Source organism: Saccopteryx leptura, chromosome 6, assembly GCF_036850995.1.
Source record: "Saccopteryx leptura isolate mSacLep1 chromosome 6, mSacLep1_pri_phased_curated, whole genome shotgun sequence".
In the NCBI taxonomy this organism is placed as follows: Eukaryota; Metazoa; Chordata; class Mammalia; order Chiroptera; family Emballonuridae; genus Saccopteryx; species Saccopteryx leptura.
Window position 1 is genome coordinate 37,617,788 of NC_089508.1, and position 576,716 is coordinate 38,194,503.

General features: G+C 37.0%; 1 protein-coding gene, 2 non-coding genes and 1 pseudogene across 3 annotated transcripts; 1 reads left to right on the forward strand and 3 right to left on the reverse strand.

Annotated features, from left to right (window-relative positions):
- Nucleotides 1-13,258: 13,258 nt before the first annotated feature.
- Nucleotides 13,259-327,477, forward strand: KCNH5 (potassium voltage-gated channel subfamily H member 5). The gene is made up of 11 exons (XM_066342396.1): nucleotides 13,259-13,746; nucleotides 38,008-38,131; nucleotides 49,943-50,049; nucleotides 54,928-55,056; nucleotides 63,013-63,128; nucleotides 70,099-70,491; nucleotides 88,051-88,477; nucleotides 203,210-203,409; nucleotides 234,141-234,393; nucleotides 251,201-251,397; nucleotides 321,005-327,477. Exons 1-11 carry the CDS (start codon nucleotides 13,674-13,676, stop codon nucleotides 321,950-321,952), a joined length of 2,967 nt encoding a protein of 988 aa, XP_066198493.1. The 5' UTR covers nucleotides 13,259-13,673; the 3' UTR covers nucleotides 321,953-327,477.
- Nucleotides 59,576-59,651, reverse strand: TRNAA-GGC (transfer RNA alanine (anticodon GGC)). Its single transcript has one exon. It is a non-coding gene; the product is annotated as a tRNA-Ala (tRNA).
- LOC136377940 (small nucleolar RNA SNORA30/SNORA37 family) lies at nucleotides 69,788-69,915 on the reverse strand. Its single transcript, XR_010746542.1, has one exon. It is a non-coding gene; the product is annotated as a small nucleolar RNA SNORA30/SNORA37 family (small nucleolar RNA).
- Nucleotides 327,478-456,259: 128,782 nt separating the features above from the next.
- On the reverse strand, nucleotides 456,260-463,417 carry LOC136377039 (translocation protein SEC62 pseudogene; annotated as a pseudogene).
- Nucleotides 463,418-576,716: the final 113,299 nt, after the last annotated feature.

Here is a 576,716-nt window from a genome sequence, read left to right on the forward strand (position 1 = left end):
TGCTCCCCAGGAAAAGTACTGCTGAGAGAGACCAGCGGAAGGGATGTGCCCAGGGTTAGCTCAGCTTTCTTTTTTGCTCCAGCTAGATGGACCACTAAACAGTCTTAAAATGTAGAGGGCTCTCTTATATATCAATAATTTATATCTATTACTTCCATTTCTTAAATAGCTGCACAATGAAGGAATTGCTCACATTTTACATGTGCAGTATTTTGGTTATTAAATGCTGCCTCATTTAATCTTCAGAACAATCTATAAAATGTCTGGATACCTGCTTTTCTTTGTTCTTATTTTCCCGATAAGCTATGAGAAGTTAAGTGACTTGCTTCAAGCTGGGACTCAAGCCAGTTCTGTCTGACTGCATGGAGACTTCCTCAGCCCGCGTTCCCAACAAATGCAGGGTTACATAGCAGTGAATAGATCAGCATCTATAAAATGACTGAAGTTTAGGTTAAAGACAAATCTGTTCACTGGCTTCCTTGACCTCTCAGCTCCCTCCCCAATCAGCCAGGGTTCCTTGATGACCCTTTCTGCATTTCTCAGGGACAGCATCATTTAATCCTTATGTTCAGTCTCTGTGTTAATAGTTTAGGGAAATAAAAATTGGCTCCTCCCCACTAAAAAGAGTCAGTTCTACTCTTATTTTTTTTTTTTTTCAGATAAGCAAACTGATGCATGAAGAGCTAAGTGCCAGACCTTACACGTGCAGGTGTGTGGAGTTAGGCTCACTGCCCTGCTTTCTAACTGATGCTCATTCCCTCTGGCTGACTGCAGGTAGAGAAAGAACTTACAAATACCACTGTGTTTCCATAGGTGAATTCTTCAGATGTCAGAGGAGGTTATGCTTTGGCTATTATTAATGCCCCATGACTCCGAGTTTACGGGGCATGAAAATCACCCGGAGAATGGCAATTTTATCAACTTTTATGTCAATACCCACCAAAAAAATGTGCCTGAATTTCAGAAGAATTATCCTGAGTGAAAGAAGGCAGAGAAATAAGAGTATACACTGTATTATTCTGTTTATATACCATTTTAGAAAATATAAACTAATTTATAGAGACAGAGCAGATCAGTGGCTGCCTGTGGACCGAGAAGAAGGGGTGAGTTCTAAAAAGGCATAAGGAAAATTTTGGGGGTGAGTGATGTATTCACTACTCAGTTGTGGTGATTGTTAATATGACATACATCAAAACTAGTCAAATTCTACATTTTATTTTTTAAAATTTATTTTTGAAAATAATTAAATTTGTTTTCAATTATAGTGGATGAACAATATTATGTTAATTTCAGGTATACAATATAGTGATTAGATATTTATATGACTTATGAAATGATTACCCTGATAAATCTGTACCCATCTGACATCTTATATAGTTATTACAGTGTTATTGACTATATTTCTTATGTTCAAATTCTACATTTTAAATACGTGCAGTTTTTTGTATGTTAGTTATACCTCAACATAACTTTATTTTTATTTTTTAAAACAAGTTGCTTTATACTTACTGCCTGGACGTTTGTGTGTGTGTGTGTGTGTGTGTGTGTGTGTGTGTGTGTGTGTGTATGTGTGTGTGTGTGTCTTTTCTTTCGTCCAGGCTTTTGTTTTATTTTTTAATGATCTATGTAAACAACTGACAGTGAACATTAAATAGAAGCATCACAGTCAGTAGTAACATGAAATATTAGTATATGAAAAGAAGAAACAAAGCCCAATCTTGTAAATCACTAGTGAGTCATAAAACCTATAGTCTTTTCTCATGCTTCTGTTTACAAGCAAAGATATATATTGTAGAAATTGATGAATATATAATATTTCTCAGTATATATATATATTTTCTACTGACCTGTATTTTTAAGTATCTTTTCCAAATTCCTACAGTCCTTGGATTTATCATTTTTTTAAAAGAAATTCTACTGCTAGGCATATGTGCAATGAAAATACATCCATTTGCTTTGCAGTAGACATGTACAAGAATGTTACAGCAGTTTTACTCATAGTAGCCCCAAGTTGGAAACTCCCCAAAGCCCATCAATAGTAGGATGCATAAATTGTGGTGTTGACATAATGCAGTACTATACAACAAAGGAAATAAGTGAGCTATAGCTATACTCTACAATATGGATGATTTTTAAAAGAATGTATGAAGTGTATTGGATGACATTGGTTAATAAAAGTATATAAGTTCTAAGTGTACAGTTCTATAATACATCAGCTGTATATTGCATTGTGTGTGAATTTGTCAATTCTAATGGGATTTTGCTTACAGTTAAATTAACATGCCTGACTTGTGGTGGTGCAGTGGATGGAGCATCGACCTGGAATGATGAGGGTTGCCAGTTTGCAGCCCTGGGCTTGCCTGGTCAAGGCACATATGGGAATTGATGCTTCCTGCTCCTCCCCTCCTTTTCTCTCTCTTTCTTCTTTCTCTCTAAAATGAATAAATAAAAATCTTTAAAAAAATTAATGTACCATGATCTGCCTGCATTAATATCTAAATATTTGGGTAATTTAGATTTACTAGTAAAAATACATAGTTTTAACCATTTTAAAATTTATTTTTTCATTAAAATTATCCTCTGGCCCTATATTATTGATATTCTAAAGTGATGGAGGGGAAAGGATAGGGGATAAGATGTCAGAAGCACTGAGTTGGGCCTTGACTTGCTCTTACTGGCTGAGGATCTTCTAAAAATCAGTTAATTTATCTGGAACATTAAAAAAAATGTGAACAGTAAGAATAATTATACTTGTTCTAGTAATCTCACAAGGTGCTATTGAGAATAATGACAGTTATGATTATTATCCATTAAATCCTTTGGTCATATGTTCATTGGATTCTGTATATATCTTATTTTGTATAGATACCAAGTAGATCTGGAAGAAAAAAGTGTTTCCCAATAATATTAATTATAAATAATTCTTCTCATTTCTTCAAATTCTTTATCTACATATGCTTTTTATATATGCAGGTAATATAGTTTTGATGTCATCAAACCTGTTTACCTTGTTATTTTTAATTTCCTATGCCTCAAAAATGTTTTAGAAACCTATTTTAAATAGTTTTGAGCATTTAACTTGGTAGTATATTTGGAATTTATTGTGGTGTATGATGTGAAGTGTGGGTAGAAACTAAAAAAGTTAATTCTACACTAAAAATTTCTCAACATCACTAAATAATTAATGAATCAATTTATTTTGTGATCTGCTTGCCCTGGGCACTTCATCAGAGCTAAAGAAACATGTATGCAGAAGACACCATCTCTGACCTTAGGGAGTTCACACAGTGTAGTGGGGAGACAGGTAGATAAAACCAATTATAGACATGATATAATTTTACTGGGTTTCACTTTCTCTGCATCCTGGGTGACCTCTAGGGCATGCAAGAGTCATTCTACTATGTTCATGTCCACATGCCATCAAGGTCTGGGGAATTTTTTCTGTTAATTAGCATTCCATCTCTCTAGCCATTTGACTCAGCCTTTTTATTATCTACAGCCTATTGCCTCCCTGAGTTCTACCCAGGAGATGAGGCACATAGTATTCTCTTGACTCCCATACACCTATCTTTTGTTGTTGTTATATTCCTCAGGAAGCCGGGGCTCTACCACATGGCAGAAGACTCTCCAGCCTGTCTCCCTTTCCTTAGCCCAGGGAAATATTTTTCTTATCAAGGCTGGGAACATGTGAGATAGCTGGTTCTTACTCATTTTCTCCCCAGAACTTTTGGGAAGTAGAATGGTACAGTGGTTTAATAGGATGGTTAAGAATCTAGGTTCTGAAGATAGAATACCCGGGTACATAATCCTTGCTACATCTCATAGCAGTTTTGTGACCACGTGCAAGTTTTTAAATCTGTGTCTCAGTTGCATTTTGGTTCAGTGGGAATAACTTAAAAACACATACTGAAGTGCTTGGCACATAAATGCTCGGTAAATATTTGTTGAATGAAATTTAGTTTTACTCTATTAAAATTAAATTATTAAATGAGAAAAAGCATCTAGCACCGAGTAAAATACACATAACCTTTATTATAACAGTTTTCTTATTGCACTTCTGTTTCTCCAATGCTTAGGCCTTTAAAATTCAAAAACCAGGAAGAGGCGAGCATGGTGAGGAGAGATGGTGCAATGATTGCAAGAGATTAATAATAAACACAGGGGTGGGGCAGCATTTATTAATGTTTCAAAAATATCATCTCATGTGCAGAGTTCTCTTACCTAGTTTATTCAACTGTGTCCTTTTCTTTCCTTCCCCAAAGCATCTTTTTTAAAATTTCCAATTGAGGCATAATTGACATATAATATTATATTAGTTTCAGAATATAACTAAATGATTTGATATTTGTATATATTGTGAAATGATCAGCATAATAAGTCTAGTTCACATTTGTCACAATGCATAGTTACAATTTTGTTTGTGATGAGTTGCATCACAAAAGCATCTTGTGCACCAATTACATACAGCTTCCATCTCCCGAAATACCATGTCACTTCTTTGCTCAAAATGTGTCTTTCATTGTTACAGAATAAGACCAAACTCATTAAGTTAGTCTCATGAGTCCCTAACTGTGCCTCCAATTTGATCTTCCATTTCTCTTTGTTAAGTCTAAATTATCTATTTTCTGTCATTTATCATAAGCTTTTCTATTATTCTAATTTTTCTTTTTTATAGTTTTCCCAGGTAGAAAGTCTCCCTCCTTCTTCTCACCAAGGACTCCCATCAAGGGGGTAAAGAGAGGCTGAAATCCAGCCCATAATCATGTCACCAGCTGGTGTCCCTCCCTCTTTTGACTGTTCAAAGATGATATATTCTCCCAATTCTCACAAAGAAGCCACCGTGGGTAGTGGCAGCTCTGGTGAAGCGACACCTAGGGTTTTAATTGTATTTGTTATTTTTTATTATAACAGTGAGCAATGCTGAAGGAGAGAAGGAATATGGTGGCACTAGAAGAAGACACAAGAAGGATACTTTACTAAGCCTTGGAGTCAAAGGCCTTTTGGAGAAAATATATAATCTATAATCTGAAGAATATGCTTGGTGATATAGGACATAGGTGAAGGAAGAGAAAGAAAGCATGATAAGTATAGTTGACCTTTGAATAATGAGAAGGTTAGGAGTGCTGACTCCCCCATGCAGCTGAAAATCCACGTATAACTTTTGATTTCTCCAAAACCTAACTGAGGAGCCCTGAGGAGTCACTGCGCCTCCTCACCCGCAGGTGTTGTAAAGTACCAAAAACTACAGAATCGATATTAATATTTTAAGAGGCTTAAAGAACATTTTATTAATTTAGGTTAAGGTGTGCAGAGAAATTTTGTGAATAATCTCTGTACTGTGTGATTGGCATAAAACCAGGATGGCCCTTGGCATTGTATTGTAAATGCAAAGGGGAGGAAAACATGAATTCCCTGACATTCCACCACACCTGTGGGGAAAGGGGTGAATGGCTAGCCAGGTGCAGGAAGAGAAAAGCCAAAATGAACCTTTTCTTATAATAATGAGCCATTGCGGACATTTGTCCCCATGGAAACTACCTCTCCCATATGAATGCATATAGTTAATGTGTGTGACTCTGGACAAAGAAATGGCCGATAAACATTAGAAAATATAGGAATGTCTCTTAATATGTAAAGAGACATCTTTCTATCATTGTGTTGACTTGTAAATTTTGTTTTCTCCAAAATGATGTATGGCTTGCAAATTGAACATGGTCCTATCATGTTAAAGGGCATATGACTATAACCAATAGTGGTAAAGGGCACCTAATTGCAATTTTTGCTTCTATACTTCCCGCTTGCAAAACTATACAAACTAAGTAGAACAAAGGGCCGGCGCACTCTCCCTCAGATTTCTGTCAGAGTTGCCGCCGCTTGGCCAAGCTAGACAATAAAGCTTTGGCGTGTAATCGATGAATTTTGTTCGTGTCTTCAATGTTGCAAGTCCCTCCGGATTAGGCTTAACACTAACTAGTAGCTTATTGTTGACCAGAAGCCTTACTGTCAATGAACACATAGTTTGTATGTTATATGTATTATGTACTGTATTCTTAAAATAAAGTAAGCTAGAAAAAAGAAAATATTAAGAAAAGCATAAGGAAGAGAAAATATATTTATAGTATTTATTGAAAAGTATCACATAAAAGTGGACCCACACAGTTCAAAGCTGTGTTGTTCAAGGGTGAGCTGCCCAAGGAATATAAAGGAGTGTAGGGAGCAAAGATACACAAGGATGTAGGTTATAATGGGAAATGAGGAGAGTTGAGACTGGGTAGGTAAGCAGTAGTCAGATAGGAAAGTATAGAAAAAAAAGCTAGCTAAGGGCTTTAGACCTTCACTGAAGGGCAAAGAGGAACGTAATAGGGTGACAAATAGCTTTTTTGCTTCATGAGCTTTAGTTACAGAGCAGGGTGAAGAACGAATTGAGGTGGAGCTTGGAGATGGAGATTGAGAGGAATATGGCAGGAAAATACAGGAATCAGGGAGACAAGTTAGAGGAGTCTTGCAGTAATCCAAGTGAAAGATGAGATTCTAGCACTGTTACTGTGCCATAACCTAGTCTATCCTGACTGGCACGAATTGTGAAGTTGCTTTAACTACAGCAAGTTAGGGGAATAAAAATTCTCAATGCTGACTGCACAGAAGGGGATTTGTCCTCAAGCAGTGCCAACAGTGATGGTGAGATGTAGAATTTTTAAGAGATATATGGGAGGAATAAGCTGGCTTGGAGGAGGGGACAGCAGGAAGCATCGATGTTACTGACGTAGACAACTGGGTGGATGGCAGTGGTGCTCTACTTTGGGCAGGCTGCAAGTTCACGTATTCGTTTTGGATGTGTTGAATTGCCACATAGAGAGAGCCAGTCAGCTAACAGGTGTGTGTGTCTAGAGTTGCAGAAAAGATATCTGTGTTTTGGAATCCAGAAACTGGTGGATCTATGTCTATTAGCATTGCCCCTGTCAGGTTTAGGGCCAGCAATCCTTGTTATTAAATATATCACGATCTATGCAACAAAACACATCAGTGTTCACAGCGAAAGGAATGAAGAAAAAGCACAGATAACTTCATGACAATTCAAGTCAGACTTTTCTGGTGAATAACTGTGACAAATTTTGGAAAATATTTAGGATTTTCAGGCTTTTCAGTTTTAGAAATGTGGATACAAGATCGTCCACCAGTACCTCTTTTAATTCTTTTGTCAGTCACATGAGGCAGGTACTTCCGCTGTTCTGGTCTTACAGATAAAGAAGCGCAGGCACAGATAGGTTAACTAAAATGCTGAGGTCATAGGATCGGTATTCAAAAGCAGGCAGTCTAAGGTAGGAGCATGTTCTCAGAAGAGAGGAGTGGGAACAGGGTCAGATGTCATTGGCACGTATAGTAAAATTGAAAATGAAATTTGCCTCGCTGGCTTTGGCAGTTCAAAACATGGCCTTTGGGAAAGCAGTTTCAGGAAAATGGTGGCACGGAGGCCAATCTGTGGTGGGTTCAGGAGTGTGTAGGAGGCAAGGAAGGGGAGATACCACTACTGACTGCTCTTCTGCGAAACTGACACAGAGAGGTGGGAGAGATGGAGCAAAAGCTCACGGGAATAAGAGAGCATTCTCAAAGCTTACTGAATGTTGAAGAGAGAGGAATCAGGGACAGTTGGTAAAGTGAGGTCCCTCCAGAGGCACAAAAGAATGGGCTCCGAAGCTCTGGTGAAGGGAGTGTGAGGGAAATTGCTTCCCCTCCACCTGGAAGAAAAGGAAGAGAGCCAAGGCAGGAAGTCTAAGGATTGACAGCATGACCCATTCTCTGTGAGTCATTGTCTGAGACAGAGAGGTGAGAGGGTGACACCTGAGGTGTGAGGAGAGAGGAGAAGCTCTGAGAAAGCTCCTGTAGGACATGGAAAGACAGTTGATCAGGGATGTGGGGAAAGACTGGGTTGCATTGAGAGGGGCAGGTTGAGTTTAGAAGCTTTATATTTATGGTGCATCAGTCTTGGAGCTTTTTGTAATTCTCTCCTGAGATTCTCAGCAGCTACAAGTATGGAGAAACTCACAGGTGGATATATATTAGGGTTCGGTCTTTGCTGGGTAGCTGCTTACCCTTGAGAATTGAGGATCTTGGCACAGTAGCTAAATCACAGATTCCCATAAAGTGCAATATTGCTCAAGGACAGTGGTTCTCAACCTTGAGGTACACTGAAACCATTGGAGAACTTTAAAGTTACTGATATCTGAGTCTTGTGCTAAAAAATTCTGATTTACTTGGTCTGGGGGCTATAACCTGGATGTTAGGATTTTTATTAGCTCTCCAGGTGATTTTAATGTGCAGCCAGGGCATTACTATACCCCTAACTTGCTGTACCTAAAACAAGTTCATATCCTATATCAGTCAGGATAGGGTAGGTTATGATATAGTAACAAATAGTGCCAGAATCTCAGTGTCTTACCACAACAGAAGCATATTTCCTGCTTATATAATGTCAATGGCAGGTCTGGGTAACTTCTGGGCAGCTGTGCTCCTTGTGTTGTTCCACATTCCATAGTCACTGAGGTGGAGGAATTGGAGCATTGAGATCAGAGACCTGGCTCTCACCTGCTTTCATTCATCACCTCCATTTACATTTCATTGACCAGAACTAGTTTATGGCCACATCTAATTTCAAGGAGGTGGGAACGGCAACTGGACATTGGTGAACATTAGTAATGGCTACTTCCTAGCGAACTACCACTGTTAATGAAAGTAGAAGGAGATAAAAAGGCTTCTTTACTTCACAAACATGTATATATGGTGCTTGTTACCTGTCATATATTGCTTTAATAGCTTTTAAATAAGAACTCATTTAATCATCATAACAGCCCTTTTAAATAGGCAATTATTTTGTCCCCATTTTATAGAAGAAGAAATTGAGGCTAAATAATTTGCTGTAGGTTGTATGGTTAGTGAGTGGCAGAGGCAAAATGAAATTCCAGGCAGTCTGGGTCCAGAGTCCAAGCAATGAACCTCTCTCTCTCAATACTACATCTGTATTCTGTTCTTTCTCAGTTTGATTCAGAGAACAGTAGTGCAGAGGGGGAAGAAGGAAGGTTATAGGTGTAAGCGTGGGACTTTGTGCATGCAGAAGAATTGAGTAGCGTCTGGATATTTCACCGCTAGAGCTGGGGTAGGGCTTTGGGGGGGGGCAGAGAATGAGACTTGGGGAATGGCCCTGGGAGGAGGGAAAGGTTCCAACTGATACAACTGCTGAGATCAACCCTTGGAGGCCAGGATGGAGAACAGCTTCTGGCCCTTTCCTTTCTTCCTTCCTCCCATTCCTCTATCAGAGCCACCCACTCAGCATCCACAGACTGTACCTTCGACCTTGGCTGAAGTTCACTCAGAAACAGAGCGGGGATAGGAAGAGCAATCACTCCACTAGAGAGTTGTGGGTAGGCCACTTTTTATATAAGGGATCAAACATGGTCAGAGTGGACCTATTTCTAATTTCTTTACATATAATTACAGATACTGACAAACTCTATTTAAAAATTCTCTAAGGATGGGCGCTTGATACAAGAATCCTTCAGTAAACAAGTTAGTAATGACAAACCATCAATGCCTCATATAGCAGTTTTCTAAGTCTCACTTTTATATTAGTTGCTGTTAAAGTGGAACGCACCTACAGCTCAGCTAGCTTTCATTAATGTCATGGCTATGTCTTGGGAGTCAGCAAAGACCTCTGGGGTTTGGAACTCTTGGTTCTCTCAGACAACACCACATAATTACAAGACCACAAACATGGAGGAAAGAACAGATGATTCTGCTTTAAAACTGAGTCTTTGCAATAAAACAAGTGAAAAGAAGTTCTTGGTGTGACACTGAGGCTTGTAGATTCCTGCCTCTGTCTTACTTAGTTATAACCAAATCCTGTGGTTTGGTTATAACGTATGGACTCTGTCTGCAACACGCATTAAATGCTGTTTGGCACCTTGCTGCAGTCTGCCAACACGTACCTTAGGACCAGCCAGTTCATATGTGGCCGCTCTGTTTTCTTAAACTCTATTTTGATTATGAGCCATTGGAAATTGTCAGGGGCTTCTCTTCTCTTCAGTGCTACAAAATGAATGATGCCAGTAGAGATCACTGGACATTGGTGGCTATTACCACACCAAGCCAAAATCAGATTATTTTCTATTATTTTATAAGAAGCTCCGGCTACCAGGTCAGGAGACCCAATGCTAGTCTCAATGCTGCCTCTAAAGCACCATGTCATCTTGGGCTAAGCACCTCATCTCTTTAGGTCTCTGTTTCTTCCTCTGTAAAGTGAAAAATTTAAATAGAAGATTAAGAAAAGTGTGTAGGCCCGGGCTGGTGGCTCAGTGGTAGAGTGTCAACCTGGCTTATGGAAGTTCTGGGTTTCATTCTCGTTCAGGGCATACAGGAGAGGAGACCATCTTCTTCTTCTCTCTCCCCCTTCTCCTACTCTTTCTCTCTTTTCCCCTCTTGCAGCCATGGCTCCATTGGTTCAGTGAATCACTCAGCACTGAGGATGGCAAAATTGAGCCTCCGCCTCAGGTGCTAAAAATAGCTCAGTTGCAAGCATGGCCCCAGATGGGCAGATTATCGGCCCATCTCAGTGGTTGCTGGGTGGATCCTGGTCAGGGCGCATGCAGCAGTCTGTCTCTCTATCTCTACTCTTATCACTTAAAAAAAAAAAAAGAAAAAAGAAAAATGTGTAAACCAAGAATTTGAAACTTTATAACTATTTTTTTTACAATCATTAAAATAATCCAAAAGCTGTAATGCTAGGCAGTTATTAAGGACAAAGAGGAAAGGATAAATGTCATCTTAATTAAATCTGCAAATGGAAATGAACGGGAAGTTCTACCAGTAACTGTGACTGTGTCTTAATGGAGTCCAAAAGAGTTTCCTCTTTGAGAAGTGTGAGCTAATACACCCACAGAGGAGTGATTTAGAACAGGGATATTTATGCTAGATGGGAAATGCTGGGAAGCCGAGAGTTTATATCAATACCCAGAGGCAAGAATGGGCAGCTGATGAGGTGCAAAAGAACATATGGATTTGAAATACTTCCTATTAATATTGATGATGGATTTATCATATCATGTTAGCAGTCTAGGATAGCAATCTATGAATTATATATGTATATATTTTAAAAAGATTAGTCGGCCTGCTCACCACCCCCATCTCTGTGAATGGCTGATTAGTCTGGGGCCACGATCTGTGTGTACACTAGCCTAGTCGCTATGAACACAGGCCATTCAGAATTCACTCGAGGGGGAAAATCTGACTCTTTAAGGATGCTTTTCCATTTCCCCTCAGTTTATAGATACACACTATCAACTGCAGGGAAGGAGCTGTAACCTCAGTGACATCTTTGATTCCTGCTGGAGGCAGGCGAACCACAAGGATTCAATCCATGCCTGAGTCATTTGTTATTCAACTAAAGACACCCTAATGTATTTAGGAGACAGTCTAGCTGTAGGGGAAGAAACTTGTACCACCAGCCATGCTTTGGGTAGAAAGCTGAAATAGCCTAGTGTTACAGAGTCTCCTGATGTTTCCGTGGAAGAATGCTGGCAGAGCAAACTGCTCTTTGCCTCCAGTCAGCCTTCTGGGTTTGCTCAGCTGCTCAAGCTCTGGGCAAACGGGTGGGCATTTCCGAGAGTAGAGGGAATGAAGGACCCTAAGCTGAAACTTGAATCCTGGTTGTGTATTTATGTCTCTCAGCCACAGGCTAGGGACCTTACCCTGGGGTGCTCAAGAGAGAGGGATGGTAACTGGGGCCCATAACTAGTAATCCAAAGTCATACACCACCCCTCCCTTCTTTTCCTTCCCACCCTGGTCTGGCGGTGAGCAGGATATGCTTCCTCTGACCCTAGTCTGGGGATTCCTGCTGCTTCCCGGACAGTTATCTTGGACTATTTTTAATAGGGATTCCCTATTATATTCTGATCCCAGGAAAAGGGGACTCCCTGTCCACTTCCCCTTTGCACTCACTGCTACATGTTTTATTGCCTTCGACCCTGCCTCGGCGCACTTTCTGGCCCCTCTCCCCCTCCCCGCTTCCATCGCTCCTGACCTTGCTTGTGCAGTCGCCCTTTCCCTACAGGCCCGGGTGGAGCTCCTGGAGAGGAAGCCTGAGACCAGTGCCTCTCAGACTTGAGCATGCGGTATATTTACCTGGAGGGCTTATTTAAACATATCGGTGGCCCTGGCCACTGGTTCCGGGCTCCCTAGCTGTGGTGCAGATAAAACCCCTTAATTTGCATTTTTAACAAGTTCTTGAGAGATGCTGTATCAGTCAGGATCGCTTTGAGAACCACTGTTTTAGATAAAAGAAGACGCCGCGGCAAGAGCTCTCCCCTTTCTCTCCGTCTCTCCCAGCTGCATTCACACCTGTGCCACTTCCCCCTCTCCGTGGTAGCGGTAGATTCCGGCTTTTGGACTCAGTTTCTAACGGTTGCACCCTTGTCCCCGGTGAACGGGTAGAGAGACGAAAACTGTTCGCAGCCCCAGATCTGCTCAGCTTGGCTCCCACCTCCTTCGCTGATTTTCCACCGCAAACATTGCCCGCTGCCCGCGCCCTCTCTCGGGTGTGCGTTATTCCCTCTCTTTCCCTACTCCTTGCATTAAGTGCAACCTTTCGACAACTTTGCAGCGGTGGCTGGGCTCGCCGCTCGCCCCCTGCCCTCCACAGCCTCGGGAAGCTCCCCGGCGCGGCTGCGGCTCCGTCGCGTCAGACCCAGCCTGGGGCGCAGTGGCCCTTCCCGCGCGGACCCTCTCTGGCTCGGACTCCGCGGCGTGGCGTGCGGTAGGGGAGGGCGCTGACAGCTCCCAGGTGGAGCTTCAAAAGCCGAAACCCGCCCGGGGGGAGGGGGCGCAGCAGCGTCAGGTGGCCGCTCTGCGTCCCCGCGCACCGCCCAGTCGGTCCCTGCTCCGCGCTCAGCCTCCGCGAAGCGCGAACACCTCCCACCGAGCAGGCGCTTTGGGGGCTCGGGACCCGGGCGGGAGAAACTGAGCTGCGATCCCTCCGGTTGCCAGGCGCCCTCTCTGGCATCCCGCCTGCTTCTCCCACTTCCTCTCCGACTCCACGGCCCCGCGGGACGGCGAGCACTCGCCCCCATCTCCCGGGAGAGAGGAGCGGACCCGAGGCGCACAGCCTCGCACAAGTTGGGCTCCGGCCGCGCGGGCGGAGGGGGCCGGGGCGAGCGGAGAGGGGCTGGCAGACAGGCGCCGGAGTCGGCTCTCCCCGCTCCGCCGGCCCCGGGGCGCGGGGCAGGGGGAGCCATGCTGAGCGCGCGCCCGGGCGACGGCCACCGCGGCGGCAGCCTCGGCAGCAGCTGGAGCGGCGGCACCGGCGGGACAGCCACAGCGGGGGCGGCGCAGGCGCACTGGGTCCCGCGGAGCCTGCAGTTCCCGAGCCCCGTGTGCGGCACCGCCACAGTCTGGGCAGCGGCGGCCGGGGGAGCGCTACTACCATGAACTGCCTGGTTCTCCTCCCCAGAGCTGCTCATCCGCGTCGGGCTGGAGACACAGTCAGGGGACCCCGTCGCCGCCGCCGCGCCCCCTCTTCTCTCGGCTGCATCTTCTCCTCCACCTTTGCCTCCTCTTCCTCCACCTTCTCTTCCTGCATCCCCCCCTCCCCCGCCGCGGATCCTGGCCGCCGCTCTCCAAACCCAGGATGCCGGGGGGCAAGAGAGGGCTGGTGGCACCGCAGAACACGTTTTTGGAGAACATCGTCAGGCGCTCCAGCGGTAAGAAGAGTTGCAGTTCAAACCAACCCCACTTCGATCCTGCCCACTTGCGTCCCCCCATCCTCCCCATCCCATCCCTCTCCCAAAGGGGGCGGGGGACGCCGACAGCCTTACCTGGTGGCTTCAGTAACTAGCTGGACCTGATTTGGGGTGGGGAGTGGGAATGAGCTGATGGTGGAAAGTTAGTTGCATACCCTCCTCACGACGTACTCGCCCGCCTCCCACCTGTCCAGAGCCAGGATCAGGTCGAAGCTAAGGGGAGCGGAAAGGGTGTATGTAGGTACTTCTGCAGAATAGAGTTGAGTTTCGGTTTGGTGAGGGTTATGTGAGGGTTATTTTTCTTCATTCTCTTTCCACTTTTTTTCCCCCCAAAGTAGGTTGTAGAAACTGAACAAATTCTTAGAGTTTAGTTAATCTCAGTGCAAGGGTTTCCTTCAAGTTGGGAATGACTGCAAAAGTGGCTACTTAATAAGATTTAATCTCTGGATTGGTTTTTGGGCCCAATGGGCACCGCTCAAGGGAGTCTTGTGCTAGGGAGAGTCATTGAGGTTGAACCTGATGAAGAGGGCACTTGAAAAAATGGGAAGGCAATTACTATGCTCAAATATATGTGGAAAGTTTCTTTCTTCTTCTTCTTTTAAACTGTACATTGGCCTATAGTAATTTGTATCATACTTGATTTGACTTAAACAGGGAAACGTAGAAGAGAAGCAAGAGCTTCTGTATTTTTAAAGTAACCAGAGAAAGAATTTTAAAAATGCCATTTTACCTTGATAATGATGTGAAGGTTTTCTTGCCTTGAAGTGTCTTTAAAATACCATCCATTTATGCATTCAGAGCCTCCAAGATATTCTGAATGGGGGTGGTTATATAGTTCACATTTTAAAAACCTTATAAACCTTGCATTTTATGGACATCTCTATATCTTCCACTTGTTTCAAATTCTTTTTATATAATTTTCAGTTTATAAGGAAAATATGTAAAGTATTCTTTAAAGGTTTTTTTTTCCTTTTTTCTTTCAAGGCCTGTTATTCTGAGATCCCTTGCTTGGAGAATTATGATAGAGGCATTTCTGTATATCGATTACAGTGGAGCTTGGACCAAAGCAATTGAAATACTCTCTGCAGTTCCAGAATTGTTTATTTATTCATTAAAACAATATTTTGGGGGGTGCCTTATACAACAGATGCTCTCTGGGATCCTTTGGTTAAAAAAATGATTGAGATACTTCTGTTCTCAAGAAGTTCCCTACCTAGTGGGCAAGACTGAAGCACACTCAAGTGAGCATAAATAATTAAATATAATTATGCTTTCCCTGATTGGTAGATTAGACTGTATTAATTCTTATATTATCTCTTCTAAAACTAGGCTTGCACATATTTCCCATGGTTTGGGGCATATACGTATTTAGATTTCCCAAGCTATTTTTCATAAAGCTCTGATGTGTGACTTTATTTCTTCCACTCTGGCCAATACCTGGTACTATACAAGTCTAGAGCAGACTTTTTGGGTTAAAAAAAAAAAATAGCTAATAGGCCTGATCTAATTAAAAAACCCAATACTATTTTTAACCATTCCAGTGTTATTTCAAATGTGTTTTTGATTTTTTATGAAGATATAAAATATACATTTTTGATGGTAGAAACCTTCTTATGCTAATATTATTCAAGAGCTAATGTACAAGGAGATACTGCTGTTCAACCGATGAGTTTGGGAAATTTAAAGATATGAAAGTCTTATTTCAGCTTTCTCATCTTCTTGAGTTAATTGCACTCCTGGTAATTTGGTCTGTAAGAGGACTTTTCAGAGCAGAGGAGAAGACCCATAGGCTCTTGGTTGCTCTGCAGAGTAACCAGGAAGGAGATGACAATGCCTTGACTGAAGTTTTCTAATACAGCATCTTTGGCTGAAATTTCTTATACAGGCTGGAACTATATCCAGTCTTTAGATTACCTTTTATTTCAGATATACCATGAAATGAAGACTTAACCTGTGTGGCTTAGAAATACCTGCTTCTGTTGCCTCCATTTTACATCTTCCATCCAAATTAGTGAATGTTCTATCCTTTTCATACGTCATGTTCATAACTGCTTCATTGGTTTAATGTTTCTTTCCATGGGAAACACCAAGTGCAAATGAAAACGTATCTGTTTGGCATTTAACATACCACCTCCAATTGCTTAAGGCTATCTTTTAATACCACTTTCTACTCAAAACCTGTGAACTTTGAAATGTTTTAGATACTTGAGGCAAATATATGTGCATGTGTATGTAATAAATACTGAAAAGTCTCAGTACTGCTTTTACAGGAAGGACCCTGGAAAATGAGAATTACAGTACTGAATTAGTCTACACATCACATAGCCATGCCATTTCTATATGATTTGGCAGAGAAATAGATACATTTATTTTGAGATATTGTTTAATTGAGATTAACAGAGAAAATTTCCTTCAGAATTCTCATAGGCAGATCAAGTTTGTCACAGTGAAGATTTCATTATTCATTAACAACACTGAAAGTAAAGTGTTTGGTAGAGGTTTAGTGGAAAAAGAAAGAAAAGGATGAAGCACTTCCGATAGATTTAAGAATTGGAGAGAGAGGCTGGGATTGCCTATTTACCTTTACCTCACGACACGCTTCTCTTTTTGATACAATATCATGTCCTTCGTATGAAAAGACCAGATCTGTTGGTGAGAGTCAGATGAAAGAGAATCATATATATGGAGATGCAAACAGATAAACATATAGACCAGCATCCACCTTGATACAAAGACAGATACAGAAGAAAACTCTCTTTCTCTCTCTCATATACAGAGAGAGATGTAGAAAGTAACAGAAATATAGAGGGAGGCTGGAAGGGGAAGAGAGAGAGAGCGAGAGGGAGAGAGAGGGAGAGGGAGATTAGACATGAAAGGGAAACACACAAAGAAAAAACAAAACATGAGGCACTTATTTATCCATGGCTATCTCTAATGAGCTGAAATCTCAGCCAATTAGAAATCCGTCAGAGAACTTCGTGATGATGCAGAAGCAAAGAGCAAGAAGTGTGGAATATTTGGGTATAGCTTTCAAACGTGAGGCATTCCTAATAAAATTCCAAACTCTGCAGTCGCAATTTCCCAGAATAATGGTGCTATATTCTGTGCCCTGGAGTAGCACTAGAGCCTATTTGCTTTTATTTCCCACCTCCTGGGATGGGTTTTTAAAAAATTTTTTCTTATTTAGTTGACTCAGTCTGTTATGGGAAGGCATTTCAAATTATTACTGGTGATTCAAAGTGTATAAAATAAAAAAATGAGGGCCATTGAATAGGATGGATACACACGTACTTTATAGACAAATCTCAAAATATTAGAAGTAGGGAATTCCTTCTTTTAGTTTTAAGATAAAAGACAAGATCATTTTAGACAAATAAAAGGAATTATAGTAATTCTTGGTATGTGATTCTAGTAGGGATAGAGAGCATATTACTACTCCCAAGAAGTTGTAAAGGTCAAAAGTATAAATAGCAAGGTTTAAATATGCTTTTGGCTTAGCAGGAATAAGTTGTTAGGTAGGAAAAGTTTGGGAACTATGTGGAGAGTTCATTACACCTGTGCAATGTCTCATAGTTGGTCTCTGGCCCAAAGTGCTTATTGATGGAATCTGTATCTGGAACATTACTAGGCCTTCATCCCTTATTTAAATTTCAATTATTTATGCAAGTTCTTTATCCACATATATTGGGTTGTAAGGAGCAGTAAACTTGTGGGTAAAGGGGAAATCACTGAAATAAAGCAACAGTTTCTAGTACTTTTAGGTAAAATTTTAGATTCAAAAAACAAAACAAATTATTTCCAAGGCCTTCAATCTGATTATGTCTTTGGGCAGCACATTTTATTCAGATGTTGTCTTTGATTTCTTGACAGATAGGCAGTTTTGGTGACACTATTTTGGGCGACAGTAAATTAGTTTGCTATTTTTAAAAAATCATAACTTCGAAAATAATGTATTTTTATTAGAAATTAAGTATTGCTCTTTAATATTTTAAACATCATGAGAAATTAGAAATATTTTTTCTCTTTAGAGAAAAAAGGGGTTCAGGAAAGAAGACAGAGGAGGTAGAATTTTATGGACCACTTAACTTTCAAGAGAAGAAGTTCAATATACTCAATTTCTATTTTTCTTGACATGCCCAGGTTATACAAGCACTTTGCACTTTTTTTTACTGTTATCTTTTATTTATAGGAATATCCAAAATTATTTTTTTGCTATCATTAATATTTATAAAAAAAAGTTCTTAAGGAAAGCTGGTAAGAGAGGAACTAGAGAAACTAGTAATTTTAAAACAAAACAAAAAATGGGAATAATAACTTCTAAATATTATGCAATGTATAAGAAATGATGAAGAAATGGGCATTTTGGGTATACATTTCTGGGTATTTTTTCCTTGAAAGATTTTCCTTAACAACTAAACCACTACTCCAGAAATATTCATAAAAATACATAGTGTTTTAGAAGCATTGGTTTACCAATGTGTCACCTTCACTATTAAAATATCACAGAGGTTGAAATTATACTGATAACATCCTAAATTATGTTTATAAGTAAGCCGGAAGATTGTATCTTGCTTAAGAGCCCACACTACATTATATAACAAATGCAGTACTTTCCTGACTAGAGAGATATTTATCCCAGATACCTCGTGTCTCATTGGACTTGCCCTCTTGGTCTATCTTTTGCTGAATTTCAGAAGTAGGGTGTGTATGAAATCCACCTACCTAGCTATCTTTTAACTGCCCTGCTAACAGAACCATAAAAGACAATCTTTTTTGATAGAAGAAAGCAGCTATCATTATTCATTAACAGCAGCTGATTATATTTCCAAAAATAGATCCTTTAGTTTAGTCAATATTCATCTTTGACTTTCATTGTTAATAACAGCTGTTTGCTAGCATGGACAAATAACGCTTCCATGATCTTCAGTGTCTGGCCCAGGAAGAGGTTGTGTGTTGTTCTTTGAAGCGCTATACTTAGGATTTACCACAAGAGGTCACTATAAGTTCTGTCACAGGTGAACCAAGTAGTTAATCTTTTTTCTTCTTCTATTTTCTCTCTTTTTTCCTCAAGTTTGTTTGGTTGGAGGTTAAAATGAATGTAGTTTATTACTCTTGGAAGAAAATATTTAAATGTAGGACATAGGAAATAAAACTAAAGAAGGTATTTATTTCTTTTAATCATTACAATCTTTAGTGGATGATGACCTACATTTTGTGATTAAATGAATGGGTATTAATAAAAACAGTTTATCTAAAGGAATAAATTTAAAGAAATTTTTAGATTAGTAAGACATTTACTTTAACAGATTAACAAAATTTTATTATAATAAATCATTTCAGTGTGGTGGTACTATATATGAAATATAAGGAAAATGCCATATAATGTTCACATAGGAAGGATGAATATATATACTTCAATAAAATTTGTCCTTTAGCATATGTCTTGATATAATAATAAATTGGTGAAGTATAATCGGTTCATGACAGTGATTTGAGTTTATTGACAGACAGTTCACAGATTTATGGTTACCTACCTAGAATACAATTCCAGTATTTTGATATTATCCAAACTTTTAAAATAAAATACAGGGCTAAAACAAATATTCTTCAAAATTCTCCAAACTTATTAAGCTACCCCCAAAATATGATTGGAGGTACTATTACTTTATGAGGTATCGTTTTCTAGTAATCAGTAAGTTTGAATCTTGGTTTTACGGATTTTATATTCCCTTTTGGGAGGGTTAGAAAACACATATTGAGATATAATTTGAAATGTCCTAAACAAAATTAGTTTTAATGGAAAATGAAAATATGCCATATAGTACTTTTATGAATAAAAGAGCTGTCGTGAAATTAAAAAAAAACATAGATAACAAGTCACGACCAAAAACCAGCGGCAATTGTGGAAAGTGAGGTTAAAGGAGGTAGTTTTGATGTCCACTAATGGATATTTATAAGATATTTCCTCTTACCAGTTTCAGAGTAGAATTTTAAACAGTTCCATCTTATGTCCTTGTCATGCACACACAGCAGGAAGAAAATGGTAACGATATGAGGTAAAATAATCAGCTTGATTGTGATAATCATTTCACAGCATATACATACATCAAACCATCAAGTTGTACACCTTAAATATATACAGTTTTTATTTGTAAATTGTGCCTTAGTGAAGTTGAAAAAACCCTCAGCATATTCCACCAAATACTCTAACTTAATGTATGTATGGCATGGCTCCTCTTCATCATTGAGGAATACGTAAAAAGAATTATTTAAATATCTTTATTTTATATAATGTAGAAATTAATATTGGAAAGGTTTAGTCTTGAAAAATATTTAATTAAATAAGGGCAGTAATAATATAATCTCATAAATCATGTATTTTTGACATTGTTTTAGCATTTGATTTTATGTGGTTACTTTTTTTTTTTCACGTGTGAGAGAGAGCAAGAGAGAGAGGGACAGATAGGGACAGATAGACAGGAAGGGAGAGAGATGAGAAGCATCAACTTGTAGTTGTGGCACCTTAGTTGTTCATTGATTGCTTTCTCACATGTGCCTTGACTGGAGGCGTGGGGGGGGTCCAGCTGAGCCAGTGACCCCTTGCTCGAGCCAGTGACCTTGGGCATTAAGCCATTGATCTTTGGGCTCAAGCCAGTGACCATGGGGTCATGTCTATGATCTCACTCTCAAGACAGCAACTCTGTGCTCAAGCTAGTGAGTCCGTGTTCAAGGTGGATGAGTCCACAGTCAATCTGGTGACCTCAAGGTTTCGAACCTGGGTCTTCAGTGTCCCAGGCTGATGCTCTATCCACTGCGCCACTGCCTAGTCAGTCAGTTACTCTTAAACTAAAAAGACACTTATGTACATTCTAGATAGTTTTGTGATATATACAGTTTTCACATGGAAATAGGAAAATTAAGGAGCAGAGACATTTAGCTAGAAAAAATGGTTGAAAAGCTATTTGAAATTTTTATTGAAATGAATTTTTTTGGGGGGGGATCTGTTCCCATGAGATAAATTAAGTGGTACTGTGTACGAAGTCCTATTGATTTCAAGAGATTAGAGATTTGAGATCTGAGCTTAAGTGCACAATCATAGCAGTTTCTAAGGGTAATGACATATATCTGGGAAGTCATGAAAATGTTGAATAGAAACTAAGCTCTGTAAAGCTATGGGCCACACCTTGCCCATACTTTATATCCTCTACCGTGAAGAGCTCATAGCACTAAGCACTAGTTAAGTAAATACTTTTTGATTTTTGTCTCCTACATTAATTAAGTCCATAATTAACTTGCCCCCAAAACAATGCTGATTAAATCCATTAAGTAGGCTTGTAAATGTAATTGCATAGTTGAAAATATTCAAGCAATGAGTACATTTAAACATAAAAATAGCACTGTATAGGGCCAATCAGATGGTTCTCATGAGGTGAATGTGTAAGTGACCTCATGCTCATCTTCATTTCCAACTGAAATAGTTTCTATCACTTTTTTTCAAATCTCCAAGGGCTTAAAACCTTGATAATTTTATGCAAGAAAGAACTGTTTCAAAATTTGTATATTCTAATTTACTTTCTAAAACAATTTAGCAGTTAGTTTTTGATGGTAAATTTTATCATTGAGAACTGATCCATACCAGGTTAAGTGTCTTCTGAGTGTTTTGTCTTGAGGAACAGCTTACCATCCTATACTCTATCCAGTGGAAGAAAGAAAATGGATTTTTGGCTATTTAGAGACTGCAGGGCCAGCTTCAGATCACCAAGTTTAACTGAATGTCAGACAACTCACTCGATTGAGGGGAAAAGTTAACCTTTATCCTGATCTTCTTTGTAAGTCTTTTATGTCTGCAGGCATATATATATACTAGAAAGCCCGGCGGTCATACGAAATGACCGCTGTTCTAGATATTATAAATTGTAATTAAAATGATTTGTGCAAAGGTGTCTGCTAATTCAAACTGAATTACCCAGGGCAGGCGGTGAGGATGCCCCTTTGCTTAGTGCCCCACGGGGTTTCCCCTTTCTACTTGCTTAATTGCTTAAAGTAGAGTGCAATGAAGGAAACCACTGGCGGTACATTTCTTAAGAGCCACCACTAGCTCAATAAATAAAGGTGATTTAAATAATAAAATGTTATTCACATGTCAAAGATCTCTTTGTACACAACATTTCTTGTGTAGATCTTTCCATCATTTTTAAGCTCGCCTTGCAGAGGACCATCAATTATTTTTAATTTTACATCTGTTCTTTCATGAACTCTTGAACAGGCAACATAAAGTTGACCGTGTCCAAATGCAGGCTCAGGTAAAAAAATGCCAACACGCTTAAGCGTTTGGCCCTGAGACTTATTGATGGTCATAGCAAAGGCAAGTTTTACAGGAAATTGTCTATGTCTCAATTGAAATGGCAACCCTGTTTGAGATGGAGCCAAATCAATTCTTGGAATGACATGTATTTCACCTTTAGAGGAGCCAGTCAAAGACTTAGCCATTATGACATTATTTTTCAATTGAAGGATGCAAAGTTCCAGTTTGATGATAAACTTGACCATGAAGTCAAAAGCAATAAAGTCCTGGTCCAGGCAAGTCAATTGGTTTGTTTCCCATGGACGCAAAAGCAAATGAACTATTAATGGATCGAATGCTATTCATGTACTGTTTGCTATTTGGATGCTGATTAGTCAATAATTTATTCAAGAGTGGTGGATAATTCTCAATTAGTGGAACTACAATGTTTCCATACTTGCAACATTGAGAAAATCCTTTCTTGCCACGGTCAAATCAGTTAGTTTCTAACTTGAAGTTTAAGGACTGACAGTGTTCACATTTAATATTCATGTCACCAGAGGAATGTTCAAAAATTAAAGTTTCTCCGTTTGAAACTGTTTTAATCCTTTTTGCGTTTCAGTCAGCATTACTCTGTCGTTTTTTTGCATTTCTCTCCTGCCTTTGTTCAAGGGACTCATTTTGTCGAGACAGGCTTTTTTGTCTTGCATCTGAGGCAAGCCTTGTTTCTCTATGCTCATCAGTCTCATTTTGCCGAGAAAGACGCATTTGCTCTGCAACTGAAGCAAGCCTGTCTTTCTCTGCTCAGTGGTTTCTTTTTGTCGAGAAAGCCGTCTTTGTGCAGCTTTAGCTCCTTTTCTCTCCTCTTCAGTGCTGTATTTTCTAGGAGGCATTCTTAAAAGAAATTACGTTAAGACGTAGTTTTTATGTAAAACAGATGATTGCCAATGCAAACAAATGTTCACCTTTCCCCTGACCCGCTCAATTTGCGTTCAGCCGTGGCAACTTCACCCCATTGGCTAGTACAGTTATGCAAGCAACCAATAAGCTACCGGCGACAGACACTTAAGCCGCATATAATAAAGATATGAGAACAGAGGAGTTTTTCAGTGCCAACTTAAATAGTCTGAGAATAAAGTCCCTTAAAAACAACTCCTGTCCTTTTGCTTGATCCTCATACTCTTTCTAGTTATTCATTAATTCAACAAAAATTTATTGCATGCCAACTGTGTGCTAGGCACTGATCTAAACATTGGTAATGCAATCTAAAAATTATGTTTCTCTTCCTTTCTTCCTTCCCACTTTCTTTCTTTCTTTCTTTCTTTCTTTCTTTCTTTCTTTCTTTCTTTCTTTCTTTCTTTCTTTCTTTCTTTCTTTTTCTCTTTTCTTTTTATGTACAGGCAGTGTACCCATTGGTTAAGAGCCATAGTAGGTTCTGGAGGTTTGCATTTGAATCCTGACTCTGATACTTACAAGCCCTGAGACTTACTTATCTGTACCTAGTTTTCTCTTCTATAATGTGCAAGTAATAAAAGTGCCTAGCTGATGGTGTTGGAGTGAGGATTGAATGAGGTAATATGTGCAAAGTGCTAAGAACAGTGTCTAGCACATAAGAATCAGTATCTGTATCAGTGCTATTAGTTATTATCATCATTTAGATGTTTAAATCTTTGAACATACCACCTATATTCGATGCCTTTAATTCTTGGTCATCATTTCCTTTTGCATCTGTTTTCAAGCGATTTCTGTTTATACCATGATGTTGAAGCTTCCTAGAAGGTTGCATACAGTGAACATTCATGTGAATCCATATTTTTCTGGCTTTGCTGGGATTGAGACTGCTCCCCTGCCCTCTCACATCCATGCTCATCTTTTGGATATCATGTCTTTTCACTTTCTCCTTGCCCTTTTTCCTGGGTTCTCTTACTATTCTGTTTTCCCTCTTCTCCCCTCTCTCCCCTCCTATCTTTTCCTCTCCTCCCTTCTGAAGAGTGAAGAGTCATTCAGGTTTAGCCTTTAGCTGTCTTTATTACATCTTCACCCTCCTTTTCAGAGCACGTTTGTCCTCTGTGCTTGCTCTGTCTTCTGTGCTCCAGTCTGTGTTGCCAATGGCCTGTACAATTTCTCTCTTCTTATACCTTTCATAAGTTGTCTAAAACTCAACGTGGCCAGAACTGAATTTATCACTGGCTTTGGCTTCAAAAAGACTTAGTTATTTTGATATTTTTTCACTTATGTAAAAGGTATTGAGGTATAATTACCAACCACCGACCCTTAAGAATAGGAGTTTTGTCATGTACTTCTTTTTATTTCTTTTTTTTAAAAATGATTTTATTTGTTAAAGATGTTCTAGAGAAAGGAGAGAGAATTTGGGAAGAAATGAGAATTATCAACTCATAGTTGCTTCACTTTAGTTGTTCATTGATTGCTTGTCGTAAATGCCTTGACCCGGCAAGCCCAGGGTCTGAAACCAGATACCTCAGCATTCCAGGTTGATGCTCTATCCACTGTGCCACCATAGGCCAAGCATCCATGCCATGCACTTCTTTTTACCATGCACAAGTGCTGTGTGCAGAGTGAATTTTTGCCCATTCACTATACTGACTCATATCAGAGCATGAAACATGTCCATAACCGACATCATATACAAGCCAGTGTATATAAATATGATGAACCAAAGAAAGAATTACAGGTGGAAAGAAGAGTTGGACTTGGAAATAAAATATCTCCTCTGAGGATGGGGGCTGAAAGGTGTAATACATTCTCCTATTCATTCCTAGAGTAGTCTCTCTGTCTACTTGAGCAACCACGGTCAAGGTAACTAGTAATCTTTCTGGAACTCTGTGGGAGCATTTCCAAGCTCAGAGAACAGTGCTCTCAAGAGAGCAAAGGCATTTCCATCTTGATGACACAGACTTCTGTCCTGGCTTGACCCTTTAACTGCAGTGACCCACTAGGACTCTCCAGGATTATAATAACTAGCCTGCAGGGTTGCTGGAAAAATTCAGCCATAGCACAGACATAGAGGATCTGCCTCATCATAGTAAGGGCTCAATAAATATTCAACTTTTTCTATTCTCTCTAAATAAGGTAAGGTTGGGTAGGTTTTCTTTCTTTTTCAAAATCTGAATAAAGCAAAAGTATTAAGGCTTGAGATTTTCCTAAACTCGTGGATCTGAGCTTAAATGCATTTGGATTCACTTTACCCAGGGCTTATTTTTGTTGGAGAAAAACAAAAACCAAAAACAAACAGACACTAGTTCTCTCCTCAACAAAAGACTACTAGTTAAAGCCAAAGAAACATGTTCTCTTCACCTCCATACCTGGCAGTGCTGGGAGAAGACAAAGAAGTCAGAGATGTCAGCCTCTTTTTGTAACTGGCTGAAGGAAAGAAATTAATGAATTTGTGATCTGTATCTTTCCCTTGAACAATTAGCTCCTAGTGCATAGATAGTGGATATTAAAAAAAAAAAATAGGACAAAGCTTTAGAAAATTAATTAGATTCTAAATGCATTCAGAAAAGCCTTGCTTGTTTTTCTAACAGGTGTGCAGGTTAGACTAGTCTTTTAATTGAAATTCTTCATTCGTTTCTTGTCATTAGTCTCCAATTGCCTTAAAAGGTTAACTTCAAAGAAAGTATATAATCCCTTCAGAACAGACAAAATTCATTTGCAAAAACAAGGTTTGTTTATTCTCAGGATTGAAAAGTTATGCTGCATCATTAAATATGTAATATTTTCCCCCCTGATGAACACATCTTGACTGATTTAGCTTTTATCCAAGATTATATAATTAGTGATATATAATTAGTGGAGGTCTTTAGATATTTTAAGAAATCTTATTGTAGTAAAATCCAGTAGCAAATTGTCATGATCTGTATTCTAGCGAAGGTTTTTTTTTGTTGTATTTTGAGACTCTGAAGCCTGTAGGCTGTTATTGTGGTCATATTTTCCTTTTAATGATTCTGACCAGTGTTGTTTTTAGAAACCCATTTTCTTATAAATAAAACACAAACTATTAAAAGTAGAAACTTGAAATTATTGAGCACATTTTTTTTTTGTGTGTGTAGAAATATTTCTATAACAAAATTGCTATTATTTCTACCACTACAATTTCAGAAATATGAAGTTATCTTATGCATTCTAAATCACTTTGGCTAGTTGGGAAAAGAATGCCATCAAAGAAACACAGAAACTTAAAAACGTGCCTTTGATCTAGAAGGAGATGAAACATGGAGGCATATTTTTAACTTTGATGACAGCTGAACAAATTTGAATAAATTAACAGGATTTTTTTTTTACTATTTCAAACTCCCACAGTGATGGTCTGCTTAATGTTGCCAAAATTATTATATAATGATTAGTCTTATTTTGAAAGGTACAACATGTATCCCCACCCCACATTTTAAAGATATATTCCCTTATAGAACTATAGATAAAGGTGCATTATAAAGACAGAAAAGATATCAGCCTTTTATTCTGTTCCTGATATAGTAGAAGTGGGCACTGCATCTATCAGAAATCAACATTGTGGATGTGGGCATGACCTATAAATTATTTATGCTTTTGTTTAGCCATCTGTCCTAGAACTTTATTTAACCCAAATAAAATGTGTTATATGTGATTCAGGAATTGTTTTGTTGTTACTGGTCTATGAAACTTAAATATATCTATAGATATAGCTCACCCAGAAGACAAGTTTAAAAAATAATATATATTCCATAATTTAAATTCACAAGTTTTTAGAGTGTAGGGAAATCTGCTTAGAAATACCTTTCTTTCTCTCTTTCTTTCTTTCTTTCTTTCTTTCTTTCTTTCTTTCTTTCTTTCTTTCTTTCTTTCTTTCTTTCTTTTTCTTTCTTTCTTTCCTTCCTTCCTTCCTTCCTTCCTTCCTCCCTCCCTCCCTCCCTCCCTCCCTCCCTCCCTCCCTTCCTTCCTTCCTTCCTTCCTTCCTTCCTTCCTTCCTTCCTTCCTTCCTTCCTTCCTTCCTTTCTCTCTCTCTTTCTTTCTCCCTCCTTCCTTCCCTCCCTCCCTCCTTCCCTCCCTTCCTTCCTTCCTTCCTTCCTTCCTTCCTTCCTTCCTTCCTTCCTTCCTTCCTTCCTTCCTTCCTTCCTTCCTTCCTTCCTTCCTTTCTTTTTTTCTTACAGAATTGTCAGTTCTTTGAAGAAAAATACCTAGCACAGTTCTTGACAATCTACATTCTTAACAATGTATAGCATTGCTTTAATAATTATTCATTGCTGTATGATTTTAAATAGGAATCAGAATTTTTATATTTGATTTGACCACTTAAACATTTGAGGATATACAGTGATGAACAAAAAGACATGGTCCCTGACCTCATGAAACTTGGGTATCTGGTAGGGAGAAAAGCATTAAAAAAAACTCATATGAAATATATAATTACAAATTGTGGTAAGCATTTTGAAGGAAAGGGAAGGGTGCTGTGATTAAGTATCAATATAACAGGGACTAATTTAGATTGGGAGATGGTATCAGGGAAGGCCATTCTATATAAAGTACTGCTGAGACCTAAAGTAAGAAGTAACTAGATGGTAAGTGGACAGAAGACTATTTCAGGCAATGAGAAAACATGTGAACAGTTCTAAGGAGAGAAAGAGAAAATGGCTAAGTTTGTGAAGCTTAAAGGCTGGTGCTGTTGGATTGCATTGACAAAAACAGAGTGAGGTGGGGAGCGAGGGTGGAGAGAGACAGTTAGGGGTCTGGCTATTCAGGGCCAGAGTTTTGCATTATGTTCAGTGCAGTGGACAGATCTGACATAAGGGTTACCTGTTGTGTAATGACAAGCTGGACTGTTGGAAAAAAGAATGATATTATGGGACTGATTAGGAGACTACGACAACAGTCTAGGCAAGAGACAATGGTGGCATGGTCTGGGATGGTAGCAGTAGACACAAAGAGAAGTGAGTGCATCTGACATGTTTCCTTGGGAGAATCCTTAGGGTTTAGTGATGCATTGGGTGGCATGAATGAAGAACTATGAGGATGACTTTCAGGATTTTGATTCAAGCATCTGGGTGTAGATAGAGATAGGAAAGATGTCCCTGAGATGGGAAGAACTGGAAGACAGCCAGATTGGAGTGACACCCTTGAGATGAGCTGCATTATCACTCTGTCCCCTAGTTCCCTTTCCTTCCCTTGAGGTGAAGAAGAATGAAACCAAAAGGAGCTCAGTGTGACTGTGAACAGAGGTGATTTCTGTCCTCTACCTACTTAGAGACATTCAGAGAAGAGTATCCCAGGCCAGGCAATTAGCCTAGTCAGTCCGTGCTTGTGGATTAGAAACATGTAGCTTCGGATTTTACTAAGAGCCTGATTTGGATGAGAAACAAAGTAAATTGGGAAGACCTAAATCCCAAACCAAAACCTAACTTGATAATGAACATTTGACAATCAGCATTGTCGACATGCCTTCTTCAACCAATGTCTTTAGAAACTGTTAGTGGTTATTGCTACGTAGATTTGACTGTGGTGCTTTTAAGCTTCAAAGTTCCCTTTTTGGTCACTGATTTTTAGAATGTGCGTCATTTGGCTCTCTGCATCAGAGGGCTGTGGAGGTTGGGGTGACTTGGAGCTGCAAACACCTGCACCTTTCTTCATGGAGGACCGGTGATCTGGGAGAGAAGCTTGAACTAGCCCTGAGTCTGGATTTCAGTTCCACCTGCACTTCACCTCCGCTGCAGGAGCTCTGTGCCAGGGTTTTCGGGTTTTCAGAATAAGAATGATGATATCTGGCTGGTGTGCTTCCCCAGAGGTAGAGCTGCGTGAATATATTCAGAGGGAAAATCCTGTTGACTTTGCTCAGAAGCAGCCCTAGACCTTGAGAAAAGTATAAATTAGTGAAAGTGTTTGGTTCAATGTTTCGGCTTCTCTTTGTGAGGTTTCTCCCCACACCTCCACTCCATGTCTTTTCTCTCTGTCAGTGAGTCCTCTAGAACTCTTCTGTGTGACGTAGCACTTCCTAAGATATCTTAAAACTTCTCTGTGCCTGTGTTCTGAAATATATCTCTCTAGGGTCATTTATATAAAAAAAAAAGATGAGAGGGTGGGAGGGGGAGTGGGAGCCTTAACCTCCTCCATGATTGTTAATGTCCATGAGATTTCTGAATTAGAATACACAGTTCTCATAAAAACAAGACAAAAAACCACTTTCCAGTCATGTCAGAGATAGGTAGTGTTGTAGCAGTTCAGAGGAAAACATTTTTTTTTTCTATAGCAATTTGTAATTGCTATAGAAAGGGAAGAAACTTTTCACATACTTCTATATGTTTTTTTTTCATTGACTGAACATAAACTTTCTTCTAGAAATTTCTGTCAGCCAAGATTATCGGCCTCAGGGTTTGCACAGGATCTCCTTTAGGAATGGGATTAATATGCAGGGGTATTGGGTTGAATGCAGTTATTTTCTTATTGTCTGAAAAAAATTGCACTGTAAAAAAGATGTGCTACCTCTAGGTTATAGCAAAACAAAAGCTTAGACAGCAGTTCTGAAATACAATGTGATCGAATAGAAAGTCTTAGACAATGAGGCCTGGTTCTCTTTTTCCCTCAACCAGACATCCTTTTCCTATCTCTGAGTCCCTTCAGTGGCCTAGCCTGTTTTCCCATCTATAAATGGGAAGGGGAGGATGCACAAGATGAATGTATTCAAGGACTTGGGGATCATCTGAAAGTCTTGTTAAAATGCAGGTTCAGATTCATTAGGTCTGGGGCGGGTCCAGCTTCTGCATTGCTCATAAACTCCCCAGCGATACTGGTCCACACTTTGAGTAGCAAGGCACTAGATTCAAGTTTTCCAAACCTGGCTGAGCATGAGTGAGACTTTCCTCCATGGTTGCATTTTTGTGTTCTACCCTGAGGGTGTCTGTTCGGTCCATCTGCATTAGACTTTAGCAATCTGTATTTTTTTTAAGCTGCCACAATTTAGGAATTATAGCAGTAGTAAATTAGTGCTTCTCCACTCTGTAAGAACCACCTGAGAAGATTTAAAGACAAATACCAATGCCTGGCTCTCACTCTAGGCCCCAGTTAAGACAATCATTGAGGGGCGGGGCCTGTAATAAGTAACTCCGGCAGCCCCTCCAGTGCTCTTCAACCTCCACCCCAATTGAACATGCAGTCAAAATTGGGAAACACAATTTTAGTGGGTCATTTTGAACTAGGAACCTGCGATTCAGTTTTCAACCTACTAATCCTTGAGGGAAAAGTACTTGTTGTATTTCATGTCTGTCTCTGAAAGTACAGTATACCGTATTTCCCCATGTATAAGATGTACACTTTTCCAAAAAATTTGGGGTCTAAAAACTGGGTGCATCTTATACAGTGGTTGTAGATTTTTTACTTGCATTTCCGCGTTTTCGTTCTTGTCTTTTTTTTTTTCCTTCAAATTTTAGGCTTCCAAATTAAGGTACATCTTATACATGGGAGTGTCTTATACATGGTGAAATACGGTACTTCGTGGTCTTGAAAGATTATAATGAGATGTTTTCAAGACTCAGCCTCTTGTAGATCTTTATTCAGGAATCTGCTCACCTGTGGCTATATAGCTAAAACAGGAGTCGGGAAACTTTTTGGCTGAGAGAGCCATGAACGCCACATATTTTAAAATGTAATTCCGTGAGAGCCATACAACAATCTGTGTACGTTAGGCATTATCCAATAAAAATTTGGTGTTGTCCCGGAGGACAGCTGTGATTGGCTCCAGCCACCCGCAACCATGAACATGAGCGGTAGGAAATGAATGGATTGTAATACATGAGAATGTTTTATATTTTTAATGTTATTATTTTTTTTATTAAAGATTTGTCTGCGAGCCAGATGCAGCCATCAAAAGAGCCACATCTGGCTCATGAGCCATAGGTTCCCGACCCGTTCTAAAATGTACTGGGTTATGACCACCTGGTAGGGATAATGACCCAATTCTTTGGCTCTTCTGCAGGAACATGTATATTAGAAACATTTGGATGTGAAATGTTTGTAAATATCTTCAAGGACTGGAACAGTCTGGACCTCAAGGAAAGTTCTGTTTCCCATGGCTTTTAATGTGCTAAGAACTCTAAGGACAAATCAGAACTAGTTTCATGAAGATTCAGTGATAACTGTCTTAGTGTATTTGGGCCGCTCTAACAAAAGACCATAAATTGGGTGGCTTTTAAACAACAGAAATTTATCTCTCACAATTCTGGAGGCTGGAATTCTGAGATCAGGGTGCCGGTGTGGTCAGCCCTCTGGTGAGAACCCTCTGCATCGTTGCAGAATACTGACTTCTCATGGTATCCTCATATGATGGAGATCAGAGCAGAAGAAACAAGCTGTTTTGTGACTCTTATAAAGGCACTAATCATATTCATAAAGGATTCCATCTTCTTGACCTCATGGAACCCTAACCACATCAAGTCTAAAGTTATTGGAGGTGACCTGGTCAGAAGGTCAGAAAAAGATTTACTGAGCATGTAACAACTGAGTTAAGAGCTAAATAAATGTAATTGTCAGCCAGACAGGGAGGGAAAGGAATGGTGTTTAGCCAGAAAAAAAGGCAAGTTAAAAGGTTCTTCTGTGAGAGAGAACATGCCACTTATTAAAGAATATGAGAAAAATTAATGTGGTTATTATCTTACTCAGGGCAAGGGACAAAATGATGAGAGCTGAGGTTTGACATAGTTGGAGGTTATTATAGGTTATGGAAAAGATTAGGGCATTCTGAGAGCTGTGATAAGCTCTTGATGATTGTGAAAGCAGGGAGGGGATATGATCCAAGTTGAATTTTGAAAAGACCAGTTTAGCTTCAGTAAGGACAATCCATTGACGGAATCACAGAGAGGGTTGGAATAAAACCATATAGATAGCTGTTGGAGTTGTCCAGGGAAGAGATGATGGGAGCTTGGGTTTAAAAGATGATGGTGAGGATTTGGAGAAATGGAAATATTTGAAAAGAGTTTTAAGAGATAAAAGTAATAAGATTGGGTAATGGATTAGTTGTAGGGGTAATGAGAAAGATGTTGAAGATTAATTAGAAATATTATGTAATTAAATGAATAATTATCCCATTCTCTAAGCTAAGAAACACAGGGAAAGCCTCCGATTTAAGGTAATGAAAGTTAAGGATATGTTATGCTGAGGTACCTTTATGATTATCTAAAAGGAGAGGACAGCTTGGCCGTCAAGATCTAGAATTTATTGAGGTCTGGCTTGGTGATATCAAATGTTGAGTTACTGAGCCTTTATGAAGACAGGTGAAAGTATACGGAGGAGCTGAGGTGGTGGACCTCTATATATACTCACTGGATAAAGAATATTGAGGCTGTAATGGAAATGGAGAAGTGTTCAAAGAAATAAGGGAATGTTCTATGAAAGCTAATGATTGAGAAAGTTTTAAGGAAGGCATGTTTATCAAGCTTCTGAATTGTCAAGTGAAATGAATGAAAAGCATCCTTTGGATTTGGTGATGGGAAGAGGTTCTTGGTGCTTGTGGGTGTCTTAGAGTGAGGAGGACAGAAGCTAGAAAGGAGTGAGTTGAGTGAACAGGAACTGAGGAGATGGAACCAATGAGAACAGACAACTTTTAAGGTAAGTTTGTTCTTTGGAGGGTAAGATAAAAAATGGTGGTAGCCAAGAGAGGCATGTGGGCTGAGTGGTACTCAGTGAATGTGCCACAGTGAAGGTAAAGTTGAGCTGGTTCTTGGAAGTTTTGATAGGCAAAGGGGTGGATAGTGGGCCTCGTGAGTGAGTATATTTTGGGGACATAATGAGGAAACCGGACTAACTGCAATAATATGGATTTTAGGAGCAATGAGAAATATGTTTGTGTAGGTAGGGAGGGGGAGGTTGAATTTCAAAGGGCTTTGTAAGCCTGGGAGAGGATTTGATAAGGTAACTGGTTGAGAGTCTTGATCTGAGTGAAGAGTAGTATGATAGATGCAGGGCTTCAGGGGGCCAAGTGAATATTAGTCTGAAAATTGACTGAAACAGGGTGAGTTGAGTCAGGGAGACCCTGTAGCTAGCTGAATAGACTTCCACAGTTACCTAATCATGAAGTGGGAGTATAGGGATCAGAGAAGGTAAACTGACCAGGATCCGGCCTGGGCTAGGATGGGAAAGAAGTTAATTTTTAGTGATCATGTTACAAATACTTATAATTGATGCTATGCACACAAGAAAATATTATGTATTTATAGAGAAATTAATTCTTTAGGGATCATTTTTGTGGAAATAAGCTCATTTTATTTTCTACTCTAAACACCCTATGTATCAAGAAAGGGTGGTGCCACCATTCTTATAGTTAAGGCTTAGCTCAAATGCCACTGTTTTCCTAAAACTTCTGATTCTCTGGTCCTTTGTCTTCTTCGTTTTCTTTTAAATTTGGGGTATAATTTATATGAGGTAAAAATACACAGATCTTAAGTGTACCGTTCAGTAAGCTCTAACAAATGTATATACTTGTGTAACTTAGACCTTTATAAAGATAGAGAACAAAGACCTTCCCTAGAAAGTTCCTCTGAATAGGAATATGAACATACTACAAGTTTTAATCCATCCTCTTGTTGATGGACCTTTTCATTGTTTTCAATTTTGGCTCCTATGAATAAATTTGATGTGAACATTTTTCTACAAGTCTTTTTGTTAACACGTTTTCATTTCACTTGAGTAAATGCCTAGGAGTGAAATTTCTGGGTCAGAGTTGATACTTAACTTCGTAAGAAATCATTTTCCAAAGTGATCATGCCATTTTATAAAGAATTTGAGTTGTTCCATATTTTCAGCAACATTTTGTATTGTTATTCTTTTTTTTTTTTTTTTTTTTTTTTTGTATTTTTCTGAAGTTGGAAACGGGAGGCAGTCAGACTCCCACATGTGCCCAACCAGGATCCACCAGGGGGCGATGCTCTGCCCATCTGGGCCGTTGCTCTGTTGCAACCAGAGCCATTCTAGTGCCTGAGGCAGAGGCCATGGAGCTATCCTCAGCGCCCGGGCCAACTTTGCTCCAATGGAGCCTTGGCTGCAGGAGGGGAAGAGAGAGACAGAGAGGAAGGAGAGGAGGAGGGGTGGAGAAGCAGATGGGCACTTCTCCTGTGTGCCCTGGCTGGGACTCCTGCATGCCAGGCTGATGCTCTACCACTGAGTCAACCAGCCAGGGCCTGTATTGTTAGTCTTTATAACTACTCTAGTGGCTGAACAATGATACATCATATTATTGTGCTTTTAGTTATTTTCTGATGTGTGGTGATGGTGAGCATCTTATTGGCCACTGTATATCTTCTTTTGTGAAATGTCTTCAAGTCATTTGCCCATTTTGTCAATTGGGTCATTTGTCCTTTTGTAAGAATTTTTTCTATATTCTGGATAGGAATTCTTTCTCAGATATAAATATTGTGAATATTTTTGCTTAATCGGTGGATTTTTTTTATTTTTGATTTTTGACAGTGTCTTGGAATGAGCAGTTGATTTTAATTTTGATGATGTCTAATGTATTTATCCACACCTGCTTTTGTGATGATTACTATATGAGTCTTATCTAAAAAATTTTTGTCTCCCTCAAAGTTGTAAAATTTCCTCCTATGTTTTCTTTTAAGTTTTTATTTTTGTATTTAGTTCAATGACCCATTAATATTGTGTGTGTGTGTGTGTGTGTGTGTGTGTGTGTGTGAAGTAGGGGTCGTAGTTCAGTTTTTGCTGATGTGGATATTCAGTTGTTTGGGCACAGTTCATTGAAAAGACTTAGAAGAAACCCAGCTCTTTATACTGCCTTGGAATCTTTGTAAACAATCAGTTAACCATTTATGTGAGGCTTTGTATCTTTTTTTCTTGCATTTATTTTCAGCAGTTTTACTGTTATTTTTGTACTGTGGCTTTGTTTATATTTATCTTGCTTGAGGTTTACTGAGCTATGCGTTATTTTTTATGGTATTTGGAAAAATTTTTGTCTTCATTTATCCAAACTACATTTGTGCCTTATTCTTGTCACTTTCCCCCCTCAGACTCAACTATATATAATTTAGACTGCTTGATACTATCCCAAAGGACATCTTTTTAATTTGTTTCTCTTTTTTCTTCAGTTTGCAATAACTTTCTTTGATATATTTTTAAATTGTCCTTAAATTTTTAAGGGTTTAATCTGTTAAACTTGTTCAATGAATTTTTTTTTATATATTCCCAATATCAACCCTTCTTTCTATTGCTTGTTTTTCCTTGAGTATTTTCACAGTTCTCTCTTTCTTTTTTGCTTGCCTCATCATTTTTATTTGTTACTATACATTTTATTGATACAATGTAGAGGCTTTGGATTTTATTATTGTTCTCTGAAGAGAGTTACATTTTACATTTTATTTTAGCAGGTAGTTAAATTGCTGGTGGGTAACCTTGATCATGATTTTAGCTCTGTGTGTGTGTGTGTGTGTGTGTGTGTGTGTGTGTGTGTGTGTTAAAGAGAGAGAGAGAGAGACAGAGGGGGACGAGGAGGGAATTCTATGTATTTTTGTTTTGTTTTGTTTTGAGAGGAGGGGAGATAGTGAGACAGACTCCCAAATGCACTCTGACTGGGATCCACCCAGCAATCCCTGTCTGGAGCCAATACTCGAATCAAGTGAGCTATTTTTAGCATCTGAAGCCAACCCTTGGACCAACTGAGCCATCCTCAGCACCTGGGACCCATGCTTGAATGAGTCGAGCCACTGGATGTGGGAAGGGAGGGGGCAGAAAAGGGGAAGAGAAAGCGGGAGAGAAGCAAATGGTCACTTCTCTTGTGTACCCTGACTGGGAATTGAACCTGGGACATTTATATATCTATGCTCTATCCACTGAGCCAACTGGCCAGGGAAGATATTCTATGTTTTTGACCTTACTGCCAGATCATAGACTTTTTTTTTTTTCTTTTCTGAAGCTGGAAACAGGGAGAGACAGTCAGACAGACTCCCGCATGCACCCGACCGGGATCCACCCGGCACGCCCACCAGGGGCGACGCTCTGCCCACCAGGGGGCGATGCTCTGCCCATCCTGGGCGTCGCCATGTTGCGACCAGAGCCACTCTAGCACCTGAGGCAGAGGCCACAGAGCCATCCCCAGCGCCCGGGCCATCTTTGCTCCAATGGAGCCTTGGCTGCGGGAGGGGAAGAGAGAGACAGAGAGGAAAGCGCGGCGGAGGGGTGGAGAAGCAAATGGGCGCTTCTCCTGTGTGCCCTGGCCGGGAATCAAACCCGGGTCCTCCGCACGCTAGGCGGACGCTCTACCGCTGAGCCAACCGGCCAGGGCAGATCATAGACTTTTATCCTAGGACTTATTTCTTACTCCTAATTCATGGCCTTCTGTGGCTTAAATGAAATCTTAAAGAATTTACCAAGCTTCTCTAACTTGATAGAACTTGAACTCTGAAATTTGTCTTCTAGCCTTGGAGTGTGTGTATGAAATATCTGTCTGCCTGATAGCCTGCTGGTCGTTTCTAGACTTGAGCTCCTTTGTAGTCTTATACTGTGTATGCATAGTTTAGGTCACAGATAAAGATTTGAGGTAGATTCATATATAGGTTTATGGTTCTATATATCAAAACATTTACTCTCCTAACTTTAAGCTGCACTGACAACCCCAAATTGTGACCATTCACTTTTCTGCTTGAATTCTGTCACTCATGAACTGTACAAATTGGGAAGTGCTCACAGTGGAATTACAGTTGAATGACCATCTCATTAAATGTATCTCTTTTTATTCAATGGTTTGTATTTTTCGGTTTCTGCCTACATTTGTTTGGTTTTTAGTGTCTTGAAACAGGCTTATTCCCCATATTTTGTCCTATGCTTTTTGATTTAGCATCTATTCTGCTAAATAATAATTGGTTGTTATGTAATTGTTTTTCTTATATGTAAGGTGTTTTGAGAGTAAAAGGTATGTTTTACTGATTTTTATCCATCTGACCCAGAGTAGAACCCTTTATGTAGCAGTAGCAGCTACTTAGTGAATGTTGAATTGCATTGTGATTTTTATGAAGATCAAATATGAGTTAGAATTTAAACTTTAAAGTTTTCTACTCCTAAGTTAATTTATCTTTTTACTACACTACTCTGAATATGAGTTCAAATATTATTTTTTTGTGGAGATTTTGAGTATTTTGAAGTGTAGTATTCTTTTTAAAATTTGTACTCTATTAAAATTTAATTTACAAATAATTTTTCATTTCTATATTTTAATATTATTCATTTTAATGTTAACATATTTATCATGTTATCTAAATATTGCTAAACTTATTCAATCAAGGTTGATAGCAAAAGATATTGTTTTTGTATTGATTTTTATACATAAGGCAAAACCATTTCTTTATGTAAAAGATGGTCCTTTATTTAGACTAAAGGTAGTTTCCAAATTTTGTGTAGCATGTGACTAAAAATAATATCTTCAAATAATTTTATTTTAAAAAAGGGACTCCAATATTATTTTAAATGAGACTTCTTAAGATCAAATAAATTTGTTCCATCATATTCAAAATTATAGTAATAAAATTTTTTGAGGGGTCATCCAAGTTTGCCTTTGTTATCAACTCCAATATTCTCAATTTGTGGAGAACTCACTATAGTCTTAATCTTAATAAATTAACTTGATTTTAGGGGTGATTATTAATCATTAATATCTATTTAATATTAACCATACTTTGTTTTCATAGCTTAGAGTATACTTGAACAGAAATTGGTATTATATAAATTGGCTTCTCTTCAGTAGAATTTTTAGTTTGTATGCCAATCTTGTCCTTACTGCAGATATTCTTTGATATCATGCTAAACTCATTATGTCAATTTAAGTAAAGGTTTTATTATTTGAACCATAGCAAATCATAATTGCATTTGTTGATCTTTATGAAATTGTTTTTTTGATTACTTGAAAAAAATACACTGTTAAATGAAGCTTAAAACCTTCCTTTTTTTCCTTTCTTCTTCAGAATCGAGTTTCTTACTGGGAAATGCCCAGATTGTAGATTGGCCTGTGGTTTATAGTAATGACGGTTTTTGCAAACTCTCTGGATATCATCGAGCTGACGTCATGCAGAAAAGCAGCACTTGCAGGTAGGTAATAGAACAGCTCAGGAACTTGTTCTGAAGTTTAATGCTGAATGCGGTTAAAAGTCTTAAACTGACTTAGACTCACAATGACATAGTGATATATATATAATAAATATATATTTGGTCTTCAGTCTAGATCCTAGCACAGAGCTCCTAAGAGGGTTGGAATGAAGAGAAATAAAGGTGTCTTTTGTTATGTTAATGAGGTGACTATAAGAAAGCCCTAGATAACTTGAGGATGGGAGCTGGGTGCTAGGATAAACAACCACATGATTACAGGGAGTGGAACTTTCATTATCTGAGAGAGGGGCTTCAGATGGACTCAAATGCGAAAGACCAATGATTTAATCAGTTGAGACTATGTAATGAAGCCTCCATACAAACCCAGAAGGACGAGGTAGGAGAGATCCTGGTTGGTGAATACGTGGAGGTGCTAGGAGAGTGCTCTGCTTCTCCCCCTTTCCCGATACCTTGCCCCCTGCATCTCTCCCATCTGCCTATTCCTGAGTTATATCTTTTTAAAATAAACCCGTAATCTAATAGGTAAAATGTTTCTCTGAGCTCTTTTTTTTTTGCTGTTCTAACAAATCCAAGGAAGAGTTTGTGGGAACCTCTGATTTATAGCCTGTCCTCAGAAGTACAGGTAACAACCAGGGCTTGTGACTGGTGGCATCTGAAGTGTGGGTTGTATGTGTTGAGGGGTCTTCTAAGACTGAACCCTTAACCTGCATGTAGAATTGGTAGCAAAATCTATTTACTCACATATAAAAACTATAAGGTAAAAATTACATTAAAATATTGAGGAAGGCTAAATTGTCAGCAGAAATATACAGTTTAAGAGCCATTGGTAAAAAAAATAAATAAAAAATAAATTAAAAAAAGACCCATTGGTGAAAACTTTTGAAAAAGAAGGATTTTTACATATCGGTGAGTTTATGAATGCATATTTTGCTAATCTGCTATGAGCTGGGCACTGTCCTAGGTGCTGACTGATCAAAGGAGCATCCTACCTCAGGGAAGCACTGATGGCTGCTAAAACTGTCTTGAACAAAGTGGAAGAAACAGCCCAACCACATAGGACATGGTTCATGAACATTTAAAGAACATCAAAATAAAGTTCTAATACCTGGTAGAAGTCATACATACTTGTAATGTTGGCACTTTGTACCATTACTGTTTTGTTTGACTTATTTAAAACAGATTTTGGCATTTATTTTCATAAGAATTCTTTAAGAATATGCCATATCTGTGAGTTTAAAGAAAGTATTGGAAAAATGATCATAAAAAGGAAAAGAAAAAATTCAGTATAAGAAATCAATATAGAACTGAAAACTTTTTATAATAATTTCATTAAGTTCAGATGAGATGTCTTCTTCCTTAAACTATTTTTTTAAAGATCTCATTTAACTGCTTGACTAGGTGGTGGTGCAGTGGATAGAGCATTGACCTGGGATGCTGAGGACCCAGGTTTAAAACCCTAGGGTCTCCAGCTTGAGCGTGGCCTTATCTGGCTTGCGTGTAGGTTCACCAGCTTAAGCACAAGGTCGCTGGCTTGAGTATGAGATCATAGACATGACCCTATGGTTGCTGGCTTGAGCCCAAAGGTTGCTGGCTTGAGTAAGAGGTCTTTGGCTCAGCTGGAGCCCCTGGTCAAGGCACATATGAGAAAGCAGTCATTGAACAACTAAAGTGCTGCAACTACAAGTTGATGCTTCTTACCTCTCTCCCTTCCTGCCTGTCTCACTTAAAAAAAAAAAGGGGGGGGGGAATCCCACTTAACTAAGCACCAAAATTCTGTCACTATATTTTAGTACTACAAGGGATTGGAATAATTTTCTATACCAAATATTTTGTTTTCAGAGGAGAAAACTAAGGTGGAGTTTTATTAAGGGACTGTTCAGGGAAACACAATGTTTATATTTTTTCTAATTGTTTATGCTGAGAAACATTATATGCATATATAAATATATAGTATATTCTGCATCTTTATGAAGGGCAGGAATATCATATTATACTGACTACACATAGGAATTCCTTACAGAATTTTCCCAAAGCATTGAATCTCATACCTTACCTCAAACCTACTGAACCAGAATCACCCCAGGTGGTTTGGGGGTGGGGCAGGAATGAATACTTTTAACTATCAGCTCAGGTGGTTCTGATGCTTAGCCATATTTGAGCAATAACCTGTTTAAACATCTTCTATTTATCCTTTCCCAAGCAATCCTCATTTTCCTCTACTAAATCATTCTCAGGTTGTGTCTTTACTCTGAGGTCCGAAATTGGTGAACAGATTGATGGTAACTATTATGGCCCATAACTGAGAAACTCCCCTTGGTAACACTGATGACTTTGATACCTTTTTATCTGTTGGGTAGATGTTAGCTCTTGGGCTAGTGCTGTCATTAAGATGTGCATTATAAATTATGTGAGGTTAAGGTTTGTATTGAGTGTCTCTACTCCCTTATGTCTCAAGAGGGTTCAGATTAGGAAAAGGTTAGTTTTATGGTAGATCTTACCTGTGGAATTGGCTCTATAGAGAGTTCTAGGAAATGTAGCTGCTCCCATACTAATTTCCTCCTCTTGGACTTTGGACTTTCCGCCATCACGCCAATGCTTGTTTCACCTGCCATCTTTCATTTGAAGGTATTTAAGATTCTCCCAACGAGAAGTGACTTCCCTCTTTTGACTCCTAATAGTTCATCATTGGCATCATGGTCTGGCCTTTAACTGACTAGCTTTCTTTTTTCCTTTTTTTTTTAATTGCTATTGCTTTCATGGTCATATCTGGATTTATTGTGAAGTCCTGTTGCCATCTTTTCTTGCTTCTCGTATATCTGCACCCTCTCCTTCCCAGCCTGTTTTATTTTTCGGGAGGGGGGCAGGTGCAAGTTTTCCTACAGAAGGTTCATTTAAAAAAATGCTGGCATGTTATACTAGTATATTCTGTCCCCTAAAAGAGTTACTTTTTTCAAATTACTACCACTAGTGCCAGATTATAAATGCACTGGAAGTAAGGATTCCATCCTGTTTACTTTTGCATGCACTACAGGACACAGCTCAGTGTTTTCTGTCGGCATCTGTCAACTTAGATTGGCTTGTTTCACAATAAACTCTAACCTAGATCTCACATGCCTCCATATAACATGCTTTTATTTATTATATTTCATTCCAAGTTTATGGTATTTAAGGTGGGCAACAGAGCAGGGAGCTTTGAATTATGATATGCTTTTTCATTTTTCACTATGGGAAGATGTCTCCACCCCAACCCTTCTTCACTATTTTTAGAGACTATTTTCAAAATGATAATATTCATAAACAATTATCACTTGATTGCACAAAACGCCCAGTGTGTTTAGGTAATCTAAAAATTGCAGTAAGTTTAATGTCCTCACAGAGCAATGAAGACTAGCATCTGCTGTATGTGGAAACGATATTTGAGCCCTGTCAGGTTTTTGTAGAGGCAAAGTTTGTTTTACTGCACTGCCATTTTAAACTTCCTCATCCCTTTTAAAAATTAAACTATACCCATTTTGGTTTTACTGCAGCATTTTTTAAAGAAGCAAGATCTAAACATAATAAAAATATCCAGTAGTATATTTGTTAAAAAATATTATAGCAAAGCCCTAACATTCTAAATCATATGTTGTAAGGATAATGACACTGGAAGAAGCTAACAACATATTATTAAGAAAGAAAACACCAGCCAAACAACCAACCAACCAACTAACCAACCAAACAAGAAACCCAGTTTATAAATACTATCTGCATCATAGCTTTTATATCTTTAAATATAGCTTTTATTCTCTGTGTATTTCTATAAAACCTTTGAATATGAGGCAGAAAGAAACAGAAAGAGGTAAGAAGAAAATTATATCCACATTTAGAAATGTGGTGTTAATAGCTAAAAGTTATTACAGAGTTTTAGAATCACTGAATTCCAAGTGAATCTAGAGATAAATATTTTGACACGGAGGATAGCCTTGTACATAATTCAAAGAATTTTATTGATTATCATTATTAATAATGACAAGTTTTGGAATAAGACTTGCTATAAGAATCAGAAACTACAAATCAGTGAGCATCAGTTTGCGTGGAAAAAATATGACACTATATGCTGAAAAATCACCTTTATATATAACTTGCATTAAATGGATTAAAGTCAACAGGATTAAAGTAGCAACTGGGTGAAGAGACTATGTTCTATTTTAATTTTTCAGATATGAATTGTTTTATGGGAAAGATGAAAAAATAGCAATTTAAAAATCTACTGTATCAAGAGGCTAAGATTTCTTTTGTTTTCCCTTTTTTTTTTTCTCCTTTCTTGTCTTTTCCAACACTTTCTCCATTAGACCAGGAGCACAAAATCTAATTAAACATACTTTTCAGTTTGTCCCAATATTATCACTGTACTCTCTCTGGGAAGATAATAAAATTCTATTTTATTTCTTTGTTTGCTACATCACATCCCCTGTCCTCTTTTAATATTATTCATTATAGTGTGTTTATTGTATGTCTTTCTATTTTATCTTCCATTTGTTTATTAAATATGTGAATTTTAAATGATGTTGCTTTGTGTTTTAAAGACCCACACAATTCATAACATGCAGCAGGATTTACAGTTTTTTACTTTTTTCACTCAACATTATGTTTTTGAGGTATTTTGTATCGCTATACAATAATCTATTATTTATCTATTTTATTAGTCATAAGCTCCAAACTCTGACATTTTGCTATTTTGAAAAACTGGATGTAAACATACTAATATACATCTTCTTGTGGCCTCATGTGAGAAGTTGTCTGTCTTTGCTGTGGATTAAAATATATACAGAATTTATCCATTAACTGCTCTCAAACTGCTGTCTGTTTCCACTCTCTCCAGCCATAAGTGAGGGTTCCAGTTTTTCTATATCCCTGTACTTCATAGTAGTATCTAAATTTTTATTTTAATAAATCTGATGTGTTCAATATATTGCCTCATTCTTGTTTTAACTGAAATTAAAAATCATATTCTTATGACACTCCAGGATTCCTAGGATTTCAAATCTAGCCCATTTTATTGTCTAATATTTTCATTCCAAACCTTTGAATTGCTTGTCTGTTTATCGAAGGACACAAAACATACTGTATATGTGATGGAGATGATAAGTTATGGGAGAATATCATTTAAATCATATGGTCTTATCTCATGATTCCTAAGGAACCTTGACATTCAAGACATACTATCATAGGTTAGATAGAAACCACACCGGCATTTAAACCTGTTATTAACCTGAAACTTTGAAATCCCACTCTACTTTTTTTTTTCTTTCATATAGAGAGTTGAGAAGAGCAGTCATGTAGGTGAGTTTAATGTAAGTAGGGAGGATTGGAATAGATGCTTTCAAAAGCTTTTTTTTTTTTTCTTGGAAGGGCCCACTAATAATTAGAGAATGAAACAGATATTAAGAGACACTTTATTGGATGTGTTTTACAAGTAGTTCTATTAACACAGGATTCTCTCAGCCAACAAGAGCACATTGCACATGATGGATGTCAGTCAGTCTGGTTCTATTTGGCAGAGGGCTCTGCTTTACATAGTGGGACTGAGGGAAAGTGTTAGAGAGCAGAGGTGACTCAGTGATGTTTATGCTCCGAAGGTAAGAGAGGCCCAGGGCTATCTCTGGATTCCCTTAATTACATGCCATGAGTCTACTCTTTATTAATCTATCTGAATCCTTTTAAGCTAATATAAATTAATGGGTTGTGAAACCTTTTGCTTACAATCTACTTTATAAAGTAATGCTTTGATTTATTCTAAAATTACCTCTTTCAGATTTTAAAAGCTGTGTTCTTATTAGTTTCCAAATTCTCCTTTCATTCTTCCTCTCAGGCTTCTTTTTGATCCTTGAACTATAGAGCTCAGCCCAGCCTCCCATTAACGTTATGATGATTTTACTGTTGTGGCTGGTTATGACCTGAGAACCACATTTACCGACTAACTGCATTAAAGTCAAACTGTGTGGTTTCTGTGATGAAGCATTTGCCAGTCTGTGAACTATAGTCTGAAGATAATATTATTCTTTTCTAGTGGTGACAGAATGCAGTGTTTTAGTTCAGGAAAATTGACCAATAGCAGATTGAGGTAGAAAGCAGAACTCATTATTCAGTTATACATGTTTTTTAGTTTTCTAAGGTTCCTTTGTCCCTTCCAAGTCTATCGATATTATAGCCATCCTTACTGTGAGATATCATAATGAGGCCTGTGTGTGAGATTTTGATAAAAAAGTCAAGGGATCCAAGAATAAGTAATAAATCCTGCTCTAAACCTAAGTCGCCTGTCCCCAGATGTTTCATGGGGTAGAATATGCACAAAAGATAATAATGCCAACTGCTTAGGCAAGCCGGATACGGCTTAGGTCAGGCCCGAGGAAAACTTCTCCCTTATACTCTACCAGCACTTAGTTGCATGGCAAGAAAAGTGGCAAGATAATCCAGAAGCAGGCCCTGGGTGCATTTATGCTTCCACCTCACGGGTTAGCAAAGAAAGAAGACACACAGAATGATGTGCATCTCTCTTTTAAACTCAGTGACCCTGCCCATTAGCAATTGTGGCCCGACCCCTGTCCTAGAATTGTGGAGAAGCAAAGGAGTGGGGTCAGGGCTAGAAGGACCTTTTTTTTTTTTTTTTTTTTAAACCATGCCCATAATACGCTTTCTAGTTATCACAACCATTGTACCACACATTTCAATTTGCAACTTCCTAATGCATTATCCTTTTAATCCTCACCCGCTGAGTAGTATTAACATTATCGTCATTTCACTGCTGAGGACACCACGAGTCAGAGAGTTATCCCACTTGCCTGTGGACTGTAGTCCTCCAAGTGCAGTGGTTGTTATATCATGACTGCCCAGTATTAGAGCAAAGATAGATTGCTTCTGTGCTTTGAACTTTCCTTCCAATAAAATAAGCAATGCAGTTGTGAAGGTCATTTATACTATCAGTGAAACAATGTAAGAAATAAAAGACTATTTTTAAAAAAAAGTTTTCAGATTATAATAGTGTGGGATTTTTTTCTTAAAATGCCTTTATATCCTTAGGATAAAAGATTTTAGTATTGGGAGGGCTAAAATAATGAATAATATAGAATTTTCACTGTTTATTTGAAAAATTGACTGTTTTCATCTTCTCTAGAAATTTAGCTAAATCAAACTTGTGTGTCTTCTTAAATGGTATTATTACATCAATTTTCAAAAAAATATCTTTTTTATTTTCATTTTTTATTTATTTATTTTTTCTTTTGTATTTTTCTGAAGTGAAAATCAGGGAGGCAGTCAGACAGACTCCCACATGCGCTCGGCATGCCCACCAGGGGGCGATGCTCTGCCCATCTGGGGTGTGGCTCTGTTGCGACCAGAGCCATTCTAGCGCCTGAGGCAGAGGCCACGGAGCCATCCTCAGCGCCCGGGGCCAACTTTGCTCCAATGGAGCCTTGGCTGCAGGAGGGGAAGAGAGAGACAGAGAGGAAGGAGAGGGGGAGGGGTGGAGAAGCAGATGGGCGCCTCTCCTGTGTGCCCTGGCCAGGAATCGAACCCAGGACTCCTGCATGCCAGGCTGATGCTCTACCATTTAGCCAATCGGCCAGGGCAAAACAATATCTCTTTTTTAAGTTGGACCTTAATTATCAATTCTATTAAAGTTTATTTTCAGTTATTATCATAGTTGCTTGTTATTTGCATTTATTTTATTTATTTTTATTTTAGTGAGAGGAGGGGAGGCAGAAAGACAGACTCCCGCATGTGTCCCAACTGTGATCCACCTGGCAAGCCCACCAGGAGGCGATGCTCTGCCCATCTGGGACTGTTGCTCTGTTGCTCAGCACTGGAGCCATTTTTTTAATGCCTGAGGCAGAGGTCATGGAATCATCCTCAGCACCCATGGCCAACTTGCTTGAACCAACTGAGCCATGGCTGCAGGAGGGGAAGAGAGAGAGAGAGAAAGAGCAGGGTTGGAGAAGCAGATGGGAGCTTCTACTATGTGCCCGACCAGGAATCGAACATTCATATGCCAGGCTGATGCTCTACCACTGAGCCAAACAGCCAGGGCCCCTGGTTGCTTGCTATATTATAGATACTTCTTTTGCATATTTTTGTTGTTGTTGTGGTAGGCCAGTTATGAATATTGTATAGAACCCTGATATTTAGTAATGGGAGTAAAATAGTTTTTCTTTTCTTTCCTAAGACTACAAACACTCAATGAGCTAAATTACCCTTATATTTTTTGTTTTTAATGTTTTCTTTTTATTAAAGAGTTTTTAGATTTAAAATGCCATGAATTATCATTATCATTTAAAAATGCTGCTTGACAAAAAATGTCACCTGTCTGTAAAGAATATTATTAACAGTATTAAACACATATTTTATTTTTGGTGGGTGGGACTTTGTGCTTTTTAATTGAGATAATCTAATTTAATTATAATGCTTTCAAGAGATTTTTAGTAAAACTCACATGAGCTGCAATCCAGACTTCTGATCGGAACAGTGATTTTTTTCAATGCTGTCTTACAGGCAGGCACTGAAATGTCATGTCTTAGTTTAACTGCAAGATTAAGGAGTCAGTGTCTGTTACTTGGTTTTGAGATTCTCATTTATTTTATTATTATAACAACACTTAAAATATTTTTCATACAAAATATAGAAATACTGTAGTTGAAAATGCAGGATGCAGACTGCTAGAGCAATCTTTGGGCTGCCTCATCTATTTCCTTTCACCTCTTAGTTTCTAGAATTCTAGTTGCTTAGGTTAGTGTTCCCGTCAGACTGGCCTGAGTTACTCTAATTTCTAGCAATACGGCATTGCTACTGAATTGTGCTGGTCTTTGATGGATCTTGCTTTCAAACTGTTTTTCAAGTTGTCAATTTCTTAGATTGATAAGCTGAGGGGCAGTTTTTCCAGGAGGATAATGAATCTTAACTTTCAGGGGCCCTCGTTTGGGTGTCTGTCTTTCAAGCCTCTGTGCCTAGTTTTGATTTATAGTTTTGTATTTCTTTTCTTAAAGTAGGCCCCTAAAGTTGTGTAAGGCCCACCACATTTGACTCTGCCTCTAGCTCACATGTTAACTCATTGAAAACCAGAACAAAAGCAACTTTAAAGACATATTTGAGTCTTCAAAGTTTATTCAAGGTATCTGGTAGTAGTGACACAGATTCTTTCTGGTCAAAGAAATGATCTAGACAATTCTATGTATACTAGCTAGTAGAACTATGTATCCAAAACCAGATGAACAACTGACGATTGTGAAAGCATTTTGAATAGTTTTAGAGGCTTATATAGTCTACTGAATTCTGTTTTATAGATTATCAGACATTTGGTGAATTTCTCTTAGAAAAATAAGTAATTTTAAATATTAGGAAAATTTTGTTGGATGTAGAAGCTCATTCTTTATACTTTATATGTTCCTTTAGCCATAGTAATAGTGTATGTCTATTTCAATTTTTCTTTTATTAGCCATACTTGTATATATCTTAAAAAATTCTTATAAATGATGAAAGTGTCAATGCATTATATGATGTATATACTATGAAGTCTTCAAGTTTCATTGTATATGGGAGTATAAAAAAAGACCATACAAGTTGAAACCATGTAATACTATACTATCTGTAAAGCCAGAAGCCACAGCCACCATCAGAGCCACCTGGCCCGTGTAGGTTTGTATTTGATTTGGACAGACGGTAATGAAACAATGGAGCCAAGAACCGGCGGGCCATTAGCTTTAATCCTAGCTTGCACCCGGTGGGCAAGAAATACATGCAGTGGGAAAACACTCTCCTTTCCATTCAGGGCTCCCAAAGCCACTGACTTATTTGAGTTTCCTAGGATCAAAGGTTTGTACCTCAGCAGCCTTATTCACCTCTGTTCCCCATCTCCTTCTCTCTGCACAAACTGGCTTCTCCTTCAGCACTCTGCCATTTTGGCTGCTTCTCCTTTCCTCCACATGACCTTTCTCTGCTCTCCTTTCTAATGCTAATCTCAGGAACCAAGAGAGAGCAAGCTCTCGATCTGCCCCATTTTATAGTTTAGAAATCAAAACCTTTACTCCAATATACAAACAAGAAAGTCTCTGATACAAAGTCACTTAGGGTGGGAAAGGCTTAGTGTTAAAACTAAGCCTTAGGGTATAACTACCCTGCTTGCTTACAGCCTGTCCCCCACAGCCAATGCAAACTATAAGTGAGCAAACCTATATATCATATATACAAACTTATTTGGCCAACACTATCTTATACTGAATGGAGAAAAATTAATATTGTTCTGTGACCTTTAACAATGTCAAAACATTGAGACCTCTCTTACTGTTGGTTATAACTACATGGAGATGAAAGTAATTATAAAACTCATATTTAGTATAGCATGATTCAGAGCATTAGAAACATTGAGAAATAAAGTGTTTTATTCCTTGTAAAAAACTATCACGAGTCATTAGAACATTTTTTACTTTCTTATAATATAACTTTTACAACATAAAGAGAGCATTTTTTCTATCTCTTTGCAAATAGTCATACTCCTTTCAAAGTTTGAATGAACTTTAACTCTTTTATTCTTCCATGGTCACTATTGAAGACTGTCCCCTAAGGCTCCTTTAATGTGAAGTTGTTTAAAATTTGCATCACTTTCTCTGGAAAATCTTGATCCTTTTATCTCAATCACTTTGTTGATTTGTGTTGATAATTTCACCTTCACTAAGTTCCTCTGGCTGCATATGTAGAGTCTTTCTCAATGGCAATAATGTCAGTGTTCCCACATTCATCTATTTCTTCTCTAATCTCATTTATGTTCAAATCAAATTCACTTTCAACATTATGTTTTTTTTATTTTATTGATGGATTTTTATCTTTGATGGCTAATTTTTGCTTTTGATTTTCCATTTTTGTAAAATGTTATGCAGATTTATCCTTGAGAAACAAGGAGGCAACACAGCTACATGCTTTGCTACTGTATGTGAATTGAGTAATGGGTGCAAAGTGACCAACAGGACAGGCTTTGAAGAAGTGGGGTGATAGGCCACGGATCTTGATCTGTTATCTGTTATGTACTAGCAATTTGTAGGCTGAGGAGCTAACAGCAAAGGTTTAAACTTTATACACTTATTCACAATGAATACTTTGTGGTAAATGAAATTTGAGTGGTGCTGTTGGAAAGCTGGTGTTATGTAACTACACCATAATCATTGAAATCTGTGCTTATGTGAACTGTGTAAAGGGGGGACTGCTTATTGGTCTCTATCTGTAACTTTAAAATAGCTTGTAAAGCTAGCTTTTAGCGAGAAGTTTAACAATCATGATCAAAACATGGTTTAAATCAGGGGTCCCCAAACTTTTTACACAGGGGGCCAGTTCACTGTCCCTCAGACCATTGGAGGGCCGGACTATAAAAAAAACTATGAACAAATCCCTATGCACACTGCACATATCTTATTTTAAAGTAAAAAAACAAAACGGGAACAAATATAACATTTAAAATAAAGAACAAGTAAATTTAAATCAACAAACTGACCAGTATTTCAATGGGAACTATGCTCCTCTCACTGACCACCAATGAAAGAGGTGCCCCTTCTGGAAGTGCAGTGGGGGCCGGATAAATGGCCTCAGGGGGCTGCATGTGGCCCGCGGGCTGTAGTTTGGGGACCCCTGTTTTAAATAATTTGGTTCATTTGTGGGAGCAACATTATATTTTGTAACTAAATTTGATTACTTAACCAACAAAGACAACTATGTGCTTTTTATGTTGCATTTGAAAAGCAACACAAAACTGAAATGGATTGTGTTTTCCCCTAGTTTTATGTATGGGGAACTGACTGACAAGAAGACCATTGAGAAAGTCAGGCAGACTTTTGACAACTACGAGTCAAACTGCTTTGAAGTTCTTCTATACAAGAAAAACAGTAGGTATCTAAATTATCAATAAGATGTGCCAACTCTTTATTAATGTTATGTTTTGGTAAGTGATAGCTGAGCTTTAATATAGAGAGAATATGAAACTTTGTGCCTCCTTTTCTTGGCAAGGTCAGTGGATACACGTAACATGAGATAGAAAAATTAATAAATAATTCTGGCTATGGAAAGCAGTGTGTTGAAGAATGGATAAAAAGCATGTGTATTTGAAATACGATTTTTTGGGGTGTATATGTGGGTCAGGTGGCAAAGTGTTTTGTAATTAATACTTTCTACTTATGTGACAGCAACTAAAAATGACAGAGAAATTATTCACTTCTTAGAGTTAAAGAAAAAAAGTGATTGGTATCACTGGATATTTGTGATTACCTTTCTATACATATGTAGATGACATGTGAATGCAGGGCATCTAGTTGAAGTGAATCTTTACTAATATAGCCTTTTTCTGGACACAGGCTCTTCTATGTGTAACTAGTGGAAGTAGTCATTACTTTTATAACAGGCCATTCACATATGGTAAATTTATATTGATCACTGTTCTTTAGATTTGTGAGTGGTTAATTATGCATTATATAATCACATAAGACCTCATGATATGGAATCTCCACCAGAGTTTGGAGGACGAAACCAAACAAACAACCAGCTAGTACACTCATCAGCCATGATTCCTCTTCTAATTCATTTTCTTTGAATAGTTACTCATTTTTCTTTCTTTTTGTTGCTTTTACAAACTGATGGTTTATTCTTTTTTAAAATAAGCAGTCCCTTTATTCATTAATTTAGTTAGTGTCAATGGTACATGATAGCAAAGCCAGTTATTCCCTTTAATGGAAATTAATGGGACATATTCTAACTTCAACAGGAAATACATACTTGTTCTATGTCCAGCGCCTATTGGATCTTCTGGAGCATAATTTATTCTCTCCATTTTACCTGAAATGTTTGTTCTCTGTGGAATATTTGAAATAGAATTTATGCTTCTCTCTCTCTTTCATTCATAGATCATCATAAGGATAGCAACAACATAGTTATTGCTTCATAGTAGTATACTTGGTTATAAGAACATTAGGCTTTAGTGGTTTTACCAAGGAATGTCTTAACATCTTATCTTTTATTTTTGAATTAAGACTGAGAGGCAGTGGTGGGATTCAAATAATTTAACAACTGGTTCTCTGCCCTAATGCTCATTTTAAGTATAAAGAAACTATATACCAAAAGGTAGTTTATTATTTCATGCATTTAATACTTAAATAAGAGCAATAAAAGAGGTACACAAAACAAGATTAGGTTATAAGAAAGAGTTTTAAAATATTAATGAGTAAATATTAAGTAATACCTGACAAAAAGCAATAAAACTGTTATTTAAGATATTTCCATATTGCTTCCTGATTGGCATCCTCACTTGTAATATTTTCCACCTATGGACAGAATGAACATTACTATGGGTGCTTAGAATATGCTGTTGTGCAGATGAACATTAAAAAAGAGAAAGGGATTTAAATTCGTGATTTTCACATTGGGTGGCTGCCCAGGCATCCACCTTAGAGAGAACCCTGACTGATTACAAGTACCATTTTAACAATTAGTTTGCCAAACTCAACAAAAAATTAGGTATCGGTTCTGCTGACCAGGTGTGAATCAGCTGAATCCCACCACTGCCGAGAGTTATTTCTCTTTCAAGTTATACCCACATGTCTGTTGGCTTGTCACTTAGAAAGCAATCCATCCTTAATGATCAGTTCTGTAGACATTTTCTAGGTTTTCTTTTTGACCAAGTCCAAACACATATCGATAATTCGTAATAGATTTTTATGTCAACGTCCCCTTTCATTTTCACATAATACTGTTATTCCTTAAATGACTTAGATATGTGTCTCAAGTTTAGCAGATAATTTAAGAATGTTCCATATTACTAAGATCATTTCACTCTGACATTTAAGCAGAATAAACAAATCTATGCCTGACTTTCAAGCATCAAAGCCAAGTTCCTAGTTTATGCCTTTATTAAAAATACCTCAGTGAAAATTCTGTTTGGTTATATTCTTTAAATCATGTTAGCAATAACTTGAATTTTACAGTTCCAAAAGGCTGCTTTTGAGGTGGTTTAGATAGTTTGCTTTATTTTAATGGATTGAAATAATTATCTGACCTTTGTTCAGGCTTGTCTGATTCTTTTCTGATCAGCATGTATGTATGTTTAGATGTCTGCTTAGAGCTAGTAGAAGATATAGTCCATAGAACTAAAGATTAAAACTCCTCTCTCTTTTTCATGTAGTATCTACATTATGTTTTTTCCCCTTTAATATGAAGAAAAAATATTATCTATGTATTATAATGAAGTTCTAATATACTTAAAAGTTATTTTACAAAATCATGTAACTAATTAGCTGAAGGCTTTTGAACATCAACTGAAAAGAGTGTGTTCTTATGTCTTTTTAGAATGTTAATAGAAAAAAGTCACATGTCTGTAGAAAACTGTTTTGGGAATACCTGCATGCCAACACCTCCCAATATTTTCATTAAATAATTAGGTTAAACACCATTTTGCAAGTGAGGAGACTGGGGTTACCTATTTAACATGTGTCACGATTGACATTGCAGTTTGCAACCTCTACCCTTTAGGTTTATTGCTCTGATTAGGAAGGGGCTGTTTCTACTGTTGGGAATAAAACAGTGGCTCTGAGATGATGATTGAAAATGTCTCTTTCTGTCCACACAAAGGCCAGAACTGTGATAACTGGCTCCACTCCAAATAACCGATGCCAGGCACTGTCTTGCATTTCCAGCAGCTACAGGCCTCTCTGCTTAACCCTCCCGACATCCCATCCTCCCTGAACCCCAGATTCAGAATGTGGATATTTTACCAGCAGGTACTCAGCCTACTTATCATTGGGGAAGTATGACCCTGTACTTCAACTTGAAAAAGGTCCACTAAGATATCCGAAAGCAATTTAAAAAACAGTCCAGACTCTGTGCTACAATTTGAAATGTTGCTATTTTTTGTGGAAAGATAGGAGCTGTAATATCATCTCTTTCTGTTCAGATTTCTAGTAGACCTTGGAAAACAATTCCTGTTTAATGCCCTTTTCCCTGTTTATGACCCTGCGGCCTCAAGCTCACTGTGTCGGAGCAGCCTTAGGCCCTATGCCTCTAGCACAGGGGTCGGGAACCTATGGCTCATGAGCCAGATGTGAGTCTTTTGATGGCTGCATCTGGCTCACAGAAAAACCTTTAATAAAATAAAACATTCTCATGTATTACAATCCAATCATTTCCTACCACTCATGTTCATGGTTGCTAGTGGCTGGAGCCAATCACAGCTGTCCTCTGGGACAACACCAAATTTTTATTGGATAATGCTTAACGTACACGGGTCGTTGTATGGCTCTCATGGAATTACATTTTAAAATATGTGGCATTCATGGTTCTCTCAGACAAAAAGTTTCCCGGCCACTGCTCTAGCATCTGGGTCTGATTTGTAAAGCTGTGCCCATCTCTCAGAGCTCTAGGACACGCTGTGTAAAATAAGAAGCAGAAAACAAAGAACAAGCTTCTTTGGAAGATGGTGTAATTGTTTCTGAGGCCCCTGTTTCATTGTGTAATTATTTTGGAAATGACTATCCTCCTGTAGGCCTCTTGGGGTTGCAAAGAACCTGGTCATCAAAAGTGAATATTCCCATAGAAATCTCCTTGCTTCATTCTCTGACTTCTTTAACGTGGTAGTTAAGTTACCTCGTCTTGTCTAAATAACAAACTCCCTTTTGCCGTGGTGGCATTATTTCGTGACTTGTTTTTGGTCACAGGTACAGAGGTGAGTCTTACTTGATTTTTATTGGTAGCTACTAACAGAATATCAAGTCTTACCAGTAGACTATTTATAGTTATAGTTCACTCCCCAGACCCCAAACCTGACAAAGTACTTTTTTTTCCCCCTGACAAAAAGTCCTTTATGGTAGACTATTTGGAGAGGCTTTACTGCACTGTGACTTGAGCAAATATGATGAAAGATAAGTCTTTTTGATTCTGATAGAACATTCCTTCAGTGTTTTATCATTTAATGGATAATTACTCCTTTGAAGGCATTTCTCTTGTCTTTATATATATTTTTTGACATAGCGCCAGTTCCTGATTTGTCCAAAACCTAAGCCTTGAATGCTTTGAAACTGTCCTCTGGAGTCTGCCGGAGCCAGTGTTTAAAGAAGCTTGTGACAGAGTCCAGCCTCCTGCTTTGAGGAGGGGGAGGGGGCAGGTAGGAAGCAGTGGCTCATAATTACACCTGAGATTCTCAAAGGCTCAGGACATACTTTTCCTTTACTATTGTTTTAAAGGCTTCAGGTAGAGCTGTACGTATAGCAGGCTTCAAGGGCCTCTTATGTGGAGGAGCAGTCAATGCCCTAGAGCTGTCTTATAAGTCTGAGTGTTTCAGATGTTCCTCCCAAGGAACATGTACCAGAGCATCAGGTTTTACTGTGGAAGTCTACCGGAAGCGCTTCTCAAAGTGACAGGGAGAAGCACGTAGGAGTGGTCAGACTGGGCGAGACTGTCGCAGGACGTTGGTGCCAGTGTCAGTGGGGAAGAAGAGATCAGGCCTGGGTGATGTTGGCATTACTTACTCTTAGTGAGCCTGCTTTTGTGCCCAGCTCTGTGAAATGACATCTGTGCTTTGCATTTCAATGTTGATATTTCAAGTTGAAAAATATGTTTGTTAATTTTTGAGCAGCTGGTGGTGATACAAAATTAAAAGAGTTTTTTGATCCTTTTGAGCAATTGAAGTACTACTGTTTTGATGCTGGAGGAAAAGGGAAGGCAGGTGACCAAGTCGTCGCTGTGGTTTTGTCACACTCTATTGTCCTTACTTTCTCTCCCAGGAACCCCTGTTTGGTTTTATATGCAAATTGCACCAATAAGAAATGAACATGAAAAGGTGGTCTTGTTCCTGTGCACTTTCAAGGATATTACGTTGTTCAAACAGCCGATAGAGGATGATTCAACAAAAGGTAATTTTCAAAGGAAACACTACGCTTTATGTGACCCTTATTTTGCTTCACATTCATACTAGTCATTGTCCAAATCAGTTTTATTCAATCATATTTTTTAAATGGAAATAGAAAGTTAAAATAATAGTTACTTAAATTATAATAAGAGGAATTGAGAAAATTCATAAGGAAGAGATTTCATAGAACATTATTAATTTAGAATCAATACAATGGGAGTTTCAACAACTTCTGACATGGTGAATTTTAGAAACAAAAAGTATAACTTGTGGGATAGCTTGGGTGAAGTCTTATTGGAACATGTTGATTGTATCAATATTTTGTTAAAGTGATTAGAGTTTGATTAGTTGATATTTTCAGGTTACTTTTCAGCTATTCTTTATTTGGTTGTTGTAGATTCTTTAGATTCTCCTGGGTAGATGTTGCTAGATTGTGTAAAGAACAATTTTGTTATCAAGAAAGTGGCTGGAAAATGAAGACATTCGTATTGGAGCCTTATTGACTGTGATATTCAGAGAGACTTTAAAGCAGGGGTCCCCAAACTTTTTACACAGGGGGCCAGTTCACTGTCCCTCAGATCATGGGAGGGCCGGACTATAAAAAAACCTATGAACAAATCCCTATGCACACTGCACATATCTTATTTTAAAGTAAAAAAACAAAACGGGAACAAATACAATATTTAAAATAAAGAACAAGTAAATTTAAATCGACAAACTGACCAGTATTTCAATGAGAACTATGCTCCTCTCACTGACCACCAGTGAAAGAGGTGCCCCTTCGGAAGTGTGGCAGGGGCCGGATAAATGGCCTCAGGGGGCCGCATGTGGCCGCGGGCCGTAGTTTGGGGACTCCTGCTTTAAAGAAAACAGTAGTCAGTGGCATGTGCTTTTACTCCTCTTTGCTCTCATTTTATTCTCTCCAGTTATATTTAAATTAGAAACTGGTTTCATATAAATGAAGAATTTTAAATACCCTGAGATGTTTATATGAAATATTATTTTTAATAATCTCTTAGGAAACTAATAATAAAATGTCTTCTTTTTTTGCATTTGGCAAACATTGCCTTTTCTTACCTCTGTTTAAAAAAACTGGCATAAAAGCTTTAATTTTTCCAACTATAATCATAATTATAGAAAAGTTGCATTACACTTATTTCCTGTAGATGAAATTACATATATATTACTATAGCTGCTCAATTTCTGGTTAATATCAAATTGTGAGGAAAGTTTTACAGTGTGCAAACCATTTAAAGCATGACATACGTCAATTTACTTGTGTGTGTCTCTGAAAATATATGTATAATTATATTAAATCAACTCCTGGAAGATTGAATATAGCATTCACTTTTAGACCTGTTCTACCTATTCCTCTGCCTTTTCTCATATACCCAGTGTCTAGGAAGTTTAGGATAACTTTAAATATTATTTTTGATATAATAATCTAATAGAATAGTTTTCTAATTAATGCTCATTTGTTGTTTAAGAATTCAAGGTGGTCCATCCCACAGCAGCAGAATACACGTTCTTCTCAAGCTTAAATGCAACATTTACCAGGCAGATCACATTCGAGCCATAAAACACACCTTGACAAATTTAAAAGAGGAGAAATCTTACTAAGTATGTTCTTAAACAAAAATGGAATAAAACTAGACATCAGTAACAGAAGGATAGCTGGAAAATCTGCAAATGTTTAGAAATTAATGTATTTCTAAATAGCTCATGGGTCAAAGAAGAAACCTTAAGGTAAATTAGAAAAATATTTTGAACTAAATAAAAATAAAAATACATTGTATCAAATATATAGGCTACAGCAAAAGCAGTGTATAGAGTGAAATATATAACATTAAATGCATGTATTAGAAAAGAAGAAAGATATAAAATTAATAACCTACACTCCCACCTTAGGTAAGTAAGCCAAAGAAGAACAATTTAAGCCAAAGCAAGTTGAAGAGAATTAGTAAATTATAGAGTAGAAATTAATTAAATAAAAAAAAGAAAAATGTTAGAGAACATCAATCACTACAACCCAAAGCTGATTCTTTGAAGAGATTATTCAAGTTAATAAACCTCTCGCAGGCTAACCAAGAAACATGGAGGAGACACAGATTACCAATATTGGAAATTAAAGCAGGGGCATTATAATACATTCAACAGACAGTAAAACATTGTAAAGAAATACTATGAACAACTCTACAGCCACTGAATTGGTAACTTGGTTAAAATGGGCCAATTCCTTGAAGACAAAAACTACCAGAACTTATACTGTGGATATAACTGAATTATCCTATAGCTATTAAATTACATTGAATTAATAATTAATAAACTTCCCAAACAAGAAAATACCAGTTGCAGAAGGTTTTATTGTCCAATTTAGTCTCTTCCAGAAAATGGAAGTACAGAGAATTCTTCTCATTCTATGAGACCAGCACTATTCTCATATCAAATGAAGAAAAAGACATTACAAGAAAAGAAAATTATAGACCTGTATTTCTTATAAAGAGAGATGCAAAAATCCTCAACAAAATAGAATCCAACAATCTATTAAAAGAATTATATACAATGACCAAGGGGGATTTACTCCACTATGCAAAGCTGGTTCAACATTTTAAAATCAATTATTGTAATTCACCATATCAACAGGCTAAATAAGAAACATAAATGACCTTATCAGTTTGCATAGAAAAAGCATTTGACAAAATCCAACACCCATTTATGATAAAAAACTCTTAGTAAAGTAGGGATGGAGGGAAACTTCAACTTGATATGGAACATTTATGAAAAACCTATAGCTAACACGTGATATCTATTGTTTTCTCTTATTTGTACTAAGTGATGTTATGGAACAGCTAAAGTTGGCCAAAATGAGTATAGTACTTTCTTATTGTTTTGATCTGCTGAACATTACTGGTGGTGCCAGTAATTTTGTAGCCTATTTATGGAAGATGAAAGTTGGCATCATTTTATAATGACGTTGGGGAAAGCGTGTTAATATCTATTAAGTGTTGACCTTTAGTTTTCAAATTAATGCCTCACCATTTTTTCTGCCTAGACCTCCATCTCTGCATCTGCACATAAAATCACAGAGTTCTTTGTCAGGCACAATCTCTTAAATGCATAATCCATTCTTACGAAGAAAAAGTCTTTTGAATAAACCCTAGACAACTCAAACCACTTGGTTTTGAACTAAGTGCTTGATAGACATATAAATTAGAATCTGTAGGGAAAATCAGACCCATTGTGGAAAGGATTAAACTACCTTTTTCCAGTGCCAGAATTTGTAGAAGAAGAATTTATTTTGAATAGACTTTTATCTTGTCACTCCTGTACACCTTTCAAATGCACAACAGAATAAAGTTTTGCACAAGGTAACTATGAATGGTGTATATGAGCTACTTTCTATTATTTATGCAAGCTACAAATTTAATATGAAGAATTCAATAGTAATAAAATATTTATGCCATTAAGTAATCATCCTACTATTGCTATGAAACTAGCAGTGTACAAAAACATGTTCTGCAATTTAGGCAAAAAAAATATCCTTAAACCTTTTAAATTGAGTAAATGGGACTATGGAACTTTGGGAAACAACACATGAGATTTTGTGATACGACCGTAGTATCAAAATTAATTGGGGCTAGAGAATTGAAGTTGGAGACAAGATTTACTTTTCACTTAGTCTCAGGTTACTTAACCATAGTTACTTAACATGAGCCTTTTCATGACTCTTCTAGAAATATTTTATTTTTCTTGTTTATCTATTTTGTCCAGTTTTTAAAACTGAAAGTACAAGTCAAGGACACAGTATTGAGCAGGCATTGTTCTAGGTTCTGGAAATAGAGTTCCTTCCCTTATATCCTAAAAGGGGAGACAGACAAACAAATATGTTTAAAATGGAAGTTTTCTTCTGATTGTTTTCTCAGTAACATAGGAAACATAATTATCAACTGAAGAAAGATGGGGAAGGAGGCAAAGAAGTGTTGGAGGTGTGAGGAGAGAAGAGTAGGGATGAATGGTAATCTACGAGTGTGGAGAAGAGGGCAACAAGGGGAATCCATCAGATTTGCTGAGCAGCACTAAGGTCTACTGGAGGCCAGTGGTCATGAGTTTTGGTAGCATCTGTGAGCATGATTATGTGTTTTACTCCACCCATGTTTAGTCAAAGGGGGACAGATGTAGAAGTAGGTGAAGGGTTGGATTTATTTATTTTTATTTATTTATTTATTTATTTTTATTTTTGTATTTTTCTGAAGCTGGAAACAGGGAGGCAGTCAGACAGACTCCCGCATGCGCCCAACTGGGATCCACCTGGCAGGCCCACCAGGGGGCGATGCTCTGCCCATCAAGGCGTCGCTCTGTTGCGACCAGAGCCACTCTAGCGCCTGGGGCAGAGGCCATGGAGCCATCCCCAGCGCCCGGGCCATCTTTTGCTCCAATGGAGCCTCGGCTGCGGGAGGGGAAGAGAGAGACAGAGAGGAAGGAGAGGGGGAGGGGTGGAGAAGCAGATGGGCGCCTCTCCTGTGTGCCCTGGCCGGGAATTGAACCCGGGACTTCCGCACGCCAGGCGGACACTCTACCACTGAGCCAACCAGCCAGGGCTTTGAAGGGTTGGATTTAACCAGAGTTAAAATTTGGTCAGGTGAGCAAGATAGAAAGAATCAGGAAGCTCAAGGATCAGGGAGGAAGATCAGAAGGATCAGGGAATTGAGGATGCTTGAAAGGGATAGGTTGAGGGTATTTGCAAAGTTTTGAAGAAATGCTTAGGAAATGAAAGTTCTATCTAGGATATAGGAAATACTGCTTTTGGATGCAGAACAGACAAGTGCATGGACATAATGGCAAGTCAGAATGTAACTTTTAATTCTAGAACAAGGACAATTTACTTTTTTTTTTTCAAGTGAGAGAAGGGGAGATAGAAAGATAGATTCCTGCATGTGCCCCAACCGGGATCCACCCGGCAACCCTGGTTTCCACCCTGCAACCCTGGTTTCCACCCGGCAACCCTGGTTTAAGGTCAACTGAGCTGTCCTTAGTGCCCGAGGCCAATGCTCAGGCCATATCCTCAGCGCCAGAGGCTGACACTCAAACCAATCAAGCCACTGGCTGAAGGAGGTGAAGAGAGAGAGAAGAGGGAGAGAGAGGGGAAGAGAAGCAGATGGTCTCTTCTCATTTGTGCCCTGACTGGGAATTGAATTTGGGATGTCTGTGTGCTGGGCCAACGCTCTACCCATTGAGCCAACTGGCCAAGACCTTTTACCTTCTTACTATGAAAAGAGGCCAGAGCATGGAGCAAGGGCCCAAGTCTTTTGAGGATTTGAAAAAATTGGGTGAAATAGACATCACTCTCCTTCTACTGTTATTGGTATTTTTTTTTAACAAGAAACCCAGTCATATGGTTGAAAGACTTGAGTAAACTAATTCTGAATTTTATCTCCAAATGGTACCTAAGGTAGTAACTATAAAGTGACAGCAGCCAACTAATTGCAGTGCAGCTCTTCCTCAAAATAAATTTTATGATCACCAAAACTTCATTCTAGACTGATTGATATTTGCCTCTAAAACGAACGGCACTGAGTGATGTCAGCATTGCTTCTGATTAATACCATGATGGATGGTAGCAAAACCTTTGGAAGGGAAGGAAACCAGTTTTGATGAAGTAGTTAATATGTTTCAGGAACTTTACAGTCTTTATTGCTCATTTCTAAAATTCAGGAAATTACTGTTGTAATCTTCACTTTACTGTTGAGGGTCCTGCTTTCCATTGCCACACTATCTCTGTTGCACGGTGCTGCCTCATTCTTTCCAGTAAATACTTATTGTTTGGATTTAATGGTTTTCTCCACTTTTCCCTACAAATTTTTCACCTTAATGGTACTCTTCATTTATCCTGATCTCCCTTTTTTACTAAAGAAAAAGGAAGAAAAGAAGAAAATGAAGCACAAGTTGAGAATACTCTGGTTCTGACAGACTTGTACTGTTTTGAACCAACAGAATTTATTGATAACAATGCAAAGGAGCAATGTTATCTTTGTTTCTGGTATTGAGGTCCTGGAACTGTTGCTCAGATAATCAGTCAATGGTACCCGATGCATCGTTTATAATAATACAAAGTGGAAAAATGTCATAGCCAAGACATCCATTTTGTTGATTAGCCATATGTGTTCTAAAAGAGATGGCCCACATCTCTGCCCGTTTATATTGTATAGTATTTTCAAACAGATTCCAAAAGTGCCAGAACACTTACAGTGTGAAATATCTTGTGCCAACAGTTATGGCATCTTTGTGCCAATAATTGAGACAAAAAAAAATTTCTGTGGGATGAAAATAATGGTTAAAATAGCAACCTTCCCCTTGTGGGAAGCCAATGATTTTCTTTAGAGAGGAAACAACAGATGAAACATGAGTAATTATACCATGTAGTCTCTTTGGCCAGAGTATAATTGTTTACCTAAGCTTTTTTTCTTATGGATTAGAATCTTGTGTTGCAGTCTAGTAGATTGATTCAACTGCCTCTGTGACTTCCTTTTATTTTTAAGATTAAGCAGTCCATGACAAAGAGGTTAATTGCAACCCAATAGAGCTAAACTAATGTTTTATTAAGAAGGACTTGGCATCCTGAGCTTTTAGGAGAACAAATGTTCTCATAATACCATGCACAACTTACAGAGCAAGTATTAGGCTCTTCATATTCATCTGTCTGTTCACATTACCCCGTATCGACCACATCTAAGTAACATCAGCAAACTGTGCTGAATAATCAGTCACACAGTTAGGCCTCTGTAAAGGTGAGATCAGTAAATGTATCACTGGGAGAAGTTAGAAATGCTGATGTGTTTTTTTCCCTCTGACCTAGACAGTAGAGCTGCTCAACTTTTTCAAAGTTTGTACAGTGGGGGTTGGTGACAGATCAAATGAACTAATTTAACAGTAACATAACAGGCAGTTCTAGATGTGTCCAAGAACACAGAAAGATAGGCCTAAGGAAATTTACTGTGGCATTGTTAGTGATAGCGAAAAATTTAGAAACCACATACATGTCCATGAGTAGAACATACGCATGATCAGGAAAGAGCAAATGCCTCCTTCTCTGAGATGATAAAGGTGGGTGTAGAGGTGGAGGGGACAGAAGGGAACTTGAAGGCTATCATATTCTTATGGCTTCTGTTTCTTCAATAACATATTAAACTAGATAATCTGCTGAAAGTGAGGGGAGAGGGCTGGTACAGGGGTCTTGAGAAAAATGCTGATTGTTTAAGACTGAGGACTACAAGAAAGCCCTAAACTTAGGAAATGGGAGGATACATGCTACTTGATGATTTGTCTTCTTTCATGTGTCATTGAACTTATTTCTTCAAAATATCCTCAAATTTTTTCAAAATTTCATTATTTTCTAGATAAACCATATTACACACAGAGGATGAATATAGTCTTGTTTTTTAATCCAATACTCAGATGTGCTAAGGGCTTCACCATTACCTGTCTTAGAAATAGGAAAATTCAGTAAGTATAAGATTGACTCAAAGTTTCTAAAATATTCAATACAATTTTAATATTCAGTTGATGTAAGAAAGAGAAGTAAGCACAAGGAAATTTTTTAATATATCTTTTGCCAACATGTAGTTACTATCACTTGAAGATATCTTTATCACTTTTACCCAACAAATCAAAACTTATCCTTTATGATATAAGGAGAAACACATAATTTTTTTGGACAGCTAGCCACTTTGGCTACTGGGACTATATAATAGATATGAACAAAACACAAAGGTCACACATAAAAATTACTTATTAATTCATAGCCGCACTTAAAATATATGACAATGTCTATATAGAAATAAAATACTTTGGATTGATACTTGTCATTAGTTCTAGGTGTTATGCTCTTTCTGAGATCATTTAAATATTATGAAGAATGTTGATTATGTGTGAAAAACTGAGACTTTCTTTTCTTATTTTTAAGGTTGGACAAAATTTGCCCGATTGACACGGGCTTTGACAAATAGCCGAAGTGTTTTGCAGCAGCTCACGCCAATGAATAAAACAGAGGTGGTCCACAAACATTCAAGATTAGCTGAAGTAAGTGTGAGATTAGCTTTGTTTTCCAAGGTGGTGGTGGTGGTGGTGTATTCCCCTCTCCGAATGATTCATTATAGATACTTTTGGCTATTATTTTATAATACTTATAATTAACTTTCCCTTGTAGAGTTGTAGAAATTTTAGTGATTTCTTTTTTATTCCCTCCTACTTTTGAAATTGAAAAGTGGTTCATGAACTCTCGGGCAATGTCTGTAGAACGTGAGGTGTCCTTTGAGCAAATATAATAGGGAGTTTATGTATTCACCCATTTGTGTTTGTAACAGGCATGTATTGAAGGTTTGCTCTGTACTTGGTACTCTGCAAAGGATGTAGATATAAAAGAAGCAATGGGCTATATCATGAAGAAGCTAAAATATCTGGCAGAGGAATCCAGTAATAGAATGTGATAAATATGACATGGTGCTATGGGAGCTCTGGGGAGGGCTGCCTGAGTGAGGTGATACCTGTGCTGAGTGAATCTTGAGGGAGAAATATAAAAGGCTAGTAGTCTGAGCAGGTTGTGGCATAGTGGATAGAGCACTGGCCTGAAATGCTGAGGACCCAGGTTCAAAACCCCAAGTTGCTGGATTGAGTGTGGGTTTATCTGGCTTGAGCATGGGCTCACCAGCTTGAGCGAGGGGTTGCAGCCTGAGCATGGAATCATGATCCCATAATCACTGGTTTGAGCCCAAAGGTCACTGGCTTGAAGCCCAAGGTCATTGGCTTGAGCAAGGCATCACTGGCTTGGCTGGAGCCCCCTGGTCAAGGCACGTATGAGAAAGCAATCAATGTATAACTAAGGTTTTGCAACTATGAGTTGATGCTTTGCATTTCCCTCCCTTTCTGTCTGTCTGTCCTTGTCTATTCTTGTCTCTCTCTCTTACTTAAAAAAAAAGAAAAGAAAAAAGGTCAGGTAAACAAGGTTAAATTTATCAGGAGGCCAGCATATGCAAAGGCTCGGATGAGATAATATGATGACGCTGAGTGTGAGTTCAGAATGGGTAAAGTCAGGTGGGAAAGAAAGGTGAAGGTGGTGTATAGTGAAACAGTGGTGGTTGGTGTCCCATGTGCCAGGGAAGTGACACGATCACATTTGTGTTTCAGAAAAACCTCTTAAAGGGAGATTGGTCCCGCTGGTTTCCTTTGTAATTCCATGGTTTTGATGTATTAATTTAAAAACTTCATTCTAAGAAGAGGTCCATAGATTTCACCAGATTGCCTAAAGAGATCCATGGCACAAAAATGGTTAAGAATCTCTGCTTGACTTAGTGGCTCTGTGGTGAGTGGTTAGATAGGGAAACCTGTTAAGAGTTGCTAGTAGTCATTCAGCCAGGATGACCATGTTTTTAATTAAGGGAACCAGAAGCAGAAGTGGGCAGATTACAGACACAGTAAGATCAGAATCAAAACATTTGTTGATAGATTAGAACTGAATGTGGAATAAAGGGATGAGTCAAGGACAACTCTGTGTTCCTAGTGTGGATGGCGAGGTACACAGTGAGCACTGTTGGTTAATAGAATGACAAATATAAGAGGGGGAAGAGAAGATTTGGAGGCAATGATAATGAGTTCAGTTTTGGATATATTAAGTTTGAAGTGCCGGACAGGAAATCTGAGTGGTGATTTATGGGTCAGGCCCCAGAGGTATATCTGGGTTTGAGTTACAGGCCTTCATATCATCTTCACAGATATGGCTGTTAAATTCAAGGTCTAGACGATGTTACCTAGAGTTGGTGTATTGAAACCAGAGAGAAAAGGAATGAGGACAGAACCTGAGGCAGTTCAAATCTTTGTTGTTCATATGTCTTCTGTAATCACTGTTTGTCTAATCAAGGTATCAGAAACTATGCTGAGCCCTCAGTGGCCACGCACAAAATATTCTGAAGTAACTGAAAGAAAAGTGAAATTAAATTCATGTGTTCATCAGTTTGCTCTCCTGGAGAAAGGCGAATTGATGTGCTCCAGAGTAACTTTCTGAGCTAGCTGATGATATTAGTTTGGTTTGGAGAGAGTTAGGAATTAAGTATGTTCTCTGAATTTAAAAAGTTTCACACTTTTTCTTAGACCATAGCTAAGAGAGGGACTTGTATGTCTTTCTGCTCTAACTAGACCTGTCAGTTTGGGGAGAGAATAATACTTGGATGGGCAAACATGTTTTTAAAAGCCCAAATAAGAAATTAACATAACTAAAAATTAACTAATAGTAATAATCATCACAATATTGTAAAAACATGATATTTATTTATTTATTTATTAAAAAGATTTATTTATTTATTAAAATGTATTAAACAAGATTTATTTATTTATTAAAATTTTTAAATTGAATTTATTGGGGAGACATTGGTTAATAAAATTATACAGGTTTCAGGTGTACATTTCTATAACACATTATCTGTATATTGCACTGTGTATTCACCACCCCAAGTCAATTCCTCCATCGCTATCTATTCCCCTTCTACTCTCCTCTACCTCCCCTTACCCCCTTTCCCTCCTGTAATCTCCACACTGTTGTCTATGTCTATGGGTTTATATTTTTTCTTGGGCATAAGATTTTGAGTAGACAATTAGATACAACTTTATTTTATTTATTTATTTATTTTTTTCATTTTTCTGAAGCTGGAAACAGGGAGAGACAGTCAGACAGACTCCGCATGCGCCCGACCGGGATCCACCCGGCACGCCCACCAGGGGCGACGCTCTGCCCACCAGGGGGCAATGCTCTGCCCATCCTGGGCGTCGCCATGTTGCAACCAGAGCCACTCTAGCGCCTGAGGCAGAGGCCACAGAGCCATCCCCAGCGCCCGGGCCATCTTTGCTCCAATGGAGCTTTGGCTGCGGGAGGGGAAGAGAGAGACAGAGAGGAAAGTGTGGCGGAGGGGTGGAGAAGCAAATGGGCGCTTCTCCTATGTTCCCTGGCCGGGAATCAAACCTGGGTCCTCCGCACGCTAGGCCGACGCTCTACCGCTGAGCCAACCGGCCAGGGCTAACTTTATTTTTTGATAACACTTTTTATTAAGTATGTCTTGCTTTGAAGCAACTCTCTTTTCTGCCTTGAGTTCTCTGTTTCTTTCTATAAATTAGCTGAAGCATAGGAACTTGTTTCTGTGACTGCTGGTTATTTTAGTCATGATTCCTTCTGGGTCTTAACTACACTCTAATCAGAGCTTTCTTTTTTCTTGTTAATGCAATTGGACAAGAACAAGAACAATTAATTATTTTCTGGGATGGGGGTCTAGGTATAAGTGTACTATGTTTTTAAAACTTCTTCAGACAATTCTAGTATGTAGAGGAAAGGAACTGTAAAAAGGAAAAATTTCTACCTTAACACCTGAATCATTTATGATTGTGCTTTTCCTTTACATCAATGGAAAGTTTCTTTTCCCTTGACATCATTTTTACTTTTATTTTTGAGGAACGTTCATTCCTGTTTCTTCTTATCTGATTTTTTTTGCTTTGCTTTTTGATTATTGCTAGTATCTTTAACAGTCACCCCTAATTCACAAACCTGATTCAGACACAGAACTACTTTCTGTCAGGTCTTAGGCTAGATTTCAGAGAACGTGCAGAAATAACAAGGTTTTTAATATGGTTAACCAGTGTGCGCTCTTAGATCTCCAAAGACTGACCCAGAACAAGCACCAAGTTAGCACAAAAGTATCATTTTTACAGTTGTTTTCAGGGTCATATAATTTGCTCAACCTGAGTATTTGTATTTGTTGTATTTCTCGCTTTTACTTTTTCCAAGACATATAAATTTTATCTCAATTCTACTGGGACTCCTAAATTTTGAGCTGATCTCCAGTTTCAAAGATCCTGGTCTCCGTGTAAGCAATTCACCAATTTTTCGTATGCACTGGCATCCTGCTGACTGGCTTCAGCTTCTCCCTTTTATATGGGGGGAGAGAGAGAGAAAAATGACATGCACCACTGTCCATGGTCCTGACTCCATAAGACTCCATGCTCTCAGATATTCAGAGAGAAAGAATGTGTTTGTAAGGGTACAGAAATATATCAGAATCTATTATCTCATCCCCCTTCTACCTAAGGTTTATTGTTCATTAAATACAAGTGAAAATGAAGAATTATTACTCACTGATTTATAAAAAAGCCCCAGTAAGAAAGCTATGATTAAAGTAGTGCTCTATATGTAAGAAAGATCAAAGGTTAAGCACATGTACTTTTTTTCTTTTCCTCTTCTTTCTCTTCCTCTTCTTCTTCTTCTTCTCTTTTAGCATTTTGGGATCACTTTACATATGCAAGTCACTGCCTGAAGAATAGGGTTCTGAATGTCTAAGTACATAGAAGATAATGGTTTTATCTTGGATTGTACATTGTAATCACCTGGAAAGGTTTTGAAACTATAGATTCTCTGAGAACCCACACCAGATTAATTATTTTCTGGGATGGGGGTCTAGGTATAAGTGTACTATGTTTTTAAAACTTCTTCAAACAATTCTAGGATGTACCCAGATTTAAGAAATAATGAACTGAGGAGTGATTCTATTCCACCTCTAGAGGAGATAGTCTACATCATTCCAGGGTACTAGGCAAGGTGGATTTGTCTGTTGGCACAGTATATAGGACCCACACTACTTTTAAGGGTCTATGAGATGTTTGAATTTCTATTAATAGTAGATGGAAAAAATGAAATTTTAGGTTAAAAATTTGAACATATAACATTAATTAATTAATTTTTATAAGATTGCAGTTATAAAATATAACTTTTATTGCATTTTATTATTATTATTTTTTTGTGGAGGAAAGCACCCAAGAAAGCGAAGATGCTTAGGTTCAGTGAAGGTCGTCGTGTGCTTTGGCACTGGGTTTACTTTCTGAGCCTGAATCCTGTCTGCTTAAACTATAGACTGTGTATGGTATTAACATGATTATGGAGGACTTTTCATGTTTAACACAGTCAAACTGGAATGGATAGTTCAGTTATTGAAAAGTGAAAGTGAAGCCGTGGTTATGCATGATTCTGTATATAGTTCCATCTAAAAATGCAACTTACATTTCTGGTAGAATAATATGCTGCTAAGTAATTTAAGACCTTATGGGGAAAATATGGCTGGGGCACTGGTAATTAAATCTTTATAAAATAGTTTTCATAACCCACAAAATTAAAATAATAATTATAGTAGACAACTAAGGAGAATACCAGTGATGTTTTTCACATTTGAAAGTAGCAACAATGGGTACTATATACTTAGTTTTCAGTTATATAAGTTCTATGTATGTGAGAAACTTTTTAGGATAACTGTCTACCAAGTTTAAAACATGCTATTTGTTTTGCCTTGATATGTGCTAACAGATATTTTTATTTATATCTATTCTTATATTCACATGTTTAATGCAGTTATGATTTTATGTTTTGAACTTTTTGACTCCTGCCTCCTGGGTCTCATTAGTCCTAGAGATACTGAATAATTGGTAGCATGAGAATGCAAAGCTTCTGGAAACATTATTTATCAAAGATCCATCTACAAACTCCTCAACACACAGGTTTACACAGCCTAATTTCATCAGTGGCATGGAATAAAGATCTCAGACCTCTCCTTCAATTCCTTTTCACAATTTCCAAGTTCCAGGTTCTGAAGGCAATGCTAATTCCAGTGTCTGTTACTATGACCACGGCTGCCCAGACCACCACTCTTGCTCTGTACTCTGCTTTTTCCCTTTGTCACTCACTTAGACCTAATCAAAGTAAGTCAAGGTTCATATAACCTTTCATTGAAATTTTTCCACTTGTCAGAAAGGTGTGGAGAAGCAATCTTGAATATTTAGATTGTTTTTCCAAAAGGAAACTTGCATCTGGATGGGAAGCACAATATTCTTTTATTTAAGTCCTAATTGAAGAAAGAAAAGGAAAAAGCATGCTATAGAATATATAACCTTGATATCGCTGTGCCAGTGATTAGGACCCTTTTTGAGCCCCATTCAACAACAAGACCACCTATAGTGAGGTCCTGGGGTTTAGTGAGGCCATAAGGATTAAAATTATGCTCCCTGAAGTGCTAAAAATTTGTAAAGAATGGTTATGAGTCACCCAAATTACTGTTGGACAATAAGTGAGAGACATATAATTTTTAGGCAGGCTTGCCAAGTGAGTATGTAGAAGGCACTCTCAGAAATGGATGTCTAGTGATGCCATGGGTCAGTGTTGGTGTTGGAGGAGGTCATTGAGAAGCAGTGACTGCTTGTTGACCTGGGTAATAGGTCCCCTTCCTTTTACTTTGGAATGTATGCTCTGTCTACCTTTCTTATATTAAGAGCTATTATCAAGGACATTGCTTTGAGAGTGCCATATGTTAAGACCACCAGGACAGCATACATGCCTGGAACTAGTTAAAGCTTGCATGTAAACTTTTAAGATTCTGGTGCGCAGATGTAGAGTTCTACTAGTCTTGCAGTCACCAAAGATGCACCTTGTGTGGAAGGTCCCTTGCTTATTAAAACTGTCATCTACTAATCTGAAGTTGTCTGCTTCTTTATTTGGTCTCTTCTTGCACTCTGTATATGGTGCCCCAGCTTGTGAATAACCATTGGCCACTGGAGAAAAAGGCAGATGGAGCAGTAGTCAGATCAACTTTGATAGGGGCATTGGAATGATGTTTTTTATTTTATTTTATTTTTTTATGTTTTATTTTTTTTTTCTTTTTCTCTGTTCCATTGAGTGACAGCTGCCACTGGCACAGGCCCAGGGCAAGGATGAATCAAGGCTTTTCTTTCAGCACCAGCTACCAAGTCCTGGCCCTACGATCTCAAGGAGGACCTGTGAAAGTGCTATGGAATGATGTTTTTTGAATAAACTTTGGTAAAACTCAGAAGAAGAGGGAGATGAAATTATAGAGTGTGCCTAGCCTTGAAAACAGAAGTCATGACAATAAGCTGTGATTTGACTGCCAGTAAGTTTGACTTCATTACTAACTGTTCAGAGATGTAATTTCTATATGCATTTTCTCTTTTTTAGGTTCTTCAGCTGGGATCAGATATCCTTCCTCAGTATAAGCAAGAAGCGCCAAAGACGCCACCACACATTATTTTACACTATTGTGCTTTTAAAACTACTTGGGATTGGGTGATTTTAATTCTTACCTTCTACACCGCCATCATGGTTCCTTATAATGTTTCCTTCAAAACGAAGCAGAACAACATAGCCTGGTTGGTGCTGGACAGTGTGGTGGACGTTATTTTTCTGGTTGACATCGTTTTAAATTTTCACACAACCTTTGTGGGACCTGGTGGAGAGGTCATTTCTGACCCCAAGCTGATAAGGATGAACTATCTGAAAACTTGGTTTGTGATCGATCTGTTGTCTTGTTTACCATATGACATCATCAATGCCTTTGAAAATGTGGATGAGGTAAGTTTCTTTTTCTTCTTCTTTTTTTTTTTTTGAGTACTGTGGATTGTGTTTTCCGAAAATTAGGATAAAAGGAATTTGCAGATAATCCAAACTTCTTTTTAGCCACCAATTTATTTTTATATGGTTTTCCTTCTGGATTTCTGGTTGAAAATACTAGTTATTAGGAAAATGGCTGTGGTTGGAGATTGTGGTTGGAAGCATTAGAAGCCGTGATTGGAAGAGTAGAGCAGAAGAAAAGCAGCAACATTGGAATCACATACAGCTCGTGAACCACATAATTGAAAGATTAATTAAATATATTTACTTTGGAAAACTATAGCTTTTTTTCTTTCTTTTTTCTGAAGCTGGAAACAGGGAGAGACAGTCAGACAGACTCCCGCATGCGCCCGACCGGGCGGGATCCACCCGGCACGCCCACCTGGGGCGACGCTCTGCCCACCAGGGGGCGATGCTCTGCCCACCAGGGGGCGATGCTCTGCCCGCGCGGCGGAGGGGTGGAGAAGCAAATGGGCGCTTCTCCTGTGTGCTCTGGCCGGGAATCGAACCCGGGTCCTCCGCATGCTAGGCCGACGCTCTACCGCTGAGCCAACCGGCCAGGGCCGAAAACTATAGCATTTTAAAACTCCATAAAGATTTATGCATCCATAGATATTTAGCTACCATATATACTGGGTGTATACAGTAGCTGTGATTGAATTAACATATAGATAAGAAAACTTTTATGGAAAAGCAATTCTTGAATTTTTGCCTTTTTGGTTTCTTCTTTATAGCCTTTGCTTTAAATTTGGTAAATCTATACTTAGAGACTATATTAAATATCTTCTGATGTGTGATTTAATTGAAGGTTCTGCAAATTCATTGTTATCCGCACAACAAAAATGCTTAAAGTATGTATGATATCTTAAAAGACAACTTCATCCAGAGCTTCTTAGCCTCTGATTTAATAGTGAATAATGTCAACTTGCAACACCATGTCAATAGGATGCAATCAATAATCTCAACTAATAATATATAAATGAGCCAATGTAGAATATATCTTATTAAAATGTGTTCATGATTACAATATTATGAACTTAATTTCCCTACAGATTCTACTCTGTCCTTGTAGACTGTTCAAATGGAAAATTCTCTACTACATTGTTGTCGCTGTTATAGTTACTCTATGTGTGCTGAGAGGTAGATCTAAACTTCTCATCAGTTGCTTTTTTCCCCCATAAGTTTTCTATATTCACTCACATTTAAGCATATTTAGGAAACTTATTTGCCTGAAAGTTACATGTACCTTTTGGTGCTGTACATGTAATTTTTACATTAAAAATTACAGGAGAAAAAAGAACCATAGTAATTTGTTTTCTAATTAGGGATTTTACCTCTAACATCAAGCTATTAAAGGTACATTTCTTTATTTCTGACTTACCCTTATGGAAAGGGTTGAGAGGAGTTAATTTTGAAAATGCTAATCATGTGATAAGAGATAATAAGCAATGTTTATATTTAACTTACTAAATGGATTCATATATTAAAATCAATACATTTTGATTTCAGTTATTTAGAACATAGGCATAAGGATTTCAATAATTGGCTCAATTCATAGAAAAGGAAATACATTAAATATATTATAAATGCATTGGTATAATATATAAATACATCAAAAGATCTTCAGCCTCATTCAAATTACAGGACATACTAAGTAAAACTACAAACTACACTGACGTACTAGTTTTAGTTATCACACTGTGAAGATCAAATCTTCCCTACCACGCTAGGTTGGTGAATATGGTGGCTAAGGAGGTGCTCTGCTCAGACCCCCCTTCAGGAAAGGCTGCAGCACGGAGCACAGTCACTGTCCTCCTGGAACCGGCTTCTGGTTTGGGAAAGCCGATTGTTAGCAGCTCTTTCAAACCCAGTTCACACTCTGGCTTGAAACTGCCCATAGTGGAGTATTTACACAGAAAGCTGCAGATGCTACAAATACACTTTTTTTTTTTTTTAAACTCGCTGTAGAGCCAGTTGTTAGTCATTTACCAACACACCACTGAATGCAGTTGACCAGCAGCTGCTGCATTTTCTGATCTGTTGTGGTTTACACACTGAAGCCATCTTTCCCCAAGGCTAAGAATTTCCCCAATGACTAAGAATAGTAGTAATACTATAATTTGTTTATTTCTGATCAATGGGGAGCTCCCCTATTGAGCAACTTTTGCTCTACATTCCCCATTTATGTGTGCTGTGGTCTGAGGCTCTTCCTACCCAATCCTTCCTTGCCTCCTTATAGGTGTCAGACCTGCATTGTGGTCTGAAGGTTCCTCCCTCCTCCCTTCATCCATCCCAGGCACTTATCTCAGTAAAATTCATGCACATCTAACCGTGCCTTGGAATCACTCCTAGGGGAACTGAACTGATAAAGTGAGGGTGTGGGCACTCTCATACACTGCTCAAGGGGGTATAACTTGGTAGACCTTCTATGAAGAAAAACTGACAATATCTGGTTTTATAAAAGAGCATAAGCCAGAGGCAGTGACTTTCAAATTATTTTGGGGATTTCTTTATTATTTATTTGCTTTCATGTTACCAGCCATGTACTTACCTCTTGGCTTTTCAGTTTTAGGCCTTGTCTTTGACTTCTCACTATGGAATTTGGGTTTTACCCTCTTTCCTCTCTGCCTCCACTATATACATGCTCTATTTCCACCACCCCATTTTCACAATATCTTAGTTCAATAAATATTAAGGGTTTCTATTATTGTGACCATAAACATGATATTTGTAACTGAATTTCAGCTATAATGCTATGGTTACTATTTCTTTTCTGCACTATCCATTTTCCTGAGAGTTGGTTACTGGTTTTATCATTTGCTTATATATATATTTTTTCTTTGTATTTTTCCAAAGTGAGAAGCGGGGGGTGGGGGGCAGATAGACAGGCTCCCGCATGTGCCCGACCAGAATCCACCTGGCATGCCCACCAGGGGGTGATGCTCGGCCTATCTGGGGCATTGCTCCACTGCAATCAGAGCCATTCTAGCACCCGAGGTGGAAGCCATAGAGCCATCCTCAGTGCCCGGGGCCAACTTTTACTCCCATAAAGCTTTGGCTGAGAGAGAGGAAGGAAGAGAGAGAAAGGAGAGGGAGAAGGATGAAGGAGCAGATAGGCACTTCTCCTGTGTGCCTTGGTTAGGAATCGAACCCAGGACTTCCACATGCTGGGCCAATGCTCTACCACTGAGCCAACCAACCAGGGCCTAATATGCTTAGTTTTACATACTTAACCACTAAGCTCTCTATCAATTATCTAAATCTCTCCTTGTTACATTAATGAAAGCAATATTCTATCAACATCATTTTCTTAAACAAATATATCTTCTTTCTGCCCTCTCACTTGACTGACAGTTTAGCTGGCTCTAGTATTCTAGGCTGGAGATCATTTCTCCTCAGGATTTTGGAAGTCATAATGCCACTGCAGCCTACCTTCTAATAATTCTGTTAAGCAACTTGAAGCCATTGTGATTTCTGATCCTTCATATGTGACCTGTTTTCTTTTTCTGGAAGTTTGATGTGTCTTCTCTGTCCCAGAGGTCTGAAACTTATTCATGATATGTGTTCACATGGGCCTGTTTTCCAGTAGTTTTGCTGGGCACTGATTGGGTGGCCTTTTCAATCTGGAAAGAGCATGTTGTGATTTTTTTTTTTCTATGTTATTCACCCCCCACCCCATCTCTGTTCTTTTTCTTGCTGGCAACTCATTTTGTTTAGATATTGTATGAACAGGACTATTCTTCTAGCTAGTTTCCTTCTCTCCCCACCACCTTTCTTCTTTCTCAATATATTATCTTTTTGCTACACTTTCTGGGAGGTAGCCTCAATATTATTTTACCACTTTCTTTGTATCTAATAATGCATTTTTTTTTCCACTTAAGGATTGTTGGCTTGATACTATTAAAGCTAAATTCAATTTGGTATATATATTTCTTCCTTGTAACATTTTATCATTCTAGATTATTATACTGTAGCTGCACTTTTAAAAAATAGTCTATAGATTTTGACCATCTAACAGGCAAGTTTAATTTATGTATATTTGTTGAGATTAATTAGACTTTAATTTACTTATAGAGCATCTTATTTTCAATTTTAAAATGCTTTTTCTTTGCTTTTCTTTCTGTTTATGATTTTAGTTTTCTTTTTTTCTGTTATCTTTTGGATAAATTCAGGTTTTCTTTAATCTCCTAGGTCTCCCCACTGATTTGGAAGTTTTTAAAATTGATTACTCTTAACATCAGAATCAGTATTTTAGCATCAATATTTGACTTATTATTCTATTTACCCTTCTTCTAAATAATTCAAGGACCTATGTTCATCTCTTTAGCTTTCGAATTATTATTGTCTCATTTTTTTTTTCTGAAGTGAGAAGTGGGGAGACAGAGAGACAGACTCCTGCATGCACCTCACCAGGGTCCACCTGGCAACCTCACTAGGGGATGATGCTCTGCCCATCTGAAGCCCTGCTCCATTGCAACTGGAGCCATTTTAGCCCCTGAGGCGATGCCATGGAGCCATCCTCAGCAGCCAGGCCAACTTTGCTCCAATGGAGCTTTGGCTGTGGGAGGAAAAGAAAAAGAGAGAGAGGAAGAAGAGGGGGAAGAATGCAGAAGCAGATGGGCTTCTCCTGTATACCCTGGCCGGGAATCAAACCCGGGACTTCCACAAGCCAGGCCGACGCTCTACCACTGAGCCAGCTGGCCAGGGCCATCTCATATTTTGGTTCCACATTGTTTTTAACTTTCTTTTTAAATTATTATATTACTGTCATTTAATTTTGATATTTATTTAGAGTTATATACATGTCTACTAGTTTCTTTGCTGACACTATTTTATGTGTTTTTGTACTTCTATTAAGTTCAATTTCTGTGGATTACTTCTTTATTATCTATTATATAAAATCTCAATTTCTGGAACATATTTCTTACCGGAAGCCTTCCTACAATATTCTCAAGCAACTCTAATGAATATCTTCACCATATTTTATCTTCACAGGTATACATGCATGCACATTAACATTTAAATTATTTTTCTTTTGTTGCTTTGTATATGTTCCTGAGCACTGTATGAGTTGTTGGGTGATATGGACCTTCTCTAGAACATATTTGTTGTAAGCCTTTGGGATGGTTATCTGGGCTGTCAGTCATATCTATGTAAAAAGGGAAGGAATGCCTGATGTGCTTATATCACAAGGTAGTTATAAGGAATAAATGGGAAAAGAGACAAGAATGAATTTTGATTGTAGAAGTCTGCCTGTCTGAAGGGATAGGATTTCATCTATATATGTTTCTTTCTTCAGCTTGATTATAAGCCCTGTGATGGTGCAAAATGTAATCCATCTCCTTGGTAATTCTGTCTTTACTCTTGCATACTGGTGAGTCACTGACTTAAAGCAATGAAGTGTTAGTAAGGTTTTAGGAAATTGTACAATGACATAAAACAAACTAGAACTTGAAAATGAGGAAATGAGCCATTGGTGGCTTGTGGGAATAGGAGAGTATGAGTCTGAAAATCACAGTTTGATCTCTTAACATGATGTAGGTCCAGAATAACTTAGAGGACTTTATAACACTCTTTATTTTCAGGATTGTCTTCAGTTGCCGTGCTCTTTGAGTGTAATTTGATTTAGTGGGAATTCATTAACTGGATATGTGATTTTTTAAAAAAGAGAACTGTGAGGCAGGGAAGACAGAGTCCATTAAAGAAAAGCATTCTGTTTGAAAAGAAGTAATGCAGATTTCCTAGAAACCATAACAGGATAAAAGATGTTGTCACTAGACAGCCAAGGAACAGAAACAATCCCTTTTGTAGCGTGTATTTGAATATAGATCTGGGAGGTCCAGAGAGCTTGATTTCTGGGAGATTAGGGAAAGCTGAATTATAGCATGTCAGAGAAAGATGGGAAAGCTACAGATAAAACAGTTTCATAGCCTAAGTAGTCTTAGAGAACATCATGTAGCGAACTGAGGGGACAATGTGGTATCTGTGAGTGGTAAACATGAAAAATAGGCCAGTGCAAATGAAATTGAGAAAAAGATAACTGATGCATTGTTTCAGGAGGCAAAATGAATGAATGGATCAGTGATTGCTGAGTTGAAATATAACTTTTTTAATTTTCAGAAAAGTTTATAGAAAATGATTAAAAAAATTTTTTTTGTGAATTTTGGTGGTCAAGTGTCCAACCTGCATCACTTCACTTTAGTATATATGTTTACATTGCACATTTTGTTTCTTACCTACTTATCAAAACAAGAATTGGAAATCACAGAAGCTAATTAGCCTTGTAGATTTTAGTGACTTTTGTCAGCATGGAATCTCTTTTTGTCCCTTTTGTTGAATCTCAGACCCTCTTCCAGAATAGCATGTTAGAAATTGCTATTTAATACAATTTGATTGCCATTACTTTTTCATTAAAGCCTATACGTAATTAAAAATAATGCTGGTGTGGTATAGGTAAGAATTATGTAGTACCTTTATTTTTTTAGGTTTCCTAGTTTTAATCTTATTAAATCCATAGAAACACTGCTCAGTCCACCTTGAAATTGATTGATTTATTTTTATCAGTGTGTTTACCCAGATGATAAAGGGCAGTTTTAGGTTCACAGCAAAATTGAGTGTGAGGTCCAGAGACTTTTCGTACAGAAATTGTCCCCACAGATGCATAACATCCCTCATTATTAACATCTGCCATGAGTGGTATACTTATTATAACAAATCTACACTGACTCATCATTATAACTCATAGTTCATAATTTACATAATTTACACTCTTGGTGTTGTATATTCTGTGTTTTTTGATAAATAATGCCATGTATTCACCAATGTAGTATCATACAGAGTAGTTTCATTGTCCTAAAAATCCTTGTGTTTTGCTTTTTTATTCTTTGTCCCTTAAAGCCCTAACCACCTGAACCCTTTACTGTCTCCTTAATATTGCTTTTTCCAGAATGTAAAGTAGTTGAAATTACTCAGTAGGTAGTTTTTTAGATTGGCTTCTTTACCTGGTAATATGCATTTAAGGTTTCTCCATGTCTTTTCATGACTATTAGCTAATTTTTTTTTTAGTGCTGAATAATATTCCATTGTCTGGATGCACAGTTTGTTCATCCATATACCTACTGAAAGATATCTTAATTGCTTTCAAGTTTTGGCAGCTTTGAATAAGCTGCTATAAACGTTTATGTGCAGGTTTTTGTGTGGGCATAAGTTAACAATCCATTTGGGTAAATATCAAGAAGCACAATTGCAGGATCATATGGTAAAAATAAGTTCAGTTTTGTTAGAAACTACCAAAGGATCTTTCAAGGTGATGTATCATTTTGCATTCTGCTAGCAATGAATGAGATTTTTTTGTTGATCCTCACCAGCATCTGATGTTGTCAGTGTTTTAAATTTTGGCCACTGTGTCTCACTGTTGTTAAATTTGTAATTCCCTAATGATATATAAAGTTGGCCATCTTTTCATATGCTTATTTGCCATCTCTTTTGGTCATGTGTCCATTTAGATCTTTTGCTCATTTTTTAGTTGGATTGTTAATTTTCTTATTGTTAAGTTTCAAGAGTTTTTTGTATGTTTTATATATAGCCCTTTATTAGATGTCTTTTGCAAATATTTTCTCACAGTCCTGAATTGTCTTCTCATTTTCTTGACAGTATCTTTCACAAAACAAGGTTCTTAATTTTAATGAAGTTCAGTTTATTATTTCTTTCATGGACTGTGCCTTTGGTGTTGTATCTGAAATGTAATCACCATACCCAAGGTCACTTACATTTTCTCCCATGTTATCTTGTAATAGTTTTATAATTTTTTGTTTTACATTTAAGTTTCTGATCTATATTGAGTTAATTTCCATGAAGGGTGTAAGGTGTATGACTATACTGATCTTTTTTGCATATTGGATGTCTATTTCAGCAGCATGTGTTGAAAAGACTATCTTTGCTCCATTGTATTGCATTTATTTCTTTGTAAAAGATTAGTCGACTATATTTTTTGTGGGTTTATTTCTGGGCTCTCTGCTCTGTTCCACTGATCTATTTGTCTATTCTTTCACCAATCCTTACTGTCTTGATTACTATAGCTTTACAGCAAGTGTTGAAGTCAGGTACTGTCCGTCCTCTGAGTTTTTTCTTCTCCTTCACTATTGTGTTGGTTATTCTGCACAATTTTTGCCTCTCCATATGAACTTTAGAATTAGTTTATTGATATTCACAAATTAACTTGTTGAAGTTTTGATTGGGATTATGTTGAAGCTACAGATCAAGTTGAGAAGAACCAACATTTTGACAATATTGAGTGTATCTGTCCATGAACATGGAATATTACTTCATTTAGTTAGTTATTCTTTGATTTATTTTATCAGAGTTTTATAGTATATATATATATTACAGAGACAGAGAGAGAGAGTCAGAGAGAGGGATAGATAGGGACAGACAGACAGGAACAAAGAGAGATGAGAAGCATCAATCATCAGTTTTTTGTTGCGACACCTTAGTTGTTCATTGATTGCTTTCTCATATGTGCCTTGACTGGGAGGGCTACAGCTGACCGAGTAACCCCTTGCTCAAGCCAGCGACCTTGGGTCCAAGCTGGTGAGCTTTACTCAAACCAGATGAGCCTGCGTTCAAGCTGGCGACCTTGGGGTCTTGAACCTGTGTCCTCTGCATCCCAGTTCGATGCTCTATCCACTGTGCCACCGTCTGGTCAGGCCAACTTGTATATATTTTGTTAGATTTTTATCTAAGTATCTCTTTCTTGTAGACAATAGGGCATTATCCTTTGGCTACTGTGCTCACTTCTCTTTTCTTGAGTTCCTTTCCATGAATAGTCTTATTCTCTAATATAAATTATCTTCCAGTCAGATGACCTGCCCTGCCAGATTTTTATATGTACTTAAGAATTTCCTAAGGGCTTATTTAAGTCCCCAAGCTTGGATCTTCCCATTGGAAGTATAAAACACTATGGACAAATGATTCAAAGATGAAGAAGGCACAGTCACTGAATTCAAATGTACCTACCTTCTTAGTTTGAGACAAACACTTGCCCACACACTATTCAAGGTTGTGAATGAAAGAGATTGTGAATAAGAGAGGAGTCAATGTGAGAAAGGAGGTGGGGGAAAGGATTTAAAGAATTTGAAGCCACAGGTTTCAAATTAGAATATAGTGGCAATAGTCTGAGCTTTTAAGTTCCATTCCAGGTGGGGATGAAAAGTACAGAATATTATTGAGGTTGGGTAATACACAGATTTAAATATAAACATCTTTCTTATATTTGAAAAATGTGGTTATATTCCAGGAATCAATTCTTTTGCATAAATTTTCCACAGAGACAGAGAAGTCTCTTTGAAGGAAATAACTCTGGGAGTGTAGGAAGTAATAAGCAGTCAATACAGAAATGAGATTCCTTTATTTGATTTTGCTGGTTACATGAAAAGAAATTTTTATCTGTACTGATCTTTATTCACAATGAATCCTTCCTATTTCTAATCATTAGGTAATGATTTAGATACAGAGGCAAAGAAGGTTGAACTATATTGCAATCTGTATACCAAAACTGTTTAATTATTTTAACCTTAACTAACTATGGATACTTGCATAGAAATTATCTTCTACTGTTTTCTGCACAGTAACTATTCTGATGATTTAAGATACATTGTCTCTTCACTCTTTTTTGAAGGAAGTTCTAGACCTTCATTCCTACTCCATTTGGTCTTTTTATTACTTTATTTTATCTCATGATTTCATCTCTTATTTCACATAACAAATGCTAACTCACAAGAAATGTGTTTATTTTTACACTGGAATTCATCATTTTCAAGTTATCTGGTTTTTTTTTGGATATTTTGGATAAAGGGTTAACAAAACCATTTCTCTGTCTGCATGAGAATTTTATCTTTGGTCAATTGTTTTTTCCCCCCTGGAAACTATGCTGTCTATGTTTTTAGGCAATATTACTCATATATATATTTTTTAAAATTTTATTTAGAAAATTAAATTTAACAGGGTGACATTGATCAATAAGAGTATATAGGTTTCAGGTAAACATTTCTATAACATTTGAACTGTTGATTATGTTGTATACCCATCACCCTAAGTCAAATCATTTTCTGTCACCTTATATTTGTCCCTCTTTATACCCTTCCCCTTCCCCCTTCCCCACACTCTGTTCCCCCACACCCCCATCCCCTGGTAACCACTTTACTTTTTATCTATGTCCACGATTCTCATATTTTAAAAATATGAGATCAGTAAGTTTCATATGGACTAGGAAGAACTTTTAATGAACTATAAAGAACCTGATGAAGACATCATAGCATAAGAGTTCCCTGAATGATACAAGTTTGAGCATATCCCTTATGGACTCTGAAAGCTATCCCTGCACTGTTATTACAGGTATTGGGGTATGTGGAGCATAAGGCATAAAAACCTGGGTCCCCAAACATTACCAACACAACCTGTTGGTAAGATAAAGCTGAGTTGGGTTTACTGCTGATCATTATAAGGGAGAACACTATCTTGAAAATATTTAACAGTTTCTCAGAGCAAAAGAGAAGAAAATTTATTGGAAACTGGAAGTTTGATTTATGATGAATCTTTCAAAGGAAGTAGTTAAGGGAATGGGTTTATTAGGATTGGTTAAGGTTCAAGACTCATGACATAGTAGTCTAGGATTGGTAGAAACAGCAAGGAGAAGATTTTGAGGCATGGGATTCAAAGACTATTTAGACATGAACTGTCTATTGATACTTTCCACTGAAGTATAAATGGCACAATGTCACTTACACTACATACTATTGACCAAAGCAAGTCATAACGCCAACCCATACTCAAGGGTTAGGGAAATAGACCATATTTCTTGATGGAAGAATTGCAAAGTCATGTTGCTAAGTGTTTTGGATACAGGAAAGGAAATAACCACATATTTATTTATTTATTTTTTACAATCTACTATAACATCCTCTGCGTGACAATGCAAGATATAGGTAAGACACCATGTAACTATATATTACCAGTCTGTCTTCTTGCACTATCACTTAATTGTCACATATACTTGGACAAGAAAGTCCTTTGATCATACCTTTTCTAATCATAAAACAAGAAGGGAAGGAAATAGGGAAAGAATATTAGCGTAGTTCATTAGTGATAATCAAATGAGAGAATTGAGTCGTATTTTGAATGTCTTTGTCATGGAAAGATGTTATTTTTATGCAATAACATCTTGCATTTCTTTAATGTGGGAAAAGAAAAAAAGTCTTGAAGAGTTACTAACAGAGATGTCTCCTGGATATTGTTCCTTTTGCTGCTATGGTCTGAGGGGCTTGTCAAGTAAGGAAAATGGCTAGAAAGGTGAAAAGCTGATGATGGAAAGTTCTCCATTAACCTTACCGTGTTGTCTTATGCATCTGATGTGTTTGTTATTCACTTCCACTAGCAGAAACCCAGGAATTTGTGTGCTTAGAGCTCAGAGGTTGGAAAAGAGGTGGAAAGCCACTAGAGTGCAGAGAAGGGCACAGAAAACTGGAAAGTATAGAGTGAAATGAAACAGGAAATGAAAGAGCAGATAAAACTGGTGGGAAGGGCAGAATCCAGAAGCTGTTATGAAAATATGGTCGTGTAGAAGGAGAGCATGTTTGAGGACTGGCCTATAACAGTGTCCAAAAACCATGTGGGTAAAATAAAAATTCCCAGCAAGGAATTAAAATACAATTTGTAGTCTGATCTAAAGGTTATGAAGGTGAGACCTAAAATAAAGAAAATCTCTTATTTTAACTTACAATATTGAATATAATAACTCCGTCCCCGCAAAAATCATATGATGCAGAAGAAACCATGAATCTAAACTATGTATTGTAGTGAAACGTGAACCTAACAACACAGAAGCAACTATTGAATTTTCTCCATATCATTATTTTTGATGTTAAACATAACATACTTGAAGAAAATGACACCAATCTTAATGTGGAGATCAAAGAATTTTCACAAAGTGAACACACCTAGTAATGACTAGCCATATTAAGAAACAATGTTGCTAGAACCCCCTAATATCCCTTATAGTCACCACCCCTTTCCTAACAAAGGGAGCCACTATCTTGACTTCTTGTTCCATAGAGGAATTCCACCTGTTTTAAAGCTTTTTTTAGAAATAAAATAATATAGTATACACTCCTTTGTGACTGATCTCTTTTGCTCAAATAATGCTTTTTAGATTTATTCTTGTTAATTCTATATAGTTTTAGTCTGTTCATGTTTACTTTTGGGTAGTATTCCAGTGTGTGAATGTGCAATAGTTTATTTATCCATTACACTGAAGATGGACTGTTTCAAGTTTTAAGTATTTCATCACATTTTAAAATTAAGTCATTTCACTTTGAACTTTGATTATGATTACATCAAATTCTCTTTGATATAAAACATTAGAGAGTGAGATAGTTACAAATCTCTCCAAATAATGCTAACTTACTTATTTGTGTATTATTCATTTTAAATAGCAGTTTTTGATTTTATAAGGGAACACTGGTCAAATTCAAAGGTGAAACTTTGGGGTGATGTCTGGGAGAAAAAAGGAGTTTGGTTTGACCAGAGCATTACTGCTATACAAAAACAGTAGGAAATGACCTAGTGGTACAGTCATGGGATTGAGGACCTTAATGCCTATGGAAAATATTGTGTTTAATCCAATGCCTTTGATGAGCTGGGACAGGTTATACTGGATGCTGTCTTTTAGAAAGATTAACATCATAGCAAGTATTAGGAGTAAGAATGGGAAGATTGTATTGTTGCTGGTTATCATGGGAAATACTCTGAAATCTGAAAGAATAGGGCCTAGTGATGTTTTCATTCCTTCCTGGCTCTTTGACTTTGAACAAATTATTTGACATGTCTGAGCTTCAGTGTCCTCATCTGAACAATGGTGATAGTAATCCCGCTATTGTGAGAATGAACGCAGTTGGTCCATGTTAGAAATTGCAGGCTATATAGAGTTCTAGGAACTCAGACCCCTATTGTGAGTCACTGCTGTGCCTGGGTGGGGATAAGAGAGTGGCTAATTTTTGATCTCCTTTATTTAGTCATGTACAGAATACTCATGTTGAAACTAGTAATGCAGGTCCAATGTGTTTAGTTAAATTATACATTATGCTCTAGGTATAGTGAATTCCAGAGTGTGGTCGGTCAGACAGTGAAGTGGCGAGGAGCAAGGGGTCCGAAGCCGGATGACCTGTATTTAAATCTTGGCTCCTCCTTTTACTAGCTGCATGAACTTAGCCAAATTACTTTTCCTTTTAAAACTATGTATTAATGGTATCTATTGCATAAGATTGTTTTTAAGATTAATTTTTTTTTAATACATATAAAGCTCTTAAAACAATACCTGGCATGTAAGTAAGTGTTCAGAATTATTATCACCTTGTCTGTCTTCCAAGTAGCAATGAATGAGCTTGTTTTCTGGTTGTTTTACTGTGTGGAAATACATAGTATAGTCTTATTGAAGTCTTTGTTGCATCCTTCTATCCTGTAGGCCCAATGGTGATCTACCCCAGTGTCCTTTTCCCCCCATTTTTTTCTACATTACCTAATAGGTATATTTTGAAGGTTTTTTTTTTAAAATCAGTTATCTTCCAAGTATATTTTATGTCTCCCCTATAGCTGTGATCTGGTCAGTGAAGAAATTAAAGAGAATTTCTCTTTTATACTTAGTGACATATATTTATTCATGCAACTAAACACTACATTGGCTGTTCTGTTGTCTATATTTTACTGTTAAGTTGCATTGAGTTTATTAGTAACTAAAACCCCCCCAAATTCACTTCATTGACATTTGATTGCGTTGCCATTTTCTCCCCTTTATTTATTAAATGCAGTGATGGCTTAACGTATTACCTTATGGTAAACTTTTTAATGGACACTAGATATATTCTTCAAGTGGTTTAGAGTTTCCTGGGATGTCATGGATACAAACAGAGGCTTATAATGAAGTGCTATTGTGATAATTGTTACCATAGAGATGTGCAAAGGTGTATGATAACAGAAAGGAAGGACAGCTAACTCTCATGGTTGGAGAGAGGGTGAGGGTATGACAGTGAAGATGGCGAGGGGGGGAGTGGGAAGATGTCTGAGTAATGCACATGGAGGAGAGACCGTTTGTCATAAATGATAAATAAGACCCTAGCCACCAAGAGTGTGGGAGGGGCGAACCCTGTCAATATAGGGAACAGCTTGTAATGTTACAGGAAGCAGAATGGACACTGTAAGGACTGCGCTTTACCGAGCATGAGGAGCACTGACAGCAGGAAGAGGAGCTGGTGGGAGAGATGGTCATTAGGGAGGCAGGTGCCAGGTCCTGAACGGCTTTCTAGGTCATAGTGGAGGGTTAATAATAATTCTATAGCATTAAAGATTTTAGATTAGGGCAGAACATGATTAGATTGATATGATTTTAAGAAACACCAGGCTGGTTGCCTGTAGAGTGTGATCTGTGAATTAAAAGGAGTGAGAATAGAGGTAGGGTGACCAATGGAGAGGCTATTCCTTGTCACACGAGTAAGAAAAAAACATGAAGACTCGACTAAGGCATGGCTGTAGAAATGGGACAGAAGGAGCATTTTTTGTAGATATGCATGGAACACATGGACACTTTGAAAGGCAAGACCCTCAGGACCTGATTCTCAGTTGTATGTGGAAGGGAAGGGAGGAGCTGAGGCTCAGCCCCAGGTCTGAGGTACCGAACGGATAATGATGCCATTCGCAAGAATAGGAGGTAGAGATTTGATTCAGGAGAAGAGAAGGTTCCCCTTTGGAACCTAGCACCACTGAATACATATAGGACATGTGAATGGAATGCACTGTAAGCATTTGGCTTCTGTATCAGGAACACATTAGAGAGCTGTGTGTTAAGAAGTGAAGCCGTGAATCATCCATCTGTAGAAGTCAGTTGAAACACGGATATGTTTTAAATCAACCAGGAAAGGGCTGAAGGTAATCACGAAGAGAATCCTACTGCATAATGGAAGTATGAAGAAGGGTAGCCCTAGAAAATAATTTTGAAAGAAATGTCCATTGGGGAGTTGACTAAAATCCAGAATAAAGCGGGGGTATAGAAGAACCCATGTCAAAAGGTTTACAAAACAGTTTTGTAATATTTAGGTGGTATTGGGCATAGTTATAGAAAAATGTGTTTTTTATGAAGTGGAATCCAGAGCAGCTGCCCCTCAGGGTGGATCCCTCCTTTTAGGGGGATCTGCCTATGTCACAGATCAGGACAGAGCGTCCTCCTTCATTGAAGCCTCGTTTCTAATAGACCCTCATTCTTCACATACCAGTTGGCAGTTGTGACTGTTCTCAGTTTGAATGGGGATAAGGATTCCTCTTTGTTTTTTCTTCTTTTTCTTTATAGAGAAAGGAATTCAGGTAGAAATGACTTTTTGTTGTTTTTTTTGTTTGTTTGTTTTTTTCCAGTATTTAAACAGAGGTTTCATAGCTCCTTTAAAACTTTTAGTTAACTGGAGAACAACATCTGCAGCAATACTGTTTTTATTTTTTATTTTTTAATTTTTTTGAGAGAGGCCAGGAGAGAGATACAGGAACATTGAGCTGCTCCTGTATGTGCCCTGACCAGGGAATCCCAACTGGCAACTTTTGCACCGGGACGATGCTCCAGCCAATTGAGCTATCTAGCCAGGGTTTTATTTAGTGATTGATTTTTAGAGAGACAGAGGGAGGAAGAGAGAGAGAAGGGAGGGGGAAGAGAAGCAGTCATTTGTTGTTCCACTCAGTCGTGCATTCATTGGTTGCTTCCCATGTGTGCCCTAACTGGAGATTGAACCCACAGTTTTGTTGTTTTGGGAGGATGCTCTTAACCGACTGAGCTAACCTGCCAGGGCCTATGCTGTTTTTATTTTTTAATTTAACCCTGAGTTTTTCATGTATTATGACTATGGGTTTCTTTAGACCAGAAGAATGTCTCAGGGCCCTACTCACACTCTTGGCTTACAGAGTTTCTCAACAAATACAAGAGGTCTCTCTTGTTTATGGTTATAGGATTTCATTTTTTTAGGGCTTCCAAATTCTTTTGAATCTTCTTACCTCTCAACATCTTATGTCATGCTGAATTATCACAGTTTTACATCTGAGTTTTATTAACACTACTCATTTAATCTACCTAAAGTTTAAGTGCAGTTCTCCCCACGTTTATTTTTCCCCAAGTGGTCAGTGAAATGAGAATTTACTATATTTTAAGGCTTCATTTATGCCACCAAGAGTGGGAATTAGAACAGAGCTAGGCTTATGGACGTCAAGGTTGAAGCACAAAACTCAAGATGCTTCTGTTGCTCTTTCACTTCCTTAAGGTCTCCTGTTTCTACTTCTTTGTTTTCTTTCTCTCTCTACGTTTTCACTTTGAAAAATTTCAATTATATAGAGTATAGTATAACCTAATACATTTTTAGCCTTTTTACTATAACTGTCAAAAACTTTACGATGCCATAATTTAAAGAGTCTTATTCTGCTACCCTAACCAGTTCCTCTGTGTTGGTCAGAATTAAGCTCAGAGTAAGTTACATTAGATTCCTTGTGTCCCTTCTGGAAAATAGAATTAATATGAAAGACGTCACAGACTCCATGAGAACTTGGCGGCGATGATCAGATGAGAGGCTTCCTGGATCACTGCTCTGTCTTCCGTTTTTGCATCGGGAATGCATTTCTCCTGTCTTCCCAGGTGGTTTATTGCTTCCAAAAAAGTAACTGTGAGACCCTCATTGGTTGAAGGAAGCCTTTGCTATATTTCCATTTGTGTAATGCTACATTTGGAATTTTAAGCTTCTCAACAAAATATGATTTGTTTTGCTGCTGATCCCTTTTGATATTTTTTTTTTATGACTCTTGTTAGAGGATGATTGGATTTGGTAAGTTATGTACCCGTTCAACGTTTAAGCCTCCACTTTCTCAGAATTCTACAAATATAGTGCCTATCACGACAGTGGCAGGAGGCAGTGGAACCTACAATGATGTTTGCCTGTTCTCCTCGTGTGCACAGAAGTATTTCCTATTTGCTTGCCTGTAAGAGCGGGATTCCTTTTTCAGACATTTTATTGTTCATAGATATTATAAAGTAAGAAATAAAAATAAATACTTCAGAGGAAGATTTTTATAGGAGAAGAAATAAAAGCCTTGAACTCATCACCCTGTTTCTATACTCTGTATATATTGCATTTGAGCAATTTTCTCCTTTGCTTTTTCTCTGTGCTATTTATACTGCACTTATGAAAATAAATTGGATTTTTCTTAGCTAATGAAATGCTTTGTGTAATAGTTCACAAATATCATACTTTATTTCTGAGTGGGAGACACTCTGCATTAAAAAAAGTATCTTTAAAATTTCAGCTTTTTTTTTTTGTTGACAGAGTCAGAGTTATATTATAGTTTGGTTCTTAGTATATAAATGGGTGATGATCAAGTTCATGAAGGTGAGCCAATTATACCATTTTATTTTCTGAAAGCGTGTGTTGTTTCTCTTCTTTTATTCAGGGAATCAGCAGTCTCTTCAGTTCTTTAAAAGTGGTGCGTCTCTTGCGACTGGGCCGTGTTGCTAGGAAATTGGACCATTACCTAGAATATGGAGCGGCGGTCCTTGTGCTCCTGGTATGCGTGTTTGGACTGGTTGCCCACTGGCTGGCCTGCATATGGTACAGCATTGGGGACTATGAGGTTATCGATGAAGTCACGAACACCATCCAAATAGACAGTTGGCTCTACCAGCTGGCCTTGAGCATTGGGACTCCCTATCGATACAATACCAGTGCAGGGATATGGGAAGGAGGACCCAGCAAGGATTCACTGTACGTGTCCTCTCTCTACTTTACCATGACAAGCCTTACAACCATAGGATTTGGAAACATAGCTCCTACTACAGATGTGGAGAAGATGTTTTCGGTGGCCATGATGATGGTTGGCTGTAAGTATCTTGCTTTTTATTTAAAAATTAAAAAATAAATTGTTGTTGGTAGTTTTCCAGGCTCCAATTTTTGGCAGGATTAAAATGAAGCTGCTTTGTTTTCAAAAAGATGTTTAATCCATATCATTTGCATTGGTTTAATTTTTATTCATCCTTAGAAAATAAAAAATGCAAAATAATGTATTTCACTTTTTAGAATATATCATCAACACATTTAAACCAGTGTGGAGAGAGTGGTACAAACATCAAAGTGGAAAGTCTGTGGTTTAATTCTGTTCACAGTATTGTACCTGGCAGGGCTCTTTCCAAGGGAATCCAGCATCTAGACAGGCAGCCTCTGGCACATCCCATAGGTTTTATTGGCAATGCCTTAGATTCTGGAAAAGTGGACAGGATCTGTTGTTAGATACATAGTTCAGAAAATGTTTTACCTAGTAATAGAACTACTGAGATAAAGTTGATTTTACGATGCTGTTTTAGGCAGGTTTTACAATTAAGAGTAGTAAAAAAAGGTTTATAATTCTAATTTCCATTACAAACAATCTAGGTTGGATATATGCTTGTTTGAGAGAAGGTAAAGAATAGTACATCAAAGCCTACTCAACAATGACAAGAGTTTCTAGGATTTCATATGCATTCTTGGGTACTAAATGCTGTGAGGGTGTTCTTGGGAACAGAATCCTGTCTAAAGGAGGCAAAGACCATGTACTAAATACTCAGAGAGACTGGATGAAGTCAGAAAACCAGAACACTAAGGAGATACATACCAAAGAAGCTCTTAGGGAGTAGTAAAAGAAGATCTTAGGGAGTAGTCACCACTATTCACACCTTCAATTTGACTTAGATGATTTATCCAAACCTAGTTCTGATTCCTAATGTAACCTTAAGATCATTGCATTGGACTTTTGATTAGTGTTATTAGCAGCTGTTAAGCCTTTGGATCATGGTCATTAGTTTTTGATCAAAGCCATTCTTTTTAAGGTTCCACATTGTAGAGATATACATTTTGTCACTGATGGGAAAGATGTTAGAATCCAGGAGTGTCGGCTGGCCCACTAGGGGCCAATATCTTGGGTTTAAGCAAAGTAGTTTTCAGTTTCAAATGACTGAAAGCTATGGGAGCCTCTATGTTAATAGTTGTTTAGCTTCTGTCCATCTACCTCCTTTGTACAGGTACAGAAACAAGAACTCACAGGTCTTATTTGCTGTTAAAGGTAACAGCTGGAGAGTAAGAATTTCAAATGCTATTTGCTCTAGGGGCTTTTAAGAAAAAAATGTTTATGTACTAAGAATTCTGATGATTAACTAAACTGTTGCCTACGTACCAAAATAATAAGATAAATTTATAATGATGCTTTATAAATTCAGAAAACAACATTTTGTCAGATATAGTATTTATTGCTATACTACTTTTATTTCTATAATATATATATTTATAATGTATTTATGTTTATATAATATAATGCATTTTGCCTTACACTTGAGTGTATTTAGATTAAAAAAATTATTTCAAGTAATTATATATTTACTGGAAGCTGCAAAGATAGTACAAAGAGGGTTTTTATGTTCCTCCCCAGGTTTCCTCCAATAGTTACATATTATAAAACTTTACTACAAGGCCAACCCTGACATGGCACAACATGAGTGTATAGTTCTGTGGTATTCTGTCACATGGGTAGATTCCTGTAACAACCACTGAAATCAAGATACAGACTAGTTCCATCACCACAAAGATGTCCCTCATGTTATTGATCTACAGTCACATCCACCCCTTCCCCTAAGCATTCCTAACCCCTGGTAAATCTTGATCTGTTCTGCATCTCTTTAATTTTTTTATTTCAGGAATAAATAAATGAAATTATACAAAATATGACACTTTGAAATTGGCTTTTTCACTCAGCATAATCCCCTAAGAGATCCATATAAGTTGTTCAATATGTCAATAGTTGGCTCCTTTTTATTTCTGAGTAGTATTTTGTGGTTCGGATATACTTCTGTTTAACCATTGATTTATTGAGGGGCATTTGAGGTGTTTCCAGTTTTGGGCTGTTACAAATAAATCTACTGTGAACATTCATGTACAGTTTTCTGTTTGGACATAAGTTCTCAGTTCTCTGGGATAAATACCCAGGAATGTGATGACTAAGACATATGGTAAGTATATATTTAGTGTTTCTTTTAAGAAACTGGCAAACTATTCTGCAGAGAGGATATACTAGCATAGTTACATTTTTCACAGAGAATAATAATAAGATAAAATCTATGTAAAATTGAAGGGAACCATTATTCATTTTATTTCTTAGGCTGCAAACCTGGAAATCATCCTAGATAATCTTTTTTTTCATGTATTTCATCTGCTCATAACAAGTTCTGTTAGCTTCAACTTCAGAATACATCGATTATTTCTTTCCACTTCTATAACTTTCCACTCAAGACCAAGTCACCACCATCACTGGCCTGGAGGTTTGTAGTAATCTCCTCTATGTTCCTTCTGTTTTTACTCTTGTCCCACAATCTCTACCCAGAGTGGTCCTTTTAAAGTAAATTAGTTCACACCATTCTTCTGCAGAGAGCCCTCCAATATTTTCCAATGCACATAGAAACCAGATTCTCTATCCCTTCTATGAAAGCCTTCATGGTCTGACCTTTTCCTGCCTCACCCACTTCACTTTCTCCCATTCCCAACCTTGCTTATTCTATTCTATGAATGTGAGCCATCTTGCTGTTTCTGTACACATCAAGCTGAGTCCTGTCTCAGGGTCTTTGTATTTGTTTTCCTGACTCCTTATAATACCCCTCCCCATATTATATCCTGAGTTCTTGCAAATCTACATGCAATTTCCTTTCCAGAAATTCCTCCCAATAATACCTTACTATAAAAAATCACCCAATGCCAACCACCCTTGTTCTCTGCCCTTTAACTGTTTTCTTCTTCAATGTACTGACCAAGACCTGAAGCCATGTTGACTCTTTTTCTTTTTTGTCATCATGAAAGCTCCATGAGTGTAGGACCTTTGTCTCCGCTTATTTTGCTTTTGTACACCAAACTTGTAAACAATTTTTAATATCACGCTTAAGCTAATATAAATGGATGAAGTTGAAGATGGCCTGGTTGGTCATAGCAAGGTTCTCCTTTCCCTGAATCCACTCCGGTTTGTTCTCTGATGAAGATACATGGCAGGAAAGTATAGTCTTTGCATTTTGGCCCTGATTCTTTTGTGCAAGCTCTGGTGAGCTCATTTGTATTGTCTGCCTTTGGTAGTTGTGGCTGGAATTTTCCAACCCTAAGTTTCTCAGTATGCCTGGTGATAAGTTCTAAGAGACTAGTCAGTAGAACTGGCAACTGCTCTTTCACCACTTTTTACCATTTACTTTCTGAATCTACCTACACTGGAAATTTTCACATAGATTCAGTTGACTTTTTAAAATTTCATTTGATTCAGAGTTGGTCCTATTTCTTTTTGACTTCATGTGTGGCCAATTATATTGCTATATATAAATTTCCTTCTTTTCTTTTCCCTTTCTTTAATTCCCTGTCTTGATTTCAAGATGAAGACCTGGTCTTAAAGTCCGTCCTTTCCTTTTCTGAGTTTTCACTATTTCTTTTCAACATGTGAGCAGTAGTTTTCTGTTTATAAACCAATTTCTGACACCTTTTGCCCGTTGATTTAGGTTTTCCTTTTTTATCTCTGAATAAATTTTAGTCTCTGTAGCCAGAGTGTTCCTAGGAGATGCCTTTTAATTTCCTTCCTAGACTGGGGTCGTTAGTAATTTCATGGCATGTTTCCTTTGCAACAACCTAAGAAGATAATAGAAAACTGTCAAAACTCATGAAGTGTTACAGTAACTTTCCACAATTCCAAAATTTATTAGATATACATGCATAAAATATCAACCAAATATGGCTGTTGCAGCTGTTTACAATCTTAGTATCATTTTTTTCCCCTACAGTTACCCAAGAAAAACAAACAAAACAAACCACCTGTGTTCTCAGAACCAGTATGTGTTATCAGCCATAGATGTAGCCAGGAGTTTAATGGTAGTGGTGTATTGTGTGTGTGTGTGTGTGTGTGTGTGTGTGTGTGTGTGTGTGTGTAAGAGAGAGAGAGAGAGAGAGAGAGAGAGAGAGAGAGAGAGAAAGATGAGGGATGGGGGGTGGGAAGCAGGGAAAGTGAAGACAGGGACAGAAAACAGAAAGTTAATGTTCTCATTTATGCTAGGATTCGAGTCACTTCATAATGTTTGCTTGAGAAATATCACTTGTAACCTTATAATGCAATAATGGAGAAAAAGATTTTATCAAAAGGTTGTTGGAGATATCAATTACCTTTATTCTACTGAGGCAAATAATTGCTACTTGTAAATGATAGCCTCTTTTTCTGAAGAAAGTCATCTAAAATTTTCATGCCTTCCAACAATATTTAGACATTTCAGTGACACTTCTAGTTCTTAGTTCCTTTCTGAAAAATCTTCATGTAAAATTTACAACCATGACCTCCCTTGCATTCTGGTCACCTTGTGTTTCCTTTTGATCCCTTCTTTGGCAGCAAGATCCCAGGATATATCCCTTACTTGCTATTTGCTACCTAGCAATTTCTTAGATTAAATCCTTTGTTCTACATTTGGCAAATGGTAGTGGAGAGTCCTCCTGCGTAGATTCTGGAACTGGAAGGTTGTTTGGATCTTCTCAATATATACCCACCACCATATATTTTTTATCTCAAATTTATCTTTTTTTCAATTACAGCATGCTCTGTGCCTCAGGCGAACTGCTTGGCTCTGGTAGCAGCCATTGCTATCCCAGGACAGTCAGCTCTGTCCTCCTTACCCTCCATTTCTCTATGGCTGTCCATTCATGAACGAACCTGACTACTCTGCTGATGTTCATGAAATTCACCACCAAAGGGCTTTTGTGAAGGAGGATATTTTTGCAGTTTAGTTCTGCTGCAGTTGTGGAAAATAGCATTTTATTTTTTTTAGTTCTAGATGTGGGTAATCTCTTTGCTAATTTGCTCAGTAAATACTTAATGATGCCTTTCTGAAATGTTTTCTAATCCATTTTATTTTTATAATCTTATTATTGAGTCCCTGATAATTTTCTTTTTTCTAAAGATTAGCAAACTGACTAATTTTCTTTCTATTCAGAAAGCATCTTATTGCATGGGTGATTTGTTTTGTTGGCTATAAAAGAAAGGAATATAAATATGGAAATTTAAAATAATGGTTATCTTTTTATCTTAATGTAGTTTGTGAATCCTCTTATAAAGATTTGTCAAGATAATAATGCTTGACAAATAATGCTCCTTCTTCATTACTAAATAATCACATAAATTGTATTTTAGTTTAAATCCAACCATTATAGAAAACTTTATTTTTGCATCTTTTATTACAATTTTATAAAAAAGAAACATGTAAAATAAAAATATGTTATGAATAACTTTTTGGTCATAATAATTTGTGTTCAACCACAAATTTCTCTCTCATTCTCTATAGTTTATTTGCTTTGTTTTATTTTAATATACTGCTAAATATTAAATAAATTAGTAAACATGTAGACACCATATTTCAAAAGCCTCTAAGATTGGATTTTGGGTATTTGCATGGTAGAGCAAAAGTAGGTTTACAATTGTTCATATGGAGAATAATCAAATAATTAATAATAACACAAGAATAAATTCTCCATTTTACATACTCATGACTGTAATCATACTTTCACCCCACCCTGCATTTTATTTAAAAGCATTTTTACTCTATTGTTTCCTGCTTAGTTGTTAAATTTAGGCAGGCTGACTAATGTGATATTTAATAATCAGCACCCGTCCTGCTGGGATGCCATGAAAACTAAGGCTTTAAAAGTGAAACAAAGTAAAACTAAACACTGTAAATGTGAAAATTGCTGACGTTTCATTGGTAGACAGGAAACCCAGTCATCCAAATGCTAATCTACAATCTTTAAGTCGGATGTAATTGATGATAGCTCAGGCAGTGTGAGAACTTTTCTGTAATTGGCTGGTACGGTTTATAATGCAGAAGGCCAATGGTTTAGCACAGTTAGAAGTGTAGAAGGACCCTCTGCTGGTGGGGTGTGTCTGAGGAGAGATTTGACTCTCTCTGGAGGTGGTGAAGCGCCATCAGAGAGCACTTAGTTCCACACTGGTCACTCAGCAGCATGTGGAGGAGGCTCCTGCCATGCGTCATGTGCTCCAGGGCATGAGCTCATTTAGCATCCTCTGTGCAGTCCAGGCAAAAGCCAGGCCGAGAGTATGGGCATTTCCCTTAACCCTCCCCATAGGACAAGGAAATAAAGAGAAGATGATGAGACCTAGAGATTAGGAGAACATTAGAGTACGTTGAGGACAAAGGCCTGTGTGACCTTGGAGTGTATGTGGTCTTTGAATTTCTTTAGATTCTATTTTTTTCAATTTTGAAATGTATGGGTTGAAATCAATGACTTTTAAGGTCCCTTTCAGTGCTAACGTTCTGTCTACCTAAGAGTCTGCTAGTGAACTTATGTCAGTGTTCATAGAATTGGGCTGGTGGTGTTGAGATGAGGTTAATATGAAAGAGAAAGGGTTATCACTTAAGGCAGTGGTCCCCAACCCCTGGGCCGCGGACCAGTACTGGTCCGTGGGCCATTTGATACCAGTCCGCAGAGAAAGAATAAATAACTTACAGTATTTCCGTTTTATTTATATTTAAGTCTGAATGATGTTTTATTTTTTAAAAAATGACCAGATTCCCTCTGTTACATCCATCTAAGACTCACTCTTGATGCTTGTCTCGGTCACGTGATACATTTATCCGTCCCACCCTAAAAGGCCAGTCCATGAAAATATTTTCTGACATTAAGCCGGTCTGTGGCCCAAAAAAGGTTGGGGAACACTGACTTAAGGCTTTTCATGTGTACTGTTTACCTTGTTTTATGGAGAATGAGGTGTGTCTTGTAAGGAATATGTTCAGTAAAGAGTTAAGAGGGGAGACTTTCAGTGGATATTATAGAGGAAAAAATATGGTTTTGGAAAGAAAAGTGTTTTTTTCATGTAGAAATTAGGCAGGTAGGAAGGCTGAAAGACATTTACTGCAAGGCCGAGAAATGGGGTCGGGCGAAGTGTGTACACCGCGTCAGGGGGACTGGGAAGGCTGTTTGGCCCAGATGGATCTGCAGGCGTCTTTAAAAGTGAGTTGCTACCCTTTTCCAGTGCTAAAAAATTCCTCCACAAATCTTAATATGAGACTTCAAGTGACTCAGATACAGTATTAAGTTATATGTTAAATTTCCCTTGCCCTTGCTGTTGTGCTGTAGGTAGGAAATGGAGTGTGAACATGCTGATTTTCATTTCTGGTTTTAGTTTCAGCCAGATGGAGAGAGCTTTAAGCTTAATGTTTATTTTGGAAACTGGGTCAATTCTTTGTGTCTGTTTTACCCTTGCTTGTAAAAAAGATTTTTTCTTCTCTTTAATGAGCTGAGTCTGCTGTGAGGAAATATTTTGTGGAGCCCAAAGTTCAGAGTTATAGGCTCTTTTGTTCATGGTTTAGTAGTTTCAGATATATAGTCCAATAGTTAAAAAAAGACTATGTCATGTGTATTTTAGTTCTTGTCTCTTATTCAAAGTAGAACTTGTATCTTTTTCAGGAATGTTCTTTTAGACTCATGTTTTTTTTTCTGCCTAGTCAAATTTTCACAAGGTCTCTCAGATTCTGGTAAGGTTGAGTTTTCCCAGGAAATGACAAGACATTTTCTCAGTGGCTTATTAACTGGCCTGGCCTTTTTACCTAGTCTCTGGAACTACCTGTGTTTCTCTATCATTCAAAATTATTAATTCATTCAACACTTTCCCAGGTGTTCTGGTAGATACTAGCATTAGGGAGACAAACTAGATAGTTCCTGGCCCTCAATATGTAAATGGTATGGTGAATGTTAGACAAGAAAATCATGGAATGATCTCTTTCTTTCTTCTCATATTCTCTCCATCCTCATCCCCATCCCTATCCCATCTCATCTGTCTATATACGATACGACTATGAGCAGATGGATAGAGAAGCTGGGCTGAACTGTAAGGCTGGTAAATGCAGGGTCTGTGTTTGTACTGTACATCATTGTGTATTTAACACAAAGCATGGTGCCTAGTTGACAAATTATGTTCATTAAACATATGTGGAATGAATAAATGAATGAATGGCTGAGAATTTGCCTAGCTCAGCCTAAAGAATATAGGAAGATTTGTAGGAGGAAGTGACTCTTGAGCTCAGACTACAAAAAAAAAAAGAAGGTAAATAATGCAGAACTTAGGAATTTTTTTAGGAAAAGAAAATGTTTTAAAAAAACAAGAATGAAATGGGTTGGCCTTTTTGTGGGGCTCCATGTGTTTCACTTTGACTTGAGGGGAAGGTAGATGTGGATCGGGAGGAAGGAAGGAAGCAGGATGTCAAAGACCTTCATAGCTTGATAAGGAATTTGTCTTTTATCCTAAAGGTTGTGGAATAAATAAGAATTTTATTCTACATGTGAAAGATGGATTAGAGGAGATAAAGGCTGTGGGTAGAGAAATCAGAAGGCAATAATCCAGCAAGACATAAATTAAGGTGGCAGGAATATGAAAAATGGGATAGTTTTAGAACTGGAAATATCTTTTTTTTTTTCTGTTTAAGACCAGCTACAGTCATCCCCAGCCATATCGCGGTTCATTTTTCACCATCTCACTGTATCGTTGATTTTTTAAAATTGTATATATCTAATTGTGTATCACAGATTTTCCATACATCACCAGATTTTGCAGTATATAGGTATTTTTAAAAGTTTTATTTATTCACTTTAGAGCAGGGGGGAGAGGGGGAGGAGCAGGAAGCATCAACTCCCATATGTGCCTTGACTGGGCAAGCCCAGGGTTTCGAACCGGCGACCTCAGCATTTCCAGGTTGACGCTTTATCCACTGCGCCACCACAGGTCAGGCTATAGGTATTTTTATATATTTATTATTTTAATTATTTTTGCGGCAATATAAGTGTGAGAAAGGTTAGTAACAGCATGGGAAAGGTTTAGAAGAGTGTGGGGAGGGTTTATAAAGCCTTAAAATATATATAAATAATAAAATAAAAATAAGGTGGCTACTTTGCGCATTTTCGCCTATCGCAGGAGGTTCTGGAACCTAACCCCCGCAAAAGACGAGGGTCCACTCTATTAACTCTCTTAGGCTTTATGGGCCCTGAGGTCTGTGTTAAAACCACTCACCTTTGCTGTGGTAGTGCTACAGCAGCCATAGACATAAATGAGTGAGCATGGCTGTGTTCCAGTGAAACCTGACACAGGTGGCTGGCCAGTCCTGGAACATTGGCCATTGTTTCCCACAGTTCAGCATAGACAATATGGTTTGTGAAAAGACCAAAGATTTTTAGAGTCAGACTAACCTAGGTTCAGTTTATTTTCATCACTTATTAAGAATTTATGTCCATTATTGAAATCATCTATAAAATGAAGGTAATAATCCCAATATTGCAGAATTATTTGGAATACTCAAAAAAGAAATTGTATGCTGCCATAAACATGGGGGTACATTTCTCCTTTTAAAACAGTGTTATGATGTTCTTAAGGTGTATTCCTAAAAGTGGGATAGCTGGGTCAAAAAGCAGTTCGATTTTTAATTTTTTGAGGAATCTCCATACTGTTTTCCACAGTGGCTGCACCAGTCTGCATTCCCACCAGCAGTGCAGGAGGGTCCCCTTTTCTCCCCATCCTCGCCAGCACTTATTCTGTGTTGTTTTGTTGATGAGCGCCATTCTGACTGGTGTGAGGTGATATCTCATTGTGGTTTTAATTTGCATTTCTCTAATGATTAGTGATGTTGAGCATTTTCTCATATGCCTCATATTTCTCATTGGCCATCTGTATATCCTCTCTGAAGAAGTGTCTATTCATTTCTTTTGCCCATTTTTTGATTGGATTTTTTGTCTTCCTGATGTTGAGTTTTACAAGTTCTTCATAAATTTTGGTTATTAACCCTTTATCAGATGTATTGTCGAATATTTTCTCCCATTGTATAGTTTGTCTGTTTATTCTGTTCATATTGTCTTTAGCTGTGCAAAACTTTTTAGTTTGATATAGTCCCATTTGTTTATCCTGTCTTTTATTTCACTTGCCCAAGGAAATAAATCAGCAAATATATTGCTGCGAGAGATGTTGGAGAGCTTACTGCCTATGTTTTCTTCCCAATTGTCCGTCAGTGGACGAGTGGATTGAAAAGCTGTGGTACATATATACAATGGAATACTATGGGGCCATGAAAAAGAAGGAAATCTTACCTTTTGCAACAACATGGATAGACATGGAAACTATTATGTTAAGTGAAATAAGCCAGGCAGAAAAATAAAAATATCATATGACCTCACTCATTTGAGGTATCCAGTGAACAATGTGAACTGAGGAATGAAATTGAGACAGAGGAGAGATCAAAGGGACCAGAGGAAAAGAGAACAGAGGGAAAGGGGATGATAGGATGGGATAAAGCTGAAGGGAAGGGGGAAGGGCACTATGGGGAGGGGGGCAAGGGAGATGTTGACGGGAATATGGGGGAGGGGGGATACATTCGGGGAAACACTAGAATCTATGTAAACACAACAAATTAAAATCAATAAAAAAAAGAAATGAAATAACTAATAAATTTGTGAGACTATTTTAAAACTTGTCAATGACCAAATAAATACAACTTTATGTAACAATAAAGTATTTTTTTCCATGTAAAAAGAAAAGAAATTGTATGTAACATTCCTGAAACATTTTTTAAAGTTTTTATTGGTGCATGGATAAAGGAATCAGACATGGTAGAAGGAAGAGTTCAAAGAATTGATAGATTTCTGGCTAAATCAGCTAAGTGAAGGACAAACTTATTTTCTGAGATAGAAAAGGAGGAGGAGATATTACTGGAGGAAAAGGTAGTTCCTTTTTGGACATGATGAATATGAAGGACTCCCAGGTCATTCGGTTGGAGATCTCCATAGATTTGACAGTTACAAGTGTGATTTGGGTTCCAGAGATGTGAGGCATGCAAAGCTCTCTTTGAGAGTCACAGTGTAAGGAAAGGAACTGATGTCGAAAGAGTGCAGGGTCAAGTCAGAATGAAACTGAATAAGGGTGGACACTGGAGGAAAGAGAGACACAGAGAGGTTAAGAAGAGAACCTAGAGGGGTAGGAGCTTGGCTCTCCAAGAACGATGTGTTGCTGACAAAGAATGAGAGAATCATAAGAAGGAAGGGGGGGGGCAGCATGACAAATGGGAGAGTGAGTCAGGAGAGATTTGGCTGGCATTAGACAGTCATTGGTGACCTTCCATGTGTAGCTGAGGGGGTTTTATCTTTATAGAGTCTAAAACTTTTTTTCCTATGTCACTAACCTTAACCCAGTGTAGGTAGATTATATTTATTTATGCAGTATTTTTCACTGCCAATTTGCTTTTTTCTGAGTCAACTTTCAAGTTCACTAAAATATATTTAAATTATATTATTAGATGTAGAAAGAAGGTTTTTTGAAACCTCACTTTTTAAGAGCGGGTATTTTACTCAAGAAAAATTTATTTACTGATTACTACAAGTTATTTGGCGACCTTCCAATAAATTTAATATTGATTCCTGGGACTGGTTGTTACCTAGTAAGTGAAGTAGTCCTCTGCTAGAGAAAGACATTGGGGGCTTACATACTCTTTATAGATGTGGCATGGAGGGTTAATTGACATGTGATTTTTAATTTTGATCAAAATAAAATAAAATACTTAGAAAGTCTTTTTTACAGGTTGAAAGTTCTAACAAATCCATAGATGAATATATTTAGAACACATTGAAATAAATGGCATACCCAAAAACCTTTATGCATAGATTTAAGATTTGCTTTTGGTATGCTCAGGGAGAGGAATTTTTTTGGGAGCTATTTCTAAGTCAGTTCCTAAGTGACTGCTTCTTTCCTATTCATTTAATATTTACATAAATCATGATGACTGAGTTAGGTATCCTTGGGAGTTTGGATGCTGGGCAAGCCTTGGGGCTTTGTGCTGTTTGTGTAGGTAAGAAGATTTTTGTAGGATGGAGCTATATCCAAATTGCATCTGGAAATACTTAAGGCTTTAAAAAAATTCTCTCTGAAGCTAACTCTGAAGCTACCTTTGGGCTCCTGTCTTTTTTTAAAGTTGAATTTATGTTTAACAATTCCCAAAAGTTTTAATCTGTGATAGTCTAATTTGGGAGCCTTACTGCTTTAAAATGAATGTAAGGGAAGAACACTTACACTCATACCTCTCTTTAGACTCTGGCAAAGGAGACAGTTTGATTCTTTTAATGAGGCTTTGGGTGGAAGCCATGGACCTTGGAAACTTTCCTTACTGCCTATGAGTTTGTGTGTCAGTTTCCTTAGAAAAGGGTTCAGAGAATTTCATGATTCCCAACTCCTTGCCCTTAGGAAGGCTTACCTAGAGAACAACATCATTTTCCTGATCCCCATACACCAACACTTTAGATTCTATTGCCCCTTGTCCTTTCTTGCCCCATGCCCTAAAAATTTTGCATCTGGATATACCTACCTCTTTTGCTCCTGTTCTAAAATCACAGAGCACTATTTGGAGTAAACCACACAGCCATGTAAACAGGTGCCACTAAAATGCACAGGCCACCATCTCATCACCCTTCACTTATTTTAGGTCATTTCCTTCTCACATTTGTTGAACAGCTATTCTTATTCAACTCTTATATGTTTCCTTCCCACTACTCCTAAACCTCTGACCAACCTTCGTCTTAGCAGGTGGCCTTCCTTTTATTTCTCAGAAAAAGGGAAGGTGGCTATAGCAGAAGTACATTCCTTTCATCCCTGACTCTCCTCTGACCAAGGCAGGCCAGCAGAGGGGATCAGGAGTGGGGGCGAAGGGACAGCCAAACCGTGCACAACATCATAGGCCAAAGTAGTGGCTTTTCTTTTAAGTCAGGTGGGGAGATTTTTGAAGCTTTCAGATCCAAGAATGGCATGATTTATCTCATGTTTTCTCAAGATCAGTCTGGCTGCTGTGTGAAAGACTGTAACTGGTCAAGGATGGAAGAGGGCAGACAGGTTCATTGTCAAGGTAAGAGATGATGGCAGTAGCATTGAGATTGAGAGAAAATGAGGGTCAGGGTTTACTTTAAGGTGGTTGATGTGAGCAACTCCTGTGCTAAGTTGAGGATGGTCATTTGTCATGTTGAGCGGGCAGTTAACATACCTGAGTAGCATTCTATGGAGTGGTCCAGGCAGGGTGAGGACATATATTTGCTTTACAACTTGATGTTTGCCCATTTCTCTTCTGTTCTTCTGTGTTGTCCATTTCTCTCTACTGGCTTTTTTTTTATCAGCTCATAAACATGCCTATGTCTCTTCAATCATAAATATATTAGAATATACATACATATAGAATATATACCCATATATTTTATACATATAAATATATATACATGTATGTACATGTATATGAATGTATATATATATGAATAAAACACTCAATTCTGCACTCTCTTTTTCTAGTACCTATCTACCAATTCTTCACTTTTTAAGCACACTTTCTGAAACGTGTCTTTACTTTCTCATCTGATGATTTTTGTTCTATTTTAAAAATGTCACTGGGATTTTGATAGAAATTGCATTAAATCTGTATATTGCTTTGAGTAATATAGACATTTTAACTGTCAATTCTTCCAATCCATCTTCCACACAGAAGATCTTTCCATTTTGTTTTGCTTATTTCAATTTTTTTTAAAAATAATGCTTTGTAGTTTTTAGTATATATGTTCTTTACCTCCTTTGTTAAGTTTATTCCTAGTTATTTTATTTACTTTTTGTTGAAACTGAAAAAGGAATTTTTTTCTGATATTTCATAGTAAATAAAATGCAGTAGATTTTTGTACATTGATTTTGTATCCTGCAACTTTATTGTATTTGTTTATTGTTTCTAATAGTTTTTTTGGTGTAAAGCCCCTGTTTTCTGTATAAAGAATCTTGTCATCTGCAAAGAATGACACTTTTACTTCTTCATTCCCAATTTGAATGCCTTTTATTTCTTTCTCTTGCCTGAGCTCTGCTGTCAGAACTGTTGAATAAAAGTGGTACAACTGGCCATCCTAGTCTGATCTAAGAGACAGGAACGTGGATGGATCTTGAGAATATTACACTAAGTGAAATAAGTCAGACAGGAAATGTTAAGAACCATATGATTTCACTCATATGTGGTATATAAAACTGAAAGCAACAAATGAACAAATAAGAAAAATGAACAAAAATTCATAGACACAGGCAACAACATGGCAGCTAACTATAGGGAAAGGGGTGGGGGGTAGGAAAGGGTAAAGAGGGGTCACATATATGCTGATGGAAGATGATTTGACTTTGGGTGATGGGCACACAATACAATATACAGGTGATGTATCATAGAATTGTTTGGTTTTTTTTTAAGATGTAATTTTTTTAAATTTTTTTAAATTTATTCATTTTAGAGAGGAGAGAAAGAGGGAGGGAGGGGGGGGGAGAGAGAGAGAGAGAGAGAGAGAGAGAGAGAGAGGAGGAGCTAGAAGCATCAACTCCCATATGTGCCTTGACCAGGCAAGCCCAGGGTTTCGAACCAGCAACCTCAGCATTTCCAGGTCGACGTTTTATCCACTGCGCCACCACAGGTCAGGCTCATAGAATTGTATTCTTAAAACCTATATAATTTTATTAACCAATATTGCTCCAATTAATTTAATTTTAAAGAAAGGAAAAGAAAATAAACAAAGCAATTTCTTCCCCTATACCACCTCTCAAAGTACATTTGCTAAATTTCACAGACACATTTTCATTCATATAGAATCATTTCCTTTGGCTTATTTGATATTTATCCTTGGTGCCCCCCCCCCCAAATAGCTCTGGCTATTTCTTTTCTGTTCTGTTCGCTTTGCAGGACTATTATACTCTGTCTTTGAGCAGCGTCTTGCTACAAAGAGTGATTGAAGGGGAGCCAGCCACCTTCCAGATATCTTCCTGATTACTTTGACTGATGAACCCTGCTTTTTTGTGTCCTTCCCTCCTGAAGGCCCCTGTGAAGCTGCCGCTTTAGTCTCTGAAATGTATAATCCTGTAATCCCCGTCAGCATACCAGCACACACTGAGTTTCAAACTAGCTCAGTTTCACAACGAAGAGAACAGAGATGCTGAGATTTCAGAGGAGGGTGGAGAAAATGTTCAGAGCATGGGGTGCTTGCCGGCAGCAGGGGTGGAAGAAGCTAAGATGCTGCTGCCAGAAGGGGGGAAAGATGCTTCAAGGTCTCTTTCTTTTTTCCTTCCTAGCTCTGTGGTGGGAAAAATAATTAGTGGTTGTTAATTCATTCCCCCTTCCTCTGGTTTCCCACCATGAGAACTTTCTTCCCCAGTCTGTCTAAAGTGTCCCTGTCTTCTATATCTTGTTATCCCTTTACTATGGTCTGTAATTATATTTAATTTTTTCTTTATGTATTTACTGCTTGTCTCTCCAACTACAATGGGAGCCACAAAGGCAGGGAGTTTGTCTGTCTGGTTCAACTCTGTATCTCTGGTGGAACAGAAACATAGTAGGCATCCCATACATTTTTTTTTGAACAAAGAAATGGATTTTGGTACTCCACACTTGAAAATCTATAAATTCATCATAAAGCAAAGCCACACTCGTTTTCTAGACCTACATATTTTAGTGGTGGGTTTAAATACCGTATTACCCCATGTAAAAGATGCACCTTTTAAAAAAAATTTGGGGTCTAAAAACTGGGTGCATCTTATACGGTGGTTGTAGATTTTTTAAAATTGCATTTTCCACTTTTCCACACTTGTTTTTGCACTCATTGTTGAAGACAGTGATTCCTCATCAGACACAGATGAAGACATGCTAATGGATAGGAGTTTTGACAGTGATGAGTTGTATGAATTTTATGATGAATAAAACTTGAGTTCAATAACTTTATGTAACACATCTTTTTTCAAATTTCAGGTCCTAATATTAAGGTGCGTCTTATACCTGGGAGAATACGGTAGAGATACAATGAAGCTTAGATATAGGAATATGTGGCTGACTTCTTTTTTCTCTAACAGAGCTCAGTTAGTTTGTGACTCCCCCCCCACCCCCCACACCCCCGTTACTCTCATCTAACTTTCACTGTGTCCTGTGATACTATATCTACTATATCTACTCTGTGGTTGCACCAGTCACTGTGTCTGTCACATCCCAGAATTGTGGACAGAAAGCAGGACACTTCTCTGTGGCTTTCAGAATTCCCGTCTACCTATTTCAGGTATGTTTTTTTCACTGATCCTCTCTTCGATTCTGCCCACCTTTGTTTTACTGCTCCCCCCCACTCCACCCCCATGTTTTCTGGGAAAACAGCTAAGGTTTTAACTGTAAAAAAACAAAACACAGTAAGTACAACAACAACAAGAAAAGCCATTTGCTGTCTCAAGGGCCTGGCACTTGCAAAGGAAATCTATACTTTTAAGATTATTGTTTTGGCTGTGGGCTTAAAAAGAGTCTAATTTGAAACTCAAAGCTCTGTGGTTTTCTTTGTTCTCAGCTGTGTCGACTCTCCCCTTGTAAAGTGATTGCCACTGTTTCAGTGGGTAGACAGCAGAGGGGCCCTTAGAACTAGGAATTGTAAGGACTGAAATACTGTGTGTGCGCGCGCGTGCTTATACTTTCCTCATCCTCAATCAGGAGGGAGTCCTGATATAAATGAATGAATTTGCTAAACTCTCAATCTCTTTTTGTTCATTGCCTATAGAAGGGAGCCCCCTGGGCACTTGGATGATTTGGAAACAACTTTCTGTGCCATAGACAGAATTTGATGATTGAATGTTTGGCTAGTCTTTTGTGTAGAGGCAACATAAGGTTAAGACTGTTTCAGTTTAGATCAGAAATATAATTATGCTTTTTGTTGTTGTCTGCTAAAGAAACAAAGTCATGTCTGTAACTGGATTTTAGAGAAATCTGCATCTTGAAACAAGTGTGTTCATTCACACAAAGGGAAATTTTAGTGACTTCTGACACTTGATGCGAGCCTTCCTGTAGCTATATGCCTTTAACTGCTAACTTAGATTTTAGAAAGAAATTTCCAGAGGAAAAACAGGTGACTAGAGTGGAATTTGGTTATTGTTACAGTACCTTAGAAGACAGCTGAGATACACAGGAAGAGATCAGGGTCCACAGAGGAGGGGAAGAAATCCCAAATATTTTCTGGAGTTCTGGTTCCCCTGGCCTTTTTATTATTATTTTTTTATTTTTTAAATTAATTTTAACGGAGTGACATTGATAAATCAGGGTACATATGTTCAGAGAAAACATCTCCAGATTATTTTGACATTTGATTATGTTGCATACACCTCAGCCAAAGTCAAATTGTCTTCCCTCACCTTCTATCTAGTTTTCTTTGTGCCCCTTCCCTCCCCCTTTCTCTCCTTCCTCGCCCCCTCCCCACCCCCTTTACCATCACATTCTTGTCTATGTCTCTGAGTCTCATTTTTATGTCCCATCTATGTATGGATTCATATAGTTCTTAGTTTTTTTCTGATTTACTTATTTCACTCCATATAATGTTATCAAGGTCCATCCATGTTATTGTAAATGATCCAATGTCATCATTTCTTATGGCTGATTAGTATTCCATAGTATATATGTATCAAAGCTTTTTAATCCACTTGTCCACTGACAGATACTTGCGCTGTTTCCAGATCTTCGCTATTGTGAACAATGCTGCCACAAACATGGGGGTGCATTTCTCCTTTTGGAACAGTTCTATGGTGTTCTTAGGATATATTCCTAAAAGTGGGATAGCTGGGTCAAAATGCAGTTTGATTTTTAATTTTTTGAGGAATCTCCATACTGTTTTCCACAGTGGCTGCACCAGTCTGCATTCCCACCAGCAGTGCAGGAGGGTCCCCTTTTCTCCACATCCAATCATGTCGATGATCCTGTGCTCAAGCCAGTCACCCTGTTTTCAAGCTAGTGAGCCTGTGTTCAAGCCAGCTATCTTGGATTTTTGAACCTGGGACCTCAGCATCCCAGGTCAATGCTCTATCCACTGCCCCACCACTGGTCAGGTTTTAAAATTTAATCTGTGTGGTAATTTTGATTATCTACCTTGCTTTCTTTTAAATTTAACTTTTTTTTAATACATTTTTATTAATGTTAATGGGATGACATTAATAAATCAGGGTACATATATTCAAAGAAAACATGTCTAGGTTACCTTGTCATTAAATTATGTTGCATACCCCTCGCCCATAGTCAGATTGTCCTCCGTCACCCTCTATCTAGTTCTCTGTGCCCCTCCCCCCCCAACTCTCTCCCTCCCTCCCTCCTATGTCCTCCCTCCTCCCACCCCTGGTAACCACCACACTCTTGTCCATGTCTCTTAGTCTCGTTTTTATGTTCCAACAATGTATGGAATCATGTAGTTCTTGTTTTTTTCTGATTTACTTATTTCACTCCGTATAATGTTATCAAGATCCCACCATTTTGCTGTAAATGATCTGATGTCATCATTTCTTATGGCTAAGTAGTATTCCATAGTGTATATGTGCCACATCTTCTTTATCCAGTCTTCTATTGAAGGGCTTTTTGGTTGTTTCCATGTCTTGGCCACTGTGAACTGTGCTGCAATGAACATGGGGCTACATGTGTCTTTACGTATCAATGTTTCTGAGGTTTTGGGGTATATACCCAGTAGAGGGATTGCTGGGTCATAAGGTAGTTCTATTTGCAGTTTTTTGAGGAACCACCATACTTTCTTCCATAATGGCTGTACTACTTTACAGTCCCACCAACAATGGATGAGAGTTCCCTTTTCTCCGCAGCCTCTCCAACATTTGCTATTACCCGTCTTGTTGATAATAGCTAATCTAACAGGGGTGAGGTGGTATCTCATTGTAGTTTTGATTTGCATTTCTCTAATAACTAATGAAGCTGAGCATCTTTTCATATATCTGTTGGCCATTTGTATTTCTTCCTGGGAGAAGTGTCTGTTCATGTCCTCTTCCCATTTTTTTATTGGATTGTTTGTTTGTTTGTTGTTGAGTTTTATGAGTTCTTTGTATATTTTGGATATTAGGCCCTTATCTGAGCTGTTGTTTGAAAACATCATTTCCCATTTAGTTGGCTGTCTGTTTATTTTGATATCAGTTTTTCTTGCTGAGCAAAAACTTTTTATTCTGATGTAGTCCCATTCATTTATCTTTGCCTTCACTTCTCTTGCCATTGGAGTCAAGTTCATAAAATGTTCTTTAAAACCCAGGTCCATGAGTTTAGTACCTATGTCTTCTTCTATGTACTTTATTGTTTCAGGTCTTATATTTAGGTCTTTGATCCATTTTGAATTAATTTTAGTACACGGGGACAGGCTGTAGTCGAGTTTCATTCTTTTGCATGTGGCTTTCCAGTTTTCCCAACACCATTTGTTGAAGAGGCTTTCTTTTCTCCATTGTGTGTTGTTGGCCCCTTTATCAAAGATTATTTGACCATATATATGTGGTTTTATTTCTGGGCTTTCTATTCTGTTCCATTGGTCTGAGTGTCTATTTTTCTGCCAATACCATGCTGTTTTGATTATCGTGGCTCTATAATATAGTTTAAAGTCAGGTATTGTAATGCCCCCAGCTTCATTCTTTTTCCTTAGGATTGCTTTGGCTATTCGGGGTTTTTTATAGTTCCATATAAATCTGATGATTTTTTGTTCCATTTCTTTAAAAAATGTCATTGGAATTTTGATGGGAATTGCATTAAATTTGTATATTGCTTTGGGTAATATGGCCATTTTAATTATATTTATTCTTCCTATCCAAGAACAAGGAATATTTTTCCATTTCATTGTGTCTTTTTCTATTTCTCTTAATAATGCCTTGTAGTTTTCGTTATATAGGTCCTTTACATTCTTTGTTATGTTTATTCTTAGGTATTTTATTTTTTTTGTTGCAATCGTGAAGGGGATTATTTTTTTGAGTTCATTTTCTAATATTTCATTGTTGGCATATAGAAAGGCTATGGACTTTTGTATGTTAATTTTGTATCCTGCGACCTTACTGTATTGGTTTATTGTTTCTAATAATCTTTTTGTGGAGTCCTTAGGGTTTTCCATGTATAGGATCATATCATCAGCAAAAAGTGATACCTTTACTTCTTCTTTTCCGATATGGATGCCTTTTATTTCTTTGTCTTGTCTGATTGCTCTGGCCAGAACTTCTAGCACCACATTAAATAAGAGTGGAGAGAGTGGACAACCCTGTCTTGTTCCTGATTTAAGGTGGAAAGTCCTCAGTTTTATGTCATTTAATATGATGTTGGCTGATGGTTTATCATATATGGCCTTTATCATGTTGAGATATTTTCCTTCTATACCCATTTTGTTGAGAGTCTTAAACATAAAGTTGTGTTGTATTTTATCAAAAGCCTTTTCTGCATCTATTGATAAGATCATGTGGTTTTTCTTTGTTTTGTTGATATGGTGTATTACGTTAACCGTTTTACGTATGTTGAACCATCCTTGAGATTCTGGGATGAATCCCACTTGATCATGATGTATTATTTTTTTAATATGTTGTTGTATTCGGTTTGCCAGTATTTTGTTTAGTATTTTAGCATCTGTATTCATTAGAGATATTGGTCTGTAGTTTTCTTTCTTTGTGCCATCCTTGCCAGGTTTTGGTATGAGGGTTATGTTGGCCTCATAAAATGTGTTTGGAAGTATTGCTTCTTCTTCAATTTTTTGGAAGACTTTGAGTAGAATAGGAACCAAGTCTTCTTTGAATGTTTGATAGAATTCATTAGTATAACCGTCTGGGCCTGGACTTTTATTTTTGGGGAGGTTTTTAATAGTTTTTTCTATTTCCTCCCTGCTGATTGGTCTGTTTAGGCTTTCTGCTTCTTCATGACTCAGTCTAGGAAGGTTGTATTGTTCTAGGAATTTATCTATTTCTTCTAGATTGTTGTATTTGGTGGCATATAGTTTTTCATAGTATTCTACAATAATTCTTTGTATTCTATGATGTCTGTGGTGATCTCTCCTCTCTCATTTTGGATTTTATTTATTTGAGTCCTGTGTCTTTTTTCCTTGGTGAGTCTTGCCAAGGGTTTGTCAATTTTGTTGATCTTTTCATAGAACCAGCTCCTTGTTTTATTGATTTTTTCTATAGTTTTTCTGTTCTCTATTTCATTTATTTCTGCTCTGATTTTTATTATCTCCTTTCTTCAGCTGGTTTTGGGTTTTCTTTGTTCTTCTTTTTCAAGTTCCTTAAGGTGTGAAGTTAAGTGGTTTACTTCGGCTCTCTCTTGTTTGTTCATATAGGACTGAAGTGATATGAACTTTCCTCTTATTACTGCTTTTGCTGCATCCCAGAGATTCTGGTATGTCGTATTATCATTTTCATTTGTCTGTATATATATTTTGATCTCTGCGCTTATTTCTTCTTTGACCCATTCATTTTTTAGAAGTATGTTGTTTAGTTTCCACATTTTTGTGGGTTTTTCCCCTTCTTTTTTGCAGTTGAATTCTAGTTTCAAGGCTTTATGATCAGAGAATATGCTTGGTACAATTTCAATTTTTCTAAATTTGCTGATATTGTCTTTGTTGCCCAACATATGGTCAATTCTTGAGAATGTTCCATGTACACTAGAGAAAAATGTATACTCTGTCACTTTGGGATGAAGTGTCCTGTAGATGTCTATCATATCCAGGTGTTCTAGTATTTCGTTTAAGGCCACTATATCTTTATTGATTCTCTGTTTGGATGACCGATCTAGAGCCGTCAGCGGAGTATTGAGGTCTCCAAGTATGATTGTATTTTTGTTGGTTTTTGTTTTAAGGTCAATAAGTAGCTGTCTTATATATTTTGGTGCTCCTTGGTTTGGTGCATATATATTAAGGATTGTTATGTCTTCTTGATTCAACTTCCCCTTAATCATTATGAAATGACCATTTTTGTCTCTGAATACTTTTTCTGTCTTGTAGTCAGCATTATTAGATATGAGTATTGCTACACCTGCTTTTTTTGGGGTGTTGTTTGCTTGGAGTATTGTTTTCCAGCCTTTCACTTTGAATTTGTTTTTATCCTTGTTGCTTAGATGTGTTTCTTGTAGGCAGCATATAGTTGGATTTTCTTTTTTAATCCATTCTGCTACTCTGTGTCTTTTTATTGGTAAGTTTAATCCATTTACATTTAGTGTAATTATTGACACTTGTGGGTTCCCTATTGCCATTCTCTAAATTGCTTTCTGTTAGTTTTGTATCTTGTTTGATTCTTCTCTTTTGTTTTTCTATCATTTGTTTTTGTTTGTATTCCATTCTTCTTTCCTCTGTTGCTACCTTTTTTAAGTCAAGTGTTTTTGTGGTGTTTTTTTCTAGGGTGGTTACCATTAAGTAATGAAAAGGGTACCTACCATATTCATTGTAGTACCCTATCTTATGAGTATTTCTGCACTTCATCGTCCTTTGCTACTGTTAATCTCCATCCTCTCCCCCCTTTTTTTTCTTTTGTTGTCACAGTTTAAGTTTGGTTTTATTGTGTTCTTGGTGGAGCTGTTACTTGTGGTTTTGTTTTCTTTTGTTCTTTGAATCTGGTTGGAAAACCCCCTTTAGTATTTCCTGGAGTGGGGGCTTTCTGTTGATAAATTCTCTCATCTTTTCTGTATTTGTGAATGTTTTTATATCTCCTTCATACTTGAAGGATAGCTTTGATGGGTATAGTATTCTTGGCTGAAAGTTCCTCTCTTTCATTGCTTTAAATATTGGGGTCCACTCTCTTCTAGCTTGTAGAGTTTCTGCTGAGAAATCTGATGATAATCTAATAGGCCTTCCTTTATATGTTGTACTCTTCTTTTCCCTGGCTGCCTTGAGAATTTTTTCTTTGTCATTGGTTTGTGTCATCTTCATTATGATGTGCCTTGGAGTGGGTTTGTTGGGGTTAAGAAAACTTGGTGTTTTGTTTGCTTCTTGAATTTGAGGCTTTAGTTCTTTCCACAGGCTTGGGAAGTTCTCGTCTATTATTTGTTTGAGTATATTCTCCATTCCATTTTCTTTCTCTTCTCCCTCTGATATACCTATTATTCTTATGTTATTCTTTCTGATGGAGTCAGACAATTCCTGTATGGCTTTCTCGTTTTTTATTATTTTTGAGTCTCTTTCTTCTTCTCTCTGTTGTGCCTCAAGTTGCTTGTCTTCTATTTTACTAATCCTATCTTCTATCTGGGCTGTTCTGTTAGCTAAGCTTGTTACCTCGTTTTTCAGCTCGTGAATTGAGTTTTTCATTTCTGTTTGATTTGTTTTTATAGTTTCAATTTCCTTGGTAATATATTCTTTGTGTTCGTTGAGTTGTTTTCTGATCTCCCTAAATTTCCTTTCTGTGTTTTCTTGTATATCTCTGAGTATTTTTAAGATTTCTATTTTAAATTCTCTGTCATTTAGCTTCAAGGCTTCCAATATGTTAAATCTTTTCTCCATAGATTTTTCCACATCTATTTGTGTTACCTCTCTATCTTTTGTATCCATAATATTTGATTTCCTCTCTCTTATTGGCATCTGAGGGTGGTCTTGTTGATAGCACTAATTAGAATTAATGAAGAGTAAAAAGAAAAAAAAAAAAAAAAAGGTAAAACACCCCACAAAAAAAACCCAGTAATAATTTATTATTTCCCCCTTTTTTCTTTCTTCTCTTCCCCTCCTCTTCCCTCCTCAGGGAAATATCGTGATGACCTGTGAATTATATTATGCTAAATGGAACAAAAACTGCCTATAACGGAGGGCCTGATTTGGGGTGAAGAGTTCAAGGGGCAAAAAAAGGGAGTAGGAACCTACTAAATGCAAAAAAAAAAAAAAAAAGGAGAAAATCTTAGACAAGCATAAGATGATTTGCTTATAAGTGATGGTCGACTAAGAGATATAATGAGAGGGATAAGAGGGAACCAGAATAATAAAGAAGAAAAAAAAATAAAAATAAAAAGTAAAAATCTGTTGTAATAAGTGGAGCGAAGACTAAATACAATGGAGACCTTGGGTTGGGAGGAATGCTAGTGAGTTAAAAAGCAACGTAAAAAGTACCCAAAATGCCACAAAAATAAACAAACAAACAAAAAAACCAAAAACAAAAGCGAAAAAAAAGAAAAAAAAACCAAAAAAAACTTGAGTCCCAAATTAAATAATTTGTTCGTGATTGAGGATTAAATGGGAGGAAAAGTAAAAGGAGAAAAGAAGAAACGAATAGAAAGGAAAAAATAGGAAAAAGAGAAAAACGAAGGAAGAAAAAAAGGAAGAGAAAAAAACAAAATAAAGCAAAACAAAAAAAACAAAAGGGGAGAGAGTTGAGAGTTAAGTGTTTTGGAGTGTAACCTTAAAGGGGAGTGAGGATGAAGAAAAGAAATAAAATGTAACACTCATGGGTAGTGTAGTTCAAGAAAAGGGAAGCATAAGATGGGCAGAGAATAAACGGACTGAGGTGGAGGAAATAGAAATAATAATAATAAAGGCAATAAGATAGAAGAAACAGACAACAACAATGAAAAATTAGTGAAACAAGTTATAAAGTCTGTGGATTTTTCTTGATTTTGAGAGGTTAACTTCTTCCTTTTTCTTTTCTCTCCCTCTTCCTGGTCGGTGACTCTGTACCCCAGGCTCTGTCCCTGTGTCACACTTAGATAGGGATTTGCAGTTGATGGGATTCTTTGGCAATGTCACATAATTGGCTTTAGTCTTGCTGGTAGTCAAGGCTTGTTGGCGTTTGCAGGGTCCAACGATGAGAGAGTTTGCTTTCCTGGAGTCTCTCTCCTAGTCTTCCCTTCCTGAATTAGCAGCCTGGTGATCCAGCTATAAGGCTGCTACTGCTTCTGCCTGGGGAGTAAGAGGCTCAAAGAGCTAGGAAATCCCCACTCTATCCCCACTCAGCGCAAGGCTTTGGGAAAGGCTCTGGCAGTCAGAGCCTCCAGCATAATCAGGTGGGATTGGGAGTCAATTGTTGTCAAGGTGACTGTTCAGCGCCTAGCATTCAGTTGGACCACTCAACCCAGGCTTTCCACACTTTGTAGCCTGTTTTTGCTGGGAAGAAGAGTCACTAGTTGCTGCTTGCGACTAGTGTAGTATAGATCTTATTATCTGCCAAGTCCCTCTTGTTAGCATTTATTCCTGAATATGGAGGCTCTGTCAATCAGAAGTTGCCCCCGCCCCTTTAGCGAGAGACACTAAAAAATATCACGCCTCTTGTCTTGTATCGCTGAACTGAGAGAGATCTTATCAATTAGAGCCCCGTGGGTGCGCAGATTTCGTGGGTTATGCTAATTTCAGTGATTGGATCCGCAGCTGTGCTCCAGAAAGTATTTCAGGCTGCCCGCGCGCCCCACCCCAACGCTTGATTGTTAGCTTGAATGGCTGGGTGAGGTGCCCTGCCCACACAGAGAATCTCCCAAGGAGGAAGACAGCCCTGGCACCTCTCCCGCTCGCCCCACCGCTGGTGGCTGGGGCGCACCTGGCGCGCGGGATAATGGGGCACACTGGGTGTGCGGGCCAGTGGGGTGCTCTGGGCTCGTGGGACGCCCAGGGCACGCGCACGAATGGGGTGCTCCGGGCACCAGTGGCTGGGGACTCTCACTCGCAGTGCGCGGGCCGCTGGGGACACTGGCGGTGCTCGCTCTGCAACCGGACCGTGGCACCGGGCACGAGCCGGCGGCTGCTCGCCGCTCCCGAGTGTGGGCCGACTCACCACAGGCGCACTCCCTCCGCGGCTTGAATGAACGTCCCTGCGGTAGTTAGCTTCCTCCACACCCTCGTCTCAGATTCAAGTGATAACAGTCCTTTCGCTTTCAGGAACTCCGGAATGCTCCGAGGATAAATTTTTCTGTTTCTAGTTGATAAATTTGTTGAGATTTTGGGGAGATCTGTCGGACGCGCTGCTCATGGCGCCATTTCCATGACGTCACTCTAAATTTAATTTTTATATCAAATTAATACATAAACATAGTTAAAGGGCAAAATAATGTGAAAATATGTATATTTTTGTTTTAAAATAGTTCGCTGTTTTCATATCATTTTCCATTTCACAGTGATTAATTTAAAATATTTTTACTTTCTTGGTGATATTTATCTTTTTTTTTCCCCCTCCAAATAACATGATTATTGGAGAGCATTCCTAGTTTTTGTAATTATCTATTGAGTTTCTTCTTTGGAAGATGAAAATATTTTTCTTTCCTAACCCTGTCCATTTATTACCACTACATGCATACATTACTACCACTGCATACATTTTCCAACTTTCTATCTTATCATTATATTTTTATCATAATCTTGATTGAATCAACACTCTATTTTCATTATTACAACTATGCAGACATTATTTATACCTGGGCCATGTGTATATGTATATTATCATTATTTTTTTCTGAGCAACATTTGGTTGCTCAGAATTATTCTTAGGATAATTATTGTCATAAGAATTTTCTTCTTAGTTTTACATGTGCTTCTCTTTATTTTATTTCAAAATCACTTCTATTGCATAACTCTCATTGCAGTATGCTCATATCATGTAGTGATCCCTGTCTTATCTTTGGAGGCAGTTTCGTGGATGCTCCTCATTATCTCTAGTCCAGACTAATTACTAATAGCTTGACCCAAAGTGCTCAGTCTGATATCTCCCTTTATTCATGATCTTCAGGAATCCCTTTCCTTTTCTCTTTTGTGAGCATCGTATTTCCTATGTCTGACTTAAAGGAACAGCTCTTACAGTAGCCTTCAGAGAAAGGATGCAGAAAAGATAACTTTTTTGAGATTGTACATGTCTTTAAATATCTTTAATTTATTCTTACACTTAATTGATCATTCGTCTGGGTTGAGATTTAAAAGTTAGAAATGATTTATGACAGGATTTTGAGGCATTCCTCCTTTGTCTTTGAGTTTTGAATGGAATTATTCATGTCTTTTTATTTTTAAATGTTTAATATTTTTATTTTTAAATTGAGGTATACTAGACATATAACATTTTATTAGTTTCAGGTAGACACCATAATGATTTGATATTTGTATACATTGCAAAATCATCGCCACAAAAAGTTTACTTAACATCTATCACCTTAAATAGTTGCAATTTTTTTTCTTATGACGAGAACATTTAAGATCTGTTCTCTTAGTGGTTTTCAAATAGCACTACATCATTGTTAACTATAGTTACCATGCTATAAATAACATTTCCATGACTTATTTATTTTATAACCAGAAGTCTATACCTTTGATCCTCATCACCCAATTCTCCCATCCCCCATTCCTGCCTCTGGCAACCACCAATTGTTTTCTGTATCTGTGAGCATCATTTTTGTTTATGTTTGTTTATTGTTTTTTATTTTTGATTCCACATATAAGTAAGATCACACAGTATTTTTCTTCATCTGTCTGACTTATTTAATTTAGCACAATGCCCTTGCTGTCCATTTATGTTGTTGTGAAAGACAAAATTTCATTTTTTTTCTATGGCTGAATAATACTCTTATATAAATATACCATATTTCTTAATTCATCTGTGGATGATCACTTAGGTTGTTTCTGTATTTTAACTATTTAAATAATATTGCAATGAACATGAGGATGTATATATCTTTTCATGGTAGTGTTTTTGTTTTCTTCAGATAAATACCCACAAGTGAACTTGTTGGATCATGTGATAGTTAGTTACATATATATATTTTTTTTACTTTTTTTTTTTTTTTTTAACAGAGGCAGAGATATACAGGGACAGACAGACAGGAATGGAGAGAGAAGAGAAGCACCAATCATTAGTTTTTCGTTGCGTGTTGCGACTTCTTAGTTGTTCATTGAGTGCTTTCTCATATGTGCCTTGACCGCGGGCCTTCAGCAGACCGAATAACCCCTTGGTCAAGCCAGAGACCTTGGGTCCAAGCTGGTGAGCTTTGTGCTCAAGCTAGATAAGTCCACACTCAAGCTGGCGACCTCGGGGTCTTGAACCTGGGTCCTTCCGCATCCCAGTCCAACGCTCTATCCACTGCGCCACCACCTGGTCAGGCAGTTAGTTATATTTTTAATTTTGGAGAGGACCCTTTATAATGTGTTCCCTAGTGGCTGAACCAGTTTGCATTCCCACAAACATTGAACAAGTGTTCCCTTTCCTCTACATCCTTAGCAACACAACTTGTTTGTTATTGATTTATTGATGATAGCCATTCTAACAGCTGTGAGGTGAAAACTTACTGTTATTTTGATTTGCATTTTTCTGATGGTTAATGATGTTAAGCACTTTTTAATGTATCTATTTGCCATCTATAATGTCTTCTTTGTAAAAATTTCTATTAGATCATCTGCCCATTTTTCCCCCCTAAGGTTGAAGCAGGGAGGCAGAGAGATAGAATCCCGCATGCACCTGACCGGAATTTACCCAGCATGCCCACTAGGGGATGATGCTCTGCCCATCTGAGGCATTGCTCTGTTGCAACCAGAACCATTCCAGTGCCTGAGGCGGAGGCCATGCAGCCATCCTCAGTGCCTGGGCCAACTTGCCCTAATCAAGCAATGGCTGCAGGAAGGGAAGAGAGAGACAGTGAGAAGGAAGAGGGGGAAGGGTGGAGAAGCAGATGGGCACTTCTCCTGTGTGCCCTGATTGGGAACTGAACCTTGGACATCCACACACCAGGCTGACGTTCTACCACTGAGACAACTGGCCAAGGCCTCTTCTGCCCATTTTTTAACTGAACTTTTATTTTTTTTGCTTTTGAGTTGTATGAGTTCTTTATATGTTTTGGCTGTTAAGCTCTTATAGGATATATGAATTTCAAATTTTTCTTACATTCAATAGGTTGCCTTTTAATTTTGTTAATGGTTTTCTTTGGTGTGCTGAAGCTTTTTAATTTGATGTAGTTCCACTTGTTTAATTTTGCTTTTATTGCTTTTGCTTCAGTGTTAAATTCATACAAATTGATTCTTGTAAATAATAGGTTTTTCTCTCTACTTCCCTTTTGGAAACCTTTAGAATCTTCTTTTGGTAAGCAGTATTATGAAATACTGTGGGTGATGTCTTTTTCTATGGGTCTGTTTTCATCCACTCTTCTTGATTCTCAGGAGGCATGTTTCATCATTTGAAAATACCTATTCTTCACTCCTGGGAAATTTTCTTGAGTTATTTAATTGACAAGTTTCTCCTTTCTTTCCCCTTTATCAAAACCTCTATTATTTGGAAATTGGATCTCCTGGCTGAATTTTCTAATTTTCTTATCTTTTTTTTTACTGTGTTCTATGATTGTTTTTCTTTTTTCTTTTTTTCACTTCATGGTCTGGAAGTTCTCATTAAGGTCAGTTTCTAATCCTTCTTTGAGTTTTTATTTTTTCTTATCCCACATCAATTTTCAAGAGCTCTAGTGATTTCTTTGTGTTCCTTCTTATAACATTTTGTTTTTGCTTCATGAATTCAAAATCTACTTTCTCTCTGAGGACGTACGTTAGTTCATAGGCAATTTTCAGGTCACCACATAGTCTCTGTTTTCTTTAAGTTGATTTTTGGTTTGTTGGCTCTGGTTTCTGTTTCTCATGTTGGAAGCTTTAGGCAGTTGTCTGGGAATCTTGGCTGTCTTTTTATGGCTGGAGTTGTGACTGTGGTTTTAATGTAGGAAGATCTGATTGAGTGAGGAATATTCAATATCTCAACTTTTATGTTACTTCTTTGGGATGCCAGTTTTCCCAGAGAGAAATTTTTCTAATTTACAGGCTGAAAAATATAAGCCTTGCTTCCAACTTACTGGGAGCTGAATGGGGCAGTAGAGCCTGGGGTTTGACACTCAGTATGCACACATTCACACAATCCCCCTGATTTCAGTACCCTTACTTTTTGCTGCTCCCTCAGTCTAGAGGTGCTCTCCAGTCTGCTGAGGTATGAAAAGAGACATTGCCTGGCCCTGTGAAATTAGAGAGGGTATCTGGGAGGTGGATATTAATCTATTTCTTAGATAGACTTTCTTTTTTTTTTTAGTTGTATTTATTTATAAATTTATTGGAGTACCCTGGTTAAGAAAATCATACAGGTCTCAGGTGCACAATTCTACAACATATCTTCTGTACACTGTATTGTGTGTTTACCTCCCCAAGTCAAGTCTCTGTTCATTGCCATTTATGTCCTTATACCTCCCCTCTACCCCTTCACCTTCAGTAACCACCAGAGTTATCCATGTCCATGAGTTTTTCTTTTCCTTCTTTTTTTTGTCCTCTTTTCTTTCTAGTTTCAGCTCTATCTTTGCTCCCCTCACGTCCGGAAGCAAGTGGTACAGCAAGCCCTGGGATATTTGGAGGTTCTGTGGTACAAATCAGATTGATTCTCAGCTTTCCCTCAGGTGGTTTAAGTTATTACTTGTCCCATGCTTTTCGTCTTTCAAAATTTTGTTGTTGTGCATTTTCCTACCGTCTTGCCCCTGTGGCTTTATGTTTAAAAAAAAAAAAATCTCTTTACTGTTATTTTGTGGCATTTCAAGGGGAAGCAGAGGCAAATACCTGTGGTCAATCTCCCATCTCAGGCTGAACCTCTCTGCCTCTTTGCATGGTTCTGTCAGTTCTGCTGGCTTTTACTTCTCTTTCCTTTGTTTGTTATCCAGATATACAGCCCTTGGTCTAAAAATTCCCACTGCTATTTACCATTCATCTCAAGCTAATTTGTTAGTGGGGAATACCCCATCCTTGCTACACCGTTTAGTGGTGCATTGCTATAATATCTTTCCACTGGACCTGTGAGTCTCCTCCTCCATCTCAGTGGCCTCTCAGCTATGCTGTGTGGTCCCTGACCTTTGGAAGTCCTGTGTTGTTATAAAAGCTCTGCTCGGTCATTCTCTCTGGCATTCTCTCCTCTGTGTTCATTGGAGCCAATCTTTCTTTTCTACTATGTCAGTCCTCAAGCCCATCTCCAGCGGAACATCTTACCCAAGTCCTTAAATATATAGACTAACACTGTAGAAATGTTTACACACTCTGTCATTAGCTGGGTTGAGTCAGTGGCCTGAGCTTTTCATGTAGGTTTATATTCCAGACGGTATGAAATTTACCAGCATTTGTTAATATGCTGGGCCTAATACCTTAAACTTCTTAAAGTCAGGATTCTGTTACATTCTTAGGACTAGAAATGGTCAGCAATAAAGGAGTGTGAGGAAAAACCACTCTTAGGACTATGGGCTATGGTAGATATAAAGCAATCAGGGCTGAAATTTCTCTTCTGCCTTTACTTTAATAAACAGCATTTTACAGTCCACGGTGAGTTCAACACAGTGATGTTTGAACTTTGTTGATAAACCTGTTAGAGATATTTTTCAGTTTATGTTTGGGCTGAAATACTGTGAGCTGGAATACTTCACTGAGGTACTCCGTACAGGACAGGAACATAAGTGCCTTTGATGAAAGCTGCTTTGCAGTGAATATCACTGGGATTCCTGTGAAGCTGTGTCTTCTGAACATTGTTAGATAGGCACTGCCTTTAAACCTTTGGCTTGAGTCTTAGTAAATAGATTTATAGAGTAAGGGCTTACTGGGTGCACAGGAGTAAAATGAAATGTCTCACTGTTGCAGTACATGGAACGTTTCTGTTGTCAGATACAACTTTGCCTGCAAAAATTCAAAGCAGGGGAAGATTAATAAAATTCACCATAATTAGTGGTGAAATGTAAGCTTTACAAATGTCATGATTAAAGGCCGTGTCCCCATTAGAAGTTGAGTAACCAGAGTTTCTGGAATAGAATGAAGAAGGGTAAGAATAACGTGGGATGAGGTCAGAAAGGTAATAAGACGTGGTCATCCAGAGCCCTGGAGACCATGGATGTGAACCTGTAGGGGGTTCTGAGGACAAAGTGACATCATCTGGCCTGTCAACAGGGTCACTCTGAGCACTGTGTTGAGAGTAAACTGTATGGTAACAAGTGAGGAAAAAGAAATAACTCAGGGAGGCTCCTGAAATAATCTTAGTGAGAAATGATGGTGTCTTGGACCAAAGCAGTAGCAACAGAGCTCATGGGCAGTGGTGAGGTTCTAGTTATATTCTGACGATAAAACCAACAGGATTTACTGGTAGGTCACACGTGGGGTGTTAAAGGAACTGAGAAACTAAAGATGACTGCAAGTTATTTATTTTTGGGGTCTGTACATAACTAGGGATAAAGATGATTATAGAAAAAGAAGAGGGTTCTTTTCAATAGGGGAAAGATGTGATAGAATTAGAAATTACATTTTGATGTCTTGTTAAGTTAGAGATATTTGTTAGATATATAAGTGCAAATATATTAGGTAGTTGGATAAAGAAGTCTGGATTTTAGGGGAGAGATTCTGGATTGACACATACATTTGAGAATCATTGTTACAGAGCTGATATTTAAAGTCTGGTTGAGATTGGTTGAAGCCTCCAGAGGATAGAATGTAAATGAAGAAGTGGTCTAAGAACTAAGCCCTGGGACATCTCAGTATTTAACAGTCAGTAAGACAAGGTGAAACCAGCAAAGAGATTGAGAAGGAGCACATAGGGAGGTAGGGAGCAAACTAGGAGGGAAGTGTCTTGTGGGTGGCTAGGTGAGGAAAGTATTGCAAGGACAGATGAGTGAAAGGTTATGACAGAGTGAAGAAACCTGGAAATCAATCATTGGATTTTGCAGTCTAAGGGTCACTGGTGACTTTGAGCAGATTTAATGGAATCATGAGGGCGAAAGCTGTTACCTGTTTAAACCTCAATTTTCTAATCTCTAATATGGGTTATTATTACCCATAGCATAGGGTTGTTGTGAAAACTAAACAAATTGATTCATATAAAGTACTCAGAACAGTGCCTAGCACGTTATAAATGGTAAATATTTACTTTTGTTGCTTCTAGACTCTATACAGGTAGATATTAATTACCAGATATGATCTTTTTGGGTGGCCATGCAAATTAAGTAAGAAAACACCTAAGTGAATGAACATCTAGTCTATATACGTCCCTGCCAGGCTATCATTGAAGACCTTGTCCAGTATCTTACCAAAGTATGGATAAGTCTGCTCAGCGTGGTAATTCTATCAAGCAAGAAATTACATGATTTCTTCCACAAAATCACATTCTGGATCTTTAAGATAATTTCTTTTGTTTTTGGATACTTATTTATTCTAAATCTTATCCATAGAATAATGCCCAGTTAACCAGTTTCCTGTTGGAATTCTCCAATTCTGTTATTCTTATTTGAAAATTGGGTTGAGTTTGCTTTAGTATCTAGTATTTTGCCTGCTCTATCTTCCTCAAACATATGTTTCAGGGGCACAGTTTTTTCTTTGGCAGGTTCTCCAGGGTCTTGAGATAAAATCTGATAGAATCAGAACACTTGAACTATTTTAGAGCTATTAATGCTTTTTTTTTTCCCCCTTTAAATTAGTTTGTCTCCTGTTGGGTTTATGTCCTCTCTCAGCAATGCTCATTATAATCTATATTCAAGTCTGAATGTCATTCTGCTTGAAGTAGAGGACAGGCTAAAGAGGAGTTGAGGACTTGTGTGTCATCTATCAACACAGACCTGTAACCCAAGAAGCAGGTGGTATGGAATGAATTTTGTCTCCCCAAAATACGTATGGTAAAGCCCTAACCCCCATGTGAGCATGCTGGAGATAAGGCCCTTAAGGAGATGATTAAGGTTAAATGAAGTCATAAGAGTGGAGCCTTGATCTGATAGAACTGGCATCCTGTTAGAAGTGGAAGGGACAACAGGGTTTTCTCTCTACCATGTGAAACACCGCAAGGCCACTTTGTGCAGGCTGGCAGTAGGCTTTCACCAGAAACCAGTCATTCTGAAACCCCATTTCTAGCCTCCACAACTTAAACAATTTTGTCGTTTAAGCCACCCAGTCTATGGTATGTGGTTATGGAAAGCTGAACCAGGAAGTCCAGCAGGGCTCGGCTTTCTGTTTATTATTTGTTGTCTTTAATATTTTTTTCAAACATTAGTCTTTTTTTTTTTTTGTATTTTTCTGAAGTTGGAAACAGGGAGGCAGTCAGACAGACTCCCACATGAGCCTGACCAGGATCCACCCGGCATGCCCACCAGGGGGCGATGCTCTGCCCATTTGGGGCGTTGCTCTGTTGCAACCAGAGCCATTCTAGTGCCTGAGGCAGAGGCCATAGAGCCATCCTCAGCACCTGGGCCAACTTTGCTCCAATGGAACCTTGGCTGCGGGAGGGGAAGAGAGACAGAGAGGAAGGAGAGGGGGAGGGGTGGAGAAGCAGATGGGCGCTTCTCCTGTGTTCCCTGGCCGGGAATCGAACCCGAGACTCCTGCATGCCAGGTTGATGCTCTACCACTAAGCCAACCGGCCAGGGCAAACACTAGTCTTTTTAGGGGAGAGTTTAGATCTACTAAGCATATAGTTAACCATCTACATAAAAAAAACCCCAAAAAACATTTAGGCTTTGAAATACTGTCAGTTTCTTTAACTGCATCCAACCTAGTAATTAACTGTGCAGAAGACCTCTAAAAGTTTTATAAACTGACCAGAACAGCAATGAAGATGCATTCCTAGTTTATTAAGCTCCTTAGCATTGGATTACTTTAATTTCCTAGATTTAAGGGTAAAGTAGCTGTTGTAAGCCTACCCTTCTGGCCTTTCTTGCATCCTTAGTTTCCCCTTGCCCCCTTATTTTTCTTCTGTACTAACAACTAGCATTATTTCTTGCCCGAAACACTTTGATATGTTTACTGTATGGTATTTCAGGATACATGAAACATTCATCTAGTATTGATCAGTATGTACTTTGTAATTTTAAATCTTGTGCAATCCTATAGTGGCAAGAAGAAAGCTTACTTATTCCTCTGGTTTATGCATTAACAACAAAAAATATGTCGGTGCCTGTGAGGTTTTTTCTCTGATTATCCCACATATTATTTTTTAAGGTGGGCATTTCTTTCTTCTTTAATATTGTATAAAAAAGCACTAAAACATTAAGCTATTATTTGTAGTCTCTGGAAAGCCATAATTGGAAATCTAATTTCAGATTCCAGAATTATGTCTATAAGGGTTGATTCAAAGCTGCATTGTGGCCACATGACTAAGACTCTGGACCATCCTTGTCATATTCATCGGGGATTTAATGGTTTAAAGACATCAGATATATGTGCTGGGAGCAGTGAAAGGGGCTTGGGTAATACTTTAATTTCTCTGTATTGTACTTGTGAAATGCATAATGAATATGTATCTAATGTTATTTACATCTATACCTATACCTCTTTATAAAATTACCCAACTTATTATATATATAAATACATATTTATTTAGGCTGACACAAATCTGATGTTGAAAAATATTCATTATTGTATTCAAGGGGAAAAAATAGAAGTGTACTGTTGGAGAATTTTCAAAGAGGAAGCGGAAGAAACATTTAGAAGAAGAGTTAAATATGCAAGCTGCAGTTTACAAAAAAAGCCCATATGGTTTAATGCCATACATTAGTGTGTTTTAAAATTTTTGTGGTTTACTTTCAATTTAAAATGAATATGTACTTTAATTAGTTTTGAAGTGAGCTAGGAAGACATATGTCTCTTAGTAAACACGGAGTAATTTATGTGGTTTTCTCTCCCTTATTCTTGGTGATAGGTCTAAATTCTAGTTAACCAACAAAATGCGGTCCACAGAAAGCCAGGCCAGCCAACCGTTCATGTGTTGAAAATGTTATTTGTTTTATTTTCCTTATTATATTTTTCTTAACTGAAAAAGAAAGAATTTCTAGGTTTTCATTCCTCTATCAATCAATCAAACACTTAGTTAACATATTTAATATTAACATATATTTACTATATAATAGAAACTATGTGTGTCTCCAGTGCCTTGGTATATCTGTGCCTGGCTAACTATAAGATAGATATAGTTATAAAAAGAAATATCTAGAGATAAGTGTACAAAATCAAGTACAATCCTTTTCCCATTCTATAAATCTCAGGGATATCAAGGGAAAATTACCTTATGTAGTTCAATCTGGAAGAAGTAAAACTTATATACCTGAATGTATTATGTAAGGTGGAGTCCCGAATGTATATCTTCTGCATCTTTATATCCTGGAATAAGCTAGAGAAAGAGCACCGGTTATAGCTATGGCCATATATTCCTATGTATGTCACAGAGTTGCTATGAGGTCAGGTAAAAAGAACACATGATGAGTGTATTTTGAGCATGAAAATTTATTGTAGGTATTCTTAGAATATCAAAATCCAGCTCCTATGTGTTTGTACATGTTAAAATGGGGCAATTTAAGATGTATTTTGTTCATCATATGTTGGCCTCGAAGACTGGTAGGTGAAAGCACCTGTCCTTGTCCATTCTTTAATCAGCTTATCACCAGCCTGATGGAGCCAGAGACAGGCCAGTTCTGATTCATTCCAGGCCCTGAGAGCAGCCAGTGAGAGGGGTGGTGGGCTATTGCAGTGTGATCCTCTCGTATTATGCTTTTCCCAGGATGGTGTCTGTTCTTTCTGTGTCCATAGATGAACACTTCTAGATAATCATTCTTGGTCATGAGAAATTGTGTTGCTTAGTTGGGATTTCCCAGCATGTTGATGACTTAAAACTTGATCAGACCAGGCTGGAGTCATCTCAAAACCTCTCTCAATCCCACTCAATGTCTAGCTGAGATCCAAAGCCTTTTATTCCTGTTACTATCAGACACTGCACATTCAATTAGGGTTTTGAGATTCTAGTCATAAAGTCATAAAAGCACAAGTCATATTTTCCTATATTTTAAGGAACAAGCTTTATTTATCTTAGTGAAGTGATAAGTTTTGAAACTCTTATGTTTGCTTCGCTTTGAATTAATGACTTTTGGTAGCAAGAGAGTGAATGTGAAGCCTTGTGTTCCTGCAACTGTGTTTAGTTATGGAACACAGTGAGCCACATTTCACTGTTTTTTGCTTCTTAACCAATGTCAGCTTCTCCAGTCTGCATTGGACAATGTTTTGCAGCTCTACAACAAAGGATAAAATTAAAATAAATGTTTGGGAAAGTGCTTTGAGATAGCTAAAGATAGAGTGTCACACAAAAGCACACAGGCGTTGGTAGGAATGACAAATTAATTGTGTGTCGTTTAAGTGGTCACACAGAACAATGAATGCACTTAATTACTTTATTGAAATGAAAAGCTCTTTTTACAGTTTGCACAATTTCTTTGTGTAAAGAGAATGTTTCATAAGTTTATAAATGGATGAATGTCCCGTGATTGAAGGAGTTTGGGTAGTGCCCTTTCTGTATTTTTTATTTTATTTTTTACTTTCAGACAGTATTTTCCTTTCTTATTGTGTAAATCCAGAACTGATAATTGTTTTTAAATGTTTAACAGCTTTGAATAATTTATTGCTATTTCAGATTTTATGATTTAATCTATCTTGTTTTCAATATTGTAATTTTTATTTATTGGTGGAAAGATAACCTAAATAAGTTTATTTTGAGGAGTGTTTTAAAACCCAGAAAAACAAATTTAGTGGTTTAATAGTTGTACTAGAGGCTTGAAGATTTTTGAGGGGTCATCTTGAACTGGGGTCACCTTAGAACTAGTAAGGTAGGTAAGCAGACAGGGCACCACCCTGTAAGCTACATGAGAGTACTGTACCTCATTGTATGGCTGGCACTTAGCACACGTGGTACATTGGAATAAATGAATGAACAAGTTGACCCCCATCCCTGCCTTAACTTGTGAGGTTCTGTTTTTCCAGTTTTATTTATTGCACTCATAGTTTTCCATAGTTCAGTAGAGGAGTGCCAGGGGTGATATAAAATATTCTCTGGTGCTTCTGCCCTGTTGCTGTTCTTCACACACATCAGTATCTGCCTCCTCTTCCTACCTTCTCTTCCCCATTCCTCTCCATTCTTCTTGGGCCTCAGGCTTCCCCCTACCATTTACCCCAGTGGGAGTTGGTGTCCTGAAATGATGGTCAAGTATCAGTCTCTGTTTACCCACTGAATTGGCCCAGTGATAAGAAACATTGCCAACCCTTTATAGAAATGGGCAAGCTCTCTGAAAACTGTCATGCACTGTATAAATGCAAGGTATAAGTAATAGTTTTATTTAGTAGTTTATTGATTTGTCAAAGTAAATGATATCACTGTACCAAAATTGGACAACCTCAGATATACTGGGATTTTGGCTGTCTGGTATGCCTTCCTAAGCCTTCATTGACCTATCTTTGTGTCCTTGGTTTGGAAATGCTATATTTAAATTCATCTTCAATGAACTACTTGACCCTTTGTATTCTGAGACAGAGAAAATGTTTTGCACTCTGACAGTGTCCTTAGGTGACATATGATGAGCAGGTAGATGATAACATTAGTAAAGGTTTACTTGCTTCTGTAACGGGCAAGGATGAGTTTATACATTATCTCATTTCACAATGAACAGCTGATATTTTTTCTAGGATGTCAGGTATGAAGCTAAGTGCTTTCCATAATTTGGCTTATTTCATCCTCATAATAACCTTATGAGTTAAGTTGTAGAATTACCCACATTTCATAATGGAGGGAAAATTGAACACAGGGAGGTTAAGTAACTTGCTATTAAGACCATGAATCATTATTCCCAGCTAGTAAGACACAAGACTGGGCTAAGCAGTCTTCGTCGAATCTGGAGTGTCCTTTTATGATTTTGCTTTTATTGCTATGGATCCCAGAATGCTTTTCTAACTTTATAAAATATTTAAAAAGCCCAGAGCAGTTATATTATTATTTAAATATCATTTCTAGGGAAGTAGCTTTAATATTTGTTTTCTAATATGATAATAGCTTTATTTATTCTGGTTATAAAAATAACTTATACTTGTAAAAAAATGAAACAATGCATAAAATGCAAATGAGAATTTATAATTTCCTGAGGCCCCATTACCTTGAGGTATTTGGGTGAATATGCTTTCTAACATTTCTTTGTGTACATGTATGTATGTGTGTGTGTGTATGTTTGTATATATATATTATATATAAGATATATGAGACTATACTATGCATGTTGTTGTGTAACCTATTCCCATTTTCACAATGTGTTGAGGATGTCTTTTCTGTGGCAGTGACTGTATGTATATACCAAGCTTTTGAATGGCTATATAGTACTGCCTTACATGGAGATGCTATAATTTATTTAAATAATCCCAATTAATAGACATTTAAATTGCTTCCAATATTTACATTATAAACAATATCATGATAAACATAATTTCCACAAAACTTTTGATAGGTGGACAATTACCTATTTGAGGGCAAATTCCTGGAAGTGGGTTTGTTGACACAAAGGACATTCACATTTTTTATTTAGGTGTATAGTGCCCAGTATGAAAGGTAATAACAACTTAACTGTCTACTAATGTATTTTGAGTGTGCCATTTCTTTTATTTCTTGTCAAGGCTGATTTTGTCAATTTTAAAATATCTTTGCCTGTCTGGTAGTTGAATTTTTTTGTTTTAATTTCTAATACTCAATGATTAGTAGAGTTGAATGATTTATTATGTTTATTGAATTTGTTTATGTTTTTCAAATTATCTATTAATGTCCTCAATCCATTGTTTTTATTAGTAAATGGTTTTTTTTTACTGGTTTTTTCCTTTATTATACATATTTTTTTCAAATAGTTCCTAGTTTTTCAGCCTTGTTTTAGTAGTTTAGTGATCTAACAGTAGTTATTTAACTATTATTTGTCATACAGGAGTTTAAAACTTTTATGTGGTCAAACAAACCTCTTCTTTTATGGATTCTTCTGGCTTTTGAGCCATTTTTAACAAAACCTTTTTTATCCCAATGTTGTAGAAATACTTTCTTAATAGGACATAGAAACAGGCATGTGGCCATGTAACTGCCACCTCTTTGTCAATCACTTTAAAGTTTACTAATCTGTGCCTGACCAGGTGGTGGTGCAGTGAATAGAGCATTGACCTGGGATGCTGAAGACCCAGGTAGAATGTAGTCTCATCTGGCTTGAACACAGGCTCACCAGCTTAAGCATGGGGTCGCCAGCTTGAGCATGGGATCATAGACATAACCCCATGGTCACTGTCTTGAGCACAAAGATTGTTGACCTGAGCAAGGGCTCACTGCCTGCTGAAGCCCCCCGGTCAAGGCACACATGAGAAGCAATCAATGAACAACTAAGGTGTTGTAACTATGAGTTGATGTTTCTCATCTCTCCCTTCCTGTCTGTCTGTCTCTATCTGTCTCCCTCTCTCTCTCTGTCTCATTAAAATAAGAGTCCACTAATCTTTCCCAAACACATTCTCATTTAATTTAGTTCATATTTCAACATTATTAATATTTTTCAGATAAAAAATGAGACAATGGGAATAAATAATTTACCCCAAATCACACATCAAGTGAGGATTAGAATATAGTTAGTCTGATGCCAAAGCCATGCTTTTAGCTGTGGCACCACACTGTGATCTCTTCGTAGATGGAAAAGCAGAGGAATAGGAAGGCTAAATGGCCTGCCTCTTGATGTAAAGTATTCCCCTCTTTTGGTAGAAAGATTAAGAACTGATCCTTGACTGTTAATATGATGCTTCTTGTAGTAATCAGATTCCAGTTCAGTCTTTTGAAAGGAATTTCAGTGGAAAAGCAATTAGATTTTAGAAGACAAGAGACATAGGAATGTTAAGGTATTAAGAATAATGTGGGGTATGCTTCGGATTTTAAGAATTAAGAGGATGATGTCCAAGTGGTTAAATGAATTTGTGAAAATGGGTCAATGAGAGAGCACCACATCAGAATGCTTGGTCCATTTTCAGGCAGTCATATTGAGCAAATTCTTCCTTCATCTCGTTTCCAGTAAATAGTCAGAGCAAGTATTAAGCAGGATTTTACATGTATAATTAGAAAGGATTTTATGCCTGGTATTATACTGGATTTTGATGCAGATAAAGTATTCACAAAATACTTTCAGTCTTCAGATTAGAGTTTACTATTAGAATAAAGGGGTGTATGGTTTCAGTTGATATCACATAATTAATTATAAGCACCTGTATGAATGTACTGATATTTCTGGTGAGCACTGTATTTGAGACAGTGTGAAAAGTAAGTTTCTCTTCCCTTTTGTCCCCTCTAAGGATAAATTTGAGTAGGCAGCGGTAAGGCCATAATATCCTGATTTTGCAATGAGATGACCTGAGCTCTGTCTTGTCAAAATTATTTGAAAATTCTAATCAGAACAAAAGAAGCTAAAGGACAATGTAAAGCTGTGTAATTGGAATGAAACAGATCTTATGCTGACTATGGCAAAACAAAGTGTTGTCATTGTTTTCTTTTTTTTAATTAAAAAAATTAAAAACATTTTTTAATAAAAACTTATTTTTTTATTTTGAAATTAAATTTAATGGGGTGATATTGATCAAGAAGAGTACATAGGTTTCAGGTGAACATTTCTATGCCATTTGCAATGTTGTTTGCATTGCGTGCCCATCGCCCAAAGTCAAATCATTTTCTGTCTCCGTATGTTTGTCTCTCTTTACTCCCCTCCTCCCACCCCTTCCCCCAATTAACCATTTCACTTTTACCTATGTTCATAAGTCTCAGTTTTATATCCTACTTGTGCGGGATATCTATAAATATTTAACCCTCTTTACTCCCCTCCCCCTCACCTCCTTCCCCAAGTAACCACTTAACTTCTATATATTTCTATTAGTTTCAGGATTTGTTGGAGTGATGTTGGTTTATAAAATTGTATAGGTTTCAGATGTACAATTCTAGAGCATATCACGTGTACATTGCACTGTGTGTTTACCACCCTAAGTGTTCTTCCATCACCATTGTGTTTTTTTTTTAATTGAATTTATTGGGGTGACACTGGTTAATAAAAGTACATCATTTTTAGGTGTACCTTTCTATAATAGATCATCTGTACACCACACTGCACATTCACCTATGCGTTCTCATGGCAGTCAAACATATTTTAACTATAGTGTGAGCTCCAGTTTTTGTTAGTTGGTATTCTTACTTCATTGATATGAATTTTCAAACCCTAATTTCTTACATTTCAAGAAAATGAGCCACATTACCTCAAACATGAATTGCTTATAGATCTTTCAGGACTCTTTTTGAGTGATCAAGTTGATAGAAAATTGCCTTCCTCTACTATGTGGACTCTTTTTTTTTTTTTTTTTTTTTACCTTTGTTAAGACTTACTTCCTTACAGTTGAAGTAAATCAGTCATTTGCTGGGATGGAGAGCCATTAAGGCTGAAGAGACTGTTTTCTCCGAGTCTCAGAATTTATTTGGCCTATGCCACATGGAAAGAATATTGGAATATTGTCACAGCCCTTTGTTGAGTTGTGGTTCTCTCCTCTCTAATCAAACCTTTTGGTTCCAGAGCCTTTCTGTGTTCACAGATCTCATTAGAAGAGTTTTCTGGCTTGTGGGTTTTCAGAAGAGAATCCAGGGTTTATATGGCAGTGGGGAAAGATTTTTTTCTCAACAAAAAAGGCAGAGAATGCACCTCAGTGTTTCAACAAACTTAACTGAGTTTTCTAATAAAAACCTTTCCCCCAAAGTTGATTACTTTTCATATCAGGGTTGTTCTTTCTACTAAAATAAAGCCATGATCTTAAGAAGAGGCTGTTTTTTTTAGACATATTATGAAGAATAACATTAAGTAATTTGGATGCTTAAGAAATTTTTTGACCTTTTTAGCTGTGTTCTCATTTCTGTAACATTCTGCCAATTAACCAATCATTCCAGGTATGGTTGTTAAAAATATGAACATCAACCACACTTGGATTCAAATTCTGGCTTTGCTACTAACTATGTGGGTGACTGGGAAAATTACTTATTTCTTTTTTTTGTTATTAATTTTTTTATTAGTTTTACTAGGGTGACATCAATAAATCAGGGTACATATGTTCAAAGAAAACATGTCCAGGTTATCTTGTTGTTCAATTATGTTGCATACACATCACCCAAAGTCAGATTGTCCTCCGTCACCTTCTGTCTAGTTTTTTTGTGCCCCTCCCCTTCTCCCTTTTCCTCCCCCCCCCCCCCGTTACTACCACACTCTTGTCAATGTCTCTTAGTCTCGTTTTTATGGCCCACCTACATATGGAATAATACAGTTCTTGGTTTTTTCTAATTTACTTATTTCACTTCGTATAATGTTATCAAGATCCCACCATTTTGTTGTAAATGATCCGATGTCATCATTTCTTATGGCTGAGTAGTATTCCATAGTGTATATGTGCCACATCTTCTTTATCCAGTCTTCTATAGAAGGGCTTTTTGGTTGTTTCCATGTCTTGGCCACTGTGAACAATGCTGCAATGAACATGGGGCTGCATGTGTCTTTACGTATCAATGTTTCTGAGTTTTGGGGGTATATACCCAGTAGAGGGATTGCTGGGTCATAAGGTAGTTCTATTTTCAGTTTTTTGTGGAACTACCATACTTTCTTCCATAATGATTTTACTACTTTATATTCCCACCAACAGTGAATGAGGGTTCCTTTTCCTCCACAGCCTCTCCAACATTTGCTATTACCTGTCTTGTTGATAATAGCTAATCTAACAGGTGTGAGGTGGTATCTCATGGCAGTTTTGATTTGCATTTCTCTAATAACTAATGAAGATGAACATCTTTTCATATTTCTGTTGGGCATTTGTATTTCTTCCTGGGAGAAGTGTCTGTTCGTGTCTTCTTCCCATTTTTTTATTGGATTGTTTGTTTGTTGTTTAGTTTTATGAGTTCTTTGTATATTTTGGATATTAGGCCCTTATCTGAGATGTTGTTTGAAAATATCATTTTCCATTTAGTTGGCTGTCCATTTATTTTGTTGTCAGTTTTTCTTGCTGAGCAAAAACTTCTTAGTCTGATATAGTCCCATTCATTTATTTTTGCCTTTACTTCCCTTGCCTTTGGAGTCAAATCCATAAAATGCTCCTTAAAACCAAGGTTCATGAGTTTAGAACCTATGTCTTCTTCTATGTACTTTATTGTTTCAGGTCTTATATTTAGGTCTTTGATCCATTTTGAATTAATTTTAGTACAAGGGGACAAACTGTAGTCAAGTTTCATTCTTTTGCTTGTAGCTTTCCAGTTTTCCCAGCACCATTTATTGAAGAGGCTTTCTTTTCTCCATTGTGTGTTGTTGGCCCCTTTATCAAAAATTATTTGACCATATATATGTTGTTTTATTTCTGGAATTTCTCTTCTGTTCTATTGGTCTGAGTGTCTATTTTTCTAAACTATAGTTTTCTCACTTATCAAGTGGGAGCTATGATTCCTTCTTATTAAGTCACACTTAAGATGAAGTGAGGTGATGAACATGAAATCTTTCATTGTAGCTGACATCAAATAAGTGTTCAATGAAAACGAACTTAATGCTATTACTAAGCACTGATGGTTACCAAACTTTTGATACATTCATAGATAGCTGACCTTTACAAATAATATTTGGAATGACATTTTCCTCCATTTACTTATATGCATGTATACTTCAACATAAATTGAGAAAATGCTATGTGTTCAACATTGGGATACAAAGAAGAATAATATACAGCTCTTGAGAGCTCCAGAGATAATTGTACCTTTACTTTGACTTCCTTCACTTGTGCAAATATAATATGTGACTTTTCATGGCATTTGTAACCCTTTAAAAAGTCCACTGGGAAAGAATAGGAATTCCATTTCTTGCTTTGGTGTTTATTCACTGAATTTCTTCTACAAAGACAGAAGATTTGGAAACTCACAAGCTTTAAATATACTATTCGATGTGGTGTGCACTAAAACCTATAGTCTTCACCTAAAGAAATTGGGAGGGAGGGACTTAGAAGACTATGCAAATTTATATAGTGAGTTGATGGCATTAATTTCATGCAGAGAAAATAGAGAAGCACAATTAGTTATACTCAAGTAATTTGTAGGAACAAGAATTATGGTCAATTAACAAAGTCACAGAGACAATTAGATAAAAAGGTTGTTATGTTTCATATATTGCTTAATCGGAGCAAGGAGATCTCTGGTTGAGACCTGTGGTATATTGATCTGGTTCTGTAAACATTTATAGAACATTTGTTCAGTGCCAGGCACTGGATCAGTGCTGAAAATACATAGGTGGATACAACAAAGACCCTGTCTTCAAGGAATATAAAATCCAAAATCTAATGGGAATTTGCCTGATATTTTATGCTTGAGAATTCACTTTTTGTCTATTCTCACTGCTCAAATGGCAAAGTACGCATATTTGAAATGTGAATATTCTCCTGAGTATTTTATAAAATGTATTCACTCTTTGTAACACCTCTTAATAGCGACATAGCAAGAGTCAATTGCCAGATTATGAGGGGCACTATACTTTTCTACATATAAACACTACGTTTAAAAGTAATGTTATTATAGAGGATGAGTATTTAAATATAATTTAAAATTGTTCCTAATTCTTTAAGTCATGGGTCGGGAACCTTTTTGGCTGAGAGAACCAGGAACACCACATATTTTAAAATGTAATTCCGTGAGAGCCATACAATGACCCATGTTCGTTATGCATTATCCAATAAAAATTTGGTGTTGTTCCGGAGGACAGCTGTGATTGGCTCCAGCCACCTGCAACTATGAACATGAGCGGTAGGAAATGAATGGATTGTAATACATGAGAATGTTTTATATTTTTAATGTTATTATTATTTTTATTAAAGATTTGTCTGCAAGCCAGATGCAGCCATCAAAAGAGCCACATCTGGCTCACAAGCCATAGGTTCTCGACCCCTGCTTTAAGTAGTAAGAGTAGGGAACATAAAGAAAATATTTTTTAAAAAACCCAGCATCATGATAAGTTCTAATAAATACTTTATTCAGTGCAATATTTTATACTCAAGCTGAAAAGTGACACACATTTAGAAAAGTTGGTTAAATACATGGTATTTATTTTTTTAGACCATCAACCTTTATAAGTTTTATTTTATTAATTTCAAGTCAGTTTCTAGCTTAGTACTCACAGACTAGAATAAGAATATATCATTTTTCCAAAGAAAAATAAAAAAAAAAAAACAGATTCTGTAGGCTCTTGCTGACAGATGGATTCTTCTGCATACTTTCTTAAGTATGTTGGTGCTGAATAATGGGCTATTAATTTGCACTACTGTTCTTCCTCTTAATAGCTTACTTTCTGAAGATCAAAACTACCTATAATGGGTAATGATTGTAGCCTGTTCCTTCTCCTTCCTTTCTCTCCTGTGTTTACTGAGCATTTATTGAACACAAGACACTAGTGGGAAAAATGAGGCATGCATAGAATTAATGCTATTTTTGAGGTCAAAGCAATAGGTATAATAATGTAGGTGCCCTAGTACTGTGCCACAATAATGCTGCTTCTGAGCTTCCAGGTGTGTCACCTCGGACCCACTTCTTGATCTTTCTAAGGTTTTGTTTTTTATTGTAAACAAAAGGTAACACCTGTCTAGTGAGTTGTTGTGAGGTTTACAGACGTGTTAAATTTGTTCATTCAGCAGATATTTGCTGAGCAGCTGCAATGTGTCAGATACTCTTCTGGGCTCTTGGAATACAACAGTGAACTAAAAATGATTGCTGCTTTCATGGAGCTTACATTCTAAAGAGGGGAGACAGGCAATAAATAATAGACATAGTAAATAAAGGAATTAATAGTATATTATCAGATGACAACAATTAACAGATGGAAAAAGGTTAAGGATAAGTGGAGCAGGATCTGGTATTTGAGAGTGTGGGGGTCAGGGAGGGAGCCAGGTATGTTCATTGGGAAGGTAGTGAATAAGAAAAGACTGGAAGGCCGTAAGTATTACTCTGTGCATATCTTGTGAAAGTGCCTTCCAGACAGATAGCACAAGCTAGTGCAAAGCCCTTTGGTGGGATTGTTCCTGCCGTGTTAATATCTGAGAAATAATGAGGAGGAAGCCATTGTGGCTATGGAAGTGTAAGTAACATGTCCTACAAATACCTGAACAATAATAGACATTTGAATTATATTATTAAAGCAGGAGAGGTTGATAGCAACATAATCTAATCAAATCTCTTGTTTTATTGCCAGAGGTTGGGCACTGTAAGATCACTCTCCCACCTATATCCTTTGTGTTCCTTGTATATCTTCAAAGAATTTTGTACATGTAATATGTGTAAAGGTACGTGTAATATATGTCAATGTGCATGTAAGATATATGTAAATGTGAGAAGAGGGAGAGAAATAAAGAGTATTCCTTTTCTTCCAATGAAATGAACAGCTCTGGTCACCTATATTATAAAGCTACATTGTAACCCCTCTCTTTTTATGAAATATGATATATAATCATAATTTTAATTACCTATTTTAGCTGTCTGCCTGACAGAGGCATTTTTTTTACTCAGTTTATTCAGTGATTGGAGTTCCATGGTGATGCAGAATTCCTGCAGCATTCTCTATCTCTATCCCCGTACTGTTACTCTCCCCTCTCATTTCTTTAAATTTAAAGGGGTAGTTTGGGGTCCTCCAGAAATTAGGCCAATGTGAATGATGACTCACCGTGACTAACTCAATAGAGATAGTGATTAAAGATTTCTATTTTTGTAAAAGGAATATGGTTATCATCTGAAGCTTTTTGTATATCATTAGCAAATTTAATTTTTTATAATAACCTTTAATATATTTTTCTATTTTAAGAAAACACATTAGAGTGGTGTTTATCTAGTCCAAAAAATTTACTTTTGTTATGTTCATTAGCAGGATTTCTGTGAATATGTTTTTTTGTTGTTGATGATATTCTCAGACTTAAAAATGAGGTGAGGATTAATTCTTGATTTTTATACGCAGAATGAGGGATCTTAGTTGGGGAGGTTTGAGGGTAAAATTGTTGCTCCTCTATCCAAGACTCTAAGAGCATATTATGGGAAGAAAGCCAAAAGCAATTTTTTTAAACCTCAGGGATGTATTACTGTTCTACAGTTACTTGAAAGATGAAAAAAAATCTTTGACAAACTATGTTATTTTAGGTAATGATTATGAATCATTAAGAAACCAAAGCCTCTTCCAGTATGCATTAAAAACCATTTTGCCTCAATTTTATGGTGTTCTTACTCTTTAACTTCTCCTGAGCACTATAATTATTTTAGGTCGTTATATAAATTGAATTTAGAGAGTTCCTATTAATTAGACAAACCATTGCTTTATTACTTACATTTCTGAATCAGCTGCCCACCACCACTTTCCAAATATACAGGTTTTAAAATTTATTTTGATATGTGGTCTATTCTTGACTTATGTCATTATTGATTATTCATGGCTCATTTTATATCCTAGGCCAAGAAAAGATGCATTAGATTTATCCCGTGGTTTCATTTATCTTGACAAATTACTGTCCCAACTCCTCCCTCATACATTTTTACTCTGTAAGAAGAAAATATTTAACTAAGTACCAATTTAGAAGTCATTTTCAGATAGATGTTATTAAAAAATATAGATACAGTTTGAATGCTGATGAACAGGAGACACCAAATCTTTTTCGCCTGCAAACTACTACCTTCTTTATTAGATCCAGCTAATAACACTGTTTTGTCTTTTTCCAAATAGCTCCAGATATATGGAAAAGATTTATATAGGCGGATGGGGATCCTCAAACCCCTCAGCAAGATCTTCTGAGCATGGCCTTTAAGATACCAAGAGGCAGAAAAAGCCCAATAGAGATCAGGGGAACTACCAGCTTTTAGGATACGCCCTTAATGGCTCCAACGCCCCAAAGGGGTCTCATAGGATGCCATCTGGGTCCTGCTTCAATAGTGGAAAGGAAGGTCATTGAGCTAAAGCCTGTCAGGCTTACATGCCTCTGCTGTGAGGAAACAGGGACACTGGAAGGTAGGCTTCCCCCTCGCTCCTCTAAGGGAGAGTTCAGTCTCTTCCAGCCCTGCTCCAGCCACCTATGACCTAACCTTGCCCAGAAAGCTGGGGTTTGCCACTGAAGGCTGAAGGTGCCCAGGGCCGTTGGCCCCATCTACGACACTGTGGACAAGCCTAGGGTATTTCTTCCAAGAAGCAGGTAAACTGATCTCATTTGCACAAGGGCCACTTAACTATGTTTTGCCTGAATAGTCAGGTTTTTTATTCTTCCCTTGAAGATCTCTGTTGTGGGTGTTGATAGTCCTATTTTCTGCTGCTTTGTTTAATATATAGTGTTTCCTTTATCCCTCCTACCTCAATGCCCCACTCATATTTCAGGCTGGGACCTACTCCTAATTTAGAGCTCTCTTTCCCCCTTTTGCCAACTTCTATTATGAATCTACCTTTGCCACCCAGCTTAGTGTATCCCAAGGTTCTCTTTACCATGCCACAGTCACAGAGCTCCAGGGAAAAGCAACCTGGTCTCATCTCTCCAGGCAGAGGAGAACAGAAGCTCCATCTCCACACATGCTGCAGATGGCTTTTCCAGTCTACCTGAATCATTACCAGCTAGAAGCAGTGGTCATTGGGACTTGGACATGAGCTGCAAAGTATAGAATAGTGACAACAATTCCAGTGCCATGAGGACTTTTCCTGGATGTGGACTTTTCCTGGACTCCTGCTCCCTGTGACAGCTTCTAACAGACAGAACTGTGGTTGGGTTGCATTTTTCAGGGATTTGGCATGGTGATGGGGCCAACTTGGTCTTGGTGAACATGTTAAGGACACTACTCTTTTATGGATTCTTGCTGTACTGGCCAAGAGTTTGCTTAAAAGGCTTTTAATCACTGTAAAAAAAATAGAAGACTGGATAAAGAAGATGGGGCACATATACACCATGGTATACTATTCAGCTAGAAGAAATGATGGCATCGGATCACTTATAGCAGAATGGTGGAATCTTGATAACATTATGCGAAGTGAAATAAGTGAATCAGAAAAAAACAGGACTGCAGGATTCCATACATTGGTGGGACATAAAAGTGAGACTAAGAGACATGGACAGGAGTGTGGTGATTACGGGGGGTGGGGGGAGGGAAGGAGAGAGAGGGAGAGGGGGAGGGGTACAAAGAAAACTGGATAGAGGGTGACGGAGGACGATCTCTCTTTGGGTGATGGGTATGCAACAGAACTAAATGACAAGATAACCTGGAAATGTTTTCTTTGAATATATGTACCCGGATTTATTGATGTCACCCCATTAAAATAAAAATTTATTTATAAAAAAATATATATAGATACATTTTAAAGGTAATTTTATACAATTTAAGGAAAGAAAATTTACCACTTTTTGCTCTGTGTGGCAATTTATATTTTCAACAGATTTTCAGCAGGATTTTAATCTTAAATAGACAGATACACCAACCTGTGAAACTTGAAGGGAAACCTACTTTGATACATATAAATTAAATTAATTAAAAAATAGTTGAAGCTTTCTATTACCTCACATTTTCCTACTCAAAATAGCTTATAAAAATGACTAACCTGATATTTAACTATGTTGTAGGTATGCATATAAGTTTTCCTTTGAGCCAATTATTATAATAAATCAAGTTATTAGAGAAACTAAAAGATAATAGAGCAAGGTAAGATAATGGAAGACTAGATTCTGATTTAATCAGCAAGCATTCAAAGGATTATCCAAGAAAGAATAAGATTTGATTGTTGTCATCCATCAAGTGTTAATTTATTATAAAATTGTAAAATATTTAGTAATATTAACTTTACTGGCTATTTGTGTTAGAGACATTTTTATACGTTTTATTTTTTATGTGTATTATCTCATTTAATACAACAATCCTAAGATATAGGTAGGCTCAGGTAAATATAAATATAATTTTTAGCCATATATATTTTTTTCAGTATATGTTTCTCCCCAGCTTTACTGAGATAAAATTGACATATAATATTGTATAAATTTAAGGTATAGAAAGCAGTGAATGGAAATATGTATATGTTGTGAGATAAACAGGGGAGTGCGTAAAGTACATTATATTTCTTGAATTTTAAAAAATTAACTAGTTAAAAACATTTATCTACTAACCTAAAATGCTGATTTTTTTTTCTTTTTTTTTTTTTCTTTTTTTTGAAGCTGGAAATAGGGAGAGACAGTCAGACAGACTCCCGCATGCGCCTGACCGGGATCCACCCGGCACGCCCACCAGGGGCGAGGCTCTACCCACCAGGGGGCGATGCTCTGCCCTTCTGGGGCGTTGCTCTGCCCCGACCAGAGCCACTCTAGCGCCTGGGGCAGAGGCCAAGGAGCCATTCCCAGCACCCGGGCCATCTTTGCTCCAATGGAGCCTTGGCTGCAGGAGGGGAAGAGAGAGACAGAGAGGAACGAGGGGGGGTGGGGTGGAGAAGCAAATGGGCGCTTCTCCTATGTGCCCTGGCCGGGAATCGAACCCGGGTCCCCCACATGCCAGGCTGACGCTCTACCTCTGAGCCAACCGGCCAGGGCGAATGCTGATTTTTTTAAAAACAAAATTTTCATATCTAATAAACCCACTTTTCCATCTTCTGTTCTATTTTATTGATCAAGATGTCTATTTCTCAACCAATGCCATGTTATATTTATTTATATCAATACATTCTTATAATATATTTTTATATTTGGTAAGGTGTAATTCAAAGCTTTGGATATTCCTGAATATTAACTCTTCTATATGAATTTCAGAATTATCTTGTCAAATTTTATGAAAACATTCTATTAGACTCTTGATTAAGATTGAATTTATAGATTAAATTAGTATCATTAGCATATTTATGGCATCAATACTTACCCTCCATGCATATAGTATATCCCAATTTATTCAGGTGTTCTTGTATGTCCGTCATTCAACAAATAGTTTTTGAGTACATACTGTTTTTTTTAGGGCATTGTTCTAGGTGTTGGAGATACATCATAGAATAAAATACCTCTACTCTTATGTTGCTTACATTCTAGTGAGAGAGAAAAAAAAACAGACAATATTCAAATATATAATATGTTACATTGTGACAGTGCCTAGAAGGGAAAAAAAGTAGGTTATAAGGAGAGAGAACAATAAAAGTGTGTGTATGTGTGTATGTGTGTGCATGCATGCACTTGTTTGTTTTGGAAAATTTTCACTGATAAATTAACATGGAGAGAAAGTGAGCCATGTTATATCTTGAGAAAGAACTGCTTTCCACAGGGAACACCAGATGCAAATCTGGGAGGTAAGAGACTGCCTGGTGTGGTCACAAAACAGTACGGAGTCCACAGTGGTTACAGCAGAGAGAGAGAGAGAGAGAGAGAGAGAGAGAGAGAGAGAGGAAGAAACATTTTGTGGTGTCTCCATAGGAAGATCTTGAATCTTTCTTATTAGGTTTATTTTCAGGTATTTTACAATCTTTGCTCTGAGTGTCTTTTTATATTCTTTTTAAAATGACCTTTCTAATTGGTTATTGCTAGTGTATAGGAGAATTATTGATTCTTGTAGGTTAATTTTTATCCTGTTGCATTTCTAAATTTAGTCTAGTATTTTAACAGTTGATTCTATTAGTTTTTTACTAAGTGACAACTTGCCTGATGACTATTTCTCTTCTCCACCCTAGCCTACATGTTTTCCTCCTTTTTTCCTTGTTGTATTCTAGTTCTAGGATGCTTAGTAAAATATGTAGTAGTAGCTATAAAAATGAGCATTTTTCCTTTCTCTAAATGATACAATGGCAATTCTAATCTCAAAATAAAACATGATGTTTGTTATTTTTTTCTTTAACGAAGCAGGGAAAATTCTCTTCTATTTATAATTTGGTAAGATTCTTTTTTAGGGTAAAAACTACAACAACTATAAAGAAGTAAATAGGGGTGTGTGTATGTGTGTGTGTGTGCGCGTGCATGTCATGTGAAATTTAATGTGAATTTCATTGATATCTCCTTATGCAGAACATTTTTTAAATGTGTGATCATATATTGATTAACAAATACCAAGTATCTATAGGTACAGGCAATGTTCTAGGCAACTGAGTTGCATCAATGAGCAAAACACCCCCAAATTCCTGACTTTACGAAGCTTCCATATTAATGATAGAAGGCAGAATATAAACAAATATTTAATTTTGGGAAACTGTATCTTAATTAGAAGAGATAAGTGTGATGGAAAACAGAGACAGCAGAGAAGGTAAGGGGAATCGGGTAGGGAGTGGGTGTGTGCTGAGTTAAATAGGCTGATCTTGGGGTCTGAGCAGAGGAGTGGCATGATGCTTTGCAGGTTCACTGGACTAGTAGACTGTAGGGCAGGGGTCCCCAAACTACGGCCCGCGGGCCACATGCGGCCCCCCCCCCGAGGCCATTTATCCGGCCCCCGCCGCACTTCCGAAAGGGGCACCTCTTTTATTGGTGGTCAGTGAGAGGAGCATAGTTCCCATTGAAATACTGGACAGTTTGTTGATTTAAATGTACTTGTTCTTTATTTTAAATATTGTATTTGTTCCCGTTTTGTTTTTTTACTTTAAAATAAGGTATGTGCAGTGTGCATAGGGATTTGTTCATAGTTTTTTTTTATAGTCCGGCCCTCCAATGGTCTGAGGGACAGGGAACTGGCCCCCTGTGTAAAAAGTTTGAGGACCCCTGCTGTAGGGGATGGTGAGCGAGGGAAGAAGCAGGAGGCATGCTAAGAGCTCACTGTAGCAGTACAGGAGGGAGATGATGGAGCCATTATCTGAATGTTAGTAGGTGTGATGAAAATTTACTTCTATTTTGAAATAGAGCTAACTGGGTTTTCTGGATTTTTAATTTCATACAGGGTATGAGAGGAAGAGAGAGGTTAAGGTTTTTTGTCCTGAGCAAACTGGTCGTGGTGTTGCTTTCTTTTAGTAAATAGCTTATTGAGTTGATTTGCTAATATTTATTTATTCAGGATTTTAGTAATAATACTTACATTAAAATTATGCTAGCATTGTCTGTTCTTCCATAGCCTTATGGTTATATTCGCCTGAGTAGCTTTTTGTATGTTCGGGAGCAGTTTATATACCATGAGTTTTCTTTTACTGAAAACATTGGTTAAGCTTGCTCACAAGGTCATTTGGATCTGTGCCTTTTATCAGTAGGAGAGGGATGTGTCACAGGGTCCCCAAGACTACTTCCAAGTACAATTATTTGCTAGGACTCACAGTATTCAATGTTTAGTTATACTCAGGGCTAAGATTTATTACAGCAGAAGAGTACAAAGTAAAATCAACAAAGGGCAAAGGTGCATGGGGCAAAGTCTGGAGGAAACAAGCTTCCCAGAGCCCTCCCCTGGAGGAGTCACAGGGACCATATCACACTTAATTCCTTCAGCAACAGACTGATCACATGTGTAAGTGGGCTTGACCAGGGAAGCTCATTAGAGACTTAGCGCCCAGGATTTCACTGGGGGTGGGTTATATAAAGAATGCAGCATACAAAGTTTAAGCACAATGAGCATCTCATTTAGGACAAGTTTTATATCAGTATAGGGAACTGCTTACCAGTCAAGTTTGCTGATGACAGCCAAGAGCAAACCTTACAAACTGACTATTCTAAGGACAGCAGTCTCAGGCCTGCTATGTTAACACTGAGCAGAAGAATTGGGTGTCATAGAGACAGCAAGTAGATCATATTAATTACTGTTCAATTTCCTCTGTATTTTTTTTTGTGTGTGTGTGTGACAGAGACAGAGAGAGACAGATAGGGACAGACAGAGAGGAAGGGAGAGATAAGAAGCATCAATTTGTCATTGCAGCTCTTTGTTGTAGCTCCTTAGTTGTTCATTGATTGCTTTCTGATATGTACCTTGAGGGGGGGGGCTACAGCAGAGTGAGTGACCCCTTGCTCAAGCCAGCGGCCTTTGTGCTCACACCAGTGACCCTGGGCTTCAAGCCAGCGACCTTTAGGCTCAAGCCAGTGACCCCTCGCTCAAGCTGGTGAGCCCATGCTCAAGACGGAAGCCTGCACTCAAGCTGGTGACCTCAGGGTTTCGAACCTGGGTCCTCTGCCTCCCAGTCTGATGCTGTACCCACTGCACCACCGCCTGGTCAGGCTGTATTTTTTTTTGATTGATTCATAGTTTTAACTTCTTCATGAGATAATTTGGATGATTCCCCCCCCCCCCCAGAACTTGTCATTTTAACTAGGTTTCAATTTTATTGACAGTTGTTCATAATATTGTCTTATAACTTTAATATTATATTCCAGGTTTTGTTTCCTTTTTCATTTCTAGTATTTAGTTGTGCCTTGGTCTCATTTTTCTGGATTATACTTGCCAAATATTTGTCTCTTTTACTTTTTTTAATTGAGGTAATTGTAGATTAACATGAAATTTTAGGAAATAATGCGAAGAGATTCCACATACTCATTATACAGTTTCGCCAGTGGTAATATCTTGCACAGCTGTAGTACCACATTATAACCAGTATATTGACATTGCTGCAACTCACTGCTTGTCCTCCGGTTTCCCTAGTTTTACTTGTAGTGATGTATGTGTGTGTGTGTGTGTGTGTGTGTGTGTGTGTGTGTGTGTGTATGTAGAGCGTTAGTTCTATACAGTTTTATCACATGGCTAGATTTGCATTCGTACCACTGAGGTCAAGATAGTAAATAGCCACATCACCACAATAATCTCTCCTGTTGCCCTTTTATAAACACACCCATCTTCTTCCTACATGTATACCTTTCCCCATCCATAACTCCGGTCAATCACTAATCTGTTTTCCACTTCTAAGAAATTTTCATTTCAAAAATGTTACATAAATGGAAACATGCACTAGAAAACCTTTGGCATTGACAGTTTTCACTCAGCATAATTCCTTGGAGATTTATCGAAATTGTTGCATGTATCAATAATTCATTTCTTTTTATTACTGAGTATTCCACAATATGTATATAAATAGACATTTGGGCAATTTTCAGTTTTTAGCTATTGTGAATAAGGGTTTCCTCTCACCAGCATTTCAAGTTGTCAATGTTTTTAATTTTATCCATTTTGATAGATGTGTAGAGATATTGTGGTTTAAAATTTTTTTTTTCCTGATGGTTAATGTTGAACATATTTTCATGTGCTTATTTATGCTTTCTTTGGTAGTTTTAAAATAATATTTTATTTCACTGATAATTCTAATTTTACTTTACTTATTTAAACTTTATTTAGATTTTCATTTTCTTAGAGTTTATTTTGTTTTTATCTTTACTCAAAAACATAATTTTTTTAGTTAGTATTTTTATTTTTTATTAGGAGTATCTATTGATGTTGCAATAAGTAATATTTCCTTCTTTTTTATGGCTGAGTAGTAATTAATTATGTAAATGTACCATAACTTTTTAATCCACTCATCTACTGCTGGGCTGCTTCCACATCTTGGCCATTATAAAAAAAACGCTGCAATGAACATAGGGGTGCATATATTCTTTTAAATTAGTGGTTCAGGTTTTGTTGGACATCTTCCCAGAAGTAGAATTGCTGGGTCATAAAGCAGTTCCGTTCAAAAATTTTTGAGGTAACTCCATACTGCTTTCCACAGTGCCTGCACTAATCTGCATTCCTATGAACAGTACACGAGGCTTCCTTTTTTTCCACATGCTCACCAACATTTGTTTTTTTGTTGATTAATTGATGATAGCCAGCCATTCTGACAGGTGTGAGGTGATATCTCATTGTGGTTGTAATTTACATTTCTCTGATGATTAGTGACATTAAGTATCTTTTTATATGTTTATTGGCCATCTGTGTGTCTTCTTTGAAGAAATGTCTGTTCAGGTACTTGGATGGACCTGGAGAGTATTATGCTGACTGAAATAAGCCAGTCAGAGGACAGATACTATGTGATTTAACTTATATGTGGAATCTAATGAACAAAATAACAGAAAAAATTAAAACAGACTCAAAGATGCAGAGAACAGACTGACGGTTGTCAGAAAAGATGGGGGTTCGGGTCTGGGTGAAAAAGGTGAAGGGATTAAGCAAAAAACCCCACAAAACCCCTCATAACCCTGGGCAGATAGCTTGGTTGGAGTCTTGTCCCAGGGCACGGAGGCTGCCAGTTCGATTCCTCAGTCAGGGTACATACAGGAACAGCTCTATGTTCCTGTTTCTCTCTCCCTGCCTCTCTCTCAAAACAAACAAACAACACACCGCAAAACAAGCAAACAAAAAACAAACCCTCATAGACACAGACAACAGCATGGGGATTATAAGAGGGAAAGGGAAGTGGGGGGAGGTAGAAGAAGGTAAATAATAATAATAATAACAACAACAATAAATAATGATAGAAGGAACACCTGACTTTGGTTGGTGAACACACAATACATTATATAGATGATATATTATAAAATTGTACACTTGAAACATATAATTTTATTAACCAATGTCACCCCAATAAATTCAACCAATTTTTTTTTTTGTATTTTTCTGAAGCTGGAAACGGGAAGGCAGTCAGACAGACTCCTGCATGCGCCTGACCGGGATCCACCTGGCACGCCCACCAGGGGGGGGGGGGATGCTCTGCCCATCTTGGGGCGTCGCTCTGCCGCAATCAGAGCCACTCTAGCGCCTGAGGCAGAGGCCACAGAGCCATCCTCAGCACCCGGGCAATCGCTGCTCCAATGGAGCCTTGGCTGCGGGAGGGGAAGAGAGAGACAGAGGGGAAGGAGATGGGGAGGAGTGGAGAAGCAGATGGGTGCTTTTCCTGTGTGCCCTGGCCGGGAATCGAACCCGGGACTCCCGCACACCAGGCCGACGCTCTACCACTGAGCCAGCCGGCCAGGGCTTCAACAAATTTTTTTGAAAGGAATATCTATTGCTGAAAACTTTCTCTGAGGATCTGCCACAGGTTTTGATATATAGTGCTCTCTTATTTTTAAATTTTCTTTTTCTAATTTCTCTTAATTTATTTGTTAATACATGAGTTATTTTAAATTACTTTATTTCCAAGTTAAAATTTTTGCATTGCTTTTTTTAATGTCATTTTAGTTGTTAATTTTATTTTATCCTGCCTGGTAAATATAGGTCTCATGAAATAAGCTCTTTTTGATTATGATGTATTCATCTACTATATGGTCAGTTTTTGAGGTTGTCTCTATAATGTTTGAAAACAATGTATATCTTCTGTTTTTATCTCTCTCTTTCTATCTATCATCTATAAATCTATCTATCTATCTATCTATACATGCATATAAGATATACACAAAATCCTTGGATCAAATATATATATATATATATATATATAAATATTTAAGGATATTGAAGATTTGACTAACAAGTATACTTGTTAAAACTATATATATTTTATATAAATCAAGTATTAACAAGTATACTTGTTAATCAAGTCTTTAATATCCTTAAATATATATATTGATCACAAAAACTAGGGGATCAGGGAACGTGCAGATACTCCAGTACTTTCAGTCTTTTGTATAGTGCATTTTCACCAATGAAACAAAAGTTGGTTTTGCATCTCATTTGCATAACTGAACAACTTTCTTTGACTTGCCATTTGCTTTTCTGATGTTCTTGTTTAATAAAAAAAAATCAAATGCTTCTTTTTATCACTTTATATTTATTTTGAAATATCCCCTAATTCTTGTGAGTAGTATATTTTGATCTATTAGCTGGAAAGGTACATTGGAATCTCAAAATGTTTGCAGATTTATCAATTTCTCCTTATATTTTTATTACATTTTTCTTACCAGTTATGTTGCTTGCTTCATCAAGGTTTTGTCTGTTGACTGTTCCTTTTATCAACATGAACTATTCCTTCTGGTGCTTGTTTTTGCTTTACATATCACTGCTGCTCTTCCTCCTGTTCCCTGTTCTTTACACCAATTTACATAGCCGCTTTTTATTAACTTGTTGGATATCTCTTTTTCTTCAATGTTTGTACATTCATGTGAAATTTTGCTTTAGATATTTTGTAATTTCCTTTCAACAGAATTTATAAAAACTTGAATTATAAAAAGTGAATTAGTATAGTTATATTTAATTTGACTTTTACTCTGCAGAAATTATTTTGCTTTCTACTCCCCCCCCATTTCCTGTAATTTACTGAATTGACTATTCTGTTGAATTTATTGTAGTTATTTATTTCACCTTTAATTATTTGAAAGTTAAACATTTCTCTGGTTGGCATTCTAAATTTTTAATGCCATACATGACCTATATTTTCCCAATTGTATTGAGAAATAACTGACATACATTGCCACATTAAGTTTAAGGTACATAACATTATGGTTTGATTTATATATATTGTAAATGGTTATCACAACAGATTTAGTTAACATCTACCATCTCATGTAGATTCAATAAAAAGAAAAGAGGAAATTCTTTCTTGTGATGAGAAATCTTAGGATCTATCTCTTAACAGCTTTCTTATATACCAGAGAGTAGTGTTAATTATAGTCATCACATTGCACACTGCATCCCTAGTATTTATTTATTTTATAACTAGAAGTTTATAGTTTTGGATCCTCTTCCTCCAATTCTCCCTTCCCCAATGCTTGCCTCTGGTAACAACAGATCTCTTTTTCTATGCATTGGTGTTTGTCATTTTGTTTTCTTTTATAGATTACATGTATAAGTGAGATCATATGTATTTGTCTTTCTCTGTTTGACTTATTTCACTTAGCATAATGTTTCAAGGTCCATCCATGTTGTCACAAATGGTAGAATTTCCTCATTTGTATGGCTGAATGATACTCCATTGTACTTATACATTTATAATTTCTTTGTCCATTCCTTTAGCAATGGATACTTATGTTGTTTCCATGTCTTTGCTATTGTAAATAATGCTGCAAAGAACATGGGGGTGCAGATATCTTTTTGAGTGTCTTTTTTATATACATATTCCAAAAGTAGAATTACTGAATCATATATTAGTTCTATTTTTAATTTTTTGAAGAACCTCAGTATTGTTTTCGTAATGGCTGTTCCAATTTATAAACCCACCAACGGTACACAAGTCTCCCTTTTCTTCACATCCACACTAGCATTTGTTATCTTGTCTTTTTTTAAAATTTATTTATGATTTTAATTTATTGTGTTTACATAGATTCAAGTGTCCCACTGAATATATTTCCCCCACCCCCATGTTCCCCTCGGCCTAATACCCATTCTAACAGGCAAAAGGGGATAGGATATCTCACTGTGGTTTTAATTTGCATTTCCCTAATGACTAGTGTTGTTGAGAACCTTCTCATATACCTCTTTGCCATTTGTGTATCTTCTTTGGGAAAATGTGACTTCTTTTTTAAAACAGATCTATTGTAGTACATTAACATACAATAAACTACATATATTTAAAATGTAAAATTTTATATTTTGATATGTATATCAAATATATAGGTTTCATTTATATAAATACACATCTGATTTATATAAAATATATGGAGTTTTAACAAGGCTCATAGTTGATTTAAACTTATTCCACCCTGTCCAAGAAAAGAAGTACAGCATTCTTTCAATTCTCATCTCTCTTTACTTATCCTCTGTCAACTATCATGTTATCATCATGTATGATTTATTTCGCACTGTTGTTATCATTATTAACAGTCCACTCCTTATTTGCCACTGTTGAGTCTTAGTTCATTCCTCTGGATGTTGGAGCTTTGTTTTCCTTCTTTGTTTAGATGCTGTCTCCCATTGTGCAGGGATTCCTAATATTTTTCCTGAATCTGAGGTTTGCTGAGGACTTTTTGTCTTCGTTTCAACAAACTTGTTTGTAATTTCTAGAATTTGGGGTGGGGAAGAGGGAACTATATTGTTCTAATGCTGCTGTCTTGACCAAGAACTCATGAGGCACATTCATGTGATTAGGAGGCATGTGTGTGAATAGCAGGCAGGCAGGTGTTTGACTGGCAGGCTTTTCTGTCATATCTCCTCTGGTCTCTGCTCCCCTGATTACTAACAAAGTAGTTGACATCATTGAACTTCAGTTTTTTAAGCTGTAAAATGGACATCAAAGTACTCTTGTGATAACGAAGGGAGTTGAAGAATGATGAACAGCCTTGTATTACTACATTGGTGATGCTTAAAAATAACTGGTTTTTAAAAATTATTTTTAGGTCAACTAAAATGAAATATGAAGTCTTTATACAAACTAAGTTGTAAATATATGAACTTTATTATCCCCTAGAGTTTGTTTATTCTGTATACATACCTGTGTTTGAAAATCACTTATATAAGAACTTGGAGTATTAAAGATATCCTTGGGATACCTGGGAATATATTCCCAGTAAATTGAAGACAGCAATAGATGACCTTCATCTTACAAAATGCCCTTACATGAATCTAATCATGAATCGGTAGAGAGCATTGGTTATTAATTGATTACTGAGTGACTTACGATGCTCTCATGTAGAGATGGTGTCCAAAATAAGTGTCAGATGCTGGTGTGTTTTGTGCCTATTACTTGCCACTCCATCCAGGCAACCCAACCTTGGGAACTGCTTCCTGCTTTATAGGAAATATCTCAATAAACATAGAATGACAAAAAGATGTGAATAAGCAGCAAGATCCTATTTGCTCTTAATTTCCAATACTTGTTATTCCTTGTCTAGGCATTGACTCTCAGTTTCCTGACCCTGCAGGCAGGCATCTTTGGATAGCAGCTCTTTGGTTTCCTGTCCTGGATATTGATCTCCTTCGACTTCAAGTCCTTGTTATATACTAACCTTGCAGTTGCCCTTTCTTTCAAGACATGTGATATTGTCAACAAGACTATCATGTGGGTGAAAATAAAAATGCATGATAAAGTGGGAAACAGTCAACATGGTACTATGAAGACAAATCATGGCAGACTTACTTCATTTTCTTCTTTGATAGAGTGACAGGCCTCATAAATAATGGGGAGTAATGGATAAGATCTATGTGGCTTCCTTGTAATCACTCCTAAAAGGTTCCAGGTATGTCTGGGCCATATTTTATGTTTCCATATAGATAAGAAACACAGCATCTTTGTCATTGGGCCTGATTAATTGTCCTCTTTCCTGAGATTCTGCACCCAAGCCAACACGATGGATCAACTGTGCTAACAAAAGTCAGGGCAGCAGAATTAAAGAAAGAATCAAAGAATGAACTCTGTCTATCCAGAAAGACCAGAAGATATTTCCTACATGTGGGAAATTGTAGTCAGACTTATAGAAAGGAGTTGATATTATAAGGTTAGAAAAACACATTGGGGCTTGAGATATAAGCCATATCTTAATAAAGACTCCAGGAAGAATAGAGATGGTGTTGTAGTTTGAGAATGCTTTGAAGGGGGTTAGAATCTGATTCCTTTATTTATTTATTTACTTACTTATTTACTTATTTTTTTATTTATAGGAAGAGAGAGAGAGAGAGAGAGAGAGATGGGAAACATCAACTTGTAGTTGTGGCATTTTAGTTCATAAGTTGCTTCTCATACATGCCTTGACTGAGAGGCTCAAGCCAAGCCAGTGACTCCTTATTCAAGCCAGTGACCCTTGGGCTCAGGCCAACGACCATAGGAATTACATCTATGATCCCACACTGAAGCTGCATGAGCTTGCACAAATGCCGGCGACCTTGGGGTTTCGAACCTGGGACCTCAGCATCCCAGCTTAACACTCTATTCACTGCACCACCACCAGTCAGGCTCTAATTCCCTCTTAAGTCCAGTAAAATGTCTCCACAGATATGTACTTTCATGGAAAAAGTGGAATGAGAAAGAGTATGAATGTCACCAGAAAATGAGACAGGAAAAATGTCTTAATATTAAAAGAAAAAGAAACTCTCTAATTTGTATCCATGACTTTTATATGTGAAGGGTGGTCCATTAATTTAATCTTTATGAGTTTAACAAATTGGAAAGCAAAGGGGAAAAACACAGCTGTGCTCTGTTTAGTGTTAAACACTGAGATGAATGGGTTTTATATTTTCAGTGTTCAACCTTTTTGTTTTTAAAGGGGAGATGGATTATTGTCATTCTTTATGGAAATGGTGAATAGTGTTGACTCAAGTGAAATACAGATTTGTGTAAAAAAGTAAGTGGTTTTGTTACAGAATGAGCTTCTGTGTTTCCTCCACATCTGCACTCAATCACTGCTTCATTAGAGAAGTCTTCTCTGACCTTTGAGTCTAGAGCAGCTCAGCCTTTGATAAACTCACAACATTAAGTAGTGTATGTCCGACTGTGTGTGACACTCATTTTTATGCAAACGTTATATTTGTGACCTATAAATTTATTTAGATAGACTGTAAGCTCCACAGGGAATGTGCAATTTTTGCCTCACCATTTTCTAACCAAAGCCTAGTCTGGTATCTGATACCTATTAGAATTTCAATAAATGAATGAAACAATGAATGAATGGATATAGTCAAGATATTAAAATACTGAAAACAAAAAAACCCCTCAAATTATTAGGTTGAATAAAACTATAGTCATTGTCAATGAAAGGAGTTTTCACGTAGAAGTTTTAAAGTAGGTGTGTTATCTTTGAGTATGGAAGGCAATTCTCCAAACATAAAGAAGAGGCAGAGTGGTGAATAGTAGGCAATGCTGTCACATTCTGAGTGGGTGGCAGATGGAAGCGAAGTGAGCCTAGTTCCAGCTTCAGTCTCAGCCTAGTTTCAGTAACTCTCACTGAACATGTTTCTCTTTTATCGTGCCATTGAAAACCTATTTAAAGCATTCTGCAGATCCTTTTGATACAGCAAGTGAGAGTGATCAAAGCCCTGAGAACTAGCCATGGTTGGCTCATCTTGGAAGGTTGGCTATAGTAACACTTCTTCACTCCTCTATGCTGACAGTTGGTTTATTGAGCAGGTAGTTAAGATTCATTTCCTGGAGGACTGGAGAGGTAAAAAGGATTTCACAGCAGTTCAACACATTTAGCAGAATAATTTTCTAACCTTGGCAACCTCGCAATTTTATGGCTGCCATTTTGCTGGGAAAGTCCAAGACTCTTATCTAACATCTATCATCTTTTTGTTTGTGTTTGTTTGTTTCCCCAGAGTAAAAAAGAGGGGAGCATAAGAGATCTTAGCAAGGAAGATAAAAATAAGAAGGAAAGAATCCAAACATTTGTCTTGTAGTCATTATGAAATCAAGTTCAGGATGATGGTAGCTTTCATGGGAGACATGTATGAGTCTCCTTCTATGGCCTCATTCTCTATGCCAGGGGTTGGGAACCTATGGCTCGCGAGCCAGATGTGGCTCTTTTGATTGGCTGCATCTTGCTCGCAGACAAATATTTATTAAAAAAATAATGTTAAATATATAAAACATTCTCATGTATTACAATCCATTCATTTCCTACTGCTCATGTTCACGGCTGCAGGTGGTTGGAGCCAATCACAGCTGTCCTCCGGGACAACACCAAATTTTTTTTGGATAATGTGTAATGTACATGGGTCGTTGTATGGCTCTCATGGAATTACATTTAAAAATATGTAGCGTTCATGGCTCTCTCAGCTAAAAAGTTTCCCAACCCCTGCTCTATGTTATGTTATTTTACATGAGGTTTTGAGATTTGAAGATAGGATAAGAGAGAACATTGTGCTACTTATTGGTACTTCATTAGAAAGGAGAGTGATTTTTTTTCTAGGTCTAGTATGGATACAATTCCATGTAAATATGGATGATTGGCTTGCTTACTATTCAGTGACTCCTCCCACTCTTTGATTCTATAAATGATGCTAAAGAAGTAAACTGATACTCAGGAATGTGTCAGATCAGTGGTAGAGTGAATTTTGAACTTTATAAATAAATGTTATTTACATTGTACTCTCGGTTACTGTAGTTCCATTTGCTTTTACACTTTTTTTCCCCCTGAAAAGCAAAGCTTGAGCATGCAAGCTAATGATTACTGTTGGTTTGCAAAAGTCAGACATAATCAGATTTCAGATATAAGACCCCTATTTGTAGTAGGGGGAAAATTAATTGAGAAGAGTTGAAATTCAGCACTTTTTATTCTATCAAAGTCTGGGCTAGTGATTAATGTTAGCAGCCACTTAATCCACACTGTATGAGAAATGATAAACATGTCTAAAAAAATGTTTTTCTAAGATTAGGGCTTTGTTTTTGTGGGGTTTGTATGTATGTATGTGCATTGTGTGTGAGGTGATTCACATCAGCCTCTCCATCCAGATCAAGGCAAGTGTGGTTTATGAGGATATAACAGGGGAGCAGTGTAGGGGTGTGAGGGTGTGTAGTGTGTGTGTGTGTATGTGTGTGTGTGATTTTGCAACAGATGAGAGGATCTCTGTGATTGGTTGGGAAAAATCAAACATAACACAGCATGCAGTCTAAATATACTGATTCTAACTAGGTGTCACTTGCTTTTGCTTCAATAATGATAGTATAAAAATGAGATTCTATGGCTGAATTCAGTGTCACTTGTGTAAAACAGCAAACTCATGCCAATGAAAGAAAAATATAGTGGTTAAGAGAAAATATTCTTTTTTTTTTAAGATTTTATTTGTTCATTTTTAGAGAGAGAGAGAGAGAGAGAGAGCGAGAAGGGTAGAGGAACAGGAAGCATCAACTTTCATATGAGCCTTAACCAGGAAAGCCTGAGGTTTCAAACTGGCAACTTCATCATTCCAGGTTGATACTTTATCTACTGCACCACTACAGGTCAGGCAGAAGTAAACATTCTGGTAGCTTCACTCTTGATGTTTAGAAAGTTTTCTTAGACTGATAATAGTTACCTGTCAATATGGAAACAATTACTTTTTGACCTCCTGGCATTCTTAATGAAGATGAAGTGCATTTCTGAAGGGGTTGTATTTGTGACAAATTCATCAGAGAGTAGTCCTGGAATATTTTTATTCTTTTATTCATATTATTTTAATGGCACATAAATGTCACAATTTTAAGAAACTGATATAAGAATGGTGTCTTTCTTTTAACTTAAGAAATTAACCTACGATCTCCTCACAATTAATATTTTCTGAATAATAAGAAAATATGATATAATGCAATTGTGTACATATAACATCAGATCAACTTTTTAGTATTAAACTATTTCTAATATTATTAGTAATTGTACATTCTATATAACTTTGATAGCCGCAAGAATAGAGTCAACCATCTATCATCCATTCATTATTTTTCTAGCTACCTCCTCAGGCTATACGAGTTTCATCTTTGTCATTGTAGAACAATCTCTTAATTTATTTATCACGAACCCCTGGCTTCTTTCTTGCTGCTTCCAGATGATTTTTTTCTGAGCTCACAGTGACTCAGCATTCTACAGTCTAATAGAGCGCTAGAATTAAAGAGGACAGTACATGTTGTCTGACTAAACTTTTTCATGAAACTGAAGTCCAGAGATACAAAGTACTAAAGATGATGGATGATGCCCAGACTCTTTCTATATTCACTTGTCTGCCTTTCCAGTCCCCAACATTTCTTTCCTGTCTCAGAATAGTCCCTCCTTATTTTTAAAAGGGCAGATTCTAGGTTGGATTTTATTCTTTCCCTCACCTTATGTAAATTAGGAGGAAATAATTTTCATAATAAACACTTGAAACATTTATCTCATCCTGAGATTTTTAATAAAATGGAAACCATAATAGACTGAGATTTGGTAGTATAAGAGAGTGTGTGTGGTGATGGTGGTTGTAGCGGAGGTTTGAGAGTTCTATATTTTGACAGGAATACAGGGGTGAGGTAAAGAAAGGAGGCCTGGGCTTTTATTTAGAAAATATTTATTGGACTATTGTCTTCTGCTCCTACTCATAACCATTTTTATTTTTTTTAAATCCACAGTGCCTGAGAGAGTTCCAGATACCCAGCAGGTCTTAATAAAGACTCATTAGCTCATTGACTTCAGCGTTCAGTTATACTCATGAGTTTTTATTAAATGAGAAAATTTAACACCCAAGTTAAAACACAAATATCTATATTTTTTCTGCTGTGGCTAGTATTGGTTTTCATGTTCGATTTCCATGGGACCAATTCAATGAAAGTTTCAACAATAGGTGAAGTTGGTGTGGGAAGTAGAGGGTGGGAAGAAAGAAAAAGAGAAACAATGGGGAGGACAAACAAGTGTTACTACATTTTGTGACTACATTTTGTTAAAAACAGTAAAACTAACATGGTTCTATTTTTCATTTGTGGCCCTTCTACCTAGCTAAGTTCTCATAATATTTTCATTCTGTAGATGAGGCAGTAATATATTTTAAAAATTCATTTTATTTAGAAATTAAATTTAAAGGGTGACATTGATTAATAAGAGCTCATAGGTTTCAGGTAAACATTTCTATAGCATTTGAACTGTTGATTGTGTTGTGTGCCCATTACAGTGATACATTTTATTCCTTGGCCTTGTTCTGGGTAAACAAGGGTAGATCAAAAACAAAATTCATGCCTCTTTTCTTTTTATCCATGCTGTTCTTTTTCAGTATTCTAGTGTCCTTCAGATAAACAGCTTCAGTCTTATATTTTCCACTTGGTTCATCTAGCAAAAAACCCCATTTCTTTCCCACTGATAAAAATTATTTTCTTGTCTTGCAATATGTGATTCAAGAATAGGTTAAAAATAAACATGACTTTTACTTAAGATAATATAATAAAGGACTCCAGATCAGACGTCTGTTACTCATTCTTTGTAACCTCTGGCTAAAAGCCATGCTAATCAGGAGTTATTGCTATTTATTTCCCAGACTGCTTGCTCAGAGGACTCATGCATTGTCTTTAGTCATTTTCACTTTGCTTGTGATGTCAATAAAGCATAAGTAAAATTTGAGACACTGGTTGTTATTGGGAATGGGAGACCATTATCATAAAGCAATTTAGTGATCAGAATTTGCCAGTTTTAACCACTGCCCCTCAATTGCTGAAGAATAATTTGGAATCCTTACCTTTCAATAATTGTTTTCTTCTAAGGAGCGGCAGGTGCTTTTTATGTATATTTTTTCATATGTGGCTGTGTGATTTTATTTATATAATTTTCAACAATTTTTAAATCTTTCATTGAGATTATTTATTGTGTTGTTACATATAATTGCTGGGACCCAAAAGATAGCTTCCAATGATTTCATGTAGATCTTTGTTTCTGAGAATCATTGAATCCCGATCAGAATGCCTGTTAAGAAAAGGGAATTCACTTCATAGTCTGTAAGTCAAGGAGCAGGTTATTGTGTAAATTCTGTTTATGACTGGATGACATAAACCATGTGGACCACAAAATCAAGCTCTGAATCTACCTCACAAAGGATTTTAAAAACATGTGAACAAATCTACTTTTTACTTTTCCTTTAAGGATGCTCCTTATGGTGAGAAGAAGGTGGAAGGAACATTCCATCACAATTCCCAATATTTACTGGCAATGTAAAATGAAGAATTGAAGCAGCTATACCAATAGGAAGCCACCATCTTGAACTCTTCCCTTACCCCCAAAGCATTTTTTAAATTTCAGTTATTTGTGATTTGCCATCAAAAGTGAATCCAACTGTTTCACTATATTAATATAAAGTTCTTTTATGCAGTCAAACAATGTAATTTTGATTAATTCATAGCTTATAGCTGCAGTGACCTACTGACATTACAAATGAAAAGAAGTATTTGCTTGGAGCTCCTGATGATGATTATTTCTGCCCTTTTCCACCTAGTCTGAGAATGGTCATAAGGGAAAGCAATATTTCTTGGGTGTCTGTAGGTTCCCTGTTTCTGGGCATTCCTATGGACTGTTGGATTGAAGACTGTAGAGATTTCCATAATTTCTGACCACTAGTAAAGTTTATGGTATGTGTAAAGCCAGGGGCTGCCACCATCGTGGCCATTCACATGCAGGTTCTCATTGAATTTGGACAGATGGTAGAGAAACAGTGGAGCCAAAAACTGGTGGGCCATTCCTTTATTCTAACCTCGCACCCAGCAGGTGAGTAAAAACGCACACGGTTCCAAAACCCACTCATTCAGAGCTCAAAAAGCTACGGACACATCTGGGTTTTCCTAGAATCAAAGGCCCCCAACAGCTCAGTCACCTCTGGTTCCCCATCTGCACACCTTCTCCTTTCTCATCTCTGCACAAACTGGCTTCTCCTTCAGCACCCTGCCATCTTGGCTTTCTCTTCTTCCTTCTCAAAAACTTTCTGATGCGAAACCCCTCCTCCAGCAAACATTAGCATAACAATGGCCATTCCCAAGCAAGAAAGTAATGAGCAGTTTCACAGATTACATACCTGGGCAGTGGCCATTTTTAACAATAAAAGTGAGCAAACATAAACATCACATTTTACAAACTTATTTGCCCAACAGTGTAAAGCGATTTCTTTCTTCTATGCTCCCAACCTTGGTCACTATTTTACCTACTATATACGTAAATTAGGTCTTTATATAAATAGAGTTAGTGTCACCTGCTATAGGAATTCACAGAAAGGAGGATTCAGTGTGGGCTATCCATATATGTGAAAAACAAGTGTTCCTCAGTAATGCTGATGAAACTTGACTAGGTAACTCTTTGAAGTATAAATTCTAATACCAGATTTTTCTGAGAAAAAAGCATGAGTTTCTGGTTGTCTTAGATTTCAATGTCTTTTTGTCATATCTCTGAACCAAGAAAACTGTGACTGTAGATACTGCATATGATAGATACATTTCTATTTGTTTTTTACCTTTGTCCTGAGCCAGGAAATGATTTGCTTTATTCAAGTCCCAATGCTAAACAAGTTATTGTTAACTCATCTAATGAGTTCCTTAATAGATGTTGATAGCACTAGGATTAAATTTGTGGGCCATGAGGTTATCAGAATCTTTCTATAATTTTCTAGGAACCTGAAGAAAATTAAACAATGAAGGATATTTACAATTAATAGTAATATTGTAAAATATCTCAAAATAGATATAGGAATAAACCCTCCTATCTCACATTTCTAAAGCTTAAAAGCTTACTTAAGAGTTAATTGAGCTCATGGGATATATATATATTATTTGTCATTTCAGCAACTGAGTTTAGAACTAAAGAGAGGCTGAATGTTAAATTTTCTTCCATTATTAAGTTCAATATTATGAATCTAAGCTTTTTCTGAGTTATTAGATTACAGTCTTGGTTATCTATAGATTTCAAGCTGTAGAAAAGAGGGAAATGTATTCACTTAGAGCTTTAGAAATTAAATTAAGAGGAGTTATCTTTTGAAATATCTGAAAAGTTTATTGAGCCTTGATGAGGTTAATTTTAGGGCATTTAATGAAAATCAAGGATGAATTCATTTAGGTAAGGCCATCAGATGGCGGAAACTTCATTCTGTGCAGAGACTTAAAAAAGAATGGAGAATGACTTATAATTAACCTCTGGCTACTAATTTAGCAAATGGTCAGACAGAAGCTGTCTAGTTTTGGTTGGATGTTCACTAATGCTAGAAAGCTTTTGTTTTGATACAGTGGAAATAATTACCTTGACATCTAGATATTGGAAAGATGCAGTTTGAATATTCAGATAAAAGTAAAGGTTGAATGATTTGATGGAATTAGAAACTCAGATTAATTCAGTGGTGCTACTGCTCATGATGGAGAAAATGAGTATGATGTGTTTGGACACAAATGCATTTACAAATAATCAAGAGGACACTGAAGGGAAATGCTGTATTCCTTAGTTAATGACAACTTTTATTACTTACCAGTCTGAACTTTTACCTCCCCACTCCCATACCTTCCAGGATGTATATTTCTTTTCTCTGATACTTAGATTCTGTGTGCATGTACAGGGTGGGACAAAAGTAGGTTTATGATTGTGAGAACATGAATCACAGAGTTTATTCTTGTATTATTATTTATTAATTATTGTATTATTTTCTATACAAACAACCGTAAACCTACTTTTGCCCCATCTTGTGTGTTTTATGGTGTATGTGTATGTGTCTGTATGTTCAGAGTTCAGTATTACAGGCATAATGTTTAGCTTCAAGTCTGAAGACTTCTATTAATTTGATGACTGGTTGATCCATGATATTTATATGACCTTCAACTCCTAATTTTTTGACTAACCTTCTAATGCCTTTGAACAACTATCTTCAATACTCATGAATAACTAGCTTATCTCCTATGTAGTTATATATTCAACTGAGATACACTGGCACTAGGCAGGATAATTTATTACCACACAGAATTATTATTGTATGGAAGTTAGTACTTAATGAGCCAATTTTGTCTCATATCCAAAACATTGTAGGTGCTGAAATCATCTGAGTGCCATAATCTACCCTGGCCTCTTGCCGTGTGGAGATTTCTTCTGAAGTATTGGAGAGGCAGAGCTGTGGGACGTGGGCCAGCTCTAAAAACACAGCCCTGCCCTGTCAGTTAATGTGGTCACTGGCTGCTCTCTAGACTACTGCATCATCTCTCTCCTGCTTCTGGGGATCTGACTTTTAATTCTTGACTTTCCCTTTGCTTCCTGTCTCTTAGCTGTGCCATTCCTGATATTTCACTCCCCTACAATTGAGTTTCCTTTGGTGTAGTCTCTTTAGACCTTTCCAGACTGGCCCACCGTGTTTTGTTCTGCTAGAATGTAAGCTCCGCAAGGGGAAGATATTCATTAATTTTTTTCAATGCTTTGCCCTCAGTACCTAGAACAATGCTTGACAGGTGTCCGGCTCTGATTGGAGCGGAGCCAAGTCCCAGAGGGGCTAAACATCGCCCTCTGGTGGGCATGCCTGGTGGATCCCGGTAGGTGCATGCAAGAATCTGTCTGTCTGCCTCCCCCTCGCTTCTCACTTCGGAAAAATACAAAAAAAAAAAAAAAAAAAAAAAAAGAAGTGGAATGAAATTTACTGACCTTTGTTTTCTTCTAACTCTCTAACCTTTGCATTTTTCATAAGTAGCCTTTGTTATCAGGTATTTGACTTGTGTAACCTAGGATGATAAAGGAACTCGGACAAAACCCACTGCTTCCCAGAGCTCATGCATGCCTAGTCACTTCTAGCCCATGGCAGTCTGCTGCATGATAAGCCCAAGAACATTAATATCAATATTATAAGGTATTTATCACTCATTAGAGTATGCTGCAACTGGCTCCTAAGGATAAATGAAAATCTGCAGGTGACTTTATCCTCTCCTAAACTAGATGTTTTCATGACTAAGAGGTTGTTCGGCTTTATCAAGACCTATTTCAGAAAATTCTTAGGTAAGTGGACTTATTTCTATACTGTCTAATTGAATTGGAGTTAGTGATATTTTGTGTGGCATGAAAAACAACCTTTGGGAAGAAGGACACAGATTTAAATGGATTATGCAAATGGGTTACAGGCATTCTGCAATCTTAAAACATCACAAGTAATGATGATGCTACTGTATAGGTCACAATGAACATAAACACTTGCTTCTAATATCTAGTAACATTATTTCTGCCACTGATAATCTATTATAGTTTTCTGAGGAGAACCTTAAAATTATATAAGTGTGAGTCTTATAGGAATGTATAACAAATTACTTTCCAACTTAAAAGCATAGAAATATAGATCTTAGAGCTTAAAGGCACCTTAAAAGATCAACTATCTCAGATGCTTGCCTGTGGAGTTAGGTCAAATTGTAATTTCATGCAAAGCACCCATATGAGACCCAAGGAGGTTAAATGACTTTCCTGCCAAGGGTGACATTTTCCATTTGACTTTTTCTTTCATAGAAAGCTTCTAAAACATTCTGCAATGTCAGAAGCACATTTTACAATATATGTGGGACTTCTAGTCTTTTTAGTTGTAGTTTTGGCTGAATGAAATTAGAGGATAAAATCAAAGGTCTTTTCCATTATTCAAGGCAGAGAGTTTATGCTCTTGGTAAAACAAAGCACAATAAATAGTGGGTGGGGAAAAAAGTAGATTTATAGTTGTGACTATGCAAAACAGCTTATATTATTATCCATGAATTATTGTATTGTTTTACATATTAGCGACTGTTAACCTACTTTTGTCCAATCCTATACAATAAACTATAGCAGGCCCCCAAATCATCTGCAGAGTCTTTAAAATTTTTAAACATTTTAAAAATTATAGTTTACATCTACTATTATTTTTTTATTAGTTTCAAGTGTATAGCCTAGTGGTTAGACAGTCACAAAATTTACAGTGTTCCCCTGATATTTCATCTTCAGACTTTAATTTAATTTAATTTATTGTGTTTATATAGATTCTAGTGTTGCCCCGAATGCATCCCCTCCTCCCCCGTATTTTCCTCAACATCTCCCTTGCCCCTTTCCCACATCTCCCTCCCCCCTTCCCTTCAGGTTTATCCCATCCTATCATCCCCTTTCTCTCTGTCCTTTTTTGCTCTGTTCCCTTTGATCCCTCCTCTGTCTCAATTCCGTTCCTCAGTTCACATTGTTTCTTGGATTCCTCAAATGAGTGAGGTCATATGATGTTTTTCTTTCTCTGCCTGGCTTATCTCACTTAACATAATAGTTTCCAGGTTCATCCATGTTGTTGCAAAAAGTAAGATTTCCTTCATTTTCATGGCCTCATAGTATTCCATTGTAGTATATATTTACCACAGCTTTTTTTGTAAATAAAAGAAACATTTTATTCATTGCAACAATAATATACTATAATATGATAAAGGCATAATAAAAACATAATATTTTATATTGTAATTATGCTTACATGCCTATTAATTTTTAATAATTGTAAGAAAAAAAGTTATTTTTATTCCACTGTATATATGTACTACTGCTTTTTAATCCACTCGTCCACTGACAGACACTTGGGCTGTTTCCAGATCTTCACTATTGTGAACAATGCTGCCATAAACATGGGAGTGCATTTCTTTTTTTCATTCGGTTATATAGTGTCCTTGGGATATACTCCTATAAGTGGGATGGCTGGGTCAAAAGGCAGTTCCATTTCTAATTTTTTGAGGAATCTCCATACTGTTTTCCACAGTGGCTGCACCAGTCTGCATTCCCACCAGCAGTGCAAGAGGGTTCCCCTTTCTCCACATCCTCGCCAGCACCTATTGTGTGTTGTTTTATTAATGAGAGCCATTCTGACTGATGTGAGGTGGTATCTCATTGTGGTTTTAATTCGCATTTCTCTAATGATTAGTGATGTTAAACATTTTTTCATCTGTCTATTGGCCATCTGTATGTCCTCTTTGGATAAGTGTCTATTCATTATTTGTGCCCATTTTTTTTATTGGATTATTTGTCTTCCCGGTGTTGAGTTTTACAAGTTCTTTATAAATTTTTTTTATTAATCCCTTATCAGATGTATTGTCAAATATGTTTTCCTATTGTGTGGTTTGTATTTTTATTCTGTTCATATTATCTTTAGCTGTGAAAAAGCTTTTTAGTTTTATATAGTCCATTTGTTTATCCTGTCTTTTATTTCACTTGTCTGTGGAGATAAATCAGCAAATATATATTGCGATAGATGTCGGTGAGCTTACAGCCTATGTTTTTTTCTAAGATGCTTATGTTTTACATTTAAGTCTTTTATCCATTTTGAGTTTATTTTTGTGCATGGTGTAAGTTGGTGGTCAAGTTTCATTTTTTTGCAGGTAGCTGTGCAGTTACCCAACACCATTTGTTAAAGAGACTGTCTTTACTCCACTGTATGTTCGTACTTCCTTTGTCAAATATCAGTTGTCCATAAAGGTGTGGGTTTATTTCTGGGTTCTCTGTTCTGTTCCATTGATCTATATGCCTATTCTTATGCCAGTACCATGCTGTTTTTTTTTCTTCCATTTTTCCAAAGTTGGAAACAGGGAGGCAGTCAGACAGACTCCCGCATGCGCCCGACCAGGATCCACCCGGCATGCCCACCAGGGGGCGATGCTCTGCCCATCCGAGGCGTTGCTCTGTTGCAACCAGAGCCATTCCAGCGCCTGAGGCAGAGGCCACAGAGCCATCCCCAGCACCCAGGTCATCTTCGCTCCAATGGAGCCTCGGCTGCGGGAGGGGAAGAGACAGACAGAGAGGAAGGAGAGGGGGAGGGGTGGAGAAGCAGATGGGCGCCTCTCCTGTGTGCCCTGGCCGGGAATCGAACCCGGGACTCCTGCATGCCAGGCTGACGCTCTACCATTGACCCAACCGGCCAGGGCTGCTGTTTTGAGTACAATGGCCTTGTAGTATAACTTGATATCAGGGAGTGTGATACCTCCCACTTTCTTCTTCTTTTTCAAGATTGTTGAGGCTATTCGTGTTCTTTCTTGGTTCCATATAAATTTTTGGAATATGTGTTCTATATCATTGAAGTATGTCATTGGTATTTTACTTGATATTGCATTGAATTTATAAATTGCTTTGGGTAATATAGACATTTTAATGATGTTTATTCTTCCTATCCATGAACACAGTATATGCTTCCATTTGTTTGTATCTTCCTTGATTTCTTTTATCAATGTTTTATAATTTTCTGGGTATAGATTTTTAATGTCCTTGGTTAAATTTACTCCTATGTATTTTATTATTATTTTTTTTGCAATAGAGAAGGGGATTGTTTCATTTCTCTTTCTGACATTTTATAGTCTGTGTATAAAAATGCCTCTGATTTTTGTGTATTAATTTTATATCCTGACACTGTGCTGAATTCATTTATCAGGTCCAGTAGGTTTTTAACTGAGACTTTAGGGTTTTCTATATACAATATCATATCATCTGCAAATAATGATAGTTTTACTTCTTCTTTTCCAATTTGGATGCCTTTTATTTCTTCTTCTTGTCTGATTGCTGCAGCTAGGACTTCCAGAACTATGTTGAATAAGAGTGGTGAAAGGGGGCACCCCTACCTGTTCCTGATCTTAAGGAAATTGCTTTTAATTTTTCCCCCATTGATTATGATGTTGTCAGTGGGTTTATCATACATGGCCTTTATCATGTTGAGGTATGTTCCCTGTATTTCCTCTTTACTGAAAGTTTTGATCATAAATGGGTGCTGGATTTTATCAAATGCTTTTTCTGCATCTGTTGAAATTATCATGTGATTTTTCTCCTTCCTTTTGTTGATGTGATGAATCACATTGATAGATTTGCAAATATTGTACCAGCCTTGCTTCCCCAGAATAAATCCCACTTGATCATGGTGTATGATTTTTTCCATATATTGTTGGATCCGGTTTGCTAATATTTTGTTGAGGATTTTAGCATCTATATTCATCAGGGAAACTGGCCTATAATTTTCTTTCTTTGTGTTGTCTTTGCCTGGTTTTGGAATCAGAATTATGCTCGCCTCATATAAAGAGCTTGGAAGTCTTCCTTCCTCTTGAATTTTTTGAAATGGCTTGAGAAGGATAAGAGTTAGTTCTTCTTTGAATATTTGGTAGAATTCACCAGAGAAAACATCAGGCCCAGGGCTTTTCTTTGTTGGGAGTGTTTTGATAACTGTTTTGATCTCATTTGTTGTAATCGGTCAGTTTAGATTTTCTGATTCTTCCAGATTGATTTTTGAAGGATTATAAATTTGAAGGAATTTGTCCATTTCACCTAAGTTGTCTAATTTTTTGGCATACAGTTCTTCAATGTAAAAAGCGTCTATGTCATCTATTTCCACTCTGATCTTTGTTATTTCCTTCCTTCTACTAGCTCTGGGCTTTACTTGCTGTTCTTTTTCTAGTTCTTTTAGATTCAGTGTTAAGTTGTTTATTTGAGGTTTTCTAGCTTCTTAAGGTATGCCTGTAGTGCTATGAACTTCCCTCTCAGTACTGCTTTGGCTGTGTTCCATAAATTTTGAGTTGTTGTATGCTCATTATCATTCATTTCTAGGAATTTTTTAATTTCTTCTTTGATCTCATTGTTAACCCATTCATTATTTAATAACATGCTCTTTAGTTTTCAAGTGTTTGAGTATTTTTCAGTTTTTCTGTTGTGGTTGATTTCTAGTTTCATGCCATTGTGATCAAAGAAAGTGCTTCATATGATTTCAATCTTCTTAAATTTGTTGAGATTGTTTTTGTGCTCTAACATGTGGTCTATCCTAGAGAATGTACCATAAGCACTTGAAAACAATTTATATTCTGCTGTTTTGGGTGAAAGTTTCTGAAGATATCTATTAAATCCAGTTGATCTAGTGTGTCCTTTAAATCTGCTGTTTCTTTGTTAATTTTCTTTCTTGAGGATCTATCTAGTGATGTTAGTTGGGTATTGAAATCCCCTACTATTATAGTATTGCTGTTGATCTCACCATTTATATCCATCAAAGTCTGCTTTATATATTTAGGTGCTCCTATATTAGGTGCGTAGATCTTCATAATGGTCATATCTTCCCGTTGGATTGCTCCCTGTATCATTATGTAGTGACCTTCTTTATCTCTTACTATATAGCCTTTGTTTTAAAGTCCATTTTGTCTGATATAAGCATTGCTACCCCAGCATTTTTTTCATTTCCATTTGTGTGAAATATTTTTTTCCATTCTTTTACCTTCAGTCCATGTGTATCTTTAGTTTTAAGGTGTGTCTCATGTAGACAGCGTATGTATGGGTCCTGTTTTCTTTTCCATGCAGCTGCCCTAGGTCTATTGATTGAGTCATTTAATCTATTTACATTTAAGGTTTTTATTGATATGTAGTTGTTTATTGTCATTTTATTCTTTAAAGCTATATTCCTCCTTTACTATATTCTTTTCCCTTTTTGTTCTTTTTTACAACAGGCCCCTTAACATTTCTTGCAGCATTGATTTAGTTGTAATTAATTCCTTGAATTTTTTTTGTTTGTTTGTTTGGGAAGCTTTTTATTTCTCCTTCAATTTTAAGCGATAGCCTTGCTGAATAAAGACATCTTGGTTGTAAGCTCTTTTAATATTACTTTTAATATTTCTTGCCATTTCCTTCCAGCCTCAATTGTTTCTGTTGAGAAGTCGGATGTCATCTTTATGGGGGCTCCTTTGTAAGTGATAGCCTTTTTTTCTCTAGCATCTTTTAATATTTTCTCTTTATCTCTTAGCTTTGCTATTTTAATTATGATGTGTCTTGGTGTGGATTTCTTTGTCTTTCTCTTTAATGGAGTTCTCTATGCTTCTTGTATTTGTGTGATTTGAATGGACTATGATTTGAGTGAAAAAAGTTTCGAACCCTTGTTCTTTCTCTTCTTCTTCAGGAACTCCTATGATGCGGATGTTGTTTGTCTTTAGATTGTCACAGAGCTCTCTTAGAGTTTCCCAGATTTTTTCATTCTCTTTTCTTTTTGCTGCTCTGCTTCTGTGTTTTCATTTATCTTGTCTTCTAAATCGCTGATTCGATCCTCTGCTTCATATAGCCTGCTATTAATTGCTTCTAGTGTAGTCTTCACTTCAGATATTGTATTTATCATTTCTGACTGGTTCTTCTTTATTATTTCAATGTTCTTTTTAATATTTGTTATTTTTTTATTTATGTGCTGACTGTGACCATCCATTTTTGTTCTAACATCTTTCAGCATTCTAATAACTGTTATTCTAAACTCTGCCTCCGGTAGTTTGCTTATATCCATCTCACTCAGCTCTTTTTCTGAGGATTTCTCTTGTTAAGTGTTTGGATTGCACTTCTCTGTCTTCCCATTTTGTGTGTGTATACCCTCCTCATTTGGGACTGTTGTTTGTAGAGCTGCTAAGTTGAAGGTTGGTGTTGTCTGCCTCCAATTTTCAGTTGTGTATTTCTTCGTCTTCTTGGTTTGGCATCAGCTGTTGTTTGTAATCCGCTGTCGGATTTGGCTTTTCTAGTAGAGCCTGTTTGAAGTCTTGATTTGTTTGTTTTCTTAACTAGGTGGTAATCTTGTTTACTGATCTCAGCAGGGGGCTTATTTGAAACTGTGTCCAGCAATGGTGGGTGTAATTTGAGGCTCTGAAGGCATAATCTGCCAGCTTCTCTCTGGGGGTGGGGTGTTTTCTCTGCTTCAGTAGGAAGAGGTGTATCTCAAATCTCCATGGAGACCTGAGTTACTGCCCCTCCTTCCCACTTCCTGTTTTCAACTATGTCTTGTTGGGCTGATTGGAGCCTGAGAGCTTTCTGGAGTTGGGTCACCTGCAACCACTTTAAGTTTGTGTGTGTTGTGTGGAGGGATCAACTCCTCCCCCAGCTATGGTCACTTCCACACTGGATGAGTCAGCTTCTCAGGTCATCCCATGCATTCCTCTGCTCATCATCATCTGTCTTTTTCTCCTCACTTTCCTTTTGGAAGAAAAGCCAGCCCTCTCAGCACACCTCATTCCCAGGTCCCCAGGCAAGTGGCTGTGAGCGATATTTTCTGCTCTTCTCCTTGGAATGAGTGTCCTTCTGGGCTCTCAGCCTCACCCCCCTTTTGCTCCTGGAAGCAGGGGAGCCCCACTGTGCTCCCTACCAGGTTCAGTGTGGCTTCTTCTTTGCTCCTTGGTTTTTGAGAGCTATTCTTGTAGTCCAAAGTTGGTTTTTCATGCTGACTGTTCCTAAATTATTTTGTAATCCAGTTTGGTGGTGTGAGCTGGGAGTCTGTATATCTGCCTACTCCAGTGCCATCTTGGTATCCATCTTCAGACTCTTGATTGAGAATCAGCACACAAACATTTACTATTGTATTAGCTAAAGGAAATGTAAAATGCTCTCAGAAACATGTATTAGAATTAGAAATATTCATAAATTTTTGATGATATCTGAGACTGAAAATAATCTTATCTTCCCTTTGTTATTTTAAGAAGGAAGAATGGGGTTTCAAAAAATGGTGAGAGTCTACAGGGGTGGGCAAAGTACTGTATTTCCCATGTATAAGATACTCCCATGTATAAGATGCACCTTAATTTTTTGGCCTGAAATTTGAAAAAAAAATGTATTACATAAAATTATTGAACTCAAGTTTTATTCATCATCAATTTCCTACAACTCCTCATCACTGTCAAAACTCCTATCCATTAGCTTGTCCTCATCTGTGTCTGATGATGAATCACTGTTTTCATATATTGCATCATCCTCAGTTCCGTCTATGCATTTGAAATGCCACAACCACTGTATAAGATGCACCAGTTTTTAGACCCAAAATTTTCTGAAAAACGGTGAATCTTATACATGGAGAAATAGGATAGGTTTACTGTTGTTCATATGGAAAAAGGTGAGTTATGATTATTACAGTAGCTTTATTAACTGTGTATTCACAACTGTAAACCTACTTTTCCCCACCCCATATATTGGACCACAATTAAAGAAAAAGAAATAGGACTCCAAGAGTTTCATGCTAGACTACTCAATGATGTGCTCTGCTTTGTGGTTTAAGTTAAAAGTTTATTCCTACCTTTTTTTCTTTTTTAAAAATATACCCTAATGATTTTTAAAACATGAATGAGAGACATATATTGTCTTGCTTCTTTGTATATTATGTTTTTCTTTCTACTTCTGGAAGTGTTAACCATATAACTTCTAAACACTGACATTGAATTACATGAGCCAGACAACTTCTGATCTGAGGTCTTCAGCAGTCCTTATAGTTATAATCTGTAGCAGAACCAGAATATCTAACTACTGCTTCTTTGCTTCAGTCACAACCCAAACCTGATTTGGCTTGTATATTTTACTGCTGTTGCTGAAAAGACTGCACAAGCTGAGTTATATAGTTGTAAGGTCCACCCGAAGTCCAGCTTGGCATGTAAAATTGATTAGACCTGTGTTTTCTCAAATTTTTGCAGTAAGAGTATTAAAATAAACATTTCATTTAAATAATATAGCATAACTTACATAAGGAAGATTAGGAACAAAGTGGCTAATTAGGTATTCTCTTTAACATGCCCCTTCTGCTATTATCAGAGATAGAGGATTGGATAAACAAAATGTGGCATTTTGTTTAGAATTTGGTTATGTCTAGAAAAACTTTTTAAAAATATTTTATTGATTTTTAGGTAGAGCAGCGATAGGGGGGAGAGAAAGGTGGTAGGGGAGGAGTAGGAAGCATCAACTTGTTACTTTTTGTATGCGCCTTGACCAGGCAAGCCCAGGGTTTTGAACCAGCGACCTCAGCATTCCAGATTGATGCTTTACTTAATGAACCATCACCACATGTCAGGCTAGAAAAATTATTTTAAAACTTTTGAAAATTACAACTTTCCACATTATCACACTATCAATTCTACTCATATCTAAATGTTCCATTATTCAATGATCACATCTAACAGTCTTAACTGTTCCAGCATTAGCTCCTTCCTTAGTATTTTTTTTTTTCTACAGAAATGCAATAATTTACACATTTTGTGCCTTTTTGAAAATTTTCTTTAAACTCAAACCTATTCTATTCCATAGCAGAGTCTTTGAAAGGAAATATGCATCCAACCAAGTGTGTATGTTAGCATAATGCTCATGTTGACAGGAGCCATATTTTTTCTGAAAAGCATGATTAATGAAGCCAGTTTTGCAAAGAGCTCATGACCAATTTCTTTCAAGGTTCACTTCAAGTTTGACAGCATGAAGAATTTCATGTAGCAAATGGGAAATGTTCTTTTACATTTTCAACTGGTATGACAATCACTTCAGGCTTCTAGACATACCCATACACCAGTCCTGGTTAGAGACGTGGGGCGCTCCCCTGTGCCAGAGCTCCGGAGCAGCATAGCCATTAAAAGGAGCATGTATCTGGCTGTGTTCTTACAAACACACACCCTGAAGGATTCTTTTTTTTTTTTAACAGGGACAGAGAGAAAGTCAGAGAGAGGGATAGACAGGGACAGACAGACAGGAATGGAGAGAGATGAGAAGCATCCATCATCAGTTTTTCGTTATGAGACCTTAGTTGTTCATTGATTGCTTTCTCATATGTGCCTTGACTGCAGGCCTTCAGCAGACCAAGTAAACCCTTGCTCGAGCCAGCGACCTTGGGTCCAAGCTGGTGAACTTTTGCTCAAACCAGATGGCCCGTGCTCAAGCTGGCGACCTTGGGGGTCTCAAACCTGGGTCCTCTGCATCCCAGTCCGACGCTCTATCCACTGTGCCACTGCCTGGTCAGGCAAGATTCTGCTTTTTTGTTAGTTTTAAGTGAAAACTGCATAGTACAAAAAATCAAAGCACAGATTTTTACATACTCTAAGTATTGCAGTTTTTTTCTTTCTTTCTTTTTTATTTTTTAGCAAAGTGCTTCATGCTTGGCTGTTCTACTTTGGGTTGATGGGTTTCCAGAGGAAGCCAGCTGTGCAGTTTGAGATGTTTTGGTATATCTGTACCAAAATTGCAGCCTCAAGATGCCCAGAAGAGTGATATTCTCATGTGTATATGTGTGTGTGTGTGTGTGTGTGTGTGTGTGTGTGTGTGTGTTTTCTCTGCAGGTGCTAAATTTTCAAGGAGAAAAATGTTCAGCTTAAGCAAACATGACTAATAATTGTGAGATGTTTATTTGCAAACAGACAAGTATTGGCAGCACAGAAACCAAGGCAGAAATTATTGCATTAGAGAAGTGCTGTGGAATTGGGGCTTTCTGTTTTCCTCACAGGCCTAACTTTTTCTTCTAACATTGTTTTTTATGTCTTTTGAATTTTAATATTTTATTTATTTGTTAGAGAAACACTAAACCATCTATTTCGTCTTTTATTTTTTATTTTATTTGCATTATTTTCTTCTTTTCCAAGTAAGAGGAGTGGAGATAGAGAGACAGACTCCCACATGTTCTGACTGGGATTCACCCAGGAACACCCATCTGGAGCCAATGGTCTGTCCATCTGGGGCCATGCTTGCAACTGAGCTATTTTTAGCACCTGAGGCAGAGGCTCCACAGAGCCATCCTTAGCACCCAGGCCAATACACTTGAACCAATTGAGCTATGACTGGGGGGGGGGGGGAATAGATATATAGAGAGACAGAGAGAAGGGGGAAGGAGAGAGATAGAGAAGCAGATGGTCACTTCTGTGTGCCCTGACTAGAAAATCAAACCCGGAACATCCACATGCCAGGCCTATGCTCTGCCACTGAGCCAACCAGCCAAGTCCCTAACTTTTTATTTAATTATGCTTCTCCCATGTGATAATAACCATTCTGAAACACAAAAAGATACTTAGGTAATGATCGTCACCAAGCTGTCAACAAACTTCTCTCCTTATTCCTATAATATTTTAAAGTATGTACTTGTTCAACTTCTTGCAATATGTATTGGAATCTAAATCCATGAAGGCTCAGGGCATGTTATTATGTCATATTTTCCCTACTGTCTACTATTATGTGTTTATAAAATGTATAATGAATAACTTTTATCATTTTTAGTATTCATGCAATATATTTTTGTACTTTAAATATTTAAAAGTTTTGTCTTCAAGTGTTCTGTGTAGGATAATTCTCTATTAGCCAGTCCTCTCTATAGCCAAAACAATGAGACAAGAAGAAGATCTAAAAGGCATCCAGATTGGAACGGAAGAACTAAAACTGTCATTATTTGCAGATGACATGATACTGTATATAGAAAACCCTAAAAATGCCACCAGAAAACTATTAGAACTGATAAATGAAATCAGTAAAGTAGCAAGATACAAAAGAAATATCCAGAAATTAGTTGCATTTTTATACACCAATAATGAACTGTCAGAAAGGGAAACTAAGAAAACAATTCCGTTTACAATTGCATCAAAAAAATAAAATACCTAGAAATATTTTTAACCAATGACGTAAAAGACCTGTACTTAGAAAATTATAAGATACTGAAAAAGAAATTTAAGAGACAGATAGTGGAAGCATATACTGTGTTTATGGATAGAAGAATTAATGTTATTAAAATGTTCATTCTACTCAAAGCAATCTATAGATTAAATGTAATTTGTAACATGATACCAATGGTGTATTTCACAGAACTAGAACATATATCCCCCAAATTTATATGAATCCACAAAAGACCCTAAATAGCAAAAGCAATCTTGATAAAGAAGAAGAAAAATGAAGGAATCACACTACCTGATATTTAACTATACTACAAGGCCATAGTAATCAAAACAGTATGGTACTGGCATAGAAACATACAAATAAATCAGTGGCACAGAATAGAGAGCCCAGAAATAAACCCATACCTTTATAATCAATTAATATTTGACAAAGGAAAGAAGAATATAGAATGGGGTAAAGATAGTCTATTCAATAAATGTTGGGAAAATTGGTCAGAAACATTTAAAAATACAATGAAACTAGACTGTCTTACACCATAAACAATAATAAATTCAAAATGGCTTAAAAGCTTAAAAGTAAGACTTGAAACCATAAAAATCCTAGAAGAAAACTTAGGCAGTAAAATCTTGGAAATTTCTTGTGGCAATGTTGTTTTTATGAGAGAATCATGATTAATTTATATTTTTAAAATTAAAGTGGTTCAATATTAAAATATACAAAATTAGAAACTACTTTGGTAACAGGGTTTTTACATAATATATCACATTTGTTTTTGTACTCTTTTTTATTTTTATTGAATTTATTGAAGTCATACTGGTTTTTTATATATCTTCTTGAACAGGATAGACAAAATAAAAAATAAGTGAATGGGACTATATCAAACTAAAAAGTTTTTGCACAGCAAAGGAAACCATCAACAAAATGAAAAGACAACCCACTGTATGGGAGAACGTATTTGCCAATTATACATGTGATATGGTGTTAGTATCCAAAACTTATAAAGATCTCAAACAACTCATTACCAAAAAACAAACAATCCAATTAAAAATTGGGCAAAGGACCTGAATAGACACTTCTCCAAAGAGGACATACAGAAGGCCAATAGTCATATGAAAAGATGCTCAACATCACTAATCATCAGAGAAATGCAAGTTAAAACTACAGTGAGATATCACCTCACGCCTATTGAAATGGTTATAATTAATAAACCAACCAACAGCAAATGTTAGGGTGGGTGTGGTGAAAGGAGAACCCTATGCACTGTTGGTGGAAATGCAGATTGGAGCAGCCACAGTAGAAAACAGGATGGAGTTTCCTCAAGAAATTAAAATGGTACTGCCATTTGACCTAATGATCCAACTTCTGGGAATATATCTGAAGAAACCAAAAACACTAACTTGAAACACTATATGCACCGCTATGTTCATTGTAATGTTATTTCCAACAGCCAAGATTTGGAAGCAGCCCAAGTGTCCATCAAGATGAGTGGATACAAAAGTTGTGGTACATTTACCCAATGGAACATTACTTAGCTATAAAAAAAAGAAGGATATCTTACCATTTACAACAATATGGATGGACCTGCAGAGCATTATGCTAAGTGAAATAATTCAACCAGGGAAAGAAAAATAACATATGATTTCACTTTTATGTGGAATCTAATGAAAAAAATACACAAAATGGAAACAGACTCGTAGATACAGAGAAAAGACTGACAGCTGTGAAATAGGAGGGGTTTGGGGAGACTGGGTGAAACAGTGAAGAGATTAAGCAAAAATAAAAACCACATAGATATAGACAACAGTATAGTGATTACCAGAGGGAAAGGCGGCAAGGGGAGGTAGAAGAGGATAAAGGTAGGATAAATGACAGGAGACTTAGCTTGTGGTGGTGAACACACAGTACAATATACAGAGGATATATGTAGAACCTTACACTTGAAACCTATATAATTTTGTTAACCAGTGTCAACAAGTGAATTTAATAAAAGTTAAAAAATATAGATATTTTCCTGCAAGAATGTTATTAACTACAATTTTTTAATGTTTATTTACGAACCTGGTCAATAATGAAAACTGTTTGTCTTAGTTATATACCTTTATCTTTTCATCCTAATCCTGGAAAGTACTTTTCTCTTTTGTATTCTCCAAAACATTATATACAGTGTGTCTGTAAAGTCATGGTGCACTTTTGACCAGTCACAGGAAAGCAACAAAAGACGGTAGAAATGTGAAATCTGCACCAAATAAATGGAAAACTCTCCCAGTTTCATACCTATTCAGTGCAGTTCGAAGTGGGTTCATGCACAGATTTTTTAGGGCTCCTTAGGTAGCTATCCCGTATAGCCTCTACAGACTCGTCACTGACTGATGGCCTACCAGAACGGGTTTCTCCACCAAACTGCCGGTTTCCTTCAACTGCTTATCCCACCGAGTAATGTTATTCCTATGTGGTGGCGCTTCGTTATAAACGCGCCAATATTCATGTTGCACTTTGGTCACAGATTCGAATTTAGGAGCCACAGAACACACTGAACTTTCCTCTGTACTGTCCACATCTTGACTGGCATGGCCATGGGCTGCTCCGCTGTATACGCAGTGTTAAGTCATCATCTGCGCATGCGCACATGCTGCCACATCATCCTACAGAAACTGGGAGGGTTTTCCTTTTATTTGGTGCAGATTTCACATTTCTATCGTCTTTTGTTGCTTTCCTGTGACCGGTCAAAAAGTGTGCCATGACTTTACGGACACACTGTACTTACTATATTATCAGAAAATGAGGTATAATAATAATTATAATTAATATAATTGTCTTAGAACTGAAAAGAACTTTTGATATCATGTAATTCAAAGAAAAGATAATTAAGGTCCAGAGAGATGAAATGACCTATGTAGTACCATATTGGTTAGTTTTAGTTTTAATTGTGTGGGGTTTTTTTTTCGGTTATATACTTTTAAAGTTTTTTGTGGTATTTCAAGTTTTTTTCCTGAGAATTAAGATAAAGCATGAAAATATAGTTACTTTAAGGATTGGTCTTTACTTTCATTCGTTAAAGCAGAATACTTGTTTTTTAGGGATTTGAGATCATCTTGTTTTTTTTATATATATATATTGTCATCCTATTAAGTTATATAAATAATTCACATATTACTTATGTGTCTTTGTTTTTAATTATTTTTAAAAAATAAAAGCATCTAATTTGTGTCTAAATTCAACTAGTTTTTACTGGTGTGATATAATTTTTTGTTGCAGAATTCAGATGAAAATTTCTGTACTTTGAACCTGCACTGATTTAAGCTTACATTTTAATGTTTTCATCATCATCAATTTTTCCAGTTACTAACTTATTATCTAGCGTACTGTTTCTTGGTGTTTGTCATTTGCCTTTTTAAAAGCAGCTAGCATATTTATGGCATCTTTATATCCCTTACATGTACATACTTCAATGCTGGTTAAATGGCAAGCCTAGAGTAGTAATTTTCATTTGTAAGTCAATTGTTTGGAATACAAATCACAAAGCAGGGAAATCAGATTTTAACTATGGGCTACACACATACTGAAAGCTATTACTGTCATATTATCAGTACATTACAGGCTAAATAGAGTTTGTGAGTTATTGTCCAGTTTTACTATAATTGTAATTAGAAATAGTTTTTAAAATTCTAACACAGAACTTGAAAAAAAATATGCCCTTTCAGCAATACTGATGGTTCTTTAAGTAGCAAAAAGAGTTGAGGTTATCAGGTTGGATGCTTCCAGGACTAGAAACTTGCTAAATTTCTGTGTCTGGATAAGAGAAAGCACCTGCCTACATTTCTCTATCTGCGTATTGTAATTGGGAACAAAGGACATTTGCCCCCATGGCTTAAAGGTTCTTAACTCACATTCCTCCAGTTTTAGTCTCTCTACCTATTATGAGTCGTTTATCATGGTGGTGATAGTGGTGTTGGTGGTGATGGTGATGATGAGGATGGTAATAGTGATTGCTATAATACATGTCCATATTGGAAAAAAAAATGAATTGTAGGATCTGACATGGAAAGTTTCCTTCCACCCGCAGAACCCCATCATTTTACTCTACAGAAATATTCAGTAGTATCAATAGCTTATTGTGTATTCTAACTGAAATTTTATGCATCTACAAGTATATATTTCATTAAAGCCTATTTCAATCTCATTTTTTTTGTATGTGTTATTTACAAGACTAGTCTTAATGAATGCTAGTTTGCTAGCATCCTGTTTGAAAGTGTCCTAGAATTTTGATACAAACATTTATGTCCCATGGATAGCAGTAGCAGCAAGGGTACTGAAGGGACTAACTCATTTACTAGCCTTCTAAGCAGGGCAACTGAATTTACTTAGGCACATCCTAGGTAACTGAATTCTCCTGAAGTTTTAATATGTCCAGTTTTTACTCAAAAAAGTTGTCCTGGTTGGATCAGGTAGTTAGATGGACAATGAGGATGTGGGGAAAGAACCACACTTTAGAGAGCTGAGTGAAGGCATCTGCTGCTTATCTCCCAGATTGATGAGCGCAGCCATCCTGGAAGAGTGAGTACTAATTAACTCATTAAACAGTTCCCGCTGTGATTGCTCAATGTAATTTCGGACTAAACTGATGTTTAGAGACTTAAATCCTAACCAGAGAAACTTATCATTGTAAGCTAACATCCCTGTACAATAAAACTTTCAGGGATGTTGTAAAAACTTCTTAGGTCATATAGCAAGAAGGGAATAATAGAAAGCTAAAGGCTATTGTGCGGAAATTACTTTAAAAAAATTAACTTAGTTTCCCAAATGATAACGATGTTGACCTAAATAGAGCTAAAGTTGCATGTTTTATGAATAAGAACCTTGATTGGTTGTGGATTTGCATCTGTGTCTAATGCTGGAGAGTTATGCTACTCAATTAAAATCCACCCAGGAAGCATGTTCAGCATATACAGTATTATAATAATAAAACAAATTTAGTAGGCTGCATTAAAAAAAGAAAAGGTGAGAAATGAATGTTCTAAATTCTGTTGTGAAGTGGCAGTCGGGTGAGTCAGAATGGTGGTGTTATCATTCCAGGGACTATATTACACTATACATTAGCACCATGAAGGCGTGTGGCCCCACGCTGCAGTACAACGTATAAATGTCAGCATTGTGGACACTGTCACAAGTTATAAGTGTTACATACATTAAGCATGAATCTGATTGGCAACAAACACATCAAGGACTTACTTTTCATCATTTTCTAAAAATAGCTCTGTGTTTCTGAGATGTTTGCAAATGAACAAATACTGCACTACATTTATACAAACTGTTCATTATAGAAAAAAAGAGAAAAAAATGGGCACAATGAGAAGGTTGCCACTAAGATGTCAAAACTCTTCACAATCCTCTCATCTTTACTTGCCCACAACTCTCTGTCTTTTATCTGTTGCTCTTGTCCATCTACAAATTATCATTATATTTTCATTCTAAAAAATGTATGAATATACAATAGTTTCTGGAATATTGTTGTATGCAATACATTTTCTTTTTTTGAGTGAAGATCTCTTTCTGACTATAGAATGCTACAATATCTTAACTGGTGTGCCCATTGAGATCAGATTCTTATTCCACAGCATTGAAAATAAGATTCTTCTTTTTACTTTCTTACATTGTGAAAGGACTTTTAAAATTCCTTATAGACAGCAGGCTGAAAGCTGTTGGGTGATGGGGGGAGGGCTGTGTGAGGGGAGTGGAGGGATTGAACAACAACAACAAAAAAAAAAAAAGAGAAAATTCATGGACATGGACAGCAGTGTGGGGATTGTGGGAGGGAGGTGGAAGAGGGTACAGGGGGAAATGGTGATGGACAAAGACTTGACTTGGGGGAGTGATCACACAATATGGTATACAGAGATGTGTTATAGAATTGGGCACCTGAAACCTGTATAATTCTGTTAACCAGTGTCACTGCAATAAATTCAATTAGAATAGATATATTTACCTATAAAACTAACTCCTAATAAGGAAACTGTACCATGCCCTTGATTATAAAAGCCTGAGGAAGAAATGAGATACAATGTTTAGTTCAGTGTCTCTCACATATTATCACCATCAAAAACTTCTCCATATATAAACTTAGATTAATAAGTTTGTGATAGAAAAAAAATTATAAATGCAGCTTATTGTGAAGCAGCTATATAATAAACATTGCTCCGTGTGCCTAATGAAACATCTTTAATAAAAATGTTCTTATATAGCAGAAAGTGGACACAAAACTCTGTCCTACTTCTGTGAATTTAAAAAATATTATAAGGGCTATATTAGAAGTACATTTGAATAGTACTAAAAACTGAACTATAATAACAAACTTTTCAAAATATACAAAGAAGAAGCAAATTCTATGAAGAATGCCAATACCTCTGATAATTCACAATAATGCAAGATAAAAAAATTAAATTTCAAATGAAACTGTCAAAGGTACAGTAATTTTAATGCCTGATACTGAATAGAGAGCAGAAAGAGATAATGTATCACACCACAGATAGTAATAATATAAATTACATGAAGATTTTTAATTTCAAATTTTATGTCTTTAATAGATATTCATCTTTTCTGTTTATTCTTGTGACTGATAAATTGTATCATTAACAACTTATCTATTCTACATAAGTTATTGAAGTTATTGACATATTCCCATATAACAATATACAGAGAGCTGACAAAATTCCACTTTTTTTTTTTGTATTTTTCTGAAGTAAGAAGCAGGGAGGCAGAGAGACAGACTCATGCATGTGCCCCACTGGGATCCACCGGCATGCCCACCAGGGGGCGATGCTCTGCCCATCTGGGGCATTGCTCTGTTGCTACCGGAGCCATTCCAGAGCCTAAGGCAGAGGCCATGGAGCCATCCACAGTGCCTGGGCCAACTTTACTCCAATGGAGCGTTGGCTGCGGGAGGAGATGAGAGAGATAGAGAGGAAGGAGAGGGTGAAGGGTGGAGAAGCAGATGGGCACTTCTCCTGTGTATCTTGGCTCAGAATCGAACCCGGGACTTTCACATGCTGGGCTGATGATGATCTACCACTGAGCCAAATAGCCAGGGCCCACTTTTTTTTTTTTACTGTAGAATTGTAGCTTAATTTCTTGAGTACTTTGTAAGTTGAGACCTTTGTGCTAACATTTTTTTTTCTTTTTTTGCATTATGAAATTCAGTTTCCTAAAAAGGTTTATCATTATCCTTATTATTTTTAGCTATGGAAACGGAAACTCAAAAAGATTAAATAACTTTTCCAAGGTTATAAACTATTGTGTGGTGCTTTTGGGACTTGAATTTAGATCCATTTGATCCAGAAATCCCATGCTCCTAATCTTGCCAGTCATTTAAAAGGAAAGAAAGACATTTATACACAAGGTACTCAATTGTTTTATTAGGAACTCCTTTTTGTAGTTTAATTCTTCTATGGTAATAAACACAAAAACAAAGTCTCCAGCAAAAATCTCACTTCTGCAAGAATCAAGTTCTTGGAAGCAAACTGTAGTCTATGCTCTATTCTTTCTTCTGTGGGAGGATTTTTTTTTTTTAGTTTAATTACATTTTTTAAAAATTTATCATTTACCTCAGGAGTTTCTCATGCCTCAGGCATCCTGCATGCTTATAGTTAGTGTGTATTTAGCTTCCTAAAACACCCTCTTATGCTAGAAGCCTGAGTTACTAATTAAAAGTAGAGGGCTAGAACCAGATCAGCCCTTGGAGCATGAGCCGCCAGTAGATCTGTGCATATGCAGAAATCACTTTGTCTTTGTAGGCAGCAGTCTTGTGGTTTGCAGTCTAAGTAAGGGTGGCTTTCATTTGCAGTTACTTCTATACTCGGTCTCCTAGGTCCGTTTATTTGGGGAAAATATTGAGAAGGACTCTGAGTCTTTATGATATATGGATGTGGAATTTTATTACATTCTTGTATTCAAGATCTACTCAGAAGAGCAATGATAAGTAAGAGTTTGATTTCTTTAAGTGCCTCAAAGGACAAAAAATAAAAATAAAGGAACTCGTGAACACGGACAACAGTGTGGTGATTGTTAGTGGGAAGGTAGGTAGAGGAGGGCTTAGGGGATAAATAGTGACGGACAAAGACTTGACTCAGTGGGCAGTGAACAGACAATACGGTATACAGAGATGTGTTGCAGAATTGGGTATCTGAAACCTATACAATTCTGTTAACCAGTATCACCCAAATAAATTCAATTTGAGAGAGCAATAATTAATGAATTTCAAAGAACATTGGTTTATTAGACATTCATACTTCCCATAGGTAATATTTGTGAGTTAGCCAGTTGGCCAACTCATTTTTATTGAGTTCCCGAAGCTTTATAACCTATTGATACAGACTTGCACCTCTGATTTGTACATAGTTCTCATTTTCAGATAAATCATACAAGTTTGCCTCATGACTGAAGCAATTACAAAAGGCATTTATTTTACCCACTGAGTGTCACATTTTAGGCCTATAAATTGGGAAAACATAAAGAACTGTCTGATCCACAACCACCCTGTAGTTATGAACTATATATATTGTTAAGCAACTGAGTTTTCTGGTTCTTTTGTCCCCCTTCCCCAGAAAAACCTAATATTACTCAGTTCTAATATTGCCCAGTTGGAACATGATCATTGGCAAGGATGGGGGTAAGGAGGCTGTTGCAGTAACTCAGCTGAGAGATGCTAAGTGCCTTAACTGGTGCAGAGGACGTATAGATGGTGGGGAGAGTAAGTGAGAGTCAGGCCCAAACCCGTGTTTGTCAAAAGGATGAGATGTGATGCAAAAGTTCCTGTAAATTATGAAAGCTGGGAAATCTTAGGTGGCATATTTCTTCTTCTTGACAGTGTTAATGACAGCTGTCAGCTTCAGTCACCCAACCTCTTCATGTAAATATTCAGTTTTAACCTACTGTCAGCTTTATGTACTACCTGCCAGGAGCCCTGAAGATCTTTTTTATCACATGCTTATTATAGTTGACATTTCTGCCATAGTGATGTACCCAGTGGAATGAACTTGGGATGGCTTTATTCCATATATGTCGAAACTCGGCAGTAATGATTTATTATTGAAAAGGTGCACATTTTGTACCAAGTGTTATTAGGAAAGAGTGAAGCCTGGTAATGTGGGAGAGAGAGAAGAAATTAGTAATATATCATGCATGGGATACATAGTGCTTCATAGGCTATACTGTCTTGCGAATTAGAAAATGATGATAGTTTTATCCAATCAAGAATTAAAAGCTTTGAAACCTGTTAAATCAATGCCAGTTCCATTGACTTAATAGGCTGGTGTTGGTTTCATTCATTATAGGTGGTGAACTAAATTTTACTTTCTAGCTAAATCCCAATGAATAGGCAGAGGTTAGAATGTTTCTGTAGCCAGAATACTCAGTTTTTATGAATCATAGTTCTTGGGAATCATTGTGGAGTAATATATTCTGCTCTTTAAGTTTCCAGGTGATGGATTTTTTTCCATCATCTATCATCCCATGATTTTTTTCCCTTAATTTGATAATAACGTCATTGTTTTATACATGATAATCTCTTGGTGATTTGTTGTTACAAGATTCAATTATGTTTAAACACAGGATGGGTTATTCTCTTTAAAAAGAGTCAATGAAGTGCTCTATCACATATAAATCCATGCTTAATGCCAGTTAACTTATTGCTGCAAGCAATGTACAAGTTTCTCCTAGAAAATGCACAGTTCATGGAAAATGTTATGCTGTCTACAATAAATTTACACTTTTTATAGAGAAATAAAAATATACAACTGTGAAGTGATTTACAAAAATGAATTGGAAAGGTAAGATCAACATAAAGAAAGACAGTACAGACTGAATATGCAGAATGCCAAGATAGGGCCAGCCCTTCCCAGGCCTCCGAGACTGCAACAAATCTAACTGCATTAGGCTTCATTTATTCTGTCTTGCTGATTCTTCTCAGGTCTTTTGGTTTATCTACCAGCCCCTGGTCTATTTCTGCTCCTTCTCATTTCCCTCTTCACAAAGATGGTGACCAACTTGGTAGCTTATTGACCTGTCTTTAGTCTCTTTTGAACTCCAGTACAACTCATCTAAAACCACAAGAGCAAGCTTTTTAAAAGAGCATTTTATCCCTTATTTAACAAACATTGATGTGTCATTAGACCTACAAAGCGTAGTGGCAGAGGAATGCATGAAGTCTGTGCCTAAAATCCCAACAAGCCTTGAGTAGAGGAAGTGCTGAGCCCTGCTGACTCCTGTGTGCTGTCATTCACCTTGCTCTCTGCCATTGCCTAGATGGGTGGTTTGCAACTGCCAGTCTGCCAGAAATTTCGTGCCAGTCCAGGAACTGGTGATTGAAAACCACTGGCCTAGATTATATATTTTGATCAAATTCAAGTTTGGCCTAACCACCAAGTGCTCTTACTGTTGTTCTTTCTTCAGGGAGGCATTACCTTTCAAGACTAGTTTCTTCTGCACCTCAATCTGTGACACTGGCTGATGTAGCCCTACTAGTTTTTAGATTTGCAAAAATGGGTTTCTCAGTTGCTGGCCTGCATTAGCATCCTGGGATTGTGGCAACAGTCCCCCATATGCCCGGATGTCTGTACCTCACCCCACTTGCAGGCTGAAATGATTGACCCATGGAGATATGCAAACTGTTCGTAGGTTTTAAATGAACAAAAAGGGTTCCAAGAAGAAACAGGTAAGAAAAATGGTGTCTACAGCAAGGCTTCTCAGAGCTTTTGAAATGCTAATATGTATTGTGATGTGCTAATGTGAATCGGGACTCTTTAAGAGGGAGAACTAATGTGAAACTTATTTGATCCAGAAACTATTTACTTTTTTTTAGACAAACATGTTACCGTCACAGAGACTTAGAGTGTTTTAATGGAGTACAATTTGCAAATGTTGGACGGCACCATCAAATCAAATTCCTTACACCCTGACCAACTCATTTTGTCTTCTCTAGAACATACTTGTATCGTAATGACAATTTTGAAAATTCATTGTTCATTTTAGATTCTCAGGGTCAGTTTAGTAACATCTGAACGCAGAGAGCATCAGATATTATTAAATAGCTTATAACTGGACAGACTTCTTTAAGGAGTAAGTACTGTTGCAAATGATCATTACAAACCCATATCTGATCATTACAAACCCTTGTCTGTTATAGTGGGGGAAGGCACCGTAGATAAAATAATTCAAACAATGGTGAAATGACTCAATGTCCCTGGTTTATCTGGAAAAGCCCTTCTTACTCCTGTTGTCCCAACATAACTATTGAGTATTCTCTTTTATTCTCAAAACGACGCTGGTTTGAATGATTTATTGTATAAGCGCTTAGATAAGGAAGGAGACAAGAGCCAGTAGAGGAGCAGTGTGTCCTAATAGTGATGAAGATGGCACTATTTAAAAGGCAAAGAGTAGTGAAAATTGTCAAAGGCAACATTGAATCAGCGATGAAGAGGCTAACCTGAGATTTTATTACCATGTTGATATTTTTTTTAGATACCTTATTTAGAACATTTTTAAGAATTGTGAAAAAATTTATACTCATTCCTGAGAATAGAATTTTACAACCAAGTATTAGTTAAAAATAAAAATATGTATATAAAGTTGCTTATCTCTGTGTCTCCCTTAGTGCTTAGCATTGTGTTTACTCATAGTAGACACTTAACAAATGTGTACCAGATATATTAATAAATACCCTGACTAGTGGCTAATGTAAAAACTGCTGAGTTATAATTATAAAATGTTTAAAATACCATTCTTGGAAGTTTTGACAGTGTGCGTACAACTTAATAGGTCTCCCATTCTCACACCAAGTATCTGTCTCATTTCACCAAACAAAGGACAGAATCTAGATCAGCCACTATATTATTTTTTCATGTTAGTCTGAAACTTTTGTTGGTCATGTACTTTGTGAAGAATATTCTAGTTATTCTTGGGTATTATGAAGGAAATAGATGATACTGGACCTGCCTTAAAGGCATTAAAAATGAATTTACTCAGAGATACTATTGCCTTTCTTTCCCTTGATGAACTGTTTGCTATGCATTACATGAAATTTTAATAGGCAGTAAGATCATTCATGCACATATAGGCGGCTGGAAAGATACCGTCATGCTAATGCTCCATTATACCCTCACAGTCAGATAAAACCTCATATCCCTTATTTATAGCCAGGAGAAATGAACTTTTTAAAATTTATTCACTGGGCAAAACTGACTTGATTGGAATAGAAGTTGAGGACATAATTTCTTCCTTCCAACGGCTCAGAATTCAAATAGGGAAGTGATCATTTAACGTACAGAAAAAAAATGCAAAGTGCTAAGTGTGGCACATAGAAATATTTTTCCCATTGTATATATCCTACAGGTTCCCTCAGAGTACCTGGATCTCACATGCTATGGGCATACTTTAGATATTATTTTAAGGGGAAAATAAAACTCACAATATATTAGTATTATGGGAGATTTTACTTGGTGGCATTGTGCAGGCGGTATTATGACAGAAACTAGAGATAGGGAGAGCAGTTAGGCAGCTGTGTGGTAACCTGGCCACAGGATGCTAACACTAGATTCTGAGATGTTAATAGGAAGGAGGCTGAGAGTAAGAGCTATTCTGAAGGCAGAATGAAAAGCGCTCGGTAACTGGTTCCATCAAAGGGTCCTATCAAGCGAGGGACCCGTGATGGACCTGAGAGGAGCAGTAGGGAAGTGCTCTTGACCAAAGTGTCTGCCTGCTGAAACCAATCAGTTTCTCCTAGAAAAGCTGGAACTTTCTTACATTTCTAACATGTGAAGTTTCTATAAATTGTGTATGTTGTGGAACTGCTTACAGGAAGAAATGGACAATATCTCATCTCTCTCCCCAGATCCAAAATGGAAGCCTACCCCCTATCACCCAAAACACTGTTTATCTGGTTTGGAACCTTGATGTTTAGTGTGGTTTTCAGGTTAGAAGGAAAGCAAGGGAATAGTGACAAGCAGCTGGATCTCTGGATCTGATCAGGTCACTTTGCCTGATGCTTTCAAGAAAGAGTTTGGAGATTGCTGATAAAAGACATTTGTTTGTTCTTGAGTTCAGTGGACTGTCCTTAATATTTGAGAAAATAGAAGGAGGAGCTCAGCTGAAGATGGAACCAGACTTTATAAGGTGGTGGCAGAGCATCACAACCAAGTTGTGATATAGGCCAGTGGATGCAGCAATGATTTAAGGTACAATTTGAGGATGGTGATGCAGAGATTACAAATGTTAGATTCCTGGGCATTTTGCCTTCTAAAATTCAGTGAATAGAAATTTCATTGCATCACTAAGTATATAACAAGTTCTCTTGAAGTGTTAATTCTCTCAAAATAAAGAATAATGCCTAATTAATGTTGATATGTATCATAGTGAATACACATAAGCAAAGTAAACTAAAATTTTCCTTTTATGTAACAAAGGTGTTAGGAAATTGTCTTTTCTACTGCATTAAATGGCTGTTTTGGTAATGTGGCACCCAAAGCAGATTTAAGGGCTTCTTTTTGGTACTCAGTCAAGCAGATACCAGATTATTGATAGGCCCAGACATCTTTTGCTGCATGTCATTCAAGGAGTGCATTCTTCTTCCACTTGGTCTACTACATTCTTTGTCTTGGGAGTACTTAATTCTTTGAGGCCTGCTGTTCATACTTAAGAACTTTTGGCCTTGGCCAGTTAGCTCAGTTGATTAGAATGTCATCCTGATATGCCAAGGTTGCGAGTTCAATCCTGGTCAAGGCACATATCAGAATCAATCAATGAATACATAAATAAGTGGGACAACAAATTGATGCCCCCCCCTCCTTTCTCTCTGTCTCTCAAATCAATAATTTAAAATATTTAATAGAACTTTTGGTTAGACCAGTGACTGGTAGGCAACTAACATTGACTGCAAGAAAGTCCTCTATGGGATAGAATGATTGTTATTTGTAATATCAATCTTAAAGCTATTATAGATGTTATGTCATGTAATTGTTGAGACTGAAATTCTGAATTTATTTCCTTATATTTTTATAATGAGGATGAAATAATAACTCTTCATGAAGGTTTATAGCTCTACCTTTCTAAAAATGCAAATAACTTATTCTTTTTACAAAAATATTACAAGCTTATTGCAAGAAATCAAATATTGCAGGCAAGTTTAAAATCACCACAACTCCTATTGCCCAAATATCATAACTATTAACATTTAGTCAGTGTCCTTTAATAATGTTTCTATGAATACACATAAATCTCCCCTACCACACACATACCTTCACAGATATGTATCATATTGCAAAGAGTGAAATTAAGTAACACGTTTTCTTTCTAAAAAAAGTCATTAATCTTTTCAGATACATGCCCAGAAGCCCCATTATCATCTTAATGTTTTCAATTGTATTGTTGTGCCATCATTTGTATTATACAGTCTTCAGTTTTGAACATTTTACTTTTCCCTCATGTTATAAACAACATTTCAGTGGACTCATTTTATAATATTACAGGAAATGGAATAATTAAGCCATGTGGCAGAGTTTGAATTTTTGATCCATACTTGGTACAGAAAATCTTCTGGTAGTCTTGTTCTACAATATTACAATGTCATTTGTATTTATTTTTATAAACTCTGTGGTTTCAATAACTGATGTACCCAGGTTGTGATATTCTTATTATTAATTAACAGGTTATATTTCCTATAGCCAGAAGCCTTTGTGATTTTGCACCTCTTAATAAAAAATTTCTCCTCCATCTCTTAAAATTGTCAATTCAGAATACTGTGATGATATTCTCAGTCAGATTTGACTTGGGGTGGTTTTTATGTACTTGCTGTCTACTTTACTACATAAGGAGAATCTTTTAAATATAATTCAACTTTGTTTTTTATGTGTTAAGTAGTTATGTGTTCAGAAATATGCTGTCAGTAGACAGATTTCAGTAAGTTTAAAAGATATTTGCATTCAAGAACTTGTATTTATAACAAGATATAATATCAGATAAATAAACCAGGTGATCCTAAAATATTAATAAAGCAAAACATAATTACTATTTTAAAGAGTGATGTAGTGATAGGTTCTGTATGAGGTTAGAGAAATTCCTTGACCTAAAATAATCAGAGTAGGTTTTATGAAGGGAATAATAAGCCCTGAAGAGTGGCTGGGATTTAGGAAGGGAGGGCTTTCAGGGTGGGGGGAGATGTATAAATTATCTATTGCTATGTAACAAATGACTCCAAAACATAGTGAAGTAATACTGAATGATTTATTATTGCTCATGACCCTACTGGTTGAATGAGCAACTGGTTCCTCTGCTCCTCATGCTTGGACTTCCTCTGGCAGCTACATTTAGTTGGCACCTCACCTGAGGTATTGGTTCTACTGGTACTACAAGGATAACAAGAACTCTATCTTTGCTTTCCCTCAGTACAACCCAGGCTTCTTCAGGAATGGTAATCTCAAGGCAGCATTATAAGAGACCTAGGTCAAATATAAAGATTCCCTTAAGGTCTAGCATTAGAAGTTGCATATCGTCTCTGCCACATTCTACTGAAAAAGAAGAAGTCAAAGCCAGCACAAAGGAAAAGAAATAGATTTTGGTGGAAGAAGCAGTAAACTTTCATTGCAAAGAGATGTGCATACCAAGTAAGGAATAATTTGTGGCCATGTTTTGAGATTTACAACAAGGGAACTGCATGAACAAATGTTTGGAAGCAAGAATAAATTGTATTGAATGTCAACAAGAAGATAGGTTATAACACTATTTTTCAGAGGATAAGAGAAGCTCGTGGTTATTCTATAGGTACTGTTCTTTGGATCACTAGCAGTTTATTTAGGTTGTTAAGAGTGACATTTCACTCTTTGAGTCTTGGATAAATAATACATGTGTTTTGGCACCAATGTATTTCAATATTATTTTATTATTATATTTAGTGCTTCCATATTAATGTAAGCATAACAGTAACACCTACTATATAGACATATAGAAAGAGTGATTGATTTAATATAATTCTTTATTTATTGCTTCTTTTTATATTTTGGTGCTAAAGATTAGAGACGTGATTTCAGGTGTCATTACTGAAAAATAAGAAATACTGGAAAGTAATTAAAAATGTATCTAGCATAAAATAGAGGACAACTGTACATTTTTTTGGTCATTTTGTCACAATTTGGGACTTTACTGTACTTTCTCATTTTTTGTTACTGATAAAGCTAGACTTATAAATAGGAAGAACAGCAGGTCTTTGACTTTTATAATTTGAAGGACATAGGAAAATCTTTGCATTCATTATTGGGCTGCTATGGTATCTAAATCTCATTGTTATGGTTTCCTAATTTTGTATTTTAAAGTTGTTTTTAAATAAAAAGATACAATCTAAGAATTTATAAATAGGCCCTGGCAGGTTGACTCAGTGGTAGAGCATCAGCCTGGTGTATGGATGTCCTGGGCTTGATTCCAGTCAGGGCATACAGGAGAAGTGGCCATCTGCTTCTCCACCCTTTCCCCTCCACCATCTTTCCTTTTCTCTCTCCTCCCCTCCCATAGCCATGGCTTGATTGGTTTGAGTGCATTGGCCCTGGGCTCTGAGGGTGGCTCCATGAAGCCTCCACCTCAGGTGCTAAAAATATCTCAGTTGCGATCATGGCTCCAGATGGGCAGAGCATTGGCCCTAGATGGAGTTTACTGGGTGGGTCCTGGTTGGGGTGCATGTGTGAGTCTGTCTCTCTATCTGTTCTACTCTTACCTGGAAAAGAAGGAAAATAAAAAATTTATAAATATCCTAAAAAATACAACTTATGTCATTATCATCTGTTCATGAGATCATATCATAATTAAATCATATCATCATCTGATACAAAGATATCTTGTTTTTTTGTTATCATTTGGATTTGGCTTAAGTTTTAGTCTTTCTTGATCATTACAGTTAGAAAAACAATGTCAAAATAAAAGTATCTACTTTTCCTACTGTCATGTCTGGGAGACTGTGCCTTACCAACAATCTCTATGTGCCTTTTTACATTCTAACTCCATCATATTTCTTCTTCCTCAGCCTCTCATTGGTTTTAGAATTTCTGGAAAACATGAGAAAGAGTGACCTGTGTACCTGGTTGGCAGATCTAGGAGTGCCCTCAATTAAGTTTGTGTTCAGTACCTAAGACAGCTCCCTCCAATTTTATTTATTTATTTATTTATTTATTTATAATGGCTAAGGTAACCTTTGTATCAGCTGCTGAGTACATCTAAAAATTATCATATACTTTTAATCTTTGGTTGCCTCTGTTCTGCGGACCAGCGTGGCTAATAGTTGCCCAGGTCCTGAGAGAACAGTGTGGAATGAAGAAATAAACTCAGAGAGAAAAAAGGATGGGATCAAGAGGTCTCCTTAAAACCTTTTGCTTGCAAGAGCTGAAGCAAAGACTCTGGTCTGCTTTATTATATAGTGCAGAACCATATGCAAATAAGGAAGTCTCTGATACAAAGTCATATTTCCAAGGCAACCCAAGAATTCTCCCAAGTGCAGAAAACCCTCCACCCTGCAAAACTGAAATCAACCAACATTAGAACAAACAAAGGGTGAGAGGAAGGGCATGTAAATTGCCTCTAGCTACTTAATCAAGCAAATGAGGTGGAGGAATGGGACCAGTACAAATACTCAGCTTTATAGCCAATATGGAGGTGTGGGGAAAGAACTTAACCTTTGGCTAAGTCTTAAACTGCAAGAATTTTTCCAGTTTTCAGTCTCCCACATATCCCCATTTTTGATTTTTAAATTTTAGTTCGTATGCTGATATTGTACTTGTCTGATTTCCCAGTTTCTGAGATTCCAATTTGGAGGCATACTGGAAAAATACAGAATAAACACAAACTTAGTACAGTTAGTTCTACCAGATATCAAAATGAGTGTTTTAATACATTGAAGGGATTAAAGCCTTTTATTGTAGATTATCAGGTAAATTCTTAGCCAATACAGCAGGATCTATAAGAGTCTTTGCTGTTTTGAATGTCCTTAATATGTTTACCAAGTCCATGCTGATACCATCACCATTCCACATTTCCTGTAGATGCAACCCAACCCCACTTCAGTCCCATTGAGAACTGTCTCAGGAAGTAGGAGTCACACTCAGGAAAAGCCCGCATGGCACTGGAACTATTGTCACATTCTCACTCTCTGTAGTTGGTTTCCAAGTCCCATGACCACTGCTTCCAGCACAGTAAGCTTTTGCCTTAAGCTTAATGGGCATTCTGGATCTCTGGAACCAGGTTGCTTTCTAGGGGCTGATGTCAATCTATGATGAGGCTTCACCTTCCTTGTTCCTTGATGGCATTCAAAGAGGACCTGTTGATGACAAAATTGGAACATACCCTTGCCCCCAAGTTAGTAATTTGATTGAATTTTGCCACTTAGGGCCAGTTAATACTATATCCTGGTACAGCATAAGAGACTTAGGCCATTTCTTGGCTGTTGTAAAATGCCTCTCAGCTGCAATAAGTTCTGAGGAGGAAATGTTTGAAAAAAATTTAAAAGTAAAATAAATCTTATATAATTGCTCTTGTGCAGTGAGTATATCCTCCTGACTCACAGTGTTTTACTAAATGTTCAGGAACCCACCGAGGAGTCTAGGCAGACCTAGGAAAAACACACATATCCTCGGCCCCACAAGAGAACAGGTTCTGGCCCTTGCCAGATTCCTGTGAGTGGGTCCTTCCATTGCACTTCAGGGAAGGCTTTCCTTGTTGGATTCCAGAGTCTCTTGGCTGTTGAATGGCCCTGTACATCAGTATTCAAAAAATTTTTAAAGTAAAGAGAGCGTGATAAAGATTTGCAGGAGTTCCACGCTATGAATCCCCTTTTTTATTTTTTCTAATTGACTTTTAAGTGTTTGATGGGCATGCTCTACAATGCCTTGACCCTGGGGATTGTAAGGAACACCTGTCCTCAGGTCAATTCCAAAAGTCTGACAAAATGTAGTAAATGCTTTTACAAGTAACTCTCCCATACTTTTCAAAACATTTTTATCCCATTGATTAACAGGCAATCTAGAGAACACAGAAGGCTAAAAAGAAAATTCAGTTTTACCTTCTTTATCTTCTCATTATAAAAAAAGAGTTTTGTTAGGGAAATTTACTTTGCTCTAAACCTCACAGCTCTGTGACTCCTTCATGAGTGAGCCAAGAAGAAAGCCAATGTTGCTCAGCAATAACAGATACATCAGCTCCTATATTTAAGAGTCCTCTGAATTTATGCCTTTGTATTGTTAACTCCATTTTGGGGCATCAGGGGAGCCAAATTCTTGATATCCTTGGGGCCTCTTTTGCAGGATGTGGTCTGACAAGCAGAATTAGCATTTTTATACTATTCTTCCAACTGCCTGAAGCAGATTAAGACAAATTCTTGAAATGACTTATCAGGACCCTGCTTAATTTTGCTTAATTCCTTTGTTTCACAGACCTGAGTGTAGTTTTATTCTCAAACAAGACAATTTACGGTACAGAGACACAAGTATGACACATAAATCTGATTAATCCTAATACTTGAGTTGCTACTTGGCTCCCAACCCTAAAGACAACACAAAGCACACTTCACAAAACACAAACTAAATTATCAAATGTTTAGAATTTAAATTCCATTTTATTTAAATTTAAATGAGCACTCCTTACAAATTCCAATTTTTAAAGCAAAAATGTAGGGATGAAACTTATTTTTTCAATATAAGAGCCAGCATATCCAATTTTTGCATGCAAGAACTTAATTCAGGCCTTAAAAGCAGACACATTTTGGACAACATCAGACAAAAACTAAACCGAAACTAGAATCAGACAATAACAGGAAAAACTGTAACTTTCCTAATACCTGAGTCTCCTATCCATTCTCAAATTCCAGAGTTGCTATAACTGACAGCTCAGGTTGACTATGCTGAGATTTCTCCCCTATCTCAATTTTAGCTGAGCGGCAGCAGACCATGCAGCCAGAGAGAACCAGGAGCAGCCACACTGTCTTATGTTCCTTGGCCCCCAAGCCACAAAGTACAGCACCAACTGCCAGAGAGACCACCACTTTCATTCCTCCTGCCATAGTCTCCTCACACCACTGCCTTCTCAGAACTTTACCTACTTGCTTTCTGTAGCAGAACTAACCATTCCCTCCTTTGGGAACTAGGGGCACACATCTTGAACATATTGTAAAAAGCATTCTAGCTGCATAACTATTCTTACAAAAATGTTCCTTACTTTTGACCCTAATTGTGCCATAATTTATTACTCCCGACTATTCTTTTCCCAAAAACTTTACTCACTGTGTACACTTGGGGAGTTCTGTCACCTGCTTTTCATTTAGTTTTCTCTTCCTCAGGTCCCTGCTCTAGCACCATCTGCCACAGACCAGCATGGCTAGTAATTGTCCAGGTCCTGAGTGAGAATGGTGCAGAATAAAGAAATAAACTCAGAGAGAAAAAAAGATGGGATCGAGAGGTCTCCTTGCAACCTTTTGCTTGCAAGAGCTGAAGCAAAGCCCCTGGTCTGCTTTACTATATAGTGCAGAGCCATATGCAAATAAGGAAGTCTCTGATACAAAATCATATTTCCAGGGCAACCCAAGAATTCTCCCAAGTGCAGAAAACCCTCCACCCTGCAAAACTGAAATCAACCAACATCAGAACAAACAAAGGGTGAGAGGAAGTACATATAAATTGCCTCTAGCTACTTAATAAAGCAAGTGAGGTAGGAGGATGGGACAAATACAAATACTCAGCTTTATAGCCAATATGGAGGTGTGGGGAAAGAACTTAACCTTTGGCTAAGCCTTAAACTGCAAGGACTTTGTCAGCTTGCAGTCTCCCACACCGCTGGTTGCTTTATCTTTGATATGTTATGGAAGCTCTCTGGAATAATAATAAATAAGTCTAAAATGATGAGTTCAGTATTCACTGATTATCTACAGTTATTGTTCCACTTATTTTAGAGGCTTTGATCTATTTTTTCCAGTTTGTCTTTATTAAAGTTACAAAAAATTCTATAATTGTTTAAGCAATATGAATGTACTAGTCTTATTCAAATCAAATTGTGCTGAATTATAAAGAATAATGAAAATTGATTTCAAGCAGAGATAAAGCTATTTTGATCCTTTGATTCTTTGTTTTTACTAGTATTTTTATTTCTGAGTTTTTTTTTTTTTTTGTTTTTTTTTATTTTTTTTTTTTTATATAATTTTATTTTTTAATGGGGTGACATCAATAAATCAGGATACATATATTCAAAGATAACAAGTCCAGGTTATCTTGTCGTTCAATTATGTTGCATACCCACCACCATAAGTCAGATTGTCCTCTGTCACCTTCTATCTTGTTTTCTTTGTGCCCCTCCCCACCCCCTATCCCTCTCCCATTCCCCCCTCCCCCCCGTAACCACCACACTCTTATAAATGTCTCTTAGTTTCACTATTATGTCCCACCTACGTATGGAATAATACAGTTCCTGTTTTTTTCTGATTTACTTATTTCGCTTCGTATCATGTTATCAAGATCCCACCATTTTGCTGTAAATGTTCCGATGTCATCATTTCTTATGGCTGAGTAGTATTCCATAGTGTATATGTGCCACATCTTCTTTATCCAGTCATCTATTGATGGGCTTTTTGGTTGTTTCCATGTCCTGGCCACTGTGAACAATGCTGCAATAAACATGGGGCTGCATGTGTCTTTACGTATCAATGTTTCTGAGTTTTTGGTCTAACATAAGACCTGAAACAATTAAGTACATAGAAGAAGACATAGGTACTCAACTCAGGGACCTGGGTTTTAAAGAGCATTTTATGAATTTGACTCCAATGGCAAGAGAAGTGAAGGCAAAAATTAATGAATGGGACTACATCAGACTAAGAAGTTTTTGCTCAGCACGAGAAACTGATAACAAAATAAACAGAAAGCCAACTAAATGGGAAATGATTTTTTCAAACGACAGCTCAGATAAGGGCCTAATATCCAAAATATACAAAGAACTCATAAAACTCAACAACAAACAAACAAACAATCCAATAAAAAAATGGGAAGAGGATATGAATAGACACTTCTCCCAGGAAGAAATACAAATGGCCAACAGATATATGAAAAGATGCTCATCTTCTTTAGCTATTAGAGAAATGCAAATCAAAACGGCAATGAGATACCACCTCACACCTGTTCGATTAGCTGTTATTAGCAAGTCAGGTAACAGCAAATGTTGGAGAGGCTGTGGAGAAAAAGAGTTTTTTTGTTTTTAACGTGAGAGGAGAGGATATAGTAAGATAAACTTCTACATGTTCCCCACTGGGATCCACCCAGCAGCCCAAGTCTTGGGTCAATGCTTAAATCAACCAAACTATTTTTAGTGCCTGAGGCTGACAGACCAACTAAGCTATGCTCAGTGCCCAGGCTGACACTAGAACCCAGTTGAGCCAGTGGCTGCAGGAGGGGAAGAAGGAGAAAAGGGGAAGAAGGAAGGGGAGAGAAGCAAATAGTTGCCTCTATTGTGTTCCCTGACTGTGAATCAAACCTGGGTTGTCCATATGCCAGGCTGATGCTCTATCCGCTGTTCCACACATTCATGATTAATATTCTAAATTAAGTGACTGTTTAGGGTATGTAGGAAATGATATCCATAAGCATTGCCACTTAATTATTGAGACTATTTTAATAGAGGTAGTTGTTACAGTACTCATGGGACCAGCTGTGAGCTGGAGCAATCTGTTCAATTTATAGTATAATTTGAGAAGTTCTAAAATGTGTCCCTTTCATGTCTCAACTTATCTAACTAGTTGACAGTTAATTCAAATAAAGATTCAACCAGCTGTATTACCTGAAATTCCCCTTTCAAAATCCCAATATCTCTGAGAGGGATAGTATATTAAATAGTTTTTAATAGTTAACACTTAATAAAATGATTGAAGTGATTAGTTCTAACAAGATAACTGACATAGTTTAGGTACTAGATGGAATGGAGCATAGATTAAGTGAATACTAGAAAAGGGGAAATGTCTTGCTTATAAGTGGATGCTTAGAGGGTGCCTACATATATGGATCATTACAAAAGAGTATCTGGGAGCCATTCTAAAAAAGTGGGAAGGATCTTCTCTTGTTGGTTCATTTGGATTGCACTTCTCTGTCTTCCCATTTTGAGTGGATTAAAAAACTGTGGTACATATATATAATGGAATACTATGGGGCCATGAAAAAGAAGAAAATATTACCATTTGTAACAACATGGATGGACCTGGAAACTATTATGTTGAGTGAAATAAGCCAGGCAGAGAAAGAAAAATATCATATGACCTCACTCATTTGAGGAATCCAAGGAACAATGTGAACTGAGGAATAAAATTAAATCTGAAGGGAAGAGGGGAGGGAGCTGGTGGGAGGGGAGTAAGGGAGATGTTGAGGGGTTGAGGGGAATATGGGGAGGGGGGATGCATTTGGGGAGACACTAGAATCTATGTAAACACAATAAATAAATAAATAAACAAGCAAACAAATAAATAAATTTTAAAAATAGTGGGAAGAAGTGTAGAGCTTTGAAACTAGAAATTTTGGAAGATCAGCTTCTTCACTTTGTTCTAAAGCCAACTGGAATTATTTCAACTGTTATAAGAGGCTGTGTGCTATTCATACAACCACAGAACATTTTCCTTCCATACCTTAAATATCATTATTAAAGGTGAATTAAATAAAAAGGGAAATGACGGTTGAACCACCTATGTGCCTTTAAAGGTTACCAGAAATGCATTCTCATATTAATATTTTAAATTGCTCGGTCTAGGGCCAATGATTACTTGCCAAGATTTATAAAAGAAAGATAATTAGGAAAAGTAAATGTCAGATGTCATCGTGAACAGGCACGACAAGTCTGAAAAATACAAATAATTAATAAGGAGATGAATGGATAGAGCTTGACCTAAGGAACAAACAGAATGAAGTGACTGGAGAACATAATTTCTTCGGATCTGCATATCATGCTTATCTGGTAGCATGAGCAGCCATAGGAGTGGAAACTGAGTGGCAATTAAATAGCTGAACATAGATTTTTGTTTGACTCTGCAAATTGTTTAATTGTGAGAAATAAGATATAGTCTTATACTTGGAATGGCTATACATTTATTTGTGGGTTTTTTTTGTAAACTGTGAAAGAAAAAGATCATTAGTATTCCTTCAAAGATTATGATTTGGGAGAATAAAAGACTAATAGCTTTCCGTAGGAAGTGGTGTATACGACTTGAGAGCAGGGGTTATGTCTGCCTATTTTGTCATTGTATCACTGGTGGCTAGTGTATTGGCTGGCATAAAATAGGTATTCAGTAAATATCTACTGAATGCAACAATGGTTGAATGAATAGCAAAATTTCTGATTTGTGTTATAGCATCATACAATCTTTTAACCTATGTCTCTTATTGAAAACACTTAACATTAACTCATGGCTTTAATGTTTATATTTTAAAAAGGCATTTTTGAGTTTTTTTTTTAATTTTATAAATAAATTTTTATTTTAATGGGGTGACCTCAATAAATCAGGGTACATACATTCAAAGAAAACATTTCCAGGTTATCTTGTCATTTAGTTCTGTTGCATACCCATCACCTGAAGAGAGATCATCTTCCGCCACCCTCCATCCAGTTCTCTCTGTACCTCTCCCCCTCCCCCTCTCCCTCCTTCCCTCCCCCCACCCCCCCGTAACCACCACACTCCTGTCCATGCCTCTTAGTCTCGCTTTTATGTCCCACCAATGTATGGAATCCTGAAGTTCCTGTTTTTTCTGATTCGCTTATTTCACCCCGCACAATGCTACCAAGACTCCACCATTCCGCTTTAAGAGATCCGATGTCATCATTTCTCCTAGCTCAATAGTATACCATGGTGTATATGTGCCCCATCTTCTTCATCCAGTCCTCTATTTTTTTTACAGTGATTAGAAGCCTTTAAGCAAACTCTTGGCTAATACAGCAAGAATCCATAAAAGAGTAGTGTCCTTAACATGTTCACCAAGTCCAAGTTGGCCCCATCACTATGCCAAATCCCTGAAAAATGCAACCCAACCACAGTTCAGTCTGTTAGGAGCTGTCACAGGGAGCAGGAGTCCAGGAAAATTCCCCACAGGAAAAGTCTGCATGGCACTGGAATTGTTGTCACTATTCTATACTTTGCAGCTCATGTCCAAGTCCCAATGACCGCTGCTTCTAGCTGGTAATGATTCAGGTAGACTGGAAAAAGCCATTTGCAGCATGCGTGGATATGGAGCTTCTGTTCTCCTCTGCCTGGAGAGTTGAGACCAGGTTGCTTTTCCCTGGAGCTCTGTGACTGTGGCATGGTAAAGAGAACCTTGGGATACACTAAGCTGGGTGGCAAAGGTAAATTCATAATACAAGTTGGCAAAAGGAGGAAAGAGAGCTCTAAATTAGGAGTAGGTCCCAGCCTGAAATATGAGTGGGGCATTGAGGTAGGAAGGATAAAGGAAACACTATATATTAAGCAAAGCAGCAGAAAATAGGACTATCAACACCCACAACAGAGATCTTTGAGGGAAGAATAAAAAACCTGACTATTCAGGCAAAACATAGTTAAGTTGCCCTTGTGCAAATGAGATCAGTTTACCTGCTTCTTGGAACAAATACCCTAGGCTCGTCCACAGTGTCGTAGATGGGGCCGACGGCCCTGGGCACCTTCAGCCTTCAGTGGCAAACCCCAGCTTTCTGGGCAGGGTTAGGTCATAGGTGGCTGGAGCAGGGCTGGAAGAGACTGAACCCTCCCTTAGAGGAGCGAGGGGGAAGCCCACCTTCCAGTGTCCCTGTTTCCTCACAGCAGAGGCGTGTAAGCCTGGTAGGCTTTAGCTCAATGACCTTCCTTTCGGTGGCTTTGCTCCGGTGGAGTCTTGACTGCGGGCGGGAGGAAAGAGACAAAGAGGAAGGAGAGGGGGAGGGGTGGAGAGGTGGATGGGCACTTCTCCTGTATGCTCTGGCCAGGAATCGAACTCGGGAATCCTGCACACCAGGCCAATGACTCCGATGGGTCTACCATATCATGCTTTTTACTTAAAAAAAAAAAAATACATTTCTTTTGAATGCTGATGAACAGGAGACACCAAATCTTTTTCGCCTGCAAACTACTACCTTTTTTATTAGATCTAGCTAATAACACTGTTTTGTCTTTTTCCAAATAGCTCCAGATATATGGAAAAGATTTATATAGGCAGATGGGGATCCTCAAACCCCTCAGTGAGATCTTCTGAGAATGGCTTTTAAGATACCTAGAGGCAGAAAAAGCCCAACAGAGATCAGGGGAACTACCAGCTTTTAGGATACACCCTTAAAGGCTCCAATGCCCCAAAGGGGTCTCATAGGATGCCATCTGGGTCCTGCTTCAATAGTGGAAAGGAAGGTCATTTTTGAGTTTTAAAATATAAAATATATTAAATATTTAGAAAAGCATTTTTTCAAAATGAGCTTGGATATGCATGATAAAAGCTCCTTACCCTTTTTCTTCAGGCTCCCTACCCAATTAAGAACTGATTTGGCTTTATTAGAGTTTAATATTATAGTTGACAACTAATCAAACTCAATGACTTAAAACCAGAACAGCCATTTATTTTACTCATGAATCTGCAATTTATGCAGGGCTAGGAGGCCATGACTTATTTCTAGTGCATGTGATATTAGCTAGGTTGGCTTGAATGGGTCTGAAAATCCACTTCTTAATTGGTTCAGCCACTTATATGGCTGATAAGCTGATATTATCAAGCTATTTTGGCACCCACAATCATAGATCAATGGCACATTTTCTTTCATATCTTACATCTCATTATTATGAATATAAACAGAAAAAAAGTGATGGTTGAATCACCTATGTAGCCTTAGTGTAGAAATGTCTTCTCATGTCAGTATTTTAAACTGACATGCTCAGTCTTAAGGTCAGTGCTTAACAGGCCTAGGCTATTGGCCAGAGTTCTTGATTGCTTTCCATGTGGTCCTCTCTAGAAGAATGCTTGAGCTTCCTCACAACATGGAAGCTAAACTCCAAAAATCAGCTAATCTAACAGTGAGAAATGGGAAGTTTCTAGTTTTTTAAGACCTAGGCCCACATATTGGCATATGATTGTATTACCATGATAGAGTATACTTAGATTCGAGGGGAAGGGTATATATCCTACTGCTCAGTAGAAGGGGAATCAGGGAATTTGTAGCCATTTTTAATCTATCATAATTATCTTCTAAATAATCCCTTTGTGGTGAATAAAAAATAATAAACCTCTTTAAGTAAGCCATTTATTGGTGTGTATGCCAGAATTAGCAAGACTTTAAATTCAATAAACTGGTAAAATTAGCTTGTTTTAAGTGTGTGTGTGTGTGTGTGTGTGTGTGTGTGTGTGTGTGTGTGTGACAGAGACAGACAGAGACACAGAGAGAGGGACAGATAGGGACAGACAGGAAGGGAGAGAGATGAGAAGCATCAATTCTTCATTGTGGCTCCTTGGTCTCCTCAGTTGTTCATTGATTGCTTTCTCTAATGCCTTGATGGGGGGGGGGTGGCTACAGCAGAGTGAGTGACCGCTTGCTTAAGCCAGCAACCTTGGGCTCAAGCCAGCAACGTTGGGCTTCAAGCCAACAACCCATGGGGTCACTTGAGCATGATCCCATGCTCAAGCCAGCTACCCTGCACTCAAGCTGGTGATCTCATGCTCAAGTCGGTGACCTCGGGGTTTCAAATCTGGGTCCTCTGTATCTCAGTCCAATGCTCTATCTACTGTGCAACCCCTGGTCAGGCTTTTTCAGTTGTCTTAAGCCTAAAAATTTGCAGGTGATCATACAAGGAGAGGCTTATCAAATTTTTAAAAATTGGTGTAATTATTATTATTGAAGAAGGTGAATTACTATTGAATATTTAGCATCCCATTCAAAGAGTAAAATTATATAACAGTTTTCTACAAAACTGGCCAGGCCAAGCATGGACATTCATATTTGATGAATGACAATAGGCATTTCCAATTTATCACCTTGGCTTCTAAATATTTTATTCTCCTACCTGCATTAATAATGTATATTCCTTCCATGTTTTTGTATCACTAGTGGTGAGAGTTTGACTTGAAAAAAGAGTGTTTCTGAAAACCTATTTTGTAGGCTTTTGGTACGTGAGTGTGAATCTACTGGAAAAAGTATTTGAACACCTTCTGTGTTTTAGGAACTGGTCTGTGTTCTGGAAATACAACAGTTAGCAAAAAGGACAAGGCCCATGCTTGCACTCGTAGAATTTGCATTTCTAATGGATAACGTAGATAATAAACATTAAATTAATATGTGATGTAAATGAAAGTAGTCATAAATAAGATGAAGAACATAGGCATAGTAAGGGAATGGAGAGTTAGATGAGGGAAAGAAGATGTTTAGACAGGTGGTCTGAGAAGGCTCTGTGCCAAGTTGGTTTTTGAGCAGAGACTTGAATGAGGAGAGGATATAGACCTGTTGAATGTCTCTCAGAAGGTTGTTTTAAACAAAAGGAACAGCTGGTGGATGGGCCCTGAAGAGTGAATGGGTTCAGAGTGTTTGAGAAGCACCAAGAAGGCTCGCATGACTGGAGCAGAGGAAGTGAGGGATGATTGATAGAAATTATGATCAATGAGGGAGGCAGTTCTCTGGTTATATGTGTTCTTGGACCATGACTAGGTTGGATTTAAGTCTATGTGTGACCATATATATTTCTGCTGCATGAAATATTAATTGTTTGAAAACTATTTCCATGTGGCGATAATGATGATGATAATGATACATAATAATTCATGTATACTTACTCTGTACTAGATTTACTTTTTACCTTGTTTTATATGAGTTATCTCATTTAGCACAACACTTTTGTGAAGATTCTAGTCCACTTTTAAAGTTATAAATGAGGGTGTAGAAGTCTAGAGAGGTTTAGTAATTGACCCAAAGAATCTAGTAAATGGAAAATATAGTAAGTGAAAAAGTATATACTAATAAAGATTATGCAAAGAAGCTGGTAGAAGTAGGGAGAAGTGATTGAACTGCAGCTCTATTTTGAAGGTAGAACCAAGAGGAATTGGTGATGTATTAGATGTTGGAGATGAATCAGAGTGAATTGAAGAATGACTTGGTAGTTTTCTGGGCTGAGCAACTAGGTGTGGCTTTGCAATTTACTAAGATGAAGAAGTGCATTTGGCTGTTGGAGGAAGGACATTGGAAATTAAGAGTTCTTTTTTGGCCATGGTTAACTTGAATGTCTGTTAACAATCCAAGAATATTTGCACATCAATAATTCAGGGCAGAGGTATGTCATAATAAAGAGAAGCTGTGTATGATTACATACAAACTTTCTGCACTCTTTTTGAAACTTATTTTAATGTAAAAAACATTGAAAATATACATACATTTGAATCTCTTACTTTAAACTATTACTTTGTTTAGTACTCCCCAGTGTAGGACACCATACTCACATGAAAATGGGCGTCAAAAATAGGTATCTTTGTAAATATGTCAAACCTATCGAGATGTTGATTACATTCCTCATTTATTAATGTGGCAAACTTCTAATACATTGGCAGTTTTCTTTATATTTTAGTGCTTAAACTTTTCATTTGAGGAGAATGTATGAATATTTAATGTACCCAAAAAGGTGAAACGTGTAGTAATTTGTTACACTAAAAGCAGTAGTTAGACACTTTGGTAAATATAGCATATTGCAAGCATCTTAGGGAGCCAAACAAGTTAAATATGTCAAAATAATAGGTAGATCTGTGATGTTCATTGACAACTTATAATAGCTGGGTACTATTGCAACACACAATTGTACATTATTTCATTAATCCTAAAAATATCCATTATTTTAAAAACATAAATTCTCTTTATTTTCTTTTCTGGAAATGTGAAATTCCATATTTGTTACATAATTTTTCTGTCATTAATTTGTTAGCATCATTTCTGTGTTTGTTTTTCTTAATAGCACAATGGTGGAATAGAGATGTTAAGACTATGATTACCTCTATTTTTAAAATAGAAATATTCAAAGGCTTAATGACCCAGTTGAGAAATGTCAGCACTATATTCTTCTTAATCAAGTTTAACAAAATATCATCTATCTTGAAAATTGTCTGCACTGGCATCAGAATTTTTAACTAACAGCAAAAAACTGACTAAATACTTATAAATTATAGCTTCCTGTTGTGAAATTATAATTTGTTGTACTCAGAGAACAAAAGTTCTTAAAAAATGATTTTAGGAAAATATGCTAAGTCTCTTAAATTGCTTCACTAGCTTGATTTTATATCGCTTCCATCAAAAGGGATTTTGCTTGATGAAACTGAAAAATGAAGCAACCCATATTTGGTTTAGGGGAGTCATTTTTTTTTTCAAATGCTTAGAGGATGTAGAATGGAAGTAATCATTGTCTGATATTCTACTTATTTGTCAAATGCTTATGGAATGGATGTGATTACTAAACATTGTTAACTAAACCTTAAGGTAAATAAAGTTCTGCCTTCTTCCCAAAGAGCTTCGTGTTAACAAGGGGATGGAATCAAAAGGACACCATAGGGTGGGGGTGGTGTGCAACTGGGGTGTGTTCAGTCTCACCTGAATGCAACTGCTTTTCAAAGCTTTTGGAAGATCACGTAAACATTAGTAGCCTGACAGGATGTGGAGAGAGAAGAGTTAGTAAATTATGAGTTGAAGGAGGGGGTCATCTTTAGGGAATTTCAAAACCCTTTCCCATTTGTAAGCTCCGGTAGATAAATAACATTGGTCTGAAAGCTGGCTTTGCTCTTAATTAAAATGATGGCATAAAAAAATTTACAACACTGGTATACTGACATGCGTTTAATAATTTGAATTTTCAGGCACTCACAAAATTTTATTTTAGCTGTTAATTTCCACTGTGTTTCTCTTCAGATCCTTCTAAAAATGGAACACTTTAATTTGTCTTCACTCCCTATATTTCTTATGTTCTGTCAACATTACTTATAAATAGGGAAGTATTCCAAAAGCTGGAAAGAGCATACATTTCTATACTGGATCATCAATCCCTGGAAAATTCAAATTGATTAGGCTTTATTCAGGAAGACAAGGCTTTAGGATAATTTTAGTCATAGGCTAGAATTTCTTAGACAAATTATAATTGTGGATCATTTAATTCTTCACGAAATCCTGTTAGCCACTCTCAGGTTTTGCCACATTGACTGGAGTGTTGCATTCTCATAAACTCATGTTTATCTTACAGAAAGTAACATTTACTGAATGCATACCAAGTTCCAGGCACTCTTTTCAGGGGTTAATATGTATGAACCCTTCAAGTTTATAAAGACATCTTTGTCCCATTATTCATTGATTGTACCAATTTTCATATTATTTTTTTCACTTGGGATGTTTGTTTCATTTTCATCATTTCTTTTCTTTCAGCTCTTCTTTATGCAACTATTTTTGGAAATGTTACCACAATTTTCCAGCAAATGTATGCCAACACCAACCGATACCACGAGATGCTGAATAATGTGCGGGACTTTCTGAAACTCTATCAGGTTCCCAAAGGCCTTAGTGAACGAGTCATGGATTATATTGTCTCAACATGGTCCATGTCAAAAGGCATTGACACAGAGAAGGTATGGGCTATTATTGTTGTTATTTATTTTCTATTTCAATAGGATCTTCAGATACCTATAGTTTTCCCACTCACATATTGCTTATATAATTGCTTTATGAATGTTACTCTATTACATAAGTAACATATCAATCAATCATGTTATTGAGTGCTTAGAAGGTGCAAAGCACTCAACCATTAATCATCAATTACTACTAGTCATCACACTCGATTTAGAGTTTGTGGTTTCTGAAAACAGCTGATTACTGCATTTCCATAAAACACTCTTATTATCACTCAGAGTAATTTACTGCATTCCTCTCAAACTCTAACAGTGCTGCCATTTCTACTGGTAGAATTTATTGATTTTTCCTTTGACTTTTTTCCCTTTTAAAATTTAGAATGCAACTTTCTTGCTTATAAACTCAAATCTTATATGTTTGCTATCCTCCACTTAAATTTCTTTCCTTTCTCTCACATGTTTATAAAGCAACTTATAATTCTTCGCTTAGCCCACACAAATATTTAAAATGGATGCCATCTTCCCCATGCATTTGGTATCTCTAATTCCTCGCTTATATTTTCATGAAACAAATAAACAAAAAGTTTCCCATCTATCTTATATTAAGGGCAAAGAAGAACTATAACAGCATTGTAAATGAAAAGACATCTGCCAAAGTCTTGGCTTGGGAAGGGGGTATAGGAGATTTACGCTAATTGCATACACAATGAAGGTGAATTTAAAAATGTGTTCTTAGACTACATACCATATGCTATACTTAACAAGAAGAAAACAATAATAGGCATCCAGATCTCTGGTTTAGCTAACAGCCAGGGGGAGGATCCATATGCCTGTTAGGCATTCAGTCACTTGACAAATAAATAGTATACAAAATATATAACTTTAAAGTACTATAACAAAGCATTGAAGTATAGAAACAACACTTAATAGCCAAAACAAAGAGAAGAACTAGATATCTCAGAACTATTATATATTTTACTATGGATAAGAACTGAATATAAGTTAAAGGACACATTGCAAAGATGGAATTGCTATATTATTTAATATAAATATAAAATGAGCTAAAAATCTAAGAAAATATTCAATGAAAGTCTTTCCACACGAGCTAACAAAAATATCAGAAGGACTGAGGGTTAAATGTAAAAAACAAGAAACCATAAACTATTAGAAGAAAATATGTAAATAATTAATTTTTGTGTGTATCAAAGCAATGGAATAATACGTAACAAAGTAATTAATAAATAGATTTGGCTAGGGAATGTAAAAATTCTCATACCAGACACTGAAAATGAAAATGACATTATTTGAAACAAAATATCATAAGTGAATGTTAATTATCTTAATATGTAAAGGTGATTTTATAAGCCAGTAAGAAGTATCAGGGATGAAAATAAGCTGAGTGCACAGGTAATTTATAGAAGACAAAAATACAAATTACTAATAAATGTACAGAAAAATATTATTTTTATTTGTAATAAATTAATATTGAAACAGTAAGAGACCATTTTTAATATGTCAAAAGGACGAGGATAATGCCCAATCTTAGCAAAGTCTGTAGTGTCTGACACTGTCATATAATTTTGATCTGTGTGTAAGTTGGTAGTGTATTGTTTGAAAGCAGTTTGGCCAAGAAAATATTGTAAATTTGTGATATTCTAGAGCTTCATTCTGTGCCTCATTTTTCTGACTATATTCTTTCTTTCAATAATATCATGCAACCTTATGATTTTTAAAATATATGCTAACCCCACTGAAATACACAGATTCATCTTTGATCTGTTCCCTGACGGTAGACTTTTAGATTTTCCTATCCAATTGCCTACTCTTGTCCAGTAAAATTGTCCAGAAATGAACTCCTAATAATCTTTCATAAATCTGCTCCACTGACATTCTTTCTTAGTACAGTTCATGGAAATTCTGCATCTCAGTTGCTTACCATGAAAACTCCCACATTAAAACCTACATCAAATTTTGTTGGCTCCACCTCCAGTTCTTATCACCTTTATTGCTATTACTTGGTCCAAATCACTATCATGTTCTATCTAGGTTATTATATAGCCAAATAACAGTGCTTTTACCTTTGTCTCCATATGATGTATTCTCAAGACAGCAGCCAATGAGCTTATATGGTTTTTATAATAAAGCTTTATTTATATCTATCTATCTATCTATCTATCTGTCACCTATCTATCTATCTGCCCATCCATTCATCCATTTATCTTTCTCTATAAAACTATATGCTATATTCATTTTTACTGTGGGATTTTTTTGATACTAAGAATGAAATTGATTGAGCCTGTTAAAATTACAAGGATGGGAAAGAAAATGAAAGGCTGATGACAGTAATGATATAACTTCTGTAATTACAGTCATGAAATCTTAGAAATATGAATGTATTTGACAATATTATTTTAGTAAACATTCTCAATTTTAAAAAAATTTTGTATTTGATGTTAAAGACTTCTATTATATTGCCTATTCTTCAATAAGCCAAATACTAGCCTTACTACACAGTGTGTCCGTAAAGTCATGGTGCACTTTTGACTGGTCACAGGAAAGCAACAAAAGACGATAGAAATGTGAAATCTGCACCAAATAAAAGGAAAACCCTCCCAGTTTCTGTAGGATGATGTAGCAGCATGTGTGCATGCACAGATGATGACGTAACACCGTGTATACAGCGGAGCAGCCCACGGCCATGCCAGTCGAGATGTGGATGGTACAGAGGAAAGTTCAGTGTGTTCTGTGGCTCCTAAATTCGAATCTGTGACCAAAGTGCAATGTGAATATTGGTGCATTTATAATGAAGCGCCACTACATAGGAATAACATTACTCGGTGGGATAAGCAGTTGAAGGAAACCGGCAGTTTGGTGGAAAAACCCCATTCTGGTAGGCCATTAGTCAGTGACGAGTTTGTAGAAGCTATACGGGATAGCTACCTAAGGAGCCCTAAAAAATAAGTGCATGAGCCCACATCAAACTGCACTGAATAGGTATGAAACTGGGAGAGTTTTCCTTTTATTTGGTGCAGATTTCACATTTCTATCGTTTTTTGTTGCTTTCCTGTGACCAGTCAAATACGGACACACTGTATTTGTTTCACATTTTGTTGTTTCTTTCAAATATTTTATTAATGGTGGGTGTAACCAGGTTTAGCTATGAGTGTATAATGAAAAAGGTTGAAATATAATCTATGAAGCTAAATGTCTTTGTTCTGATACTTCTCTTGTTAGTTCCAAAAGAGCTGTGTTTTTTCAGTTGCTAGTACAATAGAATTTAATGATGCATTGCAGCTAATTACAGAAAAACTTTCACCCCAATTACTGAGATTTCCTTATATTGCTTCTAAATACTTAGTTTTATAGATTTTTTGAATTCAGCTTTAACCCACAAGCAAATTAATCACCGTGATTTAATTCAGTCTTAACTTGCTTTATGTGAATAATGTTTTCTCTGATACAAACTCTGGCATTAAAATAAGTTCTACTGTGGAGATTGTAGCATTTTTATTATAAAAGGTAGCCTTAGGTAATTTTTAAAATATAGAACAGTACATAGATTAATTTTATTTGGTTAAAAGTATTTTATTAACTGCTAATTACAATAGTTGCTTTAGATTCTTTTAAAATGTGACAACCAAAATCCATGTTCTGGGCTTGGCCTCTTGCTAACATTCTGTGCATTTAAAAGACAAGAGAAATGGGTGGAATGAGTGAGGATTTATAAGAGAAGGAGGAGATTATGGGAAAACATAGGAAAAATGACAGTTAAAACTCAAAAATTGTGGCCCTGGCTGGTTGGCTCAGCAGTAGAGCATTGGCCTGGCGTGCGGGGAACCCGGGTTCGATTCCCGGCCAGGGCACATAGGAGAAGCTCCCATTTGCTTCTCCACCCCCCTTCCTTCCTCTCTGTCTCTCTCTTCCTCTCCCGCAGCCAAGGCTCCATTGGAGCAAGGATGGCCCGGGCGCTGGGGATGGCTCCTTGGCCTCTGCCCCAGGCACTAGAGTGGCTCTGGTGTTGGCAGAGCAACGCCCCGGAGGGGCAGAGCATCACCCCCTGGTGGGCAGAGCGTCGCCCCTAGTGGGTGTGCCGGGTGGATCCCGGTCGGGCGCATGCGGGAGTCTGACTGTCTCTCCCCGTTTCCAGCTTCAGAAAAATACAAAAACAAACAAACAAAAAAACCAAAAAAAAAACAAACTCAAAAATTGTATCTTACACTTTGAAATGACTTTACTGGGTTAAGAATTCAAGTGCAGTAGATGGTGGAGACTTTATTTTCAGATCATATGAAAAAATGTGTAACATGTATAATGTATAGACTACGTATTTACCATCATACTGTATTTTCTTCAGCTTGTTTTATAGAATGAAGCCTAAAACTTTACCATTTTCTAATTTTTCAGTGTCTTACTTTTTTTCTTAACATGTAGTTTGGAAAAATCAGTAGAAAGTGCTCTTTAGTCTTCATTTCTTGTTTTATGTGTTTTGTAATAAGCATTAAATATCAGCAGGAAGATCTCATTATGTGAAAAATTCTGGCAGAATTATGCAAAATATTCAGGCACAATTATGTCTTTAGAATGTAAAGGAATTGAGATTTTGAATATTTAAATTCTTGCGTTATTTTTAAACCCAATCAATCATAGAAACACTTTATTTCTTCCAAATATACTAGGCAATATATTTTTTTCTGTAAGTAGAAGTAACTTCTTTTTAATCAGTTTAGTTTGTATTTTTAATTTACAAAAGCATGTATAAATATTTCTTTGTATTCCTAAATTGGAAAAACAGGAATAACATTGTTATACATATATGGCATCATTTTCTTGATTCAATATTTAAATAGTTCGAGAGGTTCCCATTACAATGTACAGCTGAACTCAAAAGTGAAGGCACTTGTCTTCCCAGAAGAATTCCACAGACAGAAGTGCTGGGCTCAATGTGCCATGTAAGTACAGGATATGCACATGCATACAGTGAAAAGAAACTGAGCTGGTCTAAAGATACACTTTTGTCTTTGGATCAAGAGAGGTAAAAGAGGGACAAATACAGTGTGTCTGTAAAGTCATGGTGCACTTTTGATTGGTCACAGGAAAGCAACAAAAGACGATAGAAATGTGAAATCTGCACCAAATTAAAGGAAAACTCTCCCAGTTTCATATCTATTCAATGCAGTTCGATGTGGGCTCACACACAGATTTTTTAGGGCTCTTTAGGTAGCAATCCCATATAGCCTCTACAGACTCGTCACTGACTGATGGCCTACCAGAACGGGGTTTCTCCACTAAACTGCCGGTTTCCTTCAACTGCTTATCCCACTGAGTAATGTTATTTCTATGTGGTGGTGCTTCGTTATAAATGCGCCAATATTCACGTTGCACTTTGGTCACAGGTTCGTATTTAGCGAGCCACAGAACACACTGAACTTTCCTCTGTACCATCCACATCTCGACTGGCATGGCCATGGGCTGCTCCGCTGTATACACGGTATTACGTCATCATCTGCGCATGTGCATATGCTGCCACATCATCCTACAGAAACTGGGAGAGTTTCCTTTTATTTGGTGCAGATTTCACATTTCTATCATCTTTTGTTGCTTTTCTGTGACCGGTCAAAAGTGTACCATGACTTTACGGACACACTGTATATGGTGACAGAAAATGCTTTGACTTTGAGTGATGGGCACACAACACAAGCAATAGTTTATATACTATAGAGATAGTCACCTAAAACCTATGTACTTTTATTGATCAATGTCACCTGATTAAATTTAATTACAAAATAAAAATTTAAAAAAGATGCTTACAATGTTAAAAAAGAGAGAGAGAGATAATACATAATTGTCCCAATACAGTTTGTGTTAATCAGATCATAGATAAAATATTGTGTTCAGTTTCCAGCTGAATATTTAAAAAAATATTATCAGATGGCCACACACTTAAGAAGATAAGAGTGAAGGTATAAAGTTCTGAGAATCTTGTTATAAGTTGAATACTTAGAGAAAATATGGATATTTAGTTTGGCTAATTGGAGACTTGGGGAGAGTTATGACAGGTGACTTAAAATATTTGTGACAATATGGATGGACCTTGAGAATATTATGCTAAGTGAAATAAGTGAGTCACAAAAAGTTAAGAACCATATGATTTTACTTACGTGTGGAATATAAAACTAAAATTCACAGACACAGACAATAGTATATTGGTTACCAGAGGAAAGAGGATAAAGAGGTAATAAAAGGTAAAGGTAGACTTTATCTGAAACCTCACTTTTATTTTTCCTTTTGTGTATCTGAAGTTAAATAAACTAATGCTCAAGGGTTTATTATATGGTCCTGGCAGGCTTGCTCTGTGGATAGAGCGTTGGCCTGGCATATGGATGTCCCAGGTTTGATTTCCGGTGTTTGCACATAGGAGAAGCAATCATCTTCCCCTCCCTCACCCCCTTCTCTCCCTCTTCTCTTCTTGCAGCCAGTGGCTCAGTTGGTTCAAGCATGCGTTGGTCCTAGTACATCAGCCTCAGGGGCTAAAAATAGCTTGGTTAATCCGAGGATTGGCCCAAGGTGGGGGTTTCTAAGTGGATCCAGTCAGGGTACATGCAGGAATCTGTTTCACTATCTCCCCTCCTTAAAAAGGAAAAAAATAAAAGTAAGAAAAGGGAACATTAAAAGTATATGAGAACTTCAATATTTCTTGTGATAGTAATTTGGAACATGCAAGTGAATATATAGTTTGCCGTGACTTTAAAGGTGCTCCAAGCTTTACAGTATTGTTAACTAATATAATTATTAGTAAACTTTTTGCGTGTCAAGTAGAATGCAGTTTTCTCTAGCAAGGATAAGAATATGTTATATCACTAAGTTAAATCTTGAATGACTCAACCCTCTCTCTAGGAATTATATTAAGGGCATTCTTTTTATGTACAATGGTGAAATTACTTTAGTGCTAGTTTGTATTTAATTTTCTCGGCACTGCCACTATCCTTTGAGGAAGGGACAAAGGAATCATTTGATAGTTATAGTCCAGGAGTAAAAGTACAAGTTGTTTGTATGGAGCCATGGATGGCTTGCTCAGTAGCCTGGCTTTATTCTACACCAGGGGTCCCCAAACTTTTTACACAGGGGGCCAGTTCACTGTCCCTCAGACCGTTGGAGGGCCAGACTATAAAAAAAAACCTATGAACAAATCCCTATGCACACTGCACATATCTTATTTTAAAGTAAAAAAACAAAATGGGAACAAATACAATATTTAAAATAAAGAACAAGTAAGTTTAAATCAACAAACTGACCAGTATTTCAATGGGAACTATGCTCCTCTCATTGACCACCAATGAAAGAGGTGCCCCTTCCAGAAGTGCAGCGGGGGCCAGATAAATGGCCTCGGGGGGCCGCATGCGGCCCGCGGGCCATAGTTTGGGGACCCCTGACCTACACCATGAGGAGTAGGTTTCATGCTTCTGAATTCACAGCTGTGATGGAGATACTGCCACCCACCTTATTTAGTTAGATTGAGGATTAAGAGTGCCCATATAGTGTCTGTATAAGATAAGCAATAATAAGTGTTAACAAATAATTTAGACTATGGCAGTTATAATAGATTTCTTCCTTTAGCAGTCATAAACTACAAGAACCTGGCACTATTTTTGATCTTAGTCTTTGCTTTGGTATTTGGTATGTACTGTTGTCTTTAAATACAGATGTAAATGGAACCTCAGTTGCAGAGTAATTTGGGTGAATAAAATATTTTTATATACATACACATCAAATGCAAAGACACAAATATAATTTAGACTTTTGGGAAAAATTAAATCATGAATGAATCCACATGCCACAGATGGTGTCACCGTGTGAGGAGGTGTTTGATCTAACCTAGTATTTTGTTCTGAGCTGCCTTGATTGATCCATTTTCAAACTGTCACTAGAGTAAATGTACAGAAATAGCTATGAAAACACCTATTTTTGAATGAGATTCTAGTGCTTCCTACACAGCTCTTGCAGTTTACTAGAAAAAGTAGGATTATGCAGATGGTTGGATTTTATAAAATGAACTTTTAAAAAAAGATATTTTTATTTCTGTGATTTATGTTGTTGGTATCCTCTGACTATGTTTGTTATGGTTTATTTTTCTTCTAAGACTGTGGTTATCTACTCCCCAGTCCGTCTCCTATCTCTGTTATGATTTTGTTGACAGTGCCTAAAAGATGCCCATCCTTTGGCTGAGGCCGATTGCTCTTGCTTTTGAGTTCATCTATATTCAATGAAATACTGAAAAGCCAGTTTTAGCTCCTTTACTAGTAGTGCCAAATAACCACAGGTTGTCCCTGTCTGGCACAGTAGAAGGCAGCAAAAGGGTGGAGAAAATAAAGCAAAAGAAAAGAAAAGAAAAATGAAAGTGGTTATGTAAGCAAGATTCCCCTGATGGTTCACTGTCCATGGCCTCAGATGGCACTTTATTCCTTGCTCCTGGGCGTGATCCTGGAGTTGAGGAGAGGGACACATGGTGATATGACCTGGAAGCTTTCTCCCAATTTTGCTTTTTATGAGTCTTGACCTATCTTGAAATCCTCAAACATTCTCTTTTTTTTTTCTTGTATTAACATTGTTCTTCATTTCATTATGTCTTGAATTTTCTTGAGCAAGTCTGCACTTCCCTAACTTCTGCTGAGATATGTCTGAGACATAGAAATGTTAATTAAGGGAGAATCTATATTATTATAGAATTTATATATAAGAAAATACCCACCTTTTAAAATTTGCATCCACATTAAAGGGAACAACGGTTTTGTAGGGTAGTGCAGTAATTGCTATTAAGTGGTAAATCAAAATAAATACAATCCTTGCTCTTGTGTTGAACAATTAGTAAGTTCTGTTCTCAATTTACTAATATGGAAATTAGCTATAAGAGAGTAAATGACTTGCCTTAGGTCACATACAGAGAACCTTGGATTTGTCAGCATTCACGGTAAAAGAGGATATTCTCTAAAGAAAAACTTTGAGCATAAGTAAATGCATTGTTCCTTCACATTCTGTGCTTTGAGATATAGTGAAGTCTGAATGCTTATAAAATGTACAACTATGTTATCTTTGATTACTACTTGGTTAACCCATAAAAGGTATATAATTTTACTAAACTGATTGGTATTATTACCAGTAGGAACACTGAAATTTGGAATCTTAGTAACCTTACATTGCCTAAACTAAGATGTATATTATGTAGATTATTATTAGGGCTTTCCAATATTGAAAAAAGTTCTTGCACTCTTATAGTTGGAGTTATAAAAAGCTGCTTTTATTTGTATAGATGCTTAATATGTAACATTTCAAGAATACATACAAATTATATACATATTTTTGTTAAATTCCCTTAAGAAACCAAGTTCCCTTAAGAATAATATTTTAATTAACAGATTTCAGAAAGCCATAGGATCTTAGTTAAGCCAACAACAATATAGTACCACTATAAGAAATACTGAATGAATACATATATTAACAGTGGTCCTGCCATCAAACTTATTAGGTATATGAGATACATAGATACAACAAAAAGACCTGGTTCTGTAATCTAAATTTGGTAGAACACTGGAGCTAATATTTTTGAAATTAAATTTATCTTTAATTGGTCTTAAGAAAGTTTTTGTAATAAATCCCTCTTAAAAACTCTCAGAAGTAGTTTCATTTACTTGGTTTCTTTTTAAAAATATTTTTATTAATTTTAATTTATTGTGTTTACATGGATTCAAATGTCCCACCGAATACAACTCCCTCTCCCCCCACCCATGTTTCCCCCCCCCCTTGCTCCCCTTTCCTCAACACCCTCCCCTCCTTCCCTCTGGGATTTGTGGTCTTGCTATCTATATCTCTATATTATGTATATATAATTTCATGAATCCCTTTACCTTCTCTGATCCCATCCCCTCACCCCCCCTCCCTCTTACTGCTAACCCTCTGGTCCCTGTGATCTCTCCTCTGCCTCTATTTTGCTTGTCAGTTCTCTTTGTTCATTAGATTCCACATATAAGTGAGATCATATCATATTTGTCTTTCTCTGCCTGGCTTATCTCACTTAGTAGAATAGTCTCCAGGTCCATCCATGCTGTCGCAAAAGGTTAAAGATTTCCTTCTTTTTCGTGGCCACATAGTATTCCATTGTGTATATGTACCACAGCTTTTTAATCCACTCATCCACTGACGGACACTTGGGCTGTTTCCAGATCTTGGCTATTGTAAACAATGCTGCAGTAAACATGGGGGTGCATGTCTTCTTTTGAATCAGTGATTTGGTATTCTTTGGATATATTCCTAATGGTGGGATAGCTGGGTCAAAAAGCAGTTCGATTTTTAATTTTTTGAGGAATCTCCATACTGTTTTCCACAGTGGCTGCACCAGTCTGCATTCCCACCAGCAGTGCAGGAGGGTTCCCTTTTCTCCACATCCTCACCAGCACTTATTCTGTGTTGTTTTATTAATAAGCGCCATTCTGACTGGTGTGAGGTGGTATCTCATTGTGGTTTTAATTTGCATTTCTCTAATGATTAGTGATGTTGAACATTTTTTCATATACCTATTGGCCATCTGTATGTCCTATTTGGAGAAGTGTCTGTTCAGTTCTTTTTCCTATTTTTTGATTGGATTGTTTACCTTCCTGGTGTTGAGTTTTAGAAGTTCTTTATAAATTTTTGTTATTAACTCTTTATCAGATGTATTGGCCAGTATGTTCTCCCATTGTGTGAGTTGCCTTTTTATTTTATTCATATTGTCTTTTGCTGTGCAAAAGCATTTTAGCTTGATATAATCCCATTTGTTCATCCTGTCCTTTATTTCACTTGCCCGTGGAGATAAATCATCAGATGTTGTTACAAGAGATGTCGGAGAGTTTACTTCCTGTGTTTTCTTCCAAGATGTTTATGGTTTTACAACTTACATTTAAATCTTTTATCTATTTTGAGTTTATTTTTGTGTATGGTGTAAGTTGGTGGTCTAGTTTCATTTTTTTGCATGTACCTGACCAGTTTTCCCAACAACATTTGGTACTTGGCTTTTGAGGGCTATTGTAAAAGGTTCAAAACAAAACAATCAAATAAGAAATGTAACTAATATTTCTTTCTTGATGCTTTATTTTTAAAATATTTTATAGGAGAGTCAAAAGAGCTCATAGAAAAACCCAAGTCTTAATGTTCTGACCTTTACTTTCTAACTAGAAAAATGTATGACCTGAGATTATTATTTAATCTTAAAATAACACCTTTCTTTATTGGCAATTGTACATAAGAATATTGTGTTAAAGCATGAATCATTTCACACAAGCAAATTTCCTAGTTGATTGAGACTTGTATTTTTCTGCAGAATTATTAAGAAGGACCTTAAAAGCCTTTTAAATGAATATTTTTCTTTAAGGCATATGTAAGAATATTATATATTATGTAAATTAGGACAATATTTTTATCATAGAGAAGCACTACATTGCCTCATGAACTTAAAGATGTACTTGTTTAATCCCATAATTCCAAATACCATAACAGAGAAAGACAGTCTGGTTATTATAGTTTTAAGGATGACCTCTTAAAATAGTATACCAAACATAACTTATCCTTATGTTTATATTTGTATTGAGTTTCACACAAAATTATAGACTTCACTCATAAAATTAAAATCAGTATAAAACAAGACAACAGACATACATAAACTTCTACATGAACACATATAGGTAAAGGATGAAACACAGTAGAGTTATATCCAACCACCTGGAGTGCAACTGTTACTAAACTTGGTCATATCGAGCTTTTGATTTCCATGACAACTGAATTAAAAAGAGAAATGCTCTCTATTAAAGGAAGCAAACACATTTGTCTAAAGAGTTAAATATTTTCTACTGCCATTTAACTCAAAAAGGACTTAGTCATGTAAAGCTTTTTGTTTGCAAGCAATAGAGCATCTATTGGTTAAGATCAGGATCAACAACTTTTTGTATACAGGACCAGATAGTACATAGTTTAGACTTTGTAGCCATGTAGTCTTTGTTCCAGCTATGCAACTTCACCACTGAAGAATGAAAAAAGCCATAGATAATAGGTAAATAAATATATGTCCAAATAAAAGTGTTATTTATGGGCACATTAATTTGAATTCCATATATTTCCACATGTCATAAAATATTATTTTTCCTTTGATTTTTTTTTTTTTTGTATTTTTCTGAAGCTGGAAATGGGGAGGCAGTCAGACAGATTCCCACATGTGCCTGACCGGGATCCACCCAGCATGCCCACCAGGGGATGATGCTCTGCCTATCTGGGGCATCACTCTGCTGCAACCAGAGCCATTCTAGTGCCTGAGGCAGAGGCCATGGAGCCATCCTCAGCGCCCTGGCCAACTTTGCTCCAATGGAGCCTCGGCTGCAGGAGGGGAAGAAAGATACAGAGAGGAAGGGGAGGGGTGGAGAAGCAGATGGGTGCTTCTCCTGTGTGCCCTGGCCGGGAATCGAACCCAGGACTCCTGCATGCCAGGCTGACGCTCTACCACTGAGCCAACCGGCCAGGGCCTTTCCTTTGATTTTTTTAACCATTTAAAAACTTAAAAGCCATTCTTAGCTCACTGGCCATACAAACATAGGAGGTGGGCCAGAGTTGGCCCTCAGAGCTTAGTTTGCTGACTTTTGCTATTATTAAATCTCTAGTGAAACTGTCATGCTTCTATTCTAGTTAGGATTGCAATATCTCTACCCCTAAGTCCTTAAGTACTTAAGTCCCTGATTTAGTTTTCTTCAGAAAATTTATCATAATTTGAAATATTATATGTATAGTTTATTTCTTTATTTGTTGATTGGGTCATATTAGAATAAACATTTTATGCAGACAAAGAATTTTGGCTCTTTTGTTCTCTGTTGAATAATTAGCACATAGAAAAATGATTTGTACATGGTAGATGCTCAATAAATATTTATTTTATCAATAAATATAACTCTAGGATATATAATTTGGTAGCCATTAATATATATAAGGCCATGAAGATCTAGCTGTAATCACTCAGAATGATATTATAGCTAGGAAAGAGGAAAGAGCATAAGTTCAAGGTTTGAGAAACTGCTATGTATAGGTGAAATAGATGAGAATGGTCATAGGTTCACTGAGAGTAGCGACTGTGATATCAGATAGAAAGCAGAAATATTTGATTTGATGGAATCCAAAGGAGAAAATGAACAATTGTCTTGCAGTCTTCTAAAAGATAAATAAAATTAAATGTGAAAAATTCCATTTGGAGTTTTCAACATGGAGTTTACGGACAAACTTGATAAAAGCAGATTTATTAGAGTTTTGGAAACAGATCCAATATTGGAATGAGGAAGAGCAATGTGTAGTAATTAACAGATATATGTAAATATATGATTTTGGCATAGGGAAAACCAAATTAACATATGGTAACAATAAAAGTTAATGAGTTTAAAAATAATCCTGGACATATGGGGAGAATTTGTATGTGACAGAGATAGACCAATATATAGCAAGACCACTCATTAAATGTTATGGAGATTAATGGTTACCCATATGAAGAAGATAATTTAATTTGACCTCTCTTTCACACCATATCCATCAATTCTGAACTTCTCTGAAAAGTGACATCATTTCTTTTACAAAAATAAAAAAAAAAAATCTTAAAATTCATAATGAACCACAAAGGATCCAATAGCAAAACAACCTTGAAAAAGAACAAAATTGGAGGCATCACACTACCTGATTATAAATCTACAGTAATTAAAACAGTGTGATACCAGCATAAAGGCATATAGACCCTGGAACAGAGTAGAGAGCACAGAAATGAATTCATACATATATAGTTAACTGATCTTTGACATGGGTGCAAAGAATTCAAGAATTCACAATGTGGAAAGAATAGTCTCTTCAGCAGGGTGTTGGGAAAACTGGATAGTCACATGCAAAAGAATGACATTGGATCCTTACCTTATACCATACTCAAAAATCAACTCAAAATGGATTACAGACTTAAACATAATACCCGAAACTGTAAATTTTCTAGAAGAAAGCACAGAGGAAAGCTTCATGACATTGATCTTGATAGTGATTTCTTGAATGTGACTTTAAAAGTACAGCTAGCAAAAGCAAAAAATAGGCAAGTGGAATTACGGCAAACTAAAAAGCCTCTTTACTTAAAAAAAAAAAGACAACAGTGTTTAAAAGGCAGCCTATGGAGTGAGAAAAATATTTTCAAACCTTATATTTAGTAAGGAGTTAATAACCAAAATAAATAAGGATTTTATACAACTCAATAGTAAAAAAACAATAACCTAATTAAAAAATGGGCAAGTACTTATATAGACATTTTCCATGAAACACATTCAAATAGCCAACTGATATATGCAAAGATGTTCAACATTACAAATCATCATAAAAATGTAAATCAAAATTATATTTCCCTGGTCTCACCTTGCACCTATTAGGATAGCTCTTTTCGAAAAACCAAAAGATAACAAAAGTTAACATGGTGCAGCTATGAACTGTATGAAAGTTCTTAACATTTTTAAATAGTACATTATATTATCCAGTATTTCTCACTATGAATATTTACCCAAAATAATTGAAATCGGGATCTCAAAGAGATACTTGTACTCCCGTGTTTGTTGCAGTATCATTTACAATAATCAGGATGTGGAAACACACCAAAATGTTCCCTGACAAATGGATAAAGAAAATGTGGTATAGATGAATGGATAAAAAAGCTGTGGTACATTTACCAGTGGAATACTAATGGGCCATAAAAAGAAGGGAATCTTACCCTTTGCGACAGCATGGATGAACCTGGAGAGCATGATGCTAAGTGAAATAAGCCAGTCAGAGAAAGACCATATGATTTTACTCATGTATGGAATCTAATGAACAAAATAAAATAACGAACTAGAAACAGATCCACAGATAGAGAACAGATTGATAGCTGTCATAAGGGATGTAGGTTGAGAGGGTAGGTGAAAAAGTTGAAGGGATTAAACAACAGAACAAAACAAAAAAAATCTCCTCATAGGCACAAACAATAGCATGGTGATTACCCGAGGGGAAGGGGATGGAGGGAGGTAGAAGAGGGAAAAGGGAGGATAAATGGTGACGGAGGGAGACTTAACTTGGAGTGGTGAACACACATTACAATATAGAGATGATGTATAGGTACACTTGACACTCACATAATTTCATTAATCAATGTAATCCCAATAAATTCAATAAAAAAAGAAAATGTGATATATAAAATGAAAAAAATCCCACCATGTGTGACAACATCAATGAACCTGGAGGACATTATACTAAGTGAAATAAGCCAATCATAGAACAAATACAGCATGGTCCCACTTATATGAGGTATCAAAAATAGTCAAATACTTAGAAACAGAGAGTAGAATGGTTCCCAGAACTGGCAGTAGGGAGTAACAGGGAATTATTGCTCAGTGGGTGTTGGGCGGATAAAATGTATTATGCTCACTTTGTTAAAGATGCCGTCGCCCAGGTGATATTAATGTGTGTTGGGGTGGGCTAAAGGCAGGCAGAATTGTTGTAGCCTGGGGCTTGGTTTTGGGATTAAGCCTTTCCTACCCTTTTTGCTGTAGGGCGGTACAATCCAATCATTCCTCAGAGAAGTGACTTTGTATTAGAGACTACCCTGTTTTGTATATTGGATTAAGAGTTTGGATTGCTACACTATAAAATGGGGACGAAGTGGGAGCTTGGCCGCTTGGTTCCTGAGGTTAGCATGAGAGAGAGGAGAGAGTAGAGCCAGCAGCGGAAGGAGGCCACGTGGAGGAGGCCAGGAGAAGCAGCCAAGATGGCGGAGTGCTGAGTGAGATGCAAGTTTGTGTAGAGTTTGTATCTGGGATAAGGAAGGAGATGGGGAACTGAGGAGAAGAAGGCTGGTGAGCTAGAAACCTTTGATTCTAGGAAACTCGGATAAGTCAGTGGCTTTGTGAGCACTGAGTGTGACTGGGTTTTGGAGCCCAGTGTATGTTTTTACTTGCCCGCCGGGTGCAAGGTAGGATTAAAGGCTATGGCCCATCAGTTTTTGGCTCCGCTGTTTCTTTACCGACTGTCCGAATCCAATGCGAACCTGCATGGGCCGGGCTGCTGTGGTTTTGTCCCTGGCCATGCCTTCTGGCTTTACAGTGGGTATTGTAAGGTATTTTTCCCCGCCGAGAAGGAAGGAACAGGTCTCAGAGCCACCAAGTGTGGTAAGTTCAAAAGGCTTTATTCAGTACAAAGTGTTCCCCGGACAAGACTCACTGGTGTGCAAGATGGAGGTCAGGAAAAAATCACGCACGGAGAGATCGCGTGGGTATATTTTAAAAGGGTCCCTCTAGGGCAGTCGGGCTAATATGATGTAGAGAAATCTTACTGGCTGACAGTCAATCGCCTTTGTTTCCAAGGAGTCCTAGGAAGTTTCTTTTTGGCGCGCTTGACTGTGGGCGGTCCTAGCCAAAGTTCCCGGGCCTGGGTTCCCCACGTGACCATCCCTCTATCCACCGACCTTACAGGTATAATGTTTCAATTATGTAAGATAAACACGTTCTAGAGACTCACTTTACAACATTGTGCCCGTGGTTAACAATACTGTATTGCATACTTAGATATTTGCTAAGAAAGTGGATTTCATGTTAAGCATTCTTATCAGTTAAAAAAACTATATAAAAATATTTTTGTTTGTGTTTTTAATTTCCTAAATACAACACAATTTGACTAAAGTATAAAAAGATTCATAAATTTAACTTTATTAAAATTCATAATCTTTGTTTATTAAATTAACCATAAGACAAATAAAAAATTAATTTACAAACTGGGAGAAAGGTTTAAAATATAAATAATCAGTAAAGTGTTAGCTTCCAGAATATACAAAGATTCCTGAAAATCAGTAAGAAAAATATAAATAATCCAACAGAAGGATAGAGAACTAACAGGCATTCCTCAAAAGAGGAAGTGTGACTGGTCAATGAACATGTGAATACTCTTAACTTTCCCAGTAATAAGGAAAATACAAATTAAAATCCAATTCTGGTCCTGAATTCCCCTAGGTTAATTGTGGCAGCCAGAATTTGCTTACAAATCTCTTCCCCAAATCTATAAGATAACAAGAAGAACAAATAGTCACCCTCAGTATATGGCTACAGCTTAGGTAAGAGACAGAGAATACTGTGAAGTTTTATACTGAACTGAACTGTGAGAGGTACATGTACCAACAAACAAAGTAGGTTCTGGTATCACACCAAAACTGAGTTATGAGACAAATACACAAAACAGAGGAAGAAGCATTGAGTCTTAGGTATGGTGGAGACAGACAACAGACCAGAGTTCACAATCAGAGAGAAGAATCTCAACCAGATTAAAAGAAATTGAGGATAGGACTGAGACCTAGAGGATCAGAACACATACTGCTATGGAGTCATACAGCTTGGTGAGTGAGTGGGATGAGAGGAAATAGTTTGGGAAGGCCACACTTCTGGGGAAAGGAAAGCCTTAGAAGACTGATGATTTTCTCGAAAGCTTAGTGGTGAAAGGAAGGAAGTGTCTGAAGATAAGGGGACTAAGAACAAGATATAAAAAAAGAAGTTCATACTTAAAATTTATAAAGAATGCATCCATATGATATTTTTCTTTCTCTGCCTGGCTTATTTCACTCAACATAATAGTTTCCAGGTCCCTCCAAATTGTTGCAAAAGCTAATATTTCCTTTTTTTTTCATAGCTCCATAGTATTCCATTATATATATGTACCACAGTTTTTTAATCCACTCGTCCACTGATGGCCACTTGGGCTGTTTCCAGATCTTCACTATTGTAAATAATGCTGCCATAAACATGGGGGTGCATTTCTTTTTTTCAGTCGGTGATATGGTGTCCTTGGGATATATTCCTATCATATAACCTCACCCATTTGAGGAATCCAAGGAATAATGAGAACTGAAGAACAGAATTGAGACAGAGGAGGGATCAAAGGGACCAGAGGAAAAGAGAATAGAGGGAAAGGGGATGATAGGATGGGATAAACCTGAAGGGAAGGGGGGAGGGCACTATAGGAAGGAGGGCAAGGGAGATGTTGAGGGGGGATGCATTCAGGGTGACCCTAGAATCTATGTAAACACAATAAATTAAATTAAAAAATAACAAGAAAAAAATAAAATGAAATATATTAAAAAAAAAGAATACATCCAACTTAACACCAAAAAAAAAAAAATCTAATTAAATAAAGGGCAAAGGACCTAAATAGACACTTTTCCAAAGAGGACATACAAGTGGCTAATAGATATATAAAAAGATGCTCAACGTCACTAATCACCAGAGAAATACAATTAAAACCACAATGACATATCTCCTCATACCTATCAAATGGCTATCATCAGTAAATCCACAAATGACAGGTGTTGGAGAGGATGGTCATCATTACGTTTTAGGTTTTTGCATATTTCTTTGACATTAGGCTTTCCTCTATTGGTTTTCCTTACAGTTAGCATGCTTACCTCCAGAAAATTTCTGTAACCTGCTATCTTTGATTTGCCATGGGCAGAAACCAGATTATGTTTTCAGGATCAAGGGGCATAGGGTTTCTTGAAGCATTAAGTGACATCTGATTATGTTACATGTAAATCCTACATGCCTTGTGACAGATGGTCTTTTCTCCTATTCATGGATTTTTACTTAGTTATTCATGGATATTTTCTGGATGATAAGAATTGCTGCCTGACCTGTGGTGGCGCAGTGGATAAAGCATCGACCTGGAAATGCTGAGGTTGCCAGTTCGAAACCCTAGGCTTGCCTGGTCAAGGCACATATGGGAGTTGATGCTTCCAGCTCCTCCCCCCTTCTCTCTCTCTGTCTCTCTCTCTCTCTCCTCTCTCTATCTCTCCTTTCTCTCTCCTCTCTAAAAATGAATAAAGTAAAATAAATAAATTAATTAATTAATTAAAAAAAAAGAATTGCTATAGGTTTGAGTTATGAATAGTGTTACTTACATGTCTAGCTTCTCAGTTATAAAGACATTGGTGACAAATATTAATGTAAGTAATAGACAAACCAAAATTTATTTAGGGCTAATTTCCTCCACATGCTTTAAATAATGTTAACACAACATGCTGTATTGAAAAGATAATTTGGTTTCTAGGGTATTGTAGAACACTAATGAAATTTAAAGGTATTTTTTAAACGTACAAAGCATCTGTCTCTATATAAATATTAATATTTATACATATATAAATGTATACACGTGTGTGTGTGCATGTGTGTGTATTTCCCCTGTGCTATTTAGGGCTCATGCAAATAATAACAGTGAGCTTATTGTTGGTCTTAAAAATATTGAACATTTTAGTCACCATCACAGCATATATACTATTAAGTATACAATTAAATAATTAGTAGTATTCACTGTTCTTTTTTGGGGGGGTGTCTTATAGACAGATTTGATGCAAATTTAATTAACATAGTAGACTAATTGTTTAAAAAGTTGTCTACATTTTTCCTGTTGGTTTGTTAGACTTTTTCTTATTTCTTGGATATTTCTTGGATATGACTCATTTGTAGGATATGTATTATAATTATCTTCTTTCAATCTAAGGCTTTTCTTTTCATTTTTAACTTAAAATTATATTTATTTCATGTTACATTTTTATTATATTTATTATAGTCTACATGTTGTTTTGTTTATAAAGATTTTATTTATTCATTAAAGAGAGGAGAGAGAGAGAGAGAGAGAGAGAAGGGGGAAGGAGCAGAAAGCATCAACTCCCATATGTGCCTTGACCAGGCAAGCCCAGGGTTTTGACCTCAATTGTTCAAATGTTGGTATTTCATTTTATCTTATTTAGTTTTTTCTTCACTTTGGAATTTTCCAATCTTTTCAAGACAATTTAACTTTCTTAGTTACTATTTTATACATACTTGATTTTATCTATGTGCATACACACATACATATATACATACATATATATATATCTTTTTCTATAATCAAATCCAAAATTATTTTTAAAATTTGACGTAATATAAATAAATATAATCAGCCCATACATCTTTGGCTTTATTTACTACTTTGTGACTTCTTTTGACTACTTATTTTCTACATTTGGTTTGTGTGTGTAGGTATATTAAGTTGCATAAATAACTTGAAAGACAGACAACATATATCTTTAGGAATTATAGTTTGCTCTCTATTGGAAGAATGGTAGGTTGAGACATAAGCTTATTTAGAAAATTAAATTTAACAGGATAACATTAATCAATAAAAGTACATAGGTATAATCCCAATCATTCTTGTTGCTGTGTGAATATGCCACAATGTATTTATTCTAATGTTTAAGGATCTTTGAGTAATTTTTTTTTTTGGTTTTTTTTTTTTTTGTTTTTTTTTTTGTATTTTTCTGAAGCTGGAAACGGGGAGAGACCGACCGGGATCCACCCGGCACGCCCACCAGGGGCGATGCTCTGCCCACCAGGGGTGATGCTCTGCCCCTCCGGGGCGTCGCTCTGCGGCGACCAGAGCCACTCTAGCGCCTGGGGCAGAGGCCAAGGAGCCATCCCCAGCGCTCGGGCCATCCTTGCTCCAATGGAGCCTTGGCTGCGGGAGGGGAAGAGAGAGACAGAGAGGAAGGAGGGGGTGGGGGTGGAGGCGCTTCTCCTATGTGCCCTGGCCGGGAATCGAACCCGGTTCCCCCGCACGCCAGGCCGACGCTCTACCACTGAGCCAACCGGCCAGGGCGATCTTTGAGTAATTTTTAGTTTGGAGCTATTATGAATAGTGCTGCTACAGACACTCTTGTTCATGTGCTTTGATATAATATGATATAATATAAATGTCCATATATATATATACATACACACACATTTCTGGTGGACATATACCTAGAAGTGAGATTGTTGAATCTTAGGGTGCACATATGCGTTCAGCTTTTGTCAATATAACCAGGTAATGGAAGAACCAGTTCACTTCCACCCACAGTATGTATGAGGATCTCATTCTTTTAAAGAAGCTGGAAACCTCATTTGGCATAGGTGACTGTAAAAAGATCATGGCCAAGTTGTTTCCAATATTATTTCCACTCTGGATAATTAATCAAATATATTTTAAAATGTATTTCTAATTTTAGAAAATATTTTCAAGTGTTGAAAGTTTTCTTACTTAGTCATATATATACATATTAAAAAGTACAGACATGAGATTAAGAATAGAGAACAATAGAAAATCTAAATTTCATCAGAGCCCTAACATTGGAAAGTTAGTGGTTCCACACATCTATAGCTTTAACAAGGTAAAAAATGGTAACAATTGCTATTTTTCATTACTCACACAACTGTAAAACCAATATAATGGAAAAAAACTTGACAAAATTGGTTCTATTTTTTTAAGCAAAAAACTTAAACCACACTTTTGTACATGAAGTGTATTCACAGGAAATTTATCTCTAAAGTGAAACCCATGAATTTTAACCTAAAATGTCTCACTGGTTATAGCAGTTTTCTGTTGCTAAATATGACCTTTCACTTTTAAATAATGGAAGTTAATTTGTTTTGTTTTTTTTTTTCATTACATTGCTCCTGAGTTAATTCCCTGGAGGTTTTGATAACCCTAGAAGTTGGCAGACTAGCATCCAGACAGCTGTTCTTTTGTTCTTTCTTAATCCTTGTGGCTACCTGGTTATGCCTTTTTTTTTTTTTTTTTTTTTTTAATACTGTAAGCTCTCTTTCTTTTTTTTTTTCATTAAACGAATGAGAATTGAATGCCTGTAGAGAATTTGACTTTATTTCTTGGCAATCTTTGAACACCTCATTTCCAGGAAGGATTGTAAAAATGTTTGATGTTTAAATGTCACTTGCCTGACTTTTCCCACAAATTTTCACTAATTTAGTATCAATTCATTGGAGTGATGGAGAGAGACTAATTAATAGCGTAGAACTTAACTGCATCAAAGAAAGCAGTAATTAAAAAAAATTTAAATTATTTTTATTTACAGTTGACATACAATATTATATCCGTTTCAGGTGTACACCCCAGTGATTAGACATATAACTTACTAAGTGATCATTCCAATAAATCTAGTACCCCTCTGATATCATACATAGTCATCAGAATATTATTGACTATATTCCCTATGCTGTACTTTACACCACCATGACTCTTCTGTAACAACCACTTTGTACTTCTTAATCCCTTCACTTTTATCACCCATCTCCCCAACCCCCCTCCCATCTGGCAACTGTCAAAATGTTCTATCTATAAATCTCTTTCTGTTCTGCTTCTTTGTTTATGTTTTTTAGATTCATTTATTGATAGATATGTATCTATTGCCATTTTATTGTTCATATTTTTTTTTTCTTCTTAAAGAAGATCCTTTAACATTTCATGCAATAGTGGTTTAGTGGTGATGAACTCCTTTAGCTCTTTCTTGCCTAGAAAGCTCTTATCTGTCCTTGGAGTCTAAATGGTAGCTTTTCTAGGTAGAATTATCTTGGTTGTAGGTCCTTACTTTTCATCGCTTTGAATATTTCTTGCCAATCCCTTCTGGCCTGTGAAGATTCTGTTGAGAAATCAGTTGACAGTCTTACGAGAGCTCCGTTCTAGGTAACTGCTTTTATTCTTGCTGCTTTTAAGATTCTTTGTCTTTAACCTTTTGCATTTTAATTATGTGTCTTGGTGTGGGCCTCTTTGGGTTCATCATGTTTGGGACTCTTTGCACCTCCAGGACTTGTTGTCTATTTCTTTCACTAGGTGAGGGAAGTTTTCTGTCATTATTTTTTCAAATAGGTGTTCAATTTCTTCTTCTCTCCTTTTTTATTTTGACATACCCATGATGCAAATGTTGGTACACTGGAAGTTATCCCAGAAACTCTTTACTGTCTTCATTTTTTTTTTTTTTTTTGGATTTACTTTTCTTTTTGCTGTTCCAGTGGGGTGTTTTTTGCTTCCTTATATTCCAAATTGCTAATTTTATTCTCAGCTTCATATTCTCTACAGTTGATTTTTTGTAAATTATTCATTTCAGTCCGTGTATTCTTCATTTCTGACTGGTTCTTTTTTATGGTTTCCAGCTGTTGTTTTTTTTTTCAATGCTGTTGAAGTTCTCTCTAAGTTTAACTACTCTTCTCCCAAATTCATTGAGCATGCTTATAACCAGTTTTGAACTGTGCATCTAGGTGGGTGCTGATCTCTGTTTTGTTTAGTTCTTTTTCTAGAGTTTTGTTCGGTTCTTTCATTTGGAACATATTTTTTTGTCTCCTCATTTTGGCAGCCTCACTGTGTTTGTTCTGTGTATGAGGTAGAGCTGCTGTGTCTCCCAGGCTTGGTTAGAGTGGCCTGACGTAGTAGATGTTCTGCAAACTTCATTTGCACCACCTACAACCCCTGTGTGGGCATTCTCCTGTTGTAGCTGATCCTTGATTGCTGTTGGCATGTCAATGGGAGGGATTTACCCTCAGCCGGTTCTGCTGAAAGAACTGGCAGCAGCCACTGACCACCGTGGAGGGTCAGCTATACAGGGGCCTAACCCACAGAGCAGGACTTGCTTCAGCTGGGCTCTGGTACCTGCTGATTCTGCCCCTTGAGTGTGTCACTGTGGAGGTAGTTAGATGGTGTTTTAATATTGTCTGAAGCTGTCCACTAGCTGAGCTGGCTCGGGGGACTCCCTGGAGGTGCAGGACAAGGTCAGCCACTGCCTGTGTTTTACCGAGGGCTACTTGCTTGAGCTACAAAGCTATCTGCAGATCCTTGCTACTTGTGCTAGACTTAGAGGTGCCCAGAGGAGGCCAAGTTGAGAACCAGGGCCGGTGGCTGCTAGTGCCAAGTCTGGGGCCACGTAGTGAGAGGTACAGGGCATGGTGAAGCCACATGCTGCTTGTTTGAGAAATTTCAGGAAAGTTTGAAGCATAATCCAAGACAGGCAGGCCATTAGTATGGAAAAGTCATTGGAAACAGCTTGGGTAAATTTTCAAATTTGGTGGCATGAAGTCTCAGATAATCACCAGGGCAGGGAAAACAGTGATAGCTAGGTTAATGGAGATCCAGATATGGCACCTGGCTGCCATCTCTGTTGGGCAGGGCTCATCACAGGAACACTAGCCTCTGCCAGCACCTCTGTCTGAGAGAAAGCTGCCCATAGTTCTTGCCCTGATGTCAGACATTTCAATTCCTCCTCATATGTCCCTGGGGCCTCTTGAGTTACTACCCAGCACTGGAGCTCAGTAAAAGTTAGAGCAAGTCCATGTGTGGACCCTTTAAGAGGAACTGCCTGAGACTCCAGCAGCCCTCCATCTCACTCAGCCTCAATCCCCGCTGGTTTTTATAACTAGAAGTTATGGGGACTGCTCTTCCCAGCACTGGAACTCTGGGCTTGGAATCCTGGTGTGGGGTTGGTGCCCCTCACTCCTCAAGGGGCATCTTGCAGCTGAGCTATTCCTCCCACTTATCATCCGCCACATGTGGTTGTGAGCCAGCCCATTCAGCATCGCCAACCCTCCTACCAATTTCGATGTGGTGTCTTCTTTGTATCCCTAGTTGTAAGATTTCTATCCAGCTTGATTTCAGGAGGTTCTGAATAATGGTTATTCTGTGGTAGTAATTTTGAGGGGGTTTGGAAGGATGCGAGTATCATGTTTACCTATGCCGCCATCCTGACCAGAAGAGGATGCCGCAATTTTGACGAATGTCAGTGCCTTGCAACATGTCATTAATGCATTTATCCCTTTGTCCTAAGATAGAAAACAGGAATCCTCTTCACTTATCAGTTACTACAATAGCATGTAGCTGACACTTTATTACTCCTGATAGAGGATTTTATAGATAATCAATAAAATAATTTACTTTAGAGCAGTAATGGACCTCCAGAGGGAGCCTTGTTTAGTTTACTAATTTCAAACACTTAAAGTAAAATTATCCCTACTATCCCCATTTTCATGTTAGAAATTTATTATAGATGGATGAAAACTGATTGGTCTGTGGTTACTGAATTTACATACAGTGCAGTGGTAGGAGATTACCTCCACTAAGACGGTAGTGCTAGAGCACTACACTATACAAACCTACTTCTGTTTCACATAGAGTAGCCCTTTGTCTGTCAGATGCAAATGGAAGATTTTGGACGGTATTATTATAAACACGGAAGATATTCTCATATACTACTGGTTTCATACAGCTTTTCTGAAAGGCAGTATGTCAAGAGACACTGATTTTATATTTTACCCATTCATTTTGCTTCAAAAATATCTTTCCATAAACAGTCAGATATAAGTACAAGGTATTTTTTACAACTTGATTTGTGAAAGGGAAAATTAAAAATCTCAATGTTTAATTATAATGCAATAGTTAAATTAATTGTCTTCAATTATATGGTGGGGTATTATGCAATGATTCAAATTATATTTTTAAGTCAGTATTTCATGGCACGGGAAATGATTGTAATATGATACTGGATATTTATAGCAGGAAATAAACCTTTAGAGATTTATGTTTTATAAAAATGGTATATAAATACATAAACGAGTAAATAATGGAAAAATTTAATTTTTTTCTTTGTGTGTGTGTTCTTTTTTTCTATTTTAATTTCCTATATGGTGTATGATGGTTGTTAAAATACATTTTTAAGTATACTTAAAAAATAAAAGAGAATAAAGCCTTCTTCTGACTTCTCTCCAGTCAAACATTTCCTTAGAGGATCTTGGAAGATACAGAGAAAGACTCCCGCATGTGGTCTGACTGGGATACACCCTGCAACCCCCTGTGGGGCGGATGCTCTGCCCTCCTGGGGCCAGGTTTGCATCAGAGCTATTTTTAGCACCTGAAGAGGAGGCTTCCTGGAGCCATCCTTAGCACCTGGGATGATGTGCTCTAACCAACAGAGCTGTGGGAGAGGAAGAGAGAGAAAGAGAGAGAGAGAGAAAGATAGAGAGAGAAAAAGGGAGGGTAAGGGTAGAGAAGCAGATGATTGCTTCTACTGTGTGCCCTGACTGAGGATCAAACCTGGGATATCCACACACCCGGCTGATGCTCTACTACTGAGCCAACCAGCCAGGGCCCCTTGAGGACCTTGAGTCAACTCTTTGGCCTCTAATTAAAGTATTTAGGCTCACTTCTCATCTAAGCTTTTTTTAAATTTCTAGTACCATAATGGATGGAAGTGATGGGGGGAAAGGAACTAAAGAAAGTGACATTTATCAAATATTTCCTCTATGTTAATATCTATCTCAGGTCCTTTTCATAAATGTACTAAACCTTGTATTTCAAATAAGATGACTTCCTTTTGGCAAGTAGTAATGGGATAAACAATTTATTAATTAATCCTTATTTCTTCACCAGCCCACTAAATTAAAATTTGGGAAATGAAAACAAATTTGCAAAGAAATCTAGACAGTTCTATGGTGGTGGTGACATTATTGATTTTCTATTAAATAAACCATATTTTGATTAGTTGAACTCTGAATACTTTTCAGAAGTCAGCATTTATATTTTTGTACTATGCAAAGAACCAGGAGACATCCGAAAACTTCAGATGTTATATTTTATTCTTGGATGAGCTTCATTGAGGAGTATGGCTTAGGAGTGGGAAGTCAAGAGTTTGGAGTTTTGCTAGTAATTTATTGAGAGACTTTGAGCAAACCACATAACGTTTATGCTATACATTTGCCTTATCTTTAAAATGAGACATTGATAAAAACTGTGATTTTTCAAGCTATTCCTTATTAAAAGGGAGGCAGGCACTATGTTAGTTTTTGCTCAGAGATCTAGATGACATACATAGTAGCCAGCATGTAATTAACACATACCTAACACTAGATAGCTATGAGTTAAATGAATGAATGAATGTATCCCTATGGAGCCCTGGCTCAGAGTCTGCCTTACCTGCATAATTCTGCTTGTATCTGCTTTATATACTGGGCATAAAGAAAAATGTCACCCTGTTAAAATTAATTTTTAAAAAGCCAAAGAATACTGCTGAAAATAAAAATTTGAAATCCTTACTCTGTAATACTTTAATGTTACTCTTGTGTGTTATTACTTTTTTTAAAAAAAATTACATATCAAAACATCTCTTACTGTCATTTTCCCTTTCTATACATTACTGAATTCTATGATAGAGCTGTTCATAAATTGATTTTATGGCAGAGAGAGGGATGGGCTGTGCTTTGTGAGTGAATCAGAGGTGACTGGGCAGAGAAGGGGGATGATGGGATATGTCAATCAGAAGAAGCAGCATGTATAAAGGCAGAGTCATGAGAAAATATGGCAGGTTCAGAGAGGTGAGAAAGATGGTGTGACTGAATGCAGGGCTGGAGCAAGGTAGTAAGAGATGTGGCTGGAGTAGGCTCCCATCATAAATAGCTTTGTATGCTTGGTTAGGAGTTTGGCTTTACCTGGAGGAGCAGGCCATTGGATATTTTAAGAAAGTGAGATGACATGATTGTATTCGTGTTTTACTAAGAGTATTCTAGTTAGAGTGTTAAGATTAGACCTTTTGAGCCTAAGGGACATCTGTTAAGATAACTCCTGAACTTTTGTTTAATGGAAATGATATCATAAATAATTTCAAAAGAGCTTTCTTTTCCAGATCAGGGCATTCAAAAAGTGATTCTTAATATATAGCCATAGCTCTCCCAAAGAGAAAACCATTAAAAATCTACTTTAATTGATAAGTATCCTGATATGAAAAGGGGATAAATAACCAATCTTGGAGACAAATAGTCACTAACTTGAACATGTTCTACTGAAATGTAATTTTATTTGCTTACAAGAATGAGATACCCATTAAGAAACTTATGAGAGATTGAATATGACATTTAAGACAGAGTACATTGCAATTGGGATGAATGGGCCAGGTCTTAGCATCATCTTTAATGCTAATTTTATTTTATCAATTGAAATTAAATTTTTATTACCTGAGACTTTCATTACTGCCTCATATTTGCATGACAGAAACAACATGTTAACACAAACACACTATTTAGGGATGGGGACAGAGTGGGTGTGGCTTTGGCCTATTTTAACATTAAGTTTTAACTTGTCAATTTATAATATCTAGACTTTAGTAATATATACCATCAATCAAAATAATAAATCCGTGTAGGAAGCAAAACAAAAAAAAGAAGATGCACTTAAAATAATAAAAATCCTCTTTTGATATGCCACTAAACACAGAATGTTGCTAACATTAGAAGATTTCATTTGCAGCATGAATCCTGAAAGAAATAATTAAAAGGACATAAAATGACTATTACCAAAATGAATCTAAACAATAAAAATCTTGTAAGGTAAATGGAATAGAATAAATGATCCATTTTTCCATTAAGCTATTCAGTATAATGTTAGTATGTATGTATTTTAAAATTATTTTTACTGTTTTGCTTTCCTAGTACTAATTTTATTTTCAACTTGAGAAAAATATTAACATTAGCTAGAGCTTAAAATATCTTTAGGTTCATGCTGAAATATTTTCTAAATTTTGCCTGGAATCTCATCAGCCAGTGAAGATACAGAATTTAGACAGGGGCAGAAAATGAAAAACAGCAAATTGCTTTTGTGGGGAGCTAACGTGACAGTAAACTTTGTAGGACTATTCATTTTCAGTAAGGATAATAGAAGCATGCCTTTCTTTAGCCCTTGCCATGTATATGAGGTTAAACTGGGCTAACCTTAAGCCTTTCATTTAATTACTGTAATGAGACTATGAAATAAACACCATCAACTGATTTCCCAGATGAGATTTAGAGAGATTAAATAACTTAGGTTACGGAAGTGATAGATTTGCACCCAGACCTATGTCCTCTTGAGCCCTATCTTTTATGCTACCTCTAAGTCATAAGAAATGATTTCTAATCAGCCGGTGCCCTGTGTTGCCTGACCGTGCCCTATCACTTTTTTCATTGTATTATCATTGCCTCTTTACATGCCTAACTCTCCCTACTACATGGTTAGCTCCTCCAAGGTGAATAAAGTAGCTTATTTATCCCTCTAGTTCCAGGGCTTAATGCAGTGGCGTGTCCCATTGTAGAAACTTAGAGAGTGCCTATGAATGACTAATGTTGTCAGAGGTCACTGAATATTAATATGTTAAAGAAAACCTTATGTTGTTATGGAAAACAACTGATATGACAAGAAAGTACCAGTTGCTTCTGAAGTTCTGTTAGGCATTCTTTTCTTTTCTTTAAAATATTTCCCATTGATGAGAGAGAGAGAGAGAGAGAGAGAGAGAGATCAACTCATTGTTCAACCTAGTTGTTCCATTTAGTTGTGTACCCTTTGGCTGCTTCTCATAAGTGCCCTGACCCTGGATTGAACCCACAACCTCTGTGTTCAGGGGTGACACTGTGTCTACTGAACTACCTGGTCATGGCCTAAGCATTCTTTTCTTCAAAGATGAGATTTTTGTTTTTAGAAAGTTGGATGAGTTGATTGCTATTGCCTATAGTAATTCAAAGCAGTATGAAGAAACATGTGAAATGAGATATACAATTATACAATTTTAGGAATGGTTAGGGGAAAGAATACTGAAAGCATAATTTAATTAATGGTCTTTACATTGACAATGGGCTTGTCTTCTACAGGGAAGTAACCAACTTTTCATTAATAGTGATCTCCAAATAAAAGGAATAATCAGGGGATTATTTTAAGCTTCAGGTCATTTTTTTTTTTAAAGTTAAAATGCAATTAACATGGGAAAGAAAACTTATATTGAAACATTATTCAGTATAACTTAATGAGGGGAAAAAATCAACTTAGACTTCAACTTGAGGGGTAGAAAGCTTAGCAACGGAAATCATTTCTGATTATAAAGAATAGTGCACTGAGGGTATTGGGAGAAGATTCTAAGTGAGTTTCCACGTGCATCTTTCAAGTGGGTGGTACTGACTTCTGTAATCACATCTTGCTTGATGATGCTCTGATTAAATATGATGATAATGTCCGTTTTAATCTGGGTCTTTAATTGCCCTGTTTGAAAGCTAGTGGCAATAAAAGCTCTCTAGCCCTGGTTCTTCTAAGGGATGCCTAGAGCTTAAATTCTGTTGTTGCCTCCAGCAGTCTTTTGGAGTCAAAGACCAGAATGCAAGGGCTGCTAGCAGAATGATGTGCCCAACTTGCTGGCATTGACATTTGCAGTTGCCTAAGCCCTACAGAAGGCTGGTGAATACACTTGTCAAGTCTTGGACATAAATTCATTTAAAAAAAAAAAAAACAACCAAAAAACATTCAGGGTAGGAAAAGCACACATTAAAAGTGGAGTTATATCAGCCAGTGACAGTATGTGAAGTTGCAAGGATGCTTTTTGTTGATTCTGTTTTCTTATAACTGGTTTCTGTAAATCTACTTCTAGTGTGGAATAAAGTACATTATCCTGAATTTCAATTTAGTTATAAAAAATTCTAAACCAGAGACTGGACTAAAATGAATTTTAATGTCCTATTGTATTTGGCTCTTAAGTGAAATTATATATATATTTTCTGAGATGCTTCCTAATTCCTTTAGGACTGTGTTTGTTCTACAGAAATACCCATACCCCTCTCCAAGCTTTGCATGTGGTTCTGTCTTATAATAGCTCACATGCTCATCAGCCCATCTCACTGGATTATTTGGTCCTAGAGAGCAGAGCTGTGTTTTAAACTTTTCCTCTCAGTATCTAGTCGAGTGTGTAGCAGACCTTTTCATAGTCAATAAATATTTGTTGGATGACATTTTTTTTCTGCAATAGCTCTTTTCACTTATGCAACTTTCATTTTCTTTAGGTTCTTTCCATCTGCCCCAAGGACATGAGAGCTGACATCTGTGTTCATCTGAACCGGAAGGTTTTTAATGAACACCCTGCTTTCCGATTGGCCAGTGATGGGTGCCTGCGCGCCTTGGCGGTAGAATTCCAAACTATCCACTGCGCTCCTGGGGACCTCATTTACCACGCAGGAGAAAGTGTGGATGCTCTCTGCTTTGTGGTGTCAGGATCCTTGGAAGTCATCCAGGATGATGAGGTGGTGGCTATTTTAGGTACTGTGAACTTTCCTAATGTAGTAGCAAGTGCATAACAGTTTTAGAGATTTTGCTTCTCGGGTTTCTTAAGAGAAATTTTCTTTGCTTGCTCACTTAGGAAATTGGGTCACTTATGAGATGATGAATCTTAGTGAAAACTAGTAATGCTGTTTCAGCAGGAACAATAATAGTATTTGTCAAAGCTTAAGGGCCGCGTGAGGGTTTGATGACACTTTATTTGGCAACAATAGGACAGTACCTTTTAGACTAGAGCTTATCATAACCTAATGTGGCTGTACCTCCATGTTAGTAAGTGTGAAAATGGCTTGAGGAATGATTGTCAGGTTAGTAATCTAGAATATTAGTCTCAGAGGGGGCTACAGAACCTGTATAATTCAACACTTTCCTTTAGAGGTGAGCACAGTGAGGCCCAAAAGAGTTTAGTGATTTGCCCAGCCAGTTAGTAAATGAGTTAGGGTTTGAGTACAGATAAGCTACTCTCAATATTTTTATGTCATTAGAGTAGACTTAAGTAGTGAGTGAAGTGATGAAGAGATAAACGAATTTGACCCATTATATTGGAGTAATCACAATGCAAGTAAATTTAGGTCTTTAAAGCTGTTTTTTTTTCCATTTATAAACCAGGAAAATTATTTGGCTAATAATAAATTCATTCTAAAATTTAGGCACTTGGTAGTTAGTTGTACTAACAAAAAAGCAGTAACAGTGCCTGTACATGTCAAAACGTTTTTAAAATTACATGTTTGGGAACAATGTTAAATATTCATATTGATAGAACAAATGCCAAGTAATATTTTAGATTTTTTTTTTTTGCTCAAATATCAGCAGCAAGTTCTTGAATTCTACATAGATATAAAAGGAAGCAATAATGAGGTCAGAGGAGAATTATCCCTGGTTTTTTCCTCAAGTAAAATAAGTTAGAATTGCAGGATGTCAACTCCATTTTGATCACATTTTTCCTGGCTTGTGTCTCATGAAAAATGAGCTCAATTTTAAACTATTGGATTTTTTAGCTTCTGAGGTCAACCTGCATAGCTTGAGTGCCGCTTACTCTTGTAAGTACAAGATTGACTGATGCATTTTAGCAACTGCAAAAGCAAAATGCAGCAAAGAAATGAAGAACTGACTTCAAAAAGCACAGTTTTTGGCAAAGATAGAATTGAGCACCGAGAAACAATGACCCTTCCTAGAAAATCAGACCCTGTAAAATTTGTAAGGGTTAGAGAAAACAGTACAGGGTTGCCAATGACTGAGCACTATTGTTTGTAAATCTTTTCTTAACTGTGTAGAAATACTACGGCGGTTATGGTTAAATTTCACTTAGCAACTCTTCCTATTTTCGATTTTTTCGGGCAAGAAAAATTCACACAGCATTTCAGAGCCAGCACTGTGGGTGTGTTTAATGCTTTGTTTCCTAGAGTATAAAGCAGTTGTATATAATCCTTCATAAAAAGTATACATTTTGTCAGCACAATCCTTTGAGCTAAAAGAAAGCACGTACACACAACCATCGTTGTGTGCTTACAGAAGAAGATAAAACACAAGCCCCAAACAGGTGTCTTTTCTTTTCCTGCATGTTCATATCAATGGTGGGTGGGGGAACAGACATCCAATATATTAAAGTGAGGGCCGGCCGTTGTGATAAATTACCTCCTCTGTGTACTCATTGCCATTTGCTTTGCTCCATGGTCTTCATTACAGCCTCGCCCTGGTAACTTCTTTTCTGAAAAGAAGGCTGGAAAGAGCGCCGAGTGTGGCGCTGGGTCTGCTAAGCTGCAATCATTTGCTCAGTGAGACAGACAAAAACGCATTTTCTTTTCCTTTTAAAATATAATGGGAGCTGGTTTTGCCCATAGACACAGTAAAAATGAACACAGGGCCTCTGGGTATTGGACCAATCTCATCATATATCTGTCACATTTTATTTCCTTGAGTGTGTGCTGTTTGTTTATCCTCTTCAAAAATCTGAGGATTCAGTAACTTTTTATCTCTGAGCTTACTGAGTCAAATTATGTATATACCTCTCTGGCAACCTTCCGTTTGTTTTTCCATGGGCCTCTAACAAAGCTTAGGTCAGCCAAAAAAAAGCAGTCATATTTTTTTTTTTAAATGATTTGACCTGGAAATGGTTGCCCCCAAGGCAGAAGTAGGCAGGGAAGGGCAGGAAGGCATGATGCTGGCAGAGGCTGCAAGTGGGTCCCTGGGGTTGCCTTGGTGCCATGGGTCCCAGCAAAGACCCTGCCTACCCTCTTCCAGTCTGTGATTTGGATGATCCCTGAAGAGACAGATGCGGAGACAAGCTTCAGGAACTTGTGCCTGTGTTGAGCGTTCCTCCAGCCTGGGTTTGCAGGACAGGCAATGTGAGGGGGTTGTGTACTAGGATTGCACACTGCTGGTGACTTTCTGCAGAAGATGAGTGTGGGGCTGCAAGAGAGAGACGACTGCGCTACATGCCCCAAATGGGGTGTCCGCCATGGCCCAGAGCCTCCTTGTATTCACACCATCTGCAGGTTCCACCTTCCAGGCTGCTGAAGCTGGGTGCCTGCTCCTGCCCATACTTTGCTAGAAGGGCCTGGAAACTGCTAGAAGGGCCTTCCTTAACTGAGACAGCGTCTTGACTTGCAAAGCATCACACTTGGCTTTATTTGGTGACTTCTCAGTGTGGTTTCCATTGAGAGTGTATGTTCTCAGACTTGTCTAAATTAGGGATACTTTATTTTATGACTAAAAATGAGGGGAGGGGTTTCTTTAATGCTCAAGATTGCTTAATTGTTTAAAGAAAGGAGAGAAAAATAGTTACTCCTGACATTTTGATTACTGTCTATTCCAGTTCCTCCTCTTTTTCTTCTTCTCCTCCCCTCCTCTCTCCTCTCCTTTCCTCTCCTTCCCCTCCTTCCTCCCCTCCCTCCCTTTCATCCTCTCTTCCCCTCTTTTCCCCTCCCCTCTGCCTCCTCCTCTGTCTTCTCCTTCTCCTCCTTCTTGTAATTTTTTTGGTAGCTTACTTTTGGAATGATTACAAACATAGTGAAATGTTCCAAAAATAATCAGGGTGCAAAGTTTGATAAATATCCTTAGGGTTTTTTTTACCTTATTGAGTAAGTCGATTAGGTCTTCTATACCTTTACTTGTTTTTTTCCTCTTCTTGATCTATCTTTGAATGAAGAGTGGCACGTTAAAGCATCTTCTTGTTAACAGGCTTTATCTCTGTCTCCTTGCGTCTCCTGTAGTTTGTGTTTTATAGCGGTTGTTGCTGTGCACAGATATTCATAACTGTTATGTCTTCATTGTAAATTGTGGCTTTGAACATTGAAATAAATCCTTTCTCATTCCTCACATCTAAATACACTTGGAAAAATGAGTATCTGTCTCCGTTAAATAAGCAGGTCTTGCTCTCTCTTTACACTGATTTGTTTGCTGGTTGAAAGGTAGAGAAAGGAGGTGATTTTAAAATTAATTAAGATCTCTGAATCCAAAAACCAGGTGCAATTTTATTTTTTGGATCGTTGCCTCTAAACAATCTCTTGGTAGGTACATTATTCTTAGTGTGTCAAAAGTCCTAAGGTGGTTAATGAATAATTACTGAAGCATAACTAATTAAAGGAAAGATAAAAAAAATGTAGTCAACAAATACCTTCTTTTTTTAACACTGGAGGATGGCTTCGAGATGTTTTTCTAAATAGGGCAGATGAAGATAATTGCAGTTCATGTCTTTTTTCAACTTGAAGTTCTTTCAGTTCTTATACCTCCACTTTTTTTTTTTAACTTCCCACTTTTTATAAAACACAAAGAATTCTAAATTAAGTTCATAATGCACACCTAATATTTTATATTCTTTAATATCTTCTTGCTTTTTAGTTCCTAACCTATAATTACCTAATGTGAACAGATTTATTTGTATGGCTAAAAGAGCCTGGTTACTTCTAAGAGACTCAACAGAGTATATTGTATCTTTAGAAACTATAAAAATGGCATTTCCCTATTAACAATAGGCCCAGCTTCTAAGATATTTGTTTTGCTGCATTTACAGTTTGTCTTTCCTGTGGTTACTGAATATAGAATCATATGATTGGAAGCATTAATATAAGACAATTTGTAGCTAAGTATTTTAATTATAACTTCAAATTCACCAGAAAACTGTGCTTGTTTATGTGCAGTTTGGATGGAGCAGTTAGATACTGTTATAGGGTCAGGGAAAGGGGGCGTAAGTGAGAAAGGGAAAGACAAAATTAAATAAACTTAATAGCATAAAAAGGTAATTTCTAGTACCTGGGTTAAGATTCCATTTTAATTACAATCAGTCCATGTCTTATAAATATTTGTGCATTATCAAAGAAAACATATACTTTATGGCTCTCAGAATGACAAATGTGCTTCTTATTTTTATTGCAAAAAGAGAAAAAATCTTATGTGAATGAATAATATTTTTCTATTTTGAGACTGAGAAAATGTGACTTCTATTCTGTGCTTAAGATTTCTTCCTGTATACTTGCTATTAGAAGTCAAGTGCTTTGCATTTTAAATCCTTAAAATGACTTTTCCAAGCCCCAGCAAAATTTCTTTTGCATCTACTTTTCTATGTTTTGCGATACTGAACTGTGAACCTGGTAGGTTTGCTCTACATATGATGGTGATGAACTTACATAGTTAATTCAGACATTCTTATAAAGGGCAACTAGTATTTGTTTTTTGTTTTTTTTTAAATACATGCTTGTTTTGGTTTAAACTTTCGAAGTTGTGATTAAAACATCATTTAATCCCTGGTTCAAATTATACACTTTAGAGTTCTTCAGCCTATAGATTTCTGGATAAAAATGAGTCTTTATAATTTGGTCGTTTAGACTCAAGTTCAAACCTTCTCCTTACCATCCTTCAAGACTGAGTCTTGTGTATTCTATCTCCTTGGTATCTCTTTATCCTATCTTTAATATTCCTTCCCAGGACCACTGTGCTTAAAATTTTGGTCCTGGGCCATGGCTGCCATCTGAAAGGCCGATCTGCTTGCAATCTGTCATCAGCTTTAACCTCCAATTTTTGTGTTGTGCTGCCACTGCAGTAATCTTCCTAAGATATCACTTATTATGTCACTTTCATTGGTTGGATCAGCTTCTTTAGCGGCTTGGGGATAAGATGTAAGTACTAGCATGACCTGTAAGGCCTTTTAGGTCTTGATCTCTGTCCCCCTTTCTCCCCTGACTTGTGCCACTCCTGCCCTCACTCTTCTCCCCACACTGAATTGCCGGGAGCTTCCTGAGTACCACCAAGTCTTCTCTCCACACAAGCCTGGGCCCATCCTGCTTCCTTGTGGAGAACACCTTTTTCTCCCCTTTTTAGTTGTCCGTCTCTTGCTCACTCGTCTTCTTTTATTCTTCCCCTATTGCCTCTGTCTGGACTAGGGGCTTGTATTCTGGCCTTCTGCGGCATGCCCACTCCGGGTTCTTAGCCCTGGACTAGGGGCTTGTATTCTGGCCTTCCGCGCATGCCCACTCCGGGTTCTTAGCCCTGGACTAGGGGTTTGTATTCTGGCCTTCTGCGGCATGCCCACTCCGGGTTCTTAGCCCTGGACTAGGGGCTTGTATTCTGGCCTTTCGCGGCATGCCCACTCTGGGTTCTTAGCCCTGGACTAGGGGCTTGTATTCTGGCCTTTCGCGGCATGCCCACTCTGGGTTCTTAGCCCTGGACTAGGGGCTTGTATTCTGGCCTTTCGCGGCATGCCCACTCCGGGTTCTTAGCCCCTCTTCCTTTGGTCACTTGCCTCTTTGTCCTCCTACTGCATTGTGAACCCTTGAAATGTCTTGCTCGTTTTTGTCTCTGTCATCTGTGATGCACCTCCTTGGGTAGATTCTCAGTAAAAGTTCAGTAAGCCAATTTTTCTGGCCAGTTGTTTGGCTATTAAGCTGTTTTCATAATTGTTCTAGTTCTGTGTACCTGTGAAAATATGTTGTGTTCTGTTGCCATTTCCTTTAGGTTTTATTTTGAGATGCTGGCTACCCTCTGTTTTTCTTTTGTCTAGATGGTCACAGTAAAATGCATTTGGCTAAGACTCTGGCTTTAGCAGAGAGCTATCATGGACAGAAAATATTTTCCTGTTGTTAATTGGGCACTTTGAACAAGGAGAATAAGAAGGACTAAATGTTAAATATATCAGGTCACTCAAAACTCTTTATAATAAAATACTCTTTTCTTTATATCTATGGAAGGGGATTTATCTTTAATTTCTTTCTTTTTTTTTAATTCGGTGAGAGTAAGGGAAGCAGAGACAGACTCCCGCATGCACCCCAACTGGGATCCACCAAGCAAGCCCACTAGGGGGTAATGCTCTGCCCATCTGTGGTGTTGCTCCGTTGCTCAACCAAGCTCTTCTTAATGTCTGAAGTGGAGGCTCAAGCCATAGCTTCAAAAGGGAAAGACAGGGAAGGGGGGGGGGGAGAGAGAGAGAGAGAGAGAGAGAGAGAAGTGAGAGGGGGAGGGGTGGAGAAGCAGATGGGTGCCTCTCCTGTGTGCCCTGACCAAGAATCAAACCCAGGGCATCCACAGGCCAGGCCGATGCTCTATTACTGAGCCAACAGTCCAGTGCCAATCTTTAATTTCCAAAAGTGGCATCACTTTTGCCATCAACATCAACTGTAATGGCTAGTTTCACACAGAATTATTTTTATCAGAAAACAAACATTTAGGAGTTGAAAGGGCCTTAGAGAAAGAAAATCATATTCATAATTAGTAAATGACCTCTCCGAGGCTTATATAAAATTTAAAGTTTGTAAATACATTTTGATTTTTAATATTTCCTATCAAAACTTTTAAGATATATTTTTGAAAAATGCACTTCAGGCCCCTCTGAAAGTCTGTCTGATTTAGATACCAATAATTATTGAGTACTTATTATTTTATATGCATTATTACATCATATCCTTTAGTTAATTCTGTGCAGAATGTACTTGCTGTAGTCATCTTGGATGAAGAAACCAAAGCTCTTCACTATCAGATGATTCACCCAGGTCACAGCTGAAAAATAAGTGGTAGGCACCAGATTTTAACCTAGATCTGTCTGACTCTATGCCCATTCTCTTAACCAGAACATTACAAATGCAATGCTTCCTCTAACAGGACTTTTTATTAATTTAATTTGCTTTAATTTTAAATTATATTTATCAGGGTGACACTAGTTAACATAATCATATGTGTTTCAGGTTTCCAATTCCACAAAACATCTCTTTACACCCCGTGTCTAACAGGACTTTTTAGATACAATTTTGAAATGATACGACTGTTTGACTTAATCTTGATAGAAAAGAAAGGACCTATGTTAATTTGCCAGTTTGTTTCTTTTTATTAAAAAATGTTTTTCCAACAACACTGTTAAGTATCATTCCATTATGTGTTACAAAATCCTTCACCAAACATTACCTGAGTATGAGATGGTTAATGAGCTACTAAGTATCTAAAAATATGGTCATCTTCCAAGTGCCTTGTTCATCACTAGGCAGGTGTTTAGGATGGGGGCGAGCTCATGCACCCTCACAACACAAGGTGGAGATTCTAAGTTCTGTTTATGGGTCTTCCATCTTGGTCCTAGAAGAGTGCAGAGTCCTCTACTTGGTAGTTGTTAAAGTGGAAATGAAGCCTTCAGGAATGCTCCAGGGTTGCAAGAATGCCACAGATCTTTGCAGTTCTTTCCATGAAGAGATGGGATCACTTTCTCCACTCCTTGAATCTGTCCTTGTCTTGTGTCCTGTCTCAGTTCTTATGCTGAGCCGTCCTCCTTTCCCTTAAGTGTTGATGATCTGTGGTGGAGGTGGTGGGGAGGCTGCTTGGCCTGCTTTTCTTATTGCTCTTTGTTTACTTGAGGTCCTGACATCCAGTTATTGCTTCATCTGCATTTTCCCAGACAACCTTATTTAGTCTTAGTCTTACAAATAACTATTAGTCCTACCACTAGTCTTTATGTTAGTGTCTCCCTAGGTATTTTGATTGAAGCATTTTCACTAAGAAACTCCTTAGGAAAAATCTGTGGGAACAATACCAAGTTCTTTAATTTTAGTGATACCGTTTGTGTCCTTTATACTCGAAAATCAATTTGGTGGGATATGAAATTCTTGATTTACCGTTCTTTCCTAGAGTACCTTAAATGGGTCACTCCTACTCCACTCAATCAATAGGCATGTGATAGAGCTTTATTTTTTCTACTATCATAACTATTCTTTCTCTCCCTTTCTTCTTATTGTCACTGCTTTAACTCCCAATGAGATGGTTGTGGTTACAAGGTGAAATTACATGTTTGTAATCTGTGAAATACCATATTATTGTTTCACAGTAAAGTGAATAGTCTTTCAACAGTGCTCCCTTTTCCACGTTTCACACTGTTATTAGTCCTGTTTTTAAAGCACTGGACAAGTCATGACTCTCTTTATGTGAAATCTTTTAGAAGTTCCCTCTTTAAAGCTGGATTAAAAAGGCTTTGTTGCATGGCATTCAAAGTTCTCCCTCTTGGGTCCCATTTCCTCCTCTGAACTTGGCTCTCTCTCTGTCTCCCGTAGGTTTCTAGGGTAGTGGGCTATCATTTCCTCAGCAGATTGTGCTCATACTGTTTTGTCGACCACCTATGTCACCCTTGTCCTTGAGGGTCAGCTATGATTAAACTCAAACACTACCTTCTTTGTAAAGTCTTTTCTGAATCCCCTCAAGTTCAAAACAATTGTGTGTGTGTGTGTTTGTGTGTGTGTGTGTGTGTGTGTGTGTGTGTACGTGCATTCTTTGCCTATCCTGGTCCTATAGAACCCCCCATTTTATAATTTTTTCCATGTTTCTCTTACAAAATTTAAAACTCCTAAAAGCCGGATTTTTATGTCTTGCATGTCTCTACTCTGCACAGCACAAAGAACACATTCCAACTTAAAGGCAGTGTTAGGACACTTGACTCATTAATTAAATGGGGTGAATAGGGCAGCCATAACTTCTCCCACATGTGAAAGTTTTAAGACTTAGTTGTAATAGGAGCATTATTATAAGCATCAACTGCAAATGCTTTCTTTGGAAAAGAAAACAGAAGAGTTTCAAGATCTCACTGTTTTTCAAGTTAGTCTTTATCTTGGATTTTTAAATAATATGCTATATACTTTCTTCATTTGCACACATATTTGGGTTTCTACATACAAACAATTTGTTCTTAATACTAATACTGCCAAACTCAGGATTCCTAGACTGTGTATTATAATATATTCTACCTTCTTAAAGGTGATTATGCTACCATGCTCTACCAATATAAGACTAATCTCTTATTTAAAAAAGAAAACAATAAGAGCTACTTGGCTCACCTAACTGGTGGCATAATAAATAGAACATCAACCTGGGACACTGAGGTCCCAGGTTCAAAACCCTAAGGTCACCAACTTGCACATGGGCTCATCCAGCTAGGGCAGAGACTCACCAGCTTGAGCATGGATCATTGACATGAATCCACCGTCACTGGCTTGAGTCCAAAAGTCACTGGCTTAAAGCCCAAGGTTGCTGGGTTGGGCAAGGTGTCACTGTCTTGGCTGGAGCCCCCCAGCCAAGGCATGTATGAGAAGCAATCAATGAACAACTAAAGTGCCACAACTATGAGTTGATGCTTCTTATCTCTCTCCCTTCCTATCTCTCTTTCTCTCTCTATCTCTCTCTCTCTTGCTTAAGAAAAGCCAAAAAAAAATCATCCTCAACAACAAAAACAAAAAATAACAACAACTATTTGACTTATTCTTTGTGTGTGTAAATAGAAACCTATAAGCTACATCAGTGATGTTTTTTGGTAGATAAGAAGTATTCACATATCTAAAGTGTCTACAAGTATGTATCTAATATATTTTTTCAACAGAATGACTTTGGACATGGATCACTAAAGATTGGTGGGCATAAATTTTAAGTTGTTTAAAAGATTCTATTCTAATAACCTATGTAGTTTCTTAATTTTAATGCTCATCATTTTGTTATTTTTGTTCTTTTCATTGAAAATATTACTTTATGACACTTGCTTTTTCTTAAAATAGTGTACTTTAAAAACTCATAGTGCCTGACCAGGTGGTGGTGCAGTGGATAAAGCGTCAGACTGGGATGCAGAGGAGCCAGGTTCAAAACCCTGAGGTTGCTGGCTTCAGCAAGGCTCACCAGCTTGAGCCCAAGGTCACTGGCTTGAGCAAGGGTCACTCAGTTTGCTGTAGTCCCCTGGTTAAGGAACATATGAGAAAGCAGTCAATGAACAACTAAGGTGCCTCAATGAAGAATTGATGCTTCTCATCTCCCTTCTTGTGTGTCTGTCCCTATCTGTTTCTCTGTCTCTGTCACACAAAAAACTCATAGTATTGTTCATTCATAAATGAATATATTTTGTGCATGTGTATATAATAAAGTTTATAAGCCTACTGCAATAATCAATTATAGTGAAGAGCTTCCTAATAAATAAAATTAAGTCCATTGAAGAAAAGAATCAATAAATAGAGCCATAGTTATATCCCAACATACACTCACAGGAAACCACCTAAGTAAACTTCAAATGCTGTATTTTTAGGGATTTGTTGGCTATATTAGATAGCTGTACCCACTGATGAACGACTGAGATCATTTTAATGCATTTATCTTATGCACATCATTAACTCACCAAATAGTGCGTTTCTCATATTTAAAAACACTCTGGCTGTAAAAGCAGCACCTCAGGAGACAACAATCCCCAAGCATACCAGGATCTGTATTACTCCTTTAATTACATTGTATCAATAGCTTGTCTTTAAATTTTCTACTTTCCTACTCTATGCATTGTTCACATTTGCTTCTATTTTACAATCCTGTTTCTGAAGTTTAGGAGTGAAATACTTCATAAGACTTAATGCAGAGAACTGAGAAAATATCATATATTAATAGTCCAAATAACAACTTTCATGTTGAGTGTGAACTTTTCTACTAATTTTAGGGCTTTGGGAGAAGGTTTGTTTTCTCAAGCTCTAATTGTTTATAGTTAAGACTACTTGCACCCAGTGGGAGCTGACCTAAAAACTAGCACCAGATATTCTACACTCATTATGAACAGGAGTTCTTAGCCCTGAGAGTGTGCAGAATCTTTGTCATGAAGAAAAGGGTACTTCTACTTCAATATTGGCTAGCCCATGCATAATTTCATATGTCCACAACCTGTGATTTCTGCAGATTACTTCATGTAAATGTGCACAGTATTCCTTAAAGAAGGACGTTAGCCAGATCTACAGTGGGTGGTAAATTAATTAATTGATTTTACATGACAACCATCTTCCCAGAAGGGCCATAAAAGTTTACTGTGAATTGACTATTAAGTGTTATAAAAAACTGGATAAAAACCTTTTGAAATGGTGAATTAATACCCAATTGATATATTGTGATTCCTTATGGAAAATCTATGTTATATAACAGTATTGCTTATTATGTAATGTTAATTCTGATGATGAGAGCAGAATTATCCACATTTGTTAATTCTGCTATGTTCTTGTAAACTTTTTTTTACGGCAGTAACAGGCCATAAGGTTTACTTTGGTTGGGTAAGTTAACTTTTCTGTTACTTTTCAACCTTGCAATGGGATTTGGAATTGAGGCCCAAGATTTTAAGTTCTTTTTAATGTTTGTTTTGAAAATTAGACACTTACAAACTATTATCTTGAAAATATAAGTTGGTGGTTTTGAATTGACTTATTATAGACTTATAGATGTAGAAGAATCTTAAGCATTAGTTTTTGTTTATCCTTTTCCCTATACAGTCAGAGGAACCTGTGATGATCCAGGTAGCTCAGTGACCTGATCTAAGTCACACTGTTTGTGGTAGAGCCTCAATTCTAACACTAATTCTGCATTTCCCATTTTTTCTCCTTTTTTCCCTCCCTTTCTCTTCTTTTCTCACATGATTTTATTTTTAGAAAATATATATTTGTTGAGCTCCTGAACTGTTCTAGGAATTGAGGTTAATGGCAATGGTCAAAATAGAGAAAATGCCCTTTCTTCATGAGTGTATATTCTAATTTAATTCTGTTCTTTCTGCATCAGAGGTTTTTTATTTCTCCAAGATACTAAAACTATAAGTTATTTGAATTAAAAAATTTTGATAGAAATCTGGTAAAGATTTAAATTTTGTCAGTTAAGTTAAATAGAATATGTAACAGACATTTGAGTGCTTCCATAATTAAAAATGGTAAGGGGAATTCTTTTATTTACTGAGCATATTTTACTTATTGATGATGCACTTATCATCAGTGAGTATTTATTGACTATTCCATAGATTTATGCACATATTTTTAGTCTTATTAAAAAGGTAGGACATCTGTGAAAATAATTTGCTATTTTTAAATTAGGCAAATTCATTAGAGAAACATTTGGAAAACATAAAGTAGAAAGAAGAAAAGCAATAAACACATCATTTGAAGCCAATTGCTATAATTATTTAAATGCATTCTCTTGTAGTCTTTTATCCCTTTTAATTTTTAACACAGTCTATTATCAACTGACATTAATAATAACATATAATGTACTATATAGAACAACATAAAATATTAAAATGCAATACCATGTAGTTCTATCAAGATTATTTTCCTTTAAAAACAGAAGTAGTCATTTCACTGACAATTCATTTAGTCTTGGAGTTTTACTTTTATTTTTATGTACTTTATTATAGCTATAACCATAATCATATTCTTCTTTGTATCTTTATTTTTCTAAATTTAGAAGGTAAGCATTTTTGCATGTTATTTGAAAAACTAGTTTTAATTCTGTACGAATTGACAATAGGTAGAAAAATGAATTTTTATTGTTGTTGGATATTTATTTACTTATTTATTTATGCCAATCTGGGATTGTGCTTAATAACATTACAGTGAAGATTACATATGTTGGTTCTAATCCTTTTGATAGATTTCTAGAAGTGGAATTACTGAGTCAAAGGCATTGATTATTACAGTTACTAAACATGAAAATTAAATAGTTTAAAACTAATGAGCACTTAAATCGCTTCATGTTCATTTTTGAAATATCTCCTAATTTTTGTGAGGTTTTACTATGAGTGATAAATGAGAACTGGTCACAGAAATGAAACAGAAAAAAATGTAACACTTTTTCTATCTCTTCAAAAGAAAAAAACAAGTATAGAAAGAATAGCAAGGACAAAAGAGGAAGAGAAACAAGAGGTAGATCAAAGAAAGCAGCCCTTCAAAAGCTCTGTTATTTTAATAGCACCAGGGACTATCATAATATAACAGTTGTTGATCTTGTCTGTTCAAAAAATAATACCTGTATATAAGACTAAATAAAACTCATTCATTATCTCTTAAAGCAGAGAGAACCTACTATTTTATTGTATTGGCTTTGTATATACATGTGTGTGTTCCTGACAGGTATGATAAGGTGCATAAAATGAGATCATATCATACTATGCATATGATTAATATCCTGCTTTTATTATTTTATATAATGTGAACATTCCTCTGTTGCTTTTTTTAAAACTAAATTTTATTGTGGAAATACTAGTTAACTTAATTATACAGGTTTCAGGAGCCCAACTCCACAACACATGTCTGCACACCAGTTGTGTGTTCACCAGCCAGGTCAAGTCTTTGTCCATCATCACTAATCCCCCTAACCCTTCTCCATCTTCCCCCTGTTGCTTTTTATCAATTTATTTAGTGGCTGCATAATATTACATAATTTACTATTCACTTTCATTTGTAATATTTCTACCATTTTTGGATATTATAAATATTACTTCAGTGAACATTTTATAAGTAAATAGAACTTCTAATAATGTAATTAGAATATGTATCATTGAAATTCTTCATTTAAGGACAATGCCATTTCTAAAATTTATCTGTGTAAGTGGAGGTAGGGTTTATCTTTTAAATTTCTATAGCTAAAGTCTCCTTAGGTTATTGTGTTGCTCTGGGACTTTATACACTTTATTTGGGTCCCAGGTTTCTAATTATTCTTTCTCAAACAATTGACAATGTCACAGACTAAAAAGAATTTCTGAGGGCCCAGAAACAAATAAGATTATTTAAGATAAATGAAATATCCATTATAGTTATTTTTATGCTGACCATATGATTACACGGTGGTTTCAATCACCACCTCAATGATATGCGTGTTTTCTTTTTGTATCCCAGAGTGCCTGTGGTTCTCTAAGGATTTTCAAACTGCTTGTGTGGGCAAAGGATTTGTAATCTCTCTCACTCAACCTTTCTCCTTTTCTTTCTTCCTTCCTTCCTTCCTTCCTTCCTTCCTTCCTTCCTTCCTTCCTTCCTTCCTTCCTCCCTCCCTCCCTCCCTCCCTCCTTCCCTTCCCTTCCCTTCCCTTCCCTTCCCTTCCCTTCCCTTCCCTTCCCTTCCCTTCCCTTCCCTTTCCTCCCTCCCTCCCTCCCTCCCTCCCTCCCTCCCTCCTTACCTCCTTCCTTCCTTCCTTCCTTCCTTCCTTCCTTCCTTCCTTCCTTCCTTCCTTCCTTCCTTCCTTCCTTCTTTCTTTCTTTCTTTCTTTCTTTCTTTCTTTCTTTCTTTCTTTCTTTCTTTCTTTCTTTCTTTCTTTCTTTCTTTCTTTCCTTTCTTTCTTTCTATCTTTCTTTCTTTCTTTCTTTCTTTCTTTCTTTCTTTCTTTCTTTCTTTCTTTCTTTCTTTCTTTCTTTCACTTCTTTCTTTCTTTCTTTCTTTCTTTCACTTCTTTCTTTCACTTCTTTCTCTCTTCCCGTCTCTCCTCTGTCCTCCCCTCCCCTCCCTTCTAACCCTCTTTTCTCCTCTCTCTCTAGTTGTCTCTTCTCTCTCTCTTTCACACACACACACACACACACACTCACACACTTCTCTGGTTACATGTTATTTTTTCTCTCTAGTGGTCTGTCTTGCATATCTTTCTTCTTTTTACCCCATCAGTTCTGACTTTAATTTTCATGATGAGAACAGATATATGCTCATCTCTGGGATTAGAAAGAAGAAAGAAGAACTCTTTGGTAGAGTGCCTGTAGGATGACTTTTTTGCCTGCATATGCCAGGGGCTCTTGTGGAACTGCCTCAACACGAAGGCAGCTAAGTACTCTTGATTTGGAATGATGAACTGTTGCATCCCAATTCCACTAATTGGAATGTACTCTGAAGTGAATGGTAGATTTCTAGAATTTTAAAAAGACACCCACATTTCTCTACAGTAGAGGACTCTTTTTGGAACTGTTTATGGCATGACCATGTGGGTCTCCGTGTTTCACACAGCTTGGCTTCTTAGGCTCTGTGGCTGTGGATGGAGCTCTTGGGCTGGGGACTTGCATAAGGCTTGGCTTGATGGAGAGAGAATAGCATCCTTGGGGAATTAGTCATGGTGAGTTGTAGTCTGCCTGGAGCACAAGGCTTAGTTGCTGAATAATGTATGTTTAATATATGTTGAATCAGTTCCAGATTTATAAAGGCTGTAGCAGTTGATCTTGTATATTGCATTTTACTGTCATCTCTACTAGGAGGAGCAGAAGGGATGAGACTAAGAATTCTCCTTAGCTCCTTCTAGCCAGAATGGGAAAAGCTAAAGTGGCAAAAGATAATGAAACTATACTGCTCACAAAAATTAGGGGATATTTTATCACTTCATATGAAGTGATAATTTTTGTGAGCAGTATATTTGTTAAAAATGAGGGTTTTAATCCAATAAAAAAATGGGAAGAGGACATGAATAGACACTTCTCCCAGGAAGAGATACAAATGGCCAACAGATATATGAAAAGATGCTCAGCTTCATTAGTTATTAGGGAAATGCAAATCAAAACTACAATGAGATACCACCTCACCCCTGTTAGATTAGCCATTATCAACAAGACGGGTAATAGCAAATGTTGGAGGGGCTGTGGAGAAAAAGGAACCCTCATTCACTGTTGGTGGGACTGTAAAGTAGTACAACCATTATGGAGGAAAGTATGGTGGTTCCTCAAAAAACTGCAAATAGAACTACCTTATGACCCAGCAATCCCTCTACTGGGTATATACCCCAAAACCTCAGAAACATTGATACGTGAAGACACATGTAGCCCCATGTTCATTGCAGCACTGTTCACAGTGGCCAAGACATGGAAACAACCAAAAAGCCCTTCAATAGAAGACTGGATAAAGAAGATGTGGCACATATACACTATGGAATACTACTCAGCCATAAGAAATGATGACATCAGATCATTTACAGCAAAATGGTGGGATCTTGATAACATTATAAGGAGTGAAATAAGTAAATCAGAAAAAAACAAGAACTACATGATTCCATACATTGGTGGAACATAAAAATGAGACTAAGAGACATGGACAAGAGTGTGGTGGTTACCAGGGGTGGGGGGAGGGAGGACAGGGGGAGAGTTAGGGGGAGGGGGAGGGGCACAGAGAACTAGATAGAGGATGGCGAAGGACAATCTGACTTTGGGCGAGGGGTATGCAACATAATCTAATGACAAAATAACCTAGACATGTTTTCTTTGAATATATGTACCCTGATTTATTAATGTCATCCCATTACCATTAATAAAAATTCATTTAAAAGAAAAAAAAAATGAGGGTTTTGACTTCTTCATATATATGATTTCATTTATTCATATTACCCCAGATTGTCATCAAATACTGAATTCAGGGCGATATTACTTTACATATTAAATAAAAGTGCTGTAAATTGTTATATGTGTACAGATGGGGTTATACACTCAAGTGCAAAATTATGCTAAGAGATCAATACCATCTATGAAACTGAATAAAAATGGTGATTAGGATAAGAACTAGTGTAGATGCTTGAATACATATCTTATACTGTTTTCCAGGGAAAGGTGATGTATTTGGTGACATCTTCTGGAAGGAAACTACCCTTGCTCATGCGTGTGCCAATGTCCGGGCACTGACATACTGCGACCTTCACATCATCAAGCGAGAAGCCTTGCTCAAAGTCCTGGACTTTTATACGGCGTTTGCAAACTCGTTCTCAAGGAATCTCACTCTTACTTGCAATCTAAGGAAACGGGTATGTTGTCTGGATCCACTTTCACTTATTAGTATCCACAGGGTTAATATGTCGTGCTCTATTAGTGGAAGATTGGAAAGTTATTTCATTTTGCAGAAGTACATTCCTATCAATGTGAAGTGATATATATATATATTTTTTTTCTTATCTTTTGTTTACCTTTTAAGGGGGGAGGGAACCCATTAGTACATGGATAAAGATTTGAGTCATTACAATTTAAGATGAAAAATGAAAAAATAAACAAGCTGCGCTAATTCTTAGGGTTTGTAATACTGCCATAAAATTAATATTAGTGTCTATATGTAAATTTTTTATGCTGGTAAGGTTAATCAAACTGGTTTCCCATTTTACATTGCGAATTCACTTTAAAATCTCCTTCTCACTTACTAATCAGTTCATAAAGCTTATTCCCCGTTAATTCTTTCTAAACACACCATTAAAAAAAATACTTAGCTGTGCTGACATATCCTGTGAAGAGGTATAGGGATCCTTTACTTTGCACTGCTGCTGCAAAGCTAATCTTCATTGCCATTTTTTTCTCTATTGATGATGTGACATAGATTTAATTTGCATAAAAAATCTCCTAGCTCTGATTTATAGGTCATTGGACATTGGCTAGAGCTCTTTTATTGCCAAGAATGAAATATACATTTGGATAACCACACAGAAGGAATTTCATGTAAAATGATTGCCTGTCTACTATGGTGAAGTATTTTGAAATTACAAGCCTTTTCTTCCACTACCGCATTAGACAGAACCTTCCCTGTAGTTAAGATGGAGTGGAGAAAAGTCAAGCCAAGAGACGAATTAATGTCTGCACTGTAGGAACCGAGTAATGAACATAAGCAAATCCATGTAATTCCCTATTCAGGGTTCTGAGCGAGGATAAGTGGAGGAGTCATGTTCGTACAGCTGTCACAATATTTGTTCTGCATTTGAATAGGATTTTCAGTCTATATTTTTTGTTAACACATAGTTATTGAGCACCCACAACCTGCAAGACAAAATGTAAAGAGCTGTCGAGAGCACAGTGACTTAACAGAGTCTGTATATCAAGGGGCCTACAGTCAAGTGTGACCATTATGTGAAATGCAAATTTATCAAACATATTAATATATTTGTGCAAGTAACTGAAAGTTAAGGTAGTAATAAATGTGGAAGAGGGGTGTCAAATGTAAACTAAATATGGAACTTTCTTGCTTATTCGTTAGGGAGCTCTCAGTCCCTTTTAGTATTAGGCAGAGCTGTCTCCTTTGGTTTATGCTCTACCTTCACCAATGACAAATTCTTTTTCTACAAGGCAGCCTGTTAGATTTTTGAAGCTCTTATATTTTAAGTCTTTCCCAATCTAAATTGTTGCCACTTTTGGAATCTTTTCACATGCTGCAAGATTACCCAAAAGCCCTATCTATTGTTGTTACAGTCCTCAGTAGAGACCTTATTTGTCACTGTCCTCCTCAAAGCATGTTGTTTATACAAAATCTCTTCTGATGTTTATAATGTTCCTGTGAAAAAAGGGCAATTATTTTCTCTTCAAAACATACAAGGAAACCCAGGCCCAGAGGGATTAATATCAAATCACCAACTGATATATTTGCAATGCAAGTTCTGATAATTAAGAACTCACAAAGTCAGATAATTAAGAACTCACCAGTAGAAAATAAATTTTGCTTCTTCAAAATGAATTCATCACAAAGCTCTCATGCCTTTTTTTCATACATCTGAGCACATGCATATCACACACACGTGCACACATACATGTGTATACACGAGCACACACACAGGTTATAAGAGCCGAGTGCACATACCAGCATGGCTACCTCTAATAGGAAGAGAAGCTAGAAACAAAGTGTGTGTGGTTTTTATAAGGGGACCCGGGAAGGTGCACTTGCCTTTGCAGGTGCCAGTGTGAGTTACATCGGATGGCTTCTTCTCTTTATAACCTACTCCCTGTTATAACCTGTGTCAGTTTAAATTTTTTTTTCAGCCTTTCTGAAATTGGTGGACAGTCTCAATGACTTGGCAAAATGTATAAGCAAGCATATTGCCAGTCAGTGTCACTTTATTCTCAGGAAAAAAGGGGGGAAACTAAGAAAATATCCTCCAGTCATTCCTGAGAAGCTACCATTTTGAGAGTGTATTTTACAGCCATGCACTTCAACGTATTTCACATATAATAACGAATCTTATTAAATGTCCACCACCCACAGACAACAATCCCTTGTATAATCTTTATTTCATCTATGGGGAGGTTAAATTCTGAGAATAGGACAGCTAATCATGACATTATGGGTCAGGGTCAGGGTTTGAATCCATCTCTGTCCAATTCTAAAACCCATACTCTTTAGACTGTACCCAGTTGCTTTGGCTGGTCCAAGTGGCTCACAGTTATTTTCCCACAACAATATCCTACAGACAGACTCAGCAATTTGCCAATTTTTTAATTCACTCAATCATGTTAACTCCATTCCCAAGTGAGCTATTAATTTAAAAAAATGCTGTTTTTATTGCTTTTATTGTAAGCCTTCTTGCAATGAACACTTATTGTGAATCATATGATTAAAACTATGTCCTTAGTGGGCTACAGACATCTCATAGCTGTCATAACCATAATTAAGGGTGTGCTTCTAGGAAGCTGAGGGATCAGATTTGAAACCATAACGTTCAGCTGTCATTGGTTACAGCTCTGGCCGTGCAAGCAGACATGGTGGCTAAGTGAGAGGTTTGTGTAGTGTACAGTTCTTGGTGGCTATTACAGGAAGGAATGTCATAGCATTTTCGAACTTACCTTCATTCCCACTAAGGAAAAGTAAGATTTTTGTTATGGAAATATAGTCCTCACTAAATATCTTTAAACTCTTTTATATACAATTCAAGAACTACAACTGGTCATCTCATCCAACAACTAGAGCAACATTTTCTGTCAAAGACCAGAAAGTAGACATTTTAGGATTTGAGGGCCATGGACTATCTGTCTCACCTACTCAGCCTTGCCACTGCAGTGTGACAGCAGCAGTCTTAGCTTGCGCCGCCATGACAAAATACCACAGCCTGGCAGGCTTAAACAATAGGCATTTGTTTCTCACTGCTTAACCCATTTAGGATACTTTTTTTTCTGGAATACCAAAATGATGTTTATTAAATTAAAGACCAGCTCTTATGCATGTGTCTGAGAGGGCAAGTGGCACACCCAGCACAGATGATGCCTAAATTTTCAAGGATGTTAATCAGACTTTTAAAGTAATTTTTGCTCATTCTGCCCAGGTGTTATACAATGATGTTTATTATGTATATAAAGGAGTTAACAGTAGGCATGACTGCTGTATTATTATTATTACAGAGACAAAGAGAGAGTCAGAGAAAGGGATAGATAGGGACAGACAGGAACAGAGAGAGATGAGAAGCATCAATTATCAGTTTTTTGTTGGGACACCTTAGTTGTTCATTGATTGCTTTCTCATATGTGCCTTGACTGTGGGCCTTCAGCAGACCGGGTAATCCCTTGCTCAAGCCAGCGACCTTGGGTCCAAGCTGGTGAGCTTTGCTCAAACCAGATGAGCTTGCGCTCAAGCTGGCGACCTCAGGGTCTCGAACCTGGGTCCTCTGCATCCCAGTCCAATGCTCTATCCACTGCACCACCACCTGGTCAGGCATGACTGCTGTATTTTGAAAGACCTGCTTATAAAATGAGCCCTTGGCTGGCCTTTGGGAACTTGGATTTCAAGAGATTTTCCACACTCTAATGAGTGGCTCACTATGCCCGCACTACAGTGTGTTCATAAAGTCATGGTGCACATTTGACATGTCACAGGAAAGCAACAAAAGATGATAGAAATGTGAAACCTGCACCAAATAAAAGGAAAACCCTCCCAGTTTCTGTAGGATGATGACGTAACACCGTGTATACAGCGGAGCAGCCCACGGTCATGCCAGTCGAAATGTGGATGGTACAGAGGAAAGTTCAGTGTGTTCTGTGGCTCGCTAAATTCGAATCCATGACCAAAGTGCAATGTGAATATCGGCATGTTTATAACAAAGTGCCACCACATAGGAATAACATTACTTGGTGGGATAAGCAGTTGAAGGAAACCGGCAGTTTGGTGGAGAAACCCCGTTCTGGTAGGCTATCAGTCAGTGACGAGTCTGTAGAGGCTATATGGGATAGCTACCTAAGGAGCCCTAAAAAATCTGTGCATGAACCACATTGAACTGCACTGAATAGGTATGAAGCTGGGAGAGTTTCCCTTTTATTTGGTGCAGATTTCACATTTCTATCGTCTTTTGTTGCTTTCCTGTGACATGTCAAAAGTCCACCATGACTTTATGGACACACTGTATTTCTTCAAACAGTGTGGTTCATGCTAAACATTTACTTTACTTCCAGGAGTCTGGAATGTTGATTTGAGCCAGGCAGAAGATATTTATATGACCAGCCTTTCATAAATATGCTGGACACTGAGTTCTTAGTAAGCATCCCTGGTGGCAGCATTTCACAAGTGTGACAGCTTGTTGCTGAAGGAATCGGGGACAGGACCTCTGGAGACTTGTGCTTAGCTTCCCCTTGCTAAGTTTGCTTTATGCCGTAGTTAGTCAAAGCTGCGACTATATGCTAAATTCTGTGAGTCCTCTTAGTAAATCATCCAACCTGGGGGTGGTCTTAAGGACCACCAATGTACCATTTATAAAAGTTGATTAGAAATCTATATTCCCTGAGGTCCTCAAATTTGCAGATACCTTGGTAATTTCACTATAGCATTTCATTCCATAAAAGATACTGAAACTTACATTGTGTTTTATGAGTATAAAAAAATGAACTATTTTAAAATTGGTGGGTGTATTTGTCCATGCAGCTGTCAGGAATATTCCATTTCCTTGAAACCTAAAATAAATGCTACTTTGGCTCTCCTAGCAGCATTAACTATGGCTGGGATTTCTAATTATTTCTAAGTGTTTCCTTCACTTTCAAAATAGCAAGAACATATTTTCCTCCAGATTGTTTAAATAGGATGAGTGGGGAGTTTTATTTGTTATATTCTGTACCTCTTCTAGTGAGACACTTTGATGAAGTGTGGTACAGTAAGTATTGACTGGTTCAGGATATGTTCAGTGATACCTATTGTGCCCCTACTCTGTAGCTGTAGGGTAATGGGGAAAAAAGGCCAAGTGCTTGCTCTCCAGGAACCTGCGATCTAGTGAGAGTCAGGTGGATAAATCATAATAGAGTCAGATAAGTGCTGGAAGAGGGTTACCCTCAGGGCAACAGTGGGGCACAGTGGAAATAAATCTAACTCATCCTGAGAAATAGGGGTGATGACAGCACTGGAGTTAGAGTTTTATTTCAAAAAGAAAACTATTCTAGAGCAAGGAAGGATCTTGTTGGTTGTTTAGTCCAACTTATTTTCTCTAAAGATGAGAAAACTTAGACCCACAGAATTGCATGAATTGCTTAAATTCACTTAGCTAATTAGTGGTGGAAGTGGGATTGGGATCTAAGCCTTCTGAACCCACTGCTGGCTATATTTCTGCTGTTTAGCCTAGATTATAAGCCTTGTATAGAGGACTGTGAGTATAATGCAAAACTGGATCATGTTCATTTTTAATAGGGAAGAAGGGAGGTAGACAGCATGACTATGCATGTGATTTATACACTGATTTGGGTGTTTTTCATAGTGATTTAGAATAAAACTAACACTAGAGTAAAAAAAAAGTATTCAAAGTCCTGAATAGGACTCATAGTCTCAGCATGAATCAGTGTACATGGTGTGGTCATAGTAGGCATGTCACATTCTGAAGGGTCATGTTTTAGTAAAAGCACGCAACTTACATATCAATATTGTGTTGCATATCAGATGGTGATACTGAATATGGTAAAATCATGCTTTGCTGATAAAACAGTGTTCTAATACTCTTTGCTGTCTTGTCAATACTTTTAAGAACTATATATTATGGCTGCTGTACCACCTAGTATTAGCATACATAGAAAGAAAATTTCTCACATTAAACAAACACCTATTTTTTCATCTTGTGTTTTGTTATTTTTGAAGAGGCTAGCATTTTTCCCATTAGACATTATGAAAAATTATTGACAAGTTTACTGCCAAATATGGCAATTATGAGTACTAATAAATTGCTGACTTTAAAGAAAAGGGAAAGAAGGAAGGAAGGAAGGAAGGAAGGAAGGAAGGAAGGAAGGGAGGGAGGGAGGGAGGGAGGGAGGGAGGGAGGGAGGGAAGGAAGGAAGGAAGGAAGGAAGGAAGGAAGGAAGGAAGGAAGGAAGGAAGGAAGGAAGGAAGGAAGGAAGGAAAACAAGTGTCTCCATGGAGAATTGGGAAAACCTGAGACCTGATTGACAACAGAAAACAGGCATGGAACGAGCTGGTGTTGAGAACAATCCTTTGTTAGAAGTGAGAACTGAGATTATGATATGGCCAATTCCAAAAAATCAAGTGAATATATCAATAACTGAAATTTGAAAAGAAAATAATATAATGAAGATTGAATAATGTTCACACAGGCTAAAATTGTTCGTGGGCTTCCCTTTCAAAGACCATATTCATTATATTAGTGTGTATAAACCCTTCTTGTGGTCCTGGCCAGAAAATTGTTGCGTCTTTTTAGTCCATGGTTCTGCTGAATGTGTTGTGGGTATAATGAAAACTTCTTAGCCAAATGGCTCCAGGGGAAATGTATCTAGTACATCCACTCTTGTCACGGAATGAAGCCCAGTGGACGTGGATCAAAAGTGATGCCAAACTGACACTTTGGCTTTAGTTGTAGTCTCAGAGAAAAACCTCCATTGTTGCCTCAGAGCCCCATCTTGCTTCTGGTTTATACTTCTTTTTACTGAACATCTACAGACCCCTTTAGTTCAAGGCACAGGCTGATCTGGGATCCTTCAACAGTATTCTTTAACCCTTGTATTGCTCAGCTTAGGCTGCCATAATAAAATAACACAGACTGGGTAGTTAAGCAGAAATTTACTTTCTCGTAGTTAGGAGGGTAGATGTCCCAAATCAAGGTGCTGGCAGGGTTGATGACCAGTGAGAACTCTCTCTTTGGGTGGCAGATGATTGCCTGCTCACTGCCTGCTCACTTTCCTTTGTGCATGCACATGGAGAAAAGGTATGAGCTCTCTATTGTCTCCTCCTTTAAGGCCACTAATCTTACTGGATTAGGGCCATATCCTTTGACTTCATTTAAGCTTAACTGCTTCTTTAAAGGCCCCATCTCCAAACACAGGCACACTGGGGGGGAGGGGTTAGGGCTTTAATGTATGGATTTTGTGGGGGAGGACAAAAACACAAAGTCAATTACAACCCCATTTGCTGTTTGTTTTTAAATTTAAACTCACAGCAGCTGAAATGGATCTGCAGTATCAGGAATGAGCAACAGCATCATCATTCGGTATTGACTTTTATATCTGAATGATGCATAATTATCAATACAAGCAAAATGTTTTTACACACCTACTGGGATTTAAGAGAAGGTTCTCATTCGAACTTAAAAAATTTTTTTTCTACCGGAATGATTAATACAAAATGAAAAAATTGGAAAAACAGAATGGAGAAGTACTTGCAGCATCCCTTTTACCCCACAAAGCAAAAGTCCGTTCCCACAGAAGGCTTTATTTTTAAGTGGAGAGCAATTGAGTCCAGCTGACAATTTTATAGACAACTATAGTACCAATCTTGTGTTTTAATAATCCAGGAGTAAGACATAGTGGTTTAGGCTCACTGGTGCATTAGAAGAGGCTAGAACTCAGTAACTGTTTTTCTTTTCAGAGAGCATTCTTATGGTGAACCCAGCCGCACAAAATGTCTTTCTTTTTTCTTTTTCTGTGAGCATTGAAGCATCTCTATAGCAATCGCCTTTTGTAGAACTGAACATGAACAAAGCCTAGTGGTCTTGTCTGTCATGCAGTGTTGCAGACAGCAGTATTTCAGTGCTGGCATCTTTGAAGAAATGGTCTAGAAATGTGATGATGAAAATTTCAACCCACTAGTTTCTTTTCTTCCTCCTGTTGTCCACACTGGTATATCTGTTCAGCAAAAGGTAAGAGCACACTCATTCCAGAAATTCATAATCTTTTTAATCCCATGAAAAAGACATCATTTAAAACATTGTCCACAATTGGGACCAATAATTTCCGTAAACTCTGAAGTATTCTATAGTATCTATGCTTTCTTCTCTCATAGCATTGATCGTGTTACCATGGTTTTCTATTTACATTTCTGTTTTTTCACCTAAATAAAGAGCTCTATAGAGTAGGTATTTTCCATAATCCCGTTATTGCCAATTGGCAGAATATTGCTTGCTATAATTGAATGAATATATCAGTGAATGAACGAAACATGAATCAGACATGCTGCTCAGCACAGCTTTTATCATCACTGACTAGAGTAATCACTGTGCTCCAGAAAAACAAATGATACCCTTGACAACTTTGGCGAAAAGCCTTATGAAACAGGATTACTAATTAGTGTTGAATCACAATTAGAGTTCACTTCCAGCTGCAGTTCCTAACCTGCAGATTCTGCCACCAGGCAGTAGCTTGTCATGTGCTTTCAGAATAGCGCAGCAGTTTGGACATCACTTCTGAGTGAATTAAGCTCCCCTGATGCCAGGGGCTGTGATGTCCAGAATAGTACCCTAATCTAACTCTATAGAATTTACTACACTTGAATTTGAGCAGAGAGTAGTTTTAACTCTTATAATCTCATTTGGTCACCAGGATTGCAAATTCACTGTGAACTACTGGCCCTGCTGGCAGCAACTCTGCTCATGTGTTTTGGCTTTAGAACTTTGAACCCTGCAAACTGAACCTCATCCAAACTGATGTAGCTCACTGCCTGGCAGTTTATACAGCACAGGCATTATCTCATTTGATAATAGGGCATGAACTAAGAAAGATGGGTGACTTGCTCATAGCCACACAGCTGATAGCTACTCTGCAGTTCCAACTTCAGTCTCTTAGCTCTGAGCTGGCTCTTATTCCACCGATGGTGGTAGAAAGAGGCTGACTTTCAGCAATCCCAGGGGTGTGTTGTGTGCATGTAGATGAAGCAGAAACCTGATTATGCAGTCTTTTGAGCCCTTAAGCTGCTTCTATTTAGGGCTCTCTGTTGGTCTGTTTCCAGACGGAATAGCAACTTTTCCACAATTAGTTACCAGGACATAGGTTCACAGAGCCCTCATTCTTCCATCACGCCTCCAAAAAAAGTTATTTAAGGACAGAGTTTACCAAGTTTCAGAGTGCAGACTGGGCTCAATAATATAACAACATACTTGACAGTATATTTTATTACCTGTTGTTTGGCAATGCTTCTTTTCAAAACTGAAGTTTGTTCTGATTCCAGGAAAATGCATATTTCAGTAGTAAATAAGAAGAAAATGAGTAAACATTTAGTAGACAGAAGAGTATTTAGCTAATGTAATACAAGAGGTAGACATTTCACAAGTTATTTTTCTTTGGAACCCTCAACATAGCCCACACTCCACTTTCAAGTGAAATGCTTTGGCATTTGATTTTATTTTAGGGCTGAACTCTCCTGATTTACAATTGTACCTTTCTAGTGGCATCACAGCTGGATGCCAGCCTGTTCATTTCCAATGTGTCTACCACTTCTTAATGCTCCACAGTGAATATTGACCAGGGACCCCTGAAAACATGGTGCTATATCATACCATCTTAATGTAAAAAAATACTCCTTTTGCATGAAAAAGAAAGGATTTCTATTAAGACTGAGATGTCCATAATTATTTTCTTCCCCAATGCCTTTTGGTATTGACTTGAATTTGGAATACATGCAGTTTATTTTTTATATATAAATATATACAAACTTTTTATCTTCTATGTCTCATTTTACTTCTCTCTTCTGGAAAAAAAAAGTCAGTGGATATTATCTGTGGTTGAAAAACAGGTTATATATATATATATAAAATCTTAAAGTTGGATGTGTTTATGGATTTGTATTTAGTGTATTTTTAGGCATACTTCTTTTGGAGGGTTCCTTCCTCCCCAATCCCCAGCACAATATCTAAATTTAATCATATAGTTTGTAACTGTAGGCAGTTTTACTCTTTACTTTTGGAGCTGAATTCACTGACTCAGCTTTTTCTGTCCTTGGAGGTGCCTGAGATAATCTACTGCTCAACAGACATGTATTCAAAAGGCTCCAATGCTGCTTCTGAGGAGTAGCTTTGTAACACTATAACCTGGACACATTTTGAGAAGCATTTGGATATTCAGAAGAGAAATTTTAAAATGCTTACAGTGAATTCAATATTACTGGTGAATTTAGTAAATTTAGACTAGTGCCAAAAAAAGTAAAATAAATATTGTAATGACACATGTTGATTTATAGAGAATAAAAAGCATTTCAAAACATATACATTTTGCAAATGAGAAAATAGAGACTACTCTGTGGTTATATTGGACTCTTAATAGTTGACCATTATGACCAAAATTGCATCTGCCTTCCTGGAATGTTCTTTTTTTTTTTTCCTCAGCTGGGAGGTAGGTGCATTTCATAGATTTTTATATTTCAATCAAGTGATCTTTTCCCAAAGTAATCAAATCAAGCCAATCTACTAAATAGCCAGAGACACTCAGATGACCCAGCAAGGCTACAGTAATTCTACCTAGGGAAAGTCACTCATTTTCTGCCTTTTCTTTCTGAATCAAATTGCACCTGATTCACCTAACATTTTTAGAAGTTGGCATTTGATTTCACTGGAGTTTATTCTATGTCCACAGTTTTATCCTCAGAGAGTGATGTCATTGGTAGAAGTTCAGCAGAGGCACTGTCCCTTAGGAAACTAACAATTGCAATGGAAATTGAAGAGTAAAACTCTAACTGCTAATTCTGCACATAAGAAGCAGCCAATTTCCTGTAACAGCAACACACAGAGGTAATGCGGGGCATTGGACCCTGTCCAGGAACCTGCTTCCCTTTTTTAACAGGTGCCTTAGCAACTGCTTTAGATATGGCTGTGTACTGCATCATAATTCCAGCACATTAAATGGGTAATATGTCACACAGGTCCTAATGCATGACAGAAAGATACATGCCCACTCTTGAGTGTGAAAACTGTTTCCTAATGCACGAGAATTCAGAAACCAGGATGTAGAATGACTTGCTTTGCTATTATTGTACAGTGCACTGTTACCTGAGGAAGGGTCTGTTGTGCCAGCAGGGAGTGAGCATGAGAGATCAGCTCCAGCCTGCTGGACTTTAAACTCCATAAGGTGAGGCTGAAGGCCTATTTGTTAATGTTAACATTACCACACTGACAGTCACCAGGTGTCTCATTACCAAATGAAATCACACACCTGGAGGACCTTCTCTGTAGGCTGCTGGGATGGAGGAGAGAAGTGGGGAGCAAAGACAGTGCCTGCCAGGCCTCATCCCCTTTATTTTAACACAGCTGACTTCCCCAAAGTATTTACAAAGAAGATCTTAATGTGGATATTTGCTCTCCTGAGAAAAAATATCAAAGTAGATCTGGATTTGGTAGTTTTGCCAAGCTGAAAAGACTCTGTCGTTTGGTTCTTATGTCATTCTACTTGTAACATTCCTTTAGTGAGGGGGTTTTAATTGTGAACCAGCAATTCCATGGAGCTTGGCAACATTAATGAAGCTAAAGCAGCACTGAGAGAGAGAGAGAGAGAGAGAGAGAGAGAGAGAGAGCACGCTTTAAGAATTTTAAAATCAATCAGAATGAGTTTGTCAGCTGAATAGACTTGCAGCAAATATAATTATCTGAAAATGATATCTGATGCTGAAGACTAAGCAAGCTTTATTACACCAAACAGAATAAGAGATTTGAAATGCCGGCCTTTGAGCAAACTTTATAAAACAAACATGCCAATCTCTTTCTGGATGCATAAGTATCTCTCTGTATGTTTCATGGTTAAATATCCACATCCCAGGAAGACATTCATAATTGAAGCCATAAAATTTCAAATTATCTTCACATTTTCCATATCCTCTTCAGAGAAACCTGCCCAATTTAGAAGCCCACTACTCTATTCTTGATTTCAGACAGAGGAGGTATTCAACTGGTTTGTTTTCTGGTTTGTTAAAAAAGCAGCGGATTAATTTTTGATTAAAGAAGACCAGAGATACATTTTAATATCTCACTAAAATCAAGTTAAACTTATAAAAGTGACTGGGGTTATAATAAAAACAAAGTATCTATACAGCAACAAAAGTGATTATTTTATATGTAAAACATGGGCAATGGTATTCCTTTATTAAGTTATAGAAAGACTTTTTGTTCTAAAAACTAAAAATTTGAGTTTTCATTTTTAAAATATGGGACAGTAAAACATCAAGATTTAGAAAATAGAAGCGAACTTAGAACATAGATTACAAGGAAAATGATACATGCCACTTGAATTGCTAGTACTATATAAAAAAAACCAATCTCCTTAGCCTGTGACTTCAGCTCCAAGGATCAGCTTGGCCCTGCCTTCTCCATTCGCCTCCCCATGTGCCAGCTCCACCTGAGCTCTCCTTTCTCTGTACTCCTGTTGCATCCATCAAGGTATTATTTACTAGATAGTTACTGCATGTTGCTTTGAAGGGTTATTGTATTGTATACATGCCCTGTCCCCATATGCTAACTATTGAGCTCTTAGAAAAATGTCTCTTCTCCCACTTATTACAACATCTCTGCACTCCAGGACTGCACAGACATTTGTTGATTGAATGATTGAGTAATATTTCTGCAGAATTCATTAATTTAAAGCATTGTGTGCTTCTTCCCTTTCTGGTAGTAGATCTTGATAGCCCTGGGGGAATAGGTACTGAGAGGAAAGCAGCAGGAAACAGGAAAAAAAGAAGTATCTGATTTATTCATTTTTTTTTAATTCTGAAAATCACTGGGATCATTCTGAATGTATTTTTAATAAGAATTACATTTTTGAGGAATTCGAAAAGTTTAGGGGAAATTAAAGATAAAAATTTTTAGACTTGCTATTGGATTAATATGAACAAACACATTTTGATTGGTTAAAATTTGTTCCAAAATAATGAGAAATGATAATATTTGGGATTCTTCAGAAGGTATCTGAATTCTCTTTTCCAGCTTTGGGCATTAAATTTAGATGAATGTTTAATAGCTTTGGTGAAGGGGAAAAGAGGAAACATCTCAAACACATGGCTCCTTCTCTCTTAAGCAACTGTAGGCAGAAGTGGACCACAGCTTCCACTCAATTCAGAAATATAAAGCAATCTTGTTTAAATCCATGTTCAGGGATCACCTGTATTATTTCCTCAGGAATGTTCCAAGATCTTTCTTTGTAAGGACTAGAGGTCCAGCTCTGGGTTCAAGTATATAATCTTGGACACATGGATTTATTCACTATGCCTTAGATCATATATCTGTGAAATGAGATTAGTAATAGTAAATACAGAGAGAAGCAAAAGTAGGTATACAGTAGTTCAGATGGAAAATAATAAAATAATTGATAAATAATAATACAAGAATAAAACTGTTTTGCATCCTCACCACTGTAAACCTACTTTGCCCCACCCTGTATGTAAGTGCCTGTCCAGTGCCAAACACTTTTCTAAATACAGAATGCCTAAGAGTAGATACAATGAATATGTTCCTTGTCCTCATGGGATGTACAGTCTAGTGCCTATCTCACAGAGATGTTGTGAGTATTAAGTGCATAGAGGCTACTCCATGTGAGGTCTTAGTGAAAGCAGTGATGATGACAGTAATGATGGTGAAGAAAATGATGACCAAGACGAGTTTCATGGGTGTCAGTGCTAGACTGGTGCTCAAGAGCCTCTCTCAAAATCTCAGCAGAACGAGGTCAGGCTGGAGTCTGTCATTCACTGGTGAAAATAAAGTAAGGGAAATGTTAACAAGGCACCCAGGCCGGATCTCTTTTGAAGTTGGAATCCCCCTTTTATAAGCCAAATGCAATATGTAGTGGCAGAAACGGAATGTGCTGAGAAGTATGGAAATAAACACTTCTGCACTTGCTCAGAATAATGTTGAGTTTTCCCAAAGGATGACTACTTTCTTCTGCTCACACAAAGCAATATCTACCTCCACCTCTTTCTAAACTCCACACATTCAGCATAACCCTATTGGGGTAAAATCTCAAGTGTGGTTCCTAGCATTTGACAGAATGGTTTGGCTAATGATACATATTAAGAACAGGAAGGGGTTGTGATATCAAATCCAGTTCTTGGCACTTTTAACGCATGGATTGCATGTCTCTAATCTAGGATAATGAACAAACTTTTATGCTCTGTTTTGCTGTGTGTGTAAGATTAGCATTAGCCAATTTAACTTGGCCTAAAACTTGCATTTTAACTATAGGTTCTAAGCTCATCTTAAATTATATCTACCAAGGTAGCTATCTGAATACTGCTATCTATTGGAACACTGTCCTCTTAACCATGCTCCTGTGGCTACAGAAACAGAGTTATTATGTAAATGTGTTCCTCTTAATGGGAGACACTCAAGGGAAGTATTGGGAAAAATGGAAAAGAGCTTTTCCAATCTGCGTTTCCAGTAGTTTTGTAAAACAAGAGATAAGTTCACTCTCTTATTTAGAACCTCAAGCTGACTTTAAATTACACTTTTAGAAGTAAAAGCCAACTATATTTTGCTTTCATAAAAATTTTAATTTTACCTGCCCTTAACATTATGACATCTTCGAAAGACTTATTTTTTTTGAAATGCTATTTGCTTCTATTCATTTACTCATGAAAGAACATAATAAAGAAAGGCCACTAGTAAGGGAAGAAAGAAAAACTGCTTTGACAAGGTCATTCCACTAGTCAAATTTGTCAAAGAAAATGTGAACTAATATCTTTTCTCTTTTTAATATTCCCCGTAAGAAAAAGTCACTTATTTTATTCATGTTTGACATTTTGTAGTAAAGGTAAAATTCATTTTTAGTGAAAAATATTCTGCAGGGTTATTAATTAAAAGACATGCTGAAAGAGAGAACTGTCGTTTAAAAGAGCAACTCATGAATTAGAGAAAGTCTCCAGTAAAACATACAGCTCAGTAAAATCTTTCCGTATTGGTGGCTAGCTGAGTAGTGGAAATGGTCCTCATCCTGCATTCTGTATCCTGGATGCAGAGGACCTATGTCATCTGGGTCTGAGATGCTTTTGCTTCAAAGCTATGGTAAACTTTGAGAAGTAGCTCCTTGAGTTTATTGCTTAAATTGTTGATTAGACTTCTTTTTTTTAAATTTATTTTATTTTATTTAGACAATTAAATTTAACAGGGTGATATTGCTCAACCAGAGTACAGATTTCGAGAAAACATCTCCATAGCATTTGGACAGTCAATTATGCTGTATACCCATCACCCAAAGTCAAATCATCCTCTGTCACCCTATATTTTGTTTCTCTTTAAGCCTCTCCCCTTCCCCCATCTCCTTCCCTCTCCACCCTTCCCTTCCCCCTTCTTATTTGGGCTCATTGTTCTCACCAAATTGTAAACTACTTGAGGTCAAAGACTGTGAATAATATAATCATAGCCCCTAGATCAGTGCTTTGTACTGTAATGCTCAAAAAATGATGGCAGGTGAGTGAATCAATATATGAATGTCTCCTGTTTGGATGAAGACTGAATATAGTTATTATTACATGAATTTATAGTCCTCTAACATAAATAATATATCTAAGAAAAGACTAAAGTAGCTAGATTGTTTAGCTTGTTAAAGGGAAGCTGATGTTATAAAAATCAGCAGAGCCAAGCTGTGAGGAAATGGTAATGTAAATTTTCCCTTTGATGATTTCACTTCTCTCCCACTTCCTATTACTTCTAGGCTTGCCTCAATCCCCTTTCCTATACTTTATTCTCCATTTAGCTTTTTGGTGCTTATAAATACCCACTCTTCTGTTGCCCCTGATGTCTATCTTTTGGTGCACAGTAGAGGTTTGAGGGATTCAACATATATATATAACTCCTATGTCTATTCCATATGTGGAGCCAATGGAGAGATCAAAATATGACTATCATTACTGATAAAGAGATGGTTGGAGATTATAACCACAGGGCTTTATCAAGTGAACTTTCTAGTACTGAACCCTAAGTCAGGCAGATTTATCGTTCAGGCACTTATCTGGCTGGGTAACTACAGCTCTCCCTGATGAGGGCAGAGCCTGCTCAGATAAACTCATTCCACAGTAGATAGGCCCAAATGCTTCCTCTCTGCAGGAAATACAGCTTCCAAAGGGGAGAGAAAGTGGCTAGGTTTTGTTTCTTCTTCCAGCCTCACAACCAGAAAGGTCATTCTTTTCTGGGAGAAGAAATTCAAAGGTGGAGGAAAATGTTAGGAATATTAATTAGTCCTGTGGAAGTCTCTCCATTTGGATACATAATGAAGGGAGAATAAGTCCTAATGAGTGCAAATGGAATCACAGTACTTATGAATAATTTAGAACATAAAGGTATAACATCATATACATAAACTATGTAACATTTATAATGTATGTAAATAACATCATATACATTTATAATGTATAAAATTTATAAAGATACTTTTGTAGATGTAAATATCATGTACATATATATATATGATATATCACATGCATATATTTACACTTTAAGAGATTACCCTATCTCCACCAGTAGAATTCGAGACAAAATGATCTGAAAAATTGCAGGTAACCAGAAGGAGATGCCGTGGGGCCATTATCATTTGGGGAGATGGTGTAGATCAGGGAAACATGAAGATCATGGACTAAATACATAAGAACCTCTTAGATGTTTTTCCAAGTTATAGATTCCTGGGTCCCACTTCGGGTATTGAACCATGGTTACCAGGTATAAAGGGGTAATCAGATTCACATATACACCGTGGTTGGAAAGCCATTGCCAAGGCAGCAACTGCCTGACCTTAAGGTAATGCAGATGGTTGAGACCAGCTTTTGTGATCCACTGCTCCCCACTGAAAGGAGACAGAGAAAATGGCTAAGCTACAAGGTGAGTGATTTAGCTTATGAATGAAGACTCTTCTGACCATAAGTGTAATAAAGCAAATGAATGCTCTGTGAACAGTTCCAAGTGTGCAGCATTTCCTACCCAGAGGTTCCTGGCACTTAACCCAAACTAGGACACATGGTCCATGTGGGAATCAGGGCACCTACTCTTATCCAGTCAGTCTTATGGGCTTCCATGATGAATATCCCAGCCCCCTCACTAGCTCTCAACTCCCATTTAGTCTTTATCCCATTTAGTCTTTAGTCCCTCTGGCCCCTTGCCTCTAAACAAAGTCCTTCTTCTAAGGATTGTTTAAGTAAAAGTGAATAAAATATATGATTGATTCTCTGAAAGTTTTTAAATCATATGTCATACAGGTATTCAGCTTACACTTGTTTTAGAGAGTGGGTGAACTAGGTGCTTTTGAACATTCCATGCAATGTTAGATATTCTGAGAAAATATTGCTTTTGATGGAAAATCAAATCCAACACTGATTTTTAAAGTTGCCTTTTTCTAGATGATAACCTCTTAGAGTATGAGGACAGTATGTTATTCTTGAGGGGTAGCATTGCCATGTGCTGCCTGGGACAACAGAGGCCTGCGGATGGGGGAATGAATGACTTTTTGAGACTTTGCACTCATGAGCCTGTAATCTCCATAGAAAAACTGAGTAACCAGTCACTAAATTGATTTGACATACTACATAATTTTTGCATATTAAAAGCCTGAGATTTGACCTTTATTCCTGTTGGAAACTTGTATAATAAGAGTTTCCTACAGGGAAACAATTAGTAAAAAAACTTCCTCTGCTAGACTCCAGGTCAGAACAAAGACTAATTGCAGAAATCTGCTGATGTTTCCTTAGAAAGACGTACCCTTTACATTCTCCCTGGTTGCTTACCAAATTTCCTCCCTTCACCCTTCATTACACCTTCTACCCAACAGTCTTTTGGATTAGAAGGTGTTTTGAAAGCTATAATGATTTACTTAATGCTTTCTCAAAGACTCTGAATTTCTCGTCCTTAGTACTAGGCATATGGTGGAGAAAGAAAGTCCCTGCTATTTTAGATATTTCATATCACAGGAGGTTTCCTCCAAGGCCTTTGAATGATTAATTTGATAAATGATCCATCATACTTTCTGACTATAGTATGAAATTTGATGCCAGTTGCCAAGAGACCCTGTTTTCATTTAGTTTTTCTACTTTTTATTTCAGAATATATTTACTCATGTGGTCCTAACTTCCTTTCCTAAAGATATGGTTAAGATGTGAAAGCTCTTTCTTCAGTGTTTTTACTATCTCACACCGTAATAAGTTCTCAATATTATTTTTTACTTGATGTGATGTCAAGAAGTCCATTTGCCAGTACCTGAGACTATTTGAGATAATATGGAAAAAACTTAATGACAAGGAATTTAAAAATCTATATTTTAACCACAGTAATGTGTCTTACTGACCTTGGGTGATGACTTTATCCTCTGGTGCCTTAATTTGGTCATCTTTAATATTGGAACAGTTATAACATCTGACCCTTCCATAGCTCTTACAGTTTAGAAACCTATTTAAAATGCAGTATCTTATGTATTCTTCAGGGAACATAAAATTGTCTCCATTTTATGATTGAGAAAATCAGTCATATCCAAGTGAAGTAACTTGCCAAGATCCTTCAATATTAAATGGCAAAATAGCAGTTCTGGAACCAAAACACAAATCTTCAGAAAATTGACTACTTTTTTCCTTTTATAAGTGTCTCCTCCAGAGCCTAAGGGATGATTAGGAGGAATAACTAAGGTAGTAGCAAAAAGGTTTTTAAACAAACAGTAGTTATATAATTGCAAGTTAATATTTAATAAAACAGGTCTGTTTTTAAAAAATTAATGAAACCCTTTAATGTTCTTATTTTTCTCTGATTTCCCTCAAGTTAGAAGAGTTCAGAGCTGCTACAAGGAAAAAAAAATTAATACACCAGCAAACCTTTGAATAGTAGGTCAGAAACGTAACTTGATTCTGTATGTCTTGTGTTAACTAACTGTTCAAACCAGGTTGGGTTGGCTGCCCTGGCAGCCCTCACTACACGTGGGCACTCTGCGACCACCTTCCTCTTCTTCTCCAAGAGAACTTTCCTTTCATGACCTGTGTCATCTGGCAAATTTCTAGTGACTTAAACAGCCATACTCAGGTGAAACATGAGCCATTCATAAAAGAAATAAATACCAGTGATTGCTTACCCTGAAGCCTCTTAGAATTGTCTGTGTGAGAGAACAGTTGTTTTGCAGATTGAGCCCTGCCATTCAAAGCATCTGCCCTTGTGACTTTTGATTTTGGCCTCATATTTGAAGCACTCTGTTTTCTCTGCCAACAGTGTGTTAGTACACATATCCTGTCCTTCCCGTGTAGCAATCCCTGGGGGATTTCGTTGCGTCTTAGCTACTCTGGGGGGTGGCTTCTTAGTTTTTCATGGTGCCCTCCCCAATGTGTGAATTTCATGTATACCATATAGTGAGTATACGTCTCAAATATACCCTCCAAATTTGGTGAAAATTAGTCTAACTATTTTTGCACAATGTGGTGGTCTTAGGAGGAGATCTTAATTTTACTTATGTATATTTAAAAAAATAAAACTGTCAGCAAGTTTGGAAGTTGTAAGTTCACTTTCATTTATTCAGTGCTTTGGCTAACACTGTGGTTTTACATGGAAATATAGAGCTTTCTGCCTTTGGTATTTTAAAGACAAAGAGGCTGCTATAGATTGGTAGTTTGTATCCCTCCATATTTCATATTTGGAAATTCAAGCCCCCAATATAATGGTATTAGGAGGTGGGGCTTTTAGAGGATAATTCAGTTGTAAGAGCAGAGACCTCATGACCAGAATTAGCATCCTTATAAGAGAGACCCCAGAGGGCTCCTTCAGCTCTTTCTACCACGGGAGGCCACAGAGAGAAGGGGCTGTGTATGAGCCAGAAAATGGGTTCTTACCCAATACTGAACCTGCTGGTACCTTGATTTTGGATTCCTCAGCTTCCAGAACTGTAAGAAATAAATTTGTTTATAAGTCACCCATTTTACATGATGTTGTTATAAAAACCTGAACAGACTAAGACAGGGATCCATATCCAATCAACAAATATTTGTTGAGTGATTACTACGTGACAGAGAGTTGCAATGGAATAAAAGGTAATGGAGTGCAAAACCTTTTGAGCATTAGTTTTATCCTTGAAATAAAATTGCTCAGGTTAGGGGTGGAGTTGTGTGGAACACATCTGAAGATTTGTTCCTGCGTGGATACAGGAATATAGCGAACATGGGTGTTGAAGGACTGTTCCAGCCCCAGCAATGAGGCCCGGCTGGAGGTTTGCACAGAAAGGCAAGTTTACATCTTGATGCAGGTGAAGGCCTCGTGGAGTGCTTTAAAGCAGAGGTTTTTCACCCAGTCTGTACTGTAGGACCACCCTGAGAACTTGGAACTAAAGTATGATGCTGGGCCTCACCCTTAGAGATTTGAATTAAAATTGATTTGGGACAAGGAAGAAATCTTTTTTTTTTCTTTTCTCTGAGTGATTCTATGTTTAATAAGCGATTATAATGTGCAGTCAGACTTGAAAACCTGTGTTTTAGATCAGTGATTCTAAAACTGTGCACAAGAATCACCTGGGGGGACATTGGTTAAAATTCAAATTCTATGGAACCTGCCTTCAAGGATTCGGATTTGATTGTTCTGAAGTGAGACCCAGGAATCTACCCTAAATGGTGGTAATTTGGGTGCTTCTCAGAAAACACTGAGAAACAGCATTTGTGAGCTTCAAGTGTTTGTAATCTGATTGGCCATCTTTTGGGAACCAGACTAGAGATTTTATTGCACTGAAAATGAATATTTAACTCAACTTTCTCAGATGGCTAAGGGAAAATAGTGTAGCAATTTCTTCCTCATTTTTTAAAAATATTTTGCCTTTCCCCCTCCTCTATGAAATTATATATTTACTGTCTAAGAGCTTGTCACCTTTTAGACATAAACTCAGTCTATAAAATCTCTAATAGTTCCTGCTTTGGGTTTTATGAAAATTTAATTGAACTACTTTTATTCCCTTTATTTAGAATTGTACTTATTAAATATAATTGTTAACTTATTTTTACTGAAATCTGATATTAAAACCTACAAGAAATAAAGATCTTTCAAAAATCTAACATAAGTTGAATCGCATACTATAACTATAGGCTACCTGGTGCTCTTTTGCTACTTATGACATTATCTATCCTAAAACTTCTAAAAAGTGTTGTATGCTCTTTCTGCTACCAGTTTCTAAGTGTTATTTTACGTAGTTCTACCAGGCTCTGGAGGACATATTACCATTCCATTGTGTTATTCTGAAAACTGAGATCCTCAGAGGCTAAGACTAAGTGGACCCCAAAGGTTGTAAACATAATATGCAGCAGAGAAGGTATTTAGACCCCTGGTCCCACTTTGAGGCCAGAGATCTTGTACCAAACTATCTTTAGTTACAGAACAGTCACAAATGATTTTTGCAGAGCTAACAATTTACAGTGAGTATAAAGCTTTTCATTTTTAAAAATGCTGTTTTTCTTTTTGCATAGGTATGTATCAAAACACAAATATAGAGGCCATTGCAACATACAAGCAGAAAAAGAACCTGTATTACTGTGTATTGCCAGGGAAAAATGATTAGCTGAGTAATAAAATTTATAGAAAAATAATATCAAATTCTGTTAACTAAAAGTTTGTTTTTTACCTTCTATTTCTCTTTCTCTCTCTGGTAATAAATAAAAAAAAATCATTCTAAATAAAATTGTGACCATCACTCATATGGGTTGATCCTCCTTTTCCTGACTTCCATTGTCATTGGGTGCTGGGAGGGCACAAAGGTCAGGTCCTACAAGATACTAGAAAAGATGCAAGAACTTTGAAAAACTAACATTTGGGAAACTCAGTCTTATTTTCAACTGAAAATTGGCTTGGCATGTTCAGTTCTTTCAAAGAATGAGCCATGGCAGGTTAAGTTGCTGTGCTACAGAGTTAGAAGGTCATTCCATCTGCCCTATTATGAACTTGACATGAAAGATTACTTCCATCCTAATCCAGCCCGTTGATAGAGCAGGCCCTTGTATTGTCAACCATCCTTTCATCTGAAAACATAAACGGTCCTATTTTTCTCCTACATCCAAAGCATTAAGTTCCTTAGAAAAGTTCTTAAGGAATAGGTACAAACCACTTCCTCTATCAGTACACCTGTTTTGCTGAGAAAATTCCATTATAAACCTTCTTCATATAATAATCAATATAATTTAAGATTATGTTTGTCCTAAAAATGTGAGAGAGATGTTACTTACACTTATAAGCATTTTATTTTTATTTTTTTGTACTAAAAGAAATGGAGGGATATGTTTAAATGACTTCTATAGTACTTGAAAATAAAATCTGTCTGGAAATTAGCAGATTAAGTTTTGATAAGTAACTGATGGAAGCTAGAAATGAGACCATTAGAAGCCTCCCATGAGTTTTTTTATTTTAAATTGCTGTGCAGAGCCCATCAGTCTGTATTACTCTAAAGAGACAAGGGGAGGGTTTTACATGTTAGTGGATATTAATTTCATTCTTACTATTATCCAGAAGAGATTCCTTGACACTTAACAATCAGCTCTGTAGTGTAGAATTGACTAAACTTTATTTCTACCTCCATATTAAAGATCTTTTATTCTATGCATAGCTTGTCAAAGTATTGAGTAGCAAGATAAGCTTAATAAAAATAAACAAAAGAAGAAAATTAGAATGAGGTTAAAACATAAGGACATTATCCTTTTGGAGTCACCTCTCTTAAATGGCATGTTCTTCTCTGAACTAGTTTCCCAGCCCAGGAAGGCTTTTGCAGGGTGGAGGGGAAAGCAAAGGGCCAACTTTGGGAACAGCAAGGGGACAAAATGAGATAAGGGACTGCTGAACAAGTGGAAAATAGTAGAATAAATAGTAGCTAGAACATAGAGTCTGATCACCTAGGCAAAAAAAGTTATTGAGTTTATGAGATAAGACAAACACACACACACACTCACACACTCACACATGCACATACATAAAGGGTGGACAATGAACAGATAGAGCATAATGACATGAAGTGTCTTTCTGCAGTCAAATATATCCTGACAAAGGCCCCAGTTCATGCCTTCTCTATATTGTGGTCACGTAGTTGTTAAAAAAAAAATACTGATATCTTAGTCCATGTAATGATTCTATCACAGGCTGACTCCTATTTAATCTTTCCTCTGTTGATTTAACCAGGCCTCATACTTGTTTAAATGTATGATCTGTAGGAATGGAAAGTAGCTTAACTATTTATATGTTCTGTGTGTCTGTCAAGAGAAAGAATTCTCGCTGATTCAGATCTTAAAACATTCCCACCCCATCCCTCCAAAACATCATCTTTCTTTGCTAAAAGGTTTACATTTGATTATGTTTTATGTTTATGGCCTACCTATAAAATACCATTAAACTGCTGTTGTAAATCAAAGATAATGTTCTATTGGCAATCCTTGAGCTAAGCAGTGAACTTTTCCTTCAATAAGCTCCCTGTAGCTTTATGTGACAAAGAGTAAACTCTCAAATCCCATGACCTGCATCTTTGTCTACTTCTAATGTTTGTTGCAGAACTTTCTCATGGAAGTATTTTAATCTGCACAATAGTATGTTATTGAACCTGCCAGCCCTTTGGGATGTATAGTTTCAAAGGGTCACAGAACTCCCTGTCAAAAGTTTTCTGCTAGGATGTCAGATGGTGACATTCAGTAGACAACAATTTAGATATTCCGTAACACATTGACAAATAATTTCTTGTTTTTCAAGTGATTTCAGTATTATTTTAGTACTGCACTCAAAACTTCTCCTCTAAGAACTTCTATGTGCCTCGGCCAAAAAAAAAAAAAATCTCAACACAAAGAGTTTTGTCATTTTGACTAGAGGTTCTAAGCTTCAATGAAATTTATTAAACTTTTGAATAAGATTAAAAACTTTTCATGTCTTGGATTATGTATATTCTTGAGAGAGGTTTAATAAGTGTTATCAGATTCTCCAAAAATTGTGTGACCTGCAATTGATTGAAAACTTCTTCTGATTCAATTACTAAGAAATGCCATGTACCACTGTCTTTGTGGCACCATAGTATAATTTGTATTGGAGGGAATGCTTACTATTAACATTATTAATTCCTGCAGATTAAAGATAACCCTTAAATATCTACATTGCCCCTTAAAACGTGCTCTCACCCTGAGCAAAGGACACAACTAAGCCATGTAGTGTTCTTGATCCATAGATACGATGAGATAATAAACATGTGTTTTGAGTTTCTAAATTTATTATAATTTGTTATGCATCAATACATAGCACATATTACATGCATCTAGGAAAAAAGAATAAAATTATGGAAGCATACACTAAAAACAAACAACAAACAAACCTGCTCTCAGATAAAGGTATCGTACATCTGTGAACATTCTTCTTGAATTTTTTTATTGTTTCTGGTCAAGTTGCTCTCTCTTCCTGGCATGCCCTTATATCCTCCCTACTTCTCTCTGTGGTAAAGTCCTTTAAGACCTAGCTGAAATAGCATCATCTCTAAAACCTCTACCCTCAGTCAGTGTCCCTCTTTGACAATGCACTTTTTGTGTGAGAACTCCTTTAATTAAAGAGCTTCTTCTAATTTGATTTGTATTGAGGCTCTGTATGGCTGTACACTCTTAACTAGGTTGAAAACTAAGAGAGAGGCCATGTTTTATTCATCGTTGCTCCCTCTGTTAGGTTCTGTGCCTCACTCTAAAAACATACTAAAGAAATGCTTTCTGTTTATCTGCTGGATAAATATTATTAAGCTGATACCAGATCTTCAAAGTATGACTGATGAATCTGATGGGGAGAGGAACACAAACTATACAACGTGCATGGGATGGGATATTTACTTGGCAGAAGTATATTAGCATATTTAAATCATAGTAAACAAAGTAAGTTAAAGAAACCACAGTATAATATATTAAGTCCTCACTTAATGTCATTGATAAGGTCTGTGAGTTTAAGTAAAACAACATCTAAAAATACTAATTTTGCTATCAGTTAATTGATAAACGGAGTTAAGTTCCTATGGCATCTTATCAACATCATAATAAAATGACATAGAATAAAATATTTTCTTTTTCTGAAGTGATGCACTTTCTGGCAATAATGCTGAGTCTCATTCACTCACAGTGAGCTCTTTGTGGCACCAAGAAAGCTTGAATGTCCTGAATTCTTAAATATTTTGCTATATATGCAAGTATGTTCAGTAACTCTTAGCAAGTAATAGCTGATAATAATAAATGTTGCATTTGGCAGCTCCCATGTTTAAAAAATATTTCAGTGGTACTCAAGAGAGGTTCCTTTTATTTTTTTAGAACCTGTTTTCAGGAAGCCTCACTTTTTAGCAGTTAAGAATGTCATATTTTTACCATATTTCCCCCATGTATAAGATGCACCATTTTTGAAAAATTTTGGGTCTAAAAACTGGGTGCATCTTATACAGTGGTTGTGGCTTTTCAATTGTCATAGATAGAATTGAGGACGAGTCAATATATGAAGACAGTGATTCATCATCAGACACAGATGAGGACAAGCTAATGGATGGGAGTTTGACAGTGATCAGGAGTTGTATAAAATTTATGATAAATAAAATTTGAGTTCAACAACTTTATGTAATACTTTTTTTTTTTCAAATTTTGGGCCTCCAAATTAAGGTGCATCTTATACACGGGGAAATATGGTACTTACCTCAACATCCAGAATCATTTTTCATTCCATCAAAATGAATAGATTTATTTTAATAATGACTCATACTTATGTAATATTGTACAGATCACAGATGTACTTTTATATGTAGCATCCAAATTGATCCTTAGGACAACACTGTGAAGTGGGTAGAGTGGTTTTTATTTCCGTCATTTTCATAGATGAATAAACAGCCTCAGAGGCTGATAAGTTTTTCAGTGGAGGATAGAGCCTCAGTGGCTGTCAGTTTTCATTCTACTACTTTGTGCTGCCTTTAAGTCCTAGAGATAATCTACTTACACACTCAGCAGACCCCCCATGCGTTTATCATGTGCCAGACTCTGTATGTTCTAGCCAGGCATCCCCAAACTACGGCCCGCGGGCCGCAATGCGGCCCCCTGAGGCCATTTATCCAGCCCCCACTGCATTTCTGGAAGGGGCACCTCTTTCATTGGTGGTCAGTGAGAGGACCACTGTATTTGGCAGCCCTCCAATGGTCTGAGGGACAGTGAACTGGCCCCCTGTGTAAAAAGTGTGGAGACCCCTGTAGACACTCAGCGTACATCAGCGAACAAAACAAGCATCAAATCATTGTTGAAATTAAATTTATGTTGGTAAACCAACAAATAAGTAAAATGATGGTGATTATTGTGAAGGAAAATGAAGCAAGAAAAGGGATTGGAGTGTTTTCAGAGGGTTGCAGTTGCATATAGGATACTTTAGGTCTCATCAAAACAGTGATGCAAAGCTTGTGCATATCCAGGGGATGTAAGTAGATAGAGGAAACAGCAAGTGCAAAGACCCTGAAATAGGAATTTTCTTAGCTTGTTGGAGGACAGAGAAGAGGCCAGTGAGACTAGACTAGAGTGAGTAAACGAGAGAATAGTGGGAAATAAGGTTAAAGGAGTGGAACTGTAGAGTCCACTGTGAGGACTTTAATTCCTACTCTGAGTAAGATGGGAAGCCACCAGGCTATCTTGATTAGGAGAGTAGTATAACATGATGCACATTTTTAAAACTTTACTCTTGCTTCCATTTTATATGTTGAGAATAGATTATGGGATTGGGGGGAGGGAAGATGTAGAAATGCAGATTAAGAGAGACCAGTGAGGAGGCTATTGCAATAATCGACACATTGGTGGTTGCATTAGTTTTCTGGGGCTGTCTTAAAGTATCACAAACTGGGTGGCTTATAACAGACATATAGTGCCTCACAGTTTGGGAGGCCCAGTGTCTGAAATCAGAGTGTCAGCAGGGCCATGCTGTCTCTGACAGCCTTAGGGGGGAATACTTTTTGACCTCTTTTAGCTTCTGTTGTGTGCCTACAGTCTTTGGTATTTCTTGACGTATAGATGCATCACTCCAGTCACGTGGCCATCTTCTCCCTGAGACTGTTCACATCTTTCCACTGTACATGTCTGTTTTTGTCTATATTTCTCCTTTTAACAAGGACATTAGTCATATTGCATTAGGGTCCATCCTAATGACCCCATTTTAACATTATTACTTCTGTAAAGACTTTGCTTCTAAATGATGTCACATTCTGAGGTATTAGGGGTTAGGACTTCAACATATTTTTGTTGAAGAATACAATTCAACCACTAACAGTTGCATAGAACAGAGTAGTATCAGTAGAAATAATGTGTAACAATACTTACTGACTACTTTGAGATATCTAGTATAGCATAGTGACTAATATAAGCATTAGAAGCTATAATGACTTTTGTTATTAAAATTATTATCATGAGCAGTTGATCACAGAGTAACAATGCTTGTGTGAATGATAGCAAGCCCATATTTCCTTAGGTAATGCATGAGGGAAACGATATCAGTGAAATTGATCAGGCATCAAATTCTTCAAAGCATCTCTAGAGTAACACATATGCTCCTTACTAGCCTCACTGTACTTTACTGCCTACTCTGCCCTGTAACCGGGGTCACTATCACCTCTGAGCCCATCCAAGTCACTTCCTGACTACAGCTGTAATTCCCTCATATTTGTCAACCCTTAATGTCACCAACATTGATTTATTTATATCAACTCTTTCTTTGGACCCTACAAGTTTTGGTGCTACAAAATCCTCCCACTTTTTAAAATGAACATGATTAAGCTTTGTTTCCTGAACTACCTCTAATGGGGTCTCAGGATTGGATATCAGCTCTAAACATGTAGTCATGACATCTTCCTCAGTCAGAAGGCATATAAATTCGGCCTGGTCTGCCCCAAGGAGTTGTCTGCACATTTCTTGACTTCAAGTGAATGCATAACGTCAGACATTACTCTGGTATGTGGCTGCTGTGTACATTATATCAGTTCTGGCTTAGAAAAAACTGTCCTATAATATATCAGAATGCTATTCAAAAAGTTTCAATGTTTATTTTCTAAGTAATAATATTGCAAGAAGCTTATTATTAACACTTAATTTTAGATATAAAAATTGATGATAAATATTGCTTTAGTTTAGGTTACTATACTATGCAGTGGTTAAAAGCAGGCCAAGTTGTACTTCCTGCCTGAGAGCACTTTTAAATTTAACAAGATAGAGAGATGCTAACATATCATTTCAATATACTACTTTAAATTCTCTGAGAGATTTTTCAGGTGTTTTGGGAGCCCATGTGTGGACACTTATAAACAGGGAGAAAGTGAGGAAGGTATAATGCCAGGAGAGGAAGGGTGTAGGGTAAATGGGGGCAAGAGGAGGGGCTTCCTGGAAAAGAATGGTGCTTGGGCTAAAACACTAAGAACACAATCAAACAACATGGTCAGGAGCATTTTGGGAAGATAGACTTTAAAAGTCATGGAGGCGCCCTGGCCGGTTGGCTCAGCGGTAGAGCGTCGGCCTGGTGTGCAGAAATCCCGGGTTCGATTCCCGGCCAGGGCACATAGGAGAAGCGCCCATTTGCTTCTCCACCCCCCCTCCTTCCTCTCTGTCTCTCTCTTCCCCTCCCACAGCCAAGGCTCCATTGGAGCAAAGATGGCCCGGGCACTGGGGATGGCTCCTTGGCCTCTGCCCCAGGTACTAGAGTGGCTCTGGTCACGGCAGAGTGACGCCCCGGAGGGGCAGAGCATCGCCCCCTGGTGGGCAGAGCGTCTCCCCTGGTGGGCGTGCCGGGTGGATCCCGGTCAGGCGCATGCGGGAGTCTGTCTGACTGTCTCTCCCCGTTTCCAGCTTCAGAAAAATACAAAAAAAAAAAAAAAAAAAAGTCATGGAGGCATAAAATATTATGATTTGAACTAGAAATTATAAGCAGTTTGGTATTAATAATACACAGAGCACAGTATATGATAGTCCAGTGCTGAGGAAAGTGGTGATGGTCAGGGCAGGAAGAAAACACCTATGTGCCTTGAAAGAGCTCAAACTATAGCTACTGAAGGGTCTTAAGCAGTGGAACAGCATGGTCAGGTTTTCACTTTAGATGTTTCTCTCTGGTGGAAGTATGAATGATAATTTTAACGAATCATGACTGGAGAGTGGGAAAGAGAGAGGAGTCTAGGGTGACTCAGACTTCTGATTCAATAAATGGAGCCATTAGCCTGGAGGGAAATATAAGCAGGAACAATTCTGAGTATAAGCACATAAGTATGAGGATGACGATTTTAGTATTAAGTGTCACTGGAATATATCGTTGTGTCTAATATGTAGATAGCAAAGTTTGGACTGTGATGCGTATGCTTAATGTTTTGAGAGAGGAGGACTTCACTTAGGAAAAACATAATGTTAAAAGAACATTGGGCCAAGGACTGAACTTTGGGAAGCACCAGTATTTGAAGGTACTTGTGAGAAGAACCTGTGAATGAAATATAAAGGAGACAAAAAAGGGTGTCATATACACTAAGAAAGTAGATCTACTAGAAGAATAGAATAGGTCAACAGTGTAAAGTTCAGGGAAAAAAGTCCAGCAAAGTATGGACTGAAGAATGACCACTGGATTTGTCTATGTGGAGACTAACAATAGTGACCAGAGAGAAGGAAATAGTTTTAGCTCAGGGATGGTAGGACAAAAGCTAAGTTGGGTGGGTTGATGACTGGACAGGAAGTATGCAAATAGTTTCTATATAAACTGTTCTTTCAAGAAAACTGTATCAGACTTGGATGCAGCAGGAGACAAATGGCAGACTCTTAGTGGATAATATGAGGAAGGTCAAATAAAAGGCTTACATACAAAGTGTGGGCACTCCTAAAGTTTCTCTGCATAAGGGATAGTGCTACCTATGAGCTATTATAGTTACAGCACACCATTACCATCCATTGGCACAAAGAGATAAGAAAAGAGAGAGAGGAGGATAAAGAAGAGAGGGAAATGAAGAAAATAGATGGAGTGGGGAGAAAGAGACAGAATAAGAAACTGTATCAAGAAGGCTGCTTGACATGAGCTGTGGCCTTTAGTCAAGGAATTAAGCCAGCCCATGGCAATACCTCAAAGACCAGCTGAAACAATAAAGACCCTGATCCTTACTCTCCTTCCTACCATATATCTCCTCTAGTGTTTCCCATTGGCTGAACCCAACTGGAAGTAAGGTAGCAAGTAAGGCCATCAATATAGTCATATATGCCAGTATCCCAGGGAATAGAGCAGGGTAGAAAAGAATGAAGAGTATATCTGGAAATGCAAATGGAATATGTTCAGTACAAAATTAGTTTGAGTAGAGAAGGAAGAAGATAAGATATTAAAGTAGCTGAAAAGTCAAAAGAAAGTTTGAATTTTGTGAATCTTTTTTTCCCCTCTCCTCCACCAGGATGGAGAGTTGAGCTAAAAACTGAGGTAAAGAGATAACAGAAAAGAAATTAATACTAGAGGATATAAAACTCATTGATGGAGAAAAGTTGTTGAATATTCCAGTGTCTGGATAAAGAGTCAAAGTGAAGGGGCTGGCTTAAACAGAAGGAAGAATATTTCTTTCCCTCACATTGGAGAGGAGAGGCAGAAGCATAACAGTATTGAATGCCTAGATAGTAAGAGGGACAGAAGCAAGAATCAGGAAACTGAGTGAGCTTACCACTCTGCCCCAATTTTCCCTATGAAGGAGGCATAATCATCTGCTGAGAATGAGAGGGTGGAACTGGGAGTATTTTGAAATAATTGACTTAAATAATTAGGCTGCTATGTACACAGCACTAAATGAGAAAACCATATCATATATATAGGGTAAATATGATAGCTCAGGATCTCCAACATCATCTGGGCTTTCAGAGGATATATCTCTGAAAAGTTCTGGAATATTCCAGTGTCTGGATAAAGAGTCAAAGTGAAGGGGCTGGCTTAAACAGAAGGAAGAATATTTCATTCCCTCATATTGGAGAGAAGGAGAGGCAGAAGCATAGCAGTATTGAATGTCTAGATGGTAAGAGGGACAGAAGCAAGAATCAGGAAACTGAGTGAACTTACCACTCTGCCCCAATTTTCCCTATGAAGGAGGCATAATCATCTGCTGAGAATGAGAGGGTGGAACTGGGAGTATTTTGAGGAGACTTACCTATATTTCTTTGGAATAGTCTCTTAGACAGCATTGGGGACAGGACAGAAGAAATAAACCAAGAACAAGATATATCCTCTGAAAGCCTAGATGATGTTGGAGATCCTGAGCTATCATGTTTACCCTACATATATGATACGGTTTTCTCATTTAGTGCTGTGTACATGCAGCCTAATTATTTAAGTCAAGATGGCCAGTTGAGTCCTGGCCCAGTAGTTCAGTTGGTTAGAGTGTCATCTGACATGCCAAGGTTGCAGGTTTGATCCCACTCAGGGCACATACAAGAATAAACCAGTAAATGCATAAATAAGTGGAAGAACAAACTAATGTTTCTTTCTTTAAATCCCTTTCTCTTTCCAAATCTTATTTTTAAAACAAGATGATTGAAGGGATGACTCAGGATCCTGGTTTTATCAGATTAGTTTGTTAGTGGGATAGAACTACAGGAAATAAGACCATTGGTGATCTTTCCTCAAGATCCATCTTATGCCATTGAAGTAATTTTGTTTTCTTTTTCTTCTTTTGGGCGCTATTTTTTAAAAGGTATATTTGCAACATACTTAAACCCATAATAATGATGTTCTTAAAATATTTCATAATATTTAGATGAAATTCACAAGTATAATTAGAATATTGATGCTCAGTACAACATATTTCTTCTGAAGGTTAAAATGAGTGTCACATAAGGATTATAAATACAATCAAGGTTTGAATTTTAGTAAAAAGTTGTACTCCATCTCTATACCCACATCCATGAGCAAACCATCAATGCTATTTGCAAAGCTCATGTGGTATAGCTAACAAATCAATCCTGTATTTCAAAAGGGAGGAAACTATATTGAATAACTGTAGTGACATGTTCTCTATTTATTTTGCTTTTTCATCAATATGATTAGTTTTGGTCAGTAATTATATTTCATAATTCCAAGAATTTTATTTTTTACAAATAAAGTAAGTGGAAAATGACATTGTTAGAAGAGTGTTATATACTATAACTACCCTCAAACTCCTACAAATCTATTTTTATAGTTTGGAATATAGTAAATCACACCCAATTGGAAATTGTGCCTTTGTAACTTTATCTGCTACCTATCAAGGAAACTACATATGTGTGTCCTTGTGCGGGTGATGAAATATTTCTACCAATAAAGACAGATTTTCATTGTAGAGAATTTCATTCCAGTAGAAATGAAGATTTCTGTGAGTCTATTATATTCTCAGATTCATTTAACAAATAAACGCTCCCATGTTGTTATTCTTGATTAGATGTAAAAAGAGGCTTCTTGATTCTGTCAATATTAAACAGGATAAAACAATTTGGAGAGTTTTCTTTCCATATAGTGAAGAGTAATAAAAGGAAAATAGAGAAAGGATGTGAGTCATGTAATTTGGTTACTATGTCATTGATTGTTGTAACTCATCCATGGTGGACATTACTGCTGTAAAGTTATTGATTTTGCTCTCTTAAAACCATTTTCTCCCTAACTATCAAAGGAGATACGATAATCTTTTCTTTAGGAATCACTACTTCTCAAGCAATGCTTGAAATTAAATTCTATACTTTAGCAGCACTGTATTTTGGCTTTAGTAAAATAAGGATCAGAAGATAATATTTTATTTGCACGTCTCTTCTTGAATACAGTCCACTAAGTCCAAAACTATATTTTCATTTCAAACTATAAAAATAAATGCCTAGAAAAACAATATATTCTTGCAAAGTCTGGAAAGAAAAAAAACAAAGACCTGATTTGCATGCAGAGTGTAGATTATTTTAATTTACTCCTTGGCTTCAATTCAATAAAATAATGTTTATATGACACTAAGAGTAAATCAATCTGGAAATTCACAGAAAGTCACTATTTTGTGTGTGTGTGAAGGAAATGCCAGCAACTAAAATCAATAACCCCTAAATTTTAGTAACTTAACACAATAAAATTTTAATTATCATTTATGTATCCATCCAAAACAAGTGTTTGGTGGGAAGTCTTCCACTAAGCGATTCAGATACCCAGGATTCTTTTTTTATTTTGAATGCATTATTGCCTGAATGTGCTGGTCTCTCATTTCCTGCTGAAAACAAAAGAGTAAATCCTGCAGGGAAATGTTACTGACTTAGGCATGGACATGATGCATGTTATTTCTGCTTAGATTTCCTTTTCTAATCTCAGTCATGTGGCAACTCCTATCTCTAAAGGGGCAAAGAAATAACATCTAGTCTTGTGCAAGGGAAAAAGAGAAAACAGTTCTGTGATAAATTAGTAACCTGCCATAGAGATTGATTCTGTTTTACCCTTATTCCCACATCTAGAACACAGAGTAGACAATAGCAAGTCCATCTAAGCACTCTTTCCAGCTCAGAGTCTAGGAGCTTCAGGCAATGTGCAATCCTCTTTCTCAGGTCTGAATGTCAGGAGTTTGTTCTGAGATATGTTAAGGTTGAAATGCCGATAAGCTATGTAAGTGGGGGTGTTGAGTAGGTAGTTGTATATATCTGCTCTACATATGCTCCACTTTGCCCAGGACAACTGTCTTGGAATCATTAGTAATACCTTCTGTCACTAAAATGTGTTCAGTTTAAATGATACCGTATATGGATTTATGAGTCTGGATTTTAGGGAACAGACTATAACTGCATGAAAAAATTTGTCATTGTTTTGGAATATACCTTTTACTTAAAATGATGGAGTCTCTGATACTCTGACATTAGAGATGGAGAAGAGGAAGAGCATACAGATTAGATGACAAAGGCTGGCGATTAGCAAATACCTAAGAAGTGAACCAGGAGAGAATGTGGAGGTCACATAATCAGGAGAAAAAGAAGAAATGGTGATTGCTCCCATGGAACTCAGTTTGTCGAGAAGGAATGGGTATTTTATTTATTTATTTATTTATTTACAGAGAGAGAGAGAGTCAGAGAGAGGGATTGATAGGGACAGACAGATAGAAAAGAAGATGAGAATCATCAATCATTAGTTTTTCGTTGTGACACCTTATTTGTTCATTGATTGCTTTCTTAAATGTGCCTTAACCCTGGGCCTTCAGCAGACCAAGTAACCCCTTGCTTGAGCCAGCAACCTTGGGTGCAAGCTGGTGAGCTTTGCTCAAACCAGATGAGCCCACACTCCAGTTAGTGACCTCAGGGTCTCAAACCTGGGTCCTCTGCATCCCAGTCTGATGCTCTATCCATGGTGCCACCACCTGGTCAGGTATTTTAAAAAGTAAATTAGGGATCTGTAGACAGACCACATCTAGGGAACACAGAGGCCACACCTAGTGGACTCCAGTGGCCAAAACCTTCTTTTGCACAGACAAAATGAGAAGGCAAAGAAATGCAACACAAATGAATAAAGAGAAATCCCCAGAAAAGGACCTGAATGAGTTAGATATAACCAAATTACCAGATGCAGGGTTTAAAATAATGGTTGTTAGGATGCTCAAAGATCTTAGAACAACAATAGATGGTCATTAAGAACACCTAAATAAAGAGATAGCAAGTATAAAAATGGACATTGAAATAATATATAAAAGAGAATCAATCAGAAATGACAAATACAATATCAGAAATGAATAACACAATGGAAGAAATTAAAGCAGGATGGATGAAGCTCAGAATTGAAACAGTGACTTAGAGGACAAGATAAATGAAGGCATGGAAGCAGAGCAGAAAAAAGGAAAGAGACTCATAAAGTCTGAGGAAACTCTAAGAGAACTCTGTGACAACATGAAGAGAAATAACATCCACATCATACAGGTTCCTGAAGAAGAAAAGAAAGAACAATGGATAGAGACTTTGTTCAAACATACCATAGCTGAAAACTTCCCTAAATTACAGCAGAAAAATTTCTCACAAGTTCAAGAAACACAGAGAACTCCATTAAAGAGAAACCTAAAGAAATCTACACCAAGACACATCATAATTAAAATACCAAAGCTAAGTGATAAAGAGAAAACATTAAAAGCTGCTAGAGAAAAAAAGGCTATCACCTACAAAGGAGCCCCCATAAGGATGACTTCTGAATTCTCAACAGAAACACTTGAGGCCAGTAGGGAATGGCAAGAAATATTCAAAGTGATGCAAATAAGAGCCTACAACCAAGACTACTTTATCTAACAAGGCTATTGTTTAAAATTGAAGGAGAAATAAAAAGCTTTCCAGACAAAAAAAAAACTCAACTCAAGGAATTCATTACAACCAATTTCTGCAAGAAATGCTAAGGGGCCTGTTGTAAACAGATCAATGTGGAAAAAGAATATAGCAAAAAAGGAATACATTTTTAAAGAATAAAATGGCAATAAACAACTACATATCAATAATAACCTTAAATGTAAATAGATTAAATGATCCAATCAAAAGACATTCGGTAGCTGTGTGGATAAGAAAACAGGATCCATACATATGCTGTCTACAAGAGACACACCTTAAAACAAAAGATGCACATAGACTGAAGATAAAAGGATGGAAAAAAAATATTTCACACAAATGGAAATGAAAAAAAAACCTGGGGTAGCAATACTTATATCAGATAAAATGGACTTTAAAACAAAGGCTATAGTAAGAGATAAAGAAGGTCACTACATAATGATAAAGGGAGCAATCCAACAGAAAAATATAACCGTTATAAATATCTACACACCCAATATAAGAGCACCTAAATATATAAAGCAGACTTTGATAGATTTAAAGAGCGAGATCAACAGCAATATTATAATAGTTGGGGATTTTAATACTCCACTAACATCACTAGCTAGACCCTCAAGAAAGAAAATTAACAAAAAACAGCAGACTTGAAGGACACACTAGATCAACTCGATTTAATAGATATCTTCAGAACATTTCACCCTAAAGCAGCAGAATATATTCTTTTCAAGTGCTCATGGTACACTCTCTAGGATAGACCACATGTTAGGGCACAAAAGTGGTCTCAACAAATTTCAGAACATTGAAATCATATCAAGTACTTTCTCTGATCACAATGGCATTAAACTGGAAATCAACCACAACAGAAAAACTGAAAAATATTCAAACACTTGGAAACTAAATAGCATGTCATTAAATAATGAATGGGTTAACAATGGGATCAAAGAAGAAATAAAATAATTCCTAGAGGTCCTGGCCGGTTGGCTCAGTGGTAGAGCATCGGCCTGGTGTGCAGAAGTCCCGGGTTCGATTCCCGGCCAGGGCACACAGGAGAAGTGCCCATCTGCTTCTCCACTCCTCCCCCTCTCTTTCCTCTCTGTCTCTCTCTTCCCCTCCCGCAGCCAAGGCTCCATTGGAGCAAAAGATGGCCCGGGCGCTGGGGATGGCTCCTTGTCCTCTGCCCCAGGTGCTAGAGTGGCTCTGGTCGTGACAGAGCGATGCCCCGGATGGGCAGAGCATCACCCCCTGGTGGGCGTGCCAGGTGGATCCCGGTCGGGCGCATGCGGGAGTCTATCTGACTGCCTTGCCGTTTCCAGCTTCAGAAAAATACAAAAAAAAAAAATAATTCCTAGAAATAAATGATAATGAGCATACATCAGCTCAAAATTTATGGGACATGGCAAAAGCAGTCCTGAGAGGGAAGTTCATAGCATTACAGGAATACCTTAAGAAGGTAAATAAAGCTCAAATAAACAACTTGACCCTGCATCTAAAAGAACTAGAAAAAGAACAGCAAGTAAAGCCCAAAGGTAGTAGATGGAAGGAAATAATAAAGATCAGAGTGGAAATAAATGACATAAAGGGTAAAGAAACAATACAGAGGATCAATGAAACCAGGAGCTGGTTCTTTGAAAAGGTAAACAAGATCGATGAACCTTTAATGAGACTCACCAAGAAATGAAGAGAGAGGACTCAAATAAATAAAATTAGAAATGATAGTGGAGAAATAACAACTGACACAACAGAAATACAAAATATTGTAAGAAAATACTATTAAGAACAGTATGCCATAAAACTAGACAACCTAGATGAAATGGACAAATTCCTTGAAACATATAATCTTCCAAAAATTAATCTGGAAGAATCAGAAAACCTAAACAGACCGATTACAACAAGTGAGATCAAAACAGTTATCAAAAAAGTCCCAACAAAGAAAAGTCCTAGGGCTGATGTCTTCACAAGTGAATTCTACCAAATATTCAAAGAAGAACTAACTCCTATTCTTCTCAAAATATTTCAAAAAATTCAAGAGGAAGGAAGACTTCCAAGCTCCTTTTATGAGGCAAGCATAATTCTGATTCCAAAACCAGGCAAAGGCAACACAAAGAAAGAAAATTACAGGCCAATATCCCTGATGAATTTAGATGGTAAAATCCTCAACAAAATATTAGCAAACCAGATCCAGTAATATATGAAAAAAATCATACACCATGATCAAGTGGGATTTATTCTGGGAAGGCAAGGCTGGTACAATATTTGCAAATCTATCAATGTGATTCATCACATAAACAAAAGGAAGGAGAAAAACCACATGATAATTTCAATACATGCAGAAAAAGCATTTGATAAAATCCAGCACCCATTCATGATCAAAACTCTCAGCAAAGTGGGAATACAGGGACATACCTCAACATGATAAAGGCCATCTATGAGAAACCCACAGCCAACATCATACTCAATGGGCAAAAATTAAAAGCAATCCCCTTAAAATCAGGAACAAGGAAGGGGTGCCCCCTTTCACCACTCTTATTCAACATAGTTCTGGAAGTCCTAGCCACAGCATTCAGACAAGAAAAAGAAATAAAAGGAATTCAAGTGGGAAAAGAAGAAGTAAAACTATCATTATTTGCAGATGATATGATATCGTATATAGAAAACCCTAAAGTCTCAGTCAAAAACTACTGGACCATAAATTAATTTAGCAAAGTGGCAGGATATAAAATTAATATTCAGAAATCAGAGGCATTTTTATACACTAACAATGAACTGTCAGAAAGAGAAATTAAGGAAGCAATTTCCTTCACCATTGCAACCAAAAAAGTAAAGTACCTCAGAATAAATTTAACCAGGGAGGTTAAAGACTTGTACTCAGAAAATTATAAAACATTGATAAAAAGAAATCAGGGAAGATACAAACAAGTGGAAGCATATACCGTGCTCATGGTTAGGAAGAATAAACATCATTAAAATGTCTATATTACCCAAAGCAATTTATAATTTCAATGCAATACTGATTAAAATACCAATGACTTACTTCAAAGATATAGAACACAAATTCCAAAAATTTATATGGAACCAAAAGAGAACACGAATAGCCTCAGCAATCATGAAAAGGAAGAATAAAGTGGGAGGTTTCACACTTCCTGATATCAAGTTATACTACAAGGCCATTGTACTCAAAAGACCTGATACTGGCATAAGAACAGGCATATAGATCAATGGAACAGAACAGAGAACCCAGAAATAAATCTACACCTTTATGGACAACTGATATTTGATAAAGGAGGTAAGAGCATACATTGGAGTAAAGACAGCCTCAACAAATGCTGTTGGGAAAATTGGACAGCTACCTGCAAAAAAATGAAACTAAACCACCAACTTACACCATTCACAAAAATAAACCCAAAATGGATAAAAGACTTAAATGTAAGCCGTAAAACCATAAGCATCTTAGAAGAAAACATAGACAGTAAGCTCTCTGACATCTCTTGCAGCAATATATTTGCCGATTTATCTCCATGGGCAAGTGAAATAAAAGACAGGATATGCAAATGGGACTATATCAAACTAAAAATATTTTGCACAGCTAAAGACAATAAGAACAGAATAAAAAGTCAAATTACACAATGGGAGAACATATTCGACAATACATCTGATAAGGGGTTAATAACTAAAATTTATGAAGAACTTGTAAAACTCAATACCAGGAAGAGAAACAATCCAATCAAAAAATGGGCGAAAGAAATGAATCGACATTTCTCCGAAGAGGACATACTGATGGCCAATAGGCATATGAAAAAATGCTTAACATCACTAATCATTAGAGAAATGCAAATTAAAACCACAATGAGATATCACCTCATACCAGTCAGAATGGCGCTCATCAAGAAAACAACACAGAATAAGTGCTGGTGAGGATGTGGAGAAAAGGGAACCCTCCTGCACTGCTGGTGGGAATGCAGACTGGTGCAGCCACTATGGAAAACAGTATGGAGATTCCTCAAAAAATTAAAAATCGAACTGCCTTTTGACCCAGCTATCCCACTGTTAGGAATATATCCCAAGAACACCATAGCACTGTATGAAAAGAAGAAATGAACCCCCATGTTTATGGCAGCACTGTTTACAATAGCGAAGTTCTGGAAACAGCCCAAGTGTCCATCAGTGGAGGAGTGGATTAAATCGCTTTGGTACATATATACTATGGAATACTACTCAGCCATAAGAAATGATGACATCGGATCATTTACAACAACATGGATGGACCTTGATAACATTATACTGAGCAAAATAAGTAAATCAGAAAAAACTAAGAACTATATGATTCCATACATAAGTGGGACACAAAAAAGAGACTGAGAGACATGGACAAGAGTGTGGGAGTTACAGAGTGGAGGAGAGAAGATGGAGGGTGTTGGGGGAAGGGAGGGTCACAAAGAAAACCAGTTAGAAGGTGACAGACGGAAGACAATTGGACTTTGGGTGATGGGAATGCAGCATAATCAAATGTAAAAATAACCTGGAGATGTTTTCTCTGAACATATGTACCCTGATTTATCAATGTCACCCCATTAAAATTATTGAAAAAAAATAAACAAATAAAAAAAGTATATTAAAAACTACCTTTATAGATTAACCTTCTATGTCCAAGTGCCAGGGATCTTTGACTTAGAAGAATTTATAACAACTCAAGATTTTTTAGATGTATCATGCTGTTAGTTTTCTATACCTTTCCACCACCTGTGTTTCTGCCCACAGTTCCTTTTAGCCCTTATACCTTTGGTGAATTCCAATCATGATTCAAGACTCTGCTCAAAGGTTTATGAAGCTTTCCCGAAATCACTACACCAAGCAAAGTTATTGCCTTCACATAAATGACTATCATTAGTTACTCCTTTCTCTGATAGCCATTTTATTTTCCTATGCTTCTAGTACTATAACCTCTCTTATCTGATGTAACAGGAACCAGAGCTATTGCTAACTAACACCAATCAAGAGAATGCAAATGATGTGCCAGTACTCTTCAAAGTTCTCTATACAGTGTGTCCGTAAAGTCATGGTGCACTTTTGACCTGTCACAGGAAAACAACGAAAGACGATTGAAATGTGAAATCTGCACCAAATAAAAGGAAAACTCTCCCAGTTTCATACCTATTCAATGCAGTTCGATATGGGCTCATGCACAGATTTTTTAGGGCTCCTTAAATTGCTATCCCGTATAGCCTCTACAGACTTGTCACTGACTGATGGCCTACCAGAACGGGGTTTCTCCACCAAACTGCCGGTTTCCTTCAACTGCTTATCCCACCGAGTAATGTTATTTCTATGTGGTGGCGCTTTGTTATAAACGCGCCAATATTCATGTCACACTTTGGTCACAGATTCAAATTTAGTGAGCCACAGAACACACTGAACTTTCCTCTGTATGGTCCACATCTCGACTGGCATGGCTGTGGGCTGCTCCACTGTATACATGGTGTTACATCATCATCTGTGCATGCACACATGCTGCCACATATTATCCTACAGAAATTCGGAGGGTTTTCCTTTTATTTGGTGCAGATTTCACATTTCTATCATCTTTTGTTGCTTTCCTGTGACTGGTCAAAAGTGCACCATGACTTTATGGACACACTATATTTATTAGTAACAACAACCATATAAGGAGTGTACTATTACTATTTTATTTACAAATGAAGAAAATGAGGCACAAAATGTTTATATAATTCACCCAGAATCACGTAGCCAATGAATGTGTGAACCACTATTTGAACCAAGCCAATATAGTACCAGAGCTTATACTTTTACCAAAGCATTTTATGTAGCTTAATAATTAGTATTTTAATAAAAAATGTTGGTTAGATATTTTAACTTAAAACCTTAAGAATGTATATTTAACTACTAATGTTTTGAGGCATTAGTAATCATTGTTATATAAAACATGCTATATTATATCCTTTGAAATGTCCAGTTTTGGGTTCTTTAAGTAGAGCAAGGGACTCTACTGGTAAACATACATACAACTATTAATAAGCATGCAATTCAACTAATTGAAGTAGGGTTTCACAGGTTTACCAGTCCAGAGTTTCTGATGCACTGTGGGCTTCAGTCAGAGTGCTTTACAAAGAGAATGGAAGGTGATGGTCAGGCTAGTCATGTTGATTAAGTGAAGATCAATTAAAGAGGTGCTAGTCTGTTTAGTATAATGTGCCTTCCTCTAACTCTGCATTTGCATATTGTGTTGAAATCACCTATCTATATACTTTAATTCTTTACCAAACTATAAGCAGGAAGCTTATTTTATTTTTCATTGTACCCTTCATATTTACAAGCCTATACTGAACATAACAGGAAGAGGCTCCTATAAATCTCTGTGAATTATATAATACACAAGTTACTCAGTTATATTCTAGGACATGCTAATGAAAAGCTCCACTCCTGCTACAGTCTTGAGGATGTGACATGGTCTTATTAAGTGAAATATAGCTCATACATAAAAAAGCATATGAACCATAGTGTACTACTTGATGGGTTTTTACAAACTGAATGCATCCATGTAACCAGCACTACCTTGAAAACAGTACAGGAAACATGTCAGAAGCCCAAGATTTCACTATTGTTCTGACATATAACACTTTAGATTATTAGTTTTACTTCTCTTCTGGATTTTTAGAGTTAAATAAGTGGAATTATACATTATGTACTCATCTATATCTAGCTTCTTTAACTCAATATTATTTTGTGGGAATCACTCATGTTGCCTGCAGTTATAGTTCATGAATATCCATTGTAGTGTTTTCTATGGAATGAATATATCAATACTTCACATCCATTCTACTTTTGATGGATGTTTGAATTTCTATTTGAGGCTATCATGGACAGTGTTACTACAACATCCTTGCAGATGGCTTTTTATCTAAGTCCGTAGATTTTCTTTTGGAAGGGGTATATGCCTAGGAATGAAATCCCTGAGTCTTGTTTGGTTTTAGCTTTAGTAAGTACTCATCGAAGAGTTCCAAATGGTTGTATGAATTAGTACACTCACCAGCCGCTTCTGAGAACTCAGTTTTTCTACATTCTCACCAACATCTGTTATTTTCTTTTTCATTTTAGCTATTCTGGTGATTATGTAAGGGTAATATATAGTGGTTTAGGATGAACACTCTTCAGTATATTTAATGGCCACTTATATAATTTTTTGGAGGGGTAAACTGCTCATTTTTCTGTTGAAGCTTGTCTGTCTTTGCTCTAAAGAATTTGTAGCAATTCTTTATATATTCTGGATATGAATCTTCTATTGGATATTCGTATTGCATTTATCTTCTTTCACTCTGACCTATCTTTTGATTATCTTCATGGTATCTCTCAAAGAACAAAAAGTCTTAATTTTAATGTAGTCTTACTTACTCTTTTTCTCTATATATAGTTACCACTTTTTGTTTGCTGTTTAAGAAATCTTTTTTTACCCTGAAGTATTGAAGATTTTTCTGTTATTCGTTCTTTTAATAGGTTTATTTACCTACCACAGTTGGATTTACAATATATTTAGAGTTGATTTTTGTGTACAGTCATCCGTCACCATATTCTGGTTTAATTTTCATGGTCTCACTGTATCGCAGATTTTTAAATTGTATATATCTAATTTTGTATCATGAATTTTTTTACTATATCATGGGATTTTATGTAGGTTTAAGAGTGTAGAAAGTGTTTAAGAGCATAAGGAAGTGTTTATAAGGATGTGGGAAAGGTTAATAACAGTGTGGGAAAGGTTTATAAGAGTATGGGGAGGGTTTATAAAGCCTTAAAATATATATTAATAATAAAATAAATATAAGGTCGCTACTTTGTGGATTTTCATCTATCACAGAGGGTTCTGGAAACTAACCCTTCAATAGACAAAAGACCACTGTATAGTAAAAGATACAGGTTAAGGATATCAAATCTGCCAGCACCTTGACCTTCAACATCCCAGCTTCCATAACTTTGGGAAATAAATTTATGTTGTTTATAAGCCACCCAGTTTATGATATTCAGTTATAGCTGCCTGAATGGATTAAGACATGTACTAATACTACACTACTTTAATTATTATAATTTTTAAGAGTAAAATATGGGCAGTATAAGCCTTTCACTTTTTTTTCTTAGTTAATATTGCTTTAGCTATTATGCTCATTTTGCATTTCTATATAAATTGTAGAATTAGTTTAACTTCAAAAGATTCTGCTATGATTTAGATTTGGATTATAATCAATCAATCAAATTAGGGAATAGTTTCTTCCATCTTAACATTAGTCAGCCTTGCAAACCATAAATATAGTACATCCTTGCATTTATTTAAGTTAATTATTTTTGTGTTCTCTGTACTAGTATGTGCCTGGAGCTCAGCTGACCCTCAAAAATATGAACTCTCATATTTCCCCCTTTTAAAACATGTGATCCTCAACTAAAAATAGTTCTGTTCCCAGAGATTATTTTTTCTTCAGAGACAAAACTCTTTGAAGTATCATCTGAACTAATGTAATCTGTGCTTTTTAAGAAAACAGAGCAAATCCTCCTAAGTTACCTATGTTATGTTATTTGTGTTAGTAGAAGACAGTGTTATTAAGAGAGGTTCTTCCACTGAAGACTAATACAACTAGTTAAAAATAAATAGAATATGACAATGGGAGAGCTATCTTGACTATATAAAGATACTTCTAAATAGAATGAATCACTGGTATATGTTTTAATTAAGATGTATTAGATTTGGTAATCTGTGTAAATTTTCCTTGTAAAGTATTTGTGTATACATTTTCACAATTTGTGCTCCAGTAATGTGCAGAGCTACGATCTCTGTAATCAGACTTTCTAATGATGACAGCTCAGGCTTTACTACCGAGACCTCTGCTGGCTTTGCTGTGTGTTTATGTGCATGCACGCTCGTGGGTGAGCATACTGGCCTATCTCAATCATTTAAATGGCTCTACTCTTTTTTAAATTGTATGTTCCAACTCTTGGCAATTGCAACACTAAAGAAACAGCCACATAACTTCTCGTACTCTTCTTTGACTAGAATAACTAATTATAGTTCAGCACTGTAGGGACAGAGGTACTAGCTAATGCTGAACTCTAGACACTACAGTTCAATTATTGGCCAGCATTGTTTAGAAGCAGAAACCTTGGTAATTAGCAGCAAATTTTTATTATCTTTCAGCACAGCATGTGAGTAGTGGCCTCCAGAAGCTGAATCAAAACACAATAAAAACAGCACATGTATCCTAGCTCTATAATTGTTGCTGAGGGTCAAAAAAGCTTTAGTAAGATTTGATGCAAGGAATTTTTGATACCTATAAAATGAGGCAAGTGTGTTATCATCTGGCAAGAACTTAAGTTAAGAATGAACTAAAGAATATGAAGCAATTATCTTATTTCTAAATGGATTTTTTTAAATGTTAGATACTGAACTCAAAGTCCAAAAAGATCATGGATTTTCACAAGGTAACAGCTGATTATAGCCCTGGCTACAACTGGAACTCCAATCTCCAAATGACCCATCATTACTCTTTCTGCTAGATCTTCTAAACATCAAGTCTCCTGCAAAGAAAGTTTTCAAGTTGGAAGTGGCATTAATCTCAAATTCTGTTTCTAGTAACCTTTTACTAAATTAAACATAAAATAGTGCCTATGGTACACTACTTTCTAATCTTCGAAGGGCAAGGATCGTCTGTCTCCTTTGTGGTACCTAAATGTATTGAACAAATTCTTCAGTTGGAATAGAGTAGAGATGTTCCAAATAGACAGAGAAAAGTCACTTCCATGTCTAATTTTGCTTCTATGGAAAGTTAAAAATTTGAAGTGGTGAATGAAAGAGGAGAGATTTCTGCACCAAAGGGAACACAGGCTATATTTATGCCACTCGTTAGATGTGGCTATTGCTGTCTATTTTGCATGGAATAACTATATTACCTGATAAAATGGAGAATTATTTACCCTAAATAGATCTTGAAGCACACCTGAAGCATAGAAGGACTACTTGGCTTTGCCAAGTTTATACAGGCAGTCAGTGTCAGAGGTAGTATTCAAACCCTTGCCTCCTGACTCTCCAAGAATTTGTAAAAGACTTCACTGCAGAATTTTAATCTAGAATTAAGAGATATGCTGGTTTAGAAACCAGAGAAAGTAAGTTCTATGTCCAGCTGTGAATGACTGGCTGTATACCCAAGTGTCTAATCACTTTAAGCCTTCTGAGTTTCAGCTGTCAGATTCCGCAAAATTAAGAAATACCCAAGAGTTATTCCATTTTATATAAATTGGATTCCAACTGTAAAAGATTGAAAGAGTAATCTATTATCTAAACTTGGTATACATGTCTTCATCTGTCCAAAAGATTATGATACTACAGTAGAGAAAAACTACTTACCTGTTCAGTCTGTATTTCCTAGCAGTGGATAATGTGTATTTGTGATCTTGTGTAAGAGCTGCATTGTCTTTTTTATAAATCAAATGCAGAGGGAACACATATTTAAATAAATATGCTAGAGTTGGTTTTGCATACAAAAGCTGTAGAAATTGCTTTCATTATGAAACAAAAAAATCTTTAAAAGTAATGAAACTGCCCTACCTCAGTAATGGTTCTCCCCGAGGCACAGCAATTACCTTACAAGGCAAAAGCAAAGGTCACATATCAGATGTGTTCCTGGGGAATGAAGGAATAGTGTCAAATGAGAGCTAGTAGGGTAAGGTGGTTGAAAGGGTGTTGTAAACTACAAAACAAAATTACACATAGCATTAAGAATGTTGGCATGGAATAGTGGAAGGGACATTAGGAAATAGGTTTCAGTCCCAGTGTGGCCATTTACTAGCTAAGCAAGTTTAGGCAAGTCACCTAACTTTTCTGACCCTCATCTGTAAATTAAGAATTATCATAATTGCCCTGCAGGATTTATAGAGTTGTGGGGAGAAAATGAGGTAACATGTTAAAGTGGGTTGTAAAATGTATCACATTTGCCAAATGTTAAATAATGTTATTTTCTACTTACACTCTGAAGAGTCCTATTACATATTCATATGCACATATCTCCCTCTGTGTGCTAAACTTTCAGTTTAGAGTCATGACTTTTGGCATATTCTATTATTAAAATGATTCGACCTCCTTTGTCATTTCATGACCTTCCCCCCGGCTGGAGATCCTTTAGATACTTTGCATCTTGGTTAAATTTGGATCAGGAATTAGTCTTTGAATCCAGTAGACACAGCTTGGTAACTCTGCTTTGTTATTCATTGGCTGTATAGACTGTGGAAATTATTTAAAAATCTCTTTAAGCCTCATTTTTTAAAAAATCTATAAAATGGATTATTGTGCAAATTAAATGAGCAAATTGTTGGAATCCATGGGAGTCCAAAAAGACCAGAGTAACAGGCTTTATTGAAAGGAAGAAAGGCACCCTGCCGGGCACTTCTCCAGGGAGAAGGGCACTGGTACAGACTAAAAGGTGAATTTTATAGGGTTTGGGAGAGCCTGAGGAGATACTGAGTCAGAAGTTCTGGTATGTTCCCTTTTATGGTTTTACGGTTTCAGCTTTCTGGAACACTCCTTCGTAAAGCAGTTGACCAGCTTCCTGGAACTCTTCTGCCTCAGGGGCGATTGTCCAGTAAGTAAGGGTGAGGTCAGGCAGTCAGGTGGAACAACCAAAGGGCAGTTGGAAGTTCTGGTAAACTCATGTATCTATCATTTCTCAACTCTGTGGTATGATAAAAAGGAAAATAGGTGGGGGGGAAGGAAAGGGTATGGGGTTCAGGAAGGAGGTTTGTCTCAGACCAGTCATCTTCTGGAGCTACTTCCTGCTGTTATCCTTATTGGGAGCCTCCTTTGTGAACACCCCCCCCCCCCCAGAGCAGTTGGAGTAGGGGTTGTAAAAGCATTTGATTGTAGGTACTTCTGGAGATTTCTCTCATTTAGGCCTGCAGGAACATTGTTCAGAGTAGGGGTGTATTTATAGGGTTCCAGATTTTTCTGTTTTGCAAGAGCAGGTTTCAGGGCTGGTGTGTAGGGTTAGGTAGATTTTTTCAATTTTCTAATTGGTGAAGGTCTGCATGTGGTTCTGTAAGAAACTAGTGAACAAACATAAGAGGCAGGGTCCAAAAGTTAGAAAAATAAATAGGAGAGTGAGTGGACCAATGAAAGACAATAGTCAAGACACCCAGTTTGTGCGAAACCACTGATTGAATGTTTACAAATTCGCTGGGCTTCAGAGAGAGAGAGTGGGAATAAGACAGGGCAGTGGCCAGTTCCCCTGCCCCTAGACCTATTTTTATAGAAATTTTTAAAGCAACAAGGAGAGGAATTACCTGTATAGCTCGTTTGGTCTTTAGATTGATGGGTAGTGTACTAGGAACTGGAAGGCTCATGTGTGGGATTAGGTTGATATTTGGGGTGAGATAGATTAGGGTACAAGTTTCTGTCCAATTAGTAGGGAGACACATATAGGTGTTATGCCTTTTTTTTTTTTTACTTTAGCAGCAGTGGGAGTAGTCAGGATCACAGTGTGTGGATGTGAAAGTCAGTCCTTGGGTGATGTAATGCTGGAAGCGCCTCTTGGACAGGCTTTGAACAGTTTGCTGAGTAACCTGTAAATCCTACAAGTACTTAGGGGAAGGGTGTTACATTTCTACACTTTGCAGCTAGAGTTTAAGTCCTAGTGACTACTGCTTCTAGCTGGAATTAGCAGCAGGTCCCAGCCTACAATAAGCATGGGGCATTGAGACAAGAGGAATAAAGGAGATACTATACATTAAATCAACAAAATCAGACTGTCAATACCCACAGTAGAGATCTTCAAGGGATAAATAAAACTCAAATATTCAGGCAAGGCATAGTAGATGGCCCTTGTGTTTCTAAGAAATGAGATCAGCTTATCTGCTACTTGGAAGAAATACCTTAGGCTCATGAATGATGTCCTTGGGCCTTCAGTGGCAATTCCCAGGATGCTGGGCAAGGTCAGGTCACAGGTAGCTGGAGCAGGGCTAGAAGAGACTGAACCCTCCCTCCATGGAGCAAGAGGATAGCTTACCTTCTTGTGTCCCTCTTTCCACAGCAAAGACATATCAACCCATGAGGCTGGGAAGCCTGGCAAGCTTCAGTTCAATGACCTTTCTCTCCAATCTTGAAGCAGGGCCTTGATGGAATCCTATGAAGCCCTTTAGGATGCTGGAGCCTTTAAGAGCATATGTCAAAAGCTGGTATTTCTTGACTTCCTTTGGGCCTTATTTGCCTTTTCTGTTACTTCCTTGGCCATTATAGACCTTAAAGGCCATGCTAGAAGATCTTACTGAGAGGCTTGACTAAGAGAGTAAAATTGGAAATCCAATGTCTAAAGAAGCCTATTAGATTAAGGAAAGAAAGGATTTGATTTGCGATGGTAGGTGGTTGGAGACTGCAGAGTGTCTGAGTTCGATTTAGGGTGAGACCTCAGGTGGCGGTGGTTAAGGTGATGCCCAGATAGACTATGGACCAACAGTGAAGTTGAGCCTTAGCAGAGAAGACACGATATCCCTTCATGGCAAGGAAGTTAAGAAGGGTGGCAGTCTGTCTCCTTGAAGCAGGCAGGGAGGGGCTGCAGAGAAGTAGGTTATTTACATATTATAAGAGAGTACTAGTTTTGAGATTGCATGCTGCTAAATCCTGAGTTAGTGCCTGCCCAAACAGATGTGGGCTGTTTTATGAACCCCTAGGGTAAGACAGTCCATGCAAGTTGCTGGGCTGCATTAGTGTCCATGTCAGTCCAGGTGAATGCAAACAGAAAGTAAGAGTCAGGGTGTAGAGGAATGGTAAAGAAGGCATTCTTGAGGTCTAGGACCGTGAGGTGAGTGGTATTTGAGGGAATGTATGACAGTAACCTGTAGAGATTAGGGAATACTGGATGGAGGGGAATTACCGCCTCGTTGATTAGGTGTAACTCTTGTACGAGATGATAAGCCCCTGAAGGTTTTTGAACAGGAAGAATGGGGGTATTGCAGGGAGAGTTCGTGGGGATGAGTAAGCCTTGATTTAAGATGTGGGTGATTGGCTCTGGCCAGTTGGCTCAGCGGTAGAGCGTCGGCCTGGCGTGCGGATGTCCTGGGTTCGATTCCCGGCCAGGGCACATAGGAGAAGCACCCATTTGCTTCTCTACCCCCACCCCCTCCTTCCTCTCTGTCTCTCTCTTCCCCTCCTGCAGCCAAGGCTCCATTGGAGCAAGGGTGGCTGGGCGCTGGGGATGGCTCCTTGGCCTCTGCCCCAGGCGCTAGAGTGGCTCTGGTCACGGCAGAGCGACGCCCCGGAGGGGCAGAGCATCGCCCCCTGGTGGGCAGAGCGTCGCCCCTGGTGGGCGTGCCGGATGGATCCCGGTCGGGTGCATGCGGGAGTCTGTCTGACTGTCTCTCCCCGTTTCCAGCTTCAGAAAAATACAAAAAAAGAAAAAAAAAAGAGGCGGGTGATTATTGGTTTAAGGCCTTAGAAACAGACACAGTTACATATTAAACAAAGACTTCATATACAAATTATAAATTAAGGAATGTAAATGAGTGCACTTTACTTGTTTCAGTTAAAATTATATTAGAGATATTTTCTGACAAACAAAGAGACAAAACAGAGTAATTACTCACACAGCTCAATAGACAACTCTGCCTTTTTAAGCTTTTTGAGATGGCAGGGAGTTGTCAGCATAGAGGGGAGGAAGAGAGGAGGCAGACGGATGGACAGTGTGAACAGCTGGATGGAAAGAAGGAGGGTCAGAATCTGCAGGAGGAGAGGGAGGAGATTAAAGTGCTGATGGTGGCGCCACATGGTCAGAAGAGTCAAAAAGACTTAGAGTTCTGAGGAGAGGGGAGGAAGGAGGGGGAGTGGAAGACAGAGTTGCAGTCTCTGAGGAGGGGGAAGGATGGGTAAAGGGACAGCCAAAGCCGGTGGGGTGGGGGGGGATGGGTCAAAGAAGAAAAAGAGACAGAGCTGCCCATCTGTAAGGAGGGAGGAGGGGTCTTAGAACACAGTGGAGAAGGGAGGGGCCCCTGGCCAGCAGGGGAGGAGAGAGAATGGTATTTGCAAGTGAATGAGAAACAGGTTCCTGTGAAGGGAGTGGGTTTTCTGGAGGAAAGAGACTTGAGTGGAAGAAAGGGGTCCCAAGAGAGGGGTGCCCTGGGGGTCAGGCAAGAGGGGAAGAGAGTTGGGAGTCCGTGGAAAAGGAAAGCTTGAGGATCAAAGGTATCAGATGGAGGGTTAGAGAGAGGAGAGTGGGTAGATTGTGAGGAAGAAGTTCTGGCCGAAAAACTTGAGAGGTAGAACATGAAGAACAAAGAGAAGATCTAGGCCAGAGATAGAGGAAGGCCTGCACGTAAGGGATTTCAGAAGCCTTTCCCGTCCGGTGGCAAAAATTATCTAGATTTCTCAGTATGTTGAAATCAAAAGTCCTGTTTTCAGGCCAATGGGAGTCATTGTCAAGCCTATATTGAGGCCAGGCTGTGTTGCAAAGGAAAATGAGTTTCTTTGGCTTGAGGTCAGAGAGACCTAATTTAGTAAGATTTTTTAAAGGACACCCCAATGGGGTTTGGTCAGACGGCTTTGACTCCAAAGAGCCCATTGTGAAGATTAGTGATCTAGAGAGGGTGTTCCCACCTCCAACCACAATCTCAAAGGAGAAAGCTCTCCTGGGAATGTGGAGTCGTCCTACCTAGGGGTCATCACCACCTAAGAAGGAGCTCAAAGAGAACATGGAGGGATTTAGTTAAGCGCTTAGTCTTTTCGAATGTGCTGTCTCTAAGACAGAAATTGTCAAACCCTTCAGAATGTGAGGCTCACCAGAGAAAGCCGTCCGACGATGGGTTAGAGACTTATGGGTTGAATTAAAGCCAGCCAAGAGAGGGAAGGGAGAAACTACTTACCTTTCTGGTCCGGCAGGGGTTCAGGACAGTGACAGATCATTGGGCAATCCACCTACAATTACATGTCCAAACAGAATCAGGGAGTAAGCCCGGGCCTAGCTGCCGCTGCCCATTGCTTCCCTGGTTGTAATTTTGGACAGCAAATAGGGATTGTCCAGGCAGTTAGTACCCTGTCCCAGGTTTCGGCACCAAATGTTGGAATCCATGGAAGTCCGAAAAGACCAGAGTAACAGGCTTTATTGAAAGGAAGAAAGGAACCCTTGGGCACTTCTCTGGGGAGAAGGGCACTGGTACAGACTATAAGGCAAATTTTATAGGGTTTGAGAGAGCCTGAGGAGATACTGAGTCAGAAATTCTGGTATGCCCTTTTATGGTTTTATGGTTTCAGCTTTCTGGAACGCTCCTTCTTGAAGCAATTGACCAGCTTCCTGGAACTCTTCTGCCTCAGGGGCGATTGTCCAGTAAGTAAGGGTGAGGTCAGACAGCCAGGTGGAACAACCAAAGGGCAGTTGGAAGTTCTGGTAAATTCATATATCTATCACAAATAATTCATGAACTATACTTAGTACAATTCCCCTAATCCTGGTATTTTTATTGCAATGATTCCAAGATGGAAACATCTGGAAGCAATTGCTACTCAGACCAGAATAATTATGTTCTCAAGACAGTGCTGTCTAATGCAATGTTTTTCAATCGCTGGTCCACCAGAAATTTGCTGCCCCTGTCTGTGAACGAGTTAACCACCCTGATGTTGTGTGAAGATTATACAGTTGATAAACACTGGTCTAATGGTTCATTTATAGGATTCAGGCAGGACTGGGGCTGTAGTCTTACATATCCAGCAGAGCATAATGGTAATGATTTTCTTTATCAGCTTGGTTCCTTTGAATTTGAGTGTGCTAAAATTCTATGCAAAGAACTTAGGAATAAAGCAGTTTAATTCTGCTAAATTCTCAAATGCTAACAAATAGATGGGAATTGCAACGCTACTGGATATTAGCTTAATACTAATAGTGGGGCTCTACTGCCATTTGTTATAAAATATGTGGTATTGACTTAGCAGGAGTAGAAATAAGTAAGAAAATTGGTATTTTAGACTTGGGAGGATAGAGACAAATAATTTTCAGTGACAAAACATTTGGTGAAGTTGCTACCTGTCATTGCCTTCTAATGCTGTAGCTCTTTTGGAAGATGTTGGAAAACAGAATGTTAGTAATGAGTGGTAGTTGTGACTGCTTGCATTTAGTAAGCCAGAAGAAACAGATGATCTCAGACAAGACTTGGCTGGCTTATAAGCAAGTATAAAAAAGAATTGAGAATGGGAAAAAGCAGAAATAAGATTGAAAAGTCATTGTACAAGAAAATCCATTAAGACTCATTTTTGTGGCAAAGATTAGATAATGAATGTGACCTCTCACCTACCTGATGGCATCCAGGTAGCTGCCTATATAGAGAGAGATAAAGGCATGAGACAAGAAAGCAAAGGATTAAATCAGCCTTGAGAATTATATCTAAGAAAGAACTTTTGTGAGGTTGAAGGTATATGAAATTCACTGTAAACAGATCAGAAACTTATTAAACTTCCTGAGAGTATTATATTGCTGCCGAAATCACAAACCTGAACTTTAAAAAATTGTTTTACTATTTGAGCCCCAGGAATCAAACCTTAGGCCCCCAAATTTGCATAGCTGAGGATGCTTTACAGCCCTGAAAGAGGACAAACTCTCCAATCTCCATGCCAGGTCTGACTACAGAGGACTGTGGATGAAGAAGATGTTGCAGAAAGTTGGAATCACAGGCCATAGAGAACAGTGCATGAGGGACTTATCACAGATAACAGACTGAGAGACTAGTAAAGAAACTTATACCACTGCCTGGCAGGAGGGCCTTCACGGTCTACCTGGCAAACGTCATAGCTGCTGTGGAACAGGGACTGCCCCGTCTCTCAGCCATTGACCCTCCCCTTTGTGGCACTTACTAATAAACACTCCCCTTTGATGGGAGTGTTCAGTCACTGTCCTATGCCTGCCCCGCTATTGGATATTGTGCATGTGTGTATACAGGTGTGTATCTAGTAGGTAGGTAGATAACTTGTCTTTCTTGTTTGTAGACTTCCATTTCAGGCTTTTCCATCTCAGAAAATGGCATTATTATTTATGCTTCTGCTTAAAGAGAGACTTTGTTGTTGTTGTTATTGTTGTTATTATTATTATTATTAGTCTTTTTCTCTCCAATTATTGATTTAACCCATCTGCAAACCTTGTCAGTTTACTGGCAAAATAAGTCCAGAATCTGACCACTAATCACTACCTCCATTTCTGCCTCCCTGGTAAAAGTCACCATCATGTCTCACCTAAACTATTCATAAACCTTCAGATTAGCTTCCTCTCCCTCTAGCTATCCTTCCCATTTTATAGATTATTTTCCTCACAGCAGCCTGGGGGAAATTTTTAGAGTGGAAGTGAGATGATGTGACTCTTGTGCTCCAACTCTCCCACTGCTTTCCTTCATGCTAAAATCCAAAGTCTGGCCCTGCTCAGATAGCTCAGTTGGTTAGATTAGAGTGTTGACACAATTCACAAAGGTTGTGGGTTCCATTCCAGTCATGGCACATACAGGAACAGATCCATATTTCTCTCTCTCTCTGAAATCAATTAAAGGAAATTAAAGTCCAAAGTCTGGCCTTCTACCCAACCTCCTCTCCAGTAACTTTCCTCATGTTTAGTACATGGCTCTCACTCTGTCCTCCTTACAGTTTCTCAAATACACCGAGCATTCTCTCCCCTCTCCCTATGGCTGTCTGCACAGCCTGTTTCTGCATCCCATGACTGTCTCTGCTCAAGTACCATTTCCTCATAGAGACCCAACCGCTCGGCCATTCTCACGCTTACATTCTGTAGTTTTCTTTACAGCTCACATCATCCTCTGGCATGATATGAAATACATAAGGGGTTGGTTTTGTTTACATGGTAGTTAAACATGGTAGATGTTTAACAAATATAACATAAATGAATATCTTGTTTGCTGCTGTATCCCACCATTAGTAAGTGCCACAAAGTAATTGCGGTTAGGGTATAGAGTAGGATGGACCCAGTTCTACCTGGGGCAGTAAGTGATGGCCTCCTAGCAGGGCAGGCTTCAGGGAGGCTCAGCCTGTGCAGTTGTCTAGGCCCTTGCACTGAGAAGAACCCTGCTCTTGGTTCAATGCTCTACTGGTTCTATCATGAAATCCTTAACTTTGAACAGAAAGCCCTGCTTTTTCTATTATTATTCATCTATCATCCACGCACCAAAAATTTTACCATTTTAAAGTATAAAACTCAGTGTTTCTTTGTATATTCACAAAGTTGTGCAACCATCACCATTATCTAATTCCAGAACATTCTCATCACCCTCACCCCAAGAAATCCCACACCCATTAGTAGTCATTCACCATTTTCTACTTTCTCCCACCCCTTTAAACTATTAATACACTTTCTAACTAAATTAGCCTGTTCTGGACATTTCGTATAAATGAAATCATACAATGTGTGGCCTTCTGTGTCAGGCTTCTCCCACTTACCTTAATGTGTTCAAGGTTCATCCATGTTGTGGAAAGTTAGCAGGCTTTGTTTCTTTTCATGGCTGAATAATAGTTCATTATATGGATATACTACATTGGTTTGTTGATTTATCAATTAATGGATATTTGGATTGTTTCTACTTGTTACCTATCATGAATAATGCTGCTTTGAATATTCATATACAAGTTTTTATGTAACTGTATGTTTTAATTTTTCCTAAACACATACGTAGGAGTTGAATTGTAGCATCATTTGGTTACTCTATGTTTAACTTTTTGAGAAACTGCCAAGATGTTTTCCACAGAGACTGTACCATTTTATATCCCTTCCAACAATGTGTGAGGATTCCAATTTCTCTACATCATCCCAACATTTGTTATTTTTTTTCCTTTAATAACACTTGGCGTTTTTTGACTACAGCAATCTTAGAGGATGTGAAGTGTATCTCGTGGTAGTTTTGACTTGCATTTTCCTAGTGACTTTGTAGGTTATCTTTTTACTTTCTTGATAGGATCTTTTTCTGACTCAAAAAATTTTGAATTTTGATGAAGCCCAATTTATTTATGTAATGTGTTTTTGGTGGCTTGAGATTTAGATATCTAAGAAATCTTTGCCTAATTCAAGGTCACTAAAACTTAGGCCATTGTTTCCTCCTAAAAATTTGACAGTTTCAGCTCTTGCATTCAGGTCTGTGTTTATTTTTTTTTTAGTTAAATTTTGTATATGGTGTGAGGCTAGTGTCCATATTCAGTTTTTGTTTGTAGATAGTCAGTTGTTCGAGCACTATTTGTTGAAAAGATGAATCTTTCCTCATTGCATTGGCACCTTTGTCAAAAACCAATTGGCCATAGATACATGGGTTTATTATTGGACTCTGAGTTATATTTCATTAATGTTTATGTTTTTAGGCCAGTTCCACACTGAGTTAATTACTATAGCTTTGTAATAAGTGAAAAACTAGAAAGTAGGAGTCATTCGATTACATTCTTACTTTTTTGTATTGTTTTGGCAGTTCTATATCCCTTGCATTTTTATCTGAATTTTAAGGTCAGCTTGTCAATCTCTGAAAAATAGGCAGAATTATGATAGGGATTGAATTAAATCTACAGATCAATTTGGGGATAATTGTTATGTTAACAATATTAACTGTTCCAATTCAAAAACATGAGATGTCTTTCTATTTATTTAGAGCCTCTTTAATTTATTTCAACAATGTTCTGTAGTTTTTGTGTATAAGTTCCATATTTCTTTTGTTAAATTCTTTCTTAAGTATTTAATTCTCATAGACACTATTGTCAATAAAAAAATTTTAGTTTCCTTTTCAGACGGTTCATTGCTAGTGCATAGAAATACAACTAAATTTTATATTGATTTTATATCCTGCATCCTTGCTGAACTTCTTCATTAGCATTAATAGTTTGTTTTATATATATGTGTATTGATTTTTTAGGATTTTCAGTATGTATGAACATGTCATCTCCAGATACAGATATCTTTAATTGTTTTTTTTTTTATATGAATGTCTTTTATTTCATTTTTTTTGACAATTTCCTGGCTAGAACCTTCAGTACAACATTGAACAGATGTGGTGAGATGGCATAGGCTGTCTTTTCCTTGCTCTTAGGTGAAGAGATTTTAGTATTTTACCATTAAGTTATGATGTTAGAGGCCCTGAATTTTTCTTTTGTATGGGGTCCAGCAAATTTATGTCGCTGGTCCTTCTTATAAAGAAGAACTCATCTGAGCTGAGTATTAAAGGATTAGCAGGAGGTCTCCAGCAGGTAAAGAGAAGAGAGAACAGTATATACAACATCACAAATAGACTCCAGAGTTCAAAGTTGTTTGTGATGAAATGGCACCAGGATGTTCTCAGTGGTTGGAACTTCCTTGGTTCAGCAACCTTGGTACTTGATCTGGCTAAGAATGAGTTCAGAGCAAAGATTCAAATACAAGCAAAAGTTTATTTAAAACATCGCAGAGGTAGAAGAAATGAGCCTTGGAAGAATGAGCCAGCAAGGCTGTGTGGGCCGAGGAAACAAATTACAGAGGCAAAACAAGGATGCTTAGAGCTTAGGAAAAAGGCAGAGAAAATGCACCTAAGGACAGGAGAAGAGGAAAGTCATAGCATACTCCAGAGAGAAAGAAAAAGAGAGAGGGAAAGAGAGAGAGAGAGTACACAGGAGCACAAGGTGCTCCAGTCCTCCCCCTTCAGGATCTTTATCCCCTCTGTCAAGGTGGGAATTCTTAGTGGAGGTCCCAGGGAAGGATTTCAATGAGATATTCATTGGCTTTCCTGGTCTGTCCTTTCAGGGTGTGCTCAGCACCTGGGCAGAGAGGGTCATTAGTCACTGCAGCTTGTCCTGATGTCAGCCATGGTGTCACTCTACTTGGTCTTACTGCTTTGCGAGGCCTGGAACTGAAACACAACTGAGACCTAGATGTTATCTCTAGTTTGACCAAAACTCTATGGTCAACAGACTTGAAGCTTTGTTCCTGAGATTATTTGATGCAGATCAGAACTTCATTGTTCACCTGAGGGTTTTATGCTTACAGGAGTGGTTGTGCAAGGGCTTGTATGGGAGTCACATGAGGCTATCCTCTGGCCCCATTATTCCTCCTCTAAGGGGCTCTACCACATAACTAGCTACATGCCAGGGGAGGGATGGTGGGGGAAGAGTTCAAACTGCATGACCAGTGATATGAAAGGTCAGGGGTCTGAACTGTATAACCAACAATATCCTAGGGGAGGTGAGGTACCACCTTACAATTGTTCATTGCTAGGCACCCAGAACTTTCTGCTCTGCTGACCTTCTGTACCTGGCCTGTCTTTCCTACTCTGCTCATGTCTGTCTAATTGCCTACTACAAAATAACTCAGTGTGGCTGGTGTGTAGAGGTCAAGTGACAAGTGAAAGAAACAGAAGTGGTAGAGGCAGGTTTAACTGGACCACAGTAGGCTTGCTGACTTTTAAAGAGTTTTAATTTTATTCTGTTATTTTTTTAAGCCTGGGACAGTATCATATATTTGATATGCAATACCAAAGAATGGAATGAAGAGAAATGAGGCTAGAAATTGAAACAGGGAGGACAATTTATGGATTAATGTAAAATTTAAGACTGTGAATCTAAACCTTATCAGCTTTATTTATTTATTTGAAATTACTGTATTTTTGGTTTTAAAGACTGTTTTCCTCCTTTTAACATTTTTTTATTTTTTTATTTAGAAATTGAACTTAAATGAAAAACCTTTAGTGATGAATACGTATGTGTTGATCAACTATTTCATGGATATGCTAACTAACATTAGTAATGGAGTTTATAACTATGTTTTATTCCTCATGAAAAATATATTTTTATATTTGTGATAGCCTGGAGAATTCAGAATAATGATCTTTTGTATGGTAAAGAGAAGTAGGGCCTAGAATATTTCATTAGTAAAATCAGAAATTGCATCAGTAATTCTAAAATGTCCTGCCTGACCTGTGGTGGCGCAGTGGATAAAGCACTGACCCGGAACACTGAGGTCGCTGGTTCAAAATCCTGGGTTTGCCAGGTCAAGGCTCACATGAGAAGCAACTAAAAGTTGATGCTTCCCACTCCTTTTCCCCACCATTCTCTCTCTCTTTTCTCTCTCCTAAAATGAATAAATAAAAATATTAAAATAATACTTTAATTCTAAAATATTCTGCATTTGCACCTTACTAACCACCCTTATCCAAATTAGCAAAAACAAAAACTATTACTTTTCTTCCTTCTTTGGGGGAGGAAAAATTATTTTCCCTCTACCCTTGGCTGAACAGAAAAGATAGATTAACAGGAGAAGAACAAAAGTTTAGTAACAATTATACCTACTGTATGCATATATACCTCCTTAAATAACATTTCCCCCCTAAAGACAAAAGAAGATGTTGGGGGAGGTAGGGAGGCCTGTTATTGAGGGGGGTGAGTGTACCTAGACAAGCCCACTAAGTAAGAGTCAGATTGTTATGTAAATTTATGTCATTGTCTCACCATCCATAAAAGCTTCTAGAGATTTAGAATCATCTTTCTCTTCTTGGTACAGAGAGGGAGATACTCTTACAAAAAGAGATTTTCTTTATAAATGTAACCGTCTCTTACAGAAAGATAACTTATACTCAATTTACCGAGCTTTTCCTGTGTCTGCTGTTACTTAAAAATAACCAGTTAAAACTAATTCTTATACCAAAGGAACATATTTTGGGATGGTTCTTCCTCCTCTTCCCTCCCTCCTACCCTCCCTCCCTCCTATCCTCCCTCCCTTCTAACCTCCCTCCCTTTCTCTTTCTTTTCTTTTCCCGCTCTTCTCACTCCCTTTTCTTCTTATTTTTAAACTAATTAATTAATTAATTCCTCTAAGTTTATTTAGAACCTAAGAAGCTGACTAGATCATAATAAATCCTTTTTGTTACTGAATTGAAGAGTTTGCCTACCTGATGTTATCAGAGTCCAAAACTAGACATCAAGAATTCCAGTGGAGAAGCCAGAGCAATCAGACAAGACAAAGAAATAAAAGGCATCCATATCAGAAAAGAAGAAGTAAAGGTATCACTTTTTGCAGATGATATGATCCTATACATCGAAAACCCCAAAGAATCCACAAAAAGACTACTAGAAACAATAAGCCAATACAGTAAGGTCGCAGGATACAAAATTAACATACAGAAGTCAATAGCCTTTCTATATGCCAACAATGAAACAATTGAGAACGAACTCAAAAGAATAATCCCCTTCAGGATTGCAACAAAAAAAATAAAATACTTAGGAATAAACATAACAAAGAATGTAAAGGACTTATATAATGAAAACTATAAACCATTGTTAAGGGAAATCGAAAAAGATATAATGAGATAGAAGAATATACTTTGTTCTTGGTTAGGAAGAATAAATATAATCAAGATGGCCATATTACCCAAAGCAATATACAAATTTAATGCAATTCCCATCAAAATTCCAATGACATTTTTTAAAGAAATAGAAAAAAAATCATCAGATTTATATGGAACTATAAAAAACCCCAAATAGCCAAAGCAATCCTAAAGAAAAAGAATGAAGCTGGGGGCATTACAATACCTGACTTCAAACTATATTATAGGGCCACGACAATCAAAACAGCATGGTATTGGCAGAAAAATAGACACTCAGACCAATGGAACAGAATAGAAAGTCCAGAAATAAAACCACATATATAGTCAAATAATTTTTGATAAAGGGGCCAACAACACACAATGGAGAAAAGAAAGCCTCTTCAATAAATGGTGCTGGGAAAACTGGAAAGCCACATGCAAAAGAATGAAACTGGACTACAGTTTGTCCCCCTGTACTAAAATTAACTCAAAATGGATCAAAGATATAAACATAAGACCTGAAACAATTAAGTACATAGAAGAAGACATAGGTACTAAACTCATGGACCTGGGTTTTAAAGAGCATTTTATGAATTTGACTCCAAAAGCAAGAGAAGTGAAGGCAAAAATTAATGAATGGGACTACATCAGACTAAGAAGTTTTTGCTCAGCAAGAGAAACTGATAACAAAATAAACAGAAAGCCAACTAAATGGGAAATGATATTTTCAAACAACAGCTCAGATAAGGGCCTACTATCCAAAATATACAAAGAACTCATAAAACTCAACAACAAACAAACAAACAATCCAATAAAAAAATGGGAAGAGGACATGAACAGACACTTCTCCCAGGAAGAAATACAAATGGCCAACAGATATATGAAAAGATGCTCATCTTCTTTAGTTATTAGAGAAATGCAAATCAAAACTGCAATGAGATACCACCTCACACCTGTTAGATTAGCTATTATTAACAAGACAGATAACAGCAAATGTTAGAGAGGCTGTGGAGAAAAAGGAACCCTCATACACTGTTGGTGGGAATGTAAAGTAGTACAACCATTATGGAAGAAAGTATGGTGGTTCCTCAAAAAACTGAAAATAGAACTACCTTATGACCCAGCAATCCCTCTACTGGGTATATACCCCCAAAACTCAAAAACATTGATACGTAAAGACACATGCAGCCCCATGTTCATTGCAGCATTGTTCACAGTGGCCAGGACATGGAAACAACCAAAAAGCCCGTCAATAGATGACTGGATAAAGAAGATGTGGCACATATACAGTATGGAATACTACTCAGCCATAAGAAATGATGACATTGGATCATTTACAGCAAAATGGTGGGATCTTGATAACATGATATGAAGTGAAATATGTAAATCAGAAAAAACCAGGAACTGCATTATTCCATACGTAGGTGGGACATAAAAGTGAAACTAAGAGACATTGATAAAAGTGTGGTGGTTACGGGGGTAGGGGGGAAAGGGAGAGGGGGAGGGGCACAAAGAAAACTAGATAGAAGGTGACAGAGGACAATCTGACTTTGGGTGATGGGTATGCAACATAATTGAATGACAAGATAACCTGGACATGTTATTTTTGAATATATGTATCCTGATTTATTGATGTCACCCCATTAAAAAAATAAAATTATTTAAAAAAAAAAAAGAATTCCAGCGGAGAAATTAGTCACTTTATTTGCACAGCATTTAGCTAGGAAAATGTGGACACTATGCCTCTAAGGCCCAAACTCCTTGATCCTGGGTTCAGGCCAGTTTTTAAGGAGTAAGGGGAAACAGGTTTTGAAACCTCTGGCTGGGCAAGTTTTAGTGGAAGACCTTGGAGCTTATCCATTTTTGGTAAAGGAGCTTTAACAGTGATTTTCCTGAACAGTGGACCATTTGTTTGTGAAAGGATTCAAGTGTTTCTGTTCTGGTTATGTCCCAGTCCTTTGGTTCTGTGGGGGTAGGGGGATGTGTGCTAAACTTTGCTTTCAGGTGCAGCTGGATGTTAAAGGTCTCTCCTCTGCACATGCTTTCACTACATGATGTGGTTTTGTGTCTGAAAAGCAACTCAGCACCTAGTTAAACAGAAGGAGGCTATTTTAAGCTGGTTTTGCAGTTCCACTTGCCCTTGGAGTGCTTAAAGATTTATGAAGTAAAAAGCAAGGCCACCATATTTCAAAACAGAGTGTGATGTGTTATCCTTACCCTCCCTTCTCACATCTAAATTTGTTGAATGGCCACTGGCCACAGCTCCATCACTGTGGCCTTTGTTAAGAACTTACAGCCTCTGATATGGGTATGACAGTGTCTTTAAGAAATATAATGCTCTGGTGTATTAGTTCGAGTTGGAATGGATTGAAAGGACTAGAGTTGGAATTAGTGACTAAGGTCATAGAAAGAGTAAAAATAACCAAAGAACCAAATCAATCAGACCCCATAAGAGTCAGATAATTGGAAGTTGCTGCTTGAGGGCATGTACCTACAAATTCCTAGTCAATTCCCTAGATTCACAGATCTGGAAGGTGATGGGCCATTTGAGAGAAAACACCACTGCTATCCTCCTCCAAATTATAAAACACTGAATCTCTGTCATTAAACAAATGAATCTAACCCCTTTTTCCCCCCCTTGTCTTTATTGGATTTCAAAGTTCAGTACACATTCAAATTATTCAATTTTGATATCACTCTTATGATCAAATGTCCTACTTTTGAAATGGAAAGCTCAGTTGGCTGTGTTCCCTGTTAAGTTTAAGAAGCTTTTATCATTTAAATAAATTAAACCTTCCAGCATGGGCTCCACAGAACATAATGAAGCATGGAGAAGAAAAGCTTAAATGAAATAAACCTCTGTGCTCATGGAAACGTACAAGCTATTGTGCATTCTACCAATAGATGTGTGGCTGGAAGCAGCCTGATTCGTGATTTTTCTTTTTGAATTTTGTCCTCAATTTTTTGTTGTGTTCATCAGCAATTTGATTTACCATTGGGCAAAAAGAATAGACACAGAGTACATCAACTGCAGGGGGCTCTAGGCTATTAACACTGGAAAAAAATTCCCCAAATAAGATTTTTAAAAGCTGATCTCTTATAACTCCATGTTGAGAATATATAAAATATATATATATACACATTTTTTTCTTTTATATGGTTTAGTTCTTTCACGTTGCTCTTATATTAACTTCAGATTTTTTTTTAACATTTTCTAAAATGATTTTTGGGGCATGGGTTCTTTTGTTATTGTTTCCTAAGATAAATCATCATCATTTCCATGTAATTGTGTAAAATGAATCTATATACCTAATAGAACATTTTACTTCTGTATAACACATTGCTCATATAAGAATCAATTGGATTAAGAAAACTCTTATTACCCTGTTTCTCCAAAAATAAGACTTCCCCCGAAAATAAGGCCTAGTACAATTTTTTTTTCAAGCTTAGAAATATTTATATAAGGCCTCCCCTAAAAATAAAACCTAGCATGTCTTTGGGAGCAAAAATTAATATAAGACACTGTCATATTGTCAGGGAAACAGGGTAATACAGTTGCAATTTCTTCCAACTTCTAAAGAGTAGCATGCATATTTTTATCCAAATAAAAGCGTTATTTTACAAATATACAATGACAAAAAATGGTTTGACTTTGGGTGATGAGTATACAACATAATCAACAGTTCAAATGCTATAGAAATGTACCTGAAACCTATGTACTCTTATTGATCAATGTCATCCCATTAAATTTAATTTTCTAAATAAAATATTTTTTAAAAGATAATGACAGTAAAACAGTGTATTTAAATTTTTGATAATAAAACAATACAGAAGTGGAAAAAAGGGCTTAACATCTTAATTTATCAATCTTTCATTTTGTTATTAAGTTGAACCATTTTATTATATGCATGATTAAAAAGGTAAAAGTAAAAAAGCACCTCTTAAAAGGAAAGATTCTACAGAATATATTTGAGAATGCTCATGCTTGTAATGGTAATGTAGAATAATTGCCATGCTATTTTTTATGAGAAATTTAGCTTCTTTAGTAAAAAAAAATATATATTGTTATTCAAATTTAGAGTGAAAGGTCATAAAGTTCTCTTCAAAAGTATGAAGATTTATAGAAAGGCCTGTTACTTTAAATGTTTCTGAAATACAGTAGTTACTTACTTTAGGTGTCCCTGATGTTTTATTTTCTTATTTGTGACATAATGCATTCTTTCTAACAAGACAGAACCCAAAGCTATCATACTTTACATATAAGGCATGCATCAAGGGGTGGTGGCTCCTCAGTGGATTATTAGTCTTCAAACCTTGTAAACATGATATGATTACCATTTTTGGTTCTTTTCGTTTTACTACCTATATTCTTTTACCTCATATTAAAAAGTTTTGGGGCCCTGGCCGGCTGGCTCAGCGGTAGAGTGTCGGCCTGGCATGTGGGGGACCCGGGTTCGATTCCCGGCCAGGGCACATAGGAGAAGCGCCCATTTGCTTCTCCACCCCCCCTCCTTTCTCTCTGTCTCTCTCTTCCCCTCCTGCAGCCAAGGCTCCATTGGAGCAAAGATGGCCCGGGCGCTGGGGATGGCTCCTTGGCCTCTGCCCCAGGCACTGGAGTGGCTCTGGTCACGGCAGAGCGACGCCCCGGAGGGGCAGAGCATCGCCGCCTGGTGGGCAGAGCTTCGCCCCTGGTGGGCGTGCCGGGTGGATTCCAGTCAGGCGCATGCGGGAGTCTGTCTGACTGTCTCTTCCCGTTTCGAGCTTCAGAAAAATACAAAAAAAAAAAAAAAGTTTTGGATTGTCATTAGCTAGAGAATAAGTTCTTAATGAATATTATTACAACCTTCCAATGAAATTGTTCTGACTAAAGTTCTTTAAAGACTGATGTGTGGGTCAAAGATCTGAACTTGGTATTATACTCAGCAAGTATTTGTTAACTATTTACTTGTGCTTGCCAGTGGGCTACGTGCTGGGGAGGCCAGGAGGTAAACAATGTCATGTTTATTTCCAAATGAGGAAATACGAATAGATATTAATGATAAATGAAATAATATATAGAGCATTGATTCATTGTTTGAGAGTGCAAAGGAATAAAAGAAGTAGAAAACAATCTTCCTATTTTCCTTTTTTAAGTGAGAGTAGGGGAGATACAGAGACAGACTCCCACACGCACCCCACCCATGATCCATCCTGCAACCCTACTCTGTGGCCAATATTCTGCCCATCTGGGGCCTCTTGCAACTGAGCTATTTTTATTTATTTATTTATTTTAATTTTTTACAGAGACAGAGGCAGAGAGTCAGAGAATGGGACAGACAGGGACAGACAGACAGGAAGGGAGAGAGATGAGAAGCATTGATTCTTCCTTGTGGCTTCTTGTTTATTGATTGCTTTCTCATATGTGCCTTAACCAGGGGGCTACAACGGAGTGAGTGACCCCTTGCTCAAACCAGTGAACTTTGGGCTCAAGCTAGCAACCTGGGATCATGTCTATGATCCCATGCTCAAGCCAGCAACCCCATGCTCAAGCTAGTGAGCCCATGCTCAAGCTGGATGAGTCTGCGCTCAAGCTGGGGACCTCGGGGTTTCAAACCTGGGTCTTCCATGTCCCAGTCTGATGCTCTATCCATTGCGCCATGCCTGGTCAGGTGCAACTGAGCTGTTTTTAGCACCTGAGGCAGAGGCTTAATGGATCCATCTTCAGTGCTTGTGGCTGATTTGCTCGAATCAATCAAGCCATGGTTGTGGGAGGAGAAGGCCGAGAGAGAATATGAGAGAGAGAGAGAGAGAGAGAGAGAGAGAGAGAGAGAGAGAGATCACTCCCTACTTCAGCCACTGAACTATCCAGGTTTTCACAAGGTCTAGGAGAAAGTTTCAAACTTACCTGAGGAGCTGCTGTGGAGCATAGACTAGAATCTGACTCCTTGGGTTTGTATCCTGATCACTTACTAGTTGTATTCCTTAAGGCAAATCACTTACACTTTCTGTGCCTTAGTTTTTGTTGTTGTTGTTCCGTTACATGAAAATAATGGGACTTGTCTCACAAGGTAGTTACGACAGTCAAATTAAATAGTACATGTGTGTACATAATCTCTTTACTATTTGTAAACTTTTTATAACTATTTTTTCAATTAGTCATAATTTCTTTTCTGCAGTCAAAAGATAAGATAAATTCAGTTACATTTAGCAAACTGTATCTAATCCAGTAGTTTTTATTTTTTTGTTTTTAGTTAACTTTTGGCTTAAAAACCTGGGTATAGTATGTAGTTGATCACATTCAGGTGTTACTGTCTTCAGTAAGGCGCCAGTTCAAGTTCTGTAGCTTGAGTAGGAAATTGTCTCATGACCCTCTCTCCCTCCCCAGCCCTTCCTCTGCACCTGCTTCCCCTTTCATTTTTTTTTCTTTGTATTTTTCTAAAGCTGGAAACAGGGAGAGACAGTCAGACAGACTCCCACATGCGCCCGACCGGGATCCACCTGGCACGCCCACCAGGGGGCGATGCTCTTCCCACCAGGGGGCAATGCTCTGCCCCTCGGGGCGTCGCTCTGTCGTGACCAGAGCCACTCTAGCGCCTGGGGCAGAGGCCAAGGAGACATCCCCAGTGCCCGGGCCATCTTCCCTCCAATGGAGCCTTGGCTGCAGGAGGGGAAGAGAGAGACAGAGAGGAAGGAGAGGGGGAGGGTGGAGAAGCAGATGGGCGCTTCTCCTGTGTTCCCTGGCCGGGAATCGAACCCAGGACTTTTGTACGCCAGGCCGACACTCTACCACTGAGCCAACCGGCCAGGGCCTTTCCCCTTTCACTAGGCTCAAGAGAAAGGAGAAACAAGTCTTTGAGATTTGGAAGGCTTCTGGTTAGTTCATAGTGTTGGCTTTTTGAGCTAGCCAAACCAACTCTAGGGCTCTATTTATTGTGGGGGCATGTTTAATGGTCTGAAAGTCTGTCAGTATGTCTACTGGGAGAAGTGTAATAATGTTCCTTATCTCATGGGAGTGCCTTGGCCTCATTGGGCTTTTGAGGGGCTGATATCACAAATTACTACCTTCAGTGGCTTCCTGGGCTATACAGGAAGTAAAGGGTAGTAACAAAAACAGTATCTGCATTTTCCACCAGGCTTCGCCAGCTCCAGAGAGTAGAGGTGTGGGTTCTCTTGCTCTGTGAATTCCAGATGAGAAGATAGGGCCTGTTTCTACATATATAAGTACCACCAAACCTCACAGGAGCTATGTCTAATATCACCTCATAACCTGTTGTCTGGAGTAGGGAGTGGAGTGCAACACTCTTGGGATTCTGTCTTCTAATATCCCAAACCTCTATCTTTATCTTTCTTAGTTTCTTTTACATTTTCTTGATGGCAAAATATGCCAACCCAATTCTATTTTATTGGTCCCCTGGTGCAAACTGACAGGACTCCCTAGGTAGTTTGGCATTTGGAATCTTTGTTCTCAGCTTAATAGTAACAGGCCAAGCACCTTTGTTTGATTTTGGTTGCTGGGAGGGGCCAGCTGGTAGTCAGGGAAGCAGGAAAAGACTTTCTTAAATTGATGTTGTACTTGGGCATATTATACTCGTAAATCACTAAGCATCATACACTTGGTAAGCACACAATAATTGTAAGCATTTATTAGCCACTACAATGAAAATTTAAAATACAAAGCTTTTGGCCTAAGATGCCTATAAATCCACAGTCTTCAGGACCCCAAATATTTTATAAACTGAGTCTCCCATGGCAGAACATGTGACCATGTGGTCATCACAGTGATAGTAATATCTTTGTCTATCATGTACCAATGAAATTGTCACATTTGGCAAACAAAAATAGAGAACAACTTGTTAAATTTAGATTTCAAATAAACAATGAATACTTTTTAAGGTATAAATATTTTTTTGTGTAAGTATGTCCTAGATATTGCAAAGATACCCTGCATTTTACCTGACATTCCTATGTGTCAAGCACCTACCCACCTCCACTGATAGTTTGAAATATATACTTTTTCCCAATTGGGAAGGCTACTGTCACTTGCTGCAGCAAGGCTGTCTCTATCAAAGGCTAAATAATACCTTTTAAAAAAAACAAAAAAGGTAAGAATTGAGTATGAAGAAGGATGTGGCCAGTTATTTTCATTAGTCCCCTCATGTCAGTTCATAGAACCAAAGCAAGAGCCTTTTTGGTGATAGGGGATGAAACGGGAATCAAGTATCTGGGTTTCCATGTTGGGATCTGTCTGGTCCCAAAGAGTGTTAATATCCTGAAATCTTAAAACCAGTTCTGCTTTCTTAGGATGTATAAGAAATATGCCAGCCCTTTGAAAGACTTCTAATTAAACTTTTGGAGCTTTGATGTCAGACTTGGAGATTCATATTACATCTTTTAAAAGGATTCAATATCCTGTGCCACTAGATTGGGAAAGAATATGCTTGTCTTTATAGACAGTTATTGAATTTAGAAAATATTTATTTTAAATTTCAACTTATTACCACCTGATAAGCTGCATTTGGTGCATCAATCTCAATTTTTAAAATGTGCTTTTAGAGAATTGCTATCCCCCTGACTTTTCTGTTAACAGCAACCATCATTAGTATTGGTTTCTGGTATAAAATCAATGATTATACGTTACTTCTGGAAGCTGCTGAATCTTTGAGAGGTAATGAAAATGGTTTCAAATGCAAAATATTTTATGAGAGTCCAAGGGAAAGAACCAACATATGTTGAGTGTCTATTATATGCCAGAGACTTTGTACTTCTCATATATATATTTCTAATCAAACCAACAACTTAATGAGAGAGGGTGATGGAGGTAAGTAATTTTGCTAATGTCATAAAATTGTCTGATTCTAAAAGCACTTTATCTAACCCTTTGAAGTGTTCTTTCCCTGCAGTTATTTTTTTCTTCAGGAGGACTCTGTGCAAAAATCTTACACTATTAAATTCACTTCTAACTCTGATAATATAAGTGGTCATTTCTTATATGAGTCATACTTTTTTATGTTTCTTGATGGAATTAAAAGTTCCCAATATTATTTTTAAAGTACATTTTTCATAAAAGTGTGCTTATTTATTTGTGGGTACTCATCTAACATCACATGCACTATGTATTTAATTTTATGTTTAAAATTGAAAAAAATATTGGAATTTGAAGAGTCCAACCTCCCACTCAGTGAAAGAATTACATGGACAATGACTTTACTTCTTTCTGAATGTTTTAGTGGTGTGAGTTTCATGAGCTTTCAAATTACTCAGTTAATAGCTAGCAGTTTGAAATTAAGTGTATATACTGAGGTGGTATTTACCTTCCAGAAACTTTTATTTATAGACCCTAGTTCTTCCCTCTGGAGCCATATGAATAAATTTAATCTTTCTTCATACCCAGTCCAGGTCCTTTGTTAGCAAGTGTCTAACTTTTCAGTACTTTTATACCCTGAAAATGATCCTATTTGACTCTTAAACAGAGGATGGTATTAAAATGGTTTTGAATCATATAGCTAGCTAGATATAAAAGAGAAACATAAAAACAGTGACGTATTACAAGTAAATTTAAGATATAAATATATATTTCTTTACCCATATTTATGTGCACACATATACACATACTAACATATATATGTATATATTTTCTATTAAATAGGAACATGAACTAGAAAGCAAGTACGTCTCAGTTGTCTCTTCATTATATTCCCCCAGAATTAAGTAAACTTAGTGATCTTAGTCAATGGTCCTATGTTGAGTTTTAAGTACATTGCATGTGTTAAATAGTATTGAAATCTTTTTTTCCCTTCAGAAATGATCTTGCCCCCCATGTTCGAGGGTTCCCTCTGTAAAATCAAGTCCATCTGGTATGTGTGTCTCACAATGATAAATTCAACTGTTTTTATCATCATGTTTTCAATATCTCTGCCCCACCACAGATCATCTTTCGTAAAATCAGTGATGTGAAGAAAGAGGAGGAGGAGCGTCTCAGGCAGAAAAATGAGGTCACGCTCAGCATCCCCGTGGACCACCCGGTCAGAAAACTCTTCCAGAAGTTCAAACAGCAGAAGGAGCTGCGGAATCAGGGGTCAACGCAGAGTGACCCTGAGCGGAACCAGCTGCAGGTAGAGAGCCGCACCTTACAGAATGGAGCCTCCATTACCGGCACCAGTGTGGTCACTGTGTCACAGATCACACCCATCCAGACATCTCTGGCCTACGTCAAACCCAGTGAGTCTCTCAAGCAAAACAACCGTGATGCGATGGAACTCAAGCCCAACGGCAGTGCTGACCCCAAAAGTCTCAAAGTCAACAGCCCGATCAGAATGAAGAACGGGAATGGGAAAGGGTGGCTGCGGCTCAAGAACAATATGGGAGCCCAGGAGGAGAAAAAGGAAGACTGGAATAATGTCACTAAAGCTGAGTCCTTGGGGCTGTTGTCAGAGGACCCCAAGGGCAGCGACTCAGAGAGCAGTGTGACCAAAAACCCGTTAAGGAAGACGGATTCTTGTGACAGTGGGATTACAAAAAGTGACCTTCGTTTGGATAAGGCTGGTGAGGTGCGAAGTCCACTGGAGCATAGCCCCGTTCAGGCTGACGCCAAGCACCCCTTCTACCCCATCCCGGAGCAGGCCTTACAGACCACGCTGCAGGAAGTCAAGCATGAGCTCAGAGAGGACATTCAGCTGCTCAGCTGCAGAATGACTGCCCTGGAGAAGCAGGTGGCAGAAATTTTAAAAATACTCTCAGAAAAAAGTGGGCCCCAGACCTCTTCTCCCAAATCCCAGATGCCACTCCAAGTACCTTCCCAAATACCATGCCAGGATATTTTTAGTGTTTCCAGGCCTGAGTCACCTGAATCTGACAAAGATGAAATTCACTTTTAATATATATATATATACACATATATATATACATATATATTTGTTAATATCTTGAAAACAGTATATACATCTATATGCAGAGTGTATATATACAGTATATACATATATATATATTTTCATTTGCTTTCAATATGATGAACAGAACATGGATTTTGATATGTAAATATTGCATGTCCAGCTGGATTCTGGCCTGCCAAAGATGATTATTAAAAACATAGATATTGCTTGTATATTATGCAGTTGACTGCATGCACACTTTACTTTTATTTATAATCTCTATTCTATAATTTTGAAAAAAGTATGGCTCTTGTTAATCAAGGCAATCTCCTATTTGATGAATCAGGGTCCAACCTGCCAGTGTTGCCATTGAGAAATTTGATCTCAGGCCAAGTAGATCACGCTGTCATTTCCTCACTGTTCTGTTGAGTTAAAGTTATAGGTTAATGCCAAGGAAGTTTAACTTTGTGAACTTTTAGTACCATTTTATGATCGACTTCCTTAAGATGTTTTCTCTGTAACATAGTGTTAGGTTATTTTCCTCAACAGGCAGTGTTTTCTTCATTTAAACGACTGTTTTGTTGCCTAAGTCAGATAGCAGTGTGGGGCACTGAAAACTTATTGCTATGGGTTTTGTGCATGAATTGCATTTTCGCTCAACTATACCTCTTCTTTTTCAACATTATACTTAGATAGGAATCCTTAACTCCTATGTAAGGAAAACCCTATTCCCTCCATCTTTGAGAACAGCTGCCATCTTGGAAGCTGATTTTATCAACTCCATAAATGCTAAACTATTAATATAGTGTATATTACTATAGAAATACTGCACCACAGGGTAAAAGGGCCTTTTAATGATGCATGTTAGAGATGCTGATATTTCAACGGTGATGAATGTTCTAAGATTGTGTTTCTAAAACTTGTTCAAGGGTGAAGTTAAAAGGCTCCTAACAAAGAAACAAACAAAAACCATTTAAGCAATTATATCAAAAATTTAACTATCATGATATAAAATAAAAAAGAATGTAAACAGACAAGATTTTGTAGCATATCTGTAACTTAGGAAGAATGAAAACAGGTACAGACTGGCTCACACGTGATTCTTACTGTGTGTAGCAATAACACATGAAATGCCATTAAAAAGAATAACTAAGGAGTACATATTAAGTTGCTCAACTCAGATAAACTGCTTTTCTATAATGTTATTCCAGTTACAATTTTCTAAAGCTTTTTTGCACACAGTTCTGGATTTCTGCTGAGTTAATATAATAGACTATTTTGGCTCAGGCAGATCCACTTATGAAAGGGGGGTACTAGAGACTGAATTTCAGAGTTTTTTTTGGCTAACAAACCCTCTTAGAAAGTGCCTCTTATCAACTAAAAAAAAAAGTCACAAAGAGTTGTGTATAGATAGTCCTTTAAATGATATGTATCAGGAATCAAATACACATTCATTTGTAAGAACCCAGAAGAATTTATTTCTTTTGACTAAAGGATATTTTGTAAAGTTGATTAGAGAGATATAATTTTGAATTGGTGCATGCATGACGTTTTAGAGTTGGTAGCAGGGCAGTTAATGTTTGTGTCAAGTTGAAAATATATACCAGTGATTTGTACATTACCAAACCATCTGTATATATAGGTTAACAACACACACAGATGATAACAAAATAAAAGGAGATATTTTGAGTGATTGAACCTTTTTTAAGAGCTTTACTAACTATCTTTCAGCATCCCTAAACAAAATCACCAGAACCAAAGACAGGTTATCACAATCAGACTGAAGAAGTGCAAAACAAAGTAACTGATATTTTAGAATATGTATTAGAACTTCTTCACATGCCCGCAAGACCTGCCTCTTTATTCCAGGAATCTCAGAACAGATGCTATGTACCATGGGTTTCATTTTCTTCCCTTAATGACCATAGCTTCCAATACCCATAAAGGAAATTTTCAGGGGAACATAACTTCATGCTTTGCTACAATATCTACCCACCATAGGCACCTGAAAATGAGGTAATTATAGTGCAAGGTATCAGCCTTGAAACTGGGACTTTGTTTCTTTCATGGTGAAGATGGTACCTTTTTCTTGATCTCTGACATTTATTGAATTTCAGGGTATTTTTTCATTTAGCCACGTGTTGGACAAGCTTGGGTGAGCTTTTAAAGGTGGATGAGTGAAAAATAATAAAAATACAGAAATGATCACTTTAACTTTAGCCATGTGTTTCAAAAGTAACAGTTAGTAGAAAGCTATAAGAGAACGACTGTAAAACAGCCAGGCAAGGTAAAATTGCAGTCCAGGCCTTTGCATATTAGTGGTGCATATACTTCCTGTGTTCTGGCTTTGACTCAGAGTTTCACCAGATTCACATATAATATTATTGTTCACATGCATGGGAAAGAATTATGTGGTTTTGAACTACTCCAACTTGTCACAAAGAGGGAAAAAAGTATCAATTGCTTAGTTATGGTGCAGTTATCGTTGTATTCTTTTCCAGCCACCCCTGTTCCCGTTTGCATGACATGAGGAACTGCTGAATGCACTCTGCTATTTTCATCAGAAATGCATGTGTTCAGCAAATACTGTACATAGAGTAGTCCTTTAGGTTTTTACATTCCATAGTTCTTACCAGTTGAACTAATTCAGATTTAAATGAAGGGTGAGCACTTATTTCAATATGTGCAATAATGATACACTCATGTTATGTGTTGCCTAGAGAACAGGTTCTCTTTGGGGGGGGGGGGGACCAGATGACTGCATGCTTTATTTTTACACGGTATAGATGTTCTTGGTGCGACCAGAATAAAATTTTTACTATTGTATTTCTGAACAATGGGTTAACAGGAGTAAATAGATGTGTATTTAAAATTCAAACATTTTCCCAAAGCAACTTACACACCTTCAATATTTTTCTATGATAATATATAACACCAGATGTTCTACCCTGGACAGGTGGTTGTAACACAATAGTGAAAGTCTAACAAAAATGGAAATGTGAGCTGTGCATCATAAAGGCAAGTTTTATTTGGCTGGTTTAAGATATTATTGCACTAAATGTGAGCTAAGAGATAGATAAAGGAACTTATAATAAAAGACAAGTAAGTACACAAAAGGCAGATGAACATACCAAAGTTGATACTGTCCCACATTATTATAAGTAATACGTAGGATGGTTTAAGTACAGATGTTGAATAGAGATACATAATTTATTGTTAAAATGAAAATAATCTATTATTGACACTGGTTTCATCTCAAATTAAATACAGTAATACATATGTCCCCAAAGTTTAAATATTTATGTAGATCAGAGCAAGAAAATTAGAAAATTTGGGGTTTTAAATTGCTCTTAAGAACACATACATACTACTGGAATACCCAGCACACTTTAACAGGATATTTTAATTATGACCACTAACTAAAGTGCCATTCTGAAAGTTAATCTTATTGAAGCCCAAATGCAAGACACAACTTCCTTTAAAATTAAGGAGATTTTGTTCACCAATGAGATCCGCCCTGTTGTTCTATTTTAAGTAAATTCTTGTAGAAGAGCTTTTTTTTTTCTTTTTTTTCTTTTAATTAGTCTTTAGAACAATGACTGTTTTTGAAGTTTGCACTGGCTGGTACTAGTGAAATTATTTGTAAGATTTCTAATGTCTTCTACTATCTTGTATAATTTTTACTTTTAAGCTATTTTATCTCTCTCTTTTCCAAAATGTTATGTGGGTAATAAGAAAATTTATCTAGCATGTACATACACACATGGAGAACTTTAAAATATGAATATTTTGTAATTATGTGAATGTTGTGTTTTATTTATTTTTATTTTTTTAATACAAGTTTTTATTTTCTATCTTTTAAGTGTTTTTCATTGATTTGAAAGAGAGAAAAGGAGGAATAATAGAAAGGATAGAAGAAGAGAGAGAAGTATCAACCTGTTGTTTGTTTCACTTAGTTGTTCCATTTAGTTATGTACTTATTGATTGCTTCTCATATGTGCCCTGACTGGGGGTGTCAAACTTACTACCTCTGGTGTGCCGGGTAGCTGCTTTATTCACTGAACCTGGCCAGGGCTGAATGTTATGTTTTACACTTCATTATGTATAAGAGTATTTCTCCTGTGGTCTTGATGGAAAGGGACAGAAATTTAAAAAAAAAAAAAAACACCCTAAAATGAGTATCTGAGCTCCATTTCAGATTCTGAATCTAACTTTATCATAAATACAGTGTAACTTGAAGCTCGTTAAATGTGTTTGTTTGTTTGTTTTGGTAGGTGTGAGGATTCATTTTGCCCACTAATAAATAATAAAGAATTGCTCCCTTCTCATGTGAAGATGTTAGGGGATAAAAATGATCATCTCAGGTGAAAATCATAGTAAGACAGATTAATATTCTTCTTTCTTTTATAATAAATCAGCCAACATATACTTTCCAAATATTCTAGGTTTTAGAAGAGACTTCTTTGGTCAGAGGTTGGTGGGGAAAAACATGAGGGCTAAATAAGTAGTAGCCAGTGGCATGTGAGCAAAAGACTTGAAAATTACCAATCAAATAAAGATGCAGAGAATGAAGGTCTTTTGAGGGAAGAAAAAGATATATAAATATGACTTATTCTTACTCTACTTAATCATACTGCTTAGCAGAAATTTTAGATTTCATGAGAAAAAGTAAACAAATTGGTGAGTATTCAAAATATAGGACAGTTTGTCTTTCAACTTTTTGTATAAAAATAATCATGGCTTACTCAAGATACATGGTTCCACAACAGCAGGTACTCTTACAACAAAATTCTTAATATTTAAAGAATCCTTTCCAATGACCAATCAATTTTTCAATTGTGTATCTTTAATGAAAAAAGTTAAGGAAGAAGTTTAAAGAAAAACATTTGAATTACACTTAAAACCACTCATGTTATTGTGTTCTAAGTGAGAGTGTTTGGATTTAAAAATTATAATATGTATGTGATTAGTAGTACTGGTAACTCAAGGAAGCCACTTTTACAATGTAAACATTATATTTTTAAATGAGATTAATTTTGTTAACATTTGCTCATTCTGCAAAGATAGTCTTGTATCCTATGATACACACTCAAACCTGTGGTCACTTCACTTGCCATGACCTTTGGGTAAAGAAAACAAGAGCACATAGAAACAAAGGAGTAAATTTTTATTCACTAGAAGAGATATTTTGATCTCTTTTTGGGTTTTGCAATTTTTCCATCAAGTCAGAATTTAAAAACTATTATACAGATTAGGAATTAGACATTATTTTGAAAGCAGACATCATTTCTCAAGTTACAGAAGGGTTAGTTGTAAATGCCTGATATATTCAAGAAGTATTAAAAGAGGTTCAAGGGGGCTGGTCATTATTGACCATAACTTTTTACTATTCTTTGTAATCCTTTTGATTTATTTGCTAAACGGTCAGTAACATTTATATTTGTATCTACTGTGACAGGCCCGTGGCATTCCAACTCACAGTTGTATTATATATGTATTGTACACATATGTAAATAAATATTTTCAATCAACTTGCTCAGTGTAAACTTTGTACTTAACAGCTTAAATGTTGTTAGCAGCTTAGATAATCAAAACTCTTAAAACTATGGCAAGACATTTAATATGTTTTAGAGGGTTGGTATAAATCAACTGATATTATAAGAAATATTCATTTTGGTCCAGGGAAACAAACCAAGAGGAGAGTATGTGAGGCAACACAATCAGAACAAAAAACAGATAGGGTTTAAACAGGTTCTGGTGCCAGGCTAACACAAGCTCACTGGAGTCCAAATCAGGATTTGCACTTCCAATTTGGAACAGATATACAAAGAAGAGAGAAATGGAGGTGACAATTTAGACCCATGAAGAAGTAAGTGTGGTCATTAGTAATGCATATGGGTGCAATCAAATCAACTCTGATAAATTTATATACAATCATTTTTTATTCTTTTACCTTAGTTTCCTAGTGTACATCACTTTAGATTACTTTTATTGACTGCTCTTTGTGAGTAGGTGCAGACATCTCAATGAGAAAAAAAAAGAAATTTCATAAAAAAAAGAAATTTCAAACAGGGCAATGACAACAAGGATGTTTGAACAGAAATGAAACTATAACTTCCATGTTTCTGTAGTTATAACTTATTTTTCTGGCACATCACCAGGCAAAACAAAAGAATGAATTCAGATGCATTCTTGTGTCAGTCTTTTTTTTTGTGACAGAGAGAGAGTCAGAGAGAGGGACAAATAGGGACAGACAGACAGGAAGGGAGAGAGATGAGAAGCATCAATTCTTCGCATGGTGGCACCTTAGTTGTTTACTGATTGCTTTCTCATATGTGCCTTGACTGGGAGGCTACAGCAGACTGAGTTACCTGATGAGCCTTGCTCAAACCAGATGAGCCCGTGCTCAATTTGGTGACCTCCTGGTTTTGAACCTGGGTCCTCTGTGTCTTAGTCCGACACTCTATCCACTGCGCCACCACCTGGTCAGCCCTGTGTCAGTCCTTTTTTTTTTTCCTTGTGGGAGAGACAGAGAGAGTAAGAGGTACAGATAGGGACAGACAGACAGGAAGGGAGAAAGATGAGAAGCATCAATTCTTCACGTTATGGCACCTTAGTTGTTTATTGATTGCTTTCTCATATGTGCTTTGACCAGGAGGCTACAGCAGACTGAGTGATCCCTTGCTCAAGCCAGTGACCTTGGGCTCAAGCTAGTGAGCCTTGCTCAAACAGATGAGCTCGTACTCAAGCTGGCGACCTCGAGGTCTCGAACCTGGGTCTTCCATATCCCAGTCCGATGCTCTATCCACTGCGCCACTGCCTGGTCAGGCCTGTGTCAGGCTTTAAGCATTAAATAATGTAAAAAAAAAAAAAATAAGACTTGAGCAAGTAATAAATTTAAACATACCTACGTTGCATACATTTCTTAGTATCAGTTTTTTTTCATGCATAAGTAAAAGAGTGCTTATGTGAGACAATTCTAGTACCCATTAATAAATTGTGAAAAATGTAGTTTTAACAAGGTAGCTCCAAAGTCATCTTCATTAAAAGACACATGTTTAGGTTTTCCATACCTCTTTCCAGTGAAATTTAGATCTTCAATGAAATATATTTATTTGCCAAACAATCACCCACAAGCTTAATATTTACTAATATTTGTATTCTTTTTGACATTTGCCATTTACCTTTTTTTCCCCCTCTGGAAATTTTTCACAAATTTGCATATCTTTTAAATTATGGATTTTACCCATCTTTTCTTATTTAGAATATTTATAGAACTAGAAATTTAGATGCTAAAAATAATGACTTTGTTAGCAGTTTTCTCCCTGGAAATGTGAGTTATTCAGAATGTTTAACGTTTAAAAATCAATAGACTTTTCTTACTTTAGTATAAAATGCTTACTCTGAATTTCAGTGGTTTTATTAGCCAAAACTTGAAAAATAAAAAAATTTCTTTAGGTCACTTTCTACATTGGAAATAATGGAGATAAACATTTATAAAATTATAAATTTAATCTTTATTTTGTTTTTATGATAAAGGAATTTAATTTTTGATTCTTATCATTTTAAAAATACCTGATAATGTTTTCAAATGTTATAATAAAAATCTGTTAGGGACCATGAAGTATGTGAAGATGAAAAGTGCTAAAAATATTTTTTATTAAAGTAATTAATAGAATTTTAATGCCTAATTACAGGCAAAAATCATTTTGTTAAACAGTGTTAAACTTATTAAGTTTAATCTTCAAAGAATTTTGTGTCAAATAGTTGGCTCTCAGCCATCCAGCAAGGGCAGATAATATCCCTTACCAGTGCAAAGGCCACCAAAACACTTTGGAGTTCTGTCTTTATTGTCCTTCTCCACCTTTCAAACACTTGGGGGAACACACAACACTCAACCAAACAAATCATCTTCTATGTATAAAAAGGCAGTTAACTTTCTCATTCTTTGGAGAGTACTTAAATTCATAAAATAGTATGATAGCATTTAGAAATGTTTAATGGAGAAATTAAGAGAAAATAAGTGAACATTTATGTTGACATATGTGTTTAGATGGTACTGGAATTTGTTGTTGGTCCTATATTCTAACTAAAACTTTGAGTCATGTTATGTAGAGAAAGTGGGTACAAGCTAGAATCTTTCCATATCTATCAATACTTATGTGCCAGATATTTTAAGAGTATTGGTCTGTGTTCTAACTTGAAATATTCTACCCCTTGATTTTCATTATGAGACCAATGTGTTTGCATGCGTTATGAGGGTCAGGACCACTGAGGATCTGGACTGGGAACCAGGAAGATGATGAAGGCAAAGGCTGAGAGAAGACTGAACGCAATCTCCCTGCTGCTTTCCCTTCAGGCTTAGAGGTTAAGTAGGTCAACTGAGCTATATGAGTGGTCACTCTCTTTACATTCTGCTAAACACTTTATTTAGATGATCAAATTTAATTATTGCAACAGCCCTATGAAAGAACAGATTAAGGAATAGCTATTGAGTGGGTGAGATTCTAACCCAGTCATACACAAACCCTAGAGAGAAAACTTTATTTTATAGAAAACTGGCATTGAAGGGTTATCTGGTTCAAACGCAGATTCCAAGCTTTTCAAGAAATGTGCTTTTAAAGGTTTCTGAACTTAAAATAATTTTTAAAACTTTTACTTTATAATGTAAATGTTTGCTTTTTTCATAGTAGGTGAGAGTACATGGCAGAGGTAGGAGTCATAATTGCTACAAACACAAGGTGCCCCATCCAACAGTGGAATTTTCCATCACTTCTCCCAACAATTGAAAAGCTTTGGTGGAAGTCAATTGTCAAATGTGGCAAGTTGTAGTCACTGGTATTAGCATTTCCTTTTCTAACTATATTTTAACCTAAAAAAGTAATGCATGGTAGTTAAGGAAAGCAAGAGATAGTCAAAATATTTCCCCATACTTTCTTTTCACTTTTAATATTGAGATTTAGATAAGACTCCAGAAAGATTTTATTTTTATTTTTATTTTTTATTTTTTTACAGAGACAGAGAGAAAGTCAGAGAGATAGATAGATAGGGACAGATAGACAGGAACGGAGAGAGATGAGAAGCATCAATCATCAGTTTTTTGTTGTGACACCTTAGTTGTTCATTGATTGCTTTCTCATATGTGCCTTGACCACGAGCCTTCAGCAGACCAAGTAACCCCTTGCTCAAACCAGCGACCTTGGGTCCAAGCTGGTGAGCTTTGCTCAAACCAGATGAGCCAGTGCTCAAGCTGGCGACCTCGGGGTCTTGAACCTGGGTCCTATGCATCCCAGTCTGATGCTGTATCCACTGTGCCACCGCCTGGTCGGGCAAAATTTTATTTTTAAAATTCATTTTTTGACCCACTGAATTTTAAGTAGACTAACACATATTTTTTAATTGATTACATTGATGTTGGCTTCTTTGCCAAACCATTGTTAAATGCATTATCCAAATGAGCTATTTCTGGTTTCAAAGGCAATCTGTGTTATTTCCAAATTTAATGAGCCGGTGAATATTTACTTCAGAGAGTTTAAATAGTTTTCTTTAATGAAAAAATGTTAGTTTTTGGAATGTGATATATTTGTTCTACCTTTTAAGAATTTTTAAAACTAATTATCTGTAGATAAGGAGAAAAGAATAAGGTATATGCTTTTATACTCTGGAATCCTCAGCCCAGACCAGATCATCTTGTTTTCACTTTGGTGATAACATAGCCAGAGATAAGCAAGGAAAAGACCATTCTACTTTTTTTTTTTAAACAACCATGGAGGACCTCAGTAACAAGATACAAAACTTTATAGCATTAGCTCACTTTCATCTCTGAAAATCTTCTATATTATTACTGCTTGATTTTTTAAATGCAGTCATAATTTCTCCTATACTCCTCCCCAAAATTAGGGGATATTTTATTGCTTCATATTTATTTTGAAATATTCCCTAATTTTTGTGAGCAGTATATATCAAAGGCACTTGGTCAAAGAACAGTTGACAAAATCTGCAGTTTCAGGTCAGAGTTCTAACTGAGAAAAAGGAAAGAAAGGGGTAGAAATAACAGTTGCTTTCTCTGTGATTTTTTTTCAATTACAGTTTACTTTCAATATTTTCTATTGGTTTCAGGTGTACAGTATAGTGATTAAACAAACATACTTTACAATGTGGTTCCCTGATATCTCCAGTACCCACACACCTGGCACCATACGTAGTTATAGCAATATTATTGACTATATTCCTTATGCTGTACTTTACATCCCTATGACTATTGTAATATATTTTTTGTGTGATGCTTTTTAATAGTATTTATTTATTTATTTGAAGATAACATGTCATCATAACTTTTGTTCAGATTTTAATGCAATATTAGCAAGCATTTTGAAAGCTTGTCAAATGAGTGCTCTCTACCAACCATGTTTAGAAATTCTAGTTTCGACCTAGAAACCCACAAGCACTTGGCTGGTTGGACTATATCTTCATGGAGTAAATCATAGAGGATTTGAAAAGTCTCTTCTTCGTGTAGAATCACTAACTGTTGAATGACAAGACTACAGAAAGCTAAACCATATTAATGCCAGAATAAACCAGATTGAGTATTCATAGTACCTAATTTAATTAATTCATTGTCAAATATTTTATTTTCCATCTCTGTAAATCATCATCGATGTAACATTCAATGAAGTTTAGCCTCTTCCTTCCACAGTCAGACTGTCTATGGAGTTAGGGAAATTGGACTTTGCGTTTAAAGCAGCATAAGGATTACTGTTGATCACAAAGCTGTTGGTGTCATGGTTCCTTCATTTGCTCCTTGACTTTTTCCAAGCAAAGTATGATGAGAAAGATTCCCAATGAGGCTGAGATCAAACAAACAGGAAGAATGGCTAACAACTATGCAAAATCACAGTAAATATTTATTCTGAATTCTATGTCAAAGAAGGTTTGATAAACCTGAGTCTTTAATATTGGTACATCATGTCACACCCATGAATTGTTAGTTTATACAAAAGCTAAATGTACTTTCATTTAAAATCAAGATTAAGATTATTGTACATATTCCATATTTAGAAAATAGTGGTGAGGATTGTTTTCTGATCTCCGTGTGAATGTTTTTGTGTGATTCTTGAGATTCTTCTTTATAGAGGGTATAAGTGTAGTGTTCACATGCCTCTCATTTTGGTTGGCAGTAGTGGTTTCTTCCACCGAGCAGTCATCTTTCACTTTAGAACCCATTCACAGGTAAAGCAAAACTGAACACACATTTATCCTGGGAACAGTATAATTGTTCACACATTGAAATTGGAACAGTTTAGAATCGTTTCTACCCTAAAACATACATTATAGTTTATTGAAAAAACAATGAGTCCTAAAAGTGCTTGGTACTCAGACAACAAAAATTAAATGGGTGTATTTAATATATTGAGAACTACACATATCTTTTTAGTCTATGTTCTAGTGACTTTGGTTACACCAGTTAATGACATTTTATATAGCATAATGCAAATTCCTGACTCTAACACTAATATTACTATGGAAATTAATTTTGACAAACTTATCAGTGTTTTAGCTACTGCTACAACTATATTGGTGGGAATTGGGACTATTTATGATACCTCTATCTATTATGGTTAATTAACTGGAGACAATTAATTTACATATTGGCCAAGGAAACAATGAAAAAACTTCATGTGATTTTTTAAAAAAAATACCATTCTACAAGGCAATACTTGTTTGCTCTTTTCATAATCGAACTCATGAATAACAGCTCATTTTTCTACTTAAACAAAGGTGTTGTAATGTAACATAGAAATTTAGCATGTACTGTTGACCAATTACCTGATTGCTGAGAGAATGTGTGAAAATATTTTAATTTTGTGACTTCCAAGTCAATTCTTGAATATTTGTGATCAAAATTTGATTGCTTCTTGGAAGTCCCTGGTAATTATCACTTTATTTAAAAATTGTTCTACAGAAATAGTTATTTTAAAAGTGAATTGGTGGGTGGAAGTTTTTAACCCAAGAGAAATTTGGGTTTCAGCACAATAAACTGTATTTCATGAGGGAGGATTAACTTTTTTTTACACTTTATTTAAATGTGAATATTTTTTCATAACACAAAATAAAATGTGCATTTTATGGAACTTGTTTGAATTGAGTCTTTGTTGAAAATTATTGTTTTGAGTCTGATTTACTAAATGAAAAGCTCCTCATTACAAAAACATGAAGCAGGGGGTTCAGAGAAATCAGTCTTTTGATATATTAGCTCTGATAGTTGTTTTAAATGTTGATAATACTTTATCTTTGATAAATTGCACTGTGACAGTATAAGTAATAAAATTAATATATCAGAAATTAAAATTTTAAACTCCAGCAGTAAATGTTTCAATTAAAAAATTTATCAGCCCTGGTTGGTTGGCTCAGCAGTAGAGCGTTGGCCTGGCGTGCAGGGAACCCGGGTTCGATTCCCCGCCAGGGCACATAGGAGACGCGCCCATTTGCTTCTCCACCCCCCCCCCCCCCCTCCTTCCTCTCTGTCTCTCTCTTCCCCTCCTGCAGCCGAGGCTCCACTGGAGCAAAGATGGCCCGGGCGCTGGGGATGGCTCCTTGGCCTCTGCCCCAGGCGCTAGAGTGGCTCTGGTCGTGGCAGAGCGACGCCCCGGAGGGCCAGAGTATCGCCCCCTGGTGGGCAGAGCTTCGCCCCTGGTGGGCGTGCCGGGTGGATCCCGGCCAGGCGCATGCAGGAGTCTGTCTGACTGTCTCTCCCCGTTTCCAGCTTCAGAAAAATACAAAAAAAAAAAAAAAATTCTCACTTCCGTGAAAGATAATAATAAAGTCTACATAGAATTTTAGAGAAATTTTTATTTTACAATGGAATTTCTTTCAATGCTCTTTATTTTTCTAACTAACATTATGGATTTATCTTAGTCTGTGAAACTTAGAAGCATAAGGGCAGAATATACATGGAACAATAGAATAATTTAATTTTTTTTGTAAGAAAAAAAATCACAAATGGTTTTGCCACTAAGCCTTGAGGCATTAAAGGGCAAGAGTTGAATACATAATATAGAATAACTGCTATATGAGAACTGTGCCTTTTTTCTAATTAAAGAAACACTAGTTTAAGAGATGTTTGGACATCACTGAAGAATTATTCATATCTATTGTTTTTCTGTGCAATGTAACAATGTAGTTGGAAAGCAACTAAATAAAGCTTTGTCTTTGTTATAAGTATATTAAGATGTATTTAGAGAGGATAGGGATTCTAGAGTCAGCTCTCATATATACAGGAGTCGAGGATATGATGACACATAATAAATAGATCATCAAAGTGATGGCATACTTCCTACACAAATATTCAATGATTAACAGTTAACTCTATACTTTTTGTCCTTTTTCTTTCCTTACACATACACATACTCAACAATAAATAACACGTTTTATAAATTCTGTGGTAATACATCAATTAAGGAAGATACCAATTTTCAAAACATGATAAAACATATTATAGCTTTGTATGACTAAATACTCAAGTGCCAAACACCATTAAGAGAAGATGAAACAGAAATTTCTATGCCATAGAATATTTTCTCCTGAGTGTGACGAAGGATAGAACATGCTTAAATCTTCTAATCCTCAGTCTTCTTATGTCAATATGGCTCCACTCCCAACCAGTAAGGAGGGTTTTGCTTTCTGTAAGATTGTTGAAATCAATCACATATAGTTAACCTGTATCACGTTGAATTCGTTTTGTTTAATCTAGGTAAACAAGCATTATGTGCTTTAATTAGATTAAGTAAAGATGTGCCCAATATGAACAACCTGGAACAGACATTTTAAAGCGGGAAGGAACTCTGGAAATGGATCAGCACCACACCTACTTTGAGAAATGAAGAAACCAAGAATTAAAAAAGGTAAGCAATTCTCCAAAAGTATATTTACAGTTGGTGAAAGAGCTGGGATTAAAATTCAGTTGTCTTGATGCCAAGTTCAATGTTCTTTCCACTGTACCACATTTATGTCTAGGTTTTTCACAATGCAACAACATGTGTGGGTACAGGCACGTGCATGTGTACACACACGCATCTTAGCAAGTACTACTGAAAATATTGCTACCCTCATCTGTGAGTGTTGCTCAAAGAACAATTGTGTGTCCAACTACTTTATTTGCATAAAGGTATATGTTATTTATTTTATTTTTCTTAAAAAATTGCATATTACAAAAGTGTACTCTTTCTTTAATATTAAGATTGTTATTCAATGTTCTGCAAACTTGGTTTGTAAAAGTTTTAGAAACAGAACTAAAGAGATCAATTGTCCATTTGTTGTATCTGGCTAAGTCTGCACAATTAGGGAAGAGTTCAAAAAGACTGAAAAAAGATTGACTGGATGCTCACCACCCCAGATCACTGTGTGAGGATCAAAAACTTCTGGGACTCTTTTTTCCTGCGGGCCCATGTGGGTGCATCAAAAACTACTTTTCATCTTGACTGATCTACTCTCTTCTGGTGTCCAAATTTAAATCTTTAAGTGTGTGTTTAGGTAGAATATCCTTTTGGTTCTTAAAATTTACTGGGACAATTCCCATGAAAAGGAAAAATATATGTTTATAATCATGGTTTATAACAGTGTTCAATATAGTCAGTGGCTGGTTAGATGTGTTAGCATCTTGTCATATGGAGTCATTCAGGCATCAACAAATATTGCTTCTATGTATGATGTGGTGACCCTACTTATCAAATTCATTTGCACTGAAATTGTGGACACTAGGGTTGTATTTCACAACTGTGAGTATCCTGTTCTAAAGCCAAGAAGATTCTGTGGAAATTCTTCATTCTAAACAATACACAGGTTTAGAAAGAGGCAGAAATTTTAGCTTTGTCATGCCTTTTTAAATTTCCATGCTCTCCAGCCTGACCTGTGGTGGCGCAGTGGATCAAGCGTGGACCTGGAATGCTGAGGTCGCCGGTTCAAAACCCTCGGCTTGCCGAGCCAAGGCACATATGGGAGTTGATGCTTCCTGCTCCTCCCCCCTTCTCTATCTCTCTCTGTCTCTCTTCTCTAAAATGAATAAATTAAAAAAAATAATTAAAAAAAATTTCCATGCTCTTCATTCTTAACATCCTTGCCTCAAATCTTAACTCCAGCGTGGAGAGAAGGGAGCAGATTTTCAGGATCCTGGTTCTTTTACTGCTACATGCATGCACTATCTTCTGCTTCCTGTAGTTTTCTACTGGGTTCAAAGCAGGGGGAAGAGAAGAAACACTGTGCAGGTGACCTTGAGCTAGTGACTATGTGGCTTCCTGACTATCTGAGAAAACAAAGGAAGACTAAAGCAAGACATTCAATAATTTCTATTATACCCTCTGAAAAATAGAATCTGAGAGGAGGGGGGTAGGAACGGGCTTTGTCTTTCTGCTGAAAGGCAAAAAGGACATCAGCAGCAAACAGGACAGGTCTGTGCTGGTGGAGCGGGCAGGGGCCTCTCTCTTTTTTCCTCTGCTAATGGTCATTTTATTCTTTGTGTAGTTAAAATAGGTTGGGACCAGACCAAATGAGGTAACAACAGTAAAAGTGCTTAGAAAAATATAATGTGTTAAACAAAATTTGAGGTTCTAGCTCTTTGTCATTGATTTTCCCAATAGATAAAGGTAAATTCCAGAAGTTATTGATAAGTTCGCAGTAAGTTTCATCAATATTACTAACATAGATTGAAACTCAGCTTCTAATGGAATTCCAGTCTTTCTCACTTACATTGAGAGAATACTGGAGAAGGTTAAAATGTGTTCAGGCATGCTTAGCATTGGGCTGTGTTTATTTCCCTGTCAACCATAAAGGTGAGCACAAACACCACGCATACCCTCTCCTGCCCTCCACCTCCACTTCTGGATAAAAATGTTTTCTGAAAAAAAAAAACTCATTAACTTATGGGAAATATCATAAAAATAACTCTAGCTTCATTTATTTGAAATTCTCAAGAAAGCAGTGCTTTTTGACATTTTCCCATTCAGAGTTGGTTATCAATATCTTATGAGATCTGTTACAGAGGTGAGGAGTTAAATACTGTTTCAGAATTCTTCCTAATGTATGATTTAGAGCTATAAGATGAATATCTAAAGCTAATGGTGAACAGTAGGCAGACTCTTAGATGAGTTACTTTAGGACTCTTAGCCAATTTATTTAGATACAAGTGAGGAAATAAGGCTGGAGATGAAAACTTAAAGAGTTTATACCAAACATAACACAGGGGCCAAAAGTCAATACCAATAACTTCATCTTCCCAGCAGGGCCTCCCTCCAATACTTTGACAGGATGTCTGTACCTTTTATAGAACTGCATCTGTTGAGTTTTTGCTGCTTTTGTTATTGTTTTATTTGAATTGACTTTGATACAGAACCAAGATTCTTACTATTTTGAATGCTATATTTGGGTGGACAGATTGTGTATAGATGGATGAATGAATGGATGGATGATGGATAGACAAATAGAATTAGATACTAACTGTAAGATAGCATCCTAGTAACTTTTGCATATAATGCTACCAATGACCCCATTAGAGAGACAAGGCTATAGGTGCTGGTGACTAAGCACTTTTTCTAAACTCTTAGCAGAGAAAGTTTTCAAACCCAGATCTCAGACTCCAGATCAAGTTTTTAGTTGCCTCAAAATGGCTCTTGGTCATGCATTAGATCTCCAATTTTAAAATTAGAACTTGTAGAAATAAAAGAAAATGTTAAAATTATTTTGGGGAGGAATTTTTTGTGGTTCGAGGTTTTCACTGAAAGTTATCACCTGATTTTTCAGGGTTTGTCCTTGTTCTGTTTCTAAGGCAGGAAAAAATATTAAGGTTTACCTTCGCATATGGTCTGCCTATTCACAGACATGGAATGTTGCAATTTGTGCAATCATCTTAGCTTCTCCATTGCACAATGATCTATGTAGAGAAGCCCCAGGAGCACTGAGATTAATGCAGGATGCTCTGGTGATGAAGACATGAGCTACTTAAAGGAATGGGTTATGTTTTCTTCCCTGCACTACTTAGAAGTGTGCACTACAATGAAAGAATGCTTGAAGAGATTTCAGATCTACTTCTTTTAGACTCATCTCTGTATTGAAAAGCTTTAACAGCTAACTAAAGCAGGAAAGATATACTTACTACTTGGTGTTCTCTTTGCATTCAAGATAAGTGAGCCATCAGAAATCACTTCTGTCAGAGAGTGTGTATTATAAGTTCTAAAATTCCCTATGCTACCTTAATATCCTTTTTCCTCCCAAGGCCCCAGAGATCTATATGTGAATTCCCCCATTCTTGCTAAATGTGCAAACCCTTGCTCCCATCCTCCCAAGCAGGAAAGGCTACAATCTGGCTAGTTCTCTATTAGCTAGAAGAGCTGCATTCCACCTGGTCCTCAACCTAACAGGATTTTACTTTCCTGCCAGCCCATGAGTTTTGTCAAACAAGACAATTGTTGGGCAGATAAAATGTATTATGCTCACTTTGTTAGAAAAGGCGCTGCCCACGTGAGGCTGTAGCCCAGGTGATATTAATGTGTGTTGAGAATCCTTGTAGCCTGGGGCTTGGTTTTGGGATTAAGCTTTTCCCACCCTTTTTTGGATGTGGGGTGGTACAATCCAATCATGCCTCAGAGAAGTGACTTTGTATTAGAGACTTCCCTATTTTGTATATTGGATTAAGAGTTTGGATTTCTACACTATAAAATGGGGACGGAGCGGGAGCTTGGGCTCTTGGTTCCTGAGATTATCATTAGAGGAGAGCAGAAAGAGGCCATGTGGCCAGGAGAAGCAGCCAAGATGGCGGAGTGCTGAGTGAGATGCCAGTTTGTACACAGTTTGTATCTGGGATAAGGAAGGAGATGCAGAACTGAGGAGAATAAGGCTGGTGAGTTAGAAACCTTTGATTCTAGGAAACTCGGATAAGTCAGTGGCTTTGTGAGCACTGAATGTGAGTGGGTTTTGGAGCCCAGTGTGTATTTTTACTTGCCCGCCGAGTGCAAGCTAGAATTAAAGATGATAGTCCATCAGTTTTTGGCTCCGCTGTTTCTTTACCGACTGTCCGAATCCAATGCTAACCTGCATAGGCCAGGCTGCTGTGATAGTAGCCCTGGCCGTGGCTTCTGGCTTTACATTTGGCGTAGTCTGTGGCAGGATTCGATACAGATCGGCAAGGAGCCTTTGAGCGGTGGAGTAGAGGACTGGCTAGTGTTAGGGTTCCCCATGGCTGTCCTTCTGGGGATCGTAGGCTGGCTGACTTTTACAGCCATGTATGAGGAAAGCGAGAGCTCTGTGGAAGAGGCTGCCTGGGACCTGCAAACCGAGCAGCGGAAGGAGCTGGAGCAAATGTGGGAGAAACAGATGCTGACCCTGGAGCTGGAGGAAGCGCTGGAGGAGGAGCCCGACCAGGTTTGCGAGATTCACCTGGAAATGGAGCAGCTGCTGGAGGAGGATTCACAGGTTCGTGAGTTGCCAGTTGCCGATTGCCCTGGAGGTTGTGGAGAGCCAGCAGCGGCAGGGGGCCAGGACTGAGGCTGAGGCTAAGGCTGAAGCTGAGATCGGGTCCGGAGCTGCAAGGTCTGCGGAGCAGAAGGTGACAGCAGCCCGGGACTTGAGCCCGGCAGTGCGAGCTGGTGTTTTCAGTTCCTCTTTGGAGGATGAGGAGAATTGGGCTGGAGTTGCAATCCACAGTCTCCATAAGATGGGAGCCCAGCTGGAAGGAGCACCTACTGCAGCCCCGGTAGGTCTGCGATTTGGGGACATAGGGCTGGACATGCTTTCCGGAGCAGAGATGGAAATGCTGACTGCCATTGCCACGTGCTCATCTTTGGGACAGTGTAAGACCTGCCAGGATGGCAGGGATGAGGGGGGTGGCTGGCGCCCCATGTGCACGGACTGATTTCCTGGACTACGATCGGAGTGGGCATTGGCTCCTTTGTTGGATGGATTTACGGATTACGGATTTTGGACAATGTGAAATACCCTGATGGGGGTGGGGGTGGCTTTGCTGGAAGCACTCCCCTGGCCCGGGAAACTTTTCCCATAGGCTGAGGACATTTTGCGCTTTGGGCTAAGTGCTCAGAGACTGGTGAAGTGTACCTTTGTAATTGTTGAAATTGTATAATTTGCCATGTTGTAATTTGTGTAATGTGCCTAATTTCCTTGTACAGGGATGCCGGTGGTATAGATTGTGGGTAGTAAAGTGAGCATAGGGGTGGATTGTTGGGCAGATAAAATGTATTATGCTCACTTTGTTAGAAAAGGTGCTGCCCACGTGAGACCGTAGCCCAGGTGATATTAATGTGTGTTGAGAATCCTTGTAGCCTGGGGCTTGGTTTTGGGATTAAGCTTTTCCCACCCTTTTTTGGATGTGGGGTGGTACAATCCAATCATGCCTCAGAGAAGTGACTTTGTATTAGAGACTTCCCTATTTTGTATATTGGATTAAGAGTTTGGATTTCTACACTATAAAATGGGGACGGAGCGGGAGCTTGGGCTCTTGGTTCCTGAGATTATCATTAGAGGAGAGCAGAAAGAGGCCATGTGGCCAGGAGAAGCAGCCAAGATGGCGGAGTGCTGAGTGAGATGCCAGTTTGTACACAGTTTGTATCTGGGATAAGGAAGGAGATGCAGAACTGAGGAGAATAAGGCTGGTGAGTTAGAAACCTTTGATTCTAGGAAACTCGGATAAGTCAGTGGCTTTGTGAGCACTGAATGTGAGTGGGTTTTGGAGCCCAGTGTGTATTTTTACTTGCCCGCCGAGTGCAAGCTAGAATTAAAGATGATAGTCCATCAGTTTTTGGCTCCGCTGTTTCTTTACCGACTGTCCGAATCCAATGCAAACCTGCATAGGCCAGGCTGCTGTGATAGTAGCCCTGGCCGTGGCTTCTGGCTTTACAACAATCACATCCTCATGTGAGAACCAAAGGTTACCTTACACTCTTGTTAATACCAAACCTCCCCACCCTACCCTAGCTCCTGCTTTCTGTTCCCGAATGCAATTCCAGTGTGGCTCTGCCTGGTATGCAATGTCCTTCCTCTTCCCCAACTGTGAGTATAGGTGACTAATAAACTCCTGTTGCATTCTTCTAGCTTTTGGTATGGTGCATTTGACCAGGCATTTCTCCCTCTTCAACAAGGTAATAGAATACAATTAAAAACAGAATGTTAATTCAATTTATTGAAGGTATCTATAAACTAATAATGCTCATCAAAAGTAAATACATTAAGTCTCTTCTCACTTTAATGTCTAATTAAGTGAAAAAAATTTTTTATATTGTACTATGGGGGTTTGTAGTCAAATGTGTTGATAATATTTGAATGGGTATACATTTTGGATATTGGTTTTTGACATGTAAATACTTCACAATAAAGGCAATTTGCTTAGCATGAGATCAGCTATTTAGTAAAAGTCAGTCTCCTTTTATCCAGTTTGAATACTTAGAATAAACTTGTTTCCCTTATTCACTGTTTCTGGTGCTAGAGTTTGTTGGTGCAATAAATCTGGAGTAATGATATTTTCCTTCCTGCAAATGTCTTCACTTTCCAAGACACTCACTCAGCATTTTTTAGGAATCAACACATTTATAGTTATTTGAACTATTCAATGGTGAGAAAGTTATAATTTTTATTTAAAAAGTTTCATTTATTGGTTGATTTGAGGAAGAGAGAGGAAGAGGAGAGAGAAAGAGAGAGAGACACACACAAATTTGTTATTGCATTTACCTATGCATTCATTGATTGATTCTTGTATGTGCCCTGACTGTGGAACAGATCTGCAACCTTGGAGTATGGGGATGATTCTCTAACCAACTGAGATACCTGACCAGGGCAAAGTTCTTATACAATCCACTTTAAAGAGTTTAGATTGATTATTTAAACTGTTAGTTTTCAACCAGGGGCAATTTTGCTCCTAAGATAAATTTGTCAATTTCTGGGGATATTTTTGGTCATTTAACTGGAGCGGAAGTACTATGGGTATTTATTCTGTAGAGACCAGGGATGCTGCTAAACATCTTACTTTGTGTAAGGTTAGTGCCCCCCCCCATAAGGAATTATCTAGCCCAATAAATATATCCATAGTGCTGAGGTTGTGTGATGTTGTGAGTTATTACACACAAAAAATTTGTATGAGGTCTTCTTCCCCATTTCTGGCATAAAGCTTCTAAAACTCTCAGAATTTCCAAAAATAATGAGTGATTAAGATGTCTTTTGTTATGTTAATGAGGTAACATTTGGACCACACCTAAGGATGACAGGTATTGCCATTGGGACCCCAAGGGTGCTAGTGGGTTGGAACTTTCAGTCCCACCACTGACCCCAAAGGAAGAGAAAATGGTGAGGGGTTGAATATTGAGTTCGATTGACAATGGCCAGTGATTCAATAATTGCATCAATTATGCCTAGGAAATGAAGCCCATATAAAACCCAGAGGACCGGGTTTCAAGACCGTCCAGGTTGGTGAACATGTGAAGATTTGGGGTGAGTGTTATATCTGGAGAGGACACGGAAGCTTTGTGCTCTTTCCCCATACCTCGCCTTAACATCTCATCCATCTGGCTATTCTGGAGTTATGTCCTTAATCTAATAAGTAAATAGTCCTCTGAATTCTGTGAGCTGCTCTAGCAAATTAACTGAGCCCAGGGAGGGGGCTGTAGAAACCTCTGATTTATTGCCAGTTACAAAAACCATAATATGAATAATTTGACCCAAAATGGGATCAGACATTGGCTCATTCAGAAAGCAGTCCTTGAGAACATTTCTAAAAATAGTCTGGGGGTTAGAGAATGGCTGATTCAAAATTTTCAACCCTTTCATCTGTATATAGTCTCTATTACTCAATGTCCCGCCCTACCTGTCTGAACAGAGCAGAATCATATTCTGCCAGATGTAAGGGCAATTCTCAATTTAGTGTTACAACTTTCAGTTCAATAGATCCTTTACAGATTTGTATCTTTCATTTAATTTTTATATATTTATAATAGCATCTTTCAGTTAAAATTTGTAGAATAAAATAAAAATCTTTATAAATTTTTTACTTCATTTTAGAAGAATTTCTCTACCTTCAATTTATTCTTAAGTAGCTCTGAAATGATAAATAAGCCATTTTTTTTTAAAATTGTACCTGGGACATTATAGCTTAAATTATAGGGGATAAAGTAAATATTGACAACAATGTCTTCTCTGGACTCATAATGATATTTGTAAAAGAAAGGCTCTATGTCTTAATTATGTTGGAGTTCCTGATCTTCCTTGCCCTCTTTCCCTTCTAAATTGTACGCAGCTCTGATGGACTCATTAACTAATCTTTGGAAAAAGAATCTGGGTTTAGAGGCAGAGCAGGATCTTGCCCACTTACATCAGTAAAAAAAAAAAAAAAAAAAAAAAAAAAAAATGAGAGCCCTGCCCACTAAAATGATGGCTCCTATGTATTCACCACACACATACATCACATACAAGTGAATGGAAGAAGCTTAATAAGTAATCTTACCTGAATAGCCACCACTCTCATTTCTGTGTGAATGAGATGATTCTTAAAACTATTTATTGACTCCAGCAATTTTGCATCCTTTAGCCCTGCTAGTAACTCAGTTTGTTTACAAATTAGTTTTGTTTGCTATTAGAACATTGCTGCCAGGGTGCAGACCTATAAGAGGACCTGTCATCCGAGAAGCTTTATTGCCTTTTTACAAATAACTTTTTGGAAGTGTAATTTATTTATTTTTTAAAAAATTACTTATTTATTATTTTTTAAATGAGGAGGGGGAGATAGAGAAACAGACTTCCATATGCATCTCAACTGGGATGCACCTGGCAACCCCCTCTGGGGACAATGCTCGAATCAACCGAGCTATTTTTAATACTCGAGGCTGATGTGCTTAGACCAACCAAGCCACTGGCTGTGAGAAGAAAAGAGAGAGAGAAGGCGGAGGCACCGGAGGGGGAGAAAAGCAAATGGTCATTTCTTATGTGTGTCCTGATGGGGGATGGAACCTGGGATGTCCGCATGCCAGTCCAATGCTTTATCCACTGAGCCAACCAGCCAAAGAGGAAGTGTAATTTAAATAGCATAAGTTTGCTTATTATAAGTTATAATTCAATGATTTTAGTAAATTTATGCAGCTGTACAGTCATCACCATGATCCATATTTAAAACATTACCATCATCTCAAAGATGTTTCTCGTGCCTCTTTACAGTCAGTTCTCCTTACCAACCCAAGCCTCAGGTGATCACTGATCTGCTGTTTCTTTGGATTTGTGTTTAATAGAAATTTTATTTAAATAGAATCATATAATACATAAGCTTTTGTGTCTAACTTATTTCACTGACAAAATGGTTTGATGTTAATCTACCATTTTTGATGTTTGATGTTGTGTGTCAACATTTTGTTTTTATTTAATAGTATTTCAATACACAGTTATAGCTCATTTGTTTGTCTGTTCACCAGTTTATAGACAGTTGCATTGTTGTTGGTTTTTTCTCTTTTGGCTATTATGGACAATGCTTCTCTAAACATTTAATACAAGTCTTTGTATGGACTTAGCATTTTCATTGTTGTTAGTAGATGCTTAGGAGTAGAATTAGTGGGTCATATGGTAGCTGTATATTTAACTTTTAAAGAAAATACCACATTGTTTTTTAAGTTATGATGTCATTTTACACACTCACTAGAAATGTACACGATGGCCTCAGTTTCTCCACATTCTTGCTAACACCTAGTATTGTTAGTCTTTTTGATTATAGCTGTTCTAATAGCTTTATAATGGTACCTCTTTTTGGTTCAGGTTTAAATGTGTATTTCTCTAATGATTACTGAAGTCAAGCATCTATAATGTAACTTTCTATATTGTCTTTGGTGAAGCATCTATTTGAATATATTGCATTAAGAAAACATTCAAATCTCTTATCTTACCTTTACTTCTTGGTGCCATTAATTTCCAACTCCATGGGGTAACAATTAATTTATGAGGTGTGAGAGTATATCCTTTTCAGATATTTTAGTGACTTGTTATAGGTAAGAGATGGAGGTACGAGACACTAGCACTTTTGGGAGGTATTAACTTGAAGTTACAAAGCTACCTTAGTAACTTAATATGAATATCCCAAAGACCTCACTTAGGCAATTTTTTGTTTGTTTGTTTTGTTTTTATAATTTTATTTAGAAAATTACATGGAATGGGATGACATTGTTCAATAAGAGTACATAGGTTCCAGGCAAACATTTCTATAGTATTTGAACTGCTGATTGTGCCCATCACCTGTCATAGTATTATTGCGCCTCTTTACTCCCTTCCCCCTGGTAACCACTTCACTTTTATCTATGTCCATGAGTCTCATTTTTATATCCCATTAGGCTATTTCTTAAATGCAGCTAGTAGGTGCTGAAAAACAATTCTGGTGCCAAATAATTTAATCTCAAAAGGTCTTGTTTATCTTACAGGCTTATTTTAAAAGGTAATTCAAGAGGAATTTAAATGAACTAACACTAGATTAAACTATAACAAACTTTAAAGTTAAAGCAACTTAAAATTAGAGATGGAATGGTCCAGACAATGGAATATTATTTCATCCACCCAATGGAATACTATTCAGCACTAAAAGGAAATGAACTATCAAGCCTTGAGAAGACATGGGTAAAACTTAGATGCATATTACTGAGTGGAAGAAAACAATCTGAAAAGGCTAACTACTGTATGATTCCAACTATATGACATTCTGCAAAAGGCAAAATTATGGAGACAATAAAAACATTGCTGCCAGGGGTTAGAGGAAGGAAGGGATGAATAGATGAAGCACAGAAAGTTTTTAAAGCAATGATACTACGAACTAAATATGATACTAAATGGTGGATATGTGTCATTATGCATTTGTCTAAACCCACAGAATTACAATACCAGGAGTGAACTCTAATGTAAACTATGGACTGTGGGTGATGATGCTGTGTCAATGTAGGTTCATCCACTGAAATAAATGTAGTACATGGGGGAATGTTGATAATGAGGGCCAGGGTTATGCAAGTGTCTGGGAGGGGATATAAAGAAAATCTTTGTACCTTCTTCTGCTCAGTTTTACTGTGAAACTAAAACTGCTTTAAAAATAGTCTAGCCTGACCAGGTGGTGGCGCAGTGAATAGAGTGTTGGACTGGGATGCAGAGGACCTAGGCTTGAAACCATGAGGTCTTCGGCTTCCATGCAGGCTCATCCAGCTTAAGTAGAGGCTCACCAACTTGAGAGCAGAGTCACTGGCTTGAGCATGGGATCATAGATATGACTCCATGGTCGCTGGCTTGAGCCTAAAGGTTGCTGGCTTGAAGCCCAAGGTTGCTGGCTTGAGCAAGGGGTCACTTGGTCTGCTGAAGCCCCCCTGTCAAGGCACATATGAGAAAGCAATCAATGAGCAACTAAGGAGCAGCAATGAAGAATTGATGCTTCTCATCTCCCTTCCTGTCTGTCTGTCCCTGTCTGTCCTCTCTGTTTCTCTGTCTCTGTCAAAATAAATAAATAAATAAATAAATAAAGTCTATTAAAACATTAATGATGCATATCTAAGTAAAGATATTTCTTACAATCAAGCAACTTAGTGTAGAACCAACTTCTGTTTACTTTTCACACTCTCTATCAAATCCTTTATTTTGTGGAAAAGTCACTTAGTTGGTTCTATCCACTAATTTCTTCAGCAGCTTGTAGCTTTTTAGAGGCGCGTGCCACTAACCACTTCACGTGTCATTCACTGTTTATATCACCTTTAGAGTTGCAAAATTCACGTTTGGAAGCCTGTACTTTTTATTGGTATGTTTTTGTTTGTTTGTTTGATTTGCTGTTTACTTAAGCTGAAATAAAACGATTCTTCTTTCTCTTTAAATCAGGTGATAAGGCTGTATAACAATGCTTTCCAACAATGTTCTGTTTAGAGCAATCAGTTTGGTTTGAGAGCTTCAGAAACACCAAACCTATGTTGGCTTGTACTGCAATCTCATTTCTGAAATGTTATGAGGAAAAATTTTTTTTCTTGACTTGTTAGTTGTGGTTTATTTTCCCAGAATAACCTAATGAGCAAGCGCTTGAACTTCTCAGAGCAGAACAGACTTTCTCGCGGTTAGAGGGATGTAGCATTGCTCCAAACCAAGTCTTTGGCACCCTTTTCTATGCCACTGCTCAAGCCACAGTGAAGCTTTGAAAACAGACACCTACTAAAAGTGCTTCACAGTCCTGCGACCCCAGATTGTGCTGCTTCTAAATATATTTGTTCTGTTCTCATAAAGTGCAGACTCGACTCCTACTAATTTACAAAAATAAATCCCGTTCCCAATGGACTTGGTCTGTGACCTGATTCTGTGAGAACTAAGACCACATCTCATGGACACTCTTGTTTCTCCAGGACCTGAAGGAGAGTCACGTATATGGTATATATTTAATAATTATTTGTTGACTAAACAAACATTGAATGTTGACATTGCTTAATGTTAACATTATCAAATGTTGAATGAATGAATATCTGAGCACCTCACTGGCTCACTTCCAGAGAGTGTATCTTCCATCACAGTGTTTTTTGGTTTCTTTAAATTTGTTCTTTTTGGTGCAGTATGGTTACAATGAAGAAACCAGCATTGTATATTCTGATAGGATGCTAATAAAATTATAGAATATGCAAAATCACCAATACAAAACTGTGCTATTTTAATTTTCCTATAATTATTTGGGTGGTTTTTATTTTATAGGCATGCACTAGATTTTTTCTATATAAGACTATTATGCAGAAAGGGAGGATTACAAAAGTAAATCAGAGAGAGAACTTGCCTTCAGAGGAACTTAGAATTCAGGGTAGGAAGCAGAGAAGTCAGCAAATAATATAAGATACTGAGTACAAGTGGAAGGAATGGGTTAAGAAGCAGAGAAAATGCTGATTGTGGAAAGAATAATCCTGAAAGTTCCAAATGGGGACATGAGGAATAGGGCCTGGCTTGCAGTCCCAGGAATATAGAGCTGTGAACAGGAAAGCAGGTGAACTGAAGGCACTGCTCCTGAGCCCCAGTGGTGTGGCTCATGGTCAGAGTGCACCCTGTCCCAGTTTAGGGAAACTGAAGGATGATAGAATAGCCTATACAATCTTGAGACCTGTCACATTAATTTTTCTAAGCATAGGTGTATTAATTTACTATATTATCTAAGTTGTTATTCCAGAGTCTATTAATATTTGGTTTAAGATGAAGTGTATGGAAACCATATTATTTTAGGATAGAAATTAAATTGAAAATGTGTGGCCTACAAAATTAAAGGTGAACCATTTTATTTTCTGACTTTTGGCAGTGCTGTGCTAATTCCAGAGTTTCAGAAATATTCTAGATGACACCCCCCACATTTATTGTCTTTTAGTGAATGAAATTCACCAACATTTAGTGTGGCTCTTTCAAGAAAAGAGCTGCAACGGCCATTAACTCCTTTTTAATTCAAACTGCACATTAAATTCTTAGCAATATTCATCATACTCTACAGGTCCATCCATGCTGTCGCAAAACGTTAAGATTTTTTTATGGCTGAGTAGTATTCCATTGCACTATAGAATTGTATATCTGAAACCTATATACTTTTTTTTTTGTATTTTTCCAGTTAGAAGCAGGGAGGCAGACAGACTCCTGTATGCACACAACTGGGATCCACCTGACACGCCCACCAGGGGGCGATGTTCTGCCCATCTGGGGTGTTGCTCTGCTGCAATCAAAGCCATTCCAGGGCCTGAGGTGGAGGCCATGGAGCCATCTTAGCGCCCCGGCCAACTTTGCTCTAATGGAGCCTTGGCTGCAGGAGGGGAAGAGAGAAATAGAGAGAAAGGAGAGGGGGAAAGGTGGAGAAGCAGATGGGCACTTCTCCTGTGTGCCCTGACTGGGAATTGGACCTGGAACTTCCACATGCCAAGCCAACGCTCTACCACTGAGCCAACTGGCCAGGTCCTGAAACCTATATATTTTTATTAACCAGTGTCATCCCAATAAATTGAATTAAAAATAAATAAATAAATTAAATTAAATAAATAAAAGAAAGCCGAATTGTGCCATGTATTAATAGCTTCTCCCTTTTTAGTTTTTGCATAACATCCCATACAATGTGTATACCAGAGTTTGCTTTATCATTGATGGGCATTTTAGTTTTTCCAGTTTTAGGCTATTATACAAATCAGGCTTCTGTGAACAACCATGTAGATACTTTTATGGGAACATTGTTAGTTTCATTTGTCTGAGATAAATGTTCAGGATTACAAATTGCTGAGTCATATGGTACATGTATGTTTAGTATTTGAAGAAACTGCCAAAATGCTTTTTAGAGTGACTATAGCATTTTACATTCCTGCTATCCATGTATGATAGGTCCAGTGTCCCCACATCCTCAACAGCATTTGGTAATGTCACTTATTTTCATTTGAGCTGTTCTAATAGGTGCATGATGATACCTTCTAGTGGCCTAAATTTGCATTTCCCCAGTCGCTATTGTTGTTGATCATCTTTTCATGTGCTTATTTGTCATCAGTACATCCTTTTCAGGGAAATGTCTTTTCCTGTATTTGTCATTTTTAAATTGGCATTGTTTCTTTTTCTAATGTTGAGTTCTGAGAATTAATTACATGTTCTAAATATGTGTCCTTTGTTGGATGTATGAATAATTTCTCTTAGTCTATTAACATGTCTTTCACCCCCTTATCAGAGTCCTTTGAAAAGCAAAAGTATTTAACTGTAATTAAGTTCAATTTATAGATATATTTTTTTCATATTGCTTTTGGAATCATATCTAAGAACTTCTCAAGAAGTTCTAGGCCCTGAAGATTTTCTTCTATCTTCTGTAAGCTTTAGACTTTTAGTTTTTACACTTAAACGTATGCTTCTATAAGTTAGTTTTACAGAAAGTATAAGATTTAGGTTGAGGTTTACTTTTTTGCCTGGAGATACCCCATTCTTCCAGAACCATTTGTGGACAATTTATTCTTCCTCCATTGAATTATATTTACATCTTTGTAAAAAATCAGTTGGCCATACTAATCTATCCCATTTTTTTATGTGTCTGTTGCTCTTCTAATGTCATATGATCTTGATTATTAGAGCTATATAAAAAGTCTTAAAATTGGGTAATTTCTTCCAATTTATTCTTATTTTTCAAAATTATTCTTAGTTATTCTAGATCCTTTGCCTTCAATATAAATTTTGAAATAATGTCTCTATCTATAAAAAAATCTTATTGAGATTTTGATATAAATTAAATTCAACCTGTATATAAATTTTGGGAGAATTAACATCTTTTTTTTTTTTTTTTTTTTAAATAAATTTTTATTAATGGTAATGGGATGACATTAATAAATCAGGGTACATATATTCAAAGAAAACATGTCTAGGTTACCTTGTCATTAAATTATGTTGCATACCCATCGCCCAAAGTCAGATTGTCCTTCGCCACCCTCTATCTAGTTCTCTGTGCCCCTCCCCCTCCCCCTAACTCTCCCCCTGTCCTCCCTCCCCCCACCCCTGGTAACCACCACACACTTGTCCATGTCTCTTAGTCTCATTTTTATGTTCCACCAATGTATGGAATCATGTAGTTCTTGTTTTTTTCTGATTTACTTATTTCACTCCTTATAATGTTATCAAGATCCCACCATTTTGCTGTAAATGATCTGATGTCATCATTTCTTATGGCTGAGTAGTATTCCATAGTGTATATGTGCCACATCTTCTTTATCCAGTCTTCTATTGAAGGGCTTTTTGGTTGTTTCCATGTCTTGGCCACTGTGAACAGTGCTGCAATGAACATGGGGCTACATGTGTCTTCACGTATCAATGTTTCTGAGGTTTTGGGGTATATACCCAGTAGAGGGATTGCTGGGTCATAAGGTAGTTCTATTTGCAGTTTTTTGAGGAACCACCATACTTTCCTCCATAATGGTTGTACTACTTTACAGTCCCACCAACAGTGAATGAGGATTCCTTTTTCTCCACAGCCTCTCCAACATTTGCTATTACCCGTCTTGTTGATAATAGCTAATCTAACAGGGATGAGGTGGTATCTCATTGTAGTTTTGATTTGCATTTCCCTAATAACTAATGAAGCTGAGCATCTTTTCATATATCTGTTGGCCATTTGTATCTCTTCCTGGGAGAAGTGTCTATTCATGTCTTCTTCCCATTTTTTTATTGGATTGTTTGTTTGTTTGTTGTTGAGTTTTATGAGTTCTTTGTAAATTTTGGAAATTAGGTCCTTATCTGAGCTGTTGTTTGAAAATATCATTTCCCATTTAGTTGGCTGTCTGTTTATTTTGATATCAGTTTCTCTTGCTGAGCAAAAACTTTTTATTCTGATGTAGTCCCATTCATTTATCTTTGCCTTCACTTCTCTTGCCATTGGAGTCAAGTTCATAAAATGTTCTTTAAAACCCAGGTCCATGAGTTTAGTACCTATGTCTTCTTCTATGTACTTTATTGTTTCAGGTCTTATATTTAGGTCTTTGATCCATTTTGAATTAATTTTAGTACACGGGGACAGGCTGTAGTCGAGTTTCATTCTTTTGCATGTGGCTTTCCAGTTTTCCCAACACCATTTGTTGAAGAGGCTTTCTTTTCTCCATTGTGTGTTGTTGGCCCCTTTATCAAAGATTATTTGACCATATATATGTGGTTTTATTTCTGGGCTTTCTATTCTGTTCCATTGGTCTGAGTGTCTATTTTTCTGCCAATACCATGCTGTTTTGATTATTGTGGCCCTATAATATAGTTTAAAGTCAGGTATTGTAATGCCCCCAGCTTCATTCTTTTTCCTTAGGATTGTTTTGGCTATTCGGGGTTTTTTATAGTTCCATATAAATCTGATGATTTTTTGTTCCATTTCTTTAAAAAATCTCATAGGGATTTTGATGGGAATTGCATTAAATTTGTATATTGCTTTGGGTAATATGGCCATTTTGATTATATTTATTCTTCCTATCCAAGAACAAGGAATATTTTTCCATCTCATTGTATCTTTTTCGATTTCCCTTAACAATGCTTTGTAATTTTCATTATATAGGTGCTTTACATTCTTTGTTATGTTTATTCCTAGGTATTTTATTTTTTTTGTTGCAATCGTGAAGGGGATTTTTTTTTGAGTTCGTTTTCTAATATTTCATTGTTGGCATAGAGAAAGGCTATGGACTTCTGTATGTTAATTTTGTATCCTGCGACCTTACTGTATTGGTTTATTGTTTCTAATAATCTTTTTGTGGAGTCCTTCGGGTTTTCGATGTATAGGATCATATCATCTGCAAAAAGTGATACCTTTACTTCTTCTTTTCCGATATGGATGTCTTTTATTTCTTTGTCTTGTCTGATTGCTCTGGCTAGAACCTCTAGTACCACATTAATTAAGAGTGGAGAGAGTGGACAACCCTGTCTTGTTCCTGATTTAAGGTAGAAAGTCCTCAGTTTTATGCCATTTAAAATGATGTTGGCTGATGGTTTATCATATATGGCCTTTATCATGTTGAGATATTTTCCTTCTATACCCATTTTGTTGAGAGTCTTAAACATAAAATTGTGTTGTATTTTATCAAAAGCCTTTTCTGCATCTATTGATAAGATCATGTGGTTTTTGTTCTTTGTTTTGTTGATATGGTGTATTACGTTAACCGTTTTGCATATGTTGAACCATCCTTGAGATTCTGGGATGAATCCCACTTGATCATGATGTATTATTTTTTTAATATGTTGTTGTATTCGGTTTGCCAGTATTTTGTTTAGAATTTTAGCATCTGTATTCATTAGAGATATTGGTCTGTAGTTTTCTTTCTTTGTGCCATCCTTGCCAGGTTTTGGTATGAGGGTTATGTTGGCCTCATAAAATGTGTTTGGAAGTATTGCTTCTTCTTCAATTTTTTGGAAGACTTTGAGTAGAATAGGAACCAAGTCTTCTTTGAATGTTTGATAGAATTCACTAGTATAACCGTCTGGGCCTGGACTTTTATTTTTGGGGAGGTTTTTAATAGTTTTTTCTATTTCCTCCCTGCTGATTGGTCTGTTTAGGCTTTCTGCTTCTTCATGACTCAGTCTAGGAAGGTTGTATTGTTCTAGGAATTTATCCATTTTTTCTAGATTGTTGTATTTGGTGGCATATAATTTTTCATAGTATTCTACAATAATTCTTTGTATATCTATGATGTCTGTGGTGATCTCTCCTCTTTCATTTTGGATTTTATTTATTTGAGTCCTGTGCCTTTTTTCCTTGGTGAGTCTTGCCAAGGGTATGTCAATTTTGTTGATCTTTTCAAAGAACCAGCTCCTTGTTTTATTGATTTTTTCTATAGTTTTTCTGTTCTCTATTTCATTTATTTCTGCTCTGATTTTTATTATCTCCTTTCTTCGGCTGGTTTTGGGTTGTCTTTGTTCTTCTTTTTCTAGTTCCTTAAGGTGTGAAGTTAAGTGGTTTACTTCGGCTCTCTCTTGTTTGTTCATATAGGCCTGAAGTGATATGAACTTTCCTCTTATTACTGCTTTTGCTGCATCCCAGAGATTCTGATATGTCGTATTTTCATTTTCATTTGTCTGTATGTATCTTTTGATCTCTGCGCTTATTTCTTCTTTGACCCATTCATTTTTTAGAAGTATGTTGTTTAGTTTCCACATTTTTGTGGGTTTTTCCCCCTCTTTTTTGCAGTTGAATTCTAGTTTCAAGGCTTTATGATCAGAAAATATGCTTGGTACAATTTCAGTTTTTCTAAATTTGCTGATATTGTCTTTGTGGCCCAACATATGGTCCATTCTTGAGAATGTTCCATGTACACTAGAGAAAAATGTATACTCTGTCGCTTTGGGATGAAGTGTCCTGTAGATGTCTATCATATCCAGGTGTTCTAGTATTTCGTTTAAGGCCACTATATCTTTATTGATTCTCTGTTTGGATGACCGATCTAGAGCCGTCAGCGGAGTATTGAGGTCTCCAAGTATGATTGTATTTTTGTTAGTTTTTGTTTTAAGGTCAATAAGTAGCTGTCTTATATATTTTGGTGCTCCTTGGTTTGGTGCATATATATTAAGGATTGTTATGTCTTCTTGATTCAGTGTCCCCTTAATCATTATGAAGTGACCATTTTTGTCTCTGAGTACTTTTTCTGTCTTGTAGTCAGCATTATCAGATATGAGTATTGCTACACCTGCTTTTTTTTGGGTGTTGTTTGCTTGGAGTATTGTTTTCCAGCCTTTCACTTTGAATTTGTTTTTATCCTTGTTGCTTAGATGTGTTTCTTGTAGGCAGCATATAGTTGGATTTTCTTTTTTAATCCATTCTGCTACTCTGTGTCTTTTTATTGGTAAGTTTAATCCATTTACATTTAGTGTAATTATTGACACTTGTGGGTTCCCTACTGCCATTTTATAAATTGCTTTCTGTTAGTTTTGTATCTAGTTTGATTCTTCTCTTTTGTTTTTCTATCATTTGTTTCTGTTTGTTTGTGTTCCATACTTCTTTCCTCTGTTGCTACCTTTTTTAAGTCATGTGTTTTTGTGGTGGTTTTTTCTAGGGTGGTTACCATTAAGTAATGAAAAGGGTACCTACCATATTCATTGTAGTACCCTATCTTATAAGTATTTCTGCACTTCATCGTCCTTTGCTACTGTTAATCTCCATTCTCTCCCCCCTTTTTTTTTCCTTTGTTGTCACAGTTTAAGTTTGGTTTTATTGTGTTCTTGGTGGAGCTGTTACTTGTGGTGTTGTTTTCTTTTGTTCTTTGAATCTGGTTGGAAAACCCCCTTTAGTATTTCCTGGAGTGGGGGCTTTCTCGTGATAAATTCTCTCATCTTTTCTGTATTTGTGAATGTTTTTATATCTCCTTCATACTTGAAGGATAGCTTTGATGGGTATAGTATTCTTGGCTGAAAGTTCCTCTCTTTCAGGGCTTTAAATATTGGGGTCCACTCTCTTCTAGCTTGTAGAGTTTCTGCTGAGAAATCTGATGATAATCTAATAGGCCTTCCTTTATATGTTGTACTCTTCTTTTCCCTGGCTGCCTTGAGAATTTTTTCTTTGTCATTGGTTTGTGTCATCTTTATTATGATGTGCCTTGGAGTGGGTTTGTTGGGGTTAAGAAAACTCGGTGTTCTGTTTGCTTCTTGAATTTGAGGCTTTAGTTCTTTCCACAGGCTTGGGAAGTTCTCGTCTATTATTTGTTTGAGTATATTCTCCATTCCATTTTCTTTCTCTTCTCCCTCTGATATACCTATTATTCTTATGTTATTCTTTCTGATGGAGTCAGATAATTCCTGTAGGGCTTTCTCGTTTTTTATTATTTTTGAGTCTCTTTCTTCTTCTCTCTGTTGTGCCTCAAGTTGTTTGTCTTCTATTTCACTAATCCTATCTTCAATCTGGGTTGTTCTGCTAGCTAAGCTTGTTACCTTGTTTTTCAGCTCGTGAATTGAGTTTTTCATTTCTGTTTGATTTGTTTTTATAGTTTCAATTTCCTTGGTAATATATTCTTTGTGTTCATTGAGTTGTTTTCTGATCTCCCTATATTGCCTTTCTGTGTTTTCTTGTATATCTCTGAGTATTTTTAAGATATCTATTTTAAATTCTCTGTCATTTAGCTCCAAGGCTTCCAATATGTTAAGTCTTTTCTCCATAGATTTTTCCACATCTATTTGTGTTACCTCTCTTTCTTTTGTATCCATAATATTCGATTTCCTCTTTCTTATTGGCATCTGAGGGTGGTCTTGTTGATAGCACTAATTAGAATTAATAAAGAGTAAAAAGTAAAAAAAAAAAACAACAAACAAACAAAAAAAACAAAGGGTAAAACACCCCACAAAAAAAAGCAGTAATAATTTATTATTTCCCCCCTTTTTTTTTCTTTCTTCTCCTTCCCTCCTCTCCCCTCCTCAGGGAAATATCATGCCTATAATGGAGGGCCTGGTTTGCGGTGAAGAGTTCAAGGGGGCAAAAAAAAAAAAAGGGGAGTAGGGACCTACTAAATGCAAAAAAAGAAAAAAAAGGAAGAAAATCTTAGACAAGCATAAGTTGATCTGCCTGCGGGTGATGGTCAACTAAGAGATATAATGAGAGGGATAAGAGGGAACCAGAAAAAAGGACAAAAAAAGGAATAATAAAGAAGAAAAAAATAAAAATAATAAGTAAAAATATGTTGTATTAAGTGGAGCAAAGACCAAATACAATGGAGACCTTGGGTTGGGAGGACCCAAAATGCCACAAAAATAAACTAACAAGAAAAAAACAAAAACAAAAGCGAAAAAGAAAAATAAAGCCAAAAAAAACCTTGAGTCCCAATTTAACTAATTTGTTCGTGATTGAGGATTAAATGGGAGGAAAGTAAAACGAGAAAAGAAAAAACGAATAGAAAGGAAAAAATAAGAAAAAGAGAAAAACGAAGGAAGAAATAAAAAAGGAAGAGAAAAAAACAAAATAAAGCAAAAACAAACTAACAAACAAAAAAACAAAAGAGGAGAGAGTGAGAGTTAAGTGTCCTGGAGTATAACCCCAAAGGAGGGTGAGGATGAAGAAGAGAAATAAAATGTAACACTTATGGGTAGTGTAGTTCAAGAAAAGGGAAGCATAAGATGGGCAGAGAATAGAAGTACCGAGGTGGAGGAAATAAAGGCAATAAGATAGAAGAAACAAACAACAACAACAAAAAAATTAGTGGAACAAGTTGTAAAGTCTGCGGATTTTTCTTGATTTTGAGATGTTAACTTCTTCCTTTTTCTTTTCTCTCCCTCTTCCTGGTCGGTGACTCTGTACCCCAGGCTCTGCCCCTGTGTCACATTTAGGTAGGGATTTGCAGTTGATGGGATTCTATGGCAATGTCATATAATTGGCTTTAGTCTTGCTGGTAGTCAAGGCTTGTTGGTGTTTGCAGGGTCCAACGATGAGAGAGTTTGCTTTCGTGGATTCTCTCTCCTAGTCCCCCCTTCCTGAATTAGCAGCCTGGTGATCCAGCTATAAGGCTGCCACTGCTTCTGCCTGGGGAGTAAGAGGCTCAAAGAGCTGGGAAATCCCCACTCTATCCCCACTCAGTGCAAGGCTTTGGGAAGGGCTCTGACAGTCAGGGCCTCCAGTGTAATCAGGCGGGGGTGGGAGTCAATTGTTGTCAAGGTGACTGTTCAGCGCCTAGCATTTCGTTGGACCTCTCAACCCAGGCTTTCCACACTTTGTAGCCTGTTTTGGCTGGTAAGAAGAGGCACTAGTCTCTGCTTGCGACTAGTGTGGTATAGATCTTATTATCTGCCAAGTCCTTCTTGTTAGCGTTTATCCCTGAATATGGAGGCTCTATCAATCAGAAGTTGCCCCCGCCCCTTTAGCGAGAGGCACTAAAAAAATATCACGCCTCTTGTCTTGGGTCGGTGAACTGAGAGAGATCTTATCAATTAGAACTGAGGGTGCGCAGATTTCACGGGTTAAGTTAATTTCAGTGATTGGGTCGCAGCTGTGCTCCCGAAGGTATTTCAGGCTGCCTGCGCGCGCCCCTCCCCCAACGCTTGATTGTTAGCTTGAATGGCTGGGTGAGGTGCCCCGCCCGAGGAGAGAATCTCCCAAGTAGGGAATACCGCCCTGGGGCCTCTCCCGCTCCCCGTGTGCGGGCCGCTGGGAACGTTAGCGGTGCTCGGTCTGCAATGCTCGGTCTGCAACCAGACCGGGTGCGCGCCAGCGGCTGCTCGCCGCTCCGGAGTGTGGGCGGTGCTCGCTCTGCAACCGACCCGGGCGCTGCTCGCGGCTCCTGAGTGCGGGATGACTTACCACAGGCGCACTTCCTCGCGGCTTGTATGAACGTCCCTGCGGTAGCTTCCTCCACACCCTCGTCTCTCAGATTCGAGTGATAACAGTCCTTTTGCTTTCAGTTTGTGTGGAACTCCGTTATGCTCCGAAGATAAATTTTCCTGTTTCTAGTTGATAAATTTGTTGTGATTTTGGGGAGATCTGTCGGACGCGCTGCTCACGGCGCCATTTCCGTGACGTCACTCCAGAATTAACATCTTTACTATGTTGAGTCTCATCTTTACTATGTTGAGTCTCCCAATCCATGACTATAGTATATCTGTCCATTTATTGAGAGACTTTTCTGATATCTTTAGTTAGTATTTTGCAGTTTTTAGCACAAGTTTTATATGTTTTATTGGATATATATATATATATATCCAGTGTCCCCACATCCTCATATATATATATATATATATATCTCCAATAAATTTGTTTATTTATACATATTTAGTGATTATAAATGGTATTATATTTTTAATTTGATTTCCATAATTTACTGACATTATATAAAAATATGTTATGTTTACCTTGTATTGTGACTTCTGATCTTACTAGTTCTAGGAGTGTTTTTATAGCATTCTTAAGGATTTTCTATGTAGACAACCCTATCATCTGTAAATGGGGACAGTTTTACTTCTTTCTTTATTCCTTGTCTTGCCTTATTGCACTCACTAAAACTGATGATGAGGGATGAGAAAGAAAGCACTGGGTGGTTAATGCCATCTTCAGAGAACAGTAAGTATAACTTGGCAGAAACAAAGGGTACAGCTAGGTTATCAAACTTTTGTATTAAACTCCTAATACACATGGAGGATGAGACTGGAGAGATGTTTACAGTCACAATAAAAAGACCCCAAGTGCCAAAGTAAATGCTAAATTCATGTTTAAAAGACAATTAAGAAAATAATATAACACATTAGGTACAAAATTTACAAACCAAAGTTTTTAGTTTCCTTTTTCTTTTTTTACCCTTTCCTCATATTGGAAGGTATTACCCATGTTTCATATTTTGAAATTTATTAAAATTTTATTTCTATTTTGGAGCCAACATGCTAAGATTTTTAAAAAAGTCACATAGCAGAAAGTCCTCCCCCCCTTTTTTGGTACTGAATTTGAAGTTTTTGTTTTTTAAAAGCAAAAGCAAGTATGCTTTATTATTTTAAATTGTTTTTACCTTTTTACTTTTTCTCATTTTTGTTCTATAATAAATTTATACATTCTTATAAATTCCCTTTGCCCAGTTATCAAAACTTTTCTTTATAAAAAAACCTTTTAGAAGATGTTTAAAGGAGATTCTTAAGATCAAATCAAGGATAATGACCAGGTAAAAAAAAAATCTAATTCATTGAGTGAAGGGGAGGCAGAGACAGACTCTCACATGTGCCCCAACCAGGATCATCTGGAAAGCCCACCAGGGGGCTATGCTCTACATATCTGGGGCATTGCTCCATTGCTCAGCAACCAAGCTCTTCTTAGCACCTGAGGCAGAGGTCATGGAGCCATCCTCAGTGTCTGGGGCCAACTTGATCCAATCTAGTCATGGCTGCAGAAGAGGAAGAGAGAGAGAGAGAGAGTGGTGAGAGAGGGAGGGTTAGAGAAGCAGTTGGATACTTCTCCAGTGTGCCCTGACTAGGAATTTAACCTGGGACATGCACACACCAGGCCAATGTTCTACCCCTGAGCCAACCAGCCAGGGCCAGGTAAAATTTCTCTAAAGATCTTATAAATATTGACAAATTTAGCAACCTTCTTTTTTTACTCACTATAAATAATAGTTGGTACAAGAAAGCCAAAAATAGGGGCTATTATTAATATATTTATAAATAGATATGTAGGTGGAAATATTTGTTAAATGTTAAAAGAATATAAGCAACTAATAGAGAAACTGAAAAAAAAAAAGGCCGTAATGGATGGTCAAAGCATTGTTCTATTAACTAATATCACAAATACTTCCTCTACTTGCAGACTTGCCGTAGGGGATTTTGTTGTCATGACAAGTTTCACAAGAGCATTTTCAGCTTTCATAGTTAGAATTACACAAAAAAATTTGATAAAATGAACAAAGGTGAGCTTTAGTTATTATATTTGGTTTAAAGCCTCTGTTTTATCACAGTCATATCCTTGAAAATATTAAAAATAAGACTCTTCTTTCCTTTCAAAGGAAGGTGATTTTACTGGAAAGTGTTTTTTCTTAGTCCTGAGAAAATGCATTTAAGAGGTTCTAAATTTTTCTCAGTTTAAATACTAGTGGATTGAAAGATAATTTCTTACTAGTAAGACATGATGAGATCTAATACATGAAAGGACTTTGAAGTTATATTCTATTTTCTGTAGAGATTAATTTTGAAAGTATTAGTAGGCCAAATATAGATAAAAGCATAGGTTGAACATAAAAATACTATTAAGAATCTGATGGTAATCAGCCTTAAGCATATTTTATCTTACATAAAAATTTCAGTAATGTGAAAAAAACCTTTGATTTTCCTTTTTTATCTTATACAAATTGTCTCAAGATAAATGAAAATTCTTTCATCGTGGTAAATAGAAATGTATACTCCGATAGTATTGTTTTGTTGCTATGCATTTATTGATAATTTATTAATAATCATCTTCAAAATAACTAACACAAAAAGTTGGAATGTTCATAATCACTTCTAAATAGAGAGATAAGAGGTTACAAATCAACATTTTATGCTTTAAAGTATTTCTTTAATAGTTAAACTTCTTGAATAATTACTAATTGTTGCTTTACCATAGCAGCTTAACTAGTCCCAAATTTTAGTGTCCCCCCGTTTCCATGTCACTTTAAAAATGCTTTTCCTGACCCCAGATATGACACAATTTTACCTTACTAAAATACTAATATTCTGAGAGGACCTATATTTTCTGTGATCAGCCTAGCCTATCAATTAGAATATCATGAGCAATATATAATAACATGCTACAACTTGAGGACACTGCATAACATAATGGCTAAAACTCTCCCACTAGAATAAGCCTTGCTGGGTTCTAGCTGCTGTTCTATCATTTAGTAGGGTATAGTCTTAAGCAACTTTTTCACCTCTCTGCATCTTGTTTTCTCTTATTCAAAATAGGACTAGTATGACTATTCAAGAGGCTTCAGGGAATCATGTTCCTTTTTAGTTTTCTGATTTATCATTAAAAGTAGGACTTTAATTCTTATTGTCAGAGGTGGCTTCTGTAGCCCCATTTATTTCATTTCATGTGGAGCACTAAATCTAGAAAAAAGAAGGGAGAAGAGGGAGGGAGCTCCGACCTTTTAAGGAGACTGCATAGAAATACTACATAATACTTATGATCACATATCATTGGCTAAGACTTAGTTCCATATCCTATTTAGCTATAAGAATGGCTGGAACCTGTTGAGTTTTAGCCAGATGGAAAAATAGCTGGTTAAATGGACTAGGTTACTTTTGCTAAATAGAAACAGAAGAATGGATTTTGGATGATGATTTCCAGTACAAATTCTTAATAAAATGTTTATATTGATGCTTTACACTTAATATTTCACATAAAGTAGTATGTGAAATAACTAAATACTTCAATTAAGTACTACTTGGTAAAACCAGCCTTTACCTCAGTGTACAAAGACACATAGGTAATTCACTTAAAGAATTTATAGAACTTTGCTAAAAGAAAAGGTTTTCACTAAATTAGCTATTAGTCCACAGATAAAATTTTTGCCAATCTTCACTCAAATCTATCCTTGAATCTCAAAAAAATTTATTCAAAATGTATTATTGTGAATTATTAAGGTTTATTCCTCTAGGGCTGCAATAGTGAATAAGATACCACTTCTAGTGGAGCAAGAGGTTAAATAACTGGCCATTATTTAAGGGATAATATGCTTAGTGCTATAAAGGGCTATAAAGTATGTTTGGAGTTTGAAGAAATAGGAGGTGGCCCTGATAAATTAGAATAGTTTAGAATCCCAATGGATATGAGGTTGAAGGGTAACAGTAAAGAAGAGGCACAGATGGATAGGATAGCATAAACAAAGGTATGGATGTGGGAAAAGATGACATGAATTTGGGGAAATGACTTGATTGAACCATGCATAAATTAGAGTAGAAAACATAAATCTTAGGGAGGCCAAAAGAAAGAGGTCCTTACATGCCTTACCAAATGACAAATGTATTCTGAATTCATTAAGAAAATGGTGGGCCATTAAAGGTGCAAGCAAGAAAATGACATAATTAAAGTTATGTCATAGAACAATGAATTTCAATATAGTGTATAAAGTGAAATAGAGTCGATGAGAAATGGAGGCATATAAAGTAAGTTTATAATTACCCTAATAAGAATGTACAGATGAATAGTGATGGGGACTTGGATAAGAGGATCATTGAAGTCAAAGATTTTGGACTTCAGATGACTGAAATAATGGCATTACTGTTAAACCAAAATCAGGAGGAAACAGGTCAAAGAGTATAAAAATTATTTAATATAAAAATTATTTCTTGATAAGATGAATTTTAAAGTATACAAGTGAGATTATCTGAAAGATGTTGAGAATGATAATCCAGACCTGTTTACAAATATTTATAGAGCCAACCTCTGTACGGTCAAATCTCCATTGGCAAATTACTAATGGTGTCATCATAGACAGATTAATTAACCTCACTGTGTTGTGTCTTTGTTTCATTATGGACTTGACAATACTGACTCTCTCTGTGTTGTTACGAAGATAAAATGATTGAATAGCAGTCCCTAGCTTGTGGTGAATAATTTGTGTTACTCATTATTATAATCACCATCATTGTTTGCTAGTTATTCTCATAGTGACTGTAGGGTCAAGGAGAAAATGAGGAGCTGGCAAAGAAGAGAGAGGAAGAAAGACAACAAAGAGAGTGCGATGGCTTGGATTTTGCATGCAGTGTTCCAAGATAGCAACTGGGTATCTAAAGTCATAACCTTCCTAGACAAAGAAGACATAGAAAATGCCAATAGATTTGGAAAGTAGAACATCTGAGATAGCAGATTTGGTGAAGGAATAATGGCAGAACCCAGACTAAAGGGATAAAGAGGTGAGGTGAGAATGGGAAAGTAGAAGCAAGGCAATTTATCCAACTTGTTTAAAAATTGGTACCAAAGGGAAGGAATAAATAAAGTTAAGTAGTCTAAGCTAATAGCAGAAGGGAAAGAAACATATTTGAGATTGATTTGGTTGTTTTTGAATATTATGAATAGGTGAACATGTTGACAGGTTATTTGACAACGGAAGTTTTTTTCAAGACTTTTTAAGAAAGCATTTTACAAATGAACCTGGGTATACACACCAATTTGGGTCTCTGTTTAATAATTCATAGCTGTAACATCATTTAAATGAGAGGCACCAATAGTATTTACAAATAGAGGTTTGTGGTAATATTTTGATTTTTTTATATGTTTAAGTTAAATCTTTATTTTCAAGAAGAAGTAGATGATAATCTAGCAGTGTTCTGTGTTTCAGTGTTTAGTGTTTCCAGTTATTTTTCATTCATTAACCAGTAAATGTTTATCAGTTCTTTACATAAGCATTGCTGGATATAGTGGGAAACACAAATAAATAATTTATCTTTCATTGTGTGCATGAAACAGGTGGAATCTGGATTAACACACTTTCTAACACCCTGGAGATATGTACATATGGTCTTATTTTTTAAATGCACACTTGTGTTACTGTATATTTATTTATTATGGTAGAGGTTCATAGAGTTTGCTTAAAGACTTTAAATTGTTTAGTGATGTTTTATATTTTTCACATGATTAATTTATTTTAAAAATTTAAGAGTGCCACAAACATACTTATATACACACTTCAATAATGTGGCTTATTTGGGAACAGTTCTGTCAGAATTGTAGAAATATCTTAAGAATTATATCCTTTTGTTTTCAAATAACTATCTTGATTGCAACTTACTGCTAAAAATATTTATAAGTAGATAACACAGTAGACACCATTTTTAAAATATGACTTTATAATTTTTATAATTCACTTGCAATAGCTTAAGGCTGAATTACAGAGCTACAAATATGGAATCCTCATTGACAATATCTTGCTGCATGTTGACAAGCAAAAGAGAAGTGTTGTGGTCCTTTCTTTGTAGGTATGTCTGATAGTGATTACCATCTATCTGTGTGTGAGGCTCAGAGGATCGATACCAAATGGCAGGCTTCACCATACTGTACCCATGTGCCATTGATCTTGGATTTGTGGTTGAAACCAATGTCCACTACAATTTTACATCAGATGAATTTCATGCACACTTTTGTGGTTGAGAGTTTCTAATATCTCTCCTTCAGAATCTGTATTCTCAATATTTATGCTGAAGAAGCCAGGTTATAACCAAAACAGTCTGTTGCTATGTATTCCTTACATCTTAATGAGCAATGAGGCCAGTAGGAAACTTGGATATGCAGGCTTTATTGACAACACAATTGTTCACCATCACAATTCTTACGGGCTTACCCGAGACCAAAAAGTAAGGCCATGTACCATTTCTTTGGCTTAGTTAGGTACCTGTGCAACCTCTTGATTAGACCTGACCTCAGAAACAACTGTTAGGTAAGCAAAGTATGTCTTTGGCTTCGCAGGAGCTCCCCCTTTTCTTCACATTCCCTCTCTCCTTCTATCCTTAGCCAAAGGCTTGGTTTCAATGTAGAAATTCATGTCAATATGCAGATGTATGTGTTACTTCCTAACAAAGAACATCTTTTATATCCCTTTTGAAAACTAAGCCAAACCATATCAAACCAAACAAAGCAAAATGTATGCTTATTTTCACCAGGCTGTAGTTTTTCAGATATGTGTGTGTATGTGTCTATGTCTATATCTATATCTATATCTATATCTATATCTATATCTATATCTATATCTATATCTATATCTATATCTATATCTATCTATATCTATTTATCTATCTATCTATATCTATCTATCTATCTATATATATAGAGAGAGATATATATACACACATTCAGTATACAAAAGATCAAATTTTAGGGACAAGCTAACTATTAAAAGTGAAAACTTACTCATGGGATGTGCAGAACTGATCACATCTGCGCCTCTGAGGGCCCTTTCCAAGCTGCTTCAATTTTATTATCTGGACTGAGTGCCTGACACACTGTGCAAGCCATAGTTTCAGAACACGTCTTGTTTTAGGCAGTGGTGTCATTAGGGTATTTGATCCCTGAAGCTGATAATTTCTTGTAATACCTTCTTTCTCTGTGGGACAAAAATATTTTTGGTGATAATAATCAGAAATAATCATTGTTTTTTAGACTTGTTCTTTCATTTTATAACAAACAATTAACAATTAAAGTGAAACTCAAAATTTAAAGGAATTATTCAAACTCAGTAAAATATTTTCCTTATGAAATAAAATTTGCGCTTACCAAAATATGTATCTATATATTTTTTGCGGTTACCAAAAAAAAAAAAAAATTATCTTAAGGTTCACACTTTCACTGTTTTAAATTTTAAACACAAGTAAAAACAAGTTGTATACATAAATTAAAATGAACATATAACTACAGAATACATATTAGTGTATGTCCTTATCTCTCAACAGTAACTGTTGAGTTTTTTTAGAACTTAGATGAACAAAAACATTTTTGAGAGGATTATTTATCACTAAAGTGGTGAATTAAGGATTACCAACCAATGGTGCTAATAAATACAGATTTGCTCTTAGTTGGTTTTAGGATTCTTTTTCAGTTACACAGAGTCAAAGAATCCCTTTAAGTCCTTATTGCTGCATGGGGACAGAACCCTCCCACCACTGGCCTTGGATTAGAATCTCCTATGTCCTTCCAGGGAACTGGAAGTATTTTAGCCCAAATGAGTACTTTCTAGTGCATAGCAGCCAGTTTTTTGTGCTTCCCACCCCTCCCCCTACCACGTCCACATACATCTCTTTAGCTCTTTCAAATGGCAATGTAAGTGATCTTCATGAGATCAGAAATTTTACTATAAACCTTTTTTTTTTCTGAAACACCCTGTGAGAACTAGAGTTCTGTTTGATCTAATAGCTATCCTGAGGATAATGTATAATACTGGCCATGATGTGATTTCTCCCCAAGTTCCCTCTGGCAATCAACTTAGCCCAATTCTCTATTATATATATAACTTCGGGATTGAGACACAGTTTTTTTTTTTCTCTGCTCTTAGCTCAGCTAGAAGACAGGTTTTCATGGTCCACATCAAATGCATTAAAATTATGTGTAAATGAAAGTACAGTGATCTAATATTCATTTTAAAGCTGTTATCTTCAATGAAGGGGAACAAAAATAGAATATCTAAAGAAAAGAACATGCATGAATATGAGGTTAATAGCTTTCTTGCTGGTTAGGACACAGCAAATAATAATTACACAGTGAGGGTAATAATTCAAGAAGACAGAGGATATTGAAATGAATCATTAGCAAAATGGGGCCTAAGCCAACATTGCTGAAGTCGAATCCTTTGTGGACTTTATTATGTCTTGGCAGTGGGAGTTTTTATTTGCTGAGTCTCAAAGATCTGTATTTACAGAAATTGTTATAGTTAAGGAAGGAACCTAATAATTAAAGAGCCAGAAAGCTGTCATTACTGAATGTTTTTAAGACATTTTTTTCTTGCTGGCCTCAAACAGCAGGTAGGTGTGGGAGAGTCCTCTTCAACTTCTTTCAAAAGATATACATAAAATGGGCAAAGGGAGAGGTGGCAGGATACGCATCTGTAAACTCATTAGCTCTGAGGTCCTATAGTGTGAATTCCAGAAATATCAATACCTCAAGCTAAGTTTAATCAATCTGTTTGTTTATCTACAGGTTTGTGGTAAAAAATATATGAGGGGTATGCAACATAATCAAATGTCAAAATAATCTGGAGATGTTTTCTCTGAACATATGTACCCTGATTTATCAATGTCACTGCATTAAAATTAATAAAAAATTGTTGTAAAAATTAAATTAGTAAAAAAAATATGAATTTTAAAGAAACTGGGAAAGCACAACCTTATGTGGGATAATAGGTTTTTATAACTACAGAAGTGAAAAATCATACTTATGTAAAAATTGTCTGTAGAATGATTTTAACCCAGTGTAAGTAGTTTAGGGAAAACAAATAGTTCTTGGAATTCAGAAACTTTAGTTATAATCACTGACCCTCTATACTCAACTCTACTAAATAGAATCATAATAAACATGGGGTCAACATAGCTTCTTTACATAGATAGAGAGTATATATGATCTCTCAATTATGTACCTCATATATCATATACAGTAAGTTCTCTCTTAACGTTGACAGGTTCTGAAACTTTAGGCAAAGTTACATATAACAAAACCAGTTTTACCATAAGCTGGTTGATATAAACAAGAGTTAAGTTTCTACAGACATCTTATCAACATAAAATGTTGTACAAAATGGTGTTATTCAATCACCTGCTTTAAACAAATATTACATTTGAATCATATATCTAAAAAACACAGATAAGTCACTATTTAATAATCATCCATTTTCAGGTTTAGAATTTATTTTTAGTTTATACACATATTAATATACAGTTTGTTTTTCAAGCCTACAGCTTTATCACTGCTTCTAGTTCCCTGGTTTTTCCTAGCTTTAGGAATCACTTGACCTCAGTGCACAGCATTGATGAGACTAATCCTGACTTCTATCAAGAGGGGCAGAATCTCAAGAAAAATGCTTTGTAGTTCACACTGAGTCACTGTGACTTGCTTCTAATCTGGTTTTGAGCCTGAGTCTTCATGACTGGCTGGGTCTTCATCTTTCTTCCTGTATCTAAATCTCAAGGTCATTCATGGGCTTAGATCAAGCTCCACAGAGAATGGTTCTTGGTTCAGCCAAACAGCTCAGACCTCGAGGCCTAAAGGATCATTTCCTGAATCCATCCCATGATCATTTCTCCTGCTCTTTCAATCCCCAGATCTGGTTCTGTTATTGGTTTGCTTTTCCTACTTTGCTCTGTCTTCTGAATTACATTGCATTCTAGACTTTCTGTGTTGGTTGACCTCTGAACTTGGTGTCTTCTGATTCTCTTTTTGCTTATTACTTGCTCCAGTCTTAACTCTACCTCTATATTTTCTCTTTCTGGAAAATCTTACTGAGAATCTTTGGTACTCAAAGATTGAGAGCTTATTTCTAGACCCTTAATTTTATCTTGATCATCTGCTTCTTAGTTCTTCCCTAGTCTAGTCAATCTATTTTGTATCATTCTAGCCTGGCTCTTCACTATGAATTATTTCCCTCATCACCAACATTCCTAAATTTCATATCTAATATATTTTGATTTGGGAGAAGGAGCCTTTGTCAAGTTATGTGACACAGATAAAATACCATAAAGCTTGAATTTGGTGCCATAGAACTCATGTAGCTTTAGGCATTTCACTTAAATTTTTCTTCCAATTTATTTTAAAATGAAGCTTTTTGAAATTTTAATTAATTGGACAGTGCATACAATACACCTGTAATACAGGGCCTGGCATACCTTTTGTATTGCTCAGGATTTGATCAATGAAGCGAAACTATCAGGAGTGAGGTACAATATGGGACTTATTAGAGGGGATTGACATTGTGAAAGTGTTGGAGTTGGTGAAACAACTTATGTATGGCTTTTTCTTTTTTTTTTTTTTCATCTGGTGATGGGCCTGAAGTGGGCAGGGAGTGGGAAAGAGGAGATGGTATGAAGTGGAGGAGGATAAGAAAAATTAGAACCCAGGAGGGTAAACTTGAATCCACAAGAATAAGCTAGAAACTAAGTTGATCTGTTACCACCTCCAATCCCATAACTTTGATGAGATGGGTAGCCTGCAGGAGAAGCTGACACTTTATTTCAGTACCCTAGAAATGCACCTGGTCCAGGAGTTGAAGAAGTGCAGGGAGGAGATCAGTCAGAAGCTAACAAGGTAAACCACCTTGTCTGCAACGACATGCATGAGTTGCATGAATGTGGGACTCTACACTGACCTGCTAAGCTAAACAATACTCCTGATTCACTTCTGGAGTCAGTTTCCCCCACAGATTTTTCTTGTGGTCAACCCTTATTCAGAATCATACACAGAAGTGAATTCCGGGAAATAAGTTTCAAGCTTAGCTAAGCTGACATAGTCATAGTACAGAGACACCAGAACCCCCTTTTTCCTTCCCACTTGAGTTTCAAGTCTATAGCTAAAAAGGTATATTCAAATATATATATATATATATATACACATATATTTATATGTGTATATCTATACAGATCTATATAGATATAGATAAATTATTTAGATCTTGATTAAATTATCTAATTGAATGCATCATCTTCAATTCAATCATTGGAGTCAATTTATTCCATCTGTCAGGAAATTGGACATCTGGTCAACTTCGGTCTTTGTTCTTTAAGCTAAATCAAGTTATTTCAATTCTCTTTGCCACAGTTATTGTGTGTCTAGAATTTAACACTACCTTTGAATCTATAGCTACAGGAATTTTGTACTTCTTTCGAGCGTGATGGTAAGATAATTTGTTTATGACATAAGGAAGTCCTTTTAAGCTTCTTGGGTGAGTGGATGGGGATCACGCCACTATACTTCATAAAACTGTTCATTTAATTGTTTTACTCATCCAGATCCACTGCTAATACTCCTGATATAAACACCATGCATTGTTCTTCCAAGAGCAAGGTTATTTTAGTTTTAGAAAGGTTTCTAAAGCTTTTTAAACCTGTTTGAGCTCTGAAGGTCTGCAAGAGCAATGCATTTTCACCGTGTTAAATAATACATTCAAGTGTAAGTGGTTTTCAAAGAGAGAAACTAAAGAAAAGGGCACTGGATGAAGCAGCTCTTGCTGTGTCTCCAAGGTGACTGTTTGTCACATAGCAATAGGCCTACCCCCTGACAAGGCTGGTAACACTGGCCTTGGTGGAGAGAGATGGTGTAATCAATAGAGCCCCCTTTAAAGCTGTCACTCAGACTAAATCTGACTAAATTCCTCAAAACACCGAGTTCAGGTTTGAGGAAAAATAATTTGTGCTATAGCAGAAAAGGAAATAGCCCACTGCCTGTATCAACATCCACATTTAAAATCAAATATGATTTATTAATTTTCTAAAAATAAATCTCTTAAGAACTCAGATATTCAACATTTGCAAATGCATACAGGGGGAAGAATCTGGGATATGCATTTTGACCAACCTCTAAACCAGCAGCTGGTATGCTGCAAGAATTTTTAAAACATGTAATACTGACTATTTAGTCAGAGACACTAATCTCTTTTCCCTTAGATTGTCAAATAATAATAATAAAAAAAAGACAACCAACAGAACAATAGCCTGGTATGAATGAATCAAAATTATATCTATTTTTTTGTCAGATTGGCAAAAATATATAATTGTTTTGTGTGCCGCAGAATTTTAGTACTTAGTTTATGTGTGCCATGAGATGAAAAAGGTTGAATATTGCTGCTCTAAACAATAGGAGGATAGAATCTTTAAATCCTATTTCAGCCACTTGAGTATCTCAGTATCCTTTTTTTTCCCTGAAAAGAAATGAACTTTTCTTGGAATATTTTAGAATGTCTAATTAAAGAATTTATCTGTCAGCTCTATGAATACTGAATCTAAGTTTAAACACCACATAGAAATTATTCCAATTAAATCATTTAGTTTTATTTCTAGTTTCTAATAATTTTATTTATGGTACTAAATTTTACTTTATTTCTAGTTTCTTCTAATTATATTTCTAGTTTCTACATCTTTTAGCAACAAGTCTATAATGTGTCATCTCATCATTTATTAAAGATAAAATACTATATTAGCAATTAATTATGGTCAAACACAAGGCTGATTAAGACCGTTAGTAGTAATCTAGAGGGAAATGGGAGAACATTAAGTGTGGCAGTGGGACCAGAAAGGAAGGGTGGCTTCCTTTGAATTTTCCTGATTTTTGTGGTTGGGGAGTGTAGAGAAAAAGCCAATTTAGAGGTTTCTAGCTTGGACCATTGAGTAGATGGTAACACAATGATCTGAGAAAGAAAATGCAGGAAGAGAAGCAGGTGGGAGATGAAAAGTTCAGTTTGTAACTAATATCTGGAACTAACTGCCACATCACAGGGTACATCTGTGGAAGTTCTTAGTGGCTTTCCCATAAGTACCCACTCTTCTGAGCATCAACAAAAAACACTCTTTAACTTCTCACCATCTGTATTGAGTGAGGGGAATCGCAGCTGCTCTGTGTGTCACAGTTGGAATACCCTGCAATGCTGTCAGCATTTCAGTGGTTGTTTGGCACTGGTTCAATCTGTGGGTGGATTTTATTGTTGATAATAATAGTGGCGTTGATTGTTTTCAGGGTTAGTGATTTGTCTGCACTTGGCAGATGAAACAGAACTGCTGAAAGGGCACCTGGGGGAGCATCTTACAATCGTGTCCTTTTAAAATGTTAACTAATGAACTTCAGTTTGATGTTTTACCAGAGGCTGTAGAATTATGGGTAATAAAAATTGAAAATGTGAGGTTGATGTGCTGGAAGCAATGATAAAATTTGCTTTTTATGCACCTTTAGAAAATGCATAACTGTTCCAGGTCAGGCGGCACCGTAGCTGTCATAATATGTTGGCATCTTGTCTCTCTTACACTTCATCCTCTGTGTAAGATTGTGTTTGTTCAGACTCAGAATTGCATTAGGCTGCTCCTTATTAGAATAACATATATTCAGTTCCCTCAATATTGAACTAAATTCACTTGGGTATTTTAATGCTAGTTTTTAGTGCAGCTTCTTGTTTTTTGAGCCCAAGCTTAATAAATTCACACGTACGGATACATTAAGTGACAATTGAGATGTTCTTTACAATATTCTGTAATGAGTAGAGAATGGGGTTTCATGAATATTTACTTTATTGTGTGAGTGTGTTATAATGTACATTAATTTTTTTCCCTGTCTACACAGTAAAGTATAACTTTTAGTAGATTGGCTCTGTCTTTGCACACTTACTTCTGTATTATTCAGAATACCTGCCTGCATATACTATGCACTCAGAATGTGTTCGAGATGTTGCTCTCTAGTCTAAGAAAAAAATGGAGTAAAAAAGAGAATTGGCCTTTCTGAAACATTGATTTGGAAAAATTAAATGGAGTCATATCTTTAAAAATAGCTGAATATCTCATCGTTTAAAACCTTAAATCAGTTCCCCAGTTCTTGCCAAAATTATCTTATAACTAAAATTTTGATTTACTTTTCCTCAGTGTTCTCTTTACTGTGGTGCTGTGCACATCCCTTTGCTTCTCTGGAGAGACACTGCTCAGCTAATTCCTGCTTCAGGTGCTCTCTCTTATCCATCCGTCCCTTTCACAACCACCATCCACTTAGGTCTTTATCACATCATCTGGAACTACTGACAGGTTTATTTGGGGTTTTGTGTGGGTTTTTTTGACACTGATAGAGAGTCAGGGGAGAGAGGGATAGATAGGAACAGACAGACAGAAAGGGAGGGAGAGAAATGAGAAGCTTCAATTCTTTGTTGAACACCTTAGTTGTTCATTGATTGCTTTCTCATATGTGCCTTGATCAGGGAGCTACAGCAGACCGAGTGACCCCTTGTTCAAGCCAGTGACCTTGGGCTCAAGCTGGTGGGCTTTGATCAAACCAGATGAGCCCTTGTTCAAGCTGGAGACCTCAGGGTTCAAACCTGGGTCCTCTGCATCCCAGTTTGATGCTCTATCCACTGCGCCACTGCCTAGCCAGGCCTAACAGTCTTTTAATAGGACTTCCCACTAGTCTATCTATTCCTCATTATCTTATACCGGACTAATCTTCTTTAATGTAAATTTCTTTATATTATTCCTCTTTTCAAGAACCATCAGTGGGCTCCTGTTTCTTACTATGCAGATATGAAATTGAACTTTTTAGGGTTTAGGGATTTTCACAATTCATAACTATCACCCTAATTCAATATTTGTACCCCTCATTCCTTACAAACTCATATTTTTAACAACATATTTCCTCTTTTCCTTTCCCTATCATGTTCACCTGCCTAAATAGAACTACCTTATGACCCAGCAATCCCTTTACTGGGTATATACCCCCAAAACTCAGAAACATTGATACGTACAGACACATGCAGCCCCATGTTCATTGCAGCATTGTTCACAGTGGCCAGGACATGGAAACAACCAAAAAGCCCGTCAATAGATGACTGGATAAAGAAGATGTGGCACATATACACTATGGAATACTACTCAGCCATAAGAAATGATGACATCGGATCATTTACATCAAAATGGTGGGATCTTGATAACATTATATGAAGTGAAATAAGTAAATCAGAAAAAAACAGGAACTGCATTATTCCATACGTAGGTGGGACATAAAAGTGAGACTAAGAGACATTGATAAGAGTGTGGTGGTTAGTGGGGGGGAGAGGGAAAGGGGGAGGGGGAGGGGCACAAAGAAAACTAGATAGAAGGTGACAGAGGACAATCTGACTTTGGGTGATGGGTATGCAACATAATTGAACGACAAGATAACCTGGACATGTTATTTTTGAATATATATATATCCTGATTTATTGATGTCACCCCATTAAAAAAATAAAATTATTAAAAAAAAAGTTCTCCCAATCCTCTGCCTATCCAAACTGTCCTCACCCTTCAATATCCTGCTTCTAGTTTCATCCCCTCTGGGGCACTCCCCTGGAACATTCTCTGACTTACTAATCTACCCTATGTAGTTCTGTTCTGAATTAAATAATATTGTAACACATAACACTCGGAGGCAGAAATACATTTTCAGTTAAAAAATTTTTAATTATAGAAAAGCATTTCAAATAATTGCAAAAGTATAAAATTTAGTAAAATGATCATCTATTCTATATATTCATTGCCTGGTTTTAATAATGATCTGTTCATAGCTAATCTTGTTTGATATATGCTCCACCTATTTTCCCTCCTATAATATTGATAATTTGGAGTAAATCTGAGGAATCATGTCACTTTATTTGTAAATATCCTCAATATAAAATGAGCTTTTAAATTTTTCATTTTGTTTTATTCATTTTTATTAAATTTATTGGGGTGATATTGGTTAATAGGATTGATAGGTTTCAAGTGTACATTTCTATGATACATGTTCTGTATTATTGTATTGTGTGCCCACTGCCCAAAGTCAAATTATCTCCTGTCACCATGTATTTGGACCACTTTAAACTTTAGAATCCCCCACCCCTTTCCCTCTGTTAACCACCATACTGTTGTCAGTGATTGAGTTTCAGTTTTATATCCCACATATGAGTAAAATCATATGGTTCTTGTCTTTTTCTAACTTAGTTTTCTTAGCATAATATTCTCAAAGTCCATCCATGTTGCAAATGGCAGGATTTCATATTTCATCTTTTCTTATGCTGAGTAGTGTTCCATACACACACACACACACACACACACACACACACACACACACATTTATTTATCCAATCTTCTATTGAAGGGCATTTTGGTTGTCTCCATGTCTTGGCCACCATGAATAAAGCAGTAGTGAACATAGGGGTGCATATAATAAATATTTTCTAGTTTTTCGGGTATCTACCCAGAAAAGGGATAGCTGGGTCATATTATAACTCTATGTTTAATTTTTTGAGGAGCCACCAGATTATTTTCCATAGTGGCTGTACCCCTTTACATTCTTACCAGCAGTGAATGAGGGTTTTTTTTCCTGCACAAGCTAACAATTGTTATTACTTGTTTTGTAGATAATTGCCATTCTAACAGGTTTGAGGTGGTATCTTATTATAGTTTTGATGGGCATTTCTTTAATGGCCAGTGGAGCTGAACATATTTCATTTATCTGCTGGCCATTTGTACATCTTGGGAGAAGTGACTGTTCAATTCTCTGCCCATTTTTTAATTGAATTGTTTGGTGGTGAGTTGTATGAGTTCTTTATATATTTTGGATATTAACACCTTGTTGGAGCTGTTGTTTGTAAATTTCATTTCTCATTTAGTTGGTTCACTTTTTGTTTTGTTGTTGGTTTCTTTTGTCATGCAGCTTTTTAGTTTAATATAGTACCATTCATTTATTTTTGCCTTTACTTCCTTTGCCTTTGAGGTCAAATTCATAAAATCTCCTCTAAGACCAAAGTCCATAAGCTTAGTCCCTATGTTTTATTCTATATAGTTTATTGTTTTAGATCTTACATTTTGGTTTTTGATCCATTATGAATTAATTTTTGTACATGGGAACAAACTGTATTCTAGTTTCATTTCTTTTGCATGTGGTTTTCCAATTTTTCTAGCACCATTTATTGAAGTAGTTTTTGCCCCATTGTGTGTTTTTGGATCCTTTTTCAGAAATTATTGGCCCATATATATGTGGTTTTATTTCTGGGCTCTCAATTCTGTGCCACTCATCTGTGTGTGTCTGTTTTTCTGCTAATACCACACTGCTTTGATTATCATGGCTCTATAGTATAATTTGAAATCAGATAGTGTGATACTTCCAGCTTCATTCTTTTTTCTCAGAATTGGTTTGGGTTTTGGGGTTCTTTTGTGGTTCCATACAAATCTGATAAGTTTTTGTTCTTTTCTCTAAAAAAATGTCATTGGTATATTGATGGGGATTGTATTAAATTTGTATATTGCTCTGGGGAATATGGCCATTTTAATTATATTGATTCTTCCAATCCATGAACATGGAATGTTTTTCTGTTTCATTGTTTCTCTTTCAATCTCTTTTAATAATGCTTTATAGCTTTTAGCATATAATACTTCATATTTTTTGTTAAGTTTTTTCACAGGTAGTTTATAAATTTTTTGCAATTGCAAAAGGAAGTTCTTGAAATTTCTTTTTCTAAAATTTTATTGTTAGTATATAGGAAAGCAGTGGATTTTTGTACAGTGATTGTGTATCCTGTAACTCTTCTGTTTATTGTTTCTAATAGTTTCTTTGGTGCTGTCTTTAAGCTTTTTCTTTATAAAAAATCATGCCATTTGCAAAAAGTGACACTTTTACTTCTCAGTTGAATGTATTTTATTTCTTTCTCTTGGCTGATTGCTCTGGCTACAACTTCCAAAACTACATTGAATTTAGAGTGATGAAAGTGGACAGCCTTGACTTATTCCTGATTTTTGAGAAAAGGCTTTCAGTTTTCCACCATTGAGTGTGATATTAGCTGAAGGTTTGTAATATATGGCCTTTATTATGTTGAGGTACTTTTCTTCTATACCTATTTTACTGAGTGTTTGAATCATAAATGGATGTTGTATCTTTTCAAATTCTTTTTTTGTAATTATTGATAAGATCATATGATTTTTATTATTTGTTTTTTAATGTGTATTTCATTGATTGACTTGCATATGTTGAACCATCCTTGTGTCCCTGAAATGAACTCCACTTGATCATGATATGTTATTTTTTAATGTATTGTTGTATTTGCTTTGCTAGTTTTTTGTTTAGAAATTTTGCATCTGTATTCATCACAGACATTTGTCTGTAGTTTTCTTTTTTTGGTGAATTAGCCTTGGTAAGTTTTTGTATCAGGGTTATTGGCTTCATAAAGTGAGTTAGGATGTATTGCCTCTTCTTTAAATTTTTTAAAGAGTTTGAGAAGAATAAGTATCAAATGCCTTTTTAGTGTTTGGGAAAATTTACTAGTAAAGCCATCTGTCTCTGGGCTTTTATTTTTGAGAGGTTTTTAATTTTTAGAGAGAAAGAAAGAGAGTGAGTGAGGGGAGAATGGAGGGAGTGAGGTGGGAAGAGAAATGTTAATTTTTGTCCCACTTATTTATGTAGTCATTGATTGATTGTTGTATGTGCTCTGATCAGGAATTGAACTCACAATTTTGGTATATTGGGATGATGCTCTAACCAAATGAGCTACCAGGCCAGGGGTTTTTTGGGGTGGTTTTTGATGGTTGTTTCGATTTTCTCATTGTTGATCAATCAATTTAGATTTTCCCATTCGTGATTCAGGCTGAGAAGGTGATATATTTCTAGGAACTTACCTATTTCTTCTAAGTTATTGATTTTGGTGGCATATAGTCATTAATAGTATTCTAGTATGGTCCTTTTTATATCTGTAGAAACTTATCCTTTTTCATTTCTGATTTTGTTTATTTGAGTCTCTTTTTCCCCCCTAGTGAGTCTAGCCAGGAGTTTGTCAATTTTTAAAATCTTTTCAGATAACTAGCTTTGTTGTATTAATTTTCTATATATTCTTTTTGTTCTCTATTTCATTCAACTCTCTAATTTTTTATTTTTTTTTCTGATGCTATCTTTAGGCAAAATTTGTTTTTCTTTTTCTAGTTTTTTAAAATGTAATGTTAGAGTGTTAACTTGTGATTTTTCTTGCCTGTAATGATATCAACTTCCTTCTTATTTCTGCTTTGGCTGCATTTCAGAATCTTTGATATGTCATATTGTCATTCTCATTTGTCTCTAGCTTTTTATTTTTCTTTTCTTTAATTTTTCCAAAGTTAGAAGCAGGGAGGCAGTCAGACGGACTCCCATATGTGCCCGACTGGAATCCACCTGGCATGCCCACCAGGGGGTGATGCTTGGCCCCTCTGGGGCATTGCTCCACTGCAATTGGAGCCATTCTAGTGCCTGAGGTGGAGGCCATGGGGCCATCCTCAGCACCGGGGCCAACTTTGCTCTAATGGAACCTTGGCTGCAGGAGGGGAAGAGAGAGATAGAGAGGAAGGAGAGAGGGAAGGGTGGAGAAACAGATGGGCACCTCTCCTATGTGCACTGATGGGGAATTGAACCTGAGACTTCCACACACACACCAGGCCGACACTCTACCACTGAGCCAACCGGCCAGGGCCTCTCTCTAGCTTTTCATCTCAATTTTTATTTCTTCTTTGACCCTGACATTATTTTACTAGTATGTTGTTTAATCTCCACATATTTGTAGGGTTGTTTTACTCTGTTTTTGCAGTTAATTTTCCATTTTAAAGCACTGTTGTCAGAGAATATGCTTGGTATAATTTTAATCTCCTTAAATTAGTTGAGGCTACTTTTGTGACCCAACATATGCCCTATCCTTGAGAATGTGCATTGGTAAAATGTAAAATTTGATGTTCTGAGAAGAAAGACTCTGTAAATTTCAATTATATTCATTTGTTCTAATGTCATTAAGGCCAATATTTCTTTATTGATTTTCTGTTTCGATGATTTATCTAAAGCTGTCAATGAAGTATCTAGAACCCCTACTATCCTGTGTTCTTGTCATTTTTTCCTTTTAGTTCTCTTAGTAGTTGCTTTATAAGTATTTTTTGTGCCACCTGATTAGGTGCATATATATTGAGAAGAGTTATGTCTTCTTAATGTAGTGTCCTCTTTATCATTATAATATGTCCATCTTCATCTCTTATTACCTTTGTTACCTTAAAATCTATTTTGTCAAATATAAGTATGGCTACACTTGCTTTTATGTGGATGCTATTTGCTTGGATAATCATTTTCCACCCTTCTATTATAAGTATGTGTTGGTTTTTGCAGCTTAGATGTGTCTCCTGAAACAGAATATGGTTGGGAATTCTTTCTTAATCCAGTCTGCTACTCTGTGCTTTTTGTTGGTGAATTCAGTTTATTTAAATTTAGGGTAATTGTCAATGAATGAGTTTTCCTATAGACATTTTATTTTTTTGTTGTCTGTAGCTCTGTGCCTCCATTGTTTCTTTTCTTTTGTGTTTTTGTCTGTTGGTTTTGTTTGGTAGTATTTCATAGTTTTTCCTCTGCTCCACCTTTTGTTTTTTTAAGTTATGTATCTCAGTTTTGTTTTGTTTTGTTTTTCTGTATGTGATTACCATTAGGTTTATGAAAAAGAAAGTTTCATATATATAGTAGTCTTTTTTTCTTTTGAATGCATCTGATCTCCATCCTCCATTGCGAATTCAGACCTTTACTCCCTCCTCTTTTATGTTTTTGTTGGTGATATTACTCATAGTTTTGTGACCTTTTGTTCTTTGAGGTAGAATAACTTCCGGTGTATTTCCTGCAGTTGAGGTCTTCTGGTGATAAATTCCCTCAACTTCTCTATGTCTGGAAAAGTCTGTATTTCTCCATCTCTAAAAGATAACTTTGCTGGATATATTATTATTGGCTGGTAGTTTCTCTAATTAAGTGTTTTGATTATTTTGTTCCACTCTCTTCTAGCTTGTAGAGTTTCAGTTGAAAAGTCCAATAATAACTGAATGGGTTCTTCTTTCTAGGTTACTTTTTTCTCTTTCCTGGCTGCTTTGAGAACTCTTTCTTTGTCATTAATTTTTTTTTGTATTTTTCTGAAGTGAGAAGCGGGGAGGCAGAGAGACAGACTCCTGCATGCACCCGACTGGAATCCACCCAGCATGCCCACCAAGGGGAGATGCTCTGCCCATCTGAGGTGTTGCTCTGTTGCAGCCAAAGCCATTCTAGTGCCTGAGGCTGAGGTCATGGAGCCGTCCTCAGTGCCCGGGCCAACTTTGCTCCAATAGAGCCTTGGCTGTGGGAGGGAAAGGGAGAGACAAAGAAAAAGGAGAGGAGGAAGGGTGGAGAAGCAGAGGAGTGCTTTTCCTGTGTGCCCTGGCCGGGAATAGAACCCAGGACTTCCACATCCTGGGCCAATGCTCTACCACTGAGCTAGCCAGCCAGGGCTCTTTGTCATTAATTTTTGATCATTTTAATACAATGTGCCTTGGAGAAGGCCTTTTGGAATTGAGGTAACTAGGTGTTCCTTGGATTAAAAAATTTAGCTGTTTCCATAGGTTTAGGAAGTTCTCATCAACTATTTTTTTAATAGGTTCTCCATTCCCTTTTTCTTTTCCTTCTGTTATGCATTTAATTATAATATTGCTCTTTCTGATGGAGTCAGTTTTTGTAAAGTTTATTTTTGGAGTTTTTTATTTTCCTTCTGAGCTGCCCTATTACCTTGGTTATTCACAGTATTTGATGGATTCCTTCTCTCTCTAGGTATCCATGGTGCTTCTCTAGTAGATTGATAAGAAGTCTTTCTATTGTTTTTCCAGTAGGTGACTCTTAATCACAATATCTTTCTGTTATTTTCTCTCTCTCTCTCTCTCTCTCTCTCTCTCTCTCTTGCATTTTAAGGCTTTTCATATCTCTGCTGGGTAACAGAAACTGACCTGTGTTCCCTGGGATGGTAGGTACCTCTCATGTGCTCTGGTCACTGTGGTCTCAGAGGACCAACATTGCAGGGGAATACAATGGGCAATGGCTCTTCAACTCTGTGAAATCCTAGTGCTGTCCTATGCAGCCAAATGCCACTAGCAGTGCAGCCTCAATGTGCAGGGATGGGGTGAATGAGGGGAACCCAGCTACCTTTTTTGTAGCTTTTTCCTCCTAGCAATGACATCAGCAGACCTCTGCAGCATTACATCTGAACCTCCACCTGACCCTAGAATTATTACACCCTTCATTCTAGGGGGGAAAAAGGTATTTCTGTAGTACCAGTTCTTGGGTTTGCAGATAATGTGCTCTGCAACCCAACAAAAAGGGTGAGGAGAGGCTAGCTCTGGGAGGTTAAAGGAAGGCTGCCAGGCTCCATGGCTTTGTTTCTCTGTCTGTAATGCTGATTGCCAGACAACTGTGGCCCAACCTCTGTTCTTTGTCCCTACTCCGGTCACTGGGCTCAGCTGCAGCTCATACTGCCCACTCCTGCAGGAATGCTCACTAAATCTCTTTGCTCCTGTCAACTGAAGTAAGTGCCATCACAACCTGATTTCTCCATTTTCTGGGCTGAGTTCCTGCAGTGAGCTCCAGTCTGAAGGGCTACATCTATGGCTCCTGTGAGCTATTTTCCCTTCTTGCCTCCCCAGTTTGCTCCCACTTGCCCACCTTTAGATATATATTTCAATGTACAGATCTCTCAGACATGTTTGTGCATTGTACAGGGAATTCTTTCTTGAGTTACAACTGTTCAAATTGTTGAAACTTCAAGGGGAGAGACCAAGGGGATCTCTTACATTGCCATTTCTCTGATATCACTGTCCTAAAATAAGCTTTTTGATAGCACTGCTTTCCTGTTTTTAATTGTCATAGATACCTGAATGAAGCCTGCAGTAGTCAAAAACCACATACCTAATTCAAACATTTATCTCTATCTCCATATTCATAATCAATCATATCTATAACCATATCTATATCTTTTTCTATATTCACAGGTATATTTGTATCTATATTAATATCTATATTTGTATCTGCATATATCTGTATCTATGAATATATCTCTATACTATATATCATACCTATATGTTTTATGTCTATATATATACTAGAAGGGGTTCACAATCAAAAGATTCATTAACAAACTTGACCTATGTTATAGAATGAAAAGACTTCACATTCCACTCTTCATTTAGCACACACATACTTAGATATTAAAATTTTAACTTTTATACCTTACTTTACACATAATAGTTTGCTTTCTTGTTAAAGAAACAAGCTAAATCCCCAATTAAGGAATTAGTGAAAACCTTTAACCAAGAGTCTACTCTGCTTCTAACAATGTCTAGCTTCTTCTTTTCTTGTGTTATATAAATTATACAGCTCCTCTCTAAATGTTCTGTACTGTAGTAGTCCCACATAAATCTCTACTGGGGTATTTGGTAATTTTATCAGGACCCTTGCTAGGTGTTCTTAACTGATCTATCAGCAAATTTTCCAAGTTCATTTTTACATCCTTAGTCAACCATAATATTAATGAAGCTTTAGGTCCCTGTAAGATGGTCTGCGAAAAGGCTGCCATTGATTATATCCCAACCACCAAGTACTCTGGTGACTGCTCTATATGTATCTCACAAGAACCAAGGTTGATTTGAACTCTTTGAGGCCTTTGGCCAATTGCTCTTTTGTTCCACCCTTCTGTTTTCTGTAAGTGTATTTTCTTCTCTAATTGACAGATAAGAAATGTTTCTTTAGGTTAGATGCATAATTTTTCAATTAGACTCTTGGGTGACAACAGTTCTCTCCATTTACTGGAAGGTAGAAATACGGGTACAATGATGATTGTTTCAGCTCAGGGTGTTCCTCTTAACACACTGATATGTAGATTTTTGTTAGGGAAACATTTTAAGTGATATTATTATATCCCCAACTCCTTCTCTGGCAGCAAGCATATTTTATATTTAATCCAAAGAACAGTTCTGAGTATGACCACATGCCAGGTATTTTATTAGATACTGAGTAGTTTGGGTTTTAAAAAGGCACTGTTCCTTTTTATTGAAGGCCTTATAGGCAAAGAGAAATATTTTAGTTTAATATGGTATCAATTAGGCCATGTTTCTTAAATGTATCTTCATGTGACCATTCTATGTTTATTGTCCTTAGGTTCCTCTGGCCTTTCTGATCATTCCTTCTTTGTTCCCACTGCAGGCTCTTCTTTTTCTGTTAATTTCATACATGCTGATGTGCTCCAACACTCTATATTTTATCTACTTTCTTTATTCGATATGTTCTCCCAGAGTGACCTCATGTATTCTATCCTGTTGATTGATAGAGATACTTCTAACTAAAATATCCCTCCTGCATTCCAAACCTGTATATTCCAATATTCCAGATACCCTCCCTTTTTCATTAAATCTTTTCACTCCTCTTCCATTGGCACTTTGTGTCTCTACCAAACCCTGGCTGTGAGCCCAGCATACCCCTCCACCCCTCCTCTCACTCCCTATGTGCAGCTAGTGGTAAAGCTCTGCCAATTTTTCTTTTTATTTCTCAAAACCTCCTGATTTCCATCAACACTTCAACTGTACTAGCTTTGGCTCTCTCCTTCTTTTCCCTGAGATATTACCAAGATCTATTAGATCTGCCTATCTCCTCTTGCCTTTTCCAATTCACTCTTTATACCAGAAAAAAATATTTTATAAAATATTCCATAAAACATGAAGCTCAAAAGTAATATATAATATTCCTCTGATTAAAAACCTTTAATGATTCTCCATTGTCTACATGATAAACTGAAAGTTCCTCTTTGGGTCAGGCTCTTCAAGGTTTGACTCTGTTTATTTTTGCAGTTTTATCACATGATTCCACATCTTCCATTCTCCCTTCTGATGCCCAACAATACATACACATTCATCTGTGTCCAGGTCACATTCAACCACTTCCATGTCTTTCCTCATTCCACGGGGGGTCCATTTTCTGTTTGCCCAAAACACATCCTCATTTACTAAGACAGTTCATTTACTTTTTTAAAAAGATTTTTATGAGAGACCTGAAGATGGCAGCGGAGTAGGCAGACACACAGACTCCCAGCTCACACCACTGAAATGGATTATAAACTAATTTATAAACAATCAGCGTGAAAAACCAAATCTGGACTACAAGAACAGCTTTCAAAAATCAAAGAGCAAAGAAGAAGCCACAACAAACCTGGTAGGGAGCACCTGAATCTCCCCTGCTTACAGGAACGGGGTGGTGGGTGAGGCTGGGCTCTCAATTCCAAGGAAAAGAGCAGTAAATACTGCTCACAGCCACTTACCTGGTGACCAGGGAATGAGGTGTATTGAAAGGGCCCACTTGTCTTCCAAAAAGAGGAGAAAAAGAGAGACAGATGGTGAGGGGGAGAGGAATATAGGTGATGACATAAAAAGCTGACTCATTCAGTGCTGGAGGCGGCCATAACTGGGGGAGGGGCTGATCCTTCCACAAAGCAAAATACAAAAGTACTTCCAGGTCATAGAGATACAGACATCTCTCCAGCTCCAATCAGCGCAACGAGACACAGCTGAAAGCAAGAAGTGGGAAGGAGGGGCAGTAACTCAGGTCTCCTTGGAGATCTGAGATACACCTCCCCCTACTGAAGCTGAGAAAGCAACCCGCCCCCAGAGAGATTAACTGGCAGAAGAGGACTTCAGAGCCTCATGTCACACCCACCACATTCCTGGATACAGTTTCAAATAAGCCCCCTGCTGAGATCAGCAAACAAGACAATCACCTGTTAAGAAAACAAACAAATCAAGACTTCAAAGCAGCCCAAATCCTAAAGTGGATTACAAATAATAGCTGATGCCAACCCAAGAAGACTTAGAAACAACACAAGTAAAAACTAGATGCAGAAAACACCAAGCCTAGACTCAACCAGCTCTACAAAGAAAACACTCTGGGTAGGCACAATGAAAAGACAAAGAAGTGCAATCCAAATGAAACCACAAGAGAGACCTTCAGGAGATGAACTGAGTGATATGGAAATAATCAAACTTCCGGATGCAGAGTTTAAAATAATGATTGTAAGGATGCTTAGGGATCTTAGAACAACAATGGATGGTCACCATGAAAACCTAAATAAAGAAATAGCAAGTATAAAAAAGGATATTGAAATATTAAAAAAGAATCAGTCGGAGATGACAAATACAATATCAGAAATGAAGACCACAATGGAAGGAATTAAAAACAGGATGGATACAGCTGAGGATCGAATCAGCGAGTTGGAGGACAACTGGAATGAAGGCATGAAAGCAGAGAAGAAAAAAGAAAACAGACTCAAAAAGTCTGAGTAAACTCTTAGAGAGCTCTGTGACAACATAAAGAGAAATAACATCGGCATCATAGGGGTTCCTGAAGAAGAAGAGAAAGAACAAGGGATAGAGGCTTTGTTCAATCATATCATAGCTGAAAACTTCCCTAAATCAATGCAGGAGAAACTCTCACAAATTCAAGAAGCACAGAGAACTCCATAAAAAGAAACCCAAAGAAACCTACCCCAAGACACATCATAAATAAAATACCAAAGCTAAGTGATAAAGAGAAAATATTAAAAGCTGTGAGAGAAAAAAAGGCTATCACCTACAAAGCAGCCCCCATAAGGATGACATCAGACTTCTCAACAGAGACACTTGAAGCCAGAAGGGAATGGCAAGAAATATTCAAAGTAATGCAGAACAAGAACCTACAACCAAGACTACTTTATCCAGCAAGGCTATCATTTAAAATTGAAGGAGAAATAAAAAGTTTCCCAGACAAAAAAAACAAAAAACAAAACAAAACTCAAGGAATTCATTACAACCAAACCAATGCTGCAGGAAATGTTAAGGGGCATGGTGTAAACAGATCAAAGTAGGAAAAGAATATAGCAAAAGAGTAATACAGCTTTAAAGAATAAAATGGCAACAAACAACTACATGTCAATAATAACCCTAAATGTAAATGGATTAAATGATCCAATCAAAAGTCATAGGGTAGCTGCATGGATAAGAAAACAGGACCCGTACATATGCTGTCTACAAGAGACACACCTTAAAACAAAAAAATGCACATAGGTTGAGGGTAAAAGGATGGAAAAAAACATTTCATGCAAATGGAAATGAAAAAAAAGATGGGGTAGCCATACTTATATCAGACAAAATGGACTTTAAAACAAAGAATATAGTAAGAGATAAAGAAGGCCACTACATAATGATAAAGGGAGCAATGCAACAGGAAGATATAACTATTATAAATATCTACACACCTAATATAGGAGCACCTAAATATATAAAGCAGACTTTGATGGCTAAAAGAGCGAGATCAACAGCAACACTATAATAGTAGGGGATTTTAATACCCCACTAACATCACTAGATAGATCCTCAAGAAAGAAAATTAACAAAGAAACAGCAGACTTAAAGGACACACTAGATCAACTCAATTTAATAGATATCTACAGAACCTTTCACCCTAAAGCAGCAGAATATACATTCTTTTCAAGTGCTCATGGTACATTCTCTAGGATAGACCACATGTTAGGGCACAAAAGTGGTCTCAACAAATTTAAGAAGATTGAAATCATATCAAACACTTTCTATGATCACAATGGCATGAAACTAGAAATCAACTGCAACAGAAAAATTCTCAAACACATGGAAACTAAATAGCAGGTTGTTAAATAATGAATGGATTAAGAATGAGATCAAAGAAGAAATAAAAAAATTCCTAGAAACGAATGATAACAAGCATACAACAACTCAAAATTTATGGGACACAGCAAAAGCAGTCCTGAGAGGGAAGTTCATAGCACTACAGGCACACTTTAAGAAGCTAGAAAAATCTCAAATAAACAACTTAACCCTGCAACTAAAAGAACTAGAAAAAGAACAGCAAGTAAAGCCTAAATGTAGTAGAAGGAAGGAAATAATAAAGATCAGAGCAGAAATAAATGACATAGAGACTAAAGAAACAATAGAGAGGATCAATGAAACTAGGAGCTGGCTTTTTCAAAAGGTAAACAAGATTGATGAACCTTTAACTAGACTCACCAAGAAAAAAAGAGAAAGGACTCAAATAAATAAAATTAGAAATGAGAGGGGAGAAATAACAACTGACACAACAGAAATACAAAGGATTGTAAGAAATTACTATGAAGAACTGTATGCCAAAAAACTAGATAACCTAGATGAAATTCCTTGAAACATATAATCTTCCAAAAATCAGTCTGGAAGAATCAGAAAACCTAAACAGACCAATTACACCAAATGAGATCAAAACCATTATCAAAAAACTCCCAATGAAGAAAAGTCCTGGGCCAGATGGCTTCACAAGTGAATTCTACCAAATATTCAAAGAAGAACTAATTCCTATCCTTCTCAAGCTATTTCAAAATATTCAAGAGGAAGGAAGACTTCCAAGCTCCTTTTATGAGGTGAGCATAATTCTGATTCCAAAACCAGGCAAAGATAACACAAAGAAAAAAAATTACATGCCAATATTCCTGATGAATATAGATGCTAAAATCCTCAACAAAATATTAGCAAATTGGATCCAACAATATATGGAAAAAATCATACACCATGATCAAGTGGGGTTTATTCTGGGGAGGCAAGGCTGGTACAATATTCACAAATCTATCAATGTTATTCATCACATAAATGAAAGGAAGGAGAAAAACCACATGATAATTTCAATAGATGCAGAAAAAGCATTTGATAAAATCCAGCACTCATTCATGATCAAAACTCTCAGCAAAGTGGGAATAAAGGGAACATACCTCAACATGATAAAAGCCATCTATGAGAAACCCACAGCCAACATCATACTCAATGGGCAAAAATTAAAAGCAATACCCTTAAGATCAGGAACAAGGCAGGGGTGCCCATTTCGCCACTCTTATTCAACATAGTCCTGGAAGTCCTAGCCACAGCAATCAGACAAGAAGAAGAAATAAAAGGCATTCAAGTTGGAAAAGAAGAAGTAAAGCTATTATTATTTGCAGATGATATGATATTGTATATAGAAAATCCTAAAATCTCAGTCAAAAAACTACTGGACATGATAAATGAATTCAGCAAGGTGGCAGGATATAAAATTAATACTCAGAAATCAGAGGCATTTTTATACACCAACAATGAACAATCAGAAAGAGAAATTAAGGAAACAATTCCCTTCACTATTACAACCAAAAAAATAAAGTACCTAGTAGTACATTTAACCAAGGAGAGTAAAGACTTGTACTCGGAAAATTATAAAACATTGATAAAAGAAATCAAGGAAGATACAAACAAGTGGAAGCATATACCATGCTCATGGTTAGAAAGACTAAACATCATTAAAATGTCTATATTACCCAAAGTAATTTATAAATTCAATGCAATACCAATTAAAATACCAGTGACATACTTTAAAGATATAGATCGCATATTCCAAAAATTTATATGGAACCAAAAGAGAACACGAATAGCCTCAGCAATCTTAAAAAAGAAGAATAAAGGGGGAGGTATCACACTTCCTGATATCAAGCTATACTATAAGGCCATTGTACTCAAAACAGCCTGCTACTGGCATAAGAACAGGCACATAGATCAATGGAACAGAACAGAGAACCCAGAAATAAACCCACAGCTCTATGGACAACTGATATTTGACAAAGGAGGTAAGGAGATACAATGGAGTAAAGACAGCCTCTTCAACAAATCGTGTTGGGAAAATTGGACAGCAACCTGCAAAAAAAATGAAACTAGACCACCAACTTACACCATTCACAAAAATAAACTCAAAATGGATATAAGACTTAAATGTAAGGCGTGAAACCATAAGCATCTTAGAAGAAAACATAGGCAGTAAGCTCTCCGACATCTCTCGCAGAAATATATTTGCTGATTTATCTCCACGGGCAAGGGAAATAAAAGACAGGATAAACAAATGGGACTATATCAAACTAAAAAGCTTTTGCATGGCCAAAAACAATAAGAACAGAATAAAAAGACAAACTACACAATGGGAGAACATATTTGACAGTATGTCTGATAAGGGATTAATAACCAAAATTTATAAAGAACTTTTAAATCTCAACACCAGAAAGACAAACAATCCAATAAAAAATGCCAAAAGAAATGAATAGACACTTCTCCAAAGAGGATATACAGATGGCCAATAGGCATATGAAAAAATGCTCAACGTCATTAATCATTAGAGAAATGCAAATGAAAACCACAATGAGATATCACCTCACACCGGTTAGAGTGGCACTCATCAACAAAACAACACAGAATAAGTGCTGGCGAGGATGTGGAGAAAAGGGAACCCTCCTGCATTGCTGGTGGGAATGCAGACTGGTGCAGCCTCTGTGGAAAACAGTATGGAGATTCCTCAAAAAATTGAAAATCGAACTGCCTTTTGACCCAGCCATCCCACTTTTAGGAATATACCCCAAGGACACCATAGAATGGTTCCAGAAGGAGAAATGCACCCTCATGTTTATAGCAGCATTGTTCACAATAGCGAAGATCTGGAAACAGCCCAAGTGTCTGTCAGAGGACGAGTGGATTAAAAAGCTTTGGTACATATATACTATGGAATACTACTCAGCCATAAGAAATGATGACATCAGATCATTTACAATAACATGGATGGACCTTGATAACATTATACATTATAAGTAAATCAGAAAAAAAATTAAGAACTATATGAACCAATGCATAGATGGGACATAAAAATGAGACTCAGAGACATGGACAAGAATGTGATGGTAACAGGGAGTGGGGTGGAGGGGTGGGGAAGGGGTGAGGAAGGAGCGGGAGGGAGTGGGGGGAGGGTAGGGGCACAAAGAAAACCAGATAGAAGGTGACGGAGGACGATTTGACTTTGAGTGAGGGGTATGCAGCATAATCAAAGGTCAAAATAACCTGGAGATATTTTCTCGGAACATATGTACCCTGATTTATCAATGTCACTGCATTAAAATTAATAAAAATAAAATAAAAAAGATTTTTATTTATTCATCTTTAGAGAGAGAGAGAAAGAGAGAGAGAAGGAAGAGGGGAGGAACAAGAAGCATCAACTCTTATAAGTGCCTTGACCAGACAAGCCCAAAGTTTTGAACTGGCAACCTCAGTGTTCCAGGTCAACGCTTTACCCACTGCGCCACCACAGGTCAGGCCATATATATATATATATATATATATATATATATATACTAGAAAGCCCAGCGGTCATACGAAATGACCACTGTTCTAGATATTATAAATTGTAATTAAAATGATTTGTGCAAAGGTGTCTGCTAATTCAAACTGAATTACCCAGGGCTGGCGGCGAGGACGCCCCTTTGCTTAGTGTACCACGGGGTTTCCCCCTTCTACTTGCTTAATTGCTTAAAGTAGAGTGCAATGAAGGAAACCACCGGCGGTACATTTCTTAAGAGCCACTGCTCGCTCAATAAATAAAGGTGATTTAAATAATAAAAGGTTAATTCACATGTCAAAGATCTCTTTAAGGACTGACAGTGTTCACATTTAATACTCATGTCACCAGAGGAATGCTCAAAAATTAAAGTTTCTCCGTTTGAAACTGTTTTAATCCTTTTTGCGTTTCGGTGAGCATTACTCTGTCATTTTTTTTGCATTTCTCTCCTGCCTTTGTTCAAGGGACTCATTTTGTCGAGACAGGCTTTTTTGTCTTGCATCTGAGGAAAGCCTCGTTTCTCTATGCTCATCAGTCTCATTTTGCTGAGAAAGACGCATTTGCTCTGCGACTGAAGCAAGCCTTGTCTTTCTCTGCTCAGTGGTTTCTCTTTGTTGAGAAAGCCATTTTTGTGCAGCTTTAGCTCCTTTTCTCTCCTCTTCAGTGCTGTATTTTCTAAGAGGCATTCTTAAAAGAAATTACGTTAAGACGTAGTTTTTATGTAAAACAGATGATTGCCAATGCAAACAAATGTTCACCTTCCCCCTGACCCGCTCAATTTGCATTCAGCCGTGGCAACTTCACCCCATTGGCTAGTACAGTTATGCAAGCAACCAATAAGCTATCGGTGACAAACAGACATTTAAGCTGCATATAATAAAGATATATATATATATGTATATATATATGTTTTGTTTTGTTTTTTGTTTTTTTGTTTTTACAGAGACAGAGAGTCAGAGAGAGGGATAGACAGGGACAGACAGACAGGAACGGAGAGAGATGAGAAGCATCAGTCATTAGTTTTTCATTGCGCGTTGCAACACCTTAGTTGTTCATTGATTGCTTTCTCATATGTGCCTTGACCGTGGGCCTTCAGCAGACCGAGTAACACTTTGCTGGAGCCAGTGACCTTGGGTTCAAGCTGGTGGGCTTTTTGCTCAAACCAGATGAACCAGCGCTCAAGCTGGCGACCTCGGGGTCTCGAACCTGGATCCTCTGCATTCCAGTCCAACGCTCTATCCACTGCGCCACTGCCTGGTCAGGCAGGTCAGGCCATATTTTAATTATTTTATTTGGAGTCCTTTTTTATTCTGCTTAGGTAAATTTGACCCCTCACATATTTGTACCTCCACTGTGCTGTCACATAATTTCATAAAGCACCTAAGCTAGACTACTGAATTGTCTGTTTACACATACATTTTCTTCTGCTATTATATAAATTGATTGAGGAAAAAAACACAGTCAAATTACCTGTGACTTCCCAGTACCTAGCACCTGATCTAATGTTTATTGACAGATAGAATAGAAGAATGATGGAAAACTTCATATTTATTTAATGTTGCTCTGCTACATATTTGTATGTTTATAAAATTTTTCTTTGGGGGCATGGATATCTGATTCTCTGAAGAATCTGCATTAATTAATCCTCCTCAAAGTTATAATATTGTAATGTGATTTGGTAATTAATTTTACTCTTTTAAATGTGGTATAGGCCATGTTAAAAAAGTAATTAATTTGAGTCAAAAGGCTCTGAAGGAAACATAATTAATTTTTCTAATTTTTTTCTTAAGTGAGAAGTTGGAGGAGGGAGCAGAGAGACAGACTCCCTCATGATCCCTGACTGGGATCTACCCAGCAAGCCCCCTATGGAGCAATGCTCTGCCCATCTGGGGCTGTTGCTCTGTTGCTTGGCAACCGAGATATTTTAGTGCCTGAGGTGAGGCCAAGGAGCAATCCTCAGTGCCCAGGATCAACTTGCTCCAACTGAGCCATGGCTGTGGGAAGGGAAGAGAGAGATAAAGAGAAGGAAGAGGGGAAGCAACGGAGAAGCAGATGGTCAATTATGTGTGTGTTCTGGCTGGGAACAGAACTCAGGACATCCACACGCCAGGCCAATGCTCTACCACTGAGCCAACCAACCCAGGAGGAAACATAATTCAAACTTCTTGTTGGGTCTTACCATGAAGTGTAGTGAACACAAGGACTTTTTGACCGCCCAGCATCTGAATCCCCTTCTTATGCTTTTAAAAATTTTATTTTACAATTGCAATTCACACTCAGTATTATTTATATTAGTTTCAGGTATACAGCATAGTGGTTGGACAATCATACATTTTACAAAGTGTTTCCCCCTGATATTTCAAGTACTCCCAGCACCATATGCAGTTATTACAATATTATTGACTATTTTTCCTGTGCTGTAGTTTACATCCTTGAGACTGTTTTGTAAGAACCAATGTGTACTGCCTTTTTTAAAAAAGATTTTATTTATTGATTTTAAAGAGAGGGGGAGAGAGAGAGAAAGGGAGGAAGCGGAGCAGGAAGCATCAACTTGAAGTAGTTGCTTCTCACATGTGCTTTGACTGGGCAAGACCAGGGTTTCAAACCAACAACCTTAGCACTCCATGTAAATGCCCTATTCACTGCTCTGCCACAGGTCAGGCCAATGTGTACATCTTAGGTCACATTTTTCATCTAGCCCCCACAACCCTGTCCCTTACGGCAATTCTCTGTCTGTTCTCCATATCTATGAGTTTGTTTAAATTTTGTTTTTTCATTTATTTTGTTCCTTAGATTCCATATATAAGTGAAATGCTACAGTATTTGTCTTTCTCTGTCAGACTTATTTCATTTAGCATATACCGACTAGGTCCATCCATGCTGTTGCAAATGGGAAGATTTCCTTCTTTTCTATGGCCAAGTAATGCTATAAGTCTTGGTGGAAAGCAGGGCCCGAATCCTACTAAAGGTCCAGAAAACCCAGTTAATTCAGATTTAGGCTACTCTCATGAATGAGATCTAGGCTTAGCCAATGAGACCAAAATCCTCCCACTATTTTTTTTTTTTTTTCATTTTTCTGAAGCTGGAAACAAGGAGAGACAGTCAGACAGACTCCCGCATGCGCCCGACTGGGATCCACCCGGCACGCCCACCAGGGGCGATGCTCTGCCCACCAGGGGGGCGATGCTCTGCCCATCCTGGGCGTCGCCATGTTGCGACCAGAGCCACTCTAGCGCCTGAGGCAGAGGCCACAGAGCCATCCCCAGCGCCCGGGCCATCTTTGCTCCAATGGAGCCTTGGCTGCGGGAGGGGAAGAGAGAGACAGAGAGGAAAGCGCGGCGGAGGGGTGGAGAAGCAAACGGGCGCTTCTCCTGTGTGCCCTGGCCGGGAATCGAACCCGAGTCCTCCGCACGCTAGGCCGACGCTCTACCGCTAAGCCAACCGGCCAGGGCCCTCCCACTATTTTAACTCTGAAGAAGTTACACAAAAATAAGAGATAGTGGGCTACATTCATTTGTGCAATTACCACACCCATTTCCCAGGTTGGTAGCAGCAGCCAAGTTCATTTCCTTTCCAGTGGCAGAGAAAACAGAGACTTAACATGACAGTTCCCGGAGTCCTGGAACCCACCTGGCACTTTCTTCTTCCTGCTCATTTTCCAAGCCTCATGCTCTAGCCTTGTGAGGAGTTTCCTGTTATGCCGATCTTTTTGATAAAATTCTTCAGGTTTAATTAGTCACTCAGTTTCTGTTCACTTCTGCTAACAAAATTAATAACTACTGATGAATTTTACTTATACAATATCGTTTAAGTGGAAGGCTATGTGCTAGTATGCCTCTAATTTAAATAGATACATTTAATTCACTAAATACATTGGACACAGCTCTCCCAAGTAATGAATACAAAAGCAAAATGTTCTTCTAAAACAACAACAGGGAGCAGACTCTGTGGGTAAATGAAATAAGTAATTTATGGACAATAACTATTGCTTTGCCTTCAGATATTTCTTTATCTCTTTTGCATGCCTTTCCCCAGGTGCCATCTGAAGAAGGAATAGTAGGCAGCTAATGAAGGTGTTCTCTGTGGAATTATAGGCAGCCTCAAGAATAAGGACTAGAGCAATTGTCTGCAATCATAACCAGATGTTGCAAAGCTCTATAAGCCTTAATGGCTGTTGTTTCAATACAGCTTTTTAGGAAGGAAAAAAATCAATAACACTGAAGTAAATTATCTATGGGAAGCATTTACTGGCCATATTTTATGAGGAAATTACTGCACAGAGACTTAATTGTGCTCTTTGGATATAGTTTGAAAGTTAAAAAGCTAAAGGATTGTGTTTATACTTGTATGTTTGGCTTTTGTGAATTCTATGAATTATCATGAAGATATCTATAGAACATTTACTATTGAAAACTATGCATGCGGTTGAACTTTAAGCAGCTTAAATATATGAGAGAAAAACTACATCCTGTTTAGCTGAAAACATGTAGTACTAAATGGAACAGATGTGGGGCCTCAAGATTTGAATGTGTCAAAACTATAGATTCTTCTTCTCTTTTAAATTGGACCTCCGGTGGTTACAATAATGAGCAATCTATATAAAGTCATCCAGATATTTTTCTCCTACTCAAACACCAGTGTCTTGGATAGGCCAAGCTATAAACTGATTAGGAGATGCAGGCATCTTAGTCATGTTCTGTCTGTGAAATGTGGTAGTCTCTACCAGTGTTTCCCAAAAAAATGTCCCTTGGACCACATGGACCACAGAAGCTTGGGGTGCTCATTAAAGTGCAGATTCGTTGGTCTCACCCTACACACTTGAATTGGAACTTCTGTGGATATAGTCTAGACATCTGTCTATGATGCTTCCTGGATGATCAGAACAGTTTCTAAGTATCAATCATTGATAATGTTTCTCTCCTTTTAAATATCCTCTTTAGGACCAAGCATTAATTGTAGTCACAATGTAAAGAAGTACAGATTGATATGAAGAACCCTTACCTCATCCCCCCAAATTCCTCCCTTCCCAATTCATTTGTCAGGCATCTCTTAACCATTTCCCGACCTTTTTATTTTTCTAACAAAATCCATTATCTGGTGCTTTCTTCTAACACCTTCCGGTTTCTATGATCTCAGACACTCAAAATTTGGTCATCAAATTTCTTAAACTTTGTTGTTTCATGGAAACAACTGTCCTGGATTTTATCTCTATAGTCAACTCATCATTTAGGAACTACTGAAAAACTACTCTCTGCTAATATGAACAGGCTGGGGAGAATTCCCAAATAATCTTTCCTTATGAGTGATACTCAAACATTTAACAGAACCTTCCCTGTGAAAATCTGGTTGGCTGTCTCTTCCAAGGGAGTCAATGAAATAGAATTTTTCAGCTAGTACACTTTTCATAAATAAATATTTGTTAAAAGGATGATGAGAATTTCAGTCCAGGTTGCAGGAAATGGTAGTGTGATGATAAGTCTATGAGAGAAATGAAGCCTAGTTCATAAATAAAGAGTGAGGAAGGCTTGTTAGTGGCAAGATAAATCATTTAATAGAAGGAAAGTCAGAATGTGCTTTAAGAAGCCAAGTAAAACAGATATATTCAGTACCTGAGTAAGGGGGTAGAAGGTGGGGAATACAGGGTGTGGTAGGTAAGTAGGGCAGAAGAGAAGGATAATTTTTATGTATAGTTGACCCTTGAACAACTTGGGGGGAGCGAGGTAAGGAGTACTGACCCTCCCCCATGCAGTAAAAAATTACCTATAACTTTTGACTCCTCTAAAACTTAACTATTGACCAGAAGCCTTACCAATAACAAATAATCAATTAATACATTTTTGTTATGTTTATGTACTATATTCTTATAATAAATTAAGCTAAAGAATAAAAAAATGTTTTTAAGAAAATCATAAAGAGAAAAATAACATTTATAGCACTGTACTGTATATATTGAAACCCATCTGCATATAGGTAAAATTGTAGAATTTCACCACATTCTGTGAGACCTTGAACAAGTCATTTATCTCCCAGAGACACAAACTTTCTTATTTGTAGAATAAGGATAACACCACATACCTTGGAGAGAGGTCATAAGTTAAAATTAAATAGATAAAATCTCCTTACAGCGGTGTTTATCCTTATGACTTACATGTGCAGTAAAGGTGGCCATTATTCTATGCAGCAGAATAAGGACAAGAGAGCTTGAATCAGTTCCCTCCACTGTGCCCCAGTGCACCTGTGCCAGCCTCCTGTTCTCTCTGCCCATCCCTGACCTTGCGGATCATACTCTTATTCACCTGTGAAGCCAGCCAGTGTAGGACATTTGTATTTTTAGGAGTCTTTTGATTAGTGCTTCAATTTCACTAGCTGTAATCTGTTTATCAGATTCCCTGATTCTTCCTAATTTAGTTTTGGAAGATTGTATGTTTTTAGAAATTTATTCATTTCATCAAAATTGCCCAATTTGGTGACTTCTAGTTTTTTTGTAATATTTTCTTACAATCCTTTGTATTTCTTTAGTGTCAGTTGTTACTTCTCTTCTTTCATCTCTGATTTTATTGGTTCCTCTCTGATTTTTTTCTTGATGAGTCTGCTTAAAAGTTTGTCAATCTTTATCTTTTCAAAGAACCAGCTCTTGGTTTCATTGATCTTTTGTATTGTGTTTTAGATTCTATTTTGTTTATTTCTGCTCTGATCTTTAGTATTTCCTTTCTTCCACTCATTTTGGTCTTTGTTGTTGTTTTTCAAGTTCTTTTAAATGTAAGGTTAGATTGTTCATTTGAGATTTTTCTTGTTTCTTGAGGTATGCTGGTAATGCTATGAATTTCCCTGTTAAAAATGCTTTCACTGCATCTGTAGATTTTGGGTTATTGTGCTCAGATTTTCATTTATTTCAAGGTATCCTTTGATTAGCTCCCTGTTCTCATTGTTAACCCATTCATTGTTTAGAACATGTTATTTGACCTCCGTGTATTTGTGTATTTTTTTTTCTTGTGATTGATTTCTAGTTTCATTCCATTATGTTCAGAAAAGATGCTTGATATGATTTTAATCTTCTTAAATTTATTAAGACTTGTTTTGTGTCTTAATATGTACTCTATCTTAGGTAATGTTCTATGTGCACTTGAAAATAATGTATTTTCTGCTGCTTTGGGGTGAAATGCTCTGAAGATATCAATTAAATCCAGCTGATCTAATGTGTTATTTAAGGCTGCCATTTTCTTGTTGATTTACTGTCTGCAAGATCTTCCATTATGTTAATGGGGTGTTCAAATCCCTTACTATAACTGTATTGCTGTCAATTTCTTGCTTTATGCTGTCAAGAATTGTTTTACATATTTAGATGCTTCTATATTGGGTACATAAATGTTTATAGGGTAATATCCTCTTGTTAGATTGCCCCCTTTATCATTATGTAGTGTCCTTTGTCTCTACTATAGCTTTTATTTTAAAGTCTATTTTGTCAAGTATAAGTGTTGCTACCCCTGCTGTTTTTTTCATTTCCATTTTTCTACCACTTTACTTTTAGTCTTTGTGTATCTTATTCTGAGGTGGGTCTTTTGTTGACAGCATATATATGGATCTTGCTTTCTTACCCATTCAGCTATCTTATTACATTTGATTGGAGCATTTATGGCATTAACATTTAAGGTGATTAAGGATAAGCACATATTTAATGGCATTTTATTATTTTAACCATATTCTTCTCCTCCTTCTTCTTTTTCTTCTTCTTGCTCTTTTTACTCTTCCTCTTTCTCCCCTTCCTCCTCCACTTTTCCTCCTCCTCCTTTTTCTTCTATTCTTCATCTTTTCCTCTTCCTCCTCCTCCCTCTTATTCTTTCTCTCCCTCTTCCTATTCTTCAAGCAGGTCCTTGAACATGATTTGCAGTACTGCTTTAGTGGTAACAGCCTCCTCTTTTTTTTTTTCTTTTTAAAGACTTTATTCAATTTTCAAAGAGGAGAGAGAGGTAAAGAGGGAGAGAGAGAGAAGGGGGAGAAGCAGGGAGCATCAACTCCCATATGTGCCTTGACCAGGCAAGCCCAGGGTTTCAAACTGGCAACCTCAGTGTTCCAGGTAGACACTTTATCCCACTGAGCCACCACGGGTCAGGCCTTTTTTTTTTTTTTTTTTCAGGGACAGAGAGAGAGTCAGAGAGAGGGATAGATAGGGACAGACAGACAGGAATGGAGAGAGATGAGAAGTATCAATCATCACTTTATTGTTGTGACACCTTCGTTGTTCATTGATTGCTTTCTCACATGTGCCTTGACTGCGGGCCTTCAGCAGACCAAGTAACCCCTTGCTCGAGCCAGCAACCTTGGGTCCAAGCTGCGACCTCAGGGTCTCGAACCTGGGTCCTTCCACATCCCAATCCGAAGCTCTATCCACTGCGCCACCTCCTGGTCAGGTGGTAAGAGCCTCCTTTAGCTTTTTCTGGCAAGCTGTTTTTTTCTCTTTTAATTTTAAATGATAGCCTTGGTTAGTAAGGTAGTCTTAGTTGTGGATCTTTCTTTTCATCACTTTGAATATTTTATGCCAATCTCTCCTGGCCTGAAATCAGCTAACAGGCTATGGGAGCTCCCTTGCACATAACTGACTGTCTTACATTTGCTGCTTTTAAGATTATGTTTGTCTTTAAACTGTCATTTTAATTATGATGTATGTTGGTGTGGGCCTTTTTAGATTCATCTTAGTTGGGACCTCTACATGCTTCTTGGACTTGTGTGTCCTTTTTCTTCACCAGGTTAAGAAAGCTTCGGCCATTTTTTTTAATCAAATAGGTTCTTAATCCTTTGCTCACTCTCTCACCTCCTCTGGTACTGCATTGTTGCAGATGTTGTTATATTTCACGTTGTTCCCAAAGGTTCCCTAAACCATTCTCATTTTCAATTATTTTTCTTTTTGCTGCTCTGATTAGCTGGGTTTTTTTGCTACCTTGTCTTCCAAATTGCTAGTTTGGTCCTCTGCTTCATCCAACCTACTGTTAATTAATTTATTTTTTTAGTGTGTTCTCCATTTCAGATATCATATTTTTCTGGCTGGTTCTTTTTCATGATTTCCATGTCCTTTTTCATACTTTTGAATTTCTTACTGAGTTCCTTGAGCATCCTTATAACCCTCTCCCATTTTTTAAAACTCCATAATTTTGCCTCACCAGTCAGTGGCACAGTGGACAGAGCATCATCCTAGGATGCTGAGGACTCAAGCTTGAAGCCCTGAGGTTACTGGCTTAAGCGTGGGCTCATCTGGTTTGAGTGCAGGCTCACCAGCTTCAACAAGAGGTGGTTGTTGGTGTCATAGAATTGATCCTATGGTTGCTGACTTGAGATCAAGGTTGCTGGCTTGAGCAAAGTGTCACTGTTTTAGCTGGAACCCCCCTGTTAAGGAACATATGAAAAAGAAATCAATGAACAACTTAGGTGCCACAACTATGAGTTAATGGTTCTCATCTCTCTTCCTTCCTGTCTGTCTGTCAGTTTCTTACAAAAACAAACAAACACCCTCTATATCTGATAAATTGCTTGTCTCTATTTCAGTTTGCGCTTTTTCTGGAGATTTTTTTGTTATTTCATTTGGGGATATTTCTTTGTCTACCCATTTTGGCTGCCACTGCGTTTGTTTCTATGTATCAGGTAGAACCGCTATGGTCTATATTCCCCAGGGCTTATAGGGTGGCCTTATGTTGTAGGTGTTCTGTGGGATCCAGTAGCACAGTCTCTTTAATTACCTGAGCTGGGTACTCTGGAAATGTCTCATGTGGGTTCTGTAAGCCTTCCTGTTGTGATTGAGTCTTGATTGCTATTGTCCTGTTTGTGATTGGTGTTGACCCTCAGGCTAGCTGACTGTGAAGATCAACACCTGACTACAGCATACAAGCTGCTCTGCAGGTGCTGGCAACCTGAAGATAATTTCACCTCAACAGAACATGATACCTGGTAAGATGTTTTTTTGAATATGCCTCTTGTGAAGCTAATTGGATCCTTTTCTCATGTTGTCTGAAGCTGGCCACTGGATTTATTGGCCTCATAGGAGGGCCTCTATTCCAGGCCAATGTGAGACACTGACTATGACTGGCCCTAAGAAACATTTTTGGAGCTATAATGTGACCCACAGTTTGTAGTTGCCTCTGCTGGGCTTGGGTGTGTGTGGGAAGAACCAGCTGTATACTAAGGCAAACTTGTACCAGCACCAAGTCCTGGGGCAGATTAGCAAAAGGTCAAAGACCCATCGAGATCTGCCTCTGGCTGCTGGCTGCCTGTTAGGCTCAGTTACTAAAAGAGTTCTGGCAGTACTTGAGTTGCATGCTCTCAGTGAGTTACCAGGTAGTGGCAGGTGGTAGTGTTCATCAGATTGATATATGTTCAAATTCAGTGCCAGTGCTGAGTCTGGTGCCTCTCAGCAAAATTCCCATGATATACCAAATTTAGCTGCTACCTGCTGGGTGCCTGAAGACCTTTGTGGTATTGTGGGGGTCTCAGGACTCCTCAGGGTGAGACCAGCAGAATTTATCAGGCCCAAACAGATTGCTCTGTGAAGGGAAGGCTCTGGACCAGTCAGGCACGACAAAGAAAAGTAGCCCCCATCTAAGAGCCATACAACCTATTCTGTCTCAGATTGTCCCAGAAGCCCAAGCTCAGCAGGATAGGGCTGCTTGGAATCCGGAGAATGAAGCTGGTGGATCTTTTATGAAAAGAGGTGCTGATTAAGCTAATGGGAAGATGGTTGGGGTAGCTCCCAAACCAGGGCCACACAACCATGCCTTAGATTCTGCCCAGACCTCTTGGGGACTCATAGTCGGCTGGCAGAGGCCACCAAGAATCAGTAGGTTGGGGCCACCAAGAGTCTGAGGGTGAGGCTCATGGGTGACCTATAAAGGAAAGTTGCCAATCAGTTTCATGAGGAAATGAGGGTAGTGGTTCCCATCTAAAACCACACTATTCAGTCACTGACGCCCCTTGAGTCTGCCCAGACCTCTACACCTGGACCCAGGCTACTAATCCCTCAGCAGGATGGGAACTCTGTAAGGTGGGGCCACAGGAAGTCCAGAGGGTAGGGCTATTGCATTTCTTCAGGCTGATCCCATAAGGAGGGACGTGCTCTAGCCATGAATGATGACATCTGCAGTATGGGAATGGGACTTAACTCAGGGATCCTGGTGGCTATCCTTTCAGCTCTCTCCTCTCCCAACCCCAGCTACAAAACCTAGTCTCTTTTTTAATTGATTTTAATTTGTGTTTACATAGTTGCAAGTGTACCCCCAAATATGTCTCCCTCCCTCCCCCCCTTATTCTCCTTGATACCCCTTTTGCCCCCTCCCTCCACTGCCTTCCCCCTTTTCCTTCATAATTTACTATCCTGCCCTATATCTCTCTGTGTTAGTGTATATACTTTCACTAATGTCTTTCCTTTTTTGATTACCTCCTCTCTTCCCCTTTCCCTCTGGACTCTTTGACCCTTTCTCTGCCTCTCTTCCATTCCTCAGTTCTCATTGTTCATTGGATTCCTCATATGAATGAAGTCATATGGTATTTTTCTTTCTCTTCCTGGCTTATTTCACTTAGCATAATAGACCCCAGGTCAACCATGTTGCCATAAATGGTAAGATTTCTTTCTTTTTCATGGCCGTGTATTATTCCATTGTGTGTATGTATCACAGCTTTTTGATCCACTCGTCCACTGATGGAAACTTGGGCTGTTTCCAGATCTTGGCTATTGTAAACAATGCTGCAATAACATAGGGGTGCATTTCTTCTTTTGAATCAGTGATTTGTTATTCTTAGGATATATTCTTAGAAGTGGGATAGCTGGGTCAAAAGGCAGTTCTATTTTTAATTTTTTGAGGAATCTCCATATTGTTTTCTACAGTGGCTGCACCAGTCTGCATTCCCACCAGCAGTGCAAGAGGGTTCCCTTTTCTCCACACCCTTGCCAGCACTTAAGTGTTGTTTTGTTAATGAGTGCCATTTTGACAGGTGTGAGGTAGTATCTCATTGTGGTTTTAATTTGCATTTCTCTAATGATTAGTGATGTTGAACATTTTTCATATACCCATTGGCCATCTGTATGTCCTCTTTAGAGAAGTGTCTATTCAGTTCTTTTGCCCAATTTTTGATTGGAATGTTTACTTTCCTGGTGTTGAGTTTTACAAGTTCTTTGAAGAGTTTGGTTATTAACCCCTTATTGGATGTGTTGGCAAATATGTTCTTCCATTGTGTTGGGTTGTCTTTTTATTTTGTTCATGTTGTCTTTTGCTGTGCAAAATCTTTTTCATTTGATATAGTCCCATTTGTTCATTCTGTCCTTTATGTCACTTGCCTGTGGAGATAAATCAGCAAATATATTGCTGTGAGAGTTGTCAGAGAGCTTACTGACTATGTTTTCATTCAAGATGATCATGGTTTCACAACTTACATTCAGGTCTTTTATCCATTTTGGGTTTATTTTTGTGAATGGTGTAAGTTGGTGGTCTAGTTTCATTTTTTTGCATGTATTTGTCCAGTTTTCCCAGCACCATTTCTTAAAGAGACTGTCTTTACTCCATTATATGCTCTTAGCTCCTTTGTCAAATATCAGCTGACCATAAAAGTGTGAGTTTATTTCTGGGTTCTCTATTCTATTCCATTGATCTGTATGCCTATTCTTATGCCAGTACCAAGCTGTTTTGAGTACAATGGCCTTGTAGTGTAACTTGATATCAGGAAGTGTGATACTCCCCCAATTTATTTTTCTTTTTCAAGATTGCTGAAGCTATTTGTATTCTTTTGTGGTTCCATATAAATTTTTGGAATATTATATATCTTTGAAGTGTGACATTGGTATTTTAATAGGAATTGCATTGAATTTATAGATTGCTTTGGGTAGTATAGATATTTTAATGATATTTATTCTTTCTATCCATGAACACAGTATATGCTTCCACTTGTTTGTATCTTCCTTGATTTCTTTTATCAATGTTTTATAATTTTCAAAGTAAAGGTCTTTAACCTCCTTGGTTAAATTTACTCCTAGGTACTTTTTTTTGTTGTTACAATAGTGAAGGGGATTGTTTACTTAATTTCTCTTTCAGACAGTTCATTGTTGGTATATATAAATGCCACTGATATCTGAATATTGATTTTATAACTTGCCACCTTGCTGAATTCATTTATCAGTTCTAGTAGTTTTTTGACTGAGACTTTAGGGTTTTCTATATACAGTATCATATCATCAGCAAATAATGAAAGTTTTACTTCTTCTTTTCTAATTTGGATGCCTTTTATTTTGTCTTCTTGTCTGATTGCTGTAGCTAGAACTTCCAGAACTATGTTGAATAAGAGTGGTGAAAGGAGGCAACCCTGACTCATTTCCGTTCTTAAGGGGTTTGCTTTTAGTTTTTGCCCATTGAGTATGATGTTGGCTGTGGGCTTGTCATAGATGGCCTTTATCATTTGAGGTATGTTCCCTGTATTCCCACCTTGCTGACAGTTTTGATCATAAATGGGTGCTGAATTTTATCAAATGTTCTTTCTGAATCTATTGATATTATCATGTGATTTTTATCCTTCCTTTGTTTATGTGATGAATCATGTTGATTGATTTGCAAATACTGTACAAGCCTTGCCTCTCTAGAATAAATCCCATTTGACCATGATGTATGATTTTTTTCATGTATTGCTGGATCTGATTTGCTAATATTTTGTTGAGAATTTTAGCATCTAAATTCATCAGGGTTATTGGCCTACAGTTTTTTGTTTGTTTGTTTGTCTGTTTGTTTTTGTAGTGTCTTTACTTGGTTTTGGAATGAGGATTATATTTGCTTTATAAAAGAAGTTTGGAAGTCTTCCCTCCTCTTGAATTTTTGAAATAGCTTGAGAAGGATATGAATTAGTTCTTCTTTGAATATTTGGTAAAATTTGCCTGTGAAGTCATCTGGCCCTGGACTTTTGTTTGTTGGGAGTTTTTTGATAACTATTTCAATCTCATTTGTTGTAATTGGTCTATTTAGATTTTCTGTTTCTTCCAGATTGATTTTTGAATGATTATATTTTTCAAGGAATTTATCCATTTCATTGAGGTTATCCCATTTTTGGGCATAGAGTTCTTCATAGTATTTTCTTAAAATCCTTTGAATTTCTGCTGTGTCAATTGTTACTTCTCCTCTCTCATTTCTAATTTTATTTATTTGAGGTCTCTCTCTTTTTTTCTTGATAAATCTGGTTAAAGGTTCATCAATTTTGTTAACCTTTTCAAAGAACCAGCTCTTGGTTTCATTGATCTTCTGTATTTTTTTCTTTTTTGCCTCTATGTCATTTATTTCTGCTCTGATCTTTATTATTTCCTACCTTCTACTTCCTCTGGGCTTTACTTGGTGTTCTTTTAGATGCTGGGTTAAGTTGATTATTTGAGCTTTTTTTTGCTTCTTAAGGTACGCCTGTAATGCTATGAACTTTCATCTCAAAACTGCTTTTGCTGTGTCCCATAAATTTTGAGTTGTTATTTGTTCATTCTCATTTGTTTCAAGGAATTTTTTTATTTCTCCCTTGATCTTATTGTTAACCCATTTATTATTTAATAGCATGCTCTTTAGTCTGCAAGTGTTTGAATGTTTTTCAGTTTTTCTATTGTAGTTGATTTCTAGTTTCATGCTATTATGGTCAGAGAAGGTGCTTGATATGATTTCAATCTTCTTAAATTTATTAAGACTTGTTTTTTGTCCTAACATGTGGTCTATCCTAGAGAATGTACCATAAGCACTTGAAAAGAATGTATATTCTGCTGCTTTGGGGTGAAAGGTTCTGAAGATATTTATTAAATCCGGTTGATCTAGTGTGTTATTTAAGGCTGCTATTTCTTTGTTAATTTTCTGTCTGGAGGTTCTATCCATTGATGTTCGTGGGGTATTAAAATCCCTTACTATTATAATATTACTTTTGACCTCACCCTTTATGTCCATCAACATGTCATATATATTTAGGTGCTCTTATATTAGGTGCATAAATATTTATAATAGTTATATCTTCCTGTTGTAATGCTCCTTTTATTATTATGTAGTGACCTTCTTTACCTCTTAATATAGTCTTTGTTTTAAAGTTTATTTTGTCAGGTATTAGTATTGCTACCCTAGCTTTTTTTTCCTTTCCATTTACATGAAACATTTTTTTCCATCTCTTTACTATCAGTCTATGTGTATCTTTTGTTCTGAGGTGGGTCTCTTGTAGGCAGCATATCTATGGGTCCTGTTTTCTTAATCAATGCAATTACCCTATGTCTTTTGATTGGAGCATTTAATCCATTTACATTTAAGGTTATTATTGATATGTAGTTGTTTATTGCCATTTTATTCCTTAGATCTATAATCCTTTTTTTCTTGATTTCTTTATTCCTTTGCTCTTTCTACAGCAAGCCTGTAAGGCCAGTAGCCACGGCCACATCACTGCTGCCTGGCTCATGTGTGTTCTAATTTGATTCGGACCGATGGTAATGAAACAACGAAGCCAAGAATTGGTGGGCCATTAGCTTTCATCCTAGCCTGCTTCTGGCAGGCAAGAAATACACACCATTGGAAAACACTTCCCTTTTCATTCAGGGCTCCCAAAGCCACTGATTTATCTGAGTTTCCTAGAATCAAAGGTATCTGCCTCACCAGCCTTATTCACCTCTGTTCCCCATCTCCCTCTCTCTGCACAAACTCCGCACAAACTGGCTTCTCCTTCAGCACTCTGCCATCTTGGCTACTTCTCCTTTCCTCCACATGGCCTTTCTCTGCACTCCTCCAGTATGGGCTCCTCTGCCCCATTTTATAGTGTAGAAATAAAAACCTTTAATCCAATATACAAACAAGGAAGTCTCTGATACAAAGTCACTTAGGGTGGGAAGGCTTAGTCTTAAAACTAAGCCTTAGGCTATAATGACCCTGCCGGCTTACAGCCTGTCCTCCACACCCAATGCAAACTATAAACGAGCAAACATATATATCATATTTACAAACTTATTTGACCAACAAATCCCCTTAACATTTCTTGCAGTTCTGGTTTGGTTGTAAGAATTCCTTGAGTTTTTTGTGTTTTTTTTTTTTTTTTTTTTTTGGTCTGGGAAGATTTTTATTTTTCCTTCAATTTTAAACAATAATCTTGCTGGATAACGAAGTCTTGGTTGTAGGATCTTGTTTTGCATTTCTTTAAATATTTATTGTCATTCTCTTCTGGCCTCAAGTGTTTCTGTTGAAAAGTCAGATGTCGTCCTTATGGGAGCTACTCTATAGGTAATTGACTTCTTTTCTCTTGTTGCTTTTAGTATTGTTCTTTATCTCTTAACTTTGGTATTTTAATTATGATGTGTCTTTTTTTGTGACAGAGACAGAGTCAGAGAGAAGGACAGATAGGGACAAACAGACAGGAAGGGAGAGAGATGAGAAACATTAATTTTTTGTTGTGGTTCCTTAGTTGTTCATTAATTGCTTTCTCAAGTGTGTCTTGACTGGGGGGCTACAGCAGAAGGAGTGACCTCTTGCTTTAGCCAGTGACCTTGGGTTCAAGTTGATGAGCCTTGCTCAAACCAGATGGGTCCGTGCTCAAGCTGGCAACCTTGAGATCTCGAACCTGGGTCCTCCACATCCCAGTCCAACACTCTATACACTATGCCACCTCCTGGTCAAGCATGAAGTGTCTTGATGTAAGCCTCACTGAGTTTTGTTTTTTTTTAAATCAGGACTCTCTGTGCTTCTTGAACTTGTGTGACTTTTTCCTTCATCAATTTAGGAAAGTATTTAGCTATGATTTCTTCAAACAGGTTCTCTATCCCTTGTTCTTTCTCTTCTCCTTCAGGAACCTCTATGATGCAGATGTTATTTCTCTTCATATTGTCAGAATTCTCTTCTAGTTCCCTCAGACTTTTTCAGCCTCATTTCTTTTTGCTGCTCTGTTTCTGTGTTTTTATTTATCTTGTCCTCTAATTTACCAATTTGATCCTCTGCTTCATCCAGCCTGCTGTTGATTTCTTCTAGTGTAGTCTTCATTTCTGATATTGTAATTGCCATTTCTGATTGATTCTTTTTTATGATTTCAGTGTCCTTTTTGATGCTTGCAATTTCTTTATTTAGGTGCTCATTAAGTCCATCCATTGTAGCTTTGAGATCCTTAAGCATCCTAACAATCATTATTTTAACCTCTGCATCTGGTAATTTGATTACTTCAGTCTCATTTAGTTCTTTTTCTGGGGATTTTTCTTGTTGATTTATATGGTTTACATTCCTCTGTCTTCCCATTCTTTCTGGGTATGGTTTGCAAGCTTGTTAGAGTTGTGGGTCTGAGGTTGGTTTATGGAATGTGGCTTCTCCTCCAGGACTTTATTGCTCAGCCTCTGCTTATTGCTTGAATTTTATTTCTCCTTAACTAGTAGAGCCGCTTAAAAGCCTTAATTTCCTTGCTGTTTGTTTGCTGAGTCCAGCAGGAAGCATCTGTTTTTGATGATCCCAGTAGGGAGCTTCTATGCTTGCTGCTCCCAGTTTGCTTCTGATTTTAGGAGGGGGCAAGTGGGCATATCTTGTGTTTTTTTTTCTTTCTCTGTTTGTTTTTAGTTGAAACTGTATCCAGGAATGTGGTGGGTGTGACCTTTGAGATTCTAAAGGTGTGTTCTGCCCAGTGCTTCTCCAGGGGCATGGCAAGTTCTCAGTATGAAGGGAAAGGTGTAGCTCGGGTCTCCCTGGAAACCTGAGTACTGCCCCTCCCTTTTACTTCCTCCTCTCTGAACAACCTTTTGTGCTGATTGCAGCTAGAGAGCTTTTTGGAGGTGGGTCAACTGGTTCCACACTTGTGCAGGGTGGAGGGAGGGACCCCTCCCCCAGGTATGGCTGCCTTAGCACTGGAGAATGACTCAGGTCAGCTCAGGCTCTCCTCTCCCCATCACCATTTGTGTTTCTGTGTCTCGATCTCCCCACTCTCCTCATGCAAGACCAGTTCTTTCAGCCATCCTCACCCCCGGAGCCCCAGGCAAGTGGCTGTGAGCAATATTTCCTGCACTGGCCCTTTAAGGCTGCACTTTTTTTCACCAGCAGCTTCCCACAGACAGAACTCTCACTCTTCTCCCCACACAATGCTGTCAGGCTATCTCCTCCAGTCCCTGAGTTTCTAGGCTGGGCTCCGGTCCTGGGACTGAGGACCTCCACCTCTCAGGGTCTCTCTCCTCACAATGAGAGACCTTCTGGACCCTCAGCCTCGGCCTCCCCTCGCTTCTGGGAGCAGGGGAGCTCCCACCACACCCCCACACTCCCTACCAGGATTAGTGTGGATTCTTCTGTGCTCACTGGTTTTTGAGTCCTCTTCTTTTAGTCCAAAGTTGGTTTTTCATAATGATTGTTCTTAAATTAATTTGTAATCCAGTTTGGTTGTGGGAGGTGGCAGTCTGTGCATCTGCCTACTCTGCTGCCATCTTGGAATCTCCAAAATCTAATCTCTTGTCACAAGACTCTAGTCTGATCCACAGCTCTAGTCTGCTTTACCCTACCTCTGCCTGAGCCCAGGATGAGTGGCTGCAAATGAGATTTGAGATTTTGGGTGTTAGCTCTTTAAGAGGACATAAATGTCTCTAGTTTTTGGTTGTAAGATTTCTATTCAACTAGTCTTCAGATGGCTATTCAGACTGATTGTTCTATATTTTAGTTGCAAGTCCAGTTTGGTCTTGGGAGGAAGTGAGTGTACCTCTACCTGCTCTGCTTTCATCTTTGATCACCTATACTATCTTTTGAATTTAAGTTTATATCCTTGTCAGTTCATTTAACATTTCATATTTTCAATATTTGGGATTTTTAAAAATACATTTGCAAACAATTTTTTTCTTTATGTCAAACTTGCTTTTCTGATATCTGAAAATTTTTCTCATATATATTTGGATTTAGTGACATTTCTTTCAGGATTAGACTTTTTTTTCTCAAGAATTTGGAATGAACCAATCCCACATGGATATCCTGGTGGAAAATGATATGAATGCACCATATCAGCCACCTGGCCTTCCTCATTTCAATTTATATATGTGATTTTCTGAAGACTCTCTACCAGTTTATCTTCCTTAAAGTTATTGATAATGTGATATGGATTTAGTAATTAATTTTAGTGTTTCAGGTGTAAGGTAAACCATGTTAAAGATTAGCCATTTTGAGTCAAAAAGCTCTGAAGGAAACATAATTCAAATTTCCTGTTGGGTTTTACCAATAAATGCAGTGGACATGAGGACTTTCTGACTGTCTAATATCTAAATCCCCTTCTGTATCCTCTTTGGTAGCTGTTCTCACTATGTCTTCAGCTCCACATAAAGAAATAAATTTTAGTCCTAGCCAGATAGCTCAGTTGGTTAGAACATTGTCCTAATATGCAGAGATTGCCAGTTTAATCTCCAGTCAGGGCACATACAGAAACAAATTGATGTTTCTGACTCTCTCCCTTTTTCTCTTCTTAAAATCAATAAATAAAATTTAAAAAAAAGAAAAATAAAGAAATTTTAATCTAAAATGGAGAAAAGATTGTTACTGAAGTGTACATAATTTTAGGTTGTAAATTGCATATGAAACAAGAAATTTGATTTAGTTTGCATATAAGACAATTAACCATATCTTATAAACTTAGTAAAAACACAGTTAAACAAGATAGCAAAAAAAAAATTTACACCGAATGCAGACACTTTTAATCTTCAAAGTTTTCACAAAAGTAATCTAGATTATTTTAATAATATTTCTAATTCTTATTAAAGTGAATTTAATCTAATTCATTAAAGTGAATTTACTCCAAAGGGAAAATTAAGCTAACTAATAATTAAGTGACAATATATTAATCTTCTATAATACTTTAGAATTATCAAAGTGTTTTTTATGATTTTAAACTTATTTAGTTTTTACAACACAAAAACTAGGTGAGGCAAGGCAGATATTATTGTTTCCTTTGATGCATATTAAAATTAAGCTGATAAATGGCTAGACTTTGGTCTGACAGCTAGGAAATGGCAGAACCAGAACTCAGATCCTCGTAGTCTTCCTAATTCAGTGGGAAGTATGCCAAAAAAGTAAATGAGACAAAGTATCTCTTGATTTTTATATATAAATTCAGAATAAGGCTATCCCTAATGTAAAAAGGTACAAGAATATTTCAGCAATGAATCTTTCTAATATATTCTAATTTTTATGAAATAGAAAATATTAAATACATTTTTGATAAAAATACAGTTTAAATAGTAAAACAGTAATGTTAAACAACTTCTTTTCAAACTTCATCACAAAATGCTTTATAAATTTAGAAACTAGAAGTCAGATAAAAGCTTAATTATTAAAAGGTGCATAGTGAATTAATGGTAAGGAGTTGAAGAGTAAAGTGTAATAGGATAGATTTAAGTCATTATTCTTAAATGGGAAAAAGTAACATGAACAAAGAAGAAAACACTTATTCTATTACCATATCTTTTAGAAGCAAACACTAAAATTAGTATAAAAAAAACTATAATTTCTTTTTAAGTTTCCAATAATTTAAAATTCAATCACTTTCACTTGAAATATTCTAAATATATGTCAGCCCAAAGCTAGCAATTCATGGAAAACTTGAACAAAATGCTCCATATTTCTAAATTATGAAATATTTTAATACTTCTTAGTTTAAGCAAGAAAAATTACCATCGTGATGGATGACTTGCCTATAGCCACTTGTATTTTCAAGTGGCTTGGAGATTCTGAGCTTTTAAACTAAAAGAATGAATAGAAACTATGAATTGAAAATTTGCTAGTACTTCAAAATTTTATTTTATTTTTAAATTTAATTTAATTGGTGACATTAGTTAATAAAATCAGATAGGTTTCTAGTGAACATTTCTATTTTACATGGTCTATATATTGCACTGTGCTTACCACCCAAAGTCAAATTGTCTGTCACCATATATATTTTTTCACAAGAACACTAGCTAGCAAAAGATCAGCAATTGATATGAGATTTTATAAAGCCCTTTCTCTAAAATATTTCATGATCTGATCAAACACACCAAAGCACCTTGTTGTTGTTTTTTTGTTTTTAGTGAGAGATACACAAGGAGAGAGAGACAGACAGATAGGAAGGGAGAGAGATGAGAAGCACCAATTCTTTGTTGCAGCACCTTAGTTGTTCATTGACTGCTTTCTCATATGTACCTTTACCAGGGGGCTGAAGCCAAGCCAGTGACCTCACTCAAGCCAGTGACCTTATGGTTTCAAACCTGGGTCTTCTGCGTCCCAGACCGATGCTCTGTCCACTATGCCACTGCCTGGTTAGGCCCAAAGCACCTTGTTAACATAAGAAAGTACATATATGTGTTGATTAATTAATGTACAGCATGATTTTGGTATCAACTTCTGATACTTTCTGTCTAAGGATACTTCAGTGTGTTTAGAAGTATGTCTCCAAATTTCATCAGTTATCTTTTCTTTCATGGTTCTAATTTTGAATTTCAGTGCAAAAGTGACCTTCATCACAGTTGTCCCTTGATGTCTGAGGGGTATTGGTTTTAGTACTCCCTACCCACACAGTTATCAAAATCTGTGAATGCTTAAGCCCCTTATATAAAATGGTGTATATTTGCATATAACATGCATATTCTTTAGTATACTTAAATCATTTCTAGATTACTTATAATAAATGCCTCATAAAACATTAAAAATGTAAAAGTTATATGAATAGTTATTGTATTGTTTAAGGACTAATGACAAGAACAAAAGCATGTACATGTGCAGTACATACACTCACCATAAGCCTAACTACATATAGTACACAGCAGCAACAGAGCAACATTTATTCCCAAATAAATAATTTTGACTTGTAGTTGGTTGCATCTATGAATGTAGAACGCATGTATAGAGAGGGCTGACTGTACCTGGATAGCACTAGCACAACAATTTCAAGAAAATTCTGTCTCACTTTTCATTTTCATAAAGTTCACAGTTTAAATGTACCACCTGTTTAATTTATTTTGCTTTTAATATGCTCCACACGGTTTGGAGAAAAATTACTACTCCAGGAGGACGTGTAAATTAATTCCTTTACAATATATTTTTGTAAATATGTCTGCAAAGGTTCTACCTTAGGGAATATATATAGACTATCATGTGTTTCAGTGAAAAGAGCCTGCTTAACCTCATCCCTTCACTCCACCAAGAACAAGAATCACGACACCTCTTTACCTGCTACGCTGCATTCTGAAAACCCCTGTTGGCAGGATCAGCCTGGGGGGGGGGGCACCACTGAATTGATTCCTGTGTCATGAAAGTGCTTCTGTCCATCTGGAAGAGGAGCACCTTCCCATTATCTTTTGGTAATTCATTCACTCCAAGATGTTAGGAAAGGTATTGTCCCTCTGAAGCAAGGCATTGGTTAGTCTAAAGAAGTAGAAAATGAATATTTAGGCATTGTGTCATGGTGAGGAGATATTTATGAACAAAAGATAAAAGGATTGTCACATGCAATTATCCATTCTTTCTCTAAATATCATATTGAGAAAATCTTCCTGATTTTCATGAAATGCCTTACTGGCTATACTTTGTTGAGGAGCTGTGAAGAGGGTTATGATCGTGATTGGTTTCTTGCAAACATTCATGCTTTTTTCTTTCTAGACATAGAAGAAAATTAAACTTTCTCATTTCCTTTGAAGTTAGGAGTGACTGTGTGACTTCCTTTGGCCCATAAACTATGAGTAGAAGAGTCATTCTGAGCAGCACATCACTCAACGGGCTCCCTTTTCCTCACCTTCGAAGTTATGGAAGAATAGAGACAGAGCCCTCTTAGCTTGGGTATCTGAGTGTGGATGCTATAGAGCAGGGGTCCCCAAACTTTTTACACAGGGGGCCAGTTCACTGTCCCTCAGACCATTGGAGGGCCAGACTATAAAAAAAAACTATGAACAAATCCCTATGCACACTGCACAGATCTTATTTTAAAGTAAAAAAAAAAAACAAAATTGGAACAAATACAATATTTAAAATAAAGGACAAGTAAATTTAAATCAACCAACTGACCAGTATTTCAATGGGAACTATGCTCCTCTCACTGACCACCAGTGAAAGAGGTGCCCCTTCCGGAAGTGCAGCGGGGGCCGGATAAATGGCCTCAGGGGGCCGCATGTGGCCCGTGGGCCGTAGTTTGGGGACCCCTGCTATAGAGCAAGGCTCCCTCACCAAGGACTCATGATAAACAAGTGGCAAAAGCAAGAAATATGTCTTTGTTGTTTTAAGCCAATAATATTCTGGAGTAGTTTGTCATTATAATAAAAGCTATCCTACCCTAATGGGTATAAGAATTATGTTGAATAAAATGTGAAATTGCTTCAAGCAGTTTAAAGTCTATATAAATATAAGCTCTCTTTTCCATGAGAGATGCCTCTTGTTACTCATAAGACAGATTTTTAAATTTATTTGGTTTATTTTAAGCAATTTGAGTTGTGAAGTTCTGTCTTGATGTTTGTACTTTATAAATCAACAAGGGTTCTACAAGTACATATAGTCATGAACAGAGGATTCTGTAAGCTGCCTAGGTGGCTTCCTTTTAAGGTGAACATGTATCACAGGGAAGTAGGGCGAGTCATTTGGTGGACCTAGGTAGCTCTAGGATAAGGAATCATTTGCATTTTCTATGCTGGAGTCCATCGAGATTTGTCCATGGAGTAAGAAGTTGCAGACAACACTGCTGACTGTCCCAGGAACCCAAGGCAATTAAGCCCTTGTGTGACTTTGTGTCTCATCTCATTGACTTTAGGTTTTTTGCTTGGTTACCCAATGTGGGTCCTCATTGGGTTGCAGCAGAGTTTAGGGTGAAAAGCAGTCCCAATGAAAGGCAGAAGACTATGGTTCTAAGCTATATTTAAAGTCACAGGTAAAAGCTATTTAGAGGCTTAGAATAGGTAGGAGTTGCATAACTTAATAAAATAACTGAGAATGTAATAATTTTAAAAACTCTAAAATACACGCGAAAAGGATAAAAGACCATAGGATGTTTTTTTTTTCCATTATGTGCTTCTGAAAGGCTAGCATTTTCTCCTTTCCTCTCCCTTCATTATATTTCCATGTAATTGAATTCCACCTTCTGCTCCATTAACCTTCAAAGAAACTATGTAACAGGTGGTCTGCTCAGGAAATGTCAGGGCCCTACAAAGACACATTAACAATTAACCATTTATCAGTGCATTAAACATTTTGAAAAAGGACTGTTAGTAATTGGTGATGTGATACGTTCAATGTATGAGAAAAATAACAGTTGTAAGTCTTACACCTTGAAAATAAGCAACATATTTACTGATCTGACCTTAAAAGGCAAACTTCTAATCTAGTTAAAGCAATAGTTTGGGTTCAGTTTATAATCTATTCCTACTATTATTTGATATTTAACCTATGGGACTTCTTATCTCCTAATGTTAAGTGGCACCTAAACGATAAGTGGACTTTTTTTCTTTTCCATAAAAGTAATCCCTACTATATAGATGGTTTAATTTTTGTAGTAGCTCATATGTGTAAAATAACGTAGTCAAGGAAATTCTTCACATTCTGGTCAGAAAAGCAGTCACTATTTTTCTTTAAAAAAAAAAAAAATCATACTCTGCTTTATTTGCAAAAGGAAAAAAAAGGCATTCTATTTGATTTTCTGTTTTCCTCCAAGGGAGATTAGCAGAGCACATGTGATGTAGAGTGCCCTATTTCAGGGCTTTTTAAGGACAGTATTCTGATCTCTTAGGCTTAAGAAGCAGCTTGTTTTAAGCTTGAGCAAGCAATAAAAGCACTCCTTCGCTGGGGTGAGCGGGGAGTCGGAAGAGATCAGCTGTCTTCACCTCGGAGGCATTCTGTTCAACTTGAAGCAAAATGCAGAATCAAGAAGATAAACCTACTGGGCTGAATTAGGGGCAACATACACATGAGATGCTCAGCTGATAGAATCGGTAGGGGAAAATATTTACATGTTTTAATATGCTTAGTACTTTTTTTTCTTGCTGTGCCATCGTGGGTGTGGAAAGTATCTGCCCCAACAGGACCATCTGTGTGGAAAATTTATTCAAAATAAAGGTAAAGTACACAGTGTAAATGTATGTACCAATACACACACACTCATACACACACTCATACACACACACACACACACTCAGGAAGACTGGTGTGATTTTATTTGCTCCTGTAAAGTTTAAGTTCCTAAATGTTTCTGATCCAACAAGCTGATAGTGTTTGACTCCAAACTTCCAGTTGACTGCCCTTCCTGAAATATCCTTTTTGCTTCTTTCATTTTTAAGCAGTTTGCATTTTGCTTAGCTAGTCATTCCAGTTTTTTTCCTTTTCTCCATTTTTGCTGAAAGAAAAATTGGGATGTGGCCAAGCTAGATGATTCAGGGGACTCAGGGAGTGATAATCTCCTCATAAAACAGTCATTCTACTTCTTCGGAGAAAGCACTGGTGGTTGCTTTCAGGATGGGTCCAAGTCAATGTTACTTTGCTGCCACTTTTAAAATTGTCTGTATTTTGAGATGAAAAACCAGCTAAGTTGGGTACACAGATAACTAGTTTAGCTAATAAAGGGAAGTGTAGCACATCACCACAGCAAAAGCATAAGAACCTCATGAAGAATCACAATTATCTCCTGAAAGTATCTAAGCTAAAGAGGTTGCAGATATTGACAAGTCTCATCACAAATCATTAGTGAGATTCCACTTACCAATTCACTAGTTTTATTCCACCAAAAATGTTATTTCCCTACTCCAATAGTGAGAATATTGTAAGCTTTAAACAGTAAAGTATAAAGGTGGATAATAAGATTTGAAATAGGTTCACTAAATTAAAAAAAAAGACCAAGCGATTATTATAATACTAAATTGCAAATGCAACCTAAAAGCTATCCCAGATGTGATATAAGATGTAGTGTATTTTTATTGGCTGTTGACATAGTAAGTAGGGATGAGAAACATGTCAGTGTAAGTGCATTATTTTATTACAGTCATTCAGTACCTGCTGTGTATAAGACAATATGCAAGCTACTGTATACATTATTATATGTGCAAATGAAAACCCATAGAAATAATACAGATGTAGGATAAATTTACCAGGGCCTTCATAGCCAGTACTGACCCAATAATAGTATTAACCAAAATCAACAATTAAAATTTACTTTTTCAATAACTCTTGAAAGCAGAACCAGAAAATAATTAAAAAAAATTTTTTTTTCTTGAAAGGGAGGCAAGGAGAGAGAGACAGGAACATCAAGCTGCTCCTACATGTGCCCTGACCTGGAAACTGAACCGGCAACCTCTGAGCTCTAGGATGACACTCCACCCACCTGAGCTATCCCACCAGGGCTTAATTTTTATTGATTTTTAGAAAGACTGAGAGAAGAGGGGAAAGAGAAGGGAGGAGGAAGGGAAGCACTTGTTGTTCCACTCAATTGTGCATTTTTTTGTTTGCTTCCCATGTGTGCCATGAACCCAGGATCAAACCCACAACTTTGTTGTTTTAACAACGCTTTTAACCAACCGAGCTAAACAGCCAGAGCCTAAAATTTTTTCTTAATTTGTTGATTTTAAAGAGAGGAAGGGAGTGAGAGAGAAGGAGAGAGAGAGAGAGAGAGAGAGAGATCAATTTGTTGTTCCACTTATTTATGCATTCACTGGTTGACTCTTGTATGTGCCCTGCCTAGAGATTGAACCTGCAACCTTGGTGTATGGGGACAACATTCTAACCAATGGAGCTATATGGCCAGGGCCAGAAAATAATCTTAAGAGAAAATAAGAAACTCTGTAAAGTAAATCTATAAAAGTCGATCTAACATATTGGTTCATTGATCATGGTTGAGCTTACTATTCACAACTTATAAACATTACACAAACAATAGACAGCATAAATACATTGATGGATACTTATTGTTACCTGGTAGATATTAGTTGTGCACTTAACTTCTGAGTCTCATTCTCCTTATGTATAAAGTAGCTAGAGTAATAATCCCTATTCTATAGAATTAACATGAGGACTGGCTGAAATTATGTACACTAAGCAGTGAATCATGTATCTTGGCTAGAGAAAGTTCTTTCAAAAAATAGAATTCAAAGCATTTCTCTCCCAAGTTTCCCTAAATGCACTGAGAATAAAGTCCAAACATTCTATATATCATGATCTGGAGGCCCCAAACATCTGACACGTGCCCACATGTCTATCCTCACCTTACACCATGCTCCCTTAGTTCCCAGCCACACATGCTGACCTTCTGGCAGCTTGAACCCACCAACAAAATTCTCAGTTTAGGACCCTTGCACCTCTTGTTGCCTCTTCTTGGAATGATCGTTCTCTAGATCTTTGAGTGGTATTCCCTTCACCACTGTGGTCCCAACTCAGTTGCTCCCTCCTCCAAAAGGTTTTTCCTGACCAGCAATCAAAAGCTGTTCAGCCCCTTACCCAGCCTCATCCTTCTCATCCTTTTTAATATTTGTACAGCCTTGTTCACATTTTCATCCTCTTCTTCTTTCCTTGCTAATTTTAATGTCCTTAAGACATAAAAAGTTAGAGCTGAGGGAAAACTAGAAATCAATCAAATCTAAATCACTTATTTTATATATAATAAAATTGAGGTCTAGAGTGATTTGCCAAATGTTAGCAGAGCTAAAGCTAAACTCTACTCTCCTGATATTCACCCCAAGTTTCTTCCCCCAAATAAGAGTTTCTTAAATTTGAATAACTTAGTAATTCCTTTTAATAAAAGTAAAAATCTGAAATCTCAGAGGAGCACTGATTTGAGTTCCAAGTCTATTGAAATATCTTTCAGTTGTTCAATATCACCTCAAAAAGACAAAATTGTCTTTAAAACTGATAAAATATTATCTTAGATTATTATCAAAATGAAAACTGTAAATTAACTTCTCAAACATCCATGAGAATGCGAGGATTCTGGTTTGTACCAAACTATGACCCTCCAGCCAATCTGATGTCAAAGCTTTCCATCTTTGTCATTATCATTGCCTTCACATTTATTTTAATTCCACAAATGAAACAAAAAATATAAATATAAAATGAAGAAGTTATAGTCATTATATTTGTCTTAGTCTAATGAAAGAACTAAGACAAATATACTATAATTCTAACACCAGACAAAATATATTATTAGTCATGGTTCTCCAGAGAATTGGCTTATATTTATACAATTATGGAGACTGAGAAGTCCCAAGATCTGCATCTGGTAAGCTGGTGACTCAGGAGAGTCAATCATCTAAGTTTTAGTCCAAAAGATGGCAGGCTCAAGAGTCTCCATTTAAATCAAGGCTAAAAAAAGACCAATGTCCCATCTCATTGGTCAGGCAGAAGGAGTTCCCTCTTACTCATGGGATTGTTAGCCTGTTTGTTCTAGTCAGGCCTTCAAACTGATTGCCTGAGGACCTCCCACATTAAGGAGGATAATCTACTTTACTCATTCTACTGAATCAAATGTTAATCTTTTCCAAAAATATTCTCACTGATACCCAGAATAATGGTTGGCCAAATATCTGCACACCCTTTAGCCCAGTCAAATTGACACATAAAATTTACCAATACAATATATAAATAGGCAGTAAAAGTAAAATTTAATTGCTACAATGATTTAAAAGGTCAAAGAAGAATTCACTTCAGAAAAAGTTATCGAATTCCTTTGTCTATTCTTCAGCTCTATTGTTCCTGCAGCGCATATTTATTAAATATTTACATGAGAGAGATTCTTTTTTAGAGGCTAGGATTTCAACACTGAGCCCCACCCCATAGAGAATGTTTGTTCTGGTAACATGGACAGCACCCAGATCACGAAATCATGCACATTCCTCCCTGCTCTCCTGCTATGGCCTTGGCCCTGGTGTCCCAATTCCCACACTCTCACTGCTTCTTACTTGTCATCCTTTGTGTTTGCCAATGCTGCTGGGAGATTAGTTCACCCATTTCCAGCACACTCGTTAGGAAATCTGGTGATTATTGGTTCAGTCTATGTCTGTAGTCTAGCTAAGCTTTTTAATCTTCCCCTCTTCTTTCTATTGTGCCTTCTGGGCCATGCCGACATCTTTCTGTCGACCTTCACTGCATCTGGACTAAAGTGGACCTTCTCAGCCACTGTGGAAGCCACCACACATAGAACCTGTGGGCTCCTCAGTGCCCATTGCACTACTGTTGTAAAGCTGTGTGTGTTTAGCACAGGCCCTGTGTATTATCAGCAGTCTTCAAGGATGGCAATTATTATAATCCCCATTTTGTAGATGATAAAATGGAAACTTTAAGAGATTTTTAAAAATCTTCAAGATGATACTTCTCATGAATGATGGACCCAGGTTTTAATGTCATACAACCTCGTTCTGGATTCCAAACTTTTCCAGCTCTGTCATTCTGTCTTCTCCACCATCACCTTCCTCCCAAGATACAATCCTGCTCCTGTTACTTTCCTTGGGCTCTTGCTTCCATTTCCTGATTGTACATCTACCTCCATTCTCTTTTAAATTAACTCTTTTCTGACTCCCAGACTGATCAGCTGGAGAAAAAGTGTGAAGTTAAGTCCTAAGTGAAACAGATACATAACTATTTGTAAAGCACACCCTTCAGTAAGCCCTGCCAAATATCACCCTATGTCTCTCCATTTTTGCCAACTTGAAGAAAAGCAGCAAATTTCTACTAAAAAAAAAAAAAATAATAACACCCCTCTTTTTCCCAAGCCCTGTATATAGATTATTCTTCTCACTCTGCCAGAATTATGGCTTTCTATCCCCCATGGTATCCATATTGCCAAGCAGAATGGCCTTCCACATGGGTTGAATTTCTGAATAGAGTAGTGGTTCTCAACTGGACAGAGGTGGGGGAGGGCAAATTTTTCCTCAGTGGACATTCGGGAGTGCCTATAGACATTTTGGTGACTCAACAGTAGAGTGCTGTTGGCCTCAAGTGGTCAGAGACTAGGGATGCTGCTAAATATTCTACAATGCACAGACAGCCACAGAGCACCACTTCCCCCAGCAAAGAATTTTTCAACCCAAATGTTAATAGCGCCAAGGTTTAAAAAAACCCTAGACAGAGCCAAATGGAAGTGAATTCTTGAAATTATTTGTGGATCATACTCCAAGTAGATCCACATGGTTTAAACTGCTGTAATGGGATGATGGAAATGTTCATTCCATTCACTCTATTTTTCACATTGGCACCCAGGAGTTTGACAAAATGGTAAAGGCTCTGGGTGTGTGTCAGAATATAATGCTAGGTGCTAGCTAGCAGCTACAAATTCATAAAAGCTTTGCAGTCTGGATTATTTTCAAAATGTACCTGTTTTCCATGATATCCGGGCTGGCGGTGGTGTTTTCATTAGCAGTGTGCAAAATCCAGTTTCACAAAACTAATGACAGGAAATCAGCTACAGAGAGGCTTGTTCTCCCATTTCTCCTCACCTCAGCTTGGTTTGCAAGAACAGAGTTCAGTTTTCTGGTCATCACTGCTTAGGCATAGGGAATTTTTCAAAGAGGTGGTTGTAGACTTATTAAAACAAGATTTACTACATTGTGGAATATCTAAAAAAATATACTCAGTGAAGTACAGGAAACTTAAAAACTTAATTCTTTATACAAAAATTACACATGTTCTATTAAAATATTTTTTGAATAAGGAATAATTTTTCCATTTTGATTCCAGACATTGAGATCAACAAATATCTACTCTGAACTCCATGGTCTTCCTCAATTCCAGTACCTCAACTAGAAGAAGTCCCAACCTACCTTCAAGTTGCCATTTCTCACTAATTTCATTTAGGAACCCCTGCTTTATTCGAACCCATATCATTAAAGTTTCAAACATATTCAGTCTTTTCTCAAGAGTCTTTCTGCAGTGCAAGACTTATACAATAGAACAACTGCTGAAAATGTAAATTCTATGCAATGAAGGCCAATAATTTAAATTATGTTACATGGTTAGTAGTATAGTGTTAACTTTTTATTAATACTGTCTACAATAAAAAAAAATCCTTTGCACAAAGTGGAAAAAATTGAGCTTTATTCAAGGGAAAAAATATATGCTAACAGGTTCCTATCCAAAGATCTGATGCTAGAACACATGAAATTTTACCTTTTAGACAAGTAGAAAAGCTTGCCAAATGTCAAAATATGTTAACAACACTTTTATTTACCTACTCCATGGCCTTCTGAGAAATCTTCCAGTACACAGAGCACTTAACAATCTCCATTTTTATTACAACTTCACCAACAATTAGAATCAATTCTACATAGTTGATTTATGTGCACTCATCTTTAATACTAAAGATGCCTCATCAAACTTCCATAAATGGCCCAAGGACATCAATTTCTTTTTTGCCCTGTGTTATGGAAAAATTCTTTTAAAATCTTATTGTTCTACCCAATTTATCATTTCTTGACTCCCTATTGTTATTGTTTTCATTTTTCATCTGAAATCCTCTCCCCCCCATGAAGTTCATTTTATCCCAGCTGTGGAAAACCACAGGGTTGAAGAGCATATAGCTTTGGAATCAGACATTTCTGGATCTTAGCCCACACTGTGACACTCATTGGTACTTGAGGCTTGTTAGATTCAGGCAAGATGGTTGCTTCTTCTTAAAGCATTACGTGCATATTTCAAGCTAAAAGAAAAGACCAAAAGTGAAAGTCCTTCTAGCCAAATGTTATCCTAGAAAAGATGCTTTCTTTAGGGACCTCTGTTTATGTCTCATTGGCTAGAACAGTTCTATCCCTAAATTAAGAAAGGGTTTGGAATTGGCTTATTTTGTGCCCCCCCTCCAACCCCACATCCATATTAGAGGAAACAGAGGGATTGAAAAAGAAGGAATTTGTGAGAATGCCCACTGAGTTAGCCTTCACTCTTTGCCATGGGAGGTATCCCTCAGGAGGTACTGGAGTTCAATGAGTGCAGAAGGCTTGATATGTCATCTTTATTCATTTGTTATTTTTCAGTATACCACCATATATTTAAACTTATATACTCTTGGTTAGGTGTATTTATGGGCTATATTATCAAATTGTAATAGAAAGAAACTTCACATAAAAGATGTCTTAAAAATTATTCTTGCCCTGGCTGGTTGGCTTAGTGGTAGAGCATCGACCCAGAGTGTGGAAGTCCTGGGTTTGATTCCTTGTCAGGGCACACAGGAGAATCAACCATCTGCTTCTCCACCCCCTCATCTATCTATCTCTTCCCCTCCTGCAGCCATGACTCTAGCAGTTTGAGCCAAGTTGGCCCCGGGAGTTGAGGATGCCTCCATGGTCTTGCCTCAGGCACTAAAATAGCTTGGTTGGCAAGCAACAGAGCAGCAGCCAAGGCAGGCAAAGCATCACCTGGTAGGGGGCTTACCTGGTGGATCCCGGTTGTGGGGCATGCAGGAGAGTCTCTCTCTGTCTTCCTACTTCTCGCTTAATTAAAAAAAGATTATTGCAAGGAAACTATGATATGAAGATCCTAGTAATAACTAAAGAAACACAAACTACAAGAGAAGGTTATAATAGCACACATTCTGTGGTTAAAATGATCACATGCCAAACAAATCAAATTAGAAGTCAGGCAAAACATGTTGAAATTATTTGAAAGGCCTAAGAATGAAATTTATAGTAAATGTATATGGGATCTTGAAACACTAGCATGAAACCATTATGGTTTGTCTGAAAACACTCAGAATTGAAAACATATAAGCATCAAGCAAAAAGAACATGAAAACTAACCTCTACAGCTTTTTTTGTTTTTAAGCAATGTTTAAATTTATGGAATTTCCTAGTTTATTAATTTTTTCAATGAATTTTATAAGTATTTAGCAGTTCCTTTTGAAAATTTCTTCCTTAATAGGAAAAGACAAGGAGACATCAATAGAGAAACACTTATTCCTTTTTCATGGCAATGTTGGTTGAAATAATATATGGAAAATAATATGGTGATAACTAAAATGCATTTCTCTGTCAGCAAGTACTATTAAAAAACTCATGAGGGAAAACATTGCTGCTGCAGATTTGGAAAATATAGTCATTGAATAAATTATCCACTGTGGGAGAGTGGCTGTAGAGTTGGATAAAAGTTAAAATACTTTAATATCTCAGCTTAAGACTTTTTTAAAGATTATTTTTCAATAATGACTACACATATAACTGTATCTTTGTAAACCACTAAAGAAATTAATTCAGAATTACAATGGCTTCATATATCAAATGTTTATTTCTTGCTCACACTAGGTTTTCAATAGGTCTAATGGCTTCTTCCCAAGGGAGCTATCTTCCAAGCAATGACCTAGACATCCATTGTGCATTCACTCATGTGCTCCATCATCTCAGCGCAGGCTGCCAATCACTATAGCAGGAAAAGACAGGCATGGGTTTTCCTGCAGAAGCTTTTTATAGCCTTGGGCAATAAATGACTCAGGTCACTTCCACTTAAATTCCATTGGCTGGAATTAGTTGATGGCTCCATTACTGGCAAGATGGTGGGAAGTATCATCTCTTGTGTGCCCAGGAAATAGAAGAGAAATGAACATCTATGACCACTAGTAATATTTTCCACACTTAAGCAACATAAATTTTAAAGAAAGGGGTATTCAACAGTAAATATTATGAAGCAGCTTCTTTGATCAAACAAGAAAAAAGTTTCCAGAGCAAGATTATGAGATAGTACTGTGTGTGAAATTTACTTCATATTTCACAGGCAATGACTTTTAGAAATGAGGTTGAAGCCACTGATGAGGTTAATTTTAAAATACAAAAGACTTTTGAACTCTTCAGGATCTTCAAAATAATTAACATGAAATGGAGAATAGAAGAATAATTTGTATTTCATAGAATTTTGCAAGCAGTATCATGATAACGTATGAAGCAGATATGAAACTTAAAGATGAATTATGTATAATAAAACAACACAGGTTCCAAATTTGTTGATCATTTCTGTGAGGACCAATGGTTGTTACTTTTAGGTTACCCAACATATATTGTTGGGAACAAAACACTTAGACCTTCAAGATAAATTATAACTTTAGTGTTTAAATAATAAATGGGAAAATAATTACTTTTGAAAAAATCATGTTATGAAGAAAGTATTTAACATATATATAACATATATATATATATATAGTGATGTAGAAATACTTTTAATTTTCTAAGACTAGAGACACTAGCAGAGAGGGAGTTTTGAAACAAATAAAAGGACACTCAGTTGAGAGCATGTTAAGTTAGATAGTCCTAATAGAGTGGAGTGGAGTGGAGTGGAGTGGAGTGGAGTGAAGTGGAGTGGAGTACAATGTAGTGCAGTGCAGTGCAGTGAAGTAAAGTGGAGCAATATGGAGTTGAAATGTCAAGTAGCCAGGTGTTTTTTTTGTTGTTGTTGTTTCTTTTTGAGACCAAAATTCAGGGTAGAAACTGTTGCTAGAAAAATATATTTGAAAACCTTCACAAAAGTGATACTATTAAAATCCATGGTACTTAAAGAAGTAACCTAAAATATTTATATGGAAGAGATGTGTAAGACCAAGACCTGGGCACACAGGTGTTTAGAGATCTGGGAACTAGGTAAGCATTAAGAAAGGTAAGTAAGAATTATAGGAAGTTATATGGAAAAGCAAAGAGAATGGTATTCTGAAAACCAAATAAAGAGTCAGCCATTGATGGGCTGTTAAGTTGTTTCCTTTCTCATCTCATTGAACTGTTTTCATTCCCTTTGGGTATACATCCTGAATGGGAATTGTTAGATCATATGGTAGATCTATTTCTAATTTGGGGGGAAATCTCCATCTTGTTTTCCATATTATTTGGACTAATTTACATCCTTATCAACAGTGTATAAGAAGTCTTATCAAGATATGCATGGATAAAAAAGACTTGGTATATATACACAATGGAATATTACTCACCCCCCAAAAAGGGGGCTATCCTGTTATTACTGACAACATAGACAGACCTTGAGCACACTATACTAAGCAAGATAAGTCAGACAGAGAAAGATAAGTATTGTATGAAATCAGTATATGTGGAATTTTAAAAAAAAGTCAAACTTGTAAACAAACCAAAAAAAAACGGAGAATAAAATGGTGGTTATCAGGGGAGGAAAGTTGGGGGATAAAATTGATGATGTTTTAGGGTACAAACTTGTAACAGGTACCAAATAAGCTATGATGATTTAATGTACAGGTACACTGAATATAGAAATAATAGTATACTATAAGTATGTGATAAGTACAGATGTGATAAATATCCTTACAATGCAGCCATATTACAATACACGAGGTCCTTGGGTTACAACACAGTTCTGTTCCTACCATAGTGACGTAACCCAAATTTCTGTGTAAGTCGAAACACACCCTAGTCTAACACAAATGGAACACTTGCTCTTTTAACAGTTCAAAATGGTGTAGATAAGAGGACTGGGGGACGCTAACTCCCTCATTCATATGCTGCGTTACTGCGTATTCTTCCTCTGTGAGCAACCAAACTATTTCACTCACAGAGTTTTGTAAGTATGGTGCTAAAGGCATAAGCAAAAACACTCACATTTTCATATTTTTAAGTTTTTATGGAAGTGCGCATCATAAACTCAAAATGTCATATGTGGAGACTGTCGTAACCCGAGGATCCCTCTTTATATAAATATATCAAAGTAACATGCTGTACATCATAAATTTACATATGTCATATGTATTCAATGAAAAAAGAGTCAGCCACCTGGCCTGTGGTGATGCAGTGGATAAAGCATGGGCCTGAAATACTGAGGTTGCTGGTTAGAAATCCTGGGCTTGCCTGGTCAAGGCACATACGGGAGTTGATGCTTCCTGCTCTTCCCCCCCTTCTCTCTCTTTCTCTCTAAAATGAGTAAATAAAATCCTAAAAGAAAAAGAGTCAGCCATTGTATGTATTAATGGTTGCTATAGGCTGAAGAAGATGAGACCTGAGAGGCTATAGTGAAATTGATATAAAATCTTTCAGGGGGTTGTGGTAGTGATGATAACCTGCTTGGAGTTGATTCAAGAAAGAATGGGAGGCTATGTAGTTGAGATAGTAACTCCAGAGTTTTGCTGTAATAAGAATCACAGAAATGTGTAGTAACTGGGGTAGAATGTGGGGCCAAGGCAGTTTTCTTCTATTGAGGTGGGAGAGATTTGAGTATGTTTGTATAACTTTGAGAATGATTTAGTATAAAGGTAAAAAATTGGTGAAGCAGGTGAAAAGGGCCCAGTTGCAAGAGAACATGAGATGGAGTGCTCAGTTGGAGCTGTTGACAATAGGTTTTATACAAGAATAAGAGGCACAGTGCATGTGAGTGGGCGGATAGGTTTGGCAGTGGTAGCATGTTGACATTCTTTTCAGGGTACTTCTGTTTTCTTAGTGAAATAACAAAGATTTTATACCAACTGAACTTGAAATAGGGAGCAAAGGTGTTGAAAATTCAGGAAAAGGGAGAAAATATAAAATCACCCATTAGGAGGAGAGTGCGGGAATGAATTGATAAAGAGTTTAAGAAGGTTTCTGTGTATCACTAAAGGCTTAGTTGACAATTAGCTTGGTTCTGTGATTGCTCATGTCATGGTCACCTACTCAAGTGCAGGTGTGGAATGTTGCATCCACCGGGTACGAGAACAAACGTCGAAGACTTTCAGGAACTTAGATCGTACTTTATTGGCCAAGTTTAACCTGCACAGGGGCGAACTCCCAAGATGTCCGGAGACACCGTACTCACAAGGAGCTGCAAACGAGAGTTGCGCCTGGCACTTACAACTAGGTCCTTATATATCCTAAGTGAGCAAGCATTATACAGAAGCAGATGTGGCAGTTAGCTATTTGCTAGGGAGGTCGCATGTAGCATAGCAACAGGGGCAGGGTTTAGCTTAGTGGCAAATTTCAAACATAAACTTCTGATAAGGGTTTCTGACCAATAGAATGCAGGATGTTTGTCCTCCTTTGTGCTGATCTTCTTAGTTCTTAGCCTCACAGGGGCCCTATCAGCACCTCCCTGTTCCTGCTCCTTCAATAGTTACACTCTGGCAGCCACAGCACACTGACCTTCTTTGTTCTCAGCCTCACAGGGGCCCTATCAGCACCTCCATGTTCCAGCTCCTTCAATAGTTACACTCTGGCAGCCACAGTATACCTCCCCGAATCTAACATGGAGCAAGTGAAGAATTGGATTTAACCAACTGTGACAACTGTGATGTCAAGAAAGAGAAGTAACGAGATGGGGGAGAATTCCTTCCAGGGGTGATTAGGAATATATATATATTCACGCCACATTATATAGCTGGGCAAAAAGCAAAGTGAAGAAATGGGGTTAATGAATAAACATATAATACAATTTGTAAAGATATAGACCAGTGGTTTGAAAAATATTTCATTTTTGTAATTATTACTAGATTAGAAAGGCAGCTTAGTAGGTCATGGTCTGCCTTTTTAAGACTCATCTGAGTAGAATGGGATGGAATGAAATACAAAGCACCAGACTGAAATCCCATCACAGGTAATAGGTGTATACGCATGCTGAGCTGAAATATAAAATGCTTCTGTCATGTGGGACCCATTCAAAACTCTTTGTAATCTCCTTATTTAAGGGAGGTGCTTGGTGAAAGGCCTGTGGCATTAGACTCATCGATCACTACAAATGCAGCTTCGCTGCTACAATTTATAACTCTTTTGTTTGGGAAACAAAAGCAATCCACTTTTCAACTCTATTAGGCTCCAAGCTATGGGACTCTTAATTCAATTTAGATTGCAGGTGGGGCAGAGAACATCTTGTTTAGCAGTACCATATTCCTTTCTATCTTAACTTTCTGCCTGGTGAGGTCTAGTTTAAGATCCTATTTCTCTACTGAGACATTCTTGCAGAAAACAACAAGAAATAATCAGCACACACCAAAAAACTTTGGATTTTCTGCCATTTCCCCTAAGAACACAGCCTTCATGAGAACATGGCTTGTGTTTCAAGGTACAACAGGTGAAAAGTTGACCCAGTGTTTCACCACCACATAACGAAGGTCACCAGTTCTCCAGTCTACAGCATGTGTGCCTTCTTTTCCAACGCCTTGCTAAGTTAAGCACCCTACTTCCCCTTACAAATTCTGTTTCAGGCAAGGATAGAAATTAGCTGTATAAAGCAGAGAATACAAATAATAGTTATTTAAACAGGGAGATTTTATTTTACTTTTCATGAAATAGAATAGCCCAGGGCTGTTAAAGTAACTCCTCAATGCCCCCCAACATCCCAGAATCTATCCTTCCACCAGCCATCTTTAGTTATTTATCTGTTTTATACCTGCTTTATGCCTATTCTTCTCTACTCAGGTCTGAACTCCTGGCACTGAGATTCTGCAAATTCTGTTTCCCAGCTCTTTTGGCAGCTGGCTTCTTGTTAAATACTGCCAAAAAGTAGTCAGTGATGGGAGATTTTAAAGTGGAAGGAAGAATAATTCTGATTCTGGCTCAGAAAGCACCGGCAGTTGGTCTGGTAGCTGATGGTTGTAAGAGCTTTGACCAGATGGTTGTGCATTTCCTCCAGCAGGCCAGTTCTTCCTGGAGCCCAGCTCTGGCAGTGGTTGTTCTCTTTGGAAGTTCTAGCCCATGCATACTAGACCATGCCTGAAAATGTCTCCTTTACACATATGATAGCAGGTTTTGTGCTTCTTTTTTTTTTTTTAATTTCAGGATGACATTGTTTCTTCCTTATGCCCCTCCAGTCCTTTCTACACATTGCAACTGTTTTGCTATTAAATGCTCTCTTTTGGAAATACTAATATGCTTTTGTTTTCTTGTGTAGATCCTGATTGATACTTGGTACATGGAAGTATCACAGGAAAAAGATTGTAAAAATTAGATTATGAATGACTTGAAAAAAATGATGAACTCATTCTCAGTGAAAAATATGATGCTGATAGCCCATGGTATAGTTAGTTGTCTCAATAACAGTAAGTATAATCCATTGAAACCTCGGAAAAAATGTCTATTGAAGACAGGGCTTGGGAAACCAAGTGGACACTGTGGTGATGATGCATAGGATGGTGAGATGACTTGGCTAGTGCTGTTTACATAAAGAAAATAACAAACTCAAGTCTTAAAATTTTCAGTATCTATGGGCCTGAGAGCTGAATTCTGAAATACTTTGAATTTGTTCTTATACACGTAGTTTGAAAAACACAAGAGAAGTAGCACTCATACATTTTCTGAGTCTCTCATGTGGAAGTTAAGTCCTTCATTGGGATGCAGGGAGACCCTCAAAATTGGAATAAAGCAGTTGGGTAAAATCTGAAAACCACAAACCCACCAATTTGCTGAGCATTCCTTGCCAGTAGAATAAACTCTTTCTCCTCTATTAATGCCACTTAAAGCATGTAACATAGCAAAATCTGCTCATTCTCCCTTAGATCCAATCCACTATCCCTAATTACTTTTAGGCCTATAACTAGAGCCGTGGGAGAGAAAGCTCTAGAAGAAACTTAACTTTAACCATGACAGAGCTGAGTTTAAATTAAACAGTGGAAAATTATTAATTTAAAACAGTCGAGCCTGACCACGTAGTGGCACAGAGGATAGAGCAGGAGTCGGGAAACTTTTTGGCTGAGAGAGCCATGAACACCACATATTTTAAAAGGTAATTCCGAGAGAGCCATACAATGACCCATGTACATTACGCATTATCCAATAAAAATTTGGTGTTGTCCCGGAGGTCAGCTGTGATTGGCTCCAGCCACCCGCAACCATGAACATAAGCGGTAGGAAATGAATGGATTGTAATACATGAGAATATTTTATATTTTTATTGTTATTATTTTTTTTATTAAAGATTTGTCTGTGAGCCAGATGCAGCCATCAAAAGAGCCATATCTGGCTCACGAGCCATAGGTTCCTGACCCCTGGGATAGAGCGTCAGACTGGGACAAGGAGGACCCTGTGGTCTCCAGCTTGAGCATGGGCTCATCTGGTTTGAGCAAGGCTCACCAGCTTGAGACCAAAGTCACCTGCTTGAGCAAGGAGTCACTCAGTCTGCTGTAGCCCCCTGGTCAAGGCACATATGAGAGGGCAGTCAATGAACAACTAGGGTTCCGCAATGAAGAATTGATGCTTCTCATCTCTCTCCCTTCCTGTCTGTCATTCCTATCTGTCCCTCTCTCTGTCTCTGTCTCAAAAAACAAAACTAGTGGAAACTTGAAAAATGTGTGTTGAAAAGAATTCTAAGGTCTTAGCGAGGGTTTATGAAGATGAGCTATTAAATGGAGTTTGAAATGACTCTATCTCACAGTGTACCCAATTGAACTAAGCATTTGCAGTTATTTCCTCAATCCCTAAATAAAAAATTGGAATAAACACACTGTATAAATGGCAAAATTATCATTGTTCAGGAACTTCTTTTTATAAGCATGTAAAACAGAGTCAAGGCTTTATATATGGGGTACTAGAGAGATAACTCCTATCACATTCTCACTTAACTGCCCTGTTTAGTAAGTGGATTACCGAGAATGACAATGGAGTATCATAAATCCAATTAGGTGATGATTTCACTTCACAGCTGCTGCTCCAGATGTGGTATGTTTATGAAGCAAATTAACACAGCCCTTGACAACTGATATGCATATTGATCAGTTAAGTGTCTTTTTTTCTCCGTATTAACATCAAGGACCACCAGAAGCTGTTTCACAAGAAAAAAAGGCCATATCAACTCTCCCTCTCAGTCATACATCTGACATCCCATAGATTATTCATTATGCTGACTCGACCTGAGGAGCAGTTCATGACAAGTCCCCTAGAAGCATACATAACACAAATGGGTCCCAGAGCATGCAAAATGAACACCATAAAAATGCAGGGATATGTATCTCTAGAAAAAGTTTCTAAGGGTTCAGTTGTCTGAGGTTTGTTCGAATATTCCTTCCAAAGTAAAGGACAAGTTTCCTATCATTAAAAAAGAGGCCCAACCATCTCTTTGAATTTTGGAAACAATATATACTAATATGAGTGCTGCTCTCATCAGTTGAGTAACTGACAGTTGGGTGAGACTGGGAGCAAAAGAAGGTCTGCAACAGAACCAGGTTGTACTGCAGACTACTCCATCACTTAGGTATTTAACCCAGGTAATATAATGAAGTCTGTGCAAATAGGGCCATTGTGTAAACCACTTACTCCTGCTTGCTATTAGACCAAGATAAAGACTTAATGTCTACCCATGGGATAGCAGATGGCCAGAGACTCTGAGCTACCCATCATGATATCTAATTCACCAAGCCATAACAAAGTCTGTGGAAATCAACATTGCTATTAAGTGGAAGTGGTATATATATTCTGAATCAATGTATGGGACATTTTAAGCCCATAGAAAAATTCTACAAGTTCAGGAATCAACAAATGGGAGTGGAAGAAGTTCTCATTACTACTTCTAATGCTCTCCACAATGTTGCTCTCTGCCCCTTAAGATTTGAAATCTACTTATTCAGAGGAGAGTATGCTGGTTTGTATTAAATTCTTCAAGGCTCTCAATTAGTCCTCATAATAGCTTAGTGAGGTTAAGGAAAAAAGTCCCCCTTTCACAAAATTTAGTTGTTAGCCAGATGTCACCCTGCTGTTAGTAGGAGGTAGTGCTGGGACCTGAACCCACATTCTTCTGATTTCAAAGCTTGTGCTCCTGCCTATTAAGTAATTTTAACATCAAAGTTTTCCACAAATTGTTGCAATTTGATGTTTTCAATATGAGAATACTGAACACTCATTCCCAGCACAGTGGAAACCATATCTTGTCAAAACGAACCCATTTGTTCTAATTCCTATTTCTGTGTAATAGCCACCCCAAAAAAACGAAAATTTTTAGTTTGTTTATGAATCTGCATTTTGGGAAGGGCTCAGTGAAAATAGCTCTGTTTCACTTTTCAACTTGAAGATCGAGGGCAAGAAACATCTGAAGTCTTGTTCACTCACATATCTGGAAGTTGTTGCTGATCTATATCACCTTCGACTGTAGCTGGGGCCATAGACTGAACACCTATGCATACTTCTCCATGGTGCTTGGGCTACCTGACAACATGAAGACTTATTCCCAAAAGGTAAGCATAATAAAGCAGAGAAAGGCAGGTGAAAGTTGTATGGCCTTTGAATATGCAACCTCAGCAGTCACATAGAGTTACTTCTGCTGTGTTCCATTTATTCCACAAAGGCTGACCCAATTTCAAGAGGAAAGGAAACAGACTCTATCTCTTGGTGGAAGAATAGAAAGTTTCTAGAAGAGCATGCGAGACCAGAAATATTGCCAAGGGCTACTTTTAGAAAATATAATTTGCCCTACTATTACAAAGGCTAATTGAGCAGTAAAACTCAACCTTATTGCAATATATTCATACTGTCGTGGTTAATTCAAGAACTATGTTGGTCTTAACATCTATGGGTAGAATCCATAGTGAATTCAGCTACAGAAAGTGGAGGAGATATATAAATTGTTTATAAGCTAGCAAGGATATTTATTTATTTATTTTTATTTATGCTTCACCACCCACTCTCTATCACCATCAAAAAAAGAAACAAACAAACAAAAAACAAAACAAAACAAAAAACACTCTACCCAATTAATTACATCTATTGAGTATAAGGGCCAGGAGTTTTAGAAAGCAGCAATGAATCTTTACTGCCTTTATGACTGGGATAATAAAAAATGTCACAAGAATAATTTTTTAGAAAATTGTACTACTCTTTTCCACTTTCCCATAATTTAAAAAATAAATTCATTATTAATTACCAAATCATTTTCTAAAGGCATAAATGTTAAAAAAAATATGAGTAAGTCATGTTACTTACAGAGGGGAAAAAATCAGTCTTACCACCATCCTATTTCCTCCTGAAGTTAAAATATAATAGTTTGATATATAACATGCTACCATGAGCACTGATACATGAGAAGAGGAATGAAACATTGAATAGGACTGAGTCAAAATTGGTGAATGACACTCAGTGATTATCTGAGTAAACTTGGTAATGCCAAGTTTCCCTGGGCCACACTACCTCATTGGCTCTTGGCAACCTGCTCCATGCAACAACTGAACCCCTCCCAGCTCCATAACTACCTAAAGTATCATGGGAGGTCCCAGGAATGAGGGTGGGAAGGGAGGACACTTCATGTGTTTTGTTTTTTTTTTTAAATTTACTTATTTATTTTATTTATTCATTTTTTAGAGAGGAGAGGGAAAGACAGAGAGAGAGAGAGAGGGAGAGAGAGAGAGAGAGAGGAGAGACAGAGAGAGAGAAGGGGGAGGAGCTGGAAGCATCAACTCCCATATGTGCCTTGACCAGGCAAGCCCAGGGTTTTGAACCGGCGACCTCAGCATTTCCAGGTCGACGCTTTATCCACTGCGCCACCACAGGTCAGGCCATGTGTTTATACTATAGATGGTTCTTTTATGGTCTACTTCTTTCCTGTGAAAACTTTCATTTTCACACCAACATTGTCAGCTCCCCAATGCTCCCCAAATAACAAGACTCCTCATGTAGCCTGTGCCATATGATATGTAAAACACGGAGAGAAAGACCTCTGCTAACCACCCTGTCACATGCAGCTAATCTACCTCTCACCAGAATCCCATGAAAACAGTTTCTTCATTTCTCTGCTCCATTAACCCCACACACATCCAAAAGTTTGGACTAGAGATCGATGGTAGAGACCAATGTTTCCTGACTACTCATTCCACTGGGCATCACTCAGATTTTCAACTATGCCCAGACGAGTGTGAATCTGAGTTATGGTTCAGTATTACACCTCTATTATACTACTTCCATTTTGTAACCTCTTTAAGTCTTTCCAATGTTCCTTAAATGTCATGCTGGGTCATGAGTAATGATAAGATTTGGTGAGACAGGCATGACTCATGGCCTGGAAAAAGAGTCTGAATTGTGGATTTAGGGGTTATTCTGGAAAACAAACAAACTTGGAAACAAGAATAAGCCAAAGATGGGATTGTCAGAGAATGCAGCTTTAAGCCTAATCCACGATGTAGGAACCAGTCACTGAATAGTAATTACATCCATTCTCCCTTCAACTCTTTACTTTCATTATAAAGAGTTTAATAGGAATAGAAGTGGACTTAATGAATACAAAGTTAAAACATTTCTAAAACATGAATTCTATTATATCTGTCCTCAATTTCCATCTTTTGGTAGCTCCCTATTGTCTTCAGAATAGAAATATAAAGTCTTAAACATGGCCATAGAAAGGCCTCCTTAATCAGGTCCTTGCCCATCTTCTCTTGTATTAGTTTGCCAGGACTGTCAAACAAGGTACCGAGGCTGGATGGCTTAAATTGAGGAATGAGGTTCAGGCCCCCTCTTCCCTGAGAAAGAAGAAATGAAAAGAATAAAAGGGAAAGGAGCCAGCTGGGGTAAATGAGTCAGGCAGTGATAAGTTATCTATATCTCATAGTTACAGTACAAAACAAGAACAGCAAGATCTGTATGTAACTATGGCCAGTGATCTGGAAACCCCTTCCCCCTTATTTACCCCACTGAAGCTTTCCCTCCCCTCTCCTTGAGTCCTGGGAAACCTTAAACAAAGAAGTCACATACCCATTGCTTAGATACTGTGGAGGTATATAACCTGAAAGAAAATCAACTTCGGGGAGCCTGTGTCTTAGAGTTACAAACCCCACGTGCTCTGCCGGCTTTAATAAATCTTACTTCCTTCATCAAGTTGTCCAGGTGTTTTTGTCCTCCTTTGATTCCTGCAATAAAATAATAAATATCTATTTTCTCATGGTTCTGCAGGTCCAAGATCAAAGTGTCATCATGATTGGTTCCTTCTGAGGTCTCTCTTCTTGTCTTGTACATGACCTTATTCTCTCTGTGCCTTCACATGGTTTTGCCTCTTTGAGTGTTTGTATTCTAACTTCCTTTAAGGACATTAGTGATATTAAATTAAGACCCACCCTAATGATCTCATTTAACTATAATTACTTTTTTTAAAGAACCTATGTTCAAATACAGTCACATTCTGAAATGCTGGTGGTTAGGACTTCAGTATATGAGTTTGGGGGGATAAAATTCAGCTCATAATACCTTTTATTAACCCATTTTCTCCTTTCCCTTACACACACATACACACTGTAAAGCCAGAAGCCACGGCCAGGGCCACCATCAGAGCAGCCACCCGGCCCATGCAGGTTCCCATTGGATTCAGACAGTCGGTAAAGAAACCATGGAGCCAAAAACTGGTGGGCCATAACCTTTAATCCTACCTTGCACCCGGCGGGCAAGTAAAAATACACACTGGGCTCCAAAACCCAGTCACACTCAGTGCTCACAAAGCCACTGACTTATCCGAGTTTCCTAGAATCAAAGGTTTCTAGCTCACCAACCTTATTCTCCTCAGTTCCCCATTTTCTTCCTTATCCCAGATACAAACTCTACACAGACTGGCATCTCACTCAGTACTCCGCCATCTTGGCTGCTTCTCCTGGCCTACTCCACGTGGCCTCCTTCCGCTGCTGGCTCTACTTTCTCTGCTCTCTCATGCTAACCTCAGGAACCAAGAGCCAAACTCCCGCTCCGTTCCCATTTTATAGTGTAGAAATCCAAACCCTTAATCCAATATTCATAATAGGGAAGTCTCTAATACAAAGTCACTTCTCTGAGGCATGATAGGATTGTACCACCTTACACCAAAAAGGGTAGGAAAGGCTTAATCCCAAAACCAAGCCCCAGGCTACAAGGATTCTGCCTGCCTTTAGCCCACCCCAACACACATTAATATCACCTGGGCAACGGCCTCTTTAACAAAGTGAGCATAATACATTTTATCTGCCCAACAATCCACCCCTATGCTCACTTTACTACCCACAATTTATACCACCGGCATCCCTGTGCAAGGAAATTAGAACATTACACAAATCACAATAGCAAAAATCATACAGTTTCAACAATTACAAAGGTACACTTCACCAGTCTCTGAGCACTTTGCCCAAAGCGCAAAATGTCCTCGGCCTTCTTCCTAGCCATGGGAAAAGCTTCCCGGGGCAGGGGAGCGCTTCCAGCAAAGCCATCCCCCACCCCCATCAGGGTATTTCACATTGTCCAAAATCCATAATCCGTAAGTCCATCCAACAAAGGAGCCAATGCCCACTCCGGTCGTAGTCCAGGAAATCAGTCCATGCACGTGGGTCATCAGCCACCGCCCTCATTCCTGCCATCCTGGCAGGTCTTACACTGTCCCAAAGAGGGGCACGTGGCAATGGCAGTCAGCATTTCTATCTCTGCTCCGGAAAGCATGTCCAGCCATATTTCCCAAAATCGCAGACCTACCAGGGCCGAAGTAGGTGCTCCTTCCAGCTGCGCTTTCACCTTCTGGAGACTGCGGATTGCAACTCCAGTCCGATTCTCCTCATCCTCCAAAGAGGGACTGAAAACACCAGCTCCGGCTGCCAGGCTCAAGCCCCGGGCTGCCGCAGACTTTGCAGCTCCGGACCCGGCCTCAGCTTCAGCCTCAGCCTCAGCCGCGGCCTCCTGCCGCTGCTGGCTCTCCACAACATCCAGGGCAAGCTGCAACTCACGAACCTCTGAATCCTCCTCCAGCATTTGCTCCATTTCCAGGCGAATCTCGAACACCTGGTTGGCCTCCTCCTCCAGCATTTCCTCCAGCTCCAGGGTCAGCATCGGTTTCTCCTGTGTTTGCTCCACCTCCTTCCGCTGCTCGGTTTGCAGGTCCCGGGCAACCTCTTCCACAGAGCTCTCAGTTTCCTCACACATGGCTGTAAAAGTCAGCCAGCCTACGATCCCCAGAAGGACAGCCATGGGGAACCCTAACACTAGCCAGTCCTCTACTCCACCACTCAAAGGCTCCTTGCCGATCTGTATCGAATCCTGCCACAGACTACGCCAAATGTAAAGCCAGAAGCCACGGCCAGGGCCACCATCAGAGCAGCCACCCGGCCCATGCAGGTTCCCATTGGATTCAGACAGTCGGTAAAGAAACCATGGAGCCAAAAACTGGTGGGCCATAACCTTTAATCCTACCTTGCACCCGGCGGGCAAGTAAAAATACACACTGGGCTCCAAAACCCAGTCACACTCAGTGCTCACAAAGCCACTGACTTATCCGAGTTTCCTAGAATCAAAGGTTTCTAGCTCACCAACCTTATTCTCCTCAGTTCCCCATTTTCTTCCTTATCCCAGATACAAACTCTACACAGACTGGCATCTCACTCAGTACTCCGCCATCTTGGCTGCTTCTCCTGGCCTACTCCACGTGGCCTCCTTCCGCTGCTGGCTCTACTTTCTCTGCTCTCTCATGCTAACCTCAGGAACCAAGAGCCAAACTCCCGCTCCGTTCCCATTTTATAGTGTAGAAATCCAAACCCTTAATCCAATATTCATAATAGGGAAGTCTCTAATACAAAGTCACTTCTCTGAGGCATGATAGGATTGTACCACCTTACACCAAAAAGGGTAGGAAAGGCTTAATCCCAAAACCAAGCCCCAGGCTACAAGGATTCTGCCTGCCTTTAGCCCACCCCAACACACATTAATATCACCTGGGCAACGGCCTCTTTAACAAAGTGAGCATAATACATTTTATCTGCCCAACACACACACACAATTTTTTACTCATATCTAATGTTTCTTTGGGGGGTTTTTTTCACATGGTTTACTTACTGTGTTGGAATGCTCAAGAAAACCCTTTAAGCTCAGCTTCCTTAAAAGCCGTCATTGCAATTCTTTTCCTTGGGTTATGTTCTCAAAGAATCTTCTGTAAAGTTCTGTCATATTGCCTATCATTTGGAATTATCTTAGTCCATCTTTCTATCTTTTCCCCACTAGCTTATCAAAGGCATAGATAACTTCTATGTCCACATAGTAGATGTCTCACAAATGTTGAATAAATTAATAAAAAGTCTACTATTACTTTATGTCTCATTACTTGATGACAGTAATGATGAAGTTAAGGAGAGGGGCTATGATTCTGACCACAAACTTTCCCCCTGACCAGGGCCACGGTGAGTGTTACAAGGAATAGAGGTAAATGGCTGCTATTAGATTTGTAGTCTAATCCATAGGAGAAGGGTAGGGCAAGGCATCATGGTAAAGGTCAAAGCAGCAGGACACAAACTTAGTCAAGGCTGGGTCCTAATGCTGGGTTTGCTCTGGCTCTGCTTACTTTGTGCCTGCACATAAATTACTTGATTTTTCTGAACTTCAGTTTCCTCTTCTATTAAAAATGCCTATTTTGAATTAATATTGTGAGAATTCAATGAGATAATGCAGTCAAATATGGAAGATAACCACTATTCAGACTTTAAAAAGATATTGATAAAAGAAGTTTTTAATGACATAAAAACATACTAGTATTTAATGTGAAGACAATAGAACAATTTTATGAAATTGTCTTTGAGTTCAATTATGTAACAGAAATTATACACATGAACACACAAATATAGACATTTATGTGAGACAAGGGGAGATAGGCAAATTCCCACATGTGCCCTGACTAGGATCAACCCAGCAACCAATCTGGGGCCAATGCTTGAGTACCAAGCTATTTTTAGTGGCTGAGGTTGATATATTTCAAAGGTGCTATCCTCATCACCCACTTGAGGTCACACCTGAACCAATCAAACCACTGGCTATGGGATGGGAAGAGGGAGAGAAATGGGGAGAGAAGCAGATGGTTGCTTCTCCTGTGTGCCCTGAATAGGAGCTGAACCTGGGATGTCCATCTGCAAGGCCATCTGCTCTATACACTGAGCTACCAGCCGGGGTCACAAATATAGACATTTAGAAAAAGAGTGAGAACCAATATACATTTATGTTAGTTGGATCTTCCAGGACACAGATTCATGATGGAATAAGGAATGTAAGGTCTTTGTTGGAGAAATGACACCAGTTGGACATAACAGAGTATTGGAAGCAAGATTGGGCAGAAATAGTTTTCAGAGCACCATGCAGATCTGACACCAATGAGATGAAAAAGTGTAGAAAGCACTCTTTTCAAAGCAGATCTGCCAGTCTCTCTCAACCCAAAAGGGAGCTCCTCTAAAGGATGACCATTAGAGGAGTCCCATATTGGGCAGAATTGGGTTGGGAACTGGTACTTCCACCATGCTCCGTATCGGCAGGAAGAAGCATGGCCTCAGCTCCAAAGCTAAGAAAAATTTCCAAGGTGTTGATGGCTGAAGGCTGTCAGCTAATTTCACTCTTCACAGACTCATTGAGAGTTCTTTCTTAAAGAAAGATCCAACTGGCTTATTTCTATAGCTTATTACTCTTTGTTTCTCTTAATTTTCTATATTTTCAAAATTTCTTATACTTTATCATTCATTTTCTTTAAATCAGAAACATATTTTTAATTATGCCCAGTAAAAAACTTTAAAATTTTTTATGAACAATAAAATATGCTTTAATGCTAGAACAGTAGCTGTTTTAATACTAATATGTATAATTACTAATATTTTATTACATGTATATTATATGCCAGTCAATATACTAAGTGCTTAACCTGTACTTTCCTATTTAATCCTTGCAATTGTATTAATTTACCCATTTCATCTATCAGCCTTAGAGGAAAGCAATAGAACCTGACTTAGGCTGACTTGGAGAAGAAATGTGTTAGCTACACATAAGGCAGCTAAAAATGTGACCAGGCCAGATGTTGCCTATGGCTCCATTTCTCCTGGATACTGGGCTGTCAGCAGCATCCATTTCTCACCTCTTCTTACACGTGTGCACTCTTACCTCCAGAGGAAGAACTATTGGCTGAAATGAGGTCACATGCTGGAACCCTAACCAAGAGGGAGGGAGGGTTGAGAGGATATCTGACCTCTTTGGTCTTCATGATGGGGAGACTTACAAGTAGTGGATTCCTCAAAAGGAAGCAAAGGAAGGTTGTGTGATGCTAGATGGAAGAAAGAAGGGAGGGAGGAAGAGAGAAAGAAAAAGAGAACAGATGAGAGAAAAGGAGAGAGATAAGAAAAAAGAATATAAGGGAAAAAATCTTCTGTTATGATTTTATAGATGACATAACATAAGTTAAATAACTTCCTGTCAGACTTATAGATGATCAGTAGTGGAGCTAAGATGCAATACCAGGCAGCCTCATTTCAGATTTTGTGCTTTTAATCATGCTGTTGTGCTTACACTGCAGATTGATAGACCAGAAGCATAGATGAGAGTACACTAAAATACAAGTGTCTGCTTTTCCAAGGTTACTTTACTTCCTAAACTTTGTAGCATTTTACAATGAGTGCATAACTTTATACTGGTTTGATTTGAGCACTACCTCTGCTCCTTTAAAAAAGAAATCATGTACTATTTGAGAAAAAGAAGTACCCAGCACACATAATGCAAGCGAGAGAGAAAAAAGGCTGATCCTAACTGCAGACAGGGGCATTTTAAGGTAAAGCACACATGCTGATAAGTAGCTTTCCTCAAGTCTAGATTATGGCCCTTCTTGCTGTCCCTACAGTCAGATAAGAACAAACACCAGCCATGACTATTGCTTTAATACCTCAACTCTGTTCTTTGCATGCATGAGCTATATAAAACAAAAATACAAACAAACAAACAAACAAACAGCCATGTGCTTTTCCTTATAAGAATATGCCTTTCCTTTGGATCTTTTTTTTACATGCATGCAATAATTTACCTTCCTGAAATGTTTAAATAAAATACTAAATTTTCTAAAATAAGATATGCCACTACGACAGTGACTTTCATGGGTTAACAGAAATATTCCTCATCTTTTTTGCTTATTCAATGCATTGTCTCCTATAGATTTCTTTTTTATTCAAGGTCCTATTTGTCACTTTCATTTCTCAGTTTCCTGGACTTTTATCTCATAAATTGAGTGACACTGGTATCTGACTTTCTTTCTTTTTTCTGAGACACTTTAACCATTTCTGTCCATGTGGCTTTAGTTCTGTTCACCACAGTTGTTCCAGAAAGGGTAGTTTTTTTCCTGAGACACTCAAAAATTTAAAGACAACTAAAAGCAGTATCTAAACACTTATCTCAGGAATGGGCATGGTGAAAGGAGCTTCTGCTTTGGATTCAGGAGAGCTGAGTTTGAACCCTAGGACCATCATGTATGGACTATGTGACCTTGAGCAAGTCATCTATCCTTTTTGAGTCTTGATTCCCTTGTAAATGAGAGTACTAAACTGTGTTTCCCTGGTGGATGTGAATTTCAAGCTGGATAATGAATGTGACTGATTTTGAAACTGGCAAGTGACATATAAATAATATTATGTTTGCTGCTGTGGACAGTCAAGATGGAGTCTTGAATGCTAGGCTTCCAAGTAGTCTTCCTGGCTTGCAAGAAACATTACATATTTAAAAACAAACAGACCTAAAATAGACCTTCCCAGGCAGTGGACTATCACAGACAATTCTGGGCCATAGTAGGGGGGCGTGCCTGGCTGTTAGATAGAAGTGTGTTCTCCAACTGGGTCCTGGCTAGCACACCAATGGACGTCAACTCCAGCCAAAGAGTAGGCTGCTTTGCCCACACTGGGGCTGAGAAATCATTAGTTCACATCATTTCAGATGAGAAGGAAGAAGCTGCCTAACACTTTATGTTTTCATATTCTATTCTCACGTTCTTCACTTTTGCATAATAACCTCACCACAAAGTATAATTATATTTATTTATGTGAAAAAAGTTAAACGCTGGTATCTATTTCTGTAAGTTCATTGAAGGCATGGAAGGCGCATATTTTTTTTTAACACTTTGGGGTTCTCAATACCACACCAAGTGTCTGTTGTATGGTAGTCATGTGAGAATTTACTGAATAAATTTATGACTAGTAAATAAAGCATTATTGGGAAATTTGGTAATTAAATGTAGTACTACACAGTAACTGTTATCTTACACAGTTATATTTTTCTTTCCTTTAGTATCTGGTAAAAGTGAAATCATAGGAGAGGGGATTAAGACTTTATATGGATACAAGATTGAATGGAAACTTTATATTGTCTCTATTACATATTTAATCAGTTATTTGAGTAGCTAAAATTGACTGAGGTAATGTATAAAAAATATGTTTTGTCTGTCTTTCTTTTTAATTTCTAAAGCATAATCCAGTGATAAAGTATTCAAGCTTTGGTTTGCTCTTAAGAGATTCTTTGGGATCTTTTAATCAAGACCCCAGAATCTCAGGGACACTGTTGCAAAAGTACATGACTAACATGCTCATCTTTGGAGGGGAAAGAGACCAACATAGAAACAGCTGGGATCCATTTATGGGGTGTGCCTAGATATTTCCTAACTCAGTTTCCTTTTCCATGTACAGACAGATATAAATTTTGAATAATTGTTTTCTGCAAAACATTTCCAGAGAGTATCTAAATTTACCTCATCAGGCAAGAAATAGAATTTTATTTTTTCTTTTTGGTTGTCAATAACACACAAAGAAAGCTATCTCAAACTTAGTCAGGTATTGATTGGGAGGAAAAATGAGTTTTAGTAGCTCTCAGCTACGTTCTCCCCGACTGTCCCTATTAAAACTTCATCAGAAATTCAGAGTTATGGTTGTTGCATGAACTGGATTAATCATACGATCATGGCACAGTGCTTTGCAGGCCTCCGGCAAGCCCAGAACTAATGGTTTACAGCTGTCATGGTGCTCCAGTGGGGGCTAATAAGAAAAGCTCTAGGATGTCTATTAAAGCAACTGGAATGCAAAATAAGAAAACCAAGTTGAGCATTCTGTCAGAGATAAGGACCTGATTTAATAGAAGAGCTGGGGTTCTCCTGTCACTCAGCCATGGCATGCACCGAGAGGAGGCATTACATAAATAATGCCTGGATAACAGCTTGGGCTCCTGCCAAAATGCTGATGTATGCGAGGGGAAGGGAGATAGAACAGCAAGTCATGAAGGATTCTTACTACAAATATTGAGTTAATATCCCTGCCTGTTTAAACATAGGTGTGCTAATTTTAAAAATGCTACCTGGATTTTTAAGGCCCCTGAGATAATCTTCCACATGTGGTAAAAAGCTGAAGCTATTCTTTACATGTTTATTGAGCTCATGAATTGTGCCAGATACCGGGCTAGACCCTGGAGACCAAGATTTTCTGGCCTCAGGAAACTCATAATATAATTAAAGAGAATGTGAACAAGCTACGAAGTGTGGAAAGGGAGCTAGATTAGAACCAGTGCTTTATAGAGGGAAGAGTTGTGTCTTCATCTTTGTATATCTCTAATGTCTGGTATGTGTATTCAGTTCTTCAAAAATACTAAAATCGGTGAGAACTGAAATAGTGAATGTCATCATATAGGAACTCAGAGGAAAGACTTGTCTAAGTGGCAAAAATAATAAAAGGATTGGAGACAACTTTCCAGAGGAAGTGACATTTGAACAGCATTGTTAATGATAGGTAGGAGCTAAACAAGCAAAGAAAGAGATCAAGACATTCTAGGCAGTAGGAAAAGTTTGTCCAAGAGAGATATGAGATTGAGAGTGGGACAATTCCCTAGAATTGCAATTATAGCACTTTGCTATATCTTCAGTGCAAGGTCAGTGGCAGGAAATAGTCAGGCATGGAGTTGGGCAGGTTGACAGGGACCAAACCTTGGAGAATGTCATGCAATGAATTTGGATTCTAACCCTAAGGCAACTGAAAAACCACTGAAGCATTTATGCAGGAACCTGCCATGACTGGATTTATAGTGTTAAAAGACCACTATGATAGCTTTGTGGAAGATTACTTAGAGGGGGCAATAAAGTTGAATGACTGAGAGGCTCTGAAATGATTTAGATAAAAATTGATGGGGACTGTGTATCCAGCAGTGGCTGGGAGGATGGAGATATGTTGACTAATTTGAGATATATATTGGGAGTAGAACTGGCAAACCTGGTGGTTATATGCAGAGGTGAGATAGAAAAGGGCATCATGAAAAATGCTCAGGGTTCTGACCTGGGCACCCTGGAGAAAGGAAATACCACTCATTGAGTTGGTAAAAACTGGAGGGGAAGGGTTTGGCCAAGGTGGATAATAATGGGTACTCTTATTTATGTGATGTGCTTGAAGGTCTGGGGAAACGTAAACTAAGTTATTCAATATGCTGTAGAATATTTAAGTATGTAGATTATAGTTCATAAGAGAGCTCTAGACCAATGATGTAACTTTGAGAGTCCAACTTGTAATTGGAGCATAGAGACTAGATTAAAACATGCAGAAGAGTACTTAGCATGAGAGGAGAGCCTGAGACAGAGCCTTATAAGATCAGCAGAGGGAAAAGAAAAGCTCCTCTGAGTAGCTTGTCTGAAAAACAAACCTGAATAAATAGGGAAAGAAATAAAAAAAATGTGAGTATCTAAGGTAGGTGTATATCCATTAAAGGAGTAGCAGTAGAGCAATAACAAAAGTGAAATAAAGTATAGGTCAGCATCCTAACTCTAAAGGTATTGATTAATTTTACATTGCTCCAACATCCAGCATTCCCATATCATAGATCAAACATCATAACTGTACTTTCTTTTTTTTTTTTTTAGTGCAAGTGGCATCAGAACGTACCTGTTAGATGATAACAACATGTCAGGAGAGTGACTAGAGAGAAATCTCTCCCGTTTGGGAATCAGGGACAATTTTAACTCATTCCTATCTTTCCTCATAGAGCTCCTGCTGTTTACTTTGGGATATGTGTTGTTATGGGGATGGGGGTAGAGAGGATGGAGTCTCAGAAGAGTAAATTATAAAAGATACCATAAAATGTGGAAGGATTTAAACTTTATATTATCTTTGTAAAAGTGGATTCCTTGCAAAGGCTATATTGAGATTTGCTTCAACTATGCTTGGGGTGGTAATAGGCACTATATGATCAATAAGGTTTCCATCATCATTTCAGACAGTGGGGACTTTTATGGCTTTCCTTTAAATACATTTTTCTGAAACTTTTTATAATGCTCTTTCTCTAATTAATTTGGGTATTTTGCTATATAAAGTTCACTTGAATTCTCGGCCCAGGCACTTAATTTGATGCTTATATTCCTACATTCAGGGACATTGGCAATCATCTTTAAAATGGAAATTACCAAAATGAATTTAGAATATCCACCTATTAACTGTATGCAGCTGAAGAACCTAAAATGGACTAGTTCAGGATAGATCTAGTGTTGATTTAAAAATATATGATTTCTGGCTGATTTTATTAGTAAGTTAAATATTTATAGATGTTTCTAGATATAAACATTTAATTATACACTTGGTCTACAATAAAGAGCAGTGTAATATAAATATGCATTATAAGATATAGTGAGGTCTTGAAACAAGAAGGAAACCTATAAATCTTCCTCCAAGAAATATACTCAAATAAAAGCAAAAACAAAAGATTATTTTTTTAAATTCATTTTTAAAAAATTTAATCCGAGAATGACGTCAGAGAAATGGTGTCGAGAGGAGTGATACCTATAAATCTCCCCAAAAATTCAACAAGATCTTCAACCAGAGACAGAAAAATCTATCCTTGGAGCCTCCAGAAGTTCCACAGTAAATGTGAAGGTATGATTGAGCGAAAAATTGACTAAATATATAATCAACCCCAAAGGAAATAAGGAGGAAGAAACACCCCGCCTTCCTCACTAACCTAAATAAGGGCTGCTTTCACTGGGAACTGAGAGTATAGGAACTAAGGCAGGCATAGGGTGTAAATAGAACCAGACTGTGGCACAAATGTCCGAACCAGGCTGTGGCACAGATATCCAAGCTGAGGAAAAACTGTGCTTGTGGCAACCCAGTCAACACAAGCTAATGCTCGCGCCAAACCCAGACAAAGAAAGGCACTTGGGACAGCCATCCGCCCTGATCTCCTGGTTGGCACACACAGATACTGGGCGAGAGATTCCTCCTAGAGCCCCAGGAGTGGGTGTCCATGTTACTGGACAGAGGGGCAGGGTCAGAGGCCTTTCTGTGGGCTGAAACTGGAGTCTTGGGGTTGCCCCTGCGCTCCGAAAAGTAGTGTGTGGGGAGTGAGTGGGAGCGAAATTCCCTACGCTCGAACTTTTCCATGCGGGTGGGGCAAATCACTCGGAGTAAGAGGCAACTGGCCTGATCTCCTGGTCGGCAAGTGCAGAGAGTGGGTGAAAGATTCCCCCGGGAGTGGACGCCCGTGTTCCCAGACAGAGGGGCAGAGTAAGAGGCCTTTCTGTGGGCCGAAACCAGAGTCTTGAGGTCACCCCTGTGCCCCGAAAAGCAGCACATGGGGACTGAGTGGAGTGGGAGTGAAATTTCCTATGCTGGACCTTTTCTGTGTGGGCGGGGCTCCTCATCTGGAGTGAGAGCCAGCTGGCCATATATCCTGGTCGGGGAGCGCAGATAGTGGGCAAGAGATTCCCCCGGGAGTGGGCACCTGTGTTCCCGGACAGAGGGGCAGAGTCAGAGGTCTTTGTGTGGGCCAAAGCCCCGCCTGATTATACTAGCGGCTCTGACTGACTGAGCCTTACCCAGAACCCTGTGCTGAGTGGGAATAAAGTGGGGATTTTCCAGCTCTCTGAGCTTCTTACTATCCAGGCAGAGGCAGCAGCAACCCCATAGCTAGATTATCAGGTTACTAATTCAAGAAGGAAAGACTAGGAGAGAAGCTCCAGGAACATGGACTCTCTCATTGGCGGAGCCTGCAAATGCTAATGAGCCTCAGCAGCCAACGAGACTGAAGCCCAATATATGACATCGCCATAGAGACTTATCAACTGCAAACCTCTAACTAAGCGTGCCACAGGGGCAGAACCCAAGGTACAGAGTCACCGACCAGGAAGAGGGAGAGAAAAGAAAAAGCAAGAAGATAACCTCTCAAAATCAAGAAAAATCCGCAGACTTTTTAACCTATCCCATTATATTATATTTGTTTGTTTGTTTCTCTTATCTTCTTGTCTTGATTATTTTCTTCCTCTTCCAATTTGATCACTAATTCTCTGCTGGCCTTACTCTCTCCTCTCCTTGAACTACTCTACCCATAAGTGTTACATCTCCCATTATCTTTTCTTTCTTCTCTCTATGAGGGTTGCACTCCAAAACCCTTAACTCTCTCTCTCTCTCTCCTTTTATTCTTTTTTCTTCTTTTTGTGTTTTCCTCTCTTTTTTTCTCCCTCTATATTAGTTTCTTCATTTCTCCTTTACTTTTCCTCTCATTCAATCCTTAATCACAAACAAATTACTGTATCTGGGACTCAAATTTTTCTTTGTGGTGCTTTGGGGGTTTTTTACTTCACTTTTTAAACTCACTAACAGTGTTCCCAACCCTGGCTCTCCATTTTATCTAGTTCTTGCTCCACTAAAAACAATATTAATTTTTTCATTTTTTTCCTGTTTCCCTCTTATTCCTCTCATCATATCTCTTAGTCAACCATCACCTAAAAGCAAATCATTTTATTCTTGACTCAAATTTTTTCCTTTTTGCATTTTGTAGGTCCATACCCTGTTTTCTGCTGCTTTAAAACTTCTCCCCAACTCAGGCCCTCCATTATAGGTAGTTTTTGTTCTATTTAGCACAATATAATTCACAATTCACCACAAGACTTTCTCAAGACAGAGGGGAAAGGAGAGGAGAGGAAAAAAAAGGGGGGAAGGGAATAATATTTTTTATTCATTCTTTTTTATTTTTAGTTTTTATTTTTTTAACTTTTTATTCTTTATTAATTCTCATTAGTACTATCAACAAAACCACCCTCAGATGCCATTAAGAAAAAGGAAATCAAATATCATGGATACATAAAACAGAGAGGTAGCACAGATAGATGAGGAAAAATCTATGGAGAAAAAATTTAATATATTGGAAACCTTGGAGCTAAATGACAGAGAATTTAAAATAGAAATCCTAAAAATACTCAGAGATATACAAGAAAACACAGAAAGGCAATTTAGGGAGCTCAGAAAACAACTCAATAAACACAAAGAATATATTACCAGGAAATTGAAACTATAAAAACAAATCAAACAGAGATGAAAAACTCAATTCACGAGCTGAAAAATGTGAATAGAACAGGCCAGATAGAAGGTAGGATTAGTGAAATAGAAGACAAGCAATTTGAAGCACAACAGAGAGAAGAAGAAAGAGACTAAAAAATTTAAAAAAAAATGAGAAAGCCCTAAAGGAATTGTCTGATTCCATCAAAAAGAATAACATAAGAATAATAGGTATGTCACATGGAGAAGAGAGAGAAAATGGAATGGAGAACATATTCAAATGAATAATAGATAAAAACTTTCCAAGCCTGTGGAAAGAACTAAAGCTTCAAATTCAAGAAGCAAACAGAACTCTGAGTTTTTTATCCCAACAAATGTATTCCAATGCACATCATAATGAAATTGACACAAACCAATGACAAAGAAAAAATTCTCAAGGCAGCCAGGGAAAAGAAGAATACAACATATAAAGGAAGGCCCATTAGATTATCATCAGTGTTCTCAAGAGAAATTCTACAAGCTAGAAGAGAGTGGACCCCAATATTTAAAGTCCTGAAAGAGACGAACTTTCAGCCACAAATACGATACCCATCAAAGCTATCCTTCAAATATGAAGGATAAATAAAAAAATTCACAGATACAGAAAAGATGAGGGAATTTATCATCAGAAAACCCCCATTCCAGGAATTACTAAAGGAGGTTTTCCAACCAGAATCAAAGAACAAAACAAAACCACAAGTAAAAGCTCCACCAAGAACACAATAAAACCAAATTTAAACTGTAACAACAACAAAAAAGGGGAGGAGAGGACGAAGATTAACAGTAGCAAAGGACAATGGAGTGCAAAAGTACTCACAAGATAGTGCACTACAATGAACAGGATAGGAACCCTTTTCATTACTTAATGGTAACCACCATTGAAAAAACCACCACAAAAGCACATGATGTAAAAAAGATAGCATCAGAGGAAAGATGTATGGAATACAACAAAACAATATCAAAAGATAGAAAAACAAAAGAGAAGAATCAAACAAGACACAAAACTAACAGAAAGCAATCTATAAAATGGCAATAGGGAACTCATAAGTGTCAATAATTACACTAAATGTAAATGGATTAAACTCACCAATAAAAAGGCACAGAGTAGAAGAATGGATTAAAAAAGAAAATCCAACTGTATGCTGCCTACAAGAAACGCATCTAAGCAACAAGGATAAAAACAAATTCAAAGTGAAAGGCTGGAAAACAATACTCCAAGCAAATAACATCCAAAAAAAGGCAGACATAGCAATACTCTCATCTGATACTGCTGACTACAAGACAGCAAAACTACTCAAAGACAGAAATGGTCATTTCATAATGATTAAGTGGATGCTAAATCAAGAAGACATAACAGTTCTTAATATATATGCACCAAACCAAGGAGCACCAAAATATATAAGACAGCTACTTATTGACCTTAAAACAAAAACTGACAAAAATACAATCATACTTGGAGACCTCAATACACCGCTTACGTCTCTAGATTGGTCATAAACAGAGAATCAATAAAGATATATTGGCCTTAAACAAAACACTAGAGCACCTGGATATGAGAGACATCTACAGGACACTTCATCCCAAAGTGACAGAGTATACATTTTTCTCCAGTGTACATGGATCATTCTCAAGAATTGACCATATGTTGGGCCACAAAAACAACATCAGCAAATTCAGAAAAATTGAAGTTGTACCAAGCATATTTTCTGATCATAAAGCCTTGAAACTAGAATTGAACTGCAAAAAAGAGGAAAAAAACCCCACAAAAATGTGGAAACTAAATAACATACTTTTAAAAAATGAGTGGGTCAAAGAAGAAATAAGCACAGAGATCAAAAGATATATACAGACAGATGAAAATGACAATACAACATATCAGAATCTATGGGATGCAGCAAAAGTAGTGATAAGAGGAAAGTTTATATCACTTCAAGCCTATATGAACAAACAAGAGAAAGCTCAAGTGAACCACTTAACTTCACACCTTAAGGAATTGGAAAAAGAAGAACAAAGACAACCCAAAACCAGCCAAAGAAAGGAGATAATAAAAATCAGAGCAGAAATAAATGAAATAGAGAACAGAAAAACTATAGAAAAAATCAATAGAACAAGCAGCTGGTTCTTTGAAAAAACCAACAAAATTAACAAACCCTTGGCAAGAATTACCATGGAAAAAAGAGAAAAACTCATATAAACAAAATCCAAAATGAAAGAGGAGAAATCACCACGGACACCGTAGATATACAAAGAATTATTGTAGAATACTATGAAAAACTTTATGCCACTAAATTCAACAATCTAGAAGAAATGGATAAATTCCTAGAACAGTTTCTTTTTTTTTTTTTTTTTTTCAGAGACAGAGAGAGTCAGAGAGAGGGATAGACAGGAATGGAGAGATGAGAAGCATCAATCATTAGTTTTTCGTTGCATGTTGAGACTTCTTAGTTGTTCATTGATTGCTTTCTCATATGTGCCTTGACCGCGGGCCTTCAGCAGACTAGGTAACCCCTTGCTGGAGCCAGCGACCCTGGGTCCAAGCTGGTGAGCTTTTTGCTCAAGCCAGATGAGCCCGTGCTCAAGCTGGCAACCTCGGGGTCTTGAACCTGGGTCCTTCCACATCCCAGCCCAACGCTTTATTCACTGTGCCACCACCTGGTCAGGCTCTAAACAGTTTCTTATTCTTCTAATAGGTCAGTTAGATCTATTCTGGACCAGTGCTAACTAGAATAAAGTCTAATCATATTCTGTATTATACTAAAGATTGAGATGTTTATTCATTTCCATTTGAATGAGATATATAAAATATATTAGGGCAGGCTTTGTAACAATCCTTTTTAAGAGTTATTACCATATTTCCCCATGTATAAGATGTTCCCATGTATAAGATGCACCTTAATTTTGGGGCCCAAAGTTTGAAAAAAAATATTACATAAAGTTATTGAACTCATTTTATTCATCATAAAATTCATACTACTCCTCATCACTGTCAAAACTCCCATCCATTAGCTTATCCACATCTGTGTCTGATGAGATATCATGGTCTTTACATATTGCCTTGTCCTCAGTTCCATCTATGTCATTTGAAATGCCACACTTCTTTAATGACTTGACAATGATCTCAATCTTGATATTATCCCAGGATTTTTTCACTCAGGTACAAACTTCTCCTATAGTTGGTTTCTTCACTCTTCCTGCTGGTGTCAAATTGTCCCCAGAAGACTTCAACCATTGGTTCCACTTGTCTCTCATGGCGGTTTTGAATGGTTTGTTAATGCTGACCTCAACTGGTTGGAGCTGGGATATCAAGCCTCAGATATGGTGGCAAGTTTCTTTTTTTGCTCTGTAGCATCTTCTTTGTGGTTTTTGTTTTGTGTGCCCTGAACTAATCAAGCACCAATAGGGCAGGTTTGCATAAGAGCCCAACTGGTCTCCTTCTCCAAACTTTCTCAAACTAGATCTTCATCCCATCCTGATACATCTAACCCTTGTCATGAATGTGGACAATCACTCCTCTAGGAGTGTCTTCTTTCGGCATTTGAAAATTAGCATAGGAGGCAGATTGGTTCCATCGGCACAACTGTATAACGGCTCTTTTCATGTCCACTTGTCTTTACACTTACAGTTTTCACCCCCTTCTTATCAATGGTTCTGTTACTTGAGACATCATATTGAAGGGGGACTTCATCCATATTTGCAATCTGTTCCGACTGAAACTGATACGTCTTCTGACATTGAATGGCAAAACAATGAAATTCAAGGAGCTTCTGCTCATAGCTTTCAGGCATCTTTTGGATAAATCTGGATGCTTAGTCCATTTTGTTTCATGAAACTGAAGCACCAATTGTGTCCTCTGAAATCAGTAACTTCTTTTTCATCAGCAATTCTTGCCTCATACTGAACCATTTTTGTGGACACCGGAATTCTAATTGCCCTTTGTTCTTCAATCCATATCTTCATTTCACTCTCTAAATCAGGCCATTTTGCTGACTTGCCTCTCATAGCCTTCTTCTGCCATGTTTTTTTCAGTAGGGTTTCTTCTTCCCATAGCCAGTCTTGGATTGATTTCTCAGTTGGACGGAGGACTAAACTTACATTCAGCAGCATGATTTCCATTCACTTTTGCAAACTGGATCACTTAACTTCAATTTAGCACTGTATGAAAATCTTTTCTGAGCCATTTCTGGGAAAAATGTGGCAAAACATACCATAATATACCAGTAACAAGTGTGAAATAATGAGTGCAAAGAAAACAAGTGCAAAAAAGCGGGAAATGCAAGTAAAAATATCTACAACAATGAACACAAAAGCAAGCACAAAGGGCAGAAATGCAAGTAAAAAAAATCTACAACCACTGTATATAAGACACATTCAGTTTTTAGACCCCAATTTTTTTGGAAAATGGTGCATCTTATACATGGAGAAATATGGAAATTCATATTGTTAGTTTAATAACTAAATTTTATTAAGCTTACTGCTTATTTAAAAATCAACCCAAAATTTTGTTTATTGGATTTATGGCTGACCAAGCATTTTCACATTAACCTGCTTTCCAGACCATTCTATATAATTCATGAAATATGTTTCAAATTTAACTGAAACATGTGTGTCATTGTGGTATTGCAATGTTTGGGATAAATTAACAAGTCAAGCATAAAATACATAATACTAATAGTTTATTTGTAGGAATGTTAGTATATTAAAATATTTCATTTAATATATTTTACATTGATACTTTACCAGTTCTGTTTTGTCAGAAATATAATTTAATTTCTGGTTTAAAATAATATAATTAATGCTATTGTAAAACTTGGACTTCATGTAATTTCTGGAAATTTAGAGACCATTGTTTTGTCAAGTCATTGTTATTCTTATATTTCAGAATTTTTCTGGATATTAGTTTTTCTCCACAAAAAGTACAGAATCACCTCATCAATCTTCATTCCCTCAAAAAATTCATGCTAGAATTTTTTACAGTCAACCTCATTGAAATATAATTTAAATATACTCATGTTAAGTGAACAGTATGGTGAGTTTTTATAAATATGTATATCTACAATTTTTTACCCCCAGGACTTTCCTAAATCTTTACTTAAATCTCCTACCCTGACCCCAAACAACCATTGAGCTGCTTCTATGATACAGATAGAATTTCATATAAATGGAATCCTACTATATAGACATTTTTGTATATAAAAAAATTGTTTCATTGTTTTGCTGAATATCATTTCATTGTATAAGACAATCATTTTTTTAAATCCATTCTGGAAGCACAAGGGAATTTTTTTCTGATCTTCAGACTGAGAACCTGGTGGGGTTCCTGGAGGTATAAAACTCAAGAAAGTGTGGAAACCCCTGTAAGACTGAGACATCCTGAAAACTTTAACTGTCAAGCTACTCTATGTTGAGTCTCAGCAATTCATTAATGACAGCTATGTGCATCTACTCTCTGCACCATGTGATTCTCTGTATCTGCCTATCCAAATTTGAAAAGAGCAGTTTGTCTTGTGATCTCAATTTTGTGTTGTAACTAGGAAGAGTTGTTGATTTTTAGATTGTTTAGTCTTTTCTTTTTGAGTTGGGAATGATAACTTCTCAAGTTGTTATACATCAGCTTGAAAACTGTCAAGTTCTCTTTTTACTCATTTTCTTAGTAATTTTCCTCATTAATGAGTTAAAAGAGTTCTCTACACATTGTGGATAAAGGTCTTTTGTCAGATACATGAATTTCAACTAATGTCTTTCTTTAGTTTTCTTTTTCAATTGTTCACTGCTAGTATATACAAAAAGAGGACATACATGAAAAGACACTCAACATCACTAATCATCAGAGAAATGCAAACTAAAACTTAAAGTTGAGTGATTACCAGGGAGAGTGGGGCAAAGAAAATGGGAGTAAAGAGGGACAAATATATATCCCACATATGTGCGTGTGGGGAGAAGGGAGGTTGGGAGGAGGTAGAAGAGGGTAAAGGGGGATCAATGGTGACTAAAACAGACTTGATGTGGAGTGGTGAACACACAGTACAGTATACAGATGAACTATTATAGAATTGTACACCTGAAACCTATATAATTTTATTAACTTATATCATCCTGATAAGTTCAATAAAAATCTTAGAAAAGAAACAACTAAAATACATACATATATATATATATATATATATATATATATATATATATATATATATATATATATATATATGGACTGGATGTTAATATACAAAAAAGTAAATCTCAAAACTCACTTCATACTATATGCAAAAGTTAAATAGAAATGCCCTATAAACTTAAATATAAGAGCTTAAAAACAGTTCTAGTTATGTTGGAGAAAATATTTGTGGCTTTCAAATGGGCATAGTTTCATATAGAACATACACACATGCACACACACAAGAAAAACCCCAAACTTTGATTTTTGTATTTAACCCTGTACCATGAAAATTTGCTAAATTAAATTATTAGTTGTAATAACATTTTTTGAAGATCGCTTTGGATATTTTATTATACATACATATTGCCTTCAAATAAAGACTGTTTTGCCTATATTTTTTCATTCTTTAGGTCTTTAAATTTTTTACTTTAACCACTTTTATGTACAATGTTGAAGATATGAGAACACATATGCTTACCCATTCTCAAGCTAAAGGAAAAGTGCTTTATTCATCCTTAAGTACAAAGTTTGCATAAATGTCTTTTATCAGGTAGAGTATTCTCTTCTATTCTAGTTTTATGAGACTATGAGTTTCAATTTTGGCAAATATTATTTTTGCAACTATGGAATTGATAATACATTTTCTTAACTTGGCCTGGCCTGTGGTGGCATAGTGGATAAAGTGTCGACCTGAGAGTGCTGAGGTTGCCAGTTTGAAACCCTGGGCTTGCCTGGTCAAGGCACCTATGGGAGTTGATTCTTCCTGCTCCTCTCCTCCCCTATTCTCTCTTTTCTTACTCTAAAAATGAAAAAGTAAAATCTAAAAAAAAAAATTAACATCTTCTTAAGTCTGTTCAGATAGTGATTTACATTGATTGACTTTTTTTTAATGTTGTTAATCTTGCATTCTTGCAATAAATCCAACTTGGTCATAAGGAATTATCCTTTCTATATAATGCTGAATTTAATTTGTCAAGGAATTTTGCATCTATATTTAAAAGCAACATTTGTCTATAATCTTTTCTTTTACTCTGTTTTTTTGGTTTTGATATCACAGTAATGCTTACTTCAGTAAAAGTGTTTCTCATACTTCCAAATGCTGAATTGATGTAGGATTGAGATTATTTATTCTTAAATGTTGATAAAATTCAACAGTAAAACCATATTTTCTTAGAGTTTTCTTTTGGATATTACTGAACTATAAATTAAATGTTTTAATAGCTATGGGATTATTATTTTTTATTTCTTCTGATGTCAATTTTAATAAATTGTGTCATTTAAAGATTTTATCAATTTTATCTAAATTGAAAATTTTATTGGAAAAATTTGAACTAAATTGTCCTATAATCTTTTTAATGCCTGTAGTACCTATAGTGATGTCCATTCTTTTATTTCTAATATTGCTGATATTTGTCATTTATGTGTCTCCTCTTTCCTTTTCTCCCTTCTTCTAACCCTCTCTCTCTTCTTCTTTGACAATTTAAATATTTATTTGTAAATTATATACAGAATGCATTTTAATTTACAATGAAATGGAAAGAAGAGCCATCACCTTCTAACCAATGCTGCTTGTTTTCTCTGTTGGAAATGACTATCTTTCTCTGAATCAGATGTACAAACCAGTTTGGATTTCCTAAGTTGGAAAAGGAGAATTTATAGCTAAAATAAAAGACCTGTTGTAGTATTACTAGTTGGCTTGTTTCCACAAAACACTGTTAACTCAGAATCTTAGAAATGTGTTGGAATAATTTTATAATCAATAAAAGTTAACCATCAAAAACAATGAGTTTAAGCATTTCATCTCAAAGAAACTGTGAAATGGCTACATAACTATACATAATCTGAAATGTTGGTGTTTCTATTTTATCCCTTTTAACTATTTTGATTAGTTTGACATTAAAAAACCGTTTAACTATCAACAATGCCATTAATTTAAATGTCACTGTGGAAACTACATCTTTGGCAACTATCAAAATCCATGGGACCTACTTACTATAAAATAATCAAATAGCTAAAACTCATAAATGGCTTTTGACTGTACCAATAATAAAATTCTATGAAATAGAAAACTGAATAGTCCTTGGATAGCAAACACATTTCAGAAAATGTATTTAAAGAATGGTACAAATGTTATGTGTATGTTACGATAATCAGTTAACATAGAAAATCTAGTCTCTTGCTCTTATTTAGTCCTAAAATTAGGCAGATTATAATTTTTTTCACGAAAAAATTTAGTTGTTTCTCCATCATTGTTATCTTCTTCCTCTTCTTTATCATTCCCATGTTTGTTGTTCCAGATTCACTTTTGTGATTACTTCAAAATCATTCGCATTTTCACTACTGTGCTGGCATCAGTCATCTTCCCTTCCATCAGTGGTCTGTGTCAGAATGCTGTTCTCCACCTGAGCCTTCTGTTCCATAATTTCTTGGTCCTACTTTTATTTCTCATCTTCCTTTTTCTCATTGTCTGATTTTTTCTCATTGCCAGACTTCTGTTGCTTTTTGGTTTCAGACTTCTCATCTTTCTTTAAGTTGGCTTTTGGTCCTTTATATTCTTGTGTGTACAGAGGCCTGAAGAAGTCAATGAAGCCCACAACAGCAGTCAGATTTGGCAAGAAGCAAAAGTGGTGCCTACCTCCAGTTATGAGGAAATGATAAGATTTAGAATGTAACAAGTAACAGCAAGGAGAAAGATGCTGGCTACAAAAAAGCCTGCACCCACACTAGGATAATAATCACCTACTGTCATTTCTGCTGGCAAAAGAGTAGAAGGTGGCTGCTATCACTTCAATCACAAGAATTAATCCTGTGACAAAGGTTTGAAAGTGAACTAGTCATAGATCCACACAAGTACCACATTTCCATCCAGAAAAACTTGAATAATTTTTTATTTTATTTTATTTTTCTTCTTTTTGGGAATTCCTGGAGTTTCCTTTTTTGGGATTCTTCCTTTTCATCATCTTTTTTCCTTTTTTGTCTTTTATCCCTTAGATTTTCTTTTTTTTAAAATTTAATTTAATGCAGTGACATTGATAAATCAGGGTACATATGTTGAGAGAAAACATCTCCAGATTATTTTGACATTTGATTATGCTGTATACCACTCACCCAAAGTCAAATTGTCTTTCGTCACCTTCTATCCGGTTTTCTTTGTGACCCTCCCCTCCCCCACCCCCTCTCTCTCCTTCCCACCCCATGCCTCCCACCCACCCCCGTTACCATCACATTCTTGTCCATGTCTCTGAGTCTCATTTTTATGTCCCATCTACGTATAGATTCATATAGTTCTTAGTTTTTTCTGATTTACTTATTTCACTCCATATAATGTTATCAAGGTCCATCCATGTTATTGTAAATGATCCGATGCCATCATTTCTTATGGCTGAGTAGTATTCCATAGTATATATGTACCAAAGCTTTTTAATCCACTCGTCCTCTGACAGACACATGGGCTGTTTCCAGATCTTCATTATTGTGAACAATGCTGCCACAAACATGGGGGTGCATTTCTCCTTTTGGAGTAGGTGTACGGTGTTTTGGGGGTATATTCCTAAAAGTGGTATAGCTGGGTCAAAAGGCAGTTCGGTTTTCAATTTTTTGAGGAACCTCCATACTGTTTTCCACAGTGGCTGCACCAGTCTGCATTCCCACCAGCAGTGCAGGAGGGTCGCCTTTTCTCCACATCCTCGCCAGCACTTATTCTGTGTTGTTTTGTTGATGAGTGCCATTCTGACTGGTGTGAGGTGATATCTCATTGTGGTTTTAATTTGCATTTCTCTAATGATTAATGATTTTGGAGCATTTTTTCATATGCCTATTGGCCATCTGTATGTCTTCTTTGGAGAATTGTCTATTCATTTCTTTTTCCCATTTTTTGATTGGATTGTTTGTCTTCCTAGTGTTGAGATTTATAAGTTCTTTATAAATTTTGGTTATTAACCCCTTATCAGATATATTGTCAAATATGTTCTCCCATTGTGTAGTTTGTCTTTTTATTCTGTTCTTATTGTCTTTAGCTGTGCAAAAGCTTTTCAGTTTGATATAGTCCCATTTGTTTATCCTGTCTTTTATTTCCCTTGCCCGTGGAGATAAATCAGCAAATATATCGCTGCGAGAGATGTCAAAGAGCTTACTGCCTATGTTTTCTTCTAAGATGGTTATGGTTTCACGACTTACGTTTAAGTCTTTTATCTATTTTGAGTTTATTTTTGTGAATGGTGTAAGTTGGTGGTCTAGTTTCATTTTTTTGCAGGTAGCTGTCCAATTTTCCCAACACCATTTATTAAAGAGGCTGTCTTTACTCCATTGTATTTCCTTACCTCCTTTGTCAAATATCAGTTGTCCATAGAGCTGTGGGTTTGTTTCTGGGTTCTCTGTTCTGTTCCATTGATCCATATGCCTGTTCTTATGCCAGTACCTGGCTGTTTTGAGTACAATGGCTTTGTAGTATAACTTGATATCAGGAGTGTGATACCTCCCACTTTATTCTTCTTTTTTAAGATTGCTGAGGCTATTCGTGTTCTTTTTTGGTTCCATATAAATTTTTAGAATATGTGATCTATATCATTAAAGTATGTCATTGGTATTTTAATTGGTATTGCACTGAATTTATAGATTGCTTTGGGTAGTATAGACATTTTAATAATGTTTATTTTTCCTAACCATGAGCAGGGTATGTGCTTCCACTTGTTTGTATCTTCCTTGATTTCTTTTATCAATGTTTTATAATTTTCCAAGTACAAGTCTTTAGTCTCCTTGGTTAAATTTAATACTAGGTCTTTATTATTTTGGTTGTAATAGTGAAGAGGATTGTTTCCTTAATTTCTCTTTCTGACTGTTCATTGTTGGCTTATAAAAATGCCTCTAATTTCTGAGTATTAATTTTTTATCCTGCCACTTTGCTGAATTCATTTATCAGGTCCAGTAGTTTTTTGACTGAGACTTTATGGTTTTCTATATACAATATAATATCGTCTGCAAATAATGATAGTTTTACTTCTTCTTTTCCAACTTGAATGCCTTTTATTTCTTCTTTTTGTCTGATTGCTGTGGCTAGGACTTCCAGGAGTATATTGAATAAGAGTGGTGAAAGGGGGCACCCCTGCCTTGTTCCTGATCTTAAGGGGATTGCTTTTAATTTTTGCCCATTTAGTATGATGTTGGCTGTGGGTTTGTCATAGATGGCTTTTATCATGTTTAGGTATGTTCCCTGTATTCCCACTTTGCTGAGAGTTTTGATCATGAATGGGTGCTGGATTTTATCAAATGATTTTTCTGCATGTATTGAAATTATCATGTGGTTTTTCTCCTTCCTTTTGTTTATGTGATGAATCACATTGATTGATTTGCCAATATTGTACCAGCCTTGCCTCCCCAGAATAAATTCCACTTGATCATGGTGTATGATTTTTTCCATATATTATTGGATCCAGTTTGCTAATACTTTGTTGAGGATTTTAGCATCTATATTCATCAGGGATATTGGCATATAATTTTCTTTCTTTGTGCTATCTTTGCCTGGTTTTGGAATCACTATTATGCTAGCCTCATAAAACGAGCTTGGAAGTCTTCCTTCCTATTGAATTTTTTGAAATAGCTTGAGAAGTATAGGAGTCAGTTCTTCTTTGAATATTTGGTAGAATTCACTTGTGAAGCCATCAGCCCCAGGACTTTTCTTTGTTGGGAGTTTTTTGATAACTGTTTCGATCTCATTTGGTTTAATTGGTCTGTTTAGGTTTTCTGATTCTTCCATATTAATTTTTGGAAGATTGTATGTTTCAAGAAATTTGTCCATTTCATCTAGGTTGTCTAGCCTTTTGGCATACAGTTCTTCATAGTATTTTTTTTACAATATTTTGTATTTCTGTTGTGTCAGTTGTTATTTCTCCACTCTCATTTCTAATTTTATTTATTTGAGTCCTCTCTTTTTTTTTTCTTGTTGAGTCTAGTTAAAGGTTCATCGATCTTGTTTACCTTTTCAAAGAACCAGCTACTAGTTTCATTGACTCTCTGTTTTGTTTCTTTATCCTCTATGTTATTTATTTCTGCTCTGACCTTTATTATTTCCTTCCTTCTACTACATTTGGGCTTTATTTGCTGTTCTTTTTCTAGTTCTTTTAGATGCAGGGTTAAGTTGTTTATTTGAGCTTTTTCTAGTTTCTTAAAGTGTGCCTGTAGTGCTATGAACTTCCCTCTCAGGACTGCTTTTGCTGTGTCCCATAAATTTTGAGTAGTTGTATGCTCATTGTCATTCGTTTCTGGAAATTTTTTTTTATTTCTTCTTTGATCTCATTCTTAATCCATTCATTATTTTACAACCTGCTATTTAGTTTCCATGTGTTTGAGAATTTTTGAGCTTTTCTGTTGTGGTTCGTTTCTAGTTTCATGCCATTGTCATCAGAGAAAGTGTTTGATATGATTTCAATCTTCTTAAATTTGTTGAGACCACTTTTGTGCCCTAACATGTGGTCTATCCTAGAGAATGTACCATGAGTACTTGAAAAGAATGTATATTCTGCTGCTTTAGGGTGAAAAGTTCTGAAGATATCTATTAAGTCGAGTTGATCTAGTGTGTCTTTTAAGTCTACTGTTTCTTTGTTAATTTTCTTTCTTGAGGGTCTATCTAGTGATGTTAGTGGGGTATCTAAATCTCCTACTATTATAGTATTGCTATTAATCTTGCTCTTTATATGCATCAAAGTCTGCTTTATATATTTAGGTGCTCCTATATTAGGTGCGTAGATATTTATAATAGTTATATCTTCCTCTTGGATTGCTCCCTTTATCATTATGTAGTGGCCTTCTTTATCTCTTACTATATTCTTTGTTTTAAAGTCCATTTTGTCTGATATAAGTATTGCTACCCCAGCTTTTTTTTCATTTCCATTTGCATGAAAATTTTTTTCCATCCTTTTACCTTCAGTCTATGTGCATTTTTTGTTTTAAGGTGTGTCTCTTGTAGACAGCATATGTATGGGTCCTGTTTTCTTATCCATGCAGCTACCCTATGTCTTTTGATTGGATCATTTAATCCATTTACATTTAAGGTTATTATTGATATGTAATTGTTTATTGCCATTTTATTCTTCAAACCTGTGTTCCTCTTTTGCTATATATCTTTCTCCTTTGATCTGTTTCCAACAGGCCCCTTAGCATTTCTTGCAGCATTGGTTTGGTTGTAGTGAATTTCTTGAGTTTTTGTTTGTTTGGAAAGCTTTTTATTTCTCCTCAATTTTAAATGATAGCTTTGCTGGATAAAGTAGTCTTGGTTATAGGTTCATGTTCTGCATTACTTTGAATATTTCTTGCCATTCCCTCTGGCCTCAAGTGTTTCTGTTGAGAAGTCTGATGTCATCCTTATGGGGGCTCCTTTGTAGGTGATAGCCTTTTTTTCTCTAGCAGCTCTTAATATTTTCTCTTTATCACTTAGCTTTGTTATTTTAATTATGATGTGTCTTGGTGTAGGTTTCTTTGAGTTTCTCTTTAATGGAGTTCTCTGTGCTTCTTGAACTTGTAGGAGTTTCTCCTGCATTAATTTAGGGAAGTTTTCAGCTATGATATGATAGAACAAAGACTCTATACCTTGTTCTTTCTCTTCTTCTTCAGGAACCCCTATTATGCAGATGTTATTTCTCTTCATGTTGTCACAGAGCTCTCTAAGAGTTTCCTCAGACTTTTTGAGTCTCTTTTCTTTTTTCTTTGCTTTCTTGCCTTCATTCAAGTTATCCTCCAAGTCACTGATTTGATTCTCAGCTCTATCCATCCTGTTTTTAATTCCTTCCATTGTAGTCTTCATTTCTGATATTGTGTTTGTCATCTCTGACTGATTCTTTTTTAATATTTCAATATCCTTTTTTATACTTGCTATTTCTTTATTTAGGTGTACGTAATGACCATCCATTGTTGTTCTAAGGTCCCTAAGCATCCTTACAATCATTATTTTTGAACTCCGCATCTGGAAGTTTGGTTATTTTCATATCACTCAGTTCAACTCCTGAAAGTTTCTCTTGTGGATTCATTTGGATTGCACTTCTTTTCTGTGTTTGGGTGTTTTGCTTGTAGAGCTAGTTGAGACTAGGCTTGGTGTTGTCTGCCTCCAATTTTCAATTGTGTTATTTCTAGGTCTTCTTGGGTTGGCATCAGCTATTATTTGTAATCCACTTTCAGTTTTGGGCCTCTTTGAAGTCTTGATTTGTTTGTTTTCTTAACAGGTGATAGTCTTGTTTACTGATCTCAGCAGGGGGCTTCCTTGAAACTGTATCCAGAAATGTGATGGGTGTAACCTGAGACTCTGAAGGCCTCTTCCACCAACTAATCTCTCTGGGTGCAGGGTGTTTTCTCAGCTTCAGTAAGAGGAGGTGTACCTCAGATCCCCATGGAGACCTGAGTTACTGCCCCTCCTCCCCACTTCTTGTTTTCAGCTGTGTCTTGTTGCACTGATTGGAGCTGGAGAGATGGCTGGAGATCTGTGATGCAGAAGTAATTCAGTTCTGTATTGTGAAAGGATCAGTCCCTCCCTCAGCTATGGCCACCTCCAGTACTGGATGAGTCAGCTTTTTTAGGAGTCCCCTGCATTTCTCTGCTTCTCACTGTCTCTCCCTCTCTCTCCCCTTCCCACTTGGAAGATAAGCCAGTCCTTTCAACACACCTTGCTCCCTGGTCACCAGGCAAGTGGCTGTGAGCAGTATTTTCTGCTCTTTTCCCTGGAGTGAGAGCCCCTCTGGGCTCTCAGCCTCACCCTCCCCTCCGTTGCTGTAAGCAGGGGAGATTCAGGTGCTCTCTACCAGGTTTGTTGTGGCTTCTTCTTTGCTCCTTGGTTTTTGAGAGCTGTTCTTGTAGTCCAGAGTTGGTTTTTCACGCTGATTGTTCCTAAGTTGATTTGTATTCCAGTTTGGTGGTGAGAGCTGGGAGTCTGTGCATCTGCCTACTCTGCTGCCATCTTCAGGTCTCCCCTAGATTTTCTTTCTTGATCTTTTTATTTTGTTATTTTTTAATGTTAGCTTTCCTTTTTCATTTTCTTTTTTTAGGCCTTTAACATATTTTATTTTTATTACTTTTCATGCCAGTGGGAGGGGGGGGATTGTTTTTTTAAGCTGTTAAAGTAGTTAACCACAGACTCCCTTATTGTAAATAAAGCTTCTCTACTTTCTTGGCCTTTGTCCACTTTGAATTCAAAAGCTAATTCACTGCTATTCAAGCAATAATATAATCAACCTGTGACCTATTCATTGCTGCATTTTGTTGGACAACTGAATCAAAGATACTTGGCTACAGCTGTCTCTTCTTTAGATGGTTCACCAACTTCCTGAATATACTTCTTGTGTCACCTGCATTCTTCCATGTTGGCCCTCCCCTCCTCTTCCTTCTTCGCCTTCTCTTCTTCATCCATCACTCTCTTCTTTTTCACTCAGTCTATTGAAATTTTTAAAAACTGGGGTTTTTTTTCTTCATCTCTCTCTTTCTTATTTTTCATTCAGTCTATTGATATTTTTTAAAGACCGCTGTGGTTTTATTTTTCATTTTATTATTTGTTCATTCTATCTAACCTACTTATTTTTTTTCCCTTTAGCTTATTACTGGTTTTATTTTTTTCTTTCTCAAAGGTTTTAGGATAGAATCTTAAATCATGGATTTAAGCCTTTCTTAATTTCTAGTATAAGTATTTTAGGTTATACATTTTCCTCTAATTCCTGCTTTAGCTGCATTCCACAAAATTTTGAATTAATGCATTTTTATCATCATTCTTCCAGAAACATTTTCTGAATTACTTTATTACTTACTATTTGATACATAGGCTATTTAAAAGTTTGTCATATATTTTCTAAGTATTAACATATTTTTTGAGAAATATTTTATTTCTTATTTAAATCATTTATAATCAGAGAGTATACTCCATATTATTTCAATTATTTTAAATTAATGGGTCTTCAAAACACATCAAGTTATATACTCTAAATATTTACAGTTTTTGTATGTATGTTGATTTTTAATTTACATTAGGAAGTAAAAATTTGAAAGAAAAAAATATTGTGCAACCTGGAAAGAGTTTTTATTTTTACTAATAAACATATTTGCATTTATTTCTTCAAAAATATTTTTGTATTATTTATGAATGCTAGTTACCTTTCATTAATCATTATTAATAGAAAATCAAGGATCTCCATAATATTTGAGGAAAACAAACAGAAAAACAGAAGTCCAATGTGAAGTAACAGAAGAAATGTCCCTGAAAAATTAGATATAAGTATGAGAAAAATTAATAATTCTAACTGGTATGCTAAAAGAGATTGGAAAGGATACTGCATTCTTAAAGAAAAAGTGGATTGATCTGAAACTGAAGATATCAGAAAACAAACAAAAAAGACTTTTAAAATTAAAATATTTGAAAAACAAAAAATTCAACAGGTGGGATTGAAAAGTGCAGAAGAACTGCTCTAGGTTTTATTTCAGTATTCTACTTTGTACAAACATCCTTGTAAATATGACAAAGTGGTTACAACAGGACAGAGATTAAGTGGTTGGCTCAGCTCAATGTAAATTTATTATCATGTTTATTACCATGAAAATAATAAGAAAATTTCTTTGGTTGTTCAAAGTATCATTTTGTAAAGAAAGGACAACACATTGCAAAGTATTATGAATAACCAGATTTCTCTCCTTAAATTTATGCATGTTCTATATTTCTTAGCTGTACATTCTTTGAGCTATTTCTAATTCCATTGTCTTAGTCAGAAGGAAATCTTTCAAAATTTAACTTACACTAAGAAAGTATTAGAATCCATTTATTTAAGACAAACTACCTTGACCAGTCTTGCTACAACATGAGTCAGAATTCAAATTAATTTTCATTTAATTTACTGTGCTTTTTAAAGTAAAATAAAATAGCAGAACTGGAAATTTTGCTTGCAAATGATACAATTATAAAATTAGAATCAAATTATTTATAAATAATTGTTTAAAGGTTGACAATAGAAGCAATAAATGAATTTGATTGTCTGGACCAGATTAATGACCATGGAAAGCTTGCTTTTCATAAAATTAAATTATATAAACAAAACACTGATGGATGGTTAACACCAGGCCAATGTTTACACTAAATCAAATCAGTTGTGCTACTATAGACACAAGCTAATAAACTAGACTGACTTGTTTCTCTAGGGTGGTTAGCATAAGAATGTCTATCATGTTAAATATGACTGATAATTACTTTTTATGAATCATAGTAATGAGCTTAAGTCATCAAAATGTCTCAGATAATCATCATTAGCATCTAGCATTTTATGTATGCAAGATGTTTTGCAGTCAACATGTTTCCTTTTTCAAATTACTGCTCCAGGCATTCTTGTGTCTTAGTCTAATCTTAATTATTGCTCATTCCCATCATACATAAAAGTTATTTTTCACAAGTTTGTTTATAAGTCAAGTATTTGAAAATGGCAATGTTTAAAAGAGTGCCTTTGTTCAAGAGTTTTCTCATTACAATTGTGAGTATAATGTGACTGAATACTAAAAATATATTTTTTATCTCTTTGGGATACTAAAGACTCTGATGAAGAATGGTAATCATGTATGTAATCCCTTATTTTTGTTGATCCCAATTAGAAAATTGTTTTTATTTTAAAATATGTCCAAATTTGGCTTTCTATCTCAATAGTAGAATAACTGACATTAGTGGTCAGGTTGAATATATGTTTTGGAGGCAACATTACTTACAATTATCCCTGAAATATACACATACATGTATTTGAATCCTTGAAATTTACAAACACATGTATTTGAATGTCAGGAATTAGAAAAAAAAAACATGACTTTTTACTTTAATTTTATGCAAAAGAGAAGTTTAAAAACATGACCCATGTAGAGGCAAAGTTGTAAACCAGGTAGCTACAGCATGTAATTTCATCAAGATTCAGCCTAGGATTCTAGTTTCATCTGCAAAAGACAGGACTGCTGGCCAAGACCCTTCCGTTCAGTCCTTTATACAAAACTTTATCTCTTTACCCTGAATTTTCTCATATTTTCTTGTCCTCAATTCCTTCTCATTTTTCTTCCCTGCCAAGTATGTTAAATAAGATTAAATAAGTGAAGGCTACCATAAGGTCAGCAAGTTAAGTTTATAAATTAAATTATTTAAGTCATCCTGAAGCAAAAATCTGACTGTTAAATTCCCTCCTCATGTCATTTCATTCTGTACTTTGCTTTATTCTCCAAGTCTTTTAAATGCATGAACATGAGCTCATTCTCATTTTGTCTCTCTTCTTCCCATTCCTTCTACTTTCTCTCATCAGCTACGTTTGTCTATGTTGAGAATCTCCCTAATTACATAGTATGATGCCCATGTCATCATTGCAAAGACCAATAATCAGGGGTTTCATAGAACCCATTGTATGAATATTTATACAATTATATGAATTATAAAGAGTATTATAATAAAACAAAAGATCAGACAATATAGTACACTTTTAATGATGTAAAATCATCATACCAAAATATGAAAACAGAAATTATTTATACTCTATGCAAATGGAAAATTTATTTCTTTTACATAAGCAAATTATAGTTCAAGAATCATGGTAAAGTATCATGATTTCCTCTAATCCTGTTTCTCTCTCTCTCTCTCTCTCTCTCTCTCTCTCTCTCTTTCTCTCACATACACACACACACACAATCTTGAAAGCAAAAACATCAACAGCTAGTTACTATCAGCAATTTGCTGTCATTTCAGTTTTTAAATAGGCATGTCTAGTTCTCTTACAATATAGTTTTTATATATAGGTTTTATGTCATTATATTTATGTTACATTCTAGCAGGTAGATATTAAAATCTAATAGACAAACACCTTGGCTTTAAAATAAAGTGATAATTAGATAAAAATTTTATGCTTAATTATGCTTTACATGCACATTGATTTTAAAGATAGCTAAGAATAAAAATAATCTATTTTTAACATAATCTTCTAATGGTATAAATTTAGATCAACATGAAGAAAACATGGACTTTGCTCTGATTATCTATGTTTTTTGATAAATGCAAGTAATCCCAAGCAATGTTTATCTAAATTTTGACCATCTCCTAAAATGCAGATTTATAATTTAAGAATCAAATATCAAAATAGAGAGCCAAAGAGCCACAGTGAGGCACAGCACATAGTGCTATTGTGGTTTTATGGATGATTGTAACACAGTTCCTGTTTATTAGAGACCTAGTACTAATCATTGGAGAAGGATTGGTGAGAATGTGGAGAAAATGGAACACTCATGCATTGTTGGTGGGAATGTAGATTCTACAGTGGTACAGGCACTGAGGAAAGCAGTATGAAGTTACCTCAAAAAATTAAAGATGGAACTGGCTTAGGACTCAGCGATTTCACTTGTGGAAATTTACCTGAAGAAACCCAAAATACTTATTTGAAAGAATGTATGCATCCTCTATATTCACTGCAGCATTATTTACAATAGCTAAGATTTAGAAGCAGCCTAAATGCCCATTGAAAGGTGAATGGATAAAAATTCTGTAGTACATTTTACACAATGGTATACTACTTGGCCATACAAAAGGAGGAAATCTTACCTTTTATGAAACATGGATGGACCTGGAGAGTATTATGTTACGTGAAATAAGCCAGTCAGAGAAGACAAATAAATATCATATGATTTCACTTATAAGTGGAATCTAATAAATAAAATAAAGTAGCAAACAAAATAGAAAAAGACTCAAAGATAGAGATAAAACTGATAGATGTCAGAGGGGAGGGAGTTGGGGAGTTGGGTAAAAAAGGTGTAAAAATAAACCACCCCAGTAGACACAGACAACAGTATGGTGATTACCAGAGGGAAGGAGCATGGGAGAGGTTGAAGAAGGTAGAGGGGAGATAAATGGTGATGGAGGAGACTTGGTTTTGGGTGGTGAACACACAATACAATATACAGAGGACATATTATAGAATTGTACACCTGGTGCTTATACAATTTAAATTAATATTTTAAAGTCTAGTTTTTCAGTTGCACTTGCCATGTTTAAGTGCTCAGGAATTGCATGGGATTAATAGCTCTTTTATTGGGTAGCAGAAGTGTAAAATGTTTGCATTACTGCAGAAAGTTCTACTAAGCAGCACTAATATAGTAGAAATATGAATTAATCCAATCATTGAACTTAAATAGCCATGAAGAAAAAAAATCTACTAGACTTATTCTCTTCTTTTAAAGAAAAATAAAATTGAGCAAAATATATGAAGCAACTATATTTAGGCCCAGCACAATAAGAAAGACAGTGGTGCAATCTTTGAGAGCTGAGAAAATGAAGGGGTGATCTATAGTCAGACCAGCTAACCTTCCTGAGCTTAATATTCTGACCACAGCACATCAAGCCAGAGTCCAAATAGAGCATGGCAGGTATACTGAGCTGAGGAGTCAGGTCAAGACCTTCTGGCAGCTTAAGTTATTAGAATATATGGCAAAGACAATGCACAGAGGGTTTCCTTGTGAGTTCTTGGCAACAGGGTATACTGCATGGGTAGGGCAAGACAACATGACAACACTTACCTGGATGCAGGTGCTATGGGATTGAGCCCAGCCAGGGTATAGAAAACTTGTAAACATTTTAACATGGGGGGCATTCACCCGAGACATCAGAAAACCCCAATCTCAAAACACTAGGTCTGCCTTTATAAATCCTAAACCTATGACTTGCCCAGATATACAGGGGAGTCAGAGTTTATTTTATTATTTTTTTAATAAATTTTTATTAATGTTAATGGGATGACATTAATAATTCAGGGTACATATATTCAAAGAAAACATGTCTAGGTTATCATTAAATTATGTTGCATACCCCTCGCCCAGAGTCAGATTGTCCTCTGTCACCCTCTATCTAGTTTTCTCTGTGCCCCTCCCCCTCCCCCTAAATCTCTCCCTCCCTCCCTCCTGCGTCCTCCCTCCCCCCACCCCTGGTAACCACCACACTCTTGTCCATGTCTCTTAGTCTTGTTTTTATGTTCCACCAATGTATGGAATCATGTAGTTCTTGTTTTTTTCTGATTTACTTATTTCACTCCGTATAATGTTATCAAGATCCCACCATTTTGCTATAAATGATCTAATGTCATCATTTCTTATGGCTGAGTAGTATTCCATAGTGTATATGTGCCACATCTTCTTTATCCAATCTTCTATTGAAGGGCTTTTTGGTTGTTTCCATGTCTTGGCCACTGTGAACAGTGCTGCTATGAACATGGGGCTACATGTGTCTTTACGTATCAATGTTTCTGAGGTTTTGGGGTATATACCCAGTAGAGGGATTGCTGGGTCATAAGGTAGTTCTATTTGCAGTTTTTTGAGGAACCACCATACTTTCGGGAGTCAGAGTTTAAATATTGAATAATATCAAGTTAGAAGGCTTGGGTAATATAGTGAGCTTCTCAGAGATTCTCATTAACAAAATATAAGACCAAGCATACACAAACTTAAAGTGTTTAGCCAGTATATGAATGGTGAACTTGAACCAATAACACTATCCAAGGGAAGATAACAGAAGTCAGAGCTTTTTAAATCATTTACACTGTCCAGGACAAAGTAAAATATTAGTAGACATTTATAAAATAGAAAACCATGACTTATACTCAGGCAAGTAGAAAGTAGTCAATAAAATCTGATCTATAGTGACCCAGATGTTGGATTAATGAGAGAAAGACTTTAAAGCAGCTATGTATTATGAATAAATATGTTCAAAGAATTAAGGGAAAATATAGTCTTAATGCACATATTTGTGCTAATTTAGAAATTATAACCTAGGGGAGATGGTGGTGGGAGGGGAGAAAAGGGGGACAAATACATGGTGATGGAAAATGATTCAACTTTGGGTAGTGAGCCAGTCAGCAGCTTAAAAGATATAGAGCTGTTCACCAAAACCCTATGTACTCTTGTTGATTAATGTCATCCCAGTAAATTTAATTTCAAAATAAAAAAATTACAAAAAAGAAATTATAATTGATTAAAATAACCAAAAATTTTTTTGAAAAGAACAAAGTTTACTTTAAGACTAACCATAAAACTATAGTAATCAATATAGTGTGCAATCAATGTAAGATTAGACAGATAAATCAATGAAATAGGTTAAGTGAAAGGCAGAAACCATTGGACGAACCAAAAACGTGAGGCTAGTGCATTCCAAAAGGAAAGTTTATTTTAAAAGCTCCTGGATACAGGTGGGCTGAGACCTGCAAAGGCTGTCAGCCCGAGCTGGGGGAAAGAGCATTAAATATAGGGGATACTGCCGGCATTTGCTGGCTTGGGGTTGCCTACACCTGGACATGCTCAGATTAGCATATCCTGGTTTGTGGCCTTGGTCTCCTTTTCTTAACCCTCAGGTTCCTCATGATGACCTTGTCCTAAGGACATTTCTCAGAACCTTCCCAGAGTGGAAAGAGTTGCTTAAGGAGATGGAAAATTTGGGCGAGAAAAATAAAAATGCTTACCAAAGAAGTTACCCTAGTGGTAAGTTGGGTAAGGGGAATTTGAGATTTAAAGGGGCTCTGGATTTAAAGGAGCCCTGGACCTAAACCTAACAACAGGTTGTTCAGAAATAAACCTACAAACACAGTGGTCTAGACCAATACTGCTCAAAGTATGGTCTGTGGATGGTAAAGACTACCAATTCTGTTAAAGATAAGTTCTATAACTGAGTGTAAGCATTCAGATATTTTTATAGTAATTTGACATTATGGTGACATCCAAGAGCATGGTCAGCAGGTTTGTCTTTTGAACAGAACTTAGAGAACTTTAGCTTTTGAATTCACGGTATAAATTTCATATGGTACAAACTCCATACTACTATGCTTTGTAAGACAGTGTTGTGAGGTGTATATGTTTGAAAAGATTAGTCAGTCATCTGTAATTCAAAAGGTATAAGATTCTGAGACTATGTAATATTTATTTATCATAAAATATTTCATAATTATTTTAATTTTTTATCAGTCACATTCTTCTACATTTAGTATTTATAACTACTAACTATATTAAGAAGTTATATTTTGAATTATTTTAAAACAATGTATACATGGTAATACAAGCTTCACTGGACATTTTGTCAAGCAAAGATACCTTGTTTCCTACAGTGGCCATAGTAATAAAACAAGTGATAAAAATGGAAGTGATTCTTAAGAAATAAAGACAAAGGTTAGTTCATTCATGTTATACTGAATTTGGTTTTGTTAATATATTTGCTGATGAAGTGAGAAAATCACATTGTACTATTTGCAGAAATATACTGGCTAATGAAGCAATGAAACCATAAAAAGTTAAGTGGAATTTTTATTTAAACCATGACAAATAAGTTCATGCAAATAATAATTTGAAGGAAAAAATAATAAATTATAAAGTAATCAGAAGATGTGTAATATGTTATATACAAATATAATCTAAAATGAACTCTTACAATGTAAAAATAATTTTTATTATTTTAATGTATGTTCTGATAATATTCTTGAAATGTAATTGTCTACTGAATTTTTAAAAATCATAATTTTATAACATATTTTACAGCAATACATTTCATTGCATGATACATTAATTTTATATTAATACATTTTATTACATGTTCTATAAATACATGTTCAATAAATGTATTAATTTTATTGTATTTATAGAACATGTTACAGATGTATTGGTCTATACTGGATATTAACTATAAACAAACAAAAATTTAAATATGTCCACAGATTAAGAATATCATCTCTAGGCAGTTTAAAGTTCCTCAGACTTTATTGTGTATAAGAATTACCTTGGGGTTGACCAGGCAGTGGCACAGTGGGTAGACCATTGGAGTGGGATGCAGAGGACCCATGTTCAAAACCCCAACATTGCCAGCTTGAATGCGGGCTCATCTGGTTTGAGCGAGGATTCATTAACTTGAGCATGGGGTCACTGGCTTGAATGTGGGATCACAGACATAACCCCATGGTCTCTGGCTTGAGGTCAAAGGTTGCTGGCTTGAAGTGCAAGGTCACTGGCTTAAGCTCAGGGTCACTGGCTTGAACAAGGGGTCACTTGGTCTGCTGTAGCCCCTAGTCAAGGCACATATGAGAAAGCAATCAATGAACAATTAAGGTGCTGTAATGAAGAATTGATGCTTCTCATCTCTCTTCCCCATTTCTATCTGTCTCTGTCTGTTCTTCTTTCTCTCTCTCTCTCTGTCTCTATCACAAAAAAAAATAGCACCTTAGGATCTTGTTAAAATACACATTCTGATTCAGGAAATTTATAAGACCCGGTATTGTACATTCCCAAATGATTCTAATGTGCTGGTCTATGTATCACACCTTGAGTATCAAGCCATTATGTTTCCTTTATATACTATCTCACTATAAACACTCAAAAGTTTGGATATGTCCCCATAAAAGAGTAGAATAGGAATCCATTAGATATAATGGAAATTTTGGTGTCTTAATTTGACTTGATATAGAAATATTATCTGGAAGTATCTGAAATTTTTCTATAGTGATCATGATGCTATGTAGACACCCCAAAGGAAATACTTTTACACTTTCTTTGGGAAATATGGATATGCTCTGTTCAGCTATACTAATGCACTTTTACCTATGAATCTCTGACTCCAGTGCTGGCCTTCCTTGACCTACAGAGTGAGGTAGGTCACTATAAATACCTATAAATACCTCCCTCAAGGTTATAATGTTATTGTGGTACATAAACTTAATGGTTCAAATATTACAATTAAACAAATTAAAAGGTGGGCAGGTGTATTTCTTCTTAGCAAAATTAAGCATGACATAACAAGGAGCCAATCCATGGCCTGAATGATGCTTTCTCTGACTTTCACTATTGTAACATGTTATATTTACAAAGAAAGTTCAAGGCAGCTTATAGATTCCAGTAAGAGTAATGTGGCATATATAAAGATATAGCAGAAATAATGAGACCAAATATAAAATCTAGGACACATGAAAAATCACTCAACTATATAAAGGCACTGGATAGTCATCAAAAGCAAACAGAAACTGGAGGGGAAAATTCCTTTGAGAGACAGAAGAGATGAGACCTGGTTATAGTTGTAAATTTAAAGCTTTTTTTTTTTTTTTTTTTTTTTTGGTCTAATGCACCTGTCAATCTTCCCATGACCCAAGATATTGAAAAACTGTTCAAGGCATCAGAAACCTACAGATTTTATTGGCTTTACATGTAATAAGACAATATTTGAGACTGACAGAACTGAGAAAAGTTAGAGAGGAAAGAATTTTGGAAAGGAGTCACATAGATGGATGATCCAAAATCTGCATGTGAAATATAAGAATCATCAAAATCCTTGAATGATTGCTAAACTATGCAATTGCAGAGAAGACACAAGGGTCTGCTGAAAAGCAGTAAGTTTAAGCTAATGGAACTGAGTAGAACTGAGGATATGTTAGCAGGGAAGTCTGTGTTTGAAGAATGAACCCAGCTAAATTGATTTTTGGTAGAATATGAATGAATTATCAAAGGAAGATAGCTAAATTCAGAATTTCTAAAATATATCTATCATAATGTCCAGTATCCACATAAAAAGTACTAAATATGTGAACAAAAGAAACAAGAATATTCAAGGCAGTCAGTGGCAAAATTTTGAAGAAACATTTCAAAAAATTATGTACTTAAAAAAATGTTCAACATCAACACGAGAACCAAGATGGCAGTGGAGTAGGCAGATGCACAGACTCCCAGCTCACATCACCAAACTGGATTACAAATTAATTTAGGAAAAATCAGCATGAAAAACCAATTTTGGATTAAAAGAACAGGTCTCAAAAACTAAGGAGCAAAGAAGAAGCCACACCGAGCCTGGTAGGGAGCGCTGAGGCATGGTGGGTCTCCCCTGCTACCAGGAACAAAGGTGGGGTGAGACTGAGAGCCCAGAAAAGCTCTCATTACAAGGAGAAGAGCAGAGAATATCACTCACAGACACTTGCCTGGGGAACTGGGAATGAGGTGAGCTGAGAGGGCTGGCTTGTCTTCCAAAAAGAAAGTGAGGAGAGAGAGACAGGTGGTGACAGGCAGAGAAATGCATGGGATAACCTGAGAAGCTGACTTATCTAGTGCAGAGGTGGCCATAGTGGGGGAGGGGTTGAAACCTCAGCAAAGCAGAAGCCTAAAGTGGTTCCAGGTGACCCACCTCCAGAAAGTTCTCCAGATCCAATCAGAGCAACAAGACAGAACTGAAAACAGAAAGTGGGGAGGAGGGGCAGTAACTCAGGTCTCCATGGAGATCTCCATGGAGATCTGAGATACACCTCCCCCTACTGAAATGGAGAAAGCACCCTGCCCCTGGAGTGAAGCTGGCAGGTTGGCCCTTCAGAATCTCAGGATACTCTACAGCATTCTGAAATACAGCTCCAAATAAGCCCCCTGCTAAGATCAGTAAACAAGACTACTACTGAGTTAAGAAAACTGAGAAAAAAAACAAATCAAGACTTCAAAGAGGCTCTACTAGGTAAGGAGATCACAGCTAAAAGACCCTACAAGCCATAGAGAATAATGGGTAGGCAGAGAAGCATAAGTCATATGTTTCAACAAGATAAATCCTCTCATAAAGTTTTGAATGAATCGGAAGTAACCAAATTACTGGATGCAATGTATAAAATAATGATTTTTAGGATGCTTAAAGATTTCAAAACTACAATGGATGGACTTAATCAATACTTCAGTAAAGAAATTGAAAGCATCAAAAAGGACACGGAAATCATAAAGAAGAACCAGAAAGAAATGACAAACACAATATCAGAAATGAGGCCTACACTGGAAGGAATTAAAAGCAGGCTGGATGAAGCAGAGAATCAAATCAGTGACTTAGAGGACAAGATAACTGAAAGCATGGAAGCGGAGCAGCAAAAAGAAAAGAGACTGAAAAAATCTGAGGAAACTCTAAGAGAGCTCTTTGACAACCTAAAGAGAAAAAACATCCACATCACAGGGGTTCCTGAAGAAGAAGAGAAAGAATAAGGGTTAGAGACTTTGTTCAATGAAAACTTTCATAAATTGATGCAGGAAAAAGTCACACAAGTTCAAGAAGCACAGAGAATTCCATTGAAGAGAAACCCTAAAAAATCTGCACCAAGACACATCATAATTAAAATACCAAAGCTAAGAGATAAAGAGAAAATATTAAATCTGCTAGAGAAAAAAAGGCTGTCACCTACAAAAGAGCCCCCATAAGAATGACATCTGACTTCTCAACAGAAACACTTGAGGCTGGAAAAAAATGGCAAGACAAATTCAAAGTAATGCAGAACAAGAGCCTACAACCAAGACTACTTTATCCAGTAAGGCTATCATTAAAAATTGAAGGAGAAATAAAAAGCTTCCCAGACAAAAAAAAAAACTCAAGGAATTCAATACAACCAAACCAATGCTGCAAGAAATGTTAAGAGGCCTGTTGTAAACAGAAGAAGAAAAAGAATATAGTAAAAAAGGAATATAACTTTAAAGAATAGATGCCAATAACAACAACATATCAATAATAACCATAAATGTAAATGGTTAAATGCTCCAATCAAAAAATATAGGGTAGCTGAATGGATAAAAAGACAGGACCCATATACATGCTGTCTATAGGAGAGGCACCTCAAAACAAAAGATACACAAAGACTAAAAGTAAAAAGATGGAAAAAAATATTTCATGCAAATGGAAAGGAAAAAAACCTGGGGTAGTAATACTTATATCTGACAAAATAGACTTTAAAACAAAGACTATAGTAAGTGATAAAGAAGGTCACTACATAATGATAAAAGGAGCAATCCAACAGAAAGAGATAACCATTATAAATATATATGCACCTGATATAGGAGCACCTAAATATATAAAGGAGATTTTGATAGATATAAAGGGCAAGATCAACAGCAATACTATAATAGCAGGAGATTTCAATACCCCACTAACATCAATGGATAGATCTTCAAGAAAGAAATTAACAGAGTGACGTCACGGAAATGGCGCCGTGAGCAGCACGTACGACAGATCTCCCCAAAATCTCAACAAATTTATCAACTAGAAACAGAAAAATTTATCCTTGGAGCATTCCGGAGTTCCACACACATTGAAGGCGAAAGGGCTGTTATCACTTGAATATGAGAGACGGGACGAGCTGAGGGTGTGGAGGAAGCTAACTACCACACGGACTTTCATTCAAGCTGAGGAGGGAGTGCGCCTGTGGTGAGTCAACCCACATGTGCAACTGCCTGCCCACACTCGGGGAGGAACAGCCTGAGCGCTTGCAAGCAGCTGCCCACGTGTTCCGTGAGAAACCGCGCACATGCACGCGCGCGCCCTGTGCCACGGTCCGGTCGCAGAGCGAACTCCCCTGTGCCGTGAGCATCCCCAGCGGCCCGCGCACTGCGAGCGAGCGTCCCCAGCCACCGGCGTGCCCAGAGCACCCCATTCGCTCGCGTGCCCTGAACATCCCGCTCGCCCACACGCCCAGAGCACCCCACTCGCCCGCACACCCAGAGTGCCCCATTCTCCTGCGTGCCCAGTGCACCCCAGCCGCCAGCGGCAAGGCAAGCGGGAAGGGCACCAAAGCTATAGTCCCTACCCCTGACCTTCTCTATGTGGGCGGGGCACCTCACCCAGCCATTCAAGCTAACAATCAAGCATTGGGGGAGGGGCATGCGGGCAGCTTGAAATACTTTCTGGAGCACAGCTGCGGATCCAATCACTGAAATTAGCTTAACCCACAAAATCTGCGCACCCACGGGGCTCTAATTGATAAGATCTCTCTCAGTTCAGCGATCCAAGACAAGAGGCGTGATATTTTTTAGTGCCTCTCGCTAAAGGGGCAGGGACAACTTCTGATTGGCAGAGCCTTCATATTCAGGGATATACACTAACAAGAGGGACTTGGCAGATGTTAAGATCTATACAGCAAGCAGCAACTAGTGCCTCTTCTTCCCAGCCAAAACAGGCTACAAAGTGTGGAATGCCTGGGTTGAGTGGTCCAACTAAATGCTAGGCGCTGAACAGGCCTAGAGGCTTATTGAAAGTCACCTTGACAACAATTACCTCCCAGCCCCGCCTGATTACACTGGAGGCTCTGACTGGCAGAGCTTTACCCAGAGCCTTGTGCTGAGTGGGGATAGAGTGGGGATTTCCCAGCTCTTTGAGCCTCTTACTCCCCAGGCAGAAGCAGTGGCGGCCTCATAGCTGGATCACCAGGCTGCTAATTCAGGAAGGGGAGACTAGGAGAGGACTAGGAGAGAGGCTCTGGGAAAGCAAACTCTCATTGTTGGACCCTGCAAACACCAACAAGCCTTGACTACCAACGAGACTAAAGCCAATTATATGACATTGCCATAGAATCCCATCAACTGCAAATCCCTACCTAAGCGTGACACAGGGGCAGAGCCTGGGGTACAGAGTCACGACCAGGAAGAGGGAGAGAAAAGAAAAAGGAAGAAGTTAACTTCTCAAAATCAAGAAAAATCCACAGACTTTATAACTTGTTCCACTATATTTTCATTGTTGTTGTTTGTTTCTTCTATCTTATTGCCTTTATTATTATTATTTCTATTTCTTCCACCTTGGTCCTTTTATTCTCTGCCCATCTTATTCTTCCCTTTTCTTGAACTACACTACCCATGAGTGTTACATTTTATTTCTTTTCTTCGTCCTTACTCTCCTTTAGGGTTACACTCCAAAACCCTAAACTCGCACTCTCTCCCCTTTTGTTTTTTTCTTTTCCTTTTTTTTTCCTTCATTTTTCTCTTTTTCTTATTTCTCCCTTTCTATTCATTTCTTCTTTTCTCCGTTTACTTTTCTTCCCATTCAATCCTCAATCACAAACAAATTATTTAATTTGGGACTCAAGTTTTTTTTGTTTTTTTTGCTTTTGTTTTTGTTTTTTGTTTGTTTGTTTTTGTGGCATTTTGGGTACTTTTTACTTTGCTTTTTAACTCATTAGCATTCCTCCCAACCCAAGGTCTCCATTGTATTTAGTCTTTGCTCCACTTAATCCAACAGATTTTTACTTATTTTTTAATTTTTTTTCTTTAATTATTATTATTTTTTCTCCTTTTTTGTGTTTTCCTCTTATCCCTCTCATTATACCTCTTAGTCGACCATCACTTACAAGCAAATCATTTTATACTTGTCTAAGGTTTTCTCCTTTTCTTGCATTTAGTAGGTCCCTACTCCCTTTTTTGCCCCTGAACTCTTCACCCCAAATCAGGCCCTCCGTTATAGGCAGTTTTTGTTCCATGTAGCATAATATAATTCACAGCTCATCACGATATTTCCCTAAGGAGGGGAGAGGAGGGGAAGAGAAGAAAGAAAAAAAGGGGGAAATAATAACTTATTACTGGTTTTTTTTTGTGGGGTGTTTTTCTTTTTTCCCTTTTTTTTTTACTTTTTATTTTTTATTAATTCTAATTAGTTCTATCAACAAGACCACCCTCAGATGCCAATAAGAAAAAGGAAATAGAATATTATGAATACAAAAGATAGAGAGGTAACACAAATAGATGTGGAAAAATCTATGGAGAAAAAATTTAACATATTGGAAACCTTGGAGCTAAATGACAGAAAATTTAAAATAGAAATACTAAAAAATCCTCAGAGATATACAAGAAAACACAGAAAGGAAATTTAGGGAGCTCAGAAAACAACTCAATGATCACAAAGACATATTACCAAGGAAATTGAAACTATAAAAACAAATCAAACAGAAATGAAAAACTCAATTCACGAGCTGAAAAACGAGGTAACAAGCTTAGCTAATAGAACAGCCCAGATAGAAGGTAGGATTAGTGAAATAGAAGACAAGCAACTTGAGGCACAACAGAGAGAAGGAGAAAGAAACTCAAAAATAATAAAAAAGGAGAAAGCCCTACAGGAATTGTCTGACTCCATCAGAAAGAATAACATAAGAATAATAGGTATGTCACAGGGAGAAGAGAAAGAAAATGGAATGGAGAATATACTCAAACAAATAGACGAGAACTTCCCAAGCCTATGGAAAGAACTAAAGCTTCAAATTCAAGAAGCAAACAGAACACCAAGTTTTCTTAACCCCAACAAACCTACTCCAAGGCACATCATAATGAAGATGGCACAAACCAATGACAAAGAAAAAATTATCAAGGCAGCCAGAGAAAAGAAGAGTACAACATATAAAGAAAGGCCTATTAGATTATCATCAGATTTCTCAGCAGAAACTCTACAAGCTAGAAGAGAGTGGACCCCAATATTTAAAGCCCTGAAAGAGAGGAACTTTCAGCCAAGAATACTATACCCATCAAAGCTATCCTTCAAGTACAAAGGAGATATAAAAACATTCACAAATACAGAAAAGATGAGGGAATTTATCATCAGAAAGCCCCCACTCCAGGAAATACTAAAGGGGGTTTTCCAACCAGGTTCAAAGAACAAAACAAAACCACAAGTAACAGCTCCACCAAGAACACAATAAAACCAAATTTATACTGGGACAACAAAAGAAAAAAAGGGGAGGGGAGAGGATGGAGATTAACAGTAGCAAAGGACAATGAAGCGCAAAAATACTCATAAGAAGGTACTACAATGAATATGGTAGGTACCCTTTTCATTATTTAATGGTAACCACCCTTGAAAAAACCACCACAAAAACACTTGACTTAAAAAAGGTAGCAACAGAGGAAAGAAGTATGGAATACAAACAAACAAAAACAAATGATAGAAAAACAAAAGAGAAGAAACAAACAAGATACAAAACTAACAGAAAGCAATTTATAAAATGGCAGTAGGGAACCCACAAGTGTCAATAATTACACTCAATGTAAATGGATTAAACTTACCAATAAAAAGACACAGAATAGCAGAATGGATTAAAAAAGAAAATCCAACTGTATGCTGCATACAAGAAACACATCTAAGCAACAAGGATAAAAACAAATTCAGAGTGAAAGTCTGGAAAACAATACTCCAAGCAAACAACACCCCAAGAAAAGCAGGCGTAGCAATACTCATCTAATAATGCTGACTACAAGACAGAAAAAGTACTCAGAGACAAAAATGGTCATTTCATAATGATTAAGGGGACACTGAATCAAGAAGACATAACAATCATTAATATATATGCACCAAACCAAGGAGCACCAAAATATATAAGACAGCTACTTATTGACCTAAAAAAAAAAAAAACCTGACAAAAATACAATCATACTTGGAGACCTCAATACACTAGTGATGGCTCTAGATCGGTCATCCAAACAGAGAATCAATAAAGATATATTGGCCTTAAACGAAATACTAGAACACCTGGATATAATAGACATCTACAGGACACTTCATCCCAAAGCGACAGAGTATACATTTTTCTCTAGTGTACATGGAACATTCTCAAGAATTGACCATATGTTGGGCAACAAAGACAAAATCAGCAAATTTAGAAATATTGAAATTGTACCAAGCATATTCTCTGATCATAAAGCCTTGAAACTAGAATTCAACTGCAAAAAAGAGGGGGAAAAACCCACAAAAATGTGCAAACTAAACAACATACTTCTAAAAAATGAATGGGTCAAAGAAGAAATAAGTGCAGAGATCAAAAGATATATACAGACAAATGAAAATGACAATACAACATATCAGAAAATCTGGGATGCAGCAAAAGCAGTAATAAGAGGAAAGTTCATATCACTTCAGGCCTATATGAACAAACAAGAGAGAGCCCAATAAACCACTTAACGTCACACCTTAAGGAACTAGAAAAAGAAGAACACAGACAACCCAAAACCAGCCAAAGAAAGGAGATAATAAAAATCAGAGCAGAAATAAATAAATTAGAGAACAGAAAAACTATAGAAAAAATCAATAAAACAAGGAGCTGGTTCTTTGAAAAGGTCAACAAAATTGACAAACCCTTGGCAAGACTCACCAAGGAAAAAAGGCACAGGACTCAAATAAATAAAATCCAAAATGAAAGAGGAGAAATCACCACAGACATCATAGATATACAAAGAATTATTGTAGAATACTATGAAAAACTATATACCACCAAATTCAACAATCTAGAAGAAATGGATAAATTCCTAGAATACAACCTTCCTAGACTGAGTCATGAAGAAGCAGAAAGCCTAAACAGACCAATCAGCAGGGAGGAAATAGAAAAAACTATTAAAAACCTCCCCAAAAATCAAAGTCCAGGCCCAGACGGTTATACTAGTGAATTCTATCAAACATTCAAAGAAGACTTGGTTCCTATTCTACTCAAAGTCTTCCAAAAAATTGAAGAAGAAGCAATACTTCCAAACACATTTTATGAGGCCAACATAACCCTCATACCGAAACCAGGCAAGGATGGCACAAAAAAAGAAAACTACAGACCAATATCTCTAATGAATACAGATGCTAAAATACTAAACAAAATACTAGCAAATTGAATACAACAACATATTAAAAAAATAATACATCATGATCAAGTGGGATTCATCCCAGAATCTCAAGGATGTTTCAAAATACGTAAAACGGTTAACGTAATACACCATATCAACAAAACAAAGAACAGAAACCACATGATCTTATCAATAGATGCAGAAAAGGCTTTTGATAAAATACAACACAATTTTATGTTTAAGTCTCTCAACAAAATGGGTATAGAAGGAAAATATCTCAACATGATAAAGGCCACATATGATAAACCATCAGCCAACATCATATTAAATGGCATAAAACTGAGGACTTTCCACCTTAAATCAGGAACAAGACAGGGTTGTCCACTCTCTCCACTCTTATTTAACGTGGTGCTAGAAGTTTTGGCCAGAGCAATCAGACAAGACAAAGAAATAAAATATATCCATATCAGAAAAGAAGAAGTAAAGGTATCACTTTTTGCTGATGATATGATCCTATACATCGAAAACCCGAAGGACTCCACAAAAAGATTACTAGAAACAATAAACCAATACAGTAAGGTCGCAGGATACAAAATTAACATACAAAAGTCCATAGCCTTTCTATATGCCAACAATAAAATATTAGAAAACAAACTCAAAAAAATAATTCCCTTCACTATTGCAACAAAAAAATAAAATACCTAGGAATAAACATAACAATGAATGTAAAGGATGTATATAACAAAAACTACAAAGCATTGTTAAGAGAAATAGAAAAAGACACAATGAGATGAAAAAATATTCCTTGTTCTTGGATAGGAAGAATAAATATAATTAAAATGGCCATATTACCCAAAGCAATATATAAATTTAATGCAATTCCCATCAAAATTCCTATGACATTTTTTAAAGAAATGGAACAAAAAATCATCAGATTTATATAGAACTATAAAAAACCCCAAATAGCCAAAGCAATCCTAAGGAAAAAGAATGAAGCTGGGGGCATTACAATACCTGACTTTAAACTATATTATAGAGCCATGATAATCAAAACAGCATGGTATTGGCAGAAAAATAGACACTCAGACCAATGGAACAGAATAGAAAACCCAGAAATAAAACCACATATATATGGTCAAATTATCTTTGATAAAGGGGCCAACAACACACAATGGAGAAAAGAAAGCCTCTTCAACAAATGGTGTTGGGAAAACTGGAAAGCCACATGCAAAAGAATGAAACTCTACTACAGCTTGTCCCCGTGTACTAAAATTAATTCAAAATGGATCAAAGACCTACATATAAGACCTGAAACAATAAAGTACATAGAAGAAGACATAGGTACTAGACTCATGGACCTGGGTTTTAAAGAACATTTTATGAACTTGACTCCAATGGCAAGAGAAGTGAAGGCAAAAAATTAATGAATGGGACTACATCAGAATAAAAAGTTTTTGCTCAGCAAGAGAAACTGACATCAAAATAAACAGACAGCCAACTAAATGGGAAATGTTATTTTCAAACAACAGCTCAGATAAGGGCCTAATATCCAAAATTTACAAAGAACTCATAAAACTGAACAACAAACAAATAAACAATCCAATAAAAAAATGGGAAGAGGACATGAACAGACACTTCTCCCAGGAAGAAATACAAATGGCCAGCAGATATATGAAAAGATGCTCAGCTTCATTAGTTATTAGAGAAATGCAAATCAAAACTACAATGAGATACCACCTCACCCCTGTTAGATTAGCTATTATCAACAAGACGGGTAATAGCAAATGTTGGAGAGGCTGCGGAGAGAAGGGAACTCTCATCCACTGTTGGTGGGACTGTAAAGTAGTACAACCATTATGGAGGAAAGTATGGTAGTTCCTCAAAAAACTGAAAATAGAACTACCTTATGACCCAAAACCTCAGAAACATTGATACGTAAAGACACGTGTAGCCCCATATTCATTGCAGCACTGTTCACAGTGGCCAAGACATGGAAACAACCAAAAAGCCCTTCAATAGAAGACTGGATAAAGAAGATGTGGCACATATACACTATGGAATACTACTCAGCCAGAAGAAATGATGATATCAGATCATTTACAGCAAAACGGTGGGATCTTGATAACATTATACGGAATGAAATAAGTAAATCAGAAAAAAAACAAGAACTACATGATTCCATACATTGGTGCAACATAAAAATGAGACTAAGAGACATGGACAAGAGTGTGGTGGTTACCAGGGGTGGGGGGAGGGAGGACGCAGGAGGGAAGAAGGGAGAGGCTTAGGGGGAGGGGGAGGGGCACAAAGCAAACTAGATAGAGGGTGACGGAGGACAATCTGACTCTGGGCGAGTGGTATGCAACATAATTTAATGACAAGATAACCTAGACATGTTTTCTTTGAATATATGTACCCTGATGTATTAATGTCATCCCATTAACATTAATAAAAATTTATTTAAAAAAAAAAGAAATTAACAAAAAAGCAGACTTAAAGGACACACAAGATCAACTCATTTTAATAGATATCTTCAGAACCTTTCACCCCAAAGCAGCAGAATATACATTCTTTTCAAGTGCTATGGTACATTCGCTAGGATAGACTACAGGTTAGGGCACAAAAGTGATCTCAACAAATTTAAGAAGATTGAAATCATATTGAGCACTTTCTCTCATCACAATAGCATAAAACTAGAAATCAACAACAGAAAAATTAAAAAATATTCAAACACATGAAAACCAAATAGCATGTTATTAAATAACAAATGGGTTAACAATGAGATCAAAGAAGAAATAAAAGAATTTCTAGAAATGAACAATAATGAGCACACATCACCTTAAAATTTATAAGACACGGCAAAAACAGTACTGAGAGGGAAGTTCATAGCACTACAGCCATACCTTAAGAAGCTAGAAAAAGCTCAAATAAACAACTTGACCCTCATCTAAGAGAACTAAAAAAGAACAGAAAGTAAAGATAGTAGAAGGAAGGAAATAATAAAGATCAGAGCAGAAATAAATGACATAGAGGCTAAAGGAACAATATAGAGGATCAATAAAACCAGGAGCTGGTTCTTTGAAAAGGTAAACAAGATTGATGTTCCTTTAACCAGTCTCACCAGGAAAAAAAGAGAGAGGACCCAAATAAATAAAATTAGAAATGAGAGTGGAGAAATAACAACTGACACAATAGAAATACAAAATATTGTAAAAAAAAAATACTATGAAGAACTGTATGCCAAAAAACTAGACAACCTAGATGAAATGGAAAAATTTCTTGAAACATATAATCTTCCTAAAATTAATCTGGAAGAATTAGAAAACCTAAACAGACTGATTACAACAAATGAGATAGAAACAGTTATCAAAGAACTCCCAAAAGAGAAAAGTCCTGGGCCTGATGGCTTCACAAGAGAATTTTACCAAATATTCAAAGAACTAACTTCTATTCTTCTCAAGCTATTTTTTAAAAATTCAAGAATAAGGAAAACTTCCAAGCTCCTTTTATGAGGTGAGCATTATTCTGATTCCAAAACCAGGCAAAGACAACACAAAAAAAGAAAATTATAGGCCAATATCCCTGATGAATTAGGATGCTAAAATTTTCAACAAAATATTAGCAAATCGGATCAGCAATATATGAAAAAAATCATACACCATGATCAAGTGAGATTTATTCTTGAGAGGCAAGGCTGGTACAATGTTCACAAATCAATCAATGTGATTCATCACATAAATAAAAGGAAGGAGAAAAACCACATGATAATTTCAATAGATGCAGAAAAAGCATTTGATAAAATCCAGCACCTGTTCATTATCAAAACTCTCAGCAAAGTGGGAATACAGGGAACATACCTAAACATGATAAAGGCCATCTATGACAAAGCCATAGCCAACATCATACTGAATGGGAAAAAATTAAAAGCAATCTCCTTAAGATCAGGAACAAGGCAGGGGTGCCCCTCTTTCACCACTCTTATTCAACATAGTTCTGGAAGTCTTAGCCACAGCAATCAGACAAGAAAAAGAAATAAAAGGCAAATTGGAAAAGAAGAAGTAAAACTATCATTATCTGCAGATGATATGCTATTGTATATAGAAAACCATAAACTCTCAGTCAAGAAACTACTGGACTGATAAATGAATTTAGTAAGGTAGCTGGATACAAAATTAATAATCAGAAATCACAGGCATTTTTATACACTAACAGTGCACTATCAGAAAGAGAAATTAAGGAAGCAATCCCCTTCAACATTGCAATAAAAAAAATTAAGTACCTAGGAATAAATTTAACCAGGAAGATTAAAGATTTGTGCTTGGAAAATTATAAAACATTGATAAAAGTAATCAGGAAAGATACAAACAAGTGGAAGCATATGTCGTGCTCATGGTTAGGAAGAATAAACATTATTAAAATGTCTATATTACCCAAAGCAATGTATAAATTCAATGCAATAGCAATTAAAATACCAATGACATAATTCAAAGATATAGAACACATATTCCAAAAATTTATATGAAACCAAAAGAGAACACGAATAGCCTCAGCAATATTGAAAAGAAAGAATTAAGTGGAAGGTATCACACTTCCAGATACCAAGTTATACTACAAGGCCATTGTACTCAAAACAGCCTGGTACTGGCATAAGAACAGGCATATAGATCAATGGAACAGAACAGAGAACCCAGAAATAAACCCACACCTTTATGGAAAACTGATATTTGACAAAGGAGGTAAGAGCATTCAATGAAGTAAACACAGCCTCTTCAACAAATGGTGTCGGGAAAATTGGACAGCTACCTGCAAAAAAATGAAAGTAGACCACCAACTTACACCATTCACAAAAATAAACTCAAAATGGATAAAAGACTTAAATGTAAGCCGTAAAACCATAAGCATCTTAGAAGAAAACATAGGCAGTAAGCTCTCTGACATCTCTCGCAGCAATATATTTGCCGATTTATCTCTATAGGCAAGTAAAATAAAGGACAGGATGAACAAATGGCACTATAGCAAACTAAGAAGCTTTTGTGCAGCTATAGACAATATAAACAGAATAAAAAGACAAACTACACAATGGGAGAACATATTTGACAATACGTCTGATAAGGGGTTAACAACCAAAATTTATAAAGAACTTGTAAAACTCAACACCTGGAAGACAAACAATCCAATCAAAAAAAATGGGTGAAAGAAATGAATTCTCCAAAGAGAATATACAGATGGCCAATAGGCATATGAAAAAATGCTCAACATCACTAATCATTAGAGAAATGCAAATTAAAACCACAATGAGATATCTCACACCAGTCAGAATGGTGCTCCTCAACAAAACAACACAGAATAAGTGCTGGCAAGGATGTGAAGAAAAGGGAACCCTCCTGCACTGCTGGTGGGAATGAGGACTGGTGCAGCCATTGTGGAAAACAGTATGGAGATTCCTCAAGAAATTAAAGATCGAACTGCCTTTTGACCCAGCTATACTACTTTTAGAAATATACTCCAAGAACACCATAGCACTGTTTGAAAAGAAGAAATGCACCCCCATGTTTATTACAGCATTGTTCACAATAGCACAGATCTGGAAACAGCCCAAGTGTCCATCAGTGGACAAGTGCATTAAAAAGCTTTGGTATATATATGCTATGAAATACTACTCAGCCATAAGAAATTATGACATCAGATCATTTAGAACAACATGGATGAACCTTGATAACATTATACTGAGTGAAATAAGTAAATCAGAAAAAATTAAGAACTATATGATTTCATACATAGGTGGGACATAAAAATGAGACTCAGAGACATGGACAAGAGTGTGGTGGTTATTGGGGGGAAGAGGGAGAGGGGTTGGGGGAGGGGGAGGCCACAAAGAAAACCAGTTAGAAGGTGACAGAAGAAAACTGGAATTTGTGTGATGGGAATGCAGCATAATCAAATGTCAGAATAATATAGAGATTTTTCTCTGAACATATGTACCCTGATTTATCAATGTCACCCCATTAAAATTAATTTTAAAAAAATCTTTTGCACACAGACAATATGAACAAAGTAAAAAGGCAAACCACACAATAGGAGAACATATTCGACAATATGTCTGATAAGGGGTTAATAACCAAAATTTATAAAGAACTTGTAAAACTCAACACCAGGAAGATAAACAGTCCAATCAAAAAAATGAGCAAAAGAGATAAAGGACACTTCTCCAAAGAGGACATACAGATGGCCAATAAGCATATGAAAAAATGCTCAACATCACTAATCATTAGAGAAATGCAAATTAAAACCACAATGAGATATCACCTCACACCAGTCAGAATGGCACTCATCAACAAAAGAACACAGAATAAGTGCTGGTGAGGATGTGGAGAAAAGGGAATCCTCCTGCACTGCTGGTGGCAATGCTGACTGGTGCAGCCACTGTGGAAAACAGTATGGAGATTCCTCAAACAATTAAGTATCAAACTGCCTTTTGACCAGCCATCCCACTTTTAGGAATATAACCCAAGAATACCATAGCACAGTTTGAAAAGGAGAAATGCACCCCCATGTTTATGGCAGCATTTTTTACAATAGCCAAGACTTGGAAATAGTGCAAGTGTCCATTAGTGGATGATTGGATTAAAAAGCAGTGGTACATATACACAATAGAATACTATGGGGCCATGAAAAATAAGGAAATATTATTTTTGCGACAACATGGATAGAACTGGAAACTATTATGTTAAGTGAAATAAGCCAGGCAGAGAAAGAAAAATATCATATAACCTCACTCATAGGAGGAATCCGACGAACAATATCAACTGAGGAACAGAATAGAGACAGAGGCGGGATCAAAGGAATAAGAAGGAAAGCAGACAGAGGAAAGGGGGATGATAAGGTGATTGGATGGGATGAGAGCAGAAAAGCAAATTCTGGAGGGATAGGAAGAAGGTCATTCATTAAGGGGAGGAAGACAGGGGGATGTACTGGGAACACGGGTGACATTAGAATCTATGTAAACACAATAAATTAATAAAAAAAGTGAACACACTCTGAATTTCAAAGTAGCTTATCTTTGTCTCTCTGTATTTTTGCTTTTTTTACAGATAAAAAAATTATCATCCTTTAAAAAAATATTCAACATCATTAACTCACATCAGGAAAGTGAAAATTAAAATCACAATGAGCTACTACTACATATTTATTAGGATGGCTAAATTTAAAAAATCTTGCATATAAATATTAGTATTTTATCACATAATCAAAAACTGAAAAGAGTCCAAGTGTTCATTAATAGAAAATGGATAGAAAACAGTGATACACTCATTTAATAGAATACTGCTCAACACTAAAGGAAATAAATTATGACTCATGCAACAGTATGAACAAATATCAAAAACATGCTGAGTAAGAAAGCATAAGATAAAACATTATATACTGTATCATACCATTTATATGAAGTTTTAGAAGATGCAAAGCAAATCACTGTTAAAAACTATTCCAGAACAGAGCTTGTCTCTGGGACTTGAATTGACTGAGAAAGGTCATGAGAAAAATTTCTAGGGCCTTCTGTATCTAAAGAGGAATAGAAGTTAGACAGGTAAGTCCTGTTTACAAAACTTATAGAGTAGTACATTTTAAAAGTCTTCATTTTGGGTGACATCAGAGAAAAGGCACTGTGAGGGTGCTCTCAATATCTCCCCTTGAAATTTCAACAAATTCAACAACTAAAGAAAGAAAAAAATCTCAGGAGCACCTGAAATATACACACACCAGTAAAGGTATGATTGGGCGAAAAGGTGGCTGAATACATAATCTACTCTGAAGAAAATAGGACAGAGAATGGGATATTTCACTTTCCTCACTGATCTGAGGAAGGAGGGCTTTTGTATAAACTGAGTGAAGCAGAGGGTCGGAGGCAGAGGGAGGAAGCTGGGTTAGGGTGGATGATCAAGCAGAAGAAAGACCACGTTAGCTCTGCCTGAGATTACAGACAAGGGACAGGCATGAGTGGCAGGCAGTGACAAAGGTTACTGGTGTGGGGTGCCCATAGGAGCCGGCACCAGTGCCAGCAGCTTTGTGCACTCCCAGCTTTGTGATCATACAGTGTGCAAGCAGCTCTACCTGGCACCAGTGGTGTGGGCACGCATGGGCTGGAGGGCTTAGACTGAGATTATCAGCAATAGACATCTGCATGGGCTTTTGTCAGTATCTTTGTGCATCCTCAGCTCCACCACCAGCATAGGAAATGTGAAGGCCAGGATCCTTGGGCCTGGGACTGTCCGGGTGAGGTACCTCCTTGGGCCGATACAGGTTCCAAAGAAGATTTCTGCAGTCCTAGTGCTGACTGAGATCATAGGTGCTATGACCTAAGTGGGTAAATACAGGTTTCTGTGTGCACTGCTGAAGTCATGGGGGCTGGGCGTGGACGTGGTTTGCTGCAGGCTACCAAACAGTGCACAAGGGAAAAGCCTGTGGAAATTAGACCCAGGGAATGCTGAGGCATACTGGACATGCCCAGGGGCCCTTAGAAACTTGATCTGCAATTGACTCCTGCCCACAGCACACTGAGATGCACTAGACTTGTCTGCTGGCCCTTAGAAAGGTGCCAGATCTTCAGTCGGCTCTCAGCCCTGCCTGCTCTTGCTGGCGGCTCTGGTTGGCACAGCCTTACCCGGAACTGTGCTTTGAGGGGTACTGGAGAAAGGACCTGGCTGCTCTTAGAGACTCTTGCTCTGCAAACAGTGGCGGGGGCAAACCTCACAGCTAAGTCCCAGGCTGCTAGCTCAGGTGGGAGAGACGTGGGTAGAGGTACCAAGAAAATAGTCTCTTGTTGACAGAGCCTCCAAGCCCTAACAAGCCCTTTTTACCAACAGGTCTGAGGCCCAGCCTACATCATTGCCACAGCGACACAACAGCAAACCTCTGTTCAACAACCTCACAGGGACAAAACCTGTAGTACAGCACCACCTGCCCCCCAAAAGGAAGAAGCTACCTCTCAAAAACAGAAAAAATTAAAGTTTTATAACTTTTTTCTTTTATTTCCCATTTTGTTCATTTTCACTTTCCTAATATTCTTTCCTTTTCCTTTTGAACTTCATTATCCATAATTTCTACATTTTTTATTCTTGTTTTTTATGAGGGTTTCATTTCAAAAACCTTTATTTTTTTCTTTTTCTCTCATTTGATCATCATTTATCAACAAATTATTATATTTTGGATTCATATTTTTCTTTGTGGCATTTTGTGTGTTTTTTACTTCATTTTTTATCTCTTTTGTCATCTTTCCTTCAATTCCTGCTCCTGGTTCTCTGTAGTTATTGTTCCACCTATCACTATAGACTTTTCATTTTTGCACTGTATCTTTTTAATTTTAATTTTTAATTATTTCTTATTAGTGTTATTAACAACACCACTCTCACATGCCAGTAAAAAAAAAGAAATCAAATATCATGTATACAAAAGACAGAGATGTAGCTCAGATAGATGATGAAAAATCTCCAGAAAAAAATTTCAATTGCTTGGAAACCTTGGAGTTAAATGACAGAGAATTAAAAATTAAAGTTCTAAAAATACTCAGGGAAATACTAAAAAGCACATAAAGGCAATTTAGAGAGCTCAAAAAAACAATTTAATGAACAAAAAGAACACTTCACCAAGGAAATTGAAACTACAAAAAGGAACCAAACAGAGATGAAAAACTCAATACATAACAGAAAAACGAGGTAACAAGCTTAGCCATTAGAATAGGCCAGATAGAGGAGAGAATTAGTAACATAGAAGACAGGCAACTAAAGATACTACAGAGAGAAGAGGAGAGAGACTCATGAATTTAAAAAAAATGAGAAAGCCCTACAAGAATTGTCTGACTCCATCAGAAAGAGCAACATACAAATAATGAGTATATCAGAAGGAGAAGAAAGAGCAAATGGAATGGAGAACATATTCAAACAAATAATCAATGAGAACTTCCCAAGCCTGTGGAAAGAATTAGAGCCTCAAATCCAAGAAGCAAACAGAACACCGAGTTACCACCAAACAGACCTACTCCAAGGCACATCGTAATGAAATTATCACAAACCAATGACAAAGAAAAATATCCTCAAGGCAGTCAGTGAAAAGAAGAATACAATATAAAAAGAAAGGCCCATTAGACTATCATTAGATTTCTCAGAAGAAATTCTAAAAGCCAGAAGAGAGTGTACCCCAATATTAAAGTATTGAAAGAGAGGAACTTCCAGCAGAGAATACTATATCCACCAAAGTTGTCCTTCAAATACAAAGAGGAAATAAAAATATTCACAGATATAGAAAAGATGAGAGAATTTATCACCAGAGATACCCACTTCAGGAAATACTAAAAGGGGTTATCTGACCAGATACAAAGAACAAGACAAAACAAAATTTCAAGTAAAATCTCCAACAAGAGCACAATAAAAACAAGATTAATCTGTGACAACAAAAACAAAAAAGAGGAGAGGACAATGATTAACAGTAGCAAAGGAGGATGGAGTACAGAAGCACTCATTGAGATAACATACTACAATGAATATGCTATATATCCTTTTTACTACCTAATGGTAACCACCCCTGAAAAAAACACTACAGAAACACATGGCTTAAAAAAAGAAGAAACAGAGGAAAGAAGTATGGAATACAATCAAACAAAAACAAATGACAGAAAAACAAAAGAGAAGAACCAAACAAGATACAGAGCTATCAGAAAGCAATATATAAAATGGCAATAAAAAACCCTCAAGTGTCAATAATTACATTAAATGTAAACAGATTGAACTCACCAATAAAAAGATACAGAATAGCAGAGTGGATTAAAAAAGAAAATTCAACTGTATGTTGACTTCAAGAAACACATCTAAGCTACAAGGATAAGAACAAATTCAATGTGAATAATTGGAAAACAATTCTACAAGCAAATAATATTCAAAGAAAAGCAGATGTAGCCATACTCAAATTTAACAATGCTGACTACAAGACAGTAAATGTAATTTGAGACAAAGATGGTCATTTCATAATGATAAAGGGGGACATTGAATCAAGAAGACATAACACTTCTTAATATATATGCACAAAACCAAGGAGCATCAAAATATATAAGAAATTTACTAACTGATCTAAAAATAAAAACCAACAAAAATACAATCATACTTGGAGACCCCAATACACTGCTGACAGCACTAGATCATTGATCCAAACAGAAAATCAATAAGGAAGTATGGGCCTTAAATGAAACACTAGACCAAATGGATATGATAGACATTTACAGAACATTTTATCCCAAAATGCCAGAGTATACATTTTTCTCCAGTGTACATGGAACATTCTCAAGAATTGACCATATATGTTGAGCCACAAAACTAACATCAACAAATTCAGAAAGACTGAAATTATACCAAACATAATCTCTGACCACAAAGCTTTGAAACTAGAATTCAACTGCAAATAGAAGTAAACAAACCCACAAAATGTAAAAATTAAACAACATACTTCTAAAAAATGAGAGGGTCAATGAAGAAATAAAAGCAGAAATTAAAAGATACATACAAACAAAATAAAAATATGACATATCAGAATCTCTGGGAGGCAGCAAAAGCAGTAATAAGAGGGAAGTTCATATCACTACAGGCTTATAAGAATAAACAAGAGAGAGCCCAAGTAAACAACTTAACATCACATCTAAAGGAACTAGAAAAACAAGAACAAAGGCAACCCAAAACCAGCAGAAGAAAGGAGATAATAAAAATCAGAGCAGAAATAAATGAAATAGAGAACAGAAAAAGTGTAGAAAAAAATTAATACAACAAGGAGTTGGTTCTTTGAAAAGATCAACAAAATTGACAAACCCTTGGCAAGACTCATCAAGGTAAAAAGAGAAAGGACTCATATAAACAAAATCCAAAATGAAAGAGGAGAAATAACCACAGATATCATAGATATACAAAGAATTATTGTAGAATACTATGAGAAACTATAATTATATATGCCACCAAATTTAACAATCTAGAAGAAGTGGATAAATTCCTAGAACAATACAATCTTTCTAGACTGAATCATGAAGAAGTAGAAAGCCTAAACAGACCCATAAGCAGGGAGGAAATAGAAACAACTATCAAACACCCTCCCCCCCCCGAAAAAAAAAGTCCAGGGTCAGATGGCTATACTAGTGAATTATATCAAACATTCAAAGAAAGTTTGGTTCCTATTCTACTCAAAGTCTTCCAAAAAATTAAAAAAGAAGCAATACTTTTAAACATATTTTATGAGACCAACATAATACTCATACCAAAACTTGGCAAGGACAACACAAAAAAAGAAAACTACAGGCCAATATCTCTAATAAATACATATGCTAAAATCCTAAACAAAATACTAGCAAATTGAATACAACAACACATTAAAAAAATAATTCATCATGATCAAGTGGGATTCATCCCAAAATCTCAAGGATGGTTCAACATACGTAAAACAGTTAACATAATACACCATATCAACAAAACAAAGACCAAAAACCATATGATCCTATCAATAGATGCAGAAAAAGCATTCAATAAAATACAACATCATTTTATGTTTAAGACACTCAACAAAATGAGTATAGAAGGAAAATATCTCAACATAATAAAGGCCATTTGTGACAAACCATCAGTTAACATCATATTTAATGGCAAAATAACTGAAAACTTTTTCTCTAAAATCAGGAATAAGACAAGGCTGCCCACTCTCTCCACTCTTATTCAACGTAGTGCTAGAAGTTCTAGCCAGAGCAATCAGACAAGAGAAAGAAAGAAAAGGCATTCATATTGGGAAAGAAGAAGTAAAAGTTTCACTTTTTGCAGATGATATGATCCTATACATAGAAAATCCCAAAGGCTCCACAAAAAGACTATTAGAAACAATAAACCAATACAGTAAGGTCACAGGATACAAAATTAATATACAGAAGTCTGTTGCCTTCTTATATGCCAACAATAAAACTTCAGAAAATGAACTCAAAAAAATAATTTCTTTTACAGTTGCAACAAAAAAAATATAAAATACCTAGGAATAAACACAATAAAGTATGTAAAGGACCTATATAATAAAAACTATAAAGCATTGTTAAAGGAAATAGAAAAAGATACAATGAAAAGGAAAAATATTCCTTGTTTTTGGATAGGAAGAATAAATATAGTTAAAATGACCATATTACCCAAAGCGATATATAAATTTAATGCAATTCCCATCAAAATTCCAATGTCATTTTTTAAAGAAATGGAACAAAAATCATTAGATTTGTATGAAACTATAAAAAACCCCAAATAGCCAACATAATCCTAAGGAAAAAGAACAAAGCTGGAGGCATTAGGATACCTGACTTCAAATTATATTATAGAGCCATGATAATCAAAACAGCATGGTATGGGCAGAAAAATAGACACTCAGACCAATGGAACAGAATAAAGAACCCAGAAATAAAACCACATATATATGATCAAATCATCTTTGATAAAGGAGCCAAAAACACACAATGGAGAAAAGAAAGCCTCTTCAATAAATGGTACTGGGAAAACTGGAAAGCCACGTGCAAAAGAATGAAACTCGACTACAGTTTATCTCCTTGTACCAAAATTAATTCAAAATGGATCAAAGACCTAAATGTAAGATCTGAAACAATAACTTACATAGAAGAAAACATAGGTACTAAACCCATGGACCTTGGCCATAAAGAACATTTTATGAATTTGACTCCAAAGGCAAGGGAAGTGAAGGCAAAGATAAATGAATAGGACTATATCAGACTAAGAAGCTTTTGCACAGCAAAAGAAACTGATAAGAAAACAGACAGACAACTAAATGGGAGATGATATTTTCAAACAACAGCTCAGATAAGGGCCTAATTTCTAAAATATACAAAGAACTCATAAAACTCTACAACAAACAAACAAACAATACAATAAAAAAAATGGAAAGAGGGCATGAACAGACACTTCTCCCAGGAAGAAATACAAATGGCTAATAGACATATTAAAAGATGCTTATCTTCACTAGCTATTAGAGAAATGCAAATCAAAACCAAAATGAGATACCACCTCACACCTGTTAGATTAGCTATTATCAACAAGATAGGTAACAAGTGTTGGAGAGGCCGTGCAGAAAAAGGTAACCTCATTCATTGTTAGTGGGAATGTAAAGTAGTACAACCATTATGGAAGAAAGTATGATGGTACCTCAAAAAATTAAGACTAGAATTACCATATGACCCAGCAATCCCTCTACTGGGTATATACTCCCCAAACACAAAAACATTGGTATGTAAAGACACATGCAGCCCCATGTTTATGGTAGCATTGTTCACAGTGGCCAAGATATAGAAACTAAAAAGCCCTTCAATAGATGATTGGATAAAGAAGATGTGGTACATATATACTATGGAATACTACTCAGTCATAAGAAATGATGACATAGAATTATTTACAACAACATGGATGGAACTTGATAACATTATACTGAGTGAAATAAGTAAATCAGAAAAAACTAAGAACTGTATGATTCCATACATAGGTGGAACACAAAATTGAGACTCATGGACATAGATAAGAGTGTAGTGGTTACCAGGGGAAGGGGAAGAGAGGAGAGGGAGGGGGTAGGAGGAGGGGAGGGGCATAAAGAAACCCAAATAAAAGGTGACAGAGGACAATTTGATTTGGGGTGATGGGTATACAACATAATCAAATGTCAAATGATCTGGAGATGTTTTCTCTGAATCTATGCACTAGTCTAATTGATCAATGTCATCCTGTTAAAATTAATTGTCAAAATAAAAGTTTAAAAATAAATAAATAAAGTTTTCATTTCATTGTATCTGAGTTTTATCTCAAAAGGAAAAGAAATTTGAACAAAGACAGAACTTTAGTAAATGTAAGCACATTGTAGTAATGTGGGATAAATACACCAATGTTTCCACTTACTTGGAAACACATAAAAAATTAGAGAGACTTAGATGTTGATAGAGGAATAAATAGATGGACAGATATGTAATAAATAAACTACAGTATGTAATAATAAATGTAGAATCCAAGTGTTAGGTATATGGTTTTCACTATAACATTCTTTCAACTCTTCTTTATATTTGAATATTTAATAATTAACTGCTGGAAGAAATCTACAGATGAGACTTTATTAGACAATGTAACTACATTATCATACAAGAACCAATTTTCTGAGGACATTGTTAGAACACCTGTCAAGGGAGACATTTCTCTAACATGAGGAAAACATTAAAGTGGATGATGATATTGCTGCATGACACAACTCCAGAGGATGCCTCTGCAACATGGCAGTCAAGTTAGGGGAGCAAGGCTAAGGGAGGGGCTATAAAGCATTGATAGTACCTCATCTGCCTATTTTTATATCACTAGGTAAGAACTTTTACTTCCATAAGTATAATATGACTTGTTCAGAACAATACTTTTCTATAAATTTGATTTTAAAAAATCAACTTTTATTTGTATGATTTTTAAAATTGGGAAGAGATTGTAGAAGTTTAAAAAGGGGGCACAAAATCAATTATATAATTAAAATATTTTATTTCTGTATAGAACTCTTATTTCAATGCATGTATATCACACAATGAAAAATAACTAAATAAGAACATTTTTTATTTTCTACATTATTTTGCAATCATTCTGACCACTTGAATTTGGGATTAAGTAAAAATAGTCTATATCTGATGCATGATTGGATTATCAGTTTTAGAAGTATAGATTTTAATCTTCCAGGAAATTTGCATTCTAAAATTTATAATGGCATACCTCTTCATGCTTGCTGACAGGACTTGTATTCACTGCTTTATTCCTTACATATAAGGACATGTACCTAAGACTCAAAAGGACACACCAAACAACATTTTTATAGGATTCTTTCATAAATAATACATTAACAAGCTTTCAGAGGTTTATAGTCATCTTTTCCCTTTAAAAGTGAGAAGAGAAGAGGGATGAAATAATTCATAGGAGGCAGAATTTCTGGGTTCTCTACTGACTCACTATATGAATTCACTCTCCTGAGCATCTCTTTAGTTATACAATGTAATGGCATATACTGCCTACTTTACAAATGAGTACAATGCTTTAAAATAAAGAATTGGTTTGGGGCATGCTTTTGTCTTCAGAGAAACCTAAGTCTGTTGTATAAAGTGAAAAGTTTTTAAAAGACATCTATCAATATTTATATGTATTTGCTGTAAGGTATGCTATAGAAACTTGTTATATTGTACAAACATTTACATAATAGAGTAACATAGCACATTTACAGGATTATATATGTAGTAGTTTACACATAAATATAAATCTGTACAGAAACGTATGTTGACATCAGTTTTTCTTGTCCACCCCTACCCCAGTTTGATGCTAAGAAGGCCACAGAGAAGGCCATTTGCAAGAAATTATTTGAAAGGAAACGACCTACACAGCATGGCCTCTCTGTGATTAGTTATAACAGAGGGAGATGACTCATGGGAGAGAGGTCATGAAGCCTGATAGGAAGGAAAAGACAGAATATGAGACAGAGTGAATAAAAATTAGGAGCAGGCAGTGGAGGGCTTCTCAGCAGTTTACAAACACAAGTTCCAAGAAAACTCAGAACAAAAAGTTTAAATTCTGTGAAATAGGCTACTAAAGACACAATGAGGAAATTGCATGGGAAAGTGACCAGTATTACTTTTCCACAACTTATCCTTCTGAAGGTCATAGATGCTTAGATTCCCAGTACAGTACAGAGGAATGAGAGGCCAATGATCTCAGCCCAAGCTCAATACAGAAAACTTTCACAAAAGGATTATAAGCTTGGCATTACTTTATTTTCTCTAGTCTCCTACCTATTCCATGTCCCCTTGTGCACACATGAAGGACACACAATAGTAAAGTGAGAAAAAGGAGATAACAATGATCTTATTTGGAGTTTTATTTATTTAAAGAGTTGTTAAGGTCCTGGCTGGTGGCTCAGTGGAGAGAGCGTTGGCCGGGTGTATGGATGTCCCTGGTTTGATTCCAGGTCAGGGCACACAGGAGAAGCGATTATCTGCTTCTCTCTCCTTCCCTCTCCCTATTATCTCCCTCTTCCTCTCCTGCAGCAAGTGGTTCAGTTGGTTTGAGCATGGTACCCAGACTCGCTGGTCCAAGTGCATCAGCCTCAGGCACTAAAACTAGTTTGGTACTCGAGCACTGACCCCAGATGGGGTTGCTAGGTGGGTCCCGGTCAGGGCGTATGTAGGAGTTTGTCTCACTATCTCCCTTTCTCTAAGGAAAAAAAAGTTGTTAAATGTTCTTATCTACTATGCATTTGATTAAGTGGTAGAGACACAATTGCGAACAACAAAAGCTTGATCCATGCTTTCATGGAGTTTACAGAAAGGGAAATTGATTGAAAAAAAATCTCACTAATACATAATTACAAATTGAGATTTTTTTCAAAGGAAAGAACTTTATGACAGTTAATTTCATAGAACCTGATCTAGACTGTGGTATAAAGTGAATAGATTAGCAGCTAGAGGTGAGATCTAAGGATGGATAGGAATTAACAAGGTGAGGGCTAGGGTTGGAAAGGTTTAAGAAAAATATGTTAAAGCTCTGTAGCAGAAGGGAACATGTTTCACTAAGAAGTTCACTGAGAAACAGAGAAAGACAAGAGTGGTTGGAAGAGAGAAATAAAAAAAAAGTAGCCCAAGGCTGTACAAGTAGCCCTAACGGCCATATCAGGAGACAATTTTTAGCTTGTTAAGGTCTTTGTCCTAAAATCAATGGGCAGCTCTTGAAATATTTTAAATAAGTAAGAAATGCAACATGATTTGGATTTATGTTTTGAAAACATCATACCTTCTATAATTTAGATAATCAATTGTCATTGGAGGGTTGTAAGAATAACAAGTGAAATACCATTTAGTAGGCTCTTGCAATAGTCTGAGAAAGAGATAATGATGTACAGGACTAAGGGGCATTGAAAGGAACCAAATGGATTGGGAGTTAGCTAGAAGATTATATTTGACAAGTATCAGTAATAAATTAATTACAGCCTATAGGGATGGTAGAATCTTTCATAAATATTAAAAAACAGCAGAAATAATAATAATAAAAAGAATACTACAGAAGTTCTTTTAGATTTGGGATTGAGAGAATCATAAAAACTTGTATATTTTAAATTTTAAGTACTTATGTGATATACAATAAGAGAGATACATTAACTTTTAGAATGTGACCCTGGACCAAAAATATATTTTAGGAGCTATTAGTGTAATGGGAGGATTTGGAAGTATGGATTGGGAAACATTGCCTAAAGAGACTGAATAGACTGAGATGAGAAGGCAGCCAAGCATCTATCCTTGAACAACTCCAATGTCTGATGCCTGGGTAAAGAAGGACAAGCCTGCAAAAGAAACTACAGAGTAGAGATGTGAAAAAAAGGAAGATATCTAGGACAACATAGGGTCATCAAAGCCAAAGGAAGGAAGAAAGAGTTTTAAAAAAAGAGAGAGCATTCAACATTGTCAAGTACTCTTGGACAAATCGGGTGCAATAAGGAATTTTTTAAACTGGCCTTTTAAGGAATATGGAAGTCATCAGCAACCTCTGAAAAAACTGCTTTAGTGGATTGACAGAGATGTGGATTAAGCAATGAGTAAAGAATAAGAAAATGGGACAAGGGATATGTACAGCTATTTCATTTAAAGAGTCTCTGAAAGGGGAAAAGATTAGTTAAGGCAACCAGAAGAGGATTTAGGATTGAAGAGAGGTTTATCTGTGAGAGCTGGACATGTTTGATGTAGTCAGCAGAAGGATCAATACAAAAGAGGGAAGGGACAATAGAGTGCCGTTACTGAGATGGGCAAAAGGGGTTATATCCAAAGCACTACTGAAGAAAATGGATTTAGATAAGAGGAAAGACACTCATGTGAGGACATAAAAAAAAGGAAAGGGATGATGAGTACAGATGTAGGTTGGATTGTTGGTTTGGAGGCAGTGTAAGCTGATGGAGTTTCCCTCTGATAGCTTCAACTCTCCTTATAATGTATGCTGTTTGCCAAGAACCACAAAGGGGTTCGGGAGATGGTACATAATTCTGAAAAGAATAAGAAGGTTGTTGTGGAAAGTAGGACAGTGAGTCGATTAGGACAATCTACTAGGATTGCATAGCATCACCAAGTATTTATTTTAGACTAGTAATCGTGACTTTAGAAAGAAGACATTTGTCCTGCTTTGAGACTTTCTCAACAAAGGACTGGCTTCATTTTATGATAAACCATTGTTTACCCTCTACACACTGAGCCCAAAGCATTCTCCTCAGATCCTTTTCCCTGATGTCACAAAATTATCATCACTATCACCATCATAATCACCATTGTCATCGTCATCATTATCATCCTGAATCACATATATTCAGCCTGAATCACAAGAAAAGAAAATGCCTTCTTCTTTTCCTTTTATTACACTTGTCTTGCTCACTGCAATCAATCCCCTTCTATACCCCCAATTCCAGAAGCCTTCAGACACCAGCCTAATGTAGTTAGTCTGCTTAGGCACTCTTTTATACACTTTGATCTTATCCTTCTTGTCCCTTCTCACACATCTTTATTCCCTCATTTTTCAGCTTTAGTTGTTTCCCACTGTCATACTCTTGTCTCCTCACTCTTAAAAAAATAGTAAAGTCATTGTGCAAATTATCAAAGGTTATTCTGATTTAAGGAGATAATGTCCTAGCCGACAAGAGAGGCAGGGAAGAAGACCTAAATGTTTTTAGTTTAAATGGTAACTCTCTCTGTGCTTGGTATCCAGTTTCTACAGCACCACGGGTCTGCAGCATTTTAAAAGTTAAGGTCTTAGAAATAATTCAACAAAACAAACAAAAATAAATGGAGAGTGGGAGAGAGAGAGAGAGAGAGAGAGAGAGAAAACAAATACATGTAGAATTATATAAAATGCTTTTTTAAAGTGCTACGTTATTAAAGATAATTAATAGACCACAACCCAGATCTCTGGTCTCTAATCCTTAGCCTTTTAAAAAATTTGAATTTTAGAAGACTACTTAATTTTTCTGTTTTCCTCACAAGTGCCAAAATCAGAGAAAAAGCAAAGAGAATGGAGTTAGGAAAGAAACTTACTTCTGAGACATACCACTTTTTAAAAATGTGTTTGTTATTTTTTTTAAAAAAAACTTACTTATAAAGTTTGAAAGAAACTATTTTATACATCTAAAATATTATATATAACATATATAGTACAAAGAATTTAAAAACTGAATATTCATAAACCTATCACCAGCTGAAAAACAGCATTCTGTTCTGACTTTTTTGCTGCCATCTCTGAAGATATATACAGAGAAAAGGAAAAGGAAAGATTAAAAAAAAATGGAATTACCTCATACCAACTCATACCCACATGAAGGTGACCTCAATTACCCAAGGAAGCTCTCAGCTTAACCTACAAAATAATATGGCAGCTGCCTTAAATTACATGCCTGAAACAGAACCATGGGAAAAGAGCCAGCCTCAGAAAATGGGTCCCTTGAAGCTGCAGAAACCCTGAAGCACTTAGCCCCACAATTTTTTAGATCCTAAACAACTTGGTAGAAAATAAATTTCAGGTGAGACTCAACAAAAACTGTCCCTTGATACTGGTCCTGCTGAAAGAAGCTGTGATGAAACCCCAGGTTAATGACTTTAACATTCACTCTGGAAGAATGCTGTTTTTATTGCTGCCCAACCAATGACATATCCTCTATTCTATAAAATGAAAAAGTAAACACATCAGAATTTTATAAAAGTTTATCTTTCTCTACTTATATACAATTCTAAACCAAATTAAAAAAAACACACATGGAAAAACAAGCCTACTCTGGCAGATGGTACTTAAAGCCTATAGAGATGTTAACCCCAAATTCCTCACAACCCAACTTCCAAAAAAAAAGTTTGTGATTTAGTTACCCATGTAGGATTTTATCATTGAGCCTCAAGTTAAAACAAGAACATTACTGTGTTCATACTTTCTTTGGAGTATCTGAGTGTAACGCAGGGGATGTCAAAAACTTCTTGAATAGCCAGACTACAAGTTTCAACTAAATAATTAGTACTATCAAAGTATGGTTTCTTTTCTCTCTTGTAATTCCTTTACATCTGATTTTTTCTTCCTTTTTTTGCCATTATTAAGGACTCCTCACAGTGCCTAGCTTTGAAAAAGCTGGGAGGTAAGATAATGGTAATATGCATGCAATGAAAGATTGTCTTGGAATTCCAAGGAACAACTAGTAGACATTGAGATATTATCAAAACTCTTTGTGAACAGTTAAGTAATGTGTAAATATTAGAGACTGAACCTAACTAATTGTAAAAACTTGATTACTGAAAAATATCTCTTCCAAATATTACTCCTTTTATTATTTTTAATATATATATTTAATTGAATTGATTGGCATTACTTTGGTTAATAAAATTATATAGGTTTCAAGTGTAGACTTCGATAATACATCATGTATATAGTATACTGTGTTTATCATCCAAAGTTTATCTTGTCCTTATAAAAAATAATTTCAGAACTTTTCTGAATAGAAAGACCATGTGATGTGAGAATTTCAGTAGAAAGTGCTCTGGGTCAGAATTCAGAAAATGAAGGTCTGTGGTCAGAGCAGGTTTCTTTATGAACGGAATAGGAAAAACACTTCCTGCCTGAGTAATTCCAGGGTTTTGTTGTGCAACTCCCAGAAGATCACATGGTATGTGGAAGCACTTTAACCACAGCAAAAATACTGTGTACATGTGGACTATACGAGAGGCCTTGATTTTTTTATTTTTATTCCTTACCTTTCACTCTCATCAGTTAAATGAATCTTCATTTAACTAAATTAACCTTTGTGCCTTGAAGGCATTTTTTTTCCAAATGTAATCTCAATTACAAGAAGATAAGCAGGAACAGGAATTCACGTCCAATCATGATAGGTAGAAAAAATGTTTATGTATACGTATACATGTGTGTTTACACACACATACTACATAGAACTTGGTAGAAGATAGTGTATTAGAGGGTTCTCCAGAGAAAGAGAACAATAGGAGATAGACAGGCAGACAGATATATGAAGCTGAGAAGTTTGCAAGTTGAAGATACAGAAAAGTTGGTGATGTAATTTCAGTCTGAGTTCAAAGGCCTGAGACTCAGAGGAGCAAATGGTATAAATTCTAGTCCAAAGACAGAAGACTGATGTTGCAGATTAAGCAAGCAGGAAGATAAAGAACAAATCCTTCTACTTTTTGTTTTACTCTGGACCTCAACAGATTGGAGGATGCCCTCTCACATTGGGGAGTAAAAATCTACTCTACCAAATCCATCAATTCAAATGCAATCTTGTCTGGAAATATACTCACAGAACCACCCAGAAATAATTTTTAATCTGGTCCAGTCAAGTTGATACATAAAATTAACCATCACAGATGAAAAAACCAATTAATTATCAGGTTTTTCTCTTCCCATTGGCTCCTTCCCTAATCTTTGATAAAGTCAACAGCCAGGTCTCTATTTAAACTTCATTTGGTTTCATTACAAATTCTTTTGCTTCCAAATGGGTTGGACTTGGCCATCACCTAAAACTACTGTGCTTCTTGGTCACAAAATTTTGCAGGCTTTCCCCTCACCTTCCTGAAATCTTTTGTATTTTTAAACACTCTATCTTGCCAAGGCAAACTATACCGCCCACTTATGTGCTTATCCTTACTTTTTTTAGATTCACTCTCTCACAACTTTATTCTCTCCTTCTCTAGGTCTCCTTCATTTTCATGGACTTTCTCTTGTGTCTTTGCTTCTTAAAAAAAATCCCCTTTGACTGTGCCTTTTATTCAATATACTCTCTCATCCATCCTAAATCTCAAATGTCACAAAAAGCTATCTCATTCACTGTTTTTCCTTACTTGGTTTTTTACTTCCCAACCCACAGAAGTTTGGATTGGATCAACACATGGTCTTTGAATCTGCACTGCCAAGGGTCATCAAGCCTATGAATGACCAGGACCAGTTTCTCCTTTTTTGCAATCCATCTGACTTGGCTCTCTCACAGCCTGGACCTGCCTTTCTGGGCCCATTGTGCATGCCTCCTTGATGGCTCCCCTTCTTCAGCTGGCTATGAAATACTGGTATTATCTCACAACTTTCTTTCCCTAGTGCTTGCTTAGATTTCTTTCTTCGGTCACCTTTGTCTACTCTTACAAGTACAATACGCAAATTTTATGCAGAGACCCAGCAGATCCATCTACAACTCTGGCTTCTTTCAACCTAAGATCAGAATTTTTAATAGTCTTCAGGACATTGTCATGTCTGGCCTAAAACTCAAACTACTTACAACCAATACAAATTCTATTTTTTTCAGTGTTACTGACAGCTGTTTCTTTCCTCATCCCTACTGCCACTGCATACATTGGAAGCCCCATCATTTCTTTTCTGGACTATTGCAATAGCCTCTAAACAGATCTGTCTCTCTGTTTAGACACAAGCATTATTTTCCTAAAGCTCCATTGTGACAAACACTGCTACCATTTCCCTCCTGCTCAAACATTGCTAATGTTTCCTAATTTCCTATGAAAATAAACTTCACACTAGTTAGCATGTTACTTGAGCCCCCTCATTTCATTTTTATCTCCCAGTAAAATGTCCCCTTTCTCTACCCACACTGTCACATCGGTATACTGTTTGTCATTTCCCAAATTTTCTAGTCTCAGGGCCTTGTTGCTTCTACTGATACTTCTGCCAGAGAATGCCACCTTAATTTATTATATAAATCCACATCCAGGTCCAACTATGATCCTCTTAAATGATTCCCTAATTATCCCAGTTGAGTTTTCTTTATCTCTATTTAGTGCTTATAGGACACTGTCACCAAGCTTGCATCATTGTGACTTGATTTTTAGTATGTATATTTCTATTTCCATATCAGATTCTCAGCTCCCTTAAAGTGAGCATCTTAAAGAGGTGAATCTTATTCCTCATTACATTCCTCCACAGTACACATATTTTGTACAACACAGAATTTTGATAAATATATTTGGGTTTGAACTGTTGTTCATAAAACGATTTTTGATATCTTTGAGCAACACCAACAAATGGCCTTGCTGAACAGTTAACAGTCTGTTCACATTTGTGTAAAAATGCTAAATGCTGAATTCAAACTCTTTTTGGTTATGGCAGTTCAAATTTTCCTTAACTTATAAAATTATTTAGTTTTGTAGGTGTGTATTAGCATTGCCAGTGATATTATTTTACTAATTGTTGAATAAGTAAGTATTTGTTGAACAAACATCAAATGAACATTATTGGCACAGAGATTCACTTCCTTCCTTCCTTTTCTTTTAGGAAGTAAAATATATGGCCCAAGGGAAGATTAAAAGGAAATTTTTCAGACCAAGTTCTAGAGGAGGCAGCTCTCCTTTGACATCTGACTGATAAAGGGCTGCCAGGCTGCCTTCCAAGAACTGTTTTTCTTGCCCCACAAGGCAGCTGCTCTCCAGAGAATGCTTTCATTTTCTCACAGCTGTCATTTCTTAACCTTATTTTTAAAAATCAGATCTATGGGGGAAAAAACACCTGCTTTTTCGCAGGTGCCTGGGACAGGCTTTCACTGGAACCGGCAGGAGTGGCTTCCCTCATGCCATTATCTCATGTGGATTAGCCAAGACCACAGAGTGGTGCCTCACCATTCAGCTACCATTTAATCCAGACTGTGCATTTCAGAGCTAGTTCATTGTCATGGTCACTGTTTGTGACATCTCACATCAGACTAATTACCAGGTTGGAAATGCACACTCTGTATTTTGAGTTTCTGGTTAACTCCAAATCATTTTTCCTCCAGCCACATGCTGTTTGACAGCAGGAAAATATTTCATTAGCAAAAAACTAACTTCTTTTTTTTTTCTTTTTTTTTTAAATATTTTCAGCTTCTTGAGAATTTTTCAAATAAAAATGCTAGCAGAACTTGATTTTCATTTTAATTCATTGTTACTTTGATTTATCTCTCTAAGCAGTTGGTCAATGGGAATATGGAACAAGCAAAAATGACATTTCACTTTTCCTTTTTTTTTAAGAGGACATTCTCGTTTTGGCTTCAAGAAAGCTTCTACAATAAGCCAAACTATTGGTCTACATGGGTAGAACTAAAATCACCAAGGTTACCTATGACAAGAGGATTTCACCAATTTTACTACTAAGAAATGTTTTTATCAACAGTTAATATATGTGTGTATTGCTTCATATTCATTTTGAAATATCCCCTAATTTTTGTGAGAAGTATATATAAAAATATAGGTAAGTGTACTTTATATTTGAGTAAATCATTATGTGTATATTTACACACTAAAACATAGCCACACTAACTCATACTAAAACAAATATCAAATAAACTAAAGTGAGACGAAAATAGTTAACCTGATTCATCCGATTTTAATTACAGTACTCTCATAGCTTTAAGGTCTTGGATATTTTACTTCCCTCTCAGAATCAGTTACTTGATCTATAAAGAGAAGGAAACTTATACTTATGGCAAGGCTTTTTTTTTTTTTTTTTTTTTTGAGAGAGAGACAGAGACAGACAGGATGGACAGACAGAAAGGGAGAGAGATAAGGAGCATCAACTCATAGTTGTGGCACTTTAGTTGTTCATTGATTGCATTCTTATATGTGCCTTGACTGGGGGGTCTACAGCAGAGTGAGTAACCCCTTGCTCAAACCAGCGACTTTGGGTTCAAGCCAGAGACCATGGGTTCATGTCTATAATCCCACACTCAAGCTGGTGACCCCATGCTCAAGCTAGTGAGAGTACGCTCAAGCTAAATGAGCCCACACTCAAGCCAACGACATTGGGGTTTTGAACCTGGGTCCTCAGCATCCCAGGCCAATACTCTATCCACTGTGCCACTGCCTGGTTGGGCTTATTGCAAGGCATTTTCATGAGCATGATGTGATAACACATAAAGCATTAACACCAAGCTTAGATCACTGGGGTAGCCAGAAAATGATATTGATTGTGATTAGTCAAAATGTCATCATGTGAAATTGGAAATTTCACGTGTAGCGTGCATCCAGTATAGATGGATTCTCCATCCAAGTCCCAAGCTACCCATACACTGTGTAGGCTCCTCAATTTCTGAGGTTGCTTGACCAACAGCAGAGTAGCAGCTCTGCTCTGAATATCTGAATTATCAGAACTCAAGGTTGTAAGAGAGTTTTAAACATCATCTAGTCCAAATGTTCACCTACCCTCTTCTATATAAGCATTACGTAAACTCAATTGAAAAACTGTCATCCAGTCTATATCATTTGGCTTTACTTTGTAAGGGATCATTAAAAAACCTAAGACTTGGAGTGACGTCAGAGAAATGGCACCGTAAGGAGTGATACCAATAAATCTCCCCCAAAATTCAACAAGATCTTCAACCAGAGACAGAAAAATCTATCCTTGAAGCCTCCAGAAATTCCACACTATACGCGAAGGTATGATTGAGCAAAAAATTGACTAAATATATAATCAACCCCGAAGGAAATAAGGAGGAAGAAACACTCCGCCTTCCTCACTAACTTAAATAAGGGCTGCTTTCACTGGGAACTGAGAGTATAGAAACTGAGGCGGGCATAGGCATGAATAGAACCAGACTGCGGCAAAAACGTCCGAACCAGGCTGTGGCATGGACATCCAAGCCGAGGAAAAACTGTGCTTGTGGCAACCCAGTCAACACAAACTAACGCTCGTGCAAAATCCAGACAAAGAAAGGCACTTGGGACAGCCATCTGCCCTGATCTCCTGGTTGGCACATGCAGATAGTGGGTGAGAGATTTCTCCTAGAGCTCCGGGAGTGGGCGCCCATGTTACCGGACAGAGGGGTAAAGTCAGAGGCCTTTGTGTGGGCCAAAACCAGAATCTCGGGGTTGCCCCTGCACCCCAAAAACAGCACGTGGGGAGGGAGCGGGAGTGAAATTCCCTACGCTCGAACTTTTCCATGCAGGCAGGGCACCTCACTCAAAGTGAGAAGCAGCCGGCCTGATATCCTGGTTGGCAAGTGCAGAGAGTGGGCGAGAGATTCCCCTGGGAGGGAGTGGCCACCCGTTTTACCGAACAGAGGGGCAGAGTAAGAGATCCTTGTGTGGGCTGAAGCCCCACCTAATTATGCTAGGGGCTCTGCCTAATTGAGCCTTACCCAGAACCCTGTGCTGAGCGGGAATAGAGTGGAGATTTGCCAGCTCTTTGAGCCTCTTGCTCTCCAGGCAGAGGCAGCAGCAACCCCATAGCTGGATCATCAGACTACTAATTCAGGAAGGAAAGACTAGGAGAGAGGCTCTGGGAACACGAACTCTCTCATTGGCGGAGCCTGCAAATGCTAATGAGCCTTTACTACCAACAAGACTGAAGCCCAATATATGACATTGCTATAGAGACTTATCAACTGCAAACCTCTACCTAAGTGTGCCACAGGGGCAGAATCTGGGGTACAGAGTCACTGACCAGGAAGAGGGAGAGAAAAGAAAAAGCAAGAAGATAACCTCTCAAAATCAAGAATAATCCACAGACATTATAACCTATCCCATTTTATTATATTTGTTCATTTGTTATCTTCTTGTCTTGATTATTTTCTTCCTCTTCCAGTTTGGGTATTTAATTCTCTGCTGCTCCTCTCCTTGAACTATACTACCCATAAGTGTCACAGCTCCCATTATCTTTTCTTTCTTCTTCTTTTCTCTCTATGAGGGTTGCACTCCAAAACCCTTATCTCTCTCTCTCTCTCTCTCTCTCCTTTTATTCTTTTTTCTTCTTTTGTGTTTTCCTCTTCCTTTTTTTCCCCCTCCCTCTATATTAGTTTCTTCTTTTCTCCTTTATTTTTCCTTTTATTCAATCCTCAATCACAAATAAATAATTTTATCTGGGATTCAATTTTTTTTTGTGGCACTATGGGGGGTTTTACTTTGCTTTTTTAAATCACTAGCAGTGCTCCCAACCCTGGCTCTCCATTTTATCTAGTCATTGCTACACTAAATACAATAGTAATTTTTTTTAATTTTTTTCCCCTTTTTCCTGTTTCACTCTTATCCTCTCATCATATCTCTTAGTCAACCATCACCTAAAAGCAATCATTTTATTCTTGACCCAAATTTTTTTCTTTTTTCCATTTTGTGGGTCCATACCCCCTTTTTTGCCCCTTTATCACTTCTCCCCAACTCAGACCCTTCATTATAGGTAGTTTTTGTTCCATTTAGCACAATATAATTCACAGTTCACCACAAGATTTTCTCAAGAAGGAGGGGAGAGGAGAGGAGAGAACAAAAAGGGGGGGATAATAATTTTTTTTATTCTTTTTTATTTTTTATTTATATTTTTTAACATTTTATTCTTTGTTAATTTTCATTAATACTATCAACAAAACCACCCTCAGATGCCATTAAGGAAAAGGAAATCGAATATCATGGATACAAAAGACAGAGAGGTACCACAGATAGATGAGGAAAAATCTATGGAGAAAAATTTAATATATTGGAAACCTTGGAGCTAAATGACAGAGAATTTAAAATAGAAATCCTAAAAATACTCAGAGATATACAAGAAAACACAGAAAGGCAATTTAGGGAGCTCAGAAAACAGCTCAATGAACACAAAGAATATATTACCAAGAAAATTGAAACTATGAAAACAAATCAAACAATGATGAAAAATTCAATTCACAAGCTGAAAAATGAGGTAACAAGCTTAGCTAATAGAACAGGCCAGATAGAAGGTAGAATTAGTGAAATAGAAGAGAAGCAACTTGAGGCACAACAGAGAGAAGAAGAAAGAGACTCAAAAATTAAAAAGAATGAGAAAGCCCTACAGGAATTGTCTGACTCCATCAAAAAGAATAACATAAGAATAATAGGTATATCAGAGGGAGAAGAGAGAGAAAATGGAATGGAGAACATATTCAAACAAATAATAGATGAGAACTTCCCAAGCCTGTGGAAAGAACTAAAGCCTCAAATTCAAGAAGCAAACAGAACTCTGAGTTTTTTAACCCCAACAAACCCACTCCAAGGCACATCATAATGAAATTGGCACAAACCAACGACAAAGAAAAAATTCTCAAGGCATCTAGGGAAAAGAAGAATAAAACATAAAAAGGAAGGCCCATTAGATTATCATCAGACTTCTCAACAGAAACTCTACAAGCTAGAAGAGAGTGGACCCCAATATTTAAAGTTCTGAAAGAGAGGAACTTTCAGCCCATGAATACTATACCCATCAAAGCTATCCTTCAAATATGAAGGAGAAATAAAAACATTCACAGATACAGAAAAGATGAGGGAATTTATCATCAGAAAAACCCCACTCCAGGAATTACTAAAGGGGGTTCTCCAATCAGATACAAAGAACAAAACAAAACAAAACCATAAGTAAAAGCTCTACCAAGAACACAATAAAACCAAATTAAAACTGTGACAACAACAAAACAAAAAAAGGGGAGAGGATGGAGATTAACAGTAGCAAAGGATGATGGAGTGCAAAAGTACTCACAAGATTGTGCACTACAATGAACAGGGTAGGAACCCAGTTCATGATTTAAAAAGAATAGCAACAGAGGAAAGATGTATGAAATACAACCAAACAAAAAAAAAGATAGAAAAATGAAAGAGAAGAATCAAACAAGACACAAAACTAACAGAAAGCAATGTATAAAATGGCAATAGGGAACTCACAAGTGTCAATAATTACACTAAATGTAAATGGATTAAACTCACCAATAAAAAGGCACAGAGTAGCAAAATGGATTAAAAAAGAAAATCCAACTGTATGCTGCCTATAAGAAACTCGTCTAAGCAACAAGGATAAAAACAAATTAAAAGTGAAAGGCTGGAAAACAATACTCCAAGCAAATAACATCCAAAAAAAAGCAGGCGTAGCAATGCTCATATCTGATAAAGCTGACTACAAGACAGGAAAAGTACTCAGAGACAAAAATGGCCATTTCATAATGGCTAAGGGGACACTGAATCAAGAAGACATAACAATTCTTAATATATATGCACCAAACCAAGGAGAACCAAAATATATAAGACAGCTACTTATTGACCTTAAAACAAAAACTGAAAAAAATATAATAATATTTGGAGACCTCAATACACTGCTGATGGCTCTAGATCAGTCATCCAGAGAATGAATAAAGATATATTGACCTTAAAAAAACACTAGAGCACCTGGATATGATAGACATCTATCTACAGGACATTTCATCCCAAAGTGACAGAGTATACATTTTTCTCCAATGTACATGTATCATTCTCAAGATTTGACCATATGTTGGGCCACAAAAACAACATCAGCAAATTCAGAAAAATTGAAGTTGTACCAAGCATATTTTCTGATCATAAAGCCTTGAAACTAGAATTCAACTGCACAAAAAGAGGAAAAAATCCCCCACAAAAATGTGGAAACTAAACAACATACTTTTAAAAAATGAATGGGTCAAAGAAGAAATAAGCCAAGGATCAAAAGATATATATAGACAAATGAAAATGACAAGACAACATATCAGAATCTATGGGATGCAGTAAATGCTGTGATAAGAGGAAAGTTCATATCACTTCAGGCCTATATGAACAAACAAGAGAGAGCCCAAGTGAACCACTTAACTTCACACCTTAAGGAACTGGAAAAAGAAGAACAAAGACAACCCAAAACCAGCCGAAGAAAGGAGATAATAAAAATCAGAGCAGAAATAAATGAAATAGAGAACAGAAAAACTATAGGAAAAATTAATAGAACAAGGAGCTGGTTCTTTGAAAAGATCAAGAAAATCGACAAACCCTTGGCAAGACTTACCAAGGAAAAAAGAGAAAGAACTTATATTAAACAAAATCCAAAATGAAAGAGATCATAGATATACAAAGATTTATTGTAGAATACTATGAAAAACTTTATGCCACTAAATTCAACAATCTAGAAGAAATAGATAAATTCTTAGAACAATACAACCTTCCTAGACTGAGTCAAGAAGAAGCGGAAAGCCTAAACAGACCAATTAGTAGGGAAGAAATAGAAAAAGCTATTAAAAACCTCCCCAAAAATAAAAGTCCAGGTCTTGGCCAGTTGGCTCAGTGGTAGAGCATCGGCCTGGCATGCAGGAGTCCCAGGTTTGATTCTAGGCCAGGGCACACAGGAGAAGCACCCATCTGCTTCTTCACCCCTGCCCCTGTCCTTCCTCTCTGTTTCTCTCTTCCCCTCCCGCAGCCAAGGCTCCATTGGAGCAAAGTTGGCCCGGGTGCTGAGGATGGCTCTATGGCCTCTGCCTCAGGCACTAGAATGGCTCTGGTTGCAACAGAGCAATGCCCCAGATGGGCAGAGCATTGTCCCCTGGTGGGCGTGCCGGGTGTATCCCTATCGGGCGCATGTGGGAGTCTGTCTGACTGCTTCCCTGTTTCCAACTTCAGAAAAATACAAAAAATAAAAATAAAAAATAAAAAAAAGTCCAGGCCCAGATGGTTATACTAGCAAATTCTATCAACCATTCAAAGAGGACTTGGTTCCTATTGTACTCAAAGTCTTCCAAAAAATTGAAAAAGACGCAATACTTCCAAACACATTTTATGAGGCCAACATAACCCTCACACCGAAATCGGGCAAGGACAGTACAAAAAAAGAAAACTACAGACCAATATCTGTAATGAATACAGATGCTAAAATACTAAAGAAAATACTAGCAAATCGAATACAACAACATATTTAAAAAAATAATACATCATCATCAAGTGGGATTCATCCCAGAATCTCAAGGATGGTTTACCATACATAAAACGGTTAATGTAATAAACCATATCAACAAAACAAAGAACAAAAACCACATGATCTTATCAATAGATGCAGAAAAGGCATTCAATGAAATACAACACAATTTTATGTTTAAGACTCTCAACAAAATGGGTATAGAAGGAAAATATCTCAACATGATAAAGGCCATATATGATAAACTATCAGCTACAGAGGTCTCAAACTCGCGGCCCACGGGCCGCATGTGGCCCGCCGAACAATTTTGTGCGGCCCGCAGACTAATCCACGAACTACAGTTTCTGGTCGTTTTGTGACACTGAAAAGTGTTGCGTAACAGTTGCCTTTTGTAGACCTAGTGCGGCCCGCCAAACGGCTGTGATCTTGCTCTGCGGCCCACATGCTGAGTTGAGTTTGAGACCCCTGAGCTAACATCATATTAAATGACACAAAACTGAAGGCTTTCCCTCTTAAATCAGGAACAAGACAGGGTTGTCCACTCTCTCCACTCTTATTTAATGTGCTGCTACAGGTTCTAGCCAGAGCAATCAGACAAAACAAAGAAATAAAATGCATCCATATCAGAAAAGAAGAAGTAAAGGTATCACTTTTTGCAGATGGTATGATCCTATACATCAAAAACCCCAAAGAATCTATAAAAAGAGTACCAGAAACAATAAGCCAATACAATAAGGTCACAGGATACAAAATTAACATACAAAAGTCCATAGCCTTTCTATATGCCAACAATGAAACAATTGAGAACGAACTCAAAAAAATAATCCCCATCATGATTACAACAAAAAAAATAAAATACCTAGGAATAAACAGAATAAAGAATGTAAAGGACTTATACAATGAAAACTACAAATCATTGTTAAGGGAAATCAAAAAAGATACAATGAGATGGATGGAAGAATATTTCTTGCTCTTGGATAGGAAGAATAAATATAATCAAGATGGCTATATTATCCAAAGCAATATACAAATTTAATGCAATTCCCATCAAAATTCCAATGACATTTTTTAAAGAAATGGAACCAAATTCATCAGATTTATATGGAACTATAAAAAACCCCAAATAACCAAAGCAATCCTAAAGAAAAAGAATGAAGCTGGGGGCATTACAAACCTGACTTCAAACTATATTATAGAGCCACGACAATCAAAACAGCATGGTATTGGCAGAAATATAGACATTCAGACCAAAGGAACAGAATAGAAAGTCCAGAAATAAAACCACATATATATGGTCAAATAATTTTTGATAAAGGGGCCAACAACACACAATGGAGAAAAGAAAGCCTCTTCAACAAATGGTGCTGGGAAAACTGGAAAGCCACATGCAAAAGAATGAAACTCGACTACAGTTTGTCCCTTTGTACTAAAATTAATTCAAAATAGATAAAAGACCTAAATATAAGACCTGAAACAATAAAGTGCATAGAAGAAGACATAGGTTCTAAACTCATGGACCTTGGTTTTAAAGAGCATTTTATGAATTTGACTTCAAAGGCAAGGGAAGTGAAAGCAAAAATGAATGCGACTACATCAGACTAAGAAGCTTTTGCTCAGCAAGAGAAACTGATAACAAAATAAACAGACAGCCAACTAAATGGGAAATGATATTTTCAAACAACAGCTCAGATAAGGGCCTAATATCCAAAATATACAAAGAACTCATAAAACTCAACAACAAACAAACAAACAAACAATCCAATAAAAAAATGGGAAGAGGACATGAACAGACACTTCTCCCAGGAAGAAATACAAATGGCCAACAGATATATGAAAAGATGCTCATCTTCATTAGTTATTAGAGAAATGCCTATCAAAACTGCAATGAGATACCACCTCACACCTGTTAGATTAGCTATTATTAACTAGACAGGTAATAGCAAATGTTGGAGAGGCTGTGGAGAAAAAGGAACCCTCATTCACTGTTGGTGGGAATGTAAAGTAGTACAACCATTATGGAAGAAAGTATGGTGATTCCTCAAAAAACTAAAAATAGAACTACCTTATGACCCAGCAATCCCTCTACTGGGTATATACCCCCAAAACTCAGAAACATTGATATGAAAAGACACATGCAGCCCCATGTTCATTGCAGCATTGTTCACAGTGGCCAAGACATGGAAACAACCAAAAAGCTGTTCAGTAGAAGACTGGATAAAGAAGATGTGGCACATATACACATGGAATATTACTCAGCCATAAGAAATGACGACATCGGATCATTTACAACAAAATGGTTGGGTCTTGATAACATTATACAAAGTGAAATAAGTAAATCAGAAAAAACCAAGAACTGCATTATTCCATATGTAGGTGGGACATAAAAAGGAGACTAAGAGACATTGATAAAAGTGTGGTCGTTATGGGGGGGGGGGAGGGAGAGGAAAAGGGGGAGGGGGAGGGGTACAAAGAAAACAAGATAGAAGGTGAGGGAGGTCAATCTGACTTTGGGTGATGGGTATGCAACATAATTGATTGACAAGACAACCTAGACATGTTTTCTTTGAACATATGTACCCTGATTTATTGATGTCACCCTAGTAAAATTAATAAAAAAATAAGATTCACTCTTTAAAAAAAAAAAACCCTAAGACTTGATCCTGACTTTTTCCCCCAACACCTCTTTTACAATAGCTAGTATTATTAGCTATGCTTATAAAATACATTGATAACTGATACCTTTCTCATCACTTTTACTGCTACCCCTAGACAAAGCGACAACCATCTCTCATATGGACTCCTGCAATAGCTCCCTAATTATTCTTTCTGCTTCTAGTTTTGCCTCCTTACAATCTATTTATCACACAGCAGCCAAGTGATAGTTTTAAAAAATATTTCAGATAACGAGAGAATCTTAACTGCAACCACCTAATGAGTTTTCAGGGCACTTACTAAAATCCATACCCTGCCCAGAGTTTACCAGGTCCTACATGACCAAACACCTGACCCCTCATTCTCAATTGCTTCATCCATCGCGTCATTCACCCTACCTAATCACAGCTTTCTGGCTGCTCTTCTGACAGACCTAGTTTATTTCTAAATTATGTTTTTTGACCAATCAATTTATTCCCCTCACAATTCCAGCTTCTGTCATATTACTCTGTTTTTATATTATTTATCCTGTTCGCACCTTCTTATTTATCTTTCTCTTTTGCGGAATGTAAGCTCTTGTTCCCCCACTTGTGACCTCAGAATTTGTAGCAGTACCTGGAACATGCAGTACTTAAATATGTGTTAAGTTAGTGAATATAAAATACTTTACATTTTAATTAAGAATACCTCTTTATATTCCTCAAGAATAAATAGTGTATTTCATCCACCTAAGAATTTCCAGCACCCAGGACTGTGCTATGACTCCTCTGGTCATGAAGCATATTCTCTGGATGATATAGAATGTAAATGAGTAAACAAGTAAGGCAAGTTTTAGGTAGTGAGAAGTAGTATGGAAAAACATAGTTAGATTAGTTTCCTGGAGCTTCTTTAACAAAATATCAAAAAACAGGGAGGCTAAGAATATCTGAGATGCATTGTCTGACACTTCTGGAGCCCAGAGGCCTAAACTTAAGGTATTAACAGGGCTCTGCTCCCTCTGAAAGATCTGTTTCAGCTCTGTCTCCTGGCTTCTGGTAGCTCATTGACTGTGGCAGCATAACTCCTGTCTTTACACGTTCTCCCTGTGCACACAGTATAGTTACTTCTATTTATGTACTTATATTCTTTTCTCAGTTAATTTGCGAACTTTTCAAGGTCGAAGATCATGCTGATACCTCTCAATTTGTGTAGTGGGCTTTTAGTATTTTTCTTTTAACAATAACAATGACAATAGCAACAACACTTTTAGAGTTGCATTTAGGCATTATAGAACAGAGGGCTTTTTATATTTTTTCTTTCTTTTTTTTTTTTTTTTTTTAGATTAGAGTAGGGGAGATAGTGAGGTAGGTTCCCGCAATGCCCAGACCAAGATCTACCTAGCAATCCCATTTGAGGAAGATGTTTAAGTACCGAGCTATTTTTAGCATCTGAGGCTAGTGTGCTCCAACAGAGCTATCCTCAGAGCCTGTGAACATACTCAAACCAATTGAGCCACTGGCTGTAGGAGGAGAAGAAGGAGAGAAAGGGGAAGAGGGGGGGAGAAGTAGAGTCACTTCTCTTGTGTGCCCTGACCAGAAATTAAACCCAGGATGCCCATACATTGGTGGATGCTCTATCCATTGAGCCACCAGCCAGGGCCTATTTTTTTTTCCTTTTATTGTCTTTACCATGCCATAACAATCTCATGTGGCTGTCTTTCACACCTATCTCAATAAACCAAATGACTATAAAGCAAATACTATGTTCTTCATAGTGCTTGTGGTATTAACCAGGTCTTCTCATACCCCTTCTTTAATTAACTTCATATTTTCCTGTGATGGATATATAGCTAGAGGGAAAATAGGCTCATTTTATTAAAGAGAACAGTCAGGAATGGTTAGAATGAAGTTGTAATGAACAGATATTTGGAAATCCTGAGTATTCCTACTGTTAACTGACCCCAGAGGAAGTTGCAAATAAATTGTTCATTAGGGGAAATGACATCTTATGACACAGAAATTTGCTTTAAACATATCTTAGCATATAAATTTTAATATTAGGAATAGTCACAGTGGGGTACACAGAATAGACTTGTCAAACAGATTCATCTGTAAAGATAGATAAACATCTCTCAAAAGGACAAGCTGTACCTTTGACCTTTCTTTCACCTCTCAGTTAACTAACCTGATAATGGGGTCTGCTGTGTTGTTAATTTGAGCTATATTGGAGTAATCAGCCAGCCGTATGTTACCCCACCATTTCCCAGCACTCAGTATGCTATTGCGGACTTTTGGGTTTATAACTCTTTAGAATGACCTTTCCAGGGAAGGCAGACTGACAGGATGGGACAGTAGAGACTTTTAGTTTAAAAACTCAGCTTTAAGTAAGAATAAAATTCCAGGGACAAATATATTTCTTCAAGCTCTCCTGTGACAGTCTTCAGGCAACAAGCACATTAGCCACAGAGCTACACTGTGTTCTGGGAGAACTGTTTTTGTACGTGCTCATTGAGGTTACTTAAATTTTGAAAATCAAACCGTGTTGCATTGTCAGTTGATAGTTCTACCAGATGTATGTAAGTCTGGAAACTTAGAGGATTTCTTTATGTATATATGCATTTACAGATCAAAGATATCCTTCATGATATTCTATTTGATTATGTTTACCAGACTTCATGGACCTTCTGTTTTATTTTGTAATTTTGCTTGGTTTTCCAGGAATTTGCAGAGCTATAGGTTCTTAAAGAAAATTAACATTTTTTGGTACAATTTTATTTTTAAATGAGCTTATACAGTGTATTTAATGCTAAACTTGTACTATCTTTCTAGATGGCAATTTGACAATATATATCAAAACCTTAGCATGTTATATCTTCTATGATTAATAATTCTATTGTTAAGAATTTATCATAAAGACATAATCATGGATGGGATTAAAGACTCAGCTATTTATATGTTCATCAAAGGTCTACTTATAAGAGGTAAAGGTTTGAAATATCATAGGTTGTATTTAGCTACTAAACACAGAAGATCATGTTAAGAGTATGGACATAGTATATTCTTGCTTTGTTTCTGTGATCTCCTCAAGGAACTAGTCTCTTTCTATCCTTCTTTTCTGCCATCCTCATCTGATAGCATTTTCTCAGTTATATTCTTATTCACCATAAAGTTAGAGCCGCAGATCCAAGTAAAATGCTTGGAAAAGACAAAGTAAATTCATCACGGGGAGAGGGTGTATTTCCCAGAAGTCCCATATGTCAGAAGATTTGGCCTTTCCTCTCATTTGCCATAAGTAAATCACATGGTAAATTCTAGCTGCTAAGGCATACCTGGGAAAACAGACACATTTTCTAGGATTTAGTTGGTAAACTTTCAAATCATTACCGAGGGGCTAAGCACAATGCAACCCCAAACAAAATCAGGGTTAAATTAGCAAGAAAAGGAAAGAGAATGGTTTTTGGGTGGGCATTAACAATGTGAGCCATTCAGGTATCTAATAATTATCTATATATAGTGATACAAACTTTTAAAATTAGGTTATAAAATATATTCATAAGCATGGAGAGTGATTGTTATATTAAATTATACTTATTATAACTGTATTTTGAAAGATTACATTATTACTATAATTCTCTGTACTTTGGAAGATTACATTAAAAAATATTTTCCTGGACTTATATCATGGAAGAAAGAAAGGCTGCACTAAAGAATTCAGTGATTATTTCTGGATAGAGGGAATTGTTAAGAATCAGAATGAGGGGATAAAATCTCCTACTATTACTGTATTATTGTTGATCTCTTTGTTTATGTCCATCAAAATCTGCTTTATATATTAGGTGCTTCTATATTGGGTGCATAAATATTTACAATGGTTATATCCTCTTGTTGTATTTCTTCCTTGATCATTATGCTGTGACCTTCTTAGCCCCTTACAAATTGCCTTTTTTCAAAGATTATTTTGTCAGATATATGGGTATTAGACTTATCACAGTGATTATTTCATGAGTTATTTAAATGTCTAATGACTATGTTATATACCTGAAATTAATATAATATTGTTTTATGTTATTAATTGTATTATATTATACAATGTTAACTGTAATGAAAAAATAACTTATTTTTAAAAATTAAAATAAAGAAAAAAGAATTAGAATGAAATGATAGTGTGAGTAATCAAGTAATACTGGACACCTGTCCCATATTTCAGCCATTCTTCTACACAAGTCCTCCAAGAAACACATTCGTTATCTGAAAGAGTATCTAAAATCCCAATGGACTGGGGCCTTAGGATAGAGACCTAAAGGATCACTTCTAAACCCAGTGCCTACTGAACGCATCATCCCTCCATTCCTAAGCCCAGCCACTATCTTGGGACCTTCTAAGTTTTGGTGAAAGAACAGAAGAGAAAGGAGGGGTCTCATGGAAGGTATTCAACTACCAACTACTGCATTTTGTTTTCAGTTTTAAGTGGAAAGAAAACCATATCCAAGATTTAATTTACTAAAATATTGTAATTCTGACCAGAAAAAAAATAAATGCCCTACAGCGTTCCAGACTATATCTTATAATATTATCCTCTCTTTCAGAAAGTGAAAGGGGAAGGAAGGTGGGAAGAATAAAGTTTTCCCTTCCTTGTTAATGAGATGTTATTTCCTAAAATAGTGATTGTGTTTTATTCTTCATCTTTTCTTGGTCATAATTGTTATTACAGTAAATAACATGCAGTAAGAGAAACAGAGGTAGTGATAGATTTATAATTAATATTTATAACAAACAAAGGGAAATAAATGAAATTTTTATAACTAAAAAACATAATCAGGAAAAGCATTAAAGAGGAAATGAAATATGATGAAAAATAATATCTTAGATTTGAAATGAAGCTTAGAAGTAATCTACTTATTCTAATATTTCACTATCAAAAAATAATCAGCTTGAATGCTTTCGGTAACATAATCACTATATTTTATATTAGTAGATTAATTATAAAATATTTATTACCAGTCATTTCTTGGGTTGTGACAAAGCCATTTGCATTAAGAACCTGCCTCTACCTCACAGTCTAAGCTTACAAATTCCTCCCAAAATGTGTCTGGTGAGATGGATGCAGATGGATGATGTCCTAACTAAAAAATTTACATTATTTTTCTCAAAATACAATTTTTTTATACAGAGGTGAGCAAAAGTAGGTTTACAGTTGTGAGTGACATTGTTTTGCATCAATTAAGCTATTTTAATACTCATAATCTGCAAGTCTTTTTCTATATGAACAACTGTAAGCCTACTTTTGTCCACTCCTGTATATGACCCTAACAAAGTATTAAAACCCCGATATTGTCAATGTTAGGTACAATTCTAATATTCCCTACTTATTCATTACCAGGTAAATTTTTTCTTATATAAATAATTTATTTTCTTTTTATGTGTAATTTCAAGTTCTGTCTCCCTTGTTTTTTGTGTTGACCTTCCTATTTCTCAAGGTTAATTATTTGTCTTTGTATTCTCCTTTAGTTTTCACTTTCTTTATTCTATTATTTGGTATATTGTTCTGTAGCTATATCACAATACAGGACAAAAGTACTTTATTTAAATTTTTTCTTTCTGTAGAATTCTAACCTATTCAGATAGTCTTTATGTTACAAAGTTAGTTCTACTGTTTCATCTGCTCTCAAAGTGTAAATGGAAGTCTTCATATCTTAACAAATTTGTATTATCCAGTGCTGGCTCAATAATGTTCTTAAAGTAAGATCTGTCTCTACATATAGTATGCAAGAAAATAGACTACATCCTTAATCTATACTATATATTTATATATATATAATACATAATATATACATATACTTATATATAAAATAACCAGATATATATGTATATGAAAAGCAGAATGTATACTGAATATAGCAGAATAACTTTGTTTCTTGAACCTTTTAGAAACTCTGCTATACCTCAATATAAGCCAGAATAAGACTGTTGATATTGTTTTTTCATTAGCTAATTCTTGAACTAATTAATAGTTCTTCCAGAAGCAGGCTTCTTGTTTCTGATAGCAATTTCTTAGAAGTATTTAAAAAGCTTTGAATAAAAAAAGAAAGTATTTCAGAAAGATTGTTAAATGAAAGAACAATTCCAAAATTACAGAAATAAACGGAAGTTTGAGTCACACCAGAGTAAGAATTGATCTTGCTAAGCTTATGCTCTGTACACCTTGTGCATTTATAGTTCTTTCATATTGATGAGATCATTTTCGGAATATGCCTAGAGGGGATGCTAGTTGACACTTTTTCTTAAAATGGTATATTTGCTCTTAAACAATGAATACAAAATTATTTATCATCCTTTTTCCTGCATCATCACACAAATATAGGTACTTTGCCTAGTTTTAATTAGTAATTCAAATAAGATACAGATTGATCCTTCTTTTGGATTTTCTGTGTTGCTGATTTGCCATTTGTGATGCAGACTCTAAGTCACCTATGACTTCTCTTGATGGATTTTATCACAGTTTTAAAAGAATGTAGCATTCATCTGCTCTAATAAAGATTTTACACTCAGCCTCTTTCTACCCAGCAAATATTTAAAATTCCAAATAGCCATAAAATGTGAAGGTCTCTTTCCTTTGAAAGAAATCAGTGAGAATATGAGATACCTATGTGAATATTACATAACAAGTGAGAAATAGACAAATTTGAAAACTGTACTCTTATTATTGCTGGTGTAATTGTCATAAAGACAAAAGGTATAGAACAGCATATAGTTTTTGAGGTCACTCACACCTGATTTGTACTCCAAGTCTGTCACGTTCTAGATGTGTGATCTCATACAATTTATTTAGCCTTTGCTTCAGTTTCTCTGTTTCTTAAATGGGGCTCTTAATATCTATTTTTTAGTATTGTAATGAGAATTGCATATATATATATATATATATATATATATATATATATATATATATATTTAGTACTTAACTTAATGCCAGATCTTACTTTAAGAACATTATTGACCAGCACTGGATAATACAAATTTGTTAAGATATGAAGACTTCCATCTACACTTTGAGATAAAAAAATGATATATTTTTATCATTATCAACAGTGTCAAATATGGTTTCTCTCCTACTCAACAACATTCTACTGGAAGTTCTAGCCAGAGAAATTAAGCAAGTAAGAGAATGAAAGTATCCAAATTGGAAAGAAAGAAGTAAAATGATTTCTGTTATCAGATAACATAATTTTATATGTAGAAACTAAAAATATTTCATAAAAAGTTAGAACTATTAAACAAATTCAGAGAAGTTGTAAGATATAAAATCAACAGGCAAAAATCACTAACATACACATTCCTAAATATATTAAAGAAGACATATAAAATAGACATCCTGCATTCATGGATTAGAAAACTTAATATTATTAAAATGACAATACTATCCTAAGTGATCTATAGATTCAATGTGATTTTTATCAAAATCTCAATAATATTTTTTGCTTAAATAGAAAAATCTATCCTAAATTCATATGGAATTTCAAGGGACCCCTGAATAGCCAAAACAATCTTGAAAAAGAAAAAGAAAATTGGAAGACCCACATTTCTTGTTTTCAGAACTTCCTGCAAAGCTGCAATAATCAAAACAGAGTGGTACTAGCATGAGAACAGATATATAGAGAGAGACAAATGGAATCAAACAGAAAATCCAAAAACAGACTGTTGCATATATAGGCAACCGATTTTTGACAAGGGTGCCAAGATCATTGATATGGAATGAATAGTTTTTTTCAAAAATGGTGCTGGAAAAACTAGATATCCACATGCAAAAAATGAAAATAAAGTTAGACCCTTACCTTATACCATATACAAAACTTAACTTAAAATAGATAAAAGAGAATGTTAGAAATAAAACTATAATACTTTTAAAAGAATTCATAGAGAAAAATATTTCTGACATTTGATTTGTCAGTCATTTGAATATAACACCAAAGTACAGACAACAAATACAGAATATCGATAAAATATTTGAATTAACTATCAAAATGTGGTACATGGAACACAATTTTATCCTCTAAATGTTCTACTAGTAAACGTTACCCTCTGAATGTGCTACTAGCAAGTTGTAGATGAGTGTGGAGTATTTTTGTTTATGTTTTGCATTTTTTTGTTCTTACATAAAACTAGAGCTTGTTAATGGTAATAATATTGTATTAAATAATATTGAATTCAACTTGCCATCATATTTCGATTAAAGTGACAGTTCTATTCAATTTTTGTTCTTATAAAAACATAGTGTGTGTTGATTTTTTTCATACCATTGAATTTATTGGGGTGACACTGGTTTACACAATTATACAGATTTCAAGTGCACAATTCTATAAGACATCATCTGTACACTGTATTGTGTTTACTGTTCTAAGTCAAGTCTCTTTCCATCACTATTTATCCCCCCATACCCTCTTATACCTCCTGTCACCCTTCTTTCCCTGAGGTAATCAACATACTGCTGTCTATGTCTATGATATTTTGTTTTTGTTCTGTTCTCTTTTTGCATAATTCTTTTATCTTTTTTCCCACTCCCCCAAACCTCTTCCTCTCTGACAGCCATCTGCTCTCTATCTATGAGTCTGTTTCTATTTTGTCTGTTAGTTTATTTTGTTCATTAGATTCCACATACGAGTGAAATCATACGGTACTTGTCCTTCTCTGACTGGCTTATTTTACATAGCATAATGCTTTCTAGGTCCATATAGGCTATTGTCACAGAGGGTAAGAGTTACTTTTTAATGGCTGACTAGTATTACATTGTATAAACCTACCACAGCTTTTTTATCCATTCGTATACTGATGGACCGTTAGGCTACTTCCAAATTTTGGCTATTGTAAATAATGCTGCAATAAACATAGAGGTTCATATATTCTTTTAAATTAGTGGTTTGGGTTTCTCTGGATATATTCCCAGAAGTGGAATTGCTGGGTCATTAGACAGTTCCATTTTTAATTTTTGAGGTAATTCTATACTGTTTTCCACAGTGGCTGTACCCATTTGCATTCCCACTAAGGATGAGCTTAACTTGGACCATTATAACACTGGTAACATAAAACTGTTTGATAATAATTGTAATGGAAACTGCCACAATCTCATAATTATTACATTAGAGTTAACACACTGAAGCACAATCATATGCTAAATCATGAGTAATAAAAATTAGATTGTAGGTATTTTGCTTTTGGGAGAATCAAGTTTATAATATTCAAAGTCCATATGAATGTGAACTAGCAGTGATAATGCACTATAATATGGACTTATCAAGCTAAAATCTCAAGCACCTTCAGGAATATAGGGGTGGGCAAAAGTAGGTTTATAATTGTAATGCAAATAAGTAATACAATAGTTAATAAATAATAACACTAGAATAAACTGTGTTTTGCATATTCACAACTGTAATCAAACTTTTGCCAACTTGTGTATTGTAAATTCTAGAGTATTCTTAAATATATGATTTTATTTTTGAATATATGCAAGTAAACTTCGTATGATAGAGCATTGTTCTTCAGAAGGATCTGATTTAGAGCAGTAATAGATTTCATGTCAAGACTTTAGTACGGCCCACTGCCTAAGTCTGCTTCAGAAAGTGGCGTGAGAAGAAGATGTGAAAACCAGGCTTCACTGAGTCTTAAAACTGACTTCTCCCCTTGTTCCCCCGCCCACCCTCCCCAAAATTGGCATTCCTTTCACCTGCCATGAGTGTCAGTTTCTCCCTCTGGTGACTTTGGTTTTCAGCATGAATAAAGTCAGCTTTTCTTGTCAGTAATAGAACAACATTGTTTACAAGATTTCTTCCACCTCAGTTTTATTTTGTTCTGAATACCAGAAAATGCGTTAAGTGGTGTGCTCCAGGCTTTAGGAGTTAAATAGCCATGGGAGGAAATGATTGACATAGCAGTTCTTTCCCATGAGTCTTCTCAACCTGTGTTTAAACTAGTGATATAATAGTTTAAAGGATTGATGTCAACTGATGATAATTCTTTAAAGGATTGCAAGCAGCAAGAATTTTTTCAAGATGTAACACACTCAAATGTATAGTAACGCTGGCAATGATACAAGCTAAATACAGTAATAAAATAACATAAAAAGCTGCATTTATAATCACTTTAGAAGAGCTCTAACTAGAATTAGAATGATAGAATTATAAAACCTAAATTGACTCTTGCATCTTTAACTTAGTAGAACAGAACACTGAGCTCTTACCTAAAGGGTAAAGAAAGCCACCTGATGAGAGTGACATGCTTTTAATTAGATCTAGGCACACAGGGCCTCTGGGAGTTGGGGGCAGAAAAAGCTTCATCAGCGCTTATCTTCCACTATTGTTCTCCTGAAGAAGCCTCGAAAATAGTCCAAACTTTCTCTTTCTTCTATGGCATTAAAACAAGCTATATCCTGTTGTCAAAATACTGCTTGGATTTTTTTTCTTGCACTCTCTTTATTGAATTTATTGGGGTGATACTGGTTAGCAAAATTGTACAGGTTTCAGGAGTACAATTCCACAGCACATCATCTGTACACTGCATTGTGTGTTCACCATCCCAAGTCATGTCTCCATCCAACTATGTGGTCTTAACACAATTTCAACTCAATTAACACTCACTGAGAACTATTATATGTGAGGCACAATGCCAAAACTGGGGCCCCCAAAATGAATAAGGCACAGTTTTTGAGTGTAAAGAATTCAGTCAATTATTGTAGCTGAAACCTCAGCGTTGTCAAGCAAAGTGACGACCATGTTTTAAAAAGCAAAAAGATGCATATGAATTGTTAACCCAAGTGACCTTCATCTAAACAGTTTTTTCTTCTTTGTCGTATTGTTTTAATGTTAGAGGATTTGTGAGGTTGTGCTAGAGGGAAAAAAATTGTTAAAGCCACACTTACAACAGTTAGCAATATCTCCTTTGCCAATAGCAAATCTAGGTCATTTTAGTTCCTGATCAATTAAGCAAAAAAGAAATTGATAGAAAACAATATGAGACACAGATGTCAATAATACCAAGTAACTCAAGGAAATGAAAGGGAGCAGATTACTCAGACATCAAATGGGACTGCTAGTAGAAATGGCTTTGGTCCCTCGCCATCTCTGTTTGAGGTAGAGAGAAGCAGACGATGTCAGTATGAAAAGTATAAATTGCTTACATATATATTTTTTCCTTTTCATCCTCAGATTGGGTGAAAGGAAAACCACGAGAACTGAAAGCCAGATTTAGAACCTCAGACTCTTTGTTATCTTTTATATTGTCACGTTCGGCTTTCACTAGCCATCGCTCTTCCAGACTCTTGATTCAGGCCATTTTTCTGGACTCTTCTGAAGTTTGATATGACCTTTATTTTTCATTTTTTAAATAAATTGACTCAGCAGGAGTCATTATAAACTAAGCAGACTAATGAAATTCTACATAAGAGTCATTCTGGTTTTCTGAATGGGCACCAAGGAGAATGTCATTTGAAATAATGAGCTAAAAGTAAAATTTCTTATAGGAAATCTATTTTTTGCTGGTTTCGGTTTAAACTGTGAGTTGATGCAGACATTTATTCCTTCTGAGGACTCAAGGTTGGTGCCCAAGTTCAGAGTTTAAATGTATAAACATTCTGCCAGCAGATACAAGTCATTGCCCATATTACGCAGACGGTTGACTCTAAATGCAACTTGTTTGGATAAAAGGTTTTTGTAGATATAATTAGATAAGATGAGGTCATAGTGGGTTAAGGCCGGTCCTAAATTCAATGACCAGTGATCTTATAATTACAGGAGATCACATTTAGATGGTGAACACCAGCTAAAGACTCAGAGATTGGAGTGATGCCTCCACAAGCCAAACAATGACAAGAATTGTTGGCAACCATCAAAAGCTGAAAGAGAGACTGAGAAGGTTCTTGCTCAAAGTTTTCAGAAGGAATCAGTCTTAGCTTTCTGGGTTCATGTAGTAAGAAACAGACAAACAAACAAAAATCCCTTGGCATTGAATCCTACTAAATAGAACAGCTTGCAAAAGGACAATGTATTTTTTGTTTGTGAATATATTGAGGGTGATTGCCCCCCAAATTTGCCAACTTCTCATCACAGAGTATACAAGCCCTGCAGTTAATGAGATGCTGTGGACTCCCAAGGGAACTACCACCTTCACTTCTCTTCAAATGGGAGAATTTATTTCTGTGTTTTTTGGTTTGCTTGTTTGTTTTTTTACCCAAAGATTATGTCTTTGCTTGTAGTGTGTGAGGTCAAAGGGATATGGAATTTTAGGTCAAGACTGTGGTAGGCCAGTGCAGTTAATCATTTGAAAGGATATCTAACCAGTATGATTTTACATTAGCAAAAACTATGGAAATAGTTTTTAGTGGTTTTGAGTATATATTTATGAAATGGGAAAAAAAAAGAGAAAAGAAAAGAAGGGAGGAAGGAAGATACTTTGGCAACGCACATAAGAAAAAAATAATCTTTCCTTGACCAGTCTATCTGCTAAGGGGAAATGGCATGCTTTTTCTACCTTGGTGGTATAAAAGAAGAAAAGCCTCACAAAAGGGTGACCTATTGACTAATACAGCAGTAGTAGCTAGATAATAAAATAATGTTATTTATGCTGGGGACAAGTATTGATTCTGTTTTTTTAATTTATATATATATTTTAAAAATACTCTGGTTATATGTTGCAAAAAATTAGCCTGGGAGTTAGACAAAAATGAGTTTTTTCCCTAATAAAATAATATCTTTTTTTAAAAAGGCACCTTAATTTTAGATGTCTGGCACCCGGAACTGTGAGAGAATAAATTTCTGTTGTTTTAAGCCACCTAGTTTGTAGTAATTTGTGATGGCGGCCACACGAAACAAATACATTTCCCAATTATTTTTAAACCCCAAACCCCACAAGCCTCATTAAACATCTAGGTGGGCAAAAAGTCACACATGTAGAAGTAGCTAAAATTTAATTGGGACTTGACCACACTTTCTTATGCAAGGTATTCAGGCCATTTGAAAAAAGTTCCCCTTCCTCAAAATCAAACCCTGCTATTTCAGAGTATTGCCAGTGGGAGTTTCTCAGGTAAGTACAAGGAAGTCTGCTCCCAGTAGATTTTTTTTCATAGCTCCTGGGGAGATCACTTTCTGCCTGGTCCTGTCACTGACAAACAGGAGAACACAAGATGCTAAATCTTCAGGAGGGTGTGTGACATTGGAAGGAGATATGCCTCCTAAACTCTTCTGTGGTTCATTGAGCCAAAGGGGTCCTAAGACATTACATGGTTTAGTGAACCAGCTTTTAAATTCCTAAGTTACGCCTTTTGGGTGATGGGTATACAACATAATTAATAGTTCAAATATTATAGACATGTTTACCTGAAACCTATGCATTCTTATGATCAATGTCACCGTGTTAAAATTAATTCTCTAAATAAAATTTAAAAATTTAAAAAATTATACCTTTCTCTCTCTAGAAACTAGTCAAGGGGCTATGAGGAAAATGTAGAAATGTAGGAAATACCCATCACACTGTCACTGCCCTCTCCATCCACTAAGGAGCTGACCCTGGGTCAGTCATTCTTCTCTTGGGGTGAGTTCCATTAGGTTTTCAATTCCCGAGCAAATGGACCTTAGTCAGTCCACCTGCTAAGTCAGGAATGTTTAAATTCTAACAGTGGATAAAGGATATGAAATCCCAACTACATGTTTATAGCTTAAGTTTAACTTTTTTTTTTATCTAAAAGAAAAATGTTTTTAAACTCGCTATTAGTTTCCATGTTTTCTCTTCTCATGAGATTCAGTAGTTTCTGATATAATATTTATAATATTGTAACAGTTTTTTTGTACCTGCTCTTTTCCCTGGAGATGAAGGAAAATGCTGAGTAAAGGGTAAAAAAAATGGTAAGTCTTATCTAAAAAAAAAAAAAAAAAGTGGTAGCCATTATTATAAAAACAAAAACAACTATAACCCCAGGTACAAGTTTAGGTGCCGGCTACTCATCAGCTTTTCCTCTGTTCTTCCACAGCAAACATAAGAGCTATTGTTACTGGGCAGGAAATATTTTCTGTGTAACAGTCAGTCTTATTGATTTGTTCTCTTTTTAGGCAGTTTTAGACATGGTAGAAAAGATGCTAAAGAGATGACAATTCTACAATGATCCAATATTTCATAATGTCAACAAATCTGTGTCAGCATTATAGCTATTGAGAAGAATGGACTCTATGCAGTGTGGTCACTCTGGAATGGACCTGAAAGCTTATGTAAGCACTGGAGGAAGCTCCAAGGCTTTGATTCTCCTTTTCAATCTCTGCATTATTTGTTTCTGACCCTCTCTCTTCTTAACTTCAAACTCTAGGCTTTGTACAGTAATAACCCCCATTTGTACTTTGTATAGTCGCCCCCTACCCCAGGGTTTGAGGCTTATTTCTCCCTAACGAATTCACATGATTCTTCTAAAATTGCATAGCATGGTGCTTTTCTGTCCATACTTAAAAATGAAAGATGCTTAAAGGGTTTTGGCCCATACCTTTTATTTCTACCTTTCTCCCCATTCTTCACATTATATTTGTATGCCTGAGTCACTTTCTCTCTTGGCCTTATGTCGAAGAGCTGCTTGACTGGTTTTCTTTTTGCCCCAGGACATTCTACTTCGTATAGTTTCTTTGGGTTAAGCATACTGTAACCAGAGGCAATTAAATAAATAAACTTTAGGTTTATTCATGGTTCCTAAGGCCTAAATTCCTCTTAATTGGGAGGTAGAAAAAGAAACAGGAGAAATGGTATCTTAAAAATGAGGGAAGAGAAAATACTTAAGCCCTGGCTGGTTGGCTCCCCGGTAGAGCATCAGCCCAATATGTAGAAGTCCCAAATTCAATCCTAGTCAGGGCACACAGGAGAAGCCACCATCTGCTTCCACCCCACCTCCACCCCTACTCTCCCATCTGTCTCTCTTTCCCTCCTGCAGACATGGCTCAAATGGTTTGAGCACAGTTGGCCCAGGTCACTGAGGATGTTCCATGGCCTCACCTCAGGCACTAAAATGACTCAGTTGCCAAGCAATGGAGCAGCACCAGACACACAGAGCATCGCCTGGTAGGGCTTGCCTGGTGGATCTTGGTTGGGGCGCATGCAGGAGTCTGTCTCTGCCTCTTTGCCTCTCACTTAATACTAATAATAAAAAAGAAAATATTTATAATGCATTTCTTCTTGAAGATTTGGATTTATCATCTACTAAGTCTTGCTAATTGGCTAGACAAATCCTAAATGTAGGGGACAAAAGTCTCTGTGTATTTTTCATATGGTCAAGGGTTTGATGGCTCAACACAGAGATGTAATTACTTTTTCACTGAAGCTAAGCCAATGATGATAACATGATTAACTGAATCATCACAACTACTTTCATAACTATATTTACTTATTAAAAAACTACTTAAAGAAAGTAGTTTATTGAAACAATAGCAAAAATGATAAAAGGTAGTGAAGATCAAAGTAAAGGTTAATGTGACTGATGCATAAACCAAAATACAAGATTTTTCTTTCTCCTTGTCGAACAAGGGTAGTTGATTTTATCACATCACTATAGAAGTCATCACCTTTCAAGTGGATTAGATTTTTTTCCTTGTGATTTGTCTTCCAAGCTCTGTTTCCTCGAAGACTAATTCTGGATATCAGCCTATTGTTGGGCAGTAGGCTTGGTAAATGTAGTAGGGAAAGACTTAAGTCAGGAGACCCGGATTCTACCATATATCTCTCTACTGTGGCTCTGTTCTGAGTCAATTTAACTAAACTCAACTATGTTTTTTAGAAATTCTTGCATAATTCTGGGTTTGCACAGCTCACAGGAGATATTTTGCATATTTGGAAGATATCATACAAGTAGGGCAGCTCTGAAAGTTGTTGCAGAATACCAGGCAATCTGGCTCATGCACAAGCGCATGTACAGCTATGTGGTGAAGATATCAGCTTCTGTATATCCATGGCATTGAGCCCGGGTATGGTAAGAGACAAACATGAGTATCAGTTTGTCTTCCGAAGTTCCATCTGTGTCTCCTTCCATCCTTGGAGGTTCCAGTTTGTCCTCGCTTTTATCCACATAGAGTTTTCTTACTGCCCATCTGGCTGACATACAGTGACTTGAATTTCAACAGTAGACACAGACACAACCACTCCTAAAATTGCATAACTTCCAACCCCTAAAATAAATTCTATATTCTATGTCACTCTAGCAGTTCCGCTTCTATGTTATAACCCTGATTGCTCTAACTCTCTAATTAGTCAAATTTAAGTAAGCCTTAATTTCTTTTTTTTTTTTTTCAGAGACAGAGAGAGAGTCAGAGAGAGGGATAGACAGGAACAGACAAAGAGGAACAGAGAAATGAGAAGCATCAATCATCAGTTTTTCATTGCAACACCTTAGTTATTCATTGATTGCTTTCTCATATGTGCCTTGCCCATGGGGCTACAGCAGACCGAGTAACCCCTCACTCAAGCCAGCGACCTTGGGTCCAAGCTGGTGAGCCTTGCTTAAACCAGATGAGCCTGCGCTCAAGCTGGCAACCTCGGGGTCTCGAACCTGGGTCTTCTGCTTCCCAGTCTGATGCTCTATCCACTGCGCCACTGCCTGGTCAGGCAAAGTAAGCCTTAATTTCTAAAATAAGGATGCATACTTGCTTCATATGCATTCAAATCCCTCTGTGAGAATCAATAGAGAAATCTCATGAAAAAGTTTTGAAGAGTACAGAGCACACAAATGAAAGGTATTATATATATGTGTGTGTGAAAAGAAACATATATACACATTTTTACATAAAAATTGGTGTCTTGTCAATGAGCTTTGCTCTGTTTAAGAATAAAATAATTATTATTATAATTGAAGTTTTTTAAAGACTTTTTAAGACTTCCAATCAAATGCCCTGAGAAATTTTCTTGACACATGCAAATAATACTAAAGATAAGATAATAAAAAGCTATGACAGTGCCTAAATGCAAAAGATTATTCAATTGACAAATTACTTTTTATTTTTTATCAAATTTGACTCTGCAAACTAATTGCATTTAGGATTTGATTTCTTTCTCTTTTTTTGATGGAAACAGAGAGAGTCAGAGAGGGGGACAGATAGGGAGAGAGATGAGAAGCATCAATTGTTCATTGCAGCTCCATAGTTGTTCATTGATTGTGTTCTTATATGTGCCTTGACCAGAAGGAGGGGGGTTACAGCAGAGCAAGTGACCCCTTGCTCAAGCTAGCGACCTTGGTCTCAAACCAGCGACCTTGGGCTCAAGTCAGTGACTTAGGGCTCTGAGCCAGTGATCCTTGGGTTCAAGCCAATGACCATGGGGTTTTGTCTATGATGTCTTGCTTAAGCCAGCAACCCCATGCTCAAGCTAGTGAGCCCTTGCTCAAGCCAGCAACCTTGGGGTTTCAAACCTGGGTCCTCCACATCCTAGTACGATGCTGTATACACTGCGCCACCACCTGGTCAGGCAGGATTTGATTGTCTGACACTAAAAGACAACCGTTATTCCTGAGTTCTTTTCCCAAGACTTTCTGAAAGACAAGATCCACACAGTTTATCTCTCATCTTCCTGGATGGAGGAAATGAGATCTTTGTACCTGTTAAAAGTAGGGTAAGCACATATAGAAGATCTTTTCTTCCTGGCACATGATTTATACAAAGTAATACTTGTTATATAAATTAATGAATTAATTAACCAATCAGTCAATCAAGTCCCTTTCTCCACTGTGTAAGAAGAGAAAGCAGGTGACTTCTGATAAATTCTCTCCTCATATTCTAGGTTGAAACTTTGTGTCTTATCACAGACTTGTTTTACTTCACCTGGTCTTAGGGTAGAAAATAAAGACAACTGGGTCAGGGGTATTCTGATTAACAAAGTAGGCAGCAAGGCTAAGGGGAGGTGGAAAGAGTAATGTATTATCTTTGTGCTTTATCCTTTAATACACTCACCAAGTTCATCAGTGGCTTCTATTTAATAATAAAAAAAATACTGAGATGAGAGGCCAGACTATATAACCTTTTACATCTGTCTGGTGAGCTAAAGAATTTGATGAGTAGGAGCTAGGAGTATTTTAGAGGTATATTGGTTTTGAATGAAAAAGATAAAGATCTTCCAAAATGCCAATATTTCTGCCTCTAACTGCCTGGATTTTTGTTATGTTATACAGTGTGAAAAAGTAGTCATGGAAGACTGTAGTTGCCCCTTAATTAAACATATAGGCAGATTTGCTTCTAGTCTATCACATTAAGCTACCAACTGGAAATGAAAGTGTGTGCTCATTAAAAGAGTAAATGTCAAACCAAGAATTTTCCTTTTAAATTTGTACTGTACGTTCTTGTTGTGATAGGGTAGTAAAATTAAATTGAAATGCACATGTAATTTTATCTAATGACATGTCATTTAATGGCTATTCATAAGGACTGAGCAGTATGTCAACTACTTAAGGGTTTTATTTCAAATAAAAGCCTGCAACTGGTCAGCTTTTTAAATAAAAATGACTTCAAAGGAGGAAAAAAACCAAAATATTTTCATGAAGACCCAGTGTTGTTATAAATATTTTATTTGCATGTTGATGTTTTGTATTCCCAATTAGGCAGAAATAAGACTAAGAGTATGGGAATTACATAGTCATCAGGATCATATTTATAGCTTGTTCATGTTAAACAGCCACAATGTCCTTTTTCACTAGTTATAATGAACATAGACTCCAAAGATATATTTTTGCTGAGGGATAGATATAATGAAATGTCTTCAATTTTAGGTCCTTTATAAGGGCAAAGAAGTCAATTGTGTAATCAAAATATTCTTAGAGCAGAAGGTCAGGGTCAGGTTGCTCACTCAAAGGCCATTCCATTTAGTGTAATTGATTTAAAATATCCCTTGCTTTAATAAGCAATGATCAGAAATGGGAACTAGCTGAGAACAGAGAGACCTCATATTCAGGAAATTGGATATTTAGAGTCTGGTTCAAACTGTTTTTTTAGGAGAGCAGGAAGACCGAAAGAGGAGATGGTTAGGATAACTTCAGTGCTATGTTATCTGGTGCTTAAAAGTTTATGACATGCTATTCAAATTTATACTAGAGTACTTTCATCCCAAGGTGATAATTGGATTCCTGAAACTTTCTGTAGAAGAAGTAGAAGAAAAGTTTCATGGTTAAGAAACTTGAGTTCTTATTTTATTTTTAATATCTATAAATAAAGTTTTATTGAAACACTACCATGCTCATTTGCTTATGTCTTTTTTTAAATTAAATTTATTGGGGTGACACTGGTTAACATAATTATATAAAGTTTCAGGTGTCTTATTTTAAAAGTGTGGTTTAAAAAATAAGTCAAAGTCATTGTGTCAGTTCTAAAACATAGCCCCAAATTTATTGAGAAGGGGGAAGGCTATCTATGCTTCTCTTCTTGAATTTGGAAGGACTGTGACTACAAGGGAAATAGTGATAAGTGACTTCAGAGGCTAGGTCACAAAGGGAAAGAGGAAGCTATTACTTTGCTCCCTGCAGCACTTATACACAGTCCTGATGTTTTTGTGCTGTGACGATGTGCAAATAGTCCATACAGAAATCATAGGGACAAGTCCCAAGACTGCAGGAGAGACGGCCAGCAGGCGACCAGCTGCTCCAGCCCCTTCTCTTCCAGCTCTAGCCACCATCTAAGTGCTACCTTCTGAGAGGCACCAGGCAGAATGGTACTTCCAAGTCCTTTGGGCACTCCTAACACACAAAACCTGAGAGATATAACAAAAAAAATGCTGTATTTACCTACTAAACTTTGAGTTATTTTTTTCTTGCAGCATCAGGTCATCAGAAGAAAATTTGGAATCTGGAAGTGCAGAGTGTCTGTACCAACAACCTGTAACAGCTGACATTGGCTTTGGGCACTAATGGTGGGCGAAGGGGAGCGAAAGCGAGGAGACCATTAACCGGAGCTGGACAAGCTGCCAGGAGGTTGTTAGTGACGCCTTACAGGAGACTGAGAAAAATGAAAGCAGGGTCATTTCATGTAGTGGCAGAAAGTTTAGCAAAACTCTTAATTGTGGTAATAGTGAAAATAGAAAGTGTACTTTTTGCATTAATGGATCTGGCTAAGATTTGGGGGCAGGATATTGAAAAGGCAAGCTCTTTCAGCCGTGTGTGATAAGTTACACAGATGGATGAACCCCAAAACAATTACTTGGTTTTTAAACAAAACTTCGAGGAAATATAAAAATTCAGGGCTTGCTGAGTCTCAAAAAGAAGAAGAAGAAGAAGAAGAAGAAGAAGAAGAAGAAGAAGAAGAAGAAGAAGAAGAAGAAGAAGAAGAAGAAGAAGAAGAATTTCTCATTCCTAGTCTCTCCAGATGGCAAACACAAAATGAACTCATACAGTATTTAAATTAAGAAATGGCTTCAGGATGAAGACCAAGACCGGTGTCTTGTTAGGACCTCAGAAAATTTAACTTTGTGCCTCATGAATTCTTTCAAACAGATAGGAAGCCTTCTAAAAATGTTCAGAGCATGACTGGGAGACAACTCCATCCCGCTGCTGTTAAACATACTTCCCAAGAACCTTATGAATATTTTCTTAAATGAACCTCACAGGGAATTCAAAGTAGAAAAGAGTTTATTTATAAAAGATTTGTGGGTTTTATCTATCTAATGGAATCAATTATAAATTGGTACACAGAAAACCCTCAATCATTTGAAAATAATTGTATCCTTGTAGACAGAATGGGGCAGAGACAATATAAAATGCAAAGTAGCATTTGGACCTTTGAATCTCTACAGACATGAGACAGTCTGAGAAAATGACTCACTGGCACATACAGCCTCCTTTTTATGGGAAAGGAGGGATAACTCAAGTGAAAGAACCATGATCCCACACAATGGAAGCCAGAACTCTGGAGGATCAGTCTTAGGGAGCAGACCTGGCTCCTAACCAAGGAAACATGTCTGGCTGGGTTTAAAAATTACTTTGTATTAGTGATCTTTGTGTCTCCCACTTCCACTTCTTTTTGAATAGTTGTGTCTATAGCATTTATCCTATGCCTACCTCACAACTGTAGATTGAATGTATAGGTGGCAAATAACTTTTAATTTTAATTCACACATCTTAAAATTCAGAGAACCACATCTCAGGAGATGTACCTAAGGAAACAAATCCAGGACCCTTCCAATCTGTAATGAGATGTTGGTCCTGAGTCTGCTGCTATAAATGGGGTCAAACTTACATGTGATTGCATTGTGAATGTGGGAAAATGCAAATAATTTTGGCCAAAGTGCAGAATGTAAAGACTTTAAACTATGGCCCCATATTATTTGACATTCCTTCCACTTGAGAAGTGGTTTATATACTCCATCCCTTTAAATCTTGGAAGCAATGTGATTAGGAAAGAAGTAATGTTATATGACTACAGAATCTAGTTCATAACAAGCTGTCCATCACTACTTTTATGCTGGAACCCTGAGCTCACCAGAGCAGTGAGGAAGCCCAGATTAACTCATGCAATAGACAAAATGGAGATGCTCTGGAACCACGTAATGCGAGAGAGAGAGACTTTACCAGCCCCTAGACATTCCAATTCTTCTTTGTTTCAAGCTCCAGTCATTGTCTGATAGCTACCTCATGAGAGACCCTGAACCATGAGAGATGATAATAACATTATTGTTGATGATTTAAACCACCAAGTCTTGGGATGAATTGTTACATGATAGTAAATATCCATAATGGTCATGGATAGATCTAATAATTCCCTTTTATTTGTTGCCTGCTAAAATGCAGAAATAATAACAGCCCATTTATAATTAAGATATTATAATATCATAAATTAGAAATTCTAATTGTTATCCCTTATTTTTCATTTATCATACATTGCTACTGAAACTTTTCAGAATTTCCCCTCTACCATATTTCAATGTCATGCTGTAAATCCTTTTTGCACCTTTGTAGACATATGCAAACCATAGATATATTGTAATGCATGTAATTCTCCATGCAAACACTTAGCACATTTCTTTCTGACTTCCTCATTTGGAGATGTTAATGTCTAACTCAGTGTCCAGGTCTCAAAGACAGTAATGTAAAGGATTTTAACAAAAAAGATATTAAAATATTTATAAGCAGTATCCCAATAAATGTATCCTGAATTTCAAGTGTACTAAGACTGAAAACCTGGGAAACAAGAAATAATCATGCAGAAGTGGTTTTTTGCATAGGTTAGACTTTTGCAAAAGACAAATCCAAGGCTACAAAGAAACTGATGAATTATGACTAATAATAAAGTTTCCAAAGTCTATCTCTTTGGAAAAGTAGAACTCCCAAACCTCAATAGCTTCAAACAGCTCATATCTATCCACTTACTTACCTGGATCAAAACAGACACACAAAAATATCAGATGTGTGTCTCAAAACCACGCAGAGATAGGAGATGCAATTCTGGAAGGGGATAGGGTGGTCATACTGTCCCTGGGGCTGTAGGATGTATAAGCTTCCAGGCTATCATGGTGCAGTAACTTTGTTTCCTAAATTGTGTCTGCCCCATTTTGAAATGATGCAATAGCAGAGGATGTTGGTTCATGTCCCCTAGAGACACATGGGAAGAGGTAAGATAAGAACATTCTTGATGGCACTACTTCAGCAGAAACTATGAAAACTCGGTGTGCTGAATGTAACAGGAACGTATCAGCAGCAGTGGCAGTGACAGGAGTAATTTGAGTTGAGGATGCAGTTCACAGAAGTAGGGTGAGTGTGACATTTGTGAGGTTAGGGAGCAATGAGAAGAAGGGGGATTTCTGACACATCCAACCCTAGTTGTCTGCCATTAAGCAGAATGAGTATTTGGTGTGAGAAGCGAGTGAAGGAGGGACCCTAGAGTTCTACCAGTGAATCTAATGTTGCTTGAAAAAGAAGCAGGAGACCTGTGGTGGCGCAGTGGATAAAGCATCGACCTGGAAATGCTGAGGTCACCGGTTCAAAACCCTGGGCTTGCCTGGTCAGGCACATATGGGAGTTGATGCTTCCAGCTCCTCCCCCCTGTCTCTCTCTCCTCTCTCTCTCTCTTTCTCTCTCTCCTCTCTCTCTCTCTCCTCTCTAAAATGAATAAAAAAAAGAAAAAAGAAAAAGAAGCAGGAGAGTAGGAGAAGAACAACTAGGGGGAAGAGAGTGGAAAAGGGAGGAGGAAGGGAGAGAGAGGAAGGAAATAGGTTTGCTGAAGGATAGGGATTACTTATAACCTCTTGACTTTCTTGCTGGTTTAGGAAACTTGATGACACTGACATATAGAGAAAATGTATGTTTTCCTTTCTTCCTTTGGTAACTGAACTTGAGGAATGAACAGAAAGCCCATGGAAGTGACAAAGGGAAAAGCTTAGGAAATCATCCATGCAAATGATGGGTCCTTTCACATCAACATCCATCACTGTCCCTTGGCAATCTGATTGAAAGCTAGCAAGGAGACTTGCATACCTCTGATGGGTAGTTCTTTCAAGTTCCCTTTATTCTTTTTTCCTACTATTATTCTACTATGCCTTAGATATAAATAGCAGTTTACATTCACAGAGCCCAAAAACATTACACAAGTCATCTCATTTATCTTCAGTCCCCAGAATTTTATATCCATGTGAAAATTTCCTAGTCAGATCCTATAAATTCAAAGATGTACATTTGGGTACATTTACCCAAGGGGCTTTTTAGAAGATGAGAACTGTCAGAGGCTATTTTTAGAATAGAAGAAATGCAGCATTTCTAAAAATAGGGATTCTATTGACTAGAGCCCTCTGCATTGCTGACAGCAGCCTTTGGAGCAGAAGTCATCAGCAGGAACTCAATAATCCCTGAATGGAAAGGCCACACAGTGGCACGGTAACAGACATTCTCTCCTGGGAGTTAGTTTGTGATGGCTCCATAGTTAAAGGTGTATTCTGCCTTATTTTTTTGTATTGATGGTAAAAATGAGTGGCTCTATCACTTTTAAGATGGCCTCTAAATTTAGTCATATAATATAATCAGATTGCAATTAGGAAGAAAGGAGCTAGAAGTGTTAGAAAGAATTTGGATCTTAGTGAAAATCGAGGCTTTAACTCTGAGCAGAATAGGAAAGCATGCATCTTGGAGCAGTGTCAAAGAAAGTGATTTGCTAGAGCATAGGCTGAATGTGGAGAGGATGAATCACAGATGAAGGTGGAAAGGTAAGCAGTGGCCAGACAATCTATGGCAGGGGTCCCCAAACTACAGCCTGCGGGCCACATGCAGCCCCCTGAGGCCATTTATCCGGCCGCACTTCCGGAAGGGGCACCTCTTTCATTGGTGGTCAATGACAGGAGCATAGTTCCCATTGAAATACTGGTCAGTTTGTTGATTTAAATTTACTTGTTCTTTATTTTAAATATTGTATTTGTTCCCTTTTTGTTTTTTTACTTTAAAATAAGATATGTGCAGTGTGCATAGGGATTTGTTCATAGTTTTTTTTATAGTCTGGCCCACCAACGGTCTGAGGGACAGTGAACTGGCCCCCTGTGTAAAAAGTTTGGGGACCCCTGATCTATGGCATAGCAAACATTCTGTATTTTATTCTAAAAATAAAGGAAGTTAATGAAGTTTTCAGCCAGAAAGTGCTAGGCTGCCAATTAGAACTAGAGACTAGAGCAGGGGTCCCCAAAATTTTTACACAGGGGGCCAGTTCACTGTCCCTCAGACCATTGGAGGGCCGGACTATAAAAAAAAAACTATGAACAAATCCCTATGCACACTGCACATATCTTATTTTAAAGTAAAAAAACAAAATGGGAATAAATATAACATTTAAAATAAAGAACAAGTAAATTTAAAGCAACAAACTGACCAGTATTTCAATGGGAACTATGCTCCTCTCACTGACCACCAATGAAAGAGGTGCCCCTTCTGGAAGTGCGGTGGGGGCCGGATAAATGGCCTCAGGGGGCCACATGAGGGCTGCGGGCCATAGTTTGGGGACCCCTGGACTAGAGTAATCTTGCAAGACAACTAGCAGGTGCTCCTGCCCAACCCCATGTACATCCTTAATCTACTCCCTTCAAAACACACAAATATCTTGTCTGTATTCATCACATTTTCTTCTCTTGGCTAAGTAGGTTCAGATCATAAAGTTTTCTTCATTAATGTCATTTTTAATTCCTTCATTTCCAAGATCTTTCTTTCTCAAATAAAATCCAATCTTTGAGCCTTGAGTTGCATGTTGCATTGCTCTGTTGTGGGCCATGCTCTCCTCAGATCGAATCACTATATGGTAGAGCCTGGCGTCCCACCACCACCTCTGTCCCTGCCACCTAGGATCCAGCTCTATGATTAGACCACAATCTTCAATGAGTAAACCTATTTCTTTCTTGGTCATATTTATAGAGTCTGAAGGGCAATGGAGATTACTGCCATTTACAGCAGAACTCCTGTGCAGATAAGTGAACTATAGAAATTCAACATTGCTTCATCAAGAAGCCCCATGAGGACAGTTAACCTGAATACATAGCGTTGAATTGAAATCTGCAAAACGTTTCCCAAGCTTTCTGGCCTAGGTGGGGTAAACCTCAACGTGCTTCCTATCTGTTGCCGCAGTATTACTGTATCAATGGATTGCTGCTTCTTGTTGGGAAGTTTATTTCACTTCCTATTACCTCTAGATTCATACTCAAAGCAAAAATTTCAAGTAAAGTATATTGAAATAGGCCACTTTCTTTACATCATTTCTATATTCAAGTTTTTAAATTCTTTCATAACTTTATTGGGTGTTTTTAACTAAATGAACACAGTCTGAATAAACCCCCCAGACCCTGAGGAAGTCACATACAAGAACATAAGATTTCTTATTACAGGCAATCTAACCAATGTAACCTTAAATAAATTTAGGGAGGGACTTATGGAATAAGGAGTTACCATATAGGACAGTTCTGTTCTTGTGGAGAAAAAAGGCATCCATGTTTGCAATTGACCTTTTGATGATGCTGTACTACCATCTAGACATATTGCAGATGACTGATTAAGTTTTGTTAAAAATAAAGCTTTGTCGAGAACCTGGTTGCTGGGTGCTATTGTCTTGTGGGTCTTGGTACACTTCCAGTACCAGGAAATAAAAGAGGTATGAAGATTTTAACAGCAAGCAACTTTTGTGGTTGGACAAGTATTGTCGTGAATTGTGGATATGCTTTAAAATTCCAATGGCCATAAAAACAAGTGTTATTGTCAATAAAATAAATGGCTATTGCCTTGAAAGTGGAGCTTCAGACAATAACTGATTTTTCATTCATATTAGCCACAATGGTAGCTGGGTGAAAAAAAGTCCAATAGACATCCCAAGGGAGCATTGCAAAACAGTTTTATGAGGTCACAGGCTTGACATAGTCACAATCTCGATGTTTCAGTTACCATCAACCTATATGGATACTTATCTAAATATTCTTATTGTTCAACATTTAAAATGTACTAATAGCACCCTGGCAGGTTGGCTCAGTGGTAGAGCATCGGCCTGGTATGCAGGAGTCCCGGGTTCGATTCCCAGCCAGGGCACACAGGAGAAGTACCCATCTACTTCTCCACCCCTCCCCCTCTCCTTCCTCTCTGTCTCTCTTTTCCCCTCCCACAGCCGAGGCTCCATTGGAGCAAAGTTGGCCCAGGCACTGAGGATGGCTCTGTGGCCTCTGCCTCAGGGGCTAGAATGGCTCTGGTTGCAACAGAGCGATGCCCCAGATGGGCAGAGCATCGCCCCCAGGTGGGTGTGCTGGGTGGATCCCGGTCGGGCACATGCAGAAGTCTGTCTGACTGCCTCCCCATTTCTAACTTCAGAAAATACAAAAAAAATAAATTAAAAAAAATGTACTAATAGCACTGGCCAGTTGGCTCAATGGTAGAGTGTTAGTCTGGTGTGTGGAAGTCTAGGGTTCGATTCCTGGTTGGGGCACACAGGAGAAGCGTTCATCTGCTTCTCTACCTTTCCCCCCTTTTTTCTTTCTATCTCTCTCTTCCCCTCCTGCAGCCAAGGCTTCATTAAAGGAAAGTTGGCCCGGGCACTGAGGATGGCTTCATGGCCTCTGATTCAAGTGCTAGAATGGCCCTGGTTGCAAGGGAGCAACATCCCAGATGGACAGAGCATCGCCCTCTAGTGGGCATACCAGGTGGATCCCAGTTGGACACGTGGGAGTCTGACTCCCTGCCTCCCCACTTCTCACTTCAGAAAAATACCAAAATTAATAAATAATAAAATAAAATATAATTTTTACCAGTTGAATCTACCTTTCCTGAAATCATGCAGAATTGAGTGATAAATCTTCTTTAAATCTACTTGCATATCAATCTTATCAAAGTACAAGAAATTTAGAGATATTAGGTGTCAAAATGTCCACCATGTTATTTATCCATTTTTAATATGACACAGACCTAAATTCCTAAGAACTATAAACTTTCTCAATCTTACGTGGTTTATTTCTTCAGTTATTTTAAACACTAAAAGTAGGACCTCTATGGTTATTTGCTTGTTCACTTTATATTTACATTTCCCAGATATGTACAATACACATCAAATTTGCACAGCCATTAATTTTTGTTGGATTTTTACCAAATCTTATGATGACTATTTAATGCCTTGATATAAATCTCCTCTTGTGTTGTTATGGCAAACCTTCATTTTGAAAATTGACATACACCAAAGAGCATGTTTTTAACACCGCCAGACCAAAAAAAAAAAAAAATCACAGCTAATTTAATGTTTTCACTTTGTGGTGCTACTTAACAAGAGTGTCTGAAAAAATGTTTAATATTTTTAATTGTTATTTTCATTTGTGCAGAATATAGAGAATTTTTTTAAATTTAATAAATACTTTTAAATGGTAGAGGTGACTTGCTTTTGTACTTAATTTTCAATCATCAATTTTTTTTCTTATTTTCCAAGTGAGAGGAGGGGAGATAGATAGATTCCTACGTGTAACCCCATCGGTTCCACCAAACAACCTCCATTTGGGACTGGTGCTCTGCTCATTGGAGGCCATGCTCGCAAATGAGTTATTTTGAGCACCTGAGTCGGAGACTCCAGTGAGTCATCCTCAGTGACCAGGGCTGATGCACTCGAACTAATGGAGCCATGGCTGCAGGAGAAGAAGAGAGAGAGAGAGAGAAAGAGAAGGGGGGAGAATGGAGAAGCAGATGTTCACTTCTCCCATATGTCCTGACCAGGAATCTAACCCAGGACATCTACACATTGAGTCAATACGCTACTACTAAGCCAACTGGCCAGGGTCCATTTATTAATTTTTTTATTGTTAAATTTTTTTCCCTATATATACTGGAAGTTATTCACCAGCTATATTATTGTTATTGAAACTCTGATTTCCCCTTCTCTTCCCAATCTTTCTGGAAAAAAAAAGTGGGTGTCTTCTAATAAATTGAGCAGACATCTATTATTTTATATGCTTTTTATGTTGTGCAACTTAATATTTGGATACGTGGTCATTTGTTTTATTATGAAAATGATAAGATGGCAATGCATAATAATGGTAGTTCAACTATATATTTATACTGTGTGGGAAAAGTGTGGTTATAGTCTGTAGAAGACATATTATGTCATTGTTCACTGGCTTATAAAACCGAGTGTGAGAACGTAAACATCTAAATAAATAATGAAATGCAAAAAATAAAAAGCTACTCTCTGCTTACCTTAAAACAAAGCACCTGTGTTTATTTGATCATTTTATTTTAACCTTCCATCCAGGGCTTAACTGCATGGACATGTCCACTCTAAGGCAAATGTTCTCCTTTTCTGATTACACTTTACCTATCCTGTCTAATATGTTGAATACTCTGCTCACTGAAACTGATAAAATAATCCTTCATAGAATTTTACAATCTATTTTTCTTTCTGTGTTTCTTTTTGAATAGTTTTTCTTGCTATGTCTTCAACTTCATTAATTCTTTTTTCTGCAATGTCTAATCTCCTTTTAATCAGTCCATTGCATTTTTCATTACATCCATTGTAGTTTTTATCTGCAGATGTTTTAACAATATGCATTGTCGCTCATTTCCATGGTTTGAGTTACTTTCACAATAAAGAGATCATTCTCTATAAATGTATAATTTTTTAATAATGTAAACATTTACAATTATATACTCTGCTATTTAATACTTAGAAACTTACTCAAGTAATACAGAAAAAGCAAGAAGAGGCTGTCACATAAAAGACAATGCCCTATAAACTTAACCCCCACATTTAGTATCATACAAAACATGTTCATGCCTTGTAAGTGATGTTATACTTTGAGGAATTGTGGCTTCCACTGTAATTCAAGGTTTCAATAGGCTCCTGAGTTTTTATATTATAATTTTTGTGTCTGTGTATTAACTCACTAATCATCATACTTTTCATGTAAATATGTTTAAGTCTTATCATTTTGCAAGTGAACATACTAATTTTGTCTATCCATTCTGAGCAACAGAATTTTCAATAAATAATTTTTTTTATCAGTAGTTAATACTTTACTTAAAGCACTATGTTTTAACTTGGGAACTTTATAAAGATAACAAGTGTTGTTAATTAAAAACAGCTAAATTCATGATATTAACCAACCAAGAACATGTATAAACAGTGATTTGTTTCAACTGGATGGCAAATCTTCAATTTTGGCCAAAAACTAACTCATTTTCTTTTGATCCCACTCTACCAGATTTGATTCCCCACCAATGACCTGCATATTGTAAAATCCAATGGGAATTTTAATGTTTTATTTTACTTAGCATTTCAGCTGTGGTTACCAGTTGATTACTCATTTTCTCTGAAACACCCTGTTTGTTTGGTTACCAGTTTTCTTTTTCTTTTCCTTCAGCAAATTACTACTTCTTATTCTCTTTTGCTGAGTCATACTCATGTTCACAATCTTTAAATGTTATAATGCCCTGGAGTTTAACCCTAGGTCATGTCCTGGTCTCTCTCCACACTCATTCCCCAGGTGATCTCAAGTATCATAATCATACATATCTTTGTACACTAACTCCTAATTTATATGTTTAGCTCTCCAAACTTGTCTACTCAACTGCCTAATTAAAATTTGCATATGGAATGGCTCTCAAACTTAATATTTGCAAATCTAAACTCTTAATCCCCCCCCCCCCCCCAGTTTCTGAACCTGCTACTTTCAGAGTCACTTTACTTTAGCAAATGGCAACTTTGTTCTTTCAGGTGCTGAGATCAAAGTCTTGGCACCATCTCTGACTACTTTTTTCAGGCATCTAGTCCATCAGCAAATCTATGTAGTTCTGTTTTCTCACTGTCTCCACCGGCTTCCATCCTGATTCAAGGCATTGTCTTCTCTCACCCGCATCATGCAAGAGCCTTCCAGCTGGTCTCTCTGCTCACACTCCTGGCCCTCTACAGTAGATTTTTCTCTTGGTTTTCAAGTTATTAATTTTAAAATGTGAATTAAATGTGTCACTCCTTACTTAAAAGGAGGCTATGCCTCTCATCTCACTATTATTAAGAAATAGTCTCTAGGCCTGACCTGTGGTGGCGCAGTGGATAAAGCGTCGACCTGGAATGCTGAGGTCGCCAGTTCAAAACCCTGGGCTTGCCTGGTCAAGGAACATATGGGAGTTGATGCTTCCTGCTCCTCCCTTCTCTCTCTCTCTCTCTCTCTCTCTCTCTCTCTCTCCTGTCTAAAAATGAATAAATAAAGTCTTTAAAAAATTTTTTAAAAAAAGAAATAGTCTCTACTTTAACTTTCAAGGAATCATATCTTCTAACCAAATGTTATAAGGGCTACCACCCTTTCTTTCTTTCTATTCCATCTACAATCCCCTCCTCATTTGCTTCAAATATTGAAAGCACACTCCTGTTTTCAGATCTCTGACCACTAGAACTTACTATTCCTTCCACCTGGAGTAGTCTCCTCAGTGATGGCTGGCTCACTTATTATTTTCTCTAGGTCTCAGCTCAGATGTCACCTTTTCAGAGAGTCTTCTCTTACCATCTGATATGAAACACACTCTCTGCCACAGTCCCTGCCATCTTCCTTACTTATTTTATTATACTATATTTTTCTTCACAACACACACCTATTAATTTTCTGGTTCTTGTACTGGTTTGTTCCAAGAGAGCAGAGACGTTGTTTGCAGATATATGCCTAGTACTGGCACATAGTAGGTACCTCAATAGGTGTTTGTTGAATGAATCAATGAGTGAGAGAAACTTTATAGTTATAAACATTTCTGATCTATGACATCAAGATAAACAATATAGCTACTTTAACCTGGAATGCTGAGGTCACTGGTTCAAAACCCCAGGCTTACCCAGTCAAGTCACATACAGGAAAGAACTACTGTGAGTTGATGCTTCCCACTCCTCCTCCCTTTCCTTTCTCTGACCTTGAGAACATTATATTGAATGAAATAACTAAATCAGTAAAAGTTAAGAACTGTATGATTTCACACATGGGTGGGATATAAAACTGAGACTCATGGACATAGATAAAAGTGAAGTGGTTACCAGGAGTGGAAGGTAAGGGGAGGGGAATAAAGAGGGACAAAATATGGTGATGGAAAATTATTTGACTTTGGGTGAGGGGTACACAACATAATTAACAGTTCAAATGCTAGAGAAACGTTTACCTGAAACCTATGTTCTCTTATTGATCAATGTCATCCCATTAAATTTAATTTTCTAAATAAAATTTAAAAAAGAATAGTCCATTCTGTGGTGGTACAGTAGATAAAGCGTTGACCTGGAATGCTAAGATTGCAGGTCCAAAACCCAGGTTTTCCCAGTCAAGGCACATGCAAGAAGCAAGTATAAGTTGATACTACTTGTTCCCCTTCCTCCTTTCTCTGTAAAATCAAGAAATAAAATCTTTAAAAATAAAACAAAATGATGTAGCTTTAACAAAGTGAGCCTTGATTACCAGGTTACTTGTTATGTTGGCTGTAGCAGTGTTCTTCTGAGGCTTTCTCAAATATTCTTGAAAGTTATCAAACTTTTAAGCCTTATATGTACATATTTTATTGTTTGTTAGAGCATCAAAGGATATAAATTGATATAAAAATCATCACTCAGTCGGACTTTCCTCTCATGAATTCAAGGAAAGGAAAAGCTTCTTCCAACTGAGAAAAGTTTGACCTTTAAACTTCCAGGGAGCGAAGTATGATGTTATTTTCAGCTATTTGCTAATGATTTGATTAGAGCAAAATGGTTCTATATATTCTGAAAGAGCACATGGTAAAAGTATTCTCCCAATAACACAAAATCCCATGTTTTTCTGATTCAGTTTCAAGCAGAAAGGATATTTCAATTTTTTTGTTGTTGTAGAACTACAGCCCCATCAACCTGACTTCATTTCCTTTATTTCCAAAAATACTCTATCAATTTAGATCTTATAATTTATGAAACATTATATAAATAATTGCCATTGTTTTTTGGTTAAAGAAAATCTTCCTCCTCAATTTCAACAATAGAATTTTTTACCATGACAACATTTTAAAAAGAGTTCTTCGGGCAAGGAATAATATGGACTCTTGCATTATGATGGATGGCTGTTGCTATCTATTACAAAGAGATGCCTCAATAATAGCCACCATAAAGGAAGACAGATCTAACCACCTGGTCACATACCCTTTTACATTCTATAGGAGAATATTTACAGTAAGAAATTTTTTGTCTTTTAAACATATATTTGTAGATACGCCTACTTTTTATAAAAATCTTTATGGTATATTTCCAAATAAAAGAAAGAGATAATAGTCTTAAAAAACACACAAATTTGAATAAGAGGCTAATTAAAATTTAGTTTATTGTAAATAATCATCATTTGTAATTTCATAATTATAAATAAAAGTTATTTTAATATGGATTATTTTACTTTTAGAGACCTTATTTTAGGCCCTGGCCTATGCCTTAGTAGACAGAGCATTGGCCAGGTGTATAGATGGCCCGGGGTTCAATTCCTAGTCAGAGCACTCAGGAGGAGGAACCATCTGTTTCTCCTCTTCTCCCTCTCCCCCTTCTCTTTCTCTTCTCCTCTCATAGCCAAGTGGCTCTATTGGTTCAAGTGTGGCCCCAGGCACTGAGGATAGTTTGGTTGGTCCCAGCACATCAGCCTCAGGTGCTAAAAATAGCTCAGTTGATTCGAGCATCAGCTCCAGATGGGGTTGCCAGGTGGATCCTGATCAGGGTGCATGCAGGAGTTTGCCTCATTATCTCCCCTCTTCTTACCAAAAAAAGAGAAAGAAACCTTATTTTCATCTAACACTTAATTATACTTCCATCCAAATCTTGTAAGGAAGCTAGCATAAGCTCTCATTATTTCTATTTTCCTGATAAGAAAACAAGTTTAGCTAGGAAAAATGATTCTCCCAAGGTTATAGAAGTAGTCCCTGCTCTTTTCCAAAAATTCTAGAATATGCTTTTCTGATGAATACTATACAGAAGAAGTCAGCAAAGGGAGGCCCAACTAAATAAGAATCTAACAGGAGATGTCAGGATCTCTTTCATGACTGTCCAGTCACCTCTCAGGCTTCAGCTGTTCAACATTATGATCTTTTGCTTTGGTGATAATAGGAAAAACATTTACAAGACGTTTCTGACTTTGCCTCAGCCAAACAATGAATTACATCGAGTGAAAAACCAAGAGTATCATTGCTGAGCTTTGTAATACAAATGTCTGCCTCTCTCTCGAGTTCACAATATTTTCTTCAGAGAAAGAAACATTCCAATCAGTGAGACCACTTTCCTCTGCTCTGGATGGTAGATACAGAATCACAAGTTGTAGTTCATGAGCCAGTCTAGCCTCTAGACATGTGTGCTGTATGTGTAATAGTCCCTAACATTCCGTGTTCTAGTATACCCACGGTTCCACAAATGTGCCTGCCTGTCTGGCCCCTGGAGGCATTTGAGTCTGGCCCAGAAGACCCAAGGACCTCCACCACTGTTGCTCTCTGTTTTTCCTCACTAGGATTCATATTATCCATCCCTTAGCTTTATTTCACCTGTGACTAGAATTAATGCCAGACTGCTTGGCTGTACATCATTTAGGAGACTCTGCTGCCACTTTCTATAAATGTCAGCAAGAATGCCTCCCTCTAGAATTACAGAAAGCTCTTTTTGAACAAAACTTATTTTTAGAAGTGCAACACAGTGATTTTTTTTCTAAAAGTAAAGTTTGAATTTCCATTGTATTTAGAAGCTCCAGGGACATTTTGGCTGAGGGAATGCATTCTTCAACCAAGGGACTCGATCGTATTGTCCTTACAGATGACACTGGGTATTTCGTTAGAGTAAGGATAATAAAATTAAGCCTGTCACTCTTGTTTAGGTATCTGAGAAGTAAGTGTGAGGCATGAATGATGCTGGTTCAGGCTTTTACACCTCAGCAAGAGGAGAAACAAGACTCCTCTTTCTATCTGGCTGGATAGCTTAGATGGTTAGAGCATCATCCAGATTTGTAGAAGTTGCTGGTTGAATCCGTATTCAGGACACATACAGGAACAGATCAGTGTTTTTGTCCTTCTCTCTCCCTTCATCTCTCTCTAAAATCAATCAATAAATTAAAAAAAATACTTCCTTTAAAAAATAAAAGCCTTTTTTTTTTTAAGTAGTAGGTACTACCTACCCTTAGTGCCTATTCTGGGCAAAGCCACCAGTCTAGGACACAATCAGTTTTTCTTCAGGAAACATGTAATATGTAAAGATGTTAGCATCTCTTTCAGATCTATTTATAGCAATCATTTTCTACCACATCCAAGTCTCACAAAATACAAAATGACTCCTGGATGGTTCTCTGCCGTATTGAAATTACTTTTCAGTAAACAACCACTCAGAATAAACCTTGAGTCTGCACTTTGCTCTAGAGATTGCCTTGATATCAGGACTGATCTGCTGGAAGAAAACACAGAAGTTTGTCAGTTTTCTTAAAAATTGTTTATCAGGCACGGGAGAGAATTCAGGAAAGATTACCAGAGAGACCCAAGAAGGATGAATGCCTCAGTGGGCACCTTTATTTACATAATCTTTTTAAACTTCCAAACGTATAGCAATATGTATTGCTACTCATTGCCATATAGTTTGAGTCGCTTTCACAATAAAGAGATCTTTCTGTATACACATAGAATTTTTATAGTGTAAACTTTTATTTTTATTCATATTCTCCTACCCCATACTAAGGAGCTTACTAGAGTAATGTGGAAATATGAAAAAAAAATAGCGGGCAAATAAAGAGGAATGTTCAGTAAAATAAATCCCACATTTTATTTATATCATCACCTTGTACATGATGCTGATTTCAAGAAATCATGGCTTCTATAATATTTAAAGGTTTTCATAGGCTCATGAGATTGTATATTACAGTTCTTATGCCTGCGTATCAGCTTCACATACCTTCCCTGAGAAAGCATGTGAGTCTCATCATTTTGCAAGTGGACATGTTTATTTTGTCTGTCAATTCTGAGCAACAAGATAATAAAAAATGATATTATTTGGGCCTATAGAGTAAGACTTTACTTAAAGGACTGTTTATAAACTGGGGACTTTATAAAGACAACAAGTGTTTTAGTTAAGAACAATTAACTCATAATAAAATCACCATAAACACAAATAGAGAACACAAGTAAATTTCTGAACATGCATGTGCATGTATGCATGCACACTAACACATGCACCAATGTGAGATTCAGAGTTAACCACAAATCCCTCTTTACAACTGCACTGATAAAGCCTTGCATATCAACTTGGTATAGGGAATTACTTTTTTCCTCATTGCCCTTATTCTGGTGTCTATTCATCTTCCACTGTATCCACAAAAGTTTAAATCAGAGTCATAACGTCCTTGCATTAGAAAGTACATATCAACCCTGGCCAGTTGGCTCCATGGCAGAGTGTTGGACTGATGTGGAAGTCCTAGGTTTGATTCCTGGTTGGGCACACAGAAGCGCCCATCTGCTTCTCCACCCTTCCCTCTCTGCTTTCTCTCTATCTCTCTCTTCCCCTTCTGCAGCCAAGGCTCCATTGAAGGAAAGTTGGCTCAGGTGCTGAGGATGGCTCCATGGCCCCTTCCTCAGGTGCTAAAATGTCTCCAGTTTCAATGAAGCAATGGCCCGGATGGGCAGAACATCGTCCCCTAGTGGGCTTCCAGGTGGATCCCAGTTGGGGCGCAAGCAAGAGTCTCTCTCTGCATACCCACATACCCTCCTCTTACTAAAAAAGAAAAAAAAAAGGTACATCTCAGCTATAGGATGGGTTAGTTTCTGTTGCAAGTGCTTAAAGTTTAGACTTTCCAAGGACAATTTTAAAAGATCTATTTCTGTTAAAGGCTCTCCTCTACTTGCTACAATATGTCATTTTTCTTTTTTTCTGTCATGCAATGGAAGGGATTCATAATCCTCCCTGGTTCTTGACAGAAACAGGAAAAATATTAGTTTTGGGAGTTCTCAAGAGAAGAGTTTCCTTCTTGAGCATTTTAAAAAAAGTTATTTGCTTTATAATCATTTCCATCTATTTCTTAATTATTTCTTATTTCACCTCCTCAACCAAATAGTGCTAGAAACTGAGATATAAGACTGTTAAATGTGTACCTCTGGAGTGTTTTACTAATCAACTACTTTGTTTCCAGTATGAAAACTCTTCCCAGCAGTTGTAGTTTCTTGAATTTTTTTTAAGGCTTCCGCATTAATTTAAGAGAAATGTTAGTATAGCCTGGGAAATCTCTGACACTATGGGAGAAGGGTAATATCCTGAAAATATACCTTTACAAAGACCATTTAGCACAATATTACATTTTCTCTTCCAGTTTCTTCCTAATTCTTTCTCTACTCTCACCACCTTGGAAACCCAGACAATAAAACAGATATGAGAGTTTTGTAGTACTTATCTAACCTAAGAACTTTTACATCTTTTAACAATTATAACTTTGCCAAACAAACTATGCCTAGATTACTGAGTCCTCTGGTCCAAGAATTAAAAATGCCATCTTTGCCACATTTTGTATAATAGAGAAGAGAAACCTGTGTTCTTCACCTTTATCTATACATTTGCATGCCTATAACTGACTCCTGGAATATATGACTTTAGACTCACATAGAAGTCTAAAGGGATTAGCTGGGGGGAAAAAAAGGAACAGTATGCCCCTGTTTTGTACATATAAGGCCATTAGGCTTTGAGGAGAGAATGCAACATCTGGTCCCTGAGAGAAAATGGAGAAGGGGCTGATTCAAATGTTTCTTTTCCATTTCTTTACCCCTCTTATTCTATTCTATTTACCTTCCCACCTGACTTGAATACGTGTTAGCTTCTTTGCAGCACTCATTGCATTTTGTATCTCTCATATTCTCAAACGCAATCCAGTGAAAGCTTTTCTCAAAGGGAGAAATACCTCCTAGATGGCCAATACCAAGTAGGGGGAGTTTCAAGTGCAGGGAAGCATCTGAAAGCAAAATCTATTTGCCTTGCAAGCTAATCTTTTAAAAACTTTGCTACTTTGAATTCAGTAGAATTGATGTGATCCACCTGCACACCAAGACTAGGTCTGTACTAGTGTTTTAGGGGCTGTTTCCACTATTTCTTCCAAATTTAACCTGTCAGAAAATCCCATAATGGCACACACTGTGCACTTCTCACAGGAACCTCTGTGTCTCAATCATCTGCCGCTGAAAATATTTAAGCACACAAAGCTCTGTGCAATCTATAATTTATATTCTTTGCAATGAGTCACCTGCTTTCTGTCCTACCAGTGTTTTTTTATTTTTTATTATTATTTTTTTGAGCATTAACCATGGCTGTCCATTGATGTTCTTGTGTTGGACAGATTAAAGTATTGAGGCAAACTTAACTTCTCTGAAGTCCAAGGTATGACAAGAAGTGACAGAAGAGTTCTGAATAATAAATGTAGACCTTTGATCACAAGAACACATAACACATGTTTAACCAAAGACTTATCAGGGTCCTAGTCTTGGCTGGTTGCCTAGTTTTGGACAAGCAGAAAGATCTCTCCACAGTATAAACCAGTGGTTCTCAAACTTTTTGAAGTCAAGGAGCATTGAAAATCCTACAAATAATTGTAGGCGCACTAGATACAAATTTCTGAGAAATATGTTATAGTAATTAAGTCAAATATTAAAGAAAAATATATAAAGTCCAAGCGTGCTTTTATAGTAATTAAATGAAATAAATATGACAAAATTAAATTTATTCTGACATTAAAAAACATTTTAATGTTACATTTTTTGAGTTATACTTTTTAGAATTCATAAAAAAGGGATTAAAAATTAAAAAATGACAAAAAAGTTATCTTTATATATATATAGATACATTCTTAGTAAGATTTAGTAAATTCAGCAGGTCCTGGTGTGAATATGTTAAGTTTTTTTATTCTTGTGTTTATGAGAAACATGAGCCTGATGTGTCATAGCGATTTCGTCAATGTTTGGGCATATATTTGAAAGGCAAACTCTCATTTCCTTCTCAATACATTGGAGAATTCCTCTCTTTTTACTCTTAATTGTGTTGAGGGTAAAAAATCCTAATTCACATAAATAGGATGTTGAAAATTGTAGTAAAATGTTCAAAGCTTTTTTAGATATTGCCACATATTCTTCTTTTATAGAAATCCAAAAGGCTTCAAGAGACAATTCCTTACATTTAATCATCAATTAATGATCAGTGTATATAGCTGCCAGTTCTTCTTCTTCTGTTAATGTTAAAACAAAATCACTTGAAGCTTCCATGAATGGGTTTCTAATCCAATCATATTGTTTAGTATTAAATGATGGAAAATGCTATAAATTAAATTCTGCCTGTCAATCTTCAAGCCCTATTTTATTTACACTTAACTTTTGCTCACTTTCAAATTCGGATTCTTCAATATCACGCTTCTTTTTGAGAAATCTATCCGTTTCATTTGGGTGTATTTATCTAAAAATAATATAATGATGTGTTAAGAATAAATATAATAATGTTGTGTTAACAAAAACAGTGGTATTTCCTTAATGAAATGGTATAATATAGTAACTATATTTATTTTTATATCTGGGCACATGCCGTGAACCAGCGCAGCTAGTAATTCCAGGTCCCAAGTGGGAATGGAGTGGAATTAAAAAAATATGTGGAATTAAGAAAATATAGGGTTGGTAGGGCCCTGTAATTGCTTCTGGCAGAAACAAAGCAGGCCTAAAAACTGCATCTTGCTTTATTTATAGGGCAAAGTGGAACATTAGCAAATCAATGTGATCTTTGATCATGTTTCTAAGGCAACCCAAGAATTTTACCAAGTGCAGAAAACCCCCACCATACATATCATCTTAACTTGACACCAAACAAAGAATAGAAGAAACTTGCCTCCAGTCTTTCCGGGAAACATGAGGGGTGGTGTAAACAATCCAGCACCATAGCTTAACAGCCTTTTGCGATCTAATCAGGCAAGTGAGGTGGGGGTTGGGCATACTGTCAGTTTACAGCCCATTCTCCACACCTCTGTCCCCCCAAAATCTAAAAACCCGGTTAGTGTTTTGGTCCCCAAAAGGCACATATTTCTCTGGAATAGCATAGCGTGCACCTGGAAATCTTCTAGGGTGCACTGGTGTGCCCTGGCACATACTTTGAGAACCACTGGTATAAACTGCTAATGAGTAGGAGAGACTACTTCACCATAACACAAATTATCTTGATTTATTTACTTAATTACATAGGACACAGAGAGTGCCAAAGACAAACAATTTTAGCTGAAATAGAATCTGTATCCTTACTTCATGAAAATGAATCAAAGTAAGGCCAGCTTCTTTATTTTTAAAATGTTTAATTGATCTTAGAGAGAGACTGTGTGTGTGTGTGTGTGTGTGTGTGTGTGTGTGTGTGTGTGTAAGAGAGAGAGAGAGAGAAAGCATCAATTTGTTGTTTCATTTATTTATTCATTCAGTGGTTGAGTCTTGAATGTGTCCTGACAGGGAATTTAACCCACAACCTTGGCATATTGGGTTGACATTGGAACCAACTGGAATACCTGGCCAGGGCCAAGGCTAGCCTCCTGTAATAATCAGTTTTGTAAACAAGGTGGAAGCTATTGGATAAGTCTAAAACTGAATTTAAAAATTCTCAAGCAGATTCAGAATTATTCTGAGGGATTTACTTGCAAGAGAGTTATCTAGAGTACTGACTTTTTTTTCCTCTGGGACCTTGAACTGGCGCTAAAACCTTGGTGTCCACATCTGATTTATTGCTTCTTGGTGAATCTTGCCCTATAATTTTCAACAACTCTCATTTTAGTTTTGACTTTAATCTTGTAGTGTAAACCCTGACGGTTGATTTTTCTTTCTTTTTTTCTTTTACTTTTTGCAATGCAGGGGCCTGACTTAAGCTTTGATTGCCCGGACATTTATTTCAAAAAGACATCTACTACAAAGATAGCTGTCTTAACACCTTGCCAGCCACAAGACTAGATAAAGAGCCAGGCTGACCCCAACCCCCATTCCCAAGCTTCTTTGTTTCAGAGATCTTGGTTAACTTGGATAACTGAACATTTGGGCTGCCTGGTTTTCTCTGTTCACACTTTAAATTTCTGTGTGTATGTTTTAAATTCATCAAAAAAAGAGTGAGCCAATGGAACTCTAGGCCTTCATCCTCAACCCCCATAAAAGCAGAACCCCAGGCTTGCATATAACTACTCTCACTCTCCACCCCCTACCATCTGGGTTGCATCAGATATACCCTGTAATTTCTAGGTCTTATAAGTGATAAACCTTTTTTTCTTTTTTTTTCTTTTTTTTTTTTTTTTTTTGTATTTTTCCAAAGCTGGAAACGGGGAGGCAGTCAGACAGACTCTCACATGCACCCGACCGGGATCCACCCGGCACGCCCACCGGGGGCGATGCTCTGCCCATTTTGGGGTGTCACTCTGCTGCAATCAGAGCCATTCTAGCGCCTAAGGCAGAGGCCAAGGAGCCATCCCCAGCGCCCGGGCCATCTTTGCTCCAATGGAGCCTTGGCTGCAGGAGGGGAAGAGAGAGACAGAGAGGAAGGAGAGGGGAAGGGGTGGAGAAGCAGATGGGTGCTTCTCCTGTGTGCCCTGGCTGGGAATCGAACCTGGGACCCCTGCATGCCAGGCCGACACTCTACCACTGAGCCAACCGGCCAGGGCCTTTTTCTTTATTTTTTAAAAATTTTCTAATAATTATTGCTGAGGGCATCTTGCAATCATAATAAAAATCAGAAGGGCCGGTCTAGCCACAGCATTGGTTATTGATAGGCTGAGATCTGCTCAAAAAGACCTCATTTTTTCATCTTCAGAGAACTCATCAATGACCCCTGTTTTAATCTTTACCCAGCTTGTTGTTACTTCAGCCTTCCACCAGCAGGTAGTCGGAGGTATATTAACTGAGAATACCATCTCTTACTTTCTGTGTATCGAAACTCCTTTGCAAGGCCACTATCTTAAGAAGTATCTTTGATTCTCCTACAGGTTAACTTAGTTGAAAATGAATCTAAATGTGTAAAACTTAGGCATTTGGTTCTTTTATTGTCACAGTATATCCTTCAACTATCAAAGGAAAAGAAGCCACGTGAACTACCCCATAATGTTTCCAGTTCTGTAGTTCAAGAGAACTTTGAAATGAGGCTGACCAGACAATTATTTGGACCCAAGGATTTACTTGGACTTTAGAATTGGTTCATCCATTTACAAAAATAACTCTAAACCAATTAATATTAAACACCTAAACTTCACACGAGGACACTTGCACTTTCTTACGTTGATGAAGAGATGTGGATAATGAACATGTGGCCTTGGGGATAGTTAGGGTGCCTTGTCCTGTGGGAGATCTCTGACACACAGAAGAACCATAGGACTGACCAATGTAGGCCTAGAAGCAATAAGAGAGTCCTCCAGCTGCAGCCAAAAGGCCAATGTCCAGGCATCCATTCTGGAAGACAGAGACCAACGAGGACAACCTTACACAAGCAAAAAAGGGAGAACAGGACAGGTATCTGTGTAAACTATCTGATGACTCAGAGGAACTACATCCAAGTCGTACCATGGAACTTGCAGCTAAGGACATTGATTGAAACTTGGTATTTGGCACTGGTCCATATTCAACTGCTTCTCAGTATATTTTGAAGCACTGTCCCTGCACTTATTTATAATTTTTGAGAGTAATTTTCAATGCCCTAACTTAGAGTATTTGGATTTAGAATTAAAATCATATCAATAGAGTTATGGCAGAAATAAAGTTGATTGGTACCAATGAAACTTATGAGATAGTTGTGAAACCACTGCAGCCTAACCAGCATAAAGGCTAACAATAGCAGTGTTATTAAATAATTTAAAAATTGAATGTTTTTTATTTTGAACATGGCACCTTTTTTTTCTCTCAAGTCCTTTAATGCTACTTGCTATAGAAGGGATTTACTTTTTTCTTTTTTTTCCTTTTTTTTTTTTTTTGAGAGAGAGATAGAGAGACAGGGACAGACAGACAGGAAGGGAGAGAGATCAAAAGCATTAACTCATAGTTGCAGCACCTTAATTGTTCATTGATTGTTATTTTATATGTGCCTTGACTGGTAAACTCCAGCTGAGCCAGCGACCTTGAGCTCAAACCAGTGACCATGGGGTCATGTCTATGATCCCACGCTCCAGATGGCCACCCTGTGCTCAAGCCGGTGATGTTGGGGTTTTGAACATGGGTCCTCAGTGTCCCAGGCCAATGCTCTATTCACTGCACCATTGCTGGGTCAGACTAGATGGGATTCTTAATTAAGGGTGAATCTGAACACCTGAAATTTTATGCAACCTTGTGAATGCTTTTTGTGTTTTATACAGTGCCTATAATTATTGTTTAAAATAAGAAAACACTTTTAACTACACAAACTGGGAAAATGGGAGAAAGAACTTTTCCTGATAAGTATGTTCCTGGGAACAGGCAGGAGAAATAGGTGGGAGGCAGGTGGGCAAACATTTGATCATAGCAGTGACTCTGCATGTGGGTTCTGCAAGCTAACGAAGGGAGTTTGGAGTTTGGAGTTCGGCAGACCTGCCAGCTGTGGTGGTGGGAGGTGAGCTGGTGGTGTCCATAAGTCATGCAGGGATAGAGAAGGGGTCACCAGGGTGAAAGAACTACGGGTTTGTGTCTCAGGAGTGGTGGTGGCAGGGCCTTGACTCTTCGAACACAAGGGGGACATAGGGCCCCTTTGACATGCCTTGAAAGTGGTTTTTATACTTCTACAAGTCAACCAATTCAATCAACATAGCACTAGACATTTTTCAACCTGAATAAGTCAGTGAAATGAAAAACACAAAGACTTTTGACTTATAGTAACTCTGAACATATCTTTAATTGAAAACTTGGCTAACTTCCTTAAATGTTTAGGTCCATATATGTCTTGCAAAGGTCTTCCATTTGTTTGGTACTGTCTTTTGTAAAAAACTGATGGGAAAATGCCTTTCTTTACACCTCTATGTCATTTCAACATCATTAATAGTTTCTTCTTTTATCTGTCTAGGGATTAGCAATATCACAAGTGATTGTTTTGAATATGCTTTTCATTTTAGCCAGATGCCTTACTGTGAAACAGGCATTAGAGTCAGTTAATGCATTGCTTATTGCTTTCTGCAATATCAGGTTCCTTGCAAAAACAATGCCTTCCATACACTATTGGTTTTTCTTATCAAATAAAATGTGTACCATCCAGAGGAGGAGAGACCGAGAGCTGCTCTTCTTACAAATATAGTGTTATTCTGCAGCTGCTGTTCAGTTTGACTACCTTTCCAAGTTAAGTGTGATAACGGCTGGTTCAGTAGAGTAGAATATATAGGTCTTAAATACTAAGGAAACTCAGAAGTTTGTTTCAAGTGATTAGCTGTAACAATAATTTTCACTGTTCTAATCCTTTGCAGACTGTAATGTGGAGGGTTTTACATTTAACAACCCTTCTTATGATCTTAAAGAGAGAGATATCTAACTGAAGTACCTTGAAATGATTGTACTACTGTTTTGCTCCACAACAGCTTTAACAGTATCATTTCCCCAGTTTTCCCAGGAGAGTTGAAAGCACACTGCACAGATGCTTTTTCTTTCAAATACTCATTAAGTGAACACATGTAGCTGGCACTGCACTATTCTCCTTACCATTCCACTTTAGCAGTTGAAGGTCCATCTGATATGAATTGTGAAGCTAAATTATCAGGTGGGACAAATTACAACATGCAGCAGGCAAGTAGAAGAGAATTCTAGGAATAAGTGGTCAAATGTTTCCTTTCATTCTAAGAATTTTTGGTGTGCTTTGGAGCAAGTGGCTAACTTGAAGAATACACAACCTAATTTGGGATGGGTACACTCAAGCACCCATTGAAAAAAAGAATGTATCTTATTGCCCTGAGGAGTGCCAACTGCAATTACATTCTTAAATGATATCGAAAGTTTGTATCTCTAACATTTCCACTGACATTATTTTTCTTCTTGTTTTGACAATGTCTTTTCATGTTTATTAAGCTATTTGCTCTCATAATATTAGTTGGTTGACCTACTCTACCCTCAGGATTTTAAATTACTGACTCTCTGAAATCTTTGACCTCAAAATCCAGCTTAAACCTTTAACTTGAGACCATCTGCTAGACACATGGATATTCTCCAGCCATTGCAAGCATGAGAATAGAGAGGTCTAAAACTTGGACTGGAAGATTTCAGCCAAGAGTCATTTTAATGATGTAGAGAAAGGGGGTCAGCACCAGAACCAGGGCAAGAGCAGTAATAATGGAGAGAAAGATATGAAGAAAAGAAGTATTCCTAAGATAGAAATCTTTTGACTTTGAAAAAACTCTTGACTATTGAAGAAATGGAGAGGAAGAGGAATGGGTCTACTGACTCCCAAGTTTCTGATTCAGCAGTCTGAATGGCTACAGAGAAGGAATGGGTCTATGCTGACTCCCAAGTTTCTGATTCAGCAGTCTGAATGGCTACGGAGAAAGAATGGGTCTACGCTGACTCCCAAGTTTCTGATTCAGCAGTCTGAATGGCTACAGAGAAGGAATGGGTCTATGCTGACTCCCAAGTTTCCGATTAAGCAGTCTGAATGGCTACAGAGAATATGGGGAAAGGAGGAGATACAAAAATATGTCAGGTAATGAAAACATTTCTGGAAACAGGGATTTAAATGTCTTGAGGACATCCAGGTGAAGACACTTGTTAAGAAACAGAATATAGGAGCCTAAAATCCAGGACAGACAATTCCAAGCTTGAATTATAATCCTGGCAATAGAAGATATTACCCTGAGAGAACGGGTTGAAGAGAGGAAAAAATAATGAACAGAAAATCCAAAACAGGGTCTCATGTTTAGTAGTCCATTATAGTAATTTTCTAGTTATTTTAAAAATAGGTTGCAGTTGCCTTTATCTTTCAAAATATCACTAATTGTTTATAAATATATGATTAAGAAAATAACTAAAAACAAACCCAACCTTATTATAACATTTACAATATGCAATAAAATTATTTATATCGGAATTAGAAGTGACACCTCTTTTACTGATCTTTTATAATCATACCCAATGGTTTAGGGGAAAATTATATGTATTTACATATAATTTAAATTGCTAAGAAGTGTGTGATAGGAAAAAATTAGAGCATAATTACCTGGTTTGGAATTTTACCAGACCTCTAATGTTAACATTTTCCTCATATCCAAAGATTCAGATGAATCATTCATGTCAGCAGGGGCAAAAGCAGCAATTAATTTAGGCATCTTCAAGGTATGCAGTATTACTGCCGATATACTCACTCATGCCACCTGCAAGGACATGCCACCTGCGAGTTAAGTTAAATGCAGAAGAGACTGCCTGAATTTCAGCATGTAATTGATGTTCTTCTAATGCTAAGCTTCTGAAATGTGTAAAAAAGATATTGGTGTCCCAGTAGCACTGGCCTCATTCCCTCTATAAAATCATTAAGAGCTCTATCATCTATTACAGTACATTAATGCATTGGATAAATTGGCCCCTTCAGGGCAATGGAAATGATCAGCATTTTTCTCACAACCATAGATGCACATGGTGCCCACTATGCATTGAGAATTATTTTCTATGGTGAGAAAAATATGAAATTTAAATGTCACAGTAATTTAATCTAGAATAAGCATAGGAATACATGTGAGATTATAAATGTCAACTCTGATATACTTTGCACAATAAGGACTTGACACGGGTTTTGAAGACACGGAATTTGCAGATATTCTAGGTATCTTCAATGTTTTGCCTCTTCCAGATCTGGGGATTTAGGATCTCACTTGCCTTATCTCTTACCACCTGAATAAAGTTGATTACTACTGTTTATACACATCTGATATGGTAAATAGCTCATATACTATAATTACTGGTTCCCTTGCTGGTTACTCTCTCTTGACCATGAACAATTTGGACAAGAGTCTGTGTTTTTCTCTCTTAGTTTCCCAGAATAAAGAACATCACATAACCAAAGTGGTAAATAGGTGTGTGTTGAAATAAAAAAAAAAAAGCATGTACTTATTTTGAAGGTATAAAACTGGAAATAAAAGTATTCCCAAGTGAAGTCCATACTATAAAAAGTTTAGATTAGAGTATATTTGAGATAAATGAGGCAGATAGGAAAATAATATATTTTCAAGGCTTAGAAATGTGAGCTAACTCTGAAATATATTACTGTTCATATTTGCTCATTTGAATAAGTTATTTTACTTCAGAGAGGTGAAAAAGCATTTTAAAATATATTAGTAGTATGGCAATTTTTATTCTATTTTTAGTCTTGAGAATTTTAAAAATGTAAGTAAGAAATGTAGCTGGGGGTGTCATTTTGTTATTGTGGTATATGTAGAAACAGCTGTAATTAATAAAACTGGACATAGCAGAGCAAATTCCACAGGAGGAAAAAAGCTTTCTTGTCCCCGAAAAACAGTCAACTAGTATGCTTTGGATGGTTTACTCAGGTGCTTAGGAGGTGATTTCCTGAAGCTGTTGTAGTCACATCTAGTTACCTCAGTGTGACCTAAAAATATGATGTTCTACATGGCCAACAGATGAGAATGGTAGAGAAGCACTCATTTGGGGCTTAAGAGTAAGTCATGATGTTGATCTGAAACATTTTCTTATGAATAGCAAAACATATAAATAAAATTAGATTATTTATTTGTATATGAAGAGAAACTTTAAAAAATGTTTTTTCCCATTGACTTGAGAGAGAAAGAAAGAGGGAGGGAGATAAAAAGAGGAAAGAGATACAGAAAAGAGGAAGAGAGAGAGAAATAAAGAGAGAAAAGAGACAGAGAGAAGGGGAAGAGAGAGAGAAACATTGACTTGTTGCCCCACTTAGTTGTGCATTAGTTGGTTGCATCTTGTATGTGCCCTGACCGGGGATAAAACCTGTCACCTTGGCATGTCTGGACAATGCCCCGTGCACTGAGCCATCCACCCAGGGCCAAAAGTCTTTTTGATATTGGTTTATATTGGCAGGAGCTACCCGGAGCTCTCTAGGCATCAGTGCAGGCACAGCATTCGTAGAAATATTTCGGGCATTATATTTTTTTCACTTTTATTATTCAATTTCCTGAAGTCAGTTATCCCATAGGGATTTGTGGCACCAGAGACTAAACTCTGGTATCAGGATCAGGGCCAAATAAAATAGCAAATGCAAAACTGTTATTTCAAAGTAAGAGTCGAGAAAAGCAGGTAATAAAGAGGAGAAGAGACCTCCTGAGCTGTAGGAGGTCACATTCAACCAGAGGTCAACAAGCTGGGAAACTGGGACAGAGCATAACCATATGCAAGGTCCAGAGATTAGGATCCAATTAAGGATTAGAAGATCAACAGCTTATTAAGAGATCAGGGAGCCTGTCTATGGTAATGAGTTGTTAGGAAGGAACCAGAGGTCTGGGAGCCAACAAGTTGGCTGAAGCATTAGAAGAGGTCAGAGAAAGCATGAGGTCTAGAATGCAGCACCATGAGACCTGATTTAAGGAGACCAATGCCCAAAGCATTAAGTTGATCCAAAGGCGATGGTGGTTTTTTGGGGGTTTTTTTGTTTGTTTGTTTGTTTGTTTTAGATTTTTAAAAATTTATTCATTAGAGAGAGAGAGAGAAAGAGAGAAGGGGGGAGGAGCAGGAAGCACTAACTCCCATATGTGCCTTGACCAGGCAAGCCCAGGGTTTTGAACCGGCAACCTCAGTGTTTCCAGGTTGACGCTTTATCCACTGCGCCACCACAGGTCAGGCTGATGGTGTTTTGATTTAAGCTTTCTTGATGTTTTTTTCATACTTTCTGTCAGGACAAAGGGCAGTCTCAAAACGCTGATAACCCAAGTTCTATTCTTATGATCTTCTATTTATTTGATCTGGCTCAATACATCTTTGGCCTCATTTTTTAATACACCTATTCCCCCTATCTCTCTATGGTAGCCTCACTGGGCTACCTGTTCTTCTTTGAAGATGTCAAGCACTTTCAGAGTATCCATGCTTGCTGTTGCCTTCAAAAGCTTTCTCCAGACATTTGAAGGTTTTGTTTTCACATTTCTTTTAGGGCTCTGTTCCAAAATCCCCTGCTTAGTGAAGTTTTTCTAACAACTCTCTATAAAGTAGAACTAACATATTATCTTCCTTCCCTTCCCTTATTTCATTTTTGCTCATAGATCTTATCCCTATAATATTGCATTGCATCTTTGTTTATTTGTGAATGGAATGTAAGTTCTATATAAATCGAGAATTTGTTTGTTGTGTTTCCAATCTTATCCCCAGAACATAGAATAAAGCCTAGCACATAATATTTATTGAAACAATTAATAAGTGAATAAACATTTTGAGTAGAAGCTACAGGTAGCTGAAAATTTATGTAAGAATTTACAGATAATTTTGTAAGCACATTGATAAAGAGAATTTGTTCTAGGAATATAACTAGGATGAGAACATATAGTTTTAGCGGGACAGTCTTGATACACAATTGTAGTTCTAACAAATTATTAAGAGTATTCCTGTTTACACTTATAGTATTTTTATTTGAATGATAATTTGATATCAACCTAAGTATAATGCTTAGAGGAAGATTGTATGGAATAGCAGCAAGTTAAAGGTGTATTTACACAATGCTGTCTCATCTGTTTTACATTGTAAGCACCTGAAAGGAAGTTGTTATGATAAGTTGTTTCAATTGGTTCTTTAGTCACTGAAATTGCATGTGTCTCTATTGGTGACTGATCTGTAAGGTAATAGTATGTTGTCAGCACTTCAGGAGCCATTCAGGTAACAGGAGTGTGTGGAGCAGGCAGAGTGAAAGACAGTGGGGAGCTGTGAAGACCATACAGAGCTGGGTGTCTGTTTACCTAAAGTGGGTAGTTGCTATGCAACCACTGCCAATTACATTGCCATGTCAAAACACAGGCATAATAGTACCGTCCTTATATATTTTTAAAAAGAACTATAAGTCCAAAATTTTTTTGTAAATCTCCAAAATTTTATATGTTGACAATTCAAAGGTTGTAGAATATGATGTGGCCCTGGCTGGTTGGCTCAGTGGATAGAGCATTGGCCCAGCGTATGAACATCCTGGGTTCAATCCTGGTCAGAACACACAAGAGAAGTGACCATCTGCTTCTCTCTCCTACTCCCTCTCTTTTCCTTCTCCTTCTGCAGCAGGTGGTTCAATTGGTTCGAGTGTTACCCTGGGCATTGAGCATAGCTTGACTGGTTTCAGCAGGTCAGCCTCAGGCACAAAAAAAATAGCTTAGTTGATTTGAGCATTGGTCCTAGACAGGGTTTGCTGGATCCCCTCCTCTCACTGGGGGGGGGGGGGGCATATATAATGTAAGCAAGACATATAAATTCTATCAAAGTGTAGTTTGTGAGTTTCTCATAAATCCAAAATGTGATCATAAGATCACATAAATGTTTTGAAGGTTCACATCTCATGGCTCTGAATGAGGAACTGGGGAAAAAAAGAATTCTAAGAGAAGAGCCACATTTCCCATTTAAATCATTGCTTGAAGGTTTTTAGAATTTCCATGTGCTCATGGGCAAAGATAAAGATTTTAGCATTTTCTTATAAAGAGCTTGCTCAGATGTTATAAGGATGTAAGCTTGGAATTATTTTGTTTGTTTGTTTCAGATTTGTATTATTTATTTATGTTAATAAATTTTAGAAACATTTGGCCAAGGACTTCTCTGCACATTGGTGGAATGTTGAATACTCAGTAATAAACAATCTAAAGAAGCAGCCTCAGGAGAGAAAACATAATGGGTTTGAGGAAATACTACGGAAAAGCAAGGCGAAATAGAAAAGAAGAAAATGGATCAAGGTGAAGTAGCCCTACTGGGAAAATACAGTAATTATTCAAGTGCTGAGACGTAAGAAGCTGGTATATAAAATAAGAATATGGTTCCCTGGTGGATTATAGATGAAAGGGAACACTATGCTATAAAATAAAATCAAGTTGCTAAATTATAAAACTCCCATGATGAGGCCATTATCACTCTTATGTAATATACATTAATTACTATAAATCTGGTGGTTGCTCTAAAAGGTAAGTTTAAAGAAAACCTCTTATTTTTTGTCAGTGAGAAGTCAAAATGTTCAAGCCCTACCAATTTGTTAATCTTCTAGCTTAACAGAAATCATATTGATATTGTCTAGACATAAATTGATATAATAGAACCTTTAAACACTAAAAACATGACAAATTTGGACATCATAAACCTACAGAAGAAAAGGAGATGAATCAAAATAGAAAACTATTATATTAAGTTCTAATTATATAATGTTAATTGTCTTATGTACTGGGTAATGTGATGTCAAAGAGGCACATCACTGTCTGATTGCGGATGAGAGTGTGGGGAAAAGGGCTTTTACCTAGATGGGTAGGAGAGTAACTTTGGAACATAGAATTTTAATGCCTGAGAAACTTGGAGTTAAACAAAGAGACTCCAGAAAATGAGGTGTTTTAATCAGTAAAACTATTCTAACAAATAAGAGATGAAACAAAGATAAGGACAATGGGAAGGGAACAGACATAAGAAAGAGTAGAAAGGTATGATAAAGAAGGAAGGAAATATATGTTGGAGAACCTGCCAAAATGCAGGATGGGGACAATTAGAACCAGAGCAATACAGGACAATTGTTTACTACATTTTAGAAACATCAGTTTGCTCTTGTTTTGTTCTGATTTTTTACTGTGGCTTTTTACTGTGTATTCAAAATTCAGTTATTAGTTTTAAGACTTCTGATTTCTCTCAATATATAATTGGTATAAACATGTACACAATGCACAAATATAAACATACATGTAATTTATCAACATTTGTAAATAAATAGAATTTATCAACTTAAAAAAAAAAAAAGTCCATGTAGGCTCCTGTTTTTCCCAGAACACAATTCCTGGGAATTGCATCAAAAAAATGTATCATCATAAAGCCAGGGTTGTTTACCATAGACACAAATTAGACTTGAGAATTCTAGTGCCTTCAAATGAATCATAGGTATAACTAATAATTTCATAAAACCAAAGATTCAACTATCATTAAAATTTGTAACTGTTTGAAATGATATAATTAAGTTCCATGTTCTATACAGGGGCACACCTGTAATTTACATGTTCATTTCACAAGGGGATTTTGAGCGTTGTAACCTATACAAGTGGTGCAATTCATAATTCTACTTTATTAAAAATATAAACAATGTTAAGGTGCTAATAAAATAAACTGTAATTAAAAATAATTTACATAGATTATAAGATTAAAAGAAATTGCAAAATTTATCTAGTTCAGCATCTTAATAGTTTTTTGGGGTTTTTTGTTGTTGTTTGTATTTTTCTGAATTGAGAAGGAGGGAGGCAGAGAGACACACTCCCACATGCACCTGACCAGGATCCACCTGGCAAGCCCACTAGAGGGTGATGCTCTGCCCATTTGGGGCATTACTCCATTGCAACTAGAGCCATTCTAGCACCTGAGGCGGAAGCCATGGAGCCATTGTCAGTGCCCGGGCCAACTTTGCTCCAATGGAGCCCTGGCTGTGGGAGGGGGAGAGAGAGAGATAGAAAGAAAGAAGTGGGGAAGGGTGGAAAGCAGATGGGCACTTCTCTTGTGTGCCCTGGCCAGGAATCAAACCTTAGACTTTCATACACCAGGCCGATGCTCTACTACTGAGCCAACTGGCCAGGGCCAACAGTTTCTTTTCTTTTTTTTCAATACAGTTTATTTTCCATGTTATTTTGTATTGTTTTATGTGTACAGCATAGTGGTGACAATCATAAACTTTACATAGGTTTTCCCTTGATATTTCCAGTACCTAATTGGCACCATATATAGTTATTAAAATATTGTTGACTATATTCTCTATGCTGTATGCTATATCCCTGGGACTATTTTGTAACTACCAATTTGTATTTAATTATTTCACCTTAGAGGTAAAATTTATTAGCAGAAACATATTGGTTAGGGATATTTTGGAAATCTTGATTTCATGTAGTAGTAAAGAAATATGTTTGATAATGAGTACTAAGAAAAAAAACACAACTAATGCAATAAAAACTAACAAAAATCAAATTAAGAAATGAGTAACAATTTGACCAAATCATAAAATATAAGGAAAACTATGAACCAACCAAAAATGAAAAATAACCACTAATAAATAATATATCATCAAAGCATTCAGTCATGACAGACCTGGCAAGTAGGATTAAATTTCCAGATGATTACAACTAAAAAGCTTAATGAAAAGGCACCTTTTTAAAAGGTCAGAGACCCAACAAGAGACTGAACAATTGCTAGGCTGAGCACAGGAAGAAAACTACATCTCAGAAGTGAGAGAGAACTGAATTGCCTCAGAAACAAACGCCCACTCAGAAAAGGCAATTCAGATGCAGGCAAAAGATGGAGGCTGCTGGGTCTAAGTCCTGAGTTCACAGAGCATTGGAGAGGGAGAAGAACTTTTGTGTATAACATTCTCTACTGCCTATGTACCTCAAAGGTGAACACTTTGCTTTAAAACCTAACTTTTGGAAGGCTGCTGGGAGCCTGTATATCTTGGTGTTTTTGTGGGGCAGAGGAAATGACGTTTGGAGTTTGGTTCCCATCAAAGGCAGGTACCTCAGGGCAACCGTCCTATTCTGGAATGGGACTTTGGAGAGCTCTTTTCTGAAATGGTGGCACAGACAGTGGTTTGGCTAATCACTAGTTGGACCAGAATAGTCTCACCCTTCTTCCTGAACTAGTTACTGCCCTTAGACACCTTGGCATCTGAAAAAGGGAGTACGCAAAATCTTTCATACCTGGTGACAAGACAAAATTATCCAGAAACAAGAGGAGTTACCTGGGGACTCCAGAAAATAGAATGATCAAATATAGAATGAAAACAATACCTCTGTTTCTGAGATAAAAGGCACACCTGAGAAACGTCAGTAATAAACTGGAAAGTATTACAAGTAACATTAATGCACTGAAAAAGAACCACATAGAACTTACTGAAATTAAGAATGAATAAATGGATCTAACAATAGACTTGACAAGCTGAAGATATATTGGTGAACTGAAAGATAGTTTAAAAGAAACAATCCACAGAAAAACACTGAAGATGAAAAATACAAAAGAATCATAAATGACATACACAATACAGTTAGAAGGTCCATAATACATTTAATTAAGGTCCTAGAGTGTGAGGAGAAAGAGAATACAGAAGGAATATTTGATAATGGCTGGAATTTTCAATAACTGATAATATTATCAATTCACCAATTCAAAGAGGATATGTTTAAAAATATAGTATATGGGTGTGTGCATGTTCACAATACACAAATTCATGTTAGAATGAAACTTTAGAAAAATCAGATAATGAGAAATCTTCAAAGCAACCAGAAAATAAGTCACCCTCAAAGGCATGACAGACAGACAACTGAATTTCTTTTTTTTTTACTATCATTGGACACCAGATGACAATAGAAAAACACCTTCTAGCTAACAGAAAGTATAAAAACAAAATATAGATATTTTCAGGCCAGAAAACAAAACCTCAAACAAACATCTGAGAATGTGTTATTAGCAGACCTTAAAAGAAAATTCTTAAGTTGTTTATCAAACAGAAGGAAAATGACACGAGGTAAAAATTGTTATAATAGATAACGTCTAGAAAAATTTACTTGTGTTGGTAATCACCAAGAAATAAATAGAAAATTTTTATTTAAATCAAGTAAAATTTTTTTATTTATTAATTTTATTTAGACAATTAATTTTAACAGGGTGACATTGGTAAACTAGAGTACAGAGATTTAGAGAAAACATCTCCAGATCATTTTGACATTCAATTATGCTGTATACCCATCATCCAAAGTCAAATTGTCCTCCATCACCCTTCATTTCATTTTCTTTATGAAATTTTAAAAAAGTATTTAAACATTCAACATTTGACTGTCTCATCTGATTTAAGAATTTTAAAAATATTAATATTAATGTTGGAAATAATATGAACTACTGACAATGACTATATTTTGAGAAACAGTTGTCTCATTGATCTCATCTATATCTGCTCTAGATGCTCTTGTTCTGAACTGTTTCAGGGGAAAAAGAGAAAGTTTAAGAGATACGGTGATTTTGGACTTCCAGAATACCTCCCATTACCCAACATCCCATACAGCTTAACTTTAGCTAAACATACACTTGATTTTGAGTTTGGATGTGGCATATCCAGGACAGAAATCTTCAGGACATCTGTTCCACCGATATAATTTCAAAGGGACTAAAAGCTGAGATATCTTTTAAAATTATATAATTCTGCACATAATTTCCACCTTCTAAATTAGCATATCTAAAGATAGGGCCTAGAAATCTGTCATTCTGAAAATCTCTCCAAGTAATTCCCCTCAATCCAGCATGAAACTGAAACAGGTATTTGGGAACCACCATTCTAGAACTAACTCTTGTGAAATTTGTAATCTGGGGGTTCTGATTAGTTCAGAACAGGAACCAAAAGATTGTTACCTTAAAAGAGTTTTCAGTCTAATTGGAAAAAGATGTATAAATAAGTTAATTATATATTTATAAAGACTATAGACAATAGAAGCATAACATCAGGGGTAAGTAAGGTAGAGTCTGAATGGCTACATGGAAGAGAAATTACTTGACAAATATTGAGGGATGAATGGGTGATTGGGATGGGAGGGGATTGAGTGAGACAAACTGGCCAGGAAGAATCTTAAGAGGTGAAGTTTCTAGACAAAAGAAACAGTATAAAATCCACATTAATTAAAAAAAAATCTTTATAATATTTACAGGTTCTTAAACCTGAGAATGAACCAACAAGTAAGGACCATGGACTATGTTATATTTACATTTGTTTGTGTGTTCCAGAGAACCCAGCAATATATGATCACCATCACAGTTTCTTAATCAAACAATTAACTCATACAAAGGATTCGTGAAACTATACATTTGGATACTTGAAAGGAATTTAAACTTTTGGGTCTTCTCAAGTGGGATCTTTGCTTAAATATTCTTTTCTCATCTCTCTTGAAACCACTATCCTTGGAGTACAGCCCACATGAAGACCAAGAAAAGTTTGCAAATAGGTAATGAAAGAATACTACTGATGATGTTGATGATGATGATAAAGATCTCACACATCAACAACATTCCCAAGCCGTGCTACTATGTCTAGAACCTGGATCTAGGATGGAGAGGGATGGGAGGAACTTGGGGAGGTGATGGAATGAGCACACAATACAGTCTACATCTGATGAGTCTCAAAAATCTGATACTGTAGATTAACACTGACTGAAGTCTAAAGAGGGAGGGACATTGTCAGCCTTTACTCAATGGGCTATCTAGAAGAATTATGTATCTATTTAAAAAATAAAGTAAAATAAATTCTCTCACATTGGTTTGAATGGAGCCATGGCACCAGAGACAATTTCAATGATATAGAGAGTGTTGCTATTGTAATGGTTTCCCTGATGTAGATGCTGTAAACCCATGCAACTGCACCAGCACACAATTATGCAACTCTACTGCAGCATATCAGAATTATTTTTTTCTGTTTTTCTTTATTTAGCACCAGAAAAACTCAAACCCACAAATCATGAAGTAATGAAATTATAATAAAATAACTTTCTTGATTTCTATATTCTGATTATAATTTCCTACATACTTAGAAGATATAAAACTTAGTATTCTACCAAGCTGTGTATTTTCATATGTTCCACATCTTCCTTGATTCAGTTTCTATTTTTTCTGCTCACTTCAGGCTGTACATATTTTAATAGCAAAGAGAATGTTAGCAATATTTTATATTCTGCTGGAATCTGACCAAATATAGTTCTTTAATGTAAGACTAAAGACAGGTTGAGTATGTTATGTTCTTTCTAATAGAAATAGGTGGTATAATAAATGGATTCTTTAAATCAATATTCAGTTTGCCAGTAATTCGTTAAGGTTTAACATTGTAATAATTAATCAATTAAGAACAGAATTTCTGGTTTTCATTTTTTGAATGTTTAAATGAATATAACATTTGGGTTGTCTGTCATTCCCTTATTTCATTTGTCATAAATGTGACCCTTAGAGGAATAAAGTAGATCCATATACAAAAGCTCAGTTGTATGGGTAGTATTAATTAATCATTATAATATTGTAATAGTTGTTCCAATTAAATGGACCAGATGTTTAGGCAAATTTCTCTTATCGAGGAGAAATAATTTTTTAGTCATAGCACTTCTGTTAGAGTTTCTATTATATTTACATTTTCTCTCTACTATATTTATATTCATAGTTACATATTCATATTTATGATGTTTCTAGCACCTATGGAATTTCTTTGCAAATGACCGATAGCATTGATTTTTCATAGTATTTGTGTAATTCAATAGGCATTATTTAAGAAACTGTTATGGTAAACATATATTGTTGGGTTCTCTGGAACACACAAACAGATGTAAATATAACACAGATCATGGTCCTTAAAAGAATTTATGATCTAGTTAGAAAAAGAAACTCAACTCTTGAACAACATAAAGTGAAATAACATTCCATGTTAAAACATTTTGTACTAAAATACACTTTCTAGCCTTATATATTATAGATTTTGTTGGAGTTATTGCTCAAATGCTGCCTGTAGATAGTACCTGGAGTCTTGAGAAGAGAAGACAATGATTTGAGAACTCATGGGTTCATGACACCAGGCTGTCGTTTGTTTTCCTTTTCAATGTTCATCCATTCTTTCTCCACCTTTATGGACCCTACATCTCATAAATTTAAAACTGCATCATGGAAAAAAGGAGTCTAAAAATATTTTTAATAATCTTAAACTATTTTTTTATGTTGGCTAAAGTGTGTACAATGCTTGAGATACTGTTGGACATTTGTCTACTAGAGCCAATAAAAGTTGCCTCTCACTACAAAGCGTTAGTAAGGACATTAGGTCACTTTATAAGAGTGCTCTGATGTCTTGTTCTTCTAATTTTGGCCTATTGCCCACAGTCTGCATGTCCCTCTGATTGTGCCATGTAGTGTGAGTAGGTATATTTCTCTGTGGGTGGGGACAACCAAGCTGAAATAAAGCACACAATCCAACCTCCTATTTATCTCTTTCTTATTAAAAACAGTTATTAAATACAATATTTATAAATATTGAAGTGTGAATCAATTTAACATTCCCTGGCACAATTTTAGAAAAGTTAACAATGTATTCTCTATTCACATTCAGTACTATTACAATCTTTAATTACTAATTCCCATTGAATATTTATGTCTAAAAATTTACTAAAGTGTACTCACTGTGACCTTTACTTCTGGTCTAGTAAATTGTTGAGATGATATTGTCACTCTAAGTATAAAATTTATACGATCAGAAATCACAGAGTCAAATTAATGTGTCTTCTCTGATTTTAAAATGGTCCAGATCACATTTACAAGGAATAAAATAAACTTCTTTTTCTGTAATATGTTAGAATGGTGAACATCTATTTTATTATATATCTGTTTTAGTTATTTTACCAGAATCACTTTAGCCCCTTTAGTAACATTTGGGTAAGTGTCCTTCTTTCATTCCATTTGACTTTAAGAAGTTCTTAAGTCAACATAGTCAACCAATGCCCCTCCAGCCTCTACAGGGATTAGCATATAAAACAAGCCTGGCAAATAAGAATTCTGCCTTGATATTGATATATAAGTGGACATGATTTTATTAAACTACATTGTATGTTGTGATTATATGGGCTTGGGCCTTCCAGTAGCCCTTCTCACCACTAATGCAGGGATAGAGAGAACTGACAGATGGAGAGAGGGAATATCACCTGAGTGCCTTGACCCAATGCTGCCAGATTATAGATCCACTCTTCCTTTGCTCTGTTATGAGAGTCAAAACATTTCTTTCTCTGCTTAGGCTAGTTTGAATATTTAACCACTAATCCAACAAAGGCACCAAACAATCAGAACACCAATGAGTCAGAAGATAAACTGATAGTAAAAAACCAGTACCACAGCACCTGTGCATCACGACGGAATCTCAGCTGTGATTTCTGCCACGGAGGAGAGAAAGAGTTCTATATAATATAGATAAGGAGATAAAGGAGGACCATAAGGGAATTGACATTTATAACATTCTTACAACATAGTAGACCATGTTGATCTTTATTCTTACCTTGGAATCAGACGAGTGCCGCTAACGGAGGTGAATGGTGGAGGAGGAGGGAGGAAGGAAGGGATGCAGGCACTGTAGACATATAAACTAAAACTGCACTTTCTTAACACCAAATGTAAACTTAAACTGTACTTTCTTTGCTTAGAATGAAACCACAAAAACTAAATTGTAAAAAAAATGCACTTTCTTAACTTTAAACTTAACTTAAGCTTAACATTATGTATTTTTCATTTAATCTTCACCTGTTTTTCCCTTTTTGGCTGCACTTTTACTTATAGGACTTTTGAATAAAAATCTATCCAAAGAAGTTTGCTTTTGCCTGCCTTTTAAAATGTTATGAAAATGTCATAAACAAGTGTCATTAAAAAGTGCTGAAGCACAACCCGTTGAAACTTTTTCAATGAAACTTGAAAGCTTCTCCCACATTGCCAGCATGTCTTTAACTTCACTTGTAGAAATCCCTTCCTCTGACTCCACCTCCTCCTCACTACTAATCTCTTGCAGAAGCTCCGTATGTTGCATCAGCTGTAGCTCCTTCAACTCCTCAGTTGAGAGTTTCTCCACATGTTCCTTGATGAGCTCATTTACATCACCCTCATCTACCTCCAAACCTATTGACTTTCTGGGGGACACAATCTCCTCCAATGCTTCTACCTCGGTCTCGGTCTCTGGTTCGAATCCTTTGAAGTCCCTGTCTGCAACAACATCACAGGCTATAACCTTTTCCATGCTGAGTTCAAGGTTCTTCTTGTAACCTCTTGCCATGCTAAGTCAATATGCGTAAACATATCACGATGTTGCAGTGATCTTTCCAAAACTCTCGAAGGGTTAGAATTGTATTCTCAGTCACCTCAAAGCAGCAGCGGAACAAGTGCTTTGTGTAAAGCTTTTTAAAATTGGAAATGACCTGCTGATCCATAGGTTACAAGATTGAAGTCGTGTTGGGTGGGAGGTAGAGGACTTTCACAAATTTGAATTCATCGAGAATGTCATTTTCAAGACCAGGTGGGTGGGCTGGAGCATTATCAAAGATTAGTAATGCTTTCATCAGGAGTTTATTTTCTTGAAGATATTTCTTCACTGCAGGACCAAAGACAAGATTTACCCATTCAAAAAAAAACTGCCACATAATCCATGCCCTAGCATTGGTGTGCCACATAACCTGCAGTTTTTCTTTAAGAATCTTGTGAGTTTTAAAGGCCCTAAGATTTTCAGAATGATACACTAGCAGTGGCTTTACTTTACAGTCACCGCTAGCATTTGCACACAATGCAAGGGTCAGATGGTCCTTCATGGGTTTATGGACTGGCAGCTTCTTCTCCTCTGTGGTAATGAAAGTCCTCTGGGGCATTTTTTTCCAAAACAATCCTGTTTCATCACAGTTGAACAGTTGTTGGGGGATGTAGCCTTCCTTTGCGATATGTGCAGCAAAACGTGCGATGTACTCCTGAGCTGCCTTAACGTCAGCACTCACAGCTTCACCATGCCTCACCACCGAGTGGATGCCAGATCTCTTCTTGAAATTTTCAAACCAGCCATGACTTGCCTTAAACATATCTTCTGCTGCCTCTTTTGAGGTTGATGGTTCTTTCTTCTTCAAGTCGCCATAAATAATACATGCCTTTTCGCATATTACAGTCTCTGTCACTGTATCTCCTGCCAGCTCTTTCTCTTTCACCCACACCAGCAGAAGCTTCTCCATTTCTTCATGGATATTTGTCCTTAATTGGGACAGAATTGTAGTTCCTTTTGCTGGGTTTGCGCTTTTAATGGCATCTCTTTGTTTAAGGATGGTACAAATTGTAGATATATTGCAGTCGTACAGCCTTGCCAGTTCAATCACTCATGCACCACGCTCATGTTTTTCTATTATTTCTTGCTTTACTTCTATTGACATCATTCTCTTCTTCTTCTCACCTCTGTTCTTTATACTCACTTTCTTTTTTTATTATTTATTTATTTATTTATTTATTTATTTATTGAATTTTTTCTGAAGCTGGAAACGGGGAGAGAAAGTCAGACAGACTCCCACATGCGCCCGACCAGGATCCACCCGGCACACCCACCAGGGGCGATGCTCTGCCCACCAGGGGGCAATGCTCTGCCCCTCCGGGGCATCGCTCTGCCATGACCAGAGCCACTCCAGCGCCTGAGGCAGAGGCCAAGGAGCCATCCCCAGCGCCTGGGCCATCCCTGCTCCAATGGAGCCTCGCTGCAGGAGGGGAAGAGAGAGACAGAGAGGAAGGAGTGGGGGGTGGAGAAGCAAATGGGCGCCTCCCCTATGTGCCCTGGCCGGGAATCGAACCTGGGTCCCCCGCACGCCAGGC

Coding starts and splice junctions, on each gene's coding strand:
- KCNH5 (XM_066342396.1), top strand. CDS start 13,674: ATGCCGGGGGGCAAGAGAGGGCTGGTGGCACCGCAGAACACGTTTTTG. Junction 55,057..63,012: donor AGAGGATGATTCAACAAAAG/GTAATTTTCAAA, acceptor CTTATTTTTAAG/GTTGGACAAAATTTGCCCGA. Junction 203,410..234,140: donor AAGGCATTGACACAGAGAAG/GTATGGGCTATT, acceptor CATTTTCTTTAG/GTTCTTTCCATCTGCCCCAA.